We start from the raw sequence: 576,716 nt of genomic DNA, 5'->3' as shown, positions 1-576,716 counted from the left end.
TCTGGACGCATTTGGCGGTGAACACACTTTTCCTATCGCACTTCTCCTTTGGGTGTAAGTATAATGAATGGGTGTTTGTTCCTGTTTCCCTAGTCCTATAGTTGTATTGGAGGAAGGTAACCGAAAAGGAGGAAGTTGGGTTGCAAAATATATTGTAGTTTTTGAGGAACGAGAGAAAAGGTTAACGTCATGGGTTGGGAAAAGGTTTAATTTACCTTTTAGATCAAGGTTTCTTTCTCTTCCTTCTAATGGAAAGTCATGGGGTAAGGCGGGGTCAGGATGACCATATCCCATGAAGGTTTTCGGGACTTCCTCCTCCTTCTCTATTCTTCCATCTGAATACTGTGTCTCACCCAGGGCATTCCCTCAAGGACAACCACGGGCTCCCCTGCCCAGGTGATCCTCCGTCGCTCGTCCACTCCCAGGATTGTGATCCAAGAGCAATGGCCCTTCCCTGGACACTTGAATAGAGTACTTCCGGGGCTTAAATGAGAGAATAGCCCTAGTTTTCTCACAAGGGTTAGTGAAACTAAACATTTTGGGTTGTGCCAGAGTATTGTACTCTGTGGCGGGGTGGGTCAGGAATGGGTATTAATTAAAAGATTGAATGGGTCCCTGGTATGGAGGTCGGGACCTCACAAGTATGTACTGTGACGAGGAAGAGTAAGACTAGGAGTAATGAAGATCACTGGTAAGTAACCGGCTCAGCTACCCTAATGGCTAAATGAAGATAATGCATTGTACCTTCCCTGCTGCTAGTGACTAAATGCCGATGAGGCTCTAGGTATAATCAAATGTGCTGACATACATTTCTTATCCCAAGGTCTTTGTATGTTTGTTAAATTTATACAGCTTTTTAAAATCTTATTCCTTTTCTTTAGCTTGCTGTATTCGGAGATTATTGTCACATGCGACTAGAGGAAAGGTGATGGCACGGTAATATAGTGTGAGAAAAAGAGAAGATAGGGGAAACAGGATTTCCTCCATTACAGGGGAAGACAGAGCTGCCAATAGAGTAGAAGTCCAGTATATGAAGGACCTGGGCTCCCTCCACTCGGCAAAGGGGAGTTTGAGGAGGGAAAATTCCCTCATTCCGAGGCTATGGGACTGAGGAAGGGTCTAAACCAGTGTGCAAATAACTGATTTTGCTCTGTAGGCCCCAGGGGCGCCACCAAGGGGTGGCCAGTGGCCACCCTTATAAAAATGCTGGCCCTCCCAACGGCCACCCCAGCGAAAAAGCAAAAAAAAACAAACATGAACTATGCATGAACAATAACATGCCCAGTTCAGTGGGGAAAAAAAATCTTTCTTTTTTGCCGCGCCTGTGTATGGACTGTAGTCAGATCAGAGAGACATGGTGGCCCTGCACCCCTTTGATCGATTTGCGCATGCTAAGTGGACCCGGAAACACAGCCTGAGCGTGCACATTTCTGCTTTGGCTCGCGCTTCCAGGCTTTGTTCCAGGCTCTGAAAAGGAGACCTGGGCTGCGGTGCTGACTGAGGGATCGAGTGGTTCCTGGAAAACACTTCAGAGCACGCTGAGGATGGCATGTGTGTGGCACCAGGGGGTGGCGCGGCAAGACCACTCAGGAATCTGGGAATCCTGGGAAAGATCAGTGTTGTTATTGCTAGGATGGTCAGCAAAATGTCTCTCCAGGGGTTGCCACGTTTATCATAGGGAATTAACCTTTGAGTTTTAATGTAATGCCCCTTTAAAACTGTAGGTGTTTAACCCAAACCCTACCTTCGACTAGGACTAAGCATGTTCGAGGACAGGTGGGCTATAATCTAGCAAATGTGTACTGGAATAGAAGCCTCTAAGGGTGTCCAGTATCCCTATTAGGTTAGAAATCGTGACACTCAATAAATAATAAATCTTCTGACTCTGTTCTTAGTGTTCTCAGACAACAATATCCTATTTTGTTGTGGAAAGACCCTTTCCCCTGATAGGTCTGAATCCCCAGCCCATTCTGACAAAACTAAATAAAGATGATGCACTCTGTCCTCTAACTAGCATGTTTTCTTTTGCTCCTATGTTGCACTACCCCACATCCGTGCCACGTTTCTAACATATTGCATTTCCTCACATCCGAGCATGTCATGCAGTACCACTACTGCCATATTTCCTAGATTTGCCTTTTTCTCTCTGACTGGCTCACTATCCTGTGTTGTCCGTTGACCTCATTGCCAAATCTGATATTTACTTGGCTAAAAAGAGGCAGTTTAGACCACTCTAAGGCACACCCTAACCCTACAATGAGTACAAGGCCCCTGTTTTAAATGCTCCTTTTTAGTTTGGCTGTTATGTGGCAGGGCCACCTAAACGCTGAAACTATTGCATTAGGAGTACAGATGGGGAGAGATGGCATATGAGGAGGGAGACAAAGCTTTAATGTGTTGTTTGGTTATTTACCCACCCATTGACTGCCCATGGCTATGCTAATCCCTGTGGTCCCTCCAACCAAGTACCTCCCCCCTCTCCCCAACCCCCACCAAAGCACCTCCTCATGGGAATTCTTTGAGCTCTCTTTGTTCAAGCTTTGCCATCAAACTTTGCTTTGAAACAAACATTGGCAGGCCATTCAAGTGCTGTTTTCTGAGTGTTAATGACTTCATTTGTGCTGTAAACGTGCTACTGGTGTAATAGAAATGCCTTAACCAGGTCAAACACCCAATTTATAAACACTATGCGTTTCCAGTGCAAATATTGGCAAAGTCAACAGTTTTGGCTTGTGTAGACGTATTAGCCATTGCAAGGCACTGCTATTAGATGCCCAGGCACTCGCACAGTTTGCACCTGCTACTATCAATGACCAATTAATATCACTATGGCATGGATTATTTGGGCCCTCCCGTGCCCCTGGGCTTGGGAGGGCTAAACCCCCCGCACCTTTGACACAGCAGTCATCAGTGCTGTTATGCCCAGCCCGGGCCCAGCCGGCAAGAACCTGTCACATTTCTCCCCTCGAGAGCGGTGTATTTATTTAAACAAATACACCGCTCTCCGAGGTGAGAGAACAGGCATTGAAGTGAAGGGTAGAGGCTGAGGACAAAAGCCTGCCAGCCCATCAGTACGACTCCCTCCACCCCCATGTTGCAGCTAAAGGCTTAACTGCTGGCTCACCTTTTACATGGCCCATGCTTTCAATAATTACCATTAACAAAAGAAAAAGTATATTTTTGTGCATGTGGGGATGCATAAATGGATGAATGTATCCGTGCATGCATGCATGCAAGGGAGTGTGTAGATGGTTGTATGTTAGTATGCTAGGCCTTGTCTGCAAATGCACACCTGTGAATGAATGCAGTGTGGATGGTGTGAGTGCGTGTGTTAATGAGTGCACAGTCTAAATGTTCTGGGTGCTCGTGTTTCTGAATGTCTCCATATCTCTGTGTATCTGAGGAGAGGGGCATTGGAACATTGACATTTTTTGACAAGAGTATGGCATGTTTTTCTGCCGTTTTTGGGCAAAGGAAAGCCAACGTCAGAGTTTTTATGTGATGGTGGGGATGGAGTGGAGGTGGGATGGGGGAGAATACTACAGTGGGGCTGACCTGGCTGGGTCTTACTGTGTCATAGAATGTTGTACTCGCATTAAGGTAAAAGGCAACATTAGTGTTCTTACATGGGGAGCGCATGTTTCCTTATTTTGACTTGGGTCTTTATTTTACTGGTATTTAATTTATAACATGATGCGTGCAACGTAATTGTACTTATATGGGGGGGATTTGTGTGATGATATGCTATTTATATAGTACTTTCGCCAAAGCGATGTATAGAGAACATATTTAAATCAAATATATCACCCACCCGAATTTTTCTCTAATTTAATGAGCTTTATTTATTGCATTTATTGACATCACCCAAACCCGTAAGTATCACGGCAGTGATACAAGTTGGTGAGCAGGGAAAACAGTACAGTACATAGTCAGAGAGGGGTAACAAGGTGCAAAAGCAACATAATAGTACAAGATCCATACAGGAGGGTAGAGATCAGAGAGTTTACTTTGAAGTATGTATGAAAGGCTGAGTTGGCCTTTTGCCGTGATTTGAACCTGCAAATTACACTCAGAATACAAAAGCAGCCCGCTGAGCTATGTTACTGGCTAGCCAGCAAGAGCATGTCTTCTTTCTGTGGCTCTGCAGTTTATTACTGGTGTTAAGGCCAACACAAACATAAGTGTTCTTACATTGGAGTGGGGGCATTTGTGCTGCCTGCAAGGCTGTTTTTTTACTGTGGCATAAGATGTTTACTGCTGTTAGGGAGCAAATACATCATGAGTGTTCTTATATGGGGAGTGGGGGATTTGTGTAGCCAGCAAGGATATATTTTCTTACTGTGGCATGGCTTTTTTTTTCACTGGCATTAAGGCAAAGCCAACAGGAGTATGTTCTTACATGGAGATACTGGCATGTATTGGGAGAGCTAGCATAAACATACTTTGTCATAGTATGGTTACTGGCATTATGGACAAAGCAAACATGAGTATTTTCCTATGTGGGAATAGTGGCATATATAGGTGCACCAGAATGGACATGTGTGAGCACAAACAATATGAAAATTCTTTTTTACACTTGCAGAGTACTGGCATATAGCGGACAACATGAAAATGCTCCTATGCATTGTTGGTGGCTTGGCATTGAACGTACTTTTTATGTCTTACCCTACAAACCCGATTGTAAACTGTGTGGCTTTTTACCTAATTTATCACAGAAAGTGTACTTTAAAATGCACTATTTTAACTCATTATTTAAAACCTTTTCTCAAGGGGACAAACGCCCCTTGATTGGTTCGCCCTCCCTTACTACTCTCTGTCACTCCTATGCATTTAACTGGGGACAGAACAAGTGCCCTTCCTTCTGCAGACTCTTCTTAATGTAGGCCATCCTACATTAGCTTCAGGCCCCACTTGTTACAGTTTAATGGCTACGCCTCTGGTGAGTTGGGGTGAAAGATGTATCTAATGGGCCAAAGGAAGGCATGATATCTACTCAGCCTCCTGGGCTTGGGGAGAGGGCGGTAGGACGGGTGGTTTTGGGGGGAAATCACTAGCGCAATAGGTTTAATGTCCCGTCTTACTAACAGTTTTCAAAACTGCCATCCAGCCCTGCCAAAATGTTGAGGCTGGATCACCCCTGTGTGGCACCCTGTGTGCCACCCCAAGATTTCCTGTGGCCTCATCAGGCCACCCCTATGAAACATTTCTGGGGGCGCCACTAGTAGGCCCATTATGTGGAGGGTCTGGGGTCCCTTTGCACATCATAAGCGGGTGTAAGGAGGTAAAGTCCCTCATCTTGAAGAGGAGGCTGAGGAAAGGTCTAAACTGTTGTGTCGATAATTGTGTTTTATTGAATTGTGGTTTATGGAATTGGTATCGTGTGGAGATGCAGGTGTTGAGTTGTGTAAAGAGAGGTGTGTAATAAGTGTGTGGGGTGTGAAGAAAAGGGAGGGGGAATGGGGATTACGGGCAGTGTTGGGAGGATCAGGTAAATTGGCACCACTAGATCAGTGTCTAGGAAACAAAAGATTATTACGAGTGCATAACTAGATTTAACCATCAGTACCCTTACCCCACTCGAATGTTTACTGTGCTTCCATGGTACTGGGAAAAGATAGTGAAGTACCATTGCAAGTGGGTCGCTGACATGAGAGGAGGGATCTATAAGGCTTGGCTAGAAGAAAGAACTAATATTCAGAAAGTGTTGGATCATATGTATACTTATTTAGCTGCAAAATATAATATAAGGGAAGAAAGTTGAAGAATAGGCACAGCATTCTCGAGCTTTGGAGGATGTCCCTGATGACCCTAAGGGAAGAGAAAGTGTAATTCCAGCACCCTGTTTCACCCCTGCACCTTGTGTAAATGCTGCATCTTGTGATATACCTACAACCCCCACAGGCCCACCACCCACACTGTGGTGTTACCCCATGCAAGCAGCCGCAGGTTTTACCAATTCCGACTGTGCCCCCTGCTGCCCTGTGATGTGGAGCCCCCCCACGTATGAAAATGTCCCACAGGCCCCAGCAGTGAACTCAAAGCGTGACCCATTAGTGATGGAGACAGAGCCCAGAGGGAGTTACAAAGAGTGCTTCGAAGAACAGGAGCAGAGCTTGCACGAGTGACGCTGGAACAGGGAGAGGGGCGAAGAGTGCCAATAGGTACAGACGAATGCAGTGCAGGTGACATTTAATTTGGATTGATAGTAGAGCAATTGAGGACTTATACATTCAAGTGAAGGATGATGGCTTCAATGGTGAAGGGCATAGAGGGGTGGCTACCTTGTGGTGACATTTTAGACTAAGAGTCCATTAGAGCAGTCATAGAAATGGGAGTAGCAGAGGAGGAGCCGTAGGAAGAGATACCGCCCATGGTGACACCAAGAGTAGAGATTTTATGGGGTCCAAGACTTGGAGCCTGACCAGGCTGTATGAAGAAGGGGAAGAAAGGGAGGAGAACTTTACCTGCTAAGCAGACGGGTACACAGCTTCCACTATTACATGAACACCCCGGATGTGCACAATACATGCCATCGTCGTACAAGGATATAAACAATTTGATGAAGGCACTGCCGGAGCAGGCCAGTGGATATTTGCACTTGAAAAGCAGACCGTGGGCATCACACTAGCGGTGGGAGATATGAAACATTTGCTTGCCGCATTGTTAGGAGATCAAGCAGATGGCATTTGGAGGAGAGCAGGATACTGTGAGAAACTAAAGGGTGTCTCACCCGCTAGTCCTCAGTGATTTGTCATCCAGGTGGCAAGGACACGACCATTGCTTTTGGATCCAGTTCCTTGGGGTGGACCAGTGCAGGAGGATCACCTAGGTGAGGGGTCTTCGGGGTGTAGGGTTGAGGCAGCCAATGGTGAGACCCGGTAGTCCCCCCCCCCCTTCCCCATACCCATAACCCATCCTATTTCATAGTATTCTCCGATGTCCCAACCCGCCTCCTTTCTACACAAACACTGGGCTGAGGAAGTGGGTGACTGAGAGAAAAGAGGCAAACCCTTACATATCGCATTGGACATGTCCCACAAATCGGGTCAGGCAAGGTCAGGCACTTCACTTTAAGTACATACATCTAATACCAGTTAACTCTCCTCAGACAGATAAAAGGTGGAACATGGAGACCTACTCTGAGCAAGGGGGAACACGAGCAAGAGCAGATCTTCCGGGGAGAAGGAGAACTTACTGGAGCAGGGCAATGGACCGAGGGACGAGAGCAAAGGGTAGAGAACCCCAGGAGTTCCCTGCAGGAGGTCGTTGCCTCTAAAAAGCTGTGAAAGACACGTGGAGAAGGCTGTATCCCAAACAAGAAATCTGCTTTGTGTTTCAAGGACGCCAGCGACCCTTCCGGGATGAACGGCAGAGTTGGGGAGGTGAGGCCAAGCCTTTCGTACTAGCCTTGACTCGTGAATTGAAAAAACTGTAAAGACAAGAAAGAAACGCACACAGTCGGGGAGTTGGCAAGTGACATGAAAGACCGGTGTGTGTTGAGGAAAGATTGAAGTTGCAACATTATATTGCGCCATTGAAGGCTGCACGTAATGGATGAGACGTGAAGAAAGGCAGATCTGTGAATGAACTTTGAATTAAGGATAGCTGTGAAACCAGCGATAATGAGTAAGAGTGGTCTGACGAAAGGAAGTAGCCCACTCGAAAGTCTCTGTGAAAGGTAAAATGTTTGTAGCGATAAAGTGAATGAACTTTAAAAGCGAAGAGATCAAAATTAACCCATAGAAAAGGGGAGAGTAAAAAGGTGAACGTTGAACTTTGGTGCTTATGATATGGAACTGCCCAGACCAAGAAGCACTGGGTCAAACAACACAAGATTGTGAGCTGAAAGGAAAGTGGAGGTGGTCCTGCAGAGGTCTGTAGTAAAAGCCATGCACATTCGAAAGTCTTTGATATCAGGAAACGGTCCGAGCCCGACTGAGGGAGACGGGAATTGCAATAAGTTAGGGAAGGGAACCCCCTTATACAATGTGAAGCTTGGTTGGGATTGAGCTTGGGGAAGGGAGCCCCTGCTGCAAGTGTTTTTTTTTTTAAAAACTTTTGCTTTGAAAGGTCTGAGCCCGACATAGGGGGGACCAGAGTGAACTTTTTGTTGACCTGTGTTTTGAAAGCTGTAAAGAGACTTTAATGTGGAAGGCCAGTCTAGCCTCAATTCACGTTTTGAACTGGCTTGTGTTAAGAACCTGAGCCAGAGTGTGTCATTATGCCTACAGGGACCGCCTGTAAAAGCATATTTCACATAATACGCCTGATAATGAACATTGGCCTAAGCGCATTCACATCATACTGTAAATCACATTTAAATGAGCTTGCAATAAGTTGTCTACGCCGCCATCTTAAGGTTATCCGCTATTTTGATTAACTCCTGCTTTCTGCCTCATGCTAGACATTGTGTTTTGGCTCCAGCAGAGCAAAATGAACTTTGTACTGTGTTAACATAGATAAACATGCTGAAGCTACTAAGGTGGAAATGTTTGTCCTGCACTAAGAAACCTTGGAGCTAAACAAGAGCCGTATTTAAACCGTAATCTAGAGACCATCTGTATCCATAGTGTCTTCTCCGTTCAAACAGCAAAACAGAATGTTGAATAGCTGAATATGTGCTTTTGCAGAAATCTGTGTTTTCGCTCCTTGAAACTAAGTTGACTTCAAACTCAAGAACAAATGGTAGACAAATATGAGTAAATGAAACAAGGACTGTTACCATTGTGTTTTATGTGCAGAAAAACATGTCTAGTGAATGGATAACACGAAGGTGGGCTGGACGATGTGTCCGGGATTGTGAGAGAAATGTATCAATATGCATGCTTTGTAATGTCCAGCACTCTCTCATCTTCCAGGGTCTCCTACTACACATTGCGAGGTGTTGAGAGACCAGGCAGCTGTTCTGCAAAATAAAAGTGTACTTGTACCATTGTACTCATGCCTGACGTATTTCTATTAAGTGGTATTAAGCCTCGATATTTCTTTAATCTTTCACGCCTTACACTGTGCTGTGTAACATGGGGAGGAGAGCTGACTCGGCCACATTTATTCTTTATATTTGAACACTACTTTTGCTTTGCATGCATATTCACATTTACACACTTTTTGTATATGCGATAGAGCAGGTATTAGATTTTGTTAGTATAGGCCATTTTGATCTGATGGAACTATGACTGTTTTATTTATTTTTTGATGGTCGAGACTACTCCCATCCTAGTTCTAGGGCAACATAGGAGTTTTTCCAAACACAGAAACTTTAATAAAGGTTTTTACAAATTGTACCTTTTGTGTCAGTTTCATACTTGTGATAACATGCCTCCCCTACAATATCCAGGGGTACAAATGGGCAATGATAATCATGAAGGAAAACACTTTAATGATTGTTGGGCGACACCGGACATCATTTCGCTTATGGCGCACACTATGAAATCAAACGAGGACCCTGCACAATATATAACCCACATTCAGCAGATGTGGGGGGCTGAGACAGGAGACCCATGGGACAAAATTGTAGCAATATTTTACCACACGTTAAAGAACAGACACCCTGAGGACGAACAGAAATATTTGGATAACGTAGGGGGTCAAATGAGACTAAGGGATGGGCAGAGATTCAAGCAATAATAGTGCACCATTGTAGGCATAGGCAAGAGAAGGAAGTAGAGGAAAACACACAGAAGACTGAAGCTGTTAGTGCGGAAGAAATTAGAAAAGTTGGGTATGGAAGGGACATGTATTACGAACTGTCTGTAGGGCAGGTGGACATGAGGATGGCACCAGAGTGGACGGAAGCAGACGGGTAACCGTAGGATATCAGGGGGGTGTCAAGGAGGACATGGAGGAGGATTTGGAGGAATGGGCAGAGATTTGGAGGGCCGGGACCGTGTTGGTTGTGTGGGGGGAATGGGCCATTTTGCACTATAGTGTAAAAGTAGACAAGCATATTCGTATGATCCCTGTGCCTACACCATCATACTGGCGGTCCCGATTACATATCAGCCATCGGGAATAATGCCTCCAAGGGCCCTGTATTGCCCATGCTCCGTGCAGATGCCCTAGCAGGGGCAACAACCCCAGTATTGGGCACCATTACCACAACAGATACAACCCCCAGCATCACATGGTGCACCTGTGTATGCACAGCAGTCAGTACGTACCCCAACTATGGGACAAAAATGCCCTGCCACACGGCACAGTGATATACTATGCAGGGGCAAGTGTAGTTGGCAGTAACCCCTTCATATTCCCGGGGTTGAACACATATCCAGATTAGGACAGGCCACAGAGAGCCCAGACCTGCCCAGTGCTGTCAATCACAGCTGACCCAGAAGAGGAACCTCTGGTAGGTGTTGAGATAGGTAACATCATTTGTTTTCATGGTTGATGCAGGTGCAACAAAAATGTGCATAAAGGAAGGATGCTTCCCTTTATCAGAGAGCTAATGGGCATGCAGGGGGTTCTCTGGGGTAATAAAATTGGTTCCATTTACAGAAGATCTACCCATAAAGGTAGGTACTCGAGAGGTGTTGGCTCAGCTATTGTTTTTAACAGAAACACCAATGAACTTGTTAGGCAGGGACCTGCTAAGCAAGCTACATATGACTATCTCATTCACTGAGGAAGTGGTAGTGTGTTCTGTGCAGTAGCACCTTTTAGTGTTGTTCTGCGCAGAATGCTATTACCATAATAAACAATCACAGAACCAAATAACCGGACAGACTCGATGAATATGACAAAATATGACTTTATATCAGTTCAATAATGTACAGAAACCTGGCGAACAGCAAATCGTAGTCTGTACACACTCAATTACATTTCAGGTACACAAAGACTTTATACCTCGATGTGTGTCAGCTATGATGTCATCCTACATGGAAAATAAAACCTATTGGACAGAGGGATTGGTTAGGGGAACATATGTACTTATATTTTCTAAGTGTTAGTAACATCATTGGTTGGCCCTTATCTGGTAGGCATGCTTTGAACTTCCCTCTAGCTACGTAGAATACAGATCATAGCAGCATAACAGCATAAGATTGTCGCATGCAACAATGTCTGCTCACCATTGCTTAGGCCTTTATGATTGGTTGGCATGCTTTCCCATCTTTGGACACTTGGCTCATTAGCAGCACATAAGCAAAATGAAACCCAGGTGCAGAGAACAATCTCGGACTACTGCCTACTTGCCCAATTGGTCTACCATCTCATCAGCCAAGCCTTCAGCCAAGGCATCTCATTTGTACTTGACCTTGCTGGATGTTCTCTTCAATGGAACTTTAAGGGCAGTTAGGGTGCGTCGTTATCTTCACATGGAGCCTATGAATAGGCCTTGTTTTCTGATCTTCAACCATGTGTAAAGAGACCATGATTGTGTCCATCTGGCCTTCTATTTAGTGCTATTTGATTCAATTATGTCAGGTGTCATTACCCTCTTCGGCCTCTGTAGACTCGATTGCTCCGTCTCGCATATGCTTTCTGCATCTTTAATTGTCAATACTTGCCATTTACAAATGTTCACTCATTTACTTAATCTAAGAGAAATATGTCCTGCGTATATTGCTTATCCTCGTTGACTCCCTTTGTACCTCTAATTGCTTCTTACTGTGGCATCCTTGATCTCTGGCCAACAGCCATTGTTTGTTCATGCATGAATTTGTATTTCCAGCGTTTGTCAGCTCTGCAACCCTGGTCTCTCTCCTCAGAGCTTTTCACTTACTATTATTCAGAGCCGACGTCCATCTTTTCAACATGGCTGCTTTACACGCTTTATATTTTCTAATGCAGCAAGCTTCTATATAACTCCTCTAGCTTGCACTTCTACGTATATACATTTACTGCACATCTGGTTACAACCTTCTATGTATATATATATGGTTTCTTCTCACTTGTATGTAGGCTTACTCTTGTTTCTTCCATTATATCTTCATTCTTTAGTATTCTTATATCGTTTTGGAGCGTCATCGTGTTTTCGCCTTATGGCAACACTTTGCACCCATCACATTTTCTTTACAGCTCTTTGGTATTCAGTGGTGTCTGCAAATCTTCTGCTACCACCTCAGTTTGGGGGTACATTCGGTACAGTTGTCTGAGTGCATAATGTCTCTCATACACCCGATGCAGTATTGGAATAATGCCTGGTGTCATGCAAAGTGTCTTCTTGTTCTTTATCAAATATGTCGGAGGTGAGGGGGGTTCTAGCAGGGACATGCACGCCTGGAGAAAATAAAAAATGACAGACTTCTACTTTCTGGCTGGGCGGAAATCTGCAGAGAAAGAGATAATGACAAGTGTGCTAATTCTCACTTCAACCCTCTGGAAATCCCAAAACAAATACCACAATAAATATGTACCTGTATTGCTCCTCTGAAAGCTGAGAGGAATTAATGAGCTCTGATTAGTGAAAACTGTGAACTTGTCATAAATGATGTGTTCACAGATCTTGACTCTTCAAAGGCTAGTTGATTTCTTTTGCAACAGACTTAACTAGGCACCTTCTAATTAGCAGATTAAAGTCAATTCCTACTTCTGAATCTAATTGCCTTTTTAACTTCCAATGTAATAACTAGGAAATGCCTTTCTTTTTATTTTTTATTCAGTCTGTGACTCCTCCTAAAAAGTTCAAGTGCAGTTTTCTCCTTTACCTTTACCTTAAAAACTCCAAAATGCCTTAAAGTCTTTTTCTTGTTACCTATCACATTATATGCTTTCAACTTTTAGAAAGTTAGATATTACTTTATTGGTAATGCTATACCTTTAAATACCGTCTTCTAAGATGAAACATTGTAGTTAACCGAAGTTCATTAGATTCGGAAAAACAAACAACTTGAATGAAATGTAGAACACTTGAATTCATTGCTCTGCTCATTGCCTCATGCGCGTTGAATTCAGAATACTACTTTGCATGACATGCACACTAGAACACTTTTACTCCAACATGAATTCGCTTGCAGGCTAGATTCAAAACACTGTTTTCAATGACATGCGCACTTTGAGTTTAAAACGTATGTACATGAACTGGAACACTGCTTCAATCACATATGTGCAGCGAAGTGGCCTCTTTATCTTCCTTTTGAAAAGGTTCTACAGACTAGCCCCCTTGCCACATGCACAGATTGGAGGGAATCGCTAGTCAAGTTCAGGTAAACATAGACTGACTCAGGAGGGAAAATGTTGCACGCGGTCAGGTGCAGTTCAAACAACACAGAGACGTTGCTCTCCACAGAATCGGCACTGAACCCTGGAATAAACTGCTTTCCTCCTTCTGACTCCGTAAGCAACGCTGCGTAAGGCAAGTCAATATTTACCAGTCTCAATCAGAAGTGCCGGTCGGAACACATTACCTGAAACACTTCTAGATATAAATTAATTCGCTTACCCAGCTGATCGAAAACGGAAGTCTTTTCCAATGAATTTTCAAATAATAAAAACTGTCCTAAATACCTTTAAAAAATACCTAATGATAATTAAACACAAGAAGTCCTTTAAAACGTCCACTGCTTTGTTTCTGCAAACAAATTAAGAGCTGCGCTCCCACCAATAGTCTGGTTTTCTTGTCCTACGCAGTTTGTTGTTTCCAAAACTCTCTGTCACCAATCTTCTTTTTCTGTTAACCTATTTCCTATAGTTTTTAAAACTGGAGTTAAACCAAAACACGACCTTACTGTAGGGAATGGATGATGAACGGCAGTTTAGAATGCCAACTGAATCTAGAAGAGAACTCATTAACCAATCAGTTCTCAACTCCATTGTCACCATGCTGGATTGGGAAAGCCTTCTTCAGAGAAAGGTAAAGTTAAGACCAAACCAACTCCTTTAAATACTTTTAAATGGCAAGTAATCATTTACACTCACTGATATATTTTGCCCTAATGTGAATAAAGAAACAAAATCATTTTAATGCATTTAAATGAGTCTCATGAACATTATATACACTACGTACCATTCGTTCAACCCAAACCTGACAAACACTTCCCCCTCAATGTTCTTCATTCTTCCTCCACAAAATGATTTCTTTGGGATCCATATCTTGGTCACACCCCTCAGGTCACTTGCATTATTTGTGTGCATCCACACTCCAAGTCATGTGGCAGCACTCCCCATTTGGTTGACAGAACACCCAACGTCCTACATAGTTCTTCTGATCCTTGGGGTAATAACACTTTGCTCTTGGGGTGCCAGAGGACTTTCTTTCAGGTGTTCACGAGTGGTGTTTTCAGTCTGTGTGTGCTCCTCAGTCACAGCATTCACATCAATCATTATGTTCATCCCAGTTGCTTTCTTTGCTGTCATCTTGCACTGTCATTTGAATATGTCATTTGAATATTATTATAAGACAGAATTCCAGCAACACTTACACTAGTATTGCTCCAAGTAGTTTGAAGGCATTTGCCAACCACATTGGAACCCATGAAAACCGGGACAAATCCAATCTTCATCCTCGGTCTCGTCTACTTCTTCCACAATATTTGTATGTAGGTTTGATAGCATAGTTATTGCTTCTGTCAGGGTTCCATTATCATGAGCAGGTAAGTATGTACAGCAAGAAGACTCGATCTTGGTGCACACGCCTCCTTCCATCGCTCTAAGTCCAAAGCATACCTGTTCTGGAGGGCCATGAGTCTAATTGCCCTCAGTTCCTCTCTGATCACATTAAATCCTTTTATTTTGTTAATCATCTGTAGAAGCTCCCACCTAGTGATTGGTAACCACTTGGCATTTACTGCAGTTTGAATTCCTGGCATGAATATAGCTGTGAATATCACTGCTGTTCTGCTGAACAGTTTATGCTCATCTGGAATGTTATGATAGGTTACTATTTATTTTTCTGAGAAGTAATTCTCCCTATTTTGATGAATACGGTTAAGCGATCTTTTCTTCCTCTGGTGTGCATCCATTTTCGGGGAAGCCTGTAATCTGCAGGTCACTTGGTAATAATACTAGGGCTGGGATGTTTATCAGTACTAATGAACAAACCTCTCCCCGTTCTGGTGGCAACTACATATATACTCTTGATCCACGGGCCCGATAGTGGTCCATCAGGACTGCTGTTCCTCCCTGGTAAATCAAAAAACGACCACACTTGAGATTTTCTCCAACTTTTATCATGCCATTATTTGTGAAGCATAGGGATGCATTCTTCAGGGGTAATATATGTAATGGAACCCCTTATTTGTCAACCCATGTTAAAAAACTTGTAATCTAGGTAAATGGTCCTTTCATTCCCTTTCTGCATTCACTACAACTACTTCTAATTGTCCTAAATATGCCATTGCTTTGCACACAATCAGCCCATCCCTAACGAGTAAGGACTGTTCTTTTAATTCGTACTTGACCTCTTCCCCAGCATTCTCGTATTTCTTTCTGTTTCTGACCCTTGCATTGCATCATCCGTATTTCCTCGATTCTGATTCCTGCTCCATTTATTCCAGGCTGCTCGTATGTTACTATACGGTTCATTGGGCCTCATTACACGGAACGCGGTAGGGGATTACCGGCACCGGTAAGGGCACCGGTGCCGGTAATCCCCTACCGCCTTACTACGAGGTCCCTTTGCGGGACCCGACCTCAACGGCTGGTTTTACCAGCCGTTAAGGAACGGGCCCGCAAAGGGACCTTGGAGGCAATTACGGTACCGCAATTTGCGGTACCGTAATTGCTGCCTTCCCCATTCCCATTGAGCCCTATGGGGGATTACCGCCCCCACTCACCTTGGAATGTGGCGGTAATTCCGCCATTCACCATGGCGGACTCGGTACGGTACCAGCGGCAACCATGGGCTAATAGCGCCATGGTTACCGCGTACCGTGTAATGAGGCCCATTGTCTCTTACTTTGCTCTCAACTTCATGTCTTGTACATAATTGTCTTATCTTTGGGATGCTGCTTTGTTCACCCACATCATTGATGCTGTCTTGCCTTGGAACTGTCCTCTGGTTAGGCAAAGTGCAAGGTGCGTCAGGCAGTGTGCCTTTTTTACTGGTTATTCTGTTGCTTTGAATATTTTAGAAGCTCCCATAGCATGAGGGATAAGGGAACATGCATAACAGCTTTCATCTGATGTCCTTCTCCCCACTTCCTTCATGTGCTGATACCACATGTTATTCTTTAAATGAGGCGAATGATCAAGATATGAGTTTATAGTTTGATTATCTTCCCCAGCATCCTGTCACGCTCACCTGATTCCCACGGAGGCGCAGGTCTGGCTTCGAGTGCTGATGCTTCTTCAATGGTGAAGCGCAGGACTCTGAGGATGGACAGGTAGGGCCCCTCTACTCTGGCTTCTCTGGCTCGCAGGAATATTACCCTGTGCGTGAAAAGGGAGTATTACCTACTGACGGAATAATGCTCAAGACGATTTCCCGTGAAGTCTCACCTTAGGGTCTGGAAGGATGAGTTCTCCATCCTGCTTCTGATGCAGGGGCGCGTTGAAACCCAGTTACTTCACTGGATTGAGGTTTGATGGGAGTTCAAATAAGCTTGACTATTCAGGTAAGGCGCTGTAAGAGTTCTGTAGCAAGTTCAAAAGTTCAAGCTTAATAATAATGTTCATTGTCTTATTGCAGCAAGCGCTAACGCTTATGTCTTTTTCCCCTTAGGGGCCGGGGTTCGGAATGCCGGAGATATGGCGCCGACCCGAAGTGAAACGTGCAGTTCCAGTAAATGACAGTTAAGTTCTGGATGAGCGTTCGGGTAATGTCTTTGCATTCGCTCATTCAATGTCTTTGTCTTTTTTCCTCATAGGGGCCGGGGTCCGGAATGCCAGGAAGCGGCAGGACCCGAAATGAAATGGGAATGACCCAACAGGTAAGTCTTAGAAGGAAACTGAGCTTTTCCTATTCCCTTCCTTCTCTCACCTTATGTTCTTGTCTTTTTCTCTCTAGGCTCTGGGAAGTGGCTGCGGATCCGGATGATCGCTGCTGAAGATGGAGGTGCCCAGGAAAGGTGAGTGAAATGCAGCGCTGCAGCGATCGAAGCGAAATGCTTTTAAAATGATGTCTTCCCTTTCAGGATCGTCGGTGTGATGTCTCCGTGATGCAGCTTTAGCAGGTAAGGTCTTTCTCTCCAATTCTCTCTTAGCAGGTGACCCAGGATGCTGACAGGCGTGGCTGAAGTCCAGATGCAGGAGCTGACACGGTGAGCGTCCAGCTGCGAGGAGCAGAACAACGCGAAGCGTGAGTTGCTGATCGGGTGTGGTTTAAATAGCTTTGGAAGAATTTCCAGGTATGTATCCTTCCACCGATCAGGTATGTATCCTTCCCCGACCACACCCAGGTGGAAAGTAGTCCCACAGGTAAAGTAGTTCCATTCAGGCCTCAAGAGGGCCTGGATGTAGCAGCATGGTCTGCATCAGGTAAGTGCACATTAAAACACTTGAGCACATGTCTAGCTTTATGAGCCTGGCGCCAGGACAGGGGTCCAACATGAGCCTGGCGCCTAAGGCGCCAGGACTGTGTCCAAAGGGCCCCAGCTTGGGCCCGCTGGCACTTCCCTGGGGGGGAAGGATGCCTGCCTCTGGGGTTGCTGGGTCGGACCTGGCTCCTTGGAGGTAGGCATCATGACAGTACCCCCCACCCCCCTGAAGACCCCTCCCAAGGTTGTTCCCTCCGGGGGTTTTGGCTTGTTTGGAAATCTCCGGTGGAACCTTTGTATTAATCGAGGTGCGTGAATATGGTTACTAGGCTCCCACGATCTCTCCTGAGGTCCATATCCCTTCCAGTCAACAAGATAGAAGAGTTTTGACTTTAACACCTTGGAGTCTAAAATGTCTTTAACTTCGAATTCTAATTCCCCTTCAATTTGAACTGGGTCTGGAGGCTTGGACAGTCGGGTCCCTGGTTGTACTGACTTCAAAAGTGATGCATGAAAAACTGGATGAATACGCATGTTAGACGGTAAATCCAGTTTAAAGGCCACGGGATTGATTATAGCCTTGATGGGATAAGGTCCTATGAATCTGGGATTGAAGGTTTGCGGGCCCTTGAGGGGTAAATGTTTTGTTGCTAGCCATACCTGGTCTCCTACTTGGTAAGGAGGAGTTTTACTTCGGTGCAAATCAGCGTTTTCTTTATACTTTTTCTTGGCTTGCTGTAAATGAGTTGCAGCTTCTTTGAAGGCTCGGGTTATTGTGGAATGCAGATGATTTACTGCAGGCATTTCCAGGGTCAGAGGTGGATCTAGGTCAGAGGTCCGAGGATGGTGACCATACAAAGTATAAAAAGGTGTTTGTCCGGTTCCAGAATGCACTGAATTGTTGTATGCATATTCTGCGATCCAAAGGATGTCTTTCCAATTTAACTCGGATTGGTGTAACATGCACCGAAGATATTGCTCGAGAGTCTGATTGGTTCTCTCGGTTTGTCCGTTGGTCTGGGGGTGGTGGCTGGTGGATAACCGCACATCTATTTGTGCTAGTTGGCAACACTTCTTCCAAAAATGGGAGATAAATTGACTTCCACGATCCAAGACTAATATGGAAGGGAAACCATGTATGCAAACTATATTCTCCAGAAATTCCTTGGCCAAGGTAGAAGCTGAAGGCAAACCTTTTAAAGGGATAAAGTGGGCCATTTTGGAGAATAGATCCACAATTACAAGGATAGTGTTGTAACCAGCACAAGGAGGCAGGTCAGTTATAAAGTCCATTGACAAGGTGTGCCATGGTGCCGGTGGAATATCCAAGGGTTGAAGTAGGCCGGCTGGCCTTTTCTTTTGACCCTTGTTTTGGGCGCAAATTCCGCAAGACAATACAAAAGACTTTGTCTTTTCTCCAAGAAGGCCACCAGAAGTGGCGTTTGATTTTTTCCTCCGTTTTAGCGATACCAGGGTTTCCTTCCATTAATGATTCATGATGATGGGCAATAACAAGTTCTTGCAATTCTCTACTTGGCAGAAACAACCCCTCCTGGAAGTAGGGTAAATCATCCTTAACGGTGTAATAAGGACCCTTTTGACTCCATTCCAGTAAGGCTGAAGAGTCTAGAAGTTGTTTTACTTGCATTTGGATGTCCTCAATAATTTGCAATGAAGTTAGGCCTAAGATTCTTTGTTCAGGTATGATTGGCACAGGTTCTAAACTCGAATTGGGTTCTTCCATGTCAATCCAGGATAAGGCGTCTGCTTTACCATTCTTGCAGCCAGGGCGATAGGTAATTACAAAATCAAATTCCCCAAAGAATAGGGCCCATCGGAGTTGTCGTGAAGATTGAGCTTTGGCCGTCTTTAAATACTGTAAATTTCTGTGGTCCGTAATTACGGTGATGGTGTGTCTTGCCCCGAGAAGGTAGTGACGCCAAGCCTTGAAAGCAGATTTAATAGCCAGTAACTCTTTGTCGGTAATTGCGTAGTTGATTTCAGGAGGAGAACATTTCCTGGACCAAAAGGCCACAGGGTGTAGTTGGTTAGTTTCTGGGTCTCTTTGCGACAGGACAGCTCCCATGGCCGAACTGGATGCGTCGGTTTCCACAATGTAAGGGAGATCTGGGTGCGGGTGCTTCAATACGGGTGCAGAGGTGAATTTGGTTTTCAGGTCCTGTAAGGCTTGTTCGGCCTCAAGAGTCCATTCAAAGCGTTTGTTTTTCTTTAGGAGAGCTGTGATGGGTTGGACTGTTCAGGAAAATTCCGGGATGAATCTTCGATAGAAATTGGCGAAGCCGAGCATGCTCTGAACTCCCTTCACCGAGCTAGGAGATGGCCATTTGAGGATGGTGTCCACCTTTCGCGAGTCCATTCGGACTCCTTGAGGTGTCAGGATGAATCCGAGAAACTCAACTTCTGTGGTATGAAAAACGCATTTTTCGAGCTTTGCAAATAGTCTGTGCTGGCGCAATTTCTCAAGAACTGCCCTAACATGTTTTCTGTGATCGGATTCTGAAGAAGAGTACACCAGGATGTCGTCAATATAAACAATGACACAGACATTGATAAGTTCCCGAAGAACATCATTCATAAAGTACTGAAAGGCGGCAGGTGCATTGCACAAACCGAAGGGCATCACCTGATATTCGAAGAGCCCAAATTTGGTGCGGAATGCAGTCTTCCACTCGTCGCCTTCTTTTATACGCACCAGGTGATAAGCTCCTCGGAGATCTAACTTGGTGTACACACAAGCGTCTTTCACCTGGTCGATAAGCTCAGGGATCAGGGGCAGAGGATAACGATTCTTAATCGTTATTTGATTTAGGGCGCGATAGTCTATACATGTTCTAAGGTCGCCCTCTTTTTTTCGGCACGAAGAACAGAGCTGAGGAGACAGGAGACTTGGACGGGCGAATAAAACCATTGGCTAGGTACTGATCTAAATACTGACGCAAATGCAGGTTCTCAGGTTCCGTAAGAGCATAAATCCTACTACAAGGTAGTTGAGCATTGGGTACCAGATCGATTTGGCAATCATAAGACCGATGGGGAGGTAACGTGTTAGCCTGTTCCTTCTGAAAAACGTCTTGGAATTCTTGGTATTCTGACGGTAGCTGTACAGGGGTGGAAGTTGCTGAGGCTAGACCCATAACTGGATTTCTTGGATAACAAGATGGTTCACAATCAGGAAAACTTATCTTCTTTGCTCGCCAGTCAATTCTGGGATTATGTGTTTCTAACCAAGGAATTCCAAGAATTACTTGAAATTGTGGGGCCTTGATCACATCAAACACGATTGCTTCCCGATGTCCATCCTGACCCACCAGTGTCATTTCAACAGTGGAATGCGTTACAGGCCCTGAGGCTATTTCGGTTCCATCTACTGTAGTAATGACATCTTGGGTTACTTTCGGGCGGAGAGGGAGCTTAATCCTGGAAGCCAATTCACGGTCTATGTAATTTCCAATAGCTCCACTGTCGATGTATGCTTTTATAGCATGCAACTGCTGAGGCTGTTTTGGGTCCACGAGCACCATTGGCATGACAAAATGCGAGGTCAAAGAATTTGTTTTCAAGCTTGGCAAGCGGACCCCTACGCTTGTCGGGCTAGGTCGTTTCCCGAATCAGGTGTCAATAAATCGTTATCAGTGGCTCCAACCACCTTCTTAGGTGGTTTAACCGGACAATTTCGAAGAAAGTGACCGGAAGTCCTGCAATACAGACAAAGTTGCATTTGCCGCCTTCTCTCTCGTTCCTTCTGCGTTAATGGTCCTTTAACACCGCCGATTTGCATAGGTTCAGATACGTCGGTACTCTTGAAGTTGGCGTGGGTTTTGATCGGTACTCGGGTTTCGTACTTGAACCGATCTGCTTTTCTATTTTGAAGTCTGTGATGAAGTTGAACCACAAAGTCTATGTAGTCTGCGCAGACCTGGGGTCGATCTACTATCTGAGCTAGAACATCCTTAAGCTCTCCGCGTAGGCCTCGATGAAACACTGTGATCCTTTTGTTTTCTGGCCATCCAGTTTCCACAACCAGTCTATTAAAGGTGGCAACGTAGGACAGGAGATCCTGATTACCTTGTGGTAAGGATAGCAGTTTGTTATCAAGGGCCTGTCCTTGAGAGTGTTGAGCAAACAATCTTTCCATGCTGGCCTGGAAACCCTGAAAATTCTGGAGAATGGGATCATCCTGATTTACCAATGGAATAGACCAATCAGCAGCACTGCCACTGAGGTAAGATAGTATAAAGGCTACCTTGGTCTGGTCGTTAGGGAAGGCCCCGGGTCTGCATAGAAAGTGTAAACGACATTGGTTCATAAAGACGGCATATTTCTTGGGATCCCCCGCAAAACGTTCAGGCGGGGCCAAAGGCATGTGTCCAGGTAGATTGATTTGTACCGGGTTATTCAAACCCATTGATGTGGAAGTACCTCCGGAATTAGGTAAAGGAGTGTGCCCTGCCTGGGCCTGCAATAACCTTTTGGCCAGGTCATCTGTTCTTTCCTTGGATAGGATCAGTTCTCTTTTGAGAACAATTGTCTCCTGGCGGGCTGAGTGCACTTCTGCCCGTAATTCCCCCAAAAGCTGGGCCAGCTGATCTGTCTCGGAAGTCTCCATAGCGCCCGGGTGGGAAATTGTGGGTAGGCTTTGCGTTCTGTCACGCTCACCTGATTCCCACGGAGGCGCAGGTCTGGCTTCGAGTGCTGATTCTTCTTCAATGGTGAAGCGCAGGACTCTGAGGATGGACAGGTAGGGCCCCTCTACTCTGGCTTCTCTGGCTCGCAGGAATATTCCCCTGGGCGTGAAAAGGGAGTATGACGGAATAATGCTCAAGCCTCCCACTCCCTTCCAACCCTCCACGATACCCTTCCACGATTTCCCGTGAAGTCTCACCTTAGGGTCTGCAAGGATGAGTTCTCCATCCTGCTTCTGATGCAGGGGCGCGTTGAAACCCAGTTACTTCACTGGATTGAGGTTTGATGGGAGTTCAAATAAGCTTGACTATTCAGGTAAGGCGCTGTAAGAGTTCTGTAGCAAGTTCAAAAGTTCAAGCTTAATAATAATGTTCATTGTCTTATTGCAGCAAGCGCTAACGCTTATGTCTTTTTCCCCTTAGGGGTTCGGAATGCCGGAGAAATGGCGCCGACCCGAAGTGAAACGTGCAGTTCCAGTAAATGACAGGTAAGTTCTGGATGAGCGTTTGGGTAATGTCTTTGCATTCGCTCATTCAATGTCTTTGTCTTTTTTCCCCATAGGGGCCGGGGTCCGGAATGCCAGGAAGCGGCAGGACCCGAAATGAAATGGGAATGACCCAACAGGTAAGTCTTAGAAGGACACTGAGCTTTTCCTATTCCCTTCCTTTTCTCACCTTGTGTTCTTGTCTTTTTCTCTCTAGGCTCTGGGAAGTGGCTGCGGTTCCGGATGATCGCTGCTGAAGATGGAGGTGCCCAGGAAAGGTGAGTGAAATGCAGCGCTGCAGCGATTGAAGCGAAATGCTTTTAAAATGATGTCTTCCCTTTCAGGATCGTCGGTGTGATGTCTCCGTGATGCAGCTTTAGCAGGTAAGGTCTTCTTTCTCTCCAATTGTCTCTTAGCAGGTGACCCAGGATGCTGACAGGCGTGGCTGAAGTCCAGATGCAGGAGCTGACATGGTGAGCGTCCAGCTGCGAGGAGCAGAACAACGCGAAGCGTGAGTTGCTGATCGGGCGTGGTTTAAATAGCTTTGGAAGAAGTTCCAGGTATGTATCCTTCCACCGATCAGGTATGTATCCTTCCCCGACCACACCCAGGTGGAAAGTAGTCCCACAGGTAAAGTAGTTCCATTCAGGCCTCAAGAGGGCCTGGATGTAGCAGCATGGTCTGCATCAGGTAAGTGCACATTAAAACACTTGAACACATGTCTAGCTTTATGAGCCTGGCGCCTAAGGCGCCAGGACAGGGGTCCAACATGAGCCTGGCGCCTAAGGCGCCAGGACTGTGTCCAAAGGGCCCCAGCTTGGGCCCGCTGGCACTTCCCTGGGGGGAAGGATGCCTGCCTCTGGGCTTGCTGGGTCGGACCTGGCTCCTTGGAGGTAGGCATCATGACACATCCCTTTTAAGTCGGACAATTTGTTTGGAAATATCAGGAAACATACCACTCTTGCTTTCGTAAGGGATAAGAATTGATGTCTTATTCTGGGATGTTTCATTTGAATTATAAAACAATATCTCACAAAATGTTAAGATCATAATAAAATAAAGACAACACATAGGGCAAAATGAAGTTTTAAGAAGTATTGCTATGGTATTCAAATGCCACATCAGCTATTTTGCAGTAGCTGGTCTTCCTGTGAGTTGTGTGTGTTTTATATAATGGCAAATTCCCATTTTTAATTCAATTGTTTACCTTCAATCACCTTTTAAATTGTGCACTTTTTTAAATAGCAAACTGAATTATAATAGCAATAATAACTCTGCGAATCATAGGATTGTTCATAGGATTTCCCAAAAATACAACATCGACGTTTTGCCGCACTAAAACTGGATATGTTCCGAGTATGTGTAAAAAAACAGCATGCAGAAATGCATGCAACATATCAGGCAACATAAAGTGGGTTGTGCAATTTTCGTGTCCCTTTTTCACTGTATAATCTGTTTTTTGTTCAACTGAAAAAGTTCGGGAACTGCAGCAGGTCCATTCGTCTACTATTAGACTTAGGAAATGTCAATTTGTTCCAGAATGTTTTAATCCATTGGTTCTTTGTCCTTGCCCTTGATAGCCGATCTGGTCAGCGTGAATGCAGAACGTCTTCTCTTGCTTCACTGTCAACGGGTGCCGGAAGGGTCTGGGTCACTCCTTTGTAGAGCTTTACATCATTCAAATGATGCCATGCTCTTCGCCAGCTGTGGGGGTGACCTTGTTTTCAAGGTATGGTTCCTCAAAACGCGGCTTGTTCCAAGTATGGACAAAACTCTTTAGCAGTACTTTGTCCCCCGGGTACAAACTAGGCTGTTTTAATGAGTCCATAAAATCAGGTGTTTGGCCATCTTCATCCATCTTCTTTGACCCGTCCCTCAGATTTCTGATCTGTTGAGAAATAAAAGAAACACTAGCAGTCATATTTGTTAAATAATCATGTGTCTCATTACCTAATGTTTTTGCTACATGTGGGCATCAGTTTCTAATTTGAGTGGGAGGATATTTGAGTGGGAGAAGCAAGGGGTACTCTCATGCAGCTTCCAGTCACCAACTCATGAGGAGTTAGGTGGTGATCGGAGTCAGGCTGAATTCTCAGGGCAAATTAAGCAAAGGGTAGGCAATGTAGCCATCCCTTCTTCAAAGCAATTTTAATCTTGCCTATTCTTTCCTTGAGAATCCATTCATCCTATCACAGACACCATTCAGCGGTGGGTGATAGGCAGAGGAAACCTTGTGTTTTATACCTAATCGGAGAACTATCTGTTCAAACACCTCATTTACAAAATGTGGTCCATTATCAGACCTTAGGACTTCGCAAACACCCCATCTACGAAACACCTCATGCACACACACAACAGCGTATGTGGCATTGGGGTACGTGCAAAGACCTGTCTCGATCCATCTGGAAAAGGGACGTACTACTACTACTAACATGTACCTATAACCGTTGCATACTTGTAACATATCTACATAATCTATATGTAATTGCTGAAATGGAACAATTGGTCTAGGGATTGGTCCTCACACTGTTCATAAGGTGTGCCCTGCTGTACATTTCTGGCACAAAATACAATATACTGTGCAACATGTTCTAATAAATTTGGTGTGAACCAGTCTTCTGCGATCATTGCAGAAAAACTCTCTCATGGTGTGCGCGGGGTAGTGAAGCTTCTCCAGTGCCACCTACAATAATACTAGAGGCATAACTGGCTTGACAGTGCAGTCTTGTCTCCAAATAGCCTTAGTGGGGGATAGAGAACACCCTAGTCGCTTCCCTAAATCCTGCTTTCTGTGGAGCTTGTCCTTGCATCTCAATTAATTGTACGATGGATAACATATTAAATCCTTTCTGCATTATCATACATCATTCTGACGCTTGCTTAACATCTTCTAATTCAAAATCATAAATAGTTGGAAAATATGCTGCTCGTTTGGCCTCTACATCTGTGGCTTAGTTACTGCGAGAAATCGGGTCTGCCCCTTTAATATGGGCTACACATTTCACCGCGGCGATACCCAATGGGAGCTTTAGTACTTTAATGAGCTTGCCCAATAGAGAAGCATGTTACAATAGAGTTCCGTTTGCAAGGAGGAAACCCCTCCTTTTCCAACATGACAGCCCTGCACATATGGTTGTCGTCACATAGGCATTCAGAATACACAGTCACTTGCTCACATTCGAATCTCTGAAGTGCAGCGATAAGCACCACTAATTCTGCAGCCTGCGCTGGACAATTGAAGGCAATCTCGCACTCATCACTACTTCGAATTCACCATTCTTTTCTTCTTCACTACTGCTGTCCCAGTATTTATTTTGCCAGTCATTTCACCAATTTCTGAAGAACTAGCAATGAAGAAAAGCCTCCCTAGAGAGCATTTTCTCTAACATGGGGAAAATCGAGTTCAGTATACAGTGTGTAGTTGTGTGCATAGTCCTCATTTCCTATTGGCTCTGCTATAAAAGTTTGCTGGATTCACTATTCTAGATCTAACCATTTTGACTGCTGGATTTGAAATAATCACTTTGTAACCAGACACTCTTTGTGTAGTCCATGTACTTTTAGGTTTCTCCAAAATGGCAACTAAGGAATGCTCGACAAAAAACGTTATTGAGCATCCCATTGTAATACTGGTGGCTTTCTCAATTGCGAAAGCAGCAGCCCCTAGCACTTGTTCGCAAGGATAATGTGCTTTCATTACTGAGTCTAGAATCCCACTATAATAGGCTAGGGGTTTGTGTCCATGTCCTAATGTCGCCTTTTGTGTGAGTACTGCTGTCATTACTTCTTCATTTGAATGTGTGAATAAGTAAAACTCTTCATTGTAGTCTGGTATTCCTAACACAGGGGCTGTACAAATCGCTCTCTTTAAATCTTTGAATCCCTCAGTCATGTCATATGCCCATGTTATTTTACTTTTGCCTATCTGTGCTTCCTTGAATCCTTTTAAAAGTGGTCAAATATATGTAGTGTAATCAAAAACCCAGGCCCTACAATAATTGCATAGGCCTAAGAACTGTTTCATCTCCCTTACTGTCTCAGGTTGTGGAGCTTTCATGATTGCTTCTGCTCTCTCAGGTGTGACTTTTCTTCCCTCTTGAGAGATGAGCTGTCCTATGTAAAGGACCTCTTCCTGACAATATTGTAGTTTCTCTTTGTCTACTTTAGATCCTTTTTCTGCTAGTATTGTAATTAGTTGAACTGAGTCATCTCTGTATCTTTTCTTTATTTCACTGCACACTAATATATCATCTACGTACTAAATTATCATACTCTCAAGCTGTATGTTACCTAAGTCCATCTGAAGGACTCTATTAAAGATTGATGGGGACTCACAGTTCCCCTGAGGCTGCATTGTATATTTTTAAGTCACTGATTTCTATATGAAAATAAAGTCGAATCCTCTGAGTCTTCATGAAGGGGAATTGGAAAGAAGACCTTTTTTAAATCTATTACGGTTAGAAATGTGGCTTTAGCTGGGATGTTACATAATATTGTAGAAGGGTTCAGAACCAAAGCAAACACTGCTTCAACAATATTGTTTAACGGGCGGAGATCCTGAATACCTCTCCATGACCCCCCAGTTGATTTCTTCACTGGGTACCCAGCCGTGTTACATGGGGACACTGATGGCACCAATATTCCCTGCTTTATTAAAGCGGAAATAGTCTCATATCTGCTTCTCTGGACATAGGGTACTGTTTTGCTCATGGCAATATTACTCCTGGTTTAAGCTTAATTTTAACTGCTCCTGCTCCACTCAATACACACGTTATATGGACTGCTGGTCCATAAAATGATTGGCACCTTTTCTAAATCTTCCTGAAAAAATGTTTTTCTTTTACCAATGCCATTCTCTCTGGTATTTCTCTGTTCTCAATTTTCATCCAGTAAGTGAGATACTAATTCATCATCCAAATATTAATCTCTAACCAAGTCTTCATCTGTCAGATCTGTTAATATGTATTCTTCCATAAGAGCTATGCCTGTTCTCCATAGTCTTCACTCATCTGTCCCATTAACAACCACCCTTTATTGATTTACTGCTGCTGCCTCTAGCTCTATGGGAATGACCTGTCCCCCCTCATCATCCATAGGTATTTTTGGTCTAAACAAAAATTCATCAGGTATTCTCAATATTTTCCCTCTCAATCCAGGAATCCATGTCAATAAAATATTTACTCAATACGGATATATTTCTGGATCTAAAGGGACCCCTTGTAATGCTTTTTGGCCTGTAAAAGCTAGTATAAACTCTCTGACATTCATATAATTTATCCCTGTTGCTGAGGTGTAACCAGGCACACCTTCTTTGGACCTTTGCTGCAGACTGTGTAACTGCCTCCAATATGAATGGTCCTTCGAAGCGGGGCTTGTGCCACTTCCGGGTAAAACATTTGGATCATTTTGTCCCTGTGCTTCGCTAGTCTTCATTGCACCCCCTGCCTCGCTTGTACCTGTCGAGACATACATTTAAGAGATTCCATCATAGCTGCCAAATAATCGTGCATTTCTTTCCCTAACACAGCAACCACATTCTCTGCATTAGTTTGACCTTGAGTTGGAGGAGCAAGTGGCATGTGCATTTGGAGTCCCATCACCAGCTAATGTGGAGTCAGCTGATCGTCAGAGCCAAGCTGATTGCGCAATGCAAAAAGGGCTAAAGAAAGGCAAGAGAACCAACCTTTCTTCAATGTTTCTTTTAGTTTGGCAATTTGCTCCTTTAGGAGGACATTGAGGCGCTTGAAAAAGCTGTTTGCTTGTGGGGGGTAATCTGATGAGAATTTGCACTTTATGCCCAAAAGAATAGCAATGTGCTAAAATACCTCATTTACAAAATGTGGTCCATTGTCAGACTTCAGCACTTTGCATACTCCCCACCTTGGAAATATCTCACGTATAAGGAATTTTGCAGTACATGTGGCATCTGGATGTGTGCATGGACCTGCTTCGATCCATCGGGGAAAAGGACATACGACCACTAGCATATATCTGTAGCCACTACAAATTTGGAGCCTATTTACATAGTTGATATGCAAGTGCTGAAATCGTCTGGTAGGATGGGGTATTGATCCTCTCACTGTCCGCAGAGTATGCCCAGCAGTGAACTTCTGGCATGTTAAACAATTTACAATAGATTTATCAATGTCTTCTGAAAAATAAGGGACAAACTAGTCCTTTCATATCAGGATTACAAGACACTTTCTTGATGTGTGCAATTTGTCTACCATTACTGGAAGCAGATCTAGAGGCATAACTGGTTTCCCAGTGGTGTCCTGCCTCCAGATTGCATCTGTGGGGGACAATAAGCATCCTCTTTGTTTGCATTATTCTTGCTCTTCTGGTAGTGCTCTGCCCTGTAATTAGGTTATTTGTGCTATGGGTAATGCATGGAACCATCCTTTCATTATCATGTCGTGTGTACTTGTTCGGTGCAGTTGCAATGTCAGATATTTAGGGAAATTATGCTCCTCTTTTTGCTTCCAGATTGGTAGCCTTGCTGCAAGAAATCATACTTCTGGTGTGCGCTGTAGACTTTAACACAGCAATGGCAATGGCCGATGGGAGTTGGAGTTTGTCTGAGTCTGTCCAATAGTGGCACTTGATGCACTGGTGTGCCGCCTGTGTGCTGGAAGCCCCTCCACTTCCAACATGACAGTGCTCTGGTCTACTGACAATGACCCACCAATGAAGAGCATGATCCCGCTCCTAATGCATTTTCCTCGACATGTGATATTTCATCCTGGTATTCAGTTTATTTGGTGCAATTATGCACGTTATCTCCGACCTTCACTGGTTCCCCTATAAATCTGTCTGGATTTACCACTCAGCACCTGACAATTTTAATCGATAGACTTGATATAATTACTTCATAACCATAGGCTCACTGTGTAGGCAATATGATTTTAGTTTTTTTCAGTATGGAAAATAGGGCATGCTCAACATATAATGTAACGGTGCAGCCCATAGTTATGCTGGCAGATTTCTCAATCACAAAAAGCTGCTGCTGCCAATGCTAGCTCACGGGGGTAATTTGCTCTCATGACTGGATCCCAATGTAGAATGGTAATGGTTTGTGTCCAATGGTAGTTTTCTGTGTGAGGACAACCGTCATCACTACTCCATTTGAATGGGAGAATAAAACAAATTCTTCATTGCAATTGGGATCCCTAACACGGAAGCTGTGCTAATTACTAGCTTCAATTCATCAAAGGTGTCTTTCATCTCGCTTGTCCATCCTACATCACTGTTATCCTTCTGCTCCTCCTTCAGTCCTTTTAAAGGTGGCCTGACATATGTGCTGTAGTCAAAGACCCATAGGCCCTCATTACAAGTCAGGCATTAAGGGTTAACCCTTAACGCCTGATTCACACTTTAACGCCTGCTTTTTGCAGGCGTTAAAGTCCAAGGCGCTAAGCGACCTTGGTGCTAATTACAGCACCGTAATTTACGGTGCCGTAATTAGCGCCTTCCCCATCCCCATTATGCCCTATGGGGCAAAAATGGGAATGGGGAAGGGCAAATGGTGAATGGGGAATTACCGCCCCACTCACCTTGGAATGGGGCGGTAATTCCACCATCCACCATGGCGGAGTCGGTGAGTTACCGGCATGGACCATGGTGCTAATAGCACCATGGTCCACCGCCTGACTCGTAATGAGGGCCATACACTTGTGGGGTGAAAATGCAGCGCCACAGTGAGAGAGGGGCCCTGCAAGGCCCCATTGTGAGAATGAAGCTGGCTGATGTTGAGACCCATATGGATGTGCTGGCCAGTCCAAAACACTTACTTTCGAACATGAGGCGTAGTGAATGCGAAATGTGGGCCCCATTCAACATTACCAAAATGGACAGGCGCTCAAGTGAAGGAAAATGTGCCTGAGAAATGAAAACTGCTGGATGTGCCCAATACATTGCAAAAGACAGTTTTGGCTGAAAAGGCTGTTTTCATAAAATATGAAAAGCTGCCATTTCATTTAAGGAGACAGATAGCAGCATGTCACATTGACTTCAATGCAGCACAAGACTGTGATCCAGAACTCTAAAGTGAAGCCAAGCACTTTGCATATGCTCCAAATATCATGCAAAATGACCTGGTTTTAAAAGAGAGGCCTACTTGTAGAAATGAACACTAGTTTCCTATGTTAACTGTGGCCTATGTGTGAATAATGCTGAAAGTGAGACTCCTATCTTTTTCATTATTGTACCACAGAATGATTTCATTCCAGGACAACAGGTCCAGATGAAATACAAAATGTTACATGTTAAAACACATCTTTTCAATTTTAAAGGCTATTGTTAGAATTATGTATGTAGCTTGTTTTTCCCAATTGAACTAAAGCCTGGAACTCTGACCTCATAGACCTTTGGCTGAGGGCCCACCAGGAAAACAGGTCTGTTTCATTAAATACAAAGAAATATAACAGTTTTAGATCAAAAGTGTGGAAGTATCAGATAAGCCTGAAGCCTTCCAACAGAACTTACCTCTTAGACTGATAATATTATGCTATATATAGATTTTGAGCTAGGGGGAAAATCAGGATCCTGATCTCCTCATAATTCAAAGGAATTCTAAAGTTGGTGAACTGATAGAATGCAAAATTAATGTTTGGAGTGTGAAGTGTCATATTTTTCACTTTTTCGGCTCGGGAGCAAATTTTGAAAAACAATAGCTCCTCCCAGGCAGGGCGTGCTGAAGTGAAATTAGTATTTCCTGATCCACCATAAAATGTAGAATTCAAAAATATATGTTCATGCAGTTATCTGAAAAATAAAGATATTTGCCATGTAGGTAGATTTTAAGGAAACCAAAATTATAAACCAACATGTCATTTTGGAGTGATGCATTTTTCTCGTCCCTTCAGTCTCCATAATCCACACCTCCCAAATCTTTGTCCTATCAGCAGGCAGTGTACGGAATTGGTGGGAGAGGGAGGGAGGGAGGGAGAGAGGTAACCAATCTTACCGTGGGAAAATCATTAATGGATAAGTGTCATCAGCACTATATAATATCTATTTTCTATCTGAGAGGGGATTCTAGTGAGGAAAAACTAACAAGAGAGGCAAGGAGAGTTACCAAAACCACTGGGGTACCACCTTGCCAGGAGAAAAGCTGTCTGCCTAGAGAGGCCTTAAACCTTGCAGGGGAGGCAGGGACAGGGAAACCTAGAAGTTAACAGGGCCTGACATTGGAGGAGCCAGGGGAGAAATGGATGCTGGTGACTATCCTTGACAGAAGCCTTTGGCCAGATCTGTGCTTTCCCACGATGAGCTCTGCTGTTTCCCTGAGTGCCAAATAACCAAGGTCTCCCATGTAAGTAGATTGATTCAGATGACAAGAAAAGTGTGGGGGGATTCTGCTGAGTTGCTGTTAGTGCAACGCAATGAACAGGTAAGTGGAGGATGGAACCTAGTAGGTGCTATGTTATTGAGTAAGGGTAGGTGGTTAGTCATAGTCAAGGTAACTTAGTTCCTGTTAGCGTAAGGCAGTGAACTGTTAAGCAGAGGAAGGAACCTAGTAGGTGCTATGTTATTGAATAAGGGTATGCGGTAGCCATAGTTAAGGTAACTTTACGTAATGTTTCCATGTGTGTGTCTACCAGAGGGGTTGGGATGAGTGGTAGGGTGGTAGGGTGAATGCTGGATGAGTAGATGTCAGCTTAGGCTCTGTAGGATAGCAAGTTGGGAAGGCTGCAGTTAAGTGGTGGTCAGGATGGGAGCGGCCAGCAGCTAGTAACCTAGAAGTAGATGCACAATCTGGCTAGGCATTCGTGAGGTTTGGTAGCGTGGCAATTAGCTAGCACTGCAGTAGCAGAATTTGAGAATGGAAACAATCATAAAATAGGGCCAGCGTCTGACTAGGCCTTTGTGAAATAAGGCTGCATTGCAATTAGTTAGCACTATAGTAACATATTTTTACAAAGGTAACAATCACAAAATAGGGCAAGCTTCTGACTAGGCAGTCGTAAAATAAGGCCACATAGCAATTAGTTAGCACTGTAGTAACATATTTTTACAAAGGTAACAATCACAAAATAGGGCAAGCTTCTGACTAGGCCCTTGTGAGCTAAGGCAGCATAGCAATTGTTTAGCATTATAGTGACATAATTTGACAATGGTCACAGTTGTGAAAACAGGGCAAGCATGGTAATAGCGGCCTGTGGTGGTGAAAAGGCACACATATGGAGGCGCAGGGGATCAGGACCTGGAGCTACAGGTAACAAGGTGGATGGTGGACTGAGTAGCATTCACTATCAGGGTGAAGCAGCACAATCGGGAATCACATCAATAAAGGCGCAAATTAGAGGGTGACAGACGTACATAATCTCTGGTACCAACTAAAGGCAAATGGAGTGCCGTAAGTAGGTGGCACAGCAGTGTGAGCACATGGAGCATAGCAGTCATGCGATCATAAGATAATGATATGTTCGAGAGATATAAAGCTAGGGATGGGGATAAAGTTAAGAGATCTGGCAATGCAGGAGGGCTGAGGGTGTCTGGCACCACGAGTAGGGGCTGTGACTATGCGTATTACTGTGGTGAAATCAGGGGGGACAAATTTGGGGTTGGAGCTAAGCTTACTAATAGTCAGAGCAGGCCCGTTGGCAGACGCAGCAAGATTCGGCAAAAATAGCATACGAATAGGCGAACAATCGATAAGCAGGGGAACATGGCATACAATTAAAATGACTGCTTGCAGGTGAAGCTGCGGCTGAGAAAGTTCAAAGGTAAATGGAAAAAAGGGTGCAGACGGGGAGCACACTATTTAAAGGACCAAGATAAGGATTCTGGGATGACGGATCCCTCTTAGTAAGTCGGAGGTGTGGCTTCCGTCATGTGAATTAACTTCGTACACGCGGGGGGCCGGCATTTGAGGTGCCGCTGCCGTGTATCTGTGGCGGGTGAGTGCGTAGAAGGTAGGACATGCCCTTACCAGTTAGGAGGGGTTGGCGTGGTGCTCAGTGACAGTTGATGTGCCCTGCGAGGATTGAACAGCTCTTTGGTCCTCCTGGCTCCGACAGGCTCAGGACAGGGCCTTTTACAGTGGGCCTTCCACAGAGGGTCCGCTTCCGCCTGCCAGCGGCCACCAATTGGTTTAAATGAACCAGCGTCATGAATGGTTGCTTAGCAACCTCTCACACCACATCATGTAGGGAATGGGTTGAAACGAATGCGGCGGCCATCTTAGATCGGGTTGAAGATAAGCAAAAAATGATGTAGGTGCTCCAGGGAGCTGGCGCTCCACGTGGCTGGGAAGGGCGCAGATGAGGTCTGTAGCAAGGAAGACTCTATGGGTCTACAAAGTGCTTGAAGAGGGTGGTAAAATGTATTTATAAACTTTTACCTGATATGCCGAAGTTTGGGACACCAACCTCGGTTTAGTGAAACAGGGGAACTTACTGGACAAGTCAGACAAATCTAGGTAGCTTGGCATGCGGTCAAGACTAGGGGCCTCATTCCGAGTAGGGCGGTAAGGGATACCGGGCACTGGTAAGCAGACCAGTGCCGGTAATCCCTTACTGCCCTACTACAAGGTCCCTTAGCGGGTCCCTTCCTTAACGCCTGGTCTGACCAGGTGTTAAGGACGGGACCCGTTAAGGAACTTCAGAGCTAATAACGGTACTGCAAATTGCGGTACCGTTATTAGGTACTTCTCCATTCCCATTGAGCCCTATGGGGGCTCAAATGGGAATGGGGATTGTTTTTTTCAATGGGGACATACCGGTTCCGCAAAGGTCGTACTACACCGGTAAGTCCCCATTGAACGAGACCGGTGCCGGTACCGTTATTGGAGGCAGTCATGGCGCAAATAGCACCATGACTACCTCCAGTCTCGGAATGAGGCCCTAAGTCTCAGGAGGGGTGATAGTGATCGGAAGCCCACAATGAGCACACACAGTAATGAAGCACAAATTACCCATGACAAGTGTATATGAAAGACATCTATACATTTATTGTTGACAGAACCAATAGATACAAGTAAACTTTAGTTATACGAAAACAGTTACCATACACAATCTTCTATGATATAGCATGTATATAAAACGCTTAATAATGCGAAAAATTAGGAAAGTACTGCCACAACCTGTACAGTGAAGGGTTGCTTAATATGCTAGGGGGATTAGACAATTTTTCAGAGTCGTTCCCTAACTTTCTTATCCAGCCTTGAGAAGTGGGTGGTCTGGTGTTGAACATTGCAGTAGTGCATGAAGGCGCACGATTGCGCTGGTGAATCAAAAAGCGGTTCTTCTTGGGAAGGCTGTAGCAAGTCAGGAAGGGGCCTGAGGTGATGAAGAATTCATTCCTACTATTGGAGTAGGATGTGCCCTTGGTGGCAGATCAGTTTTCAAAAGGTGAGAATAGCTGGGGCACGCAGGCTAACCCAGCCAACATCAAATACCTTTATGGGATATCTGTGCGTAAAAGGTATTGGTTGTGCTGGTCTGACACCATCAAGTGATGCAAGGGCTTGATCCATGTAGCTAAATGGAGTCATGGGATAGATTGTATGTCTGCAATTACATGCTTTTTATCCCTTTCAATTACCCTTTCATCAACCGTATTTTCGACGGGACGCACCTCCACCTCGTACATATATAAAACATATACCTTATTGTAACAGCTTATTGCGTCTGCTACGGGGAGGCTGTTAGGACAGATTCTCTGAAGCCCAAAAAAGGGCTTAGTAAAGATATTTAACTGAGGTAGTCCAGTACTCCAATCTTACTATAATGCTGTACCACCTGAATTCAGGTTAGCGTAGACAGAGCAACTAGGCTTGTTTTATGAGGGAGAGAGGGCTGTAGAATCAGTACAAATGAAATTGCAATTCAAACGGTCCAAAGAAACACAGAAACACTATGTATTGTACAAATAAAAGTTCTATTTAAATAAGAGTAGGCCCGGATACATTTTGGGGGAAATAAGTACTATCACATTATATATATAACCACATTTATAAAAACACGCACTATGCTTGAAGGTACACAGACCATAGCATATAACCTTATTTGTAACACCTAAAAGGAGTTCTTGGGAAGTCAAAACCAACAGTTACTTTTAGATTACTTTCAGTAATACCAGGGTAGTAGACCCTATCCGTTGTACCATGATGCTCAGCAAGAAATCACATAGTCTAATGAACAGGACAATATATTTTTCTGATCTAGTGATATTTGTATACTAGGCACAGTATATAAACCTATAACTCTTATTCAGGATAACAGTTATTCTAGGGGAATTGGACCTTGGGATCTAATATTCAATTACAATTGCTTTTCATTTCACAGACTGCACTATAACAAATTTAAACTCAAGTTATGTAAAACTGATACTATAAGCAACTGAAAGGCAGGTGTAACTGAAGACTATTTTTGTGTCTTTCTAGAACAGACAATGGAAAGCAAAACCCAGTGTTACACTGTATGACTGACCCAATGCTATTCTATATAGTTAAAATCTAAGACAGACTTTTTTGTGGACAGGCTAACAGCAAGTCAAGGGAAGCAAAACCCAGTTGGGGGACACTTATACAATTATCCTTACAGGAATAATAAAGTGAAACCAACAGCATTACGTTTGTGGAATAGACACCATCAATTCATAAGTGAGCAAAATAATCTGATATATACTTTCCAGAATGGCACAACATGTCTAAGGTAAGTAAACTAAACTTTTATATACTTTGCAGAAAGGTGAGAGCATGATTTCAGTTAAAGTGTTCAACAAATTACTCCCACCAGCCATTAATGGTAAGTGTGCGTGTAACATAAATGTCACATTTATTTAAAATGGGAATCAGTATCACCCCAGCATTCCACTTACGGTTGGGGGTGCTGGTCTCACTTAATAGAATGTAAAAGGGATACAAAGATCCTTTCTACCCTTTGGCAACTGTAGTCCTGTCAAGGTTTGCCAGAGAAAGTTAAAAGTGGAGCACCTAGGGCAACCGAACTACAATAGTCACTTATTGCCAAAATGTTGTCAAAGAGAATACATTTGAAAAGACACTATGGACACTATGGAGAGCTATGGAGAGCCCAGAGAATCATAACCATAAAAAGACTAAAATATTCTGTGAGTGTGTAAAAAGGTTCCCACTCACACAGGTATAAGAACAATCCACCAGCAAAGCTAGAAGTTCTGGACGTTCATGGGGATGACACGGGTCAGGAAGATTTATAATTACTATGAAAATCTTACCTAACATAGGCCATTAGCACAAGTGCCATGGATTGCATGCGTGCATGGGGTTGTGTCTAGCAGAGGGTTTCACAGACACTATGCCTCAGTGTACCGTTCACAGATGGTAAATACCCATTTGCATATCAGTCTTTCTCCCACGCAAATGGGCAGTGCAGCACAGATGTGCTAGGGCAATTCTCTTCTGAGAAATAGTCCTAATAGCAACCACAGACATGTGTCTTCTCAGCAGAGGATAAGTAATATAAGTGAAGGAAAGGTAAAAGCTATACACTAATGCATCATAAACCCGATTATATTGGCGTAAATAAATACTTTGTAATACATTATCTAGCATTGAAAAGTATAATAGCATCCAATTGTTTCTGTACAATGTCCAAAAATTAGGGAACATATCTAAAATGTTATTGTGAGCAGAATTTGAAGACAGCTACAAATCATTTAAATCTGGAAGTCAACCTTTCAACAAGTTCCAATTTTGGAGGACAAGGCTCGTTTGCAATGTTTTGTGGCATTGTATGTGTCCTAGGAACAAAATCTGGATCCATTCCATGAGTATGCATGGCCAACACAGTCAATGTCATATCTTTCACAAATTCAAATTCCATTTCCTGGTATATTGGATTGGCCACCCATTGTTTGCCTCGTTTTGTAAAGGCCATGAGCTAACAAAGCATCCCAAATGTATCTGCAGTTTTTGCTTGTTCCCTCTCAACGTAATCGTTGTACACAGGTACAGCTAGTCTTGTTCTGGCCTCCATACCGTCTATGCTAAAATGAAACCTGGGCTTGTGCTTTAGGCACATATTATGTAACACCTCCAAATCTCCAGTATGACAGAATTCTGTGAGTCCCTTCAGGTCTCTTGAAAGGGTTTTATCGTACACAATGTTCTCAAGTGCTTTGTGTGGAGGGGAACATGGCACCAACCACTTCTTCTTGCATTCCTGCTCCTTCGATAAAGGTCCATGCGCACATTCGTGAAAATGTTGGTTTGCTGTCCATGAGGGTATTTTGGAACAATGGTGCATCAATGAACACCATTTTTTAAATTAGAATTTCTAAAGATCCATCACAAGTTTTCGAGCTCCACCAAAGATGGTTGCTGATAGATTGAGACCACTTTAAAATATTTTCTGAACCCTTTTTACCAGCATCATTTTTCTATTGACTGATTTGGCAAAGTGCCATACATCAAATTGATGCCGAATGTGTGGAAACGGCTCTCGCATGGCTATTGAAACCTGCCTGTCCATGGCTATCGGGTATATTTGCATTCCCCTGGATTCCAGATGTTCGATGGATTTAATGAAACCATGTTTGTCCATGGCCACAGACGATGTCCATTCAGACACATGCACGATCACTGAACTCTATGTCTTGAAAGGGCTATGTGGAGTACTTAGCAGATAATCCTGCACTGTCACACTGTCTGTCGTCAGATAGCCTGAAACATTTGCCGGAGAATGTACTGTCCATTGAGATCTGTTCGATTTTCCAGGCATGACTAATAGCAGCAAATAAGAATTCCCTTTGATATTTGTAGTACTGGGTTTTAGCAAAGAACTCAAGTCCCACAAATTGACAGAAACTGGAAATCTTACGGAAAGTCGATCTGCTAAACAGTAAAGCTGCTGAACAAAGTAGATTTCCAGCAGGCACTTTGCCGAGCATCGGTTGAGCAGACCTTGAAAAATTATTATGGAGGTGGACACAGATGGCATTGATTTTCAGGTCGCTGGCTAGTAATACACGAGACACATTCACCAATGGCTCCCCAAATATGTTCCCTCTTAATGTATGGACACATTTCAGCATGAGTATAATCTCTAGCAGACAGCTGTCGAATACAATGCATTTTTGTTCCTTTAATAGCCAATCATCCTGCAGTACTTTGTTTTGTGACTCGACGTTGGTGGACAATACCCCCTAACTAGGCAAACTGAAGTCGAGATCTTGAGCAAATTCCTCAGTCAATTTCGTTGAAGCTTCAGCCTCTGTTAGTTCAGGCTATGATATTTCCACAGGAATTGGAGAAACAGGTAACATTGAATGTTTCTTGGGTGGAACATTTTTAGAGGGTGTAGATTGTGTCAAAGGGTCTGCGAGCAATTGGAATGTATCTTAATTGTCTTCAGTTTCATCTGGTCGAGTTTGTACAAAGAGCAATGGTCCATGGTAACTTTGTACGGTTTGCAGATGAGATTCCATTCATTTTCCAGCCACTGGACATATTCATCACAAGTCTGAATATTGGCTGGACCATGCTGGTCCTCATATAGTAGTTGCTCCATTGTGAAATCCATTTGGCAAGTGACATCTTTGGTTTCAGTTGTTGTCAGAGTCTTTATTCTCCTCTTCCTTCTGGTCCTCTGACGGATGTATAGAAAACATGCCCAATGTATAACACACATACAGCAGATACGATTTTTCCAACTAAAAACCTAATATGAATAAAACATCTGTTTAAAAACTTCTCCAAAACAAATGGGTTCATTCTTTACCCTTGTTTTCTTAATTTGCTTCAAAACTGTTGCCTTCTCATTGCCAACCGCAACATCAAGCTTAAAAAAACAGCATTTTTTATATTTAATATAATTACTTGTTTTGGATATTAACAGTATCCGTCCATATGATACACACAGGTATAAAAGTATACACGGTCCTACTTCTACGCCAACAAGCACTAGGAGAGGACTGTTAGTAGTCCTTTGTTCATGTCTCATGTATACCTCGAGAATTAACACAGTCCTGTTTCTATGTCCAGTGAGGACCTTTGAAAGAATATAAGACTAGTCCTTTGTCAGTGTCGACCTGACGTGGTAAACAGAGTGTTTTTCGAGGTACCTAGTTACTCGCTGCTACTCCGGAATCTTACGAAGTGTGCTTCAGAACACGGGTAAGGCCGATATAATGAAGATATTATGAATATATAGCCTGTTGGCAGACACTATGATAAGGATGCACAATAGAGAAAAAGTAAGAAGGACGCTGTAGTCACGAGATTATATGATGTATAGATATAGGGTTAAATGGTTGCTGGAATAGAAAGTGCATAGCGTGCACCTCTGCTTTATGTTTGAGTGATCAATGATGAAGAGGATACTAGAGAGAGTTTTATATGGGTTTGGAGTGCATCGCGAGTCACAAGCTAGAGATAGTGTCGCAGTTACACTAATGTGGTTTTGAATAATTATTGAGTGTAGATGGAGAGTAGCCTCGGTCTTGGGCATGTTCCCTTGGCGAGTGACAAATTTAGAACGGTAAAACACTGGTATTGATATTTGTGTGACTTAGAGTGTCTAGGGTTTGGATGGCTAATTCGATGGGTTTCTCCCCGTTTTCCTGCAGGAAGTGCAAGGAATATCTACACCTAAAAGAATTGTTTGGTGTCCATTCTTTGGAGTTGGAGGGGAGATCCCCCAGCACAGAGACAATGTACACAGTTATGCTATGTCTGTGGTGAGTTTATTTTCAACCCCTTTTTTCACCCTCTTGTCGGACCAGATATGAATTGAGCATAGATTGAATGGAGAAGATACATTAGTATTGTTCTGTTCCTACAGGGTCTAAATTCAGAGGGTGCATGTATGTTACTGTCGGCAATTGAAGAACATTTGCTCGGAGGAGATTGAACAGTGTATGTTTTTATAGTCTTATAGAAAAGTCAGTTTTAATGAACTGTTTAAAATAATAGTTCTTTGAAGTTTGCTCCAGATGAATTAGGAACAGAGGAATTAGATTTTGCTCTCTGTTTTCTCACAGGGCCTAGAAAAGTCTATAGACGCCAGTGAAGGATTTAATCAAAACTTCTATCTTCATCCCCAGACTGGTGACATGGGGGTGAGTAGGATCTTATGTGTTCATTCATTAGAATTGCACGTGACAATATTAGTCACAGTTAAGAAGAAATAAGGATGACACTTGAACTTGACAGGTTTTTTCTGTATTTCTTTTAGATTTGAAAATGGCTTACTCCATTCCATGAAGGGCAGGACACGTATATTTTGCCCTACGTCCCGAAGAAGGTCTTGAAACAAATTGGGACAGTAATTTGTTATATTTTGACCGAAACACGTGTCAATGACTACAAGAACAGTCTGGAAACTATGACCAGATCATATACGACACCTGAAACTGAGGATTGGGTCACATATAGTTGAAAAATGTGTGTGAACATTGATGTAGAATTAGAACATGACTACACAATGTACAGTAGGCCATAATGGTTTTATGTACAAATGTAGGAATGAGAGAATGTGGGATTGAGAATTCATGCTTCAGATATGAAAGAAATGCAATTGTGTCTGCAAAATGGAAGAATAGTTTTAGCAAGTAGAATAAATGAGACATGTTTAATTAAGGTAGAAAAAATGATGCTGCATCCATTGACTTGCTTGTGTTTTTTTTGTAGGGTGGTGGAAGGTGATTGGGTGGGAGGAGTATCCCATTAAGGAGAAATCAGGTCTGGGTATGTCTGCCCAGTGTTCTAATTAAGGAAATATCAGGTGTGTGTGTGTGTTTTTTTTTTAAACTACTGAAACGCACGCTTTCAATCATTGCACATTTATATAGACTAGCACAACATTTGCAAGGTGCCTCTGCGCACACATTAACTTAGCGTGCAATCAATCAACTTACATTTGTATGTCCTTCTCATCCATTACTGTAACACAATGGGTGTTTTCTCTTTTTTAGACCTATAGAAGGTCAGACTTACATTCCTACCGTGTATTCAAAATACATATTAACACTCAATCACGGTCTATGGAGAAGTTATTCTAATGTACCTATTACATATGTATACTCAGTATACCATATACTTTTAACAACACTTACTAGGGGGCCATCGCTCAAATGAGGGATATGGCACCTCTAGTGCAGAGGAAGGAATGACGGTGACTAATTTCAATTCTTACAAAAACAAAACAAAATTATTAAAAATCAGGCTTAGTGTTTTAATAACAATTAGAAAAAGCAATTAGAAAAAATGGGGCATTTTACATTAGATAATGCCCGGTTCTAGATTTTTTTTTAGGGCTTTCTATGCATAACGTTGTATACTGTTTTATTTAATTAAACAGCGTGATGCTAGCGCCTAGAAAAATCTCACACCTATTACTGATATAACACACTTAAGGATCCTTAACAATAAGGTCCTTACGTACATATAAACTTGATAAAGCAGACCTACAACTCAGGTCACTTTAAATTCTTTTAGACTATGTCAGATTGCTTTATAACATAGATCATAAAAAAGCATGAGACCAGCTCATACTATGATAAGGTCGACCGGTTTCATAACCACACTTGTTTAGGTCATCTTCTTCAGGACGTATGTTTCAAGAGGGGGTGACTCCCTGATGGAAAAACTTTTTCCAAATATGTGTGTTCTTACTCCTACAAGGAAGTGAGACAAAAAGGGATATATCACTCCTATAGTCCCTTAATTGCATTTATGTGCTAGTTTCCTCTCAATACAGTGCTTGAAAAAAGTATCTCTCAAAATATTAGCTAAAAGATCAACTTATATAGCAAAGCTGCTGTCTTCTCTTCCATTAGCCATTCCCATACAACAGAGCACCAAACAACGCAAGGAGGTGGGGGGCAAGGTTCCATGTTACTTTATGGCAGCCAAAAAATGACAGAGGGCACGTTCAATATTATGAAAAGATAAAGCTCTTTGTTCTCCGCTACTTGAAACACTTTCCTTGTGAACAGAAAGTGTTTCTTCCTGCTTTACTTGAGTGGGTGGGGCTATGTGGGACACGTTGGTCTTGCAACGTGTAATATGGAACAGAATGTTAACTCTTCAATTAAACTCTTTCGTTCCTGAAATTACACGCAGACCAGCGCAGCGAGTTCTCAGGCATCAATGGGCAGCGGCAGCGGTGCAGGCATAGGTAAGCAGTTACAATTGAAATTGCGGCTGTAGTCAATCTGCGGACTATACAAGTATGAATAGCCTGCAGATTGACCAATCAGGATTGACAAAATCCCACTAGGGTGTTCTAATATACGTTTCAGATTTCACCTAATAACCTTCTGAGATGATACATGGACTTGATCTGAGATCCCCCTGCAAAACATAGTGATTGTAATGTCGCCGTCAAAAGTAGTTTGCTTTGTAATCCATTCTGCATTAGAGAGGAAGTGTAACGTTAGAACTAAAATCAGAAAAGTTTTAAACAGTTCAAGGTTACATGCGTTTCAGTCTCAAAGTATATACTTTGTAGGGTTTACTTTCTTTCTAGAAAGGAAACTGTAAGCATGCATGCCTCATACTCTGGACCTATTGCAAAGGAGGAAGTGATTGTAGTTGAAGTTCCAACATCCCCCTATAACGCACTACTTGTTTTAATACGGGTGAACAAGCAAAATGAAAGTGAAATAATGAGATGCAGACAATGGTACATACAGAGAGACACCCATACATGCCATTTTGTGTAAATAACCAATACTAATAACATAATAACTTTCAATATGTTGAAATTCCAAGCATAACACATGTTCGTAGTTCATTTGCATATAAAGGACCAGTACAATATAATTACTTAATAGGTGAGTGAGGTTGATGTTGACCCTGGAAAAGTAATTGATGCAGAATCTTGCTCCTTCATTTTCAGTACATGGTCTCGGGGGATATCTCAGGTGCAACATGCTCGCCTTGGAAGCAAGACGACACTGAGCAACATGGGTTCGATCCCCGGGTTCACGATTAGAAACCTCTGGGTATTAAGCCTGTTATAAATAACCTATCATATCATATGGTCAGAAAATAGTACAATGGAAAATGTAAATTAGTATTACAAATGTGTACACATCCAACGCTCTGTGCAAGTCGGTAGGGCTCACCATTGGCATATTAGACGTGTCAGTGATTTCGTCACTGGTGAGGTTCTGTGCTTCCATCAATGTGCTCTACGTAAGGAAGGATATGTAAACCAACACAGTTCGAAAAACATTATGCAACTTTTAAAGGGCACTATGGACATTTTTACTAAGGGTCACAATACACAGATTTATTAGAGGCTCCCAAAAGTGGGGATAGATGAAGTATACTTTCCTTGTGAACAGAAAGTGTTTGAAACATTTTAAAATTCTGTTGAATCTGATAACTATGGAAACTTGAGTAATACACCTTTGATCTAAATAAAGACTGAAAGCTCTAAACGGTTGATGAAGTAACCTTTTCAATACACTACTTTAAATAAATCGAGAGATCATAGAGAATACTTATTTATGCAGATTATCGTCCCACATACCAACAAACATAACAAGTTCATTGTCCACTACTCACCTGAGCCAGCGTGTGCCGGTATTGAGTCGGAATTGCATTTGGAAGCAATTTGTGAAGAATTCTGCGACAACGCTTTTTTGTGTACTTTGTTCGTACATATCGTCGGTAAAGTGCATGCTGCAGAGGCGGAATCGATTTGCCCTTACATCGTCCAAGACAGGCTGGGCTCTACTTTCAATCTCGTCCACTGAAAAACCGCAATTTGTAATCCATCTTCTTATTAAATTAATATCCCTCGGGAATGAATGCAGGACTGTGCCCTGAGTTTTTGTATGGCTCACAGAAGAGAAACCAATAACGATACATGAAGGCATTCTTGAAAAGTCTCTAAGATCTGTATAAAAAAAAATAATGAATTATAACAAATAATACTGTATGAATGTGAATAAAGGAATTATAACACAGCTTTCTCTGCAAAGTTTGTTTTAAATAAATAAAACCTGTGTAACCTAGACGAATGAACACGATGATAACTTTCTTACAGAATTGATTGATATACCACAAATCGTAACGTGTTACTCATCCGTTGAACAAACTTTCAAGCATCAAAAGAAAACATGCTTACAATCATGGACAATAAAACAATCCCTTCTATTACAATGCACAGTTATGCAATGTGCTATTTACTGAGATCAAAGTATTTGAGATAAATGAACATTACAATACTGGGTACATTAGGTGGAAATCGATATAAACTTTTGGAGCAGCGATCAATGAACATAGAGAAGTAAATATGTGACCTACCCTTACTTGGATGAACAAATGAGCCGATTCAGCAAGCAGGGGAGGAAATAGCCGTGGAACAGGTATCCAGGGGAACAGGTAGCTCGATGTCGATATACCTTGTAGATCTCTGAGATGTTCTCCTGGTAAATATCAAGGTGTTTATAAAGGCTTAGAAAAGTGGGTGTGTATGTGTGACGTGTTCATTGACACCCACTCAGCCTCGATGCCAATGTTTCACATCCACCAGACCCACCCACCCAGCCCCCTTGTGAGCGCACAGGTCTAGGCGTGCTCGTACAGCCTATAGGGCAATATGGCCAGGGTTGAAATACAAATGCAAAATGCTTGTGTGGGTCTTTTCTTTTATGAAAGTGGCCCACTTTTGTGGGCCATGTGTTCCAGTTTGATGAGTTACTTAAATAACCGGCTAGTAGTAGTGAACACTGTTGCTGAATATATATTTTTTAAATGCACAATATGCATCACCTTTTCATCAAAATACTCACCTTTGGGTAATATTCAAACGGTGCACGAAAAGGAATGAATAGCTACTTTGAACGGTTTGTCAAATTTTCATTGGTTAGTGAGACAATTATATGGTCCAGTATGGCCCTGTTCATAGGTGCCAACTGCCATTGATACTAGAGAGGAGGATGGATGCGGAAGAGCTGAGTGCAAAAAAGACCCTGAACACTGCTCAACGGACAAAAACATATGTTGATTGCAGAGACTGGGTTTTGAAGAGGGGAGTTGGGAGACACTGGGTGTGGCCTGGCCATGTGGACAACGGATATAATGGGCCTGGAAGGAATCTGCCAGCAAGCACACTCAAGCTCACCAGACAAGATGTAGGTCCCCAGGACACAGATCTGAGAGCCCACATTGGGGGCAGTCGGTGAGCTAAGGAGGACCAGCCCCTGTTTGACGGTCCAAGTGCCCAAAAAGTACAGAACTATGATAACGAGGCACACCTGTTGATTTGTGATGAACACAGTAATCTTGTTTTGTTTATTATTGTTATTGTTTATTAGTGTTATGTTTAATAAAAGCCACAGCCTTTTAATGCCAATACAAAAACAAAGAGTCTGCATAATTTTGTATGATGCGCAATGTATATTTTCAATGCTACCCAGAGGCTAGCTATTCAAAAGCCTGTGGCACCTCGAGTGGCATGGTCTTACGTGTGAACTGCCATCGATACTGGGGAGGGAGAGAGGGACGGGATGGATGCACTTGACCAGGGGAGTCTGGAGCCACTGGGTCTGGGGAGGCCATGTGAACAATGGTCCCTGTGTGAAATAACCCTTTGAGGTGTACATGGTGTTTGGCAACTTGAGTTCCCACCGACCAAGCCCCCTTGGGAGCGCACAGCCATAGGTGTGAACTACCATTGATACTGGAGGGGAGATGGATGGGCATGAGGCGAGCACAAAAGGCCCGGAACACTGCTGAAGGGATACAAACTTATGTTGATTGCTGGGGCAGGGTCTTGAAGGGGGGAGTCTGCAGTCACCGGGTTTGGGTGAGGTTATGTGAACAATGGTCCCTGTACAGAAGATCCATTTTTAAGTGTACATGGTGTTTGGCAACTTCAGAGTTGCCACCCACCCAGCCACATTGGGAGTGCACGGTCATAGGTGTGAACTACCCTTGATACTGGAGGCAGAATGGATGGGCATGAGGTGAGCGCAAAAGGCCCGGAACACTGCTTAAGGGATACAAACTTATGATGATTGCTGGGGCAGGGTTTTGAAGAGGGGAGCCTGGAGGCTCCCTTTGCGTTGTACATGATGTTTGGCACCTTGGCCATTCCCACCCACCCAGTACTGGAGGGGGGCTACTGGAGGGGGGATGTATGGGGAAGAGGTGAGCGCAAAAGTGCACCAACCATTCTTTTATGACCCTCATAGATTGAGCGTATTCTTGACTCACTGAAAAATTCAAATAACTATTTGTATATGCTTATTTGTATTTTATTTAATTTGGTGATGATGACACAAACTACAAATTGTATACTTGAGGTTGCAGAACAGTGTGTGAAAATCCTCTATACTGTCCGCTGTCACTGGGGAATTAGGCGCGAATGGCTCGAACGACACAGGCGGGTATTACTCATCGAACGCGGAATCCATGTCTCCTATAAAGCCACCATGTAAATGAACGGTAGGCCACCAGCTTGTACCACCTGTGAAAGTGAAAGATACACATTTTAATTGAATGACCCTGATAAGTGTTCCACCTTACTAGTAAATGCATCCTAAATCTATTGCATAGTTGCCCTTAGAAAAGTAACTTTATGGAAAAATGAACTTGGGCTTTGAAGTCTCGACACATTACAAAAGTGAACACCCATTCAAGCCAGAATGGTTTTGGCCATAGAGAAATATTGTTTTTTAGTTGAAAGTGAAAGACATGTAATCGGTGAACACTCTGATTTCCAAAAAGCGAGAGTAATGTACTCAATTTACAGACTAAATTCATTTGTCAGTGAATTATCAAAGTTACGACAATGTAGGAGAAAAACATGGAATGGTAATCGTCTCAGTGGTCAAAATGACATCAAATCTAGAGTATACTTACTCGTTACTTGGATTGCAAGGGTGAACTTTTCCTCAAAGTTTGTGCATAAGCACTATCATAATCCTCAACACAGACCTTGTGAAGCAGGCTGCCCAGAAGTCATGCAGCTCGGTAACGCATAGCATTGGTGTATCTTCTTCTGCCATGTAGGCCGAGCATCCAGAGTTTTCTTGGCAGCATCAGTTTTCCACCTCGGTTGGCATGACCTCGCAACGATTGCAGGTACCCCAGGTGGAAACGTCTTCCATGCGACTAGGCTCAGGCTCATGCTCCGGTAATTGATCTTCCCAACTATCGTCCGATTTCCCCATCGTTTCTGCATCTTTCTCTTTTCATTAGTTCCTCCTCAGAATACTCAGGCTCGTACTGGTAGGGCTGTATTGTTGCCATTATACAACAAATATTTAAATGGAACGCATGTAACAAATGAAATCAATTCTGCTAGTGTAAGTACCTGTTTGCAGGGGCTTCATACTAGGAAGAGAGCTGAACAGAGCAGAAACCAGTCATGGTCGAGCTAAACAAAATACAGTGAAATTATTGAAAAAACAACTTCAATGTCTGATCAGAAAGGGTCTGTTTATACTTGTTGAGGAAAGAGGCATCCTGGCATTTTCATGGAGACACGTCAATAGCTTGCGCACAGAACGTTGACACGAGACGTGCATTGGCATTATGAAAAGAGCCGTAGACATCTAGTGATGTCAACTTCAGGGGCGGGCGATCTGTATTTTTGCCACAGGCTCACTTGAACTTAGGGCGATGCATCAATGGATAAGATCAGCACAAGATGGCCGCGCCCAACCCATTGTTTTTTCGCATGTGTAAAAGTGAGGAAAACTAAGGTAAGATGCATAGGAAACATTTTTCCGTTCCATTATAGTATGCTTAGAAATACATGCCCGAACGTTTGGGATAATACAATTTTTGAGCGAACTTCCCCTCTAAGGTGTAAAACACAAATTTAATCAAACCTTAATACCACCACTTACTTAAGATGTATCCTCTTCTAAAAAAAAATGAATGTTTTTCTCCATAAAACAGCATTCTCTGCATACACATATTTTGAAATTCACATGCATCAAACATACAACAGGGGAAGAGAGACCTATACTCTGTTCCTTCATCTACAGCTCTTATCTGATTCTCGTCCAGATTCAATGCTTTAATGAAGCTTGCCACCACAATCCCGGTTGGAGTTGATTGTGGGTATAAACTTCTTTTCCAAAGGTCATCCTTATTTACCCATTCATTTTTTTTTTGTTCAACATTTCAAAATACCTAGCTCTTATTGTTGACAGCACCTGGCATTCCAGTAGCAGATGCTTGATATTTTCACTACCTTCCACCCCTTTACAGTACCTGCAACTGGTTTCATCGTCTGCCAGATGTTTCCTTCTAGACAATACTTCCCTTGTAGACAAATGTTTCAATCTAAAACGCATCACCAAATGTCTGTAGGCTCTATTCGGGAATTGCAGTAAATAGGGTGCCACTACCCCTCTTAATGTATGTTCATGTGCCATATGTGCAAGTGAGGTGTAGCTATGAAACCATTCTAATGTGGCTATCGAGTCTGCATAGTACAGGGCCTTTTTTCTTTACCTTTAAGGGTTAGTTTTCAAAATTTCCAAATCTAAACCTAGGTCTTCCAGTAGGTTATTACCATACTCAAGACAGTTTGACCAGTAGGCTAACATTATTATTGGACAGGATCACCCATTCCCTATACACATTTAGGTCCCCTTATAGGGACCCCTCGGGTCTCATAATCAAGCTAAAGAGTAACATCAGTATTTTCCATTGCATTCTTACTTTTAGAAACACAAGACCCAACTCGTATCGGATAGCAGTCCGTGGGACACAGTTTGGCACCTTTTAACAATCAGCTCCATAAGAATGTTTCAATCTTATCTAATTGCCCAAAGGATTTAGTAAACTATAGTTGCAGACTACATGTTAGTTTAGGAGTGTTCTTTCCTTCATAGAAGGTAATACCAGGCTTTTAGAATTACATGTCCATCAATTGATGCAAGTAAGTTGAAGTTGTGATATTGTTTTGTGCCATGGAGTTGGTGGCTGCTCTCCTTGTGAATGATGTGTGTATAATATATTTATTCGGCCTGGTTCCTAGCTTATTGGTGGTACAGAGGGTATCTGCTGAATGGTATTGTATAGGTTGGAGGCCTCACTTAAGTTGAATCTGTTAAGCACTTTGTTGTGCACCCCCCTCCTTGGGATCGGGGGGAAGGAACTCCCTGGGTTAAAAGTGACCATCCAATAAACTGTGACAAATTGGGGGCTTGTAGCTGGGATTTGATGGAGAGTTTTCACTTGTGACATTGTCAGTAGCAGCAAACTATTAATTTGCCTGTAATTGTATTGCAGTGGATAGAAAGTTGTACTTGCATTGTGCGACTCAGACTTGTACCCTAGGTTCCAGGGCGGTGTATAGATTGAACAGTGTTGATTTTAAGTTGTCATTGTGAGTGTAAACTAAGCAGGAACAAGGTTGAGATGTTTCCCTGCATCGAGAGTATATAATGTTGCAGAACACATTTCAGAATGAGCCTCGTACAAATCAATATGGCCATGAAGCACCTCCCTTCCAAATTATTTATCAAAGGTGAATGGGTGGAGGAAGAACATGAAATGTGGCAAGCCAAAATGATACAGGATGTTACTTCTGCAAATGTTGACTTGTGGTAGGATAAGGGTCTGTTGCATCAAGCTCTAACATACTTTTATATGACACAAAATACTAAAGATGAGCAGACTTAAATGGCTCAGCTCACAGCATATATGTACTTCAATGTGCTGATAGTGGAAGAATGACATCAGAATAGTGTGGCCTCTGCAGAACAAGACTGAGCTTTGGAATGAAGCCCAGCAAGAGCTTAAACAACTAGAAACTAAAGTGCAAAAGACACACATGTTAGAGTTAAAACAAGCAGGTCTAATTGAGCAGCTAAGAGATGAGTTAAAAACAGCAACGAGAAAATGCAGAGCATGCGATGCAGTTCTACTGCAAGAGGAGCATAAAGAATGTGTTGAAAATCTAGGCACACTGCAACACAAATGTAATGATTAGATTACTCATAATAGAGTCATGTTGGAGGACATGATCACAGTCTAATTGCAAATAAAACAATTGAAAACCAAAAATAGCTAATTAATTATCAAAGGGATTGACTCTCAAGGTGAGTTTTATCAGATGAACCACGATATGAACACCCTGAAACAGAGAAAGCAGTTGAGGGAAGAAAAGGACACATTAAACCAAGAGAATAGTGCCCTGTTTCAGGAAGTGCGTCAGTTAAGGATGGATGCAGAGAAAAGTGAGTCATGTTCTCAGGAGCTGACTTACATTAAGCTTGAAAATACACAATTAATGGAATGTGTGAGGCAAGCATAGATTGACCTAGTGCAGGCAACCCAGTACAGAAATGCGCAAGAGGAATAGATTAGTCTCCTGAAAAAGAAATGCTCTGAATTTGCACTCACAATGCAAACCTCACAAAATGAAAATGAGTCCAATTATGAAGAAATCAAGGGACTAAAAGATTGATTAATGGCCCAAAGTATAGTGCTAGAAGCCACTGAATCACTTGTCAGATTTAAAAACCCAGGTCTCTACATCCCAGCAAGAGACCGGGACCGAAGTAAAATAGGTGTGAGGGGTTGGCAAATGAAATAGCCAAATACAAACAGGCTTTGAGGCACCCTGACCAGTCAGGGTATGGAAAAGTGCCCTCTGATCATGGAGGTGTGACCTCTCTATGAGGGACCTCAAACTAATTAACCACTTCTGATGTCCAGAGTGTGGCTAACCTGATGCGTACCACTTCTGAAGAACAGGGAAACATGAGGCAGCTGGGCTCACCCAGGCCTAGTCAAACTGATCCAGAAGGCCAGTTCTTAACTGACATCTATGAGGATTCAGAGTTATAAACAGAAGAGAAGGTGGCTGGACCAGTGGGCTCTGGGAAATCAAAAATACCCTAGCGAGTACTTCTGACCAGGAAGTACCCTATGATGAAAAGATCACGCAGTTGGACTGGCAGAAAATGAAGCTGCAAAGGCACCGCCTGTTCCGCTTTGTAGAGAGGTAAGAACGTTAGTCCAGGCCTCAAAAGAGTATTTTTAAAAACCTCCACACATTCAGGTATATGGAGGGCAGAATCCCCCAGCATACATGGAAGGAGGGATGAGGAGCATGAGTACTCTCCTTTGCGAAAATGGGGATTACAAGGGAAATGACCCTGAGAGTTCACAGCACCACAGGAGAGAAGAGTTCAGACCCTGTAATTCTGGGAGGTTCCCCCAGTCTCATAGAGTAGGGAGCACCTAGAGGACCAGGAATGGACTCCCAACTGTAGCAGCTCTGAATCAGAGGGTGAAAGGACTCTGGTGCAGCGGAAAAGGAATTCTGCCAAACAGAAGAAAGGTCTTCTGAAAGACCCAATTTGGCAGATGAAGGCCATAAAGAGCTCCATGACTTCCTACCATAGGAATGCCAAATGTTTAGTATGGGAGCATCTAGTGCTTTATGAGCAAATGATGACATCATTTGGAAATAATAATGATAGAAATTGCATGCAGTTTGTCAAGTGGACATTCTCCTCTGAGTACTCCTGCTTCTTTGCAGGGCTGGAGGACCAAGATCACCATAAATGGTCTGCCTACAAGGCACCCATTTTAAAACACTTCTCCATTCAATGAAACCCACAAGAGGCATACAACCTGCAGTGTGGGGAAGACCGAGGAGTTTAGAGAATTTGTGCAGGAGTTGAAATGAGCATTTGCCCAGACTTCTAGGTGGGTGAACACCAATGGCAAGGAGTTCATCAATACACACTTATAGGCACATCCCGAAATACATTATGACCCAATTAGTAATGGATTTTCAAGAGTGTGGACCCTGGATTGGGGGATTGAACAGGCCACCATGATCTATGAGGTCCAAAAGCCCTCTGAAAATAAAAACAACCCTAAAATCCCCAAACCATGCAACACACCTGGTAACAGAGATGAGAAAAACCCTCCATTGGACTTGGAGACGGGGTGCTAAAAATACTCCTTCTGCCAACCAGCAGAATGACAGTCAGAGACCACCCTTGGAATCAGCCCAACCAAGGGGGGGTCAAGCAAGATACCAGACCAATGACGCTTCTGATCCTGCCACCTATGTAAATCCAAAATACAAAGGTACGAGACCTATACCCGGATATATATGGTCTCCCCCAAGGAGTGGGGTCCAATCAGGTAAGTACCGCCACAGGGAGCTTCCCTCCAAACTTACCTCCGGTGGCAAGTAATACTGCACTTCCCAATTTGAACCTCTTTCCCAGGTACCCCCTGTAGAGAAGGTGCTGAAAGTGCTAGACTACACTCCCCGCCCCTCAAACTGAATGCAGACAGCTTGTCAGGCTGATCGATAGTTTTAGTGTTGCAAAAATCAGAAATGTAGTGCCTTGAAGGCCAAAAACCACATGTAAGAGCGACATATATTTTTAGGGTCAGAATGCCTTACGCAACTGAGGGCATCACAGGTAGCACCCATTTATCATAGATATCAACAATCTAGGCTGAAATCTGAACGGAAAATAAGTTCTGATTAATAACAGATTGGTCAGCCATTTTGGTTGAGACAAGGTCAGGCAGGTTTTAAAATAGTTTCTAGAAATACAAAATGTTCGCATTTCACAAATTCATGCCGATATAATTAAATAATTCTCCCATAGCAGGTCATTAAAGGTTCATTGAAGGAGGACATGTCTGGAACATTTGGTTCAAACTTGCTGGCAGCAATTTTATCATTCATGAACCGGGGGCAGCCAGGTAGTGTTCAAGGAAGGTTGCAAATAGAACAGACAGCTGTTCAAATAAGCAACCATTGTGTTGAGTTCATGAGCAGTCCACACAGCTGATGCCCATATTTAGATTCCTTGGCAAGAAAGCATGCTATTGCCTGCCAAAATTACATCAAGGATGATGTCAAGGATATTCTTTCTCAAGGCATCAGAGGATTCATATTAAAGGTCAAGAGCATCTCACACACACTTAATTAGTTTGCATGCATAGTTATGAAAATAGGACCTGGTGAGTGGCAGTCTAGCCAACCAACCCTGGACTAGAGAGGGGTTTGTCTTTAGTTATCAGACCCAATTAGAATGTATGTGCATTAAATCACATCAGCCTTGAAATTGTATAAAAGGAGCTGATGTTGAAAAGAGAGCTCTGTCTGGCGTGTGATTCCTGGTATCATGTGAAGCAATAAAAGATGTCTTTCAAATCCAGCCTGAGTGTCTGCCTGCCTCCCTGCTTGGTGTCCAGTCTTTGCTCCCCAGTCCAGGGGTGTCAGAGGCCCACAGAGGGCATTGGGCCCATCTCTTCAGCCCAAACTCTAATTTCCAGAATACTACTCCTCTCTATCCCTGCTATCAGGATAATAGATTCCTGAACCCAGGAGAAGGGAGACCTAGGATGAAACATTATCAGGGAAACTTCCAATGCCTAAGCAACTCTAGGAGAAGGGCCAGTACCCCATTACTGGAGCAGCAAAGGTATCAATCAAGAACTCCCTACTAACCAGAAGAAGTGTTACAACTGTAGTGACAGGTCCAACAACTAACCCAAGACCTGGGTCACATGCTGAGAGCTTAGTCGAGCCCTCAACTGGAACCTGCCTCTAAGAATAACCCAACATCTGGGTCTGAGGCCCTGGGGGGTGACTGGAAGAAAATTCTGACAATCAACAGGTTCCTGAGGAGGGAGATCTGCGGGGATGGGTGGTGCAGAGCCCTAGAGGAAACATCCTTTCCCACTGGAACAAAACACCTGGAAACCTCTGAGCCTGAATATGAATCTTCTGCCCCCGAAAAGCTGGAACCTATGGAACAGAGGGTAAGTAGGAGAAAGTAAAGGAAAACCCACTTTGTGGAGGAAGTCTGCATATCATCCCTGTTGAAGGAGAAGAATCCCTGGAGGATTCAGGCAAGAAAATGTTCTCTTTCAAGGAGGGAGGGAGCCCTCCCAAGGAAAGATTGGTCCATAAAAGACCATGATTTTGACTAGGTAACTAGAGATACTGACCCAGAGCAAGAACTTCTTAAACCCCAACAATGTCACCCAAATGACAGTGAATTCAGAGTGTTATCCTCACCCCATACAGGTTCTGGGAACTGTCTCCAGGAAAGGGGAGGTGGCAAAGAATCAGAGGAGAAAGAAGATGCCCTAACTCCAATTTTGTCTGGGTGCCAAATCTTTTTTTGCAGATTCCCAATCTCTGACACGGAAAACTGTCCAAGATCACACAGGGTTGGAGTTCAATATAACAAATTAACCACCAAGCTGGCACATAATGCACATTTACTTTGCTCCCTTGAGGATAGAGAAGGAAGATGCTATGCTCCTGTCAAGGTACAGGGTAAGTGTGTATTATCAGTGCTGGTGGATACTGGATCCCAAGCCACCCTCCTGTCCTAAAAGGCAGTCGACCAACTAAATTCAGGAAGGGGGAGAGAGTCACCAAATTCCTCTCACACCTCTTCCCGGACAACTCCAAAACTCCAATGGGAATTATATTTCTGTCGAAGGGACTGCAGATCTGGAAATAGAAATTGGGCGACATAGGGTGAAACACCCAGTGATAGTCTTGACTCCAGAGGGCACACCTTGTCTATTGGGGAATGACCTCCTTCAGAGGTTATCACCCCTGATTGACTGTGTGACCAAGGTCCTCTGGACCCAGACTAACTGACCCATCAAACTAAAACAAAGCACAAATGATGTACGTTTGAATGGCACATGCCGAACAATGGTCCAAAAAAATAGAATTCCATTTCAGAAACAATCAAGACCCAGACATCACCGTCATCTCTATAGGAGAACAAACTGGTGATGGGAACAATTCTCCATTGGAGGAAAATAATCTGAAATTTGATACCAATCCAAAATCAGAAGAAAACCCAAATCCCATGACAAAAGATGATGAAAAACCGGCTCAAAGTCTGACCAACATCCAGATAAATTGTGAACAGCTGTTTTTCCCCATTCTGATAAATGAGGGGGAGGTGCCTGTTCTTGTCAGAGTATGCCTCAATAACGGAAGAAGCTTCATTAGAAAAGCATTATTCAGGAAACTGCCAAAAGATCAGACTAATACCACATTTAAATTGATTGATAAATGGGATGTAGGCCTGGAACCCCCAAATTCCAAACATCTCCTACCTAGCAGGCGTCTGCTAAAAATTTCCATTGGCGACAAAAGCATAGAACATAATTGTTGGGTCGTAAAAGATGTCCCTTCCACCTTTTACTTAGGCAGTGACATTCTCAATTCATTTGCAATTAATTTGGAACTATTTAATAATAAAGCCTGGTCCCGACTGGGGGGGGGGGTATCACCACAGGCTTTGATAACACTGAGAAAGCATTCTGGTCAGCTCAATTGCTGCCTTATGCAGTTGAAGTTCAAGTGAGAGAAGAGGTTACCATCCAAGGACAGGTGCGACAATTTACAATTCCCCTAAATATTAAGCGAGGACAAAACCTCAAAAATCAGGAAGACTATATAAATTTTAATTATCATCTCCAACAACAAGGTTTGTATTTACATCCGACACCCCTAGCTGACCTAGTACAAAACACCATTTGAAAATTGGTGGATAACAGCGACCCTCAAAGTAACACTTTGGGTGAAGACACCTTTATTGGAATGGTGGTTGATGCACAACATTATTGTATTGATTTAGGTAATGAGATCATTGGACCAATTCCAAATGACTGCTTCAGTATCAACAAAGGAATACCTCCTGAAAAGATTTTTTACCAGACAAGGGGGGAATTTCTTGGTGTACTCTTCCTGCCCTTATGATGTGGCAGAGCTGACCTGTCACATTAGGAAGGATGAGGTGGTATTCAGAGTCTATAGTGACTACCTCCGATCCTTGGAACCTCACCTCCAGGCCAGCACGACAACAGAAGATCTCTCCACCTGACTGGAGGATACCGCTGAAATTGCCAAGCCTAAGGTCTTTCCAGGTTTCAAGCAAATGGTCAAAGAACGGATCGAACTTGCTGATGCCTGTGAGACATAGGAGCGAAAACGGAGGCTGAAACAGGTGTTTTTCGATTTTTAGGATATTTATTCAGTGGACTTGTATGACTGTGGATGCACAGATATACACTCGACCACTGTACCCATGGGCCCAGAGATGACGCCAGTATTCGTGAAAAAATACTGGTTACCTCTCGCGTTCATGGAGTCACTCACAGATTATTAAAGACGTAGAATCTTGTGCGATAATTCGACCAATTCACAATACCTTTAACAACCCAGTACTGGGGATACTCGTACCCAACAGACAATGGAGACTATGTGCAGACCTGAGGGAGATGAACAAACGGATCCACATGTCAAGATGGCCACTTCCCCACATTGATCAAGGGCTGGTACAAATCCAAGGGTCAAAGGTGTACACCACCATTTACCCGACCAACGCTTCCTGGACAGTACCTGTGAGTAGGGAAGACCAGTAAAAGCTTGCCTATACCTTCGGGTGGCCGCAATACATATGGACCCGAACCCCCTTAGGATACATAAACTCCAGCAATGTATTTAACATCTTCCTCCGTAAAGCCATGCCGATTTGGCCAAAAGAGGAAAACTGGCCTATATGGATCATGTTCTGATCAAGAGCCCACCTGTGGATGAACATATATCAGAAATACACTATGTTCTGACCCAGTTTCAGAAAGGTGGAGCAAAACTGTCCTTCCAAAAGGTACAGTGGTGTAAGACCTGTGTGAACTTCTTAGGGCACAAACTCACCCCTGAGGGTTTCAGTCCCCAAGCGAAAAAGGTGGAAGCATTATTGAAATGTAAAGACCCTACTAGTCTGTGAGAATTTAGATGCCTTCTTGGACTCACTAAGTATAGTAGAAAGTGTATTGAGGACTTCGGAGAGGTCGCTCGACCTTTGGTCCATTTATTAAAGGCCGGTGTCAAGTGGGACTGGGGTCAGGAACAATCCAACGCAGTAAAACAACTATAGAGAAGCCTTTCCCAAGCCCCTTGTTTGGCTTACCCCATCAAGAACAAGGAGTTCTTCTTGGATACTGGGTTCTCCAATACTTGCTTAACAGCGGTATTGTACCAAAAGCATGGCAATGTCAACAAATTAATCTTGTACATGAGCAATACTTTTTCCTCTGTGTAGGAAACATTCAACGATTGCAAAAGGCACTCCTGGCAATTGTGTCGGCGTTGAAGAATTACCATCCATTCATCGAGGTGGAGCACATCATTGTCAAGACTCCTCACCAACCCTTGCAATATTTCCAAAGTGACAGAATCTAAACAGGAATGGAAGTGATTCCAGAATTACTTCTTGGATTCTGTCCATGCAAGGCTTTCTGTTAGAGGTCAGATATGGCCAAAACAAGAAGAGTCCTTTAGCGCAAGGATTGGCTGACTTGCATGACTGTGCTCAAGAAAACTGTCTCAACGACGATAGTCTAAGAACCAATGACAATATGGATGACAATATGGAGGCGTACCTAACTTCCCAGCACAAAGTTTATGAGGAAGACACGTGTCAGGGGATACCCACAGTTCATGTGAATGGGTCCCCCTACCACATTGACAATAGCAGGTAAAAAGAGTGGCTGGCATTGGCAATGCCTGGGTGAATGATACACCAGAACCCTATGCTGTTTAAAAAATCATACCCCGAAGTAGCCAGGTGGCGGAGGTGATGGCTATTTATCAAACACACCGACTGCTATGCACCACCAACTCCAAGAACTGGTCATAATCACTGATTCAGATTATGTCAGGAATGGGTTTATGGAACACCTGATTAACTGGAAAAGCGGAGGCATGCTGTGTGCAAATAATAAACTGCTAATGCATTGGAAATTAATCCAATCAATTGATGATCTGGTAACCTCTGGTAACCTCTAATGAAGCCCAGTGCGGAGGAAAGGGCTGTGCAATGTGTTTATTTACAGCGTGTCGATTACATCGCTGTTGAGCCGCTGTGGATCTGGTCTTTGTCCAGATTGAGGAGACGGCAAACTGTGAACTCTGGAAACACTTTTATTCATCAATCAAATTCCCCAGCAAGGCCACTGACTGGAAGAACTTGGCCTGCTATAACGTGGTGAATTTGTCTTTGCACCTTTAAAGTGTGTGGATTACGGAAGGTAGCCACGCCCCCTGGACTTGGACCTGGAAACAAAAGCCAGGGACCTGCACCCTTGCGGCGTGAAGCCCAGTGCGGAGGAAAGGGCTGTGCACTGTGTTTATTTACAGCGTGTCAATTACCATGCTGTTGAGCCTCTGTTTGGCTCTGGTTGGCACTGAGGCCTCTAAGCTACGCCGTGTTCCCCGAGTACAGAAAGTTCCTCGTTCTCCTGGCCGTGTGGGATTTCATCAGCAGCTGCAGGAGAAACTGTGGGCGTGGATGTCCCGGACCCTTACTTTTCCTTTCTGAGGCTGTTTGGGTGTTGGATCACCATTGGAGGTAACGGCAGGAAAAATCTGTGTTAGATTTCTACTTTGTCAAACTACATGCGTGCAATATCGTGGCTGAATAAGGTTTGTTAGCCCTCCTACCCTTATTGTGTCACGTTATATTTAGGGGGACTCTAAAGATCCATTTGCTGATTTTGTGACCAAAGAAGAGTGTACAGCTGCTAAGCAGCAGAAAGATTTAGTAGGACTTGGGAAAGACATACGGAGACAGTGAGGGGGCTACGGGAGAGCAGCCTACCGATTTCTTTTCCCCCGCTCTCCTTTTTCTGTAATTGGTACAACCTCAACTTTACTTATTCTGCTTGATTATTGTATATTCCTTCTTCCTACTCAGTGTACCTGCCTTTTTATAGCGGCAACTGCCACACACGATAAAGTGGGGCAGTAAAATGAGATTGTGTAGAACCCCTTCCTTGGAAAATGAGTTGGCTCAGGACGGCTCTTAAATAGATCATTGTCAAAGGGTTGGGGAGGAATCCAGCGCTCCCAGTGAAATTCTGTTAGCTCACCAACAGAATGCCCTCCAACCCACTCGTGCTTTGGTCCACGCCCAGTCCCCTCAAACAGTGGAAGCTGAAGAACCACTAACAACATTAAGAAAGGGGTGGAAGCGAGGTGTGGAATACACAATTACTACAAAAACAATTCTAAGCAAAATAAAGGATAATTTCTTTAAGAAAAGAAACAAAAGTCTAAACGATGCAAAAGAAATGGAAAATAGTATGTGGCAATCCCCTGAACTCAGCCAAGAGACTGAAGAAGTGCCCACACAATTGGTCATAGAGGTTGGAGAGAATACAATTCTGGGACCATCCGACCAGAATGAGTTGCCTCCCAGCACGTCACAAAACTGTCAGCCATGTTTTGGTTTTGATCAACACAGTAATGTTCAGCAAACAAGCAATAGCACCCTCTCAGCCCTCAGCTTTGTACTGAACTCATTGGTTTCAGTTTTTGAACCTTTAAAAATGGAAGTGCAAGCACAAGCTGGGGTGCTACTTGAACTAACAAACGAAACGGCTAAAAATGAATCAGCAATTGCGGGTTTGAGCACCGCTATTAACAATATTGTGTTCCCCACTTTAAAGGAAACGCAACTTGAAGGAGTGAAACAGGGCCTCGATATGGCACATTTTTTTCTCCTTCTTAAAGGAGGGAAAAAAAGATAGTGATGCTACCTATGAGCTGATTAAAGAATTTTCAGAAAATCTGCGACTTTCCCTTGACCTCCGACAAAATTCAAATATAGAAGGTCGGATTGAAAACTCTCCTTTCGATGATACCCCCTCTCGGAATCTGTCTTGGAGGAGTTCAGCAAATGTGGTGATTGATGATGAGGAGGGGGTCACCGGTCACCGATATACCAGTTCTATTGGAGGATAAATCCACCCAAAAGCTAGTCATATGGAGGACATTTGGATTCCAGCTTCCTCACAAAATTATAAAGGAAGAAGAAAAATAAAACAGAAAAGGGCAAATCAAACCCTGCCAAAAAATCCTCCTCTACAAAAAATAAGAACGCAAAAAAAGACAACAAATCAGAAAGGATAAACTCCAAGGACCACAGGTGTAAATCAGTTTTTGAAAAACTTGACTCTCCCAGTGGAAGAGGAACCTGTGTTCCAGCTCCTCCATCGGCGGAACCAGACCTGGTGGTGGCTGATACTCAAGTAAATCCAAGTTCCTTTTCTTCCAAGAAAAAATCGGGTCAAAAAGGCTCTTGTAGGAAGGAAATTAACAAAGGGCAAGCAGAAAAAAAAATCCTTTGTTCAAGTATTGGTCTTCAGGCGGATGTATTTAGCTCTCCCCTGAAGATAAAAAGCAAACAAAATGGGGGTATAAGCCAAACAAATATAAAGATAGCCCCAATATTTCTGAGACAAAAAGAAACTAAGCCTCAAAACTCTGCTTTAGTTTTAGAAACAGCTGGGGGGCCTGCGAAGATTCATCTGAAATTAGCGCCAATTTTTGTAAAGCGAACAGAGAAGAAATTGCATAGGTCTGAACCATTAACCCCTCATCATGTCATACAAGAGGGAGAGAGGCAGGAACTCTCAGTTCGTACAGAGGACATGTGGAATGGTCTGGGGAAGTACAGAAAATTGGAGCTCCCCACTGGAAGTAGTGTCTGCGAGCGGCTCGAATCATTCCCCATCCAAAATCCTGCAGTGGCCAAGACCACAGATGAGGCAGACTATTCCATTCCAAAAGTCTGGTTAAGGCAGGCCCCCAACAACAATAACAAATCTCTTTGTAGATCGGCTATTCTCTCTTACTTGAACCTGGCCCCAAACCTGTTCCTCCTTGCAAGTGATGACATTGAATATGTCAAATTCCCACTCAAAAATGACCATCATTTAGTTGATATCGGCCTGAAAACCAGAAGTGCTAAACAAGCTGTTGTGAACCATAGGCCGATTTGGGCCAGGTGGGCCTGATGATCACAGAAAAGTACAAGGAAAGCGAAACAAGAGTACCCCCCAGTACAGCAAGCACAGGGGGGGAGTAGGAGTGAAGATGGGGGCTCAGGGTGAAGTCTCACAGAAAAAAGATGTAAATCATTCTCTGGGTCCAAACCAAAATGGAGAATTGTTGGCAAATCTCCCTGAGATTATATCACAAATCATTCTAAGATTGGGAGCAGAGACAACCTGCCTTTAGGCAAAGCAACTTGAAGCTGGTTTGTTGGAATACACGATGGCCAGGTTTTTTGAAAAAGAAACAACTTAAAGAAGAGCTATGGGGGCAAAATGATATCTTAATATTACAGGAAACCTGGTTCGTACACCAGCTTGATATTGAGGGATTTACAACTCAAAATCTGTATGCATCTCAAAAAGCCAAAGGCAGACCGTCGGGGGGGGGTCTTTTGCTTGCCTTTAAAAACTTAATTTTGAAAATGATTACTCCAGTGAGTAATAACCCATTGGGAATACAAGCATGCAAAGTGGTGTTGAAAAATACTGAAACCCTTTTTGAAATGGTGATTATCAATATCTACTGGAACCCAGCTATCTCCAAACTACAGCATTTTCTAGTGGATCTTGATGAGGTATTAACCAAGGTGAAGTCTGAACAGGAAGGTATTTTAATCCTCTTAGCCAGGGACTTCAACTCTGACTGCTCCACTAAATTCCTAGATTTAGACTAACTAAAGCGGGCGGAGTAAGCTTCCCTATTAGAGCTGCCCGTGCCTGGAATGCTCTCCCTACTGCACTGAGAGCCAATCTACCTTCCTCTAGATTCAGAAATAATGTGAAAAGATGGCTTTGGATCAATGACATCTAACTACTTTGACTCCTCCATGACCTGACCACTAATGACCTCACTGCTTACAAGATGTGAGGTACACATTTCGTGTGTCTCCTGCACATTTGTATATCTGTATTGTACATATGTCATAACATATATAATGTATCTTCTGTATATATCTCTGCTATGTTTGTATCATTGCTATGTATGTAACCTAAGCTTAAGTATTCTTGCTACTGCTGCGCCCGGCTACCCCTGGGTTTGGAGCGCATTATCAAATAATAAACTAAACTAAACTAAACTAAAGGTTGTGGTGAGTAGCAAGGGAGTAAAACCTCAATAAGATGTAAAATGTGGTCAGATTTTTTGGTATCTTGGAACTTAGAGCAGATCCAGGTGAAACCTGGTATGGGTGGAAGGGCAGAAGCAACCTGGCGCAGGGGGAATGTGGCTTCTACCTTGGACTTTGTCTTCGTCTCCTCCAAACTGTTCTGCCTCCAGCCAAGTTTGATTATAAATCACTAAGGTGGGAGTGATCACTCCAGATTGGAACTTTCCTTCCTGGATTTGCTAAACCTCAAAGAAATGAGTTTGGCGCAAGAAGTAGAGGGTTGCAAGGGAAAGCTGAGAGTTGTAAAATATAAACAAGAAGGGAAAACCCTTAATGAAAAACTCGGGGAAACCTTAAAAATAGATTGGAAAGACGAACTCCACCCGGAGAAATTCGGGAAATTTATATGGGCAACTCATCCACCTAGTAAAATGAGTATATCCTCAAAACAAGATCATATCCACACCTTTAATGAAGAGACCCAGAAAAAAAGGGAATATAGGAGTATTTTGTGTAAATTAAAAAAGAACTTAGCGACAACTCTATTCTTTTCCAGGAGGTAAAAAAAGTAAAGCAGACATACAGAAACTGGTCAAGGAACCAGAAATCCCAAAGAATCCAACAGGACAGTGAACAAATGTTGCATCTTTTAAGCTCAAATAACTCTAGGAACTTCTGGGCGGTGGTGGGAAAATTGGAATCAGGTGTTAATAGCTCCCTATGCAACCTATCCCCAGAGAAAAGGTGGGTGGACTATCTCTCAGAGAACTTTAGATCTCGCGGGTCTCTTGAATTTCCTCCAGAAATAGATTCCCCTTGGTCCCTTTCATTCGAGGAAGATGGTATTCTCGATCTAATTTCAAGGTCCTCTAGTTCTAAAGGGACCAAATGGTTTAACCTACCAGGTTCTTAGAAATAAACCAAAACTTTGGGCAGAGATCTTGAATCTTCTTTGTCGAGAAATACTAAGGACCCGTTTGTTTCCCCGGTTATGGAAGAATGCTTTAGTTATACCATTCTTCAAGGGGGCTGATCGGCTTAAACCAGAAAATTACCGTCCGATCGCCCTCCTTGATATTGATAGCAAACTTTTCATGCAATTACTCTGAAGAATAATATTAAATAATAATAATAAATAATAAATAATAAGATCTCTTACAAGTGGGTTTGTAAGAGATCTTACAAGCTGAGTTGAGGTATGGCAAATCCTGTCATGCCATCAGACAGGTTTCAGGAAGGGTCTGTCCACAGGCCTAAATGGCCTTATTCTTAATCTGGTCAGTGAAAAGCCAAAAGGGAGATCTGACCTACCTCTTTATGGGGCTTGGGTAGATCTGTCCAAGGCATTTGACCATGTGGACAGATGTCGGCTGTGGAGAAAACTTTATGATTGGGGCATACCACACCACCTTCTAGCAATCCTAATCAAGCTCAATAGAAACACAACATTAAGGGTACGGTTAGATGAGCAAGGCCACCTCTCCGATTTGGTACAGGTTATGAGAAGGGTTAGGCAAGGTTGTATGGGGGCACCATTGTTTTTCAACCTATTTCTCTCAGACCTAGGAACCTTTTTGCTTTCAGCAGCGTTGGCCAGTCCGGTGATAAATGGTAGAAGGATTCACTGGCTGGCCTACGCGGATGACATCGTCCTGTTGGATAGGTCTGCAGTGGGCCTTCAATGTCTCCTGAATAAGTTGGGAGAATACGCCAGTTTAAACGGGCTCACAATTAACCCTGTGAAATCTAAAATTCTGATTTTTAAACATCCAAAAAAGAAAATCAGTTATGGTAATTGGTTCCTCGACGGGATGGTTGTTGCCCGCGTAGATTAATTGACCTATTTGGGTTATAAAGTCCACGCACGTTCCGCAAAAAACAAAGTAAACATATCAATGATGGGGAAGGTTGCCCAATTAATTCCTCAAATGAAAAAACCTAATGCAAAATACTGTAAATTCTCAATTCTACCATTGATCAGATTTAACATGGCCAAAGTAGTCTCTGTATTACTCTATGGTTTAGAGGCAAAACCTTTATGCTGGCGCACAAATTGGATCAAAATCGAGGGTGCAATTGGGAAAAAATCTTTGGCACTCCCATTATGTGTACCAATAGAGTGTCTAAGATTTGAGCTTGGTTTGGTCTCATTGGGGTGTCGTGCAGACTGGAAACTTATCTCTTTATATAGGGAAATTATTACCAGCAAACAAGACTCCCTTTATTATGAGGTAAATTAGCATCTCAAAAACACAAGATCACAGATTCTGTGTAACCTGGAGAAAAAAATAAAGGGAATTCTGTCCAGAATAGAGATGAATCTAGAAATTCTTGTTTCAAATCCCTGTAAAGTGAAAGGACACTGGAAACCTGGGACTGTATTGATAAAATTGCCAATGTAAGGTCCAGTAAGCCATTGAACCCCTGCTTAAGGTTGGAAAAAAGCCGGGTTTTTTGCCCCGCTATCTACAAAAGTTCCCTGATAGAGCAATAAGAAACAACTTTCTGAGGCTCCGACTCAATGTGGCACGTACAAGGGAAATACTAATACGAAGAAACCAAGAGGATCAAGTAAAAAAATTCTGTGATTATTGTGTACTCCCGGGCAGACAAACAATAAGACACTTACTATTGGAGTGTGAAGGTACCTGGGAAAGCAGACTGCTACTTCTTAGAAGATTTGTGGCCAAGGAGGAAAGTCTTTTTCTGAGTATTTTTGGGAGAGGATGATTGCTGGTCAAGAGGTGATGTTAACAGCAGGCATTATACAAGTACTTAAAATAAGTGCCATTATAATTTAAGGAATATCTTTTTTTCCTTTCATTTTTTTTTGGCTTTCAGAACTGAATTGGCTGTCTTTCCTCTCTCATGGTGATACCCTTGGTTTGCTTGTGATTAGTTTGCTATTGATTTTTTCCTTGATTACTTATGCAATTTTATTGTTAATATTGTTGTGATTTTGTAAAGGTTTTTTTTATAAAGCCAAAACAAATAATAATAATAAAAAAAACTAATGAGATGACCATCTATTGGAAAAAGATTAGTGGTCACTCCAAAATAGAGGGACCAGACAAGACTGGGAATGACTTGGCTGACCAGTTGGCAAAAATCAGAGCCATTCACAAGGATCTCATAGAAACCGAATCCCTGTTGGGGCAAATCCAGGTCACTGCTGTCACCAGGTCCCAAACCAATGCCAATAATGAACTCTCAACTGCCCAGTGGAGTAAAGAAACCTCAGATGTAGATTTGATCACTGCATAAAAAGAGGACCCGATTATTGGGAAATGTTATCAAAATATTGAAGACCCAGTGAATTCTCCTCTGACAGAATCTGATTATATCAGAAAAGAGGATCTCTGGTTTCCAAAATGTTCTGAATCCAAGACGGTTTGTTTGTGCAGAGATCCCTATCTGGATGTGAACAGTGGGTGGTACCTAGCCTGATTTGGAGTCAAGCCCATGACGCGGCCACTGCCGATCACAGGGGGTTTCATACAACATTATAAATCTTGCGTGAGGTCCCATACTGGCCACACACGGGGCAGGACCTTGACCTCTACTTAAAGGGGTGTCTGGTGTGTGCTCAGTTTCAGCCAAGATCTCTCCCATACACCAAACACCCCTACAGAAAAGGGGAATTACACTGCCTTGGTCATATTGGCAAAGTTGGTTTTACTGGGCCAGTGATTTGCTCCTCTAGAGGAAACAAGCACATGTTGACTGTAACATGCTTGTTTACCAAGTGGGTACAATGGGCCTCATTACACGCAAATCCTTACCGCCTTACTACGAGGTCCCTTTGCGGGTTGGGGGATTTAACGCCTGCTTTTTGCAGGCGTTAAAAACCAACCCGCAAAGGGACCCAGGGAGCTAATTACGGTACCGCAATTTGCGGTACCGTAATTAGCACCTTCCCCATTCCCATTGAGCCCTATGGGGCAAAAATGGGAATGGGGAAGGGCAATGGTGGAAGGAGGAATTACCGCCCCGCCAACCTTGGAATGGGGCGGTAATTCCCCTTTCCGCCAAGGCGGTGCCGGTATTTTACCGGCATGAACCATGGCGCTAATAGCAGCACCATGGTTCACCGCCATCCGTGTAATGAGGCCCAATGTCTTTCGGCCCTGAATTGTAAGGCAGAGACAGCTGCTGCACTAATGATCAACCACATCTTCTCTCATTTTGGCCTCCCACAAAGTATTGAGTCGGACCGAGGAAGTCATTTTACCAGCAATGTGATGATCAAGACGTGGGAGATTCTAGAGGTAAAAAGAAAACTCCACATTGCTTACCGCCGAGCCTCGAGCGAGGGAGTTGAGTGGTACAATAAGACAATTGCGAGCATCTTGAAGAAGTGTGTGGCAAACTCTGGACCTAGTTGGGACATTAGATTACTGCTTGTCCTGGTGACCATTAGGTCCACGACATCTTCTGCAACACAAATGTCTCCATTTGAGCTCATTACTGGATGAAAGATTGAGTTACCTCAGCATCTGCTCTACAGAACACAGGAGCAGACACTGATAAACACGCCCACTATCCATGAGTACATTGTACATTTAAGGAAACACCTTCAGCACATTTTTGCTTATGATCAGCACAATTTAGAAAAGTCAGCAGAAGGAATGAAAACCTACCACGACTTAAAAACTACCAAGAAAGAGTACAAAGTAGGGGAAAGGGTATATCTGTATAATTTTCAAAGGAACCAGACCAAGGAGTGGAAGTTCCTCCCCTCTTCGCGCAGTGCCTTTGAGATTGTCGATAAAATCTTACCCCTTGCCTGTAAGATCTGCATCCCTAAAGGAGATCATAAGGAAGAGAAATGGGTCCATAGCAACCCGTTGTCACCCCAGACAGGCACTACAACTGATTGAGGAGCCCAGAGAGGGTAAAGCTCAGAAACCCTCTGAAGAATGAAAGGAAAGGATGGAAACCTGGATGGAGAATATCACACATTTACAGGGGGTAAAACAATTCATACTTATGAGGAATGTATCCAAATTAGAGAAATGTAATGTTTGTAGAAATGTTTATGCAAAGTGAAATCAATGTTAACGTGTGGTTGTAATGTATAAGCATAAGTAGGTTTATTTTCAAATTGTATCCCTAGTTACCGGGGAAAGTAGTACTTTATAATATGCTTAACCTCTCTTTTACTCCTCTCTGCAGACTCAATAACTCCTTACCTTCACAGCATGGGGGTTGGAGGTTGCAAAAAGGGAATGCTTCCAGGACTAAACCCCAAAATCTGAAAGGAGTGGAAGGCGGACCAGAGCGCCACTCCCTCAGCCCAGGAAAAAGAGCGGACGTGCTCCAACGAGGAAATTCATGGAAATAATAAGCAAAAAGAAAACCAAAGACCCACTCTCCCTCTGCTTTTTTCTATGGGTCACCCAACTCAAAGACGCAGAGGGGGACTTGTGGGATGAAAATACAATCCCAGAGTGACAGAGACAGAGCGGCCATCCAAGGCCCCATTGTGAGAAGGAAGCTGGCTGATGTTGCGACCCATACGGATGTGCTGACCAGTCCAAAACACTTACTTTCCAACATGAGACCTAGTGAATGCGAAAAGGGGGTTCCACTCAACATTACCAAAATGGACAGGCACTCACGTGAAGGAAAATGTGCCTGAGAAATAAACTGCTGGATGTGCCGAATGCATTGCAAAAGACAGTTGTGGCTGAAAATGCTGTTTTCATAAAATATGAAAAGCTACCATTTCATTTCAGGAGACGGGTAGTAGCATGTCACATTGACTTCAATGACAAGACTGTGGTCCAGAACTCTAAAGTGAAGTCAAGCACTTTGCATTTGACCCGAATAAAATACATCCTTACTTTCATTATGCAAAATGACCTTTAAAAAGAGAGGCCTACTTGTTGTAGAAGTGAACACTAGTTTCCTATGTTAACTGTGGCCTATGAGTGAATAATAATGAAAGTCAGACTCATATCTTTTTAATTATTGTATCAAAGAAAGATTTCATTTCTGGACAACAGGCCTAGATGCAATACCAAATGTTACATGTTAAAATACATCTTTACAATTTAAAATGCTATTCTGTTAGAATTATGTATGCAGCTAAGGAGTCCATTTCTATTTGTGTTCACAATCTGTAGGGAAACACAATCCTGAGGCCCAGAAGAAGGCACCATATCAGGCAGCTGAAACGTCCAAGGACTAGGTATTTCATCAGCCTATCCAACTTCAATCCTGGGAAGCATATCCAGACGTAGACAACGGATTGGTCAACACCTCACCACAGAGAAACCCTTATCAGACGGGGTTCATTTTTTCCAAAAAGAACAGCTATTTCTGCACACCCTACATTTTCTCCTTTTTCCACTGTACTATCAATTTGTGTATCACAGATATATTTGTATCACTGTGTCTTTTGACCTCTTATATCTGCTCGTTTTGATTCTGAACAATGCAAAGCAGTTGTTGGTTTTTAACACACACTGTATCATTTACTGATTGCAAAGTAATGTCTTTTCTGTTTTCCTAAACATATTTGGTTCAACACAAATTTGAGACTTATGCTCTGATTGTGCTATTTACCTCAGACAATTTGGTATGTACTACCTTTACTGGCTTACAACCAAGAAGCTGAGAAACATGAAATAAATGAGACTATGAACTAGTATGTTTGTGTTGTGAAGTTACTGTGTACATAATATTAAGTCTTCGGAATACTGACCCCTCTATGTTCTGATGAGGTCACAGTTGTTATGCATTGCTAGCCCTCCAGGGTTCTATATTTGTCAGTTGAGCTTATCTGTTTACCAAGAGAGCCTCTGCCAAGCTGAGGGCTTTCTTTATATATATATCTTAATAAAATATATACTACGAAGACAATCTCGCCTCCTCAATTGTCTTCGCAACAATGGCGACGAGGATGGGATGTCTGATGATCCCATTGTAAGCTGAAAGCCTTCAGCCCGCCTGCTGTTTCGCCCTACCTAGTGTGCTTGCCATGGTCCAGAAAGAAGCCTCCATCCTCCTTAATTATATTTGGCTGGTTGCTCCGTTTTGTCCTAACGTTGAGCAGCCGCCAAGAAGAAGTCCTGCCGCTGAACCCTACCTATCAGCAAGTGCCTGCGCCGCTGTCCGCGTACCGTGATTCGGCTGGCCGCTCCGTTTGGCCCAAATGTCGAGCGGCCGCCAAGAAGAGGAAGCGAAGCCCCGCTGCCGGGCAGGCCATCACCAAGTAAGTGCCAGCACCGCTCGACCTTACGATCGTGTAGGCGGTCTTTGTTTAAGCCGGCATTGTGAAATACCGCCTCGTGTGCGTCTCTCGCCCAGAAAGCGCAGTTTGTTTTCTCGTTAGCCACGTTCCTGGACACTCGTGTCAGAACCTCTCAGCTGACTAGCAGTGCGGTCATACTTCTGTGCTGAGAGGGGGCCGCGCTGCGACGAACTTGTATGGACGAAACGCATGAAGTAAACAGGAGAAGCATCGTATGTGATACAATAGCGGCGCATCCAGCTGGGAAGGAAGATTACCGTATTAAACTATATAGAGGCACATTACCCTTCATATGAGATTTCTGTGTTACAACAAGAGCACGGGTGCGCGGTGAAATTAGGGCATACTAGTGACCACCGCCCTCCTATGCGTTGCAAGTGACATTGAAAAGTTATTGTGTTCATGGTCAGAAAGGAGAAGCAGGAAGACGAAATTAAGTAAGATATTTAAATCAAGACGCACCACTATCATTGTGTCTGGATTGAGAGGGGGGAGGCAACAAAGTTAAAGGTGAAGGCGTTTAGCAGGACATTTATAAAGAGGACAGTCCACGTGCGAAATATTTCCTGTAACAAGGACCATAAATGGCAGGTTTACCAGGAATAGCGGGTCCACCTACATTCATGCCCATACCGGGTTCTGCAAAAATTCCATGGGCTCAATGGCGCAAAGGTTTTGCGCATTATTTAAAAGCAGCCGGAGGGACATCATATTCCAGTGAAAGAAAGTTGGCGTTGTTACTACATTTTTTGGGGTATGAGGGTCAAAGAATCTACAAGACCCTCCCTCAACCGTCTAGCGAGGGCGTGGGTGATGAGGCTAATGACTTTGATTTGGCCTTGGTGAAATTGGATAAGCATTTTAATCCCAAGATAAGCACCATATTGGAGCGATACAATTTCCACATGAAGACACAGAGTCAGGGGGAATCTGTGGAGGAGTATGTCACCGCATTGAGACATCTGGCATTGTCATGTAAATTTCAGAACGCATTTGATGAACACATTCATGATCAGTTCATGACGCATTGCAGATCCAATAAAATTTGTGAGGAACTATGGTTAAGGGATGAGCCCAATTTGGATGAGGTGTTAGATGTAGCCAGACGCGTGGAACATTCCCTGGCTTGTGTTGCCAAGCTGTCAAAGTCTGAGGCGGGAGAACTCAAAGAGAACAAAAATGAGGTGTTGAGTGTGGGTGACAGCAAAGGCAAGAGAAGGGGGAAGTCTAAGCAAGCGAGTCGAACGGCGGGAGAAGAAAAGAAGAACCAAGATACTCCACCCAAATACGAGAGAAGAGAGGAAAGATTGTGTTTCCGATGTGCCAGCAACACTCATTTTGCATCCTCTGCCATTTGTCCTGGTCGCAAAGCTGTGTGTACAAAGTGTAAAAGGAGAGGACACTTCGCAAACTGTTGTAAAAATGATCAAACTGGGCAGACTGGTCAGAAGAAGGTGTTATACATTAACGAGGAAGAAGATTGCAGATCGTCGGATGAGGAGATAACAATGCCGATGCAGAATATTGTAGTCAATACAGTCAATGTGGTTAGGGAGGATGGTTGTGTGGATGATTGTGAGCGTCCATATGCTGTATTGAAAGTGAATGGCCAAGAGGTGTCTATGATGGCTGATTCAGGATCAAAGATAACATTAATGTCTAGGGAGGTGTTTGAGAAAGAGACCAAAGGTGTCGTTTCTGATGTGATGAAGCCCGATATAAACCCAGGAGGTTACAATCAAGACAAGATTGAGCTTTTGTGTTATAAGTGGAGTAACTTTGAATTTAAAGGTCGTAGTTGCAATGGCAAGTTGTATGTTACAAAGAAGGGCCAATCTCTACTGGGTTGGAGAGAACAGAAGAATCTTGGGATCAAATTGGATCCAAATCAAAGTGAGCAGGTGTTGCAGGTGGTATCGTCATGTTCTGTCTCCAGCAACAAATACGTGAGCAAATATGGCAAGGTGTTTGACGAGACGTTAGGTAAAGTGAAAGGATTTCAGCATCAGATCTTGTTAAAAAAGGGCAGTGTGCCTGTGGTGGCAAAGTTGAGACCTGTGCCTTTTGCGTTACGAGAAGGGGTCAAGAAAGAGATTGAAAAGCTTCTGCACATGGGTGTCATAGAGAGAGCTGGAGGAGAAGAATGGGTGTCCCCTGTTGTAGTCGTAAAAAAAAGCTCAGGTGATCTTAGGCTGTGCATAGATATGCATGAGCTGAATAAATGCGAAATGGTGGATAGGCATCCCCTACCAAACATGGCTGAGATGTTGACCATGGTAGGGCGGGGTAAGTTTTTCTCAAAACTTGATATGGCCTCTGCATATCACCAGGTTGAATTGGAGGAGGGGTGCAGAAAAACCACAGCCTTTATCACACATGAGGGAGTGTTTCAGTTTAGAAGGATGCCATTTGGATTGGTGTCGGCATCGTCAGTTTTTCAAAAGATTATGGACCGGTTGCTTAGAGGAGTGGAAGGAGTATTTTGTTTTCAAGATGATGTATTGATATGTGGCAAAACTATGGAAGAACATGATAGAAATCTGGACAGAGTGTTGAAGGTTTTTAAAGAAAGGGGCATTACCCTGAGGGAGCGAAAATGCAAGTTTGCTGTATCCAAGGTGGATTATCTTGGTCACGAAGTGTCAAGCAATGGTATGAAGCCTAAGGAAAGTATTGTGAATTCTATAAAGGAGATTGAAAAGCCAGTTAACAAAAGTGAACTACCTTCATTCTGGGAATGATTGAATTATACCAAAGGTTTGTAGTAAATTATGTTGATAAGATACAGGAGATGAGAAAGTTGTTAAAAAAGGGTGTTGATTTCAGGTGGAACCACAAATGTGATGCAGAATTTACTAGAATAAAAGAAGAGATAGACATGGCTCGCCCACTAGGATGTTTTGATACGGATAAAATGAGCATCATCACAGTAGATGCTAGTGAGGGAGGCCTTGCTGCTGTTTTGTCACAGAAACAGGGAGATGGAACTGAAGAAGTGATAGCGCATGCATCCCGTGTGTTGAAAGGTGCTGAGCTGAGGTATTCGGTAATAGAAAAGGAGGCATTGGCGTGCTATTGGGCTGTATAGAAGTTCAAAACATTTGTTTGGGGTGTTGAGTTTGTGATCCGAACGGATCACAAGCCATTGAAAGTTATTTTTGAGTCGAAGGGATTGGACAAAGTGTCTCGAAGAGTAGCTGGATGGGTTGCGAGAATGCAATTTCATAAATTCAGAATGGAGGTAATTCCGGGAAAAGATAATGTACTTGCGGATAACTTATCAAGAGTGAGAGTTGTGTCACAAGATACGTTGGAAGATGAGAACATGGAGCTGGTGTTTGTAAACAATGAGGGAATCGTATCCAAGCAAGAATGGATGGATGAAATGAAGAAGGACGTGACCATCAGAAAAGTTATGTCTTGTGTAATTAGTGCTGTGTGGCCAAACAAGGCTGATTTGACTGAATTGGAGAAACCTTATTGGGAAGTAAGAGATGAATTGGCAGTTGTGGATGATGTGCTGTATAGATGGGAGAGAGCAATTGCTCGTCAAGTATTCGGTGCAAAATCATTGACTTGGCGCATGGTGGACATATAGCTGTGACTAAGACGAAAAGCGTGCTAAGATCAGATTATTGGTGGCCGGGATTCGACAGAGAGATTGAAAGTCAGTTGGGTGAATGTCAATTTTGTATCAGGAGTGGAAAAGGGAGTGTGGCGAGAAAACAGCCATTGGTCGATGTAGGGGTCCCACATAAGATATGGAGTGATGTTTCAATGGATATTTTAGGACCTGTCGATCTGGGATATGGTCGAGGAAGATTCATAGTGCTGGTGGTCGATTTGTTCTCCAGATGGACAGAGTTCAGAATTGTGAGAGAGATATCTAGTGAAAATATGGTAAAGGTGTTACAAGAGATTTTCGCAAGTGAGGGTCTTCCTGAGAGCGTCCTCACCGACAACGGCACTCAGTTCACTGGGGGGTGTTTCCCTGCGTACTTGAAGAAGTGTGGAGTGGAGTGCGGAATTGACAAGTTGGCAGCGATTCAAAATAGGATGTGGGCATTGCGAATGGCGCCCCATGCCACCTCAGGTCTATGTCCATTCAAACTCATGAGGGGTCGGAAGCCTTATTCCATGGCGTGTCCCCCATGGCTAGGGAGGAGCCAGGAAAGTGATGTGGTGGTTGATGAAGCGAGGAAAGTCATGAGAGCAAAGAAGAGTGAATGGGTTATGCGAGAGAATATGAGAAGAGGAAGAAAAGAATTGCGTGTGGAATGTGGAGATTGGGTGAGGATAAGAAAAGCTGTGGTAAAGAGGAAGGGTGATTCTCTTTATTCAGAGCCTGTCAAGGTGGTTATAAAGATGTTAAAAAAAAGGGGAAGATGTGTTGTGAAGTTACTGTGTACATAATATTAAATCTTCGGAATACTGACCCCGCTATGTTCTGATGAGGTCACAATTGTTATGCATTGCTAGCCCTCCAGGGTTCTATATTTGTCAGTTGAGCTTATCTGTTTACCAAGAGAGCCTCTGCCAAGCTGAGGGTTTTCTTTATATATATATTTTAATAAAATATATACTACAGAGACAATCTCGCCTCCTCAATTGTCTTCGCAACAGTTATTGATTCACAAATAGTATTGATGCTTAATGTATTACAACACTTAATGAGAAATATGGGCCAGCAGTGACTTAGTTAACACCAACAGAGCCCTACCAGAACAAAATAATGGTATGCTTCAATTCACATAGGCGGCTACACCCTTTGTCATGCACTCTTAATTTCAGCCCCAGGTTCCGCCTCTAGGGCTGCCCCTTCAGTTAAAATACCTCTCAGACTGCCTCGACACCAATAAAATGCCTTTGAGAGCCACTAATGGATCTTCAAAGACTGTGTTAGAAACATACCCTACTGATAAGCAGATGTTTATGTCACATGCTTCTAAGGAAAACAGAACTGTGTGTATTTGCTTGGAATATGAAACTAAAAACTTTTCAGATGAATGGATGACCATTTGATTAACATTGGACTCCTTTTTCCTCAATAACAGAAGAACCGTACATCACAGTGAGCTCATCCAGGGCCCATATTAAAGTTCACAAAAAGCCCATCAGTTCAATGTATCTGTTAAATTAATGTGATGTCTAGAATCTGAGTTAGGAAGAAAATAATGATCTGGACCTTCTCATAATTGAGAGGAATTCAAAAATTGGTGAATTGATAGAATGCAAAATTATTGTTTGGAGTCACAGACTGGATGATATTGCCATTAATAAAGTCTTTGCTATAATTGAAACCTGGATGGTTCATAATAAGATAGCACTGAACAAGTCCAAAACTGAACTATTGGTAGTTGTCTCACCGCACACCATTACTAAACTTGGTCCACAGTATGATAATTTCCAACTGGGTGAAGAATCCATCATACCTTTAAAAAAAGTAAAAACTTTAGGAGTGACTTTTGACCAACATCTGTCTATGAACCAGCATGTTAGTAGTATTGTCTCTTCATGTGCATACTACATTAAACTTGTAACACATCTAAGGCCTCTTATCTCACAGGACAATGCAGAAACTATTGCGGGAGCAATAGTAGGCTCTAAAATAGACTACTGCTCGAGTCTTCTTATGGGAATTAACAAATCTGAAAGCAACAGCCTGCAAGTCTGTCAAAATGGGGCTATTAGAGCCGTTATGATACTCAAACACAGAGCTCATGTCACACCAGCAAGACGTGAGCTGCACCGGCTGCCTGTGTACACTTGAGCTCTATTCCGTACCTTGACTATTGTTCATAAGTGTAGAACTGGGAAGATGCCTGATTACTTACAACAGTTACTACCTTTAAGAACTAGCACAAGAGCTCTTAGGTCAAACGATTTGTCCCTTCTATCTGAACCTAAGTGCCACACCGTCAGAACAACAGAGGCAGCTTTCTTTTCTGCTGGACCCAGAGCGTGGAACGCTCTTCCGCTGGAGATAAGATCTATTGAATCTTTAGAATTCTTTAAAAAAGACTAAAGACCTATCTGTTCCATTAAACAATTGATCTGCCTGTGATATAACCCCGCTCAGCCATATCTCATGATTATGTCTCAGGTTTTCTGTTTTTTGTGTTTTGTAGTGCCCTCACGCCTTCGGGTTCATGGATGCGCTATACAAGTGTATTAAAGTAAAGTAAAGTAAAGTGTAAAGTGTAATATTTTTCACTATTTTGGCTCGGGAGCAAATCATGAAAAACAGTTGCTCCTCCCAGGAAGGGTGTGAAATTAGTATTTCCTGATTCTACATAAAATGTAGAATTCAAAAATATATATGTTCATGCAGTTATCTGAAAAATAAGGATATTTGCCATGTAGGGAGATTTTAAGAAAACCAAAATGAGTGATGCATTTTTCTCCTCCCTTCAGTCTCTATGATCCAAACCTCGCAACTCTTTGTCCTATCAGCATGCAGTGGGTGGAATTGGTGTGAGGCGGAGGGAGAGTGGTAGCCAATCCATACCATGGGAATTTTGATAATGGGTTAATGTCATCAGCACTATGTAACATCAATTTCCTATCTGAGAGGGGATTCTAGTGTGGAAAAACTAACCCGAGAGGCAACGAGAGCTACCAAAACCACTGGGGTACCACCTTACCAAGAGAAAAGCTGTCTACCTGGAGAGACCTTAACCCTTCCAGGGGAGGCAGAGTCAGGGAAACCTAGAAGCTAATTGAGCCTGATATTGGAGGAGACTGATGAGGGCTGGGTACTGGTGACTATCCTTGACAGAAGACTTTGACCAGTTCTGTGCTTTCCCATGATGAGACCTGCTGTTTCCCTTAGTGCCAAATAACCAAGGTCTCCACTGTAAGTAGATTTATTCAGATGACAACAAAAGTATGGGGGAATTCTGCCAGCCTTCATCTCCTTCTTGCATAGTGCGCAGGGGTGCCAAACTGTGTAGACCCTGACAATATTTGATTAAAAAAAATAACTAAATTCCTCATAGAAAACCCCCCTATTCATTTCAATTGAATTGTGTTGGGAACTACCTGCCTTAATCCTGTCCATTTAATTATGGGTTAAGGGGGCAAAACTGTGTCGACCCTTACCACATTTAGTCAAAGTTAATTAAATTAACTCCCATATAGAATCATGGAATGAATTTTGTTACAATTCGAAACTAACACATTTCATGCCCAGTGTGTTATAGCATTATTGTCAAAGTACTTGAGTGACACTAGTTTCCTGAAACCCCTGACTTCTGTACCAAAGGGAGATGTCATTAATCCCAAAATAAGAATCTCTAAAAATCTGCCTTTCAAGTGAATGTAGTGTATACAAAACACATTTTTCCATGTATTCCCAAATCAGAAGGCCAAAGCCCTGCATTTCATCTGAATGAGTGTGGAAAACGATTTTCCCATTAAGTTAATTTCCCAAACACTGCCTTTCAAATAAAAAAGCCAAACAGTGTTCCCACTGTTTTCTCACTCTCTGTACCTTGCCTACAAACAATAAGGGGCCATATATAATTGATGCCTGGAAGGTGGAGGTAACAGGGAGAAAAGCACTTTGGGATAAACTAAGCAATCCCTGTGTGTTTGAAAATGTTTCTATCAGTTAATTTGCAAAGAACTCTGATGCAAGTTGTTACTGCAAATCTTTAAATTCTGCCTGTCTTGTTGTAGTAACTGAAAGTCTATTAGAAATACATGTCTATCAATTGATGCAAGTAAGATGAAGTTGTGATATTGTATTGTGCCACAGAGTTGGTGGCTGCTGTCCTTGTGAGTGATTTACTCTTTGATGGCAGTTTTCCTCTTGTTTGCTTTATATATATATATATATATATATATATATATATATATATATATATATATATATGTATATATATGGAAAGAGAGGAGGAGAAGGCGAATCGCACACCCGCAGGCACAAACATGAATGCCAGGTTCAAAAGGTTCGAAAAAAAAAAAAAAAACAAACAGACACAGTATAAGAATTACTGATGTCTTTAATGTTTTCATAAGGTAAAAACAAAACGCATCGTGCAAAAAGCAAGTACACGATACATAGCAGCACATAGAAGACAGAACAACAACAGGACGCCTAGGGGCAGCAGCCTGCAAACAACGCGTTTCGCGCTATACTAAGCGCTTGATCACGTACGGGGGAGAAGGTTGGACAGTGTAAATACATTTTCAATAATGGTCCTTCAACTATGTCAATGGCAATGGCTATTACCAGTTTCAAGGGGACAGGGGCGGCCATGTTGGAGGGGAGTGTGCATGTATGCTAAAACATAAAAGATATATATATATATTGTAGTTATGGTTAAGTTGCTGTTTCCATAGGAAGAACACTTTTTGGGTGGCTTATAACTTTGCTCCCCCTGGACGAATCCTCACCAAACTTTGCAGAAGAAGTATATGGCCCACTCTAAATTCTTCTGCAAAGTTTGGTGAGTTTTGGTCCAGGGGGGGCAAAGTTATTGGGGGGGTCCCAAAATTTATTTTTTTCCCATAGACCTAATGGGAAAAAACTTTGCTTGCACCTACAGCCCAAACCGCTGGATGGAATTACACCAAATTTGTGGCAGGAGCGGCGGCCTGGTCCCGAAAGCGTGCTTTTTTTATTTGGTGTAAATCCATCCAGGAGTTTCTTTTTAAATGACCAAAATGTAAAGCAAAAAACTTAGTGATATCTATGTCCGCTCCGCTGACTCAATTCCCTGTTCGGTCCGCGGACTGGCCTCTGATTTGCTATGCTGTCCGTGGACTGGCCTCCGATTGGCCAGAAAAATTCACAGACTTTTGCGTAGTCCGCGAACACCGGGACGCGTCCGCTGATTGGATGGTGAGAAAACGTGAAATGCGTCTGTTTTCTTGAAACGCCCGCCATCTTGGATTTTTTGGGGTCCGCGAACAGCGCAGTGAAAACTTTTTTAAAAAAGCAGCATTTCACTTGTCAAACTCGACAAAAAATCTCTGGGGAGGTGGGGGGGATGAGGATTCGATTGGATATGCCATAAGAAGCCAAAAAACAGGTTGTTTCACCCCCCTGAAGGTCCGCGAACACTCTGGATGTCCTGGGACAGTCCTGTGGTGTTTACGGACACTCAGATGTCCTAGGACATCTGTACCTATTTCTGCATCACAGGGTTGGGGAAAAGCAGTTTTTGGATGGCTTATAACTTTTGCGCCACTCAATGAAAAAGCATGTAAATTTGCACTTTTTTTCTAGAACTAATCCTGAATGGTTTTGCAAATTTTTTAGGGATTCTGTCAAGAGGGGGCAAAATTAGATGGGGGTCCCAAAATATTGTAAAGGCATATAAATGTGGTGTCATTTGATGAATCCGCACAACATTTGGCAAAACGATTTTGGATCTAGATATAAATGGTTTTCTAAAGTTTGGTGGGATTTTCTCAAGAGGGGGCGAAATTAGAGGGGGGTTTCAACATTTTTTGATGGCTTATAACTTTGTTGCTATTTGACGAATGTGGACAAAAGTTTTGAGAAAGATTATAGACCAAATCTTCAATGTTTGTGTAAAGACTGAATGGATTTTGTCGAGTGTGGGCTAAGTTATTTGACTATTGCATGTACATACATTTTGACACTTTTTAAAAAATAAAACATGGGCGGATTTCGAGCAAACTCGTGAGAAGCATTGGCAAGGACATTAAAGCATGGTTTTGCAAATGTGCCCGTGTTTTATTTTTTGACAAGTGTAATAATGTAGGTACAAAAAATAGTCATATACCTTTGGTGACTGAGGTATAGCCTGTGGGCGTGGCCGTGGGCAGTAGCCAGATTGCCTGGGTCATGGCATAAGGTTATTGCACGGACAATCTGGCTACTGGCCATGACCGGTAGGGATGAAAAATGGTGTTAAAATGTCTACCTGGGATCGGCTATGTGGTAAAGATATTCGAAGGTAGGATAGGTTTGAAATGGAAAAAAAGTGCTTGTGGTAATATGTTCATAGGGCCTCATTACGACTCAGCCGGTAAGGGTTTTACAGCGGCGTAAACAGCGCCGACCCTTACCGCCTGAGTACGAGGTCCCTTAGCGCCATGGCGGACTTAACACCTGCTTTTAGCAGGTGTTAAAATCCATGGCGCTAAGGGACCATGGAGTTAATTACGCCACCGTAACGCCATTTACGGTGGCGTAATTAACGCCTTCCCCACTCCCATTATGCCCTATGGGGCAAAAATGGGAATGGGGAAGGGTAAATGGGGATTGGGGACTTACCGCCCCGCCAAGGTCGGAATGGGGCGGTAAGTCCGCCAACCACCATGGCGTAAACGTAGTTTACGCCATGGTGGTAAAGTCACGGCCCAGGCGGTAACTTACCGCCTGGGTCGTAATGAGGCCCATAGGGTTTTGCGGGCTGCCATGGCAAGGGAAGAGGGGCTGTGTATGGAGCCCTGCCTTCTCTTTCCATGTTGGCTGTCTTGGAAAAGGATTTTCCTGCGGCGTCCCGCTATAGGAAGAAAAATCTATGTTTTAGCACCCTGGGTTCCTGCTTTGGGAACCAGGGGTGATAATGGCCTTTATCCCCCATTTCAGGGGCTGCAATGGACGATAATGGTCCGTAGCCCTCTTTATTTATTTATTTATTTATTTATTTATTTATTTATTTATAACACACCGGTGCCCGGCAGACATCAGACTGTGTCGTTATAGTATTTGTTGAGGAAGATGAGGTGGAGGAAGACAGCTTACTACTTAATAACCTTTCTGAGAGCATTGCGGTCATTGGATTTGGTGTGGCGGCGCATGGAGGTGGTCTCGTAGGAGTACTGTCCAGGTAGTCTGCGACTGAGTACAAAATTGCACTCCGTGCATTTCACTTTGGTAGCTTTAGCCTTTGGTACACTCCCAACAGTAGCAAAGAACTGGTACACCCATGATTCGATCTTAGTGCTAGAAGTAGGCACTTCCTCTACCTCATCTTCTTGGTCCTCTTCATTGTCTTTGAAAGTACTGTCCTTTTTTTGTTGTGAAGGTCCTCCAGCTGGTAGTGGTGGCTCTTGGGGGTGAGGTATGACAATAACTGAAGCCATTTTTAAGATAAATAGCAGTTTTGATAAAATTGTTCCAAGTATGTACTGTGTACTAGATTGGTAATGGATAATGAGTACGAAAAGGTGTTGGAGGTGTACAAGGGAAATTTTGAAGTTGAAAGTTCCTAGATCAGTAGAAAATGCAGTTCCGAACTGTCCGCGAAGGATGGATCTTATCGTGAAGTGCAGACAGGTTCTCGGACACGTCATCATGCCGCGCACCAGCGTATGGTCATGTGGCACTTTCCGGAAGGTCCGCAACGAAGTCAGATGTTCGTAGATATCTACGGATGCAAAACTAGTTGAAATAGTTGCAAAAAGTGTATAGAAGTGTGAACAATGATTCTAGAAGGTGGGAAATGGCAGAGTTTTAACGTGACACTTTGTAAATTGGACACAAATATTGTTATATTTTTTAAGTATGATATTAGTAAGTTGTAGGAAAACAGCATGCACTGTTAGAAACCTATGAAATTCAATGAAAAAACGTTGTTAAAGGGACGTTATGGTTAAGTTGGACTAATAAAAACCTATGAAATTCAATGAAAATACTTTGTTAAATGGACATTATGGTTAAGTTGCACTAATAAAAACCTATGAAATTCAATGAAAAAACTTTGTTAAAGGAACGTTATGGTAAAGTTGCACTAATAAAAACCTATGAAATTCAGTAAAAAAATGTTGTTAAAAGGACGTTATGGTTACAAGTAAAATCGAAAAACCCCTGAAATTCACCAGTTATGGTAAGCTAAGCAACCATAACTCACGCCACTACGGTGCACTGCCAAGACTAACACCCAGGACATCAAAGATGACATCGCTCTCTCTGAACCTCCTCCAAGACTTCTGTCAATTTTTAAGTTAAGTTGTGGTACTCATCATCCTCTTCATGGGTGGACATTGGTCTTTGGTTGCCTATTTTTTTCCCCACTCATAATGTATTCACTACTGTACATAAGAGGTGCATATGTGGGATTAGTATACCCGTTGCTACTTTTGATGCTTTTAATGGATCTTCCTGTGCTTCCAGAGACTGATCACTGCTCTGGGGCGGAGGAGGAGCCGTGGTTGCTGTACCCCCTTCAACGTGCTGATTGAGCATCCATTCTTTAGCTGGTGACACCACTATCTCTTCCCCCATATTTTTTTCACAGTTCCAGAATGACTAGTCGATTCTGTAATGGTTTCCCCTTATACACGGCATGTAATAGGTACACACGTGTTGCAGTACTGTAATGAGTGAGTGCCTTCCTGCGGCCAGGGCATAAACCTTTTGCCCGCTTTATCCCACACCCACTGTGTGTGGTATTTAAGGATTTTGTCCTTATACCAGGGTAATGCTTTGCACAGGTGGATAATGGGAATGCCTCCCATGTTAATACGTCATAGTTTTACTTAACAATACTTAGCACATTTTATTTCAATTCTCATTCACCCTCTTTTGCCTCCCTTTCACATGCTTCCCAAACAATACTTCTCTTACAATTAATATTTATTCGTCTCTCTCTGAGACAACACCTCCCATGCCACCCAGTCTTTTAGAGTGCCACCACAATAATGCTACTCACGCTCTGAGCAGCCCCACCTCGCTGCCACCCTCCTCAGTCCAAACCATCACTTTAGCTTACTTATTGGACATGTGTATGGCGCTGGGCGCCACAAGGCAAAGATGTGGGGTTTGGTACATAGGAAAATAAAACAAACCATAGCAGTTGTACTAGGTCTTGTGACATTCTTACTGTGAAAGTACAGAGACAAAGCAGTGCAGAGGGTGGGGGTTTAGGGGGAAGGGGTGGAATGGAGAAGGGGGAGTACAGGAGTGGGGTGTTCAAGGGGCTGAGCAAATGCATTGTGGAGTGATGGAGGGCAAGTGCCGGAGGATATGTGGGAGAGGGAAAACTAAGTGCAGTGTACATGGACCAGATTTAGGCTAGTCAGGGAAGGGTGCCCGGAGGCAAGTGCTGGTTAGATTGGGGATTTTCATTGGTTGGCTTCTCACTAACCAACCTTCGACAATTGACAGGTTGTCAAGACATGAGCCAGACAGGAGTAGGGGGAGTGAGGTCCATGGACTGCTTTCTTTTCAATTAAAAAAGAAACCATCCCTCATTTCTAGGCCATAAGCCAGGGTGATCTCTTTGTATTTGGCCTTGTGTGGTGTCTCGTGTCTGGGGATATCTGTAAGGAGTAGGGCAGGTGCCCTATATAAGTTTATTGCTAACAAATAGACAGTGTTCTTCAATTATGGGTCACGTGTGAGGGGACTGTGTTGGGAATTATTTCAAGCTACATTTATTGGGAGTTTAGCTAATATTAATGTGAGTGTTATGGTTTCTCTTGTCACTGCGGACACTCTTGAGTTATTCTTCATGGAGTCTTTGACTTATAGTTGTCCTGCACCGGGCCTACAAAGGATGGATATACTCTTATAAAACTTTAATTAATCTGAGTGTATTGTGAGAAACAGAAGATGTCTCACTCACTAGTCCCTGGGGATCTGTCATTGAGGTGGCCAGGACACAGCCATCGCTTTTGGTTCCAGTTCCCGATGGTGGACCAGTGCGAGTGGATCACATGGGTGAGGGTGTCTTCGGGGAGTGGGAGTGGGACACTGGATGGTGAGACACGGTATCCCCTTCTCTATAACACCTTTACCCTATCCTACCAAGTACGATATCTAGGAACTCTTACCCCGACCCCTTTACAACACAAACACTTTCACACGGATAGCCTGCTATGAGAGAAAACGGATTAACGCCTGAGCCATATACCTGACATGTCCCAATACAATGGTCAGGCAATTACTGACCATCACACTCACACACATGACGTCCATTAAGCTTCCCACATGGATAAAAGGCAGAGCATGAGAGCCCACTCTGAGCAAGTCAAAACACATGAGGAAACAGCAGTTCCAAGATGGCAGTTTAATGAGAGAAGAAAGACGGCAAAACAGAAGGGGATCACAAGGAGGGAAGTTCCCTTGACCTTTTCAACAAGGAACCATTTCTTTCAGGAACTCTCACGATTGGAAAGCGTAAGACCAGAAAAACAGGCTGAAGAATCCTGAATTTTGTGTCAGAGATACCTGGGGCCCTCCTGCATCAATAATCAAGGCGGGAGAATCACCAGCTGACGTGGTACTGTCCTTGGCTCCAAGAGCAAAGCAGCATCAGTGAAACCAACACAGTCGTTGAGTTGGGGAAACCGATACAATACCTGTCTGTGTTGAAGCCAAGGTTACAAGCTGCAACATTGTATGGTGAGCGCTGCAATGAACATTATTTGAAATACATGTGTTAAAAGACGCAAGTAAAGTTGAACTACTGATGAGTGATTGAACTTTGAAGCAAAGATACGATAACTCTGACAGAGTGGTCCAGTACCGCGAGTGTGCTCGATCGAAGGTCTATGTAAGGTATCCAGCTGAGAAGAAAATGTGTTGTAGAGAATTGTGAATCGAAGTGGTCCAGAGACAGGTCAAGCTAAATCCTGCACACAGTTGAAAGTCTTCGATGTTGATACAGTAAAGAAAGTTTGTGGCAAAGTAGATAAAGTTGTCCGAGCCTGGCAGAAGGAGATCAATTGAAACCTTTGTGTTAAAGTGGTTCTGAGCCTGGCAGAGGGGGACCCAGGATGAACAGAAAATCACCTGAGAATTTGTACATGTGAAATCCTAAGAAGAAAGGAATTTTGTTTGTCGTGTTGCATCAGGCCCTCTGAAAAAGAGACTTTGAATGGCAAAGCGACTTTGGCACAGAAGACCATTATGTTGAAGTTTTGAACTCCACCCTCGTACTAGAGAAGCCAGAGACTGTGCTAAGCTCGAGTCTGCTGCCTTGTCCCATGCTTAAAATGTGGGGAAGGGATGCCAACGGCTTGCATATTCTGACATATCATTTCTTCAACACTTTTCTTTTGCATAACATTGTTTCCCACACTATTTGTATTTAGAAGTAGGGATTGGCAATAGGTTTATTAGTATGGGCCCTTTTATTTTAACAAGACACCACTAGGACTGTGTTATTATTTGATGGTTGTACCTTGCTCTCATCTTTAGATTTAGGATTATATAGGCATTTTTCAAACTTGAAGTTCAATAAACACCCTTGAACTGTGATCACTTATTCTGTCTTACTGTTTGATATCATGCCTTCCTTACAGTATCTTTCTTGCATCCTGGGAATTGATGCCTGGTGCTTTCTGACCCTCCCTTCATTGCCGGTAACATTGGCTGTGGTTGCCAGCTTCTGCCTGAACTCTGCACAGATCTGTATTCCTGTGGTTTCAGCATTTTGTGTTCTCCCGAAGCCTTGAAGCCTTTGTCTATTTGAAAACGTGCTGCAGCTTCCATTTTGGAAAAGATGACTGTCCATTACTGTTCCATTTCTATGTTAGTGAGCTATATTTGCATATTGTTCATGCTACATTTAGCTTATCCGTTTCTTATATTAATGTTCTTCATGTCTTATTGATGCTATGTTAATATTCTTCGTGTATAAATGCATATATTACCTAGTGTGCGTGTTCTTCATGTTGAGTGCATATTTGCTTTGTGTCTATTGTATGCACATGTATTGTTGCAATGTTAATTTTATTACTCTTGCATCTTTAGCTCAGATTGTGCCCATATCCTGCTGTACCAGCCTGGGATAAAGGTGGTACGGTTGATTTAGTGAGTAACGTTTCTCACCTGTGCGATATTGGGCCGGGGGAGAGGCAGAAGCCATGGATGACATATTGATTTGCCTCCCAACAGTTATGATATATAAAACATAACTGCTATTGCAGTTAATTAATTGTTATTCTCACTATTTTCCTTTTGTGCCACATTATTCTTGTGGGTTATTGTTTGCATATTTGCATAGACTACACGTGCCACATTTGACGACTCCTGTTGGAGGTTTTCATAACGCCATTTCTCTTATTTGTGCTTGGTATTTGTTGTCTGTAAAACTCAGTTAGAGAAAGTTGCTTAGGGCTTTTGCCTTTTTATATATTACAAATTGTTATTCTCTAGAAAAGGATGTTAATTCTTCTCCGCCAAAAGTATGTCCCATTTTTAGAAATAGTGTAACACTGTGCATTGTATTTAGATTTAAAGAAGCATTTTTCACTTTTTGTGTTATTTTTAGGTTTAGACATTAGAGTTCATTTCTTTTTCTCCCAGAACCTTCTTTTTGGTTTTTCTAATTGTTTTCAGTTCAAATGTTCTTCCCAAAATCCGTTTTCTACTATATTACATTGTTCCTTGTGAGATTGCTTATTGCTACAATTACTTTTTGCCCTAATACATTATCCCAATGGTACTCTGTTTATGACAACTTGAGGCTAAAAGAGTTTGCTTCTGGTAATGTACAATATGTTGTGGTTTCTATATTGTTATTCACTATGATGACTTTAAGACCTATTACTAGATCTAGCCAAATTTTCTAAACAAACTTCAGGCTATTGCTTAGAAGGAATTATCAGAATATACCTTATTGCACTGCAATCCTATATGGAACTGAGGCATTATCATTGAAGGATAGGCAGTGGCTGGAAGTACTCGAAGGCAAATATTGGAAGAAAATCTTAGGCTTAGCCCGTGCAGTTCTGATAGAAATTTTGAGGCTTCAGCTTGGCCTGATATCCTTTATATGGTCAGGCATTAATGAGACAAGGAGTGTTATATTTAAAGTAAAAAACCAATCCTAAATTCCCTTTTTTGTCACTAGTAGGAAAAACATGAGGCAACATGATCATGACAACTATAATGATCTAGTGTTAAAAATATTTGAGTGGATAGACTGGAAGCCGGATTGGGAATGTGATTTTGCTGTATTGAAACATTGAGGCATTCGGAGCAAAGCTAGAGAGATGGGATTGGAATCGTTATTTTACGCATTTGGCCAAATTGAAAAGTTATACTGATGTGTCATATGTAGTTTTAAATATAAAATGCCACAGCCCTATCTGTTATTATGTCCGTCGCCGGCTGTTCGTAGGTTCTTGTTATTAATGAGAATAAACACTTTGCCTGTTTTGGATATATGTGGCCCTATGTTAAAACTGGCAAAAGGTGCAACGTACTGCCGTTTGTGCAAAATAACTATAACTGAAACTGTGAGCCATACATGACAGAGTGTAAGGTGGGCTAGCATATATGTGTTTATTAGGAAAATGTGTACATAGCTACGATATGATCAAATAAATTGCTTTCTGGCATTATTGTTTAAATTCAAATAGCAGATCTTTGCACATTGCACTTCATAGAGTTTGGCAGCAAGTAGGCAAGCACAATGAGAAGGTAATGTACTACTAACTATTATAAAGTTGCTTTTAAAATTCTTTTTTTAAGGAAATGATGATATGTTATTTTAAATATTGCAGCTTTTTAAATTTTGACTTACATTTTTGATTGTACATTGTTAACATGGTGTGTAGTTGTAATTTTGTGGAAATTATATTTATATTTTATCTATTTGAAAAGTTTATTTTAAACTAATCACATTAAATAAAAAAATAAAAGAAAACTAAAAAGGTGATCTATTTCTGATCATAGTGATTGTTTGTCAAAAATGGCACGAAGGCTACTCATTCCTTTTCATTTCCTTTGAAAATCATAAAAATGTAATTGGTAAAGCAAGACCATTTCATGATGTTGTCAGTGTGATAGTCCAAAGCATAGCTCTCCTCTAGGAAATCCATAAATAGTGTGGTCACTGAGGGGGATAATTTTGATCCCATGGCCACACCTCCAAGTGGTTGATAAATGGTTCAATGAAATAAAAAACACATTTTTGGTCAATATGTACTTCAGTAGAACTAGTATAGAGTATTATTCCATGTAAAATGATGCAGAATATTGGTCAAGGAACTGTTCCACTGCTTAAAAAGCTGTTATAGGATCAATAGACCTGTGTAGTGCAACTACATCTAGCATCACTAACCAAACATTTTTTTTCCAAACTGGTTCATTCAATTGTTATAAAATATGCATATTATCCCTTAAATAAGAACATCATTCAGTCACTACCAGAACGTTATCAATACATTCTGAAATAGGTTCTAGCAAAGAACCAATACCATTTACTATTGGTCTTGCAGTGGGCAAACCTACATCGTCTTTATAAATCTTTATGAATGTTTGGCAAGAAGTATTTGATTGGTATACGAGGATTTTCTTTTACTGCTGTCCTGCATCTTTTTTTCTGATAGTGCCTTCCCTGGCCCAATATTTTTATTTTTTCCTCAGTCATTTTTGTTAGTTCGATCCAAGGATTTCCTGATCTTAGGTTGTGCTATCCGTCAGCATGTAAATGGGTGGTACATATTTCTGTATACGTTTTCTATCTAGGAGGACAATACTTCACCTCTATGTCTGCTAGTTTTATGATGAGATCATGATCGGTTTGCAATTATTTCAATAATTCATTTTCTGATAAATTTGATTTTTTGATGAAAGGTTACTAATCGACCTTCAGGTGTTATTTGTTTTGGGTTTGTTTTAGTTTCAATCTTGTTAGTATGCCTTTTTGTATTTTCTTCTCTCGCACCTGTTGCCTTTCCTCTTGTACCTCTCCTGTTGAATTCTGAGCCGAGTGGTCTTTGGACTCAAAATGAGTTTTTTTAAAGTTAGTTATCAGTTCTATATCTTTGTATCTCTGCCAAGTAGATTCTTTTGGACATTTCTTTACTTCTGCCTTCCCCTTCTTCTTCACTTTCCACACTTTCTGGACCCGAGACGACTGGTGTCCCTCCTGCCCTACTTCCTCTTAATTATGGTTTCTGATTGTAATCATGGCAATGGATATGGGAATCAGTCGGTCTTAGTCATGCGGGACTGTCTGCAGAAGATGGCGGCACTGCATTACCAAGAGGTTGCTATGCAAATCGCTGTGGCACACAGGTCCTGGATGTCTGTCATGCATGTGTTTTCGGGAGGGCATTGTGCAGTAGGACCCCAGCCAGCCCATAGAGCTGGGCATACCCCAACAGCACTTTAAGATGAGTAGCTGCACCCTCGAGATTGATGGGGATGCAGATTAATACTCTTGCATCAAATCAATAATGACAACTCAATAGTTTGGCAAAGGGAGTCCGTTTAATGACATGTACAAAAAATCTGGAGTTTATGAATATCAGCAATCGCTCGATCTTCCTTTTCGCTTCAACTCCACTTAATTTCATAAATAACACATCATTTATACTAAAATCTCATCATCACTGACGTGTAATATCTCAAAACTTAGCATACAACTTGATTGGTTCTAGGAAGGTAACTTTAATATAGGTACTACATCTGTATATGGTAATGAAGTGAGGGGATTGGATAAACAGTGTCAGGTGGGGTATCTAAGCCCTTCCTTCAAAATGGCTACTGTAGACATCACTAAAAGTACGACGTCTCATTGGTTCTATTAACTATAGGACCCTAGATTACTTGGTCCACTATGATTGAGTTGGCATCAACCCCACTCATACTTTTGCACTAGCTTAGCAGCCTGCAGAATAGCCGGCCAGGTGCAGGGAGTTTGTCTGCATCACCAGCCTCCCTCCAATTATTGCAACAATCAATCATCACTTCAGTGGTCATGTGTCAATTATTTCTTTGTATTTTGGCCTCGAGACTGCTTCTTGGTCTGGAAAAGTTAAAGTGTCTGGGCATGGCACAAGTCCATGCGTAGGTGTGAAAGTTTCATCCCTTCTGCTTGCTCGGTCACGTTATTTCGACACAGTGAAATCGTGTTATTCTTCATGCAATTTGTGCATTTCATTTAATTCTGCCAGCCATCTGCCATCTGTGGCTTATCTTGGCCTTTCAGGATAGGATACTCTGTTGTTCTCTTCATTCATTATATCCACTGTGGGTCTATTTCAGCCGATACGACCTTGGCTTCTTGGCATGACTTGCCTCGTCTGAGTTTCTCTCTGTCTTTAATTCTTGATTTACTTTCTGCAAGGCTCTCCTCTTCAGACCTTTAATAACCTTTAGTTGATTCTGCTCTTGGGCATAGTGGAAGTATACTTGTTCTCCTTTTGAGGTAGATATGTATAGGTGGCGCTTGCCGCCCTCTATTTTACTACTAAGCTTAAGCAAGCCTCACAATTTTCTTAGCTTCTCGTGGTTACTGTGCATATGAACATGTGTAAACTGGCTGAATATCCTCATCACTCTCATGGCATATGTTTCTAACATTGGATATCACTTATTTCACTTTAGATTTGGGATGTCACTTATCCATGGTGTTTCGTCTCTTTTCATCATTCACAGGTCTTCATATATTCTACTTCATATCTTCTATATGTGAGTCAGTCCAGGTTCTTGTGACGTCACCATTCGTCTTCTTTTAGTATCTTCTTGGCTTCTTCAGGTATTGCATTTTGACAATCATCATTCTGTCTCATTTGTCGGTATGGTTTTCTCAATGGCTACCTCACTGTCCAGGTTTTCTTAGGTGTCGGTACTTCAATAGGTGCTGTCAGTCTGATAGGTACTAGACAGAGCCCCACTGTGGCTCTCTGTTGGTTTATTTGCTCATCATACGTCACATATTTCGGCATGAACGTTCCTGGTACTTAAAAATGGGCGGTTGGAGTGTGAATCGTGCTTGAGACCTCTTCTAAACTACCCCCTCTGGGTGATTCATCGACCACTTTCACTTCTTCTTTTGTATCCACCTTTTCTTTATCTTCTGGATCCATTTTTTTTTCATCCTCTGAGTCCATACATTGAGGTCCAAAGAAGTGTCTCTTTGGAGTCCATATTTTTATGACTCCCTTCAAGCATCCAGCTGTTCTCACGTGCTCGTCTTTATTCCATGTCATAAGTTGACATTGTCCACTTGGGCTGCAATTAATCCATCTTCCCCCATAGTTTCTGTGTTTCCTTTGATACCGAAACTTTGTTCCTTCTGGTGCATGAATGCTAGCTTTCACAAAGTCTCTTATTTCTTCATCAGTCAGGTCCTTGGGCTTCCATCCTGGTTCGACATCAGTCATGATATTCATCCCTATGGCCTTTTTCACAGTTTTCTGGCACTGAGAAATTATTATCTTGATAACACAGAATCCGAGCAATATCATCACTAGCAGGGCTCCTAGGAATTAGAATGCATCTGCTATCCAATGTGGAACCCATGAAAATAGTGATCCAAACCAGCTGTCATCATCAACTTCATCAGCTTAATCGATCATCTGATTCTGTAGTTTTGTCAGCATACCTATTGCCTCTGTTAAAGTTCAATTTTCTTCGTCGCGAGATGGTATATATGTGCAACATGATTCTCTGATTTTTGTACGAACACCTCCATCCATAGCTGTGATCATGTCAAGGACATATCTGTTCTGGAGAGTCATTAGTTGAATTGCCCTCAGTTCTTCTCTGATTTCATTGAATCCTTTTATGGTCGTGTTGATGGTCTGCAGTAGCTCCCATCTGGTTATATGCAACCATTTAGTATTTGCTCCAACCTGAACTCTTGGCATAATAATTGTCGTGAATGGGATTGCATGAAAAGCTTCTTCTGATTTGGCAGAAAAGTAATTCTCTCTCTTAATTCGGCTCAACAGTTCCACAGATCTCTTCTTCCTCAGGTGAGCATCTGCTTTTGGGAAACAGTCAAGATTCAGATAACTTTTTGGAATCACCAATGCTGGAACCTGGACATTTACTATGGTGCATATAGCTCCCCAATTCTTCGGCAGCCTGATATATACTTTGGATCCACATGCCCAATAATGATCCATGATCACTGCAGTACCGTGTACCATTCCTGGAGCATCAAAGACTCGGCCACAATTCTGATTCCCTCCCATTTTCCTTGTGCCATTCTTCCTGGAGCATAATTTTGGACTCTCCAATGGCACTATCTGCAAGGGTCCTCCTCTGTCTTCGACCCATGTCAATAGTTTTGCAAGTTTTGGCCATAATGGCTTGCATCCAATTCGTACTATGTCAATGGTGGGCTGGTAATGACCGAAGACAATCCATGCTCGGCAGATCACTACTCCTTTCTCCCATCCGTCTGGTGAAAGCACTGTTCCCCAAATTTGCATTTGGCCTCTGTTCTTCCACTTTCGAGATTCTTCTGGAGTCTTTCCTTGAATGTTCAGCTTTTGATTTGCTTCTCTTCTGATCTCTGCTCCTTTAACTCCAGGCTTCTCATATCTGATCACAATTTGTTTTGTTTTTCCATTGTTTCTTGTCTTTGGGCCTCATTATAAGTCAGGCGGTAAGGGGTTAATGGCGCCGGTAAAGGTGCCGGCGCCGTCAACCCCGTACCGCCTGATTACGAGGTCCCCTCGCGGGACCCGCTCTGCATGTCTGGTTTTATCAGATGTGCAGAGCGGGTCCCGCGAGGGGAAGAGGGAGCAAACAACGGGCCGCTCGTAATCGGCCCGTTGTTTGCTCCCTCTCCCATTCCCATTCAGCCCTATAGGGGCTGAATGGGAATGGGGAAGGTCTGGGCCCGGGTTCCTGAAGGGAGGAATTACCGGGCCCTCCGAACTCAGAATGGCCCGGTAATTTCCCATTCTGGGAACCCGGAAGGCGGACCCGATTTTGGCAGCTTCCATGCCGGCAATATTTGCATGGCTGCCACCAAAGTCGTAATGACGGCCTTTATGTCTTGGACATAATTGTCTTCATTTGGATCCATTGCTTCAGTTGCCCATTTGAGTGAAGCATCACTTCCCATGAACTGGCCTCTGGTCTTGCACATTGCTACGTGTGATAGGCAGTGCGCTGTCTGGACATCAATTTCCACAGCTACGAAGATCTTTGACTTGCCATGCTATAAGGTAGGAGTGCACAAACAAAGCATTCCTCCTCTGAATTTTGTCATCCAACTTCTTTCATGTGTTGGTTTCAGATGTTATTTCCCAAGTGTGCTGTGCTGTCCACGTAGTCGTCTAGTTCATTATTATCATCTTGTATGCTTCTCTTTATTCTCAATGTTTTCATGTAGTTTGCTATCATCACATCCTTAATAGCATCCATTTAGCTCCTTTTCAATGGAGGAATCTCCGGCATCTCCATCCATGGCTCAGGCATCTTCATCTGTACCATTTGAGTAGGTGAAAGTCTGGCAATTCTTTCCTTGCCCTCTTGCCTTTTCCTGGTTCTGGTTATGAATGGCCAAATTGATTCTGCTATCATCTTTGCACTTGACAGTTTTGCAGGAATTGTGCTTGTTCTCTTCATTGGATTAGGTGTGTGTGTCAATGCTGTGTCTGCTTGTTTATTCTCCAACTCTTTTTGTCTCTTTAAACATTCAGCTTTCTCCATTTGTCCTTTTGCTTCGCTTACAGTGGAACTTCTCATGGTAGGCTGTCCAAACTTCTCCCGCTCTTTGGACTGTGGTTCCGTAGTTGACACTAGAGTAGTGTATGTGAACTCATCGTTTGCGTGTATGTGTTTCTCAATAACCTTTTCTCATGCTTGCTTTGCCGACCATGTCTCCGGCTTTTCAATTTGTTTGCTACCACAAGTGAGTGTGTGTTATTTCTCATCACATCCATTTCAAGCTCACTCATTCTGCTATCAGATTTTCTAGGGACTGGAATGACTATGTAAGGCCTGGGTGCCTTTGTGGGTTTCATGCTTACATCATTAGGTGGGTGCACTGGAATCAGAACGCTTTGTGCACCAATAAAAAATGCAGTTCGAATCGTCAGTGACAGTAAAACAACGATGAATATAATGCATAGGTACATAATTCCTCTATAAATTAGTCTACAGCACTTAGTTCTGGAACAGTATGAGCGCCTCTCCTCTTGAGGGATGACAACATTACTACTTAGGTTGCCCATCTCTATCATTTAGGAAAGAAAACTAACAGTTAATACATTCTAGATAATATCGTTATCTCTGGGTTCTGCTGTTTCTGCTCGTAGGTTGTAGATACTGGAACGATTGTCCTTCTTTGGCTGACAAATAGATTGGCTCTTGTTTCTGGAAACAGTTCTCTTTTCTGGATATGAAAATGTCAACATAAGGTAATAAGTTCAGCAAGTCTCTTATTGTGCGTGTTCATAATAAACAAGCTCCCAATCAATGCCTCTTATCTGTTTCACTCCAGAAGACATGTTGCTTCTCTGCCAGCAAAAGTGTATTTTCTGTTAACACTTCCTCGATCTGTCCCTTGGTGGAAAGTTTACAGTCTTTTCTGGAAATTCTGATGATGATTAGAAAGTTCAACCTGCATTACAATGCCATGCAGGAGCATGCTCATCTGTGTAGAGCTTGCTGGGTCTCTGATGAAAGTGAGGACGTCAACACTGGCAGGCCTTCCCACAAGTTCTGGAAAGTCCTCAATTAGGCAAAAGAAGACATTGTTTGCCAGTCTGCTATCTTCAGGGACATGTGTCTTGTCCTTGCTGAGTTCTGGAACTGCTCGGCACTTACTGTGAGCAGGATCTGTGATTTTGATTAGCTTGAATAGCAACCTGAATAATGATTCTGATCAGGATTATGCTCAAACGTTCTATGTTTGCTGGATCTCAAAGAAATGTCAAGACGTCAGTACGTCTCCCAACAAGATCTGGACAGTCTTCAATTAAGCGAAAGAATAACACGTTGACAAGCCTATTCGCTGCTTCTTCTGCTTGGAACATTTGTCTTGTCCTCCCTGTATTCCGGAAGCAGGAGGAACTGCTCGGCAATCACAATGAGCAGCCTCCTTATTGTCTTTTCGTTTTCAGGGCCTTGAAGAAATTCAGTGATGTTAGTGAGTCTTCCCACTAACGACGGGTATGATCTCAGTACTAACTCGAAGTATGTTAAAATGTCCTTAGTGATGTCACTACTGTGTGACACCATAAGTGAGTCCAAATAAGGTTCTTGTGTGAAAAGAGTCCAGATACTGAATTTGCTTCCAATTGGCATGTCCTCGATCAACATTTGGCATATCTTTTTCTTATCAAGGCTTCAGTGTGCCTCAGTCCAAAGTTCAAAGCTAACAGACAATGTTGTGGCTTATACGTGCAATTTTTCTTCTTCACCCTGCAACTAGGATGCACAGAGTGTCCGTGTTTTATGTCCCTATCCCCTTCTTTGCTTACAGGAAATGTCCAAATTTAAGACACAATTTGCACAAAAGTTCTTTGGCCCTCATTACAAGTCAGGCGGTGGACCATGATGCTATTAGCACCATGGTCCATGCCGGATTCCGCCATGGACCATTCTTTCTCGTGTGGTTTCTCACCAGAACCGTGTCCCCAGGAAACAGTGGTGGAACACGTAAACCCTGAACTTCGTCTGTTGTAGTATCTCCTTCTGTGTTCTGTGCTGCCCTGCACCCTTTTTGTCGTCGCTGCAGCTATCCCAAAATTACAGTAAGACAAGATGTCATGCAATTCAAGTAATTTTGCATTTCAGACCCTAAAACTTCTCCTGTTGGCTGAGCATCACATCTAGCTCTATCTCGGGGTGTCAGTGGCATGTGCATCCTTCTGCCTGTTATGATCTTGTGCGGTGTAAGGTGATGGTCAGAACCAGGCTGGTTTCTGAGCGCATACAGTGCCAATGGAAGGCAGTGTAGCCATCCCTTCTTTAGAGTAAGCATCAACTTGGCTATCCTTTCCTTTAACAAGCCGCTGAGCTTCCCACATATCCCGTTACCTTGAGGATGATACGCTAAAGAGAACTTGTGCTTTATACCAAGCAACAAGCTAATCTGTTCAAAGACTGCATTAACAAAGTGAGGCCCATTATCTGATCTCATGACCTCACACACTCCCCATCTGGGAAAAACCTCCCTTGCCAGAAATGTGGCCGCACAGGTAGAGTCTGGGTGTGTATATGGACCGCTTCTATCCATCTAGAGAACGGACACACCACAACAATTAGGTACCTGTACCCATTACATACTTGAATCATATCGACATAATCGACATGCAAGTACTGAAAAGGTCCATTGGGCCTTGGGATGACTCCTCCAATTACTCGTAGTGTGTGCGCAGCTGTGAACTGTTGGCAGATTATACAGTTCACCATAAAAAATGCAACGTGCTCTGCTAAGTTCGGTATAAATCAGTCTTCAGCAAGCGTTGCAGCTAGATTCTCTTTTGTCATGTGTGCTGGATAATGCAATTGTTCCCGTGCAATCTTCAATAGGGCTATAGGCATCACCGGTTTACCAGTGCTGTCTTGTCACCAAAAGCTCCCGGAGGAGTTTAAAGAACACTCTCGCTGCTTCCAAAGATGTATTTTCCTCCTGTGGTGCCGCCCCTTGGAGTTCCATTAATTGGGTTTTCTCCATGTTGCTATAACTTTCAGGTTTACTACAACAATCATTCTCTCATGCACATCGGTTATTTCCACATCCATTATAGCTTTGTCTTTGGTCGACACACGCTTGGCTTCTGTGTCTGCTGCTTGATTTCCTCATGAGATAAAATCTGTCCCTTTGGTGTGGGATGGCGCATTTCATGACCGCTATGCCCACTGGGAGCTGTAGTGCCTTAATCAGTCTGTCCAATAGAGGTAGCCCCTCCTTTCCCAGCGTGCTAAGCCTGCGTGCACTGTTGATGTCACATGAGCAGAGTCACTGTACACTTTTACTTCCTGGTCTGCGTGATTCTCAAGTGCGAGCATCAACGCCAATAATTCTGCAGCCTGTGCTGAGTAATGAGATGGTAATCGTGCACTAATAAGTACTTAAAACTCTCCATTTGCCGTGTGCTTCATCACAGCGGTGCCTGTATATCTTTGCCCCTCATTTTGATCGATTCTCGAAGAACCGTTAACAAAGACAATTTCCCCTTCTGCCAATGCATTTTCTTTCACTCTGGGAATCTCATCATAGAATTCTTCATAATTTGCGCAGTCATGGATCGGCTCACCTTCAGTGACTGGTTCTGCTATAAACATGGCTAGGTTCAATATTTTACATCAAATTATCTTAATCGATGGATTCGATATGCTCACTTCATATGAGATGTCAATGTGCTTTTTGGTTTCTCTAAAATAGCAAATAGTGCATTCTCGACGAACAACGTCATTGAGCATCCCATCACAATGGTTGTAGCCTTCTCTATGGCGAACGCTGCGGCAGCTAAACTTTGTTCACACGGGAAGTGACCCCTCATCACTGGGTCCAGATTTCCACTGTAGTATGCCAGGGGCTTGTACCCCAATGTGGTTCTCTGTGTGAGTACTGCTGTCATAACACTGCCATTTGTGTGTGAAAACAGGTAGAATTCCTCTGCATAATTGGGAATCCCTAAAACTGGTGCCGTGCAAATAGCCCTTTTTAGTTCGATAAATCCTTCTTCCATGGTGTCAGTCCATTCAATTTTTTCTTTTGTCCCCCGTGCCTTCTTAAGGGCTTGTAACAAGGGGTTGGTATATGAGCTGTAGTCAAAGACGCATGCCCTGCATGATTGCATAATCCAAGTAAACTCTGTATCTGTTTTATCATGTGTGGCTTGGCTGTGTTCAATATGGCTTCAGCCCTTTCAGGGGTAAGCCTTTTCCCCTCATGTGATATCAGCTGGCCTATGTACAGTGCTTCTCGTTGACAGTATTGTAACTTCTCTTTGTCAACTTTATATCCCTTCTCAGCCAATACAGTCAATAGCTGAATAGAATCGTGTCTGCACGTTTCTTCTGTTGTGCTGCAAATTAAGATGTCATAGTCTGCGATTGCAAGCTTTGCTGTGCTCCTGTTGCTTGCTGTTGCACCGTTTGATTTTGTGCAACTCCATTTCCACTCTGCTGTAAAAAACACAGGTGGATTCACCATTCCTATTCTAGTTCCTTGATCATTTTTCATCATGCCTTGACTTCTGCATGTGCGTGCTAGATGCCCTGTCATCCCACACGTCCAACATATAGGCGGTGGTCTGATTATTTGCCCATTTGACATATCCTGATTGCCATTTTGCATGTTTTGAAAACCTCCCTGATTACCTTGGAAACCTCCCTGATTACTCTGCCATCCTCTTGCACGAAAGCCTCTCCCTCTGCAGTAAAACCCATTATTGCCCTGATGTATCTGCTGTTGATTATACCTGCTGTATGTTCGATCCGTCTGTGCTAGTTATCATTGCCCTTTCAATGGCATATTTTGACCATTTTTCCTGCACTAATTTTGCCTCTTCAGCTTTTCGTGCAGCCCCTTTTTTGCAATTCTTTTCTTGCAGCAGCCTGCAATAGTGAGCTATGGTCAACTGTATTTCAGACCACGGTTTGGCCTCGATTCCTACCAATTTCTTGAGCTGCTTCTGTACCTGATCTGGCAGCCCTTGGCATAATATATGGTAAAACACGGGTATAGATTTCCCCCAAGATTCCCACGTTTCCAGCACCCATGCATCTTGGAAATTTTGCGTGTCATTATAGCTCCCATGTCAGAAAGTATCCGGGTATAGCAATCCTAATGCTTTCCATACTGCGGCTCTGCAATTGTTAAATGGAACTCCATCGTGCGCAGTATAATCTGTAGTCACGCCAGGATACCCTGCTTGTGTCCACACATCGTCAGCTCTATCACCAAGTATGGCGATTAAAAGACCCTTAATATCACCTATAGGTAATGTGTTCCCTCCCGTCATTTTTTCTAGCTCATGTATCCATTTTCTGGCTCCCGATGTTAACATTGGAAGCTTATTTTTCAGATTTTCTCGATCCATGTGTGGCCAGGGGATATAATGTGGCCTTGTTCCACCTTTTTCAAGCAATGGAAATTGTAATACATGACACTCCTTTTGCTCCCTCATCATTTTTCTATCCACTGCAGGGGTAATAGTCCTGCAGAGCTGTCTACCTGGCAATGTCCTTAGTCTGCTCACATATGGCGGTGGAGAACCTCCCTCTGACCGTAAGATACTCCTTTGTGTCGGTTTGATTGTGTGGCTGACTCTGATGCCTTAGGTGCAGACTCGCTAAAATCTGACCATCTTATTCCTTTTCCTCCAGAGAAGCACTTTTTGCGTCTTCTCTCGTCTTCCTTTTCTTCATATTCCTCTCTTTCTGCATCTGATATTGTCTGTGCCCAACTCGTGTAACTCCTCTCATCTTCCTCATTCCTATTTAGTGTCAACCTATCTAGGGACAGCTCTCTAATTCTGCTACTTCTGGAGGTGTCCTCAGTGTCATACAACTGAGTGCTCTCAAGACGCTCGTCCTCTCCTCTCCCTTGGGGTACCTGTTCTAGCCCCATTTCATCATATATTCTATCGATCGTTTCTCTGATGCTTCTGATGTAGAAGTTATCTTCAATATTTGCCCTAGACGTGCATGGTACTGAATCATACTCAGGAAAAAAATCTTCTATGTCCTCCCAGACTACCACTGGATCGGGTTTTTTAACCTCTCTTTCCAGATATTCAAGATCCCGTGCTCTCTGTCTTCGCTTACGTTCTATGTCGTCATCAAACTCTCTGCGCTTCCTTGCTTCCTCTCTGACCCTATCTTTTTTCTGCTTCTTCGCATCTCTACGTTCATTTGCCCTTTGTATTTCCTCATCCCTTCATCTTTTTGTTCTCTTTTCCCTTATATTTTGTTCTTTTTCCTCTATTATTGTTCTTGCCTGTCCTGATCATTAGCTGCTCTTGGCTTATGATCGCGTTTCCTTTCTTGCTCTTCGCGATACAGCTGCTCCCGTCTCTGTCTATCTTTTTTCCTAATTCTTTCATATCAATCCTTTTTCCTTTTCCTTATCTTGCCTTTTTGAATCGTCTGACTCTCCCTTTTGTCTCACGTCCTCAATGCCTTTACTATCGAGTTTCAATAGAATCTGACCTCCCATCCATTCGTTCTGTGTGAATGCCATCTCATCAGTTCTGTCCTCATCTCTTTTCCATCTCTTTCCCTCTCTACTCATATCTGGAGATGTACTTGCTTGTGCTTGATCTCCATTTTCTTTCTTGTGCCTCTCTTTGTCCCTCGGGACTTTGGAGGTGATATCTCTATCTCTGTCTTTGTCTGGGTTTTCGTCACTACTTTGCGTAGTTGACTCATATGCCGGGTTGCTATATCCCGTGGCTGCTTTAAATTCCCTCAATGGATATAATCCTTTGTCTTTACATGCTTTGCTTTTTGTTTCAGACGGGGCGGGTGGCATGGAAGGTGTTTCACCCCCATCTGTGCATATGTTAAGTATCCAATCTAACGGCGTCTCCCCCTCCTTAGCCTCTTGGTACATTTTCCAGAGCTCTAAACATGCTAGGCGTTTATCTAACTTATTTCCAGTGTATGTGGCGTGCAAATATGTCGTCATGTGTTGTACGACCGTTTTAGATAGCGAGCCACCCTGGGGCCATGTCATAAACATTTTGTGGGCGGTTCCTTTAACCCATTCTGCACTGTACTTCTTCAGCTTAAGAGCATGTTTTGGCAACTGTTTGCACAAGTGTACTAACGGTGTAATGTCTTCCATGCATAAAATTATTTATCTTCTCCTCATACAACACTTTATTATGTTTTGTTTCTTAAACAAAATCAACAATATGAGCGAGCACCAATCGTCGCAAGCTCCAATCCTGTTTTTTCACAAAAATGTATTCTTACTTTTTTCTAGACAACAACCATCAATTCATGTCATACAACATCCTAGCTATACAATCGCGTACTTTTCATGCTGTTTCCCCCAAAAATGTTCTTACCTCGTGACGTCAGAGAAAAAAACATAAGACAGATGTAATAGACTAGACAGACTCCGGCCGGCTACACAAATGTCATGTCCCTATCATTACCCCGATATGGAACTTAAGCCCATTTCCTTCAGATCACCTCTTTCATCAAATCTGGTCTCCTATGTCGTCCTATTCTTTCAGGACTTTAAATGCAGGCTTCTTCTAGCACTATATTAAAGCCTAAGTATTTGGGCGTATCCTCTCTCTGCTCGGATATCCTCCCGGTATCCTCTCTCTGCTCGCGTAACCTCCCGGTATCCTCTATACTCGGGTATCCTCCCGGTACCTTTATCTATTTCTCGGTTGCCCTTGAGTCAATATTTCTTTCCCCTTATATATATATATACATTCTACTCTTACTCTGACGTTATTTTTGTCCCACCTCCCTGTGTTATCTTCCCTTACTTGCCTAAGGCATGCAACTGTTTGCCAAAATAGTTAGTCTTTTTTACTCACCGTTCGCATTTTCTATGTCTCTGGATACTCGGGATCACCCACCGCCTTCGTTACCGCCTCTCCTTGCTTTTCGTCCGGTCAGCTACTCGTAGAAGTGAGAAGGGGTTAGTGGGAGAAAGCACAGGTTCCTTCAGACCTCAACCTGCAGGTTTTAGACTTTAGACTAACCACTATCTATGGGGAGCCTCTCTGTCTACTTAGCCGGATGGTAAAGGACTATTGATATTGCCGAGGACCTAGAGTTACTTATGTCGACGGTCAATGGGTGTCTTATCTAATCGATAATCGATAACCATCTATCTCTGCTATCAAGTGTGCAGTAGGACCCCAGCTGGCCCATAGAGCTGTGGATGCCCCAACAGCACTTAAAGATGAGTAGCAGCACCCTCGAGATGGATGGGGATGCAGATTAATACTCTTGCATCAAATCCATAATGACAACTCGATAGTTTGGCGAAAGGGAGTCTGTTTAATGGCAAGTACAAAAAACGGGGAGTTTATGAATATCAGCAATCGCTCGATCTTCCTTCCCGCTTCAACTCCACTTAATTTCATAAAAAACACATTATTTATACTAAAAACTAGTCATCACTGACGTGTAATATCTCAAAACTTAGCATGAAACTTGATTGGTTCTAGGAAAGTAACTTGAATATAGGTACTACATCTGTATATGGTAACGAAGTGAGGGGATTGGATAAACAGTGCCAGGTGGGTTATCTAAGCCCTTCCTTCAAAATGGCTACTGTAGACGTCACTAAAAGTATGACGTCTCATTGGTTCTATAGGACCCTAGATTACTTGGTCCACTGTGATTGGGTTGGCATTAACCCCACTCATACTTTTCCACTATCTTAGCAGCTTGCAGAATAGCCAGACAGGTGCAGGGAGTTTGTCTGCACCCCCAGCCTCCCTCCAATTATTCACTTCAGTGGTCATGTGCCAAATATTTTGTTTGTATTTTGGCCTCAAGACTGTTTCTTGGTCTGGAAAAGTTAAGGTGTCTGTGCATGGCACAAGTCCATGCGTAGGTGTGAAAGTTTCATCCCTTCTGCTTGCTCGGTCACGTGATTTTGACACAGTGAAATCTTCTTATTCTTCATGCAATTTGTGCATTTGATTTAATTCTGCCAGCCATCTGCCATCTGTGGCTTATCTTGACCTTTCAGAATAGGATACTTGAATTGTATCCACTGTGGGTCTATTTCAGCCGATATGACCTTGGCTTCTTGGCATGACTTGCCTTCGTTTGAGTTTCTCTCTGTCTTTAATTCTTGATTTGCTTGCTGCGAGGCTCTCCTCTTGAGACCTTTAATAACCTTTGGTTGACTCTGCTCTTGTGCATAGTGGACGTATACTTGTATAAAGTGCTCCTTTTGCGGTAGATATGTATAAGTGGCGCTTGCCGCACTCTATCTTACTACTAAGCTTAAGCAAGCCTCACAATTTTCTTCGCTTCTTGCGGTTACTGTCGATATGTACACGTGTAAACTGGCTGAATATCCTCATCACGCTCATGGCATACGTTTCTAACATTTGACATCACTTATTTCACTTTAGATTTGGGATGTTACTTATCCATGGTGTTTCGTCTCTTTTCATCAGTCACAGGTCGTCATATCTTCTATATGTGAGTCAGTCCGGGTTCTTGTAACGTCACCATTTGTTTTCTTTTAGTATCTTCTTGGCTTCTTCAGGTATTGCATTTTGACAATCATCATTCTGTCTCATATGTCGATATGGTTTTCTCAATGTGTACCTCACTGTCCAGGTTTTCGTAGGTGTTGGTACTTCAATAGGTGCTGTCAGTCTGAAAGGTACTTGACAGAGCCCCACTGCGGCTCTCTGCTGGTTCATTTGCTCATCATACGTCACATATTTCGGCTTGAACGTTCCTGGTACTTCAAAATGGCCGGTCGGAGTGCGAATCGTGCTTGGGACCTCCTCTACAGCTTGTAACACAGTCTCTCCAGATGGAAGTTGCCTTTTGTGTTTGTGGATCATTTCTGTGAGTAACATTACTCCCAGCAAATGCATCCACAAACCAGGCATATAAAGGTCTCTTGGCAGCACCTGTTAGTACTAGATTATCCTGAACTGATGTTTGCATTGCACAGTGGAGGAACTGGCATCCTGATTTCCATGTTATCATATAGGATGATATTGCAGGATTTGAAGTATGTGGCACAGAGGTGTCACTTTACATCAGTAATTAAATGCAAATGGGTCACCTCTGAGATTTGTCATTTGTTTTACACAGTGCACACAGGCAGCCCTGACGCCATGTTTTTGCTATTCGCGGTACCAATTGTGTACATGTTGCTTGCTATATACGCATAAGAGAGAGCTTTACAATGGATTTGTGTGGAAATTGCATGCAAATCTATATGTTTTGGTCTCAATGCAAATAGCATGCTGGCAGTATAACTATATTGTAGAAATGGGGGGAGGAATAGGAAGTGGAACTGATTATGCTGTTCCATGCCCTCAAACACAGGCATACAAAATGGCCTGCAATAGCTTCCTCTGTAAGCTAAAATGTAGAGACCAGCGTTGTGCCTTTACGGCTGTCATTAGCACCTTGTGTTGCAGTTTCCCAGATGTCACCTTCATCGAAAACTGCTGTAATTGGACATGGGTGGCTCTTCCCTAACATTTTTCTCCAGTGAGTGTACACAAGCATGGATGCTGCCATTTGATGGGCCACCTTGTCCTCCCCCACCAGGTGTCGTCAACCAAATAGTTCAATTGGTGGAGGTCATAGTGATGAGTGATGGCTTCAGGCGTGTCTACACTGGTCATGAGGGTACAAGTTAGACAAGCTGTGTTGTGTATCTCTGGGACATTTTTGATTTGTACTGGGTTCAGTGTATGTTGGTCATGTGACAGAATGCCCATTGTCTACTACCGCATCTGCTACAACAGGCCCATGTCTTGAATGCACACATACATGTGACTTCCATTGAGCATATGATGCACGTGGCCCCTATGTGTGCACAATGTAAAATCTAGCATTCTGTGGCTTGGGTAATCTGTTTGATTACATTGTAAGTGACCCGCACCTCGAACTCCTGACATGTGGCTGATGCAGCTGAACATTCCCCGAGGCAACAGCCATGCATTTCACAGCTGACAATGATGCAGAACATGCTATGTGCATGTTGGCCCCTACTGACACCCCCTTCTGTCAGGGTGTGAGTAAGCCTCTGGTGCGCGTGGCACACTTCAATAACACAAGGACTCGGAGCGAGTTGACTTGCGTCTGCTTTATTGTAACTCCACAGAAACTCTGTCTTGCCCCGCCTCCCTCCACCCGTCACTTCCCCTTGCCATTGTCTCACTTTCCCTCGTCCCAACCACCCTTCCCCTGTAACTAAGGAAACTTCAACATGACATCTCCCCTCTTTTTAAATAGTCACCAGGTCCTTCACAACAGATGAACATCTGATGTGGGTTGCTAACCCATTTCCTCAATCCAGCGGCGCGGCTTGTTCCAGGCCCGTTGAGGACGTGCACTCGCAAGTTCTGGAGGACTTCCACTGACCTCACACTCGGGGGGGACCTTCCGGGTCCGACTCGTCCCTCCCTGGTCTCCCTGATATGGATCATCCAAGGCATAGTCAATAGGGATAGCCACGCGCCCGCTCAGTCGACGTGATCCCAGCAGGGGAATTCCTTTGAAATGCGACGAGTTCCGAATGACGGGGCCTCCAGTGCCTTGCGCCTTGATCATGGATCCCTTCTTCTGCGTGACCAGTAGCGGTTCCTTCTGGAAGATTGAGGTGTACTTGTGAGTCTGGGGTTGCTTCACAGCAACAATGTCTCCCACCTCAATCTAGGGCACCCTCGCCCCTCGACGTTGATCTGCATATTCGTTCATGCATTCTTTGGCGGTTTCATCTCCTTCCCTCAGGTCCTTGTCAGGGTCCGCAGGCTGACCACCTTGTCGGGCCAGCGGGATTCTCGTTTGGATGTCTCTTCCAAACATCACTTCGGCAGGGGTTCTCCCTTTGGTACTGTGGGGAGTGCCCCTGTAGTCTCTCATCAGCTGGTTTAGTACCTGCTCGTAGGGTTGTCTTGTGAGCTTGGCTATTTGGAGTGCCCTCTTCAGGTTGGCCATGAATCGCTCTATCATTCCATTTGCCTGTGGCCACAACAGGGTTATTTTCTGGTGGTGGAAGCTGAGGTAGTTTGCAAACTGTGTGAATTGATGCCCATTGGATGGGGGCCCGTTGTCTGTCTTGAGCACTCTTGGGATGCTGTAGGCGGAAAATATGCGGTCAAGCGCTCCTATGCGTGATGAGTGGCTGTTGAGGATATGAGTTGTGCTTCCGGATATTGGGAATATTCATCCATCACCGCCAGCACGTACTTCCCTCCTTCGATGGGCCTGAAGAAGTCGGCGGCTACTGCTTCCCATATTCCTTGGGGAAGCTCTGACATTTTTAAGGGTGTCGGTTGGGCGTGACAGGGCTGCACGTGGGGCATGACTTCAAGGCTTCCTCCACGAGGGAGTTCATGCTGGGAAACCAGACCTTCTGGCGAAGTATGCGCTTGGTCGACACCATCCCTCTGTGGTTCTCATAGGCAAGCTTGATGACTTTTGCTCGTAGGATGGCGGAATCACCAGTTTAGAGTCTTTTAGGAGCAGGGGGTCGTCGGATAGCGCCAGTTCGTCCTTCACTTGCACCAGTCATTCTACATCGATGTGCACCTAGTCCCCTACCACTCTTCCCCTCTCTCTGGCTCTCCTCCACATGCCTGATTCGATGCCCTCACAGATGATTTGGCAGGCCAGATAATTTTCTGTCTCTCGAGCTACTGTCTCAATGTTAATCCCCTCTGGGGTAGTTTGATGTATGAGGTGCTGAAGGAATCTGTCCGCTACAGAGGGTTCTGGCGTGCACCCCTTCCGGGGCCTTCTGGACAAGAGGTCAGCTGGATTCTCTCCTTTCCCTGGCCGATGCACGATCTCAAAAGCATAATCTTGCAGCCGTAGCCCCCAACGCGCTATCCGAGGTGGCATCTTCACCTGGGGGTTCCCATACAGGAATAGTAATGCATGATGATCCGTGATGACTCGAAATGGTTTGCCATATAGGAAATAGTGGAAGTTATCGCATGCCCATACCACAGCAAGACCTTCCTTCTCCGCCTGGGAATATGCCTGTTCAGTGGCAGAGAGGCTCCGGCTTGCGTATGCGACGACATGCATTCACAAAGGGTCTTTCGGGTCCACTTGAGCCAGAATATCTCCCAGTCCTGCAGGGCTGGCATCTACTGTCAGTTCAGTTTGGCAGCTGGGGTCGTAATATGACATATTCTCGGCCTTGGCGACCCTTTCCCTGATGATCTCGAAAGCCTTCTGGCACTCATTAGTCCAGCGGAAGGTGGCGTCCTGTGTGGTTAAGTGTCTTAGTGACTCGCTTACTGTCACAAAGTCCTTGATGTAGCACGTACAGTAGCTGGCAAGCCCTAGGAATGACCGCAGCTCTGAGACGTTGGCTGGGGGTGCGGTGTTGTTCAGCACAGACACTTTGTCCGGATCTGGTGTCATGCCAGACTCCGGAAAGATATGTCCAACAAATCTCAAGTGCTCTTCCGGAACTCACACTTGTCCCGATTTAGCGTGAGATTTGCTGCCTCGAGTGCTTTGCAAACTTTCATTAGTGCCTCATCATGCTTGTTGACATTCGCGCCGAAGACCAGGATGGCGTCACTATAATTGAGGCAGTTGGATATGTGCTTGATACCAGTGTGCCCTTCGGCTTGAAATATCTCTGCTGCCGAGGACACACTGAAACTTAGCCTCTTATAGCAAAAGAGGCCCAGATGCGTGACGAAGGTGGTAATGTTCCTGCTTTCGGGGCTCACTACGAGTTGATGATAGCCTTTCTGTAGGTCTAGCTTGGAGAACCCTTTGACCCCATTCAAGAGATTAATCATGTCTGAAATGCTTGGCGCCAAGTGCCTTTCTCTCTGTATGGCTTGGTTGGGGCGCCTCATGTCCACGCACAGTCGAATTGCTTCTGATCCTTTCTTGGGCAACGGCACTATTGGAGACACCCAGCTGGCGGCTCGATGATATCTTGCTCAAGCAGTTTATGCAGCTCGTCCTCCCCCTTCTTTTGGATGTTGATGGGGATCCCTCTGTAGTTTTGGGCTACGGGCGTATGGATTCATCTATGTGCAGCTTTGTGGATCTATTCTTTAGTTTCCTGATACCCCTAAATATGCGTGGATAGAGGTTGTTGATCATTTCCACCGGATCAATGTATTTGTGGACCATGATGTTGTACAAAATGTGGATGAGTCCCATGTCGGCCGCTGCCTTGAAGCTCAGAACACACCCACTGTCTGTTTCTGTTGCCAGGACGTGAATGGGTATCTTTCTCTCACGTTGATTGTATCGGCAGGTGCCCTCAAACTGTCCTAGGCGCTTGAGGGGTGTCTTGGCGCCATAGGCGTATATGTCCACCATTGCGGGGTACAGTTTTGGCCATGTGGGCAGTTCCTTTAAGACTGTTTCGCTGACGACATTGACCGTGGCCCCTGTGTGATTGCTTCACGACGAGCTGGGGTCGGGGTCAGATGGTGATTGTTCCACTAGATAGCGCACATGGCGCCTTGATCTTTGCTCGGGCCTCATGTGCATCACGTATCTCCTTCTGTCTCTCCTTTCCCTCTTTGCCTGTCCTGCCCCGAGTCCCTTTCTCTTGGGTCTAGGAGTGTCTGGTTTGCTGGTCCTTGGGAAGATGGGTCGGGGTGGCTCCCTGAGAAGGGGTTGTCTTTTATTTTGGGTCAGGGTGGCGTCTCTCTGGTCTGCTCCCTACCTTTGTCCCGGAAAAGTCTGCAGACGGCTTTAAAGTGACCTTCTTCACCACACGTGGCGCAGCGCTGACTGATCGCTGGGCAGACCCCTTTGTGGGGGTATTCAAACCCGCATTTGTAGCAAATGAGTTCCCCCAGCCTTCTCTCCAGCTGTAGCCTGTGAATGCTTTCTCCCAGTGTAGGATTATTGAAGCTCTCTACCTGGGAGTCTATGGCCCTCTCGGCCCGGGCTAGTGCGAGTAGCTCATCTAGAGTGTGTTGCTTCTGTAGCAGCTTCCTCCTGAAGGTCTGAGACTCACATTCTGCTATGATTTGAGATCTGAGTGCCTCAGTATTGGAGTAGTTGGCAAAATCACAGTGTTTCATTTTCGTGCGGAGACGCATGACATAGGCATCCATGGTCTCACCTTTGATTTGCTTGGTGCTGTGGAATAGATGCCTCTCATAATCCACTTTGTTATGGGGGTTAAATATGCAGCTAATGCGTCTTTCCGGTCCTGGTTGGAGTCAATGGAGTCAGGGGGCATCTCATCGATGATGTCGCGTGTGGCAGAGCCCACTGCCAACTTCAGAAGACACATTTGGTGAGCATCCTCTATGGGCCCTGTGGCCCCCATGTATAGGTCAAAGTCTCGGATCCATTTGGTCCACCTGGGACCCATGTTGCTAGTGTCCGTAATGTCAAATGCCCCTGGCATCTGGGCCGCCAGCGTGTCTGGTAGCCTGTAGGGGACCTGATCCACTGCCTGTGCACCCTGCCCAGGTTGTCCTTGGCCCTGTGCCTGCGCCTCTTTGTTATCGTTATCTTGGCCAGACATCTTGTCCCCTCTCGTCTGCTTCTGGGCACACTAGTATAGGTGATAGGCGCGGTATGATCCACTATTGTGTCACCACCCTGAGAGATGACCACCTTTCCTTGGCACAAGCACCATCAGCATCAGGGCTTCTTGTTCATGGGGCGTCCCCCAAGGGATGTGGTGTCTCTCTGGGTGCACCTCTGCCCCTCAGAGGACAGGGATGGTCGCCTCTGGTAGGCACGAGCACCATCCGTTGATTAGCCAGTGTCCATAGAGCCTCCTGCCTGGGGCACCTCCGTGGTGATGGGCCCTTTCTCTGCTAACCTCACGTGTTGCTGGCTACTCTCTTTGATGATAGGGGCACCGGCTGCCTCACCGGATTTGTTTGCGCTCCAAATCCCAGCCGCGGCCCCGGAATGGAACGCCTGCACAGCATTATCCACCGGCGCATCCGGGATCACCTCCCTGCCCACGTGGGAACGGGCTTTGTGATTCCACTTTGCACTCCTCTGCCACCCATCAGCGTTCTCCGCACCTCGTGGAAGGCCGCCCGCTTTGTCGCCAGTGTCAGGGTGTGAGTAGGCCTTGGGTGCGCGTGGCAATAACGCAAGGACACGGAGCGAGTCGACTACATCTGCTTTATTGTAACTCCACACAAACTCTGCCTTGCCCCACCTCCCTCCACCCATCACTTCCCCTTGCCATTGTCTCACTTCCCCTCGCCCCAACCACCCGCCCCCCGTAACTAAGGAAACGCCAACATGACATCTTCATTGGTAAATGTGTCTGCTCAGCCTCCAAGCACATGGTAATCACTGGAGGCACATATACATGTTGGCATGCACACATTCATGTGTTCCCCTGGGGTGCAGTTCAATCTTGACTCCATGTCCCTGGACAGGTTGCAGAGTGGTATGGGCCGCTGGTGTGTTTTCTGCTGCTCACTCGTTTTCTATCATTCATATGACAAAGATTATTGTTCAATGAGGATGACAGATATGGTTTGGGTTATTGCATGTGTTCAGTGTCAGAGCCCTTGAGCAGACGTAACATCCTCTGGACCCCGACAGGACCATAAAATACGCAGACAAGTGAAGGTCAATTACGCATCTATATTATTCTTCACAAAGTGGCCAACTGCCAAAACCCCGACCCACGTGACCCCTCTGTACCTGGCCCCCCTCCCTAGCCCACCCAATGTCCCTCTTGTTGTGATGTGGCCCAAACTGAGAGCCACCCACATAATGATGTGGGAGGGCTACAAGAGTCAAGTTACAATGTCATCTTCACATGTGTACAATGAAAGCACCGGTATGTGGATACATGCATGTGTACATTGGCAGTGGAGAAGTGTCTTTGGGGTGCATACGTTTTTAATGTCAAATGTAAATATATCAATAGACACAAAGGAGGGTGAGTTGTCTTGAGAGCCTGTGTCAATATTTGAGAGGATTTGGAAGTCTTGCCCACTCATACACTTTACCCAAGAGCTTTTTGATGACTATGGGCCTCATTATGACCCTGCTGGTCCGGAAACAATGGTGGCGGTAAACCCGCCACCACCGTTGTTTCTGGACCGGCAGATTAAGAGTTCTGCAGGCGGGTGGTGTCACTCCTGCCAGGTCTGACCTGGCGGGAGTAACACCACCCCCCTGCAGACGGAAATGGAAACACCTGCACCGTTATTTACGGTGCCAGTGTTTCCATGGTCCCCATTCCCATGGAGTCCTACAGGACTCCATGGGAATGGGGATTAACAGGATTCAGCCTCCGGATTTACCGGGTCACCGGGGTTGTAATGCCCCAGTGATTCCGGCAATCACGGAGGTGGTAATTCACTACGAGTCCGGCGGGAGCCTGACATTTTTTCCAGCACGGCTACCGCTGGACTCGTAATGAGGCCCTATGTCTCATGCATGCAGTGGACTCGCCTTCAGCCTGTTAAGATGGAAATCACGGGAATGCTGCGTACCTGTATTTCTGGATGATCTCGACGGGGCAGCCAGACTGACGGGAAGACTTGGTGACACAAGCAACCAGCCCTTCCTCCACCCTGAATGGGAACTGGGTGGAAGATGAACCGATTCCCAATGCCACAACCAGGTTGCAGAGATGGCAGTTCTGCACGGCGTTGACCGAAGAAGTGGTAGGAGGGAATCCTTGAGGTGAAGTTAGAGTCCCAAGGTGTGGAAGGCCACACTCACAGCTGGCAATGGATGATGAGAAGCAAAGTCCAAGGTGTGGGAGGCCACACTCACAGCTGGCAATGGATGATGAGAAGCAAAGTCCAAAGGTGTGGAAGGCCACACCCGTAGCAGGCAATGGGTGCTGAGAAGCAAAGTCCAAGGTGTGGGAGGCCACACCCGCAGCAGGCAATGGGTGTTGAGAAGCAAAGTCCAAGGTGTGGGAGGCCACACCCGTGGCAGGCAGGGGAAGCTGGGAGGATGAGAATCCAAAGAATGGCACAGGAGAACCCAGAATAGCCAGGCCAAAGATAGGGAGGAAAGAGGGCTGAGAACCAGGGCTGAATAGGGAGGAAACCAGGAGGAGAGAAACTGGACCAGAGAGAGGAGTCAGGAGAACCCCGGCAGCAGGAGGGAGAGGACCGGCAGGGAAGGAGGTAAGGACTGAGAAGCAGGGAAAAACAAGACTGGAGCTAAGTGGTAGCGCGGGGAAAGGCGAGGACACGATCCGGAACAGAACGCGTTGAGACGCGATCTGCTCCCGACCGCGCCCTCCCCTTTATGGGCCGCCGGCACCTGCGAGGCCTGGAGCGCAAGCCCGATGGTTGCCAGGCGCCGGCGGCCTCAGAATGAGGCTTGAGCAGCAAGCTGCTCCAGGCTTCGGCGGCCGCCCCCACGGCGCATGCGCGGGGCCGTAATTGCGGTCCCCGATGCAAGCGCCGCGGAGCTGCCGCCCCTGTCCCTGGAGCTCTCCCCCCTGCGCCTCCCCAAATGCGGAAGCGTGGGTAGAGGCGCCAGGGAGGGGGAGCGCGAACGGTGAGCCCTGGTCTCCTGGTAAGCGTGACACTATACCCCCTCCTAGGAAGATCCGGAGCCCCAGGCTTCCAGGGAAACCGCCGATAGAACTCGCGCACAAGGCGCGGAGCGTGCACATGCCGAGAGGGTTCCCAAGTGCGATCACAGGCCGGGTATACCTTCCAATCCACCAGGAAATGGAGCACCCCCCTGCGATAGCGGGCATCACAGATCTCCTGAACCTCAAATTCCGGAACCCCCTGTACTAGAACTGGGGCTGGACAAACACTGGAGCGACCATAAGGATCCGCCACATAGGGTTTCAGGAGGGAAACATGAAAAACAGGATGGATGTGCCATGAACGAGGTAGTTGGAGACGAAAAGCCACAGAGGATAGGCGTTTGATAATCCTAAATGGGCCAAAGTATCGGGGAGCCAACTTAACAGGTAGATTGCGGAGAGGCAGATTCCTAGAGGACAGCCAAACCCTATCACCAACCTGGAAATCGGGTTCCATCCGCCTCCCTCGGTCAGCCTGAACCTTCATGCGGTCACGAGCGGCCGTCAAAGAGGCACGCGCCAATTCATGCTGTTGTTGGATGGAGGAGACCAAGGCGTCAGCGGAAGGAACCGTACTGGTTGGTACAGGGTGAAAGGGAATCAGCTTAGGATGTTGTCCCATAGAACAATGAAAGGGACTGGTTCCGATGGACGAATGAAAAGAATTATTGTAGGAGACCTCAGCTAAGTCTAAATAGGTACTCCAATTGGTCTGTGTGGCATTAGCAAAACTACGGAGATAGGCTTCCAAGGTCTGATTAGTTCTCTCCGTGAGACCATTGGTTTGTGGATGATATCCCGAGCTTAAAGCTCTATGAATGCCGAGATGACCACAAACCTTACCCCAAAAGGAAGAGAAAAACTGAGATCCTCGATCTGAGATGATCTTCTCAGGAAGACCATGTAAACGGTAGATTTCGTGAAGAAAAGCAGTGGCCATCTGGACTGCAGTGGGAATCTTTTTAAAGGGAATGAAATGGGCTGATTTCGTAAAACAGTCCACCACGACCATAATACAAGTATGTCCTGCAGAAGGGGGAAGGTCGACAATAAAGTCGGTAGCAATCGTGTGCCAGGGGTACGGTGGCAATTCAGTGGGAGAGAGCAGCCCTAAAGGATGTTGTCTGGGAACCTTGGATTGGGCACAGATGGGACAGGCCTGTACATACTTCCGAACCTCCTCAGCCCAGCCAGGCCACCAAAACTGTCGGGTTTAGTGACTCTTGTGTTGCACGAATCCCACGATGACCTCCAATAGGGGAATCATGAACACCATGCAGAATGCCATCGCGAATGTCCCCTTTAGGGATGTATAGTCTCTTCCGAAAGAACAAAAGGCCTTGATTTTCAGATATAGAGGGCCGTTGAAGCAAGACTGACCTCCAAGAATCAGACCGGGTGGCATCAGATATCGACTGTAAGAGTGGCGATACCGTTGACAGAAAACGATGAGAAGGGATCAGTGGTTGAATCTGGCTGGAGGCCTCTTCGTTCTTCTCTCTCTCCAAGGACCGAGACAAGGCATCTGCTCTTACATTCGAGGATCCGGAGATGTAGGTAATATGGAACACAAACGGAGAAAAGAAGAAGGCCCACCGAGCCTGTCTGGGTGTCCGACATTGTAAAGAGCGTAAATACTGTAGGTTTCGATGATCTGTACGGACCTCAACCGAAAAACGGGCTCCCAACAGATGGTGTCTCCATTCCTCGAAAGCTATCTTGATGGCCAATAGCTCCTTCTCAATAACTGCGTAGTTCCTCTCACTAGGATTCAGTTTGCGAGAGAAGTATGCTACGGGATGTTCGATTGACGTAGCAGAATCTTTTTGTAACAGGACAGCTCCAACAGCAAAGTCCGAGGCGTCTGCTTCAACGATGAAGGGCAATTCATCCTGTGGATGGCGTAAGATCGGGGCAGCCATAAAGGCTGATTTCAGAGCATTAAAGGCTTGCGAAGCAGAATCATCCCACAGAAAAGTTATCTTGCTGCTTGTCAATCTCGTAAGAGGTGCTGAGATTTCAGAGAAGCGTGGAATGAATTGCCTATAGAAATTGGCAAACCCTAAAAAGCGTTGCAGAGATCTTACGTCATGGGGTTGCTGCCATTCTTGAATTGCCTTTACCTTCTTGGAATCCATCTCAATGCCGGACTGACTTATTACAAACCCTAAGAATTCGATCCTGGGTTGATGGAAAGAACACTTTTCCGCCTTGACAAACAGATGGTTATGAAGCAACCGATCAAGAACCTCCCGTACATGACTTATGTGTTCCTCTTTAGATCGGGAAAAGATCAAGATGTCATCCAGATAGATCCAGACAGAGATTCCAATTATGTCCCCAAAGATATGATCCATGAGCCGTTGGAAAATCGCCGGGGCATTGCACAGACCAAAGGGCATAACCCTATATTCGAAATGCCCAAAAGGAGTCTTAAATGCTGTCTTCCATTCGTCTCCACACTTAATTCGGACCAGATGATATGCCCCTCGAAGATCTAGTTTAGTGAAAATCTGAGCCTGATGTAGGGTCTCTAGAATACTTCGAATCAGCGGTAGTGGGTACCGATCCTTGATGGTGATATCATTTAAGAGCCGATAATCCACACAGGGTCTTAAGGAACCTTCCTTCTTCTTTACGAAAAATAGAGGAAACCCAGCAGGAGACTTGGATGGTACAATGTACCCCTTACTCAAGCAGTCTGATAAATAATCCTGTAATACTCGTCTCTCCTCTCGAGACAATGCATACAGCTTGCCATGCGGAATCTCAGCTCCTGGAGATAGTTCTATGGCACAATCGAACGACCGATGAGGTGGCAGAGGTATATTACTTGGTTCGGCAAACGCTTGTTCGAAGTCAGCATACACAGGAGGAATCAGCAATGCGGAACAAAGGTGAGTCCCCTTGTCTCGGAGTTCCAGCTTAGTTGAAGAAGCCTGAGTCTGGACAGGCAAACTGCATCTCGAGGTACAAGAGGTAGAGGAGAAGGTCAGAGTATGAGTCCTCCAGTTAACAACAGGATTATGATACTGGAGCCAAGGTAGCCCCAAGACCAACTTGTAGGTAGGTGACCTGATAACGTCAAAAGCAAGCCTCTCCACATGATCAGCGATTCTAAATCTTAGTCCGATAGTATGCAGACGAACTGGTCCAGAGGACAAAGGAGTACCATCAATAACCTCCACCGGAAGGACTGAATGTCTGGGTAAAAGAGGGATCTTATGAGTGCTAGCGAAATCCTCATCAATGTAATTGCCCGATGCTCCACTATCCAACAATCCAAACACTTCAAGCGTCCGGCCGGGCAGTTGAATCTGAATCTTCAAGGTCAATAAGACAGCTGGTTGCATGGGAAGAAGAATCGAGCAAAAGGCGGAAAGGTCTGAAAAAGGGGTGAGACCTGTCGTTGCCTCTCCTACATACGACAGGTCCTCTAGTTTCCCGACTTCTTCTTCTGAGGCCGTAAAGGACACATTCCCAAAAAGTGTCCGGCGGCTCCACAATACAGACATAATCGTAATGTTCTTCTTCTCCTTCTTTCTTCCTCTGATAAAGGCCCTCTCACGGCACCCAACTGCATAGGTTCTGGTCCAGAGTCTGTTGAACCAAAAGCGCCGGCGGGAAGACTGGCCGTTCTGGGAGTGACTCTCTCTAGTCGACGTCTCTCGGTCTTTCGTTCAGTTAGTCTCTGGTCTATGCGAAGCACCTGGTTTATTAAGAGTTGGAGACTTTCGGGTTCTGGGATGTGAAGTAGTTCGTCCTTATATTCTTCCCTCAGCCCTCGGCGAAACAGGGTCTTTTGCGTTACTTCGGGCCATTGCGAATCCGTAGCCAGCAGGCGAAAGCGACTGATATATGTTATTATGTCTGAGCTGCCCTGTTTGATGTCCATTAACTGATTCTGCGCAGCGGCAGCCAAGTTAGGTGTCTGAAAGACCTCCAGAAATGCCTTCTCGAAAGCAGCAAAGTCGTTAAGGATGGGACTGTTGGTGGCCACAAAAGGTGTTGCCCAGGCTAGGGCGTTTCCCGTTAAGTTTCCCAAGATATAACCGATCTTGGCCTTATCATTATTAAAATAGGTTGGCCTGAAAAGGAAATGGATACGGCAGTGGTTACAAAATTCTGCTACTCGACGCGGGTCTCCATCGAACCTGATTGGGGCAGTATGGGCCAATGAACCTTCGACCTGTGGAGCACCTCCTGTCCCCTGAGTTACCATCTGTCGTAGAACTTGATTTTCTTGATGAAGAGCAGACATCTCTGCCCTGAGGGCTTGCAACTCACTTCGCAGGTCCTGTGTGTCCTCCATATCCAAATCGGAAGGAAGGCGTCTCAATCTGTTTAGATGGAAATCACGGGAATGCTGCGTACCTGTATTTCTGGATGATCTCGACGGGGCAGCCAGACTGACGGGAAGACTTGGTGACACAAGCAACCAGCCCTTCCTCCACCCTGAATGGGAACTGGGTGGAAGATGAACCGATTCCCAATGCCACAACCAGGTTGCAGAGATGGCAGTTCTGCACGGCGTTGACCGAAGAAGTGGTAGGAGGGAATCCTTGAGGTGAAGTTAGAGTCCCAAGGTGTGGAAGGCCACACTCACAGCTGGCAATGGATGATGAGAAGCAAAGTCCAAGGTGTGGGAGGCCACACTCACAGCTGGCAATGGATGATGAGAAGCAAAGTCCAAAGGTGTGGGAGGCCACACCCGTAACAGGCAATGGGTGCTGAGAAACTGAGTCCAAAGGTGTGGAAGGCCACACCCGTAGCAGGCAATGGGTGCTGAGAAGCAAAGTCCAAGGTGTGGGAGGCCACACCCGCAGCAGGCAATGGGTGTTGAGAAGCAAAGTCCAAGGTGTGGGAGGCCACACCCGCAGCAGGCAATGGGTGTTGAGAAGCAAAGTCCAAGGTGTGGGAGGCCACACCCGTGGCAGGCAGGGGAAGCTGGGAGGATGAGAATCCAAAGAATGGCACAGGAGAACCCAGAATAGCCAGGCCAAAGATAGGGAGGAAAGAGGGCTGAGAACCAGGGCTGAATAGGGAGGAAACCAGGAGGAGAGAAACTGGACCAGAGAGAGGAGTCAGGAGAACCCCGGCAGCAGGAGGGAGAGGACCGGCAGGGAAGGAGGTAAGGACTGAGAAGCAGGGGAAAACAAGACTGGAGCTAACTGGTAGCGCGGGGAAAGGCGAGGACACGATCCGGAACAGAACGCGTTGAGACGCGATCTGCTCCCGACCGCGCCCTCCCCTTTATGGGCCGCCGGCACCTGCGAGGCCTGGAGCGCAAGCCCGATGGTTGCCAGGCGCCGGCGGCCTCAGAATGAGGCTTGAGCAGCAAGCTGCTCCAGGCTTCGGCGGCCGCCCCCACGGCGCATGCGCGGGGCCGTAATTGCGGTCCCCGATGCAAGCGCCGCGGAGCTGCCGCCCCTGTCCCTGGAGCTCTCCCCCCTGCGCCTCCCCAAATGCGGAAGCGTGGGTAGAGGCGCCAGGGAGGGGGAGCGCGAACGGTGAGCCCCGGTCTCCTGGTAAGCGTGACACAGCCCCATACATGACTCCTCCAACACGCTTATGTCATTAATGGTCAGTGCCTGCTCTCATCATGGCCACAGGTCCAGGGCGGTGCTTGTAGGTTGCCACTGTGGCCAGGCACGCCCTAAAGTATTTTGTGACTCGCTTTGGGACACACCTTCAGGCCCTGCCAGCGCAGGATGGCCCTTGCAGATTTTGTTATGCTGGCATTGCAGGATCTTCACTCACCATTGAACTACGAGGCATGAAGTCTCTTTCGCAACTCCCTCCACCGGGACCTTCAGCTCCTCATCCCCAATCCTGGTGCAGTGATGCTGTGGCCTGGTGCTGCTGTGTGTCTGGAGTTGTGAAGCAGGGAAGGAGGCACACTGGTCAGGCAGAAAGTTGGCCATTGGCAGTGGCCATAGGCGCTGAGAATTGGCCAATGGACCGGGGGTTTGGAAGTCAGAGAGTGCTGATGCAGCAACTTTGGGGCAAGCAATGGAGGTTTGAGGTGTCTCTTGGTGGATGGTGATGCCAGGAGCAGGGGGTGGATGTGTGCAGGGATGAAGGAGCACAGCAGTCAGAGTTTCACAGAGGGGCACAAGGGAACATGATAGGGATGCCACTTGTCCAGGGCAAATATCCATGGCAACACAGAGGGGAATCACTTGGGCGGGTGTTTGCCAGTGGGCAATTTTGTGGATCCTATCTGTCCAGGAGGGGTGTTGAAGCAAAACAGGGGGAGTCTCCTATCCGGGGGATGTCACCTTAGCAGTGGGGTTTGAGGGGTAAAAAAGAAGCTGTCACCTGTTCAGCAGCACAGCAGGAATCGGAGGACCAGGGGGCAATTGGAGTTAGGGGCTTGGGGGCTTTAGCGGTCAGGTGGTCAGGTAGCAGCAGCAGCTAGGTGTACTGGGGGCAGCAGCAATGGCGGGGGAGAGGTCAACAACAGTCAGGCTGGCCTGGGAGTAACAGCAGTGGTGGGGGGGCAAAGGCAGCAGGAGACTGGTGGAGCAGGGTGTTTTCTTTTGGTGAGAGGACCGTTTTTTGTTTGCTATGTGGCCCGAGAGTGCTTTGCCTTACCTGGGCTTGATGATGTGGGGCCTCAAGGGAGTGCTTTGGGGGCCCCAATAACTTCAGCACTCCGATGCGCGCTTCTGCTGAGCTACACCGTCATTTAGCACAGGTCTGTAAACAGAAATAATGCACCACAAAGTAAATGTCTCGTTTTTATACCTTCCCCGGACTTTCTATCCCACCTAAAGAGTAAACTGATGAATATGAAGCGTATATGTGTCTCTTTTATACTGGTGTAAGCAGGGCCGGCCTTAGGACAGGGCTGCGCGGGCAACAGCCAGGGGCACCACTTTCCTCCCCACCACGCAAGCTCGGAGGAGTCTTTCAAGGGCTTCGCCAAGCTGGCTTGGTGCGAGAAGGTGCAGCAGGTGCCCTATTGAAATTAAATGCGCACCCAGGAGCAGGGCACAGGGTGCTGATGCTTTTGCATTGGCACCCTGTTGAGGTGATTACCTCCCACTTTGCATTAAAATTGGGCGCTGATGCATTAGCATCACTGCCCTATTTCAGTGGTTAACTCCTTATTCCAACACGGAAGCGGGGAGTTAAACAACAATTGTGCACCCCCTGACATTAATCAGGGAGGTGTGGGAGGGGCAAATGTTTATTTCACTGCCCCGGGCGCTGCCGCCAATAAGGCCGGCATCGGGTATAAGCATAAAGGCAGCATCTGGCATATTTTACACCTTCACGAACATGAGCTCCAGTACCTTAACGGTGATGCATGTGTCAACAGGTAGTCAGTGTAGCAGGCTGAGGAGTGGCAGGGTGTGTTCTCTGGAAAGCAACCCCAGAATTAGTCTTGCTGCCTTTTTTGCATGAAGTGAAACTGGTGAATCAAGTCTATGGACATTACCGGATAAAGACTGCTGTAGTTGACCAGTAGAGACAGAAATAAGGCGCCAGGCACCTCCACTTTATGCGCTATATTTAGAAATGGTAGGATGTGTTTATGTGCGTGAAGTTCATTATGTGATTTCCTCGTGATGTTGTGTACTTGAGGGACAAATGAGGGCAACTTGTTGACGGTAATAACTACGTTGTTAGCTGTAGTTATTAGATGATGTGCCCAGAGTGATGGACCGAGAGAAAGGCAGTGAAGTGCGGATGGAAGGCCTGAAGTAGACAACCTCACTTTCAAATGTATTGAGGCCAGTGCTTTGTCGGTTGAGAAATCAAGCAGGAGCTGTAACGAGGGCGTGTGGCCTAAATGATGGGTGTAACCTCAAGTGTCCTCAGCACGGGACAATAAAAAAAGTGGTTCGCCTTGCTTTCAGATTGCTTTTGTTTTGATTGTCCCATGCTGGGGATTTGAACCCGAGCCGCATTGCACTGTGCTATTTCATAGGTGCTCAATTCCTTTTGTTTCATGTTTTGGGCTTTATGTGTCAAGCAGTCTATTGAATGAAATCAAATAAATCACGTGTCTCCAAAATAGCACAGTGAGATGTGACACTGGCTTGTCACCAGGAGGGCTGGGTTCGAATCCAAAGCAATGGACAGTGGCTTTTCTTGGTTTCCAGTTAATGGTAGGGTGACAGGGAGCCAAGGGAGCCCCTGGATCAAAGTGTCAGGAGTTTGCTCAGCCCCAGCCCACTTAAAGCCCGTATTGAGGCACAAACTGTTATCAACCACTCAGATTATGGAGAAACAGAATGATACGGAAACAGGATCTGAGGTAGAGCCATCCAGCTTGAAGGCAATCTGGGTATCATCAGCGTGGGGTTAGACCGCAGATGTGAAGGGAGCAATGAGGTTAGCGAGTGGCTTTTGGTAGTGTGAGAAACCAGAAGGTGTCTCACCCACTAGTCCCCGGGAATCTGTCATCCAGGTAGCCAGGACACGGCCATCGCTTTTGGAACCAGTTCCTGGGGGTGGACCAGTGTGGGAGCATCACCTGGGTGAGGAATCTTCGGGGAGTGGGAGTGGGACACCCGATGGCGAGACGCAGGATCACTCCCCCTGCAACCCGCAACCCTTTTACCCCATCCTACCAGGTAGGATATGTGGGAACCTTACCCCTTTTCCAGCACTTTCACACACACATCCCGCTCTGGGAGAAAACAGACTCATCCCGAGCAATGTATCTGACATGTCCCGCTACTATGATCAGGCGAGGTCAGTAAATTATAGACGATCACTCACACCTGACTTCCATTAGACTTCCCCACACGGATAAAAGGCGGAGCATGAAAGCACACTTTCAGTGAGGCAAAGCACAGGAAGGTACAACAGTTTCAAGTCAGCAGTTGAATGAGAGTAGAAAGACAGCAAACCTGGAACGGTTCGTAAGAAGGGAATTACTCTTGACCTTTTTTGGTCCAGATGCCGTCACTTTCAAGAAACCTTTGATACAGAAAGCATAAGGCCAGGAAACCAGACTAAAGAATCCTGCATTGTGTGTCAGAGATATCGAAGGCCCTCCCGCGTAGCTGGCCAAGGTGGGGAGGAGCAGTAGCAGCCGCAGTGGTATCGTCATTGGGTCCAAGAACAAAGAAGTACCAGAAAGAGCAATGCAGCTGATGAGTTGGGGAGACCCATGCAAGACCGATCTGTGTTGAACTTAAAGTTACAAGCAGCAGCATTGTGTGACGAGTGCTGGAATGAACATTGTTAAACGTGTGTAATGAAAGACGCGAGTAAAGCTAAACTGCTAATGAATGTTTGAACTTCAGAAGGAAAGATATAATTCCGTTGACAGAGTGGTCTGTCATCTTGGGTGTGCTCAATCGAAAGTCTATGTAAGGTATCCCGCCAAGAGAAATGAAAGTAGAAGATTGATGCAAATAATTGTTTGAAGTTAATCGAAGTGGGCATGCAACAGTTCAAGCAAAACCCATTGCTCATTGGAAAGTCTTCGATTTTGATATCAATAGGATCTGAGCCCGAATGAGGGAGATCCATATGAAGAGGATTCAAGCCCGAACGAGGGAGATCCATATCAAGAGGATCCAAGCCCGAGTGAGGGAGATCCATGGTCCGAGCCCAAATGAGGGAGACCAAGTATGAATATTGTGATAAAAAGGGGATCTCATCCTACAGAGGGAGACCCATGATGAACATTGAAAACAAAAACTTGTACATGTAAAAATTCTGATAGGAATGGAGCTTTGAGACTTTGTTTTCTACAACATACCCTCTGCAGTAAGAGACTGTTATTGGAAAGAGGCTTTGAACTGTATCCTCGTGGCCAAGAAGCCCGAGTTTGTGTGAAGCTGGAACTTGCCGACTTGCCCCGTGCTGAAAGCGTGGGGAAGGGAATCCAACTGCTCAACTGTCCTGACATATTATTTCTTGAACACTTTTCTTTTGCATACATGATTGTCCCACACTCTTTTTGTATTTAGAAGTAAGGATTGGCAATAGGCGTATTAGTATAGACCCTTTTATTTGACAAAGACTTGACTAGGACTGCGTTATTATTATTTGATGGTCGTATTTTGCTCCCATCCTTAGCTTTGGGTTTAGATAGGTGTTCGACCAACCCATTTGAAGTTCAATAAACATCCTTGAACTGTGATCACTTGTGTCTGTCTTCACTGTTTGATACCATGCTTTCCCTACAGTAGACATTGGAAAGCCACTGGGAAGTAAACGGGTGACAAGGGCACCATAAATCCGGGATAGTAGACATTGTGAGGAAAGTGTATGACCTAACTAGTAGCTCTCTGCTGTGGAGGTATGAGGTCAACTAATCTAGTGCTATATCCCTGATGCCAAAGCAGTCTCTCAAGCTTTTTAGCATCGCAGTGTGGTTTATAGTGCCAATTTCAGTGGGTAAATCCAGGAGAGTGAGAATAGCTGTACGTACATAGAAACAAAGTTAAGCTACTGGTACAGGCATGTGCATTTTGGAAATTGTCATACATGGAATGGACTTTGCACTGCTTTATTCTACTTTTATTGGAGCTTCTGGACATTGGCTGAGCAGTCAATGTTAAAGATGGTTCACCAGGCACCATGACCTGCAGCGGGATGGTACTCCTGTGTTCTGGACATGACAAAGCTACACAAATCACTCCAAGACGTGTGTCCTTGTCATGTGTAATTTTTCAGGCAAGATTAGCGCTGCTAGTTGTAGTCCAAACCAACCCCATTCGCTTTGATGCACCTCCTCGAGGGGTTCCTGTTGTCTGCCAACTGGTGCATACCCCCTTGCAGCTGAAGAACAATCAAGCCCCCGATGAGGTGGGGTGAGGTGTATGGGGTATTCAGCACATCTTAAAGAATAACAAGGCATGTGCTAATTTCAGTGTTGTACTGCTGGCTATGCTAAATTGACAGACAAGAATTGCTCAGTGGAGTTTCCACTGAGCTTGAAGACGCCTGTTCTGTAGTAAATTCTACTTATGAATTGTTGATTCTAGAAATGCAAAATTGTGATTCTTTTTGTGTAGTGAATCTCAATAGACTGACAAAATAATTCACTCATTTTGGATTCTGATTTGAATTTTGTATACAATTAGTCTTTATTCAAGAGTTAATAAGCAGAGGCCCTTGCCAATGCATTTCGGACTTGACAACCTTCCTCAGGGCAGGCTCTAAAAAAACATTAACAGAAATGGGGTTAGCATCACCCCTTTCCTCATGGAATACAACTACATAACATGTCACTTTTTTCAAATTAAACATACTTCTTCATATCATCAAGCCAAACATACCTGTCAACTTATTGCATGTTGTGCTGCCAATTATATCTTTCATTTCCCTTTAGACACATTTGACCATTTGTCAAGCCTTTAAAACCAAAGTCTGCATGCCTGTAGCTCAAATATTTCTCGCACACATCTATTGTAGGTCCAATGCGTGTGTTTTGGTCGAATTAACCATTATCATGGTTTTTTGGCAGGAATGTGCGTGTCCCTGAAAAAAAGAGAAACTTCCTGAACTTAAAACTTATAATTAAATATAAAGTTACAATTTGCTGTTCACTTCTATTGTCTCTTCTTAGACTGTTGGATATAACCATGAGCGCTTACCTCTGCTGAGGAATATGCTGCACGGAATATGCTGCCAATTCGACACGATAATGGAGGCAAGGATTACGTCTGATTCAAAAACATGTGTCCTTTCAAGACAAGGAGAAGCGAGCTAGTGTTTGAATATGAGCGTTTAACTGTATTTCTGAAATGCTCACGCATTGCTTAAAAAAGCACTTACTTGGTATACATTGTTCGTTGCTCGCATCAAGGGGCCGGCAGCGTCGCTGTGTCTACGGCAACAGCAGTTCCCTTTGACAACAGGATGCCGGGAGTCTCGAGCAAGTTCTTTATTGCTACGTCGTGTCTATGTATATCCCGTCTTTAGGGATTTGTAGTTCCCAAGTCTGACTACACTCAAAATCACGATACTTCGCATATAGTTATTTAACTGATTTTCTGTTTGGCACAAATATACCATTCCTTTTTAAAACAAGATCTTCGAAGGGATTGTGTCCTCCGACGTATTCCTTATCTTTGATAATACGTTTCCAGCTTGCTGGCCTCGGAAATTTTTTCTGTAGAGGGCGCTGCGCATCGACATCTGCCGAGTCGATGTCCCTCGACAGCCACCGTATCGGCGCCGACGTCACCATGCCCATAAATAGCCACGCGCTGCGTCCGTTGCTCAGTTCCGTTTTTACGTGCTTCGTGGGGCCTCAGAACGTCGTTGCTAAATTCAGTCAGGATAACCCTATATCTACTCGAATAAATACCTATGGCATCTTCATCGGAACCGACGACGCCGTGATCCGGCTTCAAGAAATGTCAAGACTGCAGTAAAAAAATGTTGATAACGAATCCACACAGGATCGGCTTGTGGTGCTTGGGAGCCGAGCACCATTGTTCGGAGTGTGAGGACTGCATGTCCATGACGGCGAAAGCCTTGAAGGAGCGCAAGGGGAAGCTCGAGAGAGGTAAGTCAGTCAAAACCTCCTCGAAGGTTTCTTCGGCTGAGTCGAGGCATTCGTCTCCTCGCCATCGAAAACATTCCCATTCTAGATATCAAAGTAGCTCCCACCATTCGTCGAGATCACGACACTCAAAAAAGAGCCGTCGAAGATGCCCTTCCTCGTCGTCTTCTGTTTCCCCAGAAAGGGTCTCCTGTCCCACAAAACACAGCTCTCAGGCTGAGTAGGAGGAATTCAGAAAGAAAATGTTAAGCCTCTTCAAGAAAGTGGCCTCGACACCCTCGAAGACAGCTGAGGGTGATACCCCGGGTGAAAAACCCAAAAAATCAAAACGCTGCGAGTCGCAGCACCCGGCGAAACATTCCACCCGAGAGCGCCACTAGCCATCGGGTAAGAAGGCACCATCTTCGACGCCGTCGTCGAAGATTCCTTTGATGCATGGATTGGCGCCATCGACGCTGTTGTCGAAGGGTTCCTTGACGCATCGGTCGATCAACTTGACGCCATCGTCGACGCCGACATTGACGCCGATGAAAGAGAAGAACAAGGCTACTCCACAGCCAATGGTGATTCCAAGGGCCTCCGGCACGACGCCGAGACCGTCGTCAATGTCCTCGAGTAGGATCCCGATCCTCTCGAGTTCTTCGAGACCCCTTCCAGTTTTTTCGACGCCGTTCTCGGCGCCTTCGAAGCCTGTCACTTCGGCATCGACGACATCGATGTTTTCTCGTCCAATAATGATGAGTTTGACTCCTTCTGCCTTAGAGATGGGTTTTACACCATTTCAGAGGTCAGAGTACCCTGGACTATCTTCAATTTATGAAGAGGGGGAAGATTCTGACCAGGAAACATTTGGGTTACAGAGGACCACACTGCCTATTTCAGAGGATTTCACCTCTGAGGAAAGAAGGTTGAAGGATCTTCCCCAGAAGTGGAATTTGTTAAGCCAGACCCAGGGGAACATGCCGAAACACCCTATAGAACCCTTATGGCAAGAATTATTGAATTTATGGGTTGGTCTGCGCCTTTGCCTGTTTTTCAACAGGATGACCTAACAGACATATTAGACAAAGGTCCACAGGAGGACCCTGTGGTCCCCTTCCATGCAGCCTTACAAAGGAAAATTACATCTAATTGGGAAACTCCTGAAGTTATCCCTGCGGTCAATAAAAGATTCTCAGCCAAGTATAGGGTAGCGGCTGCTGACCCTGAATACTTATCAAAACACCCGACTCCAGAGAGCCTGGTGGTTCAAGCGGCAACTTCATCTAGCAGTAGGACCGCTTACCCTACTGTCCCACAGGATAGAGATGACAAGAGGTACGATTCTATGGCGAAGAAAGTCTTGTCTGCTTGTAGTATGGCGTTGAAGTCCATCAACGCCACCTGTACGCTCGCCAGGTTCAGTCACACACTGTGGGAGTGTGCTTCATCAGCGGCTGACTGCATGCCCGAAGGAGAGGAATAGGAAGCCTTCCTTAACATTATTAAAGATGGCAAAGATCCCAAGTGTGAATCACTTCAAACTGGCATCGATTCCGCTGACAGTATCAGCAGGGCCATGGCGGCAAGTACAACAATCCGCAGGCATGCGTGGTTGCGAAAGTCTGGCTTTGCTCCAGATGTACAGGCCAGACTTTTGAATATGCCCTTTGACGGCTCTTCACTATTCGGAAAAAAGGCTGATGACAGTCTGGAAAAGTTGCAGACTTCTAAAGCAGCAGCAAAATCTTTAGGAGCTATTATACGCCAAACTCCTTTTCGCCCCTCAGGAACCTCTGGGAGAGGAAAGTCCTTTCCCTATTATTCCGCATTCGGGAAAGGCAGAGGACAGCTGGCTCAAAGAGGCCAAAGGAGATCCACCCGAGGTGGACGGGTCAAAGGTACTAAGGCCACAGCAGCAGCAGCAGCAGGTGCCTCTTTACCCTCGGCATCTGCATCAGCTGCCCCAAAACCACTCTGAGGCCTTTCCACACAATACACCTGTAGGAGGCAGGTTAACTCACCATCTGACGGAATGGCAGGCTATAACGTCAGATGCTTGGGCATTGGAGACAGTTGCCCAGGGTTACTGCCTACCCTTACTACACATCCCTCAGAGTCATCCACCGGGGAACAGCTCTCTAAACATTCCAGATCCGCTCCTCTTGCAGGAAATTATAGACCTGCTAGAGAAAGGTGCCATAGAACCGGTACCTGTAGCGGACAGGAACAAGGGCTGGTACTCCCCCTACTTTCTCATACCAAAGAAGGACAGAGGACTGAGACCCATCCTGGACTTACGAGAATTGAACAAGTTCCTCAGGAAGGACAAGTTCAAGATGGTAACTCTCTATCAGATCCTTCAGGCCCTCCAGCTCCAGGACTGGCTGGTATCTCTGGACCTTCAGGATGCTTATTTCCATGTGCCAATCCATCTCAAACACAAGAAATACCTGAGGTTCGCAATCGGCGACTCTCATTTTCAATTTCGAGTTCTGCCATTTGGGCTGACCTCCGCCCCGAGGGTCTTCACCAAGCTGATGTCGGTAGTGGCGGCGAGTCTAAGGATGGAAGGGATGCACGTCTACCCCTACCTGGACGATTGGCTGATCAGGGCTGTAGCTTTGAAACAAGCCCAGGCCCAGCTAGATTATGTCTGCCACTTCCTTCACAAACTGAGCTTCTCCCTCAATTTAAAGAAGTCACAGATGATACCATCACAGAGACTCCAGTTCATTGGAGCAGTCCTGGACACTTCCCTGGGAAAAGCCTCGCCACCAGAGATGAGGGCTCAAGATATTCTACAGATGGTCGCCAAGTTTCAAAATGCCCAACATCTCCCATCCTTCGACTTTTTGAGGTTGCTAGGCCTCATGGCATCCTGCATCTAACTTGTGCCAGAGGCTCGCCTGAGAATGAGATTTCTTCAGTGGGCACTGAGAAGTCAGTGGTCGCAATTCTCAGGGAGAATGACAGATCCCCTCCGGATTCCGGACAAGGTAGCCCGCGACCTTCAATGTTGGGCCTATCCAGAGAACATCTTGAAAGGAGAACTGTTTTGGCAACCATGGCCGGAGATAACAGTAGTCACAGACGCCTCACTCACTGGTTGGAGAGCCCATGCCAACGACTTGACCATCAGCGGTCGTTGGTCTCCATCGGAGTCCAGACTACACATCAACCTATTGTAGCTGAGAGCGATCAGACTAGCGCTGAAAGCTTTCCTGCCATCAGTACAGGGGAGAAATGTCCTGATAATGACGGACAACATGGTGGCCATGCACTACCTCAACAAAAGAGGAGGCATAGGATCACTGCCACTGTGCAGAGAGGCGATGCAGCTCTGGTTTTGGGCAATCCAAGAAGGAATCTCTCTATCGGCAGTCCACCTAGCTGGAGAGAAGAACTTGACAGCGGACGCTCTGAGCAGGCAGAGCACAGTCTCCCACGAGTGGGAGCTAGCTCAGGAAGTCCTTCAAGAGATCTTCGCCCTTTGGGGAACCCCTCAGGTGGATCTGTTTGCCACAAGCACCAACAGGAAGTGCGATCTGTTCTGTTCAAGGGAATTTCTCCCGAGAGGAGCTCTAGGAGACGCGTTCGTAGTGGACTGGGAGATTCCACTCCTTTACGTGTTCCCACCAGTCCCTGTTATTCCTCAAATGATCAGGAGGTTGAGAAGATTCCGGGTTCTGCGTCAATTGACATCAAGATGTAGGTGGTGGCTGGACGCGTTTGTTTACGCTGCACAGTAACGTCATGGAGATATGTCAGAGAGTATAGCTAGGGATAGTGATGTCAGCTTCAGGGGCGGGGATATGATTGAGTGCCTCAGGGGCACTTGAACTTAGGGAGATGGATAAACGGATAAGATTAGCACAAGATGGCAACGCCCGGCTGCCTGATTTGCATGTATAAAAGTGAGGAAAACTAGGGTACGGTGCATAGGAAATGTTTTTACAATCAATCAACGTATGCTTAAAACCACATGACCGAACGCTCGGGATAATAATATTTTTGAACGCACTATTCCTTAAAGCTAGCGGAGCAGAATGCTTGACCATGATTGAATCGGCGCGGGACGTTTCAGGCGGCCTGAAGGACGCAGGGACATTTCGGAGTGGGATATAAAACATGATTTGTGGCAACGTGTATTACTTATTGCTTAAAGTCAGATCATTAGAACAGGTCATTACTCTCTCATGCACTAACCTATTTTAGTAAATAATTTCAATGTTAGGACGATTAGCACACCAGTTTCAACTTTACTTGCACATTTAGTGTTTGTCAATCATTTGACCATAATTCAGTCTGTGTTTATGTCAATGTTATAAACTTTGTATTGAACCTTTCCATCGTAGCTTAAGTAATGATATGTTGGAATACACTTGTGTATTCTGAAATGTTATGCTAATTCAAAATTACAAAAGTGCAATTAGACAATGTTCAGACAACATCATCAAATAGCGCTGCTTGTCAACATGATAGTATTTGAGAGATATATACAGCAGGTGATACAGATCATTTCTTCATCCTCAATTTCTTGTTATACATCAACTGCTATTGCTGTGTAGATGGGAATACTTTATGGTATCCCTATTAATGTACAGGCAACGATCTGTATTCAGTGTTCAATGTTCATATTTAGCAGTTTGCTCACAGAAAACAAGTTAGATTGAGTTCTTCGTTGAGACCTGATGGGGTTACAGTGTCAAGCCTATTGATCCAAAATGCCTTTCGTTGTTCTAGATTTTTCGTTACGTTCATGCATAGATCTTTGGTCTTAATCACTTCCAAAATGTGAAAGTGCACTTGTGCAAGTTGGTGTCTATAGTCATGAAAATGTCTTGCAATTGTTGAGTCACGTTGTTTGTTCTTATGTTGGACTTGTGTTCATTCCAACGTATTCGAGCTTTACGGCCAATTTCTCCAACATACGTCAAGCCACATGGACATTTAATCGCATAGACTACGTTCTGAAATGCACATGTTGCATAATCCTTGAGTTGTATTTTTTCTCCCGCTAAGTTGACAAGCATTTGCACTGGAACTGTTTTCAAAGTCGTATCTAGTTCTATCTTTTATGTTTACAATTTACACTCTATATAATATGTTTAATTATATTTTCCCTCCCACAGCACTGGGTTTTCCTTGGCTTGCCGTCCTAGCCATATATTTCCCTGCAGCATTATCTCTTGCATTGGTATTGTTTTTTTTAATTTCTCAGCAACAGAACGCTGTCTCCTGCCCACCCTATCATAGAGCAAGATATGGAATGGTAAAGCAAGAGACCAATACCAGCTTCCCACACATCACCGATGTGTGGTCTTAGGCACATCATTGTATCTCTCAGATACCTATAAGGGAATACAACATTGACTCCTATAGGGTCTGTGCATTTCATAAAAGCTAAAAGAAATGTGCCATGTTGTTTCTCATTTAGTTGTATTTAGAACTTTGAATATACGTAATGTGCAAGGGCAGAAGTTCAAGTCTTTAATCAGGCTCCAAGGTTGTTGCTGCAAATATCTTGAAGCAAAATACATATAAATTATTACTAAGTTGGGGCATCCCAGTTCTTAGGCAACACCCCTTTCGTGACTCTTTATGGACCACCCAACCTTTTTCATCTGACAATAGGCCCTGACGGGCAGACTGAATAAAATAATTCATACTCGTAAAATGCCATGTTAGTTGTCATTGTCTTCATTCAAATATTTAATGTTTTTCTGTGTTGGTCCTCCTTCACAGAACATCGTTTGTATGGTACCAACAAGCCCTATATTACAACTTTCTTTTAAACTCGCTGTACCATCAATTACCACTAGAGGGTAGCACATCCCACGACTTGGCAACGCCCTATTAAAGGAATTATGCGCCCAAAAATATTATTGTCCCACGCGTTCGGGAATGTGGTTTTAAGTATACGTTGATCGATTGTAAAAACATTTCCTATGCACCGTACTCTAGTTTTCCTCACTTTTACACATGCAAAATCAGGCAGCCGAACGCTGCTATCTTGTGCTAATCTTATCCGTTGCTGCATCGTCATAAGGTGAACTGCCTTCGCGGCACTAAATCATATCCCTGCCCCTGAAGCTGACATCACTCGATGCGTACGGCCCATTTCACAATTCGAATGCACGTCTCGTGTCAATGTTCTCTGTGCGCCAGCTAATGACGTGTCTCCATGGAAATGGCAGGACGCCTCTTTCCTCAATAAATATAAACAGACAGCTTCTCATCAGACAACATCAGAGTTGCTTTTTCAATCATTTCACTGTCTTTTTTGTGTATCCTGTGGCTCGTTTCTGCTCTGTTCAGCTATCTTCGTTGCTCATAGCCCGTGCAAACAGATACTAGTACTAACATTACTATCTATTTTAATCTTGTCGTATAATGGCAACAATACAGCCCTACCAGTATGAGCCAGAGTATACCGAGGCGGAATTAGTCGAAAGAGAAAGATGCGGAATTGATGGGGCTTCGGACGACAGTTGGAAGGATGAATCACTGAATCAAGAGCCTGAGCCTAGTCGCATGGAAGACGTTTCCACCTGGTGTACCTGCAATCGGTGCAAGGTCATGCCAACCGAGTAGGAGAACTGCTGCTGCAGAAAAAACTCTGGATGCTTGGCCTACATATTGGAAGAAGAGCCACCGCTGCTATGCGTTACAGAGCTGCATGACTTCAGGGCCGCCTGTCTCACAATGTCCGTGTTGAGGATTATGATGGTGCTTATGCATGAACTTTGCTCAACAGTTCGCCCTCGCAATCCAAGTAACGAGTAAGTGTACCATAGAAGTGATGTCATTTAGGACACTAACATCTCATGTTTGCCTCCTATATTGTCGTAACTTTGATCTATCACTGCCAACAGAATATAGTCTTGCAATTCTATCCATCACTCTCGATGTGGGGAAATCATAGTAGTCATCTTATGTGTCTTTCACGGACAACCAAGAAACAATATTTCTCTGTGCCCCAAATGTTATGGAATGCATAGTTATTCACTTTTGTAATGTATCTACACTTTAAAGCCTAAGTTGATTGATCCATGAAGTAACATTTGTACTGGCAACTATGCCATAGGATACAAGATTGCATTTTCAAATAAGGTTTGTACACTTATCATGTTCATTTAAATACAGTTTGTATGTTTCTCTTCCACAGGTGGTACAGGCTGGTGGCCTATCATGCGTTTACATAGTGGCTTTGTGCCGTTGGTACCATTCGAGCCGAATTCTCCAGTGACAGCGGTCAGTACAGGGGATTTTCCCACACTGTGCTGCAACCCGAAGTATACAATGTGTAGTACATTTGCGCCGTCAACATCAGCAAAAAAATAAAATACAACTGAACTTTTCTGAATAGTTGTTTCAATTTTTCAGTGAATCATGGTAACGCTCACTTGTCCTGGCAGGGCTGACTGGGTGGGAACAGTTGAGGTGCCAACACCATTTACTCTTCAAAGGCATGCTCCCCTGAAGCAGTCAGCGCCCCTGCAATCCACGTAAGTGTATCTCCATTCAGCAGTGTTCCGGCCCTTTTCTGCATGCCTCATGCCCATCCATCCCCCCTCCACTATCAATGGCAGTTCGCACCTGTGGCCATGCCCTCCCGAGGGGGCTGGCAGGACAGGAACGGCCAAGGTGCCAAACTCCATGTACACTTCAAAGGTATCTTACGCGCAGGGGCCATTGTACACATGGCCTCCCCAGACCCCTTGTCTCCAGGCAGGCTCCCCTGAAGCAGACTGCACCCCTGCAATCCACATAAGCGTGTCTCCATTGAGCATTGTGTTGGACCTTTTCTGCATGTCTCATTCACATCCATCCCCCCTCACTATCAATGGCAATTTGCACCTGTGGCCCTGCCCTCCCGAGGGTGCTGGCAGGGTGGGAACGACCAAGGTGCCAAACACCATGTACACTTCAAAGGTATCTTACGCACAGGGCCCATTCTACACATGGTCTCCCCAGAACCTGTGTCTCCAGGCTTGCTCCCCTGAAGCAGTCCGCGCCCCTGCAATCCACATAAGTGTGTCTCCATTCAGTAGTGTTCCAGTCCTTTTCTGCACCCCTCATGCACATCAATCCCCCCTCCACTATCAATGGCAGTTCACACCTGTGGCCGTGCCCTCCCGAGGGTCCTGGCAGGATGGGAACAGCCAAGGTGCCAAACGCCATGTACACTTCAAAGGTATTTTACGCGCAGGTGTCATTGTACACATGGCCTCTCCAGACCATGTGTCTCCAGGCATGCTCCCCTGATGCAGACCGCGCCCATGCAATCTACATAAGCGTGTCTCCATTCAGCAGTTTTCCAGACCTTTTCTGCATGCCTCATGCCCATCCATCCCCCCTCCACTATCAATGGCAGTTCGTACCTGTGGCCCTGACCTCCCGAGGGGGCTGGCAGGGTGGGAACGGCCAAGGTGCCAAACACCATGTACACTTCAAAGGTATCTTACGCACAGGTGCCTTTGTACACATGGCCTCCCCAGACCCTGTGTCTCCAGGCATGCTCCCATGAAGCAGTCCACTCCCTTGCAATCCACATGAGTGTATCTCCATTCAGCAGTGTTCTGGCCCTTTTCTGCACGCCTCATGCCCCATCCATCCCCTCTCCACTATCAATAGCAGTTTGCAGCTGTGGCCATGCCCTCCTGAGGGGGCTGGCAGGATGGAAACGGCCAAGGTGCCAAACACCATGTACACTTCAAAGGTATCTTACGTGCAGGGGCCATTGTACACATGGCCTCCCCAAACCCCGTGTCTCCAGGCATGCTCCCCTGAAGCAGACAGCGCCCCTGCAATCCACATAAGCATGTCTCCATTCTGCAGTGTTCCGGCCCTTTTCTGCACGCCTCATGCCCATCCATCCCCCCTTCACTATCAATGGCAGTTCGCACCTGTGGCCCTGCCCTCCCTAGGGGACTGGCAGGGTGGGAACGGCCAAGGTGGCAAACACCATGTACACTTCAAAGGTATCTTACGTGCAGGGGCCATTGTACACATGGCTTACCCATATACCGTGTCTCCAGGCATGCTCCCCTGAAGCAGTCCGCGCCCCTGTAATACACATAAGTGTGTCTCCATTCAGCAGTGTTCCCACCCTTTTCTGCACGCCTCATGCCCATCCATCCCCCCTCCACTATTAATGGCAATTTGCACCTGTGGCCGTGCCCTCCCGAGGGGGCTGGCAGGATGGGAACGGCCAAGATGCCAAATACCATGTACACTTCAAATGTATTTTACACGTAGGGGCCATTGTACACATGGCCTCCCCAGATCCTGTGTCTCCTGGCATGCACCCCTGAAGCAGGCTGTGCCCCTGCAATCCGCATAAGACAACGCCATAACGACATCACTCATTCACATACACACCCACTTTTCTAATTCTTTATAAACCCCTTGATTTTTATCCTGAGAACATCTGTGAGCACTGCAAGTCAGCTCGTGATCGTGCTAACTGTGAACATCTGTAAGCACCGGAGGTCAACTCGTGATCGTGCTACCTCAGAACATCTGTGAGCACTGGAAGTCAATTCTTGATCACGCTACCTGTTCTCCTGCTACTAACTACCCTGCTTGCTGAATCTAATTGTTTCTTAGTCAAGGTAAGGGCAGGTCACCTAATAATCTCTTTTTGATCTCTATTTTTCTATCTATTTCGAACATATGTACCCAGTAGTGTAATGTTCATTCATCTCATTGCTATTACCATTGTCTTCTGTTTAATTTGTTCTGTTCTCAATATATAGCAAATGTCATCAGTGTCAATTGGGATAGAATGGCATCCTTCGCGGACTATGTCTATAAGCATGTTTCCTTTTGATGCATGAAAGTAGATTCAACGGATGAGTAACACATTATGATTTGCATCACATCAATCAATTCTGTATGAACGTTATCCTAGTGTATATTTGACTACGCTACACAGTTTTTGCTTCTGTAACCAAAACAAACATAACATAGAACACTTTCATATAATTCCTTCTTTCTCACGCATTCATGTCAAAAAAATGTGTAACTATGTTTACTTTTCTTTACAGATTTTTCAAGAATGCCTGCTTGTATGTTTTATGGTTTCCGTTCTAAGACCCACGACAAACCAAAGGGTACAATAATGCATACATTCCCGAGGAATATAGATCTAATAAGAGAATGGGTCAGACATTGTGGATTTCCGGTGGACGAGCTTGAAAGTAGAGCCCAGGATGTGTTGGGAGACTTGAGGGCCAATCGATTCCGCATCTGCAGCCTGCACTTTAACCCGGATATGTACGACCAATCGCAGTACACAAAAAAGCACCAACTCAGAACGTCTCGTAAATTGCTTCCAAATGCGATTGCAACTCTATTCATGCACGCGCTGGACCAGATGAGTCCCGGATGATGAATTAGCTGTAGACTTTGGGGTACTGAAGAGGTAACTATATGAACGGATTGGTGCTTTCGGTGTAAATGTTTCTTAGTAAACTTTGCATATTTATCAGATTGTATTACTTTATAACTATACCACATGTTGCTAGACATATGTCCCTGGTTTTAGCAGCATCATAGAAAGTAATTCTGACCATAGACAATTATTCCATAGTGCCCTTCGAAATAAGCATTATCTTTTCGTAATCAGTTACTTCACATGTCAATTGTTTTAGGAGAGCATACTGACGGAAGCCTAGACCCTCGCTAGTTACAACATCACTGACATGTCCAGTATACCAATGCTGAGCCATACAGGCTTGCAGAAGTTCATATTATTGAGAGTTGGATCTACCCACATATCTAATGCAAAACTAATTTTCCCTATACCACTTCTGTCAATGCACTGAAAATGAAGGAATAAGATTCTGCATCCATTTCTTTTCCGCAGTCAACAACATCTTCAAGCGCCTATAAGGTAGTTTTATTTTCTTTTCTATTACGCAAATGTATTATGCATGGAATTTTAAATGAGGTGAAATAGTTTGCGTATCCTGTTGTTTCTTTACATAATGTTTCATTTATGGGTTTCTATTTATATGTAGCATTGTCTGCATTCTATTGTGTCTGTACAATTTTACTGCTTTCATCCATACTAAAACAAGTACTTTGATACAAGGGGATGCTGGTAGTTCGACTACAATTACATCGTCCTTTGGAGCTGGTCCAGAGTTTGAGGTATGCGTACTGACAGTTCATTTGAATGAAAGGAATGAAATGAATGAAAGGAAATAAATCCTACTTCGGATACTATTAGACAGTGACATTCATATAAACGTGCAGTGTTTCAAACTCCTATCATTTCAGTTCTAACGTTACAATTTCTACCCTAATGCAGAATACAATGCAAAATGCTTGAGTGCAACATTACAATCAGTAGGTTTTGCACAGTGATCTCTGATCGAGTAGACTTGCCATCAATCAGGTGAAATTCGAAATGTCTATTTTGACAAAATGATGTACACTGTTTAAGAGGGTATGTATGTAAGCGATGTGTGTGATGAAAGACTTTCAGTTCAAATATGATTGACTTTTGTTGTTTTATGAATATTCTATTCAAGGAATCTATACAAGGTTGGGAATTAGAAGAGGAGGCACATGGATCTGAGGTGGTGGACTAGCTTGCTGGTGCGGTTGTTACAGTGAAGAACACGTTTTCACAGAAAACAAGGGTAACTTACAAACAATTTTCTTTAATAAAAGTGTTTGGCCTGGTATTGTCTTCATAACATGTTTTTTTAAATCAAAAATGCTATATACTGTATGTTGGATTTACATTGAACATATTTTTACAACCCATCTCCTAGAGGCCCAGAAGGCAAAGAAGTATAAAAACACAGACAACAAATGAAACCAAAGATGCTGCTTGCCAAACAGATTTCATCATGGAGCAACTATTATTTGAGGCACATCGTGGTCCAGTCTATAAGCAGACTATGGCCAGCAAATGAATTGAATGTGACTATGGCGAGAAAATGAATTGAATGTGACTGGCGAAGCAGGCAAAGTGTTCTTGGGCCATTGCTACAATGTGAGAACTCGACAAGATGAAGATGAAACTGAATATAAGGAAGATGCTTTTGAATTACTCACTGACAAAAGGGCCACCCAATAAACACTCTACATTGATGGTTTCTCCAATTCGTGTGCAAATAAAGCAAGCAGAACTAACAGAGACTGAAGCTTGCACGCAATTGACCGAGGAACTTGCCAAATATCTCGACTTCAGTGTGTACAGCTTGGCCGAATCGTCCACATCAGTTGATTCACAAATCACATTCATGCAGGACGATAGTCTAGTAAAGGAGCGCAAATACATTGTATTCAACAGCTGCCTGGTAGAGCTTATACTGATGCTGAAATGTGTCCATCTGGTGAGGGGGAAAATATGTGGGGAGCCATTGGTGAATGTGACTTGTGTATTACAAGGCACTAACATGAACCTCCAAGCCACCTGTGCCCAGCTCCATGGTACACTATCATGCTCCGCTCAACTGATGCTGGGCAAAGTGCCCGCTGGAAATCTACTGTGTGCAGCAGCTTTACTTTTCAGTGGCCCTACATTTAGTAAGTTGTCCAGTTTCTGTCAATTTGTTGGACTTCAGTTCCTTTCTAAAATGCAGTACTACAAATATCAAAGAGAATTTTGATTCCCAGCTATTAGTCAAGCCTTGAAAATTTAACAAATGTCTATTGAAAGGACATTCTCTGGCAAACAGTTCAGGCTAGCTGGCGATGGACAGTGTGACAGCCCCGGATTTTCAGCAAAGCACTGCACATACCACTTTCAGGACATGGAAACTAAAATAAATGTGAGTTCTGTGGTCGGGCAGGTGTCCCAATGTAGATCCTCAGTGGCCATGGAGAAACATGGTTTCATACAATCCCTGGAAGATCTCCAATCGAGTGGAATGCAAATAGACCTCATAGCCACCAACAGACATGTTTAAATAGCCAAGGCCATGCGAGAGCAGTTTCCAAACATTCACCATCAATTTGATGTATCGCACATTGCCAAATTAATCAATAAGAAAATCACAGCTGCTGGTAAAAAAAAGGGGTCTGAATATATTTTACAGTGGTCTCAGTCTTTCATCAACCATCTTTGGTGGAGCTCCAAAACTTGTGATAGGTCTGTGGAAATTCTACTTGAAAAATGGCACTCATTAATGCACCACTGTTCCAACGTTCACTCATGGACAGAAAACCTACATTTTCACCAATGTGCACATGGACCTTTATTGGAGGAACAGGGGCGCAAGAAGAAGTGGTTGGATCCATCTTCACCTCCACACAAAGCTCTTGAGAAGATCATGTTTGATAAAACTCTTTCAAGAGACCTGAAGGGACTCACAGAATTCTGTTAGACCGGAGATTTGGAGGTGTTCCACAATATGTGCCTAAAGTACAGGTCCAAGGGATTGCATTTCGGCATTGACGGGATGCAATATCGAACATTAATAGCGGTATTAGCGCATAACGAGAACATAGAGAGACAACAATCGAGAACTGCAGGAGACTTTGGTATGCTTCGTTACACAATGGCCTTTGCAGAAAGAAGCAAAAAATGGGTGGTCAAGACAATATATCAGGAAATGTAATTCGATTTTGTGAAAGATGTCACTTTGACTGTGTTTGACATGCATACTCATGGAATCACTCATGATTTTGTTCCTAGGACACATACATTAGAACAAAACATTGCAAACGTGCCCTGTCCTCCGAAAGCAGACCTCGTGGAACAGTTCACTTCCGGTTCAAATGATTAGCAGCTATATATATGTTCAACAATATTTATACATTGTACATGACCAATGGAAATCTATTTTACTTGAATTTCAAAGGTATTAAAAGTATAAATTGTCCAAATTCTCTTTTTCAAATGTATCCTCTTAGTCAATTATTTTTGAAATAAGTGCCTGTTAGAGGATGCCATACAGTGTAACTCTGTGCTTTCATGCGTCCCGCTTTTGACGAGCTCTTGTGGGTCTTTCACTGATATGGGGAGGGTCAGATGAATATCAGCATGAAAGCAAATGTGGGGTCTGCAGTTGCCTTAGCAAGCACGAGTCCAAATAGCGGAATAAATACGCGTCCCACGAAGGAATGAGATCTAGGATAGATAACAAACTTGGCATGCAAGCACTACTGACTATAAGCAAAACAACGCATGAAAGGGGGCTGTTGGTGTGTAATAGGTGCATTCTGACCTATATTTTTATGGGGCATGTGTTAGGGGTCATTGCTATCAGATGCCTTATCAGAAGGGCTGATCTTTGATTTGCGGCCTTTGGAGTCATACGATTTCAAATACAGTGGGGATAGGTGTTAGTGTTACCAAAATATATGACCACCCTGATTAGGTATATGGGAGGTGAATTTGAGGTGGTGCGGGGTAGAGTCTGGGGACCAGATGCGTTCAAAGGGAACATGGGTCATGAGTGCAGGGGACCTTGGCATGGTAGGAGGGGGTTAGAGATGGCAGGAGTCAGTCAGCAGAGACGGATTGTGCACTAAGGTTGGAGCAGGGCTTGATCTGATATTCTCGTACAAGCCTATTTTGTCAGGGCTCGAGACTTGCGACTTGCAAAAATGAATAGCTGCATTACAGTGAGAACAGGAGACTGGCTGAGCTGACAGGTGGTGGGGGCTGGCTGTGCACGGCGCTGGGAGAGTAAGCAGTTCGCCAGAGGGGCAGAGGGACTCTAAAAATAAGGCATTTGGAAGTAAACCAAATGAGGTTCAAAGCATACACATTAGCACAGCGTTAATACACTTTTATGAAACATGGGTGATGCAAATAGGTACAGGAGGGGTGGAGGTGTCTCCCACCTTTGCCTAGATGTAATTTCACCGGTACGAGAATGGTTCAGGGGGGCAGGATATACCGTCTGTCCTCCAACATTTGTTAGTGTGCACGAAGTTCAGTGGAGATGGAAGGGCACTTGTATTTATGACTTGTGGGTGTCTCAAGTTATCCGCAGAGCACAGTCCTCCTCGAAAAAGGGCGCACGCAGATGTGAAAATGGGGAGGATACTAACTGGTACTGTTTTCATAAAATAAGTAAATCACAAAAATGTTGCGCTGCATTGGTGAATGCCAGCAAACTATTTGTTTGCTTTTCGAAAATATTGCAAATGCCACGGTCTGCGGGGCTAATCGCTCCCATGGGAGTGAAGGACACTGCCTTTCATTTTTGCTTCTGAGCTGTGCACACCCACGCTTCCTACACAGTATGTTTTTGATTTGTGGCTTTGCTTCACCAGGCATTTCTAAGAAGGTTTGATTGCTTTTCGTCCTTGGAAGAAAGGGAGGATTCGGAAAGGAATGAATGAAGGGAGGTGTGTAATACCATCAAATATGATAAGCTTCACCATTCCAAAACTGGACAAAGGAACATATAATTTCATTTTATGAAAATTCGTTGATCTGAACGGACATGCTGCGTTATGCCGAGAGAATGGAAATGCCGAATATTATATGTTTTACTATAGACAAGTTTATAGGCGATCGAGTCGAGGTTTCATTTTATGACCGGTATTGCTGGCTAACATTGTAATGGGTTGTTGTTTGTGGCCTTTTGCAACGACATGCAAAAACAACCTGTGTGTACTTGTCTTTGTCCCGGGCACATGGGCAGTCCAGCACCGAAATGCATGTAGTCCACGTCTGGGTTCCATCAACGCTAAATTCTAAGCTAATATTCTGTTAAAATGCCATCTATATGTTCTTCGAATTCATCCGTCAGCTTCCGCATCCCATTGCAAGCTAAACATACTCCATAGCACTAACCTCTCAAGCACATCGTAGACCCCAACTTTCCACTTTTACATTGTTTCACATTTGTGTTCATCATTAGGTTTCACACAGTGCAGAAATAATGGGTGAATTGATAAATTAGAATAAAGAATGGCTACTGAGACACATTGCTGTTATATTTTCTACACAGCTACATCCTGCCATTCTACGAATGTCATAGTTTCCAGATACCAATTGATGGCTTCTTCAGCAGACAGTGCAGATACAGCAAAATGGCTGTTGTGGGACGATTGCCCCGGGCCGATATACCCCAACCTGACATCTTTTACGGTGGTCTAGCAACAAGCTGATGCCGAAGCCTTGCGATTCACGGCGCGTTGAATGCGCTTCTTATACCCAAATGAACACTGTGTGACTCACGATAAAGATTTGTGGATCGAAAAAAAGAAAGAAATTTCAAATTTGGTTGAATATGGAAATCGGCTGATCTTCTCAGAGCGTTTATTGCAAAACAAAAGCACATTATAAATTGCAGAGTATTGCAGTTTCCTTTTTAAAAAAGTGTTTTGTATTCAGAATTGGGAAGCGCTGTGCTGTGAGAGGATGTGTGTTGATATTCCGGGTTCTGCGTCAATTGACATCAAGATGTAGGTGATGGCTGGACGCGTTTGGCTACGCTGCACAGTAACGTCATGGAGATAGGTCGGAGAATATCGCTAGGAATAGTGATGTCAGCTTCAGGGCCGGGGATATGATTTAGTGCCGCAGGGGCACTTGAATTTAGGGCGATGGATAAACGGATAAGATTAGCACAAGATGGCCACGCCCGGCTGCCTGATTTTGCATGTATAAAAGTGAGGGAAACTAGGGTACGGTGCATAGGAAATGTTTTTACAATCAATCAACGTATGCTTAAAACCACATTACCGAACGCTCGGGATAATAATATTTTTGAACGCACTATTCCTTAAAGCTAGCGGAGCAGAATGCTTGACCATGATTGAATCGGCGCGGGACGTTTCAGGCGGCCTGAAGGACGCAGGGACATTTCGGAGTGGGATATCAAAACATGATTTGTGGCAACGTGTATTACTTATTGCTGAAAGTCAGATCATTAGAACAAGTCATTATTCTCTCATGCACTAACCTATTTTAGTAAATAATTTCAATGTTAGGACGATTAGCACACCAGTTTCAACTTTACTTGCACATTTAGTGTTTGTCAATCATTTAACCATAATTCAGTCTGTGTTTATGTCAATGTTATAAACTTTGTATTGAACCTTTCCATCGTAGCTTAAGTAATGATATGTTGGAATACACTTGTGTATTCTGAAATGTTATGCTAATTCAAAATTACAAAAGTGCAATTAGACAATGTTCAAACAACTTCATCAAATAGCGCTGCTTGTCAACATGATAGTATTTGAGAGATATATACAGCAGGTGAGGGCGCTGGGAGTGGGACATTTCGGTGCAGAAAGAGCACGTACTGCACAGTAACAGCAAGTGGCGTTTAGGAGCATGAACTGCACGGCAACAGCAAGTGGCTTTTAGGAGTGTAGGACAATGGAGTATTACAGGCCCCTAGCGCCCAGATCCTCCAGATGGAGATGTGTGCACTAGCTACCTGCATTTTCACCGAAACCACTGGTGCAGATCCCACGACACAGTGTACACATGGCTTCTATTCTACTCCCCCCAACCGGAAGCAAACTAAAACTCTGAGCTGAGACGCAAGTGAAGTCCAACAAAGAGCTTGCATGCCTCCCTAGCCCCACACCTTCCCACCCAGACACAGGTCACCTCTGCCACTCACGCAATCTTTGGTCTGGCTTCACACTACACCCACTTCCAAAGCACAAGGAACGAGGTGCCATTTCCGACGTGGATGGTTCGGTTCCATTTACTGACCAAGATGGGGAATACCTTGTGCCACAGAGGTTATAATACTCTGCTGTACCCGGCTATCAGAGAATGAGCTGACACCAAAGTCCCAGAAAGGGAAACTATATACACAGTTCCACACTAGGCAGAGCATGCAGGCTCCCGCATACCCCATTGGTGGTAATATCTGCCCATTGGCAAAAAGCAGGGGCATGGCGACAGCCCTTCAAGATATAACAATGCATCCTAGTCTGCCCCTCACCCTTGACCAAGAGCACACGTGAAGCTCCACATTAGATGTATCACATGCCCCCCCCCCCAAGCTCACACACACGGCATCTGTCAAGGAACTCCAAAAAACACTATGCGCGCATGACTCCCACCTCCTTAATCTGGCGTAGCGCCTGCCCCTCCTCCACAGCACCAGGCCAAAGGACAGCCAAGCTGCATCAGTGCCTTCACCCCATCACTCTATTAAGAACACCACCCACATCATAACTATCCTGTCATACGCGCATGGCCCTCTCCCCTCTTCCAATCACCCACCATGACAGCGCCTGCTGCCCACAGCTGTTTAGACATGTTTACCAGATATTTCCAAGAGGAATTCTTGCTTCCCCACAGGGTCCTACTTACATGTGTTCAAGCCATGCTTGGAAACTCTCTTTGAACATCAAAACATTGCATCAGTATATAAAACATAACATATTCTTACTGCCTTCAATGCTGTGGTCATATGTTAAAAAATGTGGGTCACTTTAGCGAAAGCATCACCTTTTCATCACCCGTTAAATATTTTTCATTTTGTTTGGCACAACGGTGTTTTGCGTGAGATATTCATTGACACCCCCCCCATCTGGGATAGTTGCGATACCTCTTCTGCAAGAACTACTCACAACTGGCACGGGTTAGTTGTAGATGGCAGGATTTGTTGAGTGTTATGATTTGGTGTCAGAGCGTGCCTGCTGCGTGATGTCAGAGCATATGGAGAATATGTGGAATGTGTGCAGGTTTAGGATTCCAGTGTGGACGGTTGAAGGTTACTTGAGAGTTACTGGCGCGGCAGGACTGTGGCCTTGGGGGGCAGCCCAGGGTGGATGGAGTTCTGTGTGGTTTGGATGGCTTGGTTGTTTGGTCAGTTTTATGGTCCTTTGGGATTTGGGGTTTTGCTCGACTGTGGCAGGCCTGAGGTCCCGGGGGGCAGTCCGGGATGGGCAGTGGCAGTTTTTTTATTTTTATCAATTAGTGTGTTCCCATCGGGTGGTGAGGTGCAATGGGCGTAAGGTCCTTTAGTAAATTCGGTGCTCATTACGTGTTGCTGTTTTGTGAATGGAGGGAGGATAGTTTCGAGTTTGTGTAGAATGATGTAGGCTGTAGTGTTCTCAGCACCCGGGTGTGTTAGACCATATTTAGGGGTCTTCCATGATGATGTCGGGTGTTAGGTCTATGGTTTTTCGCGTGGTCCAGGTTGGTTGTTGCGTTGGGTTAGGCTTGTTCCTTTTTATGAGCTCGGATGTTTTCTGCCATGTTGGCCACTTGGTGGAAATCATCCGGGGTGTTGGTGTATGCTGTTTTGTGCTGGTCTCAAATTGTGGTCCTATGTGTGTGTGTGTGTATTGCTACAGTGGAGGAAGTGGTATGATTGCGGTTATAGCGTGTTTGTTGTTCCTGCATATGCATTGTGTGATTGCTAGGGAGGGAGAAGTGTTCTGATTTGATGTCAGAGCGTGCCTGCATCGTGATGTCAGAGCATATGGAGAATATGTGGAATGTGTGCGAGTTTAGGATTCCAGTGTCGACAGTTGACAGTTACTTGAGAGTTACTGTAGGAGCTGGCTGCGTGGGTGTGGGGTCCAGTGTTTGTCGTGTTGGTTTCTGTGTTCCCGTCGTGTCTTTGCCTTCAATGTGAACCCGAAAGGGTAGCAACCATGGGACATTAAAGCATGAGTGAAAGCTAACAATAATGGCGTGTCATCCGTTATTACAGTGAGCTGCAACAGCTTGGACAATTTGAGATGCCTGCCCTGTATGAGCTACTGAAACATCACGCTGAACACCTAGAGGAAGATTCACGAAGCAGCTATGAGCAGTAACTATACTGCTCACTTTAACTTACTCCTGGAAAGAGAAGAGTAAGTCAGAAGTAAGTTAGTGTTACTACCAGTGACTTCTTTGTAAAATCTTTAGGTATGCTCGCGTAACTTGTTTGTGAAACTGTCCTGGTCTGTTCAAGTTACTCACATATGACAAGGGAAAACGGGAGATCTATTTACTGGGTCAGCTGCTGGCACGCATATGTGACAACTTGAGACATACTGAGATTTCTGGCCTTGGAAGCTACTCACACATCACATTGGACGCCTCGGGCTGATTCCCAAAGACGCTATGAGTAGTTACTCTGACTTACTCTTGGGAAGACACTATATATAAAGAAAAAACAAACCCATGCACATTACTTTAACGTGGAAATCCAAATGAAAAAATAAACAACATTACAAAGGCTTGCGAAAATTGAGAAAAAACAGGGAACTAAATTTTGAAATTGAAATAAAAAAAGAAAAACTTAAGTATTCCAACGCAATAAAATCCATCAAAGCCTCTATAAAGCAGAATGATGCAGAAGCGATTTTGAAAGCATTGAATCAGAAAAATACGCGCCAACTATGGTCTCTGCTAAACGTCACATCTACATCAAAGAATATGATTCAAGAAGTTGATGCAGTCAGATGGGTGAATCATTATTCAACATTATATAAAAACACTGTACAATCAGACACAAAGGATATAGAGAAAGATGATGAACCTTGGGACCTTAATTGGGACCTAGAAGATGTCATCAGTACCATCAAGTCACTCAATTCTTCGAGAGCACAGGCCCTGATGGCTTAGCAAACAGTAATTTAAAAGCGGCGCCAGAAGATTGGGCTACATTCTTTCTTTTCCTTTTAAGATTAATTGAAAAGACGAAAGAGATTCCCTTAACTTGGACAACAGCTGTTCTGATTCCTATTTACAAGGCAGGAGATAGAAAAGATCCGGCTAATTATAGGCTCATAGCCTTATTAGATCCTTTGGGAAAATTATTTGCGGGTTACCTCCAAAAGAAATTGAATCGATGGGCAATAGATCATGACAAAAAAGCTAAAAGACAAACAGGCTTTGTTAATCGAATAGGCACCAATGTCAACCTTTTGTTGCTGAATATGCTGAAATGCGAAGCAATGGCAAAATCACATCAAGTATATGCTATATTTATAGACCTAGGGACTGCTTTTGATTCAGTCAATAGACAACTATTATAGTCTAGGTTAAGAGCCTGGGGTTGCCCCTCGAATATTCAGAATCCAATAAAACAACTATATTCTAACACCTCTATATGTGTCCAGCTCACGAAAGATGGAAGAGTGACAGAATCCATACCAACTGGGAATGGGCTAAAACACGGTTGTCCATTAGCCGCGTGCCTCTATAATCTCTTTACTTATGACTTTGGAGAGAAAATTCAAAATAACATGGCAAATCCACCAAAACTCAATAGTGAAACCATTCAAACGCTAATTTATGCAGATGACATTATTATTATAGATAAAACATTGAAAGGACTTCAACATTAGTGAACAAAGCTCAAATGTACATGACAGAGAATAACTTACAAATTAACATCAATAAAACCAGAATAATGAAACTCACCACTCAAAAAACTAAGATTCAACATAATATGAAGATTCAACTAGAAAATAAAGTGATCATTGCAACTAAAACAATAAAATATCTAGGTGCTCTAATTAATCCATCAGCGAATGAAGCAGAATGGAAAGAACATATTGAGAAGAAAGCGAGATCTTTGGCAAAACAAGGGCGCTTCTTCCACTTAAAATATGGAACATATTCAGCAAAAGCCACAATTCTGCTCTATAAACAAAAAGTAATTCCAATCTTGACATATGCGAGCGAGACACTCATTAATCAACAACTAATGAGATGGCCATATTACGAAGCATTATTTTGGAGGAAAACCCTTGCATTACCCAAAACATTTCCTATCAATAGAATAAGATTTGAACTAGCTTTACAATCGGTACAATCCATAATACTTTGGAAACAAATGGATTTGTTAAGAAAAAATCATTTCTGAGGAAAAAATACCAGCATTAGAAATCCTAAAGGAAAAAAAAGGAAACATTTCAAACATCAGAAAATGAGAGCGGAAGATATCACAGAGGAAATGTTGCTTAATAGACCGCAGTATGCAAAAAGGAAGGTTCAAACGAATGATTGGATAGGAACGATAGAAGTACAGAAAAAGTACAAGCGTCATCTTAATGTGGAAACTGAAGTAAGAGCACTCAATGAACTACCATCATATCTGGCACAGTTTCCGTGTTGTAATACCCGTGATCTGTTCTTGCGCTTTCGTTTAAACATATTGCCCACCATAGAATACCATGCTTTGATAGATAAACCAGCCACCAAATCCGCAGCTTGTCGATTTTGCAAAGATCAAACGAGAATAGAAACTCTATTTCATGTGATCCTGGTTTGTCCAGCTTTGAAAGCAAAAAGAGACTTATATAGAGATTTCTTTAAAATCGCTGAAAAACAGCTGACAACTGAGGAAAGATGGGCAGAACTCCTTGAAGGCAAGAATCAACATCTTATAATTACTGTGATTAAATTCTGGAGTGAGATTACTAAAGAATTTTAGATGAATAATAAGAATAGAACTGTCTGAATATTTTGTAAAAATGTATGCAAATATAAATGAAAAGTTTGTTAATTCAAACAAAGCATTTTAATGAAAAAATAAAAATTTAAAAAAAATAAAGACTTTACTAGAAGTAACATTTAATTACTTCTTGAAAGAGAAGTCTAAGTCAGGAATAAATCAGATTTACTACTGGAAACAGCTGTGTAATTCGACCAGTACCTTTCCAGAAGTTTGCTTGGTAACAGCTCCTATGGTTTTCTGGACTGTGCAAGCTACTCACATTTAACATGGAACAGCTTGAAATCACTAGGTAAAACCCGGGGATGGAACACAGTCTGACATGGGACAGCTTACAAACAGTGGTCTTGCGAGATACTAAGACTCACATTGGACTAGTTCATATTTCTGGATATCAGGAACTGATATGATTGATATGATTGGCTATTTATAACGCGCTTAATACCCAGAGGTTTCAAAGCGCGGACCCGTGGATAGAACCTGTGTTGCTCTGTATCGTCTTGCTGTCAAGGCGAGCATGTTGGCCCTGAGCTATCCTCCCGAGACAAAGTTCTGTACCTCATGCCACAGCTTGAGGTACAGTACCTATCATAGACATTTATAATGTTGCCTGAGACACTATGTGCCCTTTTCCCTGATATGATTGGCAGCATATAACTCGCAGCACACTCACTGTCTATGTTGCCTCCAAAGCTGCTCAGCCAAAAAGAAAAGGCAAAGCATCTCGTTGAACGGTGGCCACCATTTTGGAATGGTGATTTCCAGACACTGGCCTCATTCTGAGTTTGGCAGTAATTCAGTGGTAAATCTTCCAAATTATCGCCACATCTGTTTTACTGTTACTGCCAATTGGTCCTGTGGGTTTACCACAGGATTACATGTGGTGGTAGGGTCGTGTTAGTCCCCATTTTTGGAGTCCATAGTGCTTAGTGGTGTTGTTGGCAGAATGACTGCATCGTGGTAATTCTGCTGCAATAATTCTGCTGATGTTTTACTTTAAAGTGGAGGATTTACCTCCCGCATAATTTTGGAGGTAAATCCTCCACATCAAGGTCAAAAATCAGAATTTGGTGGTGTGGTAAAAACGGAAGTAATTCTATTTCCACCAAGACAAGTGATGGAAACGGAATTACAGCCACTTTTTTATCACACCACCAAACTTGTAATGATGCCCACACATATTGTAGAGTGTATTTATGTTGGGTATTCATTCATTCCCTGGCTCCATGTGCATTTATGGTTTTAATATTGTGCTTATGTACTCTTAGATTCTTTTTTTAATGTTTTTTTAAAGCAGCACCCAATTTTTTAAAAAGTATCTGCATTTTGTTAAATGTGTGCTTGAAAGGGGATGGCGTTGTTACATCGACTATCTTTTTATAGTCTACAATTTGGTCATACACATTTGGTTGATTCGACCAAATACCCCCTACCAGTATGCCAAATGTGTACGGCCAAATTGTAGATTATCAAATGATAGTTGATGTAACACCGTAGAACCATTTGCAACTGCCACAGTCAATGTTGTCTTTGTTCAAATGTCACTTTTATCTTTTCTCATTCACACAATGTTTCTTTACATTTGTGAATTACCACAGGAATGTGTTAACAAATTGGAAGAATTGTATAACTTTTCTGTTTGTCGTGGCCAGGAATTTGAACAGTTGCCATGTTGAGTAGAGGCATGGCACAGCTGCAGTTCAAAGCCCGGTCAAGGTCACCAAGTTTCTCAGCGATTCTTCTTGCTCTTTTGTCCCACAGAAACAAGCATTTCCAATGATACAAAGACTGGTATGTACAAATGTCATTCTCAAGTACATTCAATTGACTGAGGAAGCCACCCGCACATGGACAACTTAAGATCCGTTGACGGATTGGATAAGGCACTTGCTCATGGAGCAGTTTGACATGTCACACCATAGCACCCTCCCAAAATGTAAACAATCAGTTCTTCTGTCTCCTGTCACACTTGACCATCCACTTTTCTCATTCACCAAAGAAGTTTTCAAATGAGACTTTCATTATGAAGGTCTTTATTTCACTTGTACTTCTGGAGCCTCCAAGGATCGGATTGTCTTTGCATAGCTCGTGAGCTCAACTATTCAGAACATAGACCTAGGGGTAGGTCTCTAAAGAAACCAATGTGCGTCATCAAGGCTCTTTCTGTTGCTCAACTCATTGCAGTTTCCACATGCCATTTCTGTCGATGTGAAAATGTTGTAGTCCTAGTGGTTGAAGGGGCCAGGATGGGAAGGAGAGGACATACTCGAACTTGAGAGATGGATGGAAGTGGAAACGATCATTTGTAGAGAGAAACTTAATTGGATATGGTGAAAGGCAGCTGGCAAACTCCAAAGGTTCGTCCAAGGGAGGGTGTTGTGGTTGTGCAGTGGTTACATATTTATCATTTTGAAGTTGGCGAGTCGACCAAATACATATTTATGGGTAGAGGAGTGTGGGGCATAACACCCCATAACAGAAAAAGAGAGGGTTGATCAAAATGATTTGGCCAAACTTACCATCTACAAGTGTATAACCATTTAATGATGTAGAACCAGTGGTGCGATTGGTCTGGGACATGTACAGGGAAAGGAGCCTTGTACTAGTTCGTGAAGGGTCCAAGCTGCAAAATTAAATGCATGAGACCCCGTGAGCGTTGATTAGGAGATCAGCTACAGACTTGTAGGCCAGCTTGTAAGGTGAACAGAGGGCAGTGGAGGCTGGAAATTGAGTGCAGAAAGAGAGACAGGTACCTTTGGTGGATCTGGAATGGCTTTCAAGCTGTAGAAATGAAGGACAGACTCTGCCAGGGTATGGAGGAGTGCAAAGGTGAGCAGGACAAGGTGCAGGCAGAGAGAACATGTGTAGGTTTGCAAGGATTTTAAATGAGAATGCAAAGGAGACAGTGGGCCTCATTACACGGAAGGCGGTAAGGGTTAACGGTCACCGGTAATGGTACTGGTGACCGTTAACCCTTACCACCTTACTACGAGGTCCCTTTGCGGGTTGGTACTTTAACGCCTGCTTTTTAGCAGGCGTTAAAAACAAACCCGCAAAGGGACCAGGGTGCTAATTACGGTACCGCAATTTGCGGTACCGTAATTAGCATCTTCCCCATTCCCATTATGCCCTATGAGGCAAAAATGGGAATGGGGAAGGGGGAATTACCGCCCCGCCAACCTTGGAATAGGGCGGTAATTCCCATTTCCTCCAAGGCGGTGCCGGTATTTTACCGGCATGGACCAAGGTGCTAATAGCACCTTGGTCCACCGCCTACCGTGTAATGAGGCCCAGTGTTTGGTAAGTTCTGGGGCAGGTAAAATGGAGAAGATTCAGAGAGGATACTTGGTGGTATCTAAGTTAAAGAACAGTGACACAGGGGCATGGTGGAGATGGGGTGGAGGTCAATTCGAGTGTGCAGGGGGAGAGGCTGTAAGTCAATCAGGGAAAGGTCCAAGGAGGTTCAGTGAAGGAAAGAGGCCTTGTGGTTGCCTTGTTGGGCGAGATGGAGAGAGATGCCTTCTGAAGTTTGGGTGGGATCTACATTACAAGTAACGAAAGGAGGGTTTGTCAGTATATGGAGGCAGTGGAGTGGGAGTGAGCAGGAAAGGCGCTTGGAAAGAAACCATTTTAAGGATCTGGGAGTGGTCTTATGGTGGGCAGGAGAGACATGAGGCTGCAAGAAATAGGCCTTCCGTGGGCCAGGGAAGGATTTAAACTAGAATGGATGGACAGAACTCATGATTTGCCGAGGTGCAGGCAGGCATGTTAATTTCTCGTCTGAACACTGCTCTCAGATGGATTTGGGTTGGCCTTTGCCTTCTGCCTAAAGGGTCGCTATTGAGTGAGGGGCTGTTTTGACCCAGCAGGCGTGTTTGCTTGTTAACTGCCCTGTTCCCTGCGCTTCACTTGTGCAATCCGCTGCTAAATAAGGAAGTTTGTTAAAAGAAAATAAACACAACGTCCGCAATGATTGCACTTATTTACAATTACGCACATAAAAAACACGTGCACACGCAAAACATGCACACACAAACGTGCGTACAAAAGATGCTAAAAACACACACTCGACTCGTCGGTGCACGGACATTTCCTGCGTGACTGCCCACATATCCACAGGCCGCCAGTGTGCAGGAGTGTGCAGGTCATGAAGGCAAAGCTTAGAACTTGTACGTTTGACTTTCACATTGAAAAGCAGATTCAAAACATTTCCATTGAAATGCGTAAGACTCAATACTACACAAATGTTTTGGAGATTCACCACAGTAAAACACGTTTGTTTACAATTAGAGTTAAATGAGGGTTCTTTGGCCCTCCAAACAGGGGTGTGATGAGGGCTCTGCACAGTGGATTAATCTTCAGAATAATGCATTCATCCTCAGAAAAGAGGACTGCTCGGAGGACTTAAGGATTCATTTCCGGTTCAAGGTGTGTCTCTGGAGAACAGGTCTTTGTCAGATGCATACGCTAATCGGGTGGTATCGGCCATGTTGCCGTCAGATTGCGTCAGATGTGCGCGTATCGGATGATGTTAGGCTCGCATTTGCATGTTACAAAATCTGTCAGGCACGCACGTATTTATCAAATTGCGTCAAATACGGGAGGAGCTACCAGATACCGTCCACTGACTTCTGTGTCTGGTTATTTTTGTCAGCAAGTATTGCCTCTCTGTAACAAAGTACTCTTACACAAAGCTGTTATCCTCCTGCACACTAATAGTGACGCTGATACGACTGGCCTCTGTAATGGAGCACGGTGGTGTATCTGTTCCGAAGGGGCGCCGCCTCCTTTGTGACGCTCCCTGCTTGAGCTGTGGACTGTACACGGTGGATGTCCGGTCCTGCGTGGGTAATGCGCTGCCAGTATCAAGCCCTCGCCATCTCATGAAGAAGCGGCAGTACCTGTCAAAAGAAAATCAGTGGAATAACACCATTAATAAGTGGGCCTGTGGAGAGCAGGTTCTACTGAGAGATAGCAACCTCCGTTGTGCATGTATTCTCAACTATTTTTCACTCTAGTCATAGCTTCCTACACTCTAGGCTTGGCCTGTAGCCCCCAGAATTTTACGCTCTTCTCCGGGTCTTCAGGAAAAGAGCTAAAAAACGATGGCATTTCAGTGTGCCAATGCTGACAGGGCAATGGAGTGGTCTCAGTTTTTCAGCTCTATATATGCCTACAGTTGGACAGGCTGTCCATGGAATCCTGATACACCACTGCTCTATGTCTCCGAATACTCCAGACAGAGACCCTACGTTATCTAGAATCATTAAGAAAAACAGGAAATTCCTACACTTTGACCTGCAACTCCAGAAATTGTTCCCAAATACCCCTATGATGGCTTATAGGACAGACACATTTTAGGGATAGGTTAGTGCGAGAAGAAAAACCACCAGCAGATCCACAGCGTAGACTTGGTGCGCAAAAGAACGGTACATATCCTTGCCTGAATTCCTGCAACTGCAATAATGTTATGAAGGGTAACTCCATTCAGCACCCTCACACTGGCAAACTAATTGCATTGTGTAATTTTGCTACTTTCAACACACCTGGTCTGATCTACATAATTAAATGTCCATGTGGGTTGATGTATTTGGGACAAACATCTAGAACTGCCTGGGAGAGATGGTTGGTACATAAATTCAACATGCGCATCCACAATTTGAAATCAACAGTAACCAGACATTTTTTAGACAAACGCCACAACATCTCACAGAGTTGATTTGCTATTCTAGAATTAGTGAGGATATCTACTAGAGGTGGTGACAAATTTCAACATCTGCTAAAAGGGCGATATACTGGATATACCGCTTAGGCACTATCTTCCCTAGAGGTATGAATGAGGAATTTAGTCTGCAATGCTATCTGTTATTTATTTTCCTCACCATTACAGACGTCTGGACTCAGCGAGTTGTGTTGGCGAGTTCCTTCTATTCGAGAAGTTGATCCTTGGGGAACTGCTGTATGGCTTTACTTACGTGTTTCTGCAGCTATTGGTTTTTACTTTACACGAATTGGAGACCGTTTGAGTATTCATTTAGTATTGCGAATTCCGCAATAACAGGTACATCCCAAAGGGCTTTATGGGTACCGGTACTACACAGGATTCTATTTACTTTTTAGCCCCTTATGAGCATTTGAGCATTGGACCTGTTTTGTCTTCTCTTTCAGTTTTAGACGGCCAGTTTCGCTATTCTTTGTTACTGGTAGTTACAGCGATATTTAGTTACAGGTATAGTTTTTACTTATTAATTTGGTTATTTATACATGCATGTTTGAATCTTTAACCTTCAGTCTGTATACTACAGGCACTATATTTTGGATTAAATTTCTTCACTCAGTTGATTGTGATTTGATCACATATTTAGCAGCAACACTTTTATTCTAATATCTTTAGTGGCTTCTTGAAGTTGCATGATCAACTACTGGATTTATATACATCTCTATGTACTGTTAGTACCCTCTAATGTATACGCATAAATGAAGACAATGAGATTCACGAGTGTAGAATATTTACTCATTTGATGTTATATTATGTTGACAAATTATGTTAATCTGCCACTTATGAAGGGATTGCTATCCCGAAATGCATTGGGCCTTCCATTGAACAGAAAAGAAGATTTTACCTTTTTTACGGGTGCAGGAGAAAGAGAGAGGCTGACACGGCGCTGACATTTTTTTCACAAATATTTATTGAGATGTTAAAGAAAAACCTGTCCGGCCATATCACTATGAGGGGTTTCCCTGCCACAACCTAAACTAAAAGAACCATCAGAATGTCACTGTCCTGTGTCCAAACCTATCTCTAGCCCGTAGACTCTACAACTAAGCTAAGGAGATGTAATAACACCAACGTTCTTCAACCAGGGGAATGAATCCCTTCTGCTGGTGGATGCAGAGTTTTCTTCTTGACAACTGTCCAAAATGTTCTCAAGCTAAGGGGAATGAGATGATGTCTAAATCTGCTTCCACAGGAGTTCAAACAAAGTCAATAGATCCTTACCCGGGAGAATGACTTCCTTCTCCTGGATTGCTTATGGACTTCCACATCCTTTTACAGGATCTGGGGAAATAGCTCTCTTCCTCTGATGCTCTCCGGTTCCCCTAGTAAGTTACACAGTCATTCAATAAGGTTGGCCATTCCTTCCAAGTGTAGGCAAACTTCCACTCTTTCTCACTGGTATTCTCTTTGTCTGGCTTCCTGACTCTTTTCACAATTCCTTCGTCGGGGTCCAAGACCGTTCTATTGCGTTCAGCAGGCTTTGCCTCCCCACTGATTTGAGGCAGATTTTCTCCTTGACATAGCTCCTTATTGTTGGCATCCTTGATGCTTCTCTGGCGGTCAGTGGTTTGGGGTTTGTCACTGACCTGAGGAAGCCTTCCTCGAATACACACTTTGTACACTTCACTTCCCTTACCGTTGGGGTCCACGACCCTTCTCTTATGAGTAGTGGGCTTATGCCTGGCACCACAATGAGGATGGTCTCCTCTGTTGCTTATCTGTACTTGGTGGGTGTCCACGACCCTTCCCTGGTGGTCAGTGGGCTTATTGGTACAGCCACTGGGAAGAGGAAGAGTTCCTCATTTGCAGTTTGCTTGATGGTAGTGGTCCTCAATCCTTCCCTGGTGGTCAGTGGACTAATAAGTATGGCCTCTGGGATGAGGAAGAATTCCTCAGATATAGTATTCTCTATGGTAGGGGTCCTCAACCCTTCCCTGGTGGTCAGTGGATTTATTGGTACAGCCACTGGGATGAGGAAGAACACCTTGGAGGCAGTATTCTTGATGATAGGGGTCCACAACCTTTCCTTGGTGGTCAGTGGACATATCGGTAGGGCCACTGGAACGAGGAAGAAGAGCTGTACTGCATGTCAGGGCTTTCGGGGCCCCTGGCCTCTGTGGTTACCAACGGGTTGATGAGAATTAGCCTTAGCCTGCTTTACTTGCACCTTTGCCTCCCCTCCAGGTCTCCCGCACCACGCGTTACCTTGATTTGGGTGTAGGTGTGTTGCTAGGGCTTCCAGGGACAGAGGTCCTCCAACTTGCCTCTGCAAGGCTCTTCAGTCTGCCATCTGCTGTCAGATGGTGATTCTAATAGCAGCTTTCTTCTGGTCGCCTTTCCTCCGGCCGTTTGCACAGGCCTGCTCCTACAGACCTGCTCGGACTCTCACGCGGCCGCCTGCCTTGTCTCTGTTCTCTCCTTCCTTTGGTCTGTCAAACAAGTTCGAAACTCCCTCGTCAGACGAACTCCAACCTATCTTGGCTGGGCTTGACACATTGCTTAGTCCTTGGTCAGTTTTTATACAATGTAGTAGTGTCTTATTCGACCCATTGTATAAATCCTTGTTCTCTCTCTCTTGGTCTCAATCCTCATTCCTCCGCTGCACCACCTTGTGCCAGTATTTCTCTAATTAATGATCTTTATGGTTCCCATGTTCTTCTTCGTTGTGGTACTTGTGGTCACACTGAGGTCTTCTGTATTACAATAGTACATGGGTGTGTACTGTTTGCAAAGAGATTAGCAGAGGAAAGTGTAGCTAGAGTATGTGTTGGTGCAATGGAGTTTACCGGGCTATACACCAGGGTGTTTTCCTTGTCCCCAGTAGGGGAGTTCCACCCCATGAACGCCTTCCACATTGAACCTCCCCTAGGGGGAATATTGGGTAGCGGCCACAGCTCTCTAGCCTCATGGAAAAGGGCTCGCCTCTGGGGGACGTGACGAGAGCAAGTGAATCGAATTACCTTATTCACCTGTTTGTATAAATTGACACTTTGATTTGATACAAAGTTTATTTAATAATTTGACTGGTTTCACCAGTACAAAGGTGTGCAGGGGACAGGGGTATCCAACCTGTTGGATACCCTCTAATTTTCATGTTTGACGGGGTTACATTACCGCCCCTGCACTCAGCAAAAGTAGTAGAAAGGTCAAATGAATGTTAAGAGTGTTTACTACTTGAGTGTGCACTGGAACCCTATCTGTTTATGTCCATGGAACATTGGCAGATTACATGATAGGTTTTTGTCAGGCACCCAACCACTCATTGCACAGGATGTGCATGCTTGATCTTAAAACGGCTGTCGTGTGAGGTTTCTTACTAGGCCTTCCTCTGCCAGGTACAGAAATGGGAGTTCTAATGCGAACAACTTAATACCTGTTTTTTTCACTCGATAGTGGATGGTCTAATTTAATGTGTTTTGTTATTTACATCTTAAGCAAATTAGTGAAATTTCCGTTTACTCTGTTAGAATGAAATCTAAACACAAAGAAACTAAATTGCTGTCACTGTGCTTATTTTTTCTATATTGCTTCATAGTTAGAAATGTTCATGTCTATATATTGTGGCAGTATAGTTAATGTTACATCGAAATGTACATAGAGAAATACTATACGATACAAAAAAGTTTATTATGAGCATAACCCCCAAAAACTTCACATAGAAATAAAACTATGTATACATGAATACCTATTTCATAAAAATATCTTTGCAAGTCTAAACATATATTCAATGCATTTAAAATGCTTAGTAAAAATACATATAGAATTCATATCAAGCACAATAATCTAACATCTAAAAAGATTGGTAGCCAATATCAAATCATGAGATCCTGCCTCTAAAATACATAGTTATCCAATCACAGTAGGACTATTTCTCCTACTCAATTTAATCTACAAATTCTATATTAGCACCTACCTTACTTATTAAAACTTAAAAGTTATCATGTTAAACTTTGGTACCGTTGTCTTCTGCGCAAGAGACACCCCAGATAGCTGGCCACAGCAAAAACAGTACATTTAAGAAAGACCAACAACACTCATGTGGGAAGATATTGCGTTATTTCTTAATAACAGTATTAACCATTTCTTCCTCATGGGTGAGTATAGCGGGCACGAAAGCAAAGAATGTATCTCGGTTTCTGGAGATGGCACACATTTTGGACAATACCAAGAATTCAAACCACCTTAATGCATCGAGCAGTTACCCAAAGGCAAAGTCCCCAGAAAAAATGTACTGTGCATATGTTTTATGAAGAGTTCTTATCCAATCAAGGTACCACTCATCACCCAGGGTAGTTTCCAGATAATATAATTAAGAGATAAAGCCTTGGACATAGATTTTATCAATAAATCAGCTGGCATCAAATCCTCATAGTCATTTTTGACTGCAGGCGCCATCTGCTTATTTAGAATCATTGTGTTGGAAATTAGATTCACATGGCCTATTTTTGACAAAACACCCTCACTGTGGATATACAACTATCAACCTTTATTTATTTATTCATTTATTTTATTTATTTGATTCTTATGTAGCGCTTTTATCCAAAGTGCTTCACACAAAGTACGCAAAACATGAGCAAATGATAAAATACCACAGCTTTTAGGCTCTTAATTCATATGACAGATTCGAGAAAAGCAGTATGAAGAAGATAGGATTTTACAAGTCTTTTAAATTGAGCAAGAGAAGAGCAGAAATGGATATTAAGTAGTAGTAGTCACTTCCATACCTTTGGGACAAGGCGTTGAAAAGAACGAAAGGTTGAAGATACATATGAGGACGAGGAACAGTCAGCAGGAGAAAGTGAAGCATAACGAAGAATAGAAGAATGATATAACAAAATGAGAGAAGAAAGATAAGGAGGAGCTAAAACAGGTATGTATTTAAAGACCAGGCAAAGACACTGAGATTCAAAGTGATGTTGGATATGTAGCCAATGAAGACCAGAAAGAGAACTTGCCTCATTGGGATTTAATGAAACTGTCCATCGCACTTCAGTAGGGTAGTAGTTCTCTAAAAGACTGTAATCCAAGCCAAAGAGACTTTGGATAAGGTTTGAATAAGTTAACATATTCAATACCTGTGCGCCCCTGGTCTAGCTTTAGTGCTGTATTTGGGATATTTCACTTGTGTATAAGCACTTTAAAAATAAACAATTACAATACTTTAGTATGGACAGAAGTTATCTTAGGAATGTATTTTTCTTACATATCAGAGCCTCTGATCTTTGAATGATCCATATCTCTGCCCTGTGTATAGCTGATGATTGACTCTGTGCTTGGTAAACTTCTAATGCAAGAGACCCTCTTCTCCCACACATATTGTAAAGGACACGATTGCCCATGATTTGCGACCAAGTATCACTTCACTTTCTAAGGTGCCGCTCCATCCAAACCCCATTTCTTGGAAATCTAATCCCTAGAAAATCATAGTAAACAACGGGCTGAATCACCTAATTGCCAAGGGAATTTTTGTACAGTCATTATTTCGTATCTATAACAGACCATCTAATTTGTTTTATTGGTATTGATCTTTAAACCCAGTGATTACGTGGATTAATGCATGCGACCAGTTGTTTGCAGAGGTTCATTGCAGTTTTACAAATAGGCATTGCATCATCAGCGAACAGCAATATGACAATATTTTCGCCATCCAGCTTCGGAGCATAAGCCGCTAAACCGGCCATTTGACTTGCCAATACATTTATATATAGGGAAAAGAGTAAAGGAGCAAGAACACACCTCTGATTGAATATTAAAGTAAGGGGTGCATTTCCCTCCACAACCAAACCTAATTGAGGCTAAGCTATGGGCACATAATGATTCAATTGCAGCCTAAACATTACCTGTGATTTGCGAAGACCTACAAATTGACCAGAGCATGCAAAAAGGCACATAATCAAAGGCTGTGATTAAAACAACAAATAATAAAAACATGCCACCTTTGCCTCCATTCACCTATTTCAGCATGCTTAATCTAAATATATGTTCTGTTATTCCTATTTTTCTTCTTAAACCTGCCTGTAAATGAGTTAAAATATGATTGTCGCCAGCCCATTCTTCAAACATATGGACAAGCACTGGATACACTTTCTCTAGAGGGTCTATAAGAGAAACAGGTCTAACATTTGCAGGGTCTACGCATCTTCCTTTCTTTAATATGGGAACAATTTTGGCACCAGCCCAAGCCACTGGAATGGTGCAACTATTATTAATAATGTTAAAATGCTTTGTCAAAAAAAAACACCCATCCTGAGGCATTGTTTAAAAAGGTAAACCTCGAGCAGTAAAACATAAAGGGTCTTCCGAAAGTATGAAATGTTCACTTTGGTAAATATTTTGGGATGACATCTAATGCCGGACTCTTCTTCTTCTGTTGTATTACATAAAGTACTAACATGTGAAAGGGACTGACTGGTTGAAATACTGGGGTCTAATTCAAGCCTTGATTCTAATACGCATGTAACACACCTGCCCAAAGTTTTCTAGAGTTCCTGTTTACAAGAGCTTCCATCAGCGCTTCCCATTTTTCCAATTCTAAATCCATTTTTTCTCAATCACATATTCATACTTAATTCTTTCTTCTGAAACTAAATCAGGGTTGCTGTTGTCTGGGGTATTTAGTGCTTCCATGAGTAAGCGAGTGGCGTAACACAAAATGTGCCCCCCATGAGCCCTGCAAATGCTCCGCTAATTTCCTTGAAGAAGGGTAGGCTGCAGCAGATCCCAGGCAGGGCTGTGCCACCACCCATGCAAAATGTGCATGAGGATCATGTTGCCACACAAGCACAATTGACTGGGTGAAAAATGTGAGCACGTGTTTAATCAAACCGTACACATCTTTCACCTAACATAGAAACAAATGGGCACCATCTAATGCTCAAGCTTATCAGCCACAACTGTATGAGGCGTATGAAATTACTATGTGCATGTTACTAGAAGAGGCAGCTTTTGGTATCATGGGAATAGTCAGATCCTGAGTTGATAATAGCATTGTAAATTATTCAACAATTCAAAGTCCGTGGTGGCAGATGAATATTTTTAAAGGAGGGGTTTTAATCTCTCACAAATAGTTGTATAAGCAACCGTTAGCAATGAAGGTGAATTGCATGGGAACATTGAGAACATTTTCAAGATAATTTGGCCCTCATTATGAGTTTGCTGGTAACCCACCTGTACTACTGGCGGGTTACCGGCAAACTCGCCTTACTGTTACCGGCGCCCGATATCCCGCTGTTATCCATTCCATGGAGTCCCATAGTTCTCCATGGGATAGGAACTATTGAATCACCTGCACTGCTGTTGACAGTGCCAGTGATTTAGTCATTTCTCTGCTGCTAGGGGCCTGAACTCCCGGCAGGTCAGGTCTGCCAGTAGATCACTGCCCCTACCGGCAGACTCAGAGTGAGCTGGTCTGGTAAAAATGCCAGAGCCGGTAGTGCCAGGATTTTTTCTGGCATTTGTACCAGAACAGTTACCCCTAATGAAGGCCAATGTGTTGAAATGGTGCATTTTACAGTATAATTATTTAGAAAAACTAGGTAAAAAAGCCACACAGTGTGTTCTCTAGGGTAACACATGAAAGAATCCAGTAAATGCCATGTCACCAACCATACAAAGAAGCATTTTACAACATTTTCATAATTCATGTGTCTATACCATTGTCATTGTAAGTCACATTCATGCAGCTGTGTCCAAAATCTCTTCCAGTATGGTTACTGCAAATCCGGCATGAAGCTGCGACCACAATCCATTTTAGTATGTTCACTGTAAATCACTTTCATGAATATGTGGGCACAATATATGCCAGCATGTTCACTGTAAATTACATTCAGGAAGCTGCAGTCACAATCTATGCCAGTAGCTGTCACTGTAAATCACTTTCATAAAGCTGCAGCCACCATCTTTGTGAGTATTGTCACTGGAACTCATATTCATGATGCTGCATTCACAATCTATACCAGTAACAGTCAGAGTAAATAAATTTCATGAGCATTGGGGCACTGTCTAAACCATAATTCCTAATGCAGTACTTTAATGGCTTTCAACAAAGCACTGCCACTATAAATATGATGTAACTCAGCAACCCTTGAAAAAACACGATCACATTAACCTTTCTCTCCTTACAAATTATCACCCATTGCTATCGCCATACAAGTACTATCTTGTATATCTTGTAACTTTTCATAGTTAGTCACTGTCCTGTCATTTCTAATTGTCCAATCCCTTTTCTTCAACATGGAGCTTATTTTTTGCCTAGGGCATTTTAGAAAACAGTCCTTACAACTTAACATTGATTACCAGGATACATTACGGTAACATGGAATTTGTTTGCTCCAGTGTTTCATCAAAAGCCAGCAATAAACGTCTCTCTCTATTTTGAATAGTGATGAAAACATGCTAATCATTTAGGTTGAATTGCTAATCCGTTTTTTTTTATTTATTTAGCAATTTCCACTAATCAATTTTGCAAAACTGATTCATGCCTTGCATTAGTGAAATACTGTGTGTTGAGCTGGCTGGCAGGCAAGGGAAGGACAGAAAACCTGAGCAACAGGGGAAAGAATAATTAGCTCAAAAAACCAGCTGTTTTGTTATTGCAGCCTACCTTTCTAGGTTTTATTGCCACTTAATACTACAGCACATCAGCTCTAACTACCAGTGAACGCTGTTCATAAGGAGAGTCACTCAGAGAGAAGTGTTAGTTTGTTTGCGCTGAGTCCACATAGAGAAACAGACTGCCCATGAAGGTTTTAATGCAGTAAAGAGTACAAATGAGAAGACATCCCACATAACTCTGGGAGGGTACTATGTGATATTTTCGCATTTTTATTGTCGCCTACCAAAAAGACCAGCTAATTTTCGGTGGCCTGCAAAAAGTGGAAATATTGCAACCCTTTGCCCCCCACCTCTACCCTCACTGGCGGGATGTCTGTAAAATCAGGGGGTTTCATACCCCTACCCCGAACACACACACGCAGACATAAACACACACTCACACACACATAAACATTTACTTGTTCTCCTGCAACGTCTCTTCCTGGTCCTGACGTGCTTGTTGGAACCTGCACGCGCCCGTGTGCGGCACAGGCATGACAGTTTGATTTAGAAAGAGCGGTCTGTGCGGCCACAGAGCGGTCTTTCTAAATCAATCTTTTCTTTTTTCTATCATCATAAAAACACTTTTTCACTAAATACCCTCTGGGAGTAGAGACATTAATGGAACTGTCAAACATTGGGTTTCTCATTTAGGACCTTTGTTTTATATATATCCAGCTATTTGCATTGCAATGCCACTCTGTGCGGTTTGCTAATGCCTTTGGTGCCATAGAAAGAAAGGTGGCCGAATCAGTGCTATTTATTTGTCAGCACATGTGCTGCCTTCTCGTTCTGCACAAAGTTAAGGAAGATGACGCCCCCAGGTAGGAAGTCTACCAGCGCAGTTTACCCAGCTTCATACTGACGTCTGGCCAGTTATCTCACAGCAGCATTACTGCCCCTGGAGCAACTTTACCCTGGACATTGAGGGACATCAGTGGTGTCATGTTCTTATTTGGGGTGAGAGCACTGGTGTGTCATTGCTGGATTTGTGGGGCCTCTGTCTGTGGCTCTTTACTCCCTCATTGTTTGGTTGTGTTTTGGGGTTTTCAATTTGTATGTTATGTTGTGTGTGGTAGACTGCAGCTACCACAGTTGACAACATGCCTTACAAGAAGGGATTTTCAGAGCCTATGCAGTAAATTCAAAGGTACGGCTATGAAACGTGCTGGGTAACCATTTGACCAGAGTGGCAGAATATGTATAAAACAAAGTGAGTCGAAAGACATAGAACAAAAACCCCAGGGAGAGGTGGTCAAAATGTTTGCATAATATGCTTCTATATTTTTACACATATACTGATTGTTCCTAGTCAGAGGACATGGCAGTAATGAACTTATGTTATGCCAGAATGTGAATACCTGTGAGTCATATTTATTACCCCCCACTGTTTGGGCTCACTGTTATTCATTCTGAAAGTATTTATTTATTTAACATTTATAGATACATATATATATATTATAGTGCAGCGATTGCCGCACTATATTTACGTTGAGTATCAAGTTCCATGGGAAACCCAAAAACTAATTACTAATAACTTTTGACTTGCATGGTGGATTTGGCTGATACTTTGTAAACAAAAAGTTTGACAGGACTCCCCCAGACTGGACATCTTGGGAAAGATTTGTTAAAAAATGAAAAAGTTGAGAAAGAAATAAAATGCTGTTTTCGGCCTACTCCCATTCATTTCCCCATAGAGGAAAAGTCAAAATTTCTGCGCAGCACACAGCAAAAACCGATGGACAGAAATGGACCAGGTACAAAACAACTTGGGCACGAAGCATTGATTCGGGTGGGGTCTGGAGTTATTCTGTCCAGTAGTTGTTAAAATATTTGATGGAGAAGGGGTGCATCCTTCTCCCTAAATTATAGCCATATCTCCCATGGTGCTATGCAGCAGAGAGGCTTTTCAGAAAGGAAAAAGCCGGCATTTTGTTTTCTACATGAGAGATAACCAGGGTTATTATAGGAATAACCAGGATTAGCTGAAAACCAAAAGTTGAAAAATGCCATTTGGAGACAGAAAAAGGATGAAATGGCATTAGGTTAGAGGTGGGGCGGGGGAAGGGGACACCATGTGAAATTGGGGAGTTGTGGGGCGCTAGGGATCAAGTTCAGAGCTCGAACATTTTTTCATAACTAGGGTTATCCCAGAGACAACCCGGGTTATAGTAGAAAACTGGATCAGGAATTAAAGTGTGTCACATGGAAATAACTTTGATTATCAGTTCCATTTATGTATAACCATGGCCATCTAGCAGGTCCAAAAGAAACATATTGGGGTGACATGTACAGTGGACACGGCCGATGGCCATGACTAGTGGCCCAGCAGTGTTTTAAAATATACAGGGGGCATGGCCGAAGGCTGTACTCACTGGCCTGGGCCAAGGCCCAGGCTAGTGGGCCTGAAAGACATGCATAGTGGATATGATTGAAGACTGTGGCAACCTAGTGGGTCCAAAAGAAACATATTGGGGGAACATGTACAGTGTATACAGCAGAAGGCCATGGCCTCTGACCATGGCTGAAGGCCATAGCTAGTGGCACAGTAGTGTTTTAAAATATACAGGGGGCACGGCCAAAGGCCGTGTTCAGTGGCCAGGACGGAAGGCCCTGGTCCGTGCCCCAGAAAGACATGTATGGTGGGCCGTGGCCATCTAAAGGGTCCAAAAGAAACATATTGGGGGAACATGAACAGTGGAAACGGGTGAAGGCCGTGGCTAGTAGCCTGGGTAGGATGAAGACCCTAGCAAGTGGTCCAGAAAGACATGTATAGTGGGCCGTGGCCATCAAGTGGGTCCATAAGAAACATTTTGGGGGAACATGTACAGTGGGCACAGCCGAAGGCAAGCTGCCCTGGCTAGTAGGCCGAAAAGACATGTATAGTGGGCCGTGGCCTTCTAGTGGGTCCAAAAGAAATATATTGGGGGAACATGTACAGTGGACATGGCCGAAGGCTAGTGGCCTGGTAGTGTTTTAAAATATTAAATATTTAAAATTCAGCGGATGTGGACAGTCATGATCAGCTTAACTTTGTGCGTTCCCGTTGCAAAGTCCATGAGCACATATATATTATAAGAGAAGGGATTTGCAATGACATACAAAATGGCATTATGGGGGACATATAATTATGGGGGAATAACGGGAGTGCACTGATTTAAGCTGGTCATGACTTCCCACATCCGCTGAATTTCAAGGGTTTTGATGCAACTTAACTGCACCTTAACTAAGGTTTTTTTTAGATATAGTTTTTTCAGAATATGCACAATTTAGATGAGGAACTCTATACCTTTTTGGGAACATAGACATGGTGAAATATAAATTGATTTTCTTTATGTCTCTTTTGACTTTAAAGTTGAATCTCTGCTCCATATCCTCATCGTTGAAATACCCTGGAGGTTCCAGTTTCAGCATCGCCAGAGAGGCCTTGCACAGAATAAGTTTCAAGCATGAATTTTAGAAATTGATTGTAGGGTAATTAAATGTTTGCCTTTCTTTTCTTTTTTCTTTTCTCTGCTGTGTTCTCTTGGTGACTATGTTAACTGCTCACATTGAAATTATTTGTGACAAGAGCGTCTCTTAGCCATCATTAGCCTTTTTAGTTATAGTGGTTGCTTATTGCTTGCGGTTTGTTTGTGTCTATATCCATCATGGAAGGGGAGTGCTCTTTAGGCCTTATACTTGAAGAAGGTCCAATTATTTAAACTACATTTGTTGATTCCTATAGCACCCCCGATATTCTTGGTGGAACTAGAACAGCTTTTTAGAAGTAGAGATTTTCTCCTTTTATTTCTTTTTTTCTTTCTTCTATTATGTTCCATTGGGAATGCTCGATACATGAGCTTATGTAGACATTAATAGTGGTTTCTTTTTGTAGCATTTTGCCTCTTGAAGCATTCAGATTGGAGGTCATCTTTTCAGCCCTTGTCCTCCCCTTTTTATAGGACCCTGTACATGCCACTTTTCAATGAGATTTTTTAATGTGTGAGATATTTTAGAATATGGGATATTCCGACTAGGAGACCCATTCATACGGCACTGTATCCCAGTTGAGTAGTTGTCTATGTCAGCATTCGATATATTGGAGCTAATAACTGTTTTGCTAATTTGCACGAGTCGATATGTTTACAGTCGAAATGTTTACAGGCACTATGCACTATACTCATTTAGCCAGATTGTGTTGGAAGTGACACACTCCGGTTTATGGCTGCTCTGCTTATTTGCACAGAGAGATTTGTTTACAGCTGCACCATGCACTTTATTTTCGGATGCTAAGAGAGGTCCTTGGCCATCCCCGCACTTCCAAGCCTTATAACCCGGCATTTCGCACATGACAATATAATGATTGGATTTAGAAGTGCGAGTTTGACAATGGATAGGGGCATTGATGAGGGTAGTGCTTTATTGCCATACATGCAGCGCCTTAGCACTAGGCACTCGTTTCTTTAATTTGAGGGTATACATCTCAATAGGAGAGAGGTTGCTCTATACAAACAAGCCCTATCTCCAATGTGTTAAGATATGCTAGCACGTGAATGTCTGTATACAATCACGATTTTGCCATACTCATATTTTCTTTTGACATCACATGTTGCATATATGGCAGTTCCTGGCTGTGACATATTTTCCTTACAAATGCATTTGCTTATATAAAGATAAAATGGTATTTTTCTATTTTACATTTTGTATTGGAAACGTGCCTCACATGCAGGGTTGTGCGAATTTGATGTTTTAACAAATCTGGCAACTACAATTGTTAATGTACATTTAAAGATGTCTGCCGCCTGTCTGATAATCTGATAAGATCTGCATCATGTTTCACAATGTGACTTTCTACCATGTGGCAAAACCATAGAGACTACAACATTATTTTAAGTCACCTTAACGCTGTCTACTTTCCCAACGTGAACAAGCGGTGAGAGCACCGCGAAACGCATCGTTATTCTTTTTCCTGTCAGTGACATTTTAAAACAATAAAGTGATTTATTTGACTGGAATCCACACGGTGTCTCTGCCGTCATTGCTGAAAGCCATCCAGGCGTTTTTCTGCTGCTTTTTGGGAGTGCACCCCCCCTCCTTTCTTTTTTCTTCTTTGGAAAAGGAAAAGGATCCTCCTGTAATAAATAAATAAATATATATATATATATATATATATATATATATATATTCAATGAAAAAACTTTGTTAAAGGGACGTTATTGTTAAAGTAAAAGCGTAAAACCTCAGAAATTCACCAGTTATGGTTAGATAAGCAACCATAACTCACGCCACCATCGTACACTGCTAAGACTAACACCCAGGACATCAAAGATTACATCACACATGTCATTGACCTGCCGGACAGTGCCACGTGACAATGCACTCACGTGTGGCATGATGACGTGTCCGTGAACGCATCTGCACTTCACGATCGGGTCCGTGCTTCGAGGACAGTTCAGAACTGCATTTTCTACTTATCTAGGAACTTTGAAGCTGAAAATGTACCCTTGCACAGCTCCTACACCTATTCTTACTCATTACATGTTAACAATCTAGTACAAAGCACATACTTTGTAGAATATTAGCAAAACTGCTATTTAACTTAAAAAGGGCATCAGCTTATGCCGTCCCTCCACCACAAGAGCCACCACCAACAGCAGCTGAAGGATCTACACAACAAATAAAGCACAGTACTTCCAAAGACAATGAAGAGGACCAAGAAAATGAGGTAGAGGAAGTGCCAACCTCTAGCACAAAGAGAGAATCGTGGGTGTCGACGTTCTTTATCACTGTTGGGAATGTACCAAAGGCTAAAACGACTAAAGTGAAATGCACTGTAGTCGCGGACTGACTGGACAGTATTCCTACGGTACCACCACCATGCGCCGCCACACCTAATCCAACCACCGCAATGCTTTCAGAAAGGTTGTTCCATTCTTAGCAAGTAGCACGCTGTCTTCCTCCAACTCATCTTCCTCAACCAATACTGTAACCACATAGCCTACTTCTGTGGGACACAAAATCCCACCAGCTACCTTGCAAGCAATAAAAGAGGCTGTTCATCCATTTCTTTCAAAGACAACCGTCCTCTGTATATACTGCAACACACCACTCTGCAAGCGGAAGCAATTTCGAAGTGCATTTGAAGCTGTAATCGAGGAGCATGAGAAAAACTGTCCCCTACCTTAGAAGTAACACACACGCAACATCTTCCCCTGCCCACCTTCCCCCTCCATATTAGTGTTTGGGGCCCCTTTTCTCATTTCCCTCCCCACCTTACGTTCTAACGTCACCTGCAAACAAAAATTAAAATACATCAAATAACAACAAAAGAAAGGTTCCTTTAGGAACCTCCTTTCAAAGTTAAAAAATAGAACAAAAAAAAATCTTATACACTCCATCTACTTTATATTTCTCAGTAAAGCATATAGACTCAATAAGATTTTCCAACGTTTACATTAGCATTTTGTGTTATGCTAATGGGAATAATGTGGCGTTCATCCCCTGTTCCAGGGACTGGAACGGGGGATAACAGCCCAGCAGCCCAAGCTATCAGCCCAAGCGAAGCAAGGGTGGATACCGAGGGCTCCAGACCGTTATCCCCCGTTCCAGTCCTTGCAATGGGGGATAAAGGACATTAGCACCCCGGCTTCCCAAAGCGGGAACCCAGGGTGCTAAAAAAAAGGATTTATCTTCTTACACTGGAACACTGCAGGTGTCCCGCTGTAGGAAGGAAAATCCTTCTCCAAGATGGCCAACATGGAAAGGGAAGGTGGGGCTCCATACAGAGCGCCTCTTCCCTTTCCATGGAAGTCTGCAGAAGGCGAAGAGAAAAGCCTATGACCATATTACCACAAGCACATTGTTTTGTTCCCTTTCAAACCTATCCCACTTGCGAATAACTTTACCAGGTCAACATGGCCACTTTAACCCCATTTGTCGTCCCTCGTGGTCATGGCCAGTAGCCAGATTGTCTGGGCCATAACCTTATGCCGTGACCCAGACAATCTGGCCACTGCCCATGGCCACAGGCTATACCTCAGTCACCAATGGTATATCACTATTTTTTGTACCTACATTATGACACTTGTCAAAAAATAAAAAACTGGCACATTTGCAAAACCATGCTTTAAGGGCCTTGCCAATGCTCCTTACACGAGTTTGCTGGAAATCCGCCCATGTTTCATTTTTTCAAAAGTGTCACAATTTATGTACATACAATAGTCATATAACTTAGCCCCCACTTCACAGAATCCATTCAGACTTTACACAAGCATTTAAGGTTGGGTCCATAATCTTTCTGAAAACCTTTGTCCTCATTCGTCAAATGGAAACAAAGTTATAAGCCATCTAAAAATGTTGAGAGCCCCCTCTAATTTAGCCCCCTCTTAACAAAATCCCACCAACCTTTACAAAAACATGTACATCTAGATTTAAAATCGTTTTGCAAACCTTTGTGCAGATTCATCAAATGGCACCACATTTATAAGCCTTTACAATATTTTGGGACCCCCCCTCTAATTTGCTTCCCTCTTGACAACACAGCTCTACACATTCCAGAACCATTCAGTATCAGGTCAACAATAAATCTCCAAGATTTCATGCAGTTGCATTGAGTGGTGCCAAAGTGATAAGCCATCCAAAAACTGCTTCTCAACAACCCTGTAATGCAGAAATAGGCATAGATGCCCCCGAACATCTGAAGTGTTCGTGAAAATCACAAGCTGCACCCGACCATCTGGACTGTTTGCTTACTTCAGGGATGAAAAACACCAATTTGTTGCCTTCTTACGGCCATAGACCCTCCCATCGTCATCACTGCTCACCTCCCCAGAGATTGTTTGATAAGTTTGACAAGTGCAATGTTGTGTTTTTTAATACGTTTTTAATGCGATGTTCACGGACAACGGCGGCTGTATATATATATATAACTATATATATATATGTATATGTATATATTCAAAGTTCACCAATGTGGAATAAAGGTGGAAGAGAGTCGCACTCGCAGGTAGTAGAAATGAATGGATTAGACAGTTAAGGGTTCCATAGAGAACATCAAAATCCGTCAAATTTTATCGAGTTAAAATCACCTTTTTATTTTTGTATTCAAATTTAAAAATGGTTTCTCCATATCGCAGCCAGCAAGATTTCAAGGGAGGCAGAAGCAATATATATATATGTATATATATATATATATATATATATATATCGCAGGGCCTACGGCAGCAGCCCTATAGTTTTGGTTAAGTTGCTCATCCTATAGGAAGAACACTTTTTGGGTGGCTTATAACTTCGCCCCCCCGTGGATGAATCTTCACGAAACTTTGCACAAAAAAAAAGTATATGGCCCCGTCAGATTGATCCTGTGAAGTTTGGTGAGATTCTGTGCAGGGGGTTCAAAGGGGGGTCCCAAAAAGTGTGGTTTTTCCCATAGACGCACTGGAAAATAAATTTTGCTCACGTCTACATGATAAACCGCTGGACCGATATTTTCCAAATTTGTGACAGGAGTGGTGGCTTGGTACCGAAAGGGTGCATTTGTAAATGTAAATTTGGTGTAAATCCATCCAGTAGTTTTTTGTAAAACAACCAAAACGTAGGCAGAAAAAAATTAGCGATATCTGGGTTCAGTCCGCGGACTCACTTCCCTGTTTGGTCCGCAGATGGGCACTTGATTGGCCTAGCTGCCGATGCGAGGACATATTTTTGGAAACACCTGCCATGTTGGATTTGAGTACAACGACCGTGGTCAGCAAACATTGCAGTACAAACATATTAAGAAACACAAGATTGCACTTGTCAAACTAATGAAACAATATCTGGTGAGTTAAGGGGTGATGAGGATGGGATGGGATATGGCCTTAAAAATTCCCAAACTGGGTGTGTTTTTTCTCCAATGTCTGTGAACATGTCGCGGATATCAGGGTGTGGGGGGTGAGTTTCATTAGTTCACCGGTTATTATATGTACTGGGTATGCAGTTAATTGTGTTGTGGTCAGTGACTAAGTTCTGGGGGGCATGAATATGTGCACTGGGCACAATGACTACAGTAGTAGTATGTGTGTTGTAATGTAGTAGGAGTAAGGCTAGAATGATCATATTAGCAATATGTGTAAACTAATTGTTCGTAATGTAGTGGGAGTATAAAGTGTTTGTAATATGAGATATTATCAAATTGAGTCATTGGGAGAAATAAAACGGTACTGGGTAAAAAATAAAAAAACATAAATATCAATATTACAAATAGTTGCAGGTAAACAGTTGTGAGACAGTTTTGTAAGTGCGCTACACGTTCAAACTTATAAGCGTATTGTTACATAGTAATGAGCAATAACACATGCATTGGTGTATGGAAGTCGTGTTACCTTTACATACCCCTGTCTAGTATAAAGGACAGTTGTCATTTGTGATGGTGTTCTGGACAGGGGGAGGGTGGATGAGGACGCTGAAGGTGTTGTTCACCGTGTGCACCAGAAAGGTATTTTATGCACTATGACTATTGTGGAAATGGATACTGCAGAGCTGGTGTGTGCAGATTCTCTTTTGAAGACCTTGTTTATGCAATTAACATATCTATGAGCCCATTGAATGTTATCCTAAGCCTATTGGGCTTACCCTATAAACTGAGGAGCAGCAATGGCCCCCTGGGCCTTTTGTGTTGTTACCCCTACTCCTAAGCTTGTTGGGTTGTTTGTCTGATGACTACTGACACAGTGTAGGTAGTGTTGGCAATAAAAGGCCATGGATTTTACTACACAATTACATATATGATTATAAAATTTAATTGACAACATTTTGCATTAAACACACAAAAAGTCCGTTTGAGCACTAGGGCTGTGGGTGTAACCATTGGCCTGTGCCGCTTTGCTTTCACACGACTTGGTGACAATGTTCGTTAAACTGTCATTGGCCCTCATTACGACCCTGGCGGAAATCGCGGTGCAAAATGCACCATGGAGCACGGCGGAAAGCTGCCGATAGCGCCATGGGGGTTGGCGGATTTTCCGCCCCATTCCGACCTTGGCGGGGCGGTAAATCCCCATCCCCCATTTTACCCTTCCCTATTCCCATTTTTGCCCCATAGGGTATAATGGGAGTGGGGAAGGCGTTAATTACGCCACCTCAAAATACGGTGGCGTAATTAACGACAAGGTCCCGTAGCGCCATGGATTTCTCCGCCCGGAAAAACCAGGCGGAAAACGCTCCATGGCGCTACGGAAACTCGTAGTAGGGCGGACGGGTCCGCCGCGAATAACGCTGGCGTAAACCCACTCCGCCAGGGTCGTAATGAGGCCCATTGTTTTTTGTGTCCGTGATTTTTTTTAATTTTTCTTTTTCTGGGCGGGTGGGTGGGTTGGGTGAAAAAGTAGAAGTGTTCTGCAGTCGCAGAGCGGCTACTTTGCGCTCCGTTCAGAGTGATGTGCGAATTGGAGTCCGTTGCTGGCAGGGCTCCTTTTATTAGCTTTTTTGGCCTTAGGCCATTGGTTTGGTGGTGGCGTTGCTGTCTTTGCCGTCTAGCTGGCCTGAAAATGTTGCATATACGTGTGTAACCTCCCCCGTCCTCCTATGCTGCACTTGCTTCCCTTCCTTTGTTGTTCTGCAGAGTGACACCTGGGCCCTTTTGGCACCATGGTGTGAGATCCGAACTTTCCTTTTGCTTCCCCCAGTAGTCCTCTCTTTGTATTGTGGCTAAAGGAAAGGGGAGGGGAAGAAAATTAAACAGAAACTTAGACTGGAAAGGGGGGATAACATGCAGTCAGTGTTGTGCAGTTATTGTGCTGTACTCATGTTGTACAGCTTCAGCATCTCTGTACTCACCCTATGGGTCCCTGCAACCGCCACTTATGTTCCCGCATCTTCTAGATACATATGGTGGCCTTTTTTCACAGTGCTGGTTCTTCTTATAGTTCTCCTCTAACTTTTATATAGAAGCTGAATGTGTGCAGAGCATGGTACTGTGGAAGCGGCCCTGGTACATGAAGGGTGGCAATTTTATGCGGCCTTCAAAACAGTGCACTAAGAATTTGTGGAAGTAAATGTGTTGACAGTCCGCGAAGAAATGATAAGATTCATTGTATTAAAAGCAGACATTGGAAAGTAAAGTTTGCATTTTAGAAAACTGTGTTGTGAAGCGGTTCTTCGTGTACAACATTGGAAAAATGGATTATCAAAACGCAATGACGCAACATTTTACATGAAAGCTATTAAAGTGTGGGAAGTGTCTGCCATATGATGAACACTTTGATGCATGAATGTTGAATTCCTGCAAAGTGTATACGTAGTCCATGTTACAAGACACTTTAAATTATAGCCAAAATGTGAATGTACTTGCATATTGAATTGTAAAATATGTTTTTTGTCCTCTATTTCACATAGTTATATATTCCCGCTTTGTGCGTATCATGTGTTTAGTCTATCGGCTGACGGTTTTTTCAACAGTGTTTGGACAATAATTATCAACAACGGATGTGTCGTCAACATTGTGTGGTATGATCGCCAGACAACAATTTGTCCTTTTGCTGTTGCAGTCACAAGAAACAACATGGTTGCATATAGGCTCTAGAAAAGTGCAGATGTGAAAGTATTGCGATTATCTTTGGAAGTGCATGTTTTTTTGTTGTGCTCGTTCGGCAGCTGGTAGTGGTGATGGTGGCTCTTGGGGATGAGTGATGGCAGAAGATGATGTCATTTTTAAGATAACATCAGAGTTTTGCTAATATTCTTCCATGGATGTGCTGTGTGCTAGATTGCTAGTGGATAATGAGTAAGAATGGTTGTAGGAGCTGTGCGAGGGTACATTTGGAGTTTGAAAGTTGCCAGATCAGTAGAAAGTGCCGTTTTGAAGTGTCCATGAAGCACGGACCCTATTGCGAAGTGTGGACGCGTTCGTGGACACGTCATCATGCAGCGCGCATGCGTACGGTCACGTGAGACTGTCCGGAAAGTCTGCAATGAGGTCAGACATTTGCGGACGTGGAGGAACACAAAAACAGTGGGAAAAGTTGCAATAAGTGTATAGAATTGTTAAAATTTATGCTAGAAGGTTGGACATGGCAGAGTTTTAAGGTGAAACTTTCTAAACTGTGATATTAGTAAGTTGTAGGAAATTAGCACTGGAAAAAACCCATGAAATTCACTGAAAAAACCTTGTTAAAGGGACGTTATGGTTACAAGCAAAACCAAAAAATCTCAGAAATTCACCAGGTATGGTAAGCTTAGCAACCATAACCTGCGCCACCACTGTGCACTGCTAAGACTAACTCCCAGGACATCAAAGATGATATCACAAATGTCATTAATTTTGATGAAAAGTCCCTACATGGGGTTGTGTTTATAATGTTGGTAACAAGATGTCAGGGGTGATCGGGAGACCTATCATGAACTAGTTAATCTATTAAAGAATGTACTCATCGACACAAAACATTATATTGGAGTGTTGTTGTTAATACAGGAACCTAATCATCCAAACACATAGGCTTATGGCTGCAGCATGCACCATAGAAGTACAATATTTATAATATTGTAATTTTGTATAGTAAAATAATGAATGCTAACTTGTCAGAGTTTTGAGTAATGTTAAGCATGTAATAACTAGCCAACAATTCCAGACTTACTACACACTTGTGCTAGTACAAACAATACATATGAAGACCCACAATGCATACAAATCAGAGGCATATGCATGGAAACTAAAGTAAGGAAAAAAGAAACAGCATCACCAGAAAATGTTAAGAACATTAAAGTTTATCATCATGTATACAAATAAATTGTGTGTTTTAAACATGCTTATTGCCCCATGTATATGCACCATGAGCTGAGACCAACCCCTAAGGAAAGTACTTTAAGAACATACAACAAGGGTAACGTCTAGATATATAGCACCTTTTGAATTTAAATATTCTGACTGCCAGTGAACAAAACCACCTGGCTTAGATATATCAGTGAACAAAAACAAGTGGCCCAGATATGTGATGTCATCAGTGATGTCATCAATGACATTTGTGATGTCATCTTTAATGTCCTGGGTGTTAGTCTTAGCAGTGCACGGTGATAGCGCGAGTTGTGGTTGCTTAGCTTACCATAACTGGCAAATTTCTTGGTTTTTCGGTTTTACTTGTAACCATAACGTCCCTTTAACAATGTTTTTTCATTGAATTTCATAGGTTTTTATTAGTGCAACTTAACCATAGCGTCCCTTTAACAAAGATTTTTAGTGGATTTATATGTTTAAATATATGTATGGTTTTTACACATTTATTTCACCATTATTTCTGTCAATTGTGTGCTATTGCAATAATCTATCCATAAACAGGAAGATTGTTGGGCAATTTATTTTACAAGTGGGGATTCTGGGACGTGACCCCATTATTTGTCCCAGTGGAGGCACTAACATTAGAAAAAATAGGCACCAGTGCTATTACTCTCCCTAGGCCTGTCTGGAGGCTCTGACAAGCACATGTGCGCTGTAAGGTGTGTGCCCATCTCTAATTTACCTACAGGCTGCTCTCTACTCATCATATCTTGAGGAGATTGGTTATCGTGACCTCCAGAATATTCAACCAAGGGGCAGAAACACCACACACTTTTGGAGGCACTGCGGAGATCCAGGGGTAACACAAGTCCCAAAGGGGTTCCTATTCCACGCAAAAGTCAGAGTAGCCTACTCACACCCCCACCGACAGTATGACACATGATAATGTATTACATTGGATGTGAGCAGAGGTCCTTAGTCATGAGGTCTCTTTCATAGTGGGAGAGGCCCTGCTTCATGCCACCACTAATGGGATTCTTGTCATGACAGGTGCCTTGGAACCCATCACAGGGAAAATGAAAAGTTTAGTGTGACTTCCTGGAAAAGACAAGAAATATTCTATGCCGTGTTATGGGTGAAATCCTATTGTGAGCAAAACTATGCCCTCTGAGATCCGGGGTGGGGAACCCATACTTGTTGGTCCAGTCTGGCTGCTAGCTACCTGGTCAGGTTTACCACCGCTCCCTGATCCTGTCACATCAACAAAGGATGCTGTTGTCATTGCTGTCACAGTGGCAGAAGCTGTGAGAGTTGTACTAGAATGACATCCCACATCATCTGTCACACCTGAGCATGGGACCTACACTCAACTACAACCTTTATCAGGGGAGTGCCCTGTTCTAAAAGATGAGCAGGGTTATGAACTGTTGGCCGATCCCATGAAGCTTATGCTGCAACACTGGAAGGTGTCAGATCACAAGAAGAAACTGCTAGTAATGGATGCATTGAGAGGACCCGCTCTGCAGATGGTACAATCACTCTCTGCCTTGCATTCAAACCCTACCTCTCAACAAGTGATGTAAGCATTGGAAGGTGCTGTTGGTACCACCGAACCAGGACATGACCTTATGATGAAGTTCCACGCCATCACTTTGCATTCTGTAGAGAAGCTGAGTATGTGGTTCTGATTGAGCAAATCCTGTTTCTAGCTTACCAAAAAAGAAGAGTGGAAACTGCACAACTGCACCAGAGCCAACTGAAGCAAGTGCTAAGCAGGGCTAAGGAGGTGGCAATTCCTTTATTACAACTGTGACTGCGAGAGAAACTCGATAATCCACCCTCTTATGAAAAGATCCTGAGGTCCATCAGGCACTGGAAGAGGAGAATGGTGATTTTACAGTGCAGAGCGGTCCTGTTCAAGGCCGGACCACAGCCCCAGACACTGCTACAGCCCAGCAGAGGAAGATAGAAGACCTTCAGCAGCTGGTGATGAAGCTTCAAATGCAACTGACTATCAGGGAGAATCTACCAGCAACCATGGACCAGGGGTGAGGTGCTTGTCCGAGAGAGGGAATATTCGGCCTACCGTTGAGTGAAAGATCCCAGAGAATGTCCTCCACGCTCTTCTGCACCATTTCTGCCATGAAGGTTTTGTCTGTCAATCATTCCACTCGGCTGTGTGAGAGGGAACCCAATTATGCCTGGTGAGCAGCCCAATTTGAACCCCTCAAACCTACACCTGCAGGGGCAATGCCAGGAAATGCTCAGGAGGCTCTAGAGGAGGAGCAGCTAGAGCTTCAACATCAGAAAAAAGGCTCCACCAAGGGTAAAAAAGAAACCCAACGGTTACAAAGAACTCTGGGATCAAAACCATCAGGCATCAGATGAAGGTTCAGGCAAGATCAGCATTAGATCATGTCCGTCAGGTCCATGAGCTCGGCAACAACATAATTAAGCTGGGCCAGGCTGAACACTCAACTAACCATTTTATTCTGGCTGGGCTCATTGGGCCCACCATGATAGTACAAGTTGATTAAAGCCTTACTGGACCATGGATCCTAGGCTACGATAGTGTCTGAAAATGACTTTCACCAACACTTGACTCATATACCTCTGGAACCCCTGAATGGGTTAAACCTACGTTGAATTGGAGATGCATCTCTGTGTGAAAATAAATCAGACACAAGAAGTTGCTAGAGTGAGCACAACCGTAAACATGTTGGGGTTGGTTTGCACCATGAAGAACAAAAATACGGAGGTTCCGCTGGTCATAGGCACAAACTCAGCAATGTTTGTAACACTGGCAAAGCTCTGTAGGAAAATGGCAGACCATCAGTTCACTCGAACTCCGAGACTGCACCCTGCTTGCCAATAGGCTTACCTCAAGGGAGGCATGGAGAATCTTCGCCGTCTTGAATGGCCCGTGGGAGACATGACCATCACCAATCACATTCAAGCTGAAATACCACCTGGCAAATACCACCTGGAAATCAATACTGATTGCTCAAAGACCAGGAACAACCTTCTAATTTTAGTTACAAATCCTGACACCCCCAAAACTGAGATCAAACAGGCCCAGAGCATATATAAAAGGGCCATTATCAATAGGAAGAAAGAACTAGACAACTAGGCATGGTCTGACTTAACTAAGGCCCTGCTGCAAAAGATTCCAAAAAGTTTTGCAACATGTTATCTTCAGGGACAAGATACCTCCAAGGCCCATGTGGCCTGGATACTGTTATTGAAGACACCAAGTTGGTAAACCATTTTTTCTCTCTTTACAATTCAGAACATCTTTCATCAAAGGAGACCCGCACAGGTTAGCCCATGTCGATACTACCTATACCACACTGACTGATTCTCTTGCCCATACAATTACAAACCTTTTATCAGAGGTTGTAGAAGGTTGCATTCCAGCCACTTATTTTGACATGATACACCTATATGGGCTCCTTTTATGACCATATGTTATAATGACATGGTTAGTCACAAGAACGTTCCAGATTTGTGGAAAAAAGCAATCAGAAAACCAATATTAAAAAAACGGTGTATCAATCCAGGGGCCTATGGGCCTATAGCCCATAAAATATTTATTCGGGTGATCTTGGCAAAACTAGAATCTTGGGCTTCAGAAAATAGCATCCTGATGGACATTCAGCTTGGTTTCTGCTAGGGACTATGTAAGAGTGAGAAATCACTCAACCTATATCTAATTATAGCAAACTCGATTTATTTGATCAAGAACCCATATTTCGGGTATTCCTGTACCTCAAAACTACATTCCATAAAGTCAGTCGTACATAACTATGACGGATCTTGGAGTCCATGAAGTGTCCAGTGGGCTTGCATGATGTATTGATCAATATTCATCAAGGCACCTATGCCTCTGTCAGAAATTGGCTAGATGGCGTGTGCATGCATGGTATCAAGAGAGATGACACATACAACAGATGTATATATCTAAACAAACCTTTATTAATGATCAGGATGGTATAACGCCTAACTAACCCAATGCTATGGTGGTATTTTCCCTTCCTAAATAAATCTAAGGAAAGTATGTGTCTTCAAGTCCAAATCAAAAGTCTGTGTCAAAACCTATGCTTGTCCTCACAACTACAACAAAATCTAATGGGGAAAGGTTATCAACCAAATATAAGTGTTCAAGTTCAATACAGTCTCAATTTAACTTTGTTTCAAAGAGGTTTGATCATGTTCTGAATTTACCTTCTGTAGATTCACAGGTATCACAGTTTGATTCAAAAGAGGGTCTTGGGTTTCCCTTCCCCAAGTTTAAATGTATCCAAGTTCATACAACACTGTGATCTTGGGAGTCCCTTTCCCAAGATAAACACTCTCCAGTTCTTTGGTTCTCTGGGTTCCCTTCCCTAAAAATTATACTGAGCAATTGACTGGTTTCCTCTAGTCACAAGTTCACAAAATAATACACAGTCCACTTGACCGTTACTTTGGTTGGCTTCACCAAGGACATACACTTATTTGTTGTTTTTCCAATATTTTGTGGTTTCTGGTCTAGATGCGGTTAACAGACCACACGGTCTACCCACTACAGGTCACGAAACCAGCAACTACATTACTTGTCTGTAAATTGACTCTTGATTTTGGCAATGTTAGGAAACTTCCTGTTCTAGGTGCAGTTGTCAGACCACACGGTCCACCCATCACAGGTCACGCAACCATATGTTTCCCCAAAGGCCGTTGTTCAGTAATATTCAAGGCAACTCTTCAATGTCCTTATAAGTCTTGCACATTAGTCTTAAGGTGTTTTTCTGGCAATGGGTTACTTGATATACTTGATTGTCCCAGAATGTTTATGCAGTCTTTAGCATTTCATAGTTTGACCAAGTAACAACTTTCTTTTCAATCAATTCTTCATAATTGTAGCATTCACTTGTTTTCAATCAAACACGACTTTCCTGATGCCCAAAAGTCAGTATATGGAATGTTGCATTGTATTTCTCAAAATAACACCTTTCATTTGATTCAATTTCAATAAATGTAGTTTTAAGCTGTGCCAACTTGAATATCACCTTTCATTTAGTTCAGTATTCAATAAATGCAGTTTTAAGTTGTGCAGCACCTTTCATTTGGTTCAGTATTCAATAAATGCAGTTTTAAGTTGTGCAGCACCTTTCATTTGGTTCAGTATTCAATAAATGCAGTTTTAGGGTGTGTGTGTGTTAAATAACACCTTTCATTTGATTCCATATTCAATAAGTGCTATTTGCATTTCTTCCATGGACCGTTACCATTTCCATGGTCAATTGGAGTGCCCCAGCATCCCTAGTGTCTCCTGACACTTACCGGGTCTCTGCAGCTCCGGTCGGTGGCTTCTCCCCAAGCGGGAATACCTACACCAGCCTTCGTGCTTGGCTCTGCCTCTGCTCCCTGACAGTGTCTGCTGCACGCCTTCCCTCACACGAGTTCCCAGTCCTGCACAGTCACCTCAGCAAGTCTCTCAGGATCTCAGTCGGTGTCTCAGCATTTTGGCTTCTCAGCACAGCAACTCCTCATCTCTCTGTTCCTTCAGCGACTGCATGTCTTCTGTGCTTCTGAGTTACATCTTTTATACTGTCCTCTACTACTAACATGCTGCAGGTGAAACAAGGTATACTCAATTACCTGACCCTGCTTAAGCATATTAGTTGGAGATGCCTGATCTTTATTATTACATGCCTCCAGACCACTCTTCTTCGTCCCAGTACCAGAGTGATGTTTATAATGGGAACTCTGCACTACTCCTAGTTGTTTCTTCTTCTTCTTCTCAGTACTTACAAGAAAACTCCAGGGAAAGATGAGATGAGATTGGCAATAACCCATAAAGGGTAAGGGAGGGGGGTCAATATCAGGAAAGGGGGGATACCACGTCTCACCTTTGCCAACACTCTCTCCAAAACCTGAGGACTCTCCACTCAGGTGGTCTCCCTTGCTTGTCCACCCCCAGGGTTGTGATCTAAAAGCGATGGTTCTTCCCTGGCCATCTGAACAGAAGATTCCTGGGGAGTAGATGTGAGAGTACCTTCAGGTTTCTCACAATGGCCAATGCACCAATGATTTTTCTGTGGATCTAAGAGAACAGCAGGGATGCGTTCTTGCACCGCTCCTGTACTCACTTTATATAACGGGACTTCTCACTGCCTTATTAGAAACTGGTGCTTACGCCCCTAAAATCAGAAATAGTTTTACTGGCCCTGGTGTATGCCGATGATACTGTGATCATGACAAGAACCCCTTGTGCCCTGCAACAACTGATCGGGGCATACACAACATTCATGAATTCTCTAGATCTAAAGGTCAATGCAGAAAAATCAGAATTATTGCTTTGCCAAACAGGCCCTACAATTTACACCAGTAACTCTAAAATTCAATGGGTATCGGAATTCGATTACTTTGGTGTCCAATTTACTTCAAGGCTGAACAGTAATGCTCATGTGCCAAAACACTGTCTTAAAATACAACAATCAATTGGCAGACTATTCTGATTGATGAAATCTTGCAGGGCCCAACCTGTGGACATGGCCTTTGAAGTATATATATATCTAAATCCATGGCTGTTGCAAGATTTTGGCTGAATCAATGGGGAATTGCAGATATTACTCCACTCCACATTATTGTGTAAAGAATATTTTAGGCATTCCATAATCGCCATATTTTGCGGTTCACTTGGAATTGAACACACCAAGTCTATTGCCTAATTGCCTGTTATGTAAAGCACCAAATGAGGGCTTATTGCACTTCTTATTAATCTACACAGTGTACGTTGCCATTGGGAGGAACACCCTAAGAATTATTCTTAGGGAGTCGTGTATCAGAAATTGTCGTCCTGCTCTTTATTTTTCACTGATGGTGGATACTACTCGCATTGTATGGGCATTTCTAACTTATTTGCAATGTGCTTTTAAGATTAGACAATCATATGGGATGTCTATAAGTTAATTTAACCCCTTAGCTGTAATACAATATTTGGAACAACGTGATCTGCTTTGACAACGAGTCATATTTGTATACCTCCTTTCATCGATTGTATTCATTGTTTTTATCTACATGTATTTATTGTGTGTTTTATGATTGTGTTTATTGCAGTTCAATAAACATAATTTGATTTGAAATACCACTTGGCAAGACTCTAATGCTACCAGGCCACCTTCGCCTCAGAGAACATGGCAGTCATAGAAGATTGGTGATGAAGGCTGGAGTCATCCAAGAATCGCGAAGCCCCTATGCATCACCAATTGTGGTATCCCAAAAAGAGAATAACAATGTACGGTTGTGCATTGACTACTGCCGGTTGAACAATTGAACCGTTCCAGCCCAGTACACCACGCTGCGAGTTGACAAGGCACATGATTGGCTCACTGTGAGCCGTGGTTTACAGTGCTTAACCTGAGAAGAGATTATTACCAGATTCCCATGATGCCTGAAGAAAAGACTCCTTTTATCTGCCTTCTAGGGTTCTATCCATTCATAAGCTTGACCCAAGGCATTTCTGGTGCCCCAGCCACCTTCCAACTGCTAATGGACCTCATTTTGGGGGATATTATAACTGTAAGTTAGACGCCTGCCCACATCATCAAAGACTGTGCGCCAGCTATAGCCCCCTTAGTGACTGCTTTTATAAACTCCTCCTTCCAATCATCCACTGTACCCAGCACCCTTAAAGAAGCTTGGGTCTGACCACTACTAATAAAAACATCTCTCGACCCGCTGATACCTGGCAACTACAGACCCATTACTACGGTCCCTTTCCTCTTAAAGATTTTGGACAAAGCAGCTTACCTGCAAGTTCAAAAATTCATTGAGGACAACTACCTTCTTGGCCTACGCCAATCCGGCTTTCGTCCTCCACATGCACCGAAACTGCGCTACTTGATCTAAAAAATCAAATAGATGACATAAGAGACGCAGGCAAACCAGCGCTCCTTCTGCTCCTAGACCTCTCTGCGGCCTTTGACTTGGTAGAGCACAAAACCCTTTGCCACCATCTCACAACCACTGCGAACTTCTCCCCAAAGGCTTGTGCTTGGATCAACTCATTCCTGCAGGAGAGAGTAATGAAGGTTTTCTCAGAATCCTCTAATGCCATACTGAGTCTGATCAAATGTGGAGTCCCCCAGGGCTCTTGCATTGCCCCTACTCTATATAACCTCTACTCCAGACCTCTGTTCCATATTCCGGACTCACTGGGCATCTCATATACCAACTATGCAGATGACACCCAGGTGCTCATAGCCCTATCGGGGGACTATCGCACTGATACGGACACCCTCAACCTCATCTACTCCACCATTCAATCCTGGATGGCAGACAATTGGCTCTGTCTAAACAGTGAAAAGACCGATCTCCTGTTGATTGGGTCTCCCTTCACATTGATCAAACTCAACAATGAGTATCAGGCCTTCAATATAGACAACACCTCCATCGCAGTATCACAAACCATTAAGACCATGGGCGTATACCTAGAACCAAGCATGACCATGGAAAGGCAGGTCAATGCCATAGCTTCCTTGGCAGCGTACTATGCCAAATTGATCAATGCTATCAGGCCATTCCTGACCCAACAGAACGGCATTACCATAGCCAGAGCTATCATTGGCTCCAGACTTGACTACTGCAATGCCGTTTTCATCGGTACCTCTCAAAGAAACCTGGCTAAACTCCAGATTGCCCAGAACAATGCCTTAAGGGCCGCAAAAGGCATTTCACGCAGGGAACACATCTCATTGGTTAGGAGGCAGGTACACTGAATACCTATCAAAGAAAGGGTGGTCTTCAAAACACTTGCCTTAACACATAAATGACTTCACGGACTCGCACCTACGTATCTCGAACAAAGGATCTCCAAACAAACAGCGACCAGACCTTCCAGGGCTGCCTATGCCAACCACATACTGACTCCTCACATGCGCAGAGTACGTGCTGAGGGCTCGAGCTTCCCAACAATGGCAGCCTCTCTTTGGAACAACCTCCCGAACGAGATCAGATCAATTGAATCCCATGCTGCCTTCCGCAAGGCCTTAAAAACTAGGCTCTTTGTCTAGAGGGCCTACCCCATGTACGATTCCTGACATATGCTCCCTCACTGAATGTGTCACACCTTACAATGTATAATACTGTTTCTCTGTAACTGTACCAGCCAAAGCAAATGTTTTATACTTTCTCCTTGGGCCGCTTATTGTAACCCTCAAGCAAGACTTCTTAAGTATCCTTGATAGCGCCTCTATGCCCGTGGGCTGCAGTGTGCTCTACAAATAAATAAATGAATATGCTAGAGGTGGTAGTCTACCTAGAGGATGTCATCTTTGGGAAGACAGTTGAAAAATACCATCAGAAGATCCTGGATCTCTGTATTATCTCTGACATTAAGTACATTAAAACATGTATAAAAACAATTCAGGACTGATGTGTCTATAATTCCTACTGACTGGGGAAACCCCGTACAAAGATAACCTCACAGAAACTGGTCAACCACTTACTACCAGCGCCCACACTCAACAAGGTTTGTCTCCTCACTTAAATAATAATCAGTTGACTATACCTGTACTACTGTTGTGCGAAAACGGAAAACATGTGGAATTGTGTACAGGGTATGATACCCATTTCCAGTCCCCCTGTGGTTTTATTGTCAATGGAGAAATGCCAGTTCTGCAGAACCAGAATGAAATATATTGGACATGTGGTATCCACAGAGGGAGTCAGTTTGGATCCTTCCAAAATTGATGCGCTCCATAACTGGCCGAAACTCCAGAATCTGCAGGTGATTAGGAGTTTTCTGTGTTTCTGCAATTATTTTAGGCCGTTAGTGCGTAGGTCCTCCACCATAGCCTGTCCTCTGACCGACCTTACCAAAGGTTATCCTGCCCCACAGAAGAAAAGTTCCTTGCCGAAGACCAACCGTGAAGCATTCTAGCATCCACGCAAGCCATTTGGGCAGTGTTGGAACACTGAGTGTGACAAAGCATTTGCCCTCTTAAAGAAGTTACTCAATGAAGTTCCAGTACCAGCATATGCCGACCCAGAGCTGCCCTACATCATACACGTGGACCCCAGCCTCAACGGCTTAGGTTCAGTGCTGTACCAAGAAAGTCAAGGAGCGACCAGACCAGTTTGCTAACCAGTGACTCAACCCCTCAGATGTAAACTACCCAGAGCACAAACTGGAATTCCTGGCACCCAAGTGGGTAGTGACAGAAAAACTCCAAGACTATCTCCACGGTTCAAAATTCACAGTGCAGAGAGTTAACAATCGACTTACTTACATCCTGAAGTCTGCAAAACTAGATGCCACTGGCAATGCTGGCTTGCTGCACTCTCAGCGTACAACTTCCAGCTGGTTACTACCTACGGGTCAACAATATTAACGTGGATGCTCTGTCGCAAAGGCTGCATTTTATGGTGGGAGAAGAATCGGAATGCAGAGTAGAAATCTCAGTGGCAGCAGTGAAGGCACTGTGTGCTACTGAAGAACACAGATATCCAGACCCAGCACGGCTGATAGGCTGTTTTGGGGGGACCGCTGATGGAGGCTCATCCAGATGCTGTGATGTTACTAGTTTATTCATGGCTGAGCCACCGTGCCAGTCAAGACATGAGTTTCGACAAACCCAGCTAGCTGACTCCACCATAGCGGAAGTCTTGAAGGCGAAAGAGAATGGAAAACAAAAGAGGTGATGGCTGAAAGGTTTTGAATTAATCGTAACACCTGGCATTGCTTTGCACAATCCTCCAAACCATTGGGCAGTTAGGCAGAATTATATGCAGTACCCTTTGGGAACACTACACACAATTAAGACTACAAGTAACAGTACAATTTCACCTTTGGTACAAGCCTGTACTACACAGTTAAAGTGGTAGCAGTAGCAGAGCAGCCAGACTTATCTCAAGAGTAAGTGAGCAGTACAAATAGTTACACAAAGGACAGCAATTACTATGATTCAGGCAAACACTGACTCAAGGTTTCTAAGTAAATGAATATATATTTATTTACTCAACAGTTGTATAACATTTCAATATTACAAGCAAGTAAGAAATCACAGTCATAAATACACCACACCTCTTCCCTTGAATACCAGACAAGATAAGCTCACAAAATGAAATGGGAGCAAAATGGCACTCCAGCAATTTAAAAGGGATGGAAAGACAAAGTTATAAGAAAATAGGCAAACCAACAGGTAGGTAATCAGAGCAGTTGAACAAGAGAAACTACAGTGAGGAGATGAGCTAGAAAAGGGTTAGGGCCAAAGTCAATGGGTCAAAAGTCTTTTGCTCAAGATCAGACAGTTCAGGGTAGTTTGCGGTAAAGTTCGTGGCACAGATTCTGGGCCAGGTTGGTTGGTAGAAAAGTTAGTTTAAAGAGAAGAGAAGGACAAACCCTCGGATTGGCAAAAGATTTAAAACACTTTTACTGCGGTTGAATGAAACGAGCAACCGGATTTGCACAGTACCTTAAAATGGAGAGGGAGCTGTAGCTGAGGCGGACATTCCTGGTGGTTCCTGCAGACTCACGGTTTGTTCCTGAAGCGACTGCCGGACTGACAAGAAGTAGGAAGATTGGAGGGTCCTGTGCCACCCAGGGGAGAAGCCAGCAGCAGAGCGAAACAACAAATAAAAGGTGCGCTCCTTAAAACCCAAGCAGGGTCTGACCTTCCTGGCTATCCGGCCCACTGTAGCTCTGTACAGAGAATTCGACCAGAGAAGGGGTCCTGGCTTGCAGTTTGGGCAAACTGGTTGGTCCCACCAGCTCAAGGGAAGACGTTTCCTGGAGGATCTTCTCTGTCGTCGGATTCGTAGATTCGGACCTGCAGCAGGGCTTTCCCGGGTGGTTCAGTCGTGGTAGGGGTCTTCTTGTTCCAGTTCCTCCTTGGTTCTTTCGTTCCAGTGGCGACTCTGCCTTTCCAGTCCCAGAGACCTGCTTTTTATGCAGTTTTCCCCCATTCATACAGCCTGTCTGTCAATCACACAGCAGGTTGGCTCGCTTGGCAAGGCCAGTCCCCTTAGCCAATCAGAGAAGAGTGCGACTTGGGTTTCCAAGGGAACCCATGGCAGGGGTCTGAAGAGCCCTCCCTCACATCCTGCCTACCTAGACTATCAGGTGCCTTAAGGAGGGCTTCTGTGCAGAAGCCCGTGAAAAGACAGCGAACAAAGGAATCATCCCTGGTTGGCGCACAGAGAAAAACACGAGAAATACTTTAACAAAAAGAAATGGCAAATAAACCCAACCGGAACCAAAATAAAATGTATTTGGTCAAGCGGGTTTATGTTCAAGGCTAATATGATAGCCTAAAACAATAACACGTTTATATAAGATAATCGCGGTAGAAAAGTTAGGGTGGTTACCACTGCCACCAACCAAGTAAGTCTTAATGTTAAGGGAGCAAAACAGGGCTCCAAGAGGCACAGACAAAAAGGGATGAGACTTAACCCTTTCCAATACTCCATGTAAGATGGGTTGTACTGGGTCAATGGTTAAAAGTGACTATACAAAGTTAATGGCAACTTAACATGTTTCTGGGGGACAGTAGTCAGCCCCAGAAAAATGTAGTCAGTGGGAAGTCTCAAAGACAACCCTGTGTCACTGCACTGAAGGTGCTGTGTAACACACACAAAAAGTGATGCTTATGGAATAGGTGAGGCTCCAGAGCCCAAGATCACACACAAAGTGAAAACACACATGGCAAAACACATGTAAGAGTGGGAAAAAGGTTCACACTCTTACCAGGTGAGAAACATAAATCCTAGAAATCCAGCAAAGCTGCTGAGGGACTCATTTGGTACAGAAAATCAGCCATTTATGAGAATTCTCCCTAACAAAGACTATATGCTAATCAGGTTTAGTCCCACCCCAAAACAGTCTAGCCCGAACTTCTGGGTCATATCCCTTCTGCACGAGAATGGGGCAGAAGGACCCCTAAACCTGAGTTATCATGCAGGTCTTACACCAAAGAATGGAACATATTGGTGATTAAAGGGGGTGTCTGTACACGGAAAGTCAGAATCAAGATCGTGTTCTTCATCACCTGGTGCTCCCTCGTAAACTCCGCCAAGCTGCACTCCAGGCACTTCATGACCAACGTGGCCTTCTGGGGAGTGAACCCATTCTTGACCCGACAAGGAATCAATTCTACTGGCCCTGTCTGAGCCCAGATGTGCACGACTATTGTAAAACATGTGCCCCGTGCATCGCCGGGAAGTCGCCCATTCGTCCGGCTGCAGCACTTCAACATCTGCAGAGCTCTGGATGGATAGATTTATTTTGTGTTGACTTCCTGAGCCTAGAACAAGACAGCAGCAGGATTCAGAAGATCCTAGTCATAACGGACCATTTCACCAGATATGTGCAAGCATACCCTACAAAAGACCAGAAAGCCACGACCATAGCCAAGGTTCTATGAGAGAATTTTCTCATCAACTATGCCCGGCCTGTTTGGCTCCATTTTGATCAGGGGCTCAACTTTGAGTCAATATTGACCAAATAACTTATCCAAGTAATAGGAGTGTGAAAAGCAAGAACGTCTTCATATCACCCTCAAGGGGATGCACAAGCTGAATTAATAGAACCCTTCGGAGCATTCTCGGTACCCTTACCGTCGAAGAAAACTTCAGATGGCGCCAACTTGTTGCCATCTTGGTCCATGCGTATAATTGTGCAAGAAATAACAGCACCAGATTTGCCCCCTACTAACTCATGTTTGGGCAAGATGCCAGGTTACCCATAGACCATTACTTTGGTCTATCATCAGATGGAGACGGGGCTGAAAATTACAGCTGCAGGAGGAACTAAATAAAGCTCATCAGTTAGGTTAAGCAGCTGCTGAGAACAATGCTACCGTCATTAAAAGAAATTATGATGCTAAAGTAAGGTTTAAGGACCTGCAACCTGGGGACCGGGTCCCCATAAGAAGCCTGGGAAGAAGAGGAGGAAATAAGCTGGGTGATCACTGCGAATCCCAGTCGTACCTCATTGATCATCAGCTCCTTGGATTGCCAGTATTTAGGCTAAGATAAGAGGGTAAAAATTGCATTGTGAAGACCCTTCTTGGAAATCACCTCCTACTCATAGGAGATGATCTAGAGATGAATCCAGATGCTACTAAAACTGCTCCTTCCCCCAGAAGGATGACTACCAGAAGTAGGTCCGAGGAGCCTTTTAATGAGACCATCTCAAGCTCAACAAAGTGGAGTGCTGTACCACACCCTTATATGCAGCCCTGAGAAAAGAGATAAAGCTGCGGATAGTGAAGCACAAGGGCAGTAGATTGACCATAGTCTACTAGGCATCATCCAGGCCACCAAGAAGAAGAGAGCCATGGGGATCCTGAAGAAATGAGTAGAGCTTTCTGGTAAGAAACCAGACCAGAGACTCCATGTACCTCCAATGCTATATTACACCCTGAAGCTAGAGAAGGAGGGGAGTGCTGAGGCTGACATTGAACCCTTCCCTCTAATTCATGAGGACCCCACCCAAAGCACAGACCCTGTCACGAGGGACCAACCTTCAGATCAACTTCTGAGCTTAGATGCTGAGTCAGAACCCTATACTGAAGTGCCCCTCGAACCCAAGTGGTTTCACAGGGAGGTCAGGCTGGTTAGGGTGCTGAGTTATGATGCTCCTGGAGAACAGTGTGAAGTCAAGAGAGGGGGAACTGCTGTACAGGTTTTCCACTGTGCCACCCCATGCACTCAAACAGAACCCCGCCATGGTGGGTATACCCATTCTACGGATTGAGACCTTATACCTCTTGTCACCATTACCTCAGGCGTGAGCCAAAAACCTTAGGGACAAAGTTTTCCTTCCTGAGGAGGGGGAGGGGTGAAACCCGTCATAAATTCTGCCTTTTGATAGTGGACAGAATGTGGCTTTTATTGAATGGTTAGAGGAAAATGCCATGACTCATGTAAAGAGATTTCTTATTTATTTTTTATGTACAAAACTCTGTTGTTTGCAAAGTGACATTTCTGAGCAGTGTAAACATGCCTTTATATGCTTAAAAGTGAGATATGTACATTCTCATGCATATGGACTGACGCTTTTTGTTAGCTGTGCAACTTTGTTTGTTTTTATGCAGTTTGGTTGACCTGAGTTTCATTTACACTGAAAGGAAATGAATATTTTAAATACACCAAGTCATTTTGTGCTCTGCTACTACTATCCTTGTGTGTGTGTACCCCAAAATGGAAGCATTTCATGTAGTCACCTGAAAGGTACGAACTCTATGCCCCTAAATCAAACAAAGAAATTATATAATGTATTGTTGACAGCCACAATCCCAGCACCTTTAGCCACGTCAGTGGTGTCACTTTCGTATTCGTGGGTGAGCTCTGGGGTGTGTCATTGCTGAACTTGTGGGGCCTTTGTCTGTGACTCTTTACACCCTCATTGTTTGTGTTATGAGGTTTTTGTTTTTTATGTTATGTTGTGTGTGGTAGGCTGCAGCTGCCACTTTTGACAATCGTAAGTTTAAATGCCTCACAGGAAGGGATTTTCAGACCCTACACAGTAAATGCAAATGTATGGCCATGAAAAGTGCTGGGTAGCAATTTGACCAGAGTGCCAGAGTATGTATAAGACGAAGTGAGAGGAAAAACATACAACAAAACCCTGGGGGAGAGGTGGACAAAATGTTTGCAATATGTTTCGATACGAATCTTTGCACATATATAGATTGTTCCTATTCAAAGGACATGGCATTAACGTATTGATGTTATGCCACAATGTGGATAATTGTGAATCATATTTATTACTCCACTGTTTGGGGTGACTGTCAAGAATTAAGAGAGAACGTATTTATTTAATATTTATAGATACAAATACCAGACGAAGCCCGAGCAGGGTGAAACGCGTCGTTCCCATTTTTTTTGTTTTAAACTGCTGCTGCCTTCCTTTGTCCAAGTATTTTTAATTAATAAAGGACGCTTTGGCTGCACTGAAAAACACTGACTATTTGTGGATTTGTGAAGAAGATTGATGTTTTTCCTTACGAGCATAGCCGGAGTGCCGTTGCGCCCTGGATTGGATTCCAGTCCCTCTTTCTGTTTAATATATATATATATATTCACCTTTGTTAAAGTGCAGTTAAGTTGACAAGATTTAGCGCAACAAAACCCTTGAAATTCAGTGGATGTGTGAAACAATGACCAGTTTGTGTTAAATCCGGTCAACTTGACTGCACCTTAACTAAAGTTTTCTCAGAGAATTGCAAGGGTTTTTTTTGCAGCTCGCTAGCCATGGCCTTTGGCCTACGGGTATGGCCAGTGGCCATAGCCTATTGCTGTGTCCACCGTATATGTTCCTCCAATATATTTCTTTTACACCCACTAGGTGGCCACAGTCTTTGGCCGTGGCCACTAAACATGTCTTTTGGGCTTACTAGCCAGGGCCTTTGGCCCTGGGCAATGAGCACAGCTTTTGGTCACGCCCACTGCTTGTTTTAAAACACTACCGGGCCACTGGCCATGGCCCTTCGGCCATGGCCAGTGGCTGCGGCCTTTGGCTGTGTCCACTGTACATGTTCCCCCAATATGTTTCTTTTGGACCCAATTAGTCGTGGCCAGGATCCATGCCATGTTCACTAAACCCTATTCACACTATTCTTGATAACCTTTTCATTTTTTGACAAATTGTTCCCAAAATATGCATTTTGAGGGGGCCCTTGACAATCCCTTGGTTTAGAAAATGTTATCGAAATCCATCCAGCAAGTAAAAAGTTATTAGCCTCTCTCAGCCTCTCTGCTGCAAAGCACCAAACACCGATAAAAAGGTTTTAAGGTGCAGGGAGCACCCCATTCTCTGTCGAATATTGTAAAAACTACTGGATGCATTTACCCGAAACCAGTTAAGGAAATTAAGTCAATGCTTTGCGCCCAAATTGTTTCTTATTTTGGTCTTAGTCTATCAAGTAATTTTCAAGGTACGGCTGTTCAAAAACTGCACTTTAAAAAAACATTTCTTTTTATTGTGATTTCGGTTTAAAATAAACCTGCCACAACCATTAAAATGATCAATACATTAAAGATAAAAACATATATGAAAGGAAAAAGCAGAAGAAAGAAGAAAAAAAGACTCTAATAACAATTACATATGTTTTATTTATCTTAAAATGTACAATTCAAGAAAAAGTCGCTCCTCTGGTGTCTCTTATTGCAAAGATCTCCTGGCGAAATCTACACAATGCTAAAATCATTGAGACATTTTCTTCCCACATGAGGCGAAACTAAAACATATCCCTGCAAAATCAGTTCCCACTGGCGTATTATCCTTGAAAAACACTCCATGTGGTTACTCCAAACTGAACAAGTAGTAACCAAATGTTTTGTGTCTCCAACATTTGCACAACTCCACATAAGCGACATTCGCACCGTAATTGTGTATGGGCTTTCCAAGATCCTATATGTTTTAACATAGACATCTGGTTTATGCAAAAGCAAAGGTACATATTCTGCATTTTATTGCAAGGGAAAAGTTGTAAGTACCTAGGCAATTCATCCTTTTTTAGCGGGAATTTTGCATATTCTTTATAAGAACAATAGGTGCTCAATTGGTCCACAGTTACTGACCAGTCCTGGCTAAATACTTTCTGCTTGCTGCTAGCAGAGCGGAGCACCAATTTCTTATCACCCGAATTAATGCATTTATAATTTTGATCTTGAAGGCATTAATGGTGGCTACAGATCCCTCCCCCATGATTTTCCTCAGTTCAAAGTACAACGAATTTGATGGCGAGGAAATTATCTTCACATAGCAAGACAGCTGTTGCAACAAAAATCTTGTTTGCAAAGAAATAAGCCCCAATGTGTGTCTAGGAATTGAATTAGGAAAATCTGTGGATAAACCCAAAGTTTGCTTCCATATCTGGCTCTGTATCATGTGAAGGAAAAGACCTAACCCCGTAGTGGATATATCCAACCCATACAGCAGGATTGGGTTTGATCTTGGCCATGTAAAATGTTATTAATGGTAAAACAGTAAATTCACATAGCTGGCCATAAAGCCTCTTCAAGTGGGAAACTAACGGCCCAGCTTTATCTCTCAGAGATGGTTTCCATGCGGCCATTGAATTGGCATTTGTCAGATTGTATCCCAGGTATCTCATAGAAGATACTCTATTGAGCTTTTGTTCGCTGATTTACCAGTGCATGGTCCTGGTCTTTTCTCCTGGCAGAAACAATGTCAATTTTCTCTCCATTCAAGAGTAAGTGGTTGGAACAAGTTTAAATTCAAGTGACCTAGTTTTTCTGGAAAAATATTTTTATTCTAAGGTTGATGTCACTAACGTATACATTAAAAAGGACAGGGGCCAAAACACATCCCTGTTTGAGTACCACTGATGTAGTGATGGGCTTAGACAACAACCCTTCCCGGGACAGCCTCGCCTTCATGGTAGTGGCAGAATGCATTAACTTTATCAGCTGTACTAATTTAAGAGACACCTGGAGGTCCAAAACCTTATTTCATAGGGTAGATCAAAGGCACTGGTTAAATCAATGGATGGTAATGTCGTAAAATATACAATGTGCTGGTGGGCCCGATTCACATGCATAGTGGCCACGGCCAAAGGCCATGGCTAATGGCGTCATAGTGTTGTAAAATATACTGTGGGCGTGACACGCATGTACAGTAACCATGGCTGAAGATCATGGCTAGTAGCCAAGTAGTGTTATAAAATATACAGTGGGCATGGCCGAAGGTTATGGGTAATGCCTTGGTAATATTGCAAAATATACATTGGCCATGGCCAAAGGCTGTGGGCACTGGCCATGGTCAAAAGCCATGGCTAGTGGCCTGGCAATGTTTTAAAATATACAGTTGCCATGGGCAAAGGCCATGGTTAGTGGCCTGGTCATTTTGCAAAATATACAGTAGGACTGGCCGAAGGCCATGGATAGTGGCTTGGTAGTGCTGGAAAATATACGGTGGGCACAGCCAAAGGCCGTACTCACATGTATAGGGGCCACGTCGAAGGCCATGCCCAGTGGCCTGGTAGTGTTGTAAAATATACAATGCGGCCACTGGCCATGGCTGAAGGTCATGAGTAGTGGCTTGGTAATGTTGTAAAATATACAGTAGGCACGGTCGAAGGCCATGGCTAGTGGCCTGGTTATGTTGTAAAATATACAGTGGGCACGGCTGTAGGCCACGGGTAGTGGCTTTGTAATGTTGTAAAATATACAATAGGCCTGGCCGAAGGCCATTGCTAGTGTCTTGGTAGTGTGGTAAAGTATACAGTGGACACGGCCTTTGGCCATGGCTAGTGGCTTGGCAATGTGGTAAAGTATACAGTGGGCACAGCTAGTGGCCTGGTAATGTTGTAAAATATACAGCAGACACAGCCGAAGGCCATGGCTAGTGGCTTGGTAGTGTGGCAAAATATAAGGTGGGCACAGCTGAAGGCCATGGGCAGTGGCAACGAAAAACTATGGTATAAAATAAGCCTTGAAAGTCACTGAAGAAACTTTAGTTAATGTTTAGTTAAGGGACCCAAATGTATCACAACAAAACCCTTGAAATTCAGCACATTGGGAAGTCATTGCCAGCTTAACTGCGTGTTTCTGCTGCAAAGCCCATGAGCACATACATATAATAAAGAGAAGGGATTCACAATAGCATACACAATGGGAACGTGCCGAGTTAAGCCAGCCATGACCTCCCAAATGCGCTGACTTTCAAGGGTTTCAAGGGTTTTGTTGTGATAAATCTGCGCATCTTAACTAAACTTTAACTAAAGTTTTTTCAGTGAATATATACATATATGATATATTGAACATGTTTCCTTTCCAATGGTTTTTATAAATCAATTTCAGGTTTTACTATTATTTATGTCAATGATGTGCCATTGCAATAATCTATCCATTGATAGGAAGATTGTTGAGCAATTCCTTGTACAGGTGGGGATTCTGGGAGGCGGCCGGTTGGTCGTAGTGTCTCAGTCTTTTTGGGGGCTTGTAACTTAAGTGAATCTGTTGCTGTCCAGATGTGTATTCTATTCACACCTCTGACAACTTGGTTTCTTTGGGCTGGGGTCTGGTTGTAGATTTTATTAAGGAAAGCACCAGTCATGTTTCATAGTACCATAGAATTGGAGAGTAAGCCTGGCTTTGCCTTAATCTCTTCTGTCCAGTGAAATATGGTGCAAGGTTGTAAAGTTTCTTTGGAGGGGCTGTTCTCATTTGGTTGTTCCGGTTCTTTTATTAATAGAACAAGCTGACAATGAGTTATAGGGCTACCTTGGCAGGGTGTATGCCCTGATAACTCTGCTTGGTTTGAGACAAAGTCCTGGTCTGACCCTCTATGCTCATTGATAACCTTGTACAAAATGATTTTCCTCATTCTTTGAACCCCAATAGTTTCAGAGTGAATCCTAATGTTATAATCTGACAGGGGGTAAAAAGTTAAAGTTCCAAGCTACTAGCCAGGCATAAAAAGTCAGTAGCCGCTGACATACACACAGCACACCTTTTCTTACTTGCTAAGAGTCAATTCTCCCTATCCAATGGCTAGTGGTGAGTGAAAATTGGGATACCTGAATCTGGGTCAATGTAGACGGAGTCCACAGGGGACATGAACATTGCGCAAAGTTTTGTATCTCATTGCATTTGCATTCATTCTTTAGATAGATTAATCCAACTGCGTGTGGGGCCCTTATTTTGGGGATGACTAATTCTGCTATTTCTTCTTTGTACCATACCAAGAGCCCCCAGAGTGGCTGCCCCCATTGTGCATGTTTATAGCTGGGTCAATGGACTCTCTGTACCTGTGTGAGCAGTCATTGTAGGTTTCTTTAGCAATACAGGACTTCTACGGAATTATAACGTCATGGCCCGTCACACTTTGTAGAAAGTCCACCTTGTTGTGCTTCTGTTCAAACAGAGATGAAGCTAGACCCTGGATATTTCAACTTGTGAACGTAAAACATGTCATGGCTGTGTTCTAGGGTCTAAACAATATTCACAATAACATATTACAGTAGTGCTAGGAATAGGTGTGTCCCTCGATAGAGCTGGGAAATACAATTGCCATCTTAAGTTCCCTTTCTCTTGCTAGGGCTATTAAGAACCTGACTTTGGGCATATTATCTTAGTGTCATATTAGTTCATCTTTCGCTCTTTGTGCACAAACCTATTTCAGGTGTAAGGGTTTTTTAATGATTATTTGAAATGCACCATAATATTGATTGGTTTGCTAAACATATATTGTCCCTGGAGGATAGCTCAGGGCAATGTGCTCGCCTTGGAAACAAGACGACACGAAGCAACACAGGTTTGATCCTCAGGTCTGCGCTTAGAAACCTCTGGGTATTAAGCACATTATAAATACGCAACTAAGAGACATATTCCTGTAACAGCACCTCGATTCTCCCGGGCTGTGTGAGCACTTTAAAAATGCAAATAAATAAATATCACAAGTCAGACCATACAGCATTCTGATCCCTAATGACTGTGAAATGGGTATCTGGTTCTCTGCATTCTTAGGAGCCACCTTGGGTTGATAAAGCTCTTTGTTAACTAATGCTTCCCTGTATGACAAAGGCAGTTTTCTGGAGCAAAACATGCATTTGGGCTAATTTACATACCCGCCATGCATTATGCAGTGGCTCTGACCTGGATGTGAATTTCTAAGGATAGTTACTAGCAGGCACTATGGGATATGTAGCTTAGCTGAAATGGCTCTTTCTACTCTTGTGGACCAACCATAACATTTATGAAGTTTGCTAAACATGCCTAAAACATAAACATACCCCAATGCTCCAACCACAAAGATACCAGAATGCACCGCAGAACCCAAATAAGTACAGACCACAATGCAGTTCTTTGCATGCTTGAGAGCTGTTTGTCCTAGGTTGATAAAGGGGTAAATAGTGCCACCCTTCAAGACAAGGACAATTGTCCGCAGCAGAAACATGCCTTTGAGTTGATGTACTGCTCAGTGGCTCTGACCCGGAGATGAGGTTCCAGGAATATCGACATCTGATGTGAGACATGTGGCTTAGCTGAAATGGCCTATTCTACTCCCATATTTCAGGTCGAAAGCTTTTTTCATGCTATTGTAAACCCACCATAACACTGATGGTGTTTGCTAAACATACCCCAATGCTCCAATCACAAGCATGTCAGATTAAACTGCATTGCTCTGATGATCTCTAATGGGGTGAAACACATATGTGGTTCCCTGCAGCCTTCAGATATGTCTATCTTAGGTTTATAAAGCTATGTATGAAATAGCGCTGCCCTTTAAGACAAGGACACTTTTATGGCTTAGTGGCTCTGACCTAGAAATGAACTTCCAGGGATGGCTTCTCCATGATGCTGTGGCATGTGTGCTATCACTGAAATGGTCCATTCTCTCTCTCTCTCTCTCTCTCTCTCTCTCTCTCTCTCTCTCTCTCTCTCTCTGTCTCTCTCTCTCCTTCTCTCTCTCTCTCTCCTCTCTCTCTCTCTCCCCTCCTCTCTCTCTCTCCCTCTGCTTCTCTCTCCATATATCAAACCACAACACATGAGCATGTTTGCCAAAGCTCATCAGATGGGCACTGCTTAGCACGGTAACTGCAAGTGCAGAAAAAAGCCTAAAATGGGCATATTTATTTATCTCTCACAAACATAAAGTGCAAGTGCAAGGAAAACCGATGTTTCGCTGTTGCCACAGCTTAATCATGGCCATATTTGGATATATACACACTCGCACACATATGTACACACAGGTACATACATGCACACACTGTATATCATTGCTGCACCAGTGTATATCGTAGAAAAATACCATCCAACATTTAGGAGCATTTGAGTAGGAGATTTTTCACTAGATAGTTACATTTTTCCCCACTGACTTGCAGAGGAGAAAAGTTTTAAAAATATCAACCTCATCTGATTGTTCATTTTCCCTATCAAAGTCCTTACTTACATGAGGCAAACAGCTCTAGACAGACTTTACCTATTTCCTTTCCAACCTATGATAGAAGAAAGACTAACGAGGTTAACTCGCAATCTCTCTATAAAAAATGTCACACACCCCTTTTGTAGGTTGCTGCCTGCAGGTCTGCCGGCGCTTCAGCCCGTGGTGGATGGGGCCTGGAGCCGGCGTGTGGGGGGGGCGTGTGCTACGTGGCATGGAAATACATCCACACCGGTTTTAGTACGCCTGTGACTGCCTTTTCGTTTTCGGAGGCACACCACAGCGATGATGTGCACATAACATCCCTCTTCTTTTCCCTTTATAATTCAAATGCGAACTTATATACAATTCTATCAATCTCACGAACAGTTCCATGTTAGCGCACATAGTTACTTAGCTTTCCAGGTGGCTTCTGCGCCGCCCTCAGGTGGTATCAGCCATGCTGCTGACCTGCCAAGTGTGAGGGGGCTAGTTGGCTGTGCCCTTCTGAATGCCAGGCCAGGCTGTCTGCGTCGGCTGGCCTGGCGGTCTGGTGCCATCCTCCTTATCACCCCAATCTGCTTACCTCAGCTGGGCTGGTGGTCTGGTGCCATATTAATTCTTGGCTTAGTTCTATCATCGTTATCTCTACCTCCACTGTCTCTCTGTCATTCATTTGGTCCAGCTCCTCTCTTCACACTGTCTGGGGAACTTTCTTGAACCATGATGCGTTCCATCTGATGAGTCTCATATCACGGCTTGCAGTGATAATAGTTCCTCTCGGCTTGGTCACTGTCGAGGTGGTGGTCTTGAAAAGGCTTGTCAGCTTGGTCTTTGATGGGTTACAGAAGACCAGCACCTGATCCCCAAACTTGGTGTGTGACTTCTTGGCTCGCCGTTTACTGCTCATGTGCTTGTTAGCACTGACCCTTTTGTCATGCGTCCTCTGCTTGTTTATGGATATTGCCTTGTTATGGCAGTGGTGAGGTATGGAGGATCATAATACTGCTCTGAACATGATGTCAACTGGGGGAGTATCGGTTGATGCGTGGGGCATCACCCGGTAGTTTCGGAGGAACCGGTATAGTTTGAACTCCCATGAGGCTCCCTGGGCCTTTGCAATCCTGAGGACCTTGTTAATCATTCTCATAAACCGTTCTGCGTCGCCATTTGCCTGGGGCCACAGTAGTGTGATTAGGTGGTGTGTTATCTTGAGATCATCCATATTCTGGATTCTCATCCTGGAATGGGGGCCCATTGTCACTTTGTAGGTATCTGGGTAGCCTGTGTGTCACCAACATCTTTTCCAGAGCTGGAAACACTGCTTCTGCCGCCGTTGAATGGACCACTTCCACCTCTGGGTATTGCGAGTGTTCATCGCTGGTGACTAGGAGGTAGGTCCCTTCTTGTACTGTGCAGAAATCAACACTCACTGATTCCCAGCGTGGCGTGCCTCTTGGGATGGACTGATTTGGTTCTGGTAGCTGTGGTGCCCCAGTGGCCAGGCACGGGAACCATGAGGAGATGATTGCCTCTACCTTTGGGTCGATAAGTGGGAACCACACTAGATCTCTTATCCGTGCCTTGGTCCTCACCATGCCCTGGTGGCCTTTGTGTGCTAAGGCCACTATTCTGTCCTGAAGCCTCGGCAGTACCAGGATGCATGTCCCTCTCAGGATGAGGCCTTTGTCCGTGATAGATAGCTTGTGGCGGACAGTGAACACCCCTGCTAGGAAGTTCTTTCCATCAGGGGCGCGGTTGTTTTGGAGGAAGGAGTTCCAGTCCCCTGCCAGGATGGCATTCCTTGTCAGGGTGCAACAGGCGTCTCTATTAGTGGCTTCGACCAGTTTGAATGTATTCACGGCCTTTGGTTTTGTTGCTTCCACGACCATGCATATGTGTTCCTCTGTTTCCGCAGACTCTGAGATGTCGACTACAGTGGCGGCTCGATGGTGTCTGGACAGCGGGGTTGTCCGCCCCCGGCCTGTATACAAGTTCAAAATCGTATTGTTGCAGTTGCAGAAACCATTTTCCGATTTGTGCCGGAGGGAGGGTGGGGTGCTGAACCCGTGAAAAGTAGGATTAATAGTTTGTGGTCTGTGAAAGTCTTGAATTTCTGTCCATACAGGCATACATGGAAATGCCTGCACCCCCACAGGATGGCGATGGCTTCCTTATCGATGTGTGAGTAGTGTTGTTCTGTGGGGGGTGAGGGCCCTGAATGTGTAAGCCACTTTGTGCGTATCTCCTGATGGGGTGCTTTGACCCGTACAGCCCCTAAGCCCACAGCGTTTACGTACACGTATCGGTCCGTATGTAGGCAGGCCTCGTAGTAGGCCATGGTGGTACTGGCCGACGGTGACTCCGAGATGCTTTCAAAACCTCTTGGCAAGGCCTGTCCCACTCCCACCTGGCGTCCGATTTAGTCAGGGCTCCCAGTGGTTCTGAAAGCGTGGCCAAGTTTCTGATGAACCTCTGGCAGTACGTGGCCATCCCCAAGAAACTTCAGACTTCCGTGGGCGTTGTTGGTGGTGTTGCTCCCTTGATGTCGGCTACCTTGAGGGGGTCCGCTGACATGCTTCTGCCATTGAACACATAGCCAAAAAAGGTTAGTTCATCCTTGAAGAACTCGCACTTGTTCTTGTGGATGGTCAAGTCAGCCTTCCTTAACCTGTCGAGGACCGCTGCCAACCTAACCATGTGTTCTGCTTTGTCTTTGGCGTGTAGCAGGATGTCATCACTGACATTTTGGACTCCGGGGAGGCCTTGTAGGACAGTGTGTATGGTTTGTTGGATAACCTCCACTGCGGACGATATTCTCAAGTTTGATCGTTTGTATCTCCTCAGTCCTAGGTGCGTCCAGAAGGTTGTTATGTATCTTGAGTCCTTGTGTAGCTTGAGCTGGTGATAGCCTGTCTTTAGGTTTATTTTGGAAAAGCAGTTGGACACTGTGAGGTCTGCGATTGTTTCAACGACTGCTGGGGTGATATGTCTCTTCCAGAAAATGGCTGTGTTGGGGAGATGCATGACGATACATATTCTGATCTTCCCCGGTTGCTTGGGTATCTTTGTCACTACTACGCCTAGGTACCTCAGGGTGTGGAGCGCTATACAAATAAACAAACAAACAAACAAACAAACAAACAAACAAACCATCGGGGAGACCCATGGCATTGACCCTGTCACCTCCTTGATTATTCCAGCTTTCTCCAGATCACATAGTTCTTTGGCAACTAGGTCCCTCATGTGGAAAGGTGTTCTCTGGTGTCGTACTGCTTGCAGCAGTATGGTTGGGTCGATATGCAGTTTGATGACCTTGTCCTTCAAATGCCCCCGATCCCTTGGAGTAACTTGGGGCGATGTGTTAGGAGGTCATGGATTTCGTTGTCGTCTGAAATGTCACAGATACATTTGATCAGCCCCAGGTCTTCCACCGAGTTCCATCTGTGCAGGCATTTGATGCCTTCATTTACAAGGTATATCTTTGATTGGATCGTCGGTCCCCCATTCCTGCTGAGTGTGGTGCGAAATCGTCCTACCACCAGTAGGGGTTTCCTGCTGTCATATGCATAATGTTGTGTGTAGAAGAAGGCAGCTTCTTGGGAGGGTTCTGGTTGGGGGGATCTATCCAGGGCTTATGTAACATGGTTCCTTGGGCTACTCCAAAAACCTTTACCAAGCATTGTGAAGGGATGCTGGATGGGTCAATTTCACTGGACTTTGGTACAGCTGTGTTTTCTTCAGTATCACGTTAGATTTTGAAATTGACTGTACTATATTAAAAAGTGCTAGGGATGCGATTGCTCGTACTAGGTGCATGGGGTCTCCCACTGGGCCCATTTTTCTTAGCAGTTAAGGGGTTAAATAGATTGGGTGTGCAGCAGCTGGTCTCATGTCACCTTATCACTAGTATATTGCTTGGTAAATCCTCACGTAACCGAGAACTGTGATAAGGAAGACGGTCAAGGAGGTAATGCCCTGCATACTTTACAGTAATCTTCATTACTCAGAACCCAAATCTTCCTCATCACAGTACTCGTACCCGCCCTCCTGTCCAGCTCCAGCAGCAATGGCATGTAGATGAACACGAGCAGGCTAATGAGGGTTGAGGTGTTATGGGCTCAGAGGTGGTGAGGGGGGATATTATAGACATAGAAGGGAGACTGGACGTTAACCTATCAGAGATTGCAAAGGAAAATATGCAGTTTGTCTAAAGCTGGGAGCCTCACATATGTAAGAAATGGAATGAGGAAGATTTGGCCTCTGAATAAGGAAGGTTACCAGTAAATTATCAGACTTTGCGGCGGAAAAATCAGGAGTGGCCCACAAAAACAAGGCACCATTGATCAGTATGATTTCAGGACTTCAACCATGCAGTGGCATGAGTGGACAGTGGGTCTTTACCTGGTCTGGTTAGGACCTTAGCATGTTCCACACTGGGTTGAAAATTGGATGTTACTGCTGCAGCAATGATTGTTTGCTCCCTGCAGGAGACCAGCCAACCCAACACCACAGTGTGACTGATGTTAGCCATCACTTCTCTTGTATCTGTATATTCCGTTCAGGAGCTCAGCTACTTCTTTACTGGATAGAGAGTGTTACAGCTGCACCAATGTCTCTTGCTTCCACCAGATCTCAGCCAGCACCATATTGTGATTGAATGACTCGGACTGGCCTATAAGGCAGTAGGGCAATGCCAGAACTAAAAACACAAATTGCTAGTTTGGGGCAGTCTTTGGTCACTGTGGGTCTCTTTTTTGGCCACATTGGGACAGTTTGATGAGTTACTTCACTATGTGGCTAGTAGTTTTGACCATTGTTGCTGAATAAATATTCTTTAAATTGCACAATTTGCATCACATTTTATCAAAGAAAAACTCCCCCTTGGGTACTATTCAAACAGTGTCACAAAAGGAATGAATTGCCTATTTCAACTGTGTGTCACTTATTCATTGGTGCCCGAGACAATGTTATGCCCCAGTACGACCCTGGTAATTGGTTATTGCGTTCCGCTAGTGCGCATGTCTCTGTCTGCTCTCATCAGGATATCCGTTGATTGCACAGGGAGGATAGCTCAGTGGCGACGTGCTCGCCTTGGAAGCAAGACGAAGCGGAGCAACACAGGTCGATCCCCGGCTCCGCGCTTAGAAACCTCAGGGTATTAAGCGCGTTATAAATAGCCAATCACATTACATGGCTAAACACTGGCCCTCACTGCCTCACATATGCATGTCTGTCCCCAGCATGGCAACACTATTGATAAAGGGAAACCCAACATTGAGTCAATCTAAGAAAGTTGCAGGTACCTTAAACAACAAAGGAATTCAGTTGGTGACATGCATAGCAATTGGAGTAAGGACCTTTAGTTTTATGTATTTTTTAAATTCACAGTGATCTCATCATATCTTTCTGCATGAATTTTGTAGCAATATATTCATGATGTGTATAATTGGTCCGTGGGTCATTTTACATTTGCTCTACAATTGTATCAGTGATGTTTCACTTTGGTATGACTGTGCGAATTTTTCTTAGGACTGAATTCCTTTGTTTGTTGTCTGCTCCGAGCAGACATGCCATTATATGATTGGCTTCTGATCATCACTGCCACGCCAGTCTCACATGGCTCCCTCGTGGACCTCTGCTAGTGCTATACTGTAAAGAACCACTCGGTGGCACTGTTGTAATGTCTTTGTGAATTTCTATTCACAGAAACAGTATCCTATTTCGATGTCCTGTTGCTATATTTGCATGTCACAAATTGCACTACTCTTGGCAGATTTTCTTCAGATGATTTAGATTTTTCGAAACAATATTTACTCTGAATGCCACAATAAAACCCTTCTACAATTACCAAACATTTAATTAACAGATGGGTTATTGCTTTATCATTGTGAGGTTGTGCTTCTGTATATGTTAAGTGGTCCGTTCATGTTGTAGATTTTACATGTTCCTGTAGCTTGCAACATATACCTTTTTTGCTTAAAATACTCGTAGAAAAGACATTGTGAAAACACACGTCCTTCTTTCTTTGCAATGTAATTTGTCTTTTCTGACTGGTCCTCACTTGAACAATAGTGGCCCCAAACCTTCTGACGATTTACCATTATGTCTCTCTCCATTTCAACATACGAGACATTCCTGCGAGGGATGTTGGTTAATTGTTGCATATCTTAATTCATCCTATAATGTATTAACCAATGTAAGATAGATCTGTTAGTATGTGGGTGCAGTGCTTTCTAGCGAGCTGTACCTTTTTAAAAGATAAAAGGTTGTTCATAAGTTTTGGTAATTGTGCAAACTTTCTGTGAAAATTACAAAATATGCTTGCTTATCATTATTTATTATTTGCATATTTGCACCATTAGATTTCTGACACTACCATTGCTACTGGAGTGTATCATTATTCATTCATCCACCTTTGTCTGGGAAAATGTGTACCAAAACCTAGAATAAATTAGACGTTTGTTGTCTTTTCCTGTTTTTACACATGTACCTATCATACATTATGTTCATGACACCTGTTATGTAAAGACATTTTAGGAAGGGCAACAACACCACAGATGTCTTCTTGGCACTGACCCCCGAATTAGGACGATGCAGACTGTAAACACAAGAACAACTGCAATGAAAAAAGAGCTACTTATTGAAAGCCTTTGAGAAAGACCAAGTCTTAGGTTGGTGGGGGGAAATAGAAAGGGTGTGGGCGGATCTGAGGAAGGAAGAGAATTCCATAAAGAAGAGGTTAGAACAGAAAAGGTGCGCCCACCGTTTTAAGCAGAGCAAAATCGGGGAGCATTAAAAAAAACACGCTTGGTCAAGCGGAAGCGACGAGTATAAAGCTCTTGAATCTAGAACAAGCTAGAATCAACATTGGAAAATTAACGATAAGCAAGGGTTTTAGAAAGGACCCATTGACAAACAGGAAGCCAATGAAGGCATGTCAACCTTTTCCATCTTGATTGCAGTACATAAACACATCGACAGCGCATTAGCGCCAGCGCGTTTGGAGAGGCCGGTTTTCACCAGTTCTCGTCTGGTTCACGGCAGGGAGCGGAGCGACTGTCTGTTCAGGTAAATCTTCTTCTTGCGTGAAGCTCTTAGGGGTGCTGTGACGGATCAACTTCCGGGGCACCAGTGGTCCAGGGATGAATATCGGTTTCTAAACTGTCAACACTTGTGTACGAGCGCGATAGAAATAAAATATCAATATCAATCAGCCCCACAGCTCTAGTACAGCAGAAGGGATCCGAACAGATTGCAAACATAAGCAAATTATAAACCTCCTTGTCTAATTTTGGTAACGTGGACGGAACAGCAGGCTTATCTCCGCAAGGTCGTGGATCTTTGGTTAGTTGCAACACAGCGAAAATACAATTATTACCCAATGATAAAAGGGACTGTTCAGTCAAGGTTGTAGAAAAATATCTACTTTATTATTATTCAACAGACAGTTCTAGCACATTACAAATAGCAACTCAAGTATCAGTCCATTACCTCCGGAGAGCCACAAAAACCAGCTACTGCCACGTACAATTTAAGACTTTGTTCCTGGAACACAAGGGGTTTCCAGCACTTAACAACCACCGGGGATGTTAACCTCGGCGATTTCGATATCTTGTGCTTACAAGAAACATGGCTTATGAAAACACCCACATTGGACGGGTACGAAATCATCCTGGCACCGGCGAAAAAGAGTACCATGGGCCGTCCATCGTCGGGATTACTTATGACAAATCGCATTGGTCATGGGTTAAAGTTGAAAAAAGTACTAACGGCAAACCAACATTTTCTAGCTGCCCTCCTAACATGGACCCATAAAAGGGACCTTGACAAGAACGCACAAGATACGCCAATAGCCATTCGAAATACATACTGGAATCCGGCTAAAACTGAAGCTACAGCCTTTCTCATGGAAATAGAAATCGCAATTGATGAGATCTTGGCGATCCACCAAGTACCACACTTGTTAATATGTGGGGACTTAAATGCAACATGTAACCCACACAAACCCAAAAGAAATTTTACCCCAGCAGATCACAGAGGTGTCCTGTTGCTAAATCTAATGAATTCCACAAAACCGCAAAGCCTAGATACAGTTTTCCCCAACCCGGCCCGTTTACCGACATGGACTAATGGGATGACCAAATCTACAATCGATCACATCTTTATCTCGAGTTCATTCTTGGACCTGATCATGTTTTTCGAGGTGACCCAAACCAAGTCTAGCGACCACAACCTCCTAACTACCACCTGGAAGAGTATAAATGATCCTGTGGAAATACTGGCCTTCCAGCTCGAACCAAATACGCAAGGCAACAGACTTCGGCTTTCCGCCAAAGATATTAACGTCTTGACCAGCAAATACAAAAAGATCAAAACCGACGATCAGAACAACATGACCGACTATGGCCCTTTATTAACAGCATATAAAAAGCCCTGCTCAAAGACGCGATCGTCCACCAACCTTAAAAAACACACCTACGATACGCTGCTAGTCGACAAACGACGAGAATACCGAAAAGCACTGAGAAATGCAGCAAAGCTGGACATAGTGCAAGCTGGAACGGCCAGGCAAGAAGCAAAAACTATATATCGCACCTGGTTAAGAGAACACCGACTGAAATTACATCAACAAGACTCAGAAGCAATAATTAGGTCCATCTGCACAAAGAACCCGAGAGAATTTTGGTCATTATTAAATTCCACTACATCGAACAAGAGTGACAATATCCAGAACGTATTTGGAGAAACTATCTGGACAAACCACATCAAGGAAACTTTCAAACTTCCTCTAGACCGGCTTACTCATATACCTATGAAAACCAGCCCCCTGGGAGAAACTTGATGATCAAGAAGACATTTTTGAACTAATAAGCAAACTGAAAAACTCAAGAGCCCCGGGCTCTGAGGGCATTACAAACATTGACTTAAAGCACATCCCGAAGCCTGATCAACATTTATCAGCCAAGTCTTCACAAGATGTTCAGAGTCTAAATCGATACCAGCTTCATGGACTTCAGCCATCATAATCCCAATATATAAGAAAGGCGACACCAATAACCCTTCTAATTACCGTCCAATTGCGTTGCTCGATCCAATTGGAAAAGTATATGGCTCATTACTGTTGAGAAGGTTTCAAGCCTGGGCCAGTGAAGCACCGTGTAATGATCAATTTCAATCTGGTTTCAAGAAATGGATGGTAACTGCTGCCAAAATCCTGATAATAAGTGCTCTGAAAGGCAAAATGATTGAAGGAGGCCCTAGGTTATACATGCCCTTCATAGACTTCACGCAAGCTTTTGACAGAGTCGACAGGACCCTCCTATGGAACAAACTGGAAGCTTGGTCCTGTCCTAAAGAAATCATGGGTCCCATCAGAGCCCTCTACACCAACACTACTGTTAGAGTCCAGCTAAACTGCAAAGGATCTCTGTCATCTACAATTGCGACCAACAGAGGAGTTAAACAGGGATGCCCGCTGGCCCCCTCAATTTTCTTGGCCTATCTTGGAGACTATCAGTTATCAGAAGCTTCAGTCAGATCATTTCCTCCGAAGCTAGGCCAACAAAATATCAGCAGGCTACTCTACGCTGACGATCTAATTTTAATTGACCAGACGCCAGTAGGATTACAACGCCAACTTGACAACCTTTTGTCATACGTAACCACTAACAACTTGGAAGTATACAAGGAAAAAACTAAAATAGTAATCCTGGAAAGAACAACCAAGAAACCAGATAAGACCAAATGGTACTTCCAATCGTCTGAGATCGAAAAAAGTACAAAGCTTTAAATACCTGGGCATAATATTGGACAGTTCCAAGAAAGAAGTAGCAATGCAAGATTCCCTTCGATCAAAAATCAAGAAACTGGCAACCCAAGGAAAAGCAGTCGACCAAAAATGTGGTCGCTTCTCAACAATTCCAGCCATCGACCTTTATAAAATGAAAGCAGTACCATCAATAACCTATGGAGCGGAAGCAATGCTATTGCTACCAAGTGAAATATGGCCTAAACTGGAAGCAAACTATTGGAGGACAGTCCTTGGTTTACCTACTTCTACACCAGTAGCGTCAATCCGAAGAGAGTTGAGCCTCCTGTCTTTACAAGGGACACTGAACTGCAATTCTCTGAGACTATTCAGAAAATGCCTGTTACCCACGAGCCCATTGCCTTACAGACTAATAAAATCAGAGATGGCAGCTGAAACAAACAAGACGCTTAAATCTTGGAGGAAAGACATCTTAACCCTTCTGAAATCAATCGAGAGCGACGAGGAGGAACTGGTCCAAAATCCAACAAAGAATCTGAGAAAAATCAAAGAACTAGATTGGATTCAGACTCTGTCAAAAGCCTCTGAAAATAAACTAACTCTTAATTTGCCTTCAAACATAAAGAAATTGAGCGAACTTCAGGGCTACATTAAAAAATTCCACAGCAGGCAAGCCAGAAATTGCCTTTTAAGAGCGAGGCTCAATCCTTTACCAACGAATGAAATCAAAGCCATCAGAGGACTATCAGACAAAAGCCATTGCAGACTCTGTCGAAAGACAAACGAAAAAGAAACAGTCCGTCACCTCCTCCTAAAATGCTCAGAAAAAATTAGGTCAACATACATGCAATACTTTGTGTCCGACCCTTCGCTGGAGACTGAAAATTGCTGGTGGTCCAGGATGATCAGTGGTGACAAATCAACGTGGTTTATGGCAACGTCAAAAATACTCCAGCACATAATGACCACACTGGAAAACTTGTCCTAACCTCTGGACCTTTCCAGGAATAATAACAAGACCTAAGCCTCTGACATCTCCATATTGCCTTATGAAGGGATTCCTTCTTGAAAGAGGAGCAATTATTACCCAATGATATAAGGGACTGTCCAGTCAATGTTGTATAAACATATCAACTTTAATATTATTCAACAGACAGTTCTAGCACACTACAAAATACAACCCACCCTGTAAAGGAATGCAGAGGGCATAAAGTTTCAAGAAGGAAAAGGGATGCACTCTGGTTACTAACAGGAGGGTAGTCGGTAAAGTAATTCATCACAATAGTTCAAGGATACTTGGTTTCAACACAAAGTAAGCAATGGGTCATAAAATGTAATTAAGGGCCTTCACAGAAGGATCAGGGTGACTTAACCACAATCTACCTTGTGCTTGTAGAGGTTCTAGGTTCTCGACAGGGTCAAGTCGGTTTCAGGGCGCTTTGCAGTTCCTGCGGCAGAGTTCAAGATGGGAGACCGCTGCAGGTATCAGGGTGCAGGTGGTTCGGTTAGTGAGGCTAGACGGACAGCCGCAGGCTGGCCTACATAACGGCTTGGGTCAGGAATTGTTCTCTCAGTGATGGTTGGCGGGTCTGAAGCACTGGTCGATGCTTCTCAGACGACATGAGCGACTGCGGCATGACAGCAGTCAGCAGTGCAGTCGGTTGCATCTTGAGGGGCTTGACTGGCTCGAAAATGGCAGGGCACACTGTGTGCTGGGTGGGTATTATATGATATGATATGATATTTTATTTATATCGCGCTCATACACAGGTGTTTCGGTTCTGGAGCTGCTGGAGGGTCCTCTTGATTCAGTATCTCCCTCTGTTCCCTGGAGATGGTATGGGGAGGGATCGTGCTTCCCGCTGTGGAAATCCTGGCCTTCCTACACTGGTGCAAGCTTTAAGGCAGACGGTACCTTCAGCTAGGGTCCAAATGATTGCTTCTTGTTACTCCTTGCAAAGTCTTCAGATGATTTGCCAAAAGAGGGGCTCGACCCTCCTTTAAAGCCAAATGAGCCCGAATGATTGGTGTAGGCTAAGCCTACCTTAATGAAACAATCCTGGGTCCCCACCAACAATCTCCTGTATGCCTGAGGGCATAACCAGAGTGCTTTGCAACAGAAAAGGTAAAGGGTTGAAAACATGTAATACTAAGTCCCACCCATCTTCCTGTCTGTTGTGGATCAAAGGGTCTCTCTGGTTAATTGAGTTCTCTGTGGTTCCTGATTAAAGCGGCAGGTCTCCTTTGAAGCTGCGGGAAGAACAGACTTTCTATCTCCATCAATCCACATACTTGTACCTTTTTTTATTTTTTATTTGCATTTTTAAAGCACACACACAGCCCGGGGGCATTGAGACGCTGTTGCAGGAATATGACTTAGTTGCATATTTATAACACGCTTTAAAACCCAGAGGTTTCTAAGCGCGGACACAGGGATCGAACCTGTTTTTCTTTGTGTCGTCTTATTTCCAAGGTGAGCACATTGCCGCTGAGCTATCCTCCCGGGACCTTCTGAATGGGGTCATCCTGCAGCAATGACTACTGTAAATACATAGTTGCAGACATGACAGGTCACTGCCCTTGATACTGAGAGGTGGGAGCTGGCTTCAGGTTGACACAGTGCATATCAAAGGGGTGTTGGGGTTTCCTGTCGCCTTTGTTTTGGCCCCTGCAGCCAGGCCCTATAAGGGCCTGTTTGAAGTATACTCTATTAGTATGATAATTATGTTCATTTCTGACACCATTCTGCAGTGCTTACACAAAAGGACACAGCGGATCCATGGAGCCTTTGATAGTTAATTAGGCTGGCCATGGCAGGAGGAAGTTTTTGCCTTCACCCTTCTGAAATGCCTTGATGTGCTCTTGGCTGTCATATTCCAACAAAATATGACAAGGAGGACATCGCCTGTAGACTGCGTCCACCCAGTGTACACAGGTCTATGTGTATGTCGTGCTGTGAGAATAGGAAAATGGGTGTGGATTAGCCCCATACATTTTCCGGAGAATGTTCAACCATCATTCAAATTCATTTAAAATTTCAAAAAAGCCCAGGCAAGTCACACCGACCGTGTGGATGGTTGAATTCCTCACAGGTGCCCCCCGGGTCAGTTCTACAAGTGGGTACAATGTCAGACACAGGTCCAGCTACTTTGTGTGAAAACAGTAATAGACTGCTATCTCGGAACAATATATGAAAATGGTCCTTCTGCCTTGCACGGACACCAGCCCAGGGTCTGTCATTCTGCCACACAAGATCCAAGTTAACGATATGATGATGCGCATATTGAATAGCGAGTACCAGATCAAGCCCTTCAGTAATGTTTTCTACCATTCTGATATTACGTATGCGAAGTACAGGACCAGACCCTCTGAGGGTAATCAGTACTATATACAATCAGCTACAGGTGGCCTCAGATAGCTCATGTGATAAAGATAGTGACTTGTTAACCAATAATAACAGTACTACAAGCCCCCTTGTGGCCTTCTCTAATTCGGAGATCCATAATGAGCAAGATTTGCCTGGAGAGCAAATAAGCCATGACCAACAAACCTTGAGCAAAGTCCCAGTCAAAACCCTCAAATGTATGCTGCTCAATACTCGCTCTTTAGTCAAACATTCCACTGAAGTGGCAGATTACATACTTGCCCAAAGAATTAATATCTACACCATTACGGAAACCTGGTTGCATGCAGCTGCTGGTCTAGCACTTACTTTAGCCCTTCCCATAGGGTATAACATCCTTAGAGCTGACCGCTCTATGTCAGAGATGTGAGGAGAGAAGAAGAGGTTGGAGTCGAAGATGAACCCAAGGTTCTTCACCTCACAGGAAGGTGAGGGTAGAAGGCATAGGGTGGGCAGCTAGAGTGAAAGAGGGAAAGCGGGAGCAGGAGTCCCAATGAGGAGGATCTCAGTCTTACTGGCATTAAGGCAGAGATCGTTGGAGGCACACCATTCCTGAATTGCGGATAGACAGTCGGGTATTAGTCAGAGAGCAGAAGAAGCTGAGGGGAGCCTGAGGGACAGCTGAGTGTCATCCGCGTAACACTGCAAGTTAGAGCAGAAGGTAGAGATGAGGTGGGCAAGTGGTGCCAAGTAATGGTTGAAGAGCCAGGATGAGAGGTTAGAGCCCTAGGGAACACCACAAGTAGAGATAGAGATGGTAGAGAGAAAGGACCCAAGTTGGACCTGGGAGGGTGGATTGGAGAGAAAGGAGGTCAACCAGGCAAGGGCCTGACCCGTGATGCCCAGGTTGTCACGGAAACCATTGATCAGGATGGTGTGGTTGACCATATTGAAAGCAGAGGATGGATCAAGGAAAATGACGATAGAAGGAAGGTTACCATTGAGATTAGAGAGCAAGTCTTCATAGGTGTTCAGGAAAGCAGTTTCCTTGCTTCTGGCTGCTCTAAAGCCAGACTGGTGGTCATGGAGACAACCAACAAATTCACTATGAAGAGTAAGCTGGGATATGGCCAACTTTCCCAGGAGTTTGCCCAGGAAAGGATTGATAGAGATCGGGCGGTAGTTTGCCGGAGAGGAAGGATCGGCAGAGTGCTTCTTGAGGAGGGGGTGTTTAAGGGGGTTCTTTAGGGGGAAGGGAAGGTGCAAGTAGCAAAAGAGTGATTGGAGAAATCGGCTAAGGCTGGAGCAAGGGTGTTGATTTGGTCCTTGATGGTTCCCGGAGGTGCAGGGGAGCACCTGCTTTGATGAGACTTTCATAGATTGGACTTGTCTAGAAACATCGTCAGGGGTGAACAAGGAGAAGGTGGAGAAAGGAGGAAGAGAGACGGTCGGAGAGGGGCCGGGAGTGTAGAGGGAGAGGAAGAGGAGACAGTGTACAGGATGTCCTGAGTCTTTGTGGTGAAGTGAGAAGCCAGTCCAGTGCAGAGGGGCCTGTGCGGGAACAGGAGAGGTGGAGATTGCAGCAGGATTGGCCAGTTTCTTGCAGATATTTGGCCGAGTTGTTAGAGGCCGCAGAAACGCGAGGTTGGATGTATGATTGCTTCTTGGACAGGACAGAGAATCCATATTGCCTTTTGAGCAGACGGCAGGCCAGTTTGTCGGAGGATGAGCCTGATGCCCTCCACTACCGCTCAGCCACCCTACACTTGCGTTTAAGTGTGGTGAGGTTGGAATCCTACCAAGAGTTGCACTTGGATGTGGTCTTCAGACGGAGCCTCATGACAGGGGCAAGGACATCAAGCGTGTTAGAGATTGAGAGATGCAGGTTGGAGAGGGCTGTGTCAGAGTGTGAGTCAGCCTCAGGAGTAGCTTCATGGGCCGGATTACCGAGAAAGTGGGTGGCAGAGCTGGGGTTGGCTTTACCTGGGGGACAGAGAGTGCAAGGTAAGAGGAGAGAAGAAAGTGATCAGTCCAAGACCGAGGAGTAGTGAGAAGGTTGCAGAGGGGGATATCTGATGAGATCAGAACATCCAGGGTGTGCCCAGCAGAGTGTGTCGGACCAGAGGGCAGAATAGAAAGAGAGAGAGAGTTGCAGAGATTTGCGAACGAGCCCAAGTGGAGGTTGAGGTCTCTGAGGAGAAGACATTAAGAGGTAGAGGCAGGGAGGGAGGATGAGAGGTTGGCCCACTTGGAGAGGTAGAGGGCGACCTGGCCAAGTGGCCTGTAGATGGGGGCCACAGTAAGAGAGAGGCCAGGAGAGATAGAGAGCCTGCAGACCAGGCATTCAAAGGAGCATTAGGCCTGCGTAGGAATGACAGAAGCAGGGATCCACTCCAGGAAGATCAGGGCTACTCCCCCCCTTGACGTTTGGTTCTGGGTTCAGGGAGGATCTTGTAGCCCTCAGGGAGGCGAGTGTCAAAACTTGGGACAGAGCTGGCCTCAAACCATATCTCGGTGAGACTGAGGACATGAAGATCAAGATCTTCGAGGAGTCGGCAGATGCCAGAGGAGTATTAAACAGCAGAGCGAGAGTTAAGAGTAGCAACGTGTAGCAGATTGCCATATTTGAAAGACTTCCATGGAGTGGTACATGCATGAGGTACGCCCTGTAGAGGTGTTAGAGGTGCCCGAGATTGGGCAGAGGAAGAAGGCAGAGTAGTCAGAGAGGAAGAAGAGGGTTCTAGAGAGGTGGCGGAGGAAGGAGGAGGCAGAGCAGCCAGAGTAGCTGAGGGGGTGCCAGAGATGTGGTAGAAGAGGGTGACAGAGGAGCCAGAGAGGTGTAGGTCGGAGTAGCAGGAGAAGGAAGGAAGTTGATAATTCACGGAAGCGTATATCGAAAAGGCAGAGATTGGGCTGAGGGCCCTGGACCAAGAAAGACATTAATGATGGTCTTGGAGGAGTGGAAGAGGGCCAGGAGGACCTCCCACCGAATGCCACCATTAATGGGAGAGGAGGAAAAGGAGAGAGGACAGAGACCATATAGGGGGTCCATAGGCCTTGAGAGGGAACGACAAAGAGGATGTCGGTAAGGGTCTGTCTGGAGGAAGCACTGGTGTAGGTATAAGCTATAGGGAGGCCCGAGTTGGAGACCAGGATGTCCCTCTTGAGCTTCTTCCTCCCAGACTTAGTGAGAGGGATAGGATAGGGGATAGAATATCAGTTAGAAAAGATAGGGGAGACTAAGAACACCATGGATGGGCATGAGGTGGGGAGCAAAGAGGAGGCAGACCAAGCAGGAGGTGGGTTAGGGGGTACACACTAGTGACACACAAAAGGGAAGGCACACGAGGAGGACGGGTACAGTGAGCACAGAGTACAGTAACAACAATAATCACAGTTAGTGGGGGGTCCTAAAGAGAAGGAGACAGAGCAGTAATGTGTTATAATGCAATAGAAACCACTATGGGCGCAACAAGAGAATGAGAGGGAAAAACAAATAAATACAGTACAAAATACGCAGAACACTAGTAACCCTGGGGACTCTAGAAGAGTAAGAAAAGAAAAGCAAAACACTAAAACCACTGGGGGACGTAGAGGAGTAAGAAGAGAAATGCAAGCAATGCAAAACAGCTCTGGCGGGGGGGGGGGGCCTGACGAGGGAAGGAGAGAGAAGGGAGAACGACCCAAGGAGTTTGGAGATGCAGAGGTTGATGTGTGTGGTGGAGCACATGTGGGGATGGGTAGAGAGGGGTAGTGTGCGCAAGGCCGGGAAAAGCGGTGCCTAAATTGTGGGGGGGAACGCCCATTGGGATGGGCCGAGAGGGAAAGGACGCACAAGGCTGGGAGAGGTGGAGGCTGAGTTGCGGGGGGGAAAGCGCACATGGCGACGGGTAGAGAGAGAAAGGATGTGCAAAGCTGGGAAAAGCAGAGCCTAAATTGCAGGGTGGGGGAAGCGCACATGGGGAAGGGCAGAGAGGGAAAGGACGTGCAAGGCCAGGAGAAACAGAACCTAGATTGCGGGGGAGTGAGCGCACGTGGGGATGGGCTGTGAGGGGAAGGACGCACAAGGCCAGCAGAGGCAGAGGCTGAGGTGCATGGGGAGAGCTCACGTGGATATGGGAAGAGAGGGGAAGGACGTGCAAGGCCAGGAGAAGCGAAGGCTGAGTTGCAGGGGGAACGTACAAGGAGGTGGACAAAAAGGAGGGACGCACAAGGTCGGGGAGTGCAGAAGTGCTCTTCTCTCTCCCCAAACCTTCTTACAATATGGACGCCAATAGACAGAGATATCATCCGGGCTCGTAATCAACACTGCTACCCCTTCACCGCCGAACACCTGCATTGCACAACACTGCAGCCATGTCCTGCGAGGGCTTTCCCATCCAGACAGTAACTGGGACAAACCCTGCTAAGCTTCAAAGCAAGAATGGGGTCAGCCCCATAAGGCCATGTTGCCTAATACATGAGCCCACCTTACAAGACCACTTAGAGAAACATTGTATAAGGGGGATGGATCCTTCCTCGCTTTGGAACTAATCAGGGGCGGTCCCCATTACTGCCTGGATGGGAGACAGTCCATAGTCCTGAATGCCATGTGTTTTCATAGTTTTGAATATCTCATAACACACAGCATCTGCAGTATTTCTTTTTAAACCATGCTACTGTCATTCCTTGGAAGTTTTGCACTCAGAGACCATTTGTTTGCCTTTTTTGTTGAATTGCATTCTGGTATTTGTAGTCTCACATTCAAGATGGGGGGAATAATGCCACAATTGTCCACTTTTTGACTAACATAGTTCTATAAGGATTTATATATTTGAGTGACATTATGGTATGTGTACTTTTTAAATTAGTTTTATAAAACAGAGTATTGTTGAATGCCAGAATTCGGGGTGAGGAGGGGAAATGATGAGAGGGCAAGTAAGTCATGAGTATTTGCCCACGATGTGGCAAGAGAGTTTGCAATCCTGGACACTGGTGCAGTTATTTTCCCCTAATTGTGGCTGCTTTTCAGGGCACAAGTAAAAGACACATGTGGGTGGACAGCATAACTTTTCTTCAGAAGATGGATGCAACCCCTTGGGTTTTATTGAGGTTGGCAAGCTTGCTCAAGTATTTGGCTGCCAGGATGTTGCTCAGGTTGTCATTTTCCCAGTGGAGACGCTTACCCACAAGACCAGTGTCATCATGGCCATTAAAGAATTACATTCTGAAACCGAGATACAAATCCGACTTGACCAAGAAGGAACCTTGTCTACCCCGATAAGAACTGCGAGAGGTTTAAGCAGGGTTGTCCCTTGGCGTCTATCATATTCAATTTGTTCATCTCTGACCTCGGGAAACGCTGAGAGACGTCACCAAAAATGTATGGAAAGCACATAAATTGGATGCTATATGCAAACGACTTTGTGTTACAGGACCTTAAGGGAAAACGAGTATTGTGCGAAAAACAACATCAGTGGAAGCTACAAAATGAAAGCTTAAAATGTATTACCCAGACACAATACTTAGGCATGATCATTAACTCTAATATCAATGAACTACCTTTCGCACCAAAAATCATCTATAAATGTAAACAACTGGCGGCACAAGGCATAATGATGCATTAAACATATGGCAAGTTTACCTTAAAACCGGTTGTTAACTTTTATAAAGTCAAGGTCGTGCCAGCCTTGATTCATGGAGCCGAAGCCGCCCTGGGGTGCCCTTATTCAATCTGGGCCGCATGCGAAAATGTGTTCTGGCAGAAAATCTTACAGTTACCAAAAGGAACTCCAACAGTGTGCCTCGGGTATGAGCTTGGGCTCATATCTATAGATGCAAGAGTAATATGGAACACACTCAATTTGTATCGATAACTGATTTGCTCGGACACTCCACCCCAATTCAATATTCTAAAGACAGAGGAAAGTGGCAGTAAAGACTCAATCCTGCCTGAATGGGAGAATTGCGGTGAAGAGCTAATAACACAACTGAACACTGATAATCTCATGCTACAAGATAACCCCAATCTAGTGAAAAATAAACTGTGGCAACTAGGTTGGATTGAGACCCTAGAGAAGAGAACCCAACACAAGTGCATTCAATTGGCTGTGCCGGAAGCCAAGGCGTATAGCATGTTGCAGAACTACCTGGTAAAGTTTCCTGGCAAATATCACACACTACCCTTTATGAGGAGCCGATAAAATTTGTTCGATACAAAAGAAAGACAAAAGTTAAGATCAAACACTTCATCCTTCGACTGGAATTGTAGGTTCTGCAATAATGCCAAGGAAACGCTGAAGCACTTGATAATTTTCTGCATAAGGCTGAGAGCACTAAGAATGAAGCCCCTCGGCCTGGAATTTGCAAAGAGACAGTCGCTTTGTGGAGATGAATGTGGACACTGTGGGCCAAAGGCAGTGATAAAAAACTGACATTTGCTCTCACTTTCTATCTAGAGCAAATTAATAAAAAAAGAGAGATCAAATAATTAGCTATCTTGTTACTGCCCCAGAGCCAGTTTGATGCAGCATACAATGATTTGATGTAAAATTCCTTAAATTGTTTTGCAGATTTCTTATTCTGTTTTGCTTTTTAAAAAGTTTGTAAAAAACTGTAATAAAATATGTTATTCTTGCAGCCGGTCATTTTTTTCTGTTTCTGTGCTGCTTAGATGTGGTTAGTTGGGGTTGTGCGATGTATCACAACAGTCATCAAGAGACTGGCCATAAAACAAGGGGTTTGGAACATGCTGCTTAACCAAAGTGTGTGCTTCATGGCAAATAATATAATCTCACTGCGCATTGCCTAAGAACATTGTGAGTTCTCAAAGCTTGCATTCTTTTATACATAACCATACCACTGTCAAAACAGGACAAAATCAGTTTGTGATTTACGAACTTCTTTGAGCGATGGGTTGCAAGTGTTTTAATATATAGAGTGGCCGAGCCCTCTGGCCATGGCCAGGTTTGGCAGTATTCTGGCAGCATTTTAAAATGGACTGACCATGGCCGAAGGCCATGATAGTGGTCTGGAAACATTCTGAAAATATATGGACTTCCGGCCCTGTTGGACCCGGTAATTGCCCATTGCCGGGTGCCAGTAATAATGACTCCGCATTCCCATGGGGAGGCCTGATGCACCGGCACCATTGATGAATGGTGCTGGTGCATCTGACATGGTCTGCTCGCGGGTGCTGGTACGCCCGCCAGGTGAGACCTGGTGGCCGGGAAGGCACCCACGAGCAGACCTCGTAGTTTGCTGGTCCGGTAACAACGGTACCGGAAAGCTTACCGGTGCCGTTGTTACAGGACCAGCAAGCTTATAATCAGGCCCATTGTAACAAAAGCTTTGAAATTCAAGGAAAAAACTTTAGTTGCAGGGACATTAAGATGAGAACTTAACGCAGCAAAACCCCTCATATTCAGCTAAAGCCACCTTAAATTTACGCCCCCTGTTGCGCAGCCTATGACCACAATGATGTCATCACAGATCACATCACTGATGACATCACTAATTACAGTACAACAGTAACCAGCATTATGGATGGCCTTCAGCCATAGTCAGTGTGGATGGCCCAATATATTTTAATACATTAGTGGGCACTAATCATGGCCTTCAGTCATGGACACTGGCCACAGTCTTCACCCATGTGCACTGTATATTTTAAAACACTAACTTGCTACCAACCATAGATTTTGCCTTTACCAGTGGCTACAGCTTTCAACCATGTCCACTGTATATTATGTACACTGATCAGGCACAAACCATGGACTTTAGAACAATACTGGCCAGTGGACACAATCTTTGGCTGTGCCCACTATATATTCTAACATATAAATAGGCCACTAGCCAGGGCCTTTGACCTTGAGCAGTTTGTATATCTTTTGCCCATGTCCACTATATATTTTAAAATAATAAAATTCAATAAGCGATGGTCTTTGCCCATGCCCTATGTGTATTATAAAACACTAACCAGCCACTAGCTGTGGTCTTCAACACAACACTAGCCAGTGGTCATGGCCTTTGGCTCTGCCGACTGTATATTCTAACATATTGATGGGCACTAGCTATGGCATTTAGCACTGGCCACTGACTACAGTTTTCAATGTTGCCCACTGTATATTTTAAAACAGTGATGGACTACTAGGCATGGCTTTTAACCATGCACTTTGGTATTTTTTAACACTAACAGACCACTAGCTATGGCCTTTGGGGCTGGCCAGTGACCCCAGCCTATGTCATGACCAAGTCCATGGCCTGAATTGTTATTAAGGTAATCAATGTTTTCATGAGCAAACTTATAAATGGTGATATGTCTAATTCCATTATTGATAAAATCAGTACATCACGCATGAAGGGCGTTTATCACGCATGAAAGGGTTTTCCAGTTTAAGACGATGCCATTTGGTTTCGTGTCTGCCTCATCAGTATTTCAAAAGCTTATGGACAGAATGTTTTAGAGGAGTGAAGGGCATATTTTGTTTTCAAGATGATGTGCTTGTGTGCAGTGAATCAGTGGAGGAGCATGATAATGTTTTGGACACCGTGTTGAGGATATTTGAGAAGAAGTGAATTACCTGGATAGAGGAGAAATGTAAGTTTAGGGTGACCAAGGTAGAGTATTTAGGGCATGAAGTGTCTAGAAATGGGGTTAAGCCAAAGTTTGGTTGATGCCATGAAGGAGGTGAAAGCCCCTGCCAACAAGGAGAAACTGAGGTCATTTCTAGGGATGACAGAGTTTAAACAAAAAGTTGTTGAAAATTATGTGGCCAAGGTTATTGGATTGAGGAAGATGTTGAAAAAGGGCGTCGAGTTTGTATGGAGTCAGGAATGTGAAGAGGAATTTGTAAGGATAAAAAGGGAGATTGACTTAGCGCATCCTTTGGGATGCTATGATACAAGGCGAACCAGTGTTATTATGGTTGATGCATGTGATGGAGGAATTGGCGCTGTGTTGTCACAGGTCGTGTGGATGGGAGTGATGAAATAATTGCTCATGCATCTCAGGGGTTTAGAGGGGCAGAAATGAGATATTCTATTTTAGAGAAGTAAGCGTTAGCCTGTTACTGGGCTGTGGAGAGATTTAAGAACTTTGTGTGGGGTACATATTTTATTATTCAATACTGAAGGTATTGGGCCTCATTATGAGTTTGGAGGTAGCCATGCTGTCATTACCGGCATGGCTACCTCCAAACTCGTGTCCTGAAAAAAGGGAATTACTGGGCCATTCGGACTTTTGCGGGCCCGGTAATTCCCATTTTCGGGATCTGGACCGGGTACGTCCCCATTCCCATTTAATTTGAGCCCCCATAGGGCTCAATGGGAATGAGGAGGATGCTAACAACTGACCTGTTAATGATGGGTCTATTGTTAGCATCCTGGTCTGCTCGCGGATGCCAGTATGCACGTCTGGCCAGACCGTACGTGCATACCGCCACCCGTGAGCAAACTTGTAATGTGGCACCCGGTATGAACGGTGCCGGCACCTTAGCGGCACCGTTCATACCGCGGCCGCCAGGGTCGTAATGAGGCCCATTGTGTCCAAGCAAGAGTGGTTAGAGGAAGCAAGTAAAGATGAGGTGATGGCATGAGTGATGGGATATGTGGTATCATCTGTTTGGTCCAAGAGGGTTGATTTGCTGGAGGTGGGGGGGCTAGCCGTTTTGGGAGGTGAGAGATGAGCTGTGTATGGTTGACGGTGTGTTATTTAGATGGGAGCGTGCTGTGGTTCCCATGGGTATTCGTGGTAGGGTGATTGATTTGGCTCATTGTGGTCACATTGTATTACAAAAACCAAAGGAGTCCTGCGGTGTGACTATTGGTGGCCGGGATTTGATAGAGATATTGAGAGGAGGTTGAGTGAATGTTCGTTGTGTATTAAATCCGGTAAGGGATTGGAGGCGAGGAAGCAGCCTTTAGTGAAAGTGGGTGTGCCCGTGTCGGTGTGGAGAGATTTGGCCATGCATATCTTGGGTCATGTGGAACATGTTTATGGTAGAGGAAAGTGTATTGTTCTTCTTGTGGATTTGTTCTCTAGGTGGTGTGAGTTTAAGATTGTTATAGATATATTTGGAGAAAGCATGGTTGGTGTGATTCAGGAGGCATTTGCGAGGGAAGGTTTGCCTGAAAGCATTCTTATGGATAATGGCACACAATTCACTGGAGGTTGTTTTGTTAAGTATTTGAAGGAAAGTGGAGTGAAGTATAAGATATCGGCCCTATATCATGCAGAGACCAACGGCGTGGTGGAAAGAATGAATAGGTGTGGGATGGAGAGCATACGTATGGCCCAAGAGTGCTGTTATGATAAGAAAGTAGCCATCCAGGAGAGATTGTGGGCTCTGCGTATGTCTCTGGATTCAATTACTAGAATTTGTCCTTTTGAATTGATGAGGGGTCGCAAACCCAACACCACAGTGAGTCCACCATGGTTGGGTAGGAGCAGGGAATCTGATTTAGTGGTGGATGTGATGAGAAAGATGTTAAAGAAGAAGAAGGAGGAATGGGTGATACAAGAGAACCTCCGGAGGGGCAAGAAGGCGTTAAGGCTGAGTGTGGTGATCTGGTAAGGATTAGGAAAGGAGTGGTCAAGAGAAAGGGTTAATCCTTGTATTCTGATCCTGTAAGGGTTGTTGCTGTGTTGAAGGGAGCTGTTTGTGTGTCTTGTGGTCAGGTGTGGAACAAAGACAGAGTTGTGGTGGTGAAGAGGTGTGTTGTGTGATTGTGTATAAGTGTAAAAGGAGGGAGATGTGTTATTGTGTTGGCTTGAGTGGAATATGGTGATGTCACTCAGAGTGTTGTCTGGTCATGCAGAGTGTTACCAGGTTGAAGTTCAACTATTGGTTAGCGTTTGTGTTTATGTCTGTAAGTATTCCATGGTTTGGGCAGTTGGAGAGTTGCAGGCTAATCTGTGGCTGCCCTGGCTGAGCAGGGGATCCTTATTGCCTATAGCTTATTAATAAAGCCTGTTAGAAAGTTACAGTGACCCAACGTCATCTTCTTAACAGTTATATACAATGTAATTAGTGTTGTCAACAGTTATGGCATCAGTGATGTGATTTGTAATGTTATCAGTGTTCTCGTACAACAGGTAAATAGTGATGTCGTCAGTGGTGTGATCTGTGATGTCATCATTATGTTTATAGGCTGCGCAACAGGGGCGCGGAGTTAAGGTGGCTTAGTTGAATTTCAGGGGTTTTGTTGCATTAAGTTCTCACCTTAACGTCCCTGCAACTAACGTTTTTTCCTTGAATTTCAAAGGTTTTGTTACAATGTATTGTTCACCTTAACATCCAGCAACTAATATTTTTTCCTTGAAAAAAAAAAATATATATATATATATATATTTATATATATACTAGCCTAAATAACCAGCTTCGGCCGGGATGTCCATTCTTAGATTTGTTTTCGTATTCCATCGAAAAAGATGATCGAATATTGTTGTTTGCCACAAAGGTAAAATGCGCTACATGTTAATTCCACTAATTAATTGAACACCAAATGTTCATTTATCTCCGATTTTAATTTCTCACGTGAATATAATATTTGTATGCTTACTCTGATTATTTGCAGTGTTGTGAGCAGTGGTGGCCATTGTCGCTGCTAAACACACACTGCAAATATCTGAGTAAGCATACACATATGATAATCATATGAGAAATTAATTTGGAGGTAAATCAAAATGTGGTTTTCAATTAATTTGTGAAATTAACATATATCACATTTATTGCAAAAAAATTCAATGAAAAGAAAGGCACACCTCACTCTCTTCTAAAGAAATTAGAATACAAAGAAAATGCAAGACCAGTTCAGCAAAGACAGCGCAGTGATGAGCAGTTTTTCCAAATAACCTGTAGATGGTGCATGGAACACCACAAAACATAATGCTGAAACATTTTAAGAAAGTTAATTATCTCGGGAACGGGATGACCTATCGAGCTAAAAATTGAAATAAAGAATATTACATGCAAAATTCATGATGCCAGACCTCACCATTCATGAGGAGTTACATCCCCAAGTTCAACGCCACATACAAACCCACAAACAAACATGACTTTGTTTTATATTGCAGAAATGAAATCTTGATATGGACATGGCTATGTGTACAAACAACAAAAGTATATATAGCAATGACAAGCATTTAAAGTAAATGCCAGACCTTCTGATCATAAGAACTTTACGAGGAGAAATAACCTCAGAATTGTGGGATTCCCAGAAGATTACAAAGGAGGAAACCCATGAAGTTCCTAAAGACAGTGCTACCTGCGATATCAAGCCCCGCTCAGTAGACCAATCTGGCTCTAGAGAGAGCTCATATGTCTTTGGCACCAAAACCATCTTATTGGCATAGGTTGTGATAGTCCTACATTTCCAGGAAGTGATATTGAAATCTGCAAGAACAGCACAGCGAAGAATTGTTGAAAGGAACAAATGAGATAGTGTTTTTCAGTGATCTGAGCAGATATGTTGTATAAAAGAGGGAAAAGAGATTTAAATACTTTGCATTTTTCCCAGCAATTATTTTAATAAAAATAGATGGGGTGGTGCAAAGCTTCAGTGATTCCAACAGGTCAAAAAAGTTTATTCCCAATTACGAGCAGATGGTGTAAAAGAACATTACTACCATCACTTCCCTCATACTTAGGGCTGTAATGTTCCTTTGAAAATGCTAGGTTCATTGATCTATGTGGGAGGATGGTGCTGAAGAGTTCTGTTTTATCCTATTCTGTGAATGTACTTTTCTCATTCGGCCACATGCCACTCTAACAAAGATTATTTTCTTTCCTCAACTGAATACAGAATGACTCTGCAGTTCAAACCTCTGCAGCAATGGTTATTTGTTTACCTCGAGCACACACTTATGAGGGTACACACGGATGCATAGCTGCATGCTCCTCACCAGGGGAGCTTGGACACAGTGCTGGCCCCACTTCTACCAGCGCTGTGTGCGCGATGTGTGTCCCCGTATGCCCAGCCTCCCAACGTTCTGTTGACTACTAACAAATACCAGAATGCAAAGAAGGAAAAAAGTAGACTTCACTGTGGGAATGGGAATAGTTGCTCAGGTACTCATCCCTTTCTATAGGGTGCAGGTGTCAATGTTTGCAGGGTGCTGCTGCATTTGAAAGAGACACAGCGATCTACACTTCAGCAAATCAGTGAATGGCTATGAACAGGTTGTAGGGTGTTTAGGGCCCCGCTATGCACATCGTGATTCTCGAATAGGCGCTTGCGCCACGCCTCTGTCACTCACTCTCATGTAAAGTGTCATTCAATGACTTTCTATTCGTGAGCGACTCACTAATAGAAAGCAATTGACTAACACTTTACATGACACTTTACATTGTGTAAGCTGGCAGCAACCTTTATCTGCAGCGCCGTTGTGCCAACTCACCACTTGTTGGCCCCTTGAGCCGGCTCTGCTTGGACCTGATGGGGTGAAGAATGTCTATCACTCCATTGCTCACACCATGAGAGTTTCACACGGCTGCTTGGACTACACGAATTACCAGTGAGGCTTGTGCAGGGCAGCGTGGACAGGATATGGTATAGAGGGATAGGGGACCATCACCTACTGATCCTATCCATCTAACAACGTCATGAAGAGGTAAAGCAAAGAGAGAAAGAAAGGGCAAATAGCACTGGTGCCTAGTCTTAAATTGAAAACGTGTTGAACATGAAGGTTTAGACAAATCACCTTGATGGTTTGGAAATATTCTAGATCTGAAAGTTAAGTTGATATAAGCTTGACCACGTTTTGAAATAGTTTTGCAAACATTGGATACGGAATTATATGGAGATAGGGAAATGGATGGGTAGGTAGGCAGATATATTGGGCATTGGAACTAACATTGGAAAAGATTTGAGGGTCGATAGGATTTTAGAAATGAAGAGAAAATAGTCTTGTGATCAAAGGAGGATAGCTCTCGGGAGGATAGCCCAGGGGCAATGCGCTCGCCTTGGAAGCAAGACAACGCGGAGCAACACAGGTACGATCCCCTGGTACATGCTTAAAAAACTCTAGGTATTAAGTGAGTTATAAATAACCCTATATGTACATTCCTTGACACTATTGCAATGAAGGCTGCAAGGGAAGGGGACAATTGAGGGAGATGGGTTGGAGTCTTGGGGGAGTACCTAGGGGGTGGCTCTTTGAGGTGGTCGCAAATGTTGGAGACATGTAAATATGTAACGGGGGATGTTCTGTGCTTATACTTGTGTTCTTGTGAAAGAGTTACCAGGAGCCTGGCTCGGGGAGAGGGCAGATGAGGATTGGAGCGGGCGCACACCTAGGCCAGGGAGAAACATTGCTGATTTCTTGGTATTTTGGAAACATGTACACTCTTGACATTTTTTCTGTCAACAAGCTCGCTATATGGGCAAGTCTTAGTGTCATATCTGGTTACCCTTATGTTTGATGTTTTGTTTATGATGTGGGAGATAGATGGGAGAATTTAGGTGATGATTGTCAGTGAGAGGTGTTGGAGTTATGTACACCAACCGAAGGAAATGAAAGCGATACAAGCAAAATGAAAGGTGTGCTGAAACTTGTGAGCCGGAATGTCAAGAGTCTCAACTCCCCAGCGAAAAGCAAGAAGGTCTGCATGGCTTGCAGTGCTTGTAAACCTAACGTAGTGTTTCTGCCAGAGACTCACTTAATGCAGGAGAATCTAGAAAGAAGGGGATATTTGAGAGGGAATTTGATTTTTTTCAAGTCAAAAGCCTGGGGGCTTCTCTGTCCTTTTTAGAAAAGACTTAAGATGTGAAGCAAGAAAAACCCAAAGGTACACAGATTGGAGATATGTACTGTTGAATGCTAAAATAGAGGAGGAAATGTTCATAATTGGAAATATTTATGCACCAAATAGTGATCACAGTGCTTGATCTGGCAGGTTGCTGGAGGACTACCCATACTAGAACTAAGAACTATATGTTCTTCTCGTAAGCCCGTTCGAGCTACTCGAGATAGATTGTATATGTCTATCATAGGATCTTGTTAGTTGAGTGCATAATGCAGATATTGGACATATCTGTTTCTCAGATCACGCAATGAATTCGAAAATCTCGTTGGGTGGAGGTAACCTAGCCAACTCATGATATTGACGATTCCATGGTACAACATTCTCAGAGGATCATGTGGTTGAAATTTGGAGATCGATATACATCACTTTTGTGTAGTCAATGTTAAGTCTGTAGAAAGAAACAGAGTGGCATGGGATGCACTTAGGGCATTCTTGAGGGTTAGACTGATTAGCTTACACTCTGTGTCGAAGAGGCACCTGCAACAGAGGAAAGAGAACTTGAGAATAGATATAACCCAATGCAAGTGAGGGTCTGAAAATCACGAAAGTAGGAAGCCCTCCAAGGGCTAATGAGTGTCAGAGACTTTCAGTGGTCAAAGAGTACGAAAAGAAGTTGAACTATGTTCCCTGATGGCCTGTCCCTGCTCGCCACAAAACGCCTCACCACGCCCCCTTTCGCGCACCATACAAAAGCCCTAAACAAATGCGCCATCTGTTTAAGGGAACGTTCGGTACTGTGCACTGAGGTGCAAGTTTCAACAATTTCTTACACTTTTATTTTAAAACGAAACCATTCCAGAACGGTTTCTTTTTAAAAGTATCGGAGCACTGCTCCCAACCGCTCCCTCCCACTTTGACCACTGTGAATGCCTTACAAAACCAGAAGAGCATCTACTTACGTGTAAGAAATATTTCTGGGAGCATGGGAAGAATGACTGTTCGTGCAAAGTTTGGAACAGTAGTACAGACATTTTGGGGCGATTTAAGGAATTTTATGAAGAGCTGTATAAGATTCAAGGGACATGAGGGGGAGATTGGTTGTTTCTTAGAAGGGTTATATATGAAGACTGTGCACCTCATTACAGGTTTGGTGCTATTTCAGCAGTAAATGCACTGAAATACCACCAAATGGATTTACTGTTACCACCACTTGGTCCAGCAGAGTTACTGCCAGATTACAAGTGGTTGTATGGTGGTGTTAGTCCCCATTTAGGGCTCCATGGGGATTTCAGCAGAATTACCACCGGCGGTAAATCAGCCTGAGCAAATTCCCCCAAAATGTATGCATTTTGGCAGTAAGCTTATGGAATTACCTCCAGTTTTTTGCTGGAGGTTTTTCCTCCACCCCACTGCCACAACCCTAGTTGGGTGGTGTGGTAATGCGGCACACATGCAGCAGTAATTATGCAACTAGGTAACCCCTGGATTACCTCCGATTTTAGCTGCACTGCCCAACTTGTAATGAGGCCATGTGTCAGAGGAGGAGGTCAACAACTTGGAAAAGTCAATTAGTAAATAGGAGATAAGGGAAACCATTGAAAGGTCAAAGACTGGTTTGTTTCCGGTTGTACATGGATTCCCGGCAGAGCTTTACTTGAGATTACAGGCATCTATTGTACCAATTGTATTGGTGGAGTATATTGAAATCTTGAAAGAGTGGCATGAAGATTCCTTCAGTGGAACCAGTGCTAATTATGGTAAAGACGAATTGCGGCCATTATCACCCGATTTAGCTACTTAACTGAGATCTTAAGATCCTGACAAAAATGAAGACTAACACGATAGTAGACCTGATGTCCAAATGAGTTCATCGTATACAGTGTGGCTTTAAAAGGGGAAGTGAAGCACCCCCAACCTAAGGACACAAGTGGACCTTCTGAATCTACATGGGGGCTCAGAAGTGGTAATGATGTCTAACAGCCTGAATTGTGAACATGCATTTGATATGGAGAGGTGGTCCTTCTTCCAGGAATTTCTCATCAGGGTTGGCTTTCCAGGATCCTTTATGGGCTTTATGAACACATTGGTCCAGATTTTCAAAACGTTTTTGGCACAAGTGAGGAGATGAGCATCTCCTAACTTACGGCAAAAAAGGGTAGCAGTCCAATTCACACAAGGCATCTGATGGAGCGCCTCTTAGATGCTCACATTCAGATGCCCTTTCCCCCTTTGCACATTTGCACAATAAAGGGTTGTTTCTGGACATTTTAAAGCTCATCCCGAATTCACAAACGGATGCTCTTTAAAATACCCAGAAACAAGGGTCATGTCCCTGAGCCTTTCGAAATGTCACGTCATGATTCTTTTATTGAAGTGTGACAACCGTAGTTTAAACAACGGACAGGAATGAAAAGATTTTTTAAATGAGACGGGCCCTTTAATGGCCCGTCTCATCAACTGCGCTTCTTTGAGCGACAGCCCAGACCCTCTAGAATTGCTCAGGTCACTTTGAGAATAAGGTGACCTGAGCATTTCTGAAAAGGATTCTCTGCACTCTTTTCATTTGCGCTCCTTTCTGAAAATCTGGCTCAAAAGCGAAAGAACATGTTTTGCAAGTGGGGTAATGAGGGTCATTACGACCCGGGTGCAAAGGGATAGCGGGCACCGGTAATGACACCGGTGCCGGTAATTCCTTTGTGCCCTATTCCGAGGTCCCTTTGCGGGTCCTTCCTTAACGCCTGGTTTTAGGGACTTCAGAGCTAATAACGGTACCGTAATTTACGGTACCGTTATTAGCACCCTCCCCATTCACATTGAGCCCTATGTGGGCTCAAATGGGAATGGGGACTGATATTTTCAATGGGGACTTACCGGTCCCGTAAAGGTCGGACTAGACTAGTAAGTCCCCATCGAACCAGTGCAGACATGCTACAGGTAATGGTGCTAGTCATGGCACTAACAGCGCCAACCTTGGAATGAGGCCCAATGTCTCTGTAGTTCTGCCTCAAAAGGGGGACAAAGCAAGAATGACCCTCCATCACTGCTATATGATCTGTCTCTGGAACTGCTTTTGTGTGTGATTTGCAGAAAAGGGATCAGTTATGCAAACAGTGATTGCTGATGATGTCCACCCCGCTGACTCCATACCCAGAGTGCCAAATGAAATAGATAGATATGGGAAGATTTTGGGCAACAATCTTAACATTGGGAAATTGGAGCCTATGCCAATCTCCCAGACCTGTTTCAAAAGGACATCTAGATAATAACAGTTTTAGGTAGTGTAAGGAGGTTCATCTATACCTAGGGATTGGATTATGAAGAAATGCAAGAGACGTACTGAGGTGATATACACAGAGGTGGCGGGACGACCCTGCCGGTAACAGCCCACCTTCCAAGTTAAGGGCCGAGCAAAGTGCACTGCAAGGTACGTTTTCTTTTTTTTTTTTAATTAAACACCCTTAACGCCATCATAGGAAATGTCATGGGTGCAAAGAGGTGAGGGGGGAGCGAATAAGGAGGAGGAGCTGGGAAGGGAAGGGGGTGCTGGCTGGCAGCACTCAGGCTGCTTGGAGCAGGGATTTACACCAGAGAATACAGCCCACTTCTGAACTTCCTGATTGTCCAGCACCCCCTTCCCTGATGCTAATGAACCAAAAACCTGGTGAAATCATTCAGACGCTAAAGATGGACTTCTTGAGGTGGTTGCTGCTGAACTTCAGTGTATGGGTGAAAGTTAGGATGATTGAGATGAATGTGGTCCCTAGACTGCTCTATGCACTGAAAATGCTGGGCCAACTTAAAATGAAATGGGTGATTTTCTAAGGGGACGGGGCAAGAGGCCATGCTTCTTATGGGCGACTCTGATTTCCGGACTTGACAAGGTGCAAAGTTGCTTGCATTCCGAATTTCCTTTCGGAGGCATTGAGGAGTGATGGGGAAAGAAGTAAATGGAAAGACATGGTGGGCATCCTGTGTCCCCTCTCATATATCATTTTGTGGGAAGATACTGTTACTGGGTGGAAAGTACAGAGCAGCACTAACCAAGGTGTGAAGACCCGCGTCGGAATCCCTGCGGCTGTTGCGAGAAGAAAGACAGTGTTGGACCTTCTCGATGATTTGGGGCAATCGTAGGTTTTGTGATGAGAGGTAAAAAGATATTTTTGAAACAATGGATGAAGCTGGGCATCAAATCAGTTGGTGACCTTTGGCATGACAATGAGAGTCACGCTGCTCTAGATGTTGCCACCTGATACCTGATATGCAACCCTCTTACCGGGTCTAGGGCCCTGACGTTAGGGTTCCGGTGGCAGCTAATGTGAAGGCATGCATCGTGGATGGCCTATCTGCCCCAGATGGGCTGTAATTAAATCCGAGATCCAAGACGGAGGATATGGTTTCCAACACCATGACACCGATGGCACCCACGATTAAGGAACAGTGCAATTACTAGATGCAGGTGACAAGAGAAGGAGATTGACATTATTAGTATTTCTGTTGTCAAAACAATAACAAATGTAATGAGACCCAAACTACAAATACATATTTAAAGAAATTCCTTTGAATGTATTAAGATATGCCACATACCACCTCTTGCTCATGGTATGTAAATATAAGGCCCCTTAATCTGAGATCCTTGTGCATAGCCAGGTCACCTATTCCCATGCAAAAGGGAAGAGATCTAGAAAAACTAAAAATGAAAGAACAATCACGCATTGCTTTTGCCAGAAAAACACTTGTTTTTTTGCCTGTCAGCTTTACCCGGCTGATGGTCATTTATACTTAATATTGCAGTTTTGCCCGCCATAATATTAAATGTGAGTTACAGCGGCCTATCCCTATAGAGAATGTTAATAGATGGGTAAATGAGAAAAGCAAAAGTAATGCAAAAGACCAATAAAAAGGATAGCACTGTAGTCACAGTATCAGCAGCCCAGCATCTTTAATTTCCTTCGCTAGACCATTAATAGCTTTGTGGACCAGGAGAAGGAACTTGAGAAGAAAGCAGTTCAGCATGTTGTTGGTACGTGGAAGTGGGGGAGAATCTGGGTAGTTTGTATAGAGTGTGGGTTGCAAAGTTGAGGACTTTGTCTAGCAAGAGAAAGGAGTAGAGAGGAAGGTTAAGGAGCATGTTCGGGCAAAATTCAAGTTTGCTGAGCAGAAGAGTGGAGATTAATAAAGTTTATGTACAGTGGTTAGTAAGAAAAAGGACACATTTTCTGAATGTTGAAAAGGTTTATATTAGCAGCAAAGGCAGTGGCAGTTATGAATTGTTGCAGTCATTAGCCACCATCAAAGAGTATCTCAAGTTTGCAAGCAGAGGTCTAAGGTATGATGCTTTGGGAATGCCAATGGGGAGAGGGATGGAGTCAGAGATTTGCTAGTTTGAAGACATTTTAAAAGATCAATCTTTCTGGTAGGACGTGTTCCAGACAAGAGCATATTTTATGAAACCGAAGGTTGTGGAGGGTGAGGAGAAGAAAGGAGTGGTTGACACTGTTGAAAGTGGCAGAAAGGTCCAAAAGAATGAGTATGGAAGAGTGCTTGGAGTGGTGAACCTTAGAGAGAAAGTTGGAGACATGCATGAGTGTAGTCTTGGTGGAGTGTTTAGTACAGAAGCCATATTGAAGTGGATTTCCGAGGCCATTATCCTGAAGGTACTTAGTGATCCAGTCAAAGACCACGAGAGAGAGAGAGAGAGAGAGAGAGAGAGAGAGAGAGGTTTGTGAAGTAGAAGTAGGAGGATTTGGCAGAGTCCAGTACAGAGGTTAGAGCAGCAAGGGCATTTCTGTAGGCTTGGAGTAGGGTAGGTGTCCATAATTCGTGGCAGCATCGTAATTCATAGTTTTTTTATTTTGTTGAGGTTCTGAATTTCAGAGGTGAGCCAAGGATGAGTACAAAGATGGGAAGTGTCATGCGCCCGAATTCCTGGAAGCAGTGGAATCGCTTCCATTGGGGCGGCCATTGAATGTTCCATCACGCTTTCCTTAAACCTAAGGTGGCAGTCTAGTCTTTTCTTCCCAGGTTGCTGATGCTCAGCTCGCGGGGAGATACTTTACTGCCTTCCTCCCAGCGAGCCGCGCATTGCAATGTTGGAGTGTTTGCTTTCGCTTTCTCTACGGTTACTGTTTTCAACGCTCCCTCTGTTTTTCTCTTTCGCTGTGGGTTCCTGTTTTCAGGCCCCCGCTTACTCTCTCTCTCTCTCCACTCTTTGCTCCCTCCTCCTCCGTCTCCAGTTGATACCCCTTTTTCCACCATCCGTTGGTTTCTTGTTTTCTTTCTAGCTCTTTGCCTTTCCTGCCCACGTTTCCCCGTGCTGCTGTCTGCGGCGCCATCCTCTGGATCCTTCTCCGCCAAGGCTGTTTCTACATTTCCTTGTTCATATTTCCGGTTGTTACCGATTGGACTGCACTTACCTGCCAAGGAAGAGAAGAACTTTCCTCCGTACGCTCTGCTCCAGCTACACCATCATCAGGACGTCTTCTCCACCAATGGGTTTTTTCTGCCAAGGGCTTTTCCCCCAGATATTTGCCATTCCCAGGAGGCCACTGTGGCTTCTTATCGAGGCAGGCTCCTGTCATCACAGCTGCAGCCATATAGAGAGAGCTCCATACATTATCATTCGGACCCAGCTCTGCAGGTGAGGAGTCGGAGGGAGGTAGTGGGTCGGAAGACAACGAATTGAGCACAAGTGTCAGTGGCAAGATTGACAGATTGCAATGCCAACAGGAAATGGCTACTGCAGAACAAGTCCAGGAGTTAGTTGGTGCTGTGCAATCATTATCCCAAGAAGTCCAGACCCTAAAGAACGAAAACCGGATGATTTTGCAAGGAGTGCAAATCCTGAAGGCAGAAAACCTTGTACTTAAGCAGTTGGTAACAAGCAGGGAACCCTCACCTGCTCCTGAGCTGCCACCTATGCCATTATCCACGGGTAAATTCAATGGCACACCCAAGAAGGTTAAGGAGTTCCTCGATGCTTGTAAAGTGTATTTCACATTCCGACCTGTCATGTATGCTACTAGTCAAGCCAAAGTGGGCGTTCTCCTCTCTAACATGACAGGTAATGCCTTGGCATGGGCCACACCCCTTGTTACTGGGGGGGATCCAGTTCTTCAGGATTTTGAAGGGTTTTAGTCTCTCCTAAGGCAGACCTTCGAAAGAGCAGAAATAACGTATTCGGCATGTGAGGAATTATTTGATGTTCAACAAGGGTCCATGGACGTGCTATCATATATCTCCACGTTCAAGACTTTAGCCACTCAAGCAGGATGGCCAGAACAACCATTTTCAGACGTGGTCTGAAAGAAGAGATCAAAGATGAATTGGTGAGATCCTCAAGGCCTACTTCTTTGAACGATTTGTTCTCTTCAGTTCTGCAGATTGAAAAGCGTCTGACAGAAAGACGGAACGAGAAAAGAAGGGTCTGATGGAGAACTATGCCGGAAAGATCCTTATCATCTTCCCCGACTCCTGCCGCAGCTTCATGACAAGAGGAACCTATGCAGATAGGCACCACTCGAGGGCCACTCTCTCTAGAAGAAAGAAGACGATGCCGAGAAAGAGGTCTGTGTGCCTACTGTGCTTCAGAGAACCTACCATCCAAGGTTGTACAGAATTGTCATCTCGAAGGTCGGGAAACGACCACCCTCGGAGCTAAAAGAGACAAGCGTCTGAGGGATCAAATCTACTGTTAGTCCCTACATTTCACTGTCAGTCTCTTCTAGGCAACAGACTGAAGACTCTCGACTATTGGCAATCTCAGTTCACATCAAAGGAAGCTCAGACTGGATGGAAGCTTTAGCTCTGCTAGACTGCGGAGCAGCCAGCAACTTCATGGACACCCATTGGGCAACTAAGATGGGTATTGCTAGACTCGAACGGTCTGAAGACCAGAAGATGGAAGGAGTTGATGGTTCTCCTTTATCCTCAGGGCCAATCACTCACCAGACCGAAGATCTTCAGCTGAAAATCTTTCAACACACAGAATCCCTCAGATTCGATATCATTCGGGCAGCCCATTTTCCCATCATTCTAGGCATATCGTGGTTTCGCAAACACAATCCTTACATTGACTGGTTCAAAAATCAGTTGGCCTTCTTATCAGAACATTGCAAGCTACATTGTCTATCATAGCCATGTGTGGCTAAGGTACAAGCTATGGTTACGAGCCAAGAGGGAACAGTGGGAATTCACTCGGTGCCCGTAGAGTATAATGAATTCGCACAAGTCTTTACTGAGAAACTACCTTTGGAGCTCCCCCCACATAGACCTGAAGACTGCGCCATAGAGTTGGTTCCTGGCCCCTTGGTTCCATTCGGACACATGTTCTCACTCTCTCAGTCAGAAAAGAATGCCCTTAGATGATACCTCGATAACCATCTTAAAAAACGGTCTTATTCAGACTTCCAAGTCTCCTGCCGGGGCTCTGCTGTTTTTCATTCCCAAACGGGATACTTCAAAATTGCGAACTTGTATTGGCTTTCGTGGCTTGAATAAGGTCACAATCCGCGACAGGTACCCGATGCCCCTCATAAATGACATCTTGGAAGCCGTACAGGGGGAAAGAATTTTCACAAAATTAGACCTCAGAAGTGCTTATCAGCTGCTTTGTATCCGTCAAGGAGACGAATGGAAGATGGCATTTCGTACTCCTTTCGGTCTTTATGAATATCAAGTGATGCTTTTTGGCTTAGTCAATGCTCCAGACATATTCCAGAGGATTATGGACAGAATCTTCTCTGATCTCATGTATATCTCAGTGATCATCTATCTAGATGACACCCTGATTTACTCAAAAGATCCCACACGCCACACTCAACAAGTCATTGAAGTACTCAAACGACTCCAGGAAAACCGGCTTTTAGCCAAACCAGCAAAAATGTGTATTTGGAGCTAAATCAATCTCCTACTTAGGATTCATCCTTTCTGAGGACGGCATCAAGATGGACGAGAAGAAGTCAACGCCATTTCAGAGTGGCAGTCTCCCACTTCTGTCAAGGAAATCCAAAGGTGAATTTTTATCGCAGGTTTATACCTAATTTTTCAAGATTAGTACTACCCATCACCAATCTCCTTAAAAAGAATGTTGGTCTGTTTCACTGGACTGAGTCCCTTTAGGACAGTTTGAAGCATCTCAAACATCTTTTCTGCTCGACCTCTATACTCAAACAACCGGACAAGAACAAACCTTTCATTTTAGAAAGTGACGCATCTACAGCAGTGATAGGAGCAGTATTGCTCCAGGAAGATGAGGGCATCGAATATCCAATTGCTTATCTCTCAAAAACCTTGACTCCTAGCCAAAGGAACTATTCTGTGTTAGAAAAATAACTGTTAGCCATGAAGCAAGCTTGTGAAGAGTGGAGGCATCTCCTGCAGGGCGGAATCCATCCTTTCACTATCCGCACAGACCATCGCAACTTAAAGGTTTTGGAGACCATGGAGTGTGTGAACTCCCGTCAAGCTAGATGGGTCCATTTTTTTGCACAGTATGATTTTCAAATTATCTATATTCCGGGAAAACAGAACACATTGGCGGATCCACTGTCGCGGAAGAGGACCAATAATGATCTACCACCGCATAACCCAGAACGTATGTTCCCCAACACTCGAGTCATAGCTATGGTTGACACTTTCTTACTACAAGTTAGACATGCCACAGCCCAAACACAGGAGTCTCAGACCCTCTTGCCGGAAGGTGTCACAGAAGAAGAAGGATTCTGGTTCAAGGGCAACCTGCTATATCTCCCTACTGACAGTCTTCGCAAGAAGATTCTGTTCTGGTGCCACCACTATCCCCCGGCGGGGCACAGAGGATGGTCAGGGACACTGGATCTCATTCAACGCACATATTACTGGACAAATCTAAAACAGGACGTCAGATCGTACGTAAAAGGTTGTTCTCTCTGTGCAAAAGCCAAACATCTATCCTGGAAACCCATTGGACTCCTAGAACAGATTCCAATTCCGTACCCTTAGGGTATGGTTTACCACTGACTTCATTGTCGACTTGCCAAAATCTCACTCTTGTACTTATGGTAACTGTTGACACTTACACCAAGATGGCACACTTCTCTCCTCTGCCCCAGGTTCCGTCAGCTGAAACAATGGCAAGAGTGTTCCTCCGAGACATATTCCGCCTCCATGGTCTGCCTGACAAAGTGATATCGGACAGAGGAACGCAATACACTTCAAGATTCTGGAAGGCTGTATGTAGCCTGTTCGGTATAGAAAGGGCCCTATCGTCTGGATACCACCTGCATACCAATGGTCAAACAGAAAGGACCAACTCTACACTCGAGCAGTATCTTCGCTGCTATTGTAACCAACAGCAGGACAACTGGAAGCCTCTATTAATTATGGCCGAATTTGCATATAACAACTCTACCCACGCTGGGATAACCATGTCTCTATGCTACTGCTCCTATGGTTTCCATCCTCGGAGCATCCACCCTACAACCCAACAACAGTCCAACCTTCCAGCAATTAATGAGTTGCACGATAGCATTAAGGAGGCACATTCAAACACCAGTTCAAGTCTTGAAGCAACTGCACAAAGAAACAAACAGCAGACTGACAAACACCATCAAAAAGGTCCCGAATGAGAGGTTGGCTCGAAAGTTTGGCTTTCTACAAAATGTCTTCCTCGATGGGTTCACCCATCCAAACTATCCCCTCGGTTTCTGGGTCCTTTCACCATTCTGTCTAAAATTAACCCAGTAGCCTTTAAGCTCAAATTACCTCATAACCTTAGAAAGACTCATCCTGTTTTTCATTCTTCTCTTCTCAAGCCTTGTATTTCACATTCACCTGGTCGCTCCCAGTCCAACTACAACAACTTGTTACTTGACTCTGAAGAGGAGTATGAGGTTTCTCATATATTTGATTCCAGATTTCGCAAGGGACGGGTAGAATACCTTATTAGATGGAAGGGTTATCCAAGATCCGAACCTTCCTCTCATGTCAACGCCCCCATACTCCTGCGCAAGTTTTATAGGGCACACCCGGGGAAACTGGGGGGGTCTGCTCTGAAGAGGGGGCATACTGTCATGCATCCGAATTCCTGGAAGCAGTGGAATCGCTTCCATTGGGGCGGCCATTGAATGTCCATTGAATGCCACCTATGGTGGCGGTGTGATGTTTACTTCCCAGGTTGCCGATGCTCGGCTCACTGGGAGGTACTTTACTGCCTTCCTCCCAGCGAGCCGCGCGTTGCAACGTTGGAGTGTTTGCTTTCGCTTTCTCTCTGGTTACTGTTTTCAACGCTCCCTCTGTTTTTCTCTTTCGCTGTGGGTTCCTGTTTTCAGGTCCCCCGCTTACTCTCTCTCTTTCTCTCCACTCTTTGCTCCCTCCTCCTCCGCCTCTAGTTGCTACCCCTTTTTCTCCCATCCATTGGTTTCTTGTTTTCTTTCTAGCTCTTTGCCTTTCCTGCCACGTTTCCCTGTGCTGTTCTCTGTGGCACCATCCTATGGATCCTTCACCGTCAAGGCTGTTTCTACCTTTCCTCGTTCATATTTCCGGTTGTTACCGATTGGACTGCACTTACCTACCAAGGAAGAGAAGAACTTTCCGTACGCTCCGCTCCAGCTACACTGTCATCAGGACATCTTCTCCACCACAGGGTTTTTTTCTGCCAAGGGCTTTTTCCCCGGATATTCACCTGCCTCAGTGGAGGGGCCTCAGTGCTACCGTTCCCAGGTGGCCGCTGTGGCTTGTTATCGAGGCAAGCTTCTGTCATCACAGCTGCAGCCGTATAGAGAGAGAGCCCCATACATTATCGTTAGGACTCCAGCTCTGCAGGTGAGGAGTCGGAGGGAGGTAGTGGGTCGGAAGACAACGAATTGAGCACAAGTGTCAGTGGCAAGAATGACAGGAGGGTGTGAATGTGCGAGTAGGATAGTGCTGGTCAAATGAAGTCATAAGTGCAAAGTGATAGGGGTCAAGACAGGAAATATGTCCTCACATCATCAAGGTATGGGGTTAGACAGTCCTGTTTGAATTTCCTCTTAGTCACTGCAGAGGGGAGATGAGGAGAAGAAGCTGAAGAGAACAAGATATCAAAGTGAACAACGGATTTGTCTGAGTGAAAAGGGCCAATAGGGAGGTCAGAGGAGGAGAGTGAATTAGAGGGGAAGACAAGGCCATGAGAGTTCCCACCAGAGTGGATAGAGTGGTCGGAGTGGGAGTAGAGTGAGTGGTCAGATAGGAGGAAGTTAAGTTCAAGGCAGGTAACTGCAGAAGCTTGGGGAGGTAAAGTCCCCCAGCATGACAGTGGGGATGCAGGTAAGAAGTGACTCAAGGAGAAGGGTCAGATCAGGGAAGGAGTCACAAGCACCAAGGGGTCGATAGAGAGCCAGAACAGAACCTAGAGGAGTAGGCGAGAGGAATTGAATAGTGGAATATTCAAAAGAGGCCCAGTTAATGTCAGAAGAGGCTGAGTGGCAGTGTAGAGGGCCTTATAGAAAAGGAGCCCCGCACCACTGCCCTTGCCAGCAGGTGAGAGAAAGTGGGAGAAGGTAGCAGAGTCAGTATGGATAGCTGCTAGAGAAGCAGAGTGATTAGGGGTGATCCCAGTTTCCGATGATGCAACATTTAAGATTCTAACAAGAACAAATTATATTTACTAACTGCCTCCAGTTCATCACCTACATTTTAATAAACCGCAATTGCAGTATTGTTAATGCCCACTCCCATATGAAAAGACGATTATTTGGATGCCTTTAACAATGAATAATGTGAATCTATCACATTTATTTTGGTGCCGAAAACAGCACTGTAGCTATTAAAAAAAATGGACAACCTTGCCTTCATGGAAGGGAACATCTTTCAAAAAATTCAGCAGAAGCTATACAGCAAAGAAACATAATTATTCTGTCTATTAATACATGTATGTCTACCCGTGCTGTTATGATAGTTCAACCCTATTTTTAAAGACATTTCAATAATTGTCTTTTTATATGGGAGTTGGCGTGAAAAATGCTGCAGTTGTTGTTTATATAAATGTAGGTGATAGAATGGGGCCAAACAGTAAGTAAATATAAAGTTCGCCGGTGTACTGCCAGTAATTCCGTTGGGATACCGGCAAACTGACCCTACCGTTACTGGCGCCTGATGTATTACAGGTGCCAGTAAGGGTGATAAATCCCCATGCCAAGGAGTCCCAGAGTACTCCATGGAGGGGATTGCCTGAATGACCGGCACCATTAATATCCGTGCCAGTGATTATGGCATTTATCTGCTTACGGGGGCCTGATTTACCTCCTGCTCTTGGCTGGAGGTAAACCAGTTCCCCCACCGGCAAACTTGTGTTTTGCCAGTCTGGGAAAATTGCTGGCACTGGAATTACCGGCAATTTTACTGGCGATTGTCCCAGACCGGCAACCATGCAATGACCTCCATTGGTTTCTCTTGTTAGAATGTTAAATGTTGCATCATAGGTTCATTATGATTGAGTTCATATAGGTAATTATTTCCTTCATTGGCATTTACGTTTCTACGGCATCATTCATTCTAAAGTGAATGCTGTCCATTTCGCTTCTGTTGTATAATTGATGCGCCAAAGACTTCCTGGAATGCATTTTGTTGTTTCATTTTATTGAATGCTTGCCATGGTTGTATGTTTCTTTTTTGTTTGTTCACAATGCCTTGTTCATGTTAAGTATATATACATTATTTATAATTAAAAAAACATTACTTTTTATATCTTTTTGGCCCTTTACTTTTATGTGCGTCAATGTGTTTATGTATAAAGTTTATTTTCAGGCTATTATTTTTTCCTTTGGAAACTTCATTTGATGCAAAGCTGAAGGGGGAATCCTGCTTAGTGTATATAAACTTACATTTCATCCACCAGTTTAAGGGACACACTCATGGATATGATTAGTCAGTTCATGAATTGAGTTATTTGTTAAACCTCTTCCTATCCAAATAAATAAATAAAACAAATACGTGGCATTTACAATGACGGTGGCTATTCAGGCCATGCCATACACGAGCATTTGGACTTATTAAGACGGACATAGACAGAAATCAATAATCAAAGGGACAAGGTACCGTACAACGTAGAAGAAAACAACTTGCAATAGAGTTAGCCCAAATAGGGTTGGACCAAAGAGGAAACAAAGATGAAATAAAAGTAGACAGTCCAACAGCGAGCCATGGTAAAAGTACAACAATCAAAGTCAACAGCCGTTAACCACACAGGTTACAAGATCTCACCGTACAATGCAAGAAAAAGCTACTGATATGAAAATAATAGGTATAGTTAAGCAAACAAGTGTTAATGTTCACAGTAACTATGCCTAGTTACAAAAAATAAGAATCCCCCTTTCTCTTTAAAAAACAAACCATAGTAGACAGGAAAGCCCCACCAGAATTCCAGCAAAAGCCTTTCCAATTGGTTAATCTAGTGTCTGATAAAATAAGATGCATGAAGATTAACCATCACCTGCTGAAGAATCTTCAAGGGTTCTATAGTGCCAATAAAATGTTGATAAGCTTTCAGAAGGTTCCAGCACTCTGTAGTAAAAGTTAGACAAGATGATGCAAGATGACTTGTCAGAAAAGTCAGGTTTTGTTGCCAAAAATGGGAATGTGAGCTTCAGAGCTTTTTTTCATAAATGTTATGAAGCAACAAATGAACTGAACAAATACGTAGGGACATGGTGATATTGATAATGACATTAAAAGGCTGTAATGCGAGACCACTATGGGGGGCGGATCACGATGGCCACATAATCTACAGCTCCTACACTCCTGCCTAAACTACATAAGAGAATGCTGAACAGAGCCCCACAATACAGACTAGAGCAAGGGGGCCCTGATTCCTGTTGTACAGCAGCTCAGGTGAATTGAGAGGTAGTGGCGGCGCAACTGTCAATGCACGCAGAGGCCTGCTCAGAGATGGAGCGATACTGTGAGCGGGGATGCCCCGTGTGGTGATTCGTCAGCGGCCAGCCCAACGGCAGAGAGTGGAAGCTGGGGACACTGGTGCCCTAATTAGGCCGCTGCATGATTAGATTCCACCGTGGGACCTGCCAGCAGAGACCTGGGGAGGGCATTAAAGTGAGTGGCAGTACAGTGTGGGAGAGAATATTACAGTTGGCCCCTGGCGGTGGTGTCTCTGAGCAGAGAAGCGGATCCAGATCCGGAGTGGACCTTCACCCCTAGCAGTTAACTGTCAGAAGGCATGAGGAGGTGGCCTTGGCACTGAAGCACAATGCCTGGTGAGTGGTAATGTGTGGGACTGTGAGGCTGAGTCCTTTCAAGAGTTTGTGGCAAAAGAAGGAGAAGAAAAGAACAGTGTGCTCTTCTTGCCGGGATGCATTTTGGCATGAGCAGGACCAGGTACACAGCAAGATAGGCACTGAAGCTGGTGTTGCCACGGATCATGGTGGATAATAAGGGGGACCGGTGAGCCTATGGCGGCCTCTAATCTGGGACCGGCTAGACTGGGGGGGCCTCTCATGGGGGATTCATTCGCTGCAAGAATGTTGCTGTGAGAAAAGTAATGCGAGTGGGGCTCCTATTGCAATATCTAAGGGGGCCGTCGTGTAGACCAGGGCCATCTTGCCACGAAGGATGACATTGTGAACATTTTGCAGGAAATTAAAGCGGTTAGAGGAGATTTCCAGTTCTCAGTAGCTGAACTGTGAGGCAAGGCGGAGTTCCTTGAAAAGAAAATGGAAGGCCTCGAGAATAATCATGTAAATGTGGACATGATAGTAATGGGGTATGACGCCCGAATACTGGAACTAGAATTGATGGAGGCAGACTTCATTTAGAAAGTGGATGACCTGGAGAACAGGGAAAGAAGGAACAATTTAAGGATTGTAGGCCTGAAGGAGCAGACAGGGGAAATGTTGAGAAAAAGGTTAAGGACACTGGGAATGCACTGTTTAGGGAGGAGGGAGGAGAGGTGGTGATCATTGATAGAGCCCACAGAGTAGGCCCAGGTGGCAATAGGCGGCCAAGGCTAATGGTGGTGCAGTTCCACCAATACAGTGAAAAGGCAGAGGTCCTGGCCAACGTGAAAATGCTGAAGGAAGTATGTTATGGTGTAGATCATAGAGGAATTTATCAAGACCTATCTAGATTCACACTCTGGACTAATGGGGAGACAACGCTCACCAAGTGGGCCAACACCAAGAAAAAAAGTGACAGGCAGCAGGAAGTTCATTAGATTAGGGACACCATTCCCTGGGAAGAGACCATGAATGCAAAGAAGGATTTAAAGTGTTCAGAAGTGTTGTAGGGGTATGGAGGGGGTGGAGGGGTAGGTTCAGTGTGAATTTTGAGTCATCTGAGAGACAGAGGTGGAGAATGCTCTGTATTTTGGTGGGGGGGGGGTAGAGTCTAGTGGCCTATCTGCATGCACATCTCATTTTCCTTGTGTTGGTGGAAATAGGTTGAGGATGGGAGATGGGGAAGAATGGACGATGGGGACTTGATGTGGAAAAAAGTGGTGTTTTTATTGCTAAGGGGAAACACAAGGATGCCACTACATATGCAAGGCACAGCAGCCAAGGGTTTGAGCAGAATCAGAGTTGTGGGGGCTGACGTAATTGCTAGGAGGGGCTGGAGGGCAACTGAAGGTGGGATCCCAAAATGTGAATGGTCTGAATTCTCTGACCAAGAGTACCTTAGTGGCAAGGGTATTCCGGAGGATGTGGTTGGATAACCTAATGTTGCAGGAAGCCGGGTTTAAAGCAGGGTAGGAATGAAAAATCCTGAGCGTGCAGGTGGGGCAGACGTTTTGGGCACCTAAGAAAGGTGGAGTGGGGATTCTTCTTCATAAGAATCTGAAGCTTCAAGGTCTACAGATAACCGGAGCTATGGAGGGCCAGATTCACTGAGTGCAGGTTTTACTAGGTGGAGGTAGGACCTCAATTATATCTATCTACTACCTCAACCAGGGTCAACAGGCCTTCTGTAAAAAGGCCTTAGATCATATGCCGGGTATCGAGGGGTACTTGTTATCATATGAGGGGACTTTAATATGTGGGAGGACTTGGCAATGGATAGACTCTCCCTCGTGGAAGTGAGGCAAAACATAGTGCAACATGATGGGGAGGGTTTGAAGTGGATCCTTGACACACAGGGTTTAATTGGACTTTTGGAGACATTTGAATCAGGAGACAATGGGATTCACCTTCTCACCCATGCATAATACGTATATGAGGATTGGCTACTTACTCATGGAAAAAGGGATATGGTGGTCGTGAAGGTGTCTGTGTGGTGGGAATCAATAAATGGGACTCCATATGGAGATTCAATGATACCCGCTGAAGAGACCAGGTATTCGCAGAGGAACTAGAGGACGAAATAACGGATTTCTTTAAAATAAATGATACTGGGGAAGTGGATCTTTGCACGGTATGGAATGCAGTGAGGCAACTTGCAGAGGTTTGCTGATAAGGTAGGGGGCTTATAAGAAGCGGTAGGAAGTTTTCTGGAGGATAAGCTCTGTGGGGATATACGAGGGCTTGAGGCCAAGGTGCAGGATGTTGGCAATGGCATGGATGAGACTGCTCAAAATTAAGCAGAAGAGGCAGGAGCTAAAAGTCATTAGGGGTTGGGGATATGATTAGGAAACTATGGTTTCTGAACTAAAAACATTACAAAAACTGGATAAGACAGACTCCTTACTAGCACTAGACTTAGAGCACAGAGGGTGGAACACTGGGTGGATGAGATTAGAGGTACCTCCAGAGAACCCCACTGTATTCCTGGCGACATTCGGGTGAGCTTTGCTCAGTTCTATGAAGATTTATATAGAAGGGAAGGAGACATTGCTACCCAGGAGATTATAGACTATTTAGATAGCATTGTGCTGCGGGTCCTGATGCAGGAGGAGGCTATGATATTGGAATCCCCCATTCTGGTGGAAGAGGTTACGGAGGCCAAAAGTAGAATGCCCTCGGCGAAAGCACCTGAGGAGGACGGATTCACAATAGGGTTTTATAAAAGGTATACTGCAACATTATTGCATCATTTAGTTACATTATTTAATTATTTAATTATAATCTTGACCCTCCTCTTTCTGGCAGGTGCTAATATCAGTAATACTTAAGGAATTAAAGGGCCTAACTTAACAAATTGCGCTTCGTACAGGCCTATTTCGCTCCTGAACGTGGATGTGAACATTTTGACTAGAACAGTGGCCATTGCTGGTGCATTTGGATCAAGTGGGTTTATTCCAATGCAGCAACTGGTGGACACGTTGAGAAACATTTTTATTCTGATGGAGTTGGTGAGACGGGAAGGGGATGACCCAATTCTGTTAGCGCTCAAAGTTGAGAAAGCTTTCAATAAGGTGGACTAGAGGTTCCTTTACGAAGTTCTGGTGAAATGTTGCATTGGAGGCAAAATCCTTAACGGGACAAGGCATGGTACGCAGATCTAAGAGTATGGGTCATGGTGAATGGAAGGGTGTCTTCCCTGGATGTCCGCTGTCTTCGTTGCTATTTACTCTGTTGATAAAATCCTTGGCGGAAAGGGTGAGGAAAGAGGAACAGATGATCGAATAACGGTGGGTGAAAGAGAATACAAACTGGGAGTTCCAGCCCTATCATGGCTAGGTAGGTTGAACGCATTGAAAATGAATCTTCTACCACAAATCCTCCATTTGTTCCTGATGCTACCAGTCAGAGTCCTGCAACAGATGCTGCAGGAGATGAAGGGATGGACGATGCACTTCCTATGGCAAGGGAAGAAGAGGAGAATAGCATATAATACTCTCATTCTGCTCAAAGTATTGGGAGGGGTGGGACTTCCAGATTTAGAGAGCTATTATAGAGTAGCGCAGATGCGGGCAATGGTGCCACATCTGCAGAACGATATTGATAAGCAATGGGTTTACTTGGAGAACTATTGGTTGAGACCAGTGATAGTCGGTGAGTGGCTATGGGTGCCACATAGGGACATTCCAAGAAGAATTAGGGAACATGGAATCCTGGGTTTGATCTGGGGGAAATAGGGAGAAATTAGGGGGATCACATATTGGCTGTCACCTTTGAGCCACTAAAACGACTTTCCGGACCCAGCAAGGTTACAAGGAAGGTCCTAGGCAGGTCTGGCATGGGTAGGGCAATTATGGGAGGGAGGTAGGTTTATAAACGTAGCTCGCCCAACATTGGGGAAACTGCTGGCTTTCAGCTATTTGCAACTGAAGGGGTTGCTTACGGCAGGCAAGTGGAAAGCTGAAATACAGAGGGCGCTTACACCTACGGAAAAAAAACCTTAAACATGCACCACAGCATGACAGGACTTATATCGAACCTGTACTCTGCCTTGGTTGGAACGAAAGCGGTGGAGCCAAGGCGACTGAAGGATAAGTGAATGAAGGATCTGGGGATGGAACTTGAGGCGGGACTGTGGGCACAGTTGTGTTCTAGGGCTTAGTAAACTTTGGTGACATGCCAGTATAAACTGCATGGCATTAAGTTGCTAAATAGGTGGTATTACTATTCTGTGAGGCTATCCCGAATGTTTCCTGCGGTGAGTCGTTTGTGAGTTCAGAGGATGCTAGTTGCTATGCTGGTGTTGTTTGGGCTGGAGGATGCAGAAAATGGATGGGAGACCCTTTCTCACATGGTTCATTTCCCATTGCTGGCCGCTAGGGTTCATTTGGCAAAAGCATGGAAAAGGGCGACCGTGCCGAGTGAAAGGGAACAGGCCTTTAAAGCAAAGGAGATTTCCGGGATGGAGAATATTACGGCCATGTTACACGACATTCAGCCATCGGGAGAATTTGAATGGTTGTCCTTCATACGGAAATATGGATCCAGGACGGGAGATATCCCCCAGGGGGAATTGGGCACCCCATCACGTGAAGTGGAAGATGGTTGCCATAACCGCTTCTTACTCCCCGACCCCGTCATGAGGGTGGGATAAGTGTTGGGCTGTGGAGTCAGTCGCAGGGTTCTGGCCCTGTGGGAGTTATGCTTGCTTATGAATTCATGACCGTTGGTCAGGTACAGCTGCCGGCACCAGGGGAGAGGAGACGGGTATTAAACACACGGTCAAAATGTTTACAGGTTATTAAAATTGTATTGTACGTTCCTTTTTTTGTTTGGAGAAAACTCAATAACAACTGAATTCAAAAAAGTTGTAATGCATGTATGTTAACTGTGGAAGTATATATTCTGTTATTTAAATATATATACATTGGTTTTAAGCCATCAAAAGCATTTGATAAATGTGTGCAAAAGTAACTTGTGAAGTGCAGAGCAGCGTGGAACAGAAATCTGCTTGTCTAAATGTGATTGGTGCCATATGCCATCCTCCTCTGCCTAACCCTTGATCCTCCTCATCCATCACATCGCCACAATGTCCCTCACACACTAGCTGTCCTTCAGGAGAGCTGTTCCCTGTCCACACCCTATTTTCTGAAAGACACTCACCTCGAGTGTGAGATCCTCTCCCGGAAGAACTCTGTGCAGAAGATGACGAGGATAGGGCTGACGCAGCTGTGGGCGTAGCTCAGGCAGATGGTGACTTGGTTGAGATAGAAGGAAGTCCTGGTTGGTGCAGCGCTCAGGTTCACCAGCTGCACCACATGGAAGGGTGTCCAACAGATGAGGAAGGCAGCGATGATCGTCAGTGCCATGCGCGTCACCTTCTTACTGCGAGCCGAGCGCTTCTTCTGCACTTTGCGCATAACCCGGAAGAGGTGGTGCAAGGTGAGAGAGTAGAGTACCGTGATGATGAGGACAGGCACGATGAAGGCCAAGATGGACTGGTAGAGTGTGTACCAATACAGGCTGCTGGGGCCTGGTAGGTCGATCAGGCATATCTCCGTTTGGTTATCCCGCTGGACTCGGGCATACAGCATTGCTGGTGTGGTGAGGCAGAGGCTGCAAGCCCACACTGCCCCGTTGATGAGTGCTGTGCAGTGCATGGTGCGCTTCTGCCCCACTGTGGCTGAGTAAACTACGGCCACATACCTGAGGGTGAAAGAAAGTGAAAGAATGAGACTCAGACGAGAAGTGATGGCGCGAGTGAGGTCTTACAAGAAATGGGATCATTCACAGAGATTAAAAAGGGGGCAGAGAAAAGTCATGTAAGAAACAGAGAGAGGGCCAGGAATAAGGAGATGGGTGGTTGAACGGACAGGCTTATTTAGAAAACTTTCTTATTTTTTTAAAACATTGGGCCTCATTCCGAGTACGGCGCTAACCAATGGTGCTATTAACGCCTTGGTTGACGCCGTACCCGGACCGGCAGCGCCTTGGTGGATGGCGGAATTACCGCCCCATTCCAAGGTTGGCGGGGCGGTAATTCCCCATTCACCAAGGCTCTTCCCCATTCCCAAATGAGCCCCCATAGGGCTCAATGGGAATGGGGAAGATGCAAATAACGGTGACCGTTCATTACGGTCACCGTTATTGGCTTGGAGGCCCCTTTGCGCCCTCGACTTTAACACCTGCTCAAAGCAGGCGTTAAGGGCGAGGGCGCAAAGGGAACTCGGAGTATGGCGGTAAGGGATCACCGCCACCGGTCTCGTTACCGTTGGCCGCTATCCCTTACCGCCATACTCGGAATGAGGCCCATTGTTTATTGATGGTCATGTCGGTGTTCACACAGTACATGGATATTTTCCATCATGCAATGTGGTTACATCAGTATACATATATACATGAATTAGGTAATCGTGGTGTAGAGGCTGGGGAGAAGTCATCGTCAGATAGCATGTCACATAAATAACTTCTAAATCGAACCCATTCATCTTTGGGACGATTTGTTACTGGCCTAGATAGTACAAATTGCTCTTCACATTTGTTGAACCCTCAGAGGAAATCGTTCGTTTGGGGAGCATACAGGCCTTCCAGCATTTCAGTATGCAACGCTTAGCTACAGCACACGCAACATTCAATAGTCTTCTAGTGGTTTCGGCCACTTTACTAATGCCTGCAAATAGATATTTCAGGGGAGGCAGGGAAGCCGGGATCTGTGTTATTCGCTCAAGTGTCTCCGCAACATTGCTCCATAACACAGCGATCAGCGGGCATGCCCAATGCATATGAAAAGCGTTCGTGTGTGGATCCCCACATTTCAAACATTCCCCCGAACAGTTCTCTGTAAACTTGGCCCTCTTGATGGGGGTGTAGGGGGGTTGATTTAGTATTTTGAACTGGATCAAGCGTAGGCCAGCGTTCAGCTAAACTGTTTTTGTCAATTGGCAACATTTACGCCATTGTTCTTCACCCAATGTCATACCCAGGTCTGATCACCATGTTGTTTTAATAGTGTTCAGGGATTTGGAATGTGTTTGTATCAGACCATACAATTTGGAGAACCCCGTCCCTACCCCATCTCTGGATGTTATAGCAGGAATACACTGATGTGCAATAGGTTCTTCTGGAAACGTCGGCCATCCGCACCAATTGCGGCCCTCATGCGGTGATATTGGAACGGTTTTAGCTACCCTCCCCCAATGGTATTTACAAAATCGCCAAGGCTCACATATTTGCGCTCCGGGAACATGTCCCACATCTTCAATTGTTTATCTGGGTCCCATGTTCTCTGTAAGACTTCAGTGAATGTGGGGGAGATTCCAGGGAAGCGCCAGAGCGGGGGTCACAGGGTATTTCAACGTTTATCCTCCTATATATCATCGACCATGCATGGACCATAAATCTTACAGGGTCAAATTTACATGAGTCTTTATGGTGAACACTAAACATTACAGACCTGAGATCAGTGGGGGATGCTGCATACTTTCAATAGGGATATGTGTGGTGGTTTCTTCTTGATCGTACCAGTGTTTTTGGCAAATTGAGCTTCTGTCGTTAAATAATAGAGCTCAAAGTCTGGTCCACTAGCTTGTCCCATTTCATCCTCGTGGCAACCTTGCTCCACACAAAAGAGGTAGTCAGAGATTGCAGTCTAGTAAAACATACTCTACCAGGCCATAGAGAACTTTATAAGACACCCACTGCAACATTGTGAACTTTCTGCTGTTATTGTTAACTCTTTTCTGCCTCTTTATACAAATTGTATTCATGCACCCACTTGGTGCCTGTTGAGGGCGCAACTAAAGATCCTGAAAAATAACCTGAAGGAGCTGAGGAAGGCACTGTGGAGGACAGATTATGGAGCATGAACCAGGGTCCAAAGCTGGATGTTAAGTTAAATCCCTACCCAAATCACAACAGGCTCCTGATTTTGTCATGGTTTGTAGGGAACAAGGTGGAGCAATCTGAACAATAAAGCACTATCTGTTTTACCCCAATTGGAACTGACTGTTCATTTAGATTTCCTTAGTTACCCTAGACCATCTAGTGAGCACCCATCTTTGATACAGGACCCTTATGCCCTAGGAGGCAAAAAGGATGCAAGGCAGGAAGCAACAGCAGGGGGCTCACTGAGCATGCGCTAAACGACACTGGGCCTCATTACGAGGTGGCACCAGTGCCGGTAATCCCTTACCGCCCTACTACGAGTTTCCTTTGCGTGTCCTCCCTTAACGCCTGGTTTTTCCAGGCGTTAAGGACGGGACCCGCAAAGGGACTCTGGAGCAAATTGCGGTACCGTTATTAGCGCCTTCCCCATTCCCATTGAGCCCTATGGGGGCTCAAATGGGAATGGGGAATGGCCCTGGTGAATGGGGAATTACCAGTCCGGCCAACCTTGGAATGGACCCGTAATTGCTCCATTCTCCAGGGCGGAGTCGGAACGAGTTTGGAGGCAGCCATGGCGCTAATAGCGCCATGGCTACCTCCAACCTCATAATGAGGCCCATTGTATTCTAGGCCAAGGAAAACCACTGTGAACCCCCAGGAATGTGTTGAAAGTGTGTGGGCAGGTGAGGGGGCAGCGCAATACAAGAGTTAGGAATATCCCCATACCAATCACTGAGCAGTCGGTCTCTTACTTCACCCCTTTTCTCATTCTCCTCAATTTGGGGAAATGTTGCGGGCGGGATTACGTGGAACTTGGTGGCCTTACAGGGTTTTGAGTGCGGCACACTTCTGGCATCAGCGACTATCCCAGACTGTGGGGTTCTCTAGGCTTATAAGTACCAAAGATGTGGTGGTAATGGAATTACTACCGTTTTATTTTTACTGTGCCTTCACACTTGTAATGAAGTCCTATGTCTAAGAGGTACCTTCAAGAACAGGATTGGTTGGTCATTCTATTTGTATTACCAATTTTAATGTTTCGTCTTTTCTGCAGTTCGTTTCTGTTTGGAGTTTGCCAAGAGAGCGCCTTGTAAATCACTTAATAAATTGAATTTACAGTGAAGGAGACTGTTTTATCCCTTGACAGACCTATAGAATGCATACAGTGCCATAGGTTGCTGTCACTATGCTTGGTCATTTTGGTGCACATAGTTTTGCCTCCCTGCTCAGGTGCTAAAGTGATATAGCCTGTAGCATGGAGAATATATCAGGGTTTCAATTGTGCTCCAAAACGTATCGGCCACTTTTTAGCACTATAGGGATAACCATTATTTTTACCTAATGTAATGGTACTCAGTTTAACAACCGAAGGATGATTATGGGCTGAGTCAACCTGGCCGTGTCAAAAGACGAGAAAATGCTGCTATTGGTTATCTCAAATACTATTGTAGCACAGTGGTTACCAGATATCAACCTATGGGTTTGGCTCAAACCAAATCACAATCTAGACAGGTATTTTGTGTCAAAAGAACCACCACAACACAGCTTGCCAAAACAGAAAATTATTATTGTTCTACAACAGAAAACAATGATATGATATGGCATTTATAACGCGCATATACACACGTGTTTCAAGGCGCGATGAGGCAAGGGAGGGGAACAGAGGGAAGACAGAGACAACGATCTTAATAGGCGGGGTGACATTGAGATTGCGCAAGTGCAATGGAGGGGTGAAGGGGAAAGGTGCGAGGGGCAAGGGGGAGGGGAATGCAGTACATAGGATAACAGTAAATAAACAGAAACAATAAATAGGAACAATAAATAAAACGCGGCCTGCTGGTGGCAGGTGCAAGGGTAAGTGCAGGCATCAGGTGTCAAGTGCTGGTTGGGTGCTGTAGGGATACAGAAACAGCCCCAAGTGCAAGGGTTGCCAGGGGTGCAGTGCAAGTGTGCAACTGGCAGGGAGGGGACCTGGGTCCGAGATCACAGGGTAGCCAGGTGGCCAGTGCAGTTTAAGCCAGGAGTTCAGCAGGGGAGAGGTGGAGAGAAAGCAGAGGCAAAGAGGAAGGTCTTGAGGTGCTTCCGGAACCAGAGATGGTGCTCCTCAATTTTCAGAGAGGCAGGGAGGCTGTTCCAGAGGGCGGCCTTAGCCGAAGAAAGAGATCTACCTTCAACTCGTTGCTTGGAGAAGCGACTGACCTTGTGGGAGTTGGAGGCGGATGAGCAAAGAGCTTGAGAAGGATGATATTTAGTAAGAGAGAGTTGAAGGTATTGAGGCCCCAGAAGGCCTTGCGGACTATGCAGAGGGTTTTGAACTTAATCCTCGCAGCCACTGGGAGCCAGTGGAGTGATTTCAGTCCTGGAGAGATATGATCCCTGGACTTGAGGCCAAGGACAAGTCTCGCAGTCTTGTTCTGGATGAGTTGCAGAGGGCAGAGAGTAGAGGTTGGAAGATTTAGAAAGGGGCTGTTGCAGTAGTCCAGCCTAGAGAGAACCAGAGCTCTGGAGACAGTAAGCTTCTGGAGGAAGGAGAGGAAAGGAAGAATACCTCTGAGGAGGTGCAGCTGGTAGTGCAACTTCTTAGAGACGTCAGAGATGTGAGGAGAGAAGAGGACTGTGGAGTCGAAGATGACCCCTAGGTTTTTAGCCTCACAGGTGAGAGCAGGAAAGGAGCCAAGAGAGGCCAGCCAGAGAGAGACAGGAAAGGAGGCAGTGGGTGTGGCAATGAGGTGAATCTCTGTGTTAGTGGCATTAAGGCAGAGATCATTGGCAGCACACCACTCCTGGATAGCAGATAAACAGTCTGAGATGAGCGAAGGAGAGGAGGTGGCTGAAGGGAGCCGAAAAAGGAAAGTTGGGGCAGAGAGCGGCAATGCGGTGGGCAAGAAGTGCCAGGTATTGGTTGAACAGCCAGGCAGAGAGGTTAGACCCCTGGGAACACCAAAGGTAGAGATAGAGATAGAGGAGAGGAAGGACCCAAGCTGGACCTGGGAGGGTTGATCAGAGAGGAAAGAAGTCAGCCAAGCCAGGGCCTGATCAGTGATACCCAGGTTATCACAGAGACAGTTGAGCAGGATGGCATGTTTGACCGTGTCAAAGGCAGAAGAGAGATCAAGTAAGATGAGGACACAGGGGGCGTTGGAATCAATGTTGGAGAGCAGGTCTTCACAGATGTTCAGGAGAGCAGTTTCCATGCTTCTGGCAGCTCTGAAGCCAGACTGATGGTCATGGAGACAACCAACAGATTCAGTGTGGAGATTACGCTGGGAGATAGCCACCTTTTCCAGGGGTTTTCCCAGGAAAGGAGTGATGGATATTGGGCGATAGTTAGCCGGGCAGGACGGGTCGGCAGAGGGTTTCTTGAGAAGCGGGTGCACAAGGGAGTGCTTCAGGGGGGAAGGGAAGACTCCAGTGGCGAAGGGGTGGTTTAAGAAGTCAGCCAGGGCAGGAGCCACGGTGTCAATGTGGTCCTTGATGGTTTTAGAGGAACAGGGGTCAACCTGTTTTGACGAGACTTTCATAGATCGGACTTGTCTGGGAACCTCACCTGGGAGAACAGGGGAAAGGCAGAGAAGGAGGGAGGCGAGGTGGCCAAAGAAAGGCCAGAGGAAGAGCAGGGAGTAGAGGGAGGAGAGAGAGGACAGGATGTCCTGAGTTTTAGAGATGAAATGAGAAGCCAGAACCATACAGAGGGCCTGGGAGGGGATAGGAGAGGTAGAAACTGCAGCAGGATTGGCCAGTTCCTTGCAGATTTGAAAGAGTTCGGCTGAGTTGTTAGATGCCATAGTGATGCGGGCTTGGATGTGAGCTCTCTTCTTGATGCAGACAGAGAGCCGGTATTGCCTTTGGAGCAGGCGACAAGCCTGTTTGTCAGAGGATGTACCGGAAGCCCGCCGTTTCCTCTCAGCCACCCTGCATTTGCCTTTAAGGGTGACGAGGTCTGAGCCATACCAGAAGTTACACTTGGCTTTGGGCCTCAAGCGGATGCTCATGACAGGGGTAAAAACATCAAGAGTATCAGAGATAGCAGAGTGGAGCATGGAAAGGGCTGTGTCAGGGTGTGAGTCAGCCAAAGGGGGAGGGTGGGTTAAAAAGTGGTGGCAAAAGCTTCAACTGACACACGCTTCATGGGTCGGATAACCGAGAAGGTGGGTGGCAGTGCTGGAGGTGGCTTGGCCTGCGGGGTAGAGAAGGTGAGCTGGGAGGAAAGTAGAAAATGATCACTCCAGGAGAGAGGAGTGGTGAGAGAGATAGAAAGGTGAAGGTCTGAAGAGATCAGAACATCCAGAGTGTGCCCTGCAGAGTAAGTTGGGCCAGAGGGGAGAATAGAGAGTGAGAGTGAGAGAGAGTCACAGAGGGCGCAAAAGAGTCCAGAGGAAGGACAGGAGGCATCCAGGTGGATGTTAAAGTGTCCAAGAAGGAGGAGTTGAGTGGTCGAGACCAGGAGGGAAGAGGAGAGGTCCGCCCACTCAGAGAGGAAGAAGGGGATCTGACCAGGTGGCCGATAGATGGCAGACACAGTAAGGGAATGGCTAGGAGAGAGATAGAGAGCCTGCAGACGAGGTATTCGAAAGAGGAGTAGGCCTGCGTAGGAATGACAGAGGCAGGAATCCACTCATGGCTACACCCTTTCTGGAACGCTTGGACCTGGTCATGGAGAGGATCTTGTAGCCATCAGGGAGGAGAGTGTCAAAGCTTGTGACAGAGCTGGCCATGAACCATGTCTCGGTGAGTCCAAGGACATCGAGGTCAAGTTCATCCAGGAGACGGCAGATGTCAGAGGAGTGTTTGACAGCTGATCGAGAGTTAAGATTGGCAATATGGAGAAGGTTGCCGTCCTCGAAAGACTTCCGGGCAGGGGTACAAATCAGAGGTACACCCTGCGGAGGTGTAGAAGAAGCCCAAGGGTGGGCAGAGGAAGGAGGAGAGGGCAAGGTAGCCAAGGAGACAGCAGGGGAGGCACAGACGCTGAGGAGGGAATAGAGGGGACAGCAGGAGAATAAAGAAAATTGATGAGGCGCGGGAAGCATCTATCAAAGAGGAGAAGATTGGCCTGGGGGCCTTGGACCAACACGGTACCAATTAGGTAAACATTTATGATGACCTTAGAGGAGTCGAAGGAGGCCAGGAGGGCCTCCCACCGGGTGCCACCATTGATGGGAGAAGAAGAGAGAGGAGAAAGCGCAGAGATCATATGAGGAGTCCATAGGTCCAGTGAGGGAACGACAAAGAGGATGTCGGTGAGGGTTCGCCTAGAGGAGGCACTGGTATAGGTGTCAGCGATAGGGAGGCCTGGGTTGGAGACCAGGATGTCCTTTTTAAACTTCTTCCTACCAGATTTAGTGAGGAGAGCAGGATAGTCGATAGATGCTCTCTCGTGCTCTCTGTCTCTCCTGTCTTTCTCCAGTGGACCCAATGGGGAATGGGGATTTACCACCTTACCACTACTCATGATCCGGCGCAAATTGTGCCGGACCGAGTATCAGTAACGCAAATTGCGTTGGGCAGTATCCCGGCGTAATTAGCGCTGGGGTACAGACAAACTCCTGATGAGACTCACATTGTGGTAATGAGATAGTATATTGCAGTACATAATTACATTCTTCATGTCTGTTTCACCTCCTACAGAGGAGCTCGACCTAATAGTCAGGCCCCAGTATTATGCTCCATCCCTTGTTGATAATTGTTTTCTCCTCAGTGGAGCCGTGATCCCTGAATGTCTTTTAAATGTTGCAGGGTGGGTTATGGGGTTTATTTAAATTTTATTTTATTGGAGTTTTCGTTTAACACTAGCCCTACACAGAGGGTTTTGGTCGACCTTACAAGGTTCAAAGGTTAAACGTTGGGAATTGATACTGAAGTTACTCAATATTTTCAGGATAAGATAGGAAGATTAGGATAGACAAGTGCTAGCAGGGTAGGTGGAGGGGCAGGGTTATGTGTGAGGGAACATGTATGTTTTGAGGCTCATTTTGAAAGTGGTGATGGAGAATGCAGTGTGGATGTGAAGAGGTAGGGTGTTCAAGGCTCTGGTGCTCACTGAGTGAATTATTGTTTTTGTGTGCATGTTAGTTTGCAGATTGGAATGTGTAGGAGATGCTGGCTTGCTTGTTTTGTGTTTGTGTGGGTGATGGGTCTGAGTTTGTCATGAATGTAAGATGGGGTTTTGTGTTGGATGGCTTTGAAAATAATGCTGAGTACTTTGAAGGCAATTCTCTGGGATATGGGGAGACAGTGGAGCTGGGCAGGAGCAGAGGTGATGTGTAAATGTTTGGGTAGGTGGAGAATGAGTCTGGCTGCTGCGTTTTGTATGACTTACAGAGGGGTTAGAATGCTGTTGGGAAGTCCAGTGAGGAGAGCATTGCCATAGTCCAACTTGGAGAAAAGCAGTACTTGAACTGCATTGCGGAAGTCGTCAAGAGGAAGGATTTGCCTGATCTATGACAGGAGGTGTAGTTGTAGATTGCATGTTTTGGTGACAGCAGTTATGTGGTGAGTGAAGGACAGTTTGTGGTCGATGGTGAAGCCAGGTGTGGAGAGGATTATGTGTGAGTTGCTGTGGCAATTCCCTTGATCCAGGGTGAGTTGGGGTTTGTGACTTGGGGGCAGATGAGGAAGTATTCTGTTTTGGAAGGGTTGAGCTTGAGGAAGTGGGTGACCATCCAAGTGATGATGGTGGAGAGACAGCTTTTGAGAGTGTGGAGCTGTGAGGGGGATGAGATATATCTGCATGTTTTCTGCATATTGGTGGACATAGATGTGTTTGTTAAGGTTCTGTCCAAGGGATTCTGCATATAGATTGGAAATAAGGAGGAGCCTTGCTGGATGCCATATTTGACTGGGGTGGGAACGGATCAAAAAGGGGGCATGGAGGCAAAGTGTGTCCTGTCAGTAAAGAAGGAAGTGACCACTGGAGGACGGTGCCTTAGAGTTTCATCCTGTTGGCTAGAATGTCGAGTGGAATGATGTGGTTGATGGTGTCAAATGCTGCAGAGAGGTTGAGGAGTGCGAATAGTGCTGTGCGTCATTTGTCAGTGATATTGTGGAGGTCATCGAGGATGTGAAGTGTAGTGGCCTCTGTGCTGTGTCCAGGTCGAAACCCGGATTCAATGGGCTTCATTACAAGTACAGCGGTAGCCTTGCCAGTAAAACCGACAGGCTGCCGCCGAACTTGCAGTTTTTTCCGGCACCTGCCAATGGGGAAATACAGGGCCATTACAGCCCTGGCAGCCCCTGTATTTCGTCATTGCCAGGCGCTGGAATGCATTACTCCCTATTCCCATTGAGCCCTATAGGGCCCAATGGTAATTGGGCCCTATAGGGCTCAATGAGAATGGGGAGGCCGGATGTACCGGCACCATTCGTGAATGGTGCCGGTGCATCTGACATGGTCTGCTCGTGGATGCCGTTCCGCCCGCCAGGTCAGATCTGGCAGGCGAAAAGGCACACACAATGCAGACCTCGTAGTTTGCCGGTCCGAAAACAACGGTACCGGCAATCTTACCGGTAACTTTGTTACCGGACCAGCAAACCTATAATGAGGCCCAAAGTGTCTGTGCATGCTTTTGTGGTGATATCTTTGTTCCCTGGGCTTCCAGTTGTCTGCTTTTGGTACTTTCCCCTACACACAAAGATAAGAAACCACCAATTTCAACTCATCCTGATTGGGTTATCATTTTTACTCATGAGGTGTTTTTCACAGTATGGGGATAGTTACCCAAGGGGAAGAGGCACCATTTGCAGGGATTCCTGTGCATGCGGGCAAGACGGTGCAAGCAGTTGATTTGCCAGAGACGTGAAATTACTTCCATAAGGGAGCATTAGCGGGTTGGGCTGCTGCTTTACATGCCACTGCAGGGCTAGAGGAAAGCCCCCATTTTTTCGCTGATGCCACAACCCTGGAGTATGGGGTGAATCAATCTGGCAGTGGCCAGCGCAGGCTGATAGGATCTGTGTTATTGGTTGCATTAACAGTTTAAAACAAAGCTGCCTCTTCTCCTAAATGCAGGCATTTTGTTCTGTCAGATTTGGACGTGCCTACCCAAGGAGTAGGATTCTGAGCCTGAAAAGAATGCCTGGCAGGGTAAGTTTATGTCATTTATTAATTAAGCAATAATTCCTCTTTGGCAGGGCCTTTGCTGAGCCAAGTTACAAGTATGAGTCAAGCGAGGGCTTTAACGTTAGCACCCGGGGCATTACCTGCCCTGGTAAAGCACCTCCCCCCGAGAGTGGTTTATTGCTATTAGTGCCCCTGCACATTTTATCAGGATGCTAATAGTTTTTTTCAAGTTAAGAAATTGCGTGTTTGCCATTTTCTCAACTTGAAAAAAACTACAATGCAAGATGGCCACCATGGATTGGGGAGAAGGGAACTACACGTAGTTCTTTCTCCATTTTCATGATAGTCATTGCCACAGCTGATTTGCGTCAGGGACACTGAGTGCTCCTGGTACCAGTATGGGACAAAGGAGCACAAGGCAAGTGGTGAGGGGCTGAGGATGTGGAAATTGGGGTTGGGGCTGGGGGGAAGAAGGGGGGAAGGAGTGCAGGGGTTGTACTCACCTGATTCCTGGCAGGGAAGATGGCAGCCACCAGCTTTCGAGGAGGCTCGGAGCAGGGGTTTTACTATGATGTAATACCCCCTGTTCTGAGCCTCCTAATTGGCTGAGATCCCGCCAATTTCCCTATTGCCCTATGGGCCAGACTGAGTCTGGCTCACTGAAACTGCCATACAGGTGTTGACATCGAGAAATCGCAACATTACCAACACAAGCCAGGAATCAGCGGCACAAGCAAGAGCAATCTGGTCTTGAGGCCCACACAGAGATTATCCACTGCCAAAATGAAATGCTGATAGGAGAGTATGGTACGCTGTGATGGTTTTCCACAGCCCGGCAATCTAAGGGGTGCAGCAGTGTTGGATCCGTCAATGACAGAGCTGCAGGGGGTGCTCACTAAATGCTCTGGCCTTAAGGTCACCTGCAGATCTTGATCAGTGCTCTCCTCTTTTGATTCCTGGGGCAAAGATAATGGGGAAATCCCTCCTTTTTTGACTCAGCCCCCATGATTAACCCATGTGAGGGTATGTCTGGACTCCAAGAGACTTTAGGTAAACCTATATTCTGCCCAGATTTTCTAGCTTATCCTAATTATAGGGAATTGGGATCAGTCCAGTCAGGGTTCTTTGATGATATAATGGACTTGGCAGCTAAAGACAAAATGAAGGTGGAATACCATATGGCTTCTCTTCCTGTGAAGTCCTCCATCATCCCATCTCCTGAAGCCAAGGTAGCCACTTATTTCACCAAGTGTGGGCGTGATGTTAGTAAGTGTATTGACTTGGCTTGGCAAACATTTCAGGATTTACTATTACATATTTCAGGTTCTTTGATTAAACACATTTGATCTGGCACCAGAGGCTTTTTTAGACCTACAGGAAATTAGTAATTGAGCTGAAATGGCACTTTGCTTTGGGAGATTCCAACACGTCTATGGTTCACGAATGGTACAAGGGCATTTAGCCTAATATTAGCCCTAAATAATGGGGGTTTAACAAAGTCTCATTCGGCAGAAGATATAGAACCTCTCCTCTTTGGCACAGAGTTGGTAAAGTTAGTGAGCTTTTTCCACGCCCTCTGCTGAGGGGTTTGAAGAGATCTACCTGGAGTCGAAGACATAGTGCCCATCAGGTTACACCAAAACTCTCTCACTGGGTAACGTAGCAGAAGTCAGATTTCACGATTAGGAGAAGATGGGCTGGTACCAGAGCCCAATTAATCCCAGACACATACACAAGACACCACCCACAATATACTGTGCTACATATATATAGGACCTCTGGTGACTGGAAACAGCAGGCACAGACTTTGGGCCTCATTAGGAATTTGGAGGTAGCCATGCCGTTCTTACCGGCATGGCTACCCCCAAACCGGGTACCGGGTCCCAAAAATAGGGAATTATCGGGGCATGACAACTTTAGCGGGCCCGGTAATTCCCATTCTCGGGACCCGGGCCCGGTACATCCCCATTCCTATTTGAGCCCCCATAGGGCTCAATGGGAATGGCGAGGATGCTAACAATGGACACGTTAATGACGGGTCCGTTGTTAGCATCCTGGTTTGCTTGCGGGTGGCGGTATGCACGTCTGGTCCTGACGTGCATTCCGCCACCCGCGAGGAAACCCGTAATGTGGCGGCCCGGAATGAACGGTGCCGGTACCTTACAGCACTGTTCATTTCGCAGCCGCCAACCTCCTAATGAGGCCCTATGTCTTCTTGCCCGCTGTTCCAGCCACCTGATTGGCTGAGCGCCCTTCCCCAGGTGCAAATGTAGTTAACGCCTCAGCAAGGGGGCGGGGGGCGTATATGGCCAGTAACGGCCCGCCAGCCCGAGCTTAGGCAGGCCTGAGCGAAGCAAATGATAGCTACATTCTACTCTACCACAAAAGCCCCAGAATTCCACAGGACATTGTGCAAAGACAATAAAGGACAGAAATAGGATGGGAGAGGGGGTAAAAAAACAGGAAGAATATATATAACAAACAAAATCACAAAATCTCTGTATGTCTAGTGGTCTATTGGATGTGATCATGATCATTCTACTTTGCATGTGGCACCCCCCCTCAGTATATACTTTGTAACATCACTGCAGGACCAGCGTTCTCCACCTTTTGGGTATGACCATGCTCTTCCATTTACCACTAGCTGGGGAGAATGGAAGCTTGACATCCCCAAAGGCACTTGTCTGGTTTCCCTGACTAATACCTGTCTCAAAACAAAGCTCTTTAGCTTGTCTTCTGAGTCATGATATAACTTGTAAAACATTTGTTTCATCCTTGCATGTTGCAGACAGTCCTCCCGAGACTGCTTTGTTCTTCATGTTTTCTGCCCCAAACAACTACCAATAGACCTATCCACCCCACCCCCAGTCTCTCTCCCCCACCCATTCACCCATTCACCCAGCCCATCCCCACTCTCTCTACTCCCACGCCACCCCTCTCTCTCTTTCTACACCCAACCCCTCTCTACCCCTGACGCTGCACCCTACCAATCTCTACCCACACCCTCCCATCCTACCCCCACTCGCTCTACTCCCAGCCTACCCCAACTCTCTCTACACCCACCCACCATACCCCCACTCTCTCTACCCCACCCTTCCCTCACTCGATCTACATTCCGACCCTCTCTCTACTCCCAGCCACCTACCAAACGCACACTCTCACTACCAGCACCCACCCAACCTCCATGCTCTCTACCCCCACCACCCACCATACCCCCACTCTGTCTACCCCCCACCCACCATACTCCCACTCGTCCTACCCCCACCACCGACCCCACCCCACTCTCTTCCCCCATCCACCCACCTTCCCCCACTCTCTCTACCTACACCCACCCACCCTAACTCCACTCTCTCTACCCCCACCCACCCACCCTACCTCCCCACTCCTACAAACAACCCGCCCGACCTCCACTCTCTCTAACACCGCCACTCTCTCTACCCCCACCACCCACCCTACCCCCACTCTGTCTACCCCCCACCCACCATACTCCTACTCGTCCTACCCCCACCACCGACCCCACCCCACTCTCTTCCCCCAGCCACCCACCTTCCCCCACTCTCTCTACCTACACCCACCCACCCTAACTCCACTCTCTCTACCCCCACCCACCCACCCAACCTCCCCACTCTCTACCCCCACCCACCCACCCAACCTCCCCACTCTCTACAAACAACCCGCCCGACCTCCACTCTCTCTAGCCCACCCACCCACCCGACCTCCACTCTCACTACAAACCTACCCACCCACCCGACCTCCACTCTCTCTACCCCCCACCCACCCTACCTCCACTCTCTCTACAAACACCCACCCACCCAACCTCCACTCTCTCTAGCCCACCCACCCACCCTACCTCCACTCTCTCTACAAACACCCAGCCACCCAACCTCCACTCTCTCTAGCCCACCCACCCACCCTTCCTCCACTCTCTCTACCCCACCCACCCACCCTTCCTCCACTCTCTCTACCCCACCCACCCACCCTTCCTCCACTCTCTCTACCCCACCCACCCACCCTACCTCCCCTCTCTCTACCCCACCCACCCACCCTACCTCCCCTCTCTCTACCCCACCCACCCACCCTACCTCCCCTCTCTCTACCCCACCCACCCACCCTACCTCCCCTCTCTCTACCCTACCCACCCACCCTACCTCCACTCTCTCTACCACCAACTCTCTACATTCATCAAGAGGGGGCATAACTTCCAAGGCATTGTAGCCTGGGGCTGTGTGGGTGCTTCGCGATTAGTGTTAAATGGCTTTCAAGTATGCATAATATGAAGCCTCTGTGCATTGCCATTGTATGCTGATTATTCATAGTAATTTAGGAATACGAGTCGGTAATCTATGTATGGCAGGCACTTCAAGGTTCCACCTCCGGACTATGCCATTTCTCTTGGAGTGGCAGGACCAGTCCACGTTGGCCAAACATTCTTTTGATACTGGAGGAAAGGTGTTTTTGCTTACCAAGTGGGTGTGGTCAAGTTTAGTTTGCCTTTCCTGTTTGTCTAGCGTGGCATTGGGGTGAAGTGTGTTGTTTGCAGTGGAAGAGAAGGCAATCAGAAGACCAGGGAGCACAGATGTAGGGCTTACTGGACAATCGTTGGTCTGGATACTATGGACACAAGGGTGGAACTATGGAAGCAGTAATTTTCCATTTTGTAATCTTACGACTGTTCGTAAAATAAACAGAAAAAAGTCATGCATAAATGTTCACCTTTATAGAATCTGGACTACCAATCATGATTTAGCAGGAATCATCAACATTCAGAGCATCCTGTCAGAGGCCTCCCTCAGCGCCTTCTGCAAAACCATGAAAACCATCCTCTTCACATAAGATGCGTCGCATCACTTGAATACCTATCATATGTCCCACTGCATAAGCTGTAATGTAATGACTAATTGTGAAATGTGAAATGTGAAATGTAATGACTAATTGTACCAGTCAGAATATTAGTACTATGCCTTGTAGTATTCATGTGCCACTGAATGCTACTATTCCTGTGCCCTTGTAACTAAGCTCTTGCAAGTAACAGCGCCTCAATGCCCTTGGGCTGCTTGCGCGCTATATAAATATAAATAAATAAATGAAAAAATTAATATTTCGTTTTAACTTGTGTATGCAGACACCCTTTACTACAAATCCTATGGAAACATCCAGAAACACCAGGACAAGTGTCAGATCACTCCTTTCACAGGAGTCTTTGATACAAAGAAGTGGCACTGTGGCCTGCATGTGCTGCTGAGGTTTCCGTCTCATTGTACCGCTGACTTGTCTTTCACTGTTAGTGGTCAGATGTTTCTTGACCAACTTACAGTAGTTCTTCGATCGTTCCTCTCGCTTTGGTCTCAAACTACATCCGGCCATAAATGATTGGGGCCTGCCAAACCCATGACCTCCTCCTACACTGTGGACGATCGGATTCAACGGATCTCGCAACGTCAATCTCTGTTTTTTACAGCCAGCACATGAGCTGTCTCAGGTGCTTAGCCCTGCGAATCCCTGGCCACACTCTTCACTTTGTAGGTCTCACCATGGTGGGCACTCAGGAGGCCAAGGACTTGGTTTTGAAGAAGCTGAAGGAGATCAGTAAAGCCTCAGGTGGGTACTCTGTTGTTCTTCCTCACAGCCCCGCCCCCATCAAGAGAATGGGTACTTCACACAAGCAGGGACTGTCTCTCTGAGCCACGCTCTATTTTGTATTTTTTTTTTTTATTTATTTAATTGCATTTGATTTAGTCAAATCTTTACAATAAAAAACGATTACAAAATTCAATACTATGGGGGTTATTATGAGGTTGTCGGTCCGGAAACAATGGTACCGGTAAGCTTGCCGGTACCGTTGTTTCCGGACCGGGAAAAACTATGGGCCTCATTACACGGATGGCGGTGGACCAAGGTGCTATTAGCACCTTAGTCCATGCCGGTAAAATACCGGCACCGCCTTGGTGGAAAGGGGAATTACCGCCCTATTCCAAGGTTGGTGGGGCGGTAATTCCCCCTTCCCCCATTGCCCTTCCCCATTCTCATTTTTGCCCAATAGGGCATAATGGGAATGGGGAAGGTGCTAATTACGGTACCGCAAATTGCGGTACCGTAATTAGCTCCCTGGTCCCTTTGCGGGTTGGTTTTTTAACGCCTGCAAAAAGCAGGCGTTAAATTCCCCAACCCGCAAAGGGACCTCGTAGTAAGGGTGGTAAGGTTTTACTGGTACCGGTAAAATACCGGTACCGGTAAACCCTTACCGCCGACCCTGTAATGAGGCCCTATGAGTTCTGCGAGCAGGTGGAAAGGCCCCCGCTCGCAGACCTTGACGGATGCACCGCCACTGTTGCACACAGTGCTGGTGCATCCGTCCTCCCCATTCCCATTGAGTCCAATGGGACTCGAATGGGAATGGGGATTTTCTTTTACCGGCGCTCTGCCATATGGACCGTCGGGCCGTAATGCCCCGGTAAGTCACCATTGCCGGGCACCGGAAAGAATTGACTCCGGCGGCAGCCATGCCTTTTTTACCAGCACGACGGCCGTCAGATTTATAATGAGGCCCAATGAGTCCAAAAAAATTACATATTTTTAAAAACTTCACAACAACAAGAGGTAATGCACATGATTGCCCTTCTAACATTTTACTCCATACAATTCCCGTCTCTTCAACAGCCAGATCTCTAACAAATTTCCCAAAATATAAAATCTGTAAACTTAAAAGGGCAGGGCAGAACAATAATACACGATACAAGTTCTCCCTAGTACACAGATCATTACAAAATCTACAATGTGCAAATTCCATACTGATACATATTATCTCGTTTGTCTGGAGTACATTAAAACAAAACCTCATGAAGCAGTCCCTCCACCGCCGTTCCGGACATTTTTTCAAATAAGGTTCCAAGACAACTAACCTCTTGCGACACAGCTCCAAATAGCCATACGGAGAAAGCTTCATGAGAGATTCTTGGGTATCTATCCAATCGAACAATTGGACAACAGATTTCAATGTTTGTATTTGTATATGTTTATTGGATAGTAAAGTGCTTTGATAAGAAGCACTGCACATGGGATAACATTATAGGCAGGAGTATCTTTATTGCTGGATGATTTAGATAAGGCTACATACTCTTGCTTACGAAATTGGAACCTAGGCTCCAAACCACCATCAAATTCCTCCTCTGCCACCAGCCCAACCACTCCAACTCCCACGGATACAGACAATCCTTTTCTCCTTGCTCCGCTCATCAAACCTAACACCAAATTCTTACTTCTTAGTGTTTTGGCTGTGCGGTGGAACTGATGAAAGAAGTGCCCTTTACAAGGGTCCTGCACCTGGGGCGGCAGAAAGCACAGAGGAGGTGCAGATTCCACCCCTGGATCTCCTCTGCCCCTATCTCTGGGGCACCGGCGTGGTTGTTGATTGCTCGAGGGTGCTTGACTTCTTCAACGGTTGTCATAGGAGGTGCAGGGCCAAACTCCTCTATTCCTGCTAGTGAAGGCCAAGGGGTGCTGCACTGCCAGACTCCTGGACTTGACAGTGGCCTTAGATTTCTGGAACCTCTGTAAGTAGTTATTGGCTTTAGCCCCAGAGAGGTTATGCCCATCAAAATGCATATCTAGGTGATTTACCTGGACATCCTGTGTGAACCCCAAGGACCTCATCCAAGAGTGCCACCTCTCCATTGTGCACATAGCCATCACCCAGCCCACACAATAAGCTGTGTCCAGCACTGACTGCAATATTTGATGGGATGCCTCTCTGTTATTTTGAACCAGGACCTCAAAGCCCTCTCTCACCTCCCAGATTAGGAGTGTTTTGCTATCTCAGACACTGCTGTCCAAAGGACAAAAGAAAACGTAGCCAGGGCACAGGAGGCATTTCTCACAGCCCTCTCCGCCACTCTACAAGAGATGAGTTTCACTCAAGCAGTCGGCTCCTCCACACACGTCAAATGCCAGACCCTTGACTGGATCATGCACCTGAACCTGCCCATCACGATTACCACCATTGACCCCGTCCCCTGGACAGACCACTCCCTAATCCAATTCCTAATACCACTGGAGTCCTCAACTGCGTGCAAAGGCACCATTCACCTCTCCATTACCTCTATACACATTCACAAACTAATTTCAGAGTTGCTCGAACCCACCATCTCCTCCCACCTCGCTACACTGCCTGACGGCAACGATGTTGAAACCATTCTTGCTGCCTACAACTCTTTGCTTCTACACACACTTGACCTCCACGCTCCTCTCAAAACTAAACTCCAAAAAATCTACCAATCACAACTGGTTCACTGAAGAACTAATCACCCTACGCAAACACAAACCTTTGGAGCAAGAACCTCTCCATTGCTCACAAGAAGCCTTCCTATCTGTGGCTAAAACTTACAAAGCTGCCATCATAGTGACACAATCCTGCATTTACAACACCAGAATTAAAGAAGCCAGTTCCAACACTAAGAAGCTCTTTAAAATCTTCTAAGAACTCGAATCTCCAGCACCCCCCATTGCTAGCTTCCGAAGTACTACTGTCCAATCAGCACTGACTAATAAAACTACCATGCTGATAAACGAAACCATCCTGAAGAAAACACTGCTATCTGCTAAAGATGTGTCTCCTATCTTCCCTGAAGAACCCCCATCACCACGCCTACTTTCCACTTCACCCAAGTCTCTTCTCATGATATCCTCTCTACCATCCAAACCTAAAACCATCCCACTGCAAGGGTGACCTCTGCCCCTCCCATATCATCAAAATGTGCGCTTAGCCTTTGGCTCCCATCATCTCCAAATTCAAAAATGCCTCCTTTGACACAAGTTCTGTCCCCCTAGCCATTGAGGAAGCATGGGTCACCCCCCTACTCAAGGAACTCTCCCTTGGCCCTACCCTCCCTACCAACTACTGCCCCATCACCACGGTACCCTACCTCCTCAAAATACTAGACTGCAGTGCATACATGCAACTTCAAACTCACCTGGTAAACCACAGCCTCCATGGCTCTCGCAAATCTGGCTTAAGACCTAGGCACAGTACCAAGGCCGCCCTCCTAGACCTTAAGATCCAGCTTGATGGTAATTGATGGTAATTGCTACACTGGAGAACTCGCCATTCTCCTCCTGCTTGAACTCTCTGCTGCCTTTGATCTGGTCGACCATGACATTCTGTGCCAGCACCTCATCACAAAATGTAATTCCTCCAACAAAGAAGCTGCAAGTTGGATCAAATCCTTTCTCAGTGAGCGCTCATCTATGGTCTCCACCAGCTTAGGAGCCGCTGACCCCATCCCATGCCTTGCGGTGTTCCTCAAGGGTCATGCATTTCACCCACTTTGTACAATATGTACTGAGAGAAACCTCAGGGCGTCCTCATTTCCTTTTCCCCAACATCCTCTGTTAAGGTGGACAGAGAAAGGCCATCGCTTTTGGATCCCAACCCTGGGGGTGGAAATGCGAGGGAGGATCACCTGGGTGGAGAAGACTTGGGGAAAAGAGAAAGGATGTCCTTAGGTGAAACCTGGTATCCCCCATTCCCGTTTCACAATGAACCTTCAGTCCCAGAAGCCTTTATAGGTTATTGTCAAACCTTCCCATTTCCTTCCTTTAGGACAAGGAAGAGATCAACTACGAGGAAACCTTATGTGGACAGGCTAAACACACATCAATCTCCTCTTGTTAATACAGAGGAATATCAGATCCATAACAAGAGAAGGAAGAAACTGGGAATTATCCACCCTTACATTCAGTCTTTACCTCTTTTACACACACATACTGTCCCACAATCATATTCCTTTAAGACTGGGATGAGGAGGAGGCAACTGGGAGTTATGCACACTTTCATTCATTCACACCACTTTGGTACTAATACAAGGAAGAGGACTTTGAAGGTATACCATTGCAATAGCCAAGCATGTCCGCTAACAGATTCAACTTTGGTCAGGCAAAGGACTTGCACCTGCAACCAGTTAAGAGGCCACAGGTGCATAAAAATGGATACAGTCAGAGGAGGGAGGAGAGAAACCCACCTGGTGAGAATGACGCGGCTGCCAGACGTGGAGCAGGCTGGAGAGGGGCTGGCGGGAAGGACGCTGTGTGCTGCAGAGGGGTGGGAGAGACACTGGGGCCCGTACGGGCCATGAGCGGGTTGAGACACCTGCAGTCCCCTCTGCTGTGTGTCCACAGCCAGAGCTGTGAGACACAGACGACTCCAGATTTCTATAGGCCACTGCAGCAAGGTTCAAAGGCGGCAAGTGCTGCACACCAGAGCTCCCCAAAAGCACAAGCAGAGCGAGAGGAAGCCAGAGAGGAGAAAGAAAACGCACGGAGGAGTGGTGAGTGTACGAAAGGGAACACTCATACTGGGCCACTCCAGCGGCTGGAATTGGGCATATGAAAATGCTGATCTAACTGAAATGCATAATAGTTGGGTTTGGAGACCGAATTGAGGAATTTTGAAAGTACCTTTAAGAATGCAACAAGTATTTTTGAATACCGAACTAAAGAAAAGATAGACAAATATATGAAAATACAGCACGAGTGAAGCAAGTGATGTGCATTTATGAACACAGTGAAAACTATTAATGAGCATTTATGTACAAAGTGAAAGCCAATAATGAGCACTTATGAACCAAGTGGAAAACAAGTGATAACCAATAATGGACAACATGAAAGTAAGGTGGTGTAAAAGGATTAACACCACAGAGTGAGTTGTGTGAAATACATGTTGCAGAAAAGTCAAGAGACTGCCAAGCAGAAAAAGAATTGAATGTTGTTTGAGGACACAGGTTTGAAGAGAGAAAACCTGTGTTGGCAAGAAGGGCTGCAGGATTGTATGAGATATAAGTTGTGTCAAGAAGAATCTGAAATAAGTGTGAGTCCAGAGATACAAAAGATATGGAAAACACGTTGTGGCTAAGTCAAAAGACTTTGAAAGAGAAGCCGAACTAATTGTTGACTAATGATACAAGTTTATAGAGAGAAAACATACTCTGGTAACAAAATGCCAAGAGTTATCGGTTGTATGACCTGTAATGGGTGGACCGTGTTTTCTCCGACAACCGTGCCTACACCGAGTAACCCATACTTGGGAAGAATAAAGGAAAATCAAGATACAGAAGCTGTTTGTATAATAAGTGCTGAAACCAAGGAAAGTCAAGATACAGAGGCTGTTTTGTTTAATAAGTGCTGAAGTGACTGAACAATGGAACAATCTGTGTGAACTATTGAAAAGCCTGCATGGCTACGAAGTTGAACTGGAATTGTTATTGAAAGTCAGTAGATTTGAACTGATTGTAGTTTGGAAGGTGGAAGAGCTGACTTCTTCGGGAAGGGAACCCCGAGACTTTGTGAACTGTGTTGAACTCTTGGGGAAGGGAACCCCAAGGCCTTTTGGAACTATTTTGAACTTGGGGAAGCTGGAAAGCAAGCCAGGAGCTAGAAGAAGCTCAGTACTTTATTTGGAACAGTTTCTTTTTTTGCTGACACTCCTGGAAATTGTATATATACAGTTGTGAGGGAAAGTATAGGTTTTGGACGCAGACAGACTTTTGAGTTGAACTTAATGACACAGACTAGCCTTACTTTCTTTAGTAAGCCTTAATATAGTGCAAGTCAGGCCTTAATCCATCCTGACATATAAGAAAAATAAACCATTTTATTTAGAAAAGTTCATCTGCTGTCTTTGCCTTACTTCATGATACCTTCACTGTACACAAAACCCCTTTTTGACCACCTCAACCATATTAGGATCCCCTACACAAACTTTGCAGATGACACTCAAATCGTGCTAAAACACGCCATTAACTACTCTAACATTAATCACGTCTACTGCATCATTCGGGCATGGATGGCTGAACACCATCTTTGCTTGAATGATGACAAAACAGAGCTCCTCATTGTAGGATGCCCACACCAACTCAAACGCCTACACCCAGCGTTTACCTCATTCTGTATCGATGGTAATCCCACTGTCGCCTCAAGCCATGTGAAAACCCAGACCATCTACTTAGATACAGAACTATCCTTGCACAAACATGTTAAAGCCCTCACCTCATCAGCCGCTTATACCAGAAAGCTTATCAAACTCAGCAGAAAAGTTATGTCTGTCTAACAATTGTCTAACTCATTATTGCCAGGGCCATCATTGGCAACAAACTGGATTATTTTAACGCCATTCTCTCAGGCACCTCTCCCAAAAATCTTACCAAACTTCAATTGATTCAAAATAATGCCCTCCATTCTGTCTGGGGTCTGAAGCATTCCAACCACATATCTCATGATAGACGGGTGGCCCACTGGCTGCCAATGAATGCCTGCATCAAGTTCAAGATCCTATCCATAACACATAGATTCATCCACAACATTGCACCTGCTTTCCTCAATCAACGCATCTCCAAAAGATTGAAATGTTTCTGTCAGTGCTCCACTACCACACTGGCCCTAGCCACTCCGAGATTGACTTGGAAAAGAGCAGGAGGAGCTAGCTTCACTATTATTGCACCCACCTTATGGAACACCCTCCCCCTACACATCCAAGTAGAACCCTCCTATATAATCTTCAGAAGAATTCTTAAGACTTTGCTGTTCGAAAAATATGACTAGTCTGTTTATGGGCAACCTCTCGCTTCTCCTTGCCCCATTTCTGTATAACCTGGTTTTCTGTACTTTCCCCCTTTCCACTCAATAAGTTGTACCAGCACTGTGATACTTACAGGGTTGGTCGCTGTCAATAAATGCAATAAATAAATAAAGAAATAAGACTTTTTCATGTGGACGATTTACATATGTGGTAGTGGAGAAGGGTTTGGGAAAAGAAATCTTTGGGATGGGATAGCATATGCATAAACAGAAAATACATTATTCACAAGTATGTACAACTGTGTTGGCTAGTTTACAGATCATTGGGGGTTATAGCTGTAAGACTCATGCTCATATTTGAGGGGTGGTGGATCTTGAAGTCTGTCACTGTACATTCCTGATATTGCGGCTGGGGAGTTCTAGTGTTGGGGAGCTAAGAGGGTGAAATGGAAAAAGAGAGAAGCAGCACAGGGAGTGTGAGGGGTTGAGTAGCAAGATATGCAATCAACCAAGTGGGGATGGGGCAGATCGATGGATACATTTGAGGACCAGGAGTAGGAAATTGAATAGGAAGCTATTTTCCATTATTAGCCATCCAGCCTTGATGCGGTCTATGGAGATGGAGGAGGAATGCAGGAAGTCATAGAGGGTGCAATGTTTAGAACGCCGTTGAGGAAAGCAAATGAACAGAGTACATGTTCCAAGAGGAGGGTGGTGCAGTAGTCCATCCTGCTGAGGTCTGAAGTGGAAATCAAAATTTTGATAGCATGAAATTAGATCTCCGAACTAATTTTATGAATGTTCAGGAGATTAAGCCTGGCAGCCGTACCAGTGAGGTTGTAAATATTGAAGTTTAAGATCACTTTCAAAGAGAGCCCTACATTTTAAACCATGGTGGAAAGCATAATGGAATCAGGAAGAAAGGATATGAGAGAGGTTATAGTGTGTGATGTGTTAGAGGTGGGGAAAAAGGTTATCTTAGTTTTGGAGGAGTTGAGCATTAGGCATTGTGGTGCAGAGAGAAGGGGATAGTTGGGAGAGAGTTGGTGATACGTCTGGAAGGCTCGGTTGAAGCAGGAGAAGAAGATGATATGGAATGAATAAAAAGCCAAAGGAGGAGATGAGCATGCAAGAGAGGAGGTGCTGACTGTGGAAGAAGAGTGGATAGAGGACCAACACCTACTCAGAGGAAAATTGCAGACAAAGTGCCAGCCTTCCAAAGGTATGGAATGGGTTGATCTGTCAAGCAGAATGTGACCCATTCAAGGGAAGAGTCTTGTGTGAGAGTGTCTGGAGTATGGCGAGTGATCTGTAATATCAACGGCAGTAGAGAACTCCAGGAGAATGAGAATAGATGAAAAGAGGCAGTGATGAGCAACAGTGAGGAAGTTGGACATGCAGTTTCCATTGAATGTTTACTGCTGAACCACTGTTAGAGGTGTCATCAAGTCTATCAGTCTCTATGTAGGCAGTGATGCAATGAAACCCTACGTGTTTGAGAACTTTGGAATTTTGAGGAAGAATATGGACAGGTTGATAGCAGGGTAAATTGTTGGTCCGCAGTGTGGTTCTTTAATGTGGGCATGATGTAGTCACCTTATAGCATATGGGGAACATACAAGAAGAAAATGACCAGTTGAGTCAAGTGGATCAGAAGGAGTGGGTAAAGACTACTAGCTCTTTGACCCTTTGTGGAATTAAGTGTTTTAGAATAGTCGTCCGACTGGATAATGAGTCCCAGTTCAGCCGGGCAGTAGGAGGAAAGTATGATTGAGAGGTGAGGGTTAGGGTAGATGGTGGTGGACAGGAGGAGAGAGGAAGAAGGTCAGGGCTCTAAGTTCAGAGGAGGAGGTCAAGAGGAGTGGGAGGGGTCAGACATGAGAGCCAGATAACTTTTTGAAGGTTTTTCAAAAGATGCCATTTTATTAACTCATCCTGTATCATAACAAAGATCCACTTCAGTTCTCTTTTGGTTCCAACATGATAACACAAAGGTTCCAACTTGGTGTCAACCAACAATTCGCAAGTGTTCAACAAAGGTTTCCGCTTTTCACTTGTAACTTTGGTTTCAACAAAATGGTCTTTGTCAGGATATGTCTGCGCCAGTTCACAAAACCACTTGTTTGAAAATATTAATTATTTCTGCAGCAGTTTATACAATACTTGCTTCATTAATGTTAACCACACCACAGTACACAATCGCTTCCACCTGGTCCACTCACCGGCAAGACCTACTACAACAAAGTTCTATGCTCTGGTGTACTCTCCTGCCAGAACAGATCACAATACTACAATGTTCTCTGACCTGGTGTGCTCTCCTGCCATGCCAGAATAAACTACTACTTGCAAGTACTTCCGTGGTAAAGGTTATATTCAAACAGGTTAGCAATGTATTTTGCTCCACAACATCAAGTATAAGAAACTCTTCAAGAAAAGCAAGAACCACACTAGTGCTGTTTACCACACCTGTGTGATTTTCATGGCTCTTTGCAAGTTATGCTCCTCTCGATCAGAATCTATTTTCTGAAGAAGTGCAGCCTTCTTGCCACTCTTGTTTTTCTGCTTTAGCATTAACCAACTGCTGATAAGGATTCTGTTTCACTTTCACCCTTTTTTGGCCTTCGCAATGTGGGTTTGAACCATTTTCTCTCATGACCTCCTGTTCATATGGCCTGCCTTCTTTTGGCTTGGGCAGTTCTGCTTCTTTCTTAATTGCCTAGGTATGTTTTTCTTTTGGCTTTAGCAATGATGGTAAATCTTATGGATATTGCCCCTTTTTGTTGCTGGCTTTTATTATGCCCCAAAATGTCTCAATCACACTCCTCTGCTATGATAATCAGGTGTTTGTTCTGCCACTTGTGCTCTCTTAAATCAGCTTGGTTCACAACAGAAGAATTAATCTGCTTTACATTGGTTAGGTAATCAAAATGTTTCTGCTTCTTCAATTTGACTATGGTTATCAGGTGTCTGTGATCAAGGCCCCTGGACTTGGCCAGCGGGCAGTTACGGAGTACTCTGGGGTCAGAATCTAACAGTGAACTGACCGGGTCGGGCATGCACATCCGTTCACCTCGCTGCCTCCAACTCCTCTGCTTCTGTTTCGCCACGCAGCCTGGCAACCTCTCTCTCACGGCTTCCCATGACCGCCATCTGTCACCAGCAGGGCTCTACTAGCTCCCACAACTCTTTGATGTTCACCTGCCCACTGTGCTTGTCTGACCATGGGGAAAACTAGTAAATGGTGTGCTTTCTGCTGCGGAACCTCTGCAGTTTTGATCCTCATAGGGAGAGTCATCACTCCCAATGCTTCCCGCTGCGCAAACTCTGCAGTTATGGTCTTGAGCATAAAAGACCCTTTCAGGCATCCAATTCATAGGGCACTGTGGTCCTGGCATCTCTGCTCACATCCGACCTCTGCTTCTGCTGCCACAAAGAGGTAGGAAAACTCCTCCACCTTCTGCTACCGCTTTTCCTCATCTTCTTCTCTATGGCCTGCACCTGAGAGGGCTTTTTATACCTGCCAGGCTCTCTCAGGTGTGGGACATATTTCCTTATTGATTGCACCTTGCAGTCTTGTGACTCTTCACTTCTCTTCTTCGTCCCAGTATTTTGGGACTCATGGGACTTGAAGTCCACAACGTCAAAATGGGCTTTTCTAATAGCTTCTAATTTACAATAGGCTATTAGAAGGTTGGGGTCTTGGAGGAAGTTATATAAGGCGATTCCTATTATTCCTGAACTGTCCCCTCCCCGTGTTATCCTCTCGCAAAACAGCAACCCCAGCGTTAGGGTCAGAAAGCATCTGCCTTTCCCTGGCCACATGAGAAGGGTCCCAGATCAGGTTTCCTGGGTGAATCATCTCTGATTTATCACAGGAGCCAGACCACGTTTTTATTTTTGGCCCTCAAATAGGGTGACCATCCAGTGCTTAATTTGGGGCAAGGTCTCTCATATAGAAAGTTGACCATATTCCTTTATTGGGAAATGTAGAAAGTGAAAGAGACACAGAGGAATGTGGCAGAGTGAGATTGTTGGGTACAAAGGGAGTTTGACAGGGAGAGAGATGATGCACAATGATGTAAAATTGATACAGAAAGTGAAATGCAGCATGAAAAGACATACTGTGTAAATAAAAAGAGAACTACATTGGACACAGAGTGTTGGGGCATGCATACATAAGAGAGAGTGAGTTGTACAGAGTAAGAGAGAGATATGGCACATTAACAAGATGGGAGACTTTGCTAGAGGGGCAGAGCGACAGATGTATACAAAAAGAAAGATGGATACAGAGACACTGCAGAAGCGAATGGGAGAATATGGCTGCGAAAAAATGCATACAATGGGGGACGAAAACCAAGAGGCGTTGAGGAGAGGAAAAAGCGATTGCGAGTGAGACAGTGAGGTAGAATCAGCAAAGATATGGGCAATGGACTAAGGGAGGATGAGGGAGGGAGATAAACATGCGGACAATGAAGGCGGGAGACGGAAAGAGGGATTGAGAGATAAGGGGCACAAGACTTAAAATACCTGAAAATGAGATGACAAAGCGTGGGCGATGGAGAAGGCAAATGGAGAGACCATTGATGAGCAGACATTCTGTGGCATTGATAAACAAGGATTGCTCAAACCAATAGATCTGTCATGGGATGTTACCAAAGGAGGACTAGATGAGATAACATCTTGTTTCCGAATTTACCCTCATAATAGAATAACTATTTAGGCATTAGCTTTAGAAGGCGAGTAAAATATAGTGCCTTGAAGGGATTGGCAAATGGATTCCTACATTATATCACGTGAGCATATATTAGGTTATGTTTATCTATAGGCAGAAAGAGTAGTATAGAGTAGATAGATGCCTAAGGGAAGTCCAGACTGCAAAACTTAAACCAGCAACTGTAATGCTGAATACTGCAAAAGTATACTCAGAGCGCTTTAGTGCTCAAATGGCCTCTTAAAGGTCTATTTTAGCATTGTAGTGAAAAGCAGCTGTATAGCAAATGAGCTTTAGAAGTACTGTCACAGACACATAATGAGAATTGTATTTTGAGTTAACACTTATTCATTAATTCATGCATTAATTCATCAATTCATTCATTTATTTATGTAACCATTCAGCATAGCAAGGTGCTTAGCAGTGTGATCATATCATATCATAAATGCATACATGCTTACATATGTACTGTAGTTTTGAATAATCCACTACATTCATACCTGTGCAAACATAGTCATACTGAGTAGGCAGTGGAACCAGATCCACTCCCTTCTCTTTTTAGCAAAATAGACAGCATCTCGCTTGGGGGCTAAGAAAAGAAACCTTGTGGCATTGAAGCCTTGAGCTGGGGACAGCCAGGCAGGTTAGACAGATAAATCCTCTTGGTGCTGTTACTGATAATTCCTCTTGAAGCCCACACTGATGATTCGGCAGAATGCTTGGGGGTGGGCGTGGAGAGGGGGTTTACCAAACAATATTGTTTACCATGATCCTAAGGAGAAAAGGAGGAACTTCCAATCCAGAAGTCAGAAGCTGAGGGATTAGTCAATGAGTGACAGCATTTATGGTAAGGGAAATTACAAGTAAGAAAACCTTAAGAATAAGCTGCTGGCCCATAGAATAGGGCTGCTGCTGATGATGCTATGAAAGGGATTAAGGGGGTGCAGGCTCTAAGCCGCACCTCAAGTCATGTTAGATTTATGCTTTGAAATGCATTGGGTTTCGCTTGACTGAATTGTGTGCAATTTGGGTCATGTGGCTTTGTGCTTTGCATTGAATTGTTTCAATTATTTTGATGCACAAAATTGCTTCATTGAATTAAGCTTTTGGGCTGTTTTGAAAGAAATAGAAATAGGTTTGAGTACCTTTGCATAGCATTGCTTCATTGAATGGCTTCATTGAATTGAGCATTGTGGTTTTATATACAACTCTGGTCGTTTTTGAATCTGGTATATTACTGCCACAGTGAACATTGTGAGAAAAGCTTATCTGAAACACTGTGTTATTTGTTCTTTTGCCTCTCTTCTCTCCAAGTATTTCTATCCCTCTATCCCTGTGTGTGCATTCCGGCGTGTCACAAGAATTGTCGTGGAACGGTTGCAGAACCTGTGTGTAAGATGTCATGATGTGAGGAAGGGAAGGGGCACACCTTGAGGCCCATGAATCACAAATGTAATCATTGCAGCAAGAGCACATATCCGCTCAAGCCTGGCTTGGGGAGACATCCTTTTGAAATCAGTCCAGTGACTGATTTCTCCATCCGTTCGCTCAACATTAGACTGTGAGCTGAGCTGAGAGGGGGGCAGAGTCCTTGTCTAGCTGGGAAGACATTACAAACGGCACGCAACATGACATTTTCACAGTGAGTTGCGTGTTTTTGTCTTTTACCTTTGTGTGTATGGCGAGAGAATCAGCACTTGCTGGAAGTCTCAGCACTTAGGGCATGGATGGACTAGATACAGTCTAATTACATCCATCACATTCCTTGGCAGGTAGAATCCACACTGCAGTGAAGTGGCAGACACTACCAATATGTCTCAAATGATCTGTGATATGATTAATGGAATAGTAGAAGCACTTCTTAGAAGTGCTACCATGCCTTGAATCAGGAAACAATCAGCCTTACGTATTAGGGCTGCTACTTATTTTGATGGGCGAGTACTGGCACTCCCCAGTAGGCCTGCTGTAGCACTTTCGCAGTAATAGCACCTCCAAAATGGAAACCAGAACTCTTCAGAGCAGATGTTTTCTCTAACCCAGACAACTATTTCCACTAAGGGAGGGATTTCTAAACGAGAGTGTGCCAAGGAGTGACATTTCAGGATGCTTCACCAAATATTATGGTTTGAAAAAATAATTATGCTTGCCAGATGTAAGACTGACTCCATTGATGTCATGGGGTCATCTTTGAGAGGGAATAACCTGAAACCGTACTCTAGGATGTGGGATAATCACCTAATGAGACTGTGACCTAAGGTGCAGGGAGCACAAGTGAATGACACTTTTTGAAAGTGGGCGGGTACTTAATAACTGAGACTGTTCCCATGAGTACCATTCAATTCACATGCACCAAAGTAGCACCACTCGCCCATTTGGTGAGACTGTGCACCAGATGCGAGTCGGAGCCGGTGCAAGCATTATTTCTGTCCTAGTCGAACGCTCATTTTGATGTGTCCACGCCCCCCTTGCCTTGAACATCCAGCTCCAAGTGTGTTCCACCACTCCACTTGCTTGGCTGGGCCACATGTGTCACGTGACATACATCCACATACCTCATGTTTTTAATGATTTTGTTAATAAACGATCAAATTAATTCACAATCTTGCATGCAACGATTCTCACATTGATGCAGTTTCTGAAATAACTCAATAGCATGAGAAACAATGATTTTATCAGACAGGATATGAAGCAATTAACCCCAGGCATGCTACCACCACAAGGCCAACTACAGACACTCTAAGCTCCGATTTTGAGTCTGGCGGAGTCTGTTGGTGCGCAGTGGGTGACTGGAAAAGTGGGGCAAGCACCTGCAGAGGATTTTAATGTATCCGTTACTGGAGGTATTCACCTTTACTGCTAGTAAGAGTGTTCTCTTTTAATTGACCGCTCTGATGCTCTGTATGCTAACTATGCCCAGGGCATTGCAGCAACCACCACAGTGGTGACTCCGCTCGTCACACCTCACGTTAAGCTGTTGATATGTTTGCTTCCCGTCACATGTGTGTCAGTTACTCCCTTGAATGACTGCAGCACCACCATTCTGGTGCGTAGGAGACGCTTTGGCAGTTTTGGAACCAAGCGCTGGCAATACACCTGCCATGCAAAGCAATATGTTTTTGGTAAAGTTTTCTTGGAAATCGTATGTTAAAGGATCTAGCCAACTTACATAATGTTCTAGCCGCAATGGGTACAGTGACGAAGCACAAGACATCGACGACATTAGAGGGAATCACCTGGGGAGTGTTGAAACCAATAACACTGGACAGATTGACTTGGAAAAGAGTGAACACTATAATGCCATTCCCACACTTTCCCCATTAATTTACAGTCCAACTCCACAAATAGAGATGCATACATACAAAACAAACCCAAACTCCTACATCGACAATACTGGGACGAGGAGGCCCGAGATCGATGCAACGCAAAGCACGAGAGCCGAAGAATCGCCGTAGGCATTCTCTGCGCATGGGAAGCAAGCCTTGCACAAGAGCAGAAGGGAGAGAACGCCTGGATAGCAGTAGCAGTGTGGTAGCAGCAGTTGGAGTAGGAGTCACAGAGCAGTAAACCAAGGTGACACTGGAGAGAAATATATCCGGCAGAAAATTAACTGGTTCACAAAACCAACAGGAGATAGAAGACATCGGGAATGAGAGACTGTCCTACCTGAACTTTGCTGACTGATGTTGTCGTCGGCAGGGGGAGACAAAGCAATGTTGTACCCGTCCCGTCCTCACAAGCCCTGCTGACAGGCAGTCGAGGGAGCAAGGAGAAAAGGTACTGGCTGAGTGGGGAATGAACTTGGAGGGTAGACGCAGCAGCTGCCCAGGGTTGAAAGGCAGTAACGGCAAATGCTGAAGAGGTACAAGGAAATAAAACTGATGTCATATGGGATTTCTCCCCTGCCCCAATAATGCCTTTTTGACAAGTATCGCGGGACAGGTGAGGAAACCCAGTCTGAAAGAGGAATAAAGAAAGGACAAGAAATGAACTACTCCCATAGTCACAGTGAATATGAAAACAACAGGTAATACTTGGCAGGAGAGTAAACAAAGTTTACCCGGAATAACAGGATGACAAAAAGAGGAAGGGAATAACCCTGACTCATATTCCTCGTCACAGTACTGAGAAAAGAGGAAGACCAAAAGAGTAGCAAGTTATTCTTTTGGAATTGATAACTATGAAATTGGAACTTTATTTGCGAAAACACACAACATCCCAGACGTTCACCCAGACCTTGGAAGGAGAGTACACCAAGACTGGGAATTAACCTAGAGTTGGACAAGGAGGAAATACATTTCCTAGAACCACACCTATAAAAAGGAAGGGTAGCAACGTCTTTGAACTGCATGGAACTGCATGGAACTTTCATTTTGGAGCACATTGTTTATTGCTGGGACTCTTTGTTTTGGAAACCACACGCTGAGGCTGTAGGGGAGCAGCCAAGTGACATTCTTTCTCCATTCTCCAATAATAATAATAATAATAATAATAATAGTAATTATTATTATTATTATAATTATTATTTGGACATTTCAATGAATTTAAAGTATAAGGGGCAGATTAAGTTTTGGACACAGGATGGAGAACTTTATTTTGGACATCCTCACATGAACATTAGTAAGTTTTGTTGAGGCAGGGAAAACTCTTCTTAGGTTTCAGGGAAAGATAGGAGTTTCTATAAATCCCCCCTTTTTATCTACTTTCATTAAAAGTGCATACAGTAAACTATGCCACCACTGTGGACAGGTCTTACTTCTGATCCCTCATATATGGTTTCAGCAGTGGGATCTGGCTCGATTGATACAAATCGGGGATCCTCAAGAATGCGAGGTTCACCAAAGATGTCATGGTCCCACATTAGCTACCCTCAAATCCACAGGCTTCGGCCTACACAGTAGCAGGGAAATAATTATTGAAGCTGGGGACAGTCAGTTAATTCCCACTGGACTGATCCTCTGCCCCCCAAGGGAATGCACATCCCCCTAGCATACAAGTCTGGTCTAGCTTGGAGACACGGCTTGGATGTTTCCGCTGAAATGATAGATCCTGAATATCAAGGGGACATTAAAGTGCTACTTCACAACTCTTGAAAACAACCTTATCATGTGAGGGCTGGGGAGAAAATAGCACAAGGCATCTTAGAACTCACCCTTTTCCCAAAAACTGCAGAGGTAGCCGAACAGGAAGTCATAAAGAGGGTCGATAAGGGTTTTGGTGAGGCTGATCAACCTCTTCTCACCAGGGAACCCTAAACCATACCTAGGGAAGCTGAAGATGACATAGGAATAAGTCCCGACCTTGCATTTGCGCAAAGGAACATCCCAAATGTAGTTGAGGCATTCCTGAAGGTAGTAACTGAGGACGAAGGCGTGGCTAGGGATGAACTTAAAAAAACAAAAAACATTGTGTGCTCTGCATGAGTGACATTACCTCAAAAGGAATAACCCAGACACAGATAGTGGTCCCTAAAAGCCATAGGAGAGTTGTCCTTGAAATTGCCCATGCCCACTTAACCACAGGTCATCTAGGGAACACTAAAATCCTGAGTCAGGGGATTATTACGTTTTATTAGCCAGGGGTCCATGCTGACATAAATAATTTTATAGCAACTTGTCCTGTATGTCAAAAGACAACAACACGCTTAGCCCCTCCAGCACCACTTCAACCACTCCCAATAATCGGCCTGTCCTTTTTAAATATTGGCATGGATATAATAGGGCCATTAGATCCATATAAACTCGGGAACACATGTATATTAGCCATTTTAGACTATGCTTACTGATATCCTGGGGCCTTTCCTTTGCGAAATAATACCACATAACACATTTTAAAACACTTGTTTCCATTATTATCATGCATAGGTTTTCTGAAAGAAATATTAACAGACCAAGCCACCACCTTTATGTCCAAATTAATAGGGCAAATCAAACAACTGTTAAATATTAAGACCTTACATACATCGGTATACCATCCCCAAAATGATGGTTTGGTCGAACGATTTAACAAAACTTTAAAGAACATCTTGAAGAAGTTGGTAGATGCAGACAGACAAAATTGGAATGTTATGATACCCTGGGCTCTCTTTTCCATAAGAAAGACCCCACAAGCATCCTTGGGATTCTCTCCTTTCAAACTACTAGATGTACGTGACCCCTTGATGTGTTCAACATGCTGTGGGAAACCTAGGAGCAAAGATAAGAGGCAATTCTACCACTGTCCAAACTGCACAAACATTCAAGGAATATATGGCTATAGTCAGGGACCTAGTGCAGAAACATCTAGGACAGACCCAGGAGTGGTAAAGGCTTGCTATGCTGTAAAAACAACAACCTGTCCCTCTCCGTCGGACAAAAGGTATTAATACTCCTACCGACATCAAAAATAAAATCTTGACTCATTGCTAAGGACCTTATGAGATCTTAGAACAAACATGTCCTTGTAAATTCTTAGTGGCACAACCCGATAGATGGTTTAAACAACAGATATATCACATCAATCTGTTGAAAAAGTAGAAGGAAGATCCCATAGAATTCATCCGAATACCTAATAGTTGACCTAAGTATTTTGCCGGGGCCGAATAGTGAACGGACAGTACATTACTACTGGAAATGTGCCAATATATGGATAAGAAGCCAAAACTGTTGGCTTTGCCAATGCTTGTTTTAATAGGACTTCAGTGAAGGACATGCATAGTACTTATAAATAGATCATAGCTGTAACAAAGCTTTAAATGGGGAGTTTTATTATTGCTTCCTTTCTTTGCTTATAAGAAATTCAGTGGGGAACTGGGGCTGTGTGGGAGTTTTCAGTCGAAAACGTTCTATCACAACTCCGATTACTTAAACACTTGCCTATTGGATTAGGCACTGCTAATAACAAAGAAACAAGCAAATAAAGTAAATTCCCAGACTTTCCAAATCAATCCCTGCTCCATCATGTAAAAGGTGAAGCCCACTTTACGAAATAGTATTCCGTGCCTAGTGTGCTTTGGTTGGGGGAAACATCTGCTGTTGTGGTGTGCGCTGTTCCTCTATTTGTATGTGAGAGAAGCTTGCACTTAAACTAGCTCCACTCTATCTGCTCTTTATGTGAGGGAAGCTTGCACAGTCGTAGCCTCAAACCTTTGGGGCCATTTCTACTGCTGCTCACTGGGATGTACCTTTTTGGTGTGTGAGTGAAGTGTGCACCCTTGCCTTTTGTGTTTCATCTGTTGTTTGTGTGTGAGGGAAGTTTGCATTGCAACACATGCTGTATCTGCACACTGGATGGCTGGAGAATATTAGCAGCAAGTGCTTTCAATCTGGAGCCGTTTGTGAGCACTTGAAAATGACACACAACAAGTTGAAAACGTGCCTGTGGTGTGCAAACAGCCCCTGTCTGCTGCTGCCGTGTAAGGGGCGCGATGCAACACAGGGATTCGCATCCCAGCCAGGGCAGAGCTGCGTTCTGTACCTGGCTGTAACCAGAGCACACAGGTCCTTAATCAGTGGTCGAAGTGTAAAAGAAAATGTAAGGGAACAGGTCCTTGAAGATTGTGCGTGAGTTTGTTTATTTATCTTTCCTCGTCTAATGAGCAGCTTCCAGAGGCAGGTCATGAATATTTAGAGGACTCTCCGCCAAAGAGTCTCTTGCAATGAGAGTGTTGTTTATAGAAAAGGGGAGAGGTTACCATCCTGGGTGTTCTGTGGTTCTCTCTGTGAAGGTGCCGCACATGCCCAGAAAAGGAGCAAGCCGCATGCGTGGAATTTGGACAGGGCTACAATAGCGACAAGAAGACGCACAGGTGAAGTGGCCAGAGGGACATAAATACAGAACCCGACACAGCAATGGAAACCGCCACTGCCCAGTCACGAGCTTGAACTCTGGTCTATTCCACAAGGGGAGTAATTGTCGAGCCTGTTAATGTATTCGCAATGTGACACAGTGTGTTTCATTAGCATTTTATTGTTATTAGTGCCGACTGCAGGGAGATGGATAACCCCCTCACTCACCTCTTTCCTCCTGGGTCTCCAAACTGCCATAGATATGGACAGGGTGGGGGTTGGTTACTATACGTACTCCTTCCTCCTGCACGCCCCCCGTCTTGGAGCCCCCGCCCGCCCAGTGGTGTTATACAAAGCGCTGCTCAGTGCCCCATTCACACCAATCCACTGTGCCCCTGGGGCGGTGGAGGGGTGTAGGTAGGCCTGACTCCCCATTGTCTGCTGCGTTTGAGGTGTGGGGGAGGGACTGGCTTGGTAAATGGGTGTGCCTAGACTTGGCTGGTGACCTCAGGGAAAGGTTGATGCACATAGCCATTGTACAATTTAATCGCCCCCGTCAATCCACCCTTTTCTGGCACCCCATCGTGTGGAGTGCAAGTTCATCCTGAGTTCCCAGGAAATCATTGTAGAGCCGCCCACTACCGAAGTTTAGTGGTTAATGAAACCAGTTACACACAGCAGGGTCACATAGGAATGACCTGAGATGAATGTGGCAGGGATGGGGATCAAAGCGGCTGCACAAGAGGTGAACAGAGGTGACTCCTGTTAAAAAAAAAGCAGCAAGTTAAGCACTCACTTCAGTAATCAGTGGGTGCCCAGGTTCACAGGCTTGAGTCCCAGAAGGCCAGTCTATGCCCTTTATTATGCTTACACCGGTCGACACAGGAACAGCTCTGTGGAGCCTCTCCATAGTGAGCAAGCATTATTTACCTCAAAAGCAGCTAATAACACTAACTTATTGCACTGCTTTGCAGCCAGTGGTCAGTTGAAGGTCCGGCTGGAAGTGGCATTTGGAATGGTACAAGGACTGAGCCCCCTCCCTCCTGCTTCTGTACAGGCGCAGGCGGACTAAACACTGCAATAGAGGCTCACAGAGGAATTAGGAGTGGTTATGATTCATTTCCATCCTTCACATTTTGTCTGATAAGAGAGTGGGACTTGCGACCAGGGCCTTGCGCACCCAGATCTATGGCCAGTGTTCTACAGTGTCACCTATGTGTGCATCAAATGCTAGAACTATAGCTCGGCTGGCGAAGGTTCCAGCTGCAGGGGTTATATAGACTCTGACACTTGCAATACCAGCCCAGCCTTTAATTGTGCTCTGAGATGGGGAAAGCTGCCAATCGGAAGAACCCCTCCCTGACACAGAACGGGGGTGTGAGTGGGAAGTGGCAGTATGTCCTTGAAAGGTGGCCATGAACAATTTAAGTACCAGAGCAGCCCAGCCTTCAACAACAAAGGTCTCAGGAACGCGGTGTTTGGAGACAGGCCACAAGATGTTGGGTACCATCATTACATAGTGGGGGAGATGCTCAATTTCTGATTAGAGGAACAAGCATTGGCAACAATAAACATTCCTAAAAAGGGAACTGAACTTCGGGATGGGAATTTTGCATTCTGGGATGTGTAGTCTTGCTATTTACGGTAGGGTGTAACTTCGGCTTCAAGTAAGCATTCCATTAGGTATTCGGCCAAAGCCGAATACCTAATTTTCAGCCGGAATTTGGCCGAATACCTACTCAAAGCCGAATTTCGGTACACCCCTAATCCGTATTCCCCCCTGCCCCACAGTTAAGGTCCTTAAGACAGTATCATATTCCAGAGGCAAGAAAGGAAATAATTTGTCATGAGGTAGAGCAAATGGGAAGCAAGCCTTGCACAAGAGCAGAAGGGAGAGAACGCCTGGATAGCAGTAGCAGTGTGGTAGCAGCAATTGGAGTAGGAGTCACAGAGCAGTAAACCAAGGTGACACTGGAGAGGAATATATCCGGCAGAAAATTAACTGGTTCACAAAACCAACAGGAGATAGAAGACATCGGGAATGAGAGACTGTCCTACCTGAACTTTGCTGACTGATGTTGTCGTCGGCAGGGGGAGACAAAGCAATGTTGTACCCGTCCCGTCCTCACAAGCCCTGCTGACAGGCAGTCGAGGGAGCAAGGAGAAAAGGTACTGGCTGAGTGGGGAATGAACTTGGAGGGTAGACGCAGCAGCTGCCCAGGGTTGAAAGGCAGTAACGGCAAATGCTGAAGAGGTACAAGGAAATAAAACTGATGTCATATGGGATTTCTCCCCTGCCCCAATAATGCCTTTTTGACAAGTATCGCGGGACAGGTGAGGAAACCCAGTCTGAAAGAGGAATAAAGAAAGGACAAGAAATGAACTACTCCCATAGTCACAGTGAATATGAAAACAACAGGTAATACTTGGCAGGAGAGTAAACAAAGTTTACCCGGAATAACAGGACGACAAAAAGAGGAAGGGAATAACCCTGACTCATATTCCTCGTCACAGTACTGAGAAAAGAGGAAGACCAAAAGAGTAGCAAGTTATTCTTTTGGAATTGATAACTATGAAATTGGAACTTTATTTGCGAAAACACACAACATCCCAGACGTTCACCCAGACCTTGGAAGGAGAGTACACCAAGACTGGGAATTAACCTAGAGTTGGACAAGGAGGAAATACATTTCCTATAACCACAACTATAAAAAGGAAGGGTAGAAACGTCTTTGAACTGCATGGAACTGCATGGAACTTTCATTTTGGAGCACATTGTTTATTGCTGGGACTCTTTGTTTTGGAAACCACACGCTGAGGCTGTAGGGGAGCAGCCAAGTGACATTCTTTCTCCATTCTCCAACAATAATAATAATAATAATAATAATAATAATAATAATAATAATAATTATTATTATTATTATTATTATAATTATTATTTGGACATTTCAATGAATTTAAAGTGTAAGGGGCAGATTAAGTTTTGGACACAGGATGGAGAACTTTATTTTGGACATCCTGACATGAACATTAGTAAGTTTTGTTGAGGCAGGGAAAACTCTTCTTAGGTTCAGGGAAAGATAGGAGTTTCTATAAATCCCCCCTTTTTATCTACTTTCATTAAAAGTGCATACAGTAAACTATGCCACCACTGTGGACAAGTCTTACTTCTGATCCCTCATATATGGTTTCAGCAGTGGGATGTGGCTCGATTGATACAAATCGGGGATCCTCAAGAATGCGAGGTTCACCAAAGATGTCATGGTCCCACATTAGCTACCCTCAAATCCACAGGCTTCGGCCTACACAGTAGCAGGGAAATAATTATTGAAGCTGGGGACAGTCAGTTAATTCCCACTGGACTGATCCTCTGCCCCCCAAGGGAATGCAAATCCCCTAGCATACAAGTCTGGTCTAGCTTGGAGACACGGCTTGGATGTTTCCGCTGAAATGATAGATCCTGACTATCGAGGGGACATTAAAGTGCTACTTCACAACTCTTGAAAACAACCTTATCATGTGAGGGCTGGGGAGAAAATAGCACAAGGCATCTTAGAACTCACCCTTTTCCCAAAAACTGCAGAGGTAGCCGAACAGGAAGTCATAAAGAGGGTCGATAAGGGTTTTGGTGAGGCTGATCAACCTCTTCTCACCAGGGAACCCTAAACCATACCTAGGGAAGCTGAAGATGACATAGGAATAAGTCCCGACCTTGCATTTGCGCAAAGGAACATCCCAAATGTAGTTGAGGCATTCCTGAAGGTAGTAACTGAGGATGAAGGCGTGGCTAGGGATGAACTTAAAAAAACAAAAAACATTGTGTGCTCTGCATGAGTGACATTACCTCAAAAGGAATAAACCAGACACAGATAGTGGTCCCTAAAAGCCATAGGAGAGTTGTCCTTGAAATTGCCCATGCCCACTTAACCACAGGTCATCTAGGGAACACTAAAATCCTGAGTCAGGGGATTATTACGTTTTATTAGTCAGGGGTCCATGCTGACATAAATAATTTATAGCAACTTGCCCTGTATGTCAAAAGACAACAACACGCTTAGCCCCTCCAGCACCACTTCAACCACTCCCAATAATCGGCCTATCCTTTTTAAATATTGGCATGGATATAATAGGGCCATTAGAGCCATATAAACTCGGGAACACATGTATATTAGCTATTTTAGACTATGCTTACTGATATCCTGGGGCCTTTCCTTTGCGAAATAATACCACATAACACATTTTAAAACACTTGTTTCCATTCTTATCATGCATAGGTATTCTGAAGGAAATATTAACAGACCAAGCCATCACCTTTATGTCCAAATTAATAGGGCAAATCAAACAACTGTTAAATATTAAGGCCTCACATACATCGGTATACCATCCCCAAAATGATGGTTTGGTCGAACGATTTAACAAAACTTTAAAGAACATCTTGAAGAAGTTGGTAGATGCAGACAGACAAAATTGGAATGTTATGATACCCTGGGCTCTCTTTTCCATAAGAAAGACCCCACAAGCATCCTTGGGATTCTCTCCTTTCAAACTACTAGATGTACGTGACCCCTTGATGTGTTCAACATGCTGTGGGAAACCTAGGAGCAAAGATAAGAGGCAATTCTACCACTGTCCAAACTGCACAAACATTCAAGGAATATATGGCTATAGTCAGGGACCTAGTGCAGAAACATCTAGTACAGACCCAGGAGTGGTAAAGGCTTGCTATGCTGTAAAAACTACAACCTGTCCCTCTCCGTCGGACAAAAGGTATTAATACTCCTACCGACATCAAAAATAAAATCTTGACTCATTGCTAAGGACCTTATGAGATCTTAGAACAAACATGTCCTTGTAATTTCTTAGTGGCACAACCCGATAGATGGTTTAAACAACAGATATATCACATCAATCTGTTGAAAAAGTAGAAGGAAGATCCCATAGAATTCATCCGAATACCGAATAGTTGACCTAAGTATTTTGCTGGCGCCGAATAGTGAACGAACAGTACATTACTACTGGAAATGTGCCAATATATGGATAAGAAGCCAAAACTGTTGGCTTTGCCAATGCTTGTTTTAACAGGACTTCAGTGAAGGACATGCATAGTACTTATAAATAGATCATAGCTGTAACAAAGCTTTAAATGGGGAGTTTTATTATTGCTTCCTTTCTTTGCTTATAAGAAATTCAGTGGGGAACTGGGGCTGTGTGGGAGTTTTCAGTCGAAAACGTTCCATCACAACTCCGATTACTTAAACACTTGCCTATTGGATTAGGCACTGCTAATAACAAAGAAACAATCAAATAAAGTAATTTCCCAGACTTTCCAAATCAATCCCTGCTCCATCATGTAAAAGGTGAAGCCCACTTTACGAAATAGTATTCCGTGCCTAGTGTGCTTTGGTTGGGGGAAACATACGCTGTTGTGATGTGTGCTGTTCCTCTATTTGTATGTGAGAGAAGCTTGCACTTAAACTAGCTCCACTCTATCTGCTCTTTATGTGAGGGAAGCTTGCACAGTCGTAGCCTCAAACCTTTGGGGCCATTTCTGCTGCTGCTCACTGGGATGTACCTTTTTGGTGTGTGAGTGAAGTGTGCACCCTTGCCTTTTGTGTTTCATCTGTTGTTTGTGTGTGAGGGAAGTTTGCATTGCAACACATGCTGTATCTGCACACTGGATGGCTGGAGAATATTAGCAGCAAGTGCTTTCAATCTGGAGCCGTTTGTGAGCACTTGAAAATGACACACAACAAGTTGAAAACGTGCCTGTGGTGTGCAAACAGCCCCTGTCTGCTGCTGCCGTGTAAGGGGCGCGATGCAACACAGGGATTCGCATCCCAGCCAGGGCAGAGCTGCGTTCTGTACCTGGCTGTAACCAGAGCAGACAGGTCCTTAATCAGTGGTCGAAGTGTAAAAGAAAATGTAAGGGAACAGGTCCTTGAAGATTGTGCGTGAGTTTGTTTATTTATCTTTCCTCGTCTAATGAGCAGCTTCCAGAGGCAGGTCATGAATATTTAGAGGACTCTCCGCCAAAGAGTCTCTTGCAATGAGAGTGTTGTTTATAGAAAAGGGGAGAGGTTACCATCCTGGGTGTTCTGTGGTTCTCTCTGTGAAGGTGCCGCACATGCCCAGAAAAGGAGCAAGCCGCATGCGTGGAATTTGGACAGGGCTACAATAGCGACAAGAAGACGCACAGGTGAAGTGGCCAGAGGGACATAAATACAGAACCCGACACAGCAATGGAAACCGCCACTGCCCAGTCACGAGCTTGAACTCTGGTCTATTCCACAAGGGGAGTAATTGTCGAGCCTGTTAATGTATTCGCAATGTGACACAGTGTGTTTCATTAGCATTTTATTGTTATTAGTGCCGACTGCAGGGAGATGGATAACCCCCTCACTCAACTCTTTCCTCCTGGGTCTCCAAACTGCCATAGATATGGACAGGGTGGGGGTTGGTTACTATACGTACTCCTTCCTCCTGCACGCCACCCGTCTTGGAGCCCCCGCCCGCCCAGTGGTGTTATACAAAGCGCTGCTCAGTGCCCCATTCACACCAATCCACTGTGCCCCTGGGGCGGTGGAGGGGTGTAGGTAGGCCTGACTCCCCATTGTCTGCTGCGTTTGAGGTGTGGGGGAGGGACTGGCTTGGTAAATGGGTGTGCCTAGACTTGGCTGGCGACCTCAGGGAAAGGTTGATGCACATAGCCATTGTACAATTTAATCGCCCCCGTCAATCCACCCTTTTCTGGCACCCCATCGTGTGGAGTGCAAGTTCATCCTGAGTTCCCAGGAAATCATTGTAGACCCGCCCACTACCGAAGTTTATTGGTTAATGAAACCAGTTACACACAGCACGGTCACATAGGAATGACCTGAGATGAATGTGGCAGGGATGGGGATCAAAGCGGCTGCACAAGAGGTGAACAGAGGTGACTCCTGTTAAAAAAAAAAGCAGCAAGTTAAGCACTCACTTCAGTAATCAGTGGGTGCCCAGGTTCACAGGCTTGAGTCCCAGAAGGCCAGTCTATGCCCTTTATTATGCTTACACGGGTCGACACAGGAACAGCTCTGTGGAGCCTCTCCATAGTGAGCAAGCATTATTTACCTCAAAAGCAGCTAATAACACTAACTTATTGCACTGCTTTGCAGCCAGTGGTCAGTTGAAGGTCCGGCTGGCAGTGGCATTTGGAATGGTACAAGGACTGAGCCCCCTCCCTCCTGCTTCTGTACAGGCGCAGGCGGACTAAACACTGCAATAGAGGCTCACAGAGGAATTAGGAGTGGTTATGATTCATTTCCATCCTTCACATTTTGTCTGATAAGAGAGTGGGACTTGCGACCAGGGCCTTGCGCACCCAGATCTATGGCCAGTGTTCTACAGTGTCACCTATGTGTGCATCAAATGCTAGAACTATAGCTCGGCTGGCAAAGGTTCCAGCTGCAGGGGTTATATAGACTCTGACACTTGCAATACCAGCCCAGCCTTTAATTGTGCTCTGAGATGGGGAAAGCTGCCAATCGGAAGAACCCCTCCCTGACACAGAACGGGGGTGTGAGTGGGAAGTGGCAGTATGTCCTTGAAAGGTGGCCGTGAACAATTTAAGTACCGGAGCAGCCCAGCCTTCAACAACAAAGGTCTCAGGAACGCGGTGTTTGGAGACAGGCCACAAGATGTTGGGTACCATCATTACACAGTGGGGGAGATGCTCAATTTCTGATTAGAGGAACAAGCATTGGCAACAATAAACATTCCTAAAAAGGGAACTGAACTTCGGGATGGGAATTTTGCATTCTGGGATGTGTAGTCTTGCTATTTACGGTAGGGTGTAACTTCGGCTTCAAGTAAGCATTCCATTAGGTATTCGGCCAAAGCCGAATACCTAATTTTCAGCCGGAATTTGGCCGAATACCTACTCAAATCCGAATTTCGGTACACCCCTAATCCGTATTCCCCCCTGCCCCACAGTTAAGGTCCTTAAGACAGTATCATATTCCAGAGGCAAGAAAGGAAATAATTTGTCATGAGGTAGAGCAAATGGGAAGCAAGCCTTGCACAAGAGCAGAAGGGAGAGAACGCCTGGATAGCAGTAGCAGTGTGGTAGCAGCAGTTGGAGTAGGAGTCACAGAGCAGTAAACCAAGGTGACACTGGAGAGGAATATATCCGGCAGAAAATTAACTGGTTCACAAAACCAACAGGAGATAGAAGACATCGGGAATGAGAGACTGTCCTACCTGAACTTTGCTGACTGATGTTGTCGTCGGCAGGGGGAGACAAAGCAATGTTGTACCCGTCCCGTCCTCACAAGCCCTGCTGACAGGCAGTCGAGGGAGCAAGGAGAAAAGGTACTGGCTGAGTGGGGAATGAACTTGGAGGGTAGACGCAGCAGCTGCCCAGGGTTGAAAGGCAGTAACGGCAAATGCTGAAGAGGTACAAGGAAATAAAACTGATGTCATATGGGATTTCTCCCCTGCCCCAATAATGCCTTTTTGACAAGTATCGCGGGACAGGTGAGGAAACCCAGTCTGAAAGAGGAATAAAGAAAGGACAAGAAATGAACTACTCCCATAGTCACAGTGAATATGAAAACAACAGGTAATACTTGGCAGGAGAGTAAACAAAGTTTACCCGGAATAACAGGACGACAAAAAGAGGAAGGGAATAACCCTGACTCATATTCCTCGTCACAGTACTGAGAAAAGAGGAAGACCAAAAGAGTAGCAAGTTATTCTTTTGGAATTGATAACTATGAAATTGGAACTTTATTTGCGAAAACACACAACATCCCAGACGTTCACCCAGACCTTGGAAGGAGAGTACACCAAGACTGGGAATTAACCTAGAGTTGGACAAGGAGGAAATACGTTTCCTAGAACCACAACTATAAAAAGGAAGGGTAGAAACGTCTTTGAACTGCATGGAACTGCATGGAACTTTCATTTTGGAGCACATTGTTTATTGCTGGGACTCTTTGTTTTGGAAACCACAAGCTGAGGCTGTAGGGGAGCAGCCAAGTGACATTCTTTCTCCATTCTCCAATAATAATAATAATAATAATAATAATAATAATAATAATAATAATAATAATAATAATAATAATTATTATTATTATTATTATAATTATTATTTGGACATTTCAATGAATTTAAAGTGTAAGGGGCAGATTAAGTTTTGGACACAGGATGGAGAACTTTATTTTGGACATCCTGACATGAACATTAGTAAGTTTTGTTGAGGCAGGGAAAACTCTTCTTAGGTTTCAGGGAAAGATAGGAGTTTCTATAAATCCCCCCTTTTTATCTACTTTCATTAAAAGTGCATACAGTAAACTATGCCACCACTGTGGACAAGTCTTACTTCTGATCCCTCATATATGGTTTCAGCAGTGGGATGTGGCTCGATTGATACAAATCGGGGATCCTCAAGAATGCGAGGTTCACCAAAGATGTCATGGTCCCACATTAGCTACCCTCAAATCCACAGGCTTCGGCCTACACAGTAGCAGGGAAATAATTATTGAAGCTGGGGACAGTCAGTTAATTCCCACTGGACTGATCCTCTGCCACCCAAGGGAATGCACATCCCCCTAGCATACAAGTCTGGTCTAGCTTGGAGACACGGCTTGGATGTTTCCGCTGAAATGATAGATCCTGACTATCGAGGGGACATTAAAGTGCTACTTCACAACTCTTGAAAACAACCTTATCATGTGAGGGCTGGGGAGAAAATAGCACAAGGCATCTTAGAACTCACCCTTTTCCCAAAAACTGCAGAGGTAGCCGAACAGGAAGTCATAAAGAGGGTCGATAAGGGTTTTGGTGAGGCTGATCAACCTCTTCTCACCAGGGAACCCTAAACCATACCTAGGGAAGCTGAAGATGACATAGGAATAAGTCCCGACCTTGCATTTGCGCAAAGGAACATCCCAAATGTAGTTGAGGCATTCCTGAAGGTAGTAACTGAGGACGAAGGCGTGGCTAGGGATGAACTTAAAAAAACAAAAAACATTGTGTGCTCTGCATGAGTGACATTACCTCAAAAGGAATAACCCAGACACAGATAGTGGTCCCTAAAAGCCATAGGAGAGTTGTCCTTGAAATTGCCCATGCCCACTTAACCACAGGTCATCTAGGGAACACTAAAATCCTGAGTCAGGGGATTATTACGTTTTATTAGCCAGGGGTCCATGCTGACATAAATAATTTTATAGCAACTTGTCCTGTATGTCAAAAGACAACAACACGCTTAGCCCCTCCAGCACCACTTCAACCACTCCCAGTAATCGGCCTGTCCTTTTTAAATATTGGCATGGATATAATAGGGCCATTAGATCCATATAAACTCGGGAACACATGTATATTAGCCATTTTAGACTATGCTTACTGATATCCTGGGGCCTTTCCTTTGCGAAATAATACCACATAACACATTTTAAAACACTTGTTTCCATTCTTATCATGCATAGGTTTTCTGAAGGGAATATTAACAGACCAAGCCACCACCTTTATGTCCAAATTAATTGGGCAAATCAAACAACTGTTAAATATTAAGACCTTACATACATCTGTATACCATCCCCAAAATGATGGTTTGGTCGAACGATTTAACAAAACTTTAAAGAACATCTTGAAGAAGTTGGTAGATGCAGACAGACAAAATTGGAATGTTATGATACCCTGGGCTCTCTTTTCCATAAGAAAGACCCCACAGGCATCCTTGGGATTCTCTCCTTTCAAACTACTAGATGTACGTGACCCCTTGATGTGTTCAACATGCTGTGGGAAACCTAGGAGCAAAGATAAGAGGCAATTCTACCACTGTCCAAACTGCACAAACATTCAAGGAATATATGGCTATAGTCAGGGACCTAGTGCAGAAACATCTAGGACAGACCCAGGAGTGGTAAAGGCTTGCTATGCTGTAAAAACAACAACCTGTCCCTCTCCGTCGGACAAAAGGTATTAATACTCCTACCGACATCAAAAATAAAATCTTGACTCATTGCTAAGGACCTTATGAGATCTTAGAACAAACATGTCCTTGTAATTTCTTAGTGGCACAACCCGATAGATGGTTTAAACAACAGATATATCACATCAATCTGTTGAAAAAGTAGAAGGAAGATCCCATAGAATTCATCCGAATACCGAATAGTTGACCTAAGTATTTTGCCGACGCCGAATAGTGAACGAACAGTACATTACTACTGGAAATGTGCCAATATATGGATAAGAAGCCAAAACTGTTGGCTTTGCCAATGCTTGTTTTAACAGGACTTCAGTGAAGGACATGCATAGTACTTAATAATAGATCATAGCTGTAACAAAGCTTTAAATGGGGAGTTTTATTATTGCTTCCTTTCTTTGCTTATAAGAAATTCAGTGGGGAACTGGGGCTGTGTGGGAGTTTTCAGTCGAAAACGTTCCATCACAACTCTGATTACTTAAACACTTGCCTATTGGATTAGGCACTGCTAATAACAAAGAAACAAGCAAATAAAGTAATTTCCCAGACTTTCCAAATCAATCCCTGCTCCATCATGTAAAAGGTGAAGCCCACTTTACGAAATAGTATTCCGTGCCTAGTGTGCTTTGGTTGGGGGAAACATACGCTGTTGTGGTGTGCGCTGTTCCTCTATTTGTATGTGAGAGAAGATTGCACTTAAACTAGCTCCACTCTATCTGCTCTTTATGTGAGGGAAGCTTGCACAGTCGTAGCCTCAAACCTTTGGGGCCATTTCTGCTGCTGCTCACTGGGATGTACCTTTTTGGTGTGTGAGTGAAGTGTGCACCCTTGCCTTTTGTGTTTCATCTGTTGTTTGTGTGTGAGGGAAGTTTGCATTGCAACACATGCTGTATCTGCACACTGGATGGCTGGAGAATATTAGCAGCAAGTGCTTTCAATCTGGAGCCGTTTGTGAGCACTTGAAAATGACACACAACAAGTTGAAAACGTGCCTGTGGTGTGCAAACAGCCCCTGTCTGCTGCTGCCGTGTAAGGGGCGCGATGCAACACAGGGATTCGCATCCCAGCCAGGGCAGAGCTGCGTTCTGTACCTGGCTATAACCAGAGCACACAGGTCCTTAATCAGTGGTCGAAGTGTAAAAGAAAATGTAAGGGAACAGGTCCTTGAAGATTGTGCGTGAGTTTGTTTATTTATCTTTCCTCGTCTAATGAGCAGCTTCCAGAGGCAGGTCATGAATATTTAGAGGACTCTCCGCCAAAGAGTCTCTTGCAATGAGAGTGTTGTTTATAGAAAAGGGGAGAGGTTACCATCCTGGGTGTTCTGTGGTTCTCTCTGTGAAGGTGCCGCACATGCCCAGAAAAGGAGCAAGCCGCATGCGTGGAATTTGGACAGGGCTACAATAGCGACAAGAAGACGCACAGGTGAAGTGGCCAGAGGGACATAAATACAGAACCCGACACAGCAATGGAAACCGCCACTGCCCAGTCACGAGCTTGAACTCTGGTCTATTCCACAAGGGGAGTAATTGTCGAGCCTGTTAATGTATTCGCAATGTGACACAGTGTGTTTCATTACCATTTTATTGTTATTAGTGCCGACTGCAGGGAGATGGATAACCCCCTCACTCAACTCTTTCCTCCTGGGTCTCCAAACTGCCATAGATATGGACAGGGTGGGGGTTGGTTACTATACGTACTCCTTCCTCCTGCACGCCACCCGTCTTGGAGCCCCCGCCCGCCCAGTGGTGTTATACAAAGCGCTGCTCAGTGCCCCATTCACACCAATCCACTGTGCCCCTGGGGCGGTGGAGGGGTGTAGGTAGGCCTGACTCCCCATTGTCTGCTGCGTTTGAGGTGTGGGGGAGGGACTGGCTTGGTAAATGGGTGTGCCTAGACTTGGCTGGCGACCTCAGGGAAAGGTTGATGCACATAGCCATTGTACAATTTAATCGCCCCCGTCAATCCACCCTTTTCTGGCACCCCATCGTGTGGAGTGCAAGTTCATCCTGAGTTCCCAGGAAATCATTGTAGACCCGCCCACTACCGAAGTTTATTGGTTAATGAAACCAGTTACACACAGCACGGTCACATAGGAATGACCTGAGATGAATGTGGCAGGGATGGGGATCAAAGCGGCTGCACAAGAGGTGAACAGAGGTGACTCCTGTTAAAAAAAAAAGCAGCAAGTTAAGCACTCACTTCAGTAATCAGTGGGTGCCCAGGTTCACAGGCTTGAGTCCCAGAAGGCCAGTCTATGCCCTTTATTATGCTTACACGGGTCGACACAGGAACAGCTCTGTGGAGCCTCTCCATAGTGAGCAAGCATTATTTACCTCAAAAGCAGCTAATAACACTAACTTATTGCACTGCTTTGCAGCCAGTGGTCAGTTGAAGGTCCGGCTGGCAGTGGCATTTGGAATGGTACAAGGACTGAGCCCCCTCCCTCCTGCTTCTGTACAGGCGCAGGCGGACTAAACACTGCAATAGAGGCTCACAGAGGAATTAGGAGTGGTTATGATTCATTTCCATCCTTCACATTTTGTCTGATAAGAGAGTGGGACTTGCGACCAGGGCCTTGCGCACCCAGATCTATGGCCAGTGTTCTACAGTGTCACCTATGTGTGCATCAAATGCTAGAACTATAGCTCGGCTGGCAAAGGTTCCAGCTGCAGGGGTTATATAGACTCTGACACTTGCAATACCAGCCCAGCCTTTAATTGTGCTCTGAGATGGGGAAAGCTGCCAATCGGAAGAACCCCTCCCTGACACAGAACGGGGGTGTGAGTGGGAAGTGGCAGTATGTCCTTGAAAGGTGGCCGTGAACAATTTAAGTACCGGAGCAGCCCAGCCTTCAACAACAAAGGTCTCAGGAACGCGGTGTTTGGAGACAGGCCACAAGATGTTGGGTACCATCATTACACAGTGGGGGAGATGCTCAATTTCTGATTAGAGGAACAAGCATTGGCAACAATAAACATTCCTAAAAAGGGAACTGAACTTCGGGATGGGAATTTTGCATTCTGGGATGTGTAGTCTTGCTATTTACGGTAGGGTGTAACTTCGGCTTCAAGTAAGCATTCCATTAGGTATTCGGCCAAAGCCGAATACCTAATTTTCAGCCGGAATTTGGCCGAATACCTACTCAAAGCCGAATTTCGGTACACCCCTAATCCGTATTCCCCCCTGCCCCACAGTTAAGGTCCTTAAGACAGTATCATATTCCAGAGGCAAGAAAGGAAATAATTTGTCATGAGGTAGAGCAAATGATAACGTCAGATATCATAGAACTTTCTCAGAGTCACTGGTCATCCCCCATTGCCAAGCCCCATCGATCATGGAGATTTTGATTAGATTTTGTATAGATTTCCGCAAGTAGAACGCCATGTCCCAGTTTGATAATTATCTGATGCAGAGAATTGACAATCTCATTGACAAACTGGGATAGGATATCTATATCTCCATTATCAATATCCTGAAAGGCTATTGGCAGGTTCCCCTAAACTATGAAGACAAGAAAAATGGGTTTCTCTTCCCCCTATGGATTATTTCAATTTAAAGTGCTTCCATTTGGACTTCACAGAGCCCCAGCTACCGTCCAGTGGCTGATGGACCAGATATTACATCCATAGTCTAGTTTTTGTGGAACATATCTGGACGATATAGTAATAGTCATACACAGCCAGACTAGAAAGGAACACTTGTTTCACCTCTATAGCATTATTAGAGCCTTAAAAGCCACCGATCCTATGACCAACCCAATGAAATGCCATCTGGCTCAATCGATAGTCAAGTATTTGGGATTCTTTGTGGGGAATGGTCTTCTTCAACTCCAACTGGGAAAGTTAGAGCAGTACAAGAAACCCCTCCTCCAAATTTAAACAAGACTTAAGGGCCTTCTTGGGTATCATCAGTTATTACTGCAGGTTTATTGATCAATATTCAGAAATAACCTCATGTCTTACAGACAAATTGAGGAATGCTGAACCTCAAAAACCTTGGTGGACCAAAGAAGATCAGGCAAGTGTTGACTCTTTAAAATCCATCTTGTGTAGTAAACCAGTGCTAATGGTTCCAAACTTTAATAAAGATTTCATCCTTCAGACTGACGTTTCTAATGCAGGGATAGGGGCAGTATTGTTGCAAGGGTATGATGGAGTAGAACACTCATTGTTATATATCCGTCAAAAGATCTTCCCCAGAGAAAGACATTATGCAACAATAAAATTGGAGGTTTTAGCTATTAAGTGGGTGGTGGTCTACCTTAGATATTACCTAACTGGTAGAAAATTCAAACTGGTGACATATCACTCCCCCATTACCTGGCTTAACCTCAGAAAATACATTAGCGCAAGAATTATGCACTGGTTCCTAGATCTCCAACCCCTTTGTTTCTCTGTGGAACATAAGAAGGGTAAGGAACAAGGGAATGTGGATTTCCTTTCAAGATTTTGATTGGAGGGAGATGGAGAAGCCAATAGCTTAATGGGAGGCTATGTGAAGAAGCACAAGACATCGACGACATGAGAGGGAATCACCTGGGGAGTATTGAAACCAATAACACTGTGTGGATTGACTTGGAAAAGAGTGACCACTGTAATGACAGTTCCTTACTTTCCGCATTAATTTACACTCCAACTCCACATACAGAGATGTAGATATACAAAACAAACCCATACTTCTATGTCGACAATACTGGGACGAGGAGGCCCAAGATAGATGCAACATGAAGCCATGAGTATCGAAAGGCACGCCCTAGGCATTCTCTGCATATTGGAAGCAAGCCCCATACAAGAGCAGAAGGGTGAGAAAGCAGAGAGAGCAGTAGTAGTCATGGGAGCAGCAGTTGGAGTAGTAGACACAGAGCGAGTAAACCAAGGAGAACGAGACACTGGAGAGAAATATGTCCAGCAGGAGTTACCGGCAAAAAATTCACTGGTTTACAAAATCGACAGAATGTAGAAGACCTCGGGAAGGAGAGACTGTCACACCAGAACTTTGCGAACTGGTTTTATTGTCAGCAGGAGGCGGCACAGCAAAGTCGTTCCCATCCTCACAGTCCAGCTGACAGGCAGCTGAGAGAGCCAGGAGAAAAGGTACTGGTTTAGCAGGGAACAAACTTGAAGGCTAGGCACAATGCTGCCTAGTACTGAAAGGTGGTAATGGCAAACACAGAGGAGGCACAAGGGAAAAAAAAACACATCACCTGGGATCCCCGCCCCCCAAATAATGCCTTTTCGACAAGTAGCATGGACAGGGGAGAGACCCCAGTCTGATAAAGGAATAAAGAAAGAATGAGAAGGGATCCACTCTTCTTCGTCACAGTGAATAGGAAAACAACAGGTAACACTTAGCAGAAGTGTAAACCAAGTTTACCAGGAATAACAGGACGACAGAAAGGGTAGCCCACCCACTCCCCTGTCCCTTTGTCCCTGCTTCCTGGTAGTGGCATCCCTTCCTCCCTCCTGCCTACCGCACCCCATTGGCCAGAAGGCCTTTATTAGATATCCTCGCTAGGCAGCCTCAGCCATGGCATCCCCCTGCGGCGAAGGGCCACGAGGCAAAGGGCAGCTCCCACAATAGCAGCTCCAGAGTGTGTTTGCCGGCGCAGCTTGTACTGCAACCATCAACCAGCAGTGACTGTCAAGGTAAGAAATGTGGGGGCAGGTGCAACAGCCATCACTGCTCCCTATTTAACTGTCGCTCCTCTCTTATTACTTCTTTTTGCTAATTCTGCAGTCTGCTTCACGTGGCAGTTGTATGTTATCCATATTGGGCATTTAATTTTCACAATTAGCTATTGGGGCTTTTCCCTCTTCTAGGAAAGTCAAATCTGTTTTTTATGCCTTTGCTGTTGTGTTTAAAAATTAGGCCTTTTCCCTCTTTCGATGAAAGTCAAATCTGTGTGTTTTTGCATTTGCTGTTGTGTTTAAAATTAGGCTTTTTCCCTCTTTCCACAGAAGGTGAATCTGCGTGTTTTTGCATTTGCCATTTTGTTTACAAATTAGGCTTTTTCCCTCCTTCTAGGATATTCAAATCTGTGTGTGTGTTTTTGCATTTGCTGTTGTGTTTAAAAATTAGGCTTTTGCCCTCTTTCTATGAAGGTCAAATCTGTGTTTAAAAATGAGGCTTTACCTTTTATCCCTCTGTCCAGATACCTCACTTTTAGGTGTCTTGTTTCTCTGTTGTATAATGTAACCTAGGCTTCTTTCCCTTCCTGGACACTTGATTCTAGATTGTTGCATTGCTGTGTGGTGTAGTTCAGTGTCGTGCACTGCAGTTCCTCCCTTTCTCCCCCTTCCTCTCTGTGCGCTCCCTCAATGGTGCTCTCAATCTCCCCTAGCTTCTCAAGCTGCTATTCTATCACCTATCCTATCCCTCTGTCAAAGTCTGGAAGGAAAATGTTCAAGAAGGATCTTCTGGTCTCCAATCCAGGCCTGCCCGTAGCTGACATCTATTTCAAAGCTTCTTCCAGGCAGATTTTTACCAACATCCTTTTTGTCATTCCCTCTCCGGACCTTTGGAATCCCCTTATGGTATCAGAGCTCTCTCTTTTATCTTCCTCTCCCATTAATGGTGGCACCCATTGGGAAGTACTCTTGGCATCTTTCCTGTCCTCTAGGGCCATCATTAATGTCTACCTAAATGGCACTATCATGAGCCAGGGCTCTCAGCCCAACCTCCTCCTTCTTTTTTGGCGTCTTCCATCTCTCATCAACTTCCTCCCTTCCCCTGCCACTCCTCCTTTTGCTTCTCCTCTGGCCCTCTACCACCTCCGTCGGGCGTACCACGCCCCTGTACCCCTCCTCAGAAGACCTTAAAAAGTGGCAACATGCTCCACTTTGTTACCCTCAACTCTCGATCTGCCCTCAGACGACCCTCTGACATTTGCAACCTCCTTGAAGACCTCGACCTAGATGTCCTCGCTCTCACAGAGACGTGGTTCATCACCAACTCTGTCACGAGTTTTGACACTCTCCTTCCTAAGGGTTACAAGATACTCTCTAAGCCAACGGCTAACCAGTCAGGGGACGGAGTGGTGCTGATCTTCCCTGAGTGGGTCCCTGCTACTTTCACTATTATCAAACTCACTCAGACCTACTCCTCTTTCGAATGCCTCATCTGGAGGCTTGGTGTCTCTCTTGTCCTCTCAGTCCCCTGAACCCTCTTAAAGGCCAATTGTCAGCCAAACATTTCGCTAATATATTCTTTACATGTGTACAATAGAACAATTTGAAACTTATTTAAATCATGTCAGTGCTCAAACCAATATTCTTCAAAGAAGTGAATCTCAAAAATGTTCTTTTTTTTTTCACAGTTGTTACTTTAATTGGTAACCCAACGCGTTTGGAGTTACAATACTATTCATCAAAGGCACTCTACTGTGAAATATGCTGCAATTTAACAAAAAGAAAAGGAACATATGAATGTAAATTTCTTGATCACGCTGTTCTTAAAACACAAATCTCTCATTAACATTAAGTCAAAATCACCTTAAGCTTGATTAATCAAATTTAGGGTAAAAACTCCAGTAACTCTCTAGTCTTGTGTATGCAATTTGGAAAATTTCCATTCATATTTCATCTGCGTAGCCAATGATCTGGAAGAAACCAAAGTGGAGTCTATAAAGGTCTTATGGTCAATACATTAACAGCCTAATTCACAGAAGCATTTTTTAAATGTTTTAAAATGTTTTTTATTACTTGCGCATAATCATTAAGATTTTTACAAGATCTCCAAGGCAAAAGCAGAAAAAATACAGAACTCATGAGAGAGGGGTTACAGATGAGAGCGGACATTTCTGACCGCTGTAGGATACAATGCAGAAGCATTTTATAATGGCAAAACTTTATTGGAAAACACTGTGAATCAGGGCCTAAACGTAGATGTCCAGTAAGGATGGGAACCTAAAAGTTAGGGCTAGGGGAAATAAGTTGGTGGCGTCTGTCTTACCAAAATGTTGGTTATGTCCAAGATGGGAGGGCTCTGTGACTCTGTTAAACATAGTTCTTCATTTCGGTAGGGTAAAGTTTTGTAAGGGAAACAGTAGCCTCTAGGTTCTATGTACAGACCAATGTAAAATCAGCAAATCACTTTTCGTAGTGTGTCTTATCCATTAACTCTTGTGCTGATACATTGAGACCTTTTCTGAATTCTTAGATTATGGGTGACTCCACCCAATCCATAGATTAATTGTATTCATATGGTGTAGCAAGTCTCTTATCTAAAGGTGAAAATGGACAGTGGTGTTCTATGATGTTTAAACAATATAGTATAACCAATGATGGTCATTCTAACAATATCTGCAAAGCAAGGGAGCTCTCACCTGCATGTCCTGCTGTGGTCAGCAAGCAGAGAAAGAATGTGTGCTGAGGTTTGATTGGTCCCCACTCAGTTACCCAACCCAACCTGCAAGGTATACATCATCTTAGCTACAGGGCTAATGGTCATGTGTATTTAAACAGGCCATCTAATCTGGCTTTCCAGTAGTTCAAAAATAATAAAATCAGTGTCTCTTAACAGGTAAGGAGTAGCTTGTGATACGGTAAAGAAATGGCCGCTATTGTAAATAAATAAAACGTGCACGAGATGCGATTAGCTATTTATGATGTCAGTGACCTGAATGGTATTGTTGATGTTGTACAAGGTCGCGGTCATCCCACGAAAATTACTTACTGGGGCCTCTACATTTACTTTAGACTTTTATAGACTCCACTTTGGTTTCTTCCAGATGATTGGCTATACCAAATAGAATTTTAATGGAAATTGTCCATATTAAATACACAAGATCAGATAATAACTGGAGTTTTTACCCTAAACATGATTAATTAAGCTTAAGATGATTTTGACTTCATCCTAAAAGATTTGTGTTTTAAGAACCCAGTGTTCAAGAAATGTACATTCATATTTTCCTTTTGTTTTAGTTAAATCGTAGCATATTTCACAGTAGAGTACCCCTGATGAAGAGTATTGTAACTCGTAAAGCATTGGTTTCCCATTAAAGTAAAAACTGTGAAAAAAAAGAACATTTTGGAGATTCACTTCTCTGAAGAATACTGACATGATTTAAATAAGTTTCAAATTGCTCTATTGTACACATTTTAAGACTATATTAGACAAATGTTTGGCTGACAATTGCCTTTTGAGAGTGTGCAGGGGACGGGAGTTCCCACACTTTGGGAACTTTCTTTTGTATTGCATACTTATACCTTTCATGTGCTAGGACCAGGCTTTCTCCCCTGCACCTTAGGTTTCATACTTAACCAGTCTAGACTTCATATTACTCTGGGTTGACATCATATGATTAATATTTGTACAATGCTGGGTGTTGTTAGGTGTCTTTCTCTGACTCTGGCCACCATCTACAGGCCTCCCTCTTCCTCTCTGAGTGGTCTGACCTCACCTCTTATCTCCTGGCCTCCACGTCCAAGATTCTGCTCCTCCGAGACTTCAGTATTCACCTTGACTCCCCTAGTGCAGCATCTGGACTTTTCAGAAACTCTGTGACTCTCTTTCCCTCTCCATTATTCCCTACGATCCGAACCACTCAGCCGGACACACCTTGGATGCTCTAATTTCTGCAGACATCCACATCTTCAACCCTCTCATTACTCCTCTCTCCTAGTACAATCATGCACATCTGTCCTCTCATCTGGACCTCCGGTGTCCCCTGGCTAAGCCCCCACCCGCACTGACAGTCTCCTACTCTGTCATTTGACCTATGAAGCTAGTGTCAGTTGCTGATTTTTCTGCCACCTTCACTCCCCCTCCTACTCCTGCCACTGACTCTTACTCTGACACAGCTCTTTCTACCCTTCAACTCGCCATCTCCAACACTCTGGACATCCTTGCCCCTGTCATGAGGATCCGCATGAAACCTGCCTCCAAGTGCAACTCCTAGTAAAACTCCAACCTGGGCTCTCAGAAACGCAAGCGCAGAGCAGCTGAGCGGAAGTGGCAGGCTTTGAGTACATCATCTGATACACTGGCCTGCCGCCTGCCTCAATGGCAATACAGACTTTCAATCTGCTCCAAGAAGAGGGCTGACATCCGAACCTGCATCTCTGGGGCTGCCAACAACACGGCAGAACTTTTCAAAATCTGCAAGGAACTAGCCAATCCTACTGCAGTATACATTTCTGCCCTGCATTTCCTTGGCCCTCTGCACTTCTCTGGCCTCTTACTTCATTACCAAAACTCAGGACATCCTGTCCTCACTCTCCTCTACACCACACCCTTCTCGCTCACCTGCTCTCAGGCCTTCCTTTGCCCCCAAGTCCCTTTCCTTCTACTCTCCTCTTTCTCTCCCATTTCACCTGATGAGTTTTCTAGACAAGTCCACTGTATGAAATTCTCATCCAAACAGGTGCTCCCCTGCTCCTCCAGAACTATAAAGGACAACACGGTCTCCCTTACTCCAGCCTTGGCTGATTTCTGCAGTCACTCCTTTGCCACTGGATCCTTCCCTTCACTCTTCAAGCACTCCCTTGTGCACTCTCTCCTCAAAAAAGTCTTCTGCCAACGCTTCTCGTCCAGCTAACTACCACCCAATAGCCATTACCCCATTCCTGTGCAAAATCTTGGAGAAACGGCCATCTTCCAGCTTATCCACCACAATGAATCTGTTGTTTGTCTCCACAACCACCAGTCTGGATTCAGAGCTGCCAGAGGTATGGAAACTGCATTCCTGAACACCTGTGAAGACGTGCTCTCTAATCTCGATTCCAACTCTCCTTCCATTCTCATCCTTTTTGACCTTTCCTCTGCCTTTGATACGGTCAATAATGCCACCGGTATAAATTGCCTCCGTGATACCTTTGGCATCTCGGACTGGGCTCTGGACTGGCTGACCTCCTTCCTCTCTGAACGACCTTCCCAGGTTCAACTGGGCCCTTTTCTCTCCTCCATCTCACTCTCCACCTGTAATGTCCCTCAGGACACTATTCTCTCGCCTTGGCTTTTCAACATCTACCTTGGCCCCGAGCCCATTTGCTCTTTGCCTTCTCTCTAACGTCCAGTGTTATGAGGATGACACGCAACTCTACTGCAAGCTTCCCTCTTCAGCCTTCTCCTCTTTCTCTCTCATTCCTGACTGTCTGTCTGCTATTCAGGCATGGTGCGCTGCCAATGATCTCTGCCTTAATGCAAGTAAGACTGAGATACTTCTCATCGGGACCCCTGCTCTCTCCTTCCCTCCTACACTCTGTCCACCCTCCATGGCCCACTCCCCTCACCCTACTGTGAGGCAAACTACCTTGGTGTCATCTTCAAATCCTCTCTCTCCTTCTCCCCTCAGATCACAGACCTTGCCAACAAGGCCCACTTTCAGCTGCACCTCCTCAGAGATATTCTCCCCTTCCTCACCTTCCCCCAGAAACTCAACATCTCCAGAGCTCTGGTCCGCCGCAGGCTGGATTACTGCAACAGTATCCTTGGCCTCAAGGCCAGGGACCACATCTCTCCAGCCCTAAAATCTTTTCAATGGCTCTCGGTTGCTCCGATGATCAAGTTGAAACCCACCAGCATCATCCACAAGGCTTTCTCGGGCCTGGGACCCTGCTATATCTAAATCTCTCTCCATAAATACCTCCCTGATAGAGCCCTTCTGTCTTTTAGCTCCAACTCTGCAGATTAGATGGTTCTCCAGGCAGAGAGTGGGGGGTAGATCTCTCTCCTCCGCAGGTGCTTCCGTCTGGAATGGCCTCCCTACCCCTTTCAGACCTGAGCCAGATCTCCTTAAGTTCAGGAAGCTTCTCAAGACCATCCTCTTCTCTTGCTCCTTCCCTCACTCCCTCCCCTGCTAATATTCCCCCTCTTCCTCTTTACTTGCTGCCGGGTTCCCTCTGATTCTTAAGGGGCACCTTTCCCCTCCTAGTAGTCTACCCCTGCACTTGGTCTCCTCCGACCACCCTAGCCCTCCTGCACTTGCCCTTCTGGGCTCCCTCCTCCAGTACTAGTGTAGAGGAGCAGTTGGATGCATTTTCCCTGACTCCCGCATCCTCACCGCTGTTGTACTGGAACAGCAGGAGAAGGCCCCTATATGGGACTCCATGTGTTTTGCCTATACAGCATTAAGTGTACGAGAGACAATATGCACTCAGACAACCGTATCAAATGCACCCTCACATTGAAAGTGTGGAAGGATGTCGTGTGGAAGGATATCCGCACGCACCATTGGACATCATGGAGCACTCAGTGAAATCTGACGTGGACAGAGTGATGTCATAAAGAAGATATACAAGGACATAGTGAAAATATATGAAAATACTGAAGAGAGACGATGTGAATGAACTGATAAGAGAAACATATACGAAATGATAAAGTAATCTGAAATTCAAAAGAAAATAAAGCAACTTGGTGACGAATAAGTGTAAATGCGCAGTAACGCAAGGTAGATGAGATTCATAGAAGCTTGCTATAGAGGAGTATATAACGTGGATAGGACGGCCATAATTGGAAAATTGACGCCGGTTTGTGTTAAGATTCAATTAATCTACCTCAGAAAAAGATCAGGGTTGGGATTGCAGAGTCAGGAAGTGCTGGAAGAACAGCTTTGTGTGCTTGGGTCAAAGATGCTATTTTTAAGGCATAGTTGCAAAGCATGGTGGGAGATTAAAGAAGAAGAAAACATCTGTAAGAGCCAAGTATTGGACAATTAAAAGTGTATAAAGTGTATATAAGGTAGAGTGAGCAAGTCTCTAGAAGCCAAGAAGAGCAATGGCACTCAGTGTAATTAAGTCAAATGACAGCAAATAAGAGGCTGAAATGGACAATTGTGTGGTGTCTTCACATGTCACTCAGAAGTCGAAAACAAGGGCTATTCATTGAGCCTTGGATGAAGATAGCGATGTGCTTATACTCTCTTGAATGTCCCATAACAGAGAGCAGGCTACAAGGTCAAGTACAGACAGAAGACTTTGGCTCATGGCCGGACTGATGAGAGATGATGGACTAATTGGGAAAGTGGGGAGTAGTCTGACGTGATTCAAGCACCTGGGTTTCGTTTCGCTTACGTGCTGCTAGCCGAGCTGAAAGTCCAAGGTTGGGTAAGAATGCCAACCTGTCAGTGGGTTTATGGTCAACCTGCTATACAATGTTTCATAGACCAATCCGCTGCCATTTTGTTTGCCATAATAAGTATTATACGTATTTAGAGGTAGTTTGAGGAGCGCCTCACAGATAAGAGACAGCCAGTGGTGTACTAACCCCTATGCATTCTATAAGTAGACATATTCCCCTAACCAATCCCTCCCTCTAATAGGTTTTATGGTTTGCCACGTGGGATGACATCATAGATTACACATATTATATTAGGGTATGAGACCTCTGTGTAATCATGTTTGTGTGTGAGTGTGCAAGCATCTGTCCGATGTCTGCTATTTGACCCAGCTTTAATACATTGAGAACAAAGTATTACTTTGCCATATTCTTTGAGTCTGTCCGGTTATTTGGTCTGAGATCTTTATTGGTAATTCCATCTAGCACAAGAGACGCTTCAAGGTGCTAGAGCACATGTTGGTAGTGGTGCGGATGGTTCAGGTCTGATTGACCTAGGCCCAGATCCAGATCTTCCGACTTTTGGCTGCTCCCACCACCATTAGCCAGAAGACCAGATGAGCTTCCTGTGGAGGACGGCGCACAACAAAACATGTGTAAAAAGTTGGCCTGTCCCACTTTGATGACATTCCTGACTGGTCCCTCCAGGTACCCTGTAGACGGAAGGTGAACTGGTCGGTTGGGGGAGAGTCGATGCCAAGGGTTCTAGCTACGTCACGAACGTAAGTAGAACATTGTAAGTGGCAAAAATAGGGGGAGGGACTTTGTTCTAAATAATATATATATATAAGTAACAGGATGTTTGGAGATTATAAAGAAGAGAAGTAGATACCTTGATTCCTGGTTCCAAGGGGATGGACGGATATGCACTAAAAAGACTCCAAATAGGGGTATTAATGGTTCCTGATGTAAGCCCAACAAGAAGAGTGTGTATCAAGCTCCAAGATGGAGGAAACATGAGATGAGATACATTAACTAAAGATAGTAAAGGAAGGCATACACACAAAAATTAAAGAAGTGCACATGTGTAAATGGTTATAATATGTCAGTGTAAACCTGTTGTTGTGTTTTAAATAGTATATATAAAATGATAGTACAAAATCATGGTGATTATTAAGAATTTCTCATTCAGAGATTGACGTCAATAAGGAGGGTAAAATTCAAAGGAACATAATAAATAAATAAAGAAGAGATTCTTAAAATATCAATGATAACACAATGAGATATTACAAATTCATTGACACTGTAAATGAAGGAACAAAAAGAACATTTTTGTGTAGAGTTTTAAAAAGCAGATACAATATTTTGATTTTCAGATAATTAAGCGGCAATTGATGGTGCCTGCTCAAATTGATCAGTGAGGTATATTTGATAAGATACGAATAAAAAATCGGGTAAGTATAGACAGTCGAAATCGACTTGTCACCATGAGGGACACTCATCTTCGACACTTATGCAGGACACTACCAGGATACACAGGTAAAATAAGGAAATATCATTTGGAACGGGTCCGGGGCGCGATTAATAAGACACTCATGCCGTGGCCTCAGTAGGGTTCATTGTCAAAAACAGTATTGCGACATATGGCAACGTATTTGCATGCTACATATAAGGGAAAGAAGTTACAGAAAAGGTTGGCTGTTTTAGAGCTATGGAAGATGTACCAGAGTGAGAAAGAAGATCCAGCGGAGAAGGAGTGGATGCTTAATCAGCCTAAAGGGGAAGATAAAACACCCTTTGCTCCCCTTTCCCCTCCTGAAAACAAGAGCATAGACACAGAGGAAAATGGATTTGATCCTTTATAGGAATTGAAAGCCGCAGCAAGGAACATTAATCTGACATACAAGCCCCCCGCTTACAGCAGTGAGGACAATGACGAAGATACAAAAAACAGGGAACGCAAATATATCTCGACACACAATAAAAGTAAACAGCATGATGAGAGAAAGCACAGGCAAGATAGACAGATGCAGATAGAGGAGGAAGCAAGCAAGCAGAAATAAATAAAGCCCAACATTAATGGAATAACAATAGTACAGAACAAATGGATGGTAGGACAGATATTACTCAAGCTGGATGATAAGGGCATTGATGGGAAAGAGAAGAGAGGGAAGAGCGGGAAAAGAAGGAAAAGGAAGAGGAAGGGCATATAAAGAAGAGAAAGAAAGAGAATGTAAGGGAAGAGCAAAGAAGGTTTGAGGCAAGGAAAGAAAAGGAGAGACTAGAAGAGAAGAGACCAGAGTATGTAAAAGCACAACAAATTAAAGAATGTAGGTTGCAAAGAAGACGAGAGGAAGATGAATTAAGAGAGATGAGGAGAAGGGAAGAAGAAATTAACAGAAGTAGGGGACTAAAAGATTATGAGATAGAGTATCTATGTCATAGAAGGATAATGCCGATTGAAGCACAAGAACGACTTGAGGAAGAGAGAGGGTCACAACAGCCCAGCAGGGAGCTGCAAGGAATACCAAGAATACTAACATGGGCTGATGAGAGAGATATAGAAGGCGTAGAGAAAATAATTGGGAATTTATAAAGGCAAATGAGGAATAAAGAAGGGCATAAAACTCAAGAGAGCATAGAAGGATCTTGTTTGAGGGAAACTGGAGGTCGGTCAGATGACATCATAAATTATGAGCATAGAACTCTGTCTTTAAGCAGACTAGGGGCCTCATTACACGGAAGGCGGTAAGGGTTAACGGTCACCGGTAATGCTACCGGTGACCGTTAACCCTTACCGCCTTACTACGAGGTCCCTTTGCGGGACCCGACCTTAACGGCTGGTGTAGACTAGCCGTTAAAGTAGAGACCCGCAAAGGGACCTTGGTGCTAATTACGGTACCGCAATTTGCGGTACCGCAATTAGCGCCTTCCCCATACCCATTATGCCCTATGGGGCAAAAATGGGAATGGGGAAGGGCCATGGCGGCATGGGGAATTACCGCCCCGCCAACCTCGGAATGGGGTGGTAATTCCCCATTCCGCCATGGCGGAATCGGTAAATTACCAGCATGAACCATGGTGCTAATAGCACCATGGTTTAGCACCTACCGTGTAATGAGGCCCTAGATCTTGATGATGCAGAGAAAGATAACAGTCATACATGCTGGGGCATAATAATGTCAGATGAAGAAAGGGAAGAAAACAGGAGAGCGTGAAAGTAGAGTGCATGCAGATTTTCAAAAGAATTGAATGTAGAAACATTGGTCAAATGGTCAGATCTAGAAGACCCCAAATAAAGAAAAACAGAATCAACTCTGTGTACTGACCGACCACAAGCATGATCGTGCAGTGCAGGGGATGTATCCCCGCCTCATGTAAGCAGATTAAGGGCACTACCAGGATGGAGACAAATAGGCGAGACTAGCCCCGCCTTGAAGATGAGAAGTGTAGGCAGGTATGATTATGGACTAGGATTTTCACAATTGCCATTATTAGAGGAAGGGGGTTGACGACCCCAATATATACTGTGGCCACAAATGAATAAAGACAATTTAAGATGTAAATTACTGAGTTTAACTTCCAGTGCACGAAAAATAGATTGACGAGTTAGAGAGAATGACATCAGGAATGACGTTAGCTATAGAGGACATAAAAGGCTTGCTAGCAGCAATAATAGGGGAGAGAGTGTTACGCTCACCTGGTTCCCACAGGGGCGTAGATCGAACCCGGACAGCTGCGGCCTCCACCAGCGTGAAGCGTAGGGCAAAGATGACCGTCTGGACGGACCCCCTCAGTCTTGTAAGCTTGACTCGTAGGAATATTCTCCTGTAGATGGAGAAAGGTATTTAGCTCCGTGGGTGTGAATGCAGACCCTCCTCCCTGCTCCCGTTCTCCTCACTTGCCACCTCCGATATTCCCGGTCAGTGTCCTCACCTAATGTTTTTGATTGGTGAGCTCTCCATCCTGCGTGGCATGCAGGGGCGCGTAGATACGCTGCTAAATGCAGAATAACGCGAAGCGTGTGTTGAAGATCGGGCGGGGTTTAAATATCTTTGAAAGTAGTCCCAAGAACCACACCCGAATGAAAAGTAGTCCTTGTGGAAACAATAGTCCCTCTAGGTCTCACGTTGGCCTGGATGCATGTGCAGCATGGTCTGCCTGAGGCAAGTGATGACTATGAGCCTGGCGCCTTAGGCGCCAGGACTGATTTCTACTATGAGCCTGGCACCTAAGGTGCCAGGACTGAACCCAGATAGCCCCTAGCCGGGGCTTCTGAGGTTTAAACAGATGTCTGGATACCTGCTTCCAGGGCGGATGGGCTTGGTCCAGCTGCCTGTGGGTAGGCAATATGACAGCACTCCCTCCCAAGGCCCGCCCTAAGGTTGTTCTTCCTCTGGGCCCAGGTTTGTCTGGGAAGTTCCGATGGAATTTCTTCACCAATCAAGGTTCATGGACGTGGTCACTGGGTTCCCATGACCTTTCCTGTGGTCCCTAACCTTTCCAATCGATTAAATAAAAAAGTTTAGATTTAACCATCTTAGAGTCCAGGATATCCTTTACCTCGAATTCTGGTTATCCATCTATCAGGATGGGGTCAGGTGGCTTGGCTAATCTTGTTCCGGGTTGAACTGGTTTTAGAAGTGAAACATGGAAGACGGGATGGATCCGCATACTAGAGGGCAATTCTAATTTAACTGCTACCGGGTTGATAATCTTTTTAATGGTGTAAGGCCCCAAATATCTAGGATTAAACGTTCGAGTCCCTTTTAGGGGTATGTGTCTGGTTGCCAGCCAAACTTGATCTCCAATCTGATAATGGAGAGTGTCACTCCTATGCTGATCGGCATTCTTCTTGTATTTCTCCTTTGCTTTTTTCAAATGTTCAGTTGCTTCCTTAAAGACTTGAGTAATAGTAGAATGCAGATGGGTCACTGCCGGCATTTCCAAGTGTTGGGATGAATCAAGTTCTGAGGTTCGAGGATGATGACCATAAATGGTATAAAAGGGGCTTTGTCCAGTTCCTGAATGTACTGAGTTATTGTATGCGTATTCGGCAATCCATAATTTATCCTTCCAATTGCCCTTGGTCTGAGGTAACATGCAACGTAGGTATTGTTCCAGAGTCTGGTTGGTCCTTTACGTCTGACCATCGGTCTGGGGATGGTGACTAGTGGATAACCTCACGTCGATTTGCGCTAGTTGGCAACATTTCTTCCAGAATTGCGAAATGAATTGACTACCTCGATCTGACACCAATACAGAAGGAAATCCATGTATTCGAACAATGTTTTCAAGGAATTCCTTGCCCAAAACTGAAGCGGAACGTAATCCCTTTAAAGGAATATAGTGAGACATCTTGGAAAAAAGGTCAACAACTACTAAAATGGTGTTAAACCCATTACATGGGGGTAAATCTGTAATAAAGTCTAAGGACAAAGTGTGCCAAGGTGTAAGCGGAATATCCAAAGGCTGTAAAAGACTGGCTGGTTTCTTCTTCTGGCTTTTGTTTTGGGCGCAGATCCCACAAGACAACACAAATGACTTTATGTTCTTTCGCCAGGTGGGCCACCAGAATTGTCTTTTAATTTTAGCTTCAGTTTTGGCAATACCTGGGTGTCCTTCCATCAACGCATCATGGTAATTGGAGATTACCAGTTCTTGCAGTTCCTTGTGTGGTAAAAACAGACGCCCTTGATAGTAAGGTAACTCATTAATGACTGAATATTCTGGACCTCTTTTGTTCCAGTCCTGCAGGGCTGTTGAATCGAAAAGTTGTTGAATCTTTAAATGAATATCTTCCAAAGTCTGTAAAGTAGTTACGCCCAGTGCCTTAAGTGGCACTACAAATCGAGCCGGGGCCCATCGAGGGGGCGTGGCCTAACATCGGGGTCTTGATGGGCCGTTAGGCCACGCCCCCTTGATGAGTCCCGGCTCAATGGGCTACTGGCACCCCTGCCAGGCAGCCTTTTGTAGAGATTAGCACCCTCTCCCCTATGGGGGAGAGGGTGCTAATCTCGGCATTTATTTTGTATAGGCTTGCCTGGCAGGGGACAGCGCCTCGCCTATTCAGCCTTAATGGTGTTGCTGCCCCTCGCCAGCTGTGGAGGGGCAGCGTCACCATTAAGGCTGACAGGGTGAGGCCACTGGAAGCAGAGGCCTTTTTCCTAAAGACTGAAACTCCCGCGAATCCGCAGGAGCTTCAGTATTTAGAAAGCAAGGCCTCTGCTTCCAGCGGCCTCACGTTTCTCCATAATGGTGGCGCCGGGCCCACTTGTCTCCCTTATTTAAAGGGATGCCTCGCAGGTGCGGCGCCACCATAATGGCTGAAAGGCATTTTTTTCTGAAGCCTGAAGCTCTCGCACACGAGCGAGAGCTTCAGGCTGTAGAAAAAAATGCCTTTTCGTGTAGTGGCCGGGGCTGCCCGGGGAGATTAGTGGGCCCCGGCAGGGCCCCGCCTCAAAACGAAATTTCGGAGCCTGCCGGGGCCCAGCCCCGGCAGGCCCCGGCCCACTTAAAGCCCTGGTTACGCCAAGGATTCTTTGTCCTGGAATTATGGGTACTGGTTCTGGGTTCGAAACTGCTTTTCCCATTCCTATTCGGGATAAGGCATCTGCCTTACCATTCTTGCAAGCGGGTCAATAAGTAATCACAAAATCGAATTCGGCGAAGAATAGCGCCCATCAGAGTTCACGGGATGATTGGGCCTTGGCTGTTTTTAAATACTGCAGGTTCCTGTGGTCAGTGATTACCGTGATGGTGTGCCTAGCACCGAGAAGGTAATGTCTCCAAGCTTTGAAGGCGGATTTGATGGCTAACAATTCTTTATCGGTAACCGCATAGTTTAATTCGGGGGCCGAAAACTTTCTGGACCAAAAGGCTACAGGATGAAGTTGACCGGTTTCGGGATCCTTCTGGGACAGGACAGCCCCCATGGCTAAACGGGACGCATCTGTTTCGACTATGTATGGAAGTTCGGGACATGGATGCTTCAAGACAGGTGCTGATGTGAATTTCGACTTCAACTCTTGGAAGGCTCTTTCAGCCTCTTCGGTCCACAAGAAGCGCTTGTTTTTTCGCAGAAGTGCTGTGATGGGGTGTATAACCTGTGAGAAGTCTGGAATAAATCTGCGGTAGAAATTAGCAAATCCGAGCATGCTTTGTACTCCTTTAACTGAATTGGGTGATGGCCATTTGAGGATTGCATCCACCTTTCGAGAGTCCATTTGGACTCCTTTTGGAGTCAAGATAAATCCTAGGAATTCTACTTCCGTGATATGAAAAACGCATTTTTCCAGTTTTGCAAATAACTTGTGCTGACGTAGTTTCTGAATGACTGCTTGAACGTGCTCAACATGATCTGATTCTGAGGAAGAGTACACTAGAATGTCGTCAATGTAAACGACAACACAAACATTGATGAGTTCACGAAGGACATTGTTCATAAAATACTGGAAGGCTGCTGGTGCATTGCACAACCCGAAGGGCATCACCTGATATTCAAACAATCCGTATTTGGTGCGGAAGGCAGTTTTCCATTTGTCGCCCTTCTTTACACGTACCAAATGTTATGCCCCTCTGAGATCTAATTTAGTGTAAATGCAAGCATCCTTTACCTGGTCTAGTAATTCGGGGATCAAAGGTAATAGGTATTGGTTCTTTACAATAATCTGGTTTAATGCGCAGTAGTCTATACATGTTCTAAGGTCACCTTCCTTTTTCGGTACGAATAACAAAGCTGAGGAAACAGGGGACTTGGATGAACGAATGAAACCATTAGCAAGATATCGGTCTAGATATTGTCGTAGGTGCAGATTTTCGGGTTCCGTGAGGGCATAGATTCTGCTGCATGGGGGTTGTGCACCGGGAATGAGGTCGATTTGACAATCGTATGATCTGTGTGGCGGTAAGGTATTTGCCTGTTATTTTCGGAAAACATCCTGGAAATCTTGGTATTCCTGAGGTAACTGCACGACCGGAGTAGTGACTGTGGCCAGGCCTTTGTTCAATGGTTTTTCCGGGTAGCAGGTGTGTGCACAATCCGGGAAAGTTATTCTCTTCTCTCGCCAATCAGTACAAGGATTATGTGTTTCTAACCAAGGTATCCCCAGTAATATTTGGAACTGTGGGGCTTTGATTAAGTCAAACACAATAGTCTCTCGATGCCCGTCCTGACCCAGCAATGTCATCTCTGTAGTGGAATGAGTTACAGGCCCTGAGGCAATTTCAGTTCCATCGACTGTGGTGACGACATCCGGAGCAGTCTTTTTGCAGAGAGATAGATTCATTCTAGAAGCCAATTTATGGTCCATATAGTTTCCTACGGCGCCGCTATCGATGTATGCCCTTGCTGCGTGCATACGTGATGGGAATCTAGGATCAATGAGGACCATTGGTATGATTAGATGCGAGGTCTGAGTGTCCTTCTTCAAGCTCAGCAAACGGACCTCTACGCTTGTCGGGCGTGGTCGTTTCCCGATTCAGCCTCTGTTTGATTTCTAACAGCTACTCCGGCTACTTTCTTGGATGGTTTAATTGGGCAATCTCTTAGAAATGTCCTGAAGCCCCACAATAAAGGCACAATTGCATTTGTCGTCTTCTTTCTCTCTCTTTTTGCGTTAAGGGTCCCTTAACCCCCCAATCTGCATGGGCTCTGATGTGTCAGATCCTTTAGAGGTAACTTGAGGTTTGACCAGAACTCGATTCTCAAATTTAGCTCGATCAGCCTTTCGATTCTGGAGTCGGTGGTCTAACTGGAGTACTAAGTCTACATATTCTGTGCAATCCTGGGGTGGGTTCACCACTTGTGCCAAAACATCTTTGAGTTCACCCCGAAGCCCATGATGAAATAAAGTAATTCTTTTCTCCTCTGGCCAGCCGGTTTCTACCACCAACCTATTGAAGGTTGCGATATAGGTTAACAGATCCTGAGTGCCTTGTCGTAGGGATAAAAGTTTGTTATCTAGGGCCTGACCCTGTGAATGCCTGGCAAATAGCTTTTCCATACTCAATTGAAAACCTTGAAAATCCCGAAGAAGAGGGTCATCTTAGTTGACCAGCGGGATTGACCAATCTGCTGCGCTGCCACTAAGGTATGACAGTACAAAGGCTACTTTGGCTTGGTCATTTGGGAAGTCTCCTGGTCTGCATAGGAAGTGCAAGCGGCACTGGTTCATGAACACGGCAAACCTTTTTGGGGTCCCCAGCAAAACGTTCGGGTGGAGCTAAAGGAATGCTCCCTGGGAGAACCACTTGCACAGGATTGCTCGGAGAGACAGGAGTTGGATTCCCTCCGAGTCCAGGTAGTGGTGTTTGGCCAGATTGGCTTTGCAGCAGTTGTCTAGCAAGATCATCAGTGCGTTCCTTTGACAAAATAAGTTCTCTCCTGAGGGCATTAGTCTCTTGACGTGCAGAATGCACCTCTGCCCTAAGTTCCCCTAACATTTGGGCTAGTTGGTCGGTTTCAGAAATTTCCATAACGTCCGGGTGGGTTTTTTTAGGTAGCCTTCGCGTTCTGTTATGCTCACCTGGTTCCCACAGGGGCGTAGATCGAACCCAGACAGCTGCGGCCTCCACCAGCGTGAAGCGTAGGGCAAAGATGACCGTCTGGACGGACCCCCTCAGTCTTGTAAGCTTGACTCGTAGGAATATTCTCCTGTAGATGGAGAAAGGTATTTAGCCCCGTGGGTGTGAATGCAGACCCTCCTCCCTGCTCCCATTCTCCCCACTTGCCACCTCCGATATTCCCGGTCAGTGTCCTCACCTTATGTTTTTGATTGGTGAGCTCTCCATCCTGCGTGGCATGCAGGGGTGCCTAGATACCAGTTACTTCACTGGTTTTAGGTGTTGGGGTTCTGGATGATTATTGAGTCCGGAGTTTGCCAAGTTTTTAAAGAGTTCAAAATGTCCAGAGTTCACTCTTGCACTCCCCTGTTGATTTTCGGCAGCAAATTCTGTCTAGAGGTTGCTGGCGGCGTTCAGGTAAGAGTCTGTATTACTCAGACTATCCTGCAAAGATGCGTGAGATTAGCTCACTGTCTTTTCCTTTTTTCCTGGATGCGGCGTATTGAAGAATAAAGCCTCCGGTGATAATCAGGTAAGTCTTGTAATATAAGTGATTGTCTTTTTAGTCTCTTTAGGCTCAGCTTGCTTTTTCTTGTCTTTTCCCCAGGTGTTGAAAAATCACCGAAAAAGTGACGGAGGCAGCGCCGAGTCGGAGATGCTGTGGGCTGGTGAAAATGGAGCGGCGCTGCAGATGGGATGCGATGCGTGCCAGAAGAATGTCCCTTCAGGCTCGGAGTGATGCAGGATCCGAAATCAGGTGAGGAATCAGATTAAAGTCTGTAATCTAACCTCTTCTTCTATTTTCCTTTCTCTCCTAGGGGCTCTGTGTTCGAGGCGGGCGTGGCAGAAGGCTGGATGCAGGTTTGCAGACACGGTGAGCGTTACGCTGCTAAATGCAGAATAACGCGAAGCGTGTGTTGAAGATCGGGCGTGGTTTAAATAGCTTTGAAAGTAGTCCCAGGTAAGAAGTCCCTAGAACCACACCCGAATGAAAAGTAGTCCTTGCGGAAATAATAGTCCCTCCAGGTCTCACGTTGGCCTGGATGCATGTGCAGCATGGTCTGCCTGAGGTAAGTGATGACTATGAGCCTGGCGCCTTAGGCGCCAGGACTGATTTCTACTATGAGCCTAGCGCCTAAGGCGCCAGGACTGAACCCAGATAGCCGCTAGCCGGGGCTTCTGAGGTTTAAACAGATGTCCGGATGCCTGCTTCCAGGGCGGATGGGCTTGATCCAGCTGCCCGGGGGTAGGCATAATGACAGAGAGCTGACAACATTTGGAAGCAAGCAGGATATGCAGGTGTGACTGCACAAAACACGACACACAATGGAGTGCCATTTAATAATTGCAGAGCAGATATTTGGCGGGCAATCAGAGTAAAATACTCTGATACATCAGATATGGGTGCGATTATGAACAGGAAAATGGGGGAGGAAAAAAGCCCTGTTGCTTATATTCAAGATATTCAAGAATGCTGGCGCCTTGAGACGTATGAAACATGGGATAGCGGTCGCATTATTTTACCAAATTTTGTGTCAGCAACTGCCCGAGACAAATAAAGAAACAGGTGGGAATGGAAGGCAAGCCATGGCCAGAAATACAATTGACGATCGTGCATCACTGCCGATTGATGCAGGAGAAGAATAAGAAGAAAGTTGAGAGTAGAAAGCAGGAGGAAGCGAAGTTAGTTCTGAAAAAATTGTCAAAAAATAGCTATAGAGGGAGCGGTATTGATGTGTAATGAAGGTGGGGTGACACAAGAGATGCAATCAGTGCAGCAAACTAACATAGTGTATCTCACAGATCAGAGTGGGTAAAATGTGTGTCCAAGAGGAAGAGGGAATGGTCCGAGAGGTGGGGGAGAGGAGGATTTAATAGAGGACAGCCGCAACAATTCTGGAATTGCAAAAGAATAGGACACATATCCAGAACATGTAGAAGCAGAGGATGCATGCAGCAAAATTGGCAAGCACCAAGAGGGGGGACCATTGCAGATACTACACCTAAAGAATGCGTCTTTGTGTTTCAGAAATAATGGCACAGTGAAAGTTGGTGAAAACCACAAGTGTGGTCGAGTTTTTGATGTACGAGGCATGAAGGAAGGAACAGCATTCCTGATGGACCATTACTGGGCATGTGGATCAAGAGCATGTATAAAGTTGCCACCAAAATAGGGAGGAGTTTGTTCATTGGTACTGATAAGCATACCAGTTTTAGTAGTACCACAAAGTGACGTGCAGATTACAGACTTCCCAAAAATGGACATGCAACTGAGGAAATAAAGATTTTTTCATTGAAGCAGACAGAGGGGAGATAATTAATTCTCAGCAAAATCAATAGAGGCCTATTACGACATTCCAGATTAGCATAAATTGTTCAGCGGAACAGCAGTGATATTTCAGCTATATTCCTGCCAGGAATTCAGACTGCAGTGGCTGCAAATCACCAGATGGGAGCTGGTGCAAACGATCAATACGACAATAAAAGGATTTAATGCGATAAGAGAAGAGTTGAGGGCAATTAGGCTCATTGCCCTCCAGAACAGCTATGTCCCAGACTTAATTACAGCAATGGAATGAGGCATGTGTGCGAAGATCGAGCCTTCTTGCTGTCCATTTTTATACCTGCCTATGATGAAGGCAATGGGACTTTAACAGAAGCAATAACGATGTTGTCAACCTTGCACACAGAAATGGTGGAAGAAGTAGCCAAGACTGAGGAGGACGGCTGTTTTTTGTCTCTGTTTTCATGGATTTCAACTTGGTTGGCAAATGCCTTCAAATTACTTGGAGCAGTACTAGTGTCGGTATTGCTACGATTTTGTCTCATAAGGATCATCTTGGGAAAATGCGAGAAGACAGCCAAGGAAGCTATCAGGGTGAAGATCATGATTGATATAGACACTGGATCTGGTGAGCAGATGCAAAATAATGAAAGTACCCTTGCACCTCCAGGAATGAAGTTCTATTACCCTGCGGATCATAAGAAAATATGTAGGACAATGGATATTCTGTCCACCATCAGGAGATTGCTGCCACATACCCTGTGTGGATGAGCATATAAAGAATGCAGGTCACCTGAAGGGGGTGAAAAAGATATGGGTCCCAAAGAAACCACAGTATGAAGAGATGATAAAGGAGAATGAAGAGCAGAATGTGGTGGAGGACTTCACCAGAGGGGGGAATGTAGAGGAGCAGTTGGAGATGCATTTTCCCTAACTGGTGCCCCCTCATCGCCCTCATATTCGAATAGCAGGAGAAGGGCATATGTGTTATGCCAATACCGCATCAAGTGTAAGGGAGATGATATGCACACAGACAACCGTATTGAATGTACCCTCACTCTGAAAGTGTGGAAGGATGTCAGCGCGCACCATTGGACATCATGGAGCGCTGAGTGATATCTGACATGGACAGAGTGAAGTTATAAAGAAGCTATACGAGTACATACTGAAATTATATGAAAATACAGAAGAGAGACGATGTGACTGAAGTGATACGAGAAACATGTATGAAATGATAAAGTAATCATGGATGCAAAAGAAGACAAAGCAACTTGCTGACCAACAAGTGTAAATACGCAGTAACGCAAGGTAGATGGGATGCATAGGAGCTTGCTATAGATGAGAGTATAACATGGCCAGGACAGCCATAATTGGAAATGGAGGCTGGCTTGTGTTAAGATTCAATTCATCTACCTCTGAAATAGATCAGGATTGCAGAATCAGGAGGTGCTGGAAGAACAGCTTTGTGTGCAACACAAAGAGGAGTCTATGTTGGCTTGGGATGAAGGATGCTATTTTTAAGGAATAGCTGCAAAGCACAGTGGGAGGCAGGCGGATAAGCCATAGATGTGAGACCTATTTCTCTTAGATTAAAGAAGAAGAAACATCTCTAAGAGCCAAGTATTGGACAATTAAAAGTGTATGAAGTCGATACAAGGTAGAGTTAGGAAGTCTCTAGAGGCCAAGAAGAGTAATGATACTCAGTGTAATTAAATCAAATAGCCGTAAACAAGAGGCTGAAATGGACACATTCGTGGTATCTTCACATGTGACTCAGAAGTCAAAAACAAGGGCTATTCATTGAGCCTCGGATGAAGTTAGTGATGTGCTTATACTCCCTTGAATTTCCCAGAACAGAAAGAAGGCTACAAGGTCAACTACAGACAGGAAACTTTGGCTCATGGCCGAACTGATGAGAGATGAGGGGCTAACTGGGAAAGTGAGGAGTAGTCTGACGTGATTCAATCACCTGGGTTTCATTTTGCTGATGTGCTGCTAACCAAGCCGAAAATCCAAGGTTGGGTGAGAATGCCAACCAATCAGTGGGTCTATGGGGCAACCTTCTATACAATGTTGCATAGACCAATCTGCTGACAATTTGCTCACTGTAATCAGTATTATACGTATTTAGAGGTAGTTCGAGGTGTGCCTCACAGATAAGAGACAGCCAATGGTGTACTAACCCCTATACATTATTTAAGTAGATATGTTCCCCTAACCAATCCCTCCCGGTAATATGTTTTATGGTTTGCCATGTAGGATGACATCATAGATGACGCATATTGGGGTTTAAGACCTCTGTTTAATCAAGTTTGTGTGTGAGTGTGCAAGCATCTGTCCCATGTCTGCCAGTTGGCCCTGCTTTAATTGAGAATAAAGTAGTACTTTGCCATATTCTTTGAGTCTGTCCGGTTATTTGGTCTGAGATCTTTATTGGTAATTCCATCTCGCAACAGAGATGCTTCAAGTGCTAGAGCATGTCAAACCGGATATTAAATTATGCCTCTTATTACAAACGATTTGTATGTATATTGGCCTACGCCAAGTTGCTTAAAATTGTACGCGAATAACTCTCTGCGGCAAGGTCTTGACCTTAGAAATTGATGTAAGCCGCCATCTTGAATCAAGCCTCCATTTTAGGTTAGAAACCGCCATTTTAGGGTTTTATACAAAGTCACCCTGTAATCTAAAATGGCCGTCTTGTGTGTCCTTGTTCTTGCCTTAACCTCTCCAACCTCTGTAGGGGAGTTAATGTCCAACCTGCCCTCAGGCTACATGTTAGGGTCATGTAGACCTTGTCCTTTGCTCACCTCGGGATCAGGGGATTACTTGAATTAGCAATATTAAACTACAAGTATACAAGAACAATAATGCTATCCGAATATAATATGCAAAACATTGTTTGGTCTGTATTAAAACAATATGTAAAGAGTGTAAATGTTAAATTAAAGAATAATGAAGTGTGTTAGTAAATGTATTGAAAAAGTAAACCACAAGCACGGGATATGTAAATTAGGAAAGTGAACCTGGCACGGCCCTAGCTCAGTGCATGATTAACCTGTAAAGGGGCTGGACATCATTTTACAAATTGTATAAATGTATCAATGTCCAGCTAGGAAATTCTCTCACTGCTCACATTGAACCCTGCTGGTGGTCTCTATGATCTATTGACAGCCAAATAGCTATGTGTGTACTTTGTTGAATACTGTTCAGTTTTGTAATAAAGATTCTGGGAATCTTTATAAGCCCGTGTTGGTGTATTTTCCTTTGCTCGGTGTAACAGCCGTAATAGTGTATTTTTCTGATTCCACAGATGGCGCCCGAATAGGGACCCTCAAGATTGACTTCGTCTCGTTGAAGGTTGGCTCGGCTATCGGACCGGGATCAGACGGTGCCAACAGAACCGGCCACTCCGAGACGAGAAGTGAATTCCTCGACGAACACTGCACGATCCGATCCCTGGACGGTGAGCTGTAGCCCGAGACAACGTCTTGACGAGGGTCCATATATTTGAGGTGGGTAAATTTGCCGAAAATCACCAGACACGTGGGTCCTTTGCATTGTCCTTAGTAACCCGATCGGGCCTCCCAGTCCTTTGGTCAGGTGAATCGTGTCCCGATTTTTAATTTAACCCTGACAAATTTGAATTCGGAGTATTGTACTCGTGAGCACAATTATTTAACCAGGTAACACCAGAACTTTGATATGCCTGGGAAATTGTCTGCCTGCTTTAGGGCATTTTTCTGCAGTGACAGACAATCTTTGGAAGATAGACGTCCCGCACCACAGGAGGGGTCGCCGGCATGTACTATGTACTGTAAGAAAGGCTTTGATAGTATAGCATTTAATGACATTTGGCACAGACAAACCAGACATAATTCTAATCTTCGGTGGCCAACCAATGGTAGTTTTGAAATCCCTCGTATAGAATATTTAGAGTCTGTATTAGTAAAGAAAAAGGATAGGCCTGCAGCATTTGACGAGTTGCACAGTTGGAAAACAGAAGCTTTGCAGCAACAAAAGAGTAGAGAGAAACATATGCGTCGACATATGACGAGTGTCGAAAAGGCACGGTTATATGATCAAAATAAACAATTGGAGTCAGTTAGGAACACGGACAGGGCATTTCAATTAGGCATTCAGAAAATCTACCCTTCAAAAGATTTTCATACGTCAGACGAATTGATTAATAAACTCTTGCATGAACGAAGGCCTGATGCCTCCGCGCCACCTCCATATGTCCCTCCTCCTGGCGCTTTGCCCCTTCCTGTTGTAGTTCCCCCTCCTATAGTTCCTCCGGTCCTCCCTGTTGTTCTGCCTGTTGTTCTTCCAGCCGTCGCCCCTTTGCCTGGCCCCTTACCTTCACCTGTTGTTATTCAGAATGTGCCTACTCTTCCTCTTCCAAGTGATACTGCATCGCTTGTAGTAGACCAGGGAGCAAGACCAAGGGTTGTGACTCGTAATACTGTGTCCCCAGACAAGAGGAGTGAATTGACTGCTTGGGCTAAACATTGTATGGAGATGGGTGAGCAAGTTGATGTTTTTTCCACACTCGAAAATTTAAAAGATATTCCTGAGAAAAATGTTTTTATCGAAGGATTAGGGACTCATTTAAGTATAATGTGGAATAGATAAATGATGTAGATTTCCCACAAGGGTTACGGGATTTGAACGCCTTAGCGTTGTCCAGAGATACTGCAGAGAAGGTATATGAGCATGTTGAGAGGATTTTTGTGTATAGGAAGGAGTTGGAAGAGTTACAGAACAGGGAAGTAGATGGTGATAGTTTAGGTATTATGTACTTACAGAAACGGTTTTCTCCTCGTCGAAAATTAAAAGTTGAGGAAGCACGAATTTGTACAAAGGACGTGATAAGATGGATTTCGGATATGTCGATAGCTCCATATGAAGTATATGACACATACAGTCAATATACGTTAGAAATGCAAAAGAAAGTGATACAGGTGATGGTAGAGCACCTGCAGAATCAGTGTGTAAGAAGAAAGATTTGTTGTCCCGCAGAATTGTTGAGTGTTTATAAGAGAGCTTTTTCGATTGATACTTCTTCGACTGCCTTAACGCTTGATTTGGCTCTGTTGCTTAATAAGCGTTCGGAGCTGCCTACTTCTCAGCTGCCTATGAGAGAGGTCCCTCCGACATTTGTCCCAAAAGTTGAGATTGCAGCTGATGCTGCACAAGGTATAGTAGCCAGAGAAATTCCTGCACATTACGTTTCACAGTTTGTTCACGTCCCATTTTCAAGACAGGAAGTGAACACCATAAAGCAATCTATCCCTGATATACGAAAAAATCCGACCGGATTCTATAAAGAAATAGAGTCGGTCTTACAGTCGTCGGTATTCACTCCAAGTGATATTGACCTATTATTTCCCGTACTCCTGCCAGTTGATTTGTGGAAGCAGATTAGGACTATAGATAACATACCTGGGTTGGGAGATACATGGGATAACATGACTAGGTTAGACAGAGAAAGACCAGCTGACGAACGACCACCTCAAGTGATATCAACCTTGCCTGATAGAATTATTGTAAAATTGAAAACTATGGTTCCAGAAAAAAGAATCATATGGGACAAGCTTACGGCCTATGTCCAAGGAAAGTCTGAGGGTGCTACCGATTTTTTCAATCGGTTCGAGCAGGTATTCTCGGATTTCAGTGGACAAGACTTGGGCACAGAGTCAGGGAAAAGGTTGTTTGTTGACAAATTTGTACGTGGATTGCTGCCTTTCATCCAGTTACAGATTATGTCCTCTGAAAGCGCTTGGCAGGCGAAGTCCTAATCAGAAGTATTGCATATGGCTCAGTATTATGAAAATCGTGTAAATACTGAAAAAGAGAAACTTGAGAAAAAAAAGGGTGACTTGAAAACTAAGGATTTATTGCAGCAGATTGTTAGAAACCCTAGAGGGGGTAATCAATTTAGAGGTCAGTACATTCCACAGGGAAGTGCGCCCTTGGCTCCAGTAACCATTAACCAGTGTGCATAATCCCGGCAGGAAGGCCACTGGCGCGCACAATGTCCGACCTTACAGCAAAGGTCATTTGGGAACATGGGTAGATGATAAAAAGGTCGCCCAGGTGCAGGGGGCCCTGGCAGAGGTCAGTTTGCACCAGACTCACAGCAACCTTCTTCACAAGAAAAGCAAGTTTCGAATGTGGATAATAGAAACATTTTTGATCACCCTTCTGCCGCATTCCGAAGAGCTTCCTTTTGATAATATTTTGTTCCGCTAGGATTGCCCGAAACAGGATTTGGAACCTACGCTTATTCCCGTTCATCAGAAAGGCCCCTACTTTGAGATGGCGGTGGGAAATAGGAAGCATCTATTTTTAGTAGATACGGGAGCACAGAAATGTTCCATTGACCATTCACGGGTTCCAAATATTCCCCTGTCAGGGCAATCCAATGTTTCCGTAGGGTTTTCAGGCACACCTGTAGTTTGTCCGGTTTCTTTGCTGGTACCGTTAACACTGGGTCCCTTCACGGAACAGTGTCCATTCCTACTTAACACAAACTGTGGGGAGAACTTGCTGGGGCTAAATTTGTTGAAGGCATTACATGCAGTAATTCATTGTTCTCCGGATGGAATTCGGCTACCAATTTCACCCCAGCAATCACTCGCCTCTCAGTTTTTGACTCGACCTTTACCACTAGAATTTAGTAATGTTCCAGAATGCTTATGGGCAATTGATGATAATGATGTGGGCATTCTCCAGATTGAACCTGTTAAAATTATTTCGAAACATGGAGTAAAATTGCCTTGCATCCCGCAATATAAGATCTCAGTTGAAGGCGAACAGGCTTTGAAATGTATAGTTTCTGATTTTGTACATCGTGGAGTAATTGAGGAGATTACGGGTAGCATATGTAACAGCCCCATTTTGCCAGTATACAAAAAAGGTGATAATGCGATTCCCTTTCGTTTTATAATTGATTTACGCGCTATTAACAAAATTGTGGCTCCTCAATTTCCTATTGTACCTGATGGTACAACGATATTAACCATGATTCCGGCTTCTGCCACTCACTTTAGCGTTGTTGATCTTAAAACCGCAAGGGTACACTGAGAGTCCAAGTATTTATAGTAGGGCATTGAAAGAGCAGCTTGATACCCTCGAGTTGCCTACTACTTGCATGTTACTACAGTACGTAGATTACCTCCTCTTGGCTGCTGATTCTGAGAGTGCCTGTAAAGAAGGCACCATGTTGTTGCTTTGTCATCTAGCAAAACATGGCCACAAAGCTTCACTTAAGAAATTCCAATATTGTTGCCAGGAGGTCGCCTATTTAGGCTATCTCCTGTCAAAGGAGGGAAGACGGTTGACACCTGAACGAATGAAGACCATTTCTGGTATGCCTGTCCCAAATACGCAAAAGGAAGTTAGAGCCTTGATAGGTATGGCTTCTTATTGTAGATTGTGGATCCCGAATTTTTCGTTAACGATTAAACCAATGTTGGCTTTGACAAAGAAGGGCATTTCTTTGCCATTTCCATGGACCTTGGAACACCAGACAGCATTCGATTTGCTCAAATCCGCACTGTGTTCGGTGCCGGTTTTAGGAACTCCGAATTATGATAAGGCCTTTGTATTGTTTGTGCATGAACGTGATGGATATGCTTTGGCTGTGTTAACGCAGGTACATGGAGGGAAGAATAGGCCGTGCGGCTACTATTCCTCCGCCCTTGATCCTGTAGCATGCACTTTGCCAAGATGTTTGCGCGCTGTTGCTGCTGCTGCTGCGTCTGTAAAACAGAGTGAGGGAATGGTCCTGGGTCATGCGTTAACCCTAATGGTACCTCACTCCGTAGATATTCTATTGAATAGAACTGAAACGCAACACCTCAATTCTGCACGATTGACAAGATATGAACTGATCTTGTTTGCCCCCCATATTCAAATTCAGAGGTGTTGCATATTAAATCCGGCTGAACTTTTACCTGTCTCACAAAATACTGTTGATGATGACGATACGTCACACGATTGCCTTTATATGACAGAACAAGAGACTAAAGGCACAATCGATTTGAAAGACACGCCTTTGAATAGCCCTCAAGGAGAGCTATTTTGTGATGGCTCTTGTTTTAAACTTCCAGATGGAACATCCACGGCTGCTTATGCTGTCACTACTTTAAGTACAGTTGTGGAAACTAAAAGAATTATGCATAACTCTGCGCAGGCCGCAGAAATTATAGCGTTAACTCGAGCTTGTGAGCTTTCTGAAGGGCATACAGTGAGTATATATACTGACAGTCAGTATGCCTTTGGGGTGGCCCACAATTTCGGTAGACTTTGGAAAGAACAGGGTTTCTTGACCTCGCACGGAACTAAAATCCACCACGGCACTTTAATAGTGCGATTACTTTCAGCACTTGCACTCCCTGTTCAGTTAGCTATCATAAAATGTGCAGCACATCAAAAAATTACAGATGATGTAGGAAAAGGGAATGCCTTCGCCGATCAGATAGCTAAACAGACTGCCACTGATTGCAGTTCAGAAATGTACGCTGTAAAAGAAGTTGTAAATGTTTGCACTTTGGGAGAAAGTATCGATGTTGTAAAAGACATTCAAACAGATGCTACCATAGAGGAAACTAGGAGATGGATCGAGGGTGCAGGAAGATTGGATGATGATGGGTGTTGGGTATACAATGTTGAAGGGAAATGGTTACTCCCAGACGCCTACATTACAATGATGGTTATTATGGCTCATGGTCCGACACATGTGTGTGCGCGGACGTTAACAAAAATGCTACACAGTGTATGGGCCAATGATAAGATTTTCAGAATTGCGGAGCGTTTTGTCCAGAACTGCATGGTTTGCTTCCAGCACAATGTAGGAAAAGGTACCTCGACTCCTAGAGGACGTTTTGCTCCACCTTCTGTCCCGTTTGAGGTTATTCACTTTGATTTTATTGAAATGGAACGGTGTAACAATCTTAAATATGTATTGGTTGTTATTTACACCTTTAGTAAGTGGGTTGAGGCCTTCCCGGTTAAAGATGCAACGGCCATAACCACGGCAAAAACTCTGTTGAAAGAGTTTTTTCCTAGGTTCGGGCTGCCGAGAGTCATCTGGTCTGATAATGGCCCACACTTTATTGCCACTGTAATCCTGCAAATTTGCAAAGGATTACAGATTGAGAAACGGTTCCATTCAGCTAGACATGCCCAGAGTGCCGGATTAGTGGAAAGGCACAATGGCATTATAAAGAACAAACTCGCTAAGACGTGTGCTGGCACCAAGCTAAAATGGCCGGACGCCTTACTGATCGTGTTACTATCGATGAGAATGACCCCTCAAACTAAGACTGGGCTCTCTCCCTTTGAGGTGGTAATGGGGAGACCTGCTAATATTTGGGGTATGCCAAAAAGTCGCTCATTACGGGATATAGAAAATGTGCTTCTTTCAGACTACTGTAACCAGTTGACTAAATATCTGTTTTCAATTTATCACCAGGTACGAGAGGCATTACGTGTGCATTACGAGGGCCCCGGTCACAGTCTACGACCGTGGGACTGGATCCTCACAAAGGTTTTTGAGAGGTCATCTTGCCTTGCACCTCGGTGGAGGGGTCCCTACAAGTCCTGCTAGTCACCCAGACTGCCGTGCGGGTAGCGGGTCATAAACACTGGATCCATGCAACGCACACCAAATGGATCCCACAGCCCGTGCCATACGATACAGAAGACACAGAATCTCTTCCCACTGCTGTAACTTGCGTGCCTGAAATGGCAACAACCGACAAGGGAGAATCGGAGACCGCTTCAGAATCCGCAAGGCCGGACAAAACGGCCATCTTGTCTCCGCACTCCCCAACAGTGGAACTTCCGGATCAATCCTTTCTTGATCCCATTTCCATCCGTTCGCCACTTCCAGGAGGAAGTGACGACACTTTGTTCCCACCAGAAACTGCAAAATATAATTTGCGCTCAAGGAAATAAATGTACAGCATGCTCCTACTGTGCGACTGAAAAAAAATCATTTGAGGGCTTGTCTTTTTGGCCCGATTGTACGAAAGATTCTGTTGGCTAAGGGTTGTGGGAAAGACATTAAGAAGACGCGCGACTGGAGTCGCCAGCAAACGAACAATTGGTGTTTTTTCGATTGAAGACTACGATGCCTGCACCCTCTTCCGCTCGTACTGAACTTTTAGATAAAAATGTGACTAGCAGAGACAATGATCAAGTATGTAAGGGGACCCCCAAAGTGTATTGTTGCCTTCTCGTACTAATTTCTGGATTTATAATGACTTTTGGGTTTGTGTTATGGTATCTGGAAGAAGCATATCCGTTAGAGGACTTTTTACCTATTGAAAATGTATCTATGATTCCCACTCCCTCTGTGCAATTGCATACTTTTTCGCCTAGAGATTCTTTACATAGACGGTTATCAGAATAATACCCTTTTGTTAATAATGAATGGCACTCATGCAATTTTTAATAAGACCAATTGCTGGATCTGTACACATCTACCGCAACATGGGGATAAGGGGCTAGGTTGGTATATTTACCCTTTGCCTCTGACAACTGCCTGTTACGCTTCTCTTAGAGCACTATTTTTTGGTCGATGGAATGACATCATCTCAGGGAACTTTGATGGTACAAATTTAAATAGTTTTGAAAAGAATGTTTTGATGCCCCTGGGATGCTCACTTTTTGCAAATAGAAGTAAGCCAAATGTTGCTTCTGTTAGGCCCTCTGATAGATTGTCTCGTCCTTTTCAGTCTTTAATCTCTTTCAAAATGGCTCCTATAGGCAATAAGGATGCCACGCCTCCATCTTATTCTGTTAATCACAGCCCCGATTCAGTATCCTTCTGCATACAGAGGAATGGAACACGGCCAATGGGTAATTTTAGAAAGTGCGCCAACGTTCGTAGGCGAACCTGTCTATTTTGTTTGCGGTAATGTGGCATTTCCGTGGTTGCCCAGGGATTGGCAAGGAACCTGTTATTTAGGGATTCTATTACCTGGGGTATTTATTGTCAGTACTACAGAAATTTCAAAGACTCGTCCACGACGAGGTGTAAAAGGGGATACTCCAGCACAAACTTTAGGAGATATTATGAAATCCTTTGTGCCATTTTTTGGGCAAATTACGAATTCAGAGGATATTAGGGGACTAGCGAGAGTATTGGAGAGAACCATCAATCAGGCCACTGACATACTCTATAATATGACGTTAGAGCAGAGAGCGATAAGATTAGTGGCTCTTCAGAACCGGATGGCATTAGATGTCATCCTGGCAGAGCGAGGAGGAGTATGTAAATTAGTGGGGTCCGCTTGCTGCGTTTACGTTCCAGACTCCTCTCCTACGATCTTTAGGGCGATCCAAAATCTACATGTTCTTAGTTCAGACGTACATGTTCCTGAGGGAAATTGGGAACTTGGTACATGGTTTTGGGACCTCCTATGGTCATGGAGATGGAAGTTGTTCTCGGCCCTACTGATTATCTTGGGAAGTTTTCTGTTTCTTTGTTGTTGTATACAGTGTCTCCCTGGTATATGCTCAGTATTAGGGGGATGTTGCGCGCAAGCAACAAGTGTATTAGGGAATAAAATATATGCCGCAAAGGAGCTCTCCAAAGAGTATGTGTTGAAAGAAACTCTGGTATCAGACCTAATGGCAATAGATATGTCCGACAATGATTCGGGGTGTATGGACGATGCCGCATGGAGTTACTAGCAAGCAAATCAGAGGTTGTATTAGCACTTGGCATAGGCCAAAAGGAGGGTTTGTCAAACCAGATATTAAATTATGCCTCTTATTACAAATGATTTGTATGTATATTGGCCTACGCCAAGTTGCTTAAAATTGTACGCGAATAACTCTCTGCGGCAAGGTCTTGACCTTAGAAATTGATGTAAGCTGCCATCTTGAATCAAGCCTCCATTTTAGGTTAGAAACCGCCATTTTGGGGTTTTATACAAAGTCACCCTGTTATCTAAAATGGCCGTCTCGTGTGTCCTTGTTCTTGCCTTAACCTCTCCAACCTCTGTAGGGGAGTTAATGTCCAACCTGCCCTCAGGCTACATGTTAGGGTCATGTAGACCTTGTCCTTTGCTGACCTCGGGAGCAGGGGATTACTTGAATTAGCAATGTTAAACTACAAGTACACAAGAACAATAATGCTATCCGAATACAATATGCGAAACATTGTTTGGTCTGTATTAAAACAATATGTAAAGAGTGTAAATGTTAAATTAAAGAATAATGAAGTGTGTTAGTAAATGTATTGAAAAAGTAAACCACAAGCACAGGATATGTAAATTAGGAAAGTGAACCTGGCGCGACCCTAGCCCAGTGCATGATTAACCTGTAAAGGGGCTGGACATCATTTTACAAATTGTATAAATGCGTCGATGTCCAGCTAGGAAATTCTCTCACTGCTCACATTGAACCCTGCAGGTGGTCTCTGTGATCTATTGACAGCCAAATAGCTATTTGTGTACTTTGTTGAATACTGTTCAGTTTTGTAATAAAGATTCTGGGAATCTTTATAAGCCCGTGTCGGCGTATTTTCCTTTGCTCGGTGTAACAGCCGTAATATTGTATTTTTTCTGATTCCACAAGTACAATAGCCTGGCCATGCCTGCACCCCCTGAGCCCTTCCAGCCCCACGAACTTAGCATGTGGACCTTCTGCTCCTGCACTCTCTTCTCCCCGGACACTGCCCACCTGGCCTGCCCTGGCACTCGCTTTACCCTCATGTACTAGTCCCCGTCCACTCAATCCTACACTTCTGTTTACTGCACTTGCATGATCCGAATGTCACAGGACCTAGTAGGACCAATTTTGTTTTGTCACCCCTGTCCCTAACCCCCCCGCCTCCCTTCTTGGCTTGTTGCGCTTTGAAACACATTATGTATAGGCGCATTATAAACCCGAATAAAACAAATGTAAAAAATCCTTTATACACACTGGCAAAATAACCACAACTCATCTTTCCTCGTCGCTGTACCGAGCTAAGATGAAGAAGAACAGAGAAGCAAGCTATTCTATTGGTATTGATAACAGTGTAATTGGAACTTTATTTGAGAAAGCCCACGACATCCGAGATGTTCACCCAGACTTTGGCAGGAGAATCAAAAAAGGCTGGGAATTAACCTAACGTTGGACAAGGAGGAAATACATTTCATCGAACCATGAAAACTCTATAAAGGAAGGGGAGCAACCTCTTTGAACTGCATGGAACTGCATAGAACTGCATGGAACTGCAATTTTGGAACTCCTTGTTTATTGTTAGGACCACCGGCTAAGGCTGCAGGAGAGCAGCCAAGAGACATTTATTCTCCTTTTGGACATGTTGATGAGTTTGAAGTGTATGGGTCAGATTAGGTTTTGGATACAGGACAGAGATCTTTATTTTGGACATTCTGACTCAGACATTAGTTCGTTTTGTTGAAGCAGGGAAACCCCTCTTAGCTTTAGGGAAAGATAGGAGTTTCTCCAAATCCCCCCTTTTTATCTACTTTCATTAAAAGTGTTATACAGAAAACCATGCCACTACTGTGTCCGGTCCGAGTCTTACTTCTGATCCCTCGCGTTACATTAAAAAGTAGGTTTTATATAATTCCCTGACATTATTGTATAAAGAGGTCTCCTATTTCAGGAAACTTAAATATCTGGTTGCATCAAACAAATGGCAATGCAAAGGTTGCGAGATTCCATGCTGTTTAAAAGGTAAGTTTCTTCACATCACTTATGGGTACAAATGAGTACAAGGGACATAAGGGGTCTCGGGAGGATAGCTCAGGCGAAATGCAGTCACATTGGAAGCTAGTCAACCCAGAGCTTCACATGTTCGATCCCCGGGTCTGCGATTAGAAACCTCTGGGTATTAAGCGATTACAATTACAACTGCGTACCTGGTGATGGCTTTAATATGATACATTTATTATGAACTCTTGCTTTTATCTAATGGGCAGCTACTGACTCCCACCACTACATTTTAAGGGGTCCTTCCTAATTTGCACGGCTGCTTTGTAACTAGGAGAGTGTCAATCATTGTAATAAAAGTATCTTACCTCACTACCGAGGTAGGAGAGTGCTGCACATAAAATCTGCTAGACTTAAAATCAGGCCTTAAGTGTACCATTCCTTAACACACTAAACAACACAGCACTGGCAGTGCAAGTTCACTCACTCAAAATGCAGCATATGCAGTAGCACTGCAGACCTCTCTCACACACAGAAAGGTTGTAACACATACAGTGGCAGCACATTTTTGCCATATACACAAAAAATGCACAGCAAGGCTGGTGCAGTGCAAGCTTCCTTCACAGGCCGAAGAGGCACAGCACAGGCCTCCTCGCATACACAGGATGGGTAGAGCACAGTCACCCCACACACTAAACAGGTGGAGTACAGTCAGCAACGATCCAATCTTCCCTTATATGTACTGGAGAACAATGGTATCTAGTCTTTGCATCGAATGCCAAAGGATCAAATACCTTACCATATAAAAAAAAGCATTGAATGCATTTTTTTCAATGGTAAAGTGTTTATTTGAATTAAAATGGGTTTTTGAGGTTACAAAAAGGTGGGTTGGGTGGGACCCAGCCATAAAAAAAAGAAAAAAATGCATTCAATGCTTTTTTTCTATGGTAAGGCATTCGATGCTTTGGCATTCGATGCAATGAGTATAAACCTAGAGCAAGTTATAGGTACAGAATGAACAGTAGCAGTACAGGCCCTCTTAATGGAAACAGGTGAATATGTAGCATCAGCAGAACAAGTTCCCATCACACTTTAAAAGACACATAGCTTGGGCAGCAGAGCAAGACTGTCTCCGACATATAACAGCCACAGCATGGAGAGCAGCATTGCAGCACAAACACATATCCTGACCTGTCCAGGCTGCATGCAGCACTCATCCGGAAATTCCGTTTTTGAGGGTTTCTCCAATGTTTATTGGGACATTCTAAGGGGGCGCAATATATGATCATCCTTGAGCAATGGGAGAACGGGGCTACAAGAGAGAATATCAAACATTACGAGCCGAAGAATCACACATGGCATTCCGAAATGCTATGAAAACTATGCTCTTCGCCTGACCAACCCTCTTACTAACCACACATGAATGCATACTGTAAAACGTATTTAACCTGCAAAGGTATACATTACCTGTGCTCAAATTGTATAAATGTATAACATGAAAATATATATCCAACCTGTACTTTCCCTGTAACTAAGTTCCCCTCAAGTAACAGCGCCACGATGGCCACGGGCTGCACTATACAAATGTAAAAAAAATAAAAAAAATAAAAATTACATTTTGTTCAGGAAGAAGTGCCAAAGTGCTACTTCACACGCCGCTCCCATCCCTTTATCCCGCCCTCGCCCCCTCAAACCGGAAAAGGGCTTTGGAATATATGTAGAGCCCATGTGATTATTATTAATAGGTATGAACATTTTGAAGTTACATTGTGGACAATGGATCACAGCTGCAACACAATCCTTGCAATATCAGTTTGCAATGCGCACAACACTCCTTTTGGGCAGTCTCCAACACACTCGCTCTATTCATTTGCCTCTGGGAACTGTCCCACATTTCTCCCCTGATCATCCTCCCCTAGCGCCCATCCAGACTAAATGGCGCGATTAGGAGCCAGTTCCAAATTCCAATTACAACATGTATGGCATTTTTTCTGCAGTTCTACTCACTAAATGATCTACCTGAAAGTGGTTTGGGGCTGCCAGTTTATTGGTGCTTCTTGTTCTACTTCAGCAAGACTATAGGGCCTCATCACGACTTGGGCGGTAACGCCGGCGCTGTTAGCGTCGGCGCTATCTGCCTTACCGCCGAACTCCCCGGCGCTAATAGCGCCAGATCACGAGTTCGGCGGTAATGTTAATCCCCATTCCCCATTGAGCCCAATCGGGAATCCCCCATTCCCCATTGGGCTCAATGGGGAAATTTCGCGCTAATACCGCCGGCGGATTTCCCGCCGCCGGTATTAGTGCAAATTTTCGGTGGATTTCCCCCCAGCTCATAGCTGGGGTGAAATCTGCCGAAGTCCTGATTTGGCGGACCCTTAAATCCGGCGGTAATAGCGCTACTACCGGATTTAATGGTTACAGCCAAAGTCGTGATGAGCCATGCCGGAATGCATTTGTTATACTCGTTTCCTTATCCAACAGACGGCACCACTTCCTCTCTGCCTCATCCACCATCAAACAGACCTTCTCACACCTTCCTCGCTTCCTACAAGCATGATCTCTTTCCCCCCCACACCGCCGTTTTACTCGTCCTCCCCCGCTAGCCTTTACACTCCCCTTCATCCTCCTCCCACCAACCCTTCCTCTCTCCAATGTTCTCCCTTCAGGCCTTCCATTGCCCTTCGTGTAGCTTTTTTAAGTGCCCCTGTGTTGTCATTGACACCTTCAATCAGTGGATGCTTTTCAGCCAATAGCAGTTTCCATTCTGGGAGTTATAATTTAATTTTCCATTATAAAATATGGGTTCCAGATATCCTAGTTCTACCTGTCCCAGAATGCAAAATTCTTACTGTTGTCTAATGAGCCAGGCTTGCCGGCTGCCGTCACTTATGATATGGGACCACTACAAAGCTAGTCTTATACCTCTTCCATCAATCCTTTATTTATGTGATGTTCTTCTCTAAGGTCTTTCCCTCACTGCCCCTTATCCCCTCCTTGGATCCTCTCTCCTCATTCTGTACCCTTCAGCAAATCCTTCCCCTCTAATCCACTCCTAAAACCTTCTCTTGTTCTCTCCTTTCCCTTCTCTAGCCCTCATGCCTTCTCCATCCTTCTGCTCCCCAACCTTTCCATACACCATTCTTCTACATTCACTCCTTCACCCTCCTTTAACCTCCCCGACCCTGTGCATTCCCCAAACTCTGCTCTCGTGCCCCACGTACCTTCCCTTTATAACCTGGCTTGGAAGTTTAGACTTGCATTACAGAGGGGACATGTTGTGCAAAAAGGCGTCAGGGGGAGGGGCTGACCTGGGCCACCCATCTAATGAAACCCAGGCCCCTGCATGCTGCTGGAGCCGTCCATCACCTTCCCTTCATAGGAATGTCACTGCAAGGATACCTGAAATTACAATTGTAAAAAATAACTCCCACTTAGTGAAATCATTTATCAACACAGTTTGGCCTTAGTGTCAAATGTAGGATGGCCTCTTCTTTCATACATTGGCACCCCCTGCTGCGTTCGCCATGGGCGAGCGAATAATTGGCCTAGGTCTCTATGGTGTGAGACTCCCACCCAATAAACGAAGTTGCCCTCTCATGTGTGGGACTTGCTCCCAATGTTTGTGAAAGTTCTCCCAGAAGACTTGAGACTGCACTTCCAGCAGTAAAACTCACACCTTGTGAGTCAGGCTGCACAGTGTGAGAATTAACCCAACGAGCAGTTAGATTGACGCAGGTGTGGCGCTCACACTTATTGAGTATGGCTGTGGCCCATTGTGTCAGAGTCCCACCCAATTATTGGAACTGTTGCGAAAGTTCTGCAAGAAGTCATTCTCCATGGGTAAGACTTCCCAGAAGTGTGAGAATCTCACCCGACGCTTGCCACTGCTGTGTCACTCAGGCATTTGTGCAGATTACTGATGGGGATGCCTTCTGTGGCATAACGACCCATGGGCACCCATTCTATGCGACTGATGGGGATGCCTTCTGTGGCATAACGACCCATGGGCACCCATTCTATGCGCAGTACCTGATAGGCAAGCATGTTAAGCAAGGTAATGATGAGTGGGCATTTGGCACACAGTAAATAGCGGGCAGGTCTTCTGTACCTCCATTAATGACGGATAGGCAGTGTGTGCGCATTAACTGAAGAGCGGGAATTCAATAGCATACCGATGCATGGCATTCTGTGGCACAGGAACTCTATGGCAGGCATTCTGTAACGGTATTAGCATAATTGACCTAAAAACATTTGACCTAAAACATTTGATTGCATTTTCTTTTAACCTTTTTTGGTCAAATGTAATTAACTATATATATGGGGTGGGTAAGGGTATAGATTAGGTTGAGGGGAAGTGGGTGGGTTGCGGGGATCTTCCCCTGCATTTTAGACTGAAAAAAGGTCAAATAAATTCGGTCAAATGTGATTAGGTCAAATGTTTTAGGTCAAATAGACCCAAACCTCTGTAACACCTGGACTTACGAGCATCCATTTTGTGATACAGTAACCGATGATAGGGAGCCATTGTGTCACGGAAGTCATGCGCAGACGTGCACAATATCCAACGCTACAGAGGAGTCTGTGTCCCTGCAACGGATGCCCATGCAGTCTCTGCACTCTGACTGGTGGGCAGCAGCAGGCATTGCATACGTGCCAACCGATGGACAGACACCCCGAGGCGCAGCAAAGCTCACTCCTTGTGGGCACAGAAAGGGGGAAGGCTCACAATCACTAGTGGGCAGGTCTTACGTGTACAGTAAGCAGAGGGCAGGCATCATGGGCACAGTAACTAGATGTTGGGCATTCTCTGAGCGTAAGCGGGTGGTTCTAATATTCTGTGGCACAGAAACCTTTGGGCAAGGTTTAAATGGATTAAAACGTTTGTTCGATGAGTGCTATTTCTCCTGCTCTCGCTCCGGCACCTCTGGTTGGACTGCGGCTGCGCTAGCCCGATCCAGACCCATGAGTGGAAGGAAGAACCATGTTGTATTCAGTTCTGGCAGATGTTAAAATATTGCAAGAGTTAACCTCAGAATTGTCTCTAATCTAATAACATTGACCTTTTAGCCAAAACAGTTGGAACTTAACATGTGAACATACCTTTTTAATAATGCTGCTGAGAAACAATTTTGCTTAAAAAAGAATCTCATTAAAACGTGTCTCCCTCATAAATATCTCCCTTTGATAAATGAAAAGTGAATTTTTAAACACCTAGGGATGGTTGAGGTATTCAAAGGATTTCCCACCACGAGAAATAAGTGTAACATCATCAAACGGTCTAATTAAAATACTTAAATGTGAGGGCAGAGATTAAAAAGGGATGAAACGATGAATTCAATCTAAAAGTGATTATTCAATGTATTGCAAATTAAGAAAATAAAGAATAAGAATTGTCAGAAAGATGAAATTGAAAAGTAATGATTAAAAATATGTTTTTTAAATAGAGATTATCACATCAAAACAGTTTGAACAATGTGCCTTAACAGTGTGTTTGAAAGAAAGCTCTTGGGATGAGAGAGGGGACGTGGGCTTAGCTTATTGTTGTCGTTACTGGAGACGATGCCTGCCAAAGTCATGGGCAACGGGCCTGAGGAGCGAGCGAGGAAAGAGCAGACAAAGTATCCTTCATTTTAGAAATTTTGGAGGGATTTTAGGGAGCAGCTGTCAGCAAAGAGCGAGGAGGAGAAAAAGCAGGGTTGTTTGAGGTAAGGATGGACGGAAGGATCACGGACGTGCATTCGTTTTCAAATTCCTTTTAATCCATTTTCACCCTAATTTTGACAGTATGGGCCAGAAATTGATGGTTAGTCGAAAGAGCAGGTTTTCTTTATTGGATGCCTGTGCCTGATGCCAGTGTTGGTTGCAGGTTTTGAGCTTCTTCCTGGTTGTTGCAGCTGATGTCATCTGTGGAGTTATTCTTATTAAAGTTTAGGGAGGAGTCGTTCTTTTGGAGATTTGGCCATTCCGAAAGGTGTTGTATTCTATTCAATGGCATCTTTCTCCGTGTGCCATGAGTTGGGCTGGTACCCAGCAGTCGGGAGCTGATATGGAGTCCCCTTAGGATGTGTCTGTGTGTAGGAGTTGGTTGACTGATAGGTGTTTATTTCTGCTGTTTGTTGAGGGTTGCATAATAATAATTGGCCACTGGAAAGCTAGATTTATAGGTTTTTCCTGAATTTTAAGTGGTACTCTTTTGTTTCCTAATGTCTAGATTATGTTTCTTGGTGATGTGACATTTTGTCACAGCTGCATTTTGTTCCTTGACCTTGGAGCACTCTGTGGGCGATACAGAGAGTCTTGATGTGGATTTATTTTTGATTGGTGGCCAGTGCACTGCTCTAATAGCTGCTCTTATATGTTCCCTCCTGTTGAGTCTGAGTAATAGTCTTGCCTCCGTGTTTTGGATCTGTTGCAGTTTGCATACCGAGATAACTGATCGGAGAGCCAGCAAAATTACACCCAACATTTTGTGTGTGAATGTGAGATAGGGCATAATTTGTCCTACTAATAGAAGCAATGGTTCCCTTAAGGGGCTTCAGCATAACGCTGTTGTGCATTAGTATGTCCAGATTATTTATCGCTTTATATGTTTTAGGGCCGTTACTCATTTCTGGAGGCAATCATAGAGTTGTTTCAGAGGCAGCCTGAGGTGAAACCATCATTATTTCTATTTTGTTTGGGTTGTGTTTTAGGTTGTTAGCAATCATCCATTCACTTACTTGTGTGTAGTAGATATTGAGGGCAGTGCTGGAGATTTCCTTGCCGGACATTTCGTATATTATTTTGCGTGTTTTAGACACAGTTGGACCAAATGAGCGCATATGTTTTTTGATCGTCAGTGGGAATATACAGATGTTGAAGAGGAGTGGTAAAAGTATCCACCATTGAGGAATTCCACAAGTTATAGTCTGTGGCTTCGAGCTGAAAGGCAGAAGCCAGGTGATTTCCAATGGGAGGGAACACGTTATAAAAGGGGTATTATGGAGTCAGCAGGAAATAACGATATACCTAGGACCCAATGAAACTGCTGAATGTCTTTTTCACCGGTTGCCATGTATGTTATGGTTTGGTGATATGAGCAAAACTGGTGTAATTGCTCAATAATTGCCTGACTTAATTTGCACAGATTAGCATTGTTGCACAGCATTGTCTTGCACAGCACTGTTTGCACCTTATATATTGTGGTACCTGGGCTGCTTAGTCGTGATTCATTTTTACTGGCTTTTTTTGATTGACCAGAGTAAATTGTTTTTTAAATTTTTCTACGAGATGACTATAATTCATTAGTCTTATAGTGTATTTAGGTATCTTTTCTTCATATACTGTTCATTAGGGACGCATTAAATCTGATGAGGGTTGGTAGATGTGTTTGTAGTCCATTTGCTTTGAGACATCTGAATAATGTACTGTGGTTGACAGTGTTGAAGGCCGCTGTTTGTGGAAGGAAAGGCTGCGGGTGAGAGAAGAGTGCATATATGAGGATGATAGACTGGGGGTTTGGTATAGAAGGTGAACTGCGATGCGTTCCAAGGAAAAGAGAGAGAAGTGAACGGGCTATCGTTGCTCATCATGAGGCCAACCTGCTGCATTTCTTATGCAAGGAATGGGCGTGAGAGGAGGTTGTGTGGTCAGTGTGTAAGGCTGTTCAAGTAGCAGTGTCTTATGGGGGAATCCATGTTTCTGGGACAGCCATCACCGAAAGATGAGGTTGGTGAGCATCAAGGTGGTCAGTAAGAAAGGAACTCTTTGTGCAAAGAGATTATGCATTCTGGGTCCCTAGAGTGAGTTCTCCAGTGGACAGGAGAAGGTTCGGGGAAAAGGAGTTGCAGCAAAGAGAGACAAGGGGGTAGATGAGCTTGGATATTGATGTAGGTGGGATGACTGGAGAGCCTCCAGAGGTGTGGAGGATAGCAATGGGGTGGTAGAAAGGAGGAGCACCGGAGTGAATGTGATGTGGAGTATGGGATGATCAATTTGGGATTGCTAGGGATACAAGCTCCTATACAAGACCCTGGTAAACGCTACCTGCTGTAAACCAAAAACAGTCTGACTGTTGCTATTATCAACCCAGATGAGGAAATGTATCATCTTTCTTCCATTATACATTCCTTTATTATTTTTTGTTTGCTATTGTTCCCTTTATTTTCATGTGAATGTTGCAGTCTTTGTTGGTTGTAACATGTTTGATCAAGGTATACATACTTTTGTAGGTTTATGGATGTATGTGGCGCTAGCGTTGGCTTTTACCCTGTCCTGGGTATGGTGTTTATATCGCTTTGTTTACCTAGTTTTGTAAGGAAGGCAACACGATTATTTGATAACGAGCTCATTCTTTTCGGTTATGGGACCTTGGCCAATCTTAATTATGTTCAGTGGAAAATAATAAAGAAAACAAATATATAATTAAAGAAGGATACATTTCCTCATCTGGTTTGATAATAGCGTCACACAGACTATTTTTGACTTTCACCAATTAGTGTTTGCCAGGGACTTGTGGTTGTTTAGTGAATACCCAGTGTTGCCCCTGGGTCATTTATCCAGGCCCCCCTCAGTACTGGTGTATATGTTACGGCATTAATGTCTGTTCCACCATACCGAAATCACGAGAGGTCTTTCTAAAGCGACCGGCCATGCCCCATACCGCACATGAGTGCACGCTGGGGCTGACAGGCACGGCTGGGCCAGTAAGCAGGCGTCGCGTGTGTGCAAGGTACGTGTGTGTGTACGTTTGTGTGCGTCTAAGTGTCTGTTGTGGGGGAATGTTTGCATGGAGGGGTGGGGAGTGGAATACGGGTGTCAGTGTGCGTGTGCCTATGTGGGGGACTGAGGGGGGTAGGGGAGCGAGTGTCTGTGTGTTGGTGGGCTTGTGGTTGTGTGTGTGTTTTTTTGGGACGGAGCGAGGAACCTGTATATGTTGGGAAATGGAGGGGGCAGTGGAGGAATGTGGGGGTTCAACTGAACCGCCTGCCAACACGGGAGAGGGTGGGTGGGGGATCGGCCTTCGGGGCATTTTCGAATATTGAAGGACGCACCAAATCGGCTGAAAAGAATCTGTCTTTTTTTGCGTGCTGTCTTTAATATTAGGAAATATTGCATAGAACATAATCACCAACGCCTACGACTCGCATGGCCTCCCCCCCTGACTCCTGCTTGAGGGATTTTAGGGCAGCACCAAACCAAATGCAAAGAGGGCTCCCAAGGCACCCATTCACTTTTGGCTTTTGCCACCTCTTGTCCCTGGCCTATCCCCGAGCAGCTTCCTTATGGCTGAGGAAGGGCTAGAGAAGGGACAAGGGGAGTGTCCCCCTAGTGTGGCAGCGGGATGCTGCTGTCATGATTGAGTGGGAAGAGGGTCAGCCACCGACAAAAGAAATCAAAGCCTGTTTCTCTGGCTCCTGCACTGGCAGCGCGCGACCTCTGAGCTTGGAACCACAGGCGCCCACATTTTCAAAAGGTAAGCGAAGCTAGGGTGGTGTGCCAGGGGACATGTGCATTAGGGCCTGCACTTACCAAAAGATGGAACACCAACTTCCTAAGAGCTGTGCCTTACATGGGGTGACTCCGCCATGCAGTTGACACATTACGGTAGCTCCTAGGCCCGTGACAATTCACAATGCACATGGGGACTTAAGCATGCATATGAGGATTGAACAGGCTTTGGGGGGTTTCAGTGGCACTTGTAAGCCTGTATCTGGCATAAAATGGCACCACAGCAACGTAATCTGCACAACACATATGGTGACTGTAGCATGACTATAAGGTAGTATTAATTGTAATTAGGTGTCATTACTGAGGCATTCCACATGCACTTGGCGTATGCTGCCATCAGCCGCACGAATGAGGCTGTACTTTACATGTCGTGACTGCATCATGAAACGGAGCCATTACCGAGCGTTGCATGGCGAGAGCATTACTGTGGCATTCGAGGGTACATTTGGCATATTATGGAAGCACCAGCATGCATAAAACTGTAGCTCACATATGGGGTCTATGTCAGCCAAATAATGCCGGCACTGGCATTAGCACCCTTCGTTCCTTGTTGGATGCATCTCAGCCAATCAACGCTCCAGGAATACAGGCTCTAATTGCTGACAGCCACCCACAATCCCAAGACTCCCGCTATAACTGCTGAACCCATATGCATGCATTAGTAATGACCGAAACCCAAAACCTTCACCCATAATGATAGGCTCACAACTTGTTTCAAGTGTTGGCAATAAAAAGGCCGTAGGATTTTATTGTTCAGATATGGGTTATGACAATAACAATATCACATATCATGATGGTATCATACTTTTGGGCACCAGGTCCTGAGGTTACCCCCTCGGACCCGTGTCGCCTTCTTGTGTCCCACGACTTGTTGTGGGCACCGTACAGTGCCTTGTACTTCTTTTTGTTATTCTCCCCTTTTGTAGGGTGGGTGGGTTCTGTGGTAAAGAAGCAAGAAGATTTGGAAGACACTGAGTAAACAGTGAACTTCCTGTTTGCTTGGGTCCCCGTTCAGGGTCCACAAACAGATTGTGTTTACTCTGAGCATGCTGCCCTCATTTATAGGGCCCAGGGAGGCCCTGGGTCTTTGTTGTGTATGTGGTGGGGGCCGCTGTTGTCGCAGCCCCCTGCCGGATAGCAGACTGTCTGACCCCCTGGTGGGGGGCAGATCTTTGAACCTGGGCCCTGCCTGATGGTTGTTTCCTTATGGCGCTTAAAACCTTGCTGTTTGGAGGAAGGGTGCGATGACTGTTCGCACCTTACCCTTCCGTGGCTTTTGTGCTGCCAAGACTGTGTGTCTCCGTAGCTGGGGGGAAGGAGAGGAGCAGGCACGGGGGGTTGGGGCTGCTCCTCTCCCAGCTGCCGATGGTAACAGCAGTTACCCTGCTCGCTTGTGGGATGCCCATGCAGCATTGCCCATAACTGCTGAACCCATATGCATGTATTAGTAAGGGCCGAAACCCAAAACCTTCACCCATAATGATAGGCTCACAACTTGTTTCAAGTGTTGGCAATAAAAAGGCTGTAGGATTTTATTGTTCATATATGGGTTATGACAATAACAATATCACATATCATGATGATATCATACTTTTGGGCACCGGGTCCTGAGGTTACCCCCTCAGGCCCGTGCCGCCACACACTGGCAGGTTCCCGGCTGACCGTGTTCCCCCAAGAGTATGCCCTAGAGACAGCCCCTGTGAGCAAGAGTTGTGTTGATTTCCCGAAAGAAATGCTCCATGCCCTGGCTAGACAGATGGGTGCCGTCATGGAGAAAAAGGTCTGGGTTGCCTAGTGTAATGGCTGGGTGTTTTATGAAACCCAGCCCTCTTGTCATACAGAATCTCTCTATCGTCCTGTTCAGTTTTCTTCTGGATATGTCTATAGATTTGTAGCAGTTGGCCCCTAGCCATTTCTTTCTTGGTAAAATGGCTGAGAAGTATATTTCCGCCCCCCTCCAGTTGTGTGAATTGCCTGCTAGGGAGGAGCAGATTTCTTCGCATAGGATGCGTCTAGCTGTGTTAACTAGGTCGTTGCCCCTAGATGGATGATCTGGAATTCTGGGGGGTCCCTGTATGCCACCAGTTCTGCTAGTGTTTCGTGGACGTCAGCCCAGCGTAGGCCTCTGTATCCCCACCATGAAGCAATGGTGTTTCGGAAAGGTGGCCCTTCTTTGGTCTCTTCTGCCCATCTGCCTGTCCTGAAAACGAATGAGTGGCCAACTATCCATGCTGATCGTAGTGTGGTCCTCGATTCGCCTGTTGTTTCCGTGTTGGTGGGAGTTGGGGATAAGAAAGAACATTTTAGGGCGGGAGGCTATATCAATTTTGGTCTGATATATCTTTTATAACAGTCTGACTTCCATCCCCCTATGTTTTTTAGTAGTTGCGGTGCTAAACCTCCTTGCCATGCTGCCGTGGCGGCACCTATCCTGAAGGAATGAGTTGCACATTGTTTGGGATCCCACCCTGCTCTGCTGATTGCTTTTATCAGCACTCCTTTAAATTGGTAGCGGCTTAGGGCCGATGCATCCTTGTGGATTAAAAAAAACTCCCCCCTACTTTGGGTCGTTGAGCGTGATAGAGGTTGGTGATGCAAACCGGGCGGTTTGTTGCCTCATCGATGCAACAAATATTGATGGTTCTTTTTGCACCCGTTTTCGACTGTTGCATTTCTATGTTAACACTCTCTTGCCTCACCCTGATTTCCATGACGCCCAGGCCGTTTGTAGCCTTGGTGCTGGAAGGGATGAGTTCTCCCACCCGGAAAGCCCCGAAGTAGGCTAGGAAAAAAGCTGTTTTAAATAACGTTATCTCGTATGGGTGCCAACATATGGCTTCCAAATGGCTTGCTATCTGCACCAGTTTGCTGAAATCAAGGGGTCGGCGGGTGTCCACTTGTGGACCCTCTATTCTGCCCCATCCCTTCATTGCGTAAGAGAGGAGGGCGTTCTGGGTGGGGTCTGAATCGCCCCGAATGTTTGTAAAGTAAGAAATTGCCACCAGGTGTCTTTTTGCCCAATCCCTTTTGAAACCTTGTTCCCGGGCCCATTTTAAAAATACTTCTATATCTTTAATCGTTATAAGTTCTATGTGGTTTACACCTGTGGCCTTAAATACTGTTTGCAAACACTTACTGTACTGCGTTGCAGTGGTGCTTGCCACCGCCCTCTCTGCCATCTCTGTAAGTAAGCCTGTGAGGTTGTTGGCACCCGTTGTTGATGTGCCTGATTCTTGTTGGGCATCCCGGCCTGGCCTCTCTGGCGCTGGCGTTGATGCCAATGTGTTGCTGGCACCCTTTTTAGAGGTGCCTGCTTTGTATTGGTCTTCCCGGCCTGCACTCTCTGGTGCTGGCGTTGATGCCAATGTGTTGTTGGCACCCGTTTTAGAGGTGCCTGCTTTGTATTGGTCATCCCGGCCTGCACTCTCTGGTGCTGGCGTTGATGCCGATGTGTTGTTGGCACCCGATTTATAGGTGCCTGGTTTTCGTTGGGCATCCCGGCCTGTGCTCTCTGGCGTTGGCGTTGATGCCGTTATTCTTGTCTTCCCATTATTGTCCAGCATTGTGCTGGTATTGGCGTCATCTGTTCTTGGGCGTGCAGCGCTAGCTCTCGGAATCTTGCCCACTGGAAACGAGATAAGGCATCAGCAATGATATTATCTGCCCATGAAATGTGCTTTGCCTTGAGTACAACGTTTACTTGTAGTGTGACTGTTGTAATGGCTCGTAATACTTTTAGTACTAGAGGGCATTTCGTAGACCTTCCGTTTATGGAGCCCACTACAGCCATGTTATCGCACCAGATCAAAAGTTCCGTATTCGCTAGTCGCCTGCCCCAGATGTGTAATGTTAGCCAGATGGGGAATATTTCTAATAGGGTGATGTTTCTTGTCCACCCTGCCGTTTGCCATGAATTGGGCCAATGTCCTGCCACCAATTCGGAGTCTAGTATGGCTCCAAACCCCTTGCTCCCAGTTGCGTCAGTGTATAGGACCCTGTTTGACCGGGTATTTAAAGGCGTTCGCCAAAGTAAAACCCCGTTGAAATCTCTGAGGAATTTTCCCCATGTTTCCAGGTCTTGTTTCACGTCTCTGCCTAGCCGGATATGCAAGTGTGGTTTGGTGAGTGATTTGATTTTGAACTCCAAGCTTCTGGCAAATATCCTTCCTTGAGGTATTATTTTGGATGCGAAATTGAGGCTGCCTGCCAAGGATTGTATTTCCTTTACAGTCCCCTTTTCTCTCATTATCAGGTTTTGTATTTTTGCCAGGAGTTTTGATATTTTTGTTTTGGGGATTCTGCAGAGTCCCTTTGCTGAGTCTATTTCGATGCCCAGAAAAATGATGTTTGTGTCTGGTTTGGTGGTTTTTTCCTTCGCTAGGGGAACTCCTCACTGTGCGGCCATGTGCTCGAGTTTTGCTAAAGCCCGGCCACATTCCTCTGAGTTTGGTGACCCTATGACCGTGAAATTGTCTAGGTAATGCACTATTTTTGTCCCTGGTCTCTGTTTTAGGAAAGCCCATTGAAAAAGGAACTGAATTGTTCAAATAGTGCACAGGATACTGCGCACCCCATGGGGAGGCATCTATCTACGTAGAATTTGTTGTTAAAAGTGAAACCTAGCCACTGCTGTGACTCTGGGTGGACTGGCAAGAGTCTGAAAGCAGATTCGATGTCCAGCTTGGCCATCAAAGCATTTCTGCCGCACTCTTGTATGAGCCTTACCGCTTCTTGAAAATGCGTGTAAGATACTGCGGATTCTGTGTGTGGGATGCCGTTGTTTAAAGACTGGCCTTTAGGGTAGGAGAGGTGATGAATTAGTCTCATTTTTCCGGGTTCTTTTTTGGGGACCAGGCCTAGTCGAGATATTAAATAGTCTTTTAAAGGCTTGAAATCCCAGGGACCTGCTACCCTTCCCAGTTGCAGCTCTTTCTTGATTTTGGTTTCTACTATCTGGGGGTTGTCCCTGGCTGATTTTAGGTTCATTGGGATGTATTGTGACCCAGTGCCCTTAAAAGGGATGAAAAAACCTTTGGTGAAACCCTGCCATAGTAAACTGCTGGTTTCCCTGTCTGGGTAGCTGTTTAGGGCATCCCTAAAATTGTCCGGATTGATGGGCCTGGTTCTAAAATTGGGATATCATTCTTTCTTGGCTGGTAATCTGGTGCAGTTGCTTGCTGCATGGTCACCTTTGCAGTTTGTGCAGGCGTGTTTGTACCAGCATTCTTTGCCCATTGTACACTGGTTTTTCCCAAAATTTCTACATGGGATGTTGGATTTGACAGCCTGCTGTTTGTTCTGTCTGTGGGCATTATTTTTAGCCGCCCAAGGCTGGTTCCTCCGAAAGGGCTGCTCCCCTTTTTTGGATTTATCATTGTCATGGGATTTGCTTACTTGGGGATTTTTGCTATTTTTGGAAGAAGACTGCATGGTATCTTCTTCCTGGGGAGGTTCGGCGTTGAGGGTGTATAAATCGTTCTGGACTTCATTCCACTTAATGGCCGGCCTTTCTGACATGCTCCTCCTAAATCTAATGTCGTATGCAAGCCATGTCTTCCCCCTCTGTGTTACTTTTACTTCCCTTATTTTATCAACGTATGCCCAGATCTTCCTGCCACCCAAGGGGAATTTTTCTTCATATATTGTTGCTAAGATGGCAAAGGCCTGTAACCAGTTGTCCCAGTTTTGTTCGACATGGGCGTTTCTGGCAATAGCTTTTTCTTCTATTTTTTTGGGGTCTCTGAAAGAGTCTTTCCCTTTGCACTGGGCTTCTATTAGGGAAAAGATTTCTATAAATTCTTTTGCCCATATGGCTTCTTTGATTGTGTTATCAATGTTCCATGCCAGGCATCTTTTGTATCTATTTAATATCTCTGTTTGGAAGGATTTCATTTTTTGGTCTAATTGTGCATTACAGATTGTTACAAGGTCAGTTGTATTGCTGCCGGGTGTCCCTGTCGTGCCTGTATTGTCTGTGCCTGGGGTTGTCCATGCTTGTAGGGCACCTGTTGGATCAGTTTCTGGAGTTGTGGAGGCTGTTGTATTTATAGCTGTGGGCGCTATTGGCAACTGCTGTGCTTGTTGTGCCAGGATTGCTATAGGTGGTGTTACGGGTGGGTTGACAACCATTATTGTAGGTTCTATTGCGATGGTGGGGTTTGAGGCCCCAGGTTCCCTTGTGGGCGGTGTCTGTTTCCCCCTTATTTCTACCATTAGATGCTGTAATTCCGCTACATTCTCGCATAGTTTTGACAATTTTTTGGTACCTTTTCTGGCGCCTTCAGATATTTTTCTCCTTTTTAATGGTGCAGAAAACTCCTCCTGGCTGGGTGGGCTGGTAATTCCTTCCCTGGGTAGGCCGTACATGTTTTCTCTAACCCATGCCCATCCGTAGTGTTCTGCCGCTTCAATGACTGCTAGCAATTGTGGTGATTTGGGCTTCTGCGCCGGTGTTGGGGGTGCCCGTGTTTTCCGTTTGGGGCTCATGTTTTTCTATGCCTGCTATAGGAAAAAGAAAAAGGGGGTTTTATCAAGGAGTTAAACCGTAGTTATCGGCAAGTTCTTTGCGCCTGTTCTATTTATTGCCCGTGCTGGGTAACTGTTGACTGGTGCCTTCTTGTCCGGGTTCAGAAAATTGGGCAGCCCCCAGGCTTGATTTACTGGATTTAAATTGGTTTCGCTGTGAGGTCGCCCTGCAATATTACAGAAATTATTTTAAATCTGCAGTCTTTGGGCCCGCCGCGCTTGGAACTGTGTTTGCTAGCTCTGCGTGGCTGTAAAGCAAAGACGAGCTCCCAAGCTGGCTTGTGACTCTGCCCGAGTTTAAAACTGCCTTGTGTTATCTTGCCCCGTCTGCCTTATAATGCGGGGGTTCCGGTCCACTGTAATAAAAACTTCCGGACATAAATGTCTATTTATCCTCCCTCGTAGCCCCAGCGCGGTGGCTCACCTTAAAGTGTTGAATCGGAAGCCGTCCGCGCCGTGCTGTTCGTGTGCCACTTCTCCTTTGTTCGCACTGGTTTTTGGGATGATACCACAGCACGCGTCTTTGTTTGTTTTGTTTTGGACATGCTCGCTGCTCGCTTCTTGTTCTGTGGCGAAAATGTTGAAGTTGACAGCGTCCGCGCTGGCCGTTCGGTTGCCGCTTCTTCCTTCGTTAAAGCTGTATTGCAAATGCTTTGAATAGTACAATGTTCGGGAAGGAAAAAGACACTGCGATATACAGCGAACTTCAAGAATTGCTAAAGAAGCAAGAAGATTTGGAAGACACTGAGTAAACAGTGAACCTCCTGTTTGCTTGGGTCCCCGTTCAGGGTCCACAAACAGATTGTGTTTACTCTGAGCATGCTGCCCTCATTTATAGGACCCAGCGAGGCCCTGGGTCTTTGTAGTGTATGTGGTGGGGGCTGCTGTTGTCGCAGCCCCCGGCCGGATAGCCGACTGTCTGACCCCCTGGTGGGGGCAGATCTTTGAACCTGGGCCCTGCCTGATGGTTGTTTCCTTATGGCGCTTAGCACCTTGCTGTTTGGAGGAAGGGTGCGATGACTGTTCGCACCTTACCCTTCCGTGGCTTTTGTGCTGCCGAGACTGTGTGTCTCCGTAGCTGGGGGAAGGAGAGGAGCAGACACGGGGGGTTGGGGCTGCCCCTCTCCCAGCTGCCGATGGTAACAGCAGTTACCCTGCCTCGCTTGTGGGATGCCCATGCAGCATTGCCCAGCCCTGCCTGTCTCTTGTTCAAGTGCCCACACTCCTGCTCTCTTTCTCGCTTTGCTCTGTCTCGCCTGGCTGCAATGACACCGTACCTCCTCTTGCCTCCTGTTTATTTTTAAATTCGAAAGGGCACATCATTGCCCTGTCATAGGCTATACTTGTCGGCCATATGAAAAATGGGTTTCTGTCTCTTTGGCGACTTTGTCATTTTTGTGTGTGCAATTATGGCATACATTATTTTGCTTATTTTCTGCATGGTTCACAACTACTAATCCGTGTAGTGCCCTTATTGGGAGGACATTAAAGAGATTTAATTGACCTTTATCCTTTTAATGACGCCTGCTTCATCTTGAACCTTTGGTTCCAGTCAATTATCCCCTAACATTTCTATGGAACTGTGGCTGAATTTTGAATTAAGATTGATTGCACCTCTTAAAAAACAACCTGCGTGCCACTGAAATCTTATTGCCATGGTTCGTCCTATGCTCTACCATAGACTCGATTTTTGTCGTGGTTGAATGGCGGTCAAACCCTTGGCGACTTTCCAACTCTCTCACGATAATTTGTCATCCAATTGGAAGGTTCAGATCTCAGGTCAAATCTCAGGCTTATTCATTGGGTTATCTGCCAATCATAGCCCTCTCAGGCTGGTTGATTGAATTATTTTGATTTTGTTCAGCCAATCAGAGCCCTTGAATCTCCTAAAGGAAGTTGGAACGTCTATTTAAGGCCTAGGTGGTCCTATCTAAGATGGTGGAGAAGGAGGTGATGGAGGAGAAGCTTTGCCTTGCACCTGCTGTTGCAGAGGCGGCACGGCAGCACAGGAGCCACCCAAGGGAGTCACATCCTCAAACCCTCTTTTATGTTCCTTTATGGATTTTGCTAGGCTGTGATGGAAGTGGTACTCGGGAGAGGCTCACACTTGCAGGGTTTTTGGAGGGCGTTGGAAGTGCTTTGAGCATATTTTTAAGGAGTTTTAGGCATTAGATGTGGCCTTTTGTCTGGTTTGCTGGTCTCTATAGTGTTTTTGTGGTCCATTTTGTGTCCCTTCTTCTTGGTGTGTAAAAACAGATTTTAAAAAACGCTCCCTTTTACTCTTGTCCCTTTTTTGTTTTGTCTCCCCTAATCAAACTTAAAAAGGCAAAAAATACTATCCTGTTCCTGATATTATTCCCAAAAAACATGTCTTGTTTCTTCAACCCAGGGATAGTATTTCTCCAGGACTGAAATCTTTGCACTGGCTCCCAGTGGCTGCGAGGATTAAGTTCAAAACCCTCTGCATTGTCCACATGGCCTTCGGGGGCCTGGGGCCTCAATACCTTCAACTCTCTCTTCCTAAATATCTTCCTTCTCGAGCTCATCACAGATCCGCCTCCAGCTCCCTCAGGGTCAGTCGCTTCTCCAAGCACTGAGTTGGTGGTAGATCTCTTTCTTCGGCTGGGGCCTCCCTCCGGAACAGCCTCCCCACCTCCCTGAAACCTGAGGAGAATCATCTCTGGTTCCGGAAGCACCTCAAAACCTTTCTTTTTGCTTCTGCTTTTTCTCCCCCTCTCCTCTGCTGACTTGCTGGCTGAAACTGAAACTGCACTGGTTACCTGGATACCCTCTGATCTCGGGCCCAGGTCCCCTGCCCCTCCAGTGGCACACATGCACTGCCTTCCTGACAACCCTCGCACTTGGCGACTGTTTTCTGTATCCCTACAGTCCCATTACCAGCACTTGACACCTGACGCCTGCACTTAGACTTGCACTTGCCACCTGCTGGCCGTACTTTTACTTATTGTTTATTTATTCTATTAGCCCATGTACTGCACTCACCTCTCCCCCCGCACTTTCCCCTTCCCGCTTCCCATGAACTTGCGCGATCTGAATGTCACCTGGCCTAGTAGGATCGCTGTCTGTCTTCCCTCTGTTCCCCCTCCCTTGACTCGTCGCAACTTGAAACACTTGTGGTAGGCGCGTTATAAATGCCATATCATATCATATCACTTGCTGTTGTGTTGGTTTGTTGTGTGGTGTTGTTTGTCTAGTAGGGAGCTGACTTATTCTCAAGGTGTTCTTGGATTTTGGATTGTTTTCACAGTGTTACGTTCTCAGAATGTGTTTGGTTTCTCTCCGTTTGTTGGGCAGTTCTCTCATGATGCACCTAGGCAGGTGTGAGGGTACGAAGGTGGGAGAGGAGGAGGAGCAGCTGCATTTCTACTCATAGGAGGAGGGGGATTCTCGATTTATGGATGCATTATTTTACTTGATGCTGATGAATTGATGCAGGCCACGTAGCATCTCTGAATCTACAGGGGATGCTGAGGCATTAGAGAAGGCTTAGGGGGAGTAGGAGAGGAGAAGGGGTTAGGGCCATTAGAGGAAGCCCTGAGCAAAGAGGGAAGGGAGGCAGGACCACCGGTTGAGGCCCCCACTGATGCTGGGCCTCTTATGAACCCCCTCAAAGAAGCACGTGAAGAGTCAGGAGGGTATGCTCCTCACGTGGGAGGAAGGGCTTCTGCAGCAAGCCCCCTGGAGAAGATGTATGGGAATGCTCCTGACTGGACAGGGGCCATGGAGGCCACTGAGGAGGAAGTTATCTCCACCCAGAAAGGTGAGGGTGCAGAGGATGAAGAAAAGGGGGTCCATCAGGATGAGCTTTAGCAGAAGAACTTACATGCCAACCTTCTGAAGCATCTAGGAGGGAGACTTTCTCGCTGAAGCTGAGAAACACATTTCCCCATAGGCTTGCATAGGGGTTTGAATTATTTTAGACGGGAGAAAGGGTAAAATAGCAATATTTGTAATTGACGAATTGGGAGTCTCCCAACTAAATCAGGAGAGCTGGCATTTATGGTGCTGTAGAATGTGGTGGATCTCCCTGAAGAGGAGGGGGAAGAGCAAAGGGAAAGGGACAAGGAGGTGGTTTAGGAAGGGCTTTACCCAGCACTTGCTATTGCAGAGGGGACAAGGTGAGCACAGGAGGAGTTCCAGGGAGTGATGCTCTTTACCCCTCCCCTCTACCCCTACACGGCTCTGTTGGCTCTGGGTGTGGGGCTATCAACCCTTCAACCAGGTGCAATTCCTAGTAGATAGGCACTCATCATCTGTGTGGCTGATGGCCTGCTGCCAGTAGCTGTTGATGGCCCATCTTTATCCAAGATACTGAGTCACTCAGGACGGCGTCCCACACCATCTCCTCCCCGTGGCTGCACCCACACTGCTCATAAACCTTTCAACTTGATTCCGCGGTGTACTGCCCATTGATGCCATCAATCCTAAGCTTAACATCCCCAGTCTAGTTAGCAACATTTTGGCTGTGTGCTCATTTTGTTGCTGCATGCGTTCTTCTTTCTCTAATTGATATCACAGGCGCTGCAGGAAAGCATCACAGCACATTTCTAGGGTGTCTCCACCTTGTGATGTTTGCTGCAAGTCCTCCAATCCCCGACATATGCGAATGAAAAGTGGCCTCTTTCACCTTGATGGGTGAGTCCATAAAAGAAACCGGCGGGCACTTAAGGTTACCTTTATGTGAAACTACCAGTGGATTTCCGCGCAAGTTTGTAAGACGGTCCCTCAACAGCTGTGCTGCATCAGGATTATCTGCAAGGCATGGGCTTTAGCCATGCAGGTCAGGCTCAGCTCAAGCTCATACACCAGAAGGAGAACCAACTGGAGAATGGGTTGTGATGGCTAACCCGGTTGGTGGCCTCCTAGAAAAGTCATAGAGCAGAGCAGACATACAACAGCAGTTTCCACTCACACGGTGGCAACAAATGCCCTATCTAGAGTTCTGCTATGAGTGCTGAAATAATCTGTGATGGCATAGCCTGTCACACAGGGGCAAAGTAGAGTTTTAACAGGTTGTGCAGCGGCAACTTGTGGCACACCTGCATCTAATGCAGCACATTTCTGGCATGGCATGGTAACTCCAGCTGAAATGTGAGTAGATCTTCTTTGACACAACAATCATTTCTTTCACAGGCTCAAGATCACTGATACACATGTGATCATGTGGTGGAGATGGGTGAAGCAGGGGACATCCATTGTCTTGTTAATTTGTAATGCAGCAACAACACCTGATCCATTGTCTGCTGCAGCAAGGTCCGAATATAACTTAGAATGCCTAGGCCACTGTCTCTCCATCTGCTCCACCTTCTACCAAAAGTTAACTCTTCCGTGGCTTCTTCCCTGAAACCCTTGCATGGCCAACATTGTCTAGAGCTGAACTGCATAAACATGCTACCTCCTTGCATTACTCTGGAGCCATTCTTGGCTGGGAGAGGAAGGAAAGGCCACCCTGTGGGCTGTGGCTAGCATGCAGACAAAGCTCTGACCAATGCTCTACATGTCCATGGTGTAGTGGGTTGTTTGTTCCACTGACTGCTGTGGTACCCACTGCATTGTAGCCATGACCTCATTGTACATTTCCAGTATCACTTTGCAAGATAAAAAAAAACAATGCCTGGCAACTTCTAAATGATGATCAACTTGTCATAGTAGCTATTGACACCCATGGTTTTTCATATAAGTGTAGAGCAAAAAGTGTCTTGCCAAAATCATAGTTATGTAAGCATTGAGCAGATTGTGCCTGTCTTGTGACGTGTGACATTCTGATTCCCGCTCAAAGACTTCCACAGCAATGTCTCGACACCATGGGACATCCCTACTGTGCATCATTGTGGTATGGGAGTCGAGCTTTGTGCCCCCTCCCATGCATTGATGCAACTGCACAATTTCTGGGGGTAATGGTGCGGACTGGTGGAGCCATGTTAGGTCTCTGAAGGCATGGGGAGGGATGCCCTTCACATCTTGTGTTTTCTTCCAATGCCTGTGCATGGTGCTGCCACATATGGGGCTGCCTAGATGTGGTACCTAAGTTGGTTGCTGCCCTCCCTCGGCACACACCGTTTTCTGGCAGAGTGTGCACATGTATACATGCAGTTTCTATTTATTCTGTGTGAAGTACTGACATACCTTTGATTTTCGTTGTGATCTAATAACACACAGGGTGGGTTCATCTGGGCACGGTGATGCTGGCAGGGGTGTGAGGTGGTGTTCTGGATGCCATGTAATAATGTAATGTGCTTTCTGACCTGCAACAGGAAAACTGTTTCTCACAGGTGGGTGATAAGGTTCTAGCACCACAGCAGCCTGTGCGCTTCCAATGTCATTTTCTTCCTCCTCAGTAGCACTGCTTTCACGCAGAAACGCATGTTCCCGTCTGGTCTCTGATGGATAATAAAGAATCTTCGTCTTGACCCTAATCCATGCCATCATCATCATCATCATCATCATCATTATTGTCTGCCTTTCAGTGTATGGAGTGGAGCAGATTGAGACCTGGTGTGGTTGCACCGAATTTATAAAGCACCAATATAGCGTCAGCGCAATATGTCTATTGTGTTCTTCCCTGATCTTTTGTAGATAAGGTCTGCAGCCACCCCCCCGCCCCCCTTTATGCCCCTGAGATGATGAAAGGAATTGAAATTGCAAGGTCTTCTATTGGTCTCTGTCAATGTTCCTCGTCATGGTGCAGTACCTGTGAATGCACTCCAGTGCGACCTGTCATGAGGGTATGAAACATGAGCTGGTTTATACTTTCAGTTGACCACATATAATTCTGTCTTCCCCAGTACATGCAGCAAGTACTGATGTAGATTTGGAAATACCACAAACAGCACATCTCCCTCTACCTCTGGCTCATTTCGGCATTTATAACTCGTCCTAATGTGTCATTTGCTCACTAATTGGCGTATCACTCGCCTCCTTTGATCTTTGCCGCTTGCTCCTTCCAAAATCACGTGAGCGTGGGTATGGCATATGCTGACCTCTGTGATTCCTGGCTCCTCCTGCTTCTCCTCCCCTGTCTTACCTAATAGTGTGTGTCTCGTCCACTCACTTCAAGAGAAAGACACTGACAGGAGTATCAGCCACCTCCCTGAATCTATGCTGCTTTCAGCCACCAAAATCGGGCGAGCATGACGCTCCCACAAGCTGCCGTCATGGATTCCCTGCTCCTCCTGCTCCTCTCTAATGTGAAGCACAAGCTGGGCACCTTTGTTTTTCTCATGTTCCATATGTTGCTTGCAGTCACTTAAACACAGAATGCCTAGTTTCTCCTCCTACCACCAACAATTACTGCTACTGTCTCCAGACTTCTGCAGGATTCATTCACATCTGTGTGTCTCTCACAGCCCCCAAGCTGCTCTCCCTAAAAATGATTCCCCATCCATCAATTCAAGCCAGAAGACCCTTGCATTGTTCACCCAATCAAATCACTGAAAGCATAAAAAACAAGAGCAAGCAAAACCTATCCTAAATCTAAGTCAGAGTCCTCTCTCACTACTTGCATCGACCCTTTCCTACTCGCCTATTCTAATTCCTCTGCAGTTTATCCCACCTCCCTTCATTTTCTAAGCCCGAGTCCAGCTCTGAAAGCTGCCTAAGACTGAAAAGGAGCTCCAACCACGAGTCCCCTTTAAGACACATGGTATGACTTTATCTGAAATGCAGGTGGTTCAAGGTTTTAGCTAATAAGGTTGCTCGGGCTTTCTTAGAATATGATGGCAGCATTACACATTTTAGTCTGTTCCTTGCATATGGTGAGTATACCAGGCATGACTGCTATTAGACATTATTTCTAAATAATTGGAAGCCACCGTTGGCAACGGATCGCAACATCTGACTATTTCAGACTGTGCTTATTTATTATGCCAATACCTACCACGCAAGGCTGTAAAGCTCACCTGGCCCCCACGGAGGCACTGCTCTGGTCTGGGTTGCTGTGGCCTCTTCAAGCATGATGCACAGAATTCGGACCACCGATTGGACAGGACCCCCAAATCTTGCTTGTCTGGCCCGTAGGAATATCCTTCTGCAGATGAGAAAGGGGATTAACTGTCTGCTGAATAATGTGCTTGCTCCCCCCTTTCCCCCTTCGTTCTTCTCTGACTTCCTCCAAAACCCCCGTTTTAAGCTCGCCTTATGGTTTGGAAGGATGAACTCTCCATCCTGCTTCTGGTGCAGGGGCGCGCGTTCGTCCAGTTACTTCACTGGTTTTCAGAATGGCTCTGGCAAATCCACTTGACTTTACTGAGCGATACGCCGTAAGTATGAAGATGCAAAAGTTCAAGTGTGAGCCTCCTTTTCTGTTGTCTTTTTCTGTCCTTTATTTCAGGTGCAGAACAAAGGCGATACGTTGAGGGGTTAAATTGCCGGGGTAAAATCAGGTGAGTTAGTGATGAGGGCGACCCCTCTAAATGTCTTTATAATTCCCCAGTAATGTCTTTTGTCCTTTCTTCATAGGGGCTGGGGTGCGGTACCTGCCAGAGATGTGGCGCCGACCCGAGATGTGGAATGGTTCACCAAGAATAGCCGGTAAGTAATATGGCAGAAAATTCGGCTTTCCTCTTGTGTTCCCTTGCTCACCTTTTGTCTCTTCTTCTCTCCCTTAGGTGCAGTGCAGAGATGTGGCGACCGGCACTGAGAGCCGCGATGGAGCCGGGGCGGCGTCTCGGGAGCAGGTGAGTGAAGCGCGGCGCTGCAGCGGGCAACGCAGTGCTTTTAAATGGAAGTCTTCCTTCAGGAATGCTGGCGTGAAGATTCCGGATGCAGGTAAGAAGGTTGAAATAGTTCTTGGTTTTCACCTTTCTCTTCTCTTATTCCCTTACAGGTGTTCCAGGTTCGAGGCGGGCGTGGCTGGAGTCCAGGTGCAGGAGCAGACACGGTGAGCGTTCAGCTGCTGGGATGCAGAACAACGCGAAGCACGTGTGGCTGTCCGGGCGTGGCTTAAATAGCCTTGGAAGAAGTTCCAGGTGAGTATTCTTCCACAGCCCCACCCAAGTAACAAAATAGTTCCTTCAGAAAAATAGTCCCTCCTAAGCCTCATTTGGCTTGGTTCTTCATGCTGCATGGTCTGCATCAGGTGAGTGTGCAGCATGGTCTGCTTCAGGTAAATGCACCAAACACTTCCCCTTATGAGCCTGGCACCTATGGCGCCAGGACTGATGTCCAACATGAGCCTGGCGCCAACGGCGCCAGGACAGAGTCCAAAGAGCCCCTATAAAGGGCCGCTGGGCTTTTACCCTGGGGCGTGATGCCTGCTCTCGGGGGTGCTGGGTGTCATGATCTCTGCTTCCAAAAGGTCAGGGTTTTCCCAACTCCCTTGGAAGCAGATCCATAACCCAGGTTCCGAGTGCCAACCAGTCCCAATTGGGACCTTTTGGACCCAGTCCTGGCGCCAGTGGCACCAGGCTCATAAATATGCCCAGTCCCAGCGCTGGAAGCGCTGGGCTCATAATGCTTGGGTGGACTTACCTGCAGCAGACCATGCTGCTTACTTGCCTGCCAGTTGAGCCTCTGATCCTCTTCTGTTTGGAACTACTTTTCCTGTTGGGTGGGGCAGGAGCCACTCCCTAGATTCAGAACACTGGAACTCTTCTGGAAAGCAGGAACTCTTTTCTTACCTAGGGGTGGCTGTGGAAGGAGACACCTAAGCACTACAGGAGGCTATTTAAACCACACCCGATGGATGAATCTTGCTTTGCGTTATTCTGCATCCTCTGCAGCAGAACGCTCATCGTGTCTTCTGCATCTGATCCTGGGCCTAAGGAAAAAGACTTACCATCCTGAATCCAGTCTTCAGCAACACCTATAAAGACAAGAAAGAACAGGTTAGCATTACGGTCTTCAGTGACAGCTCTTCACTTACCTGGTTCATCGGCTGTCACCAACGCCTCGCGCTGCATTCCGGCATCTGAAAGACAAAGGCTTACCTACTCTTCGTGCGCTCCGGAGGTCTTCACACTGCATTCCGGCATCTGAAAGACAAAAGCTTACCAACTCTTCGCAGGCTCCGGAGGCCTTCGGCGCTGCATCCCGCATCTGAAAGACAAAACAAGGTGCGTTTAAAGACATTGGGGAACTTTAATACTCACGTGCCATTACTCCTTTCCACATCTAACCCAGTGGGTATTCCGGCACCCTGCAGCCGCTCCGAACTTGTACCTGCAAAATAAAAAGACAGTTAGAGCGCATCGTGAAGCAGGCCACAAGCGCTTACTTACGTGCTTCCAGGCGCTTCTATTCATCACACGGGCTCCATCTTCAACTCACTTCAGCCCGTCATCCGCCATCGCCGGAACCCTGCAAAACAAGAGACATCATTACTAAAGACTTTAAAGACATTAGAATTACTCGAAACTTACCGTTCGTGCAGTAAACGACGGACAGCAGTCCTCTGAAGTCAAGAGGCCTGCTCCCCTTATCCAGTGAAGAAACTGGTTACAGCACCCTGCCCCGAGGCAGATGGGAGAGCACAGCGTTCACTTACCTAAGGTGAGAGCGTTAACCTTTGGGGTTCTACAGGAGAAGAGAAAGGGAAGAAGAGAGAAACATTCAATAACCCAGTTCCTTAATCCCATATTTTCTATCTGCAGACATCTTACCCTTCGAGTCAGACATACAGTGCACAGAGGTCCAGCCCAAAGAGCCAGCCGTGTGTTACACATCACCTTTGAAGATACGGTATACGCCCAGTCAAGACCGGCGCCTCTACGGGAATCAGGTGAGCGTTACAGAACGCAAAGCCTACCACAAAACTCCCGTCCAGGCGCTATGGAAACCTCGGATACCGACCAGCTAGCCCAGTTACTTGGGGAACTAAGGGCAGAAGTGCATGCAGCCCGTCAGGAAACGAACGCTCTAAGAAGGGAACTGATTATTTCCAAGGAGCGAACAGATGATCTCGCTAGACAATTGCTACAGTCACAAGCCGGACAGACCCCGTTACCCGCATCTGGGGGAAATCTTCCTTCTACATCCTCTATGAATCCAGTGCAGATCAACCTACCTGGGATTGTACCTCTGGCTCCGCCCGAACGATTTTCTGGTGACCCAAAGAGGTTTGCAGTATTTATCAATCAGTGCCGGTTGCATTTCTTATGCCGGCCAGCAGCCTTTCCAACTGATCAAGCTAAAGTAGCTTTCGTGCTTTCGTACCTTAGTGGCAATGCGGCAGACTGGTCGATCCCTCTAGTAAATCAAGATGATCCGGTCCTCCATGATTTTCAAGCTTTTCAGCTCAGTATGGAAAAACTTTTCGCAAGACATTCACAGGGGCAGGCCTTGGACAATGAGCTTCTTTCGTTGCGACAAGGTAATCAAGACCTTTTGGCTTATATTGCGTCTTTCAACAGACTGATAGTGGAAACTCAATGGCCTGAGGACAAAAGGATTACGCTGTTTTATAGAGGTCTACGTGGAGAGCTCAAAGATGTGTTAGCCCAAGTAGTGAATCCCCCACAAGATTGTTCGGACTATATAGACTTAGTCGTTCAAATAGATCACAGACTGCAGAACAGGAAGGCCGATCGTTCCAAGTTTGATGCTCGAGTATTTTCCAAACCGCCAACTCCTTCCAAAGGAGTAGACTCCGGGGAACCCATGCAAATAGGGGGTCTGAAAGGTCCTCTAACACAAAAGGAGTGGGAAAGGAGAAAACAGTTGCAATTATGCCTCTATTGCGGAAACTCAGGGCACTTTCTTCGAGACTGTCCGGTGAAACCTGCCAAGAAGGCAGTAGGAGCTGCAGTTACCAAAGTTACAAACTCTGAGCAGGGAAACGACCTCGCCCGACAAGAATAGAGGTCCTCTTGCTGAGCGTGAAAACCAGTTCCGTGACCTCGCATTTCGTGATACCTATGGTCCTCATTAGCCCTGATAATCCGGATCGATTACATGCAATTGAAGCTTACGTCGACAGCGGTGCCATCGGCAATTATGTGGATCATGAAATGGTTTTGAGGATGAATCTAACTCTTTGTCCCAAGGCTGTAAAGGACGTCATTACTACGGTGGATGGTACGGAGATAGCCTCCGGGCCAGTAACGCATACGACTCAAGAGGTGACGCTAGTAAGTCAAGATGGACACCATGAGAAGATCGTGTTCGATGTGATCAAGGCCCCTCAGTTTCAGATTATTCTAGGAATACCTTGGTTAGAGAAACACAATCCTCTGATCGATTGGCGAGCAAGAACGGTCCAGTTTCCAGAATGTGTCTCTACTTGTCACCCTCCACCTGGTGTTGCACTGGCAGCAATTTCTTCAGAGACTCCCCAGTTACCTCCCGAATACCTAGAATACCAAGATGTTTTCCGGAAGGATCAGGCTAACTCTCTACCTCCTCATAGGTCTTATGACTGCCAGATAGACCTGATACCTGGATCTACTCCTCCTTGTAGTAGAATTTATGCCCTCACCGAGCCTGAGAACCTTCACCTTCGACAATACCTGGATCAATACCTGGCAAATGGGTTTATTCGTCCTTCCAAGTCCCCTGCTTCTTCAGCTTTGTTCTTCGTTCCAAAAAAGGAAGGAGACCTTAGAACTTGTATAGATTATCGCTCCCTGAACCAGATCACCGTTAAGAATAGATATCCGTTACCTTTGATCCCTGAACTCCTGGACCAAGTCAGAAAAGCATGCATATATACAAAGCTGGATCTTAGAGGAGCTTACCACTTGGTACGAGTAAAAGAGGGCGATGAATGGAAGACGGCCTTCCGCACCAAGTATGGGCTATTTGAATATCAGGTCATGCCCTTCGGACTTTGCAATGCCCCGGCCGCCTTTCAATATTTTATGAACGATGTCCTCAGAGAGCTCATAGATGTGTGTGTTGTTGTTTACATTGACGACATCCTCGTTTATTCTTCATCGGAATCTGAACATCGGAAACACGTGAAAATGGTCCTCGAAAGATTGCGTCAACACAAACTTTTCGCTAAGTTGGAAAAATGTGTTTTCAACGTGACTGAAGTTGAATTCTTGGGATTCATGTTATCACCTGGCGGAGTGCGTATGGATTCAAAGAAGGTCGATGCAGTTCTCAAATGGCCATCACCATCCTCCGTAAAAGGTGTGCAAAGCATGTTAGACTTCGCTAACTTTTACCGCAGGTTTTGTAGTGATACACGAAATTGCAACCTTGCCAATCAGGGCTTTAGATGACAGCATTAGCCGCTGAAAGCCAATAGTGTATTCAAAGTATGTGCTAAAAATGCTGACAGTAGTCTGTTGTAGCACTTCCATTATGCAGTAGTGAGCTACAAGGAATATGCAGGCCTAGTATGAAATAGGTCAAATTAAGCATTGTTGATAGATAGGCAGGGAGGGCCCCTAGCTATGTAGCTAATAGGTTTTTGGAGTGTTTGGAACATCATGGCACCTATATAGCGCTTAGATAGCCAGTCTTAAGCGCTATAAACACTAAGCTATGAGTGCATGCCTTTTAGAGCTTGCAGATGGGGTTAATACATCGCTGCTTCCCTTAGAATATTCAGCCTCACTAACGGTAGCCCTGGCTCCAAGCTAATCTTCCTTTTCTCTGGGAAGGTACTGATAAGACATTCCTCAGCCAGCGCAGATGGGAACAAGGGAGGGGGTAGGAGCGAGCAGGGAGCATCTCAGAGAGAGCTGGGTTTTTTCCATGAGCCAGTTGCACAGGGAAAGTTCTGGAACTGTGCGTCATGGTGACTGACAGCAAGAGATTATAAAATATCCATGCACACATGGATCAGGGGGAGATCGCCTGTGGACTTGATTCGTGTACAGTCAGGTGCCCGGAATTGGCTCTCACGGTGTCCTCCAGCCTTGTTTTTCTATGAGAAACCCAGGTCTCCCAGGGCTGAGATTAAGGGACGTAAGACTGTGTTTCTCTATGTTTCTCTATATTTCTCTATGTTTCTCTATGTTTATCTAAGTTCCATGTTTCACTATATTTTGCATTGCTCTTTGTTTTATGCTTTGTAATATTCTCTAACTTGAATCCCAAATGTATATGAAATTCACTGCTTAGAATAAATATGCTAACACTTTGAGGGTGTCATTTGTCACTAGCATGAGATCACTGCTCAGCACAATAGAACCTGTATTTTGGGCTGAATTGGGTATTTTTGCTCTCAAAGGGCTGGCCCCGAGGAAGATTTTGCCCAATATCAAGACATTTGGTGGCAGCTTTGTGGGATTTGTGAAGAGCAGTGCCATGCTGACATGACAAATGGTGTGAGAGAACACAGTGTAGAGTGGGGAGCAGGCTGTCGCATTTCCTTGATGGTCTCACTGCAGCTCTGAGACTTCAAAAGGCAGCAATGTTGTGTCGGTTTGCCGTGGCCGATAGCTTGTGTGGTTAAGACTCCCTTCAGTAAATCAGTCGTGACTGACTTATTGCATGGGATTGGTGCCAGGGAGTACAAGGCAATAAACGAGCGGGAAATGGCTTTGTTTAAAGCACTCCGATGAATGGTTAAGAAAGATGTATGCTCAATTAGAAAAATAATTTTATCATGTGGTTTCCCAAGTTTAAAGTTGTAATTTGGAATGCATAGTGAGACGGAGTTCTCATCTCTATTCTGTCATGAGGGCAGGAAAAAAAAAATAATTGCAGGGATTTGACATGCAAATTGTGAATAGTGATTTAACCATTGACTCAGCCCCAGTGTGCTAGCGAGTGGGGGCTGTAATGTTCGGAGGCGAAGGTTCGTCTTTTTTGATATATGCTTTTGAAGGGTTGGCATTCCTGAATAATGAGGAAGGGGAATGAGCCATGCTTAGGAGAATGAGTAACATCTGTGCTGAGAGCCTAAAGAGTTTTTTCTTTCTTTTGGCAACTGTAAAATTCCATGTGCTAATGGTGGCAAATTCTGTTTAAAGGAAACACACTAAAATGGTTATATTGCATTTTAGGCTGTGCCATGCTTATATTGGGTGAGAGACTCACTTAAAAAGGAAAGTGAGTGAATGTTATTTGGATTTTCGATTTTTGTGTACTGATTTGAAATTGCAGAATCAGTTTGCAATGGTTGGGGGGAAAAACAATTTATATTTTTCTAAATTGCCCCTGGAGTATTTTTGACTGTCCCCATGCTATGCCATGGATTTGTGCTGTTGCCTTATAAGTGATGTATGCTTTGGAAATAGTGACCTGTTGACTGTGATACATGGGGAAAAATGTTGTTGACACATTAAACAGCCCACAAGCAATAGAGTGTGGGTTGTTCTTGCAGAAAAAAAAACGTGCAGGGAGCTGCACTAAACATTGGCATTTTTATTTTTAAATGCACTGAACTGAGTGGTTATAGTTTGGCAATGGTACAACAGAATGAAACATCTGTGTGTGATAGGATAGCACAAAGATTTAATGGGTTGTGAGTTCTCTTGAAAGATCGCACATTACAAGAAAAAAAAAAGACGCTTTGACATTTTGCAAAATTACATGGAGTAGAAAAATGACAAGAAAAGTGCCGCTTTTGAAAAACAAGAGTCTTGCTGTGTGTGCAGAGCTTGTGCCTTGAAGCTGTCTTGGGCGAGGTGCGTGAAGGCAAACAAAAGCAGAAACAGTACAAGAAAGAGTTAATCTGGATGAATTGTCTGAAACGAGTGAAGCCGCCACAGTATAAGAGTTATAGGCAAAAGAGATAAGCTGCGTGCTCATGGCGCTGCCAGGTGCACACGAAAGATAAACATGCCTGCATTCCTGAGGAAGGGGGAGCAAAAACAGAGAGCTGTTCAAAAAGTAAAGAATTTGCCCAGTAAACTGTGGTACGGAGCAAAGGCTTCATGCAGGATGGCAGACGGGCACATCACATCTGAACATTTACCTATGCATCTGTGAATGGGCCAAGAAAAGACAGCTGCCCATTCCAACAGACATTACTGTGCAAACCGCATTCCCATGTGATGTGATGTGAAGTGAAGTAAAGCGCTATTGCTGTGCAAGCTGCATTCCAATGCTCCATGTGATGTGAACTGAAGTAAAGCGCTGTGCACTGGAGAAGAAACCTCTAGGCGCTTTGAGAAGAGAAAATACACATCTGGCAAACTGCAAGCTACATTGCCAGGGGATGGAGTAACTGACAAAGACATTATGGCATTCCAGATGGAAGCAAAACTGACAAAAAGTGCTTAGCCGTTTTGCAAGAGACAACATGCAGAGCGGGGCTTTGAAGTACAACATGAACACTGCACATTAGCCATGATCCAGAAGCCACACGGCTTAGTGCAAGAATGAATGATTTGTTGAAGCAACAAAAGAAACTGGCTTAGACTATCGCACTCAAAGGGGTGGTTCAAAAACAGCAAACGCCCTTTGAAAAAATGACAAGTGAAAAAACCAGAGGCTTGAAAAGACACTGCTAAGAAAAGAAAGATAAATAAACAAAGCTGCCTGTACAACTGCAAGCGGTATTGGACTGAAAGACTTTACCTTTGAAAAATGGAGTGATGCCAGCAGGGCAAACTGAATCAAGATCATGAGACACTTGGAAGCAAGTTGGCGCCTGGCATTGGTGATCGCTTTGGTGAAAAAGAAAAGCATTGTGCGACCTGGGTACTTACTATATGGCTTTGTAAAAGCACAGATCAGTCTGAGGTACCATTGACCAGCTATGATTGCATTGCACAAATGAGTTTGTGATTAGGCAGTTACACCCCGTATGGTTGAGTGTAAATAAGCCCCCAGAAACATGCAGAAAGGTGATAAATAATTGCAGTAGCAATGACAAAGTGTGTAGTTACCTGATGAGACTTTTTGAAGATGGGGGTGGTATTATGGGAAGGGGTGGATAACGCTGATATTGAAGTTTTGATGACATCCTAACATTTCTGTTTGTATTTTGCCTAGGCAAAGCACAACAAGACATTTTACAATATCAGAAAGTGAATATGCAGTTTGTGGGTGACACTGATCAAAGAAGGGTCAGACGCATTCTCAGAGAAAGCGAGCCACTGCGACATGCTATTTCAACTTTAACGTGCCCTGCACCGCACTCAATGCTGTAACCTGCGAAAAGTGTCCAACAGAGTAATAACTTTTGCTGAACTGGCACGATGCAGACTTGGCTAATTATCAAGTATTTGATGCTACACATTTAAATGACATGTTTTGCCCTTTCTTGTTTAAAGGACTATGGACAATGAATTGTGGACTGTAACATCAGGCACCACATACAGCTGTGTGACACAGCAATTGAATGCTAACACATTGAAAAATGGTTTTTAAATGCACTGTTGAGATGAATCTGAAAAAACCAAATGGTTTTACTCTTCCAACTGAATGGCTTTAACCAGAGATGTTTTGTTTTTTGAAAAAAAAAAAAATATTCTACATTGCACGTAGGCAGGAGAATGATTTATGAACTGTTGGGGCAGCAGAATTATGCAAGCAGGAGTGTAATTAATTTTGAGATAAGATGAGTGCGCACATCAAAGTCACCTGTGCGTAGGTTAAGATTCTTAATTGAAGTAATGCTGCCAAGTGTATGAGCTATAATTTGAAATGGTAATCTTTGAAACACTGGATACTTTTACAGCCAGCTTAAGGCAGGTAAATGAAACCATGACTGACTTGATGTTTGATTTTATGACACAGAGTGTGACACGGTTTTTTGTTAAACCAACCAGTTTCATGTTTTTGTGGGGACAGCTGTCTCCAGCACACTAATGCAAAGAGTCACCTTTTGATTGTAAACATTTGGAATAATTCTTTGGAAAAGCGCTACAAATGAGTATCCACATGGAATTGCTAGTGTACTGGCCTGGCACATTGTCAGGCATCTTTTGTCACTGAATGGATACCATTTGTTTAATTTGTCTAATGTGATGTTTTTCTGACCAAGAACTGCAGCGAGTGTTCTCGCCAAGATTTAATGAACTATAACTTGACTAAATGAATTTTTTCCATGGTGTGATGAAACAGCCACTGCCGGATAGTAGTATGGTGTTTGTGGCTAAAGTTAATATTGTATATGGTAGATATCCCACTTGAAGAAGGGTATTCTCCAAGTCACAGAAGGTAGACACTGTGAACCTGTTAGATTTTCCAGTGGTAAGACAACATGTAAATTGTAGACTGGTAATGCACACCTTCATTATTACAGTGCTACACTTAGACATAGATTTATCATGAGGCAATGTTTCCTTAGTACTACCAAGCTGCTACAAATGGAGTCCATTTCTATGGCCCATCACTAGAGTGCGCGTAGCTAGGGAGCTAGATTCATTAATTGCAGGAGCTTTATATGCTTGTGACATAGAAACTGTGCACAATAAGCTAGCCACTATGGGTTCTGATGCCAGCTCTGCTATAGAACTTCTGGCCTAGTGGGGCCCATTGATATGCCCAGCACTGCTACAAGTATTGACAGCCAATTGAAGATGACAGAATTTTAGACATGAAGACATTTTTGTCTGCCATAGGGCAGGTCAACAAGACTGCTAAATACACACAATGCATTGTATGGCAAACATTGTTAAATCAGCAGGTGTTGGCTTTTTACTGGGTGGGGGCGACCATCCTCCACACACTGGCACGCAGAGCTACAGTTACCAGCATACATATGGATTGAATTGCTTGCTTTTGATTGCATGAATAACACATGCCATGCTTTGATGTAAATTAGTAGAATTGTTTTTATTTAGACAACCTGGTGCCCATGGGTTCACCTTGTTCACGAAATTAGATGGTTTCTGGTTGGGTTCCACCTACCTGGGGGAAGTGTCTAGTCACACAGCCCATAGTCACGCTTGAATGCCCTGGGATCAGGGGGAGGGTAGGCCCTTAGGGTGAAAGGCTGCCAGGTTTTAGAATTGGTAACCATACATAAATGCAATAGTGCATTGTAGATTAGACTACACTGGATTGCCTTGACATTTTAACTGCATGCTGCTTTTTAACTGACAATCAGTTATACAAAATTGATTTAGGTATTTTTGTGTAGGCCATGTTTTGGCTAGAGTAAATGTCCATGTTCACTTGGTGTAGGTATTTTTTGTGTAGGCCAGGTTTTGGCAAGGGTATATGTCACTGTTCACTTTGTGTACATTTTTGTTTAGGTAGTGTTTTACCTTGCATGCCACGCTAACTAACCGCTAGAAGATAGTTTGCTTAAACCTCTTGCAAAGCCCCAAGGTCTTTATCACTGCACTAAATACTATATTGATAGGTATTAGTCAGCATTTTGTCGCACACACGTTGAATAGGGGTGGAATGTAGTGATACACGAAATTGCAACCTTGCCAATCAGGGCTTTAGATGACAGCATTAGCCGCTGAAAGCCAATAGTGTATTCAAAGTATGTGCTAAAAATGCTGACAGTAGTCTGTTGTAGCACTTCCATTATGCAGTAGTGAGCTACAAGGAATATGCAGGCCTAGTATGAAATAGGTCAAATTAAGCATTGTTGATAGACAGGCAGGGAGGGCCCCTAGCTATGTAGCTAATAGGTTTTTGGAGTGTTTGGAACATCATGGCACCTATATAGCGCTTAGATAGCCAGTCTTAAGCGCTATAAACACTAAGCTATGAGTGCATGCCTTTTAGAGCTTGCAGATGGGGTTAATACATCGCTGCTTCCCTTAGAATATTCAGCCTCACTAACGGTAGCCCTGGCTCCAAGCTAATCTTCCTTTTCTCTGGGAAGGTACTGATAAGACATTCCTCAGCCAGCGCAGATGGGAACAAGGGAGGGGGTAGGAGCGAGCAGGGAGCATCTCAGAGAGAGCTGGGTTTTTTCCATGAGCCAGTTGCACAGGGAAAGTTCTGGAACTGTGCGTCATGGTGACTGACAGCAAGAGATTATAAAATATCCATGCACACATGGATCAGGGGGAGATCGCCTGTGGACTTGATTCGTGTACAGTCAGGTGCCCGGAATTGGCTCTCACGGTGTCCTCCAGCCTTGTTTTTCTATGAGAAACCCAGGTCTCCCAGGGCTGAGATTAAGGGACGTAAGACTGTGTTTCTCTATGTTTCTCTATATTTCTCTATGTTTCTCTATGTTTATCTAAGTTCCATGTTTCACTATATTTTGCATTGCTCTTTGTTTTATGCTTTGTAATATTCTCTAACTTGAATCCCAAATGTATATGAAATTCACTGCTTAGAATAAATATGCTAACACTTTGAGGGTGTCATTTGTCACTAGCATGAGATCACTGCTCAGCACAATAGAACCTGTATTTTGGGCTGAATTGGGTATTTTTGCTCTCAAAGGGCTGGCCCCGAGGAAGATTTTGCCCAATATCAAGACAGGTTTATCCCCGAATTCTCTCGAATAGTCCAGCCCATCACTGCCTTGTTAAAGAAAAACAAACGTTTTGAATGGTCTACCGAGGCGGAACAAGCTTTCCAGGATTTGAAGACTAAATTTATCTCTGCACCAATCTTAAAACACCCTTGCCCCGAACTCCCCTATATCGTGGAAACTGATGCTTTGAGCCTTGCCATGGGGGCAGTTCTATCACAAAAGGACCCGGTAACCAATCAGTTGCATCCCATGGCATTTTGGTCCCGCAAATTCTCGCCTCCTGAAATCAATTACACGATTACTGACAAGGAACTTCTGGCTATCAAGTCTGCCTTTAAGGCTTGGCGGCATTATCTGCTGGGGGCCCAACACACCGTTACTGTGATTACGGATCACCGAAACCTGCAATATTTGAAAACCGCAAAAGCCCAATCCTCTAGACAACTCGGTTGGGCATTATTCTTTGCCGAGTTTGACTTCATAATTACCTATCGACCTGGTACAAAGAACGGTAAAGCTGATGCCCTTTCTCGGATGGGAGTGGAAGAACACTTGATCAACCCAAAACCTGTACCAATCATTCCCGAACAAAGAATTCTGGGTGTAATCGCCACAGAATCCATAGAGGAAGTTAAGGATAAAGCCAGGCAACTTGTAACTCCAGCAGACATACAGAATTGGTATCTGCAGGGAAAGGACTTTGCAGTAAAGGACAACTTATTGTATTTCCAAGAACGATTATACCTACCCAGCACAGATTTACAGAAAAAGGTAATCTCTTGTTATCACGATTCTTTAATGGAAGGACATCCCGGTATGGCCAAGACCTCAGAAAAGATCAAGCGCTACTTCTGGTGGCCGTCTTGGAAAAAAGATATCAGAGACTTTATAATGTCCTGTGGAGTATGCGCCCAAAACAAGAGTCAAAAGGAAAGACCAGCAGGCCTCTTACGCCCTATTGACATCCCACCTCGCCCTTGGCATACGCTTTCTATGGACTTCATCACCGATCTACCTCCATGCTCCGGATACAATACGATTCTAGTAATCGTGGACTTATTCTCCAAGATGGCGCATTTCATTCCGCTCAAAGGCTTGCCAACAGCAGCAACTCTGGCCCGAGAATTTCTCGAAAACATCGTCCGACTGCACGGTTTTCCTTCGGTTCTAATTTCGGATCGAGGTAGTCAATTTATTTCTCATTTTTGGCGAAGTTGCTGTCGGTCGGCTCAAATTGATGTGAGACTATCGACCAGTCACCACCCTCAGACCGACGGACAAACCGAGAGGACCAATCAAACTCTGGAACAGTATTTACGCTGCATGCTGCAACAAACTGAAAAAACTTGGAAAGACATCCTTTGGATAGCCGAATATGCCTACAATAACTCTGTCCATTCGGGAACTGGGAAAACCCCGTTTTTTCTTTTGTACGGCAGTCACCCTCGAACCTCGGAGTTGGATCCCCTCCAAGATCTTGAAACACCAGCAGTAGACTACCTGCATTCTACAATCACCCAAGCCTTTAAGGAAGCTGTTTATCACCTTCAAAGGGCTAAAGAACAATACAAGAAAGGAGCAGATCAACATCGGAAGGAAGCCCCTCAATATCAAGTAGGGGATCAAGTCTGGTTATCCACCAAATATCTACCTCTAAAAGGGCCACGCACATTCAACCCAAGATACCTTGGTCCCTATTCCATCACTACCATAGTAAACCCAGTAGCGGTCAAGTTGGACTTGCCCCCGCACATGAAGATACATCCGGTCTTCCACGTCTCTCTATTGAAACCCGTGCAACCTCAAACCCGACTAACTAAATCTCCAAAACCTATCCTAGTTGATGGAGAACTCGAGTTTGAAGTCAAAAGCATTCTGGACTCCAAGATCTCCAAATCTAAACTATTTTACCTAATTGACTGGAAAGGCTACGGCCCCCAAGAGAGATCCTGGGAACCTGCTGAATATGTCCACGCTCCTCGCCTAATCAAAAGATTTCACCGAACATTTCCTGACAAGCCAAAACCCCCGGAGAAGCCCGGATTGGGAGGGGCCTTGAGGGGGGTTACTGTCATGATCTCTGCTTCCAAAAGGTCAGGGTTTTCCCAACTCCCTTGGAAGCAGATCCATAACCCAGGTTCCGAGTGCCAACCAGTCCCAATTGGGACCTTTTGGACCCAGTCCTGGCGCCAGTGGCACCAGGCTCATAAATATGCCCAGTCCCAGCGCTGGAAGCGCCGGGCTCATAATGCTTGGGTGAACTTACCTGCAGCAGACCATGCTGCTTACTTGCCTGCCAGTTGAGCCTCTGATCCTTTTCTGTTTGGAACTACTTTTCCTGTTGGGTGGGGCAGGAGCCACTCCCTAGATTCAGAACACTGGAACTCTTCTGGAAAGCAGGAACTCTTTTCTTACCTAGGCGTGGCTGTGGAAGGAGACACCTAAGCACTACAGGAGGCTATTTAAACCACACCCGATGGATGAATCTTGCTTTGCGTTATTCTGCATCCTCTGCAGCAGAACGCTCATCGTGTCTTCTGCATCTGATCCTGGGCCTAAGGAAAAAGGCTTACCATCCTGAATCCAGTCTTCAGCAACACCTATAAAGACAAGAAAGAACAGGTTAGCATTACGGTCTTCAGTGACAGCTCTTCACTTACCTGGTCCATCGGCTGTCACCAACGCCTCGCGCTGCATTCCGGCATCTGAAAGACAAAGGCTTACCTACTCTTCGTGCGCTCCGGAGGTCTTCACACTGCATTCCGGCATCTGAAAGACAAAAGCTTACCAACTCTTCGCACGCTCCGGAGGCCTTCGGCGCTGCATCCCACATCTGAAAGACAAAACAAGGTGCGTTTAAAGACATTGGGGAACTTTAATACTCACGTGCCATTACTCCTTTCCACATCTAACCCAGTGGGTATTCCGGCACCCTGCAGCCGCTCCGAACTTGTACCTGCAAAATAAAAAGACAGTTAGAGCGCATCGTGAAGCAGGCCACAAGCGCTTACTTACGTGCTTCCAGGCGCTTCTATTCATCACACGGGCTCCATCTTCAACTCACTTCAGCCCGTCATCCGCCATCGCCGGAACCCTGCAAAACAAGAGACATCATTACTAAAGACTTTAAAGACATTAGAATTACTCGAAACTTACCGTTCGTGCAGTAAACGACGGACAGCAGTCCTCTGAAGTCAAGAGGCCTGCTCCCCTTATCCAGTGAAGAAACTGGTTACAGCACTCTGCCCCGAGGCAGATGGGAGAGCACAGTGTTCACTTACCTAAGGTGAGAGCGTTAACCTTTGGGGTTCTACAGGAGAAGAGAAAGGAAAGAAGAGAGAGACATTCAATAACCCAGTTCCTTAATCCCATATTTTCTATCTGCAGACATTTTACCCTCCGAGTCAGACATACAGTGCACAGAGGTCCAGCCCAAAGAGCCAGCCGTGTGTTACACATCACCTTTGAAGATACGGTATACGCCCAGTCAAGACCGGCGCCTCTACGGGAATCAGGTGAGCGTTACACTGGGCCTGGCCTGGTGCTCTGGGGGTAGGCATCATGACAGCACTCCCCCCCAAGGCCCCTCCCAAGGCCGTTTCCCCAGGAGGTTTCGGTTTGTTCAGGAAATTCTGATGGAACCTTTTTACTAGCCGAGGTGCATGTACGTGGTCGCTGGGTTCCCAAGATCTTTCCTGAGGCCCGTACCCCTTCCAATCAATTAGATAGAAAAGTTTTGATTTTGAGATCTTAGAGTCCAAAATGTTTTTCACCTCGAATTCAGGCTCCCCATCTATCTGGATTGGTTCTGGTGGCTTTATTAATCTGGTTCCTGGTTGCACTGGTTTCAAAAGCGACACATGAAAGACGGGATGAATCCGCATGTTAGCTGGTAGATCAAGCTTGACTGCCACTGGGTTAATTATAGCTTTGATCGAGTAAGGGCCTAAATACCTTGGATTAAAAGTCCGAGGTCCCTTGAGCGATAAGTGTTTGGTAGCCAACCATACTTGATCCCCTATTTGGTATGGAGGCGCCTCCTTGCGATGCAGATCCGCATTCTTTTTGTATTTCCCTTTCGCATATTGTAAGTGTGCAGTAGCATCCTTGAAGGCTTGAGTAATCGTAGAATGCAAATGGTCCACTGCGGGAATTTCGAGGTTTAAAGGTGAGTCCAGGTCTGAAGTATGAGGGTGATGTCCATATAGGGTATAAAAGGGGCTCTGACCAGTTCCAGAGTGTATCGAGTTATTGTATGCATATTCAGCCACCCATAAAATGTCCTTCCAGTTACCCTCCGATTGGTGCAACATACATCGTAGATATTGTTCAAGGGTCTGGTTCGTTCTCTCCGTCTGACCATCGGTCTGTGGGTGGTGGCTGGTTGAGAGTCTTACGTCGATTTGTGCCAGTTGACAACACCTTTTCCAAAAATGAGAAATGAACTGGCTTCCCCGATCGGAATTTAGTATGGACGGGAATCCATGTAGACGGATGACATTTTCGAGGAGTTCCTTGGCAAGAACAAAAGCTGAAGGTAATCCTTTCAACGGAATAAAATGGGCCATCTTGGAAAATAAATCCACCACAACCATAATAGTATTGTATCCATTACAAGAGGGCAGGTCCGTGATAAAATCTAGTGACAAGGTGTGCCAAGGTGCTGGTGGAATGTCTAAGGGTTGAAGAAGACCGGCGGGTTTTGTTTTTTGACCTTTGTTTTGGGCGCAAACTCCACAGGACATCACAAAAGATTTAATATCCTTTCGCCAGGATGGCCACCAGAATTGTTGTTTAATTTTTTCCTCTGTTTTGGCAATGCCAGGATGTCCTTCCATCAGAGTATCGTGATGACGGGAAATAACCAGTTCTTGCAATTCCTTTTCTGGCAAAAATAAACGTCCTTGGAAGTAAGGTAAGCCATCGTTGATTGAAAAGGCAGACCCCCTTTTGATCCAATCCTGCAAGGCTGAAGAGTCCAGGAATAGTTTTACCCGTGCTTGAATGTCTTCAAGGGTTTGTAAAGTGGTTATCCCCAAGATTCTTTGTTCGGGAATTATCGGCACAGGTTCTGAGTTTGTGTCCATTTCTCCCATTCCAATTCGAGATAGCGCGTCCGCTTTGCCATTCTTACAGCCAGGACGGTAGGTGATTACAAAATCGAACTCAGCAAAGAATAAAGCCCATCGGAGCTGTCGTGAAGGCTGAGCCTTGGCAGTTTTTAAATATTGTAAATTTCGGTGATCAGTGATCACGGTGATGGTATGCCTGGCGCCAAGAAGATAATGCCGCCAAGCCTTAAAGGCAGACTTAATGGCTAATAATTCCTTATCGGTGATTGCATAATTTATCTCCGGCGGCAAGAACTTCCTGGACCAAAATGCTACGGGGTGCAGTTGGTTGGTTTCGGGGTCTCTCTGAGACATGACAGCTCCCATGGCTAAGCTGGATGCATCGGTTTCGACTATATATGGGAGATCAGGACGTGGATGTTTCAAAATAGGTGCGGATGTAAATTTAGCTTTTAATTCTGTGAAAGGCCTGTTCAGCTTACTCGGTCCATTCAAAACGTTTATTCTTCCACAAGAGTGCAGTGATGGGTTGCACCACCCGTGAAAATTCTGGGATAAACCTGCGATAAAAATTGGCAAAACCAAGCATGCTTTGAACACCTTTCACCGAACTAGGTGATGGCCATTTGAGGATGGCATCCACTTTCCGTGAGTCCATTTGGACCGCTTTAGGTGTCAGGATGAATCCAAGAAACTCAACCTCGGTGGTATGGAAAACGCATTTTTCCAGCTTTGCAAACAGTTTGTGCTGGCGCAATTTCTCAAGGACAGCCCTGACATGTTTTCTGTGATCAGATTCCGAAGAGGAGTACACCAGAATGTCATCGATATACACGACAACACAGACATCGATGAGTTCCCGAAGGACATCGTTCATGAAGAATTGGAAGGCAGCAGGCGCGTTGCACAAACCGAAAGGCATCACCTGGTATTCGAATAGTCCATATTTTGTACGGAAGGCCGTTTTCCATTCGTCGCCTTCTTTTACTCGTACCAGATGATAAACCCCCCGGAGATCTAACTTGGTGTATATGCAAGCGTCCTTCACCTGGTTAAGGAGTTCAGGGATCAAAGGCAGAGGGTAACGATTTTTAACAGTTATCTGATTCAATGCGCGGTTATCGATACAAGTTCTAAGGTCGCCTTCTTTTTTTGGCACGAAGAACAAAGCCAAGGATGCCGGGGACTTTGACGGGCGTATGAAACCATTGGCTAGGTATTGATCTAAATATTGTCTCAAATGCAGATTATCCGGCTCAGTAAGGGCATAAATCCTGCTACAAGGGGGTTGTGCACCGGGCACCAGATCGATTTGGCAATCGTACGATCTGTGAGGAGGTAACGTGTTGGCCTGTTCCTTTTGGAAGACGTCCTGAAAGTCGTGGTATTCCGGAGGTAGTTGCATGGAGACAGAGGTTACTGATGCTAGACTGAACTTCAGATTTTCTGGGTATCAGGTTCGTGCACACTCTGGAAAGGTTATTCTCTTCGCTCGCCAATCAATTCGAGGATTATGTGTCTCTAACCAAGGGATTCCGAGTATAACCTGAAACTGTGGAGCCTTGATTACATCAAACACAACTGCCTCCCGATGGCCGTCCGGACCTACAAGTGTTACCTCAGCTGTGGAATGTGTTACCGGTCCCGAGGCAATTTCGGTTCCATCGACTGTGGTGATGACATCTTTGCTGGTTTTAGGACGCAGGGGGAGGTTAATCCTGGAGACCAATTCACGATCCACGTAGTTTCCTATAGCCCCACTATCGATGTATGCCTTCATTGCATGCAACCGCTTAGGCTGTTCCGGATCTACGAGGACCATTGGCACAGTGAAATGCGAGGTCTGAGAGTTCGTTTTCAAGCTCGGCAAGCGGACCCCTACGCTTGTCGGGCGGGGTCGTTTCCCGATACAGAGGTTTCATGGATTTTTTCAGTGGCTTCTACCACCTTCCTGGGCGGCCTTGCCGGGCAATCTCGTAGAAAGTGTCCAGAGGATCCACAATAAAGACATAAGTGCATCTGCTGTCTTTTTTCACGTTCCTTTTGCGTTAAAGGTCCTTTAACTCCTCCGATTTGCATTGGCTCAGAAGCTTCAGCCCCCTTGAGGTTAGCGTGGGTCCTGACTAACATCCGGGTCTCAAACTTGGACCGATCTGCTTTTCTGTTTTGCAGTCTGTGGTCCAATTGGACCACTAAGTCTATATATTCTGAGCACTCTTGGGGCGCATTTACAACTTGGGCCAGGACATCTTTAAGTTCTCCGCGTAGACCTCGATAAAATAACGTGATTCTTTTATCCTATGGCCACCCAGTTTCCACAATTAGTCTATTAAACGTTGCAATGTAAGAAAGGAGGTCTTGATTGCCCTGTCGCAGAGATAGAAGTTCGTCATCTATAGCCTGCCCCTGGGAGTGACGAGCAAATAACCTTTCCATGCTTGCTTGAAATCTTTGAAAATCACGAAGAATCGGGTCATCTTGAGTTATCAGTGGAACTGACCAATCGGCAGCACTGCCGCTGAGATATTACAATACAAAGGCTACCTTGGTCTGGTCATTAGGGAAGGCCCCAGGTCTGCACAGGAAATCCAAACGACACTGATTCATGAATATGGCGAATCGTTTGGGGTCCCCAGCAAAGCGTTCGGGTGGGGCCAGCGGCATGTTTCCAGGTAGATTAATCTGCACCGGGTTACTGGAAAGCACAGGAGCGGGGTTCCCTCCGGAACCGGGTAAAGGAGTTTGTCCAGCTTGACCTTGCAAAAGCTGTCTAGCCAGGTCATCAGCTCTTTCCTTTGTTACAATCACTTCCCTCCTGAGAGCATTAGTCTCTTGACGAGCGGCGTGTACTTCAGCCCGTAATTTCCCCAGTAGTTGGGCCAACTGGTCAGTCTCGGAAGTTTCCATAGCGCCTGGGTGGGAATTTGTAGGAAGTCTTCGCGTTCTGTAACGCTCACCTGGCTCCCACGGAGGCGCTGGTCTGGGTTGCTGTGGCCTCTTCAAGCGTGATGCGCAGAATTCGGACCACCGATTGGACAGGACCCCCAAATCTTGCTTGTCTGGCCCGTAGGAATATCCTTCTGCAGATGAGAAAGGGGATTAACTGTCTGCTGAATAATGTGCTTGCTCCCCCATTTCCCTCTTCGTTCTTCTCTGACTTCCTCCAAAACCCCCGTTTTAAGCTCACCTTATGGTTTGGAAGGATGAACTCTCCATCCTGCTTCTGGTGCAGGGGTGTGCGTTCGTCCAGTTACTTCACTGGTTTTCAGAATGGCGCTGGCAAATCCACTTGACTTTACTGAGCGATACGCCGTAAGTAAGAAGATGCAAAAGTTCAAGTGTGAGCCTCCTTTTATGTTGTCTTTTTCTGTCCTTTATTTCAGGTGCAGAACAAAGGCGATGCGTTGAGGGGTTAAATTGCCGGGGTAACATCAGGTGAGTTAGGGATGAGGGCGACCCCTCTAAATGTCTTTATAATTCCCCAGTAATGTTTTTTGTCCTTTCCCCATAGGGGCCGGGGTGCGGTACCTGCCAGAGATGTGGCACCGACCAGAGATGTGGAATGGTTCACCAAGAATAGCCGGTAAGTAATATGGCTGAAAATTCGGCTTTCCTCTTGTGTTCCCTTGCTCACCTTTTGTCTCTTCTTCTCTCCCTTAGGTGCAGTGCAGAGATGTGGCGACCGGCACTGAGAGCCGCGATGGAGCCGGGCGGCGTCTCGGGAGCAGGTGAGTGAAGCGCGGCGCTGCAGCGGGCAACGCGGTGCTTTTAAATGGAAGTCTTCCTTCAGGAATGCTGGCGTGAAGATTCCGGATGCAGGTAAGAAGGTTGAAATAGTTCTTGGTTTTCACCTTTCTCTTCTCTTATTCCCTTACAGGTGTTCCAGGTTCGAGGCGGGCGTGGCTGGAGTCCAGGTGCAGGAGCAGACACGGTGAGCGTTCAGCTGCTGGGATGCAGAACAACGCGAAGCACGTGTGGCTGTCCGGGCGTGGCTTAAATAGCCTTGGAAGAAGTTCCAGGTGAGTATTCTTCCACAGCCCCACCCAAGTAACAAAATAGTTCCTTCAGAAGAATAGTCCCTCCTAAGCCTCATTTGGCTTGGTTCTTCATGCTGCATGGTGTGCATCAGGTGAGTGTGCAGCATGGTCTGCTTCAGGTAAATGCACCAAACACTTCCCCTTATGAGCCTGGCGCCTATGGCGCCAGGACTGATGTCCAACATGAGCCTGGTGCCAACGGCGCCAGGACAGAGTACAAAGAGCCCCTATAAAGGGCCGCTGGGCTTTTACCCGGGGGCGTGATGCCTGCTCCCGGGGGTGCTGGGCCTGGCCTGGTGCTCCGGGGGTAGGCATCATGACAAAGGCTATAACAGGCATACGCTGTCCTTATCTACATAGTATAGACTGTATATGACACATTACAGCAGTAGCTGGGAATGTGGGGTTGCATTTAGCATACAATGATAATGGCTGCCTTAAGGTAGCAGCACCTGGCTACATGAAGCTTTACTGGCATGGGAAGACAGTGGCTAGACCCTTGAACCTGGCCTCTGTTCCTTCTGTCAGACATCATTGCAGTTATACTTTTCTTGGTAAATAATTAAATAGGATTTTGCCTTCTTTGGTGACTATTTATTATTTCATGAATCTTAAGTTTATCTAAGGGTTGTATACATATGCATGAATGTTATCAACATTTCTTAAGAAGACCTTGCACTTAAAGGAAAGACAACTGATGATTAGTATGGAATAAATAGCAAGCATTGTATAATGTATTATTGCACAATGAAGTATGTCTACAGTTTATGAAGCTAATTATGCATTGATCTATTTTTTTTCTTGTTGGTTTCTTTTATGCAGGACACATTTTTCATCTGACCCAAGGGCCAGTGGGGCTCATTACGAGTATGACGGTGTGGGAAAAAAGTGTCTGTAAGGGAATTACTGCCACTATTCCTGCTCTGCCATACTACGAGTTTGGCCTTGGAGTGGGTGATTTACCTCCAGCATCGTGCTGGAGGTTAACCCTCCTACTTTCTGCCGAAAAACTGGTCAAATCGGCAGAATTACTGCCGTGGTAATTCAGCCGAAATCCCACATGGAGTCCTATGAACTCCAAATTAATGGGGACTAGCACTGCCACCAAAACTTGCAATCTGCCAGTAAATCTGCCGGACCAAGTGGTGGTAACGGTAATTCCGTTGGGCAGTATTCCAGCAGATTTACCACCGGAATACCACCCAATTCGTCCCATTGGGCCTCATTACACGGACGGCGGTAAGGGTTAACGGTCACCGTTAATGGCAACGGTGACCGTTAACCCTTACCGCCGTACTACGAGGTCCCTTTGCGGGTTGGAGGATTTAACGCCTGCTTCTTGCAGGCGTTAAAATCCAACCCGCTAAGGGACCTCGGAGCTAATTACGGCACCGCAAAATTGCGGTGCCGTAATTAGCGCCTTCCCCATTTCCATAGAGCCCTATGGGGCAGAAATGGGAATGGGGAAGGGCAATGGCGGAAAGGGGATTTACCACCCCTCCAACCTTGGAATGGGGCGGTAAATCCCCTTTCCGCCAAGGCGGTGCCGGTATTTTACCGGCATGGACCAAGGTGCTAATAGCATTCCGTGTAATGAGGCCCATTGTCTTTTTAAGGTAATCTAGTGATTGGTACAGCTGAAGTATTGTAAAAACCTGTTTTTTATAGCTTCTGAACACGAGATTGTATTTTACCCTTTTTTGACGGCCCTTGATACAATTGTGTATTTTCGTATATTTATGACCTGCTTGTATGGATACATTTGTAAGGGTCTGAAATAAAGTGTATTTATTAATTAATTAATTCACATGCAACATCATTTCTGGTGATGCCAGCAAGGTCAAAGTTAATGTGAAGTCACTTTCTGTCATATCATCAGGGTTGCAGGTAATGTGTCATTATTTCCTGCAATGACATTGGGTGTGTGATGTGGCTTCTGCTGTCCCGGGTATTTTGGTGAAATAAGCTCCATGGTGGAGTGCGTGGAAGGCCCAGCTGAAGAGTAGGGAGAAGTAGGTTAGCAAATGGATGAGGATTTCCAGGCGCATGGTGATGGTAACTGGCAGTCAAAGATGCAGCTGGACAGGCAGAAATTGTCAAGGGCACTATCACTGGGTGCAACCCCTGCGGGCAGGGAAAAAAAGAAATCCCCGGTGTGAGAAGCCACACGGGACTCCTTTCAGAAAAAACAAAACAAAATTGGAGTAAATGTGACTCCCACAGGTGGGAGAGGTGTGAATGGCGTTGCGCTCAGCGCCCTGTCGCTGTCTTCCTAGTTGCGCTTCCCTGACAGGCAGGTGAGTGCCAGAAACCCCTGCCGCCTCCCCGGCGCGCCTCCTGAAACGGCCTTGGAACCCAGGCTATTGAATTAGAGGTGCTCCCCCAGCGGGTTGGGCCCAACATTACAGATACCTACCGGCCGAGTTGAGGAGGTTTGTGGGGCGCCCACTGCTGCAAACAATGCTGGGCTGCGCCTGATATACGCAACCCAGCCAGATACATTAAAGGGACACCCCCAGGCTGCAGGTGATTGCTGGGCTGTACCTGATATAAGCAGCCCAACCAAAGTGGACATTGGGGCCCCCACACACGTGTTGCTGCTACTGATCTGCCCGCCAAGCTCCACCTGGAAGAAAGAACGTCAAGAAATGCAGCAGCAGGGACTTGAGACAGCCCTGGCCAGGCTGTCTCCTAAGTAAGGTGTTCATAAATTGGGCCTCATTACAAGCATGGCGGTCCGGGAACTACGGTATCGGTAAGCATGCCGGTACCGTAGTTCCTGGACTGCCATACTATGAGCTCTGCTCGCGGGTGCCATTGGCGGGTGTAACGGCACCCGCGAGCACAGCACGTCGGATGCACCGGCACAACTCTGCATGTGCCGGTGCATCCGACCTCCCCATCCCCATTCAGCCCTATGTGGCAGAATGGGGATCGGGAGGCCCTTGATCCCGGCACCCGCAAATGGGCAAGTACCGGGTCCACCTACCTCGGCATGACCCGGTTCTTGCCCATTTGCGGGTGCCAGAAAAAATGCAACTCCGGCGGCAGCCGTGCCCTTAATAAGGGCACGGCTACTGCCAGAGTTGTAATGAGGCCCATTGTTTTTTCTACAATGCACTTTACATTTTTTGCGCATATTTTTGAAGAAATGTTATTTTATTTTGAAAGAACTCTTTATATATTTTAAAAGGGCTCTTTTTATATGTTTGCAATGTTTATTAATTACGCAGCTGCTGATGTTTATATTATGAATAGTGTCTTGTGATTCCCCCTTTTTATACAAAACGTAGAAAACCTGCTGCTGTACCAGAAGAAAGTATAAGTAATCAAAAGAACTAGGGAGGCCCTACACCAGCATTCCGATGCCCGCCGTACCCTTTTGTGTGCCAAGTTATTTTAACCCAGTATTTTCTTCTACTATAGGGGTTTTGGGGCATCTCTTCCATCCTAACCTTTGCCTTTCCGTCCCTTGTCAATTTCCAAGCGAGGTCCACCAAGGCGATCTGGATCTCAGGTAAGCGTGGTTTGGAGACAGGTTAGAGGCGTGTCGTGTCTGTGTTGTGCCTTATGGTCGCATAGTGACCACGCTACTGTGTTGTGCCTTATGGTCGCATAGTGACCACGCTATTGTGCTGTGCCTTATGGTCGCATAGTGACCACACTATTATGTTGTGCCTTATGGTCGTACTTAGACCACACTACTGTGTTGTGCCCTATGGTCGTATTTAGACCACACTATTGTGTTGTGCCTTATGGTCGCACCGATGTCCTTCATCCGCCAATCCTCTGCACGGCGCATCGCCCCTAGCACACACATTATGCTACTTTGCCTTACCGTGATCATGTTCCCCTTCTGTGTCATGCAAAGCAATATACTCTGCAACGGTAACAGCTACATAACCCATAAAAATGGACTAGCCAGACCCGCCTGCCCAAGACATTACCCTATCGTCTGCCCCACACCATTCCTGCCCACTACTCCAGCCTTCCTCCCGATCTCACAATCTGCCCATCCTACCCATGACCACGCACATCATTACGATGTCCTAGACAATAAGAGTGCAGATAGATCCAAGCAGAACCCTACCGACACTAGAGCACCCTGCCCCACCCATCATCACAGCCCCTCCACGATGACCGACCTTACTGTCTCTCAAACAACCACCCTTATCCCTACCGATCGCAACAATAGACTTGGTGCCAGAATCCACCACAAAACTAGCAAACGCCCAGCTAAACTACCCAACAAAACTAACAAGTACACTATAACCCCCATCAACTCTACCCTCCATACACTAAAAGGAGCTCTTCTAAATGTTAGATCACTAGTCGCCCATTCCACAGAAGTCGCCGACATCATTCTGACTAACAACCTAGACTTCCTTGCTATGACAGAAACTTGGTTACATGAGGCTGCGGGACCATCCCTTACCCTAGCCATCCCTGACAACTATACTATCCTCAGAGTAGACAGACCTAACGCTCGAGGAGGTGGTGTAGCCCTCATCTTTAAGTCCTCACTCGATATCAGACTAGGCTCCTCTCCTCTACTCAAATCATGTGAACACCTCACAGTCAAACTACAAACCTCCCCGAAGAGTACTATCACTATGCACCTAATCTACAGACCCCCGGGTCCACCTGGCTCTTTTGAGGAAGATATCACCTCCCTAGTAGCCGAAAGCTCCAAACCTTCAGCACAAATGATTATACTGGGAGACTTCAATCTCGGGTTTAATGACCCTCTCGACACCCCTGCCATTGCCCTGGCCACGGCATTAGAGGAGCATGGCCTCCTTCAACTCTGCTCCAAACCCACCCACTCGAAAGGCAGAATCCTTGACTGGGTTACCGCCCTCAATTGCAACATTACCCTAAAGGACCCTGTACAGCTCATCTGGACGGATCACCACTTCCTCCCCCTTGACATTAATATCAATAACCTAGTGCACAAAAAGCCTATTATTGCTCCGGCCTGCCTAACCAGGAAAAAGAGCAACATCACAGCTGAAGCCTTAATGCCTCTGGTGACCCCCATTCTGAACGCCCTACCAACCACAACTGACTTAAACTCGATGGTCAACGCCTATAATGACTCCATGGCTAAAGCTATCGACACCATTGCCCCACTAAAAATGCGTAAAGGGAAACCTAAAGCGCACCTGAATACATGGTACACCCCAGAGCTCAAACTTCTCCGACTACAAAAAAGCAAACTTGAATCACTATGGAAATCGGTGCCTTCAGCAGACAATAGAACTAACCTCACCAACATCTCCACCCACTACAAAAATGAGATCACACGTGCTAAGAAAGAATCTCTTAATTCCAGGATTTCACAGGCAGGCTCCAGCACTAAAGAGCTCTTTAACATCTTAAAGGAATTAGAAAACCCCACTCCTCCCGAAGATACCTGCACAAAGGATAAACCTTGGTGCACAGGGATCCAGAACGCCCTTGCCAACAAAATCTCAGGGCTCCAAACTAAAATTGGAAACAAACGGCAACAGCTCACTCATGACCCCACCTCCAGACCCACCCATCCCCCACTCACCGCCACTAGCTCAGGCTTCACCTTCAAAAAGGTTACCACACCTGAAGTACAAAAAATTATAGCATCCTTGAAACCCTCGAACTGCAAGGGGGACAGTTGCCCCGCACAGATTATCAAGGATGCTGCCAGGGATCTCTCCCCCTTCATCACCAAATTAATAAACTTGTCTTTTTCTAACAACATGGTCCCAAGTAATCTGAAACAATCCTGGGTCCTACCCTTGCTAAAAAAACAGACCCTCGACCCAGACATACCCACAAATTATAGACCCATTACCACTGTCCCATTTTTACTAAAGATTCTTGACAGAGAGGCCTATTTACAAATTCAGGATTACCTTGAAACTAACCTATTACTAGGTACTCGCCAATCTGGCTTTCGTCCCCAACATGGGACGGAAACGGCCCTTGTTGATCTCAAGAGCCAGATAGACGAAATCAAAGATAAAGGGAGGGCTGCCATCCTGCTTCTCCTCGACCTCTCCGCTGCCTTTGACCTGGTTGACCACAAAATCTTGTGCAACCACTTATCATCGGCAGCACACTTCTCCCACTCGGCGGTCACATGGATCCAATCCTTCCTGGACAATAGGACAATGCGAGTCTTCTCACCCATAGCAGCAGCCGACCCTATTCGTGTTTCACCCACTTTGTATAATATATTTACAAAGCCCCTATTCGATAAACTGGACCATCTGGGTGTCACCTACACCAACTACGCAGATGACACCCAGATACTCCTCACTTTATCAGGCAACTACAACGCGGACGCCAACAGGATCGGTGAAGTCTTCTCCATCTTTCAGGCATGGATGGCCACACATGGCCTCTGCCTGAACGATGACAAGACTGAACTGCTCCTTGTCGGCTCACCCAACACTATCCGGAATCTCAGCCCGAGCTACTCTAGCTTCATCATTGACGGCAACACCATTCCCACTGCCAAAAGTGTAAAAACTCTTGGTTTCTATCTCGACACTAACACCAACCTCGCCAAACAAATTAATATGACCGCCTCAGCCACTGCTTACACGGGGAAACTAATCAGAGCCTGCAGACCTTTGATATCCCCCAACAATTGCCTTACTCTAGCCAGAGCACTTATACAATCCAAACTGGATTATTGCAACAGCCTGTATGTAGGTGCCAATAAAACGGTTGTCAATAAACTGCAAGTTCTACAAAACAATGCACTCCGTGCCGCCCTTAATATTCCCAGAAGAGAACATATCTCAGCCACAAGAATCACATGCAAATGGCTCTCCATCCAACAAAAAATAGACCTAAAAACTATCTGCCTCACCTACAAAGCTCTTAACCACCTGGCCCCACCTTATTTAACCGATAAATTCATCTTAAGACAGAATATTAGAACCACCAGATCCTCTAATACACTGCAACTGACAGTGCCCAAATACTCCCTCAAAAGAGCCGGTGGATCCAGTTTCCCAGTTCTAGCCTCACAATTATGGAACACTATTCCATTGGACATCAAATCTACCCCTACATTTCAACCTTTCAGAACTAAGATCATCACCTGGTTACTTAACAATTAACTAGCACTGTATGTATGTATGTCACTAATTCTACTATAACTGCTGTCATAACTGATTTTGTAACTATACTTATGCTGCACAATTGTACAAATGTTTCCACCTTTGCCTGTAACCTGATGCTTAAGCGCCCATATACCTCTGGGTCAGGAGCGCTATACAAAATAAACAAACAAACAATCAAGTGTTAATATAAGTGATATAAATGTATATTCTTCTGCCCGCCTACACCTTTCTCCCAATAAGTGCGTGGTATGATCCCCCGCTACAAGGGGTCAAAAATGCAGTCATTATGCAAGGAGGAACCAGACAATTCAGTTATTGATCAAGTTGAGACATAAAGGAAAGAAAAAGCCAAGAAATAAACTTTAGTGTTCTTGGGTTGTGGAGCTGTGATTGCAGGTGCCATTATGGGGGAGTGGTATGTAGACACGGGTGAGCCATGTGAACAGGCAAACATGTTTTTCCCTTTGCCTACCTATCCTTTGCCTGGTGATCGCGGCTCATGGCTGTGGTGTGGAAATAAATGAGGGCCGATGCTCAGTCACATGGAACAGCCGACCAAACACACCACATCACAGCCTGCAGTGGTGTGTGGAAGCTGAGGCCGCTGAGAAGGCATTCGGCAGGTGAGGGTGGTGGTATTCCTTGGGACTTACCCCACGATGCTGAACAGCCAGCTGCTTTGTGTGCTGAAGCTACTTGGAAAAGAGGTGCAATGGGCCTGGAGTCCCACCGGGCTCTTCGTTGCAGGGTCTGTAGTTAGTATGGAATCCAATAATAAGGGTGCCCCTGAGGTGTGCGTGCTGCCTAATGCAAGTAGGATTTCTGATCCAGGACTCAGCTCCAACTGGAGCTTAAAGTTCCACTAAGGCCTATAGGCCCTGGATGTTCCCTACAGCACATCAATCAGACTCTTGGACATGTCCTGAGGTTCCCACAACTGCATATCAAAGCTACCACTTCGCACACTTAGCCTTACTGAGATCACAAATAACTCCAGTGACTACTGGCTCCAACACCACAGCACTAGCCGCGAGCCAATGGATTACTCAAAACACCGGCAAAGAACTCCTGCCCTGGAAGTCCCAGGCCCACTGAAAGTTCCACTCCTATGTCTGATCTCTTCATATGCACAGATATAAGTACACTTATACGTGCTCTAAACGGAAGGTGATGATTGGCTTTCCCTCTCTCAGTTGGATCCTATCCGCAGGTGCTGGGATGCACTATGGTGAGCCCTTCGTTCAGGTCTACAGGTGCCCTTGCTTTGTGTGGGTCAGTTCTGCCTTTGCAAACTAGCAGGAATATTAATCTTCCCATGCAGGGGGTGCTGCAGCATTCTGACTTTATTTTCATAGGAAGGTAATGGATGAACTGTCTCTCCTTCTAGAAACTCAGATGGGGAACCTTGCACCCCCTTACTGATTCGTTTAGGTCTCAGTCTCATTCGTCTCTTTCGCTTTTGGATATTTCGGTAATGCTGCTTGATTAATGGTTCCCTTCAAGGATGCTGGGCACGGTCTGGCCACCAACTCTGGTCCTAGGTTCCAGCAAGTCCACCAGTGGGCCCCTCTGACACAAGAGAAAGGACTCTTTTAGCCCATGACGTCTAATGTCATGAAAGATGACTGCCAATTCGATTAAATAAATCCAGCTGGCACCAGTGTCTCTGGTGTCTGCTGCCACAGTTCTCATTTCTCCTGCATTGGTACCAATTTTGGCACAACCAGCTCCTGCTCCAGTTGGGCAGGGCGGACACGTCCTCTTCCCAGGGCTCCAACCATTTTGTTCCAGGGCCTTAATCCTGAAATTGACCCAAAACTCTGATAATTTAAAAGTGGAGCCCTCTCACAGGTGAGCTTTTACATGTAATGTTATAGCACTCCCGAAGTTTATGAGGCTATTAGCACATGGCAGTAGTAGCAATACATGTTTAGGTGCTGATGTAAAATATGCCACTTTAAGAGTGCCTAAAGTGAATAGACAAACTGATTTAGCAAATAAATGCGGTTTTATTTAACAGTACATAATAACATGGTTGTCTTCATATTTGAGCATTTTAATTGTAAGTTGATTGAACAGGACAGGGTTGACATGAGCATGCATTAGGTGTCATGTGAAAGAAAACTCTTTATTTATGAAAGCATTTTCCAATGTTTTACCTTTCTCTGTTGTGTGTTTAATAGGATGTTGCAGCCCAGAAAGGTCCTCCAAAGAGGCGGGCTTCATTACAAGCTTGCCAGTCCGGAAACAACAGTACCGGTAAGCTTGCCGTTACTGTTGTTTCAGGAATGGCAAACTACGAGTTCTGCGGGTGGGTGCCATCCCACCTGCCTGTAACGGCACCTGCCCGCAGACCTTGCCGGTGCTACCGTCCTCCCCATTCCCATTGAGTCCAATTGGACTCAATGGGAATGGGGAGTAATTTTTTCTGGTGCCCGGCAATGGGCAATTACCGGGTCCTCTGGGGCTGTAATGCCCCGGTAATTGTGCATTGCCGGGCGATGGAAAAAAAATGACTCCAGTGGCAGCTGTGCCATTTTTACCGGCACGGCTACCGCCGGACTCATAATGAGGCCTGAAGTATCTTGTTGAAAGAAATCTTACCTGGAAATTGCATTGCTGTTTCCCTGCCTGCTTCTGAAGGTAGAATGTTCAGAATTCAGTCAATACCACTTGTTATTGACTGCACTCAATTCATTCTGATTGGCTGAGAGGAGGACAATAACAATCTCATGTGGTAATAGACAATATGGTGGTGAGGTATGGGCTGAAGTAACCAGCCCTTCATTCCCAGATTTTACCTTATGCAGTGTTAGATCTCATTGTATTATTCCTGCTTCTTAAGGGGACCGGTATATAACTGCAATTGGACTTCATCATTATGGCTACTTAGATCTGGAGGAAGCCACGCCACATTCAACCACAGCATTTAACTGTAAAATAGACAGAAACAAAGGCCAAAGGGCATGAATCATTCCTTGTTTCGTCTCATCCTTCACCACAATTGTCCAAGTTGTTGACAGCTTTGAATCCAGCCTCTCGAGTCTTCATTTGTGGATAAGGAGGCCAGGTTCGTGGATGCCAGCGGGAAGAAGGTTCATGAGAACATCAGTCTAAAAGTACATCAGGCCAGGGGTGTTGCTAGGTCTGAAAATGACCCAGGGCTAAGCTAATGTCGGAACTGTTGGGACTGGGGGGTAACTAGCCTTTTAGATGTAGCTCCTGAGATTCTATGGCTACAACCAAAAGACCAGGGGCTATAGCCCCCTTCGCCCTCCCCTAGCAACGCCTCTGCATCAGGCTAATATGGATGCAGTGCTCTCTGGCTGTTTCACAAGGCCTGGTTAGACCTGACACGTTTCAGACATGAGTTCCTCATGGAGAAAAGAGCTGGGTTATTGGTGAAGTAAATTGATAAATAAGCAGAAGAAGATGCTTAACACTTGATGATTTCTGTTCTCAGTCAAGATGATTCTCCCTGACACGGGAGTTAATTAATGGCCAGGCCTGGTTGAGAACCTCCTATTTGGAGCCCAGGAAAATGTCCTAGATCTTTTCTTTCATGCGACACAAACGTTTAAAGATATTTGGCAACAATTGGATTATCAGTTTGAGATGAAGGCTCTCAAATGCAAGACAAATCCTCAGAAGAACAAATCGCTTGCCATCATCTAGATCCAGCGTCTCCAACCTGTAGATTGCTAGTGACTGGTATCTCGCCTGACGCATATCAGTCGTTCACTCTAATCAGACACCAAAAGGAGCACTCTCTGTTCATGTTGGTGTCTGAAGTCCCTGGGCCTCTCCCTGCAACGCACATAGTCAAAAGCTGTGTGCAGTGAGAGGAGGGGCTGCATCTTGGCCTGATGGATCCGGGGCAGTGTCCTTGCAAGGGGTCAGCACGAGTGAATGGGAAATGGGGGTTCAGCAGATTCCATCAAGAGGTGCAACTGATGGTTGATTCCAAAGTTTGAAATGTACATACATGTGCATGCCGTGTGAAGCAGAGCTGCAGGCTGGCGATTGTTGCACTCTCTCACTGTTTCCCTTTAGATATGTCTAGGTTTGCATCACTTTTCATGCTGGTAACTTTATACTTCTATTCAGAATAGGGAAAATAAAGCAACAACTGTAATCGTTTTTTTGCCGGCGTATGTGTATAAAACTGAAAATCTATGTGAGTCCCAGTTGGCAAGAATACATGTAAATGGTGTGGTACTTGTTGCCTATCATGGTCAAACTGTGAAAGGCATTCTGTGTACTGGAAAATGCTGAGTTCTCTGTTTTAGGGCAATAGTACCTCAATTATATTAATAGTGAATATGGAATTTGCCTTGATGCGGAGCAGCCCACCTCTATGGGTGTCTCAAAACAGGAATTTGGGCAGTAATGGCCATTTTACATTTATGTAAATGTGGAAAACTAATAGCTGCAACTGCATTGTGGTACTTGTCCGCCTACAATTATAAAACTAAATAGGAATGTAAAATGACATGTGTTAACAATGCCAGGACTTAAGAGAACATGATTTGAGAGTTCTGTTTCGGCCTATTGTTTAATGAAACAAGTGTATGAATTGAGTAATTTGAGAGAAATGTGGGCAGAGGTTTATACGTATATATTTTGATATGTATATCATTTATATAGCTTAAACCAAGCTAATCAGTAGCAGAACACTGTACACAACAGGCTATGAATACGGGGAGAGGACACAGCGGAGAGCCATCGGCTGGGAGAACAATTAATAGAGTTGATTCCCTTTGGCTATGCTCACAAACCTGTACATCTCCAGAGATCATTGTATAATCTGGATGCAGTTCAATAAAGGGCTGAAATGGTTCAATTTATCAGCACTTTGTTCGCTAAAAATTGGGCAAATCAAGATACAATTTTCATGTAATTCTATACGGTAACACTTGGAAAAATCCAATAGAGGCCTGGTCACTAACAGTACTAGGGAGCCTTTTACAACAAGTTTTCTTGATGCTCCTGCACACAATATGTTCCGGCACTGCCACTGTAAAACACGTGTCGTTGATGCCAGGGCGCCCAATATGTAATCATTGTCAATCATGTTTGCTATTCTGGTGCCCCAATATAGCTTGGGTTGCTATACGTGTAAGCAATTGGTTATGTATCAGATTGCATACTTCCTACAGGGACAGGCAGTGTATCTGTGAGCTATTCTCTATTTCTCTCTGGGATATTGTCCCCATCATAAATGACGTTTGTGTGGCAGGTCATGCCAATAATATCTCTCTCTACAACTCTACAACTCTACAGATTGCTACAAAGGTACTTCTTTTGTTCAATATGTGAACATAACGGTTTACATATTGTTTGGTTGGGTTATGTGATTTGTGCATATTTCAAGTCCTATCAATAAGAAACAGAATGGTATTTTAGCCCTGTGATTTACACTTTTTTTGCATATAACTTTGGAAAGGGATACATCGATCATGTGGTTTCCGCAAGTTCAGTTTCCTACATTCTGATTTGCTTGCCAATGGTGATAAATATAATGGTGAATGGATATGTTTTCCTATAAAGAGTAAATAAATCATGCAAAAAATCTATGTACTAATTCTCATGAACATCACCACCCCAGTAGCTCTTTCTAGTAGCTCCCACACAGTTACCATTAACTACAAGTAGCTCTTGCTAACATAATGGTTGGAGACCCCTGACCTAGACAAACACTTCTCCATGGAAGCCATATGAGATTCAGTGTGAGTAATTATAGAAGCAAAACAAAAGAGTTGATGGCTGGAAGGTTTAGAATAAATCTTGACCTCTGGCATTGCTCTGGGCAACCCTCCAGACCATCGTTCTTCGCCTGCCAAGCCATTACAAAAGGGGAAAAACCATATGCAAATCAGGCTTGGTCCCACCCCCAAAGGGGTAGTCCAGCCCGAACTGCTAGGTCACATCCCTTTTGCACGAGACCACAAGCATCCCCAGACATGTTTCAGCCTTGTTGGGTGTCATCAGTGAGGAGTAGCTTGGGTCTCTAGGCCCAGCAGGCAAGGGACCCACGTCTGGGCATACCCTTCCCACTCGGGGTGACAATAGCAAAACAAAAGAGTTGATGGCTGGAAGGTTTAGAATAAATCTTGACCTCTGGCATTGCTCTGGGCAACCCTCCAGACCATCGTTCTTCGCCTGCCAAGCCATTACAAAAGGGGAAAAACCATATGCAAATCAGGCTTGGTCCCACCCCCAAAGGGGTAGTCCAGCCCGAACTGCTAGGTCACATCCCTTTTGCACGAGACCACAAGCATCCCCAGACATGTTTCAGCCTTGTTGGGTGTCATCAGTGAGGAGTAGCTTGGGTCTCTAGGCCCAGCAGGCAAGGGACCCACGTCTGGGCATACCCTTCCCACTCGGGGTGACAATAGCAAAACAACTGATGACGCCCAACAAGGCTGGACTGCCCCTTTTGGGGTGGGGCCAAGCCTGATTTGCATATGGTCTTTCCCTTCTGTAATGGCTTGGCAGGCGAAGAACGGTGGTCTGGAGGGTTGCCCAGAGCACTGCCAGTGGTTAAGATTAAGTCTAAACCTTCCAGCCATCACCTCTTTGTTTTTGCTAGTAATTATAGAAGAACATGTGAAGATCGTTCCAGGGCTTCAGAGGCTTTTCAAACACATGCAGGAGATAAGTCAAATCCTCCAGTGGCCATGGACAAAAACAACATAAGACACCAAGGAGTGTTTTCTTCTCTGCTCCAGCCTTCAAGAAGCCAAGAAGGTCTGACGACCCCTTTGTCATCAACGCTCATCTTGGGTGGGTGACAGATTCTCATTTCATCTTCATTGAGTGCGATCACAAGGATCCTTCCCAAACAGTGCATTGAGTTGCCTCTTCGAGACTCACGTGCTGTCAGACCTTCGGGCAATGCAGTTGTTTCCGAGGGAAGTGCTGAATCTGTTTGCTACTACTGCTTTTTGCAGTAGGCTAACAAACTATGAAGCAGGGCATCCTGGTCCTCCATGTCGCCAGCCTCTTTTTTCCAGGGGTCAAGTCCTAACACTTAAAGTGGGGGGACTCATCGACAAACTCGGTGTGATGTGACGTCGCCAGGAATGAGCATATCAAGGTGAAATATGCACATTTCATTAAATTGGCATAACCACCCTCTATTTGCACAGGACGAATGACATTTTCCTTTCATAAAATCAACACAAACAGAGAGGATATTTTCTTCCAATAGTGTTTTTTAAAACGTTAAAAGGTATACATGTTTCAAACTCCAAGAACCAATACAAATGTTTTCCCTGGAACCTGCCGTACCGAAATGGGACATTTCATCTTTAGTTGTTTGCTATTTTTCAACAAGTTATATAGTGCAGTGGTGAAGTGTCTGGCCTGCAACCCTGATGACTGTGGTTTGATCCCCGAGATGGGCTTTAATTAATAAATTCACAGAGGACATTCAATGTTTTTCATTTTAGCTGGGGGAGACTGAGTCCACCCTCTGAAAAAAGTGTGTGGAGTCCGTCCACCCGCGTGTACCCTCGACTTGAGCCCAAATGAGTCTTAAAATGTGGTAATTCTGGGTAAACCCGTTCTGCTCTTCAGGAAAGAGACCAGATGTGTTCTATCAAATACAAAAACGCTTCAATTCATAAGTTCATCATAAGTGCCATGCCTCAGGATTTTACTAAAGTGGGGGAATCAGCTCCCAGCTGCTGGTGGTGGTTCCAGCGCAGTTTGGGGCACATGGTCGAAACGATAGTTCTCCCAGTCCGCTTACAGATGTGAAAAACTCAAGTAGCTTCACTTTGGAGTCAAGCGAGAGAATGTGAAACAGCTCTATTATCAATTGTGTGACTTACTGTGGACAAGTTGAAAGGATTGTTAATGAAATCCAACTGCGTAGTACGTGTTTCATTTATGTCACAACCACTGGTTGAGAGTACAGGCACGGCTCTGCTGGATTTTCTGGGGGCTCACCATCTGTGGCCCCTATGGGACAGTGACATGAATGCAGATATCCTCTTATTGAAAGTCTCGCCTCAAAATTCCTTCATCCCTAGATCTAGGAACATTGTACTGGGTGGAGATTTTAATACGATTCTGGACCAGGGTATAGATAGGTCTGGTTCTAGATGGGGCAGACTTACTGACATGCACTCCAGAGCTCTGAAAGATCTTTTGGAGGAACACAATTTGAAGGATGGATGGAGGTTGGAAAATCCAGAGGCCAGAGAATATAGCTTCTATTCAGGGGCGCATATGACATCTTCGAGGTTAGACATGTTACTAACGTCAGGTAGAATTCCCGAAAACTATTTAACAACCAAAATTGGAAATATAATATTGACGGATCATGCTCATGTTATCATGGATGGGAAACTGGACTTTGCTTTGAACAAACATTATACATGTAGGCTGGATACCAGGGTACTAGAAAATGAAAAAGAAATGGATAAAATTGCCACAGAAATAGACTATTTTGTAAAATATAATTGCACAGGGGAAGTCAGACCGGGCATTGTTTGGGAAGCATTCAAGTGTACGGTATGTAGTATGCTAATCAGTTTGGCAAGTGGGTTGAAGAAAAGATCTGACAGTAGATATCTGGAATTGGAGTCAAATATTAAAGGTATCACAAGGGATTTGATGTTTAATCCAGCAAACTCAGTTTTGATTAAAAAAACTTAAACGTTTGAGGCTGGAATTGCGGATAGGATGTTCTTTCAACAGAAATGTACATACTTTGAGAAGGGGGAAAAATGCAATTGATGGCTGGCTTTTAGACTGAGGAAAAGAGAGTCAGAAAAAACAATTACTTCCATCTGAGGACGAGATGACCTAATCACTTTCAAACCAAAAGAAATGAATAAGGTTTTCCAGACTTTTTACACAGATCTATACAAAAATTAAACATATATTTCTGCAGATGATGGTGGTTTCCTGGAAGGATTGCCACTTCCTAAGATCACGGAGGTGGAATCAAATACTTTGGATGAAGTTATAACGCTGGACGAGGTGAAGAGAGCAATTGGGAAACTAAATACGGGAAGATCTCTGGGACCAGATGGACTATGAGTCGAGTTTTACAAATGGTTACCCAATTCTGAACTGACTCTCTTATTGAAGAAGTTTACATCATCCCATTCAGAAGGTTTACTTCCCCCTACAACACGGCACGCTATGTTATCAGTGCTCTTGAAAAAGGGAAAAGATGAGACTTTAGCTTCAAGTTACAGACCAATTAGTCTACTCAATGTTGATAACAAAATATTAGCCAAAATTCCTGCCTTAAGACTAGAAAATCTGTTGCCAAAATTGATTCACCCTGATCAATCGGGTTTTGTAAAGGAGAAAAGTACCTCCAGTAACATAAGAAACTGTTACGTACCATTTCTGTAGCTACTAAGTCAACGGAGAACTCTGCAGTTCTTTCTTTAGATGCAAAAAAAACCTTTGACAGGTTAAACTGGTAATTCTTGTTCAGGGTCCTGGAGAAAGTGGGAATTGGTTCTAAATACATTTCTTGGATAAAACTGCTCTATACCAAACCAACAGCTGATGTGAATACCAATGGTCTAAGATCTGAAATGTTTGAATTAGAGAGAGGAACGAGGCAGGGATGTCCCTTATCCCCATTGCTTTTTGTCATTGCTATAGAACCACTAGCGGGAGCACTAAGGTTGGAAAGGGGTCTGCAGGGTGTGAGCTGTTGGGGTATGCAACAAAAGGTGTGGTTGTATGCCGATGATTTGTTGTTAGTTCTTAAGAATCCTAGGCTTTCAATACCCACTATTATGGATATTTTGTCAACCTTTAATAGATTCTCAGGCTATAAGATTAATTGGGCCAAGTCAGAGGTTCTACCCTTGGTACCGTTCTGTGATAAGAAATTTGTTACACAATGGGGATTTAAATGGTGTACAAGAAAGTTGCTGTATTTGGGAGTGTGGATTTTGCTGAATCTTAGTGATTTTGTAAAGGAAAACATGGATATGGTTTGTACTGCATACAAGTTGGATTTAGAGAGATGGAGTGTACTGCATTTGTCCTTATGGGGGAAAGTCAATGAGCTGAAAATGGTCTCCACGCCTAGAATTAATTACGTGATTAGCATGATTCCAATGGATATTGGAAAGACTTATTGGATGGAATTGGATAGACTTACTCGAAGTTTTTTGTGGGATCAGAAGCCACCAAGGCTAAAGATATGTAAATTACAATTGCCCCTGGAAAGAGGTGGTTTGGGTGCCCCTAATTATAGGGCGTACCATTTGGCTTTTATGTCACAAACCTTAATGGAATTTATGAAGCCGAATCCGGATGAATAGTTGTGTGCAGAGAGTAGTCATTTTGGTCCGTTACTACCTAGGGCTTTATTAACTACTGTACAGAAACAATGTGGTGTTAATGACCCCTTGACTAAATGTCTATTCAATTCTTGGACAAGTCTGAATAACAGTTTAGGATATGATGCATTGAGGGATTCTAACGCCTCTATCTGGTTGAATACTAGTATTAAATGTGAAGGAAAAACCTTGTTTTGGCCAGAGTGGTTTCTGGCAGGCGTACAATGGTTAAATGACATTTTGAGAATGGAAGCTGGATGAGTGCAAGGGCACTGCAATCTAAATAATTTCAAATTTCAGTGTGAGTGATTATCGAAACATTTCGGAAGGCTATAGGCGAGATTGACTTGGAGAGAAGCCTAGATGTTAGCATACTTTGGCAAAAACCAAAAATGGGTGGATGTGGCCTGGTAAGTCGTGTTTATGGATTGATTGTAAGAGAATTTAAAAGCAATGTTTTGTTGAGGGAGGAGTGGGGTAGACGAATTAGGAGTACTATTGATGAAGATCACTGGTCACGTATGTGTGCAAACATAAGGCTTAGCTCTTTAAGTTTGACTGAGAGGTCCCGACAGATTAAAATCATCAATAGGGTATATTGGACTCCGGAATGGCTATTTAGTAGAGGTATGGCTGACAGCTCTGATGGTTGGGCATGTGTTCATGACACTGGCACATTTGAACATATGTTATGGACTTGCACCAGAGTACAGGACTTTTGGTTTGAATTTGGTAAGATCAGTGATGTTGTGTTAGATGAAAAGATAGCCTTTGATTTTAAAACCTTAATTCTCTGTAGCAATGTTCTGTTGGAGGAACTATCCACGTGTCAGAAAAAAATGATTTATTGGGGTGCGATGGTTGGTAAAAGAATTATATTGAGAAGTTGGAAGATGGTGAAACCAGTTCAGATTGAGATATGGATTGATGAAATCCATAGTTTGGCAGAGATGGAGAGAGCTATTTTTTGGAGAAACAGAAAGCTTCCTCTATTTGAGAAAATATGGGGGAAATTACTCAGTATGTACTGATTAATTCTCTGTGTTGATGTGAATATTGGGTGTGGGTGGCGGGGGGGGTTTGTAAATATGTACAGGATACACATTGTAAGTTAGTTGTTATGAATACTGTTTTCCTTTGGATGTTTGTGGTTGTAAATGCTATACTCTAAAATAAAATACAAAATAAAAATAAGAAAAACAAAATTCCTTCATCCCGAGGATGCGGATGGTTCGGATTCAGACAAACACCACCACTGCAATATTTTATGATAGCAAACAGTGGAGGCATATAGCCTTGGTAGCTGTGCCTCTTTGTGGAAATATGGTCTGAAACCCTGAAACAATAAGTGTGACTCTACTGTCCATTTAAGAAGAATCCACAATGCTGCAGAGCACTGCACAAACTAGCTGACAAACTCACCAAATTAATTGGAGCTCTGCAAAGTGGTATTTCAGAAACCTTTCCAGTGGTGGGGTAGCCCTGAGCCAGTTTTGCTTGTTCCAATCTAAACTATAAGCCATTCAAATTCAGCCGAAGAGTGCAACAGGAGGTGTGGTTGCAGGGACAATGAGTGGGAATGGCAGGAAAATCCCATAGATTTCCCTTAGCAATGAGCGTTAAATGGGTGGGACACATAGCCAAACTACATAATATCTATCCTCATATGTCATCTGCTTTGAAACGCATTACAAACCTACATTCAACCTACATTCAATGCCCCTATTTCAAGCTCTTGTGTTAAAGCTCTTATTTTAATGACAATAGTTTTGGTTTTCAAGGTAGTGCTTTCAGTGCCACCTAACGCACGTTTTGCTTTAAGGATAGAACACAACTCGCTTTCTCTTGGGGATACTTGACCCTGTGTTGGAAAGGACAATGTTTACAGGTTTTAACTCCCCTGCCACTCGTCACACAGCTTATAGTTAATTCACAAAGTCTGCGAAATGCCACTTGTTCCAGTTGGACCCCTTTTGGCTAAACAGGTTCTGGTTCTCTGACCTTCTAACTTTGTTGGAGGCTTTCCTGGTTCTTTTTCCCTTAGAATCTCTTGCGTGGTAGGCTATTCCCCCTTTAATTGCCAAGGTTGTAGTGTACGGCCATCTGGTCTTACCAAGCGGCATCTGGAAATCATTCTGGTATCCAGAAAATACCCCTTACCAACACAGTCCAGTAGCAATTGGCTTAAGAAATGTCACTGAGCTCTGTGAAATCAAGTGAAATGATGCAAGACACAGAAACTCTGATGAAGGGCACTTTTCATTGCAGAACTTCAACAGAAAGTCAAAAGATACTTCAACCAATAAGCAATCAGTCTATGTGTGGGATTTTCATCTGGTTCTTTCGATTTTGGCTCCTAAGCCTTTTGACCCCAAGGCCAATAGTAATCTTTAGCTTGAGACACGGAAGACCCTTTTTAGGCTAATGGCCCAAAATGTCACCCTCAGAATTCTGAATCCCGAAATTCAGATTTTTTTTCTCGACTACACCGTACACCACATATATATGTGGGGGTATGGGATATGATAGTAGTATGGGGGGGCTGCGGGGTTCTCCCCCAGCATATGTATGTGGTGTAAAGGGGGTTTAAAAAAAAATTAAAAAGAATTTCCATTTTCGGACGTCGGAATTCTGCGGGCCGTAGTGATCACATAGATCCATTTTTTGTGGCTGTGTCTTCTACCAAGAACATTAGCGAGTTACAGTCTCTTTACTTTTCTGCGCCTTGAAAAGTCTTTCACAGGGACAAATTGAGTGTGAGTTTGGGTGTGAGTATGAACAATCCTCTGGATCTAAAACCAACAGTTTTTTTAATTGATGTTGTTCTTCAAAGCTAGCAGAACAGAAAGAAGAGCAAAAGGTCACAGAGAGAAGTAGACATCAGTATTACTAACGATTAAAAAACTGGGCCATAAAATTGTCTCGGGCACCAATGAAAAGGGGGCCCACAGTTGCAAATAGCTATTCATTAATTTTGTGCCTCTTTTTGAATAGCTATCCAAGGTGGATTTAAAAAAAAAATTCGATGCAAATTGTTCTTTTTAAAGAATATTTATTCAGCAAAACTGTAAAAGCTACTATTCGCGTAGTGAATTAACTGATCAAACTGGAGCAAATTGTCCCAAAAAAGTGGGCCGCTTTGACCTGAAAAACTGGCCCACCCCAGCATTTTGTGTTTTTGGCTCGGTCATGGGCCTACTGCCCTATAGGCCATTCCGAGCCTGCTTCGATATCGTTTGAACTCGAGATCCCCAGTTTGTAAATCTTCTATCAGCTTTTCTAGCCACTCTAAAGAGGAGGCCTCTGAGCTGTTTTTTTGTTTCCTTCTGATCTTCTTCCAGGTATATGTGTTTGAACACATCTGAGCGAGAAGCTGGAGGTCAGGCATTTAAAGATCATATTCAAATCTTTAAACTAAATGTGTTCGTGTATCAGGATGCAATGAACACTTTTGTGGGCGTTGGCGACAAGGGCAAAGGTAGGTCTGAGGCCGTCTAGCTAGCCCAGCGGCTGTAAGACCGTCTAGCTAGCCCAGCGGCTGTAAGGCCGTCTAGCTACCCCAGCGGCTGTAAGGCCGTCTAGCTAGCCCAGCGGCTGTGAGGCCGTCTAGCTAGCCCAGCGGCTGTATTTTGAGCAGTCGTTGATTTGGCAACCAGCTGTTTTTTAAGGCTAAAATAAAGGAAGTGACAAACAAAATGACAGGCATTTGTTAATGGCAGCTCCCACCTCTGCAGCTAGAGGGCCTAATTCATGGAGTATTTTGCACTGTGCAAAGTGACTTTTCACTGGCGCAAAGTGACTTTGCACTGCCACCAAACCGATTCATGGTTGATTCTTGGAATTTCTTGCACGGTTCAAAGTGACTTTGCACTACTGAAAAGTGACTTTGCACTGCAGACACAAATCCTGATTCATGGAACTGTGCAAAGTGTATTTTTGACTGCAAAGTCAGAACAAAGTAATTTTGTACCTCAAAAATGACTAAGCACTAACTTTGCACTGACGTTGCACTGCACAAATACACTCTGCACAATGAATCAAGATTTGTGTGAGCAGTGCAAAGGCACTTTTCGGCAGTTCAAAGTAACTTTGAACCGTGCAGAAAATTCCAGGAATCGGGCCCTATATCTTTTATTGGACTCGCCGAAAATATTATGCTGACATGGTCGAATGCATAAGCTTTCAAAGTCGCGTGGACTTGGTTATCAGACGGTGGTCACGCAGTAAATTGAGCAACAAACACAGTGCTGAAAATATCTTTTACACTGAAAAAAGGAAGAAAGAGTGTTATAAGTCAACGGCTCAACCTAAGGAAGATTGAGTTTTAATATTGGTCAATTCTGGGTTTTTTTTGTCCTGTTTTCATTCACATAACTGTGTATTTTGTATTTGTGAAAAATCTTTTGACTATAACACAATAAAAAAATATCAAAAGGAAGAAAGAATATTTCATTTAAAACTCCATTGGCTGCAGGACATAGTATGCAAGGAATGAATATATGATATACGTTAATTATAACACGCTTAATACCCAGAGGTTTCTAAGCACGGACCCAGGAATCGAAACTGGGCTGATCCATGGTGTCTTGCTTCCAAGGTGAGCACGTTGCCCCTGAGCTATCCCCCTAAAGGTTATGTGGTATAAAAAATCCGCTGGAATACACATAAGTGTCCTTCCTTCCCAATTTACAGAGGGTAAAACATGCACGAGTACAGCGCAGCCCTTCTAGGAGGCTCCCTCCCTCCTGTTCCAGTAACCTGCCATCATCAGATGTACACTGGGACTGAATTTGGTTGGTCACTTGAAGAAGAGCTGTTGGCGGATACGCTTGGGTGCGTGACTTCCAGCCAGGACTATTGCTTGGCTAGCAGTTATGGACTGTACATGATCTTAATTTCTAGCGGACATGCACTTTAAACCATCATTTTTTGCGGAATTCTTTCATTAGAATGAGAAGGCGTTAGATGCAGCAGCATTTTTAACAGTCCTCCTTTTGAGTTGAATGCAGTATTTTCAGTTTATCCAACTGCCACATTATGCATTTTGTACGCGGCATCGCTTTAGACAACACATGAACTTTGTTCAATTGTTGAGAAGAATTAAGTTAAGCTAAGTGAACCTTGGAGGACCGTTGCCTCACATTTCGTAATAGAAATAAACAAATCACTCTTAACAGCCTGCAATGAAAAGATCAGCTCCTAATATAACCCTATAAAAGACTGTTCACCTGTTCTTAATTAGGAATCCCTTCGCCGGCTTTGGGTAGAATGTTAGTATTTAGGGTGCTGTAGTTAAACAATGGACTACTGATTAGAAGCCTTGTTTTGGTTGTGTTCAGTTACCGCCAGCCCTTGATCACACACTGCTGGTTTTAGCGCATGTCCTTCCTACCTACGGCTGTTAGATAGACCAGTTTATCATCAGCATAAGGCTGTAGATCTAATTCACACTGTTTAATAAGATTGGTGAGTAGGGTTATTTGTATGCTAAACATTGCTGGAAACAGCAATTGGCCCCTGGGGGACTCCACACAAATAAATGCATGAACTGGACTTACAATCCTTAGGTTCTGCTCATAGTTCTCGCTCAGGTAGAACACACTGCAGCAATGTAAGTAGTGTAACTCCAATCCTGCCCTCAGATGCCATTCAAGGCAGCAGGAGTAGATGGCCTACAGCAGGGTTGTCCAACTCCAGGCCTCAAAGGCCGAATCCTGACGAGTTTTCAGGATATCCCTCATTAATATTCATGAGAGAAAAATATGCATACATTTCGAACCATTAAATGCACATTTGTCTCATGAATATTAATGGGGGGTATCCGGAAAACTTGACATGTTTCTGGCCCTCGAGGCCTGAAGTTGGACAACCCTGCTCTACAGTATCAAATGTTGTGATCCAGACCATTTAAAGCACAGAGTGTTGCCTTCTCTGGAGCCCTAAAAATATTGTATACCAGCTAACACCTCCACATCTCCATGCGCATCCTTCCATTTTGCTTTGAGTGGTATCTAAATTCAACATTTAGATGCGTTTACCACTCGTCATTCCATATCCTTCTGAAGTTGTGACGGCTCTCTGTTGCCTGGAGGCTGGTAGCTCTAGCTTGGCAGGGCCAAGAGATGTTAGTGCCAAAGACATGATAATGATGTGTTATTTTATATAGCGCTTTTGCCTAAGCACTTTACAGAGAACATACATACAATATCACCCAGCGAAAGTTGGTATTCATTTATCGACCCCAGACAATAAAATGCTTAGTTGGCCTTGCTGGGGTTCGAACCTGCGACCTGCAGATCACACACAGATCACTGCGGCGAGCGTTCAACCCGCTGAGCTATCTTACCAGGAAATACATTGTGTAGGGTAGACACATTCCTATGTATAAGGCAGCATAAACTTCTTTTTCCAATGAATGTTTTCCTGAATTCTGAAGCGATGGTCCAAAATAGCAAGCTTGCCATCTACATGTTCTCACAGCAAGAAGACCAAGGCTGCTTCACTTGTGCTCCACTGCCATGTCCTTCTAGATATCATTTTCAGAACACCCACTCTACATGGGCTACTACTAACAGGTTTACCGAGCTCTGTTCTCTTGATGTTTGCTCCATCTCAGACACTCAGCTTGAACAGGACACCTCAAGCCTCTTTGTCTAGTTGGTTAATACTTAATTTGCCCTGTACCCAGCTAGACTCACGTTTGAACATCTTCATATGAGGAAGGGAGACAGGAAGTGCCAGAAACTGCCAGTCCTTCACAGCAGTGACTCTTGTAGTGGTAGATCTTAGACCCCTTTCGTCCAGATGAACTCCCTCCCACACCCTACACCTCTCTGTGTATTATGGCAAGACCGAGGGGAAAGGAGCGAGGCACCGTGATCTGGTGGGTGCACGAGAAGGGGGTCCGTAGGCACACAGGTGTGCCTGACTCCAAAAGCTTTTCTTGAAGATTCCTTCCAGGCAAGGAACGCTTCAGGTTAGGCCCTGTAACAGGGACTGAGGGGCGAGGCCCTGTGGTGGCTCACTTGTACATGTCTCTCCTGGATGGACCCATAGTCACTGACTGCCATGCGGAAGATGCAGCGAGAGCTGCAGGTTTGGCCCATAAAAGAACCCGTAATCTGAAGAAAGGGGGTTATGGGAGTCTCTCTACCAGCACAAACACAGCCCATTGACCTGTTCTTGGGTGGATTGCCCCCGGGAGAGTCTCAACCAAGTCTTAAAGAGATTCCCAGACCACCCCTTGTTTTCCATAATCTGAAGGTTCTGTAAAAAAATGCAGCCCGTTCTCACAGTCTCTGGTTTTGTCCAAAAATACACATAGGATTACATGAATTGTAAAACCCTCAAGTAGATATTTTCTTTGTACTGTGATTTAATGTGTGTCTACAATTATGTCTCTTTCGGTGTCGGAATGCCATCTTGCACTACGTTGAAGGAAAAATGAGAAAACCAGGTACATATCCATCCTATAAACATGTATTGCATTGTTTCTAAATACACATCACTAAGAAGTATTTTCATGATGATAATTTTGTAATTAACTTAACTAGATGGGAAACCTCCACCCAAACTTTGAAATACTATAACAATCCTTTTGTGTTACCAGGTTGTCCAACTCCGGACCTCGAGGGCCGGAATCTTGACCGGTTTTCAGGATATCCCTCATTAATATTCATGAGGAAAAATGTGCATACATTTAGAATCATTGTATGCAAGATCATCTCATGAATATTAATGAAGGGTATCCTGAAAACCCTGCATGGATTCAGCCCTCGAGACCTTGAGTTGGACGAGAGACATTACCTACATAATAAGACCATAAAGGATATATTATGTCGGTATGCCAATGCATACTCTGCACTGTAGGGTGAACCATTCCTACTGGCCACAACACAAGTCAGGATTAATGATTTTACATAACTCACAGCACCTCTCCTGGTTTTAAGTACTCTTCTGTGACACAATCCCTGGACTGTCCTACCAATTATGTTCTGTATAGATATGACCAAGCAGGCAATCTGCGCCCACTCATACATCATCGAAGACTTACCTGTCGATGCAGAGGACAGTAATGATGGCCACACTGGTGAACTGGTTGTTGAGGTCAATGGCTGTGACAGCACGGCAGAGGAAGTCACCGAAGATCCAGCCCTTTTCCTGGATCAGCTGGTGGATGATGAACGGCATGCCAACTAAGAAGAGAAGATCTGCCACAGCCAAGTTGAGGATGTATACATCGGAGACCAGCTTCTGCTTGCAGGTGAGCAAGATGGATATGACAAGGCCATTTGCTAGCACGCCACAGCCACAGATGAGAGCGTACACAACTGGGAGGACCAATGAGATGGTGTGACCCAGGTAGTCTTCTTCCACAAAAGCCCTGTCCAAATGCATTGGTGTGGTAGCCATGGAATCCGGGTCAAGCTCGCAGAACATCAGTGACAGGTTGGAGAGGTTGCGTTCGGAAGCTCTTGAGGAGAGGTTGAACCCCATGCTGAAGTCTTCTTTTCTGTCCAGCAAGGTGGCCACCAGCTCTATCGGATGAGGAGCTGTGGGAGGAAGTTCAGCCAATGGCCCCGGGAAGCTGGAGAAGTGGAGCATGGCCATCCTTTTCACAAGCTGTGGAGGAGACCAATAGCTGGAGGTGTTTCCATTTTCAGGTGGCACTGCTGGTCTCCACCATCTCCCCCGCCAACAGGGTGAAGTAGGGTGCATCATCAAGGCTCACCAGAGTCATCCCCCACTTCTTCAGTGTTTGTGGTCACCCAAAGCAGCATATCATAATAAGGCCTGCAAGCTGAGAGTGTAGTGTGCAAAAGTAAACAACAAATTGGCAGAGATGATAATCCTCTGCCTCCATCCACATCACATCAATGGAAAGATGATGTTTTGTCCCACTTATTAAGCTAGGCATGGCCAGACTGGCCCCATGGCCTTTTAAAAAAATATGTGCTCGTACTTTGTGCTATTTTCTTTTAAGGCTACATATAGTGAACACAATGTCTTATATTGAGGTGCTTATAGCAGTAGTATCCAGAGTTTGCCTCCCCTGAAATTTGCCATGTTGCATGATGTGTTCGATAAAACTCCCTTGGTTGGTGTAATTCTCACGAGGGAAATTCTAGATAGTGGATCCCAGGTTTTAAGGAGTTACCTCACAATTCTTTAGTGGCTGACATCATGTCACCAGATAAGACTGTGCATGCAGGAACATATTTTTGCTTGTGTGGACAGTACAGACCATCAGACATCTCCCAGTATCAAAATGTCCTAAATTTGCCAGGTGGACATACATTCCTTGGGCATTCCTTTTATCACTGATTACCAGGAGGATTGCAGATTAAGGCTGCGATGGAGGTGGGCCACTTTTATGTATACTGGGACAGTTGCTTCTTTCCCGTGCATGTTGCTTCATGTCCTACACTTTCCCAACGATCCATAGGTCCACGCAATATCCCTAGTTTTCAATCTTCGCAAAGAAAAATGCTGGTTTTTAGATGGATGTTTGTGTGAAAAATGCAAGCGTCCAAAATCACCGAAACAGTCTGTGTCCGTAGAGCCTTCCGGGAACTCAGAGCAATAGCAGTTTTGCGTTTGATAGACCTGTTCAATCCCTGTGCAGGGTTTAATCCTGGATACACCTGGGTCCTGCTGGGTGTTGATCTGGAGCATGCGGGCCCTATGCTGAACATCTAGTACATCAACTGTTGGAGGAGTTATTCCATTGTGATTTTCAATGTCCTTACTTAATATCTCTGGCCATGCTCTATGTATGGGGCAAACGCCTCATAATGTTCTGAGATATAGTAAGAGACAGCACTCTCTTGCTCTTTCCCCTCTGTTCAATTCCATTATAGTGTCCCCCGTTGCCGTGGATTCCTGGCCCTGTTGCGGCTGCAGGAAAAGAGGAGTTTCTGCATTGAATACCCGGACTCACCAAAGCAAGATCCCTTGAGCACTGCTTCTCTTGCAGGACGCCACGGGATCAGGATTGCACCTAGGTGTGCAAGACAAGAGGAAGAGGCCGGCTTCCAGCACTTTTTGGTCTCTGTGTCTTGGTCTCTCTCTGCATTCGCTTTTCTCAGGCTCTGAAATCAAGAGTTAAAAACACACATGAGATGAGCAAAGAGATGGAGGGAGTGGGTGATGCACAGGACATTCCCTGGAATTGAAATCCCACCCCAGTTTACCATTAGGGGGGCAGTGTGATATGTGAGGGGCCTAGATCATTAAGGAATCACAACTGAACACTACAATTGGCAACCTTTTCATCCACTTTCACAGGAGGACTGAACTGTCTGGAAATTGGGTTATTCCTCTGAAAGACAATGTGTCGAGGAAATGACTTGTTGGGATCCACTTGATAGCCTGCAACACTGTCACCAGGGACGTCCATTCATCAGAACACATTCTCAGACATGCATAAGACTGCCCTTTTCATAATTCTCCCACTTAAACATCTTTGAGCCCCAGCGTCACTGTTTCCCTCTTACAAATATGTGCTGATCTAAGTTGTTTTGTTGTCTTCTGTTGAATGCAGAGAGAATTCTGAGATAGCAAGCAGGGTGACCTAAAATCGCTATCTTGAATTCTAAATACGCTGTGACAAGGGCATCAAGGTGACTTAATAGCTCTGCATACAATGCTGAGGAAGCTGTGACAAAGCAGGCAGAGTGAACTAGGAGCTCTATCTAGAAATCCGAAGAGGCTGCAGCATGGCAGACAGTGTGACATAATAGGGCTATCTAAAATGCTAAAGATCTCTATCTATAACACTAATGAAGTTGTACCATGGCATTCAGGGTGACCTAAGAGCTCTATCTAGAATGCTGAGGAAGCTGTTACAAAGCAGGCAGAGTGAAGTGTTACAAAGCAGGCAGAGTGAAGTAGATGCTCTATCTATTTAGAATGCAAAGAAAGCTGTCGCAATGGATGCAGAGGGACCTAAGAGCTCTATTCAGAATGCCAAAGAAGCTGTGTCATGGCACACAGAGCGACCTAAGAGCGCTACATAGAATGTTAAAATTGCTCTATCATGGCAATCAGAGTGAACTAAGAGCTCTATCTAGAATGCTGAGGAAGCTGTGACAAAGCTGTCAGTGTGAACTAAAATATCCATCTAGAATGCTAAGGAATCTGTGGCATGGAAATCAGGGTGACCTAAGAGCTCTATCTAGAATGCCAAGCAGATTGCAACATGGCAGGTAGGGTGACCTAAAATCGCTATCTAAAATGATAAAGAACCTTTGATGTGGCAAGGTTGGTGGCCTAAGATCTCTACCTAGAACGCTTAGGAAGTTGCAACATGGCGGGCAGGATGATCAAAGAGATCTATCAAAAATGCTAAAGTCGCTGTGACATGGCAATCAGCGTGACCCAAGAGCTCTACCTAGAATGCTGAGGAAGCTGTGACAAAGCAGGGAACATGAACTAAAATATCTATCTAGAATTCTAAGGAAGTTGTGGCATGGCAATCAGGGTGACCTAAGAGCTCTATCTAGAATCCTGAGGAAACTGACTGTGACAAAGCAGGTAGACTGAACTAAAATATCCTTCTAGAATGCTAAGGAAGCTGTGGCATGGCAATCAGGGTGACATAAGAGCTCTATTATGTATGCTAAGGAAGTTGCAACATGCCAGGCATGGTGATCAAAGAGGTCTATCTAGAATGCTAAAGTTGCTGTGACATGGCAATCAGCGTGACCCAGCAGCTCTATCTAGAATGCCAAGCAGACTACAACATGGCAGGCTGGGTGACCTAAGAGCGCTATCTAAAATTATAAAGAACCTTTGATTTGGCAAAGTGGGTGGCCTAAAATCTCTATCTAGAACGCTATGGAAGTTGCAACATGGTGGTCAGGATGATAAAAGAGGTCTATCTAGAATGCTAAAGTCGCTGTGACATGGCAATCAGCGTGACCCAAGAGCTCTATCTAGAATGCCAAGCAGACTTCAACATGGCAGGCAGGGTGACCTAAGTGATCTGTCTAGAATGCAGAGGAAGCTGTGACAAAGCAGGCAGAGTGAACTAAAATATCTATCTAGAATGCTAAGGAAGCTGTGGCATGGCAATCAGGGTGACCTAAGATCTCTAGCTAGAATGCTAAGGAAGTTGCAACATGGCAGGCAGGGTGATCAAAGAGGCTTATCTAGAATGCTAAAGTTGATGTGACATGGCAATCAGCGTGATGAAGAGATCTAGCTAGAATGCCAAGCAGACTACAACATGGCAGGCAGGGTGACCTAAAAGTGCTATCTACAATCATAAAGAACCTTTTATTTGGCAAGATTGGCGGCCTAAGAGCTCTATCTAGAACGCTAAGGAAGTTGCTACATGGCGATGATCAAAGAGGTCTATCTAGAATGCTTAAGTCGTTGTGACATGGCAATCAGCGTAACCCAAGAGCTCTATCTAGAATGCTGAGGAAGCTGTGACAAAGCAGGCAGAGTATCCTAGGAACTCTAGCTAGAATGCCAAGCAGACTGCAACATGGTGGGCAGCATGACCTAAGAGCTCTTTCTAGAATACTGAGGAAGCTGTGACAATACAGGCAGAGTGAACTAAAATATATATCTAGAATGCTAAGGAAGCTGTCACAATGCATACAGAGGGACCTAAGAGCTCTATTCAGAATGCCAAAGAAGCTGTGTCATGGCAGGCAGGGCGAACAAAGAACTCTACATAGAATGTTAAAGTTTCTCTAAAATGGCAATCAGGGTGAACTAAGAGGTCTATCTAGAATGCCGAGGAAGCTGTGACAAAGCAGGCAGAGTGAACTAAAATATCTATCTAGAATGCTAAGGAAGCTGTGGCATGGCAATCAGGGTGACCTAAGAGCTCTATCTAGAATGCTAAGGAAGTTGAAACATGGCGGGCAGGGTGATCAAAGAGGTCTATCTACAATGCTAAAGTCGCTGTGACATGGCAATCAGCGTGACCCAAGAGCTCTAACTAGAATGCCAAGCAGACTGCAACATGGCAGGCAGGTTGACCTAAGAGCGCTATCTAAAATTATAAAGAACCTTTGATTTGGCAAGGTGGGTGGCCAAAGATCTCTATCTAGAACGCTAAGGAAGTTGCAACATGGCAGGCAGGACGATCAAAGAGGTATATCTAGAATGCTAAAGTCGCTGTGACATGACATGGCAATCAGCGTGACCCAAGTGCTCTATCTAGAATGCTGAGGAAGTTGTGACAGAGCAGGCAGAGTATCCAAGGAGCTCTATCTAGAATGCCAAGCAGACTGCAACATGGCGGGCAAGGTGATCAAAGAGATCTATCTAGAACGCAAAAGTCGCTGTGACATGGCAATCAGCGTGACCCAAGAGCTCTAACTAGAATTCCAAGCAGACTGCAACATGGCAGGCAGGTTGACCTAAGAGCGCTATCTAAAATTATAAAGAACCTTTGATTTGGCAAGGTGGGTGGCCAAAGATCTCTATCTAGAATGCTAAGGAAGTTGCAACATGGCAGGCAGGACGATCAAAGAGGTATATCTAGAATGCTAAAGTCGCTGTGACATGACATGGCAATCAGCGTGACCCAAGTGCTCTATCTAGAATGCTGAGGAAGTTGTGACAAAGCAGGCAGAGTATCCAAGGAGCTCTATCTAGAATGCCAAGCAGACTGAAACATGACAGGCAGCATGACCTAAGAGCTCTTTCTAGAATACTGAGGAAGCTGTGACAATACAGGCAGAGTGAACTAAAATATCTATCTAGAATGCTAAGGAAGCTGTCACAATGCATGCAGAGAGACCTAAGAGCTCTATTCAGAATGCCAAAGAAGCTGTGTCATGGCAGGTAGGGCGACCAAAGAACTCTACATGCAATGTTAAAGTTGCTCTAACATGGCAATCAAGGTGAACTAAGAGATCTATCTAGAATGCCGAGGAAGCTGTGACAAAGCAGGCAGAGTGAACTAAAATATCTATCTAGAATGCTAAGGAAGCTGTGGCATGGCAATCAGGGTGACCTAAGAGCTCTATCTAGAATGCTAAGGAAGTTACAACATGGCGGGCAGGGTGATCAAAGAGGTCTATCTAGAATGCTAAACTCGCTGTGACATGGCAATCAGCCTGACCCAAGAGCTCTATCTAGAATGCCCAGCAGACTGCAACATGGCAGGCTGGGTGACCTAAGAGCGCTATCTAAAATTATAAAGAACCATTGATTTGACAAGGTGGGTGGCCAAAGATCTCTGTCTAGAACGCTAAGGAAGTTGCAACATGGCAGGCAGGATGATCAAAGAGGTCTATCTAGAATGCTAAAGTCGCTGTGACATGACATGGCAATCAACGGGACCCAAGGGCTCTATCTACAATGCTGAAGAAGTTGTGACAAGGTAGGCAGAGTATCCAAGGAGCTCTATCTAGAATGCCAAGCAGACTGCAACATGGTGGGCAGCGTGACCTAAGAGCGCTATCTAGAATGCTGAGGAAACTGTGATTTGGCAAGGTGGGTGGCCTAAGATCTTCATCTAGAATGCTAAGCAGGTTGTAACATGGTGGGCAGGGTGATCAAGGAGCTCTGGAATGCAGCTGCCTCTGAGCTAAATACGCGATCTTACTGCACAGTTTATGCACGTTTCGACTTTTTGATGAAAACATTAAATGGTAACGTTGCCTTGTAATTGAATGCTTTAATGGGGCTACACTTTAAAACGCACTTTGATACACGTAATGCAGCCGCCTGGCCATGCAGGCTCCTGGCCGTTTTTCTGCTCGATTGGCCCATAGCAGAAATGGACTTAGTTCACGGGATTCTGAGCATCCCTGTGAGAGGGACTTTTTCAAAAGTGAATTGGGGAGGCGCATAGCACATGCCAGTGCCCATGAACAAATCGAATGGAAGGGCAAAACGCGTCAAATAAATGAGGACGTATTTATAAGTGCTGAGGTGGCTGTGGCGGTCGTGCTCCAGTGCCTCAAAGTAATTACTCTCTCTCTCTCTTGTTTGTAAGCCTGTGAGAATGAACGTCTTAAGCGGAAGTGCTATTTTTTATCCAAGTACCTTCCTGTTTATAGGCAGTGCCCACTGAAGACTCTGGAGGCACGTTCTGTGCAGAGCTGTACTTGATTCTGCACAGCATCAGTACCTCCATTTAACATCAGCCCTGCCACGCAAGAGCACCCATCCACAGGGGAGTAGGAGACACATACAATCTGGGGGCGGGGGGGGGGGGGGGTAGGGGAAGCATGGGACAACTTGGGGTCTTTGCTTTTTGAAATTTATTCATTGGGCCTCATTACGACCCAGGCGCTAATGGGTTAACGGCGCCGTGAAAGGCTGCAGCGCTGTTAACCTATTAGCGCCTAATTACGAGGTCCCTTTGCGGGACCCAACCTTAACGGCTGGTGTAGACCAGCCATTAAAGTAGGGACCTGCAAAGGGACCTTGGTGCTAATTACGGTGCCGCAATTTGCGGCACCGTACTTAGCGCCTTCCCCATTCCCATTGAGTCCTATGAGGCAAAAATGGGTATGGGGAAGGGCCATGGAGGAAGGGGGAATTACCGCCCCGCCAACCTTGTAATGGGGTGGTAATTCCCCCTTTCTCCATGGCGGAGTCCGTAACTTACCGGCATGGACCATGGTGCTAACAGCACCATGGTCTTCCGCCAGGGTCGTAATGAGGCCCATTGTGTTTTAGTCAAAGAACTCTACTTTTCACAAAATTAAAATTGAAATGGCACTACGTATATCATCACTGTATAAAACAAGAGAAAAGAAGAAAAGAAAACAGAAGAAAATCAAGAATAAAAGCAGTTCATGCTAGGGATCCGTCGTCGATTCTGCCTGAGCTCCGATTTACCCCCCCCCCCACCTTCCTTAGATGGATGGACTCGACACTGCGATTAGCAGCTATATGGGCTGGGAGGATAGCATTTGTTTTGGAAGCAAGATAACGCAGAGCAACACAGGTATGAATCCTAGTCCCACACTTAGAGACTGGTCTCCGGTATTGAGCATTTATTTATTTATTTATATATTGGATATTTATAAAGCGCTTATACTACAAAACAGTGTTTCAAAGTGCTACAAGGCAAAAAGGGAAGGGAGCAAGGGAACAAATAAATAATGGAAAAGCAATGCATAAGTAATAAACCAAACAGCGGTCCTACTAGGCTTAAGGATATTCGGAACGCACAAGTGCAGTGACAAAGAAGAGGGGTGGCTCTTCTCAGGGGAGAAGGTTCATAAAACAATCAATCATTTAGCAAGGGAAAAGGCACCTGTCCCAAATATGATAACAGCTGTAGTATTTAAGCGCTCTCAAAATTAGTAGGTCCAGTTGTGTTGGTCGGTTTGTCCATTGTTTGTGGGAACAGTGGTGTCCCCTGTTTCATGGTCCAACTCAATCATTATATCGTTTTATATGAAAGGCACCATTGATGTTGTTACCTCTTATTCACCAATCAGCCTAATATATATTGATGAAAAAATCTGTTGTCATCTCATACTGTCGGAATTAAAGAAGTGGATTGGGGAATATGTCATCCTGAATTGAATGCAGGGAGGATTCAGACCGAGGCTCTCCACATTCGACCACATGTTTGTGTTATGGCATCTGATTAACAAGGATGCCGCAGCAAAGAACATGCCTTTATATGTTGCATTTCTGAATTTTTCATCTGACTATGAGCTCATGGTAAGAAAGAAGCAATAACAATTACTTCCAGCGGGCCACTGTAGAATGCCAGCTTGTTAAGAGGCAGATCACCTATAAGTGGACTCCTGCAAAATAAAGGAGTTGCAGCCTTTTCTACCAACTGAAAGTTGCTCCTTTTTTGTGTGGGGGCAAGGAGACGTGTGTGTGTCTTGGAATGGAAGGATGTGGGGTTCAAAGGAAGAGGAAATCTTGCTTGTACCTCTGAGTAAGTCCTGTTATGGCAGTAGAGGGACCAGGTGTGTGATGTTGCTGCTTTCACTGTCCCTTATCGAAGCCTGGGAGGTCACAATCTTCATCAAACTTGATGGCTATAGGCTAGAAGTCCTGTTTTTTAAAAACTCTTATTGCACCAACAGGCCACCAGACTAGGAGGGCTATTATGCCAAGGTACAAAGCCAAAACACTCTAAGCCATGTTCAATACAGCCTTGCCACTCACGGCCTGTTTCACAAAACTTTGCACTCGAGCAAATTAGGAAATGACCTGAGCATCTTCAAATTCATCCTGCTACTTCCTACCTGATTTACAAAGCCCATAGCTGGAGAAAATCCCAAGCTGCCAGGAGCATCTCTGAGATGCCTTTGAGCAAAGTTTCACTTGGATGTAAGCATGTCAAAGATGTTCGAGGCAGCTCCAGATTTGCATCAATTTTAGGCTTTGTGAATACGTTATAAGGTAGCAGGAGCACACCTGTGTCACACTCACCTGAGTCTCTGCAGGAGCGATGGATGAGCCTCCCTTGACCCCTGAGTTCTCACTTCCCCTGTTTTCACCCAGAGGGATTCCTGTCAAATACAAGGTAAACACTCAGACCTGAATTCACCTGATTCCCCTGGGCCCTTCCCTTTACTTTAAGGTGTGCTGTGATGTCCCCTAAGGGCTTACCTTGATCTTTAGTAAGGTGTGCTCTCCATCCTGCATTTGCAGGGGCGCGATTCGCTGATATGAATGATGACAATGTCTGTTGGCTGAGTTCAGATGCCACACGCTGTTATATGCCTTTACAGCGAGGCTGAGTGTTCAAGGCGCCAGTTTCTTCACTGGCTAGAAAGTCTTTTCCACAAGTGAACGTTGCACGGAGAATGTTTAGTGTCCTGAATTGTCCGTATTGTCTTTGTTTGCCAAGGCATTTTGTGAGTGAGTAGCGCTGCGTTCAGAAGTCAGCTGTTGGTAGGTAATTGCAGCACCTCAAATTCGAGCGCGCATGGTAATGTCTCTCCTCTTTCTTCCCTTGCAGGAGTGGATACGTGATATTAGCGCCTCGAGTCCGTGTTCAGCGCTACCGAAGACTTGGTGGTCTGGTAAGTTTGCACGGAGACATTGGTAAGTATACACTGCGTTATGAGAGGGAGCGCAGTGCAATAGTCCCTGCGTTATTAGGGCGAGCGCAATGACTAATGTCTCTTCTTTCTTTTGCAGGGGTTTGTGCGCTCGTACAACTGACCTGGATACCAGCGTCGCGGGAACAGTCGGTGAGTATGCGCAGCGTTATTGAAGTGCGAGTGCTAACGCTGTTCTTCTTTGTTCTTACAGGTGCCGGTGTTGAAGTCCCCTCTTGACCGGTGATAGCCGCGGCGTGGAGAAAACACAGAGTACCTGTAAGCTGAAGCAGAAGGATCTGAAGCAGGTAAACAGAAGTAGAATGTTCCAGAGTAGGTAATCTGAAGCAGGATGATCCGGAGCAGGTAAACTGAAGCAGGATGATCCAGAGCACGGCACGTGTGTTGCTGATGCAGCTCACAGTAAGCAACAAGAAGCACTGGAAGAATCTTGTGTGTTGCTTATATAGCCAGCCACACCCAAACACTAGAGAGCTCATGGATTGTCATGCACTTCCTGTTTGGCAACAGGAAGTGGTAATCAGGAAGTCACTACAAACACTAGGAAGGAAGCAAAGGAGGGATCTGCTATGGGCTCTTTGTGTGCCTATGCCAGGCCTGCCAAGCCTCCACCCAGCTTGCCCCAACTATCTGCCTGATACCCATGACACATGTGATGCCTAGCACATCTTTAGATGTTCTCCAGTGAAAATATTCCTGAATCGTGCCCTCAGCGCCTAGTAAGGATCAATGGTCAGTGCCTGTCAAGGATACCTACACCTCTTCCAAAGCATGGAAAACACATGAATAAAAGATGGCAATGGGAGGGCCACAAACCCCGGACTTCACTGCATTAGCCACACTCCACCCATGGATGCTGACATTTTAAATCTCCCATCACTTGGTCATTCAAAATGCCACAGCCAGACTGGAAGCTGGAGGGAAACTAGGTCATCCGTCTCTGCCAATCTGCCTGGTCCACCAATGCAGACACAGAATAGAATCAAAACAACTCAACACTTGAAGAAAACATATATGCATTTCCTTTCCTTAACCCATAGAAATCTGCTTCAGAATCTTAGAATAGGCTGCACATCGATAGGCGGGGTGGTGGGGGAGTTGTATTGGGTTTTCGGGACGGTAGCAGAGTACCTCCTCACATGTATCCCCACTGAAGGAAACCTCCTTACCTTCAACAAGTTCAAAACTACCCACGAACTGACCTGCCACCCCTCCGGTCAGAAAGAGCAGTAAGGGGGTGCGGATCAGTTGTTTCATTTGTTCGCTCGTTCGTTCGTCCGTTTGTTCGTTCGTTCATTAATTAATTTTTTCATCCATGCATTCCTTCATTCTCTCCCAAAGAGGGTAAGTCAATTGAATAACTGTCACAAAGAAATAAGAAATGATAAACCTGCACTGCTTGACACCATTACCACTGTGCTTGTGCGACACATCATTTGGACAGACCGGTGGATAGGGTAATCGATTGTCTGATTCACAGTGTTGTGTTTGGACCCTGGAATGTCTGGCTCTGTCTAGTAGAATGCTAGTGAGGGAGAGCCCGCTGGGCCCAAGGGATCCCTGAATCTGTACAATAGCATACCTGGGAGGGGAGAGGCTAGCGGACGGGTTGACTCCCTAAGTATGCAGTGGAGCATGCCTGGATCCCCCCTGCTTGGTTTGCCCCTGGCCTCCCAGAGTGTGTATGGGATCAGGCCTTGGAGGTACAGCCTTGATGTTCATTGTATGCCCTGAATCTGTATTATCAGATGCCTGGTTTACCCCTGGTGTCCCTCAATCTGTACAGGAGCATGCCTGGCAGGGACAGCCTTGCATATCTCTGGACTCCTGAATCACGATAGAGGAACAGCTGCGTGGGCCCCATGGTACATGGTACATGCCCGGCAAGGATAGCCTGTCTGTATCGTTGACTCCCTGAATCTGTAAGGTAGTCTGTCTAGAACGGTCATGCTGGGTGGTCAGGGCTCTCTAGGTTTGGTAGCATCCAGCTAAAGACAGGAATGCGGGCCGTGGATGCACTGCCCTTCTCTGTGTGGTCCTTGATTGGACAGACAGACTGGATGGTGCATGGCATACTTGTATGCCTGTGGCTGCCCGTTTGTGAGGTACATGCCTAGTGATGTCAGAATCCACATATTTGTAATGTATATTGGGCTTGGGAGAAGAAACACCTGCCAGTGACTCAAGGCTCTCTTGGATTTCACAGCTGTAAGGGGCATTTTCCCTTCACCTGCACTCTTGTTGCTGTGATTTTCTGCTTGATAACTTGCTGGACAGAAAATGGTACAATTGGGCCTGTCTACCTTTTATCTTGGGTGTCAGCGCGCAACGAGGCATTAATGCATGAAGGGACGAGGGAAATGCTCAGGTGTGAAAGGAGACGGTAGGATTGGGTCAAATTGGCAAATATGTGCATTGATACTCTGCTAGACATCATCGGGACACTATATTTTAAGACTACAGTGCAGATCCGATTTGCTGGCCTGTGTGTGTGTGTAATGTCGTGTCGGGGACAAGGATTATCATCTATGGATGAGAAAGCCGTGGTACCCAGCAATTTATTATATGCAAGTGACAAAGAAAGTGTATGCAGTGGTTTCTATCTCTGAGAGGGGCGAAGGGAGGGCAATACATCTTTCAGCTTCCTACAGAAATCATGGCATCCTTCATCAGGGTCAACAAACACTTCGGCAAATGGATCTGTAGGGACCCAAACATGGGTTCTTTGTGCTGTGGTGGCACGGATAGCTGTGTTACAGCAGCCCTTTAATTATTTATTTTTCTGTGTGTTTGATGAAACGCTAACACTGTTTTCATTGTAGTTCCACTACTTTATGATTCAAGCCAATGTGTGAAAAGTAGGTTTTTCTTTTAATGCAGGAATTCATGCATGCACAAAATACATGCTTCTCTGATAGCATAATTCGGTCTTTGTCAGACTTTTTCAATGGTCCTCAAAGCCAATATATCAGCACTGTTTTTATTATTAGTAATGAGAGGTAACAGCACGTGGCTGCAGTGGCCCCAAATGAAATGTAAATTTTGATGAAATGGTCAAAAGATTTTGGTAAAAAAGCTAAATGTTTGAAAGCATATGACGAAATCATTTGTTCACAGCTGTATTGCTTTCTAGGAAATGAACAAACAAATGTACACTTTAAAATGAACACTTACATTGAAATGGGTCAATGATACAAAAAAACTGTTAAGGGTGCTGCCGGTGCGTAATCCCCAGTTTCCTCTTTTTCCTTTTCCCCTGTCTGCATTGCTTTACCTATTTCATATCAAACACAAGTCAACCATGTTTCTGGTTATTTTATTGCTATTTGTTCAGTTTCGTAAATGTTTAATTTACAAATGTTACTTTTTTAAATAGAGGTGGGAAGCCACAGATTTCATTGGAAGAGACCGGCCATGAGGCCTTGCTTGACTCAAAGAGCAAAATGCGTACTGATTGAGCGAAATATGCATATCTTGCTGTCTGCCTCTGCATCCTCAAACAGAAAACCTATACCCGCCCCTCTGCCTCCTCAACCCCTCACAACAACAACCCAATACGTGCCATCTTCCTCCCTACCCCCACAACAGGTGTCGAGCCCTGCTGGGCAGATAGAACAGTCGTTTCCTAACTTTCCTGTTTGAGAAGCATGTGTGTTAGGAAACAACTGTTGTATCTGCCGAGCAGGGCCCGACACGACATCGGACACACAGGACACTTCACTTTCCTTAGGTAGCTGTCAAGTAGTCTCTGTCTCTCTCCCTCCTCGATAATCAAACGCTGTCAGTCATGTAGCCTGCAGACAGTCTGCAGAAGAACTTTTATTTTTGCACGCTGGCGGCTGCAGCCTGCAGACATTTTTATACGCTACATGATGCAACTGCAGACAATGCTGTGCAGAGACACAGTGCGCTGCACTGTGCAGGACACAACAAACACTTACATATTCTGGGGGGATAAATGCCATTATATCCCCCCCACTTAAAAATGTGGGTGGGATTTGTCCACCCTATAATCCCATGTCCAATGCCCATGCCCATCCATCTTCACTCTTTCTGATCTAACGGCTGTCAGAAGCAACACTCCTGTGCTGACAGTGCCAGTGTTCGATGAGTCCAGAAATTACCCAGGGCCAGCTTCAGTCGAGGCAGGGCCTTGTCAGCAAAACAAAAAATGCGGCACCCTCCTCCTCTCCCCGTGCTCCCCATGTCATGCGGGGAGGTACATTTTTCAATAGGCGCCAATGCAAAAGCATCAGCACCCTGTTGTTATTAAATGCGCTCTACTCCTGAGAGCGGGGCACATTTAATTTCAATAGGGCACCTGCTGCGCCTTCTCCCACCATTTTTTCACATACTTGAACGGACAATGGAGCACTCTCTCGTGCATATTATGTTACAGTAAAGCAAAGAAGTGCGTGTGGACCACTAACACTGTCCCTCAACAGAAGCGCACCCTGACCCTGTCAGGAGGTGCTGTCTCTAGGCTTACAGTGGTGTGCCGCATATCTATAAGGGAAAGAGGGAGAAAGTTATCCCTACTAAACAATGTGGCACCATAAAGGAGCTTAGTTACTAAAAATCCAGAGGAAGCGCCCCCACATGACAGGTAAACATGAATAACCATGTCTTGTGTATGTTCACAAGCTACACATTGCCTGGGGGAATTTCACATAACCTTATTAACCAGCTAGTCAATATGTTCTCAGAGCATATATATTGGTCACTCCTGAATATTAAGAATAGGTCCCTCATGGGGGATCTGGATAAAATGCTCACAAATGACCTGTTACCACGAACATGTGTAAGCTATATGAAAGACATGTATCCTAGCGAGACTCAAGGATATCGTCAGTAACATTGGGTCGACTGGTTTCGATGACTGGGATTACTGATGACATCTTCTTCAGGACCTGGTCATTCAAACTTCGGCATTGCTCTATTTGGAATTTGCAAATCCGGATTAGGCAAATACCCCCGTCTCCTATGGAAAGGGGAGACAATAAATCAAACCCTTGGGCTTTAATAACGTTCCAAGGTAAGTCAGAGGGGTACAGATATGGTCATTCTCATACGATTAATGCTTGCATCTAATTGCTGTGACAATCAATCTGTCATAATTGTGGACTTTCGAAAAGAAACTCCCTCTTAGTTATGTACTCAAAATAAAGACCTTGAAAGACTCCTCCGAGCTGGTGTGGCGGGGGGCCAATGGTGGGGGGCTAACTCTAGAGTATGTGGACACCCCGGTGCACAAATAAACTAGAAATTAAAGACTCAAGCAATTTCATTAAAAAAGGCAGACGAGAGGTAGGGCGGAAATTTACCAGGACAGAAGGATCTAGTGAGGGTTTCTTTAGAAGAGGGATCACCAATGCATGCTTAAGGTCAGGAGGAATAACACATGATTGCCAAGAGTGGTTAACTGCCTGGGAAACCCACAACGCAATAGATGGCATGACATCTTTACAGATGGCCACTAGGATGGAATGAAGTGGGCAAGCAGATTTTAGTTTGGCAGTAGCCAACAGTATGTCCTCAGAGGAAAAAGAAGGAAAAGACGACCAGGAACTGGCCAGAATAGATACTGATAGGGCAGGAGCATATCTGGCAGTCTTTAAAATGGCCAGAGTGATTTGATAATGAACAGATATGATTTTGGTATTAGAAAAGGTGGATAGGGAGTCACACTACTCCTGAGATGGGTTAATGCCGACCCGCTCGGCTGAAGGGGAGGATAAGGCCTGAATAACCTCAAATAATTCTCTGGTCTGATTAAGAACTGATTCAACTTTACCTGAATAGAACTTCTTTTTAGCTATGTTAATAGCATTATGATATGCCGGATTGGCTGAACGAAGTCGCATACGGTGGTCCAGAAGGTGCAACTTCCTCCACTTCCATTCGGCCTGCCTCCGTTTCAGCCACAATGCTTTTAGATCTTCATCATACCAGGGTTCTGAGTGACGGGCTCTCTGTTTACACAATTTAAGGGGTGCAAGACGGTCTGCTGTGGAAGAGAATAGTAGAGCAAAAGAGGATAAATCCACAGGGTGCGATGCTATGAAGCCAGTGGATCTCTCCTTCACCACCTCAGCTATGGTGTCCGAGCGCTAATACCATTTCAAGATCTTAGGTTTAGCGAGAATTACAGCCTTCACAGCTACCACAATCGTGAACGGAACAAAAAAAAATGATCTGCCCATTCCAGCTCCTGTGCCGGATCGGAATCACCAGCCTGGGGGATGCGAAGGTCAGGTCCAAAGTGTTCTCCTTATGATGGGTGGGCCCAGCAACAAGTTGCTGGAGATCCAGGTCCATAAATTCTCTTGGCATTCCAAGAAGCCAAAGAGCAACCAGAGGAAGGAAGTCGTAACCCCTGGTATTTGGGAACATTGTACTAATGTTTTTGAATATTGAGCTGAAAGCCAAGAGAAGGGAGTCATTCTCTTGGCATTACAAGAAGCCTAAGAGAGGCCAGGGAAAGAGGGTCATACCACCTGGTATTTGGGAACATTGTGTTAACATTTGTAAAGATTTTGACAAAGGCCAAGAGAGGGGAATCATTCTCTTAACATTACAAGAGGCCTGAGAAGAGAGCATACCCCCTGGCATTGTGAGCTCTGCACACCTGAGAAAGACCAGGGGAAGAAAAGCATATCCCCCTGGTGTTTGCGAACATTGTGAAAATTCTAAGAAAGGCCAGTAGAGGGGTTCTATGTCATATTTCCGCATTTTAAAGTCTTAATACAAAAAAGACGTTTTTTTTGGCCATTTTTGTACCGACTTTAAAATGTGGAAATAATACATACAGCCCTCTCCTTCCCCATCCCCACCTCTCCCGCTCATTCTCTCGTTCATCAGGGGTTTAACCCCCAACCACTAATTTCCACCCCCACAACCTCCCTCCTGCCTCAAAACAAGCATCCTCCCCACACAGAAACATACACACACACACTGACACACATACATACAAAGACTCACCTCTTCCTCCCGCGATGGCTGCGCTGGGGCTCACAGAGCCTGTCAGCCTCTGCGCACTCGTGTGTGGTAGGGGCCTGACAGTTCGATTTAGAAAGACCATTCTGTGCAGTCAAGGAGCAGTCTTTCTAAATGGGTCTTTTTTCTTTTTGGAAAAAAGAAAACATTCTTTTGACGTAACACCAGTAGAAGGGAGTCATTCCCCTGGTATTTTTGAATATTGTGAAAAGCCTGTGAAAGACCAAGGGAAGGGAGTCATTCGTTTGCTATCAAGATTTGGAGTTGAAACTTTGCTTTAAATTAGAACTGAGACTTTTCAATCTGTAACTTTTGTTGTGCCTTTGAGAAGAACTGCAACCTGGTGAAGGAAGTCATTCCCTCAGGAAATAGTATTTTCCGACTACTGGCAAGGTGGTCCGCTCTACAGAAGAAAGAAGCCATTCTTCTGCATTAGGAAATCTCGCCAAACTTTTAGTTGAGTTAGTTAAAAGTGTAAGCGATGGAAATAAGCTTTTGACATAGGACGGTGACCTAAATCATTTCAACAGACTCCCTGACACTGAGGCAGGGAAACCCCTCTTAGCATTAGGGATAGTTAGGGTATTTCTCTCCTTCATTTTCACAAAATAAAAGCTTATTACCACAACAATGCCACCTGTATGCCAGTCTCCTCCTTCCAGACCATGACATTTCCCTTTCACATAAGGGTATTTCGAAGTACAAAATCAGTGTACCAGACTGTACTTCTTGGAATGGTAACCTTGTATCAGAAAATGATGTATATGATTATTTTAAGTTTTGATATTGGGCTTTTCTCAGTAAGAAAGGTGTATTGTTTTTATGATGACTACACTATATAGTGCATGTCACTATTAGCAATGATCATCACAACATTTTAAAAACAACCATATTAGAATGTTTGTACAAATAACAAAATATCTTTTTAAATATCATCTTTCTCCAAGAAAACACACAATATTCTCCCTCAGAAATTCCTTCTTTCTTGGAGCGGGTCATGCTTAGATTAAAACCAACAGTTTGTTTCTTCTGTGAGCAGTAAGACAATGGGCCTCATTACACGTATGGCTGAAAGGCAACAACGGTGCCAGTATCGCTACTGGCACCGTTGCTACCATACCGCCATGCTACGAGTTCTGCTCGTGGGTGCCCTTGAAGCCACCAGGCTGACCTGGTGGCCGTACCGGCACCGGTGAGCAGAACATGAAGGTAGCACCGGTACCGTTATTAACGTTACCGGTGCTACCACCCTCCCCATTCTCATTGAACCCTATGGGGCTCAAATGGGAATGGGGCTGTACCGGGCCAGGCACCCGCGAAAGGGCAATTACCGGGTTCGGCTGGTCTGGAATAGCGCAGTAATTGCCCATTCGCGAGTGCCAGACCCGGATGCGAGTTTAGAAGTAGCCTTGCCGGCTTTACCGGCAAGGCTACCTCCAACCTTGTAATGAGGCCCAATATCTAATTTGGCCTGCTGGCCAGCAGTTGGCTGGTAGTGCCATACCTTTTTTTCTTACACTATGTACAAACACTAATAATTAACAAACAATTAAATGTACACAGTTGTACACCTTGAAGCCTGGTTGTCTGGTCTGTGAGAATCCCAGCATCCCAAATCCCCCAAACAACCACCAAAGAGCCTATATGCTTCCTCTTTACATCCCCCATTACAGACAATGGTCCTCAACACGAGTTCGGCGGTAGCCCTTAAATGCGGTGGTAAGGGTGTTACTGCCACATTTACTGCTCCGCCATTCTCGAGTCTGGCGTGTTTAACCCCAGCTCCGAGCTGGGGATAAACACGCCAGACAAATTCCCATTTTAGGCGCAATTACCGCATGGTAATCGAGCTGAAAATGTCCCATTGGGTGCAATGGGGAATGGGGAGTAATGTTTAGCGCCCAACCCGTGCTCCGGCAGTACGACCGCTGGATGGGTGGGCGCTAACCTAAATAAAGTTGTGCGGTATCCCAAAGTGCTGTGAGTGGGATGGCGTCATTCCTGCAGAACACACAACTGATGACAAGGCCTGGCTTCAAATAAAAAGCTGTCCCTAACCCGGGGGATGCCTCTCTCTCCACTCTCATTCTACTTTTAACCATAAAAACACTTAGCACCACTGCCCTTCAAGATATCCCTGATCCCACAGCTTCCAGCATTGGCTGGGGCTTCTCTTGCAAACGCGCAGCTGACAACCCGGCTCTCACTCAGAGACGTAGCTACGGAGGGGGACTGAGGCAGACAGCCACAGCAACACCGACGGAGCAGCGAGAGAGAAAGGGAGAGTAAGTGCTATGCTGACATATGGTATGCCGGGTACAGCTAGTGCATTCATAAATCTAATACATTTAGGGGCCGATTCATGGAATTCTTTGCACGGTTCAAAGTGACTTTGCACTGCTGAAAAGCGACTTTGCACTGCCAACACAACCCCTGATTCATGGAACTGTGCAAAGAGCTTCTAAGTAAATAAACTAGACCATCTACATGGAAAATAGTTTAATGTTGGAGTCCCTAAGTGAAGGGACGCTCCACTTTAGTTTCTGAGTCCACACATCAATGACAACAAAGAGGCCACTCTCAGAGACACAGGTTGTAGTATTATTGAAGGGGGATAAGGTCCTAACAGAACTGAAGGATATTCTTACCCAAGCAGTTCTGCGGATCTGGGGATATTGGGATTGGAGTCCCATGGCGATAGTGACCCTGAGGGTGGGATATTGAATTCAGTTAGAGGTTGTCCAGAAGGGCCACACCATCTGATAGTTAATGATTTGATACAGTGGGTTCTGGTGTCAGCTCTGACACAATCACAAACCAGTAGGATTGCCACATTCTCCCAGCTTGGTGCTGGCTGTTCATGGGTTGACTATGAAGCTGGGTCCTGTGGTTGACCTTGGTTGAGGTGCTCCTTGATGTCCTATGGCCAGTGGCTGGGGGGCGGGGAGAGCTCCCAGGTGCATCATTTGCTCCCTAGAGGGCTGCTTTGGAGGCATGGCATTGGAGGCTGTTCTAGGTAGCACAATGACACCACTGAATATGTGCATGGCCAGCGTCCCCAATGCACACTGCTTCAATGTTTAATCCCACCCTAATGCCTTTTTACAGTGAGTGCACGCCATGGAGCACCCCGTCTCTGCATATGCTTGCCCTTGGGAAGCGTAACATAGGGGGTCATTCCGAGGATGGAGGTAAGGTAAAAACGATGCCAGGAAAGGATTACCGGCATCGCTTACCGCTACAGGCTATTTTGACCAACCAGACCGCTATTTACAGCATCGTACTTTACGATGCCATAAATAGCGGTCCAGGCACGGGTACGCCACACAACATGCCGGCATTACCATCATGCCGTAAACCGGAGCTGATCACAAGCCATGCGGACATGCAAATAACGGCCTACTGAAGGCCAAAAAGTACCTTACCGGCATGGAGTAAATACCGGCATCTCAGAGAAGGTGTTAAGAGCCCTGAGCAGTGTTTCCAAGAGCCACAGGTGCACACAATCAGCACAGTTGGAGGCAATGGAGACTGGCACAGCACAAAAGGAGCACACCCACACACCACACCCCCACCCACACCAAGATGATACCAATAGTAGTAGCATTACTGGAGCTGGAGGCCCTGCTTGCAAGGCAGCTACAACAACAACAACAGCAACAACAACCACAGCCCACACCACAGAGGATACACAGGAGGAGAAGGAGGGTTAGACAGGCCCAGCATGCCCCACCAGTGCAGCCACCGTTACCACGCTGGCAGCCCCAATCCCTCGCATCAGAGCTACCCCCTTCAACCTAACACTAGAGCAGATCCACACCCTGTACCGGCTTGACCGTGACACCATCACCACCATAGTGGACCTGATACATGACGACATAGTGAGCCTCATAGAAATACGCACCGCCATCCCCCCTCTATTGAAGGTAGCGTCTGTGCTCCACTTCCTTGCCACAGGCACCTACCAGCACACAGTGGGGCACATGCATGGCATATCACAACCCTTATTTTCCCGGATACTGACCCAAGTGCTGGATGCCCTCCTCAAGCACACAAGGGACTACATATCCCTACCACGGACTCCCCATGAAATATTTGATACAAAAGTTGCCTTCCATGCACTGGCAGGAATGCCAAATTGTATAGGTGCCCTCGACTGCACCCACGTGGAGTTGGTGGTCCCACATGCCATGGTGGTGGCGTATCGCAACCGCAAGCAATACCACTCCATCAACATGCAGATGGTATGTAATGCCAGCAAAATCATCACACATTGTTGTGCCCGATATCCAGGATCAACTCATGACTCCTTGGTCCTGCGGAACTCCACGCTACCACGCTATATGGAGCGACATGCTGGACGACGTGCCTGGCTGCTTGGTAGTTGCCTGACTGGGCCATGGCAGTGCATCGGGGTTGTGAGGTGGGTGGCTGCATACTCCACCTGGGTGGGAGGGGGGGAGATGCATACTCCACCTGGGTGGGAAGGGGGGGAGATGCATACTCCACCTGGGTGGGAAGGGGGGGAGATGCATACTCCGCCTGGGTGGGAAGGGGGGGATGCATACTCCACCTGGGTGGGAAGGGGGGGAAGATGCATACTCCACCTGGGTGGGAAGGGGGGTAGATGCATACTCCACCTGGGTGGAAATGTTGACGCCAGTGCACGATGTTCACCTCACCGAACACTGTGCCCCAAAGCAAGTGATACGGCACATGACTACCAAATCACACAGTGATAAAATAAGGCCGACACCTAACATTACATGAGTAACAGGTAACCAGGCCACATCCCACAACACATGCACCACTCATTGCCGGCCCTCACACACCATAAGGGCATCCTGCACTATGCACTGCATATGCACTATGTCGCTGCCTCCAGCATATCACCACACAGGACAGTCATCCCTGGGAGTGCATTGAAGTGAGCCTAACAGGGATACCACAGCGTGTCACTGGTTCCGCACACCCATAGCAGTGCTGCAAGTCACCATGGCTCTGATCAGTGCAGAATGACGAATATGCTACTAACTACAGCCAACACTCCCTGCTACCAAATCTCACAGAACACAACACATCAATGATTTTAGTTCAACACTGCTGCATGTATATACAATGCACATGCAACAAGATGTGAGTGCACACCATAACCCATCTTGAAGATGCTACCCCCTCCATCATTCCATTGCACATGATACATAGTGGGGCCAGAAATGGGGTCAATGCATCCAGGGACATGTGTGTATGGGCACAAATCACCTGCTGCCATGTAAGACTAGTACAGTTGCCCGCCATGAATATACGAACACTTACCTTCATTCCCCTCTCATGCAGGTGATGGTGGCTATCCCTTGAAGCCATGGCTCATGACCCCTGTCCGAAACCCACAGAACAGGCATGAAGAGGACTACAATCATTCCCATACCCGTACACGTGTGGTGATTGAGAAGACCTTTGGCCTGTTGAAGGCATGATTTCGTTGCCTCAGCCGGTCGGGTGGGGCACTCATCTACAGCCATGAGAAGGTGTCCAAGATCACTATAGCATGTGTAATGCTGCACAATATGTGCATCCGTCGGAACATGCCCCTGCCCCCTGACATGGAACTGCTACCACCTTATGATGATGAAGGGGAGGAGGAGGAAGAAGTGGCAGGACAGCATTACGGTGCCGATGCACAGGAGGGATGTGCCGTGCAGCAATCATTGATTGGACAATATTTCTGACACACAAGTCAGCAGAGCGTGTGAGGATGTCAGGACATCAGGCACTGGGTGTGGGGATACATGTACACTATGCACTATGCAATATTAAATGACACATGCGCAATGATGAATGTCCACTCTGTTTTTTTTTGATGAACAACTGGTGTATTCAAAGTGAAAATTTAAACGTGAATAACAAACCCTCCACCACCCTCCCCTAACCCCCTCCCACCACAACTCCCAAACACACCCTCACCCCTCTCCCCCTCCCACCAAAACTCCCAAACACACCCTCACCCCCTCCCACCAAAACTCCCAAACACACCCTCTCCCCCCTCCCCCTCCCACCAAAACTCCCAAACACACCATCACCCCCCTCCCCTTCCCACCACAACAACCCCACACTAGTCCCATAGGGTCCCATAGCCCACATGTGGATGGCAGTATTGTCAGTGTGCGCTCCCAGAGCCAGGGGGAGGCATGTCCTGGCAGTGCATCGTACGGAGGGACCGACGGAGCGGGCTGGTCTGGGTTGAGTTGCTAGTTGAGGTGGTGTCCTCATGCTGGAGCTGTTGTGCAGGATGTGCAGCCTCCAGAGCATCTGCTATCCAGCCAAGGACCTCACAGAGCCGGTTGGTGCTGTCCGTAATGACCTGGCCCAGTGCCTTCAGTTCTTCCCGTCACTCCTCCCTGACCTGCCAATTGTCCTGCACGAAGTCAGTGATCAGGCCTGTGAGCTGCTCAGCCGGCTGTGCATCAATGGCTGATGTTGTGGCCCTGCTGGGGATCGGGCTTACATGTGTTTCTGGCGCTTCCGCACGGGTACTGGCCACACGACTGGCATGTCCCTGTGTTGCTCCTTGCCCAGATAGCTCAGGTGTGTCAGTCTGACCCAAGTCACTATAGGAGACCTGGGGGTTGGTTTGGGCATCTGGGGTGTGGACGACTTCAAATGTGTCCTCCTCAATTGCTCCACAAATGAGAATGGGGCTGTCGGCAACATCGAGGGGGGCCGTGACAGCCACCTCCCCAGCCACACTCGACTCCTCCGACCGCGGCGTAGGGCATGTGTCTGCCGCCAGTGCAGGGTGGGGTGGGGATGGGGGTTGTGCACCCTCCACGGGCCTTGCTGGAGCTGGTTGTGTGCCTGCAGGTGTTCTCTTCCTCGCAGGGAGACGGCGGCCCCTGCTTTGGCCCCTGGAGGTGCTGGGCCAGTTGGACTCCTGCTCCTCGCTGTCATGCTCACTGCCTGTGGGGATGGAAGAGAGGGACGGCATGAGTGATGATTTGAGAGCCAGCATTTGGACCTGGCTACAATAGCATATTCAGATATTTGTGGGTTATCAGCATTTGGGTGGGGAACGGCACATTATTCAATACTTGGGTGGTAAATGCATGCATATGTCTGTGTCACTCATGTTGGCCGGGTACTGTGCTGGCTCACATGCACACTGTTTACATCAACTGCCCTGTGTGCCTCACGGAATGGGCCACTTTGTGTGGTATGTGTCATATAGGTTACGGCCTTGCACCTGGCACTAGCCTGGGTCTCACTTGCTTCAGCATGTTTTAAAAGGGAGGGAGGGTGTGGCCGACCATGCCGTGACTCCTTGGCCAGACCTTAGCAGTGACTTTCATAACATTGGCGTTGGCAGTATTGACTTTGGACACTCACCTCCATCAGCGGATGACGTTGCCCCGCACTCCATTTCTCCAACCCCTTTGATGCCTTCAGGGCCTATCATGGCTGCACATGTCTCCTCCCACGGCATTAGTTTCATGGGCCTCCTCCTGTCTCCAAGGCCTGGCTTCTATTAGCAGAGAGGATGCTCCGCGCCCTCAGCCGCCGGTCGTCCCACCTTTTTCTGCAATCCTTTGTGGTGCGGGGGGTGTTGCCCAGGGCGCTCACCTTCTGCGCCACTAGAGCCCAGATGTATTTTTTTTTTATCAACGTCACCCTCCGCATCTCATTGCTGAAAACAGTGTCAGCATGCTCGTGGAAGGTATCCACCAGCATTTGGAGTTCGTCAGGGCTGAACCGCTCCTTTCGGAGGTGGGCAGCTCCCTTTTTTCGCGCTTTCGGCATTCCTAGTTGATGATGGTATCTTTCCGGTATGTCGAAAGTGTGCCAGGGGTCCTGTCTGGTTAGGATGGCAACGGATTGTGTTTTTAAAGATGGCCGCCGTGCTCCTTCCAGTTCCTGTGCGACCACGCTGTTTCCGGTTCTGTATTTTAACAGTGACCGTAAATAACAGTGACCGCTAGTTACGGTCACCGCTAATGCCGCGTTACTCTAAGGCGGTAGTGTTTGCTACGGTGCGGTTCATGCCGGTAGGGGGTTTTTCGGCCGCTTTTGTGCCATGCCGCTACGTTCATTACCGGCATGGCGCAAAGTTCGTGCCTGCGAACTCGTAATAGTGCGTTTTTAGAGGTCTATTGCCAGCTCGGACACGCTATTTGCGCCATGCCGGTAATGGACGGAAGTTACCTCCAATCTCGGAATGAGGGCCACAGTCCTTAAGCCATGACTGTGGTTGGTGGGATCAGTGGCAAAGGCTTCTGGCCTTTTTTAAACCTTGACAGCGACAACTGCTGTCAATTTGCCTCTATGGCATATTGGGCTGAAGAGGCTGTCAAACTGAATTCTCCTCCTCCAAGAATGCCACCACAAAATTAGTCAATGATGTCTCTGCAACCATCTGCTCCTATCCTCCAGCCAAAGCCCCTGCTGCACAAGCATCTTAGCTGCCCCTTCCTTCTTAGCCTCAACTTCCTCGCCCCCTAAGCTGCAACCCTCTCTTCTGTTTGCTAGGCCACCCCTCCAGCCTTTGCCTGAGTATGCCCAAAGCGACTGTCCTCTCCTGCTCCACCAGCACTGGCAATACCACCTCCCCACCAGAGGTTGCTACTCCAGCACATCTGCTCTACTCACCTCCACCATCACAGCTTCCAACACCAACACATGCGCTAGCTCTACAGGAACTGGCACACAACCTGAACCCCACAGTAACATCCTAATCCTCCATCGGCGCCTCTATGAAATCCATACCCCGAAGTGCCCTCCACATCCATGTTGCCCCTCGCCAACCACATGCCGAGCTCCTTATCCCAAATGCCAAAGATGCTGGGCTGCAGCTTTCCCCAGAAGGCCTACCCACCACATCCACCACCACTTCCGGAAGCAGGGGAGCTGCACACTCCCAGAAGGGCTTGTAAATGATTTGCTTGTCACTATATCCTCTCACCCGTTCCGACTAAATAAAGGTGAAACTAAACCCAAAATCACTTGTAAAAACGACAACGTCAAAAACATTTAATGGCAAAGGATTGGCAAATTCAGGAAACTAATGCAAAAACTGAGATTAAAAAAATGGCGACGTTGTTCTAACTGGTGGTAAGGAAGTGGAAAATGTAAAAGTAATGTGGGAGTCGAAACACACACAAAAACAATACAGGCTAACAAAAATAGTCTCTGATTCCCAACTAATGACAAAAACACGTTCCCTGACTTTCCCATTCTCTCATTCGCACCTTTTCACTTTTCTAATTGCCACAAAAATGCCCCATTGAGTACAGACTCAATAGAAATGGGGACTTCCACTGCCACCGCCTTTTGTAATCCGGGTAATACTGCCAGACCAATTGGCGGTAACGGTAATTGCATTGGGTCACACTGCACTGCTCCAGCCTGATTCATCCATGACCTTCAGCTGCTATGAAATATGGCAGCTAGGTTGGTGTTAAATCCCACACTTTGGCTCGCAAACGTCCCCATGTCTTCGCCAGCCACATTGGCTTCCTATTGACAAGCATATCTTATTTGAATCTTTATGCATTGTCCACAGAGCCTTCTATAAAGTGGGAGCCAAATATATCCAGGTTAGGTTTTGCCCCTATGTTGCTTCTAGAGTGCTCCGCTGTCAGTCATCGCTCACCGTACGGGTCCCTTATGTGAAGCACTCTCGTTTAGGAGGGTGGGTTTTCTTGGTGACTGCAGCAATGGCCTGGAACTCCCTCCCGTTCCTGCTGTGGGCTACTGAAAACCATCTGTCCTTCCGACGATTGTTGAAGACTCATGCATTTTAGATTCTATTTCCTCTCTGTCTGCTCTGGCTGGTGCCTGAGGGTTTAGTGCCAAGATGCCCTTGGTGAATGCTGCGCTCTAGAAGTATACGTAACATCACATTCATGGAGCAGTGCAGAGTGTACTTCTGCTGTACAAAGTGACTTTGCATGGTAAAAAGACACTATGCACTGTTCCATGAATCAGGATGATTGTTGGCAGAGGCGTTGCTAGGGGGGAATAAGGGGGCTATAGCCCTGGGTCTTTCGGCTGCAGCCCCGGATAGAAGCTCAGCAACTACAACCAAGGGCTATAGCTAGCCCCGAATTCCCCCAGTCCAGACATTAGCTTAGCCCATGATCTTTTCCAGACCTAGCAACACCCCTGATTGTTGGCAGTGCAAAGTCACTTTGCACCAGTGGAAATCTCTTTGCACCGTGCAAAGAATTCCATGAATCAGTCCCTTTCTCTATTCTGTTTGCTCCCAAAGGGGAAAAAAAACGAAGCTGCACCTTCTAACGTGTTGCAGAAAAATAGGCTAAACAGTGTAATTAAGTGTATCTAAAAACGTTCTGTGCTTTAAAATAAAATAAGTAATAACTTATTTATTGTGGTTCCTTTGATGGAAATATCAGACACAAAAAAACACTTCTCAAATATACATTTTAATACATCTTAAACTTATTCAAAAGATCCAACATTTGTTGACAGCATAAATAGACAAATGTGCCTACTGTTTATTAAGCGTGACCAGAATACATCAGTACATAAAGTAATTTCATTGTTCACAAACCTATAAAAAAATAATTGGCGCAAAATTTCTGTGACAGGACATGCTATAAAAATATGTTTAAGCACTTCCACTGACAAAGGATTTGGGCATTGCCGACAAGTATGTGACGTTCTAATTACCTTCTTCCAGGATTCCACCATTTCATAATTGTGTAATAAATTACATTTAAATAGCATGTAAATTCTTACTATCTCTCTATTTGTAAAACGAGGGGACCCAAAGTTTTGGAAACACCTTCATGTATTTCTTCACTCCCGATCACCTATCCAGGTAGTCGTGATTTCTTGGCCAATTCAATAATCCCATGTTATAACTTTCTTGCATAACCACTCTTTTAATTTGCCCTCTGAAGTCTGATTTGGAAGCAGTCTTCGTCAATTCCAGGTACATAAACATGTCCCACATGAAACCTCTCATCAAAGCTTTTCCCTTGAAAATCTCATAAAATAATTCTTATAATGTGCTGCCGTATAGACCCAGACAGCATTCAGGCTTCTTTGCAAGTGAGTGTATGGCCCTTGGAATGTGCATTTATAGTTGGATGGGATTACACCAGAATAGTCCAAATAACGGGACAGACACAAGAGGATGGCAAGTTGCTGTTTTATTAACAATTATCTAAAACAGGGATGTTACAACAAACATCAACGGACGTACGCTCAGTCTCTCAGTGATTTTCACCAAAAATATTAATCTTATACTTCATTATGCGTCAGAGTGATATCATACTACGTGGCAATAGTAAAAACCTATCAAGGATCGGGATTGGTTAAGGGAAACATCTAGATATACAATCATATAGGAGCTAGGATTATTATTGACTGTCCGATATCAGGTGGACAACGTATACCTACCTCTTCAAACATGTAATTTCAGAAACATCAGAGACACATTGTTTCATTGGTCTCCTGAGCTATAAGGTCCTTCATTATACAGTTGTATACAATCGGTTGGCACGCTTGTGCCATGTCTGGAACATTCAGTTCATTTAGCCGTACTTAAGCCAACCCCAAAGGGGTTAGATCCTACATAGGCGAGCCAACAAATAGGGGTTGATCCTATGTTTGGTGGACATTTTCCAATAAACCCTCAATTCCTTTGGCAAATCAGCCAAATGTATGTTAAATAATCAAGCACGAGAAAACATCCTTGTTTGACGCCCCTTTTAGTATGCATAATTTGTGAAAAAAACAACATTTGGTGCAGAGTGTAATCCATAGTGACTTTCTAGTATGCAACTTCAAAAACCCATCTTATATTACCCAACTATATATTATATTCAATGAAAAAACTTTGTTAAACGGGACGTTATGGTTAAGTTGCGCTACTAAAAACCTATCAAATTCAGTAAAAAACGTTGTTAAAGGGGCGTTATGGTTCAAAGTAAAACCGATAAAACCCCTGAAATTCGGCAGTTATGGTAAGATAAGCAACCATAACTCGCGCCACCGTGCACTGCTAACACTAACACCCAGGACATCAAAGATGACATCACAAATGTCATTGATGACATCACTGGCTGGCTCTCCCTTTTTTTCCTTTACTGACATATCTAAGCCACATAGTTTTCTTCAGTAACAGTCAGGAAGTAAAAATTGAAAAGGTACTATATTTGTAGACTTAGGGTCAAGTCATATCATATGAAACACATATATAGCGGAAGGCACAGGCTTGAAAGAGAGCAATCCTTTCTGTGCATGAAGATAATCATTAGAGTTATCAGCACTTTCACATAGTTTTATTTTTATTACTATACCTTCCCTGTATATGCTCATATTTGTATGCATTGTACTCACACTCCTTTCCTTAGGGTTCACTGACATCATTTGATACACGTACATACAGTAAGTAGCAGCTTTGAAACAGAGCAATCATTTCTCTGCATAAAGATAATCAGTTAGGTTATGAACTCTTTCTGCTACTACTTCTGCTTTTTTGCTTACTTCTCTGTCCCTGCATATACTCATATTTGTATGTGTTGTTGTCTCTTTGTGTTTTGTCTGTAATAATGTAATTATGTATTAAGTGGGTTTTATTAGCTACTTATTACATGTTTCACAGTGCGCAAAACTTTAATAAGAAAGTAGTTATCATTTCATTATTCTACATGGCAAGATTATGAATATTGCACCTTCATCGTGTATACTGCACACACAGCCTAAGTTTCTGCTTGAGTTGCTTAATATACTGGATAGAACTTCATAATAGAATGCTATTTGTATCAATGCATTGCTTAATGCACTAATTAGCTCATGATATTTATTCAAATGATCCTTGACACTTTTTGGTCAACATTATAAGAATCCCTCCTACAGAGTTTTCATGAAAAGTAAATGCACATGTGTTGTCATCAGTGATGTCATCAATGACATTTGTGATGTCATCTTTGATGTCCTGGGTGTTAGTGTTAGCAGTGCACGGTGGCGCGAGTTATGGTTGCTTATCTTACCATAACTGCTGAATTTCAGGGGTTTTTCGGTTTTACTTTGAACGATAACGTCCCTTTAACAAAGTTTTTTTTACTGAATTTGATAGGTTTTTAGTAGCGCAACTTAACCATAACGTCCCTTTTAACAAAGTTTTTTCATTGAATTTCATAGGTTTTTATTAGCGCAACTTAACCATAACGTCCCTTTAACAAAGTTTGTTTTACTGAATTTCATATGTTTTTAGTAGCACAACTTAACCATAATATCCCTGACTTTATATACATGTAACATAGAACATACTGAACCCCTAGCTAGTGATTTCGATGTCTGCAGACTACCGCCATGTCCGCGGACATATCGAAAATCTGAGCGCGGTGAATGTAAATTTAAATAGTGTGCCCCATTTCCCCTTTGAGGTTGGCTCTGAAAAGAGCCGTTTTTTTGTTTTTTTTTTTGCTTGACAGACACCTGTTATTTTGTATTTTTTTTATTTTTCTTACTGTACTCCTAAAATCTTCACATAACCTTCTCCAAAGCAACCCTTACATTCCAAAACAGAATGGCATTTCCCATAAAAGATAAGGAAATGCCGCCATCTTCTTTAAAATAAACAGAATTACTGGAATCAATATTCTCATTATTACAGAAGAACATACCAGCTCTAAGCATGAAGGCACACACGCCTCGGTTGATTACACACCTAGCATTGTTTTGCTGAGGACAAAAAACTGAACTGTTGACCCATATTGCCCTAGGTACTAATCCAGAAAAAATTACTTTGGCATTTGGAAGGATGTTCATTACTACTTGAACCAAGTGTTCCAAATCTGCCAACAAAGTAAGGGCACTGACATAGCCCACATTGAAAGCACCATAGTGCAAAACTACCACATGGGGACTGTTCATCCTGCCCATATCTTCACAAACTTGTACAATTCCCTGTACATTGCAATCAGGCACAGTGCTCTACACCACCTCCACTCCTTTAACATCAAAATTCTTTGCAACATACCTGCATTGAGCATACTGTTGTAAACCATGTCCAAACATATCTCCAAGCACCAACACCCTGACTTTCTCCACTTCTGCCATCTTCACTACACACGGTCTCTTTGAACACAAATCCACAACCTCAACATCTGATTGGCTGATCCCTACAGTCTTCTTTCCATGCTGGATTTGCTGGAAAACCCCGGATGTAGCACGCCCTGTCCGCGGACCGCGTAACTCTTAGACAGCCCTTCTACCATTTCCACTTCAATCTCTGTGCCATTCCCTCATTGGATACAGCTAAGCAGGCACACAATACGGAGAACGTCCTCAGAACACCCCCATTTTGTTTATTTTCGAACATTTCAGGACACCGCGAGTGTTATAAGAACACATTCAACTTGCCAGCGAACAATACGGACAACGTCCTCAGAACACCCCCATTTTCTTTATGTACGAACATTTCAGGACACCGCGAGTGTTCTTAGAACACTTTCAGCTTGACAATGAACAATACAGACAATGTATTCAGGACACCCCCTGCAAACATTCCAGGACCCCACGAGTCTTCTTAGAACACTTTCAACTTGACACCGAATCCATTCTGTTTATTTACGAATATTTCCGAACAGCCGTGTTGTCCGCAGAAAAATCGAACACAACAAAAGCATCTAGCACATAAAAAAACAGAACATTGAACCTATCTCATACTCCCCCACCCTCCCCAAACACTCTTACACACCAACACACTCCACTAAATACAATTTTTAATCCATGTTTCACCGCGCTGTCCGTGGTCGTCGGCGAATGCAAGATGGCGGGCGCCACAAAAAATCTGACACGCTCCACGCCCCACGCCGTCCAATCAGCGAACACGTCGCATGTCTGCGGACATCACGCAAGCCGCCCGGCCAATCAGGGTACTGTCCGCGGAGCGAACCGGGAAGTCCGTCCGCAAAGCGAACGGAGATATCACACATTTTTTTGCCTTACATTTTGGTCATTTTAAAAAAAACTACTGGACGGATTTACACCAAATTTGCAAAAGCATGCTTATGGGAAAAAACAAAGGTTTTGGGACCCCCCCCTATAACTTTGCCCCCCCGGACCAAACCTCTCCAAACTTTGCAGAAAATTTCAGAGTGGGCCATATACTTTATTTGCAAAGTTTGGTGAGGATTCGTCCAGAGGGAGCGGAGTTATAAGCCACCCAAAAAATGCTTTCCTATGGAAACACCAACTTAACCATAACTACATGGACGCTACCGCGTTCATGTAATCCCCCAATTGATAACTGTACACTTTGTCAAATGCAGCTGTATGATCGAAGTACGCCATGTATACTGGAGAATTCAGAGTAGTTGAGGGTGTATATTTTAGGCGCCAAGCCTTCTGCCATGAAATTGCTTTTGTACTTGGCCTTGCAGAGTATTCCTGCTCTGGGAATGCACGGGAGTGAGGGCACTCTCCATTGTGTTTGGATCTTCAAGTTCAAGCCCTATTTTCAGTCTCGACTCACGTGACAGGAGACAATGATTCTGTTCATAATGCAGCTTTTAAATGCTTTAAACTAATTACATTTGGCATCCTTTGTGTTTTTTCTTGCACCCTTCTGTGAGAGGATTCATGTTCCGCACACTTTTTCTCTTCAGAGAGGATGGCTGACCTTGATTTCTAGGATCTTGATTTCAGGCCAGACAGCCTCTCCACGCAGCTCCACTAGCCTGATGTTCTGCTGCGACACAGCGTTTTGTTCATTCTCAATGATTTCTTGGCTTACTATTTCATGATACCAATGTCCAGTTTCTATACAATGGTGGCTTTGCATGCATTCTATTTACTACTTATAGCTAGCCTATATGATCATTTGATCTATCTTGCGTTTCAGAGTCTGTACATTATTCATGCTGCTGATTTCTACAGAGATTTTTATTGTGTATTCTTCTTCTTCTTTTACACTTAAGAGTTTCACTTAATTCTTTACTTTGTCCTTTCTTCTTTAGGATCTATACATCATCTTCATTCAGTATCTCAGGACGTCATGCACACTTTCTTATGATGTCATCAATTCATCTTCTTAGCTCTTTCTCATATTCCTTCAGAGAGTTCCTCCTGTAGTCTGTCATCAACTCGAGGGTACATTCGATATGTGTGTCTTAATGGATACCTTCTTCCATATGCTTGCTGTATTATTGGTACACTAGCTGAGGTTAGACAGGGCACGGTCTCATGGCTCCAATGCAGGAGATGTAGGGGGGTAGGATCTCCCTCGGATGTATACGTCTGCTCCTCTACACAAGCCTATCAATAAAACAATATCCTACATAGGTGAGCCTACACATAGGGGTTGATCCTATGTCTGGTGGACATTTTCCAACAAAACCCCCAATCCCTTTGGCAAATCAGCCAAATGTATGTTGAATAATCAAGCACGAGAACACATCCTTGTTTGACGCCCCTTTTAGTATGCATATCTTGGGAAAAAAAACATTTGGTGCACAGTGTAATCCATAGTGACTTTCTAGTATGCAACTTCAAAAACCCATGTTATATTCCCCAACTATATATTATATCCCCCAATTGATAACTGTACACTTTGTCAAATGCCACTGTAAGATTGAAGTACGCCATGCATACTGGAGAATTCAGAGTGGTTGAGGGTGTTTATTTTAGGCACCAAGCATAAAGCCATTACGTGGAGTGCCCAAGCCCTTCCTAAAACCAGTCTGTTGCATTGGGAGAACTTGCTTAGCTACAGAACTCAATTAATGATGGGCCCGTTGTTAGCATCTTCCCGATTCCCATTGAGCTTATGGGGCTCGAATGGGAATGGGGAATGTTTTTTTACAGAGACCAGAAAAGGGCAATAACTGGGTCCGCCAAGGTCGGCATGACGCGGTTATTGCCCTTTTCTGGGCCCCGGAAAAAAATCATTACCGGCGGCAGCCGTGTCCTTAATAAGGGCATGGGCTACCGCCAGGGTCCTAATGAGGCCCAGTGTCTTTTTTGGCTGGGAGTTGAGGAGACGAGTTGGCTGAGGAAGCCGGGAAGCACCAGAGCAGGAGAGCCTCTTGAATCCAGAAGAGGTATGTTCTCCACTGAGAACATACTCTTCTGAACCCCAGAAGAGGGCCATGCTCCAGTGAGGGTGAGAAGACCCCCCAAACCCCAGAAGTAGGGTCTTCCCTAGTGAGGGGGAGAAGAGCACCTCTGAACCCCAAACGTAGGATAAGTTCCAGTGAGGGGGAGAAGAGAGCCCTGTCCCCATTAGAGGGGTGTGCTCCAGTGAGAGGGAGAAGAACCTACCCCCTAAACATCAGAAGAGTGGTATGCTGCTGTGAGGAAGATGTGAGCACCTGGGACCCCAGAAGAAGGGTGGACTCCAGTGAGGGGGAAGAGAGCCTATTAATACCAGAAGAAAGAGACCTCTGACACAAGAGAAGGGAGGGGTGGGAAGCCGTAAGAGAGAGAGAGAGGGATTTTGACCCCAGAAATGTATAGAAGAAGAGGAGAGCCCCTGGAATCCAGAAGAGGGTGTACTACAATGAACATAGAGAGAGAAAGAGAAAGGGGGGAGTGAGCTGGGCACTATATCCTTGGGAGAGTGAATAGGGCACTATATCCCTGGGTGTGGATTAGTAAGCAAGGCACTATATCCCTGGGAGAGTGAGTAGGGCACTATATCCCTGGGTAAGGAATAGGGAGCGGGGCATTACATACCTGGGTGTGGAAGGGCAAGCATGGCACCATATTCCTGAATAAAAGAACAGAGGAGGAGGAGCATCCCTTTTCCCCAGAAGGGCAATAATTAACAGAGTGGAGGAGAGCCCCAGTGAAGAGGAGGACTTTTGAGACACTTGGCAAAGGGAGGAAGCCCTAAATCCCAAGAGAGGTGGAGTGGCCTTGTGGTGCCCAGAAGTGATAAAGACTGAATTTTAGAGTGTCCTAAACAGGAGACCTTCTTGTCTGGACCTTTCTGAATGTCCTTTTGTTTCCTGTCCTTAGTTTATAATCCTGATTTGCAGGTCTTTGGGCCTCCTTACGGAGCCGGCGGTAACCGTGCCAGTGCTACCGACGGGTTGCCGCCAGATCCCTAAATATTTACTGGTGCATGACTTCCCAGTGCCACTGGGAGAGTGCAACCCCGACGGCCTAGAAAGTCAGGCACCAGTAAAATGTAAATCCCTATTCAGGACTCTATGGGAGTGGGGACACGGAAGCACAGGCACTGTTGCTAACGGTGCCGGTGCTTCCATGACCGGTCTGCCTACAATGGGCGCTGTGCCCGGCAGGCAGACCTGATATGATATGATAGGTTATTTATAACGTGCTTAATACCCAGAGGTTTCTAAGCGCGGACAGGGGATCAAACCAGTGGTGCTCTGTGACGTCTTGCTTCTTAGGCGAGCACGTTGCCTTTGAGCTATCCTCCCGAAACTGTAATATGTACCTGTCCGCAAACAATGGTGCCGGTAAGCTTACCGGCACTATTGTTTCCGGACGGGCAGGGTTATAATGAGGTCCTATTTCTCCCAAGAAACTTGATATTACAACCATCCTGAACCAATCTCCATGTAATGGACTCACATTTTACTTTTGTTTAATAAAAATAAATGATTAACTTATTCTGTTGTCAGTAGTTTTGTGTTCCCTTAGCCATGTGACAACAACCAAACAACTTAGCCCAAATAAAGATGCAAGCACATCACCATTCACGTGAACATTTAACCTAACAAAATTACATTCATAAAACAATTCTGCCCAACCATTTCCCTGTATATTTCCCTGTCAATTAGATGTTTGTGACACATCTGAGCTACTGGTAAATCCATTTATGTAGCAAGCTCCCCCCATTGACACTGTGGCCATATTTGCACAACGTTCATTTAGATCTCCTGGTAATATGATGTTATTGAACGTCAAAGTCACAGTCCAATGTTCAAGAAGATTGGCTGCATGAACTCTTAGACAATGGCTTATTTGTACTCTTGGAGGACCATAAAGATTTACTATAAGCCAGTCCTCCAGAATAGATGAATACAACTGTCACAAGATAGCCCCCAAGAAGTCTGTACCTAGTTTCTTAGTTTCAGTAACTTCAACTTGGAATACGTTTCCAATTGCTATAAAAGGTATTTATTGTTACAACAAGACCAACTGACGGCTCTTTTGTGCCCTAATTCGCTTTTTTAAATAAGTAATTACAATCATCAAAGTATGGGGAGGTCCACTAACCACGCTTCCTAAATGTATTGTCATGCCGTCCACCTCTATCCTACCCACAACTCTGTACAGCTGTACCCCTCCTCTGTGCCCCTCTGTATCTTATCCCCTGCTGTTTATCTGTTCTGTTTTATATCTCTGTAAAGTGCTCTGTAATGCATCTGTACTGTTGTTACCTGTGTAAAGCGCTCTGTTGCTTCTCGAGGCTAGGTCCGTACTCAACAAATACAATAATAATAATAATAATAATAATAATAATAATAATAATAATAATAATAATAATAATAATGCTGAAACAAGTAATCTGAGATCTTCTATTTTCTCAAAAAACTGTTATGTCTTTGTGAGTCCCAGGAGACCAACTTAATCAAATTAGACCTCCATCTAGGGCCTCAGCTTGGAGTCTAGTTGTAAATCTGTTGTCAACAAGGTCCAGTCTGAAGGCTTATCAGGTACTGTATTGTTAAAATGCTCGACTCGCACCACTCCTGTGTCTTTTGTATCTGTGCCACAGTTGATTTTAAAAAATGACATCTTTAAACAAGTTCCCTTTTTCCTGATCATTCACATGTGACATAAAGTGATGACTCCTCTTCTTCAGAAACTCTATGTATGTACATGGTCGTAACCCATAGTTTGCAAAGCATCCACTTCCGGTGGTATCACTTTAAACACAGCCACGTTCCTTACCTGAACACGAACACATGATATCATGTCGTGATGTGGACATTCTATGAAGCCTATGTCTTGTAAAGTGAGTACCCTAAAACTTGGAACTTCATGAAACATTTGTGGAGTCCTTTGATTTTTCAAAACGTGTTTCCCTGCTATAACCAAGGGCTCATCATCTACCAGGCACTTCTAGAGTTCTCAAGAGGGGCCTTCATGGAAGGGGGAGGCATGATGTCGCTAGTGCTCTTTGTGCCACTGCATAATAGTCCAGGATCATTTGTGTAGTCCTCGCCAAGATGAAAGACGCGCTGCGGCTGTTCAATTACTCTACTATTGTCTGTTGGTTCGTAATCTTTTTCTCATTATCCCTTTTGGATTTGGAGCCTTTAAAGGAAACCGGCACACCAGTATCTTGGCGTTCCCTGGCCCATCTTATGTCACACACTTTAGAATGTCATTACCTCCATATACCCCTTCCTCGTCCCTGTACTTACCTTTGAGGGCCCGCCTCCCTTGCAGGAACCATGCTTTTCTCTGGAGGTATATAGACCTCTCCCATGAAAGGACTCCGCTCCAGGGGATCTGGCCACAGTACTGTGATTCCTGCGGTGCCTTCCCTTTGCACCAATGTCTCAGAATTGACATCCGGTTTCTAACAATAAAGACAGTTTCCTCATTGCTGTTTTCTCGCATCCAAAGAATACAGAAGGAGGAATCTCAGACCCTATGAACGTCAGGGGAGCGGCCCAGGAGTATCTGTATGAAATTTAAGTTTTCAGCAGATCTGACTGGTGCCGTTGAGGCCTCAGTGGTAGCTTTCAGTTGATGGATCTGGGTTGGTATGCCGATGGCATCGGATGTGTCTGGATATCCCACACCTGCACACATGTGAGGCCGATCAGCGAGGGCTATGGAGGCTTGTGCGGATGCCCAGGGGGTCATCCTGCAGGAGATATGTAGAGTGACTACCTGGGCTGGCCCAGATGCATTCATAAATCATTATAGAATTACCATGGCCACCCTTGCGGGGGATCATTTGTGGTTGCAGTTCTCCTGGATAGAATAGAGAGATTAGAAGCGATTACGTTTTTATTAAAAGGGAAATGGATGCAGCAGCGCTCAGTGTCTTGTGGTTGTTCATTGGGTCCCTTCCAGAAGGTACAGCTCTGTTATGCCTCAAAAGTAAGTACTGGGACGAGGCAGAGGGATCTAGAAGAAATGCCCTGATAACTTACCTGTAATATTCATTACTTCTAGCTCTACTAGTCCTTGTCAGTGTATGGACAACCCTCCTCATCCTCGCTGGGTTGGAGAGGTCTCATGATCTGGTTTCGGAAAAATGTAACACTGATTGTGGGCAAGGATGAGGTAATATGGTATTATTCAAATTGATCATTTACAAACGATCGTATGGTAAATCTGGCTGCATTCGGCCAGTACCATTCGATCGTTTGTAAACCATCTGTTTGGGTAATCACTACCAAATATGGACAGCAGATGTTGCGGGAGTGTCCCCTGCTCCCCATGTTTGGTAGTGATGGCTTTTGGAGGTAGGATTTGGCCACAAACAATTGTGCCAACGGCCAAACTGTGTACATCCGGTTATATACCTCCAGATGAAAAGAAATGGTTCATGTAAGAAGCAGGGTCTTAAAGATAAATACTGTGCCAAAGAAGATTAGGATTAGGAGTAATGAAGATTAATGAAGATTACTGGTAAATAATCTCTGTGGTGTGCTGTACGCTTTGCTTTTTTCTTGCACTTTTTCTTATATGAGGCCCGGAAGAGCATGAACTCTTCTGACCCCCCGGGCCAACCTGAAGGGGTAGATCCAAAGGCCCCAGAGGCGACCGATGCTTTTGTTAGGCTAAAAGAAGCCTTTATGTCTAAGTCGGGGGTGCCAAGCCTCATGACCCCCTACCCAGGGGAAGGAAATATGGGCGACACAGAAGAAGAGGTTCCCCAGGAAGAGGAACCCGCAGAATCTCCGACCTCCTCGCAAGCGGAAGGCGATAAGGAAGGAGATGAAGGGACTTTGCCGCTTCCGAAAAAGAGGCTGAGGAAATTGAACAATATAGAGGAGGAAACCTCAGACATGTTCCAGCCAGAGGAGATCAGAAACCCGAAATCCTCAGAATCGGTGCCTTCTCCAAGAGTGGCACGATATATGACACAGAGGCTGCGCAAGGCACTTGAGAAGGAGGTGAGGCAAAGGGTGAGGGCAGAATGCCCTAGACCGGAACTCCCAGGCAAAGTGGTGGAAGCACCAGAATTGGATCCTAAAATGCTAGCTTTCGTAGCAATATCAAACAGGGATCCTAGAAAAGGGATCGACCGCTCATGGAGAAGTTGCCAGGAGAAAGTCCTGGATCTAGCGGGTCCACTGGCCAAGATTATGGACTTAGCAGAGCGAGCAAAGGATACGGGGGAAGAGGTTGACCCAGAAGTGTTAGCAAACTGGGCTAAAAGAGCCTTATGTCTTTTAGGGAATGCCAACTGTGCGATATCCTCTGAACGCAGAAGAGGACTACTGCTGAAAATAGACCAGAAATTAGGAGACCTGTCCTCATACGAAGCGGGCGAAGCAGCACAGGGGCTGCTGTTTGGTGAGACATTCGGAAAAGAGAAGGGGAGATTCGTAGGGACCTACACCTCCCTGGAAAAGGCACGAGCCTCAATAAAAAAGATCTTCCCTGGAAGAGTTTTTGGAGGGACCGGTCGGTACAGAGGTCGAGCGACCGGTCGCTATCAGACGTCCAGAAGGCCTCAATCAAACAGAGGACACTACTGGGAAGATAAGAAACCAGACACTTTCTTCCAACCCAGAGGTCGATTCCCCAGAGGAAGGCGAGGCAGAGGACAAGGAAGAGGACAGTTCTTCCCCACAGGTGAGAGCATCCACATATCCTTCAATAGGGGGGAGGACAGAGAAGCACTGGCAAAACTGGCGCGCGCTTTCCAACGACGCTTGGGTGCTATAGTCAGCCAGGGGCTTACACATACAATTTATCCAGACCCCAATCCAGTACAAAGCCCCCAGACCAATAGTATCAGCGTGAACAGAGAAAGATTTGTTACACGCAGAACTACAGAGTCTAGCGAGGAAACGAGCTATCGAGCCATGCAAGGCTCTGAGGTTTATAAGCAATAAGTTTCTGGTCCACAAAAAAGACAAAGTGAGACCAGTCATAAATCTGAGGGACATGAACAAGTGGGTGGTCTACAACCACTTAAAGATGGAAGGTACTCACCAGTCAAGGCGACTGGCTCGCAAGAATAGATCTGAAAGATGCATATCTCACGATTCGACTGGGAGGGCAATTATGGCAGTTTGCGACAATGCCATTCAGATTAGCGTCCGCTCCCTGGGCGTTTACGAAACTGATGAAACCAGTAGCAGCAGCGATCAGGGAGAAAGGAATTCGGATCATCATCTACCTAGACAATATCCTAATAATGGCAAGCAGCGAAGACATTCTTTGCTACCAGACCAGCTGGGTAGCGAACCTCTTAGCCTCTCTGGGTTTCCTAGTGAACCGAGAGAAGTCGGAGATGATACCAGCGAAGAGGATAGAATTCCTAGGCTTTATCATAGATACCAGGACAGCGACCCTGGAGCTGCTGAACAGGAAGATCCGGGACATAAAAAGAGAAATAAGGAACTGCCTCAGCAGCCCAACCACATCACTGCGAACGATCGCACGGATCGTAGGCCTTTTAGCGGCATCAATCCAAGCGATATTTCCAGGACCCCTGCATTATCGAGCACTACAGAGGCTGAAAATAAGACATCTTCAGCAGCGGCTCAGCTACCACCAGCTAGTGCCATTAGACCAAGAGTCCAGAACAGAGCTGGAGTGGTGGCTTCAGAACATGGAGGCATGGAACGGCAGAGCCATTTTAGGCGACCGCCCAGACATAGTAATAGAATCAGACACCAGCAGGGCAGGCTGGGGAGCCCGGTGTGGGGAGCTCCAAACGGGAGGCAGATGGAGCTCGGAGGAGCTCAAACTGCACATAAACTGCCTAGAACTATTGGCCGGCTCTTTTGCAATCAAGGCCTTCACGAAGGACAAAGTGAATTCATGTATCCTACTGAAGATGGACAACATCTCAGCGGTCAGATACATAAATTACTTAGGTGGAACGAAGTCCAGATTGTTAGCGGAGATAGCCAAGGACTTTTGGCACTCCTGTCTGGAGTCAGGAACTGCAGTAATAGCAGAATATTTACCAGGTGCTCAGAATGTAGTGGCGGACTGGAACTCCAGACATCTAACAGACTCCATCGACTGGATGCTGGACAGAGCAATCTTTCAATAGATAGAAAAACTCTGGGGGCCAATTCACACAGATCTGTTTGCGTCCAGACTGAACGCACAGAAGAGCAGATTTTTCAGCTGGAGGCTGGACCTAGCGGCAGCAGGGACGGATGCCTTCCTACAAGATTGGAGAGAAGAGACACTATATGCGTTTCCTCCATTCGTAATGATAAGCAGAGCTTTAACGAAAGTTCACAGAGAAGCAGCGAATCTGATAATAGTAGTTCCGATATGGAAATCGCAAATATGCTTTCCAGCGCTGATGGAGCTGATAGCTGACTATCCGAGAATGCTGCCGCAAAGAGAAAACCTTCTCACGGACCCAGCTGGGTCGTGTCACCCTCTGAGAGCGAAGGGGACGCTGCCGCTGATGGCGTGCAGGATAGCAGGAGACGCTGGAATCTCCCAGGAATTTCGGTGCAAGCTGCGAGCCTCATCACAGAGTCATGGGCTCCGTCGACTAGAAGGAGCTACGATGCAGCATGGAATAGATGGTCAAGGTGGTGCAAAAGGAGAGGTTTTCATCCCGTTTCTGCCCCTTTAGTAGATATACTAAATTTCTTAGCAGAACTTTTGCAGGATGGCAAAGCCTACCGAACGATAGGAGTATATAGATCCGCAATATCAGCAGGTCATACACCTATCGAAGGAGTCCCAGTAGGGGAGAATGTAGCGGTGATTAGACTTCTAAAAAGGATAAGATTTAGGAAGCCACCACAACCAAGATCCAAATCTCTATGGGACGTTGCAGTCGTACTACAACTATTAGCAGACTGGCCCAGTAATAGATACCTATCGCTAGACAGACTGTCGTAAAAATTGGCAATGCTGCTGTGCATGATATCATGTAGAAGAGTGGCAGATGTCAGAGTACTGGAAATAGACAGAATGGTACATGGACCAGATGGAGTGACTTTCCATCTGGCCAGGAGAACGAAGACAGATTCCTCATCAATAACATACCCATATATGCAAGAACACCCAAAATGGTGCGTTGCCGCATGTATAAAAGAATATGCAAATAAGACAGCTGAGCTGAGACCGATGGGGACGACGCAATTGCTGATAGTGCGCAGGAAGCCACATAAAGGCATAGCGACAGCCACCATAGCGAGATGGGTTAGAGAGGTTATGACTCTAGCAGGGATAGACATGGCAAAATACGGAGCACACTCAGTGCGAGGAGCAGTGGCATCTAAAGCACTGAGGCTGGGTGCAACGTTGCAAGATATACTGAAAGCAGCTGATTGGGCGAGTGATAATGCGTTCAGAACGTTTTATTTTAAACCGATTAACACACTAGCAGAAGCTATGGTAAGAAGCTTTGAACAAGCATAATGCTCGCCTCCGTCTTGACATAGAATGAAGATTCCCCTGCTAATAGCGCAGGGAGCTCTTGATTCAATTAAAGACAAGGAGGCGAGCATTACTTTCCCGCCCTAGATACACGAGAGAGACAAGATGATGACAAGGAAATGCCCTGTGATATGTATCTGAATGAGTAACAAGATTTTCCTCTCAGAATAGGGTGTGTATCCGCCGCCCTAACATGTACTGTTGTTTCCGTCTTAGGAGACGATCAGAAGAACAGCTGAAGACGTTCGAGAAAAGAACGGGACACGTTGATCAAGATCGCAAGTTAGAATGCGAGGGATCTACTCAGCAGAGTTATACAGTTCAGAGACTTTAGGAACAAGTTGACAGTTCAGTAATGGTTAAGATTGCAGTTGGAAGCAGTCAAAGAAGAGGAGGTTACAGGAAGAGGAAGGACTAGGTCACATGACCAGGACACTGGGGACAGGGACCTAGGACTGTTGGGAAATGAAGTTTTAAAAAGAAAAAAAAATGTTTGTTTCAATGAAAAGATTGAAATTTTTATTGATTTGTTGAAACTGCTGGAGAGCAAATAAATGAGAAGATGAAGCATAATGCTCGCCTCCTTGTCTTTAATGGAATCAAGAGCTCCCTGCGCTATTAGCAGGGGGAATCGTCATTATACATTCCACTCAGGAGGCACTAGTCCAGTCCTGGTTTCCACTCTGCAATCCAATCCTGGATTTCCCCATTATAAACCCAGGACTTGAGGTCTCAGAATGCAAAGCTAAAACTAGTCTGGACTAGCATCTCCCAAATGGTATGCATAACGCTGGCATGTATTGTTCATGCTAGTGAAGGTGGGGTGACAGAATGCTCAGACAAGCTTTGTAAACTGGAGAACAAGGAGAATAGTTCTTTCTCTCCCATTTCAACGTGTCATTAAATAAACGGTCAAAAAGTTTCAATAGTGATCGCGGAACTACATGCAGTGCGTCAAGCGAGTGAGACGCTGGCTTCAAGAAGTTTGATGGTGAGTTTATTAAAGGATGAACACCAGGACCCCTATGCGTAGAATTCAAGCCTGACTGCGAAATTTAAGCACTTCATTAGTAATTTTATCAATATTTCCACATGGGGGGGTGGTCCTGGCAACCTCCTTTCTCAAACTTAAGCCCGTGTGTGAAAAGGAGGAGTCCATGGGGGTTGAACGCCAGACTGGTCGGTTAATGGGGGCACGCAGAGTCCACGTGATCAACACGTAGCGTAGACATGTCTTGTTTGTCTGGTAAGACACGGTGGGAACATATTAAGTGAATGTAGAGGAATCAGTTTGCTTGTTTGAATCAAAAAATCACATTTTGACCATCCACATTCATAGAAATATATTTGCAACTGTCTCTTGCTTTTTGAGCCAGATGTTTGCTAGTGGTGTGGCAGGAGCCTGTGTGTCAAAGGGTTCGCCTCACCCTGACCTTACTGCACAGCTTATATCCAGGAACATCCTTAGGATCATTCTGTGTGTTCTTCGTAGTCATTTTAAAGGGAACAGCCGACCTACTATAAATCACATTCTAGCAAAATAAGTAATAATATAGTGTTAAGACCTGATCCGGCAGGCCAGATTGGGTCTTATGGGGCCTGAGCCCGAGATGAAGGACAGAGAGAATCGAGGGCTGTTAACAAAGGTCCCTGGGTTTATAAGACCCAATTCAGCCCACCGGAGAGGGTCTTAAGGGTATTACCACCCCGGGTTTCCAATCCGGAAACCCAGGTGTTAAAACAAAAAGTATTTTCATTCACGCGCGCTGCACCCCTTCAATGAATGAAAATACTGTCTAAAGATGGCTGCCATGGATATGGAAGGCTCTTCCATTTCTATGGTGGCCACGGAGCAGCAGCAGAAGCGTGGTGGCAGAGGGGCTGTTGCGCCGATGAAAAAGGTAAGTGGGGCAAGGGATGGAGGGAGCATTGAAAAAAAAGAAAAGGGTGGTTGGGGGGGAAAATGGCACTGCGGGGCAGGGTAAGCAGCTTCCAGGTTGCGTGAAATGCGAGCTGAGATCAGAGGTTTCAGTCCACGATCCGCGGAACCTGGTTGCCTGCTCCCCCTGCCCTGCGTAGTAATATGCAGATCGATTCTTGCTCCCATGCGATGACCTCCAGCAGTGTAGAAAACAATCGTACTACCATGAACAGCTCCTTATTAATGAATTGCTGTAAGGAGTCGCAGAAAGCTATTTTACAAGAAAGCTATTTGAAATTCTGTTCTGTGCTGGCACAAATAGCAGGCATAGTGATGTATCAGGACAACTGCAATAACTGATTACAGTACCATAGTGGTGCCATTTTCCTATTTGAGATCAGTAGAGATGTCACAACTAGTCTGAAGTAACAGTAGCACCCGGAGCGGGGGGGCGCGCCCAATCATGTTCCACGTATCGCAGGCTGAAACCTCTTATCTCAGCCTACACTCCATGGAACTGGCTGGCTGCCTCCCCGGTCCGTATGGAGCCCTGCCTGCCATTACCACAGCGGTCATATTAGCAAAGGATTTTCATTCATTGAACGGAGGGTGAGTGGCGTCCTGATCAATTAATGTAAATCCTTTTTTTTGGTAACCAGGGTTGCTAATGGCGTTAGCACCCCGTTCCAAGGGCTGGAATGGAGGGTAACATCCCGGTGCCCTCGTCATAGGCTCTCGCTTTGCTTGGGCCTATAACTCGTGCTGCCGGACCGTTGCCACCCACCCCCATTCCAGCCCTTGGAACAGTGTGATAAGACCACATTGTTTACAGGCTTTTATACAGAGATTGCCGGCTGCCATGTATTATAAACTTCTAATCTGGCAAGGTCACACATCTGCCGTGAGACTGAGTCTTATGGGATACAACATTCCCTGGGGAAAAGGAGCAGCAATCTGATCGTGGAGGGACAACAATAGGGGCGAATTCCTGAGAAGAGTTCAACCAAGCCCTGCTCGTTCTGCAATGAGCCCTCGAGCATTCAAACCTACACCATCACAAGCATGCTGGCTTTCTCACCAAAACCCATATTCCTTTCTTGCACCGGGTCAGAAGGTTGTTCACTTCATCGCAACTGTACTTCTAATGCAAGGCAGCCCAAAATGTACCTTTAAACATCATGTAACTAACCACAACAGTCATGTATACAAAAAATAGACATCACCGCCCCAGGCACATATAGCCAAATTTGGAAAGAACTAGTTTTGAAGGGGTTGTTTGCTTTCACACTGAGCACTTTAGACACCAGAGTCACTGTAATTTTACACAATTTAATGTATTTGAGACAGCATGTGTAAAATTACAGTGACTCTGGCAGTGTGAAAGCAAACAACCCCTTCCAAACTAGTAATTTCAGTGTGGGGAATTTGGCAGACGACCCACACATTGCTTTTACCTGCATCCCACACACCTCTTATTTTTACCTAGTCTTAGCGCTGGCTCCTAAACAGTCTCTTTCTGCCAGTTTCCCTTTTTTTCCTTCAAATTTGAAAGAATACTGTCCGGTGAGATGCAATACAATTTAAATCTCCAGCCCTCAGAATGTTGTCTCACGCTGCACTTTAAAACTGCACAATATGGTGGGCGTTGACGAGAGTGCCTCCATTAGAGTTAGTAATCAGGCAGAACATAATTATTACAACTTCCTGATAAGATCAGTTCAGTGCAGTTTAGGACTATCCTGCCCTAAACATTTGGTTTAACCCCTTAAGTGCCAAGGACGAGCAGGCTTGTCCTTTTTGCATAGACTTGCATAATAGCCTGGCACTTTTAGCAGTTGACTAGTAGGGTTCTACTGAAAGGGACATGGAGCACAGCCTGAACACAAAGTGTAAACTGTTTCGTACTCATTCTCCCTCTCTCCACCAAGCACTTAAAGCAATCAGCTGGAGAAATGCCCGGCTGGGGGTTTGCAGGCCTTTGGCTTTGAGGAGCGTGAGAGCCCCCTCCCGCCACCGGATGTTAGGATTGTGAGGTCCAAGTCACACTGCATCATCTCAACATACCCGGAAGCCCGAAGCTCTTCACACAATCTGTCCTTCCCTTTGTCAGATGCACCCATAGGAGAGGCAGCAGAGACAGTGATAATATTCTTCAGGTATGGCTGGAAGACCTACAGTTCTTCGGGAGGGAGCCTAGAAACAGCCACGGGTTCTTAGAACCGATGCTAGTGGATGGAGGCACAGTTGCAATTCATAGAGACCTCCCAGGCAACACCCACGCTGGATGAGAACTTAGAGGGCATAAGGAAGGAGAATGTGGGGGAAGGGGAAGAGGTGTCGTACAGCCTGGCCCTGATAGTATGCCTCACACATTTGGTGGCGCCCCTGCTAGGAGATGTGGGCTAGTGGCTACGTTGCCGACCTTAGCTGCCAGCTCCCTTGGATTGGCCGGCTGCGGTCTCTGTGGATGTCATGCCCTTCTCCGGATTTCCGGGGAAGACCTCTAAAACTCTGGGATTCCGTTGTGTAAAAAGTGCCTGGCTCGGGGCCTGGCTGCCTTCGCTTGCCATCAGATCAGTGGCCATCTGCCACAGGTTACTGGACGCTGCTCCTCACTCCCAGCAAATTCAACAGGGCCTCCCGATAGAATAGGGGCCTCGTACATACAAGACAGCCTTTCATCAGAACACGGAAATGGGGGCTCTTATATTACGTGGGAGATAAGAAGCATGGGTTGTGTTTACTCTCATCGCCCGTGTAAAGATCCGATGATTGCGTCTTTGAAGACAGTTAAACAGAGTAACACAGAACACACCTTTAAACTGTCTCAAATGTCATATGGTGTGCATATTTGATAAACACAAAACATGGGAAATTGTGTTGTGTAATGGCACATTTGTACACATCACATATAATAACAAGAAATGTGTGTGTGTGTGTGAGAGAGAGAAAGAGAGCGAGAGAGTGAGAGAGAGACTACAAGCAGGCGACCATATCACACAATATATTTTGTTAAGTATTTAAGTCTTGAAAGCACATTTTCATCCTAGTATTTGCAGTCTTTTGTTAAACAGAGAAAAATAAAGCTACAAGCATGCTCTTTTTTTGTTGTTTAACAATGTTATTATGATTCATGTACTTTTTAAGCTATGTCCATAAAGCAGACTATCTTGAAAGTCAAACATTAAGACCTATTTCTATCAACTACACCTACACTACACTAAGATATGCGCTCATGTGTTTAAGTTGCAGACTAACCTCAAATCTTGGCTTCATCAATTTACCAAAGCGTGTAATCCTGGACACATCGTTTAACCTCCCTGTCCTTATCTGCTGAGGTTCTACTAAAAACTACGTAAGCCCTGTTTTTGCACTGAATAACGATGATCCAATAATCAAATGCAGTCTTACTCATACTAAGCTGTAATCATTACGTTTATTTTTTCAGATTCACCCCTACCTACAGATATTTGTTTTATTTGTTGTGTGTGCGTGTGTGTGTGTGTGTTTATATGACACCCTTTTCTTTAGATCTGGCTCGAGTGAGCTTTGCTCACTGCCAGAACTGAGAATGATGCGTATTAGAAGGGGCCCTGATGCCAGTCAGCTACTATGTGATGCATAACGAGTGAATCCTGGAGAAAGCTCTGTTCATTTTGTAGTAGTGATTGGAGCTCTTGAATGTGGTGAGATATTTGTAGAATGTTGCTTTTTTTTTATTATTATTATTATTATTATTATTATTATTATTATTATTATTATTACTGTTCCTTTTGGCTTCATCTGTTATTGTTGCCAAACTATATAGGAACTAAGTTCACTGGCCACCATTGGCCAAGCCAAGTCTGCAGTTCTTTTTAAAATGTGTTTTTAGAAGTGTGCAGTACTTTTGCCCGTGCGTAGTATGGTGTGCTAGAGAACTGACTTCCAACCCTGGTGTTGGCCCATGTATGAACAATAATTGTGTGATTCTTGGCAAATCATGTTATCTCCCAGCGCCTAAATATGACGGTAATGTACATTTGTTTGCAAATCTTTTTATTGGGTTGCACATCAGACCGAATTAGGAAAAGATCACCTCTGTATTGCTATCTCCAGATACAATTTCAGCCCCTGTTGTCATAACCACCAAAAAGAATAAAAAACAATATCGGACACTAACTATAGAGGTAGTTGGGGAGAAGAAAAGAGACTGGGTAGGAACCAATAGGGAGAAACAAGCATTTAGAAGGATGATTTGGACAGGGAGGGGAGTGGGAGAAACAGAACCAAGGATGGGGAAGAGGGACAGGCCAGGAAAGAGAAGGGGCGAGGCTCGTCTGCACCGAGCAAGATCCAACCCATTAAACTTCTCTAAACTCCCCCACCATCTACCACCCTCCCCCTGTTGCTATGCAGCAAATGGGATCCACCAGTGCTGCATTACAATCCCAGATCATCGCTGCGATGCAATGTTTTCCATGGCCCCCATATCCCGCCTGAACTCTAGCCAGGGATGCAGAGGCTGCCTCTCACATCAGCGATCAGTAAAAGCCTGGACCTTTCCATACACTCCCAGTCCAGCCAGCGATTTGCACACCTCTATCAACTTCCTCCTTTTAATCATGATAGCACCACTCTGATCAGGAATCAGTAAAAGCCTGGACCTCCCCACTTTAAGCCTTTACTCCCAGTCCAGCCTGACCTGGCTCTCCCTGTCCAACCTCCAACTTCCTCCTTTTAATCATGATAGCAACACTCTGATCAGGAAACAGTAAAAGCATGGACCTTCCTACTTGTCGTGGTTACTCCCAGTCCAGCCATTGACTTGCAGCTTCTCCTCGTGATCATCGACACACCAGTCAGATCAGGGAACAGTGGAAGCCTGGACCTCTCCCCTTGAAGCCTTTACTCCCACTCCAGCCGGACCTGGCACTCCCTGTCCAACCTTCCACTTCCTCCTTTTAATCATGATAGCACCGCTCTGATCAGGAAATAGTAAAAGCAAGGACCTCAGCTCTTGTCACGGTTCCTTCCAGTCCAGACATTGACTTGCAGACTTCCTCCAGCTTTCTCCTCTTGATCGTCGATACAGCAGTCAGATCAAGGAACAATCAGAGCCTGGACCTTTCCACGTGTAGAGACTTATAAAGGCTTCAAGGTATGTTCCATTGGCCCCATTAATCTCCCCCAGGCCTTACAAGCGATTCTCCATCGCATCTAGGCTAGATTCCACTGGAAACACTGAGCGTTCCATCGTGTCTGTCTTTCGGTTTGGAGAAGAGAGTTTCACCAAGTCCTCCAAAAATCCCTTAAATATCTCCAACTCAGTCCTCGTCAGGGTGTCTTCTATGATATTCTGTAAAGATCAGAAGCAGTGGGTACTCTCCATGCTTCATTCCCCTCTTCTGAGCCACTGCATCGCAAGTCTAAAACACAACAGGGATACTGCACCGCCGGGCTTCCTCTGATCTGTCCTCAGCATGCAAGGATATTTTATGCCCACGGTATGTTGATCCCCCCGAGGGGGGCGACTGCACTGCTAGCCTCTGCAGGGAAACATCTAGTGGCAGCCCCGGTTCATCAGCTGCCTCAGTTGCCCAGAATTATGGAAGTGCATTCCCTTAGGCCCCAGCACAGGAGCACCAAAGACACATTTCTGCCCCCTAGATATGACTCCGCTGGACCTCCTGCTGCTGCCTCCAGGCCTCTAATGGACTCATTGCACCATCAGGAAGTGAAATCCCTCTGCCATGCCACACCACCCTGAGTAGATTGTAGCAAAGAGAAATCTCTGCAGAATTCTGACATCTTTCCGGGTGCTCGTCTTCCACCGTAAACATGCATTACAAGAATTGGGAATGCCAAAAGTTAGGGCTTTTGTGCAGGCCATGGGAAGGCCTTTTGCCATGCACTGATGTAAGGGTGCTAACGGAAATACAAGAAAAATCAGCCCAGGCTTCCCCACCCGTCCACCCTCCACCAGGATAGGTGAAATCTACAGTGCAGTTGTGTGATTCAAACACAACATATGGTCAAGAAACATATATAATGATAACATAGCGTTTATTCAAATTGTAAAACAGAAGACATGTTTAAAAGTTCTATGACGTATGAAATTAATATGCAGAACATGACACAAGTATATTGTGACGGACCTGGTATCCCGAGAATAAATATGGGATTGTAGTCCAGTAGGAGTCTGCATTGTTAACGTAACGTATCAGTGACAGCACAATGACACTTAATCCAGATGGATGTCAAAACATTTCCCTAAGAGATTTCAATACTGGTAAATGTTGGATCATTTCTCTAAACAGGTCGACACAATGGTGTTTCCCGCTCAGAGGGTGAGCTGTATCTTGTCTCAGTCCCCACTCGAAGTTGTCTTTCTGAGCTTTCCTCTGGATCATCGGCACAACATAATGTGTAACAATCAGGTACCCTTATTGGGGGGCGCCGATTTTGACAATCACTTTCATTTCTTTTTCGGCTGTGTCGGCCACTTATTTTTCGCACTTAAATATTCGGTGTATCTTGAAGTTATCTGTAGCAATGTAATGGCAGGGCCAGGATGAGATTGTTGTTCACTGGGCCTGGGACAGGTGCCTTCTACAGCAAGAGGGCGTCAGACGTGGGTACGAAATCCTTTGATCACCTGCAATGTCATTCCTTGACATTTTAACATGTATATTACAACTAATATGCTCATTGAATTTTTTAGGGGGGGTGGGAAAGGGCAGACAAAGGTTTTGAGGGGTTAGGGAATAGCTAAAAATAAGTGTAGGAGGGTGGTTTGGGGGTAACCCCGTAACCCCCTCCCCCAAAAAAAGAAATGGTGAGCATTTTCGTTAAAATGTACACGTTAAAATGCCAGGGGATGAAATTGCAGGGGATAAAATGACATAGAACCCAGACGTGTGATCCATGCCTTCTGAAAAACAGCGATCCCCAATCTTAGATTCAGAGGTGCCGGGGGAGCTTTCACTGACTCGTCTGTATTCTGCTAACGGGCCATTAATGGTAGCAGCTGCAAAATGGTGCGAGTACCTAGCAATATAATAGCAGTGTCTGGCAAATGCCTATCTAAAACCTATAGACAAGCCATATCTGTTGGTTTTGCCAACGCTTGTTTTTTACAGTAGCTCAGTGAAGGACACATATACTGCTTAGATGTCAAGTGGCTGTAGGCATGCTTGGTTAAGACATTTTGATTACACCCGTAGCGCATTTGCAGTTCCAATTAAGTCATTCATTCTCAGAGGACTGCTTTGAAATTACACTGGCTGGCAATTCCAGTACAACGTTACTGCTTGATAAAGCTAGCTCAAAAAGATCACAGGAGGATGTGTTTTCAGGGCAGAAGGGCAGGAATAGCCTGGGAATGGCCAAAAGGAATAGCATGACCAATGGCAGTCAATGGGCGGGTAAATAACTAAACATACCATCAAGCTCTTTGCCCCTCCTCCTATCAGATCGCCCGCCTAGATATTCTCCAATGCAATAGTTTCGACTAGTAGCCAAAACTAAAAACAGCTATATATACTGAATAGTGTTCTCCCAAACACATACATGCACTCTTCCCTCCTCAACTAATTCCGGTGGATTCTATTTACCAGACCCCAAATACTACACTGTTCTACGTACAGCACCACATTGTTGAGATACTCCTTCTATGGTAAAGGTTCTCTGAAGAGCAGTCTGCTGTTGTTCGAGCTCCACCTGTGCTACGGCAAATACCTGAATTTACCCCATTTTACCAGGTAAAGTGGCTACAGGGATTTGTTCACAGCCAGCAGAGAGCTTTCTAAACTGCGAAAAAACTGAGATGGATTGGGAGATGAATGGACTTGCCTTGATGATAACTCCTCGATGATACACAGGGTCACCCTGTACCTCCCAGCAAGGGATGCACTTGATTTGGTTGAGAAGGCTTCATTGCCCGGCCATAGGGACTGAGTTGTGAATTGGGTTAGTAACTTGGGGTTTTCAAAGAGTGGATTCAGCAAATTACAGAGGAAAGGTGCACTCTGGAGAGTCTGTGCAGGAACGATTTATAGTGGTGCAGAGAAGAAGCAAACCGGCTGCTCGAAATCTATTGGGAGCAAGTTGGGCTCCTTTCAATTAAACCCAAGAACCAGGAGCTTGAGGTGTGGGGGCACATGCTCAAAGCTACATCATCCCTGCAGCCTTTGGATTGATTTTTATTTTGGTGACATGTGAATGGTGAAACTTAGGCTCTGCCCGCCGACTCTGGGTGCCTGCCTCTAGGCCAGAGGGGCATAAGGTGTGTGTGTGTTTGTGTGTGTGAGGGGTGGAGGTGGGCGGCTTCCAAAAAGGCAGGCCACCAGACGTCCCCGTCATGGCCAAAGTAGTGTGGGTGGCCCAGTGAGATGACATCATCACCTTGCACCCAGCAGGGGAGCTGCACGCCTCGGATCTTTCAGGTGATAACAAAGTATGTATGTCCCCACCTGCCGCTCCTTGAAGCGGCTATTGCTCAAAAGTGAGTTCTATCACACCGAGAGAGGAAAAGGGTGTAGCACGAGTTGAGGCACATAGTAAACCCCCCCTTGTTTGTGCATATTAAGTAGCTTTGGGTTTTCACCCTAAGTTATGAGGGTAATCCAGACTTGGAACCCTTGCTCACTGTTCTTAGAGAGGCACAGCTCCACCTCACTGATGAGGCCCAACCAGGCTGAAACACGTGGCTGGGGTTGTTGTTGGTTCTCTTGTTCAGAAGGGAATTGCCAGGCATTTCGGGTGCTGGACTGCCCTTGGGCAGGACAAAGATAAGATTGATATGTTGTGGACATTTCTCTTCTGTGAAAGGATGGTGAGCTAAAGACTCTCGTTGAGACTCTAGCCTAGGACATAGGTAGGTAGTAAATAAACTCCCAGAACCCCCATTGTTTATACATAGTAACAACAACTTCTGTGGTGTCAGCAGCCTCTTATCTGGGTCCTGTAAGATCCTATTGTGCCACCTACTATCATCTGTCCTTTGAGCGGGCGAGAACAGAATTATGTCGGTAAGCTCCTATTGCGTCACAAATGGACCCTTCAAGCAAACTGAACCGTTTCATTAAATAATGGACTCTGACTTTGACGAAGACTGGGGGGCAGGACACTGGACGGATGAAGACATGGTGGGTGACCGTTATGGTAATACATGCACAGGTCTCCTTAGAACCTTGTGGATGTAGATTCCATTTGAGAGTGCCTCGCCAGTTGATGCTTCCACTGCAGCTACCTGGGGGCCTCAAATAAAGCTCTTCTCTTCTCCCATACTTTGTGCCTCTTTATTTCATATGGCGACGAGGCACTGTAACCCGAGGCCCCCGGGAGCGTATTAGGTCACCTGATTGGGCGCAGCCCCCCCTTTTTCCGCTGCCGCCGCCTTCTGCTGCCAGCGCCTGCAGCGGCCTGCCTGTCAGCTGTGGACAGCCAAGAGGAACAGCCAAGAGAGGCCTCGACATCACCTTTCAGTTCTCCACTGTAAAGGCTGCCGCTCCTCCCCGCTGGGAGTCTAGAGCGGCGCACATTGCACTCCTGCCCTACTCCAAAAGTGCTTCAGACAGCAGGAGCTGTCCATCTATCAGGTCAGAGGAGGGGGGAGGACGAAGTGAAACTTACACTTTCCTTTCATTTGGCATTTTATGTGTAAAACGGACAAAATGAAACGTACGCTTTCCTTTTCTTGGCATTTTTTTTGTGTAAAACCCTCACTGCTGCCCTGAGCAGAACCCTGCATCATTTTCAAAAGCTGCTAGCTGTTGCCCAGCAACACACACACAGCATTAGGAGTGTTCATTCTCTCAATGGCTACTCTGACTTTCCGGGACTAATCACTCACTATCTTTGTCCATTGTGACATCATAACTGAACATTCCATCAGGTCCTCCCTGAACCAGCCAACCTGTGCTCCCAGCCCATTGTGAGGTCACAATCTGTACTAAGGACCATCCATACACTGAAGCCTAAAGAATCTGCAGTACAGATACACCTGGGCATTCTCTGAATCGGGTCCCACCCTGCCATGCAAGCAATTCTATAAAGACTGTATCTCAGCGCCTCCTTGCTAACTGCCAACAGTACTGAAAACCTCTGCCTACACTACAGCAACTGGTGCCACTCAACGCCATTCCTCACCACTTACAACCTAGAATCAGGCACACCACCATGCATGGCGTTCCGCCTCCCACCAAGTTTCTTCCATGCCCTGGGAGCCCAATCTGCCCATGGGAACAATGGATCGATGGATTCCACGTCTACCTCAGAGCCATTGGGGGCAGCAAATTCAATGATGACCTCAAGGAGGCGACCCTCTTGAACTGTATAGGGGCAGAAGCACTGAGACTTTTCAGGACCCTTCCCGAACCCGGCAACATAGGAGGAGATGGCAACCGCAAGTTTGACATAGCATTGGCCAAACTCACCAGCCATTTTGGCAACAAGACCAACGTAGTACTGGAAAGATACAGGTTCTTTTCCAGAAAGCAGCTCAAAGGCGAGTCTATTGATTCATACATAGCGTTCCTCAGGGCGCTTATGTCAACCTGCAGTTTCACAGGTGTCTGTGATGAGTATTTGAGAGACCAATTGGTGCTGAATGTGGCTGATCGACGCATCCAACAAAAATTGTGGCAAACCAAAAATCCCACCCTGGACCAAGCCACGGAGATAGCAAGGAGCATGGAATTGGGAGATCGATGCATGAGGGAAAGACGTGACCACACGACCAGTGTGGAAATCAAATGTGTCAGCCCTGAGTCCGAGCCTTACGAACCTCTAGTAGCAGCAGTAAGAAAGGCTCCGCCATCAAGGGGTTCAAAATTTGGCTCAAGCAGAGCGAGGCCATACAACTCCCAGAATCCAACGCGCTGCCAGAGGTGCGGATGGTACAAGAAAGCAAATCCTGAAAAAGAATGCCCCGCCATCGCTGTGGAGTGTTATAAGCGCAGCCAGATTGGACACTTTGCCAAAGTCTGCAAGAACACACGGGGAAAGAAAACCAGATATGGCAATCTCACCAGGCGACCTTTCATCAGACCGTCCTCTGTGAGAGTAATCAAAAGCAACCAAGAGCACAATGACATGCTATCTATCAGTCCAATGCAACAAAAGGTACAAATACTCACTGTAACATCCCAACAACAGAGCAACGGTCCCTGGGTCAAAATGCAAATCAACGGCATATCATTACCCGTAATGGTAGACACTGGCTCCCCCTACACCATCGTGGATCTCAAGACCTTTTTGAGTGTACTCTCTGGCAAGATACATGACCTGCGAAGCACTTGTGTAAGAGCTACCGGTTATGGAAAAACGCCCATCGAGATAATGGGATATGTGTGGGTGAACCTCAAGTTCCATGACAGAGAAACATATTGCAAACTCTTTGTAGCCAAAGATGGCTCCTCCGTTGTGGGATGGGAAGAACAAGCCGCTCTTCGAGTAAGAATACACCCTGGAGAAGAAATCCCCGTGCTGAGTGTGCTCAATAATGATATGGACATCAAATCTAATCTAGCAAAACAATTCCCCAAGGTGTTCTGCGACAAGATTGGACTCCTAAAAGGTTTCCAACACAGAATAATCCTCAAAAGAGGTGCTGTCCCAGTGGCCCACCGAGTCCGCAGTATTCCCTTTGGAACAAAAGAGGCGTTGAAGAAAGAACTTAAGCGCCTCTGCGATGAAAATATCATAGAGCCCATCGAAAGTTCAGAATGGCTTGCCCCAATTGTCTTAGTAAAAAAAACGGACGATTCCATAAGAATGTGCGTCCACTTGAGAGACCTAAAGAAAAACATATGGGTTGACAGACACCGACTTCCCAATATATCTGAACTCCTATCGACCATGAAACCTGCAAAAAACTTTACAACTCTGGACCTCTCCTCAGCCTATCACCAGATTGCTTTGGAAGAGAGCTCAAAGAACCTAACATCTTTTGTCACACCTCTCGGTGCATTCATGTTTAACAGAATGCCATTCGGACTCGCTTCAGCCGCAGCAGTCTTTCAGAGACTCATGTCACATCTATTTGGAGGACTTGATGGCATACACTGCTTCCAAGATGATATCCTCATATCAGCCAGTACAGAAGAAGAGCACAACGCAAAAGTTGTGGGTGTCCTACAGGTCATACAAAAAAGTGGGCTCACAGTCAAATTAGAGAAATGCAACATAAAGTACGACCAAGTTTCATACCTGGGCCATTCCATTGACGCCAACGGCATCAGCCCCAAGAGGAAACTCATGGACACCATAATGAATACCGCCGAGCCTCAAAATAAAGACCAATTAAGGAGTTTCCTCGGGATGACAGAATACTACTCCAAGTTTATAAGCAACTATGCTGATAAGACCAAAAACATGAGAAACATCTTGAAGAAGGCAACCAAATTCATATGGTCCACTGAATGCAAGAAAGAATTCGAAGAAATCAAATTTCAAATTAACCAAGCCCCAGCCTTAGGAATGTTTGATTGTAAAGCTAAAACCATCATATCCGTAGATGCAAGTAAAACCGGACTGGGTGGTGTCCTAGAACAGCAACACTGAGATTGCATCTCCAGATGAGGACATCATAGCTGTCGTAAACCCTGCCATCTCGAGAGATGAATGGAAAATTAATGCCAATACTGATCCAGAACAGCGAGAAATCAGGGAAGCGATAGCTAATGACTGGGTGGAAACGGGAGAGGCTTTAACAACCTTCATTCCCTTCAAGGAAGAATTATCCATGGACAATGAGCATATCTTCAGAGGCGATCGAGTAATCCCACCCACCCAACTCAGAAAAAAAGTACTCCAACTGGCACACGAAGGTCACCTAGGAAGAAGCTTGACGAAAAACAAGTTGAGAAACAACTATTGGTGGCCAGGAATGTGGAAAGAAGCAGAAGAACTGGTCAAAAATTGCTCCACGTGTGCCATGAGTGACAAGTCCAAGATTTTAAGAAAGACCCCCTTACAGCCTATTGAACTTCCCAAACATGTGTGGTCTAAACTGGCAATCAACATCATGGGCCCATTCGAGAACCTCAAAACAGTCAAAGTATATATCATAGTACTTGTCGATTACACCTCTAAATGGACAGAATGGGGAATAGCTGAGGACAATGTGACCTCAAAGAAAGTCATAGATTTCCTGACAGAGATCTTCAGCAGGTAGGGAGACCCCAAGGAATTGGTTTTGGACAACGGGTCTCAGTTCATATCTATGGAATTTGCTGATTTCCTCAAGAAAAGGTCCATCAGCCACATAACAACATCTTTGTACCATCCAATTTCCAACGGACTTGTGGAACGCATGAACAGGCTCGTGAAGAGCGTAGTCCAACTGGCCACGGCCAACAACCTCTCGTGGAGAGAAACCCTCAAAGAAGCTTTGCATGCGTATAGAACTACCCCACACACCACCACGAACATAGAGCCCTTCACCCTCATGCGAGGTAGGGTTGCAACTAACCGATTTAGACCGCCGTGGATGTTCTTATACAAGGGAGAAGCAAGGGTGAACATGGATCTACTTCAAAAGACAGTAAGAGAAAAACAAGCAAAATAGAAAAGACAATACGACTCCAGACATGGAGTAAAAGAGATGATGGTTCGTGAAGGAGACTGGGTACGTGTCAAAGAACCGAAGAAAACTCTCAAGGGTGAATCCATCTTCAGACCTCCACAGAGAGTTGTGAGTTGTCATGGGAAGTCTGTCATCCTCGATGATGGAAAGAGATGGTCTGGAGATTATCTCATAAAAGTAACAAAAGACATCCAAGAGACGAGCATATCTAAGGACAACAGTCCTGACAAACCATCACAACACACCTCACATTCCCCAAGAGAATCCCTCTGTGAACATGTGGACAATGACAGACCTCACTCCATGCATCAAGGAGTCCCCACTGGAAGAATGTCCAGAAGGAACCGCAAAATCATCCAAAACTTCAACAATGACTATGTTTATTACTAATGTACCCCAGTTTACCCATCTTCCCTCTGCCTCTCCCACTTGACACCCTTTTTTTTCCTTTCACTTTCCCGCTTTTCCCCCCACCTGTTTTTCCTTTTTCTTTTGCCTCACGTGGGGGAGATGTTATGGTAATACATGCACAGGTCTCCTTAGAACCTTGTGCATGTAGATTCCATTTGAGAGTGCCTCGCCAGTTGATGCTTCCACTGCAGCTACCTGGGGGCCTCAAATAAAGCTCTTCTCTTCTCCCATACTTTGTGCCTCTTTATTTCAGTGACTCCCCTTTTAGGTGACCAGCATCTTGGTGGCAGGTAGAACAGGTTCACTTTTGTAAAGGAAGCTTATCCACTTTATTGATTAGCCCCACGTTAAGCTGTAATGTCTTTATTTACCCACAAGTCTATTTATTTTGTATGCAATGTGTCAGCAGGCACAGAAGGTGAAGGAACAGTCTGACTTTTTTTGTTTCTATCAGCTCAGAGAACACATTTGTCTCCGTTTGGAAACCTTAGACTATAGCTGCTGGAAGTCTATATTTTGTATTTGTACCCGGGGAAGGGTGGTCAACCAATCAGGTGGCTGGAACAGCGGGCGAGAATACACACATTGTCTGCTCGCTGTTTCCAGCTACCTGAGGCCCTTCCCTGGGCGGCGCTATCTTTTATTTTTTACTGTGGTGATGCAACAGGGAGTCTCTCCCTGTTGCCTCTCTACCTCCCCACAAAAAAATACCCTTTCCCCACCCCTTCCGACCCTCCCCAGTTACCTGCTGAGCCAGAGCTTTGTGCTCTGGTCCCGGCGCTCTTCCTGCTGCTGGCCGCTGCTATAGAAATAGAGAAGGGACATAGCCCCTTTTCCCTATGGCGGCAGGCATCTTTTATTTGTCTTTTCCTCTGGAGATTGGCATTGTATAATAAGTTCAGCCAATTACCTCAACAACAAAAAAGAATTGCACACGGATAAACCCTGGGGTGTAAATGGCTTTCACCCAATTGTCGGCGTGCGGCCATGGCCAGTAATGGCCCCCCCAGCACTCGCTGAGGCCCTCGCTTCGCTCTGGTTTGACTATGCTTGGGCTGACAGGCCATTACCGGCCATATTCGCCTGCCGACATGGGGGTGAAAGCCATATTAGAACCCCCCCTTGCGTTGTTTAAGTGAATCCCACTGGTCAATCAGAAGCCTGTATAAACCGATCTATTATAACCCACAAATTATGTAGCAGCTTGTAACCTCTGCTGACCTCATCAAATCGCGCCTGCAATAGCGGATACTGACATTACGCTCTTGTGCGTGACCTCTGTGGCCCTACTTCATCACGGAAGTGAACGCCTTCTTGCTTTGTTGCACGCTCACAATGTGCTATGCTGTTAATATCATTATTAACATATGCTGCCCTTCAGAAACTGCTCTGCTGCTTCAGCGCCACGCCTGCACACTACAGTAAGCTTATAATATCCAATGTTACTTCACACATTTTTGCTAAGGCCTTCAGGCTTCAAGCCGGCATCTCCCTTCCTGTTCATTTCTGCTCACAGCTGCTGATCCATTCCCCATTTGCATTCTCTGCCCTCAGTTCAACTACTGCAGCTACCAATTACCCCCAACAGCCCTTCAACTCACGAAAGCTCCAACCAGAAAAATGGTCTAGTAGCGTGTGCTTCTCCCACCGGCACACAGACACTGGGCCTCATTCCGAGTTGGGTGCAAAGGGATTACCGGCACCGGTAAGGACAACGGTGCCGGTAAACCCTTTGCGCCCTATTCCGAGGTCCCTTAGCAGGTCCCTCCCTTAATGCCTGGTCTGACCAGGCGTTATGGACGGGACCCGTTAAGGTACTTTGGAGCTAATAACGTACCGCAAATTGCGGTACCGTTATTAGCTACTTCTCCATTCCCATTGAGCCCAATGGGTGCTCAAATGGGAATGGGGAATGCAATTTTCAATGGGGACTTACCGGTCCCGCAAAGGTCAGACTACACCGGTAAATCCCCATTGAACCAGGTCGGACTCGGTACCGGTATGGGAGGTAGTCATGGCGCAAATACTCGGAATGAGGCCCACTGTGTCTAAAATGCAACAATCACACAGATATCATCCAGTCTCCTTGGAAATCAGGGCCTATAGGAGTGGCTCCAAGAAGACACAGAACAAATGCAGGAGACATCACCTGCTTGTACCCCAAAAAGACACACGTGTGTTTTAGACGGAGATTTATTTAAAACTAAATAAGGAGAAGCCAATACTCAAACTGCAACCAAATAGTCCACCAGTATTTTAAAAACCTGGCTGGCACAGTGGAAATTACCCTCTTTAAAAGCCCTCCATTGCCAATTTTGAACAACTACCTGCGGAAATGTTATGCAGAAGTCAGAAGTTCTGAATATTAGCCTATAAGCCTGATCTGATTCTGCGCTGGCCTAAATATGCATTTCGACAAAACTCTTTTTTCCCCGAGATGTGAACTTGATGCTTGGGGAAGCTTTCAAGAGTGCACACAAAGGAGCTCATTTTCACGCTCTGTGTAAATTACGCATAGGGGACCTGCTACATTTAATCTTTTGCTTAGGCAGGTCCCCTGTGTGCAATGTTCCACTTTTTCACAGTGGAGTGCTAAAGTGGAGTGTAAAATGGTACACACTTGTACACCACCCTTTTGCACTCTGCCGTGCGAAATGGATACGCGCCTCGTTCCATGTATGCATGGCACAATTTACACATGGTTGGAGCAGCTTTTACAAAGGGTTTCCAGGGAGTCCGCCTGCTTTTTGCAGACTCCAGAGGAAGCCACAGCATTGGCGACAGCATGAAAATGCAGGCTGGTGCAAAATGCTGGAGTATTTGCATGGTGGAGAGAAAGGACCGAAACGCAACTTATGATCCGTCCCTCCTTTCCACCATACAAATGCAATGAAAATATGTTGTGGAGTAAACTCAATGCATAGAATGTTTACACATACATTTTACAAATTGATTTTATGCGGAAAATGAGCTCCAAGTCTTCATCGCAATTATAAAACAGGCAAAACATGAGTGCAAAGATCAATCCACACACACGCCCTGCATATCAAAAACGATTTGCACACATTGACACCTAGCACTACTATATATAAGGATGTCTCTGCTCAAGTATACTACCCTTTTATCACACATATTTGGCAAATATAAAAATGTATGGTCATTCTTATGTTTCCAAAAATGCTTTTTGATTTTGTGCAAAGCAGCCAGAAACCCTAATTTCTCCTCTTTGTCCCCTTCCCCTTTCTCATTGTGTATTTCGGAAAAAAAAGTACAGCAGGAGTGTACAAGATGGTTCATCTTACAATGATAACCTTCCATCAGATGATAATTGATATAGTTATTCAAGGTTTTGTTAATATAATTTGCACAGGCCCTGGCTTGGCTGACCACTCTCCTCTACGATTGACCCTCCCTGGTCCAACTTGGGTCCTTCCTCTCCTTTATCTCTATCTATACCTGTAGGGTTGCCCAGGGGTCTAATCTATCTCCCTGGCTGTTCAACCAATATCTGGCACTTCTTGCCCACCGCAATGCCGCTCTCTGCCTCTGCTTTCAGTGCTATGCGGATGACACCCAGCTCATCTTCAGGCTCCCTTCAGCCACCTCTTCTCCCTCTCTCATTTCTGACTGTCTTTCTTGCATCCAGGAGTCGTGTGCCGCCAATGATCTCTGCCTTAATGCCAGTAAGACCGAGATTCTCCTCATCGGCACACCTGCTCCCTCCTTTCCTGTCACTCTCTGGCTTGCTTCTTTTGGCCCTCTTCCTGCTCCCACCTGTGAGGCTAAAAACTTCGGGGTCATCTTCACATCTCTGACGTCTCTAAGAAGTCACACTACCAGCTGCACCTCCTCAGAGGTATTCTTCCTTTCCTCTCCTTCCCCCAGAAACTCACTGTCTCCAGAGCTCTGGTTCTCTCTAGGCTGGACTAGTGCAATAGCCTCGTTCTAAATCTCCCTCCCTCTACTCTCCGCCCTCTGCAACTCATATCCAAAACAGGACTGCGAGACTTGTCCTTGGGCTCAAGCCGAGGGATCATATCTCTCCATGACTGAAATCTCTGCACTGGCTCCCAGTGGCTGCAAGGATTAGATTCAAAACTCTCTGCATTGTCCAGAAGGCCTTTTGGAGCCTGGGACCTCAATACCTTTAACTCTCTCTTCCTAAATATCTTCCTTCTCAAGCTCTTCGCTCATCCGCCTCCAACTCCCTCAGGCTTAGTTGCTTCTCCAAACAGCGAGTTGGTGGTAGATCTCTCTCTTCTGCTGGGGCCTCCCTCTGGAACAGCCTCCCCGCCTCTCTGAAACTTGAAGAGAGCCATCTTCGGTTCCGGAAGCACCTCAAGACCTTCCTCTTTGCTTCAGCTTTCTCTCCTCCTTTCCCCTCCTGATCTCCTGGCTGAATCTGAAACTGCACTGGTTACCTGGCTACCCTCTGATCTCGGGCCCACCAGTTGCACTCCTGCACTGCCCCTTGCAACCCTTGCACTTGTGAGCTGTTTCTGTATCTCTACAGCCCCCACTAGCACTTGACACATGATGTCTGCACTTACCCTAGCAATTGCCACCTGCTGGCTGCACTTTTATTTATTGTTTTTATTTTACTGTTATCCTATAAACTGCACTGCCCGCTCCCCTTTCTCCCTGCACTTTTCCCCTCCCCCCTCTCCTGCACTTGCACGATCTTAATGTCACCTGGCCCATTAGGATTGTTGTCTATGTCTTCCCTCTGCTTCCCCTCCCTTGCCTCGCCGTGCCTTGAAACATTTGTGTATAGGCGCGTCATAAATGCCATTTCATATCATATCACCGCAAGACAAGGACACATTATTATTACGAATACAGTATAGACTGGAAGTGATCATTAGACATGAACATTTAAAAATTTGAAAAAGGGACAGATTATTGTGTTAGTACAATTGAATCATTTCTTTTTTAAAACATTTCTTTGCCAAGAATAACAACCATTTGGTCTCCAAAAATGTTTGTCCTTCTTGGAAAATGTTGCACTTATAATAAATCCTTTGTTGTGTTTCTTCTGAGAGTACAAAGGCAATGTTTTATTTTACATTCTGGACACTGATTGTGAAAGGGCTAATATTATGAATAAAATAGAAAATAACAAGCACAATTGTTGACAATGCAGCCTAGTCCTCTGAACCCTTCCAGGGTCTGTCAGTATCCCAGCATTGGGTGCAGAGCCTAGCCACATCCTCGTTCCCTCCACCCAAATGACCAATATGCCTTTCCTATGATGTTGCCATACCTGCAGGAGACATGAAAGCTGGGTAACCCACAGAAGAGCAACTTGGGTGCCCATCCATGTACTAGCACCCTATGGTGTGGCACAACCAGATGTACAGGGGGTGCACATTAGCTTCTAAGGACCATCGAATGACAGTGACAGATGAGTATTGGATTTTATGCTAGTGCGTTAATGGCGACACTGTAGTAAGCAATCATCATCTCCTCCTTAGTTGGTGCCAGTCTGATGGTCTTCCAGACCCTTGTGTCTGGGCCAGCACAGCCAAACCCCCTGGCACCATAGACTAGCAGTGCCACTCTACCATCACTAGCACTGCAGCATCCTGCTGGTGGTGCTAATGGTGTCACGCGACGTAAGCGGGAGAGGAGAGACAGTGATGAGGAATACTACACATACTGCCTGCCCTGTCTATCAAATTGTTAGGCAGGGTGTACTACTGCTGAGGCAGTGATGGGTGTCATGGAGAAGCACATCCTCCAGCTCCACCCTGCGCTCTTGTGGGTTACCGAACAAGAGGGTACTAAAAGGGGGAACATGGAAAACTGGCAGAGTCCAGAGAAAATGTTGAAGTGTGTCCACTGGTTTATAGAGCCAAAGAAATTGAGGTTGAACCACCACTGAATCCAATGTTGGTATTAACTGGACTCAAAAAGACGAAAATGCGACATCACGGAGACGATTTTGTGAGAGCGGGGCTTTGAGAGTGCTTCCACTCATTTGTAAAGCCAAATAGATTTACCACCTTTTCTCCATCCCTCCATCCATGTGACTGTAGCTGGTTTGCACGCTCATTTTCACCAACTGATGTATTGGTCATGATGTGCCTTTATTCCCACGATAGCCTTGGTTGATATAGGCTTGTTCGTTTTTATGAAAGTAAGCTCTCTCACGTGTCATTGAGGCGCCTCTAGTGGTCTGAGATGATAGCCCCAGCAATGTCAAATGCCCCTTCAGACTACTAGCTAGCCGAGGGGGTATTTTAGGGATTCCACACTCCCAGTTTAATACCAATACCATGTTCCATGTCACCCTTCTGTTATATACATACATAACTCTTTGACCACTCTATGTACTGTTTTCTTAGATTCGTTGTTGCACAATGGTCTTTGCTTGTTGTCATCTCAGATTACGTGTTGCCCACTATATTAATCATCTGCCTTAGATTCATTGTTTACCCATCCTAAGAATTATTTGCTATAGACTAATTGCTCCCAAGATATGAACTGCTTGCCCTAGATTAGTTGTTGCCCAGCCCATTTAGCTTATTGCCATGATAGATTGTTTACTCTAGATTCATTGTTGCTCAACTGCATTTGCTCGCTAGCATTTTAGATGAGGGATTGGTATACATTGTCTGCCCTTCACTAATTGTTGCAAACCACATTAGCTCTCACCGTACTTTATCTTTTCTGTGGTTTCCCTAAAATAATTGTCAACAGGTGCAAATGTGACCAATTTTATTTTGCACCCTTGTTGCCAATGTATTCATTTGTTCCTTAGAGTGATGTTGATCCCTTGTGCCCCACAGTAACTTTAATCCCTGATATTGACCACATTGTGCTCTTGCTCCATCGTGTCCAAATACAAAATGCACCTGGTTGGGATCTTGCCACCGATACATTGGAGGGTGTTAGGGCAGTTTTTCTGAAGTCCTTAGTAAAACCATTCAACTGAGACAGTACAAGACTACACTCTTAGTATAAGGCTGAACCGCCTGAGTTCAGGGTAGCATAGATAGAACAGCCAGGCTTATCTTAGGAGGGGGAAAGGGCTGTAGAATCAGTACAAAGAAATTGTATTATACCTAAAGTCCAAAGAAACACTAACACGCTATGTATTGTAAAAATAAAGGGTTTATTTTATTTACAATCAGACCAAGAGATTCTTGGGTAAGTACATACTATCATAAAGCATATAAACACATTATAGAAGAAAAATACACTATGCTTGGAGGTACCCAGACCAAAGGATGTAACCTAATTTGGAACACCTAACAGGAGTTCTAGGGAAAGAAAACCAATATTTTACTCAAGTTTTTAGATTACTTTTTCGGTAGTTGTACCTTGACGCTCAGCAAGAAATCACTTAGTAAACCAACTGGACACTATACTTTATGTGAATAGTGGAACACTTATTCTAGGTACAGTAAAAACTTACAACTTATTTTGTGATAACCCACAGTTATATTAGGTGAGTAAAACCTAAGGATGTAATATTCTATTACATGTACATTTCAGATCAGTGAAACACAGATTGAGATAAGCAATAACTCTTGTAACTAATTTTAGGATGGCAAACAGCTACCTCAAGATAAGCAAAAACTATACACTTTTTAAAGGAGCTATCAGCAGCTTAAAGGCAGGTATAAACCTCAGACTGTTTTTGTGTCTGTCTAAAACAGACCATGGAAAGCAAAACCCATTGTTACACTTTATGAATGACTCAAGGTTTTTCTACGTAGGCAAAACCTAATGAAGACTTATTCTGCACAGGCAAGTCAGGGGAAGCAATACCTATTTGGGAAACTTGTACACCTATTCTCTGAAAGAAATAGTTAGTGAGCCAACAGCATTACATTTGGGAAAGAGGCACAGACAATTTACAGGTGAGTAAAATAACCGTACGTCTACTTTCTATTAGAATGACAAAAACGTTTCTAAGGAAAGAAAGATGTTACATATACTTTTCAGAATGGCAGTCTATTACTAGGATAAGTAATAACTTTTTTAACTGTTCACTCTCAGAGTTACAGTTACCAACCAACTCCTTTTGCAAGTAAGTAACTTTTAAACACATATTCTGTTTTCTAGGCTAAAGGCCCAATCCTTCGAAGTCTTTCCCTTATTCTTGGAGCATGAGTGTTCTCACAGGCAGAAGGGGGGTCACTGGGGTCTGGTGTCAAACAGGCAGGTCTGGATAGGTTCTTAAGTAGCAAAAGTCAGAGTTCTTAAGGAAGACTGTTAGAACAAGTAAGTATTTTACTTTAGAGTTAGTTGAGGGCCCAGGGGCTTCACAGAAGACACCCTAGGAGGATTCCAGCAGTGGGCCTGGGAGAACTGGACGGGAGGACTCCCAACCACAGACAACATCCCAAAAGAGACTTAAGGTAAGTAAATACCTAAGCAGGCATTGTACCACAGCACAGAAGATGATTTTGCAGCAGGAGGACTTCAGGATCTGCAGCCAAAAACCTGGTCATTGAATTCCTTCATTAAGAAGAAAGAAGACAGGACACTGGAAGGACTTTTGCAGCAAGGATCATGGGGAAGGCTCTAGGCAAGTGTTTCCTCATGGCTGGATGTGGCTCTATGGATTTGGCACCTTTTTCAGAAGCACAGAAGAAGACAGAATATCACCAGTCGGAGTCTCATCGTTTGCAAGGCCCAGCACTCTGGTGAGGGGACCTTTTGGACTGGATGTGTGCCTCTGGAGCCAGGAAGAGGCCACCAAAGTTTCAGACAGTTTCGGAATTGGGAAGACTGTGCACCATACAATGGCTTGAGGTCCCAGGGCATTGGGGTATTGCAGCCCGCAAGGTCACAGCATGGCATAGGATCACTCAAAATGCAGGTCTTATTGAGTCCAGTGGGTCTCACTAGGCTCTGGGTCGGGGTCATCATTTTTGGAGTCCCGAGGTTGATTGGAAGGAAGGGCTATAGAAGACTCCAGTTACACAGCAGGCTCTCCGGTCTCTGGAAATCATTTCAGCTGCAAATTTTTCATCTTCCTCATTGATTTTGGTTCCAGTGGTCGGCTACCTCTCCAGCTTCCAGGATCAGGCTTTTATGCATGACCCATCCAATCAAACAGCCTTACAACATTCAGACTTGTGGGGTTGGCAGTCCTTTCAGGACAGCCAGCCTTCCAGTTTGAACTGGATTCTCGCAGTCAGGCTGGAAGACAAAGGGCTGCAGAGTTTTGGACTCCTCCCTCCCTTCCTGCCTTCACAGACACTCTGAAGCTTGGGCGGGGAGTCCATATCACTCCCACCGAAGATAAAAATCACACAAAGGAATTTCCCACCCTAGAGGTCAGGGGAACGAACAAGAAAGGAAAAGGTACAATAAAATGGCAGAAAAAGAAGACAGGGGCCATTTCGGTAAAATGAGCATCCATGGGCGCCTTTACCGGGGCTGTGCAAACAGCCTGTGGTAAAGGTGCCCTGAATTGATAAAAAGGTTCACTGCGACCAGCCATTAAAGGTAAGTTTGTCCTTGTAACACAAATGTTACATTTAAAATGAGGAAGGTGATACTCAGTATCACCCCAGCACTCCACATAAGGTGGGGGGTGCTGGTGTTGCCTAATTAAATGTAAAAGGGATCCAAAGATACTTTATACCCTTGTGAACTGTAGTTCTCACAAGGTTAGCCAGAGAACGTTAAAAGGGGAGCCCCTAGAGCAAACCAGCAACAATAGGCACTTATTGCCAAACAGTCGTTAAAGAGGATAACATTATAGAGTCTTAAAAATGGCATCCATAAAAAGAGTAAAAGATGTCAGTGTGTAAAAAGTTTCCCACTCACTGAGGCATAGGGAAAAATAACCTACCCGTACAGAACAAAGGTTCTGGGGTAGACGCAGGTCAGGAAGATTTATCATTGATATGACAATACCTAACAGAGGGGCCCTCTAAATTGGCCACCATCTTCCCTGCTCGAATGCATAATAGGCAGACCAATTAACCAATTCACACAAAGACACTTTAAAAACCCTTCCTCCAGACATCAAACAAGCAATCTCAGTACCTTTACCACAACATACACATCATGGCCGTAGCAAATGCATCTTAGCACATGGCCACACATGGTTTCTATCTTCACCACAATGGTAGTAACCCCTTCACACACAGCACCTAGAAAAAGACTTGCACGTAGAGTTTAGCGTACTTCCATTCTTCACGCACTTACACAACAGCCAAGTTCTCCTGCATTTTCCCTCCATCCCCACTAGCTTAACCCATCCTCCTCTCTTTTAGATTCCACAGGAAGCACCTGCAGACCATTCAAATGGCAGTGGTGTGTGGTATAAATCCCTGTAAGATAACATGGCAATGCATGTCCCCAAATACCAGCCTTTTCCCACCTTCTGGAGATGTGTCTGCCTCTGCTGCTCCCATTCTGCTTTCCTTATAAACATTAAACAAACACAGCACCCCCTGCACACCTCCTTCAAAATGTCTGTTTGTTTCCTAGGGCCCTGCTGCTCTATGCAACAGCTATGTTGGCTCTATCAAAAGAGCACCTGTCAACGTGACTTTTGCCACTAAGAGGAAGAGGGAGACAGAGAGAGACAGAGAGGCAGAAAGTAATAGAGAGGCAGAGAGAAAATGATAGAGAGCATTAGAAAGAGAGACAGACAAAATGAGACAAAGTGAGTAAGAGAGAGAAAGAAAGAGCACAAGTGAGATAAAGAGCACTAGACTGGTGCATGATACGCCAGGTAGAGCTAGTTAACTGTAATTTGATTTCACTGAAATGTGTTTCTTTGTCTCAACCCATTCTTCATCATCTCTATCATTTCCTGAAGGTCTCAGAACTAGGTTTGAACAGGCTGTAGGTGAACCTGGAAGCCACAGGGGAACTTGATTAATCTATTGAAGGGTATCATAAGAGGGACATATCCTAGCAACCCCTCTCCAATAGACCAGACCCTGGAAAAGGTCCAAATATATAATACCCTACAGCACCCCATTCCTCCCTTTTCTAGCACATTATCTTCCCCTAACCCCCGGCACACCTCATGCCATCATATGCCAACCAATGGTAGTTTGTAGTGTGTAGGTAGCACCTAAGAATCCCAAACATGGGCTACACACCAACAAGACTATCTTCCTACTAATCTGGAGTATGCAAAACAGTAAACCCTATCTTCCTTGGTTAACCTGTGTGGTGAGGTATCCCAGTCACTACAAGTAAGTACTTGATTTCTACAAGAACATAAGCAGGACAGCAGTTCTGCCAAACATAGAAAAACTGCAGAAAGAGCAGAAACAGTGTGTTCTTCTGGCGCAGGCACAGCGTGAGGAGCAGTGTAAAGGGTATGGTGAGGATTGACCCCTATAGTGGAAAGACACCAAACAGTGATATCCAGCAGGTGAAAAGAGAGTCCTTCCAGAGCAAAGAGAGATGGACCAGCAATATCAGATGGGAAATGGGAGACTCCTATCTGAGCAAAGAAATAATCACAAGTGGTGTTAAATTGGTTGAGAGGTTCAAGCCCAAGCAGAGAGACACTTTCAAGTCAGACCAGGTGGAATGAGAGAGATTACGGCGAGTGTAGAGAGACACTGAGCAATAATACATGGTCCAAGATCAAAAGGAGGTTTGCATAGAGACGACTGGCTGGAGAGGCAGGTGGTACAAGTTAACAAGTCCACTGATAAATCCTGAATGGACCTGCAGCTCGATATTGGATACTGAGAGCACAAGCAGTGGCAATGAGTTGTAACCACTCTACCATTCCCATGCTCGAGCAGGCCCTCTTTCCCCTCGCTGCTGTGAGCAATAAAGGTAAGGTCCTGCCTGAACCCCCTGCTGCATTGAAGACCTTCTCCTCAGCAAGACCACACCAGAGGAGGCCATATTTGTTTATTTATTTCCCCACTTGGGAAGCCCCCCACACTCATCATCCAGGATACCTGCGCTGCCACCCCCCCATCCCCCCTTTCTAGGATTGTCCACCGATGGGTCACAGGACCCAGAAAGAAAAGCCAATTCAGAAGCTTCAGGGCAGCCTTGCCCGGGCAGCCAGCCAAGTGCCACTGCAAAGGGCACCTCCTTTGGCACCTCCACCACCTGTTTGGCTGTTCTCCCTGGGTGCCTTGAAAAGCCGTCTACAGCAACATTCAGGTATGGTGTTAAGAATGTGGATGCACATCCTTTGCTGTACTTCTACAATCCTTCCACTACTCTATCACTGCCCTTTGCATTTTGCCACTGTTTAAATCCTGCTACCCTTTGATTTTTACTACTGTGTTATGTCCTAGTGCCCTTTCAATGTTGCCACTGTGTTCAGTCTTGCTGCGCCCTGAAGTTTGCCAATGTGTTGATTCCTGCTGCCCTTTGAATGTTGTCACTTTGTTGAGTCCTGCTCCCCTTTAATTATTGCCACGGTGTTAAGTCCTGCTGCCCTCTGAATGTTGCCACTGTGTTGAATGCTGTTTCTCTTTGAATTTTGCCACTGTTTTAAGTCCTACTGCCCTTTGATTTTTGCCACTGCATTGAGTGTTGTTGCTCTCTGAAGTTTGACACTGTTTAAATCCCTGCTGCCCTTTGAATTTTGCCACTGCGTTGAGTCCTGCTGTTGTTTGAATTTCACACTGAATTAGGCAATGCTGCTATTGAATTTAGACACTCTATAACTGCAATTGGGCTAGATAACACTGCTACTGAAGTTTTCCACTCTAGAAGTAAACTGAACCAGATAACGTTGCTGCTGACCTTAGTCACACTAGATTCGTACTCAATCAGGTAACAGCACTATCGTATTTAGCAACTTAAGAACTGGAATGATCTACATAGCGATGCTACCAAATTTAGCCACACTAGAATTGTACCGAACTAGGTAACATTGCTGTCGAATTTAGCCACATTAGAATGTGTACTGAATCTAGCCACGCTAGAACTGTAATGATTAAGATAACTCTGCCTGGAATTTAACCAAACTAGAATTAGACGGAACTGAGTGTCGCAATGCAACAACAACTTACCCCTACACCAGGGAAGCAATCAACCCAGGAGGGCACCCGCCTCTGGAATATATCTTAAGGCAAAGACCAAGGTGGAACAAGCAAGCCATCACAACCATAAAACCACAGCGAGTCAGGCATCACCATGCGCTACAGCACACTGACCTACAACCGATCCCAAGAAAGCAGTCAACCCAGGAGGGCACCCGCCCCTGCAACACACCACAAACCCGAACACAAGACTGTAGCAACAAAGCAAACCACTGCAATTCTACAAGAGATGGGCCCAACTGGGAGTCTTGCGCCCAAGGGAACCCCATAACTCTGCACAATGCAGCACCCGATCAATCAAAATAGAAACCCAAAACTACAACTGCAAAACAAGACCGCAGAGTAAGACTAACACCACAACCCTGCATAGAGACAAACATTACTGGGCCGCAACACACAGATTTAACTCAAGACCGAGAAAGTAACCAACCCAGTAGGGCACCTGCTCCCTGAAAGATATCACAAACCCACATCCAAAAACAGAGGCACAACACAACACAACAACCACAGCGAGTCAGACACTACTGTGGGTCTAAGCACTTAAACCGCAACCAGGAAAGTAACCAACACAAGAGGGCACCCGCCCTTGGAACATACCACAAATCCAAAACAGAGACACACCACAACAATCACAGTGAGGCAAACCCCACTGTGTGTCAGATCACACGGATTTTACCTGAGGCCATGAAAGTAACCAACCCAGGAAGGCACCCACCTCTGGAAAATACAACAAACCCAAACCCGACCCGGAGGCACAACAAGTCAACCACGGCAAGGAAGACACCACTGTATGTCAGAACACAGATTTAGCCAGAGACCAGGAGAGTAATCCAACCAGGGGGAGCACCAGCACCTGTAATATATATATCACAAACCCAAGTCCAAAATGGAGGCACAATACAACAACCACAGCGAGGCAGACACCACTGTGGGTCAGAGCATAACAACCTTACCGGAGATCAGGAAAGAAGCCAACATAGGAGGGCACCCATCCCTGGCATATACTGCAACCCGATTCCAATTCCAAACAGAGGCTACAACCTACAACCACCGTGAGGCAGACACCACTGTATATTACAGCAGATTGACCTACTACTGACCACAGGAAAGAAAGCCTCTGAGGAGAGCAACCACCCCTGAAACATATCACAAACCCAAATCCAAACAGAGGCATAGTACAACAACCAAAATGAGGCAGATGCCACAGAGAGTCGGAGCCCTCCAATTTAACCTGATACCTGGAAAGTAACCAACCTAAGAGGGCAACAGCCCTTGGAATATATTACAAACCTAAATCCAAAATAGAGGTACAACACAACAGCCATATCGAGGCAGATGCCAATGTGTGTTGGAGCACACTGATTTAACCCAAGACAGGAAGGGTAACCAACCCAGGAGGGCACCCACCCCTGGAACAAGTCACAAAACCAAATCCAAGACCAAGACATTCAGACCACAAACATGCCATAACACAAGAAAAACAAAGAAACACGAATGGAAAACAGAAATAAGAAGGCAATCATACCCCCGTGGAATGGAAACCACCTAGCAGAACTCACAGCACCTCAAAATCCCCATCAGCCACCACTAAATGGACTAAGGACACAGACCAAGGACACAGACCACGACTAGATATAAAAATGAATACATCTCCCACTATCTCTCCTCCTACAAGCTCACCACTATGGAAACAGCCCACAAACAACCCACGAGCAAGGACCCAGACAATCCTGGACCCCAACAGACTGCCAAACCACTCATGACAACACACAGAACCCAGCAACTCTAAAGACATATTTGGAAAGACCCCAACAAAAATCAGAGGTAAGCTAGAATCCCTTACCATCCACAACCCTTACATAACCAAAGAAGACTGGAAAAATACCACATATTCAAATAACCCACTACTATGAACCAGAACAAAGAAACCCATCCCTAATTTTAATTGAACTCCTCAACAAAGAGACGGGAGCCCCAACTAATTAATCAGCCAATAGCAGCCTCATCTAAGAGAGAACCTCAGGAAAAGGAAACCCGACAAATACCACCCTGAATGAGAAGCAGGAAAGGATATGCAAGAAAAAACAAGAAAAAGCTCACACTGTGCATAAAACAGAAATGTATGACCTCCTAAGCGAGGGCAGCACCAACACCACTCTTCTTTACAGAAACATGGCTTTGGACAACTACAAAACAATTGCCCATGAAGCCGTACCAGACAACTTCAAACTAATACATTCCATTGGAGGAAATCCCTGTTTAACGGACATGGGAGGAGTTCTCCAGCATCTATATATTCACACTCCCCACATGGAGCATGGCACAGAGTGTGTAGAAGAGTGTAGTCTGCAGTGGGCGCAGTGGCCTGATAGTGGGACTGTGTCAGGCTCTTGTGCAACCCGTGGCTCCTTGCGACTAACAGTGAAACTAAGCTGCGCTCATGCACGTTGTTCAGGTAATGAAGGTGAACGAGGCGCAAGCGCGCAATCGTGGATCCCGCTGCCCGAGGCGCCTAGACAGAGAGGAAAGCTGCACCTTCCGAGCAAAGGCACATTATCTCGGAAACCAAATGTTATCAATCTGTGTACGATGCGTAGTGCAGAGATGTGGGAGCTGGAGATGGGGAGTAAACATGAGCTCACAAAAAGTGGTACTGCTAAGCCTAGGGACGGGAAGCTGCCCGGAACTCCTAATGAGGCACTTAATGAAGTAGCCACTGAGAGCCATATCATTAATTGTGGCAGTTTACCTATTGTGCCTTCATCTGGGATGGAAAAATGTTTCACCCTTTGATATAAACAGCAATCAGTAATGGCAACACTCTTTTTACAGCTTTCGGTCGATAGTGATGATGCTGCCGTTAGAGTTGGAAGTGAGGTGAAGGAAGTTTCGAACCAGAAGGATTGCGTGCCCGCTCTCACGAGGGGAGAAAAGTGCAAATCCCGGGGGGAGCGAAAGATGATCGTCAATCAGCAATGTTTTCAGTGGCGGCCGCTTACATAGGCTGGGGGGGGTGCCACCCACCATCAAGGCCCCCCAGGGCGTGTGCAGAGAATATTGGTGTGGCAGTCGCGGCAAATCAATGTTGCAGAGCGGGCGATTAATTATTTACAGTGAATTAATCTGCCGCTCTGCATGAGTCTTCTTGGGCTGGCCGGTCCTGTGCTGTGACCCTTCACAGAGGGGCGCGTCCTGTTTTACGTAGATTTTCCCCTGTGTAAAGTGCGTGGAGCTCGAAGCTTCATGCACTCTACTTTACCCACCCTCATCCAGGTGGCTGGCGGGGCGCTAGGGTGGTGGCCCTGCCAGTATATAATCTGTGCGGAAACAGAGCACTACCTGACAGTTACACTGCAGGCTGGCATAGCAACAGGACTAAGAATGTGAATGCCAATGGCTGTTTCCCAGCCAATGGCAATCATGAGTGTGGGTGGGGTCGGACTCATGGGTGGGTGCCCACGTTCTCAGTGTGTTGACTTGGTGGACAGTGGACTGCAGGACTCCCAGCTGCCCAGAGAACAGCAGGTCCAGTCACGTGCACCAGTCACGTGCACCGCAGCATAGACCTACCGTACCTAACCCTCGGCAAATGCCAACTGTAAGTAACACACTCGCAGTCACCTCTCTACTCCTGCCCTGATGTGGTGATTAAATATGCTAACATTTAGGTTAGCATATTTAATGCCCCTCTCGGCAGTCGGCCTAAAGTGCGAGATAACAGTGGGTGCGGCTGCGCGGCCTACTGTAATCTCGTACTTAGATATGGTGCCATGCCATATGTAGGTGATTTACTCCGTTAAGAACGGAGGCAATGGCTGCCGGTCTTGAATCTCACCATTGAAGATTAATAGTTAGAATTTTTGGCTGCCCTTTGACGGGGAAATTGATGTCAACTGAAAAGGCCTGGGGGAGGAGATACAGTTTACTGTTGAGTCTTGTCTCAGAGTACAGTAAGTTACTAACTTTACTAAAGACATTATAATGGGGTTAGACTCGGTGCGGGCATTGCAGGCATGGGCACAGGGTTTTATTGAGTAGGGCTAGAGGTGTGTTTGTGCCAATCCACTGTGCCAGAGCAGATTTATCACGGAGTCTCTTAGCTAATAGTTACGCGTAATAGTTACGCGGGTACAAGAAGGATGTTGCACAACTAACGCCTTAAACAAAACCGTGCTAAATACATTATTTTGCTTGGTTTTGCTTAAGGAATGCAGGATATGTGCCACGTGGTAAGAAGGGAAGCAATGTATACCGTGTGCTGAGTATAATTATACCGTGTCCGTGTGCTATGTTGTAATATTAGTAAAGTCACATCTTCCCAGTGAGCTTTGTGGAGGATAATTATGCTACATTTAAATTATATGTACAGATGATGATGGCAAAGTAAATGTGTTGTGGTTTGCGAACACAGAGCAGATGGTTTATCACAACCATGCAATAAGCAACCATGCTTAGCCACCCAAGGAGGGTTAGGGTCTCCAAGAACTGCTCCTGAACCGGTGCTTTGTTCGGTCGCCCCCTCCTCCCCCCAGAATCCCACTAACCGGAAAATATCTATGACACGTGGTGCTGTGTATTACACAAAAACTCAACAAAGAGCGGGTGCCCTGCCCTAGAGGTTTTGAAACAGCAATGCGGGTAGCTGCCTCCAGTGAAGGTTGGCCCCTTAGGGTGGGCTGGAAGCCCCACCCTCCGTCCCGCCTCCACTGTAAGAGAGACTTTGTACATGGGCTTTGTCTCTCTGTCCTGACTTGTTTATTGGACTGATTGTGCATGAGTACCGGCCGAGACATGCATTTGGCTGTCCCAGGCGGCACGATCAAGCGCTGCCAGGCCCTGCAGCAATCCGGCCAGAGCTGGCAGCAAGTCACTTCAAAGTCACTTCACACCTATGAGGCCTGCTGCAGTTGGTTTCTCTTTGTCGTGTTCTCGCCCCCATTTTGAAGTGGGGAGGAAGAGATGGCCAAGTGATCGCCCACATGGCGCCGGCCCCACTATTTCGTCAGCATTGTTGCCAGTGCCACCTCGGGCCCAGCCACTCTGTATTTGCCCTACCCAACCAACGCAGGTGTGGCATATATGCCACTGCCCCAGCATTTTTCTTTTGGAGTGAATTGACCCAGGGTGCTCGATAGGACCCAAGGATTAGAGAACTGGAAGTTCTCCAGTACCCATTGAGACCACGGTTCAGGTAAGTGAAGAGACAGTCCCAGGTCCCAGGACTGGAGGGCCCCGTAGATACCCCCACATGTTGTTGCCATTATGTTGGAAAGTGAAAAGTGACTTCTGCTGAGGAACTATAGGTCGTCACAGAGAGAAAAGTGTTCCGTGAATTTAAGATTGGCTGGAGTGATGGCACCGGATTGGCATTGGCTGGAGTGATGGCGCTGGATTGGCATTAGCTGGAGTGATGCAGTGGATTGGCCTTGGCTGGAGTGATGGCACCGGATTGGCATTGGTTGGAGTGATGGCGCTGGATTGGCATTGGCTGGAGTTATGGTGCTGGATTGACATTGGCTGGAGTGATGCGCTGGATTGGCATTGGCTGGAGTGATGGCACTTGATTGGCATTGCCTAGAGTGATGGTGCTGGATAGGCATTGGCTGGAGTGATGAGGTGGATTGGCATTGGCTGGAGTGATGGCACTTGATTGGCATTGGCTAGAGTGATGGCGCTGGATTGGCATTAGCTGGAGTGATGCAGTGGATTGGCATTGGCTGCAGTGATTGTGCTGGATTGGCATTGGCATTGGCTGGAGTGATGGAGTGAACTTTTAAAAAAAAAAGCTGAAAACACTGCTCTTCGTGTAGACCCGTGTCAGTATTAACCATGGACTGCTTTAGCTCTTGATGTATATGTAGTTCTGTTTCATGTTTGTTAGTCTGCGCCCATCAGCCCCTGGGTAGCAGGTGTGCATTATAAATTTCTTAACATAACATAACATAACATGCGCTGGATTGGCATTGGCTGGAGAGATGGTGCTGGATTGGCATTGGCTGGAGTGATGAGGTGGATTGGCCTTGGCCGGAGTGATGCACTGGATTGGCATTGGCTGGAGCGATTGTGCTGGATTGGCATTAGCTGGAGTGATGGTGCTGGATTGGCATTGGCTGGAGTGATTGTGCTGGATTGGCATTAGCTGGAGTGATGGTGCTGGATTGGCATTGGCTGGAGTGATTGTGCTGGATTGGCATTAGCTGGAGTGATGGTGCTGGATTGGCATTGGCTGGAGTGATGCGCTGGATTGGATTGGCATTAGCTGGAGTGATGCGCTGGATTGGCATTGGCTGGAGTGATGGTGCTGGATTGGCATTGGCTGGAGTGATGCGCTGGATTGGATTGGCATTGGCTGGAGTGATGGTGCTGGATTGGCATTGGCTGGAGTGATGGTGCTGGATTGGCATTGGCTGGAGTGATGGCACTTGATTGGCATTGGCTAGAGTGATGGTGCTGGATTGGCATTGGCTGGAGTGATGCGCTGGATTGGATTGGCATTGGCTGGAGTGATGCGCTGGATTGGCATTGGCTGGGGTGATGCTGCTTGATTGGCATTAGCTGGAGTGATGGTGCTGGATTGGCATTAGCTGGAGTGATGGTGCTGGATTGGCATTAGCTGGAGTGATGCAGTGGATTGGCATTAGCTGGAGTGATGCACTGGATTGGCATTGGCTGGAGTGATGCAGTGGATTGGCATTAGCTGGAGTGATGCACTGGATTGGCATTGGCTGGAGTGATGCAGTGGATTGACATTAGCTGGAGTGATGCAGTGGATTGGCATTGGCTGGAGTGATGGTGCTGGATTGGCATTGGCTGGAGTGATGGTGCTGGATTGGCATTGGCTGGAGCGATTGTGCTGCATTGGCATTGGCTGGGGTGATGGTGCTTGATTGGCATTAGCTGGAGTGATGGTGCTGGATTGGCATTAGCTGGAGTGATGCAGTGGATTGGCATTGGCTGGACTGATGGTACTGGACTGGCATTGGCTGGAGTGATGGTGTTGGATTGGCATTGGCTGGAGTGATGCGCTGGATTGGCATTGGCTGGAGTGATGGTGCTTGATTGGCATTGGCTGGAGCGATGGTGCTGGATTGGCATTGGCTGGAGTGATGCGCTGGATTGGCATTGTCTGAGTGATGGCGCTGGATTGGCATTGGCTGGAGCGATTGTGCTGGATTGGCATTAGCTGGAGTGATGGTGCTGGATTGGCATTGGCTGGAGTGATGCGCTGGATTGGCATTGGCTGGAGTGATGGTGCTTGATTGGCATTGGCTGGAGCGATGGTGCTGGATTGGCATTGGCTGGAGTGATGCGCTCGATTGGCATTGGCTGGAGTGATGTTGCTGGATTGGCATTGGCATTGGCTGGAGTGATGCGCTGGATTGTCATTAGCTGGAGCGATTGTGCTGGATTGGCATTAGCTGGTTTGATGGTGCTGGATTGGCATTGGCTGGAGCGATTGTGCTGGATTGGCATTAGCTGGAGTGATGGTGCTGGATTGGCATTGGCTGGAGCGATTGTGCTGGATTGGCATTAGCTGGAGTGATGGTGCTGGATTGGCATTGGCTGGAGCGATTGTACTGGATTGGCATTAGCTGGAGTGATGCAGTGGATTGGCATTAGCTGGAGTGATGCGGTGGATTGGCATTGGCTGGAGCGATTGTGCTGGATTGGCATTGGCTGGAGCGATTGTGCTGGATTGGCATTGGCTGGAGCGATTGTGCTGGATTGGCATTAGCTGGAGTGATGCAGTGGATTGGCATTAGCTGGAGTGATGCGCTTGATTGTCATTGGCTGGAGTGATGCGCTGGATTGGCATTGGCTGGAGCGATTGTGTGTGATTGGCATTAGCTGGAGTGATGGTGCTGGCTTGGCATTGGCTGGAGCGATTGTGCTGGATTGGCATTAGCTGGAGTGATGCAGTGGATTGGCATTAGCTGAAGTGATGCGCTTGATTGTCATTGGCTGGAGTGATGCGCTGGATTGGCATTGGCTGGAGCGATTGTGTGTGATTGGCATTAGCTGGAGTGATGGTGCTGGATTGGCATTGGCTGGAGCGATTGTACTGGATTGGCATTAGCTGGAGTGATGCAGTGGATTGGCATTGGCTGGAGTGATGGTGCTGGATTGGCATTGGCTGGAGCGATTGTACTGGATTGGCATTAGCTGGAGTGATGCAGTGGATTGGCATTGGCTGGAGTGATGGTGCTGGATTGGCATTAGCTGGAGTGATGGTGCTGGATTGGCATTGGTATTGGCTGGAGTGATGCGCTGGATTGGCATTGTCTGGAGCGATTGTGCTGGATTGGCATTGGCTGGAGCGATTGTGCTGGATTGGCACTGTCTGGAGCGATGGCGCTTGATTGTCATTGGCTGGAGCGATTGTGCTGGATTGGCATTAGCTGGAGCGATTGTGCTGGATTGGCATTGGCTGGAGTGATGCGCTGGATTGGCATTGGCTGGAGTGATGGTGCTTGATTGGCATTGGCATTGGCATTGGCTGGAGTGATGCGTTAGCTGGAGCGATGCAGTGGATTGGCATTGGCTGGAGTGATGGCGCTTGATTGTCATTGGCTGGAGCGATTGTGCTGGATTGGCATTAGCTGGAGCGATTGTGCTGGATTGGCATTGGCTGGAGCGATTGTGCTGGATTGGCATTAGCTGGAATGATGGTGCTGGATTGGCATTGGCTGGAGCGATTATGCTGGATTGGCATTAGCTGAAGCGATGGTGCTGGATTGGCATTGGCTGGAGCGATTGTGCTGGATTGGCATTAGCTGGAGTGATGGTGCTGGATTGGCATTGGTATTGGCTGGAGTGATGCGCTGGATTGGCATTGTCTGGAGTGATGGCGCTTGATTGGCATTGGCTGGAGCGATTGTGCTGGACTGGCATTAGCTGGAGTGATGGTGCTGGATTGGCATTGGCTAGAGTGATGGTCCTGGATTGGCATTGGCTGGAGTGATGCGCTGGATTGGCATTGGCTGGAGTGATGGTGCTGGATTGGCATTGGCTGGGGGGATGGCACTGTAATTGTTCACTCTAAGCCATGTTTTAGACCACGCTTTTGGTTATCCTGCCTGCATCACATTGCATCACATTGTTTTCCTTCTATGAATCTGCTTTTGCAGCGCAATCATATATACTAAACTATGACAGTGTTTTTTCCGACTGGTTCATGAATGGCATTGGCTGGGGGCAACCAGACGTGGACTCCGTGCTCCCTGTGCTTAGAGAGGCTCAGCTTCACCTCACTGATGATGCCCAACAAAGCTGAAACACGTGTATGGGGTTGCTGATGGTACACTTGTTCAGAGAGGAATTGCCATAGCATTTCGGTGCTGGACTGCCCTCTTGGGTGGGACAAAGACTGATATGCAAATGGATATTTCCCATCTGTGAAGGTACAGTGAGCAAAAAGCAATGGCTGCGAACTCTCAATGTGGTTAATAACCACTGAACAGGTTATCATGCCTTGTTCTTTCGAGAGAGGGGCGCCTGCTACCTTTTTTGTATTCATGAATGCGCATGCATGTTGTTTTCTTTTCAAGAAACATTATGGTGATTGCGACAATTCTTTTAAAAACAAGCATTGGCATTTGGCAATGCCAACAGTTTGGGATTTTATGTAGGCATGGGAAAGGCACCTTCATAGTAGCATTAACTGCCCATTGATGGTGGCAGGTACAAAGTGGTGTGGCTTCAATGTACCCACTTGTCCACATTAGTATTTTAGTCAGCAGATCCAGCAGTTACACTGAAAACGAAGCCACGGTTCTGTTAACAGGATGTAGCGTGGGTGAGGGCTTGCAGTCATGTTCCTACATGTGGGGGTCACTTCATGAAGGCATTAAGTGGTTAACAAGTAATATTTTAGCTTAGTTTCTCCCCTTTCAGAAAAGGCCTAAAATCTCCCCTTAGCAAGAGTATGAATTTATATGAATGCAAGTAACAGCATGACAAAATTATATTTGTCCATCATTACTGGCTATCTATATGAATTTCTTTATGCATACACCATAGTACCAGCTATTCGCAATACGAGCTGCTGTAAAATACACCACCACACGTACACACCTAAGAATAATGTAGCACCATTAGTATGTAAAACCTAATGCTTTTTATGTCATATTTCAGTGGGTATGGACAGTAAATTGCACAATTTGGAAACCATTTTTCAAAACATTTAGTGGGGGAGAACCCTGCCAACCCCCCTTGGTGTGGTGTGGGCTTGCGCGCTGCACTCGCTCACAAATTCACCACGGGAAATGTACGCCCCACCATCTTTCAAACTCACCAGCCACCGCTGGATGTTTTACAAATACTGATATGGCGGCAGGTTAAGTGAGGTGTCCAAGTACACCCATTTTAATGACATTAAGTACCGGAATCCCTAAGTCAACATCTACTGAGCAAGAGGATAAGTCTAGCGAACCAAATTAATTTGTGAGTAGTGATTTTAGAGTCGACCTTAATCCAGTTGCCCGGCGGCACCAAAATAGCCCATCTATCACGAAGACGAATGAACCATTCTTTAAACAACACTTTTTTAATGAAGGGGTGAAGGTGCGAAGTGGCAAGAGCCTCTTATTGGAAAAAAACAAAGTGTTCTTTAAGTGGCCCCGGAGTAGGGGGCGAGATAGCTGATTTCGTCATGATTGAAACCACGGAACAGCTTGAACTATCCTCTATGATTGAGATATCCAAACCCAATGCCAATTTGCAGAATGACAAGAGGAACAAGGAGCCATAATTAAAGAAATATGAAGCATTGGTTCCGGAGCTGTAGCTGCCTCAATGATGGAAGAAATCGCTAGGATTTCAGAGAGATTGGAGGGGGAGCCTAACAGTAGGGAACCTCTGGCCAATAAAAGGCTTGTGCTTGAGGGGGGCGAGCCTGGTGTTACACTTGACCGGGCACTCCCCGCTCATGCTACGACTGGTAGGGATATTGAACCAGAAGCACCACTTAGACAATCACCAAGGTACAGAGGTATGGAATTTATGTCAAGATCAAGGGAGGACCTAAGAAGGAGCAGAGAGCATGTCCAAATTGTAATACTGGCCTTGGCAGAGTCTGGGGCGGGCTCTTCTGATAGCTCCACAAGCTCTGAGCCTTCAGTTAGCTGCTCCCCATGTATAAGAAGGAAGACAAGATCAAGGATCCCAGTTAGGATGGCAGACAATCAGGAGGCGAACTGACCAAGAGGGAGCAATAATACTAGTATTATGTCAGCCTTAAACATCACATTGGCCCCCTTTCTAAAACTATATGAATTGTTGAATGAGACCCTGAAGGATCATTGTACCTTACTGGTCATGCTCCACACTAGGCCGATTCATATGTAGGGCTTTGTCATGGCTGTGCAATGCAACCTGGACAAAAATTCAGATGAGACCCTCCTTATGTTCCAAGGAATGCTCGACTCAACAATAAACAAGCACACTGAATTGAAGGAACTTAGAACACGCTCAGAGATGAGCAAAGTGCCTGTGGATATTTTATCAACGACAGCGAGGGAGTGTGGAACCAGAAGGAAGGTAAAGGCAGTTGTACGCGAAGCGCCGCAACAAGGTGAAGAAACTAACATGGATATTGAAGAAATAATGTTGGTAATTGAGGAATCTCAGTCTCTGCAATGTTTGAGCCAGGAAGGGGCACCCTTCAAGAACGTCAGTTTTCCGAGATTTCCAAACAAGAAATAGAGCAATCAATCTCAGTCGATTTAGCTATTAATACATCTATAACTAGAGATCACCCTATTTTTTCACTGCAAAAAAAGGAAACAATGGCTATAACAACAACAACAGCAAACTAAAAAAACTAAAAATCCGGGACCTTTTTAAACATTTTTAAGGAACTTCATCTTTCCAACAAGCTTGTCCGAAGCATCAACAAGCAAAGGAAAGAGGGATGACACACTACAGGAGATCATAATCCAGGCCCAGTTGTTTTTGCAGGAACGTTTTAGCCATAATGCCCAGAATGACAATATGAGAATGTACTAAATGAGTCGTAGACCCTTTCTGATAAGTTGCTAATGCATTTTTCAACTCATCCAGTTGATGGTGAATCATTAATACTCCAGCAAGATGATGGTGAATTATAAGTATTGTAAGTATTGTAAGAATGACAAGAGCTGTCTGGATGTGTGAATAGAGAAGCCAATAGGTGGAGTGAAAGAGACGCCAGTGTTGCAACACATATCAACACATATCAAATCCGGCATTCTCAACCTAAGAACATAAGTGTCTAGCAGTAACTAAGAAGCAAAGAGACCAATGGGAGGAAAGAAATCCAAGGCTGAGAAGTGAAGAAATGCCTAAATGATCTCAGGTGCATCCGGTTTGAAGGAATATTGGATATAAACAATGATTTGGTGTAGAACCAGGGAAATGTCCTGAGGCTCTTTCACCACATATGTAGGCTAAGATCAATATGCTCAAAAGATGTAGACACAGTAGAGTTTGCAGATGACAGCCTTTTAGATAGAGTTCTGCTACATGTGTCCTCAGACCGGGTAAATGAATTGATTTTGGAGGGGGCCCCAGGGCTACTACCGTTGGATTTTCATTTAGGGGAAGTGGCCCAGGGTACAATATGACCATCAGACAGGAGAGAGGGCAAGAACATGCAGAACTTTAAAAGGGATCTTGTTCAGGGTCTCTGGGTAAATAAGAACGCAACCCAAGCACCTGTCGTAGGGAGTTTGAGTCTCCCAGCGCATATTCTAAACCCTGGTTTGCTTAAGGAAAGGCAACCATTCACAATAACATTTGGTGGGCATGAAGGAGCGGAAAGAAGGGTGGTGAGTACTAACGAAGAATGCCGAGACTTAGGAGGGGGGGGATTGTGGGCATGGTTATCACAGGCCTTGATTTTGAATAAAAAACAAGAGTAGCTGAGCGCCCTCTTTGAGCAAACAACATTGAGCCTGGCATCCTGGAACACAAGAGGCTTCAAACATGTTTTCATTAAAGGAGATTTTTCTTTTATGTTTTATGCCATAATGTGTTGTCAGGTGACATGGCAACGTGTCCCGCCAGTATTAGATGGATACTCTATTTTTTGGAATCCAGCTATAAAAGGGTTAAAGGTAAGGCCAAGTTCAGGGTTGATGATGGCATTGAAGAGCGGCATTGAAATGGAGGTAGTTACGACTCATTACCCGAACACTTTTATCCAGATACTGGTGATTCGGGTAAAGTTTAAGGTAATCACTGAGTACATTTGGTATGTTGTTTGCAATTTATAGTGGAATTCCACTGGTACTAATGAAGAATTTGTGAATGTATTTACTGACACTTTGGATGAATGTTGTGAATTATTGGCCGACCCAACAATCATAATCTGTGGTGATTTTAATATGCATTGTTTGACAGGGATCAATGAGGTAATGGGAGTGAATGACCACATAGTTAATCCATATACTAAGAGGAGGTCACTGTGGCTGAAAGAAGGGGATAATCAAAACTTTCATATGCTAAATGGACAGGTTGGGGGGGGGCAGTACTGATTTCTCGACCTGGAAGCATGGAGGCCAAACCGCAATAGCTGATTATATCCTTGTGAGTAGTAACTTCTTGCCAGGGGTAACCAGATCTGAAGTAGTCCACTCGAATAAGAATTAGCATAATATCTTCGAAACGACTTGGCATACTAAGACTAACAGCTCTAGACAGATATATGATATGAAAGTGGAGAACACTCAAGGGTGAAATCGGCTAAGGATGGGTTCGTCCAAAGTAGCCTTACTACACCATAACTTTGTAGGAGCCATAGGGGATTCTAATGAGCTCAATGCAACTACCTCTATTGAGTGCATACCATTTTTGGTAGACTTTATTTTTTCTTGGAGTTCAGGTTATTAGAAGGAATTTGCCCATAAACATATTTATGATATTGAACTGGCTAAGGTCAAAAGAAAACATAGATCTGATCTGAACAACATGAAGAAATATCCTGGCCCAGAGACGGGCCCTTTTAAAAAAGAGACATCAAGTATATAAAAATTGGGTTGGGCCCCGTAAGAGTTTCATGCTGCAAGAGGATAGTGATGTCTCTGAATAAGGAAACGGGGACAATTTGACTGGGTCCAAAATACGTTTATTTCACTAATAAGAAAAGAAAGGAGTTGGGAAAAACGTCTCATTAGCCATAACTGAGGGATTTCTCAGCTTCAACAAAACGTACTACTGATATGGTCGTCAAGATGTCCAACTGAATATCGGCTGTCCTCTGCCAAAACCCTAATCGGACCCTCACTTTCTAATCCTTTCAAAATTACTACCAGAGAACAAATAAAAGAAAGGATATGACGGGCTGCTGTCCTTCAGCCTTTCTTCGATTCGTATTGCCTTATTTCCTGTTTAGGCTTAGGGACTCTCGTGGGTTCTTCTTTCTCTTTAGTTGATTGCCATCGGAACAAACCGTTCCTGGGTCGTAGGGTGCAAGAGGAACAAACCCTTCCCTGGTCTTAGAGAGCCAGGGGAAAAATGCCTTCCCTGGTCTCGTCTCTCGTTCCCCCAATATATGTTTTGGTATCTCAGTAAGGGTTTTCCAAGTGGCTTTATGCCAACCAGGTTGAATTAATTACCCTCTTTCCCTTACCATATGCAGTTGTCCCACCTCTTTGTCATACATAAACAGCTGCTTACGTCAATTGTCACTGGGTATCTTTTATTCCTTTCTTCTTACTCTTAAGGTTGTGACCCCTTTAAATGACTCCTCCTTACCAGATCCCTTTTCAAGTCTGGTGTATCTGTGAAGACAATGTCTCTCACTTGCAGTGAAATTTTTGTTTCCCACTTCACTGGGCTTTTAGTTATCTGTCCTCTGCCCATACTTTGGGGCCCAGTCAGTTGAGAGTCATGCGATTCCAGGTTAGTCCTTCCCCGCAGACACTGACACCAGTTGGTGAAGCCCTCCAGGTGTATCCCACTTTTTCACTGGAAAGTATTACCGGGTGGGTCGGTCGCCCAATCCGAACGCCTCCTACGTTCCGTCATCCTGTCTGTTGCTTCTTGTCAATTGGCCTTCTTTGTTGTATGTGATGGTTGCTGGTATCTGGACCCAATGACTTTGCTCTCCTTTCGGCTTTGGATTTTCCAGAGTCTCTCTGACTCATTTGTCTGGGCCTTGTTGTGGGCTCTCCTCTGCAAGGAGGCTATTGGTGTTCCTACCTCGGTACCTCCTCTGGACCACTTTGGTTGCCCGGTCCGTCTAGACACATTAGCCTTTTATACCCTGTCCACCTTTTGTGCAGATCGAGTTGCAATCTCTCTTCCCTTCTCCTCTTCCGCACTCACATACCTTTCCAGGTTTGTGGATGTGGTGCTTACACGGTTCTGCCGATCGGTCTCTGTCTGGCTGCCTATCTTGTCTCGTCTCTCCTGCCTTCTATGGTTCTCTCTCACTCCGCTACCACCACTACTTCCCACATGACTCCTGTGAATCTCAAAGTCACTCCTAGTCTGAACACACCTCTGTGTGCTTGGTCTTTTCCTGGAAATAAATCAGGGACTTAAAAGTATTGGTGGTGTTACGCTCGTTCCCCCTTTGGAAACAAATAGTAAACAGACCCACCCACTGTTCTGAACACACCTTGGATGAAGTTTTATGCAGAGATGGACTGGTGACCACCCCCCAACTGGTACCAATCATATGGAGTGACCACCACATGATTACATTCACCATCAAAGTCCCGAACCGCATATTGCATGGGAACGCAATATTACATGCTTCTAACAAAAGAAACTGGAAGAGTCTTGACTTGGAAACCCTAACAGAAGTAATGGAATCAACCAAACCAAGCATCTCCCAGCTAAACTGGATAACTCTAGACTAAGCAGAAGAAAAACTTGACACCTGGATCACAGAGGCCCTAGACCAATTACCACAGGCAAAACTCTTCAAAGCCACTGCAAACAAAATGTCAGCAGGATAGTTCACAGAAGAACTAAGGCAACTCAAAAAAACAACCACATATCCGGAACCACGAGAAACTAGTGCACTACCAACCACCACAACACTCGACCAATTCAAACCTATAAACAAAGAAACTAAATTAATAAAAGACACCAACTTGCCGGATCCCCCAGTTTTTGTGTCTCAGCCTAAGTTACTAGGGGAATCCAGACGTGGTCCCCTGCTCACTATTCTTAAAGAGGCATTGCTGCACCCTACTGATGAGGTCCACCCAGACCAAAACACGTGTCTGGGGTTGCTGTTGGTACTCTTGTTCAGAGGAGAACTGCCTAGAATTTCGGTGCTGGACTGCCCCTGGGCAGGACAAAGACTCATATGTTTGGGATATTTCTCCTCTGTGAAAGATAGTGAGCCAAAGAATCTGGGTAAGGCTCTCATAACCAGGATTAATGTCTGACAGAGAGACTCCCAGGATCCCCCTTGTTTTTGCATATTTAAGTAACTTTGTGTCTCACCTTAAGTTACTAGGAGGATCCAGACGTGGATCCCTTGCTCACTATTCTTAGAGAGGCACAGCTCCACCCTACTGATGAGGTCCAACCAGACCGAAACACGTGTCTGGGTTGCTGTTGGTACTCTTATTCAGAGGAGAATTGCCTAGTATTTCAGTGCTGGACTGTCCCTGGGCAGGACAAAGACTGATATGTTTGGGATATTTCTCCTCTGTGAAAGATAGTGAGCTAAAGAATTTGGGTAAGGCTCTCGTAACCAGGACTAATGTCTGGCAGAGAGACTCCCAGGAACCCCCTTGTTTTTTGCATATTTAAGTAACTTTGTGTCTCACCGTAAGTTACATGGGGAATCCAGACGTGGACCCCTTGCTCACTATTCTTAGAGAGGCACAGCTCCACCCTACTGATGAGGTCCAACCAGACCGAAACATGTGTCTGTGGTTGCTGTTGGTACACTTGTTCGGAGGAGAATTGCCTAGCATTTTGATGCTGGACTGCCCTTGAGTAGGACAAAGAAAGATATGTTTGGGATATTTCTCCTCTGTGAAAGATAGTGAGCCAAAGAATCTGAGTAAGGCTCTCGTAACCAGAACTAATGTCTGGCAGAGAGACTTCCAGGACCCCCCTTGTTTTTGCATATTTAGGTAACTTTGTGTCTCACCCTCAGTTACATGGGGAATCCAGACATGGACCCCTTACTCAGTATTCTTAGGGAGGCACAGCTCCACCCTACTGATGAGGTCCAACCAGACTGAAACACGTGTGTGGGGAGGCTGTTGGTATTCTTGTTCAGAGGAGACTTGCCTAGCATTTCGGTACTGGACTGCCCCTTGGCAGGCCAAAGACTGATATGTTTGGGATATTTCTCCTCTGTGAAAGATAGTGAGCCAAAGAATCTGGGTAAGGCTCTCGTAACCAGGACTAATGTCTGGCAGAGAGACTCCCAGGACCCCCCTTGTTTTTTGCATATTTAAGTAACTTTGTGTCTCACCGTAAGTTACTAGGGGGATCCAGACGTGGATCCCTTGCTCACTATTCTTAGAGAGGCACAGCTCCACCCTACTGATGAGGTCCAACCAGACCGAAACACGTGTCTGGGGTTGCTGTTGGTACTCTTGTTTAGAGGAGAATTGCCTAGTGTTTTGGTGCTGGACTGCCCCAGGCAGGGCAAAGATTGATATGTTTGGGATATTTCTCCTCTGTGAAAGATAGTGAGCTAAAGAATCTGGATAAGGCTCTCGGAACCAGGACTAATGTCTGGCAGAGAGACTCCCAGGACCCCACTTGTTTTTTGCACATTTAACTATATTTGTGTCTCACCCTAACTTACATGGGGAATCCAGACGTGGACCCCTTGCTCACTATTCTTAGAGAGGCACAGCTCCACCCTACTGATGAGGTCCAACCAGACCGAAACATGTGTCTGGGGTTGCTGTTGGTACACTTGTTCAGAGGAGAATTGCCTAGCAATTCTTTGCTGGACTGCTCCTGGGCAGGACTAAGACTGATATGTTTGGGATATTTCTCCTCTGTGAAAGATAGTGACCCAAAGAATCTAAGTAAGGCTTCCGTAACCAGGACTAATGTCTGGCAGAGAGACTTCCAGGACCCCCCTTGTTTTTGCATATTTAAGTAACTTTGTGTCTCACCCGCAGTTACATAGGGAATCCAGACATGGACCATACCTTGCTCACTATTCTTAGGGAGGCACAGCTCCACCCTACTGATGAGCTCCAACCAGACTGAAACATGTGTGTGGGGTTGCTGTTGGTACTCTTGTTCAGAGAAGAATTGCCTAGCATTTCGGCGCTGGACTGTCCCTGGGCAGGACAAAGACTGATTTGTTTGGGACATTTCTCCTCTGTCAAAGATAGTGAGCTAAAGAATCTGGGTAAGGCTCTCGTAACCAGGACTAATGTCTGACAGAGAGAATCCCAGGACCCCCCCTTGTTTTTTGCATATTTAAGTAACTTTGTGTCTCACCCTAAGTTACTAGGGAAATCCAGACATGGACCGCTTGCTCACTATTCTTAGGGAGTCACAGCCCCACCCTACTGATGAGGTCCAACCAGACTGAAACACGTGTCTGGGGTTTCTGTTGGTACTCTTGTTCAGAGGAGAATTGCCTAGCATTTCGGTGCTGGACTGCCCCAGGGCAGGACAAAGACTGATATATTTGGGATATTTCTCCTCTGTGAAAGATAGTGAGATAAAGAATCTGCATAAGGCTCTTGTAACCAGGACTAATGTCTGGCAGAGAGACTCCCAGGACCCCCCTTGTTTTTTGCATATTTAAGTAACTTTGAGTTTCACCCTAAGTTACTAGGGGAATCCAGACGTGGACCCATTGGTCACTATTCTTAGAGAGGCACTGCTCCACCCTACTGATGAGGTTCAACCAGACTGAAACACATGTCTGGGGTTGCTGTTGGTACTGTGGTTCAGAGGAGAATTGCCTAGCATTCTGGTGCTGGACTGCCCCTGGGCAGGACAAAGACTGATATGTTTGGGATATTTCTCCTCTGTGAAAGATAGTGAGCTAAATAATCTGTGTAAGGCTCTCGTACCCAGGACTAACGTCTGGCAGAGAGACTCCCAGGACCTCCATTGGTTTTTCCGTGCCCATAGGACATCTTCAAAGAAATCCTCAAACAAAGAACAGCAAAATCATACTTCCGGCTACTGAGGAACCTATCCCGAAACACAGGAATAACACCTAAAACTTTCAAATCAGCAGACATCAAGCCCTCCTAAAAAACAAAACAGAAAATGCAGAAGACCCCTCCAACTACAGACCTATATTCAATCAACCTTACCTAGCGAAACTACTGGAGAACCACATCTACAAAATATTACTCAGCCATGTAGACAGCAACAGAACCTGGAACACTCTGAAGTCGGCTTCAGACCCATGAAAGGAACAGAATCAGCACTTCCATCCATATGGGATGACCTAAAAATAAACGCAGATGATAACACCCAGTCAGTCCTCATACTACTAAACATATCAGCTGCCATTGACACAATCATACACTCAACACTAATCCAGAGACTGGAGGAATGTGACATAAAAGACTCCACTCTACAATGGCTAAAATCCTTCCTCACCAACCAAACGGAAAGAACATGCTTACCGTCATTTACATCTAACACCAAAAACATCACCTGCAGCGTACCATAAGGATTTTGCCTCTCCCCACTCCTCTTCAACATCTACATGGTCCCGATAATGAAACTCCTTCAAACCCATGGAATAACCTCCTACAATTACGCAGACAATACTGAACTCATCTTCAAGATAACCTCACCCGAAGACCCAAACAACACCCTCGATAAATGCCTCATGGACATATACACCTGGATGACAAGGAAAAATCTCAAACTAAACCTGACAAAAACAGAAATAATGATCTCCCCCAGAGGATAATGTAATACACACACAGACACGCACACACACACACAAACCCGAGCTTGACACCATGCATTGGAACCCAACCGGAGGCATCCACCATGATTAAACCAATAGCAAAGAAATGTTTTTATCTCCTGCAAATAATTAGAGGGATACTCCTCTACCTCAACTTCCCACACAGAACCCTTGAATTCATCTCCTTGGAATTATCAAGATTAGACTACGCAAATTGCCTCTACCTTGGAGTGCCAGAACACCTCACAAAAAACTCCAACGCATCCAAAATACTGCACCAAGGCAAATCTTGACACTAAACATATAAAACCACATCACACCATCCCAGAGGAGACTTCACTGGCTTACAATATAAAAAAAATGCATCAACTTCACAGCCCACTGCATCACTCACAAATCACTACATGACAAGGAGTCAAATTTCTCCAAGCCAAAATCAACCGCTACCAACAAGGAAGTAATCTAAGATCAGGCAATGACTTCCAAATCTAAACAAAATGCTACAAGAAAAGGAAATTTGGAGGAACCGCCATCTTCCATTTGATAGCCAAACTATAGCATGCAATACCGAATGAAATAAAAATGACAGAAGATCCCCTACCCTTCAGAAAAGTACTGAAAACTTGGCTATTCAATTCACAGAGAAAAGCATAAAAAATAGGCACCACCAACAATCCATTCCCCGGACCTAAGGCAATCATGGGACAGTACGGATCCTGGAATCAACAATAAAAACATCCACACACTGCTAACTACTAACCACCCCTGCTCCTCGCTCTACTCTGGCATACCTCACATGTACCAGACACACCCATATGGGCTAGCCTTACTGTCATTTTCCAAATACAACCCTATCCACATCGTTATGTGGAAAGCGGGTTAGGGTGGGGTGGAACCCGGGTAGAGGGGATGTGACGGGGAAAGGGAAAGCTACGTCAGGTTAGTTAATACATGTTAGAGTTGAGACCGGTATACCTGTGTGGGTCTCTTTTATTGTGTGGTATATATATATATGCAGGCATGGCATTCGGCTGACGAGGAAAAGTTCTGACTTCCCCAAATGACACTTACTAAACACAAAACACACAAGCCACACATCCACCACAAGAACAAACTGACACTAATAACAAACAACCCAGACATTGGACATTGCCCCTCCGCACACAATAACCCCAGGGCACACAATCAAATTACACTCAGAAAGTCGACATGCACAGATGGCAGTTTCTCCTGGCTCTGCAAGCACCAACAGACAAGCAAACCTCTATCCTATCCTTCTTCCCTCAATAACCTACCCCACCCAGATTCTTACAGAGCCACGGGAGCGCCTGGAGGCCATGAACATGGTAGTGTGTGGTGTAAATCAGCATAACATAGCAAGAGGGGAGAAGAAGGGAAACAAACGCAGGTTTGGGTGGGGGTGGAACCTGGGTAGAGGGGATGTGTCGGGGAAAGGGAAAGTTACGTCAGGTTAGTTAATAAACGTTAGAGTTGAAACCGGTATACCTGTGTGGGTCTAAGAAACTTGGTGTCATCTTCGACTCCACCCTCTCATTCTCACCTTACATCTCACCTGATGTCTCTAAGAAGTCAAACTATCAGATGCACCTCTTCAGAGGTATTCTTCTTTTTCTTACTTTCCCCTAGAAGCTCACTGTCTCTAGAGCTCTGGTTCTCTCTAGGCTGGACTATTGCAACAGCCTCTTTCTAAATCTTCCTGCCTCTACTCTTCGACCTTTAAAACTTATCCAGAACAGGACTGCAAGGCTTGTCATTGGCATCAAGCCCAGGGATTGTATCTCTCCAGCTCTGAAACCTCTTCACTGGCTCCCCGTGGCTGCAAGGATCAACTTCAAGACCCTCTGCATCCCACACAAGGCTTTCTGGGGCCTGGGACCGCTCTAAATCCAACTTTCTCTTCCAACACATCTACCTTCTCGAGCTCTCCGCTCATCCACCTCCAACACTCTGAGAGTCAGGTGCTTCTCCAAGAAGAGAGTTGGGGGCAGATCTATCTCCTCAGATGGGGCCGCCCACTGGAACAGCCTTCTCCTCTCTGCACTTATGAGCCACCCGCTGGCTGCACTTGTGAGCTAACTGCACTTCCCACTTCCCCTCCCCCTGGTACCTCTCCCCTTGAATCTTCACAGCACTTGCGCGATCTGAATGACACAAGGCCTAGTAAGATCGTTATTTTGTCCTCCCTTTTTTCCCCGCTCCTTGCCGTGTCTATAACACGTGTGTATAGGTGTGTTATAAATGCCACATCATATCATATCATGATTCTGGCAAGCTGGTATTGCGTTACAAATCTTCAGTAAAGTCCCCAGGCGTTCAGCAGTGCAACTGAACATTAGGATTACAAAAGAAGAAGTTCAGTCCATTCTGGAAGTTGAAATCGAAGTTACCAAACACGTGGCAGTGCCACTGTACATTGGGTTGAGAAGAGATACAACCCAGCACAATTTAGATATTGTATCTTAGATCTTTAGTCAAGGCTCCCAACCAAATAAACTGCAACTGAACATTGGCAACAGTAGAGAGGGAGAACCCAGTGCATTCTGGAAGTGAAGGTCCCAAAGGTCCAACATTGCAGCTGAACATTAGAAACAGAAGAGAAACAATCCAGTGCATTCCGGAACTTGATATCAAGGTTCTTAAATGTGTGATTGGGCAATTGATGTTTGGGATCAGAATAGAGAATACGGTGCAAGGCATTTTTTTATTTTTATTTGAAGTGAATGTTCCCAAATATATGTTTGTTTATTGACATTTGTAAAGCTCACAACACACTCTGAATTTCTTCTTGGTGCTTGCAGAGAGGTCAGAGTGACAGAGTGAGGGAAGGAGGAAGAATAAAATGGGGGAGAGGTAGGAGGAATATAGGAATATGGAAGGGAAAAGGGACAACATTACAGCAAATCAATACAAGAGTTAGGTTGCAATGGCCCTCCTGAAGTGCTGGAGGGATTGCACGATTCTGATGCGGTGGGGTAAAGAGTTCCACGTATTGGGATCTAAAAAGAAGATACCGAGTGCACTATGCAACTTAAATTGATGGTTCCCAAATATACACAAGGCCCATCGGACATGGGACCTTAGGAGAGAAACATCACGGAACTTGAGGTGATGGTGCCAAACACCTGCCAGTCCAAATGAATGTGCGGATCCAAAGAGAGAACTTCCTGTGTATTCTGGAGCCGAAAGTTAAGGTTCCCAGACATTTATTATTTATTAATATGGGAGGTAACCCGTTTCATCCTTAAACGTAATGCAAAGGTTCCCACGTATAAAATAGTACCAGTGAATACTAAAAAATAAAAGCAGTGCGATAGTTAATTGTGAACAAAACAGAGACCAATCACAGCATTCTTGAAATGGAAGGGAGTGCAATCAAACACTGTGATCCAGAGGGAGAGAACATATTAGCAGCCGCAGCAGGGGAGCCAGCCAATCAGGTTGCTTGGATCGTGAGTTAAATCCTGCAATCCATGCCCGCGTTCTGAGCAACCTGAAGGCTGCTGACACCCACCCCGCCATCTTCTCCCCACCGTCCCCTTCCCTCCCGTCTTCGTTCCCTTGCCTTCTCTCCCCACCACCTATCCCACATAACTTCTTCCTTTAGTGCCGCCATTCCGGCTAATATGACTCAGACCTTGCCTTTCTAAATAACATCTATCTTTTCATCCAGGCATAGATGGCAGTCCATAGCCTCTGCCTGAATGATGATAAGACTGAGATTCTGATCCTCGGTGCCCCAATGAACCTCAATAAACTTGATGCACAATACGGTTCTTTTAACATTGACAGCATCACCATCAATGTTGCTAAGAAGACTAAAACATGAGGCTTTCACCTTGACTCCTCTTTGAACTTGCGCAAACAAGTTAATGCAACAGCCTCTGCAACCTCGTACACATGTAAGTTAATACATGCTTGCAAACTGTACCTCTGGACTAAAAGCTGCCTCACACTAGCAAGAGCTTTAATCTTGTCTAAACTTGATTACTGTAACGCCCTGTATGCAGGAGCTAACAAACACATTTTAAACAAACTCAAAATACTACAAAATACTGCTCTTAGAACAGCTTCGAGTTTCCGAAGGAGAGAACATATATCAGAAATTAGAAGGAAGTACACATGGCTTTCCATCAAGGACAGAATGAATTTCAAAACAGTTTCCATTACTCATAAATGCCTTAACAATCCAGCTCCACAGTACCTAAGAGAGAAAATCACCAAAAAAACCTCATCGCGTCCCACCAGGTCTACCAACTCCTTCTCATCACAGTTCCAGGGCTCAACCTGAAAAGAGCCGGAGGCAACAGCTTTGCGGTTCAAGCTGCCCAAGCATGGAACGCCCTCCCGCTTCATTTGCGGATTGATCAGACTTTCCAAAGTTTCAGGTCAAACATTAAAAAATGGTTAGTTATGAACGCCAGTGTACGCTCAGTTATTTAGATTACACTGAGGATCCAATCGGTGTTTTTAGCAATGCACTTGCTCTATGCAACAGCATACCGCTGTTCACCTGCCTGACTTTTGTAAATTGACTGTCAATGCTTTTGTAAATTGACTTTTGTAAATTAACTGTAAATGCTTTTTATAAATTAACTGTAAATGCTTTTTCTGACTTGCTGACCTGCCTATGTCTTAACCTACATTTGATATAATTATATATTGTATCCATCCTTGTAACAAAGTTGTCTTGTAATGCGCCTAGATACCCAAGGGTGTGGTGCGCTTTATAAATTAATAAAACAAACAAACTCTGATTCCTCAACCACCATGGAAATGGAGCTCCGCCTTCCATCCACACTGTGACCATTTTAGGTAAGTAGTTTGTTTGAATGAAAGAGACGCTGCAAGCGTGTCCAGTTCATTCAAACGAAATACATTGCTGTTAGCACCCCTGTTTTTTTAATTCAAAACCCAGGTTACTAATAGCAATAAAACCCGACCCAGCTGGCCATATAGAGTGGTAATGGCACAGAGGCATATACCACCAATCTGGCCCACCAGATCAGGTGTTATTGCTACAGTAATATACCACAACCATTTATAGTGAGGTCAAATACATTGGTGAAAGCTCCATTGGAAGTGGTCAGGTTAAAAGGTATGTATGCAGTGTTTTATATGGAAAAAAGATGTGCAGATATTTTCCAGTATAGGCTTTAAGTGGGCTGAGGCTCAGACCCAGTAAAGTACAAACATTGATCTTGTGCCAGCGCCCTGCCAGGTCTTCAAGATCCATTTCTAATAAATGTACCCTGTTCGGTCACGTAGTTCCCTATTTGTCTCACTTCCTGTGCGTCTTGGTCTTTGTGTTACTAACTATTTGTGGCATTTTCTGTTTGTTTCTCTTCCGACTTACCCTTGTTTCAATCATGTTTTCAGCCTCTCTTTCACCCTATGCAAGTCCTTTCTTTCAGAGCTTGGACCTTGGGATCCAGGCACAATGAAACATTATAATCAGTGATTACAACCAAAAAGTATAATAGTGCACGTTTAAGACATGCACTTGAAATTTCATTTTGTCAGCCTAATGAGTCATCTCTCAAAGACGCCCATCAATCACAGACTTATTTTGACAGGTTTGGGCACCAATATTGGGATGTATGAAAGTCGTCAGGCTTTGAGGGAAAGGAGGGTCAGAAAGACAACTAATAATGTATGTATAACTATGATCTATGTGCAAACTAGGGTGATGAAAGAGAAAGGTCACTGATAAACTCTGACAACCCCCATTGAAACCTGCTGAAGGACAGGACACATTAGCTGCATGAATGAGACAGTGGTCAGATAGGTGCATACCTTAGCTTCAAATCTGAACAGCTGAATGAGTTGCTCTGCAGATTTTACTGAGGGTAAACTACCATTCGTACTCGTTGGTTGCAAGGGGTTAATTGTCTTCCTTCTGATCATTGCAGAGCGAGAACCGCTTCCCTAGCAGTGCCATATTAGCAGTTCTAGCATGCAATTTTGATTGCTTGCGCCACGAAGTGCAAATACAGGGAGGTTCAGGCTAACCTGTGTTTCAGTGCATACTTTGCACGTCGTAGTGCAATCACTAATGCCTTCTGACATGTGTGTGCATGGCACGAGGCATTTACATGTATTCCTATGGAATACAGAATCTGACAGCTTTTACCAGTTGCTAAATGCTGGCGTATTCCATAAGAATCTTATGAATAGTCCTCATCATCAAATCAGATGCTGGCATATTTGCTTTCATCTTTGAAAGGTGGAATGGATGGTGTGGTGGGCACAGGAATTTTGTCCTGAGACCCCAATCGTGCCAGTTAAAATCTAGAAAATGCTCTGGAGTGGGAAATAAGATATAAAACCATGCGTAAATATTGTACACATAGGTCCTCATTACGACCCTGGCGCTCCCCTAATGAAGGGGGCCGGTATGGGACCGGCCCCCTTCATTACGGGAGCGCCGATTACAAGCTTCCCATCGCGGGACCCAGATCGGACGCCTGGTAAAACCAGGCGTGCTTTCGGGGTCCCGCGAGGGGAAGAAGGAGGTAACAACCGGCCAGTTGCAATCTGCCCATTGTTACCTCCATCCCCATTCCCATTGAGCCCTATGGGGGCTCAAATGGGAATGGGGAATGGTTCCTGCAAGGAGGAATTACCGGGTTCTCCAATGTTGGAATGACTCGGTTATTCCTCATTGCAGGAACCCGGTAAATGAGCCCGCTTTGGTGGCAGCCATGGAGCTACTAGCTCCATGGCTACCGCCAAACCCGTAATGAGGGACATAGTTTTTTATACTTCATTTGCTCCTCTGGACGATTGTAAAATGACCCATTGGGCCTCATTACACGGATGGTGGTAAGGATTTACCGGTACCGGTATTTTACCGGTACTGGTAAATCCTTACCGCCTTACTACGAGGTCCCTTTGCCGGTTGGGGGATTTAACGCCTGCTTTTTAAAAACCAACCCGCAAAGGGACCCAGGGAGCTAATTACGGTACCACAATTTGCGGTACCGTAATTAGCGCCTTCCCCATTCCCATTGAGCCCTATGTGCCAAAAATGGGAATGGGGAAGGGCAATGGTGGAAGGGGGAATTACTGCCCCGCCAACCTTGGAATGGGGCGGTAATTCCCCTTTCCACCAAGGCGGTGCCGGTATTTTACCGGCATGAACCATGGCGCTAATAGCGCCATGGTTCTCCGCCATCCGTGTAATGAGGCCCATTGTCTCAGAACTCTTCATTTTTGCAGAAAAGGCACAATGATATTAAATCATATGGCCGGGATCACAAAATTTGGTGAAGCAGCGAAGCTGAGATTTAAACCTACATTGGAATGTACACACTTTGTCACTGCCCAAGGCTCCTTTCCCAGGGATCGCCTCACCTGGATCTTCACTGTGGCTGAGTACCTTCTGCCTCCTTCTCCGGTCCTTTGGAGGTTTCTCTTCTTCCCCTTCCTTCTTTAGAGGTCCTTTTCCCTTCTTACGTTCAAAGAGATAGGGGCGGTCTCCTCCCGAGGCCACTTTGACCGTTAATAAAACAAACAGTCAAGTGAACCCTGGGGAGCCCGCTCCTTCAAACAGGGAAAAAGCCTGAAAGGCAGAAAAAACCCTGTGTAGCTGCAGATGACGATGGCCGGGTAGATTCGAAGGTCCAGAGGCAGGTGAGGACTTTCTACAATGATCTTGGTTGTAACTCCAAAGGATAGCGGCACTGATGCGGGGCCTTTCTGGAAGAAGGAGCCCGGGAAGGAGGGGTAAGGAAGAGTCGCTGAAGAGGACTTCCGCAATACACACGGAAGCGGACAAAGAAGGGTAAGCACGGGAATAGTACTACTGGAGAAACAGGTAAGATCAGAGAGAGCCAGAAGTCAGAACGAGAAAGAGCACAAGAGAGAATGAGTGAGAGAGAGAGTGAGAGAGCGTGAGTGAGTCTGAGTGAGAGAGAGCGAGAGAGAACGAGTGAGCTTGAGTGCGAGAGAGTGAGAGAGAATGCGTGAGCTTGAGTGCGAGAGAGTGAAAGAGCGAGAGAACGGAGATGCAGTGAAAGTAACCCTGAGCGGGTGGGAGCCGACACGTCGGAACCCGGCCGCCGGGGAAGGCAGGTCTGAGGCAGCGCGAAGCAGATGGCAGAAACAGAACTAGACAAAGCCAGAAAACGTAAACAGAGTGATATGCAAGGAAGGCAAAGGAAGAGAACAAAGATCCGGCGAGCAGGATAGGGCAGCAGAGGAAATATATCGCAGCAAAGGGGAAATGCTGGGACGGGAGGAAATCTAGGAAGGCACTGGTAAGGAACAAAACGAAAGTCAGCGAAAGCGAGTTGCAACGCGACTCGCAGGGGGCGTGGCTTCCATATATGCCCGTAGCAAAAAAAAAAGGCTAGACCGCTAACAGACAAGCCGTAGAGTCCTAATAGCGCCTCCATCTTGCCCATAGCTTCCATGGCCGCATCGGTGTGACACACTTGGACACAACTTTTTCAAAATTTAGCAGATACAAAGTTTATGTTTTTTGCTCTCAAGCACTGCAATCTTATAATGTTTACTTGCAAAGTACACAAATCGCACAGTAGAGCATTCTGACAATACTTAAATCCTTACAGAACCATGTTAAGTATAATTGTAGTGTTATTTTCCACATCCTGAATAAAGACTTTAAGTGATAGAATGCAAAGTAATTGTAACCTGAAAAAACTCTCTTTCTGCACTTAGATGTGCGAAAAGGTCACTTGCCAAGAGTATTTGGCGCACACTGAAGCTTGTTGTATTGCACAGTGTTAGATAAATGTGAACACCACACAAAAGCACAGCCATTCTTTTGTGCATGTCTAACTAGCATATCATGGTCAATCAAGCCTTTAAAGAGTGTTTTATTTTGTGCTCACTTACGTTGTTTGAAGGAAGACACGTTGTTGATGGGTAACTGGAGAGGTGTGTGTTTGTATTTTTGCATTTGTATTTTGTATTTTTATTGTATTAGGCTTAATGCCTAAGCGGTGTGTGGGCCTTCAGTTTGAAATGCCCCATCACAGCTCCAATCACCGAAACATTTACAAGTTAGAAAAGGCTCTGCAGAGAAAAAATAAATGGGTTTAAAATTACTTACAAGGCCCTCATGTTCACACCTCATTTTGTTCTGCAGGGTGTGGCAGGAAAGAGACATAATGGAGCACTGTGGGCGGGGGAAAAGAGGGGGATTAGGCTCAACTTTCCATGCAAAGACTGCAGGAAATGATTTCACTTCCTTCTGGCCTAGGGTTGCAAACTTTGCAGAATGGCTTTGCAGGAGACTTTAGACACATTGGCGCATCAGAAGCAGTTACTCGATGGCGCGTTCCATTTGGCATCCTTTGCGTTCCCCCCTCCCACCCTCCGCCCCCGGCCCCGCCAACCCCTCCCATATCTGCTCTCCCATCCACTTTTATGGCAACATTAGTGGCAAAGGCCTTTTAACACTGATAAACTAATAAGAAAACTATAGACCTGTTTGCATACAGGGGCTGACTTGGTCAATTTCCCTCCAGGAACTGTGCTGAGATTTCGAAGGTAAAAGACATGCAAATACCCTAATTTACAAATGTATTGACATCATCAGAAGTGACATCATGGGAAATAGCATTGCACGGCGTGTCACCAGTCCTTGATATCTAGTCCCTCGCTATGGTACGAGGATAGCTGTGGTAGAATAACGTGCAATGGGGCATGTATGTATTGCATGCCACAAAGGTATCTCGTCTCTCAGGTGATGCATAGAAGCTTAATGTCACTATGAAACGAGTGGGCGGAGGGTTGATGAGAGTCTTAGAAGAGGAGAATGGTGCATTGGTATGAGGAGTGTTAGGAGGCGGTGACTTCGCCGGTACGTTCGCAGATGAGTTCAGAGATGCTTTTTTTTGGGCTATTTTATTTTGGATAGTAGCTACTTTATTGGAGAGTGCATGTTGGATGCCGGAGCACCAGCTATTATCTTTGGTACAAATATCTGGTGTAGAAATAGGGTTTTCTAGCTCTTTAAGGATAGTAAACAGCTCCTTCATACTGGAGTAAGCTTGAGAGATCCGATAATTATAGGACATCAATAAACATCCTAATCCTCAACATCCTGAAAGCCAAGGTTAAGGATGGGGCGCCCAGGATTTTTTTGGCTTTCGTGGATCTATCGAAGGCCTTTGACAAGATCGATCGTAACAAGTTATGGTCAAAATTACACCACTGGAAATGTCCGGAAGAGGTGTTGGAACCAATAAAAGCCCTCCATGAGAAGACAAAAATCAAGGTCAAACTGAATCAACAGGGTACATTATCTGAAGAGATTGAAGTTTATAGAGGCGTCAAACAGGGCTGTCCACTGGCCCCCGCCCTGTTCAATGCATTTTTGGGAGATTATGGCCAGTCAGAAAGTAAAATTAGAACATTTCCCCCAAAAATAGGAAATACGGAGATCCCTCGCCTGTTGTACGCCGATGATGTCATACTTATCGACCAAACTCCAGTTGGTCTCCAGCGCAAACTGACTAATCTGGCAAAGTATATCAGAGAAAATAACCTGGAGATCAATGAGTCAAAAACCAAGATCTTGGTCTTCGAAAAAAGCAAAAAAAGAACAAAACAGCAGACATGGTTTCTGGAGAACACTGAAATCGAAACCGTAAAAACCATCAAATACCTAGGGGTATTGATGGATTGTTCTGGAGTGGACAGGGCCTGGCAACTTCAACTATGGGAGAAAACAAAGCGACTGACCGCCCAAATAAGAGCAGTGGACAGAAAATACGGCAAATTCTCACTCATCCCAGCCATAACCTTCTATAAAACAAAGGTGGTTCCATCAATACTATATGGTGCTGAGTCATCGTTGTGTTTACCACATAAGCTATGGCCCAAACTGGAGGGTTACGTATGGAAAACAGTTCTGGGTCTACCCAAATCGACCTCCATGCCGGCAATTAGGCGCGAATTGGGCCTAGTCTCACTGACATCCATGGTGGATCAAAGCGCAATGAGGCTATTTAGAAAAATCATCATGTCTGACTCCCTGCGATTATATGAAATTCTGAGGAAAGAAAAGGAAAAAGGCAAATGCTCTGCCTTATCCAACTGGGCAGAGAAAAGAGAAAATGACCTAGCCCAAATAGCCTGCTCCGAACAAGACCTGAAGGAAAATCCGGATCGGGTCAAACGCAAAATGAAAGAGCAGGATTGGATCACCACAGTGGAAAAGGCAACGAAAAACAAACTTTTAGCCACCCTACCTCCGACCTTCAACAAATTAAAAATGCCATTAAAATACTGTCAAAAATTCCCGGATAAAAAACTGAGAAACCTTCTATTGAAAGCAAGATTGAACTTACTCCCTACGCGGGAGATCATGGCCATTCGTGATCCAATGACCACAAAGTCCTGCCGTCTCTGCAAAAACCTGGATACGATTGAATCCGTCAAGCACCTCGTGATTAATTGTCCAATGACCAGAGAAAACAGAATAGCTTATCTTCGCCCTCTGCTAGACAACGCCTGGATCTTGGAGCCCGACGAGTGGTGGGATAGACTAATTTCAGGAGAAAAAATGAATTGGGCAGTGGCAATGGCGAAGCAAATAGAGCTAGCGATGAAAGAAATAAATACTAAAAACACCTCATCGCAAACGCAATAAAGGAGAGACTTTCTTTCTTTCTCTGTTATCCACTTAAGTCGCAACGCACATGAAGAGTGAGGTAACGTTGCGCGTAGACTTTTCCTTGGAAAGGGAAGGAAAGTGAGAAGACATTTTCGTTTTACTTTTGATAAAACTCAGTTTTTCTTTATTTTTAAACTGAGTAAATGTTTCAATAAAAAAAAAATAAATAAATAAATTATAGGATTCTTTTTTAGCTAGGCAAATTTCATTTTTATAGAGGGTGGAAATCTTAGTGAGTTTCAATTTGTTATCTACTGATGGGAGCAGATGCCACGTGGCCTCGCATGTTCTTTTTTTTTGCCTTAAATCGTTGAGGTATGGGGTAAACCATTTGTTCAGATGAGATTTAGGCTTGCTTGATCTCAGTTTAAGCGGGGCAATTACTTCTAGGGAAGTTGCCATAATTTTGCTATACTCATCGACCAGAGTTTCTGGATCAGTGCTGTCCGGAAGGGCGTTGAGTGTGGGGAGGATGGCTAGGATAAGTCTGTCTGCAGTCATGTTTTTTTTATTTCTGGTTAAGGTAGGTGGAGCATTGGGGATCATGGTGGGGAGAGGTCTGATGGTGTTTAGAGCAAAAGGCACAAGGGAATGGTCTGTCCAAGTTAGTGGGGAGATGGATGTGATATTGGCATGACAGTTGAAATCAGCCGCCCAATCTAAGATTCTTCCTTTATTGTGAGTGGGTAATTAAACTTTTTGGAGTAGGCCAAGTTCAGTCAAGATGGTAGTTATATTAGTAGCAGGCTTATCAAGCAGGTCATTGAACCTAAGTTAAAATCGCCAAGAAGTAGGACTGTGAGTGTTTCACACAAATTGAAGTTTTGGGATGGGACAAGTCTCATAGCTAGGCTAGATTTGAAAATGAAGGCGATACCTCCACCTCGGGCCTCATGTCTGTTTTGTCTCAGAACGGAATAACCATCGGGTATTATAGCATGAGTATGGGACCTGCTGCATCGTGTAACCAGGTCTCCGTTATGACAAGAAAGTCCAGGTTATTTGCTAAGATCAGGTATGCAATTTCTGTGGCATTGGCCACCAAGGATCTGGTGTTTAGGAAGGCTCCCTTTAGTGAGGGTTGTCAGCAGTGTGGCAGGGTGGGTTGGCGGTTTTAGGTTGACGATTACAGAGTTTAGTGGATGCTGTGCTATCGGTGGTACAATATTTAGAATTGGTAGTAGTTTGACTAGGGGTGCAGTTAATAATTCGGTTGGGTGTGGGTGTAAGTCTAGCAGGGGGTTTATATATTTTGGCTAATCTAAATCTAAGTCTTTGTTTCTGAGATAAACGTTACAAGGGTTAGGAGTGGCTAAACTTTGTGTCGATGTACTCCCTTGAGTGGCTTGACTGGCTTGCCATGTGTTGGCTGTGGTCATTGTAGAGCCGGTCAGGCTAGGTGTGGCTGTGGTCATTGTAGAGCCAGTCAGGCTAGGTGTGGCACGGATGAAGGGGCTGCTAGCAAGGCAGGGAATGGTAATGATAGTGAATAGAATGGCTAGTGTAGTGGGGTCAGCTGTGGTAGGCATACTACAGATATTACAATCGTTTTCTTCAGAGTGAACGCCCAGTGCAGAATATGGAGTAAGAGGCCTGGTTGAAATAGTAGAAATATAGCAGTTTAGCAGCAGCGGAGTAGGCTGAGACCACGTAACTTAGGTGTGCCTAGAGGTCGCGTAATATAGAGGCATAAGGCTTGTTCGGAAACAATAGATTTGACAAATGGAAATATAATAAGTATGATTCCTACCATTACATATGCGTTAAAGAGCAAGGTGACCCGTTAATACTTACAGGCTGAGTAGTGTTAACGTTATGCAATGATACTAACGTTGCGCAAACCAATATAACGCAGTTTTAACATTGCAATTGTATAGACATTCATTCCTTACAGTGGTACAGTATAAGCACCAATCAGCAGTGAGGAAGACTGAAATCACAACATTAAACACCTAAGTTACCAATACATTATGGTGAATGGGCAATGCGGATGGCCAAGCCGGGGTGCATGGTAACGTACATGTAGGCAGCTAATATTTACGTGCTTATATGTTAATTGCAAATGTGGTACACGCTGTAGAGATATCAAAATTACATAGGGCGAAGAGGCTTACAGAACACCTTGTGTGCCGAAAGTGGAGACGTTAGCAGGCACGTGATAAAATGTTACATACAGTTATCCGTGGGCACAATGCTCAGAGTCAGTGACTCGCAGAACTGGGCTACGACAGTGCACTCTAATTGTAAGTGCTCGCGCATAGTGTCTGAGCGTAATTGACAGTGTGTGTAACTATGCATTGGAATCTTATACAGTGCCAATCGCGGGAATGGCTGTGGGCAAGTGGTGTGCGTTTCTGAAAGTTAGATAATCTGCAGCACAGTGCCCGTTGCATGAATGGGCAATCACAAACTTACTGGGTGGGTCGGCTGTGCCGCTCACTGGGCATGAGCATAAGTTGGTATTGGTCACGAGAGCTTGTAGAGGAGCAAGAGTGCATGAGTGTCTGGGTGACCGGGAAGGGGTGCAGGCACGTCCCACGGCCCTCCCGGCTCCGACAGGCTCGGGACAGGAAGAGAGCCTTTGTGTTTGTGCCTTTGTGTTGTGGGCAGGCTTAGCGCCTGCTGGTTTAGGATCGGTGCTGAAAAAGCCCCCAGCAACCAATCAGGCATCTGGCTGGAGGACCTGGATGAAAATCAGGAAGAAGGTGCAGCTCCGAATGCTTGACAATGCATGATTGATTCTAGGCTGCGGAACTGTGTCTCCTGCTCCATGGGGCACATTGAAGACCCTCCTGGAATAGCTTCAGCCATAATCTAACACGTGGTGTGGGCCGCCTTCACACTCCTTGCCTCTGTGGTAACACATCTTCGTTCATGATGGTACTGTCCACCCGAATGCATTTTGCCGTGGCCCATTATTCAGCTCCTGCACACAGCTCTATGATATGATCAGCCAGGTAACAGAGCCTAGTGAGGGACTGGAAATACTGCCAATATGGGATTGCAGTTTAGCGGGATCGCCACCCTACCACTGTTGCCCTCGACTCCACAGACTCCTTGCCTTCACTGTCCACATCCTTCTCTTCACCTTGCAGCTGCCGCCGCACCGCCTTTAGCTCTCGGGATGGTGCACCCACTCTGTAGGGCACTTCGAGGAATCCACACTACGCCTGTTATCTTCTCAGTTCCTCATCTCATAGAAACTCCCTGTTAAGATTACCATGCAGGGTTTCAGCATCCATCTGAAACTGAAGGCATGGAGCTTCCTCCACACACTGGCACAGAATTCTAGCAGGAACCAGGGATTCTGGACCCAGGCGCCAATCAGCTGATGACCCAACAGGCTTTTGGCCTCATGGGCACCTCAGCAAGTTAGAGTTCGATTGCGGTTTGTCTCAGCCGGCCAACCAACATACAAAGGAAGGTCCAGAGAGAGAGGCGGAGGATAGAGAGAAAACTGAGAATACGGGGCAGGGTTTGACAGTGGCAAAGCGCAAAAATGAAATGGGAGCTGTCTGCAGCAGACAGTAGTGGAAGGGCGGGGATAAGACCAGGATGTTCTCCCTCGTTAGGACTTTTTATGTTTTTTCTGACTTCTAATGATATTTTATGTATTGCTTTGCCCTTATCACGTCATGTTATGCGATATTGTGCACCCCTTGCTAACCTGCTCACTTTTCTCCTTTCTACCGTATACAATACTGCTCTGAGGCAGAGATGTCTTTATGGAAGGTCAACAGGGGCTCATGCCCTGGGGCCCCACCCTGGGAGGCCCTCACGTGGCTTCCTGATTCAAAGAAGTTATTGCCCACTATTTACAAAACCTGCCAGAATGTTTTATGGTGATATGATGGTTCCATGTGTTAATATCCCTGTAAAAATATCGCCATACAAAATTATCGCCATATTTTTCCGGTGATATTAAGGCATGTAATCTGCGGGGGACACCCCCGCAACCCCTGTATTATTTTAAAAGGAGCGGGGGACACCCCTGCGACGCCCTCTCACAAAAACCCTTAATATTATCCCCACTAAAAATATTGCCTATGGCCGTTCCCTTCGGCCATATATACGGCGATATTTTTGGTGGGGATATTACCTGATACCAATATGATATGATATGATATGGCATTTATAACGCACCTGTACACAAGTGTTAATGGTGCTGTGCTAAAGCTCTAAACCTGCTGCCTGAATGTTGTTCACAGCTACTTCCTGATCAGAACAGCTCTTTTGCTCATTTGCACAAATAACGGGGCATTTTTGCACAAATGGGGTGTGCTGTCAAATGCGCAAAAATAAAAGATCTTCCATTGCCCCGTTTGGACCGGGCGCATGGGAAGATCCAATACACAATAGGTTAAGTTCTGAACCTTTCCTGTATTTTTTTTCAAGTGGGAGAGCAGCAGTGAAGGAAAGAAATTCATTTTTCCTTTTTATCGCTTTTCACAGTGACAGGAAGGCCTGTCACTCTGAAATATACTCCAAGCATGCACCTGGGCATGGTGCCTGTAATACATTAGTGTCTCGAGCACACGCCCAACACTAATGTATTTAAGGGGGCTGGCCAGCACATCTTAGCGCTACTGCTCAGCCCCCTCTGAACTGTGCAAGTCACCTTTGAGAATAGGGTCACCTGCGCATTTCTAAATGTAGCTCAAATGAGAAGAAGCACATACTCTGCACTTTTTGTATTTGTACTCAATTTTGAGAATCAGTTTGCTAGAGTACAACGCCTGTAGCATTCTCTCCCTTTTGTGGGGAATATATTAATCACGTGCAATCCTGAAAGTTGAAATGAATATTGATACATTTGAATGCTATGTTTTTTCAGAAGATAGCTCAGTGTGTTAAACAACCATTGCAGAGATGTGTTTTCAGATGCCAGATTGCAATCCATAATGGTAGACCGACCTTTCCTATGTCTGAGGTTGATAAAATCAGATGTATATATATATATATACTTTTTTTTTATAGAAAATCCTACTGCGCTACAAAACAATGCGCCTCACCAGACAGTGCTAACTATGAACAGCAACACAGCATCAGTACGATGCAGGTCTAGAGCTTGATTCCTCCCCATGAGGGTTGAAAAACTAGCAGCCACCCCTATAAAGACCATAAAGTGTTAGTCAGTAAAAGTGATTATGTAGTCAAATTCAAGAGGGTGGAGTCAAAGTGTTGAGGCTCCTGTCCTGGGCTTTGCCAGCGGATGATAGAGTGATCCTCGACAAATCATCTTATCTCAGTGTATAGTACTCTGCTGCCTGCCAGGAAAGGCTTGCCTTCTCACATACTGGTGCCCGTGTTTAGCCCATTGCCTGATCTTTCTTTTTATGAAGGCCATTTTAGTGAAGGGGTCTTCTACAGAAGAGAGCTGCCCAAATGTCAACGGCCTCTGGCGTGAATATTTTCAGGTGTAGTTATTTAGCACAAGAAATGGTTTGCTTTCTTATGCAGTCTCAAAGGTCTGTCTGGACAGTCATCAAGACTGTGTGTTGGGTGTATTTAAGCTTTAAAATACAATAGAAAACCCGAGATTATATATTTTAAGCTGACACCAATTGATATTCTCAAAGTTGTATACTTACACTGATTATGGAGAAAATGAAGCTGGAATCATTCTCTTTTTCAATAACATGCTTCTTTAAAGTTTTGTTTTTAAATGTTGTCAAGATGGACTATTGTGTGATTTCTGTACTTTGCAAGTCAGTTCTATAAAGGAGGGTATTATTTACATGCACAAATAATTGTACCTTGCTCTAGAATAAAAATTGAGAAACACTGTGTCAAGCGTAGATTTTGCAGACTAGCTCAAATCCCAGTTTTACCTCATAACCAGCGTGTGTGATCCTGTGCAATTGATTTAATCTTGTGGTGCCTACCCTCTCAAAATTCTCATTCTCTAAAAATGTCAAGGTGTCAGTCCCTACAAGTGATTTAGTTGTCAGGGTATGTGATTAAATAAAGTCTCACTGATAGTTTAGCTAGCTATAATGTTGTTTCATGTATATTAATAGTGCCATTGAGATATGGTATGCCACAAAGCCATTTGTTTATTTGCTGACTAATAGCAACACAGCTTGAAAACCGCAGCTCTCTTCTAATCCCTGTATATGTTAGCATACATGCACCTTTCTGGTAGCTTCTAATTTATAACCACTATCTTTTCTATATGATGGTATGTGTACTTTTCCCATTGCTTCCAACTGTCTGCATGCTTCAACACTTTTTCATTCTGCTAATAGAAGTCATCTGTCTATGCTGGGGTAGGTGTAGATTTTGCATATAGTTACTGATCTGTGTCCTGCATTTAAAACTACACCCTCCTTGTGGCTGCTTTTTTTAGTTTTGACAATTAGGTGGCGCTAAAGCGCCGCTTATAAGCCAAAACTATTGCATTAAAGTACAACAAGAAGGGAGATGTGATGTGAGGAGGGATACCCAGCCTGTTGGTGTTGTTTGGTTATTTACCCACCCATTAACTGCCCTTGGCCATGCTAATACCTATAGCTATTCCCACCCGCTACTGTCCCTTCCCCGCTCAAAACACATCCTCCTAGGAACTCTTTGAGCTAGCTCTATCAAACTGTAACAGCTGCAAGTGTTCTTTCTAAACATTCTTCTGAGACATTGGCTTAATTGCAGTTGTAAATGTGTTACTGGTGTGATAAACATGTCTTACCAAGTGTTCCTTCAGCCACTTGATTTAGAAGCAAGTCCTTGCACTGAAGGCCTGTTCAAAAGAAGCACTGGCAAAGCCCACAGTTTTGGCTGGTATATAGTTATTAGATTGGTATTTTCCAGGCTCTGCTATCATATGCCCAGACACTCGTACCGTATTCCAGCTGTTGCTAGCATTATGGCAGTGTGTGGCAAATTCCGATTTCATGCCTGCACAAAAGCCAAAACTGTTGACTTTGCCAATGATTGTTAAAATGTATCCTGTACCCTCATTGTGGACTGCTAATATTGCCCTTGAAATGCACAGCCATAGACAGAGTAGGACCTGTATGGGCAAGGCCCGCCCAAAATCTGTAAATGCCCACTAAGCAGCTCTGTCTGGGCATTTATAGATGTTAGTGTCACTGCGGGGGGTCCAACTACATTAGCTTCATACCCCACTTGTTAGACAATTCTGGCTACGCCTCTGTTGAAATGCCGCTTGTTTATTATTCTGATTCCAGCAAGCCTGAAATGGGTAAGCAGACTTGAAGACAGTACCTGCGTATATTTGAATTACTGTGGCGCAGCATATCTAGCTATGGAGTTGTGATCACATTGAGGGGGGTGCACGACCAGAGATGGTGCATCCCTTCGATGTTTTGGTGCTGGGGGGCTCAAGCTGTCTGTGCCCTGGGTCCCAAAATTCCTTACTATGGCCCTGCTCTCAGGTGCCCAACTGTGATTCTGCCCGCTGGGATATGCAACCTTATGTCCCACTGCAATTGTGCGCCTGTGTGTCACACTGTAATCTCGCTATCGTGTTATGTCTTGCTATTTATGGCTTGATTGCGCTCCTCGCTAACCTGAGCTTTATTCTACTTTCTAGCTTATACTGGTCTGCTCCCAGGTGCCCAACTGTGATTCTGCCAGCTGGGAAAGGCACCCCTGTTGCCCCACTGTGATTCTCCTACCATGTGTCCCACTGTAGTCTTGCCCTCTCAGGTCTTGCTCACTGGCGTCCAATGCAATCAGTGCCCTACCTTGTTTTTGCTCTCTGATGCCCAACGTAATTCACATAACTGGCTCCCAGATATTGCTCTTTGACCTCGTAGCAGGCTGAGCTGTTCCTATGGGACCCACCAGACCTATTGTCAGCCAATGTCTACTTGGTATCCGCTGCTGCATATTAACTATGTCTTCCACTCCTCCATATTCCCTCACTTTATTCTAAGAACAGCCGTTGCACATTGACCACTGCCAAAGACACTAGCTCACTGCGGGATGACAAGTACCTTTCCTGAAAGGCATCGCTACGGAGATGTTGCCCAAGGGGTACCGCTATCAAGATGTTGCCATGGCCACACCATATGCTAAAACACAATACACACATAATGAAGTCACTTACACATGGCAACTGAATAACCCTTCCAACAGACATCCAACAACGGAATGCTTCACCTCAACAATCAGCCTGCGTCTCTCAGTCCCGCTCAATGTCCCCTAGTCCTAGCAGCACAGGCATGCCAGGCTCCCCTCTGGCCATAGGCTTCGCTAGTGGAGGACTGCGGGGGCTATAGCTCCAGGTCTATTGGTTGTAGCCACTGATAGAAGCTCAGGGGCTGCAGTCAAAAGGCTAGCTAGATCCGAGTCCAGACAATCCAGAGATTAGCGTAGCCCCAGATCTTTTCCAGACCTAGCAACACCCCTGCCTCTGGATACCAATGCTTCTATGCTCTTGACACAGAACACTTAGAAGCAGTCTTTGGTGCAGAGCTTATGGTACGTGCGGCCCATACGCACATGCACAACAGCAAGGCTACCTTGCCTTTTTCCTTTCCCCAGTAACCTCACACAACCCCCACCCTTTCATATCCACTAGAGCACCTTGAGCGCATGCACCCCAGCAACATAACACAACAAACCATACCATGTCGCCATATCCTAAGCTGCCCTACCCCATCATTTCCATTTCAAACCTTTCCCACCATATCAAACCCTTTCCCATTCTATCCCACCCTATCCCACCTTAATTTTGTATTTGTATTTTTATTTTTATTTCTTTAGCGTGATAGGCCTAAGTGCTGCCCAAAGCAAACAGCAGTACAAATCACATGAGCAAACAATCAGAAACCAGCAGAGTAAAAGGGGAAAGGGAAGGAAGATAAGGAGGATCAAGACCATAAAGACACTTAAAAACAATACGGAGAAAAATATAAAGGAAACGATTTTCAAAGGAAAGCCATTGCAAAGAGTATGAACCAGAAGTAATAGAATCACGAGGGGCTAAAGGTGCAAGGAACCCGAAATGAAAACTGGTAAATAGAAAAAAGAGGGGCAAGATGAGATGCAGGAAGACCAAGTAGAAGGGAAGAGCAGTACACCAGGTGGGAGAAAACTAGTGAGGAAATGAGAAGTTTAGCAAAGGGGAAGGTAAGAAACCGACAAGCTTTTTGAATATTAAAAGGTTGATAGTGACAGGAGCGAAAAATGACCCCAAGATTATGGGTAGAAGAAGAAATAAAGAGAGAAGAAGGAGGAAAAGAAAGGAAAGGGGGAGGAAGAGGAGGAGGGATAGTTAAAGCAGGAAAAAACAGAACTTCCGTCTTTGAGGGATTAAGGTTTTAAGGTGAAGCTAATGAGAAGACATCCAGGCTTGGATAGCAAGAAGACAGGCAGACAAAGAAGCTTTACGCAGCCCTCTCACAACCTGTCCTGCCCTGTCACCATTGTACCACCGCATCCCACACTATAGCACCCGTCTATTTCCACCTATCACAAACTCCTACAGGTCCACCATTACAACCTTCTTGCACCAAAGCCCATTTTCTCCATCCATCCTTATTTCGCTCAATTTCTACATATTCGATCATACCCCAGATGTTATCTTATTTGCCCACCCATGCCACTTGAGTGTACACATGCTGTTGGAAGCAGCTACCTGTTTGGGCGGGTAGTGAGGCTTGACGGCTGTACGCACGCTCATTGGGCCCTTCCTCTAAGCCTGTGCTGTGTCGTACTCCATGCGGAGCCTGAGGAGCTGCGGCGGGAACAAGAGCGGAGGACAGGAGCCCTGGTACACGGGAGCACCGGTGAGATGCATCGCGGCAGTGCTCAGCTAGAGCTGGTGAACCATGGTGCGTGGTGTCTTGGGCCGGCTTTTTCTGGTGCCGTTTTCTGGTGCCGTTTCCCCGCATGGAGGGGGCTGTCTCACGATCCAGCGCTGTGTCTTGGGTACCCAACGCCTGTGGGCAGGCAGCGCGGCAGGGAATCTAGTTTGTTGATGGGCGTCCTGGTTACTTGGGTCCTTTTAGAGGCATATGCCTTCAGATTCTGATCATCTTTGTGCATTTTAGCGGGGATATTCTTGTGTTACCCCTGGGTATGCCTTTGGATCAATGTATAGACAGTGTTCTAGGGTCTAGTATTTTCGAAAAACCCGTTTAATGGAGCACAGGCTATGAAGTCCACGGAGAAAGGGGTTGATGAGGCGTCTATTCAGCCTCTGGTGGAAGCTATGGGACCTGATATCGACCAAATGGACCACAATCTCTGGCAGCTTATCAAAGAGAAAATTATCTCTGAACTCATCCAATGCAAGAACATGATGGATTTTTAAACTGTGGGTAGTAGACTCCTTTGGCAATATTATACCTGGCCCTCTACTGGACAGGGCTGACACAGCATGTCAGGCAGAGGTGCAGACTATGGAGATTGCATGCCAAAGTGATTTGACTGTTTTATGGCCACGTGGCAAAAAAGCTAAGTTTATGAAGTGTGATAGGGGATCGAGTGCTGGTTCTGGAGTCACTGAAAGGAAGGTTGGCGCAGCTGCAACTGTTATGCTGACTTCCCCTGGAGTTACAGTGCATGTGGGGTCTCCACCGCAGCACATTTCTGCTCACTTTAAGGTTGCCGGGGAGGGAACGGCTGACTTTCCTTTTGAAAAAGACCTCTGTATCAAAAAATCTAAAATGCCTGACCTTAGAAAGTTGGTTAGTGATCACAGAACTCTTGTTATTACGAATGTGGATAGACCAGCGAGGTATGAAACCACTGAAGCCCTCAGAAATAAGGTCTTGTCCTGGCTGCGGAGTGGAGTGGGCCCAGGTTGTGTACGAGGGTTCACAGTAAGGACTGGTGTCACGGGATTAACACAGACTGCAATCATTATAGGCTGCAGCCAGAAGAATCTTCCCCATTCGTTAAGTCATTTTGTATGTGAGCTTTACATCCTCGGTGACAAATGTAAGGATTGTATTGGACTGATTGTGCCCAGTTGTGATTTTATGTCCCTGTCTGGAATATAATTTAAGTAGTTGGGGGAGGAGGGGTTATGTGACTTTGTTTGCTCATTAGACTGGTGTGTCTTATTGCTCAGTTCTCTTGTTTATCTTCTTCCCTTGATGCTTTAGATCTGTTGTATTTTGTTATGTTGTCCCAGCGCCTCTATGCCTCAGGGTTTTTTGTTTCATGCTATACAAATAAGTAAAAAAATATATATATATATTTTAAACGTACCCCACTATGCGCCACCTTTTTGAAGCATACCAGGCCTTGTCTGAGACTTGTTTGCGTGGTCTCCCTCACCTCACCCTGTCTAACCCATGTCTCGTTTTCTGCCCGGGAGCACAGGGCCCTGGGAGGGGAGCCTGCGGGGAGGGGTAGGTAGCCTTGGGAAAAGGTTGCTGACTGTGTGTGCGCCATGGGGCGGGAGTGCAGCGGGAGGAGCGGCTTGGTATTTGGGCAGGTCTCTGGTCTTGTTTGAAATGGGGCACCTGTGCTTTTATGAGGAGTCAGTCCCCCTGCGAGGGGCGGGGGTGGTCCCCAGGGGAGGTTGGAGAGCCCTGTATGGGGTTGCACCTGCGGGGGGATGCTGCTTCTTCACTATGGGGGTGCTTAGCAGGCTCTAACCGGGGTGGAGATCTCTGGGGTGGTGCCCTTGCTGGGGTAGGCAGTGTATTTGATGGGGGCAGATCAATCATACTGGGGTATGCGTGTTGCACTAATTCCCCTTAACGAGTGGTCTTCTTCCTACTGGGGGGGGGGCTGCTGCTGGGATACGGGGTTTCTGAATGGGGTGGGGGCTGATGCTGTGAAGGTTGGGGGGGGGTGTTCCAGCAGTGGTAGTGTAACTCCTACTGTGGTGGGGTGTTGGTGCTGGCCTGGGGGGCGAGGCGATATCACTGAGTGGGGGTGGTGATATTGCTGAATGGAGAGTGGCAATATTAATGAATGGGGGATATATTTCTGGATGGAGAGTGGCGATATTGCTGGATGAGCCGTGGTGATGCTGCTGGATGTGGTGCGGTGGTGTTGCCGTGATACTGACGGCGAGCTGTGATATCTCTGGGTGGAGCGAGGTGGTGTTAGTGTGTGGGTAGTGGTGATGTTGCTGAATGTAAAGTGATGATGTTGTTGACTTTGTAGTGGTGATGTTGGATAGGGCGTGGGGATGTTACTGGATGGGGAGTCGTGATTTATGAAGAGAGGCGATGTTGCTGAATGTGGGGTGGAGCTACCGCTCAGTTGGTAGTGGTGAGGTTGGACGGGAGCTGGTGATGTTGCTCAATGGGACGTAATGATGTTGGATGGGGAGTGGCGATTTTACTGGTTGTGGGGTGGCAACCTTGCTAAATGGGGTGTGGTGAGGTTGAATGAAGAGAGGTGATGTTGCTGAATGTGAAGTGATGATGTTGAATTGTTAGTGGCGAGATTGGCCAGGGAGTGGTGGTGTTGCTGACGGGGAGTGGTGATCTTGCTGAATGTGAAGTTATGATGTTGAATTGGTAGTGTTAAAATTGGCTGGGGAGTGGTGGCGTTGCTGATGGGGAGTGGTGGCGTTGCTGAATGGGGAGAGGTAATGTTGCTGAATGTGAAGTGATGATGTTGAATTGGTAGTGGTGAGATTGGCTAGGGAGTGGTGGTGTTGCGGATGGGGAGTGGTGGCGTTGCTGAATGGGGAGGTAATGTTGCTGAATGTGAAGTGATGATGTTGAATTGATAGTGGTGAGATTGGCTGGGGAGTGGTGGTGTTGCTGATGGGGAGTGTTGATCTTGCTGAATGTGAAGCTGTGATGATGTTGAATTGGTAGTGGTGAGATTGGCTGGGGAGCTGTGATGTTGCTGGATGTGGAGAGGTGAGGATGTTTAACTGGCAGTGTGCGGATTTATGGGGAGTTGTGATGTTATTGAATCGTGTGTGGTGATGCTGGATGGGGCGTGGGGATGTTACTGGATGAGCAGTAGTGATTTATGAAGAGAGGCCGATGTTGCTGATTGTGGGGTGGCGACGTTGCTGAATGGGTAGCAGTGAGGTTGGGTGGTGACTGGTGATGTTGCTGAATGGGGTGTGAGGAAGTTGGACGCAGAGTAGTGATGTTGCTGAACGTGGGTGGCGACATTGCTAAATGGGTAGTGGTGGTGTTGCTGGATGTGAAGTGGTGATGATGTTGAATTGGTAGTGGTGATATTGGCTGGGGAGTGGTGACGTTGAGGAATGGGGAGAGATGATGCTGCTGAATGTGAAGTGATGATGTTGAATTGGTAGTGGAGAAATTGGCTGGGGAGTGGAGATGTTGCTGGATGTGGAGCGGTGAGGATGTTTAACTGGCAGTGTGCGGATTTATGGGGAGTTGTGATGTTATTGAATCGTGTGAGGTGATGCTGGATGGGCGTGGGGATGTTACTGGATGAGCAGTAGTGATGTTTGAAGAGAGGCGATGTTGCTGAGTGTGGGGTGGCGACATTGCTGGATGGGTGGCGGTGAGGTTGGATGGAGACTGGGGATGTTGCTGGACAGAGAGTGGTGATATTGCCGAACGTGCGATGGGGATGTGGTTGTCATATGAGGCATTCGTGGTTGGCAGGCATCAGTTGGGTTGAGCACCTGCTGAGGTGGCTGGGAAGTTCCTGTCGAGGGTGATCGCCCGTTCTTGCTCGTAGCAGTGGGACGGGGGGCGGGGGCGTCCCTGATGGCCCACGGCATGGGAGTGGGTCTTTAGGGGGTAGACACTGTGCTGCTCCTCACTGGGCTGGGGGTGTTCCCACCGGGGGTAATATCTGACGCACTAGGGGTGTGGTCACTTTCAGGGGATGCTTCTGCCGAGGTAGGGGGGTAATGTTGGTGGGCGGGAACCTGCTTGAGTGGGGAGATGTACCTGCCAGGGAGGTATCACCTGCTGGATTCTGTGGGGGCGCTGGTGCCTTGGGGGGTTCTCAAATCTGGGAGATGAATCGGCTGGGGGTCTTGGGCTGGGTTGGAGTTGCCGGTACCTGTGTGCGCCGGTTACCTGTCCTGGTCTCTTGCTGTGTTGATGATGCAAGCGCACATCAGGTGTTAGAGGTGGGGGCTGGTGGTGGGGTACCCGTAGGTGATTGCAGGATAGCTGGGGGGTTTGGTCAGGGCGCGGTGGGCTGTACCTGAATTGTCGCCTGCTGTCTGTCGTTCGGTGGGTGGGGTACCTGTTGCTTGCCGGGCCCCTCTGCAGAGATGGCAGGTGCAGCAGCCCTGGTGTTCGGCTTTCTCCGGGCTCCGGCAACCCTTCTCTGGTGCAGGCAGAGCAGAGGAGCAGGGGCTGCTGGGGCTCAGAGCAAACAGCAGAAACCTCCAGCTCATAATCACTGTGCCGAGGGGGAGGGGGAGGGAGCAGGGAAGCGGCTAGAAGGGAGAGGGAGTGCATGCAAGGGGTGCGATACTGAAGGGGACGAGGGGAGAGGAGATAAGGATACCGGGGAGGGGGGAGAGGAGAAGGGGGAGGAGGGGAGGCGCGAGCAAGAGGCGTTTGGAGGGATAGAATGAGAGGTGAAAGCAAGGGGATGGGTAAAGGAGGGGTGATGGAAACAGAGGGGACGCGGGAAAGAGGGTAAGAGGGGAAAGGAGGATGGAGAAATGAGGAAAGGGTGGTTGGGACAGGGTAAGTGAGAGAGAAGTAAAGAGGCAGAGGATGAAGAGAGGGGGTGGGAGGGCACAGGAGATGAATGGACGCAGTGTAACCGGTTGGGGAAGCACAGAACTAAGTGGCGAGAAAGACTGAGCGAGAGAAGGTGGCGCTGCTGATAGGGAACAAAAGAAAATTAAAAAGAGGGAGAGAGAAGAGACGAGCATAAACTGGAGAAAGGGTGCATAGAAGTGGAACGAAACAGAGTGATCGAGCGAGTGAATGCGCAGTAACGTTAGTAGAAATTACTGATGGGGAGGACATAGCTCTCAACTCACACGCTTTTGGCGGGTGTCACCCGCCTTGTAAAGAGCTGACTCACCCGCCAAGCCTCCTGCACGCCCATTCATTTCAATGGGCGTTTCACCCGCCAAAAACAAAATCGGGTGATTTCACCCGCCTTTGAAACACGGTTGAGAGCTATGGGAGGAGGGAATAGCAAGGGCGCTCAGAGCGAGGCAACGCAGTGTGGAGAGATCGAGCAAGGGAGGGGAAGAGAGCAGAGGACGGGATAGAAAGGATAATAAGAGCGAGGGAACGGAGTGTGGAGAGATGGAGCAAGGGAGCGCGGGAGAGGAGGGGATAGAAAGGATGATAAGAGGGAATGGAGTGTGGAGAGATGGAGCAAGAGAGGGGAAGAGAGCGGAGGAGGGGATAGAAAGGATAATAAGATCGAGGGAACGTAGTGTGGAGAGATGGAGCAAGCAGGGGGACGAGAGCAGAGGAGGGGATAGAAAGGATAATAAGAGTGAGGGAACGGAGTGTGGAGAGATGGAGCAAGGGAGGGGAAGAGAGGAGAGGATAGAAAGGGTGATAAGAGCGAGGGAACAGAGTGTGGAGAGATGGAGCAAGGGAGGGGAAGAGAGCAGAGGAGGGGATAGAAAGGACGATAAGAGCGAGGGAACGGAGTGTGGACAGGTGGAGCAAGGGAAGGGAAGAGAGCAGAGGGGGGATAGAAAGGACGATAAGAACGAGGGAACGGAGTGTGGAGAGATGGAGCAAGGGAGGGGAAGAGAGCAGAGGAGGGGATAGAAAGGATGATAAGAGTGAGGGAACGGAGTGTGGAGAGATGGAGCAAGGGAGGAGACGAGAGCAGAGGAGGGGATAGAAAGGATAGAAAGGACGATAAGAGCAAGGGAACGGAGTGTGGAGAGATGGAGCAAGGGAGCGTGGGAGAGGAGGGGATAGAAAGGATGATAAGAGTGAGGGAATGGAGTGTGGAGAGATGGAGCAAGGGAGGAAAAGAGAGCGGAGGAGGGGATAGAAAGGATAATAAGATCGAGGGAACGTAGTGTGGAGAGATGGAGCAAGCAGGGGGACGAGAGCAGAGGAGGGGATAGAAAGGATGATAAGAGTGAGGGAACGGAGTGTGGAGAGATGGAGCAAGGGAGGGGAAGAGAGGAGAGGATAGAAAGGGTGATAAGAGCGAGGGAACAGAGTGTGGAGAGATGGAGCAAGGGAGGGGAAGAGAGCAGAGGAGGGGATAGAAAGGACGATAAGAGCGAGGGAATGGAGTGTGGACAGGTGGAGTAAGGGAAGGGAAGAGAGCAGAGGGGGAGATAGAAAGGACGATAAGAACGAGGGAACGGAGTGTGGAGAGATGGAGCAAGGGAGGGGAAGAGAGCAGAGGAGGGGATAGAAAGGACGATAAGAGTGAGGGAACGGAGTGTGGAGAGATGGAGCCAGGGAGGAGACGAGAGCAGAGGAGGGGATAGAAAGGATGATAAGAGCGAGGGAACGGGGTGTGGAGAGATGGAACAAGTGAGGGGAAGAAAGCAGAGCAGGTGAAAGGATGATAAGAACGAGGGAACGGAGTGGAGAGATGGAGCAAGGGAGGGGGAGAGAGGAGAGGATAGACAGGGTGATAAGAGCGAGGGAATGAAGGGTGGAGAGCTGGAGCAAGGGAGGGAAGAGAACAGAGGAGGCGATAGAAAGAATGATAAGAGGAGGCAACGGAGTGTGCCGAGATGGAGCAAGCTGGAAGAAGAGAACAGAGGAGGGGATAGAAAGGATGATAAGAGTGAGGGAACGCAGTGTGGAGAGATTGATCAAGCCGGGGGAAGAGAGCAGAGGAGGGGATAGAAAGGAGGATAAGAGCAAGGGAACAGGGTGTGGAGAGATGGAGCAGGTGAGGGGAAGAAAGCAGAGCCGGTGAAAGGATGATAAGAGCGAGGGAACAGAGTGTGGAGAGATGAAGCAAGCTGGAAGAAGAGAACAGAGGAGGGGATAGAAAGGATGATAAGAGTGAGGGAACGGAGTGTGGACAGATGGAGCAAGGGAGGGGAAGAGAGCAGAGGAGGTGAAAGGATGATAAGAGCGAGGGAACAGAGTGGAGGGATGTAGCAAGGGAGGGGGAGAGAGGAGAGGATAGGATAGGAAAGGTGATAAGAGCGAGGGAACAGAGGGTGGAGAGATGGAGCAAGGGAGGGAAGAGAACAGAGGAGGCGATAGAAAGAATGATAAGAGCGAGGCAACGGAGTGTGCCGAGATGGAGCAAGCTGGAAGAAGAGAACAGAGGAGGGCATAGAAAGGATGATAAGAGTGAGGGAACGCAGTGTGGAGAGATTGATCAAGCCGGGGGAAGAGGGCAGAGGAGGGGATAGAAAGGATGATAAGAGCGAGGGAACAGGGTGTGGAGAGATGGAGCAGGTGAGGGGAAGAAAGCAGAGCCGGTGAAAGGATGATAAGAGCGAGGGAACAGAGTGTGGAGAGGTGAAGCAAGCTGGAAGAAGAGAACAGAGGAGGGGATAGAAAGGATGATAAGAGCGAGGGAACGGGGTGTGGAGAGATGGAACAAATGAGGGGAAGAAAGCAGAGCAGGTGAAAGGATGATAAGAGCGAGGGAACAGAGTGTGGAGAGATGGAGCAAGCTGGAAGAAGAGAACAGAGGAGGGGATAGAAAGGATGATAAGAGTGAGGGAACAGAGTGTTGACAGATGGCGCAAGGGAGAGGAAGAGAGCAGAGGAGGTGAAAGGATCATAAGAGCGAGGGAACAGAGTGGAGGGATGTAGCAAGGAAGGGGGAGAGAGGAGAGGATAGAAAAGGTGATAAGAGTGAGGGAACGGAGTGTGGACAGATGGCGCAAGGGAGAGGAAGAGAGCAGAGGAGGCGATAGAAAGAATGATAAGAGCGAGGGAACAGAGAGTGGAGAGATAGAGCAAGGGAGGGGAAGAGAGCAAAGGAGGGGATAAAAAGGATAGAAAGGACAATATGAGCAAGGGGACGGAGTGTGGAGAGATGGAGCAAGTGAGGGGAAGAAAGCAGAGTAGGTGAAATGATGATAAGAGCGAGGTAACGGAGATGGAGCAAGGGAGGGGGAGAGAGCAGAGGAGGGGATAGAAAGGATGATAAGAGTGAGGGAACGGAGGTTGGAGAGATGGAGCAAGGGATGGGAAGAGAGCAGAGGAGGGGATAGAAAGGATGATGAGAGTGAGGGAACGGAGTGTGGAGAGATGGAGCAAGGGAGGGGAGGGAGGGGATAGAAAGGATAGAAAGGATAATAAGAGCGAGGGAACGGAGTGTGGAGAGATTGATCAAACAGGGGGAAGAGAGCAGAGGAGGGGAGAGAAAGGATAAAAAGGACGATAAGAGCGAGGGAATGGAGTCTGGAGAGATGGAGCAAGGGAGGGGAAGAGAGCAGAGGAGGGGATAGACAATATGATAAGAGCGAGGGAACGGACTGTGGAGAGATTGATCAAGCAGGGGGAAGAGAGCAGAGGAGGGGATAGAAAGGATAATAAGAACGAGGGAACGGAGTGTGGAGAGATGGAGCAAGGGAGGGGAAGAGAGCGGAGGAGGGGATAGAACGGCTAATAAGAGCGAGGGAACGTAGTGTGGAGAGATGGAGCAAGCATGGGACGAGAGCAGAGGAGGGGATAGAAAGGATAATAAGAGCGAGGGAACGGAGTGTGGAGAGATGGAGCAAGGGAGGGGGAGAGAGCAGAGGAGGGGATAGAAAGGACGATAAGAGCGAGGGAATGGAGTGTGGAGAGATGGAGCAAGGTAGGGGAAGAGAGCAGAGGAGGGGATAGAAAGGATGATAAGAGTGAGGGAACGTAGTGTGGAGAGATGGAGCGAGATGGGAGAAGAGAGCAGAGGAGGGGATAGAAAGGATGATAAGAGCGAGGGAACAGGGTGTGGAGAGATGGAGCAGGTGAGGGGAAGAAAGCAGAGCAGGTGAAAGGATGATAAGAGCGAGGGAACAGAGTGTGGAGAGATGGAGCAAGCTGGTAGAAGAGAACAGAGGAGGGGATAGAAAGGATGATAAGAGTGAGGGAACGGAGTGTGGACAGATGGAGCAAGGGAGGGGAAGAGAGCAGAGGAGGTGAAAGGATGATAAGAGCGAGGGAACAGAGTGGAGAGATGTAGCAAGGAAGGGGGAGAGAGGAGAGGATGGAAAAGGTGATAAGAGCGAGGGAACGGAGGGTGAAGAGATGGAGCAAAGGAGGGAAGAGAACAGAGGAGGCGATAGAAAGAATGATAAGAGCGAGGGAACAGAGAATCGAGAGATAGAGCAAGGGGGGGAAGAGAGCAAAGGAGGGGATAAAAAGGATAGAAAGGACGATAAGAGCGAGGGGACGGAGTGTGGAGAGATGGAGCAAGTGAGCGGAAGAAAGCAGAGGAGGGGATAGAAAGGATGATAAGAGTTAGGGAACTGAGGGTGGAGAGATGGAGCAAGGGATGGGCAGAGAGCAGAGGAGGGGATAGAAAGGATGATAAGAGTGAGGGAACTGAGGGTGGAGAGATGGAGCAAGGGATGGGAAGAGAGCAGAGGAGGGGATAGAAAGAATGATAAGACTGAGGGAACGGAGTGTGGACAGATGGAGCAAGGGAGGGGAAGAGAGCAGAGGAGGTGAAAGGATGATAAGAGCGAGGGAACAGAGTGGAGGGATGTAGCAAGGGAGGGGGGGAGAGGAGAGGATAGGAAAGGTGATAAGAGCGAGGGAACCGAGGGTGGAGAGATGGAGCAAGGGAGGGAAGAGAACAGAGGAGGCGATAGAAAGAATGATAAGAGCGAGGCAACGGAGTGTGCCGAGATGGAGCAAGCTGGAAGAAGAGAACAGAGAAGGGGATAGAAAGGATGATAAGAGTGAGGGAACGCAGTGTGGAGAGATTGATCAAGCCGGGGGAAGAGGGCAGAGGAGGGGATAGAAAGGATGATAAGAGCGAGGGAACAGGGTGTGGAGAGATGGAGCAGGTGAGGGGAAGAAAGCAGAGCAGGTGAAAGGATGATAAGAGCGAGGGAACAGAGTGTGGAGAGATGGAGCAAGCTGGAAGAAGAGAACAGAGGAGGGGATAGAAAGGATGATAAGAGTGAGGGAACGGAGTGTGGACAGATGGCGCAAGGGAGAGGAAGAGAGCAGAGGAGGTGAAAGGATGATAAGAGTGAGGGAACAGAGTGGAGGGATGTAGCAAGGAGGGGGGAGAGAGGAGAGTATAGAAAAGGTGTTAAGAGCGAGGGAACGGAGGGTGGAGAGATGGAGCAAGGGAGGGAAGAGAACAGAGGAGGCGATAGAAAGAATGATAAGAGCGAGGGAACAGAGTGTGGACAGGTGGAGCAAGGCTGGGGAAGAAAGCAGAGGAGGGGATAGAAAGGACAATAAGAGCGAGGGAGCGGAGTGTGGAGAGATGGAGCAAGGGAGGGGAAGAGAGCAGAGGAGGGGATAAAAAGGACGATAAGAGTGAGGGAACGGAGTGTGGAGAGATGGAGCAATGGAGGGGAAGAGAGCAGAGGAGGCGAAAGGATGATAAGAGCGAGGGAGCAGAGTGGAGAGATGTAGCAAGGGAGGGGGAGAGAGGAGAGGATAGAAAAGGTGATAAGAGCGAGGGAACGGAGGGTGGAGAGATGTAGCAAGCTGGAAGAAGAGAACAGAGGAGGGGATAGAAATGATGATAAGAGTGAGGGAACGGAGTGTGGCCAGGTGGAGCAAGGGAGAGGAAGAAAGCAGATTAGGGGATAGAAAGGACGATAAGAGCGAGGGAACGGATTGTGGAGAGATGGAGCAAGGGAGGGGAAGAGAGCAGAGGAGGGGATAAAAAGGACGATAAGAGTGAGGGAACGGAGTGTGGAGAGATGGAGCAAGAGAGGGGAAGAGATAAGAGGAGGTGAAAGGATGATAAGAGCGAGGGAGCAGAGTGGAGAGATGTAGCTAGGGAGGGGGAGAGAGGAGAGGATAGAAAAGGTGATAAGAGCGAGGGAACGGAGGGTGGAGGGATGGAGCAAGGGAGGGAAGAGAACAGAGGAGGCGATAGAAAGAATGATACGAGCGAGGGAACAGAGAGTGGAGAGATAGAGCAAGGGAGGGGAAGAGAGCAAAGGAGGGGATAATAAGGATAGAAAGGACGATATGAGCGAGGGGACGGAGTGTGGAGAGATGGAGCAAGTGAGGGGAAGAAAGCAGAGTAGGTGAAAGGATGATAAGAGCGAGGGAACGGAGATGGAGCAAGGGAGGGGGAGAGAGCAGAGGAGGGGATAGAAAGGATGATAAGAGTGAGGGAACGGAGGGTGGAGAGATGGAGCAAGGGATGGGAAGAGAGCAGAGGAGGGGATAGAAAGGATGATAAGAGTGAGGGAACGGAGTGTGGAGAGATGGAGAAGGGAGGGGAGGGAGAGGATAGAAAGGATAGAAAGGATAATAAGAGCGAGGGAACGGAGTGTGGAGAGATTGATCAAACAGGGGGAAGAGAGCAGAGGAGGGGAGAGAAATGATGATAAGAGTGAGGGAACGGAGTGTGGCCACGTGGAGCAAGGGAGAGGAAGAAAGCAGAGGAGGGGATATAAAGGACGATAAGAGCGAGGGAACGGATTGTGGAGAGATGGAGCAAGGGAGGGGAAGAGAGCAGAGGAGGGGATAAAAGGACGATAAGAGCGAGGGAACGGAGGGTGGAGAGATGGAGCAAGGGAGGGAAGAGAACAGAGGAGGGGATAGACAATATGATAAGAGCCAGGGAACGGACTGTGGAGAGATAGATCAAGCAGGGGGAAGAGAGCAGAGGAGGGGAGAGAAAGGATAGAAAGGACGATAAGAGCGAGGGAATGGAGTCTGGAGAGATGGAGCAAGGGAGGGGAAGAGAGCAGAGGAGGGGATAGACAATATGATAAGAGCCAGGGAACGGACTGTGGAGAGATAGATCAAGCAGGGGGAAGAGAGCAGAGGAGGGGATAGAAAGGATAATAAGAACGAGGGAACGGAGTGTGGAGAGATGGAGCAAGGGAGGGGAAGAGAGCGGAGGAGGGGATAGAACGGATAATAAGAGCGAGGGAACGTAGTGTGGAGAGATGGAGCAAGCATGGGGACGAGAGCAGAGGAGGGGATAGAAAGGATAATAAGAGTGAGGGAACGGAGTGTGGAGAGATGGAGCAAGGGAGGGGGAGAGAGGAGAGGATGGAAAGGGTGATAAGAGCGAGGGAACAGAGTGTGGAGAGATAGAGCAAGGGAGAGGAAGAGAGCAGAGGAGGGGATAGAAAGGATGATAAGAGCGAGGGAATGGAGTGTGGAGAGATGGAGCAAGGTAGGGGAAGAGAGCAGAGGAGGGGACAGAAAGGATGATAAGAGTGAGGGAATGTAGTGTGGAGAGATGGAGCGGGATGGGAGAAGAGAGCAGAGGAGGGGATAGAAAGGATGATAAGAGTGAGGGAACAGAGTGTAGAGATGGAGCAAGGGAGGGGGAGAGAGGAGAGTATAGAAAAGGTGGTAAGAGCGAGGGAACGGAGGGTGGAGAGATGGAGCAAGGGAGTGAAGAGAACAGAGGAGGCGATAGAAAGAATGATAAGAGCGAGGGAACAGAGTGTGGACAGGTGGAGCAAGGCAGGGGAAGAAAGCAGAGGAGGGGATAGAAAGGACGATAAGAGCGAGGGAACGGAGTGTGGAGAGATGGAGCAAGGGAGGGGAAGAGAACAGAAGAGGGGATAAAAAGGATGATAAGAGTGAGGGAACAGAGTGTGGAGAGATGGAGCAAGGGAGGGGAAGAGAGCAGAGGAGGTGAAAGGATGATAAGAGCGAGGGAGTAGAGTGGAGAGATGTAGCAAGGGAGGGGGAGAGAGGAGATAATAGAAAAGGTGATAAGAGCGAGGGAACGGAGGGTGGAGAGATGAGGCAAGCTGGAAGAAGAGAACAGAGGAGCGGATAGAAAGGATGATAAGAGTGAGGGAACGGAGTGTGGCCAGGTGGAGCAAGGGAGAGGAAGAAAGCAGAGGAGGGGATAGAAAGGACGATAAGAGCGAGGGAACAGAGTGTGGAGAGATGGAGCAAGGGAGGGGAAGAGAGCAGAGGAGGGGATAAAAAGGACGATAAGAGTGAGGGAACAGAGTGTGGAAAGATGGAGCAAGGGAGGGGAAGAGAGAAGAGGAGGTGAAAGGATGATAAGAGCGAGGGAGCAGAGTGGAGAGATGTAGCAAGGGAGAGGAAGAGAGGAGAGGATAGAAAAGGTGATAAGAGCGAGGGAACAGAGGGTGGAGAGATGGAGCAAGGGAGGGAAGAGAACAGAGGAGGTGATAGAAGGAATGATAAGAGCAAGGCAACGGAGTGTGCCGAGATTGAGCAAGCTGGAAGAAGAGAACAGAGGAGGGGATAGAAAGGATGATAAGAGTGAGGGAACGCCGTGTGGAGAGATTGATCAAGCCGGGGGAAGAGAGCAGAGGAGGGGATAGAAAGGATGATAAGAGCGAGGGAACAGGGTGTGGAGAGATGGAGCAGGTGAGGGGAAGAAAGCAGAGCAGGTGAAAGGATGATAAGAGCGAGGGAACAGAGTGTGGAGAGATGGAGCAAGCTGGTTGAAGAGAACAGAGGAGGGGATAGAACGGATGATAAGAGTGAGGGAACGGAGTGTGGACAGATGGCGCAAGGGAGGGGAAGAGAGCAGAGGAGGTGAAAGGATGATAAGAGCGAGGGAACAGAGTGGAGAGATGTAGCAAGGAATGGGGAGAGAGGAGAGGAGGAGAGGATGAAAAAGGTGATAAGAGCGAGGGGACGGAGGGTGGAGAGATGGAGCAAAGGAGGGAAGAGAACAGAGGAGGCGATAGAAAGAATGATAAGAGCGAGGGAAAAGAGAATCGAGAGATAGAGCAAGGGGGGGAGAGAGCAAAGGAGGGGATAAAAAGGATAGAAAGGACGATAAGAGCGAGGGGACGGAGTGTGGAGAGATGGAGCAAGTGAGCGGAAGAAAGCAGAGGAGGGGATAGAAAGGATGATAAGAGTGAGGGAACTGAGGGTGGAGAGATGGAGCAAGGGATGGGCAGAGGGCAGAGGAGGGGATAGAAAGGATGATAAGAGTGAGGGAACTGAGGGTGGAGAGATGGAGCAAGGGATGGGAAGAGAGCAGAGGAGGGGATAGAAAGGATGATAATAGTGAGGGAACGGAGTGTGGACAGATGGAGCAAGGGAGGGGAAGAGAGCAGAGTAGGTGAAAGGATGATAAGAGCGAGGGAACAGAGTGGAGGGATGTAGCAAGGGAGGGGGAGAGAGGAGAGGATAGGAAAGGTGATAAGAGCGAGGGAACAGAGAGTGGAGAGATAGAGCAAGGGACAGGAAGAGAGCAGAGGAGGGGATAGAAAGGACGATAAGAGCGAGGGAACGGAGTGTGGAGAGATGGAGCAAGGGAGGGAAGAGAACAGAGGAGGCGATAGAAAGAATGATAAGAGCGAGGGAACAGAGAGTGGAGAGATAGAGCAAGGGAGGGGAAGAGAGTAAAGGAAGGGATAAAAAGGATAGAAAGGACGATATGAGCGAGGGGACGGAGTGTGGAGAGATGGAGCAAGTGAGGGAAAGAAAGCAGAGTAGGTGAAAGGATGATAGGAACGAGGGAACAGAGATGGAGCAAGGAAGGGGGAGAGAGCAGAGGAGGGGATAGAAAGAATGATAAGAGTGAGGGAACGGAGTATGGAGAGATGGAGCAAGGGAGGGGAGGGAGGGGATAGAAAGGATAGAAAGGACTATAAGATCGAGGGAACGGAGTGTGGAGAGATGGAGCAAGGGAGGGGAGGGAGCAGAGGAGGGGAAAGGATGATAAGAGCGAGGGAGCAGAGTGGAGAGATGTAGCAAGGGAGGGGAAGAGAGAAGAGGAGGCGATAGAAAGGACGATAAGAGTGAGGGAACGGAGTGTGGAGAGATGGAGCAAGAGAGGGGAAGAGATAAGAGGAGGTGAAAGGATGATAAGAGCGAGGGAGCAGAGTGGAGAGATGTAGCAAGGGAGGGGAAGAGAGAAGAGGAGGCGATAGAAAGAATGATACGAGCGAGGGAACAGAGAGTGGAGAGATAGAGCAAGGGAGAGGAAGAGAGCAAAGGAGGGGATAATAAGGATATGACCGAGGGGACGGAGTGTGGAGAGATGGAGCAAGTGAGGGGAAGAAAGCAGAGTAGGTGAAAGGATGATAAGAGCGAGGGAACGGAGATGGAGCAAGGGAGGGGGAGAGAGCAGAGGAGGGGATAGAAAGGATGATAAGAGTGAGGGAACGGAGGGTGGAGAGATGGAGCAAGGGATGGGAAGAGAACAGAGGAGGCGATAGAAAGAATGATAAGAGCGAGGCAACGGAGTGTGCCGAGATGGAGCAAGCTGGAAGAAGAGAACAGAGGTGGGGATAGAAAGGATGACAAGAGTGAGGGAACGCAGTGTGGAGAGATTGATCAAGCCGGGGGAAGAGGGCAGAGGAGGGGATAGAAAGGATGATAAGAGCAAGGGAACATGGTGTGGCGAGATGGAGCAGGTGAGGGGAAGAAAGCAGAGCAGGTGAAAGGATGATAAGAGCGAGGGAACAGAGTGGAGGGATGTAGCAAGGAAGGGGGAGAGAGGAGAGGATAGAAAAGGTGATAAGAGCGAGGGAACAGAGAGTGGAGAGATGGAGCAAGGGAGGGAAGAGAACAGAGGAGGTGATAGAAGGAATGATAAGAGCAAGGCAATGGAGTGTGCCGAGATTGAGCAAGCTGGAAGAAGAGAACAGAGGAGGGGATAGAAAGGATGATAAGAGTGAGGGAACGCCGTGTGGAGAGATTGATCAAGCCGGGGGAAGAGAGCAGAGGAGGGGATAGAAAGGATGATAAGAGCGAGGGAACAGGGTGTGGAGAGATGGAGCAGGTGCTCCATCTCTCCACCCTCCGTTCCCTCGCTCTTAACACCTTTTCTATACTCTCCTCTCTCCCCCTTCCTTGCTACATCCCTCCACTCTGTTCCCTCACTCTTATCATCCTTTCACCTCCTCTGCTCTCTTCCTCTCCCTTGCGCCATCTCTCCACACTCTGTTCCCTCGCTCTTATCATCCTTTCACCTGCTCTGCTTTCTTCCCCTCACCTGCTCCATCTCTCCACACCCTGTTCCCTCGCACTTATCATCCTTTCTATCCCCTCCTCTGCCCTCTTCCCCCGGCTTGATCAATCTCTCCACACTGCGTTCCCTCACTCTTATCATCCTTTCTATCCCCTCCTCTCTTCTCTTCTTCCAGCTTGCTCCATCTCGGCACACTCCGTTCCCTCAGTCTTATCATTCTTTCTATCCCCTCCTCTGCTCTCTTCCCATCCCTTGCTCCATCTCTCCAATCTCAGTTCCCTCACTCTTATCATCCTTTCTATCCCCTCCTCTGCTCTCTGCCCATCCCTTGCTCCATCTCTCCACCCTCAGTTCCCTCACTCTTATCATCCTTTCTATCCCCTCCTCTGCTTTCTTCCGCTCACTTGCTCCATCTCTCCACACTCCGTCCCCTCGCTCTTATCGTCCTTTCTATCCTTTTTATCCCCTCATTTGCTCTCTTCCCCTCCCTTGCTCTATCTCTCGATTCTCTGTTCCCTCGCTCTTATCATTCTTTCTATCGCCTCCTCTGTTGAGAGGAAGAGAGCTGAGGAGGTGAAAGGATGATAAGAGCGAGGGAACAGAGTGGAGGGATGTAGCAAGGAAGGGGGAGAGAGGAGAGGATAGAAAAGGTGATAAGAGCGAGGGAACGGAGGGTGGAGAGATGGAGCAAGGGAGGGAAGAGAACAGAGGAGGCGATAGAAAGAATGATAAGAGCGAGGGAACAGAGAGTGGAGAGATAGAGCCAGGGAGGGGAAGAGAGCAAAGGAAGGGATAAAAAGGATAGAAAGGACGATATGAGCGAGGGGACGGAGTGTGGAGAGATGGAGCAAGTGAGGGAAAGAAAGCAGAGTAGGTGAAAGGATGATAGGAGCGAGGGAACGGAGATGGAGCAAGGAAGGGGGAGAGAGCAGAGAAGGGGATAGAAAGAATGATAAGAGTGAGGGAACGGAGGGTGGAGAGATGGAGCAAGCGATGGGAAGAGAGCAGAGGAGGGGATAGAAAGGATGATAAGAATGAGGGAACGGAGTGTGGACAGATGGAGCAAGGGAGGGGAAGAGAGCAGAGGAGGTGAAAGGATGATAAGAGCGAGGGAACAGAGTGGAGGGATGTAGCAAGGGAGGGGGAGAGAGGAGAGGATAGGAAAGGTGATAAGAGCGAGGGAACAGAGAGTGGAGAGATAGAGCAAGGGAGAGGAAGAGAGCAGAGGAGGGGATAGAAAGGACGATAAGAGCGAGGCAACGGAGTGTGCCGAGATGGAGCAAGCTGGAAGAAGAGAACAGAGGTGGGGATAGAAAGGATGATAAGAGTGAGGGAACACAGTGTGGAGAGATTGATCAAGCCGGGGGAAGAGGGCAGAGGAGGGGCTAGAAAGGATGATAAGAGCAAGGGAACAGGGTGTGGCGAGATGGAGCAGGTGAGGGGAAGAAAGCAGAGCAGGTGAAAGGATGATAAGAGCGAGGGAACAGAGTGTGGAGAGATGGCGCAAGGGAGAGGAAGAGAGCTGAGGAGGTGAAAGGATGATAAGAGCGAGGGAACAGAGTGGAGGGATGTAGCAAGGAAGGGGAGAGAGGAGAGGATAGAAAAGGTGATAAGAGCGAGGGAACAGAGAGTGGAGAGATAGAGCAAGGGAGGGGAAGAGAGCAAAGGAGGGGATAAAAAGGATAGAAAGGACGATATGAGCGAGGGGACGGAGTGTGGAGAGATGGAGCAAGTGAGGGAAAGAAAGCAGAGTAGGTGAAAGGATGATAAGAGCGAGGGACCAGAGATGGAGCAAGGGAGGGGAGAGAGCAGAGGAGGGGATAGAAAGGATGATAAGAGTGAGGGAACGGAGGGTGGAGAGATGGAGCAAGGGATGGGAAGAGAGCAGAGGAGGGGATAGAAAGGATGATAAGAGTGAGGGAACGGAGTATGGAGAGATGGAGCAAGGGAGGGGAGGGAGGGGATAGAAAGGATAGAAAGGACGATAAGAGCGAGGGAACGGAGTGTGGAGAGATGGAGCAAGGGAGGGAAGAGAACAGAGGAGGCGATAGAAAGAATGATAAGAGCGAGGGAACAGAGAGTGGAGAGATAGAGCAAGGGAGGGGAAGAGAGCAAAGGAAGGGATAAAAAGGATAGAAAGGACGATATGAGCGAGGGGACGGAGTGTGGAGAGATGGAGCAAGTGAGGGAAAGAAAGCAGAGAAGGTGAAAGGATGATAGGAACTAGGGAACGGAGATGGAGCAAGGCTGGGGAAGAAAGCAGAGGAGGGGATAGAAAGGACAATAAGAGCGAGGGAGCGGAGTGTGGAGAGATGGAGCAAGGGAGGGGAAGAGAGCAGAGGAGGGGATAAAAAGGACGATAAGAGTGAGGGAACGGAGTGTGGAGAGATGGAGCAATGGAGGGGAAGAGAGCAGAGGAGGCGAAAGGATGATAAGAGCGAGGGAGCAGAGTGGAGAGATGTAGCAAGGGAGGGGGAGAGAGGAGAGGATAGAAAAGGTGATAAGAGCGAGGGAACGGAGGGTGGAGAGATGTAGCAAGCTGGAAGAAGAGAACAGAGGAGGGGATAGAAATGATGATAAGAGTGAGGGAACGGAGTGTGGCCAGGTGGAGCAAGGGAGAGGAAGAAAGCAGATTAGGGGATAGAAAGGACGATAAGAGCGAGGGAACGGATTGTGGAGAGATGGAGCAAGGGAGGGGAAGAGAGCAGAGGAGGGGATAAAAAGGACGATAAGAGTGAGGGAACGGAGTGTGGAGAGATGGAGCAAGAGAGGGGAAGAGATAAGAGGAGGTGAAAGGATGATAAGAGCGAGGGAGCAGAGTGGAGAGATGTAGCAAGGGAGGGGGAGAGAGGAGAGGATAGAAAAGGTGATAAGAGCGAGGGAACGGAGGGTGGAGAGATGGAGCAAGGGAGGAAGAGAACAGAGGAGGCGATAGAAAGAATGATACGAGCGAGGGAACAGAGAGTGGAGAGATAGAGCAAGGGAGGGGAAGAGAGCAAAGGAGGGGATAATAAGGATAGAAAGGACGATATGAGCGAGGGGACGGAGTGTGGAGAGATGGAGCAAGTGAGGGGAAGAAAGCAGAGTAGGTGAAAGGATGATAAGAGCGAGGGAACGGAGATGGAGCAAGGGAGGGGGAGAGAGCAGAGGAGGGGATAGAAAGGATGATAAGAGTGAGGGAACGGAGGGTGGAGAGATGGAGCAAGGGATGGGAAGAGAGCAGAGGAGGGGATAGAAAGGATGATAAGAGTGAGGGAACGGAGTGTGGAGAGATGGAGAAGGGAGGGGAGGGAGAGGATAGAAAGGATAGAAAGGATAATAAGAGCGAGGGAACGGAGTGTGGAGCGATTGATCAAACAGGGGGAAGAGAGCAGAGGAGGGGAGAGAAAGGATAGAAAGGACGATAAGAGCGAGGGAATGGAGTCTGGAAAGATGGAGCAAGGGAGGGGAAGAGAGCAGAGGAGGGGATAGACAATATGATAAGAGCGAGGGAACGGAGTATGGAGAGATGGAGCAAGGGAGGGGAGGGAGGGGATAGAAAGGATAGAAAGGACGATAAGAGCGAGGGAACGGAGTGTGGAGAGACGGAGCAAGGGAGGGGAGGGAGCAGAGGAGGTGATAGAAAGGATAATAAGAGCGAGGGAACGGAGTGTGGAGAGATAGATCAAGCAGGGGGAAGAGAGCAGAGGAGCGGAAAGAAAGGATAATAAGAACGAGGGAACGGAGTGTGGAGAGATGGAGCAAGGGAGGGGAAGAGAGTGGAGGAGTGGATAGAACGGATAATAAGAGCGAGGGACGTAGTGTGGAGAGATGGAGCAAGCATGGGGACGAGAGCAGAGGAGGGGATAGAAAGGATAATAAGAGCGAGGGAACGGAGTGTGGAGAGATGGAGCAAGGGAGGGGAAGAGAACAGAGGAGGGGATAAAAAGGATGATAAGAGTGAGGGAACCGAGTGTGGAGAGATGGAGCAAGGGAGGGGAAGAGAGCAGAGGAGGTGAAAGGATGATAAAAGCGAGGGAGCAGAGTGGAGAGATGTAGCAAAGGAGGGGGAGAGAGGAGAGGATAGAAAAGGTGATAAGAGCGAGGGAACGGAGGGTGGAGAGATGAAGCAAGCTGGAAGAAGAGAACAGAGGAGGGGACAGACAGGATGATAAGAGTGAGGGAACAGAGTGTGGCCAGGTGGAGCAAGGGAGAGGAAGAAAGCAGAGGAGGGGATAGAAAGGACGATAAGAGCGAGGGAACAGAGTGTGGAGAGATGGAGCAAGGGAGGGGAAGAGAGCAGAGGAGGGGATAAAAAGGACGATAAGAGTTAGGGAACGGAGTGTGGAAAGATGGAGCAAGGGAGGGGAAGAGAGAAGAGGAGGTGAAAGGATGATAAGAGCGAGGGAGCAGAGTGGAGAGATGTAGCAAGGGAGGGGAAGAGAGGAGAGGATAGAAAAGGTGATAAGAGCGAGGGAACGGAGGGTGGAGAGATGGAGCAAGGGAGGGAAGAGAACAGACAGAGATGATAGAAAGAATGATAAGAGCGAGGCAACGGAGTGTGCCGAGATGGAGCAAGCTGGAAGAAGAGAACAGAGGAGGGGATAGAAAGGATGATAAGAGTGAGGGAACGCAGTGTGGAGAGATTGATCAAGCCGGGGGAAGAGAGCAGAGGAGGGGATAGAAAGGATGATAAGAGCGAGGGAACAGGGTGTGGAGAGATGGAGCAGGTGAGGGGAAGAAAGCAGAGCAGGTGAAAGGATGATAAGAGCGAGGGAACAGAGTGTGGAGAGATGGAGCAAGCTGGTAGAAGAGAACAGAGGAGGGGATAGAAAGGATGATAAGAGTGAGGGAACGGAGTGTGGACAGATGTAGCAAGGGAGGGGAAGAGAGCAGAGGAGGTGAAAGGATGATAAGAGCAAGGGAACAGAGTGGAGAGATGTAGCAAGGAAGGGGGAGAGAGGAGAGGATGGAAAAGGTGATAAGAGCGAGGGAACGGAGGGTGAAGAGATGGAGCAAAGGAGGGAAGAGAACAGAGGAGGCGATAGAAAGAATGATAAGAGCGAGGGAACAGAGAATCGAGAGATAGAGCAAGGGAGGGGAAGAGAGCAAATGAGGGGATAAAAAGGATGGAAAGGACGATAAGAGCGAGGGGACGGAGTGTGGAGAGATGGAGCAAGTGAGCGGAAGAAAGCAGAGGAGGGGATAGAAAGGATGATAAGAGGGAGGGAACTGAGGGGGGAGAGATGGAGCAAGGGATGGGCAGAGAGCAGAGGAGGGGATAGAAAGGATGATAAGAGTGAGGGAACTGAGGGTGGAGAGATGGAGCAAGGGATGGGAAGAGAGCAGAGGAGGGGATAGAAAGAATGATAAGACTGAGGGAACGGAGTGTGCCGAGATGGAGCAAGCTGGAAGAAGAGAACAGAGGAGGGGATAGAAAGGATGATAAGAGTGAGGGAACGCAGTGTGGAGAGATTGATCAAGCCGGGGGAAGAGGGCAGAGGAGGGGATAGAAAGGATGATAAGTGCGAGGGAACAGGGTGTGGAGAGATGGAGCAGGTGAGGGTAAGAAAGCAGAGCAGGTGAAAGGATGATAAGAGCGAGGGAACAGAGTGTGGACAGGTGGAGCAAGGCTGGGGAAGAAAGCAGAGGAGGGGATAGAAAGGACAATAAGAGCGAGGGAGCGGAGTGTGGAGAGATGGAGCAAGGGAGGGGAAGAGAGCAGAGGAGGGGATAAAAAGGACGATAAGAGTGAGGGAACGGAGTGTGGAGAGATGGAGCAATGGAGGGGAAGAGAGCAGAGAGGCGAAAGGATGATAAGAGCGAGGGAGCAGAGTGGAGAGATGTAGCAAGGGAGGGGGAGAGAGGAGAGGATAGAAAAGGTGATAAGAGCGAGGGAACGGAGGGTGAAGAGATGAAGCAAGCTGGAAGAAGAGAACAGAGGAGGGGATAGAAATGATGATAAGAGTGAGGGAACAGAGTGTGGCCAGGTGGAGCAAGGGAGAGGAAGAAAGCAGATTAGGGGATAGAAAGGACGATAAGAGCGAGGGAACGGATTGTGGAGAGATGGAGCAAGGGAGGGGAAGAGAGCAGAGGAGGGGATAAAAAGGACAATAAGAGTGAGGGAACGGAGTGTGGAGAGATGGTGCAAGAGAGGGGAAGAGATAAGAGGAGGTGAAAGGATGATAAGAGCGAGGGAGCAGAGTGGAGAGATGTAGCAAGGGAGGGGAAGAGAGAAGAGGAGGCGATAGAAAGAATGATACGAGCGAGGGAACAGAGAGTGGAGAGATAGAGCAAGGGAGAGGAAGAGAGCAAAGGAGGGGATAATAAGGATAGAAAGGACGATATGAGCGAGGGGACGGAGTGTGGAGAGATGGAGCAAGTGAGGGGAAGAAAGCAGAGTAGGTGAAAGGATGATAAGAGCGAGGGAACGGAGATGGAGCAAGGGAGGGGGAGAGAGCAGAGGAGGGGATAGAAAGGATGATAAGAGTGAGGGAACGGAGGGTGGAGAGATGGAGCAAGGGATGGGAAGAGAACAGAGGAGGCGATAGAAAGAATGATAAGAGCGAGGCAACGGAGTGTGCCGAGATGGAGAAAGCTGGAAGAAGAGAACAGAGGTGGGGATAGAAAGGATGACAAGAGTGAGGGAACGCAGTGTGGAGAGATTGATCAAGCCGGGGGAAGAGGGCAGAGGAGGGGATAGAAAGGATGATAAGAGCAAGGGAACAGGGTGTGGCGAGATGGAGCAGGTGAGGGGAAGAAAGCAGAGCAGGTGAAAGGATGATAAGAGCGAGGGAACAGAGTGTGGAGAGATGGCGCAAGGGAGAGGAAGAGAGCTGAGGAGGTGAAAGGATGATAAGAGCGAGGGAACAGAGTGGAGGGATGTAGCAAGGAAGGGGGAGAGAGGAGAGGATAGAAAAGGTGATAAGAGCGAGGGAACAGAGAGTGGAGAGATAGAGCAAGGGAGGGGAAGAGAGCAAAGGAGGGGATAAAAAGGATAGAAAGGACGATATGAGCGAGGGGACGGAGTGTGGAGAGATGGAGCAAGTGAGGGAAAGAAAGCAGAGTAGGTGAAAGGATGATAAGAGCGAGGGAACGGAGATGGAGCAAGGGAGGGGAGAGAGCAGAGGAGGGGATAGAAAGGATGATAAGAGTGAGTGAACGGAGGGTGGAGAGATGGAGCAAGGGATGGGAAGAGAGCAGAGGAGGGGATAGAAAGGATGATAAGAGTGAGGGAACGGAGTATGGAGAGATGGAGCAAGGGAGGGGAGGGAGGGGATAGAAAGGATAGAAAGGACGATAAGAGCGAGGGAACGGAGTGTGGAGAGATGGAGCAAGGGAGGGAAGAGAACAGAGGAGGCGATAGAAAGAATGATAAGAGCGAGGGAACAGAGAGTGGAGAGATAGAGCAAGGGAGGGGAAGAGAGCAAAGGAAGGGATAAAAAGGATAGAAAGGACGATATGAGCGAGGGGACGGAGTGTGGAGAGATGGAGCAAGTGAGGGAAAGAAAGCAGAGTAGGTGAAAGGATGATAGGAGCGAGGGAACGGAGATGGAGCAAGGAAGGGGGAGAGAGCAGAGGAGGGGATAGAAAGAATGAAAAGAGTGAGGGAACGGAGTATGGAGAGATGGAGCAAGGGAGGGGAGGGAGGGGATAGAAAGGATAGAAAGGACGATAAGAGCGAGGGAACGGAGTGTGGAGAGATGGAGCAAGGGAGGGGAGGGAGCAGAGGAGGGGATAGAAAGGATAATAAGAGCGAGGGAACGGAGTGTGGAGAGATTGATCAAACAGGGGGAAGCGAGCAGAGGAGGGGAGAGAAAGGATAGAAAGGACGATAAGAGCGAGGGAATGGAGTCTGGAAAGATTGAGCAAGGGAGGGGAAGAGAGCAGAGGAGGAGATAGACAATATGATAAGAGCGAGGGAACGGAGTATGGAGAGATGGAGCAAGGGAGGGGAGGGAGGGATAGAAAGGATAGAAGGGACGATAAGAGCGAGGGAACCGAGTGTGGAGAGATGGAGCAAGGGAGGGGAGGGAGCAGAGGAGGGGATAGAAAGGATAATAAGAGCGAGGGAATGGAGTGTGGAGAGATAGATCAAGCAGGGGGAAGAGAGCAGAGGAGGGGATAGAAAGGATAATAAGAGCGAGGGAACGGAGTGTGGAGAGATGGAGCAAGGGAGGGGAAGAGAACAGAGGAGGGGATAAAAAGGATGATAAGAGTGAGGGAACGGAGTGTGGAGAGATGGAGCAAGGGAGGGGAAGAGAGCAGAGGAGGTGAAAGGATGATAAGAGCGAGGGGGCAGAGTGGAGAGATGTAGCAAAGGAGGGGGAGAGAGGAGAGGATAGAAAAGGTGATAAGAGCGAGGGAACGGAGGGTGGAGAGATGAAGCAAGCTGGAAGAAGAGAACAGAGGAGGGGACAGAAAGGATGATAAGAGTGAGGGAACAGAGTGTGGCCAGGTGGAGCAAGGGAGAGGAAGAAAGCAGAGGAGGGGATAGAAAGGACGATAAGAGCGAGGGAACGGAGTGAGGAGAGATGGAGCAAGGGAGGGGAAGAGTGCAGAGGAGGGGATAAAAAGGACGATAAGAGTGAGGGAACGGAGTGTGGAGAGATGGAGCAAGGGAGGGGAAGAGAGAAGAGGAGGTGAAAGGATGATAAGAGCGAGGGAGCAGAGTGGAGAGATGTAGCAAGGGAGGGGAAGAGAGGAGAGGATAGAAAAGGTGATAAGAGCGAGGGAACGGAGGGTGGAGAGATGGAGCAAGGGAGGGAAGAGAACAGACAGAGATGATAGAAAGAATGATAAGAGCGAGGCAACGGAGTGTGCCGAGATGGAGCAAGCTGGAAGAAGAGAACAGAGGAGGGGATAGAAAGGATGATAAGAGTGAGGGAACGCAGTGTGGAGAGATTGATCAAGCCGGGGGAAGAGAGCAGAGGAGGGGATAGAAAGGATGATAAGATCGAGGGAACAGGGTGTGGAAAGATGGAGCAGGTGAGGGGAAGAAAGCAGAGCAGGTGAAAGGATGATAAGAGCGAGGGAACGGAGATGGAGCAAGGGAGGGGGAGAGAGCAGAGGAGGGGATAGAAAGGATGATAAGAGTGAGGGAACGGAGGGTGGAGAGATGGAGCAAGGGATGGGAAGAGAACAGAGGAGGCGATAGAAAGAATGATAAGAGCGAGGCAACGGAGTGTGCCGAGATGGAGCAAGCTGGAAGAAGAGAACAGAGGTGGGGATAGAAAGGATGACAAGAGTGAGGGAACGCAGTGTGGAGAGATTGATCAAGCCGGGGGAAGAGGGCAGAGGAGGGGATAGAAAGGATGATAAGAGCAAGGGAACAGGGTGTGGCGAGATGGAGCAGGTGAGGGGAAGAAAGCAGAGCAGGTGAAAGGATGATAAGAGCGAGGGAACAGAGTGTGGAGAGATGGCGCAAGGGAGAGGAAGAGAGCTGAGGAGGTGAAAGGATGATAAGAGCGAGGGAACAGATTGGAGGGATGTAGCAAGGAAGGGGGAGAGAGGAGAGGATAGAAAAGGTGATAAGAGCGAGGGAACAGAGAGTGGAGAGATAGAGCAAGGGAGGGGAAGAGAGCAAAGGAGGGGATAAAAAGGATAGAAAGGACGATATGAGCGAGGGGACGGAGTGTGGAGAGATGGAGCAAGTGAGGGAAAGAAAGCAGAGTAGGTGAAAGGATGATAAGAGCGAGGGAACGGAGATGGAGCAAGGGAGGGGAGAGAGCAGAGGAGGGGATAGAAAGGATGATAAGAGTGAGTGAACGGAGGGTGGAGAGATGGAGCAAGGGATGGGAAGAGAGCAGAGGAGGGGATAGAAAGGATGATAAGAGTGAGGGAACGGAGTATGGAGAGATGGAGCAAGGGAGGGGAGGGAGGGGATAGAAAGGATAGAAAGGACGATAAGAGCGAGGGAACCGAGTGTGGAGAGATGGAGCAAGGGAGGGAAGAGAACAGAGGAGGCGATAGAAAGAATGATAAGAGCGAGGGAACAGAGAGTGGAGAGATAGAGCAAGGGAGGGGAAGAGAGCAAAGGAAGGGATAAAAAGGATAGAAAGGACGATATGAGCGAGGGGATGGAGTGTGGAGAGATGGAGCAAGTGAGGGAAAGAAAGCAGAGTAGGTGAAAGGATGATAGGAGCGAGGGAACGGAGATGGAGCAAGGAAGGGGGAGAGAGCAGAGGAGGGGATAGAAAGAATGAAAAGAGTGAGGGAACGGAGTATGGAGAGATGGAGCAAGGGAGGGGAGGGAGGGGATAGAAAGGATAGAAAGGACGATAAGAGCGAGGGAACGGAGTGTGGAGAGATGGAGCAAGGGAGGGGAGGGAGCAGAGGAGGGGATAGAAAGGATAATAAGAGCGAGGGAACGGAGTGTGGAGAGATTGATCAAACAGGGGGAAGCGAGCAGAGGAGGGGAGAGAAAGGATAGAAAGGACGATAAGAGCGAGGGAATGGAGTCTGGAAAGATTGAGCAAGGGAGGGGAAGAGAGCAGAGGAGGAGATAGACAATATGATAAGAGCGAGGGAACGGAGTATGGAGAGATGGAGCAAGGGAGGGGAGGGAGGGATAGAAAGGATAGAAGGGACGATAAGAGCGAGGGAACCGAGTGTGGAGAGATGGAGCAAGGGAGGGGAGGGAGCAGAGGAGGGGATAGAAAGGATAATAAGAGCGAGGGAATGGAGTGTGGAGAGATAGATCAAGCAGGGGGAAGAGAGCAGAGGAGGGGATAGAAAGGATAATAAGAACGAGGGAACGGAGTGTGGAGAGATGGAGCAAGGGAGGGGAAGAGAGCGGAGGAGGGGATAGAACGGATAATAAGAGCGAGGGAACGTAGTGTGGAGAGATGGAGCAAGCATGAGGGCGAGAGCAGAGGAGGGGATAGAAAGGATAATAAGAGCGAGGGAACGGAGTGTGGAGAGATGGAGCAAGGGAGGGGAAGAGAACAGAGGAGGGGATAAAAAGGATGATAAGAGTGAGGGAACGGAGTGTGGAGAGATGGAGCAAGGGAGGGGAAGAGAGCAGAGGAGGTGAAAGGATGATAAGAGCGAGGGGGCAGAGTGGAGAGATGTAGCAAAGGAGGGGGAGAGAGGAGAGGATAGAAAAGGTGATAAGAGCGAGGGAACGGAGGGTGGAGAGATGAAGCAAGCTGGAAGAAGAGAACAGAGGAGGGGACAGAAAGGATGATAAGAGTGAGGGAACAGAGTGTGGCCAGGTGGAGCAAGGGAGAGGAAGAAAGCAGAGGAGGGGATAGAAAGGACGATAAGAGCGAGGGAACGGAGTGTGGAGAGATGGAGCAAGGGAGGGGAAGAGTGCAGAGGAGGGGATAAAAAGGACGATAAGAGTGAGGGAACGGAGTGTGGAGAGATGGAGCAAGGGAGGGGAAGAGAGAAGAGGAGGTGAAAGGATGATAAGAGCGAGGGAGCAGAGTGGAGAGATGTAGCAAGGGAGGGGAAGAGAGGAGAGGATAGAAAAGGTGATAAGAGCGAGGGAACGGAGGGTGGAGAGATGGAGCAAGGGAGGGAAGAGAACAGACAGAGATGATAGAAAGAATGATAAGAGCGAGGCAACGGAGTGTGCCGAGATGGAGCAAGCTGGAAGAAGAGAACAGAGGAGGGGATAGAAAGGATGATAAGAGTGAGGGAACGCAGTGTGGAGAGATTGATCAAGCCGGGGGAAGAGAGCAGAGGAGGGGATAGAAAGGATGATAAGATCGAGGGAACAGGGTGTGGAAAGATGGAGCAGGTGAGGGGAAGAAAGCAGAGCAGGTGAAAGGATGATAAGAGCGAGGGAACGGAGATGGAGCAAGGGAGGGGGAGAGAGCAGAGGAGGGGATAGAAAGGATGATAAGAGTGAGGGAACGGAGGGTGGAGAGATGGAGCAAGGGATGGGAAGAGAACAGAGGAGGCGATAGAAAGAATGATAAGAGCGAGGCAACGGAGTGTGCCGAGATGGAGCAAGCTGGAAGAAGAGAACAGAGGTGGGGATAGAAAGGATGACAAGAGAGAGGGAACGCAGTGTGGAGAGATTGATCAAGCCGGGGGAAGAGGGCAGAGGAGGGGATAGAAAGGATGATAAGAGCAAGGGAACAGGGTGTGGCGAGATGGAGCAGGTGAGGGGAAGAAAGCAGAGCAGGTGAAAGGATGATAAGAGCGAGGGAACAGAGTGTGGAGAGATGGCGCAAGGGAGAGGAAGAGAGCTGAGGAGGTGAAAGGATGATAAGAGCGGGGGAACAGAGTGGAGGGATGTAGCAAGGAAGGGGGAGAGAGGAGAGGATAGAAAAGGTGATAAGAGCGAGGGAACAGAGAGTGGAGAGATAGAGCAAGGGAGGGGAAGAGAGCAAAGGAGGGGATAAAAAGGATAGAAAGGACGATATGAGCGAGGGGACGGAGTGTGGAGAGATGGAGCAAGTGAGGGAAAGAAAGCAGAGTAGGTGAAAGGATGATAAGAGCGAGGGAACGGAGATGGAGCAAGGGAGGGGAGAGAGCAGAGGAGGGGATAGAAAGGATGATAAGAGTGAGGGAACGGAGGGTGGAGAGATGGAGCAAGGGATGGGAAGAGAGCAGAGGAGGGGATAGAAAGGATGATAAGAGTGAGGGAACGGAGTATGGAGAGATGGAGCAAGGAAGGGGAGGGAGGGGATAGAAAGGATAGAAAGGACGATAAGAGCGAGGGAACGGAGTGTGGAGAGATGGAGCAAGGGAGGGAAGAGAACAGAGGAGGCGATAGAAAGAATGATAAGAGCGAGGGAACAGAGAGTGGAGAGATAGAGCAAGGGAGGGGAAGAGAGCAAAGGAAGGGATAAAAAGGATAGAAAGGACGATATGAGCGAGGGGACGGAGTGTGGAGAGATGGAGCAAGTGAGGGAAAGAAAGCAGAGTAGGTGAAAGGATGATAGGAGCGAGGGAACGGAGATGGAGCAAGGAAGGGGGAGAGAGCAGAGGAGGGGATAGAAAGAATGATAAGAGTGAGGGAACGGAGTATGGAGAGATGGAGCAAGGGAGGGGAGGGAGGGGATAGAAAGGATAGAAAGGACGATAAGAGCGAGGGAACGGAGTATGGAGAGATGGAGCAAGGGAGGGGAGGGAGCAGAGGAGGGGATAGAAAGGATAATAAGAGCGAGAGAACGGAGTGTGGAGAGATTGATCAAACAGGGGGAAGCGAGCAGAGGAGGGGAGAGAAAGGATAGAAAGGACGATAAGAGCGAGGGAATGGAGTCTGGAAAGATTGAGCAAGGGAGGGGAAGAGAGCAGAGGAGGGGATAGACAATATGATAAGAGCGAGGGAATGGAGTATGGAGAGATGGAGCAAGGGAGGGGAGGGAGGGGATAGAAAGGATAGAAAGGACGATAAGAGCGAGGGAACGGAGTGTGGAGAGATGGAGCAAGGGAGGGGAGGGAGCAGAGGAGGGGATAGAAAGGATAATAAGAGCGAGGGAACGGAGTGTGGAGAGATAGATCAAGCAGGGGGAAGAGAGCAGAGGAGGGGATAGAAAGGATAATAAGAACGAGGGAACGGAGTGTGGAGAGATGGAGCAAGGGAGGGGAAGAGAGCGGAGGAGGGGATAGAACGGATAATAAGAGCGAGGGAACGTAGTGTGGAGAGATGGAGCAAGCATGGGGACGAGAGCAGAGGAGGGGATAGAAAGGATAATAAGAGCGAGGGAACGGAGTGTGGAGAGATGGAGCAAGGGAGGGGAAGAGAACAGAGGAGGGGATAAAAAGGATGATAAGAGTGAGGGAACGGAGTGTGGAGAGATGGAGCAAGGGAGGGGAAGAGAGCAGAGGAGGTGAAAGGATGATAAGAGTGAGGGAGCAGAGTGGAGAGATGTAGCAAAGGAGGGGGAGAGAGGAGAGGATAGAAAAGGTGATAAGAGCGAGGGAACGGAGGGTGGAGAGATGAAGCAAGCTGGAAGAAGAGAACAGAGGAGGGGACAGAAAGGATGATAAGAGTGAGGGAACAGAGTGTGGCCAGGTGGAGCAAGGGAGAGGAAGATAGCAGAGGAGGGGATAGAAAGGACGATAAGAGCGAGGGAACGGAGTGTGGAGAGATGGAGCAAGGGATGGGAAGAGTGCAGAGGAGGGGATAAAAAGGACGATAAGAGTGAGGGAACGGAGTGTGGAGAGATGGAGCAAGGGAGGGGAAGAGAGAAGAGGAGGTGAAAGGATGATAAGAGCGAGGGAGCAGAGTGGAGAGATGTAGCAAGGGAGGGGAAGAGAGGAGAGGATAGAAAAGGTGATAAGAGCGAGGGAACGGAGGGTGGAGAGATGGAGCAAGGGAGGGAAGAGAACAGACAGAGATGATAGAAAGAATGATAAGAGCGAGGCAACGGAGTGTGCCGAGATGGAGCAAGCTGGAAGAAGAGAACAGAGGAGGGGATAGAAAGGATGATAAGAGTGAGGGAACGCAGTGTGGAGAGATTGATCAAGCCGGGGGAAGAGAGCAGAGGAGGGGATAGAAAGGATGATAAGAGCGAGGGAACAGGGTGTGGAAAGATGGAGCAGGTGAGGGGAAGAAAGCAGAGCAGGTGAAAGGATGATAAGAGCGAGGGAACAGAGTGTGGAGAGATGGAGCAAGCTGGTAGAAGAGAACAGAGGAGGGGATAGAAAGGATGATAAGAGTGAGGGAACGGAGTGTGGACAGATGGAGCAAGGGAGGGGAAGAGAGCAGAGGAGGTGAAAGGATGATAAGAGCGAGGGAACTGAGTGGAGAGATGTAGCAAGGAAGGGGGAGAGAGGAGAGGATGGAAAAGGTGATAAGAGCGTGGGAACGGAGGGTGAAGAGATGGAGCAAAGGAGGGAAGAGAACAGAGGAGGCGATAGAAAGAATGATAAGAGCGAGGGAACAGAGAATCGAGAGATAGAGCAAGGGAGGGGAAGAGAGCAAATGAGGGGATAAAAAGGATAGAAAGGACGATAAGAGCGAGGGGACGGAGTGTGAAGAGATGGAGCAAGTGAGCGGAAGAAAGCAGAGGAGGGGATAGAAAGGATGATAAGAGTGAGGGAACTGAGGGTGGAGAGATGGAGCAAGGGATGGGCAGAGAGCAGAGGAGGGGATAGAAAGGACAATAAGAGCGAGGGAATGGAGTGTGGAGAGATGGAGCAAGGGAGGGAAGAGAACAGAGGAGGCGATAGAAAGAATGATAAGAGCGAGGCAACGGAGTGTGCCGAGATGGAGCAAGCTGGAAGAAGAGAACAGAGGTGGGGATAGAAAGGATGATAAGAGTGAGGGAACGCAGTGTGGAGAGATTGATCAAGCCGGGGGAAGAGGGCAGAGGAGGGGATAGAAAGGATGATAAGAGCAAGGGAACAGGGTGTGGCGAGATGGAGCAGGTGAGGGGAAGAAAGCAGAGCAGGTGAAAGGATGATAAGAGCGAGGGAACGGAGTGTGGAGAGATGGCGCAAGGGAGAGAAAGAGAGCTGAGGAGGTGAAAGGATGATAAGAGCGAGGGAACAGAGTGGAGGGATGTAGCAAGGAAGGGGGAGAGAGGAGAGGATAGAAAAGGTGATAAGAGCGAGGGAACGGAGGGTGGAGAGATGGAGCAAGGGAGGGAAGAGAACAGAGGAGGCGATAGAAAGAATGATAAGAGCGAGGGAACAGAGAGTGGAGAGATAGAGCAAGGGAGGGGAAGAGAGCAAAGGAAGGGATAAAAAGGATAGAAAGGACGATATGAGCAAGGGGACGGAGTGTGGAGAGATGGAGCAAGTGAGGGAAAGAAAGCAGAGTAGGTGAAAGGATGATAGGAGCGAGGGAACGGAGATGGAGCAAGGAAGGGGGAGAGAGCAGAGGAGGGGATAGAAAGAATGATAAGAGTGAGGGAACGGAGGGTGGAGAGATGGAGCAAGGGATGGGAAGAGAGCAGAGGAGGGGATAGAAAGGATGATAAGAATGAGGGAACGGAGTGTGGACAGATGGAGCAAGGGAGGGGAAGAGAGCAGAGGAGGTGAAAGGATGATAAGAGCGAGGGAACAGAGTGGAGGGATGTAGCAAGGGAGGGGGAGAGAGGAGAGGATAGGAAAGGTGATAAGAGCGAGGGAACAGAGAGTGGAGAGATAGAGCAAGGGAGAGGAAGAGAGCAGAGGAGGGGATAGAAAGGACGATAAGAGCGAGGCAACGGAGTGTGCCGAGATGGAGCAAGCTGGAAGAAGAGAACAGAGGTGGGGATAGAAAGGATGATAAGAGTGAGGGAACGCAGTGTGGAGAGATTGATCAAGCCCGGGGAAGAGGGCAGAGGAGGGGATAGAAAGGATGATAAGAGCAAGGGAACAGGGTGTGGCGAGATGGAGCAGGTGAGGGGAAGAAAGCAGAGCAGGTGAAAGGATGATAAGAGCGAGGGAACGGAGTGTGGAGAGATGGCGCAAGGGAGAGAAAGAGAGCTGAGGAGGTGAAAGGATGATAAGAGCGAGGGAACAGAGTGGAGGGATGTAGCAAGGAAGGGGGAGAGAGGAGAGGATAGAAAAGGTGATAAGAGCGAGGGAACGGAGGGTGGAGAGATGGAGCAAGGGAGGGAAGAGAACAGAGGAGGCGATAGAAAGAATGATAAGAGCGAGGGAACAGAGAGTGGAGAGATAGAGCAAGGGAGGGGAAGAGAGCAAAGGAAGGGATAAAAAGGATAGAAGGACGATATGAGCAAGGGGACGGAGTGTGGAGAGATGGAGCAAGTGAGGGAAAGAAAGCAGAGTAGGTGAAAGGATGATAGGAGCGAGGGAACGGAGATGGAGCAAGGAAGGGGGAGAGAGCAGAGGAGGGGATAGAAAGAATGATAAGAGTGAGGGAACAGAGGGTGGAGAGATGGAGCAAGGGATGGGAAGAGAGCAGAGGAGGGGATAGAAAGGATGATAAGAATGAGGGAACGGAGTGTGGACAGATGGAGCAAGGGAGGGGAAGAGAGCAGAGGAGGTGAAAGGATGATAAGAGCGAGGGAACAGAGTGGAGGGATGTAGCAAGGGAGGGGGAGAGAGGAGAGGATAGGAAAGGTGATAAGAGCGAGGGAACAGAGAGTGGAGAGATAGAGCAAGGGAGAGGAAGAGAGCAGAGGAGGGGATAGAAAGGACGATAAGAGCGAGGCAACGGAGTGTGCCGAGATGGAGCAAGCTGGAAGAAGAGAACAGAGGTGGGGATAGAAAGGATGATAAGAGTGAGGGAACGCAGTGTGGAGAGATTGATCAAGCCGGGGGAAGAGGGCAGAGGAGGGGATAGAAAGGATGATAAGAGCAAGGGAACAGGGTGTGGCGAGATGGAGCAGGTGAGGGGAAGAAAGCAGAGCAGGTGAAAGGATGATAAGAGCGAGGGAACAGAGTGTGGAGAGATGGCGCAAGGGAGAGGAAGAGAGCTGAGGAGGTGAAAGGATGATAAGAGCGAGGGAACAGAGTGGAGGGATGTAGCAAGGAAGGGGGAGAGAGGAGAGGATAGAAAAGGTGATAAGAGCGAGGGAACAGAGAGTGGAGAGATAGAGCAAGGGAGGGGAAGAGAGCAAAGGAGGGGATAAAAAGGATAAAAAGGACGATATGAGCGAGGGGACGGAGTGTGGAGAGATGGAGCAAGTGAGGGAAAGAAAGCAGAGTAGGTGAAAGAATGATAAGAGCGAGGCAACGGAGTGTGCCGAGATGGAGCAAGCTGGAAGAAGAGAACAGAGGAGGGGATAGGAAGGATGATAAGAGTGAGGGAACGCAGTGTGGAGAGATTGATCAAGCCGGGGGAAGAGAGCAGAGGAGGGTATAGAAAGGATGATAAGAGCGAGGGAACAGGGTGTGGAAAGATGGAGCAGGTGAGGGGAAGAAAGCAGAGCAGGTGAAAGGATGATAAGAGCGAGGGAACAGAGTGTGGAGAGATGGAGCAAGCTGGTAGAAGAGTACAGAGGAGGGGATAGAAAGGATGATAAGAGTGAGGGAACGGAGTGTGGACAGATGGAGCAAGGGAGGGGAAGAGAGCAGAGGAGGTGAAAGGATGATAAGAGCGAGGGAACTGAGTGGAGAGATGTAGCAAGGAAGGGGGAGAGAGGAGAGGATGGAAAAGGTGATAAGAGCGAGGGAACGGAGGGTGAAGAGATGGAGCAAAGGAGGGAAGAGAACAGAGGAGGCGATAGAAAGAATGATAAGAGCGAGGGAACAAAGAATCGAGAGATAGAGCAAGGGAGGGGAAGAGAGCAAATGAGGGGATAAAAAGGATAGAAAGGACAATAAGAGCGAGGGGACGGAGTGTGGAGAGATGGAGCAAGTGAGCGGAAGAAAGCAGAGGAGGGGATAGAAAGGATGATAAGAGTGAGGGAACTGAGGGTGGAGAGATGGAGCAAGGGATGGGCAGAGAGCAGAGGAGGGGATAGAAAGGACAATACGAGCGAGGGAATGGAGTGTGGAGAGATGGAGCAAGGGAGGGAAGAGAACAGAGGAGGCGATAGAAAGAATGATAAGAGCGAGGCAACGGAGTGTGCCGAGATGGAGCAAGCTGGAAGAAGAGAACAGAGGTGGGGATAGAAAGGATGATAAGAGTGAGGGAACGCAGTGTGGAGAGATTGATCAAGCCGGGGGAAGAGGGCAGAGGAGGGGATAGAAAGGATGATAAGAGCAAGGGAACAGGCTTTGGCGAGATGGAGCAGGTGAGGGGAAGAAAGCAGAGCAGGTGAAAGGATGATAAGAGCGAGGGAACAGAGTGTGGAGAGATGGCGCAAGGGAGAGGAAGAGAGCTGAGGAGGTGAAAGGATGATAAGAGCGAGGGAACAGAGTGGAGGGATGTAGCAAGGAAGGGGGAGAGAGGAGAGGCTAGAAAAGGTGATAAGAGCGAGGGAACAGAGAGTGGAGAGATAGAGCAAGGGAGGGGAAGAGAGCAAAGGAGGGGATAAAAAGGATAGAAAGGACGATATGAGCGAGGGGACGGAGTGTGGAGAGATGGAGCAAGTGAGGGAAAGAAAGCAGAGTAGGTGAAAGGATGATAAGAGCGAGGGAACGGAGATGGAGCAAGGGAGGGGAGAGAGCAGAGGAGGGGATAGAAAGGATGATAAGAGTGAGGGAACGGAGGGTGGAGAGATGGAGCAAGGGATGGGAAGAGAGCAGAGGAGGGGATAGAAAGGATGATAAGAGTGAGGGAACGGAGTATGGAGAGATGGAGCAAGGGAGGGGAGGGAGGGGATAGAAAGGATAGAAAGGACGATAAGAGCGAGGGAACGGAGTGTGGAGAGATGGAGCAAGGGAGGGAAGAGAACAGAGGAGGCGATAGAAAGAATGATAAGAGCGAGGGAACAGAGAGTGGAGAGATAGAGCAAGGGAGGGGAAGAGAGCAAAGGAAGGGATAAAAAGGATAGAAAGGACGATATGAGCGAGGGGACGGAGTGTGGAGAGATGGAGCAAGTGAGGGAAAGAAAGCAGAGTAGGTGAAAGGATGATAGGAACTAGGGAACGGAGATGGAGCAAGGAAGGGGGAGAGAGCAGAGGAGGGGATAGAAAGAATGATAAGAGTGAGGGAACGGAGTATGGAGAGATGGAGCAAGGGAGAGGAGGGAGGGGATAGAAAGGATAGAAAGGACGATAAGAGCGAGGGAACGGAGTGTGGAGAGATTGATCAAACAGGGGGAAGAGAGCAGAGGAGGGGAGAGAAAGGATAGAAAGGACGATAAGAGCGAGGGAATGGAGTCTGGAAAGATGGAGCAAGCGAGGGGAATAGAGCAGAGGAGGGGATAGACAATATGATAAGAGCGAGGGAACGGAGTATGGAGAGATGGAGCAAGGGAGGGGAGGGAGGGGATAGAAAGGATAGAAAGGACGATAAGAGCGAGGGAACGGAGTGTGGAGAGATGGAGCAAGGGAGGGGAGGGAGCAGAGGAGGGGATAGAAAGGATAATAAGAGCGAGGGAACGGAGTGTGGAGAGATAGATCAAGCAGGGGGAAGAGAGCAGAGGAGGGGATAGAAAGGATAATAAGAACGAGGGAACGGAGTGTGGAGAGATGGAGCAAGGGAGGGGAAGAGAGTGGAGGAGGGGATAGAACGGATAATAAGAGCGAGGGAACGTAGTGTGGAGAGATGGAGCAAGCATGGGGACGAGAGCAGAGGAGGGGATAGAAAGGATAATAAGAGCGAGGGAACGGAGTGTGGAGAGATGGAGCAAGGGAGGGGAAGAGAACAGAGGAGGGGATAAAAAGGATGATAAGATTGAGGGAACCGAGTGTGGAGAGATGGAGCAAGGGAGGGGAAGAGAGGAGAGGATAGAAAAGGTGATAAGAGCGAGGGAACAGAGGGTGGAGAGATGAAGCAAGCTGGAAGAAGAGAACAGAGGAGGGGACAGAAAGGATGATAAGAGTGAGGGAACAGAGTGTGGCCAGGTGGAGCAAGGGAGAGGAAGAAAGCAGAGGAGGGGATAGAAAGGATGATAAGAGCGAGGGAACGGAGTGTGGAGAGATGGAGCAAGGGAGGGGAAGAGAGCAGAGGAGGGCATAAAAAGGACGATAAGAGTGAGGGAACAGAGTGTGGAGAGATGGAGCAAGGGAGGGGAAGAGAGAAGAGGAGGTGAAAGGATGATAAGAGCGAGGGAGCAGAGTGGAGAGATGTAGCCGGGAGGGGAAGGGAGGAGAGGATAGAAAAGGTGATAAGAGTGAGGGAACGGAGGGTGGAGAGATGGAGCAAGGGAGGGAAGAGAACAGACAGAGATGATAGAAAGAATGATAAGAGCGAGGCAACGGAGTGTGCCGAGATGGAGCAAGCTGGAAGAAGAGAACAGAGGAGGGGATAGAAAGGATGATAAGAGTGAGGGAACGCAGTGTGGAGAGATTGATCAAGCCGGGGGAAGAGAGCAGAGGAGGGGATAGAAAGGATGATAAGAGCGAGGGAACAGGGTGTGGAGAGATGGAGCAGGTGAGGGGAAGAAAGCAGAGCAGGTGAAAGGATGATAAGAGCGAGGGAACAGAGTGTGGAGAGATGGAGCAAGCTGGTAGAAGAGAACAGAGGAGGGGATAGAAAGGATGATAAGAGTGAGGGAACGGAGTGTGGACAGATGGAGCAAGGGAGGGGAAGAGAGCAGAGGAGGTGAAAGGATGATAAGAGCAAGGGAACAGAGTGGAGAGATGTAGCAAGGAAGGGGGAGAGAGGAGAGGATGGAAAACGTGATAAGAGCGAGGGAACGGACGGTGAAGAGATGGAGCAAAGGAGGGAAGAGAACAGAGGAGGCGATAGAAAGAATGATAAGAGCGAGGGAACAGAGAATCGAGAGATAGAGCAAGGGAGGGGAAGAGAGCAAATGAGGGGATAAAAAGGATAGAAAGGACGATAAGAGCGAGGGGACGGAGTGTGGAGAGATGGAGCAAGTGAGCGGAAGAAAGCAGAGGAGGGGATAGAAAGGATGATAAGAGTGAGGGAACTGAGGGTGGAGAGATGGAGCAAGGGATGGGCAGAGAGCAGAGGAGGGGATAGAAAGGATGATAAGAGTGAGGGAACTGAGGGTGGAGAGATGGAGCAAGGGATGCGAAGAGAGCAGAGGAGGGGATAGAAAGAATGATAAGACTGAGGGAACGGAGTGTGCCGAGATGGAGCAAGCTGGAAGAAGAGAACAGAGGAGGGGATAGAAAGGATGATAAGAGTGAGGGAACGCAGTGTGGAGAGATTGATCAAGCCGGGGGAAGAGGGCAGAACAGGGGATAGAAAGGATGATAAGTGCGAGGGAACAGGGTGTGGAGAGATGGGGCAGGTGAGGGGAAGAAAGCAGAGCAGGTGAAAGGATGATAAGAGCGAGGGAACAGAGTGTGGACAGGTGGAGCAAGGGTGGGGAAGAAAGCAGAGGAGGGGATAGAAAGGACAATAAGAGCGAGGGAGCGGAGTGTGGAGAGATGGAGCAAGGGAGGGGAAGAGAGCAGAGGAGGGGATAAAAAGGACGATAAGAGTGAGGGAACGGAGTGTGGAGAGATGGAGCAATGGAGGGGAAGAGAGCAGAGGAGGCGAAAGGATGATAAGAGCGAGGGAGCAGAGTGGAGAGATGTAGCAAGGGAGGGGGAGAGAGGAGAGGATAGAAAAGGTGATAAGAGCGAGGGAACGGAGGGTGGAGAGATGAAGCAAGCTGGAAGAAGAGAACAGAGGAGGGGATAGAAATGATGATAAGAGTGAGGGAACAGAGTGTGGCCAGGTGGAGCAAGGGAGAGGAAGAAAGCAGATTAGGGGATAGAAAGGACGATAATAGCGAGGGAACGGATTGTGGAGAGATGGAGCAAGGGAGGGGAAGAGAGCAGAGGAGGGGATAAAAAGGACGATAAGAGTGAGGGAACGGAGTGTGGAGAGATGGTGCAAGAGAGGGGAAGAGATAAGAGGAGGTGAAAGGATGATAAGAGCGAGTGAGCAGAGTGGAGAGATGTAGCAAGGGAGGGGAAGAGAGAAGAGGAGGCGATAGAAAGAATGATACGAGCGAGGGAACAGAGAGTGGAGAGATAGAGCAAGGGAGAGGAAGAGAGCAAAGGAGGGGATAATAAGGATAGAAAGGACGATATGAGCGAGGGGACGGAGTGTGGAGAGATGGAGCAAGTGAGGGGAAGAAAGCAGAGTAGGTGAAAGGATGATAAGAGCGAGGGAACGGAGATGGAGCAAGGGAGGGGGAGAGAGCAGAGGAGGGGATAGAAAGGATGATAAGAGTGAGGGAACGGAGGGTGGAGAGATGGAGCAAGGGATGGGAAGAGAACAGAGGAGGCGATAGAAAGAATGATAAGAGCGAGGCAATGGAGTGTGCCGAGATGGAGCAAGCTGGAAGAAGAGAACAGAGGTGGGGATATAAAGGATGACAAGAGTGAGGGAACGCAGTGTGGAGAGATTGATCAAGCCGGGGGAAGAGGGCAGAGGAGGGGATAGAAAGGATGATAAGAGCAAGGGAACAGGGTGTGGCGAGATGGAGCAGGTGAGGGGAAGAAAGCAGAGCAGGTGAAAGGATGATAACAGAGTGTGGAGAGATGGCACAAGGGAGAGGAAGAGAGCTGAGGAGGTGAAAGGATGATAAGAGCGAGGGAACAGAGTGGAGGGATGTAGCAAGGAAGGGGGAGAGAGGAGAGGATAGAAAAGGTGATAAGAGCGAGGGAACAGAGAGTGGAGAGATAGAGCAAGGGAGGGGAAGAGAGCAAAGGAGGGGATAAAAAGGATAGAAAGGACGATATGAGCGAGGGGACGGAGTGTGGAGAGATGGAGCAAGTGAGGGAAAGAAAGCAGAGTAGGTGAAAGGATGATAAGAGCGAGGGAACGGAGATGGAGCAAGGGAGGGGAGAGAGCAGAGGAGGGGATAGAAAGGATGATAAGAGTGAGTGAACGGAGGGTGGAGAGATGGAGCAAGGGATGGGAAGAGAGCAGAGGAGGGGATAGAAAGGATGATAAGAGTGAGGGAACGGAGTATGGAGAGATGGAGCAAGGGAGGGGAGGGAGGGGATAGAAAGGATAGAAAGGACGATAAGAGCGAGGGAACGGAGTGTGGAGAGATGGAGCAAGGGAGGGAAGAGAACAGAGGAGGCGAAAGAAAGAATGATAAGAGCGAGGGAACAGAGAGTGGAGAGATAGAGCAAGGGAGGGGAAGAGAGCAAAGGAAGGGATAAAAAGGATAGAAAGGACGATATGAGCGAGGGGACGGAGTGTGGAGAGATGGAGCAAGTGAGGGAAAGAAAGCAGAGTAGGTGAAAGGATGATAGGAGCGAGGGAACGGAGATGGAGCAAGGAAGGGGGAGAGAGCAGAGGAGGGGATAGAAAGAATGATAAGAGTGAGGGAACGGAGTATGGAGAGATGGAGCAAGGGAGGGGAGGGAGGGGATAGAAAGGATAGAAAGGACGATAAGAGCGAGGGAACGGAGTGTGGAGAGATGGAGCAAGGGAGGGGAGGGAGCAGAGGAGGGGATAGAAAGGATAATAAGAGCGAGGGAACGGAGTGTGGAGAGATTGATCAAACAGGGGGAAGCGAGCAGAGGAGGGGAGAGAAAGGATAGAAAGGACGATAAGAGCGAGGGAATGGAGTCTGGAAAGATTGAGCAAGGGAGGGGAAGAGAGCAGAGGAGGAGATAGACAATATGATAAGAGCGAGGGAACGGAGTATGGAGAGATGGAGCAAGGGAGGGGAGGGAGGGATAGAAAGGATAGAAGGGACGATAAGAGCGAGGGAACGGAGTGTGGAGAGATGGAGCAAGGGAGGGGAGGGAGCAGAGGAGGGGATAGAAAGGATAATAAGAGCGAGGGAATGGAGTGTGGAGAGATAGATCAAGTAGGGGGAAGAGAGCAGAGGAGGGGATAGAAAGGATAATAAGAACGAGGGAACGGAGTGTGGAGAGATGGAGCAAGGGAGGGGAAGAGAGCGGAGGAGGGGATAGAACGGATAATAAGAGCGAGGGAACGTAGTGTGGAGAGATGGAGCAAGCATGAGGGCGAGAGCAGAGGAGGGGATAGAAAGGATAATAAGAGCGAGGGAACGGAGTGTGGAGAGATGGAGCAAGGGAGGGGAAGAGAACAGAGGAGGGGATAAAAAGGATGATAAGAGTGAGGGAACGGAGTGTGGAGAGATGGAGCAAGGGAGGGGAAGAGAGCAGAGGAGGTGAAAGGATGATAAGAGCGAGGGGGCAGAGTGGAGAGATGTAGCAAAGGAGGGGGAGAGAGGAGAGGATAGAAAAGGTGATAAGAGCGAGGGAACGGAGGGTGGAGAGATGAAGCAAGCTGGAAGAAGAGAACAGAGGAGGGGACAGAAAGGATGATAAGAGTGAGGGAACAGAGTGTGGCCAGGTGGAGCAAGGGAGAGGAAGAAAGCAGAGGAGGGGATAGAAAGGACGATAAGAGCGAGGGAACGGAGTGTGGAGAGATGGAGCAAGGGAGGGGAAGAGTGCAGAGGAGGGGATAAAAAGGACGATAAGAGTGAGGGAACGGAGTGTGGAGAGATGGAGCAAGGGAGGGGAAGAGAGAAGAGGAGGTGAAAGGATGATAAGAGCTAGGGAGCAGAGTGGAGAGATGTAGCAAGGGAGGGGAAGAGAGGAGAGGATAGAAAAGGTGATAAGAGCGAGGGAACGGAGGGTGGAGAGATGGAGCAAGGGAGGGAAGAGAACAGACAGAGATGATAGAAAGAATGATAAGAGCGAGGCAACGGAGTGTGCCGAGATGGAGCAAGCTGGAAGAAGAGAACAGAGGAGGGGATAGAAAGGATGATAAGAGTGAGGGAACGCAGTGTGGAGAGATTGATCAAGCCGGGGGAAGAGAGCAGAGGAGGGGATAGAAAGGATGATAAGAGCGAGGGAACAGGGTGTGGAAAGATGGAGCAGGTGAGGGGAAGAAAGCAGAGCAGGTGAAAGGATGATAAGAGCGAGGGAACAGAGTGTGGAGAGATGGAGCAAGCTGGTAGAAGAGAACAGAGGAGGGGATAGAAAGGATGATAAGAGTGAGGGAACGGAGTGTGGACAGATGGAGCAAGGGAGGGGAAGAGAGCAGAGGAGGTGAAAGGATGATAAGAGTGAGGGAACAGAGTGGAGAGATGTAGCAAGGAAGGGGGAGAGAGGAGAGGATGGAAAAGGTGATAAGAGCGAGGGAACGGAGGGTGAAGAGATGGAGCAAAGGAGGGAAGAGAACAGAGGAGGCGATAGAAAGAATGATAAGAGCGAGGGAACAGAGAATCGAGAGATAGAGCAAGGGAGGGGAAGAGAGCAAATGAGGGGATAAAAAGGATAGAAAGGACGATAAGAGCGAGGGGACGGAGTGTGGAGAGATGGAGCAAGTGAGCGGAAGAAAGCAGAGGAGGGGATAGAAAGGATGATAAGAGTGAGGGAACTGAGGGTGGAGAGATGGAGCAAGGGATGGGCAGAGAGCAGAGGAGGGGATAGAAAGGATGATAAGAGTGAGGGAACTGAGGGTGGAGAGATGGAGCAAGGGATGGGCAGAGAGCAGAGGAGGGGATAGAAAGGATGATAAGAGTGAGGGAACTGAGGGTGGAGAGATGGAGCAAGGGATGGGAAGAGAACAGAGGAGGGGATAGAAAGGATGATAAGAGCGAGGGAACAGAGTGTGGACAGGTGGAGCAAGGCTGGGGAAGAAAGCAGAGGAGGGGATAAAAAGGACGATAAGAGTGAGGGAACGGAGTGTGGAGAGAAGGAGCAATGGAGGGGAAGAGAGCAGAGGAGGCGAAAGGATGATAAGAGCGAGGGAGCAGAGTGGAGAGATGTAGCAAGGGAGGGGGAGAGAGGAGAGGATAGAAAAGGTGATAAGAGCGAGGGAACGGAGGGTGGAGAGATGAAGCAAGCTGGAAGAAGAGAACAGAGGAGGGGATAGAAATGATGATAAGAGTGAGGGAACAGAGTGTGGCCAGGTGGAGCAAGGGAGAGGAAGAAAGCAGATTAGGGGATAGAAAGGACGATAAGAGCGAGGGAACGGATTGTGGAGAGATGGAGCAAGGGAGGGGAAGAGAGCAGAGGAGGGGATAAAAAGGACGATAAGAGTGAGGGAACGGAGTGTGGAGAGATGGAGCAAGAGAGGGGAAGAGATAAGAGGAGGTGAAAGGATGATAAGAGCGAGGGAGCAGAGTGGAGAGATGTAGCAAGGGAGGGGAAGAGAGGAGAGGAGGCGATAGAAAGAATGATACGAGCGAGGGAACAGATAGTGGAGAGATAGAGCAAGGGAGGGGAAGAGAGCAAAGGAGGGGATAATAAGGATAGAAAGGACGATATGAGCGAGGGGACGGAATGTGGAGAGATGGAGCAAGTGAGGGGAAGAAAGCAGAGTAGGTGAAAGGATGATAAGAGCGAGGGAACGGAGATGGAGCAAGGGAGGGGGAGAGAGCAGAGGAGGGGATAGAAAGGATGATAAGAGTGAGGGAACGGAGGGTGGAGAGATGGAGCAAGGGATGGGAAGAGAGCAGAGGAGGGGATAGAAAGGATGATAAGAGTGAGGGAACGGAGTGTGGAGAGATGGAGCAAGGGAGGAGAGGGAGAGGATAGAAAGGATAGAAAGGATAATAAGAGCGAGGGAACGGAGTGTGGAGAGATTGATCAAACAGGGGGAAGAGAGCAGAGGAGGGGAGAGAAAGGATGATAAGAGTGAGGGAACGGAGTGTGGCCAGGTGGAGCAAGGGAGAGGAAGAAAGCAGAGGAGGGGATATAAAGGACGATAAGAGCGAGGGAACGGATTGTGGAGAGATGGAGCAAGGGAGGGGAAGAGAGCAGAGGAGGGGATAAAAGGACGATAAGAGCGAGGGAACGGAGGGTGGAGAGAAGGAGCAAGGGAGGGAAGAGAACAGAGGAGGCGATAGAAAGAATGATAAGAGCGAGGGAACAGAGAGTGGAGAGATAGAGCAAGGGAGGGGAAGAGAGCAAAGGAGGGGATAAAAAGGATAGAAAGGACGATATGAGCGAGGGGATGGAGAGTGGAGAGATGGAGCAAGTGAGGGGAAGAAAGCCGAGTAGGTGAAAGGATGATAAGAGCGAGGGAACGGAGATGGAGCAAGGGAGGGGGAGAGAGCAGAGGAGGGGATAGAAAGGATGATAAGAGTGAGGGAACCGAGGGTGGAGAGATGGAGAAAGGGATGGGGCGAGAGCAGAGGAGGGGATAGAAAGGATGATAAGAGTGAGGGAACGGAGTGTGGAGAGATTGAGCAAGGGAGGGGAGGGAGGGAATAGAAAGGATAGAAAGGATAATAAGAGCGAGGGAACGGAGTTTGGAGAGATTTATCAAACAGGAGGAAGAGAGCAGAGGAGGGGAGAGAAAGGATAGAAAGGACGATAAGAGCGAGGGAATGGAGTCTGGAGAGATGGAGCAAGGGAGGGGAGGAGAGCAGAGGAGGGGATAGACAATATGATAAGAGCCAGGGAACGGACTGTGGAGAGATAGATCAAGCAGGGGGAAGAGAGCAGAGGAGGGGATAGAAAGGATAATAAGAACGAGGGAACGGAGTGTGGAGAGATGGAGCAAGGGAGGGGAAGAGAGCGGAGGAGGGGATAGAACGGATAATAAGAGCGAGGGAACGTAGTGTGGAGAGATGGAGCAAGCATGGGGACGAGAGCAGAGGAGGGGATCGAAAGGATAATAAGAGTGAGGGAACGGAGTGTGGAGAGATGGCGCAAGGGAGGGGGAGAGAGGAGAGGATGGAAAGGGTGATAAGAGCGAGGGAACAGAGTATGGAGAGATAGAGCAAGAGAGAGGAAGAGAGCAGAGGAGGGGATAGAAAGGATGATAAGAGCGAGGGAATGGAGTGTGGAGAGATGGAGCAAGGTAGGGGAAGAGAGCAGAGGAGGGGACAGAAAGGATGATAAGAGTAAGGGAACGTAGTGTGGAGAGATGGAGCGGGATGGGAGAAGAGAGCAGAGGAGGGGATAGAAAGGATGATAAGAGTGAGGGAACAGAGTGTAGAGATGGAGCAAGGGAGGGGGAGAGAGGAGAGTATAGAAAAGGTGGTAAGAGCGAGGGAACAGAGGGTGGAGAGATGGAGCAAGGGAGGGAAGAGAACAGAGGAGGCGATAGAAAGAATGATAAGAGCGAGGGAACAGAGTGTGGACAGGTGGAGCAAGGCAGGGGAAGAAAGCAGAGGAGGGGATAGAAAGGACGATAAGAGCGAGGGAACGGAGTGTGGAGAGATGGAGCAAGGGAGGGGAAGAGAACAGAGGAGGGGATAAAAAGGATGATAAGAGTGAGGGAACGGAGTGTGGAGAGATGGAACAAGGGAGGGGAAGAGAGCAGAGGAGGTGAAAGGATGATAAGAGCGAGGGAGTAGAGTGGAGAGATGTAGCAAGGGAGGGGGAGAGAGGAGAGGATAGAAAAGGTGATAAGAGCGAGGGAACGGAGGGTGGAGAGATGGAGCAAAGGAGGGAAGAGAACAGAGGAGGCGATAGAAAGAATGATAAGAGCGAGGGAACAGAGAATCGAGAGATAGAGCAAGGGAGGGGAAGAGAGCAAAGGAGGGGATAAAAAGGATAGAAAGGACGATAAGAGTGAGGGGACTGAGTGTGGAGAGATGGAGCAAGTGAGCGGAAGAAAGTAGAGGAGGGGATAGAAAGGATGATAAGAGTGAGGGAACTGAGGGTGGAGAGATGGAGCAAGGGATGGGCAGAGAGCAGAGGAGGGGATATAAAGGATGATAAGAGTGAGGGAACTGAGGGTGGAGAGATGGAGAAAGGGATGGGAAGAGAGCAGAGGAGGGGATAGAAAGGATGATAAGAGTGAGGGAACGGAGTGTGGACAGATAGAGCAAGGGAGGGGAAGAGAGCAGAGGAGGTGAAAGGATGATAAGAGCGAGGGAACAGAGTGGAGGGATGTAGCAAGGGAGGGGGAGAGAGGAGAGGATAGGAAAGGTGATAAGAGCGAGGGAACAGAGAGTGGAGAGATAGAGCAAGGGAGAGGAAGAGAGCAGAGGAGGGGATAGAAAGGACGATAAGAGCGAGGGAATGGGGTGCGGAGAGATGGAGCAAGGGAGAGAAGAGAACAGAGGAGGCAATAGAAAGAATGATAAGAGCGAGGCAACGGAGTGTGGAGAGATGGAGCAAGCTGGAAGAAGAGAACAGAGGTGGGGATAGAAAGGATGATAAGAGTGAGGGAACGCAGTGTGGAGAGATTGATCAAGCCGGGGGAAGAGGGCAGAGGAGGGGATATAAAGGATGATAAGAGCAAGGGAACAGGGTGTGGCGAGATGGAGCAGGTGAGGGGAAGAAAGCAGAGCAGGTGAAAGGATGATAAGAGCGAGGGAACAGAGTGTGGAGAGATGGCGCAAGGGAGAGGAAGAGAGCTGAGGAGGTGAAAGGATGATAAAAGCGAGGGAACAGAGTGGAGGGATGTAGCAAGGAAGGGGGAGAGAGGAGAGGATAGAAAATGTGATAAGAGCGAGGGAACGGAGGGTGGAGAGATGGAGCAAGGGAGGGAAGAGAACAGAGGAGGCGATAGAAAGAATGATAAGAGCGAGGGAACAGAGAGTGGAGAGATAGAGCAAGGGAGGGGAAGAGAGCAAAGGAAGGGATAAAAAGGATAGAAAGGACGATATGAGCGAGGGGACGGAGTGTGGAGAGATGGAGCAAGTGAGGGAAAGAAAGCAGAGTAGGTGAAAGGATGATAGGAGCGAGGGAACGGAGATGGAGCAAGGAAGGGGGAGAGAGCAGAGGAGGGGATAGAAAGAATGATAAGAGTGAGGGAACGGAGGGTGGAGAGATGGAGCAAGGGATGTGAAGAGAGCAGAGGAGGGGATAGGAAGGATGATAAGAGTGAGGGAATGGAGTATGGAGAGATGGAGCAAGGGGAGGGAGGGGATAGAAAGGATAGAAAGGACGATAAGAGCGAGGGAACGGAGTGTGGAGAGATGGAGCAAGGGAGGGGAAGAGAGCAGAGGAGGGGATAGACAATATGATAAGAGCGAGGGAACGGAGTATGGAGAGATGGAGCAAGGGAGGGGAGGGAGGGGATAGAAAGGATAGAAAGGACGATAAGAGCGAGGGAACGGAGTGTGGAGAGATTGATCAAACAGGGGGAAGAGAGCAGATGAGGGGGGAGAAAGGATAGAAAGGACGATAAGAGCGAGGGAATGGAGTCTGGAAAGATGGAGCAAGGGAGGGGAAGAGAGCAGAGGAGGGGATAGACAATATGATAAGAGCAAGGGAACGGAGTATGGAGAGATGGAGCAAGGGAGGGGAGGGAGGGGATAGAAAGGATAGAAAGGACGATAAGAGCGAGGGAACGGAGTGTGGAGAGATGGAGCAAAGGAGGGGAGGGAGCAGAGGAGGGGATAGAAAGGATAATAAGAGCGAGGGAACAGAGTGTGGAGAGATGGAGCAAGGGAGGGGAAGAGAGCGGAGGAGGGGATAGAAAGGATAATAAGAATGAGGGAACGGAGTGTGGAGAGATGGAGCAAGGGAGGGGAAGAGAGCGGAGGAGGGGATAGAACGGATAATAAGAGCGAGGGAACGTAGTGTGGAGAGATGGAGCAAGCATGGGGACGAGAGCAGAGGAGGGGATAGAAAGGATAATAAGAGCGAGGGAACGGAGTGTGGAGAGATGGAGCAAGGGAGGGGGAGAGAGGAGAGGATGGAAAGGGTGATAAGAGCGAGGGAACAGAGTGTGGAGAGACAGAGCAAGGGAGAGGAAGAGAGCAGAGGAGGGGATAGAAAGGACGATAAGAGCGAGGGAATGGAGTGTGGAGACATGGAGCAAGGTAGGGGAAGAGAGCAGAGGAGGGGATAGAAAGGATGATAAGAGTGAGGGAACGTAGTGTGGAGAGATGGAGCGGGATGGGAGAAGAGAGCAGAGGAGGGGACAGAATGGATGATAAGAGTGAGGGAACAGAGTGTAGAGATGGAGCAAGGGAGGGGGAGAGAGGACAGTATAGAAAAGGTGGTAAGAGCGAGGGAACGGAGGGTGGAGAGATGGAGCAATGGAGGGAAAGAAAGCAGAGGAGGGGATAGAAAGGACGATAAGAACGTGGGAACGGAGTGCGGAGAGATGGAGCAAGGGAGGGGAAAAGAGCAGAGGAGGGGATAAAACGGACAATAAGAGTGAGGGAACGGAGTGTGGAGAGATGGAGCAATGGAGGGGAAGAGAGCAGAGGAGGCGAAAGGATGATAAGAGCGAGGGAGCAGAGTGGAGAGATGTAGCAAGGGAGGGGGAGAGAGGAGAGTATAGAAAAGGTGATAAGAGCGAGGGAACAGAGTGTGGACAGGTGGATCAAGGCTGGGGAAGAAAGCAGAGGAGGGGATATAAAGGACGATAAGAGCGAGGGAACGGATTGTGGAGAGATGGAGCAAGGGAGGGGAAGAGAGCAGAGGAGGGGATAAAAGGACGATAAGAGCGAGGGAACGGAGGGTGGAGAGATGGAGCAAGGGAGGGAAGAGAACAGAGGAGGCGATAGAAAGAATGATAAGAGCGAGGGAACAGAGAGTGGATAGATAGAGCAAGGGAGGGGAAGAGAGCAAAGGAGGGGATAAAAAGGATAGAAAGGACGATATGAGCGAGGGGACGGAGTGTGGAGAGATGGAGCAAGTGAGGGGAAGAAAGCAGAGTAGGTGAAAGGATGATAAGAGCGAGGGAACGGAGCTGGAGCAAGGGAGGGGGAGAGAGCAGAGGAGGGGATAGAAAGGATGATAAGAGCGAGGGAACGGAGGGTGGAGAGATGGAGCAAGAAATGGGAAGAGAGCAGAGGAGGGGATAGAAAGGATGATAAGAGTGAGGGAACAGAGTGTGGAGAGATGGAGCAAGGGAGGGGAGGGAGGGGATAGAAAGGATAGAAAGGATAACAAGAGCGAGGGAACGGAGTGTGGAGAGATTTATCAAATAGGGGGAAGAGAGCAGAGGAGGGGAGTGAAAGGATAGAAAGGACGATAAGAGCGAGGGAATGGAGTCTGGAGAGATGGAGCAAGGGAGGGGAAGAGAGCAGAGGAGGGGATAGACAATATGATAAGAGCCAGGGAACGGACTGTGGAGAGATAGATCAAGCAGGGGGAAGAGAGCAGAGGAGGGGATAGAAAGGATAATAAGAACGAGGGAACGGAGTGTGGAGAGATGGAGCAAGGGAGGGGAAGAGAGCGGAGGAGGGGATAGAATGGATAATAAGAGCGAGGGAACGTAGTGTGGAGAGATGGAGCAAGCGTGGGGACGAGAGCAGAGGTGATAGAAAGGATAATAAGAGTGAGGGAACGGAGTGTGGAGAGATGGAGCAAGGGAGGGGGAGAGAGGAGAGGATGGAAAGGGTGATAAGAGCGAGGGAACAAAGTGTGGAGAGATAGAGCAAGAGAGAGGAAGAGAGCAGAGGAGGGGATAGAAAGGATGATAAGAGCGAGGGAATGGAGTGTGGAGAGATGGAGCAAGGTAGGGGAAGAGAGCAGAGGAGGGGACGGAAAGGATGATAAGAGTGAGGGAACGCAGTGTGGAGAGATGGAGCGGGATGGGAGAAGAGAGCAGAGGACGGGATAGAAAGGATGATAAGAGTGAGGGAACAGAGTGTAGAGATGGAGCAAGGGAGGGGGAGAGAGGAGAGTATAGAAAAGGTGGTAAGAGCGAGGGAACGGAGGGTGGAGAGATGGAGCAAGGGAGGGAAGAGAACAGAGGAGGCGATAGAAAGAATGATAAGAGCGAGGGAACAGAGTGTGGACAGGTGGAGCAAGGCAGGGGAAGAAAGCAGAGGAGGGGATAGAAAGGATGATAAGAGCGTGGGAGCGGATTGTGGAGAAATGGAGCAAGGGAGGGGAAGAGAGCAGAGGAGGGGATAAAACAGACGATAAGAGTGAGGGAACGGAGTGTGGAGAGATGGAGCAATGGAGGGGAAGAGAGCAGAGGAGGCAAAAGGATGATAAGAGCGAGGGAGCAGAGTGGAGAGATGTAGCAAGGGAGGGGGAGAGAGGAGAGGATAGAAAAGGTGATAAGAGCGAGGGAATGGAGGGTGGAGAGATGAAGCAAGCTGGAAGAAGAGAACAGAGGAGGGGATAGAAATGATGATAAGAGTGGGGGAACGGAGTGTGGCCAGGTGGAGCAAGGGAGAGGAAGAGAGCAGATTAGGGGATAGAAAGGACGATAAGAGCGAGGGAACGGATTGTGGAGAGATGGAGCAAGGGAGGGGAAGAGAGCAGAGGAGGGGATAAAAAGGACGATAAGAGTGAGGGAACGGAGTGTGGAGAGATGGAGCAAGATAGGGGAAGAGATAAGAGGAGGTGAAAGGATGATAAGAGCGAGGGAGCAGAGTGGAGAGATGTAGCAAGGGAGGGTAAGAGAGGAGAGGATAGAAAAGGTGATAAGAGCGAGGGAACGGAGGGTGGAGAGATGGAGCAAGGGAGGGAAGAGAACAGAGGAGGCGATAGAAAGAATGATACGAGCGAGGGAACAGAGAGTGGAGAGATAGAGCAAGGGAGGGGAAGAGAGCAAAGGAGGGGATAATAAGGATAGAAAGGACGATATGAGCGAGGGGACGGAGTGTGGAGCTATGGAGCAAGTGAGGGGAAGAAAGCAGAGTAGGTGAAAGGATGATAAGAGCGAGGGAACGGAGATGGAGCAAGGGAGGGGGAGAGAGCAGAGGAGGGGATAGAAAGGATGATAAGAGTGAGGGAACGGAGGGTGGAGAGATGGAGCAAGGGATGGGAATAGAGCAGAGGAGGGGATAGAAAGGATGATAAGAGTGAGGGAACGGAGTGTGAAGAGATGGAGCAAGGGAGGGGAGGGAGAGGATAGAAAGGATAGAAAGGATAATAAGAGCGAGGGAACGGAGTGTGGAGAGATTGATCAAACAGGGGGAAGAGAGCAGAGGAGGGGAGAGAAAGGATGATAAGAGTGAGGGAACGGAGTGTGGCCAGGTGGAGCAAGGGAGAGGAAGAAAGCAGAGGAGGGGATATAAAGGACGATAAGAGCGAGGGAACGTATTGTGGAGAGATGGAGCAAGGGAGGGGAAGAGAGCAGAGGAGGGGATAAAAGGACGATAAGAGCGAGGGAACGGAGGGTGGAGAGATGGAGCAAGGGAGGGAAGAGAACAGAGGAGGCGATAGAAAGAATGATAAGAGCGAGGGAACAGAGAGTGGAGAGATAGAGCAAGGGAGGGGAAGAGAGCAAAGGAGGGGATAAAAAGGATAGAAAGGACGATATGAGCGAGGGGACGGAGTGTGGAGAGATGGAGCAAGTGAGGGGAAGAAAGCAGAGTAGGTGAAAGGATGATAAGAGCGAGGGAACGGAGCTGGAGCAAGGGAGGGGGAGAGAGCAGAGGAGGGGATAGGAAGGATGATAAGAGTGAGGGAACGCAGTGTGGAGAGATGGAGCGGGATGGGAGAAGAGAGCAGAGGAGGGGATAGAAAGGATGATAAGAGTGAGGGAACAGAGTGTAGAGATGGAGCAAGGGAGGGGGAGAGAGGAGAGTATAGAAAAGGTGGTAAGAGCGAGGGAACGGAGGGTGGAGAGATGGAGCAAGGGAGGGAAGAGAACAGAGGAGGCGATAGAAAGAATGATAAGAGCGAGGGAACAGAGTGTGGACAGGTGGAGCAAGGCAGGGGAAGAAAGCAGAGGAGGGGATAGAAAGGACGATAAGAGCGAGGGAACAGAGTGTGGAGAGATGGAGCAAGGGAGGGGAAGAGAACAGAGGAGGGGATAAAAAGGATGATAAGAGTGAGGGAACGGAGTGTGGAGAGATGGAGCAAGGGAGGGGAAGAGAGCAGAGGAGGTGAAAGGATAAGAGCGAGGGAGTAGAGTGGAGAGATGTAGCAAGGGAGGGGGAGAGAGGAGAGGATAGAAAAGGTGATACGAGCGGGAAAACGGAGGGTGGAGAGATGAAGCAAGCTGGAAGAAGAGAACAGAGGAGGGGATAGAAAGGATGATAAGAGTGAGGGAACGGAGTGTGGCCAGGTGGAGCAAGGGAGAGGAAGAAAGCAGTGGAGGGGATAGAAAGGACGATAAGAGCGAGGGAACGGATTGTGGAGAGATGGAGCAAGGGAGGGGAAGAGAGCAGAGGAGGGGATAAAAAGGACGATAAGAGTGAGGGAACGGAGTGTGGAGAGATGGAGCAAGGGAGGGGAAGAGAGAAGAGGAGGTGAAAGGATGATAAGAGCGAGGGAGCAGAGTGGAGAGATGTAGCAAGGGAGGGGAAGAGAGGAGAGGATAGAAAAGGTGATAAGAGCGAGGGAACGGAGGGTGGAGAGATGGAGCAAGGGAGGGAAGAGAACAGTGGAGGTGATAGAAGGAATGATAAGAGCAAAGCAACGGAGTGTGCCGAGATTGAGCAAGCTGAACGAAGAGGACAGAGGAGGGGATAGAAAGGATGATAAGAGTGAGGGAACGCCGTGTGGAGAGATTGATCAAGTCGGGGGAAGAGAGCAGAGGAGGGGATAGAAAGGATGATAAGAGCGAGGGAACAGGGTGTGGAGAGATGGAGCAGGTGAGGGGAAGAAAGCAGAGCAGGTGAAAGGATGATAAGAGCGAGGGAACAGAGTGTGGAGAGATGGAGCAAGCTGGTAGAAGAGAACAGAGGAGGGGATAGAAAGGATGATAAGAGTGAGGGAACGGAGTGTGGACAGATGGAGCAAGGGAGGGAAAGAGAGCAGAGGAGGTGAAAGGATGATAAGAGCGAGGGAACAGATTGGAGAGATGGAGCAAGGGAGGGGGAGAGAGGAGAGTATAGAAAAGGTGGTAAGAGCGAGGGAACGGAGGGTGGAGAGATGGAGCAAGGGAGGGAAGTGAACAGAGGAGGCGATAGAAAGAATGATAAGAGCGAGGGAACAGAGTGTGGAGAGATGGAGCAAGGGAGGGGAAGAGAACAGAGGAGGGGATAAAAAGGATGATAAGAGTGAGGGAACGGAGTGTGGAGAGATGGAGCAAGGGAGGGGAAGAGAGCAGAGGAGGTGAAAGGATAAGAGCGAGGGAGTAGAGTGGAGAGATGTAGCAAGGGAGGGGGAGAGAGGAGAGGATAGAAAAGGTGATAAGAGGGCGGGAACGGAGGGTGGAGAGATGAAGCAAGCTGGAAGAAGAGAACAGAGGAGGTGATAGAAAGGATGATAAGAGTGAGGGAACGCAGTGTGGCCAGGTGGAGCAAGGGAGAGGAAGAAAGAAGAGGAGGGGATAGAAAGGACGATAAGAGCGAGGGAACGGATTGTGGAGAGATGGAGCAAGGGAGGGGAAGAGAGCAGAGGAGGGGATAAAAAGGACGATAAGAGTGAGGGAACGGAGTGTGGAGAGATGGAGCAAGGGAGAGGAAGAGAGCAGAGGGGGGGATAGAAAGGACGATAAGAGCGAGGGAATGGAGTGTGGAGAGATGGAGCAAGGGAGGGAAGAGAACAGAGGAGGCGATAGAAAGAATGATAAGAGCGAGGCAATGGAGTGTGCCGAGATGGAGCAAGCTGGAAGAAGAGAACAGAGGTGGGGATAGAAAGGATGATAAGAGTGAGGGAACGCAGTGTGGAGAGATTGATCAAGCCGGGGGAAGAGGGCAGAGGAGGGGATAGAAAGGATGATAAGAGCAAGGGAACAGGGTGTGGCGAGATGGAGCAGGTGAGGGGAAGAAAGCAGAGCAGGTGAAAGGATGATAAGAGCGAGGGAACAGAGTGTGGAGAGATGGCGCAAGGGAGAGGAATAGAGCTGAGGAGGTGAAAGGATGATAAGAGCGAGGGAACAGAGTGGAGAGATGTAGCAAGGAAGGGGGAGAGAGGAGAGAATAGAAAAGGTGATAAGAGCGAGGGAACGGAGGGTGGAGAGATGGAGCAAGGGAGGGAAGAGAACAGAGGAGGGGATAGAAAGAATAAGAGTGAGGGAACGGAGGGTGGAGAGATGGAGCAAGGGATGGGAAGAGAGCAGAGGAGGGGATAGGAAGGATGATAAGAGTGAGGGAACGGAGTATGGAGAGATGGAGCAAGGGAGGGTAGGGAGGGGATAGAAAGGATAGAAAGGACAATAAGAGCGAGGGAACGGAGTGTGGAGAGATGGAGCAAGGGAGGGGAGGGAGCAGAGGAGGGGATAGAAAGGATAATAAGAGCGAGGGAACGGAGTGTGGAGAGATTGATCGAACAGGGGAAGAGAGCAGAGGAGGGGATTGAAAGGATAGAAAGGACGATAAGAGCGAGGGAATGGAGTCTGGAAAGATGGAGCAAGGGAGGGGAAGAGAGCAGAGGAGGGGATAGACAATATGATAAGAGCGAGGGAACGGAGTATGGAGAGATGGAGCAAGGGAGGGGAGGGAGGGGATAGAAAGGATAGAAAGGACGATAAGAGCGAGGGAACAGAGTGTGGAGAGATGGAGCAAGGGAGGGGAGGGAGCAGAGGAGGGGATAGAAAGGATAATAAGAGCGAGGGAATGGAGTGTGGAGAGATAGATCAAGCAGGGGGAAGAGACCAGAGGAGGGGATAGAAAGGATAATAAGAACGAGGGAACGGAGTGTGGAGAGATGGAGCAAGGGAGGGGAAGAGAGCGGAGGAGGGGATAGAACGGATAATAAGAGCGAGGGAACGTAGTGTGGAGAGATGGAGCAATCATGGGGACGAGAGCAGAGGAGGGGATAGAAAGGATAATAAGAGCGAGGGAACGGAGTGTGGAGAGATGGAGCAAGGGAGGGGGAGAGAGGAGAGGATGGAAAGGGTGATAAGAGCGAGGGAACAGAGTGTGGAGAGATAGAGCAAGGGAGAGGAAGAGAGCAGAGGAGGGGATAGAAAGGACGATAAGAGCGAGGGAATGGAGTGTGGAGACATGGAGCAAGATAGGGGAAGAGAGCAGAGGAGGGGATAGAAAGGATGATAAGAGTGAGGGAACGTAGTGTGGAGAAATGGAGAGGGATGGGAGAAGAGAGCAGAGGAAGGGATAGAATGGATGATAAGAGTGAGGGAACAGAGTGTAGAGATGGAGCAAGGGAGGGGGAGAGAGGACAGTATAGAAAAGGTGGTAAGAGCGAGGGAACGGAGGGTGGAGACATGGAGCAAGGGAGGGAAGAGAGCAGAGGAGGGGATAAAAAGGACGATAAGAGTGAGGGAACGGAGTGTGGGGAGATGGAGCAATGGAGGGGAAGAAAGCAGAGGAGGGGATAGAAAGGACGATAAGAGCGTGGGAACGGAGTGTGGAGAGATGGAGCAAGAGAGGGGAAGAGAGCAGAGGAGGGGATAAAATGGACGATAAGAGTGAGGGAACGGAGTGTGGAGAGATGGAGCAATGGAGGGGAAGAGAGCAGAGGAGGCGAAAGGATGATAAGAGCGAGGGAGCAGAGTGGAGAGATGTAGCAAGGGAGGGGGAGAGAGGAGAGTATAGAAAAGGTGATAAGAGCGAGGGAACAGAGTGTGGACAGGTGGAGCAATGGAGGGGAAGAAAGCAGAGGAGGGGATAGAAAGGACGATAAGAGCGTGGGAACGGAGTGTGGAGAGATGGAGCAAGGGAGGGGAAGAGAGCAGAGGAGGGGATAAAATGGACGATAAGAGTGAGGGAACGGAGTGTGGAGAGATGGAGCAATGGAGGGGAAGAGAGCAGAGGAGGCGAAAGGATGATAAGAGCGAGGGAGCAGAGTGGAGAGATGTAGCAAGGGAGGGGGAGAGAGGAGAGTATAGAAAAGGTGATAAGAGCGAGGGAACAGAGTGTGGACAGGTGGAGCAAGGCAGGGGAAGAAAGCAGAGGAGGGGATAGAAAGGACGATAAGAGCGTGGGAACGGAGTGTGGAGAGATGGAGCAAGGGAGGGGAAGAGAGCAGAGGAGGGGATAAAAAGGACGATAAGAGTGAGGGAACGGAGTGTGGAGAGATGAAGCAATGGAGGGGAAGAGAGCAGAGGAGGCGAAAGGATGATAAGAGCGAGGGAGCAGAGTGGAGAGATGTAGCAAGGGAGGGGAAGAGAGGAGAGGATAGAAAAGGTGATAAGAGCGAGGGAACGGAGGGTGGAGAGATGAATCAAGCTGGAAGAAGAGAACAGAGGAGGGGATAGAAAAGATGATAAGAGTGAGGGAACGGAGTGTGGCCAGGTGGAGCAAGGGAGAGGAAGAAAGCAGAGGAGGGGATAGAAAGGATGATAAGATCGAGGGAACCGATTGTGGAGAGATGGCGCAAGGGAGGGGAAGAGAGCAGAGGAGGAGATAACAAGGACGATAAGAGTGAGGGAACGGAGTGTGGAGAGATGGAGCAAGGGAGGGGAAGAGAGAAGAGGAGGTGAAAGGATGATAAAAGCGAGGGAGCAGAGTGGAGAGACGTAGCAAGGGAGGGGAAGAGAGGAGAGGATAGAAAAGGTGATAAGAGCGAGGGAACGGAGGGTGGAGAGATGGAGCAAGGGAGGGAAGAGAACAGAGGAGGCGATAGAAAGAATGATAAGAGCGAGGCAACGGAGTGTGCCGAGATGGAGCAAGCTGGAAGAAGAGAACAGAGGAGGGGATAGAAAGGATGATAAGAGTGAGGGAACGCAGTGTGGAGAGATTAATCAAGCCGGGGGAAGAGAGCAGAGGAGGGGATAGAAAGGATGATAAAAGCGAGGGAACAGGGTGTGGAGAGATGGAGCAGGTGAGGGGAAGAAAGCAGAGCAGGTGAAAGGATGATAAGAGCGAGAGAACAGAGTGTGGATAATGGAGCAAGCTGGAAGAAGAGAACAGAGGAGGGGATAGAAAGGATGATAAGAGTGAGGGAACAAAGTGTGGACAGATGGAGCAAGGGAGGGGAAGAGAGCAGAGGAGGTGAAAGGATGATAAGAGCGAGGGAACAGAGTGGAGAGATGTAGCAAGGAAGGGGGAGAGAGGAGAGGATGGAAAAGGTGATAAGAGCGAGGGAACGGAGAGTGGAGAGATGGAGCAAAGTAGGGAAGAGAACAGAGGAGGCGATAGAAAGAATGAATAGAGCGAGGGAACAGAGAGTCGAGAGATAGAGCAAGGGAGGGGAAGAGAGCAAAGGAGGGGATAAAAAGGATAGAAAGGACGATAAGAGCGAGGGGACGGAGTGTGGAGAGATCGAGCAAGTGAGCGGAAGAAAGCAGAGGGGGGATAGAAAGGATGATAAGAGTGAGTGAACTGAGGGTGGAGAGATGGAGCAAGGGATGGGCAGAGAGCAGAGGAGGGGATAGAAAGGATGATAAGAGTGAGGGAACTGAGGGTGGAGAGATGGAGCAAGGGATGGGAAGAGAGCAGAGGAGGGGATAGAAAGGATGATAAGAGTAAGGGAACGGAGTGTGGAGAGATGGAGCAAGGGAGGGGGGGAGGGGATAAAAAGGATAGAAAGGACGATAATAGCGAGGGAACGGAGTGTGGAGAGATGGAGCAAGGGAGGGGAGGGAGCAGAGGAGGGGATAGAAAGGATAATAATAGCGAGGGAACGGAGTGTGGAGAGATTGATCAAACAGGTGGAAGAGAGCAGAGGAGGTGAGAGAAAGGATAGAAAGGACGATAAGAGCGAGAGAACGGAGTCTGGAGAGATGGAGCAAGGGAGCGCGAGAGAGGAGGGGATAGAAAGGATGATAAGAGCGAGGGAACGGAGTGTGGAGAGATGGAGAAAGGGAGGGGAAGAGAGCGGAGGAGGGGATAGAAAAGATAATAAGAGCAAGGGAACGTAGTGTGGAGAGATGGAGCAAGCAGGGGGACGAGAGCAGAGGAGGGGATAGAAAGGATAATAAGAGGGAGGGAACGAAGTGTGGAGAGATGGAGCAAGGGAGGGGGAGAGAGGAGAGGATGGAAAGGGTGATAAGAGCGAGGAAACAGAGTGTGGAGAGATAGAGCAAGGGAGAGGAAGAGAGCAGAGGAGGGGATAGAAAGGACGATAAGAGCGAAGGAATGGAGTGTGGAGAGATGGAGCAAGGTAGGGGAAGAGAGCAGAGTAGGGGATAGAAAGGTTGATAAGAGTGAGGGGACGGAGTGTGGAGTGATGGAGCAAGTGAGGGGATGAAAACAGAGTAGGTGAAAGGATGATAAGAGCGAGGGAACGGAGTGGAGAGATGGAGCAAGGGAGGGGGAGGGAGCAGAGGAGGGGATAGAAAGGATGATAAGAGTGAGGGAACAGAGTGTGGAGAGATTGATCAAGCAGGGGGAAGAGAGAAGAGGAGGGGATAGAAAGGATAATAAGAACGAGGGAACGTAGTTTGGATAGATGGATCAAGGGAGGGTGAGAGAGGAGAGGATAGAAAGGGTGATAAGAGCGAGGGAACAGAGTGTGGAGAGTTGGAGCAAGGGAGGGGAAGAGTGCAGAGGAGGGGATAGAAAGGACGATAAGAGCGAGGGAACGGAGTGTGGAGAGATGGAGCAAGGGAGGGGGAGAGAGGAGAGGATGGAAAGGGTGATAAGAGTGAGGAAACGGAGTGTGGAGAGATGGAGCGAGATGGGAGAAGAGAGCAGAGGAGGGGATAGAAAGGATGATAAGAGCGAGGGAACAGGGTGTGGATAGATGGAGCAAGTGAGGGGAAGAAAACAGAGCAGGTGAAAGGATGATAAGAGCGAGGGAATGGAGTGGAGAGATGGAGCAAGGGAGGGGGAGAGAGGAGAGGACAAAAAGGGTGATAAGAGCGAGGGAACAGAGGGTGGAGAGATGGAGCAAGGGAGGGAAGAGAACAGAGGAGGCGATAGAAAGAATGATAAGAGCGAGGGAATGGAGTGTGCCTAGATGGAGCAAGCTGGAAGAAGAGAACAGAGGAGGGGATAGAAAGGATTATAAGAGTGAGGGAATGCAGTGTGGACAGGTGGAGCAAGGGAGGGAAAGAAAGCAGAGGAGGGGATAGAAAGGACAATAAGAACGAGGGAACAGAGTGTGGAGAGATGGAGCAAGGGAGGGGAAGAGAGCAGAGGAGGGGATAGAAAGGACGATAAGAGTGAGGGAACGGAGTGTGGAGAGATGGAGCAAGGGAGGGGAAGAGAGCAGAGGAGGGGATTGAAAGCATGATAAGAGTGAGGGAACGTAGTGTGGAGAGATGGAGCGAGATGGGAGAAGAGAGCAGAGGAGGGGATAGAAAGCATGATAAGAGTGAGGGAACAGAGTGTAGAGATGGAGCAAAGGAGGGGGAGAGAGGAGAGTATAGAAAAGGTGATAAGAGCGAGGGAACGGAGGTTGGAGAGATGGAGCAAGGGAGGGAAGAGAACAGAGGAGGCGATAGAAAGAATGAAAAGAGCGAGGGAACAGAGTGTGGAGAGATGGAGCAAGGGAGGAAAAGAGAGCAGAGGAGGGGATAGAAAGGATGATAAGAGCGAGGGAACAGGGTGTGGAGAGATGGAACAAGTGAGGGGAAGAAAGCAGAGCAGGTGAAAGGATGATAAGAGCGAGAGAACGGAGTGGAGAGATGGAGCAAGGGATGGAGAGGGAGCAGAGGAGGGGATAGAAAGGATGATAAGAGTGGGGGAACGGAGTGTGGAGAGATGGAGCAAGGAAGGCGAGGGCGCAGACGAGGGGATAGAAAGGATAGAAAGGATGATACGAGCGAGGGAACGGATTGTGGAGAGATGGAGCAAGGGAGGGGAAGAGAGCAGAGGAGGGGATAGAAAGGATAGAAAGGATGATAAGAGCGAGGGAACGGAGTGTGGAGAGATGGAGCAAGGGAGCGCGAGAGAGGAGGGGATAGAAAGGATGATAAGAGTGAGGGAACGGAGTGTGGAGAGATGGAGCAAGAGAGGGGAAGAGAGCAGAGGACGGGATAGAAAGGATGATAAGAGCGAGGGAACGGAGTGTGGAGAGATGGAGCAAGGGAGGGGAAGAGAGCAGAGGACAGGATAGAAAGGATGATAAGAGCGAGGCAACGCAGTGTGGAGATATTGATCAAGCAGGGGGAAGAGAGCAGAGGAGGGGATAGAAAGGATAATAAGAGCGAGGGAACGTAGTTTGGATAGATGGAGCAAAGGAGGGGGAGAGAGGAGAGGATAGAAAGGGCGATAAGAGCGAGGGAACAGAGTGTGGAGAGTTGGAGCAAGGGAGGGGAAGAGTGCAGAGGAGGGGATAGAAAGGACGATAAGAGCGAGGGAACGGAGTGTGGAGAGATGGAGCAAGGGAGGGGAAGAGAGCAGAGGAGGGGATAGAAAGGATGATAAGAGTGAGGGAACGGAGTGTGGAGAGATGGAGCGAGATGGGAGAAGAGAGCAGAGGAGGGGATAGAAAGGATGACAAGAGTGAGGGAACAGAGTGTGAAGAGATGGAGCAAGGGAGACGAAGAGAGCAGAGGAGAGGATAGAAAGGATGATAAGAGTGAGGGAACAGGGTGTGGAGAGATGGAGCAAGTGAGGGGAAAAAACAGAGCAGGTGAAAGGATGATAAGAGCGAGGGAACGGAGTGGAGAGATGGAGCAGGTCAGGGGGAGAGAGGAGAGGATAGAAAGGGTGATAAGAGCGAGGGAACGAAGGGTGGAGAGATGGAGCAAGGGAGGGAAGAGAACAGAGGAGGCGATAGAAAGAATGATAAGAGCAAGGGAACGGAGTGTGCTGAGATGGAGCAAGCTGGAAGAAGAGAACAGAGGAGGGGATAGAAAGGATGATAAGAGTGAGGGAATGCAGTGTGGAGAGTTGGAGCAAGGGAGGGGAAGAGAGCAGAGGAGGGGATAGAAAGGACGATAAGTGTGAGGGAACGCAGTGTGGAGAGATGGAGCAAGGGAGGGGAAGAGAACAGAGGACGGGATAGAAAGGATGATTAGAGCGAGGGAACGGAGTGGAGAGATGGAGCAAGGGAGGGGGAGAGAGGGGAGGATAGAAAAGGTGATAAGAGTGAGGGAACGGAGGGTGGAGAGATGGAGCAAGGGAAGGAAGAGAACAGAGGAGGCGATAGAAAGAATTATAAGAGCGAGGGAACGGAGTGTGGAGAGATGGAGCAAGGGAGGGGAAGAGAGCAGAGGAGGGGATAAAAAGGATAGAAAGGACGATAAGAACGAGGGGACGGAGTTTGGAGAGATGGAGCAAGTGAGGGGAAGAAAGCAGAGGAGGGGATAGAAAGGATGATAAGGGTGAGGGAACGGAGTCTGGAGAGATGGAGCGAGATGGGAGAAGAGAGTAGAGGAGGTGATAGCAAGGATGATAAGAGTGAGGTAACAGAGGGTGGAGAGATGGAGCAAGTGAGGGGAAGAAAGCAGAGCAGGTGAAAGGATGATAAGAGCGAGGGAACAGAGTGGAGAGATGGAGCAAGGGAGGGGAGGAGAGCAGAGGACGGAATAGAAAGGATGATAAGAGCGAGGGAACGGGGTGTGGAGAGATGGAGCAAGTGAGGGGAAGAAAGCAGAGCAGGTGAAAGGATAAGAGCGAGGGAACGAAGTGGAGAGATGGCGCAAGGGAGGGTTAGAGAGGAGAGGACAGAAAGGGTGATAAGAGCGAGGGAATGGAGGGTGGAGAGATGGAGCAAGGGAGGGAAGAGAACAGAGCAGGCAATAGAAAGAATGATAAGAGCGAAGGAACGGAGTGTGCCGAGATGGAGCAAGCTGGAAGAAGAGAACAGAGGAGGGGATAGAAAGGATGATAAGAGTGAGGGAACGCAGTGTGGAGAGATTGATCAAGCCAGGGGAAGAGAGCAGAGGAGGGGATAGAAAGGATGATAAGAGCGAGGGAACAGGGTGTGGAGAGATGGAGCCAGTGAGGGGAAGAAAGCAGAGCAGGTGAAAGGATGATAAGAGCGAGGGAACAGAGTGTGGAGAGATGGAGCAAGCTGGAAGAAGAGAACAGAGGACGGCATAGAAAGGATGATAAGAGTGAGGGAACGGAGTGTGGACAGGTGGAGCAAGGGAGGGGAAGAGAGACGAGGAGGGGATAGAAAGGACAATAACAGCGAGGGAACGGAGTGTGGAGAGATGGAGCAAGGGAGGGGAAGAGTGCAGAGGAGGGGATAGAAAGGATGATAAGAGTGATGGAACGGAGTGTGGAGAGATGGAGCAAGGGAGGAAAAGAGAGCAGAGGAGGGGATAGAAAGGATGATAAGAGCGAGGGAACAGGGTGTGGAGAGATGGAACAAGTGAGGGGAAGAAAGCAGAGCAGGTAAAATGATGATAAGAGCGAGGGAACGGAGTGGAGAGATGGAACAAGGGAGGGGGAGAGAAGAGAGGATAGAAAGGGTGATAAGAGTGAGGGAACGGAGGGTGTAGAGATGGAGCAAGGGAAGGAAGAGAGCAGAGGAGGGGATAGAAAGGATGATAAGAGCGAGAGAACAGGGTGTGGAGAGATGGAGCAGGTGAGGGGAAGAAAGCAGAGCAGGTGAAAGGATGATAAGAGCGAGGGAACAGAGTGTGGAGAGATGGAGCAAGCTGGTAAAAGAGAACAGAGGAGGGGATAGAAAGGATGATAAGAGTGAGGGAACGGAGTGTGGACAGATGGAGCAAGGGAGGGGAAGAGAGCAGAGGAGGTGAAAGGATGATAAGAGCGAAGAAACAGAGTGGAGAGATGTAGCAAGGAAGGGGGAGAGAGGGAGAGAGGAGAGGATGGAAAAGGTGATAAGAGCGAGGGAACGGAGGGGAAGAGATGGAGCAAAGGAGGGAAGAGAACAGAGGAGGCGATAGAAAGAATGATAAGAGCGAGGGAACAGAGAATCGAGAGATAGAGCAAGGGAGGGGAAGAGAGCAAAGGAGGGGATAAAAAGGATAGAAAGGACGATAAGAGCGAGGGGACGGAGTGTGGAGAGATGGAGCAAGTGAGCGGAAGAAAGCAGAGGAGGGGATAGAAAGGATGATAAGAGTGAGGGAACTGAGGGTGGAGAGATGGAGCAAGGGATGGGCAGAGAGCAGAGGAGGGGATAGAAAGGATGATAAGAGTGAGGGAACTGAGGGTGGAGAGATGGAGCAAGGGATGGGAAGAGAGCAGAGGAAGGGATAGAAAGAATGATAAGACTGAGGGAACGAGTGTGGACAGATGGAGCAAGGGAGGGGAAGAGAGCAGAGGAGGTGAAGGGATGATAAGAGCGAGGGAACGGAGGGTGGAGAGATGGAGCAAGGGAGGGAAGAGAACAGAGGAGGCGATAGAAAGAATGATAAGAGCGAGGCAACGGAGTGTGCCGAGATGGAGCAAGATGGAAGAAGAGAACAGAGGAGGGGATATAAAGGATGATAAGAGTGAGGGAACGCAGTGTGGAGAGATTGATCAAGCCGGGGGAAGAGGGCAGAGGAGGGGATAGAAAGGATGATAAGAGCGAGGGATCAGGGTGTGGAGAGATGGAGCAGGTGAGGGGAAGAAAGCAGAGCAGGTGAAAGGATGATAAGAGCGAGGGAACAGAGTGTGGAGAGATGGAGCAAGCTGGAAGAAGAGAACAGAGGAGGGGATAGAAAGGATGATAAGAGTGAGGGAACGGAGTGTGGACAGATGGCGCAAGGGAGAGGAAGAGAGCAGAGGAGGTGAAAAGATGATAAGAGTGAGGGAACAGAGTGGAGGGATGTAGCAAGGAAGGGGGAGAGAGGAGAGTATAGAAAAGGTGGTAAGAGCGAGGGAACGGAGGGTGGAGAGATGGAGCAAGGGAGGGAAGAGAACAGAGGAGGCGATAGAAAGAATGATAAGAGCGAGGGAACAGAGTGTGGACAGGTGGAGCAAGGCTGGGGAAGAAAGCAGAGGAGGGGATAGAAAGGACAATAAGAGCGAGGGAGCGGAGTGTGGAGAGATGGAGCAAGGGAGGGGAAGAGAGCAGAGGAGGGGATAAAAAGGATGATAAGAGTGAGGGAACGGAGTGTGGAGAGATGGAGCAATGGAGGGGAAGAGAGCAGAGGAGGCGAAAGGATAATAAGAGCGAGGGAGCAGAGTGGAGAGATGTAGCAAGGGAGGGGGAAAGAGGAGAGGATAGAAAAGGTGATAAGAGCGAGGGAACAGAGGGTGGAGAGATGAAGCAAGCTGGAAGAAGAGGCAAGGCTGGGGAAGAAATCAGAGGAGGGGATAGAAA

At 45.8% G+C, this 576,716-nt stretch overlaps 1 protein-coding gene across 2 annotated transcripts; it reads right to left on the bottom strand.

The window, feature by feature from the left end:
* Positions 1–147,743: 147,743 nt before the first annotated feature.
* LOC138492047 (melanin-concentrating hormone receptor 1-like) lies at positions 147,744–518,436 on the bottom strand. Of its 2 annotated transcripts, none has more exons than XM_069618973.1 (4): positions 517,803–518,436; positions 400,766–402,803; positions 244,582–245,124; positions 147,744–151,265 (listed from the first exon to the last, which is right to left on the bottom strand). In XM_069618973.1, exons 2-4 carry the CDS (start codon positions 401,431–401,433, stop codon positions 151,049–151,051), a joined length of 1,428 nt encoding a protein of 475 aa, XP_069475074.1. In that variant the 5' UTR covers positions 401,434–402,803; positions 517,803–518,436; the 3' UTR covers positions 147,744–151,048. The 2 variants fall into 2 exon arrangements, with proteins under 2 accessions (XP_069475074.1, XP_069475075.1); XM_069618974.1 differs by having other exon boundaries at positions 517,845–518,436.
* Between the last annotated feature and the right edge of the window lie 58,280 nt (positions 518,437–576,716).

The sequence above is a fragment of the Ambystoma mexicanum genome, chromosome 10 (genome assembly GCF_040938575.1).
Source record: "Ambystoma mexicanum isolate Mex_15411 chromosome 10, UKY_AmexF1_1, whole genome shotgun sequence".
Classification (NCBI taxonomy): domain Eukaryota; kingdom Metazoa; phylum Chordata; class Amphibia; order Caudata; family Ambystomatidae; genus Ambystoma; species Ambystoma mexicanum.
Note: the sequence above shows the minus strand (reverse complement) of the source record. Positions and strands in the feature narration are given on the sequence as shown.

What these genes read in the sequence shown, in the direction of transcription:
- LOC138492047 (XM_069618973.1), bottom strand. Translation starts at nt 401,433, where the DNA reads ATGATGCACCCTACTTCACCCTGTTGGCGGGGGAGATGGTGGAGACCA. An exon ending in ACTGTCCTCTGCATCGACAG is followed by an intron (nt 245,125 to 400,765) that starts GTAAGTCTTCGA and finishes TTTCACCCTCAG; the next exon opens with GTATGTGGCCGTAGTTTACT. An exon ending in GAGAGGATCTCACACTCGAG is followed by an intron (nt 151,266 to 244,581) that starts GTGAGTGTCTTT and finishes TTCTTTTGACAG; the next exon opens with GTACTGCCGCTTCTTCATGA.